A 509849-nucleotide genomic window follows, 5' to 3' on the forward strand; every position below is an offset into this window, starting at 1 on the left:
GACTCTCATATTCAAGACCACTGCCCTTATCACCCCAAGGCAAGTACCAGACAACTAGGAAGAGCCCCTATGCCCCATAGCCTGCTAACATTACTAACACCAGCCAATCCTAAGCCTGCGTAGCCTGACTTACCTTTTCCTTTCTGCAGAAGCTACAGTGAAGTCTCTGGTCCACTTTCTCATCCTGCTGTCATTGCCTCCTGACCAACCGGCCCTGGTGCTTCCCCGACCTCCATTTTGGGATTTTTTAAAATATTTATTTATTTAGCTTCCCCAGGTATTAGTTGTGGCGTGTCAGACCTTCAATCTTCGTTGTGGCATGCGAGATCTTTTTTTTTTTTCTTTTCCAGTTGTGGCATGCAACTAGTTCCCTAACCAGAAACTGAACTCGACAGGCCCCCTGAACTGGGAGCACGGACCTCCAGGGCAGTCCCTCTGCACCGGGAGCATGGAACCTTAGTCACTGGGCCACCAGGGCAGTCCTCTCTTGGGGTCTTGGAGTAAAACAAGCTATTTACTCAATGGCAGTTGACTCTTGATCTTTTGGCCTCATCATGCTGTATGTTGTGCTTAGTCGCTCAGTCTTCACCATACCTGAAAAATAATAAACTTTGTTGTTCCATCGCCAAGTCATGTCTGACTCTTCGAAACCCCATGGACTGCAGCACGCCAGTCTTCCCCGTCCCTCACCATCTCTGGAGTTTGCCCAAGTTCATGTCCATTGAATCGGTGATGCCATCCAACCATCTCATCCTTTGTCACCCTCTTCCCCTTCTGCCTTCCATCTCTCTCAGCATCAGGGCCTTTTCCAATGAGTCAACTGTTTGCATCAGGTGGCCAAAGTATTGGAGCTACATTGTAAACAAAGCTACATGATAACAGCTACGTTTTTAAACAATAAAGCCCCAATAGGGCTCCGTCCACCTCCCTTATCTCATCCCCTCTCACCTCTTCACTCTGGCCATGTGAGCCTCCTGTTTTGAACACCCCAGTCACTGTCTTCACAAGCTTTTGCTGTTGACGCTTCCTCGGCCTGCAAACTCCTCCCCCTGTATCTGCATCTTTGTCCCTTTCTCTCCTCCAGTCGCTGCTTCAGTGTCACCTTCACAGAGAGGTCTTTCCCACATAATTCCCCTTCCCCTTTCTAGCTGGACCCATGCCTGCTCCTATTTTTCTAAAAATGATCTCTACTTGACACATGCTAGAGCTATCCAAGTTCTCTTATTCCTTGTTTCTCTGACCTAAAACATGAGTTTCTTATTTGTTCTATTCATGGCTGTGTCTATCCTCAGGGCCTGGGGGTGAGGCCTCATAGTGAGCATAGGCGCTCAATAAACATTTATCAAAGGCTCACAGACATAGAATGGGAAAGGGGGAGAGGGATAAATTAAGAGTTGGGGATTGAAATATACACGCTATCATATACAAAATAGATAAACAACAGGACCTACTGTATCGTACAAGGAACTATACTCAAAATCTTCTAGTAATATATAATGGAAAAGAATCTGAAAAAGAATATATGCATATATATACACACACACACACAAGGGGGTTCCCTGGTGGCTCAGTCGGTAAAGAATTCACCTGCAATGCAGGAGAGCCAGGTTTGATTCCTGGGTCGGGAAGATCCCATGGAGAAGGAAATGGCAACCCACTTCAGTATTCATGCTTGGAGAATTCCATGGACGGAGGAGTCAAGCCTGGTGAGCTACAGTTCATGGGATCACAAAGAGTTGGACACAACTGAGTGACTGACAATTTCACTTTCCTATATATTCATACATACACACATATGTATCTGAATCATTTTGCTGTACACCTGAAACTAACACAACATTGTAAATCAACTCTACTTCAATAAAAATTTTTAAAAAGAATAGATATTTTTAAAAACTCATTTGTCAAATGGATGAGTAACTGAGCAAATGAAGCTGATTATTTTTCTCAAGTGTTCCAGGTGGAATGACATGCTCTATTCTGCCACCTGTGACTTTATCTCTGGGTGTGGTAAACTTATGAATTTGCAAATCGAGGGGATCTAGCTCAGTTCTCACGGAGAAGGCAATGGCACCCCACTCCAGTACTCTTGCCTGGAGAATCCCATGGACGGAGGAGCCTGGTGGGCTGCAGTCCATGGGGTCGTGAAAAGTTGGACACGACTGAGCCACTTCACTTTCACTTTTCACTTTCATGCTTTGGAGAAGGAAATGGCAGCCTGCTCCAGTGTTCTTGCCTGGAGAATCCCAGGGCTGGGGGAGCCTGGTGGGCTGCCGACTATGGGGTCGCACAGTCAGACACGACTGAAGCGACTTAGCAGCAGCAGCAGCAGCAGCTCAGTTCTCAAGAAAAACTGAGACAGGAATTTCTATAAGCAGATGTAGTTCATTTGATTAAATTTCCCTTCCTAACTTCTCAGGATACACAGGAATATATAAGTAAGCATTTAATCAAGCTTCTGACTTAACAGAGGGGCTAGATGCTGAATATAATTTGTAATTGCCTGAGAATATAGTAAGCTTAGTACTTTTGTTTCTATAATTGTGAGGTTCTTGTTGCAATATGAATCAAGATTATTTCAAGTACTTTATATGAAAAGAAACTCTTTCTTTTCCTTTTGGAAAAGCTCAGATATATACAGAAGAGAGAATAGAATAATGGCCCTCCACGGTGCTATCTTCCATCTTCAACAATTATCAGCTTAGGACGTATCTAGTTACTGTATCACAACCTTTAGCATAACCTTACTCTGCAAATCAAAGCAAACCTTTTATTTTCTCTATAACCCTGGGTCATGTTAAAGCAAATCTCAGGCATCCTGTGATTTCATCTGTAAATATTTTGATATGTACTTCTAAAAGCTAAGGACTCTGCATCTACTATGGAAAATGGTACTGGGATCCCTCAAAAAATGAAACATAGGGACTTCCCTGGTGGTCCAGTGGTTAAGAATCTGCCTGCCCAAGTAGGGGACATGGGTTCCAGCCCCGGTCTGGGAAGAACCCACATGCCACCGGGCAATTAAGCCCATGCACCTCAACTGCTGAAGCCTGCACACTCTAAAGCCCTCATGCCACAGCAGGAGAAGCCCCTGTGATGCGAAGCTCACCCACCACAATGAAGAGTAGTCCTGGATTGCCACAGCTCAAAAAAGCCCAAGTGCACCAACAAAGACTCAGTGCAGCCAAAAATAAAGAGGTGCTCAGTTGCTCAGATTCTTTGTGACCCCATGAACTGTAGCCTGCCAGGCTCCTCTGTCTATGGGATTCTCCAGGCAAAGAAGGCTGGACTGGGTTGCCATTTCCTCCTCCAGGGAATCTTCCCAACCCAGGGATAGAACCCACATCTCTTGACTCTCCTGCATTGACAGGCAGATTCTTTACCACTAATGCTACCTGGGAAGCCCCCCAAAATAAACAAATTTTTTTTAAAAAAAAGAAGTATTAAATTACCGTTTGATCCACCAGTCCCCATTCTGAGTCTATACCTTAAAGAATTGAAAGCAGGGACTCAAAGAGCTCCTGGTATACCCACGTTCATAGCAGCATGGGGCAGAATAGTCCAAAGGTGGATGCGACCCAAATGTGTATTAATGGATGGTTGGATAAACAAAATGTGGTCCATCTAGACAATAAAATATTATTCAGCCTTAAAAAGGAAAGAAATTCTGACACATGGATGAATGTTAGAGACCTTATGCTAAGGGAAACAGGTCGGTTACAAAAGGACAAGTATTATATGATGCCACCATGGCAGGGAGCTGGAGTGGTCAGATTCATAGAGACAAAGTAGAAGGGTGGTTGCCAGGCACTGAAGTGAGAGTGGGAAATGGAGAGTCAGTATGTAATGGGCACAGAATTTCAGTTTGGGAGCAAGACAGAGTCCCGGGGTTGGCGGGTGCTGCTGCTGTGAGCACTGGTGTGCGTGTGTCGTTTCAAATTAGAGTTTTCTTCTTTTCTGGATATATGCCCAGGAGTGGGATTGCTGGATCATATGGTAGCTCTATTTTCAGTTTTTTTTTAAAGAACCACCATACTGTTTTCTTTAGTGGTTGCACCAATTTATATTCCCACCAACTGTGTAGACAGGTGCCGGAAACGTTCTCGATTGTGCTGTCCCGTGAGATGGCCGCTAGACACATGTACGAAGAGTCGACTCCTTGGAAAAGACCCTGATGCTAGGAAAGTTTGAAGGCGCAAGGAGAAGGGAGAGGCAGAGGAGGAGATGGTTAGATAGCATCACGGACTCAATGGACACGAATCTGAGCAAACTCTGGGAGACAGTGAAGGACAGGGAAGTCTGGCATGCTGCAGTCCGTGGGGTCACAAGGAATCAGACACGATTTAGCAACTTAACAACAGCAACGAGACACATGTGGCTTTTGAGTTCTAGAAATGTGGCTTGTATAACTGGGGGCTGGGTTTTCCATTTGTTTAATTATAAGAGTCACATAAAATAGGCTAGTCACTGCAGCACCAGAGAGATTTACACTGGCCACTAAATGCTCCAACTTGGAAGCCACCCACTTCCTTCCCACCAAGAGCTCACGGCCAGAACTAGTTGCATGGCCTCAGCAAACACAAGGGGATCAAGGAATGCCATCTCATCATGTGCTGGAATATGGAAAAAGGGATATAGCTGGTGAACAGCTCTAATGCCGCTGCCTGAGGATAAGTTTTTTTTTGGAAACCTGAAGAAGAAACACAGTTTTTTAAATTTTAGGATGAGAAGGTAAACTTCCCTGGTGACTCAGACGGTAAAGAATCTGCCTGCAATGCAGGAGATTCGGGTTCCATCCCTGGGTTGGAATCCCCTGGAGGAGGAAACGGCAACCTGATCCAGTATTCTTGCCTGGGAAATCCCATGGACAGAGGAGCCTGGTGGGCTGCAGTCTATGGGGTCACAAAGAGTTGGACACAACTGAGAGACTAACACTTTCACTTCACTTTCAATATGATAGTTCTCTCTTGCTATGTCACCAATTATCCAAAACTTAGCATCTTTAAAGAGCAATCATTTAGGACTTCCCTGGTGGTCTGGTGGTTAAGAATCCACCTGCCAATGCAGGGGACATGGGTTCGATCCCTAGTCCAGGAAGATTCCCCGTGCCATGGACAACTAAACTCATGGACCGGAACTACTGAAGCCTGTGCACCCGAGAGCCCATGCTCTGCAACAAGAGAAGCCACTGCGGTTAGAAGCCCAAGGGCTTCAGCTAGAGAGTAGCCCCTACTCACTGCAACTAACAGGTACCTGCAGCAGGGAAGATCCAGCACAGCCAGAAATAAACAAAAAGTAAAAGAGCAATCGTTTATTACCTTACAGTTTCTGTGGGGCAGGAACCAGGGTCCTCTGTTTCAGGGTCTCTCATGAGGCTGCCAACAAGGTATCAGTAGAGGCTTCATCTTCATCCGAAGGCTTAACTGGGGAAGACTTCCCTTCCCAGCATGAACATGTGACAGTTGGCAGAATTCAGTTTTTCATGGGCTGCAAGACTGGGGGTCTCTGCTCCTCACTAGATGTTTTCTGGACACTGCTCTTGGTTCTTGGCCATGTGGGGCCCTCCATAAGGCAGCTCACAGCATGGAACCTGGCTTCCCTCAGAGTAAGCAGTAGAGAGAGCTAGAGAGGGCATGTAATGTGCAAACCACAGTCGCTTTGTAACTTGATCTCAAAAGTGCCATCCCATCACGCTTTCATCTTTTATTCATTAAAAGTGAGTCACTAGGTTCACAGATATGGAAAATGAACTAGTGGTTACCAGTGGGGGAGGGGAGGGGCAACATAGGAGTCGGGGAATGGGACTCCCTGACAGGCTCAAGGATGCATTGTACCCCACAGGGGAAGGGACTTCCCTGGTGATCCAGTGCTGAAGACTCCACACTCACAGTGCAGGGGGCCCAGGTTCAATCCCTGCGTGTTGCAGTTAAGACGCAGCGCAGCCAAATAAATGATTTTAAAAAATGGGGGAAATAGTCAATATTTTGTAATATCTGTAAATGGAAAGTTACCTTTAAAAGTTGTATGTGCTGTGCTTAGTCGCTCAGTCATGTCTGACTCTTTGCCACCCCATGGAGTGTAGCCCACCAGGTTCCTCTGTTCATGGGGATTTTTCCAGGCGAGAATACTGGAGTGGGTTGCCATGCCCTGCTCCAGGAGATCTTCCCAACCCAGGGATCGAACCCAGTCTCCCGAATTGCAGGCAGATTCTTTACCATCTGAGTCACCAGGGAAGCCCTGTTTGTATAAAAAAATATTTAAAAAAATTTTAAAGGCAAAGAATTTTTAAAAAGTTACTAGGTCCCACTTTCAAGGGGAGGGTGTTGCACAAGAGTGTGAACACCAAAAGGCAAGAATCATCACAGGCCTTGTCAGAAGCTGCCTTCTACATTGAGAGATCCGAATTTAAGTGATATTCAGTTGACAAATTCTTATGGGAAGCAGATAGTATATATTGTCTGCACTGCTTTGTGTAACGTGTCCCAAAGACCTTTTTGACTCTAATTCCCAGTTTCTGCACTCTCTATTCCCCTTTCCTGCTGTGTTCTTCTCCTTTTAAAAATATTTATTTATTTATGTATTTATTGGCTGCAGCAAGCGGGATCCTTTGTTCTGGCACTCAGGCTCAGTAATCGTGCTATGCAGACTTAGTAGTTGCTCTGTGGAAGTGGGATCTTAGTTCCCTGACCAAGGATCGAACCCACATCCCATGCACTGGAGAGCAGATTTTTTAACCACTGGACCACCAGCAAAGTCCCTGCCCTACTCAGCACTCAATACCATCTGACAAACTATGACTTTCCTTCTTTATTCCATTTCCTGCCCCTGTTTCCACCCAGTCCCACAATGGTAGGGTTTTTGTCTGTCTTGTTCTGCACTTGGAAAAACCACCTGGCACATAACAGGTGCTCAACAAAATGCATGAAGGAGTGAATGGAACTTGTACACATGTAACTTTTTGTAGCCACTTGTTTATTTATTTTGACTTTTTATTTTGACAGAATTTCAGACTCACCAAAGAGTTGCAAGCACAGTAATGAGAATTCCTGTACATTCTTCATCCAGGTTCCCCAAATGTTGACATACACCACTTCCACTTCATTCCCTCTCTTTCTCTCTCTCCTCTTGAGCCATTGAGGAAAATTTATAGGTATGATGGCCCTTCAGCCTTATATACTTCAGTGTATTCTGAAGGGCAGTTGCTTCTGTAACACAGCACAATGATCAAAATCAGGAAATTGGCATTGATACTCTATTTAATCTACAGACCTTATTCAGCTGTCCCAATAACATCCTTCATAGCAAAAGAAGATCCTGACTCCCTTGTTAGATTCAGTCCTCATGCCTCCTTTAGTCTGGAGAAGTTCCTCAGTCTTTATTTGAGCTTCCTGACATTAACAGTTTCAAAGAATACAGAAAAGCTATTTTGTAGAAGGCCCCTCATTTTGAACATGATGGAATTCAGTTTATTCAAATGATACAATCATGGCAGGAAATCCCCAGAAGTCATGTTGTAGCCTTCTTGATACATCATACCAAGACCCACTTGAAGTCAATTTGCCCCCTCACTGGTGTGGCTCTTGAACGATTGCTTATCTGCCAAGGCACTCTGCAATACAGTTGCTACTTTTACCATTAAAATGAACCATCATCTGTGGGGAGTAACTGTATAAATCTGTTACTCCTTGAACTTTCATCTATAATAGTTCTTGTAAGTTTTGGGGGATTGCCAAGTTGCCTCCACATATAATTTCCACCAAAATAAAAACTAAAAATGCAGCACTGCACCCAGCTCTGAGATTACTAAATATCATTCTTCAATGAAAGGAACCAGGGATCCTTGGAGAAATGGCTGATTCTAGTGCATGGCAGTGAGGGATGATCCTGGAGCCTTGTGTGATGCCAGAAAGTAAGGAAGCTTTGAAAAAAAATGGGAGCACATCAAAGGAACACAGGAACCAGTCTGAAGGAACTCCCAATGGCCAACGGGCATATTTCAAGGAACAAAATAAATAACATAGTCTGGATAATCCAAAGAAAAAAATAAATATATGAGTCTGTATTGATATAAATAAAAGATTAAATAAGTGGGTAAATGAATATGGGAGAAGAGACAAATTTTTTTTTTACAAAAGAATTCTAAAGAATGTAGAGCTACCATATGATCCTGAAATCCCACTCCTGGTCATATATCCAAAGAAAACCATAATTCTAAAAGATATGTGCACCCCAGTGTTCATTGCAGCACTATTTACAACAGCCAAAAACACGGAAGCCACCTAAATGTTCATTGACAGATGAATGGATAAAGATGTAGTACATACATACAATGGAATATTATTCAGCCATAGAATTGAATGACATAATTCTATTTACAGCAACATGGATGAAACGAGATTATCATACTAAGTAAATCAGATAGAGAAAGACAGATATCATTTGATATCACTTACATGTTGAATCTAAAAAAAAAAGGTACAAATAGATTTATTTCCAAACAGAAATAGATTCACAGACGTAGAAAGCAAACTAATGGTTGCTAAAGGGGAAAAGGAGGTAGGGAGGAGGGTTAAATCAGGAGGTTGGGATTAACATATACGTACTACTGTGTATAAAATAGATAGTCAGCAAGGATCTACTGTGTAGCATAGGGAACTATACTCAAAATTTTGTAATGAACTGTAAGGGAAATGAATCTGAAGTATATGCATGTGTACAGGCTCAGTTGCTCAGTCGCATCTGACTCTTTTATGACCCCACGGACTGTAGCCCGCCAACCTCCTCAGTCCGTGGGATTATCCTGGCAGAATACTGGGGTGGGTTGCCATTTCCTCCTACAGGAGATCTTCCTGACCCAGGAACTGAACCTGAGTCTCCTGCGGCTGCTGCATTGGCAGGCAGATTCTTTACCACTGAGTCACCTGGGAAGCCCAAAGTATATATATTCAGTTATATATGTATATACACATAGAAGTGAATTGCTGTGCCATACACCTGAAACTAACACAATCAGATCAGATCAGTCGCTCAGTCGTGTCCGACTCTTTGCGACCCCATGAATCGCAGCACGACAGGCCTCCCTGTTCATCACCAACTCCCGGAGTTCACTGAGATTCACGTCCATCGAGTCAGTGATGCCATCCAGCCATCTCATCCTCTGTCGTCCCCTTCTCCTCTTGCTCCCAATCCCTCCCAGCATCAGAGTCTTTTCCAATGAGTCAAAACAATAATATAAATCAACTATACTTCAATTGAAAAAAAAAAAAAGAATATATGTAAATACACTTCCCTCCAGGAGATGGAGCTTAATCTCCCCTCTCCTAACCAGTTGGGCTTCCCTTGTGGTTCAGCTGGTAAAGAATCTGCCTGCAACACGGGACACCCGGGTTTGATCCCTGGGTTGGGAAGATCCCCTGGAGAAGGGAAAGGCTAGTCACTCCAGTATTCTGGCCTGGAGAATTCCATGGACCGTATTCCATGGGGTTACAAAGAGTCAGACACAACTGAGCGACTTTCACTCCTAACCAGTGTGGGCTGGGGTTAGTGATCATTCCCAAAGAGTAGGTTAGGTAAAGGGAAAAATAGTAACTCGACAGTGCAGAAACCTGATAGAGATCATTTTAACCAAGGGATCAAGGTCAACATCATAGTAATAAGTCACCTGGACATCATGACTCACTGATACGATGCAATGAGGACATCATTTCATCTCTCTAGACTTATTCCCCCAAATCCATCATCATATTCTAATCATGAGAAAACAACTGGCAAACCCAAATTGAGAAACATTTTAAATACTGCCTGACTAGTACTCCTAAAAATGATCAAAGTTTTGAGAAACAAGAAAAGAAACTGTCACAGGCCAGAAGGGGACTATGGAGAAAAGATGATGCAAAAGAATGTGGTATCCTAGATGAGATCCTGAAACGGAAAAGGATATTAATGGGAAAACCAGGGAAATCTGGGAGAAAAAAAAAAAAGGTGTACAGTTTAGTTAATAGAATTGCACTCTGTTGGTTTATCAGTTTTAACAAATGTACCTGCCCCAACCCTCCCCATTATCAACATCCCTTTCAGAGCAGTGAATTTGTTACAATTGATGAACCTACATTGACACATCGTTAACACATCATGTCAATGTAGTACATGGTATAACAAATGTATGTACAATGTATGGACACTTTATAACCAAAGTCCATAGTTAAGGTTCACTCTGGTGTGTACCTTTATGGATTTGGACCTCTATAGTCTCATACTGAGTAATTTACTGCCTTAAAATTCCTCTGTGATCCACCTATGCATCCCTCCCTCTACCCTAACCCCTGACAACCACTGATCTTTTTACTGTCTCCACAGCTTTGCCTTTTCCAGAATGTTGTATGCTGCTAAGTCACTTCAGTCGTGTCCGACTCTGTGCGACCCCATAGACGGCAGCCCACCAGGCTCCCCCGTCCCTGGGATTCTCCAGGCAAGAACACTGGAGTGGGTTGCCATTTCCTTCTCCAATGCATGAAAGTGAAAAGTGAAAGTGAAGTCGCTCAGTCGTGTCCAACCCTCAGCGACCCCATGGACTGCAGCCTACCAGGCTCCTCCGTCCATGGGATTTTCCAGGCAAGAAGTACTGGAGTGGGGTGCCATTGCCTTCTCCGGAATGTTGTATAGTTGGAATCATACAATATGCACAGCCTCTTATCTTGGTAATATGAATTTAAGTTTCAACCATATCTTTTCATGGCTTGGATAACTCATTTCTTTTAACACTGAATGATATTACATTGGGGCTTCCCAGGTGGCTCAGTGGGTAAAGAATCTGCCTGCAATGCAGGAGATGTGGACTTGATCCCTGGGTCAGGAAGGTCCCCTGGAGGAGGAGGGCGTGGCAATCGGCTCCAGTATTCTTGCCTGGAGAATCCCATGGACAGAGGAGTTTGGTGGGCTATAGTCCACGGGGTTGCAGAGTCGGACATGACTGAAGTGACTGACCACACACGCATGCATGCAACATTCCATTGTCTGGATATACCACAGTTTATCCACTCATGTACTGACGGATGTCTTGGTTCTTCCAAGTTTTGGCAATTATGAATAAAGCTGATATGAGCAACTGTGTGCGGGTTTTTGTATGGACAGTTTTCAACTCCTTTGGGTAAATACCAAGTAGGGCTGTTGCTGGATTGTATGACAAGAGTGAGTTTAGTTTTCTAAGAAACCAAAGTAGCTGGACCACTGGCATTCCTGCCAGCAGTGAGTGAAAGTACCTGTCGCTCCACATCCTCACCAGTGTCTGGTGCCGTCAGGGTTTTGGATTTTAGCCATTCTGATAGGTCTGTAGCAGTGTCTCGTTGCTTTAGGTTGCATTTTCCTGATGACATACCAGGTGGGGAATTTTTTCACATGCTTATCTGCCATTTGTATATCTTCTTTGGCAAGGTGTCCTTTGAGATCTTTGACCCATTTAAAAATCAGGTTTGTGTTCTTATTGTTGAGTCTTAAGAATTCTTTTAGTATTTTGGATAACTGTCTTTTATTAGTGTTGAGTTTTCCTATCCATGAACATGGACAATCTCTCCAGACTCTGGTGATTTAAAAAAAAATCTATTTACCATCATTCTTGGATTGCTTATTATGTATTAGTCATTGTGCATGCTTACTGGCTTGGTCTTAATTAATCCTTACAGTAATCTGTGGCGCAAGGAGTCATGTCTCCATTTTACACAAAGAAACTGAGGTTCAGAGAGGTTAAGCACTTTTCCAAGAGCTCACAGCTAGGAAGTGTTAGAGCTACGATTTTTACCTGAGTCTGCATCCAGAATTTGACTCTATCTCATTTGTTTTTGGAAATACTGCTATGCAATGTTATGCCTGGAGTGACAGCCATATTTCATCTCTGGATTCACTCTTGACTGCCTATATCATGACCTGGAAATGTCTAGATTATCAGATTTGGTTTTTGTGTTTTTACCCTTCAACTCCCAAAGATCTTGGTACTCACTCCCAATGAGTATCCAGACCAGAAGTTGGAGACCAAATGTCTTTTGGCTGATCCATTCTTGCAACTCAAAATGACTGGATTAGTTGATAATTGTTTTAGCAGCCAAATGAATGCAATTTGCTGTTATTTATTTAGGGCATTTATTTCAGAGATGCCTGCACTGTTCAATTGAATATAATTCTCAAAGCCAGTCTGGTAGTGCTGCTGCTGATTGATAAATTAAGTCTCCAGCTTGCAAATGTGTTAAAGATTAGAACCAGTGGCTAAGACTGATTTTTAGAGTCCCACTATTAAACTGCTTCTGTCTGCAATGCTAATGAGTTTCTAAATCTTTCTACTGGGTCAGTGTTTACTAATTTGGATTAATGGTGGAAAGAGGACAAGGAACTACCTACTGCACTAATTTGAGGAGTCTATGATGATTTCTTGCCCATTCACTTCCATTTGCTGGATGGTATGTAAGATTCCAATATTAGAGATTCATTCCTTTGGCTATATAGAAATTTTTGGTCTTTGAAAAGTGAACCCATTAGATCCCTGTCACACTTTAGCGTATGTGAGTTGAGTTCTTTCCAGAAAAGGGAAATAGAGCAATTGAGAGGGTTGGAAGACTTTGGAAGTTTCTGAGGAAAGAGAGAGGAACTCCACCATGTCAAACTTTAGAGTTAAGCAAGCTTTGGGAATACCATCTGGTGAGATGAAAGCATAGACTCTTCTGCCACTTTGACAGGGGGAGGGTAGATTTGGAAATGAGTGGGGGTATTTTTGCTTTTCACAAGACTGGGATGCTACTGACCCTACATTGGACATATGCCAGGGGTGCTGAACAGCCCAGGATGTACCAGACACGTGAATGCCAAAAACTGTTACATCAAAAATGCCAGCATTGCCACCATTGATAATTCTTATTGTTCAATCACTAAGCCATGTCTGACTCTTTGCAACCCCATGAGCTGCTGCACACCAGGCTTTCCTGTCCCTCACCATCTCCCAGAGTTTGTTCAAATTCATGTCCATTCAGTCAGTAATGCTATCTAACCATCTCATCCTCGGTCACCCCCTTCTCCTCCTGCTCTCAATCTTTCCCAGCATCCGGGTCTTTTCCAATGAGTCAGCTCTTCACATCAGGTTATTGGAGTTTCATCTTCAGCATCAGTCCTTCCAGTGAACACCCAGGACTGATCTCCTTTAGAATGGACTGGTTGGATCTCCTTGCAGTCCAAGGGACTCTCAAGAGTCTTCTCCAACACCACAGTTCAAAAGCATCAATTCTTTGGTGCTCAGCTTTCTTTATGGTCCAATTCTCACATCCCTGCATGACTACTGGAAAAACCATAGCTTTGACTATATAGACTTTTGTCAGCAAAGTGATGGTCTCTGCTTTTTAATATGATGTCTAGGTTTGTCATAGCTTGTCTTCCAAGGAGCAAGTGTCTTTTAATTTCATGGCTGCAGTCATCATCTGCTGTGATTTTGGAGCCCAAGAAAATAAAGTCTGTCACTGTTTCCACTTTTTCCCCCATCTATTTGCCATGAAGTGATAGGACTGGATACCATGATCTTAGTTTTTTGAACAGTGAGTTTTAAGCCAGCTTTTTCACTCTCCTCTTTCACTTTCATCAAGAGGCTCTTTAGTTCCTCTTTGCTTTGATAACTCTAGATAATGGTAAGATAGGAATAGTAAGTTTGTATGTTCCAGAGCAGTGATTAGCAAACCTAGATGTACCCCTATAGACTGGCTGAATGAAAGTCAGGGCAGAAGGAAGGCCCAGGACTCAAAAGTTTTACAACACTTTGCAGGCAGTTCTGACAAGCAGCCAGCTTGTTTCCTGTCTAGACTTGGGTCAGGGCATCTAGGAAGATTTCTCTTTGTCTTCTGGTTGAAAAGGCTGCCAAAGTTTGTTGTAGGACTTCATGGTTCAAGTCCACAAGGAGAACTATCACAGATCACTATAATGAGTAGTGCTCCCTGAAATCTACATTCAGAAGCATTCCAAACATTTTCTATTGAGCTGGAGGACACATAGAAAACCATACAACTCATAGGTGCAGCTTAATGAAATCTTACCAAATGCACGGTATTTACAAAGTGAATACACCCGTATCATTACCACTCAGATCAAGAAGCTTCCAGAAGGCACCCCTTGTGCCAGTTTCTCCCCAGCCCTCCAGAGTGACTACTACTTTGACTTCTAACAGCATGGATTCATTGTGCCCATTTTGAACTTTATATAACAGAGATTCCACACCATGTTCTATTGTACTCTTGGCTCCTTTGGCACAAAATGGTGTGTGTGAGACTCATCCAAGCACTTGTGTGTGGCTGCCAACTGGTCATTATTGCTGCAGAGGGCTCCTTGTGCAAACACTCCACAGTGCATTGACCTATTCTGCTATTGGTAGACGTTTGGGAAGTTTCCAGTCTTTAACTAGTATGAATATGATGCTATTCACATCCCAGGGAGTGGACTTACATCCACGTACATCCTCATTCCTCTTGCGTATATACCCAGGAGTGCCAATCCTGGGTCACAGGGTATTCAGATGTTCAGCATTGGAAAAAATGGCCAGTTTTCCAAAGTGTTTCTATAAAATTCTCTCCACCCAATAGAGGCAGAAGTAGTTTCAGACCCATTAGTGACCTAGGCATATTTTAAAATTCTCTCTTAGCCTCAGTATTTCCATCTGTAAAGTGGGACTTCTATGAAGACTTGTAGATGCTTCATCTTAGTAAGGACTTTCCCAGTGAGGAGTTAACTCTTTTCTGAAAAGCTCTGGGATCTTTAGAAATCCCTGTAGGTAATGCTTATGCTATGAAACTCAACTGTCTTCTCAGAAAAGTCCATCGTAACAAATTATGTGCATAAGTTCGCTTTGCAGTGCAGCCTTCTTATATGACTGGCTATTTACATCCGTGCATGTGAGATTACTTCTCAATGCATATTAACTATTTGCCTTTGAATTCTGAAACATTAAGTAGAAAAATCTTCAATGCTTACTGAGAATCCTACACAACCCATCTCCTTGCAACTCTGATCACTCTTGGTTTAATCATTTTGTCCATACCTTGACAAGATAGAAAATCTCGAAAGTGCTACAAGCAACCTGTAAAGTCTTACCCACAGGCACAGAATGGAGAATTTATGTAAAGTCACCTTTTCTAGTGTGTTTCAAATGAACTCAAATACTGATGTTCAGTTCAGTTCAGTCACTCAGTCCTATCTGACTTTTTCTGACCCCATGGACTGCAGGGTGCCAGGCTTCCCTGTCTAACACCAACTCCTGGAGCTTGCTCAAACTCATGTCCGTCGAGTCAGAGATGCCATCCAACCATCTTATCCTCTGTTGTCCCCTTCTCCTCCTGGAGATACTAAACAGTATCTGATACAATACTGATACAGATACTGATGGGAGAGCACTAACTAGGATTCGACCAGCTGAAGCTTGGAAAAATATTTATCTTCTTCATCCTCTTCCCTTTCTCCTCCCTCACCCCTGCCTTCCAGTCGATATATTGCTTTTGTGAAAATTCAGTGGTTTCTTGGTAGAAAGAAACCACTTTGGAAGACAGTTTAATGACATATTACAAATCTGAAGATATGCTACTTGGGACCCAGAAATTCCATGCTTAAGGCTCTTCCTATAGAAATGTATACTTATAGGAACCAGGATTACTCAAAGCAGGAATTTGTTTAAGAGCCTCAACTGGAAACAACTTAGATATGTATCAAGAAGATAATGGGTAAACAGATTCTGGCTATTCTTTCACTGAAATACTATACAGCAGTGAAAATGCGATCAGTTGCAGTTACATGTGACAAAAGTAGATGAATCTTAAAGACAATTAAAAAATCTTATTTCATTGAATTACAGTTGATTTACAATGTGTTAATTTCTGCCATACAGCAAAGTGATTCAGTTTTATATATATATATATATGTGTGTGTGTGTGTGTGTGTGTGTATACACACATACATTCTTTTTCGTATTCTTTTCCATTATGGTTTATGAACTGTATAGTTCTCTGTGCTATACAGTAGGATCTTGTTCATCCATTCTGTATATAATAGTTTGCATACACTTATCCCAAACTCACAGTCCTCCCCTTTGCCACCTACCCTCTACCCACCTTGGCAACTACAGTCTTCTCTATGTCAAAGACATAATGTTGAACCAAAGAAATCAGACATCATAGAGCATATACTGATGATTATATTCATATAAGGGGCTTCCCAGGTAGCACAAGTGGTAAAGAACCTGAAGGCCAATGCAGGAGACATAAAAGACTCAGGTTCGATCCCTGGATTGGGAAGATCCCCTGGAGAAGGAAATGGCAACCCACTCCAGTATTCTGGCCTGGGGAATCCCATGGACAGAGAAGCCTGGCAGGCAACAGTCCTTAGGGTTGCAAAAGAGTCAGACAAGACCGAAGTGATGTAGCACACACACACATACTCATTGAAAATCTAAGGAGATGCAAAGTGGAACTGTATTGTTTAGGAATGCACAGTAAAGTAGTAAAAGTATAAAGAATAGCAAAGTTATTAATACCATACAGTCAGGATGTGGTTACATTGCTGAGGAGAATGGGTATATGTCTGTTTCCAGAGAGGCAGCAAGGTGCCCTTTCCATCTGAACTTGGGTGTTGGTTTCATGTGTGTTTGTTTCACAGCAAATTCTTAAACTGTGTATTTATGCTCTGGGTATTTTTCTGTGTGTTTTCAGTTTCACAATATAAAAAAGGCCCTGTAGTGGCTCTGGAGGGAAGCAAACACCATGGGACACACATAAGCCAGACCTTTATCCAGCCAAGCAGGACCTGGTTAGTTATCTGCTCCTGGCCATTCAGATTTGACACCCCTGAGGGTCTTTCCGAAGACAGGGGTCAATATTTCATTCCAGTTTGCAGGGCCTGGGTGATTTGAAACTTTCACAGAAGTATCATCAAACCATGCTCCCGGTTTTTCAAATTGGTGTATTGCTAAATAGAGCAAATTTGGGTAGAGGACCCTAGACTTGCATTTCCATCCTTCTCTGTCTGTAAGTTTCTTCCTCCCTCCTTCTCCTTGCAAGATGCTAGGAGCGTCCGGCTGTCTGCAACCGAAATGGAACCCGTTGGAAAACAAGGTTTCCTCCCAAGGGAGGAGAAATCTGTCGTCCCAACTTCCCCCTTGCCACCCGACCATCCGGCTGTCCCCTCTCTCCCCCACAAAACTCCGCGGAGCCAGGTCCCCTCGCGCCTCCGCGATTGGTCGCAGGCCATCATGTGTCCCCCACTTGGGGTGGGTCTTTCTCCCGTTAAACTCATCAAACGCTCCTCTTTGGAGCTTCGCTGGCCAGTGGTTCAGACCTTTGCGCCCGTTTCCCCCACTTCTTTCCTCTTCCCCCCGCCATCCTTCCACACCAGTCTTATTTTAGCAAAATCTAGAGAAGAAGGAGGAGGAGGCATTGGGGCGGGGAGAGGGGTGGTGGACGCTAGGCATTGCAGCATCCGGAGCAGCTATTGAGCGGCTAAGAGAACCGCGCATCCCTCTCCCCTCTCGCGCTCTCTCTCTCGTTTTTTTTTTCCCTCTTGTTGGGAATTTTCAGGATTTCATTGCTGCAATTTAACCCCAAGATGAGGCACGGTTGAGTGAAACGCTGCGCGCACACGCACATTCACACTCCTCCTTGGGCAGAAGAGGCAGCCGCTGGTGATTCAGGAAGGAAAAAAAAATCACCGGGACCCTGCGGCTTCAAGACTCCTTAAGACCTCTTCGGAGTGTTTCCCTCCCCCTTCCCCTTCTTTCCTTTCCCCTTAATACTCTTAATTTAATTTTTTGGCTACAGATCTTTCAGCATTTTTAAGGTCTAGGAACTCAAAACAGAAAGGGTTGTTTCTTTTCTTTTTTTTTTTTTCTTTTGTAATTTGGGGGCTGCCTTTCCCCTTCCCCCCAGGAAAGACTTGCTTTTTTTTTTTTTTTTAAATAAAAACTGTTTTAATGGGCCGAGCGCACTGCTTTTGCAAGATGCCAGCCTGACCCGGACCCCGGAGGGGATTTGAAGCTTCCACTGCGTCCCGGGGGGAGTCCTTTGCAAATCCTTCGAGTCTTAAAGGGGGTGTGCGTTTTTTTTTTTTTAAACTGCCTTCCCCCCCTCCCTTTTTTTTTTTCCGGAGTGGGTGGATTGGGGATTGCCTGGATTCCTTCCTCGGTTATTTTTTGCCTCGCTTCTCTCTCCCCTCCCCCCTTCCCCGGCCCCCGCGCCCCGCCCCCGCACCCTCCTCCAGCCCCTCCTTCTCCGGGGTCAGCCAGGAAGATGTCCCGAGCTGCTGCTATCCCCGGCTGGGGCCGGGCAGCCGCCTTGTGAGCCCCCGACCCGAGGCGCCGAGCCGCCGCCGCCCGATGGGCTGGGCCGTGGAGCGTCTCCGCAGTCGCAGCTCCGGCCGCCGTCTTCACAGCATCGGCGGCGGCGGCGGCGCCTTCCGCATCGTTCGCCGCAGCGTAACCCGGAGCCCTTTGCTCTTTGCAGAATGGCCCGCTTCGGAGACGAGATGCCGGCCCGCTACGGGGAGGAGGCTCCGGGGCAGCCGCCGGGGTGGTCGTGGGCGCCGGAGGCGGGCGAGGAGCCGGGGGCAGCCGGCAGGGCGGGCAGCCCGGGGCGCAAAGGATGTACAAGCAGTCAATGGCGCAGAGAGCGCGGACCATGGCCCTCTACAACCCCATCCCCGTCCGACAGAACTGCCTCACGGTCAACCGGTCTCTATTCCTCTTCAGCGAGGACAACGTGGTGAGAAAATACGCCAAAAAGATCACCGAATGGCCATATCCTTTGCCCCGAACCCCCGGCAGCTGCGCCTCCCCCTCCTCCCTCCGCTTCCCCTCTTCCAGGCTGGGAGAGAGACCCGGGGGTTGATGGGAGGTGGTGGTGGGGGGGGTCTTCCAGGGGGTGGGAGAGGGGGCACCAGGGAGGAGTGCGGAGCGTCTCTCCACCCCGATCTGGGTTGAGCTACTGTGCAGGCTTGGGGTTGGGGGGTGCCAGGGGGAGTGGATTCCTTCTAAGGACCGATTTCGGAAGGAGGGCTGGGCCCTGGGGGTCGTACAGGGGCCTTTAGAGCCAGTTCCGGGTGGGTCAGAGTTCTCCGGAATGAGCATGGACCCGGCCAGGGCCTGGGTGCTCTGGCCGGGGCAGGGGAAGGACCGGGGCGGGGGAAGGCCTTGGCTGGGTTTCCCTAGCCGCCCCTCACCAGAGTCCACGGTTATCTCTAGAGCCGGGCCCAGTCTCAGCTCTCAGCCTCTCCACCTCTGCTGGCCCCGAGGTTGGGGGCCGCCCTCTCAAGGAGGGGACCTAGGGGCTCCCAGGGCCAAGAGCCAGTATGAGAGCATATGGCCTTCATACGGAGGGGCCAGCACTGGCCAGAATGAATATTCCCTAGTGGGCCGCTGGCTGGGAAGGGATGAGGGGCATTTATTCTCCCCCATGTCTGCAGGTTCCATTGCCTTCTGCCACTGATTAGGGATCTCATCATCTTTCGGGGTGTAGGATACATCCCAGTTTGCCCCATCTGGGGCCCTGACCTGAAAGACCCAGGATGGGCCACTTCCATAAGAAAGACAGGACAAGAGAAAATGAGGTGCCAGGTCCTTCCTGGGGTGCCGTGTCAGGCCTTGGGTTGGAATCGGCTTCTTCCACCCTAGAGACCCAGGAGGGGACACCAGGAGAGTCAGCCTCCATGTGGACATCTCAGGCAGGTAAATGCCTTTTTTTTTTTTTTTTAAATTAAAGCTCCAGAGGAAGAAGGTGGAGTCCAGATTTCCCTCTGTGGAGATGCTATTAAAATGCAGATCCCCCCGTGTTTCTTTAAATTCGTGCCTGCTTGAAATAAACCTTGAGGAGGGCTTAACATCTGTTGAGATGTAGGCAGACAAGGATGGGTAATTAGTCGGGCTTTCTAGCAGTTATCTAAGCATGACCCAGATTCCAAGTCGGGGGAATGCACCCTGCTCCCCAGGCTGGCCGGACACCGTGCCGTGCCCAAGTGTGCCGCTCCTCGGCTGGGTTCCAACTGGCTGCCCTCAGTGTAAAAATGAACAGGACTGGCTGGGTCCCTGGGCTTCACTGATGAGCCCCCCATCCTCTTTGCATATGGTTTTGACTGTTATACACCCTACAAGGCTGAGCCCTGGGTGGTCCTGGGGTTGCTTATTGGAGGAACATGTTGGCTGGTGGATCCACTTTGAGCAGGATTTGGGCTTCTGGGCGCCGAAACTGCAACAGAGGGCTCTGAGCTTTTGGAGTGTGTGTGAACAGTCTACTTGGAGGGTGGTGAAAATTCAGAGGTTCAGCGGCTGTCTTTTGGGAGGGGTGTACCACTAATCATGATGTCATTTTGATGGGTGCCCCAGGCAGGAGCCAGGTCTTTGCCTCCCAAGTTTCAACCTTGTGATGATCTGTTGAAATGGTCCGGCGTCTTGTATTCACTCTGCCTGTCTCCTCTCAATCCCTGGAGGAGTAGGAGGGCACAGAGAATGGCAAGATGTCAGTGTGTGCAGGATCAGATAAGTCGGAGGTGCCCAGGAAGGATTCACTGGGCTGACAGGTTTCCGGGTTGAAAATGGTTTTAGATTGCCTTCCGGAGCCTGTATTTAGAGTCTTCTAAGAGGAAAGGAAGAAGGTGGGAGTCCAAATGTGTCCTTAGCTCACCCCAGTCCAGCTTGAATCCTGCAGATCAGAGGACTGTTGGGGAGGGGATGGCAACAGTCCTTTGGAAGGAGGAATCTTAAAAGAGAGATGCAGGTGACCTGGGAGCATTCGGTCCTTGAGAGGTTTTCTCTGGCTTTCATGCTCTCAGGAGCTTCGTGATGAGTTTGTGCATTTTGCTGTTTGCTGTCAGTTTCTGTTCACTCTCTGGGCCCGAGGCAGCAAACACATTATACAGTCCCACTCTCAAAGGGTCAAAGGGGAGAGCTCTCCACTCCCCTAATCTGTCCCCAAGCAGAATCATCCAGGACTGAGCTTTCTGGGGAGGAGCGGGGGGAAGGAGAAAGGATGAGAGGGGAGGGGACAGAGAGATGGGGGCTGGGTAAGGAAATCTGGGCCAGTGCAAAGAGACGGGATGTATGGAAACATGAGGAGTCAGGGTACCGGGGCAGAACATTGACTTGAGTATCCAAATATTTCTGCCATTCAAAAATGTGTTTAAGTACTTATTTAGAACTTTAAAAGTAATGACTTACATATATGTATATATTTCCCTGTGTTTATATATAGAGAGGAAAGTACCCAAGTCAAGTCCAGCTTAGTAAGTGAACATTCATGCCATTAGCATCTGGGCCAAGGAAAAGAAAGTGACCAGCTCCCCAAAAGTCCCCTCCTGCCCCCTTCCAGTTAATCCCCCTACAAGGGTTACCGCTACCCCGACTTCTGACCCCATGGGTTCATTTGGACTCCTTTTAAGCCTCCTGGAAATGGAGTCAGAGGCTGTGTTCCTCTGTGTCTGGCTTTTTTTTTTTTTCCCCGCTCAACAATCTGTCTGTGAGATGGATCCATGTCACTTCAGGTCATTGTTGGTTTTCCTTCTCAACACTGTGTGCTACTTTATTGTTGACTCTCTGCAGTGTAGCTCTCCGTTCTATGGTTGAGGGCCATTTGAGTAATTTCCAGACTGTGGTGCTGGGATCATTCTTGTGTGTGTCTTTGGTGGAACTTTGTGGGGAAGGCGTTTCTCTTTGAGTTTGTACCTAATAGCGGATGACGTGTACTTGGAAGTAGCATTTACTGAGGGTCGCAGGTGAGTGGGCAAAGCAGATTTCTCACTGTCATGTGAAGGAGGAGTCATTACGCATCCCATGAACTTGGCTGTGGGCTCCTAGGGCCTAAGCGTTACCTCCACATGCAAATTCCAGCATGGTACGCTGGCGGAGGGTGCAACCTTGCATTCTCCATGCTCATGGGCACTTTGCCACTGTGATCCACCACCCCGCCCCAAGCTCCATTTCTGCACCCCACTGTCCTCGGCAGCTTCAGCTTGAAGCCAGCAGATTTAAAGAGATTCTCAGGAATTTCATTTTTCTCTTCCTAAGTCAGAAAACCCACATGGAAATCTTTGATGTTCGGGTTTCCATTGGTTTCCTTCACTCTCGAAGGAGTCCAGTCAGCAGAGCTGTCTGGACCACACACCTGGGTTCCGTGTTCTCGTGGATGGGAAGGCTGATTTAAATATGGCTGTGACGGGCTCTGATGATGACTTCTAAAGAGCTCAAATCTGTCAGCTCAATAAGGTGCATCTGTCAACCTTCCTCAAGCCCCCATTTAATGCCACTCACTCCTGACGCTCTTCCTGGCGCCAGTGTGAATGTCATCTTCCTCCAGCCCTGCTGATGCCAGCAGATCGTCCCCTGAGCACTGTGTAGGAATGTGGGCCATGGCAAGAGCCGCAGACTCTGGTCTCTGTCTTATCCTGCTCCTTCTCCTGAAGCACATGCAGGATCCCAGGTTTTCACCCTTTATTTTCGGGAATCTCAGTGAGAAACCCAGAGTGCCCTCACATCAGATGCCCACTTTTTTTTTTTTTAATAAAAAACTCTCTAAAGAGGAATGTTCTGTATCGGAAGCAGACGTCGACGCCCTGGGAGATGTTGGAGCATATTATCAGAGCCTTGGCCCACTCAGAAAAGTAGATTGTGCTAGAAGGGCAAGGGAGAATGGCTATCTGATTCTTCTCCTAGATCAGTGTGGCAGATATTTCCAGAAGAGCAAAACTCTGTGGAGTAGATATTAGTGTGACTTTTCCCTTGGGATTTTTTTTTTCCCCTCCACAATCCCCAAATGCTGACAAATAAAAGATCAGCTCATTGAGGAGTTAAAAACCTACCTGGAGCTGACCCCAGTGTCTACTCTTAATTTACGGTCTTCATTGATCCTACTTGGTGTGCATTTTGGGCTTCCCAGATGGTGCTAGTGGTAAAGAACCCACCTGCCAATGCAGGAGGCATGGAGGTGCAGATTCACTCCCTGGATTGGGAAGATCCCTTGCAGGAAGATATGGCAACCCACTCCAGTATTCTTGCCTAGAGAATCCCATGGGCAGAGGAGCCTGGCAGGCTTCAGTCCATAGGGTTGAAAAGAGTTGGACATGACTGAAGCGACTTAGCGTGGTGTGCATTTTGGTATATTTTACTGAAGAAATGGTAGGTATGCTTGATTCTGGGGTGCTGCTCCAGCCATCCCACTGCAAGTGTTATTTATATACATTGTAGTACTTTCTAGACTTAACTGAGTGTGAGGATTGCCTTGTTAAAATGGTGAGTTTTGTCCAGCAAGTTTGGAGTGGGGTTTGAAGTCAGATGGGGCTTCCCAGGTGACTCAATGGTGAAGAACTCACCTGCCAGTACAGGAGACATAAGAGACGGGGGTTCCATCCCTGGGTCAGGAAGATTCCCCTGGAGGAGGGCATGACAACCCACTCCAGTATTCTCACCTGGAGAATCCCATGGACGGAGGAGCCTGGTGGGCTACAGTCCATGGGGTCACAGAGTCAGACACAACTGTAGCAACTTAGCACGCACGCTGGAGTCAGACAGGCTACCATTGCACCATGAAGTCACTGGGGTGGGGTCTTTTCTAACAAGCCTCCAGGGATTGACCATGCTGTTTGTCCACAAGTTATAGTTGGAGTATCCAGGTCACATCATAGATGCATCCTTTTTTTTTTTTCTTTTTCTCAAAAACCGGGTTTATTGAAGTATTCAATATAAATTACTTCCAGTGAAATTCACCCTTTTAAGCATATAGTTCTGAGTTTTGACAGATGCATGCAGTCATGTAGCCAACACCAGAATCAAAATAGGGAATAATTTCATCAACCTAGAATATCCCCTGGTCCTCTCTGAGTCAGCATCCCACTATGCAAGCCCTGATCTTTTTTCCATCCTTATTGCTGTTGTCTAGTCACAAAGTTGTGTCCGACTCTTTTTGACCCCATGGACTGTAGACCACCAGGTTCTTCTGTCCATGGGATTTCCTAGGCAAGTATACTGGAGTGGGTTGCCATTTCCTTCTCCAGAGGATCTTCTCAATCCAGGGATCGAGGCTTCTGCATTGGCAGGCGGATTCTTTACCACTGAGCTATCTGAGAAGACTCTTTATATCCTTACAGTTTTGCCTTTTTTAGGAGGTCATATAAATAGAATCAGACAGGACGCAGCCTTTGAGATTCACTCATGTTGTTGTGTGTATCATTTATTCATTCTTTTGAGTGCTGAGTCGTATTCCATGGGATGGTTGGAGCAGAGTGCATTCTTCCATTTCCCAGGACATTTTGGGTGTTTCCAGTTTGGGCGATTATGAATAGAGCTGCTACAAACATTGGTAGATGGGTTTTAGTGGGAACATTTGGGAAGGTACATTTTATTTCTCAGATAAATACCCAGGAGTAGGTTTGCTGGGTTATGTGGTAAGAATGTGTTTAGCTTTGTAAGAGAACGCCAAACTGTTTTCCAAAGTGGTTGTGCCATTTTGCATTCCCATCCTGTGATCCCTTTAAAAGCAGCGTGTTCTAAGCTCCAAAGTGCGTCTGGCCTCAAGGGTTTAGCATAAAGGGTTGTGGATGTGTGGAGAGTAGCAGAAGTGATAGCAGTAAGTGCCAGTCAGAGAAATTAGAAGGGGTGAGGATGTCATATGAAGCTATGTGCCTGCTCTGGTTTGAAGTCTAGCAATGGAGTGGAATCTCCAGTGTGGCAGAAGAAGGTCTCTGATGGAGAGGGGTGCTTTGGTTCGGTGCCTCGGCAATAAAAAGTCGACCTCTGAGGCTGTGAGACCTTTGCCCACCACCCTTTTCCCCACTGCCACCCCAGCACATTTGGCACAAAGTAGGTACTCCATAAATGTTTGTCCAATGAATGACAAAAATGTCCCTCTTTACCCATTTTCCAAATTAAAGGGATCTGATTCACCTGTGTACCCATGTTTTAGGTTTTCAGTGGGTTTTAGGTTCGGATGGTAGGATGATGGGAGGCATGTGTATACATGAGGTTAATAGACCAAAGAAGATCTCTGAAGTGTTAGTGCTAGAGAAATCGGGGAGCAGTGGCCCCTTGAGAGTGGAGTCTTCCCCTGGGGCTTTTGAGGGGACATCTGTTGGGTTGTTGTTCGGTAGCTAAGTCATGTCTGACTCTTTGTGACCCCATGGACTGTAGCACGCCAGACTTCCCTGTCCTGCACTATCTCCCGGAGTTTGCTCGAATTCATGTCCACTCAGTCAGTGAGGCCGTCCAGCCATCTCATCCTCTGCCACCCCCTTCTCCTCTTGCCCTCAATCTTTCCCAGCATCAGAGTCTTTTCCAGTGAGTTGGCTCTTCACTTCAGGTGGCCAAAGTATCGGCGCTTCAGCATCAGTCCCTTTCCAGTGAATATTCAGGCTTGATTTCTGTTGGGTACCTGGAGCTTATGGACACCCCGCCCCATTGCTCGCCCAGTAGCAAGCACACACATGCACTCCTTCAACCATGGAAGGCACCGCTAGGAAGGTGGAATCAGTCCAGAGATATGGGGTCTATCGTTCATCCTGAAGCCCCAGTTTATACATTTCCAGGGATGCTAACTCAGCTCCTCATAAAAGGATGCAGGTGGTACCGTGAAATATAACAGAGGTGAGGGAGAGCACTGTGAGCTTTAGGTCAGCCAGGCCTGGGTTCAGATGACTCACGAGTAGCCTTGAGCATCAGAGCCTCAGTTTCCTCATGCAGTTGATGAGGATATTGCTTCTGAGTTCATGTTCCTGGGCAGACTCTCGAGGAGGTCACAGGGGATCAGGCATGAGAAATGCTCAGCCCAGTTTCCTGTTACAGAGAAAGCTCCAAAATGCATGAACCATCACATTGGAGAGTACTTTCTTCTCCTTACGTTCTATTTTGGAAACGTTGTCGAGAAACCAGGCTCTCTGGGTAGGAGTGGGAGAGAAGGGCCCCTCTGTTGACTGGCTGGTTTGGATTTATTAATCTGAGCGTGCACCCTTTTCTTTTAAATTGAAATACAATTGATTTACAGTGTTGTTAGTTTCAGATATACAGCTTAAAGCTTTAAGATTCAGTTATGCATATGTATTTTTTTTCAGAGTCTTTTCCCTTATAGATTATTATAAACTATTGAATACAGTTCCCTGGGCTGTACAGCAGGTCCTTGCTGTTTGCCTATTTTTTATATAGTGGTCTGTTTATCTCAATCCCAAAGCCTTAATTTATCCCTCCCCTCCCCCTTTCCCCTTTGGAAGCCCATTTGCGTTCTCCTTTCTCTCTGGAAGCTTTAAGTTGGGGGCGGGGAGGAGAAATACATGGCCACTTGACCTATTTTTCTATTCTCTTTGGTCTGAGGTAAAATTGTCTTCCTCTCCCTTGGTTCCTTCCTTTGTGGGTGACAAGGTGAGGGAGTTTCAAAGTGTATAATTAGCTTCCCTGCCCCACCCCTTCTCCTTCTTCTGAGCCAAAGGGTCCAACGCAGGATGGAGACTGCAGGCCTAGGACAGTTGCTGTGGCCGTCCTGGGCGACTCCTGAGAGTTGAGCAGTAGACCCCTGCTCAGCTTTGCAGTTAGATTACATCCCCTTCCCTTCCCCAACAGTTTCTGTCTTTCTTCTTTCTCCCTTCTCCCTCACTTCCTGGGAGCATAGAGGAAGACAAGGAACATTCCAGGAGAGGAATCCAGGTGTTCAAAAACCACCGGGCGTTAGTCCTTGTCTGGGTAGGGTGACCAGATGTCCCTGTTTGCCTGGCCCTGTCCTGGTTTTAACATCTTGAAAAGCCCAGCAATTTGGGGCTAACAAGGACTTTGGTGGCCCTACTGTTGAGTTTTTCTTTTTAACTGGAGGATAATTGCATTGCAGTGTTGCGCTGGTTTCTGCTGGACAACAATGTGAATCAGCTATAGGTATACATATATCCCCTCCTTCCTGAGCCTCCCACCCACCCTCGCATCCCAGCCCTCTAGGTCATCGAAGAGCACCAAGCTGAGCTCCCTGTGCTATTCAGCTGCTTCCGGCTCGCTATCGATCTACTAGTGAATTCTTAACACCCCAGGGATGTAGGGAGCCAGAGATGGTGCCAGTGCCCAGGAAAGATGAAGATAAGTAACTTTTTTTCCTCTGAAAAGCTGAGACTTTATCTTGGAATGAATTGTGCTTTTGGAAGCTACTTATTTAAGGCAGCTAATGCGAGAGAGATCCCAGCTCTGAAGCGCGAAATTCCAGAGTTAAATACGGATCAAGTTTTGTCGTCTCTCTTGGGTCAGAGGCGGCTTTATCTTCTTTTCAGCTTGGGAACATTCTTGGGTCTTCCTATAAGGTGTTCTTTACTCAGGTTGGACCTGGAACTCGGGTATTAGCAGCCCTTCCCCCAACAACACTATTTAAGAGGCCCACCCCGCCCCCTCCACGGAGCAATGAAGGAAAACGCAATTTCATCGCCCACCTGCCAGTAAATAATATTCATGCTGTTAAGTTCTGTTCTCATTTTAGGTCTGTGCGTAAAGTATTATATAATTTTAAACCAATTTTAAAGTATTTTTATACAAGCGTTTGCAGGAGGGCGAAGTCTGATCTTAAGAATAAAACCGACAGATTTCGTCTTAAACGAGACTTGGGTACAGACCTAGAACTTGTTCTGTGAGGGGGTTACCCAGTTTCTGACCTTCCAGAACTTGCTATATCCTTTTTTAAAACTTTTTTTTTAATTAAACTTTTTATTTGATCCTGGAGTATAGCTGATTAACAATGTTGTGATAGTTTCAGGAGAACAGCAAAGGGGCTCAGCCATCCATATACATGTATCCATTCTCCCCTAAACTCTTCTCCCATCCAGGCTGCCACATAACCTTGAAGAGAGTGCCCTGTGCTGTACAGTAGGTCCTTGTTGGTTATCCATTTAATTTTAATTAACAAAAATTTTTTTTGGCAAGGGGATTTTCTTTATTTGAAGAGGCACTCTTGGTTTGTTTGTTTGTTTTAAAAAGACTTCTTATTTTGTATTGGGATATTTCCCTGTCTTATAAAATAGGTCCTTGTTGGTTATCCATTTAAAATATAGCAGTGTGTACATGTCCATCCCAAGCTCCCTAACTGTCCCTTCTCCCCATCCTTCCCCCGCCCCCTGCCAGCAACCATAAGTTTGGAGAACCTGTTGTGTTTTTTTATTCCATTAACCTTTATTATTTCCTTTATTAGTAATAATGGGCATGGGAACCTCTGCTGATCCTCACTTGCTGCTATGAAATGTTTGTGGTGTCCACGGAGGGATGTGCTTGTTTGAGTAATAAGCACTAGGGTTGGAGGCTAAAAGGAGAAGAGGTTGGGAGGGAAGGTGATACTGGTGGAGGTGAAGCAAAGGGTTTGGGAATAGGTGGCCCCGGTTGTGCATCTTAGCTCCAACTCCCAGTAGCTGTGCCTCAGTCTCTTCGTCTGTAAAATGGGCATAATAGTCCTACAACCAGGACATCATGAGAGGATTAAAAGATACATGAAAGCATGTGGTGGATATGATTATTTTGTAAAAAGCATCGGAATGGGGGAGAGTATCAGAATGGATACTGTAGATCCATGATTGCCAGGGCTAGGTCTGTTGTGGTCACCACTATGGCCCTGTGCTTGGCACCTACAGTAGCTGAATACGTGACTCTGGGATGTTTTCTTGCACCTTATTTGAACAGTGACTTGCTTTAATCCTGTTCTGGGTTCACAACACATTCTGAATATTGTCTCTCCTTTCGTTTGTTTTTCCTTATTTATTTTAATACCATATGGAAACACACTGATGGATCCACTACCTGAGTAAAGAACTAGAACAGTGGCTCCCAAAGTGTGGTCCCCAGGCCTGCAGCGTCAGCAGCACCTGCTGCAGGGCCGAGATGCTTACCCTTGGGCCCACACCACTGTGTCCTGGGGGGCTGTTGAAGCACAGGTGGTTGGGCTTTGCCCCCAGAGTTTCCGATTCAAAAGGTTTCGGGTGGAACCCGAGAATTTTCATTTCTAGCAAGTTCCCAGGAGCTGCTGATCCTGCTGGTTTGGGGATCCCTCTGAACTAGAACATGCTCAGTAATTTACTTCTACCTATAGCCTCTGACCCTGCCTTGGCTTCCCGCCCCTCCCCGACTCACTCCCCCAAAGGCAACACTCTCTCTTGGATTGGGTGTGTAATTTTATTTATTTATTCATTTATTTACTTAGGCTGTGGTGGGTCTTCGTTACTGCGTGGGCTCTCTCTAGTTTCAGGGAGCAGGGGCTGCGCTCTGGTTGTGGAGTGCAGGCTCCTCATTGTGGTGGCTTCTCTTGCCTTGGAGCTCGGGCTCTAGGGCACGCGGGCTTCAGTAGCTCTGGTTCCCAGGCTCTGGAGCACAAGCTCAGTAGTTAGACGCATGGGCTTAGTTGCTCTGCACAACGTGTGGAATCTTCCCAGACCAGGGATCGAACCCATGTCTCTGGCACTGGCAAGCGGCTTGTTTACCACTGAGCCACCAGGGAAGCCCCTGGATTGGGTGTGTCTTATTCCCTTTCTTTCTTTTTAAAGATGTTTTATCACACATTTACATATGCCTTAACTCTAATGTTTTACTTTCGTGGTTTCTGAGCCTTTTTAGCCTTCTGGAACTTGCCCTTGCTTTTTTCACTCAATTGTATGTTTCTAAGATTCATCTCTCTTATTTGAGTGTAGCTGGAGGTCATTTATTTTTCTCCGTATAATATTATATTCTGCGATGATACAACAATTTATCCACCTTCCTGGATGATGGACATTTGGGATGTTTCCAGGTTTCTTGTTTTTTTTTGCTATTATGAACAGTGCTGCAGTACTGAATAAATAATTTTGGAATGAATGAATTCAAGGTGTTAATTTTAGTCTGTGTACTTGGGAATGTCGCTTCAGCTAGAATCAGCTGAGATTCATCAGCATTTATGGAACACCAGCCATCTGACAGGCACTGGCTAAGCCATTTCACAGTCTACCCATCCTTCTCTCTAAGGGCTGGGTCAGCCAGACAGCCTCTGTTCTTCCTTGTCTTCTGAAAGTCAACCTGTGTCTTAGGCATTGGCAATTGCTGTTAGTAGAGGGGTATCAGGGCTGATTTGAGAGCATGGACTCTGGAGCCAGGGGAATGGGGTTCCAATACTAACTCTTGCTAGTCACTAGCTGTGTGACCTTGCTCAAGTCATTTAAGTTATTCTATGCCTCAGTTTCCCAGTTTGTCTAAAGGGGGTTCTAATAGCACCTATCTGGGAAGATCAAATTAGTTAATACATGTTACGCTTAGAAAATAGTGCCTGGAACTTAGCGCTATATGTGTTTATATATGGATGAATGGAACAATGGATTGATGAGAGGGAAGAAGGAAGGATGGGCTTATTTGAGTGGCCTTTCTGACCCAATGCTTGGAATAGTGCATGACACATAGTAGGTGCTATGTGAAAGTGAAAGTGTTCGTCGCTCAGTCGTGTCTGACTCTTTGCAACCCCATCAACTGTAGCCTGGCAGGCTCCTCTGTCCATGGAATTCTCTAGGCAAGAATACCGGAGTGGGTTGCCATTCTCTTCTCCAAGGGATTTTCCCAACCCAGGGATCAAACCTAGGCTTCCTGCATTTCAGGCAGATTCGTTACCACTTGAGCCACCAGGAAAGTCCTACGTGCTGCATAGTATTAGTTATTATTCTGCCTTTGCTTGCCAAGGCTCTTAATCCCCTTGATCTCTCTTATTCTTTGGTATCTATCTTGAGACCCCATCTTCCTGGATTATCAACTGAACCACCATTGCGCCAATGTAGAATTCAAGGGGAAAACAATCAGGGGGGTCATGTTATCAATATTTGTAGATACTAGAATTCCATGATTCCAAGGCCCAGGCAAATTTTTTCTCATCTCAGCAATCCTTGTCTATATCCCTGATCAACTTCCTCTCCCATTCCCTATACCCCACTGCCAGGCTCTTTCCAGTCTGCTTACAACTTCCCCTTCTTCTAACCATACCCTGCTTTCTAAGTGTACCATCTTTGAAGACATCAAAGACTTCAAACCAGTGAGAATAGGCCAGCTTCTGTGCAGGTCTTATAAGGACTTGGAGCATTTGGGTCTTGCACAAATTAGAATAGTCAAAATTTTTTGGAAGAGTTGTTAGAATGTAGAATTTTAACAATTTGGCCTGTTCCTAATCACAACAGAGTCTAAAGTTTAGGATCATTGATGAATATTTGTGATTTAGAGGGGAGAAGTATCTTATGCAGATGAGTGGATAGTTGGATAGATTTGTGGATGGTTGGACAGATGGACAAATAGGTGAATGGGTTAGATGGAATGAAGGAGGGCAGGATGGATTGATGAGACAAAGAAAAGATGAATGATACTGGATGGATGGGTTATAAGTGGGTGGGTAAGTAGATTGATGGGTGATAAGGAGATGGGTGGTAGACAGATGGATGAATGAATGAGTGATGAAGGAAAGAAAGGATGAATGGGTAAATACATGAGTGGATAATAGATGGCAGGTGACTGGACTGAAGAGTAAAAAGATGAATGGATGGATGAATAGATGGATGGAAATGGATGGATGGGTGGGTGGATGGGTGGTGTTAGATCTCAGGGTGTGTGGAAGGGTGGGTGTCCGTGTCTGGGTCTCTGATACTTGATGTTCTTATTGGCTTGGAGATTGAATCCTTCCACTTACCACCCTCAATGCTAAGTGACTCTTGCTTGCTTTGTGAAAAGCAGTAAGATGGTATGCTTGTGTCTTACCTCCCATTAGAAAGCTCCTTGAGGGCAGGGAACAGTGATGTACCTTCCTCACATCCCCCAACAGTTCCCACATTGTATGATGCACGAGTGTTTGAGTAGTGATGAGGAAAATTAACAGTGTTCTTGACAAAGATTATTAAAATTCTGGAAACAGCACTTCCATTTTTTTTTTTAATTTCAGTACTGGGACTAAAAGTGGAATTCCTTGGATTTTGCTCCCTTGGTTAATAGTGGTGGGCTAATGGAATATGTCTCTTCCAAGTAGGTTGGGTAAATGTCCCAGATGCTTCCTCACTGGTCAGAGATTGCAGATTATAGATGTACTAGGTTCTACAAGGCCCCTCATGATCTAAAAAGTCCCTGTTTTGTCTTTGATCTCATTTCTTCCATTCTCTACCCCTTCCACTCTGTCCCAGCCCCACTGACCCTTTTTGCTCAAATCCGGCTTTTGCATCTGGAGGCATCTGTGCTGGCGCTTCCCGCCGCTTGCATCATTGTTTCTCCAGGTCTCCCAATGGCTGACTCCTTCTCTTCGTTTAAGTCTCAGCCCAAAAGTAACCTCCTCCAGGAGGCCTATCCTCTTCATTTGTTGAATATCTGAAGTACAAAGAATATGAAATACATGCATACTCTCCTATCCAGAGTGAATCTCTGGTGACATTTTAATCTATTTCATTCCATCTATGCTTATGGATATAAGCTTTTATGAACACATTTCCATGCCACTAGATATTCCTGGACAGCAACATCAGGACTACCGTGTAGAGCTGTATAGACTGCACACTGCACAAGGGTATTGTATCTCCTATCATAACTGTACATTTATTATTTTAGTTTCTCAGATGATGAAAGCTTAAGTATCTTGTTCTAGCAAAATGAAGATATTATGACAATCTTTTGACAGATGGACCTAACAACTTGCTAAAGGGGCGTCTTATTTAAATCCACACAGTGGTGCTGTATGGGTTGGCATCAACTCCAGAAAAGACTGTTGCTAATATCTGATGACATTCCACTTTATGGATATACCATACTTCTTGTAACCAACCCCAGTCATTTGTTTTGTTTATAAACAACAGCACAATGAACATCTTTGTGCGTAAAGCTGTGTCCACAGTGCTGAATATTTTCAGACTGAAAATAATCTGGTCTAGAGGTTGCATTCAAGTCTTAAAACTGTTGCCGCCTCTTTCCTTGAATCTGAAAAGAGATTTGGAGACTAGGTGACTTGAAATTTGGGAAGTCGAGGAGGAGTATGGAAAGAACAGTTGATTGGTTTGGAGTTTTTCCTAGGCTGCATGTGGAGCAGTGCTTTTGAACTGGGGGGTGATTTTGCCTTCCAGGGGACTTTTGGCAATGTCTGGAGATATTTTTGGTTGTCACGAATGTGGAGGGCGGGGTGCCACTGGTACTTAGCAGATAGAAGCTGGGGATGTACTGAGCATCCTAAAATGCATAGGACGGCACACTCCTGCTCCCATCCATGAAAAACTATCCAACCCTAGATGTCAATATTGCAGAGACTGAGAAATCTTGATGTAAAAGATGTCACGGATTCCTTGAGTGGGTGGATTTAGGGTTTGGGGGTTACTGAAATTTTACTTACAGTTTCTCTTGCTAGCTGGGTGTCTGAGCCAGCTTTCTCTGAACTTTAGATCCCACACTATCAGCAACAGGCTTGCTACTGACAGATTCGTTGATGTAAATATAGATGAGTATATAGAAGGAAGTCTCAGCTGGAGTTGGAAAATGTTGGAATGAAAGCTGCTGCAACCTTCCTTTCTCTCTCCTTCTCCTTCTGTTGCCCAGTTTTTAAATCGTGTCTCACTTTCTTTGGGCTCCTGGCATGGTGAGTACTGCTGGAAGAGACAGTGGTTCTGTTTCTTTAGTCTCCACACCCAGGGCTGGCCTTGGGCATGTCTAGGACACCCCTGAGACAGATAAGCTTGGAGATGTGAAGGGGGAGAAGAGTGCGTTCATGATAAATTCATTCATTCAAAAATGTTTACTGAGCACCTCCTATGTGTCAGGCAAGGGAGGGGAGGTGCAGGGAGGCAGGTGACAAGGGTAGATTGTGTGGACCACAGAGAAGACTTTTACTCCAAAGGAAATGGCAGCATCATTCCTGTTTTCCACCTGACACGTGTATACCTTTTGTTTTCCATCACAGAAAATAGGGTCTTTTGTGTGTACACAGTGTTTTGCTGTCTTTCCTCCAATACCAGCCACACTACAAGGACCTCACTATTTCCTTAGGACAGATTGCTGGAGGTGGCATGGCTGGGTCATCTATCAGGCTTTGGGGCCAGGTTGCCAGGAACAGCTAGACTGTGTCTTTTTAAACTCTGAGGTCCTGTTTCCCTGATCATGTGGCCCAGCTAGCTGTCCTTGATTTTACATCATAACCAATCAGATAAGTGAAAAAAAATGGACTCTCTTTGTGATGCAATATACGTTTCTTCAGTTTGCAAAGATGCAGAGCATTTTCCAGATCCATACGGGCTATCTGTGTTTCCTTTGTGATGTCCCTGGTCGCATCGTTAGCTCCATTTTCTCTAGAGACATCTGTCACAGATAGCTTTTGGGGAAGTGGCACCAGGTTCTATAGACACTGAGGGGTTCTTTGATTCTACATCGGGTTTGAAGCAGTGTAGTGGTTAAGAGGGAGGGCTGTAGAACCAGGCTACCTGGGTTAAATCCCAGCTCTGCTTCTTTCCAACCTCTTAATGCTGGACAAGTACTTCACCTTCTGGACCTCAATTTCCTCATCTGTAAAATGGGTATAACATGAGTTCCTGTCTCGTGGGGTTGTTATAAGGCTTAAACAGCACTTAATGCCTGGCACATGGTGGGTGTGGAATCAGAGTTTGCCCTTATTATTGTGTGCTTATGTTGGTGCTGAAAACCCTCTTATTTCAGGGTGTGGTAGCTACCACGTGATTTAGAGCAAGCTGTCCAAGCATTTAGTGCTAGTCACAGCTCTTCCAACTAACCAAACAGGATCTGCGCCTTGCTGTCCCCCCAAAAGCAACTGGATCATTTGCCGCATTTATGATGGGTTTCGTCTCTTCAGTCCTTATGCCTGTTCGTGCCTGGAATTTCACTGGAGCTCCAATAAAGAGGAAGTGTTTTTCAAGTCTAGTTGGTAGCGTCTCTGTATGGAGAGCTTAGGAGTCCTCAGGCTAGATGGGAAGCTCTTTGACTGATTTAATCTTTACATCAGTCCTGCGGGCTTGGTGGGTTTATTTTTGCCCCCGTGTAACATATGTTCGCACTGAGGCTCAGAGACTAAACTCGATCCCTGGCTCTGAAGGACAAGGACTCGTTCTTGCTGGAAACAACTTTTACTTTCTTTGGGCATCTTAACTCCACTCTTTTTTTCTGGAAGGTGGTCTCCTCCACTCCTGGCTTGCACCAGTGCTCTGCCAAGGTCTCACATCTAACAAATGGGGAAACCTCATGGGACAGCTAATGGCATGGCAGGAACAAAGGCCCAGATGGGGCAGATGCTCAGGTTATGCCTGGGAAAACGTGTGCTTCAGAGAGGTTGGCATGCCTATAGGAAGAGATAGTATAAGGGAATAGTTAAGAGACATTGAGGTCAGCCAGGACTGGGGCCCTCTCTGACAGTTGGTGTTGCCAACTGTCAGAGAGGAAAGATATTGAACTTCAGCGATCCTCAGTTTCTTCATCCGCACAATGGGAATAGTGTTTTCTGCCCAGGGATGTTTTAAGGATGAAATCAATATGATGAGTGAAAAATATCATGCTTGGCACAGTGTAGATGCTTGACAGGTGGCTGAAGCTCTTTGCTTTCTCCTTAGTACAAGCACTAGAACACAGACACAGACAGACAGACCCAAACCTCTGCCCTGATGCGGCTAACATCTAGCTGGGGGACAGACCAAGGACCACATAAAGGCTCCAGTTGACGTGCGGTTAAGTGCTACAGTGCAGAAATAAAGCAGGAGAGAAGACAGGGTGGTGAAGACAGAGGGTGTTGGTACTGACACCTGAACTAGAAGAGATCTGAGGAGAGGTGTGGGCTTGATTTGGGTCGCTCTAGGGAGCAGGACGGAGAAGGCGATGGCACCCCACTCCAGTACTCTTGCCTGGAAAATCCCATGGACGGAGGAGCCTGGTAGGCTGCAGTCCATGGGGTCGCGAAGAGTCGGACACGACTGAGTGACTTCACTTTCACTTTTCACTTTCATGCATTGGAGAAGGAAATGGCAACCCACTCCAGTGTTCTTGCCTAGAGAATCCCAGGGACGGGGGAGCCTGGTGGGCTGCCGTCTATGGGGTCGCACAGAGTCAGACACAACTGAAGCAACTTAGCAGTAGCAGCAGCAGGGAGCAGGAACGGAGAAGGCACTGGCGACCCACTCCAGTACTCTTGCCTGGAAAATCCCATGGACGGAGGAGCCTGATAGGCTGCAGTCCATGGGGTCGCTAAGAGTTGGACATGACTGAGTGACTTCACTTTCACTTTTCACTCTCATGCATTGGAGAAGGAAATGGCAACCCACTCCAGTGTTCTTGCCTGGAGAATCCCAGGGACAGAAGAGCCTGGTGAGCTGCCGTCTATGGGGTCGCACAGAGTCGAACACGACTGACGTGACTTAGCAGCAGCAGCAGGGAGCAGGAAAGATGAGGAGCAGGTGTGGTGAGGCTGGCGGTCTCTTTCCTAGAGGATTCTGTCTAGATGGTGAAAGGGGTAGGTTGGGGAGACCCAAGGTAGGGCTGATGAAGGGAACAGGCGAGGGTTTCTGAGCAGGTGAGAGATGCTTTAAAAAAAAAAAAAAACGGAGAAAAATCAACTTTTTGGCTCTTGAAGATGTCTTCTCATCCTTTGTGCCAGGTCTTGGGTCACTTAAAGATGTAGTCAGGGACTTCCCTAGCCATCTAGTGTTTAAGACTCCCAACTTCTGCTGCAGGGAGTGCAGGTTCGATTCCTCATCAGGGAACTAAGATCCGGCATGCTGGGTGGTGCAGCCAAAAATTAAGAAGAAAAATGACACAGGCAAAGAGAATGAGCTCTGGGTTATTTTCAAGACTCTACGTTATTTATTCAAGTTTGAGGATATAATTTTTTCTAACCTGTTGGATGTCTTGCATCTTTCTTTCCTTGGAATTTGTCTAGACCTACACTGCCCAGTAAGGTAGCCACTAGCCCCACAGAGCTATTTCCACTTAAAAATTCATTACAATTAAACAAAATAAACAAGTCAGTCCCTTAGTTGCAGCAGCCAAATGTCACGTGCTTAGTTACCATGTGTGGCTAGTAACTATTGTATCAGACCTTACAGATGAGAGCATTCCGTCATCGTGGCAAATTCTGTGGATGTGCTGTTGCAGAACCTTCCTGGAGGGGAGCTTGTTGGAAATGAGAATCTCTGTCCCTCACCCCAGACCTGCTCAATCCCAAACTGTATCTCAGCAAAATCCCCCAGGTGAGGTTGGCTCTAGTTGCAGTCTACCTCAAAGTTTTAAAGATGCTGATGCCCTGAGCCTCACCCCACAGATGGTGATGAGATTGGTCCAGGACTATCCCTAGGCATGGGGATTTAAAAAAACTCCCCAGGTGATTCTAAAGTTCCGCTGGGATTGGCAGAGAGCACTGGGTAGTTAAGAACACTCAGACAGTAGGTGGACTGGAGTTGGAGCTGTGTGACCTAGGGCAAGGCACTTACCCTCTCTGAGCTGTGGATTCACCTCTCTGTAAAACCAAGGACCTGTTGGCATCTCCCTCCCAGGACCGTGAGCATAAATGATATGATGGTTCCTTGTGCTAAGTAGGGGGCCAGGGATGTGGGTAGTGAGCACTTCGTACATAAATGTGTTAATTTTTAAGAAATTAGTTCATCAGCCTTAGAGCTAATAGTTGGAGTAGAGGAAACAGAACTCTTTATAATGGGTAATTTTTCCATTTTTTAAAAGATGGTAGTAAAATTCACATATAATTAACCATCAACCTTTTTATTTTTTAATCTGTATTTTGTATATTACATAGTTGATTAACAGTGTTGTGTTAAGTTTCAGGTGTACAACAAGGTGTTTCAGTTTTATTAATACATATAACTGTTCTTTTTCAAATTATTTTTCCATTTAGATCATCAGCCATTTTAAAGTGTACAGTTCAGTGGCATTTAGTGCACTCACAGTATTGTACACCAGTCTCGTTCCAGGACATTTTCATCACCCCAAAAGGAAACCCCACACCTATTAAGCAGTCACTCCCCACCCCCACTTCCTCCCCCGGTTGCTAGTCTGCATTCTTTCTTTATGAATTTACCTATTCTGGCTGTAGACTTTTATAAGTGTCCTGTCCCTGGCTCCATCACCCCTTGGCATCCTGTGTGAGACTGGGAAAAGGCCCAGCTCTCTTTATCTCTGGGTCTTTCCGCCTCAGATGAGGGATGTCCCCGCCTGTGGACCCCTCCGGCACCCTGGGTCTCACCCGTCAGCCGCACTTAATCCCAGCAGCAGGCCCCGTGTTCTTCTCTCCTGGGGCTGCCACAAATGAGAGGTTTCATCTCAGCTGGGTTCCTCCTAGTTAAATATTTAATAAATAAGACCTACAACTTGTGATGCTGGGAGTGTTTGATAGTGAAATTAATGAGGAGGAGAGAGTCGCAGGCTGCCCACAGGTCCGTCCATGTCTGAGCCTGGCCACAAGTGCCCTGGGGGCAGACATCGAGGCCACCACGATGGACCCTGCCATCCTGTGTTCCCCTGGCTATTGACTCCCTAGCACTGTGTCTGGCACAGAGTAACTACGTGATAAATATATGTTAAAGATAGATCATGTGTTAAATATAAATTATGTGTTAATAAATATGTATTAAGGAGACAGTGTCTTAAAAAGCAAAGATATTACTTTGCCGATAAAGGTCCGTGTATTCAAAGCAATGGTTTTTCCAATAGTCATGTACACATGTGAGGGATCATAAAGAAGGCTGAGTGCCAAAGAATTGATGCCTTCGAACTGTGGTGCTGGAGAAGACTCTTGAAGAGTCCCTTGGACTGCAAGGAAATCAAACCAGTCAATCATAAAGGTAATCAATCCTGAATATTCATTGGAAGGGCTGATGCCAAACCTGAAGCTCCAATACTTTGGCCACCTGATGTGAACAGCCGACTCATTGGAAAAGACCTTGATGCTGGGAAAGATTGAAGGCAAAGGAAGAGAGCGGCAGAGGAGGAGATGGTTGGATGGCATCACCTGCTCAATGGACATGAGTTTGAGCAAACTCTGGGAGATGATGAAGGACAGGAGAGCCTGGCATTGTTGCAGTCCATGGGGTTGCAAAGAGTCAGACATGACTTAGCGACTGAACAACAAAGAGAGATTGTATGTGATGTGTGTGTGTGTTTCTAGAAGAGGTGGAGAAGGGAAGGAAAAGGAGGGAGAAAGAAAAATGGAAAGAGAGAGAGATGGAAGGGGAAAGAAAAAGATCTGGAGGAAGGCAAGGAAGACGATGATGGGGGTGGGAGAAAGAGACCCAGAGAGAGATGGAGAGGGAGAAAGATGGAGGAAGAGAGAAATAGAGGGAAAGTTCATACAAAGAAAAAAGAACAGAAAGAAGAGAGACAATATCGCTTCATGTATCTTTTCCCCTCCTCATTATCCTTGACAGCCCTTTCCCCCCTTATTTCGCTCTGTCTCCCCACTTTTCATTTCCTTACTGATGCCTCTTGCCAGTCCCTCATCCCTTTTCATTTCCTGTGTCTCCGTTATCTTTTAATTTTCTGTCTCAGTGTTTGTCCCTTTTCTCTTTCTCTTCATAAACCAGCATATGTGTCTTGTTTTTTCTTAGTCTTTGGCTGACTCTCTGTGTGTGTGAGAGAGGAAGGGACGGGGAGAAAACAAACTTAGCGGAGAATGTTGGAACATAGATTAGCACTTTAAAAACTATCAGTTCACTTCTGTTCAGTCGCTCAGTTGTGTCCGACTCTTTGCGACCCCACGGACTGCAGTACACCAGGCTTCCCTGTTCATCACCAACTCCTCGAGTTCACTCAAACTCATGTCCACTGAGTCGGTGATGCCATCCAACCATCTCATCCTCTGTTGTCCCCATCTCCTCCCGCCTTCAATCTTTCCCAGCCTCAGCGTCTTTTCAAATGAGTCAGCTCTTTGCATCAGGCGGCCAAAATATTGGAGTTTCAGCTTCAGCATCAGTCCTTCCAATGAATAGTCAGGACGGATTTCCTTTAAAACTCATGTCATGATATAAATGAACATATTTACAAAACAGAAAAAGGCTTATAGACACAGAAAGCAAATTTATGATTACCAAAGGAGGGAGGGATAAATTAGGAGTTTGGGATTAACAGATACACACTGCTATATATAAAAGAGATAAGCAACAAGGTCCAAAGTATATAGCACAGGGAACTATGTTTCATATTGTATGATAACCTATAGTGGAAAAGAATCTGAAAAAGAATGGATATGTATTTATACGTATAATGGAATCACTTTTCTGTACATCCAAAACTAACACAACATTGTAAATCAACTTTATTTCCTTTTTTAATCAACTAATTAGTTTTTGTTGTTGTTGCATTGGGTTTTTGTTGCTGTGCATGGGCTTTCTGTAGTTGCGGCGCGTGGGGGCTGTTTGTCATTGGAGTGCAGTGGCTTCTCTTGTTTCAGAGCACAGTCCCTAGCGCTCAGTCTCAGGTGTCGTGGTGTGCAGCTCTAGGGTGCTCAGGCTGCAGTAGTTGTGGCTCATGGGCTCCAGAGCACACAGGCTTAAGTAGTGATGGCTCGTGGGCTCTAGAACATAGGCTCAGAAGCTGTGGTGCATGGGCCTACTTGCTCTATGGCATGTGGAATCTTCTCGGACTAGGGATCAAACCCATGTCCCCTGCATTGGCAGGTGGATTCTTATCCACTGTGCCACTAGGGAAGCCCAGCTATATTTCAATTTAAAACATTTTTTAAATTAATTTATTTATTTTAATTGGAGGCTAATTATTTTACAATATTATAGTGGGTTTTGCCATACATTGACATGAATCAGCCATGGGTTTTTTGCCCAGATCAAGAGCCAGGACACCACCATCTCCTCAGATTTTCCCATATCTTCCATCACAACCCCTCCTTCCCTCCTGGATGAACCACAATTGAGGATTTTATGAGGACCTTTAGCTTGCTTTTCTTCATGGTTTTACCATCTAGCTTTGTGATATAGTTAAACGTTTTATGGTTTTTAACTTTATAAATTTAAAATTCTGTGATATGAATTGTTTTATATTTTGACTCCTGATTGCATTGGAAAGATCCATTTTTACTGTGGTCACTGTGGCTCCTTCATGGTCATATTTGTTCGCCAGTGATGAACATGTTAGTTTGTTCTTTTTGTTGCTAACGATAAACGGCGTTGCTAGTTGTTGTGGGTTTTGTTGCACACGTACAGGAGTCTCTCAGAGGTACATGCCTCTGCAAAATTGCTGTATATTAAGAGGCGTGTGTCTTTAATTTGACTAAATACCTCTAAACCATTCTTACACAGCGTTTGTGCTAATTTACACTCCTGCCAGCAGGAGCTGAGCGTTCAGGTTGCTTCACATCCTCACCAACACTTGGTGACTTTTTTTAACTGCAGCCTTTCTGGCAGATGTGTGTCAATTTCTTGCTTGTGAGCCGCGTTTGTGCTACCCGATGACAAGGTGGGTGAATGTATTTTAATGCGTTTATTGGCTGGTCAAGTTTCTTTTGTGAAATGCCTCCTCATGCCCTGTTCACTGTCTTTTTTGTTGGGTTGCTTGGTTTCTTTTATTGATATGTAGGTGATCCTTATGTATTCTGAAAACTAGTCCTTCATCATTATATGCCATGCAATATCTTCTCTTGGCTTGTCTTTTCGTCTTTTTTTTATGACATCTTTTGATCAATAGCAGTTCTTAATTTTAATATAGTTGAATTTGGAGCTCCTCTCCTTTATGGTGTGTGGGTGTTGTATCTTATTTAATAACATTTTTTCTACCCTGAGGCCGTATTATTTCTAAAACATTTACAGTTTTGCTCACTGTATGGCTTTGATCAGCGTGGTATTGATTTTCGTGTATGGTGTGAGGTAGGGGTCCGATTTCCTTTTTATTCCATAAGAGTTGTCCCTGCACCATTTTCCAAAAAGCCCATCCTTGCCTCAGTGATTTGCAAGGCGACCTCCCTCACTGTTTAACTTTTACCTCTTTTGGTCTTGAGTATTTTCATGCTCAGAAAGTCAAACCACACATATGTATTAAGTGCCAACCATGTACAAGGCACTGGGTTACCATGATGAACATGGCAGACGCAGTCAGTGCGTCCATGGAGCTTACAGTATGGCAAGGACGACAGGTGAATAGCTACGGCCACTTAATTTACAATTATAAATGCTATAAGGCCTTAGGAGGGACAAATCTTGCTCTGAGAGGAACAGAGAAAACAGCTTGTACCCAAGGAAGTGGTGATAAAGCGAGTCTTTAGTGGAACTTTGATATAGAGATGGCAGGAATGGTGGGAAATATGTTCTAACCAGAGGGAACAGCATGTGAAAAGGCCCTGTGGTAGATGCTTAAAAATTTGATATTTATCCTAAAGGCACCGTCCAGTCACTGGAGTAGCAATGCAATTAGATTATATCTGTGAACAGCCCCACTAACTGCTGTGTGGAGAATAAATTCTATGGGGGCAAGAAAGAAAGCCCTGAGACCAGTGAGGAAATTATTGTAGTCCTTAAAGGAAGAGACAGTGTGTCATAGACTGGCATGATGGCTGCGGAGATGGCAATCATTGGTCAGATTAAAAGGTATTTTGAGCTAATATTTCAAATGGATAACCAACAAAAACCTTTTGTATAGCATACGGAACTCTACTCAAAGTCATGTGCCAGCCTGGTTGGGAAGGGGTTTTGGGGGAGAATGGATCCATGTATATGAGTCCCTTGACTATTCACCTAAAACTATCACAGCATTGTTAATTGGCTATACCCCAATACAAAACGTTTTTGGTGTTAAAAAACTAAATTAAAATTATATATATATATGAAAGGTTCAAAAAAATCTTGATATGGCAAAATTTTAAAAAAGTTAATTTTGGGCTAACATGATTTTTCCTGGGGGCTTCCTAGGTGGCTCAGTGGTAAAGAATCCACCTGCAATGCAGGAGACTCAGTTTGATCCCTGGGTTGGGACGATCCTCTAGAGAAGGAAATGGTGACCCACTCTAGTATTCTTGCCAAGGAAATCCCATAGACAGAGGAGCCTGGAGGGCTACAGTCTGTGGGGTCGCAAGAGAGTTGGACACTATTGAGTGATTAAACAGCAGCAGCAATGATTTTTCCTTCTCTGCTCGATCGCTGTTCCTTTTCTGGTTGAGTTTTCTGGGTGAGAAAAGCTGTGTTCCTGCCAAAGGTATGTGTTCTGGAGGATATATTTGCCACAGATGGTCTTTGGAATTCTAGCCAAGAGAGTCACTGGACAGCCCCTGGACCCCAGGGTTTTCTGGAATTAATTCAACAATGGCCACCTATTAATAGCAGTATGTTATTTATGAACAATGAGTGGATAGTTCTTTCTTCAAAACACTGATTAGCTATTGCATCCTGTGTCACCCCAGCTAATGCTAACGAGATAAGTAAGGGAGAGGGGGAAGAGTTTTTATCTGTTTTATTTTGCATTAGGGCGTGCTTGAAATCTCACCAAAAAATGTTGGTTTGGGGATTGGAATTCAGTACTTTGACTTCTGGCCCAACCCCATTTATATAAGATCACAAAATACTCTTTTGCAAGCCATTTCCTACTAGAGTGCTTCAGGGTAATTAATAGGGTATAAGAATACCCACTCCCATATTCTTGCCTGGGAAATCCCATGGACAGAGGAGCCTGGAGGGCTACAGTCCACAAAGTCGCAGAAAAGTCACACCCGACTTAGCAACTGAACAACTGGACGTTTAGTCCATCTATGCGTCTAGGAGGTGGAGGCTTGGTGAGCATATTACATTGTCTATTACATAAGCCCAGGTGGCCAAAAAAAAAAAAAAATCTACTTTTCTGCTATTATTAGTGGTGATGGTGGTGATTATTGTTTTGCTCTACATGCTAATACCTCCTTCACTCTTTCCTTGCTCTGAGAGTTCTTTCTCTTTTAGTGGAAATCTTTGGGTGTCCTTGAAAGGTGTTCAGTTCTATGCCAGGTTTGAGTGGGGGCCCTCTGCTTAAGACACATGATAGTTTGGCTGTCAGCAGGCAATCTGTGCCCCTGGCAAGACTCTTGGCGTCATCTCAGGCTGTGGTGGGGGAAGGAAGGTACGTGGATGGAGTCAGAGAGGGAAGCTTCCTGTCCAAAGAAACTGATCATCTAGCTGGAGGTGAAACCTAAGGGAGGTGCCTCAGGCTGAGCCAGGGAGGTGGATTACAGGCAGGAAGCAGGAAGCAGCTCCCCAACACCCCTCATCTGCTCCTCCTTCTCTTTGGCAGCCAGAAGTAGGTGCACAGGTGAAATTGTAGCCCGGAGATGCTAACAATGGCTCGTGCCCTCCCTGCCCCAATCTAGTGCAGCTGTATTATCAGTGGATCCCCCATCTCCAGCCTCCTCCGGGGTCAGCCCAGTGGCTGAAACAATGGCCTGTTCCCTCCCAGCCTTGCCCATTTCTTTGAATCCCTCGAAACTCCATGTTGATAAGGCAGCACTGTCTTGACTTCCTCCATTCAAGCTTAACTGGCCTCTTCCCACCTCGCGGTGAGCGGAAGAGCAGCCCCTCATTGCCTCTGGCAGCCAACCAGCCAGGTCCCTTCCCACCCCCGGCCCCGCAACAACTCCAAGATCGAGGACAATGAGGAGAGAGGTGGTCAGACCCAAGTCCCCAGGGTGATGTGTGGGGTCTGCCTCTCATGAGCTCCATGGTTCCTGATTTTCATCACCCTCTTCCCAACTTTGCTGGATCCCTGCTTCTGACCATAATGGCAGCACAGGTTCATATCTCAACCGGACCACTGGACCAATGGGCAAGTGACTTCCCTTCCCTCTGCTCCAGTTTTCTCATCTGTCAACAAAAGACAGTCATAGGAACAGGAGTTCCTATGACTCCAGGAGTTCGGGACAATAGGGCAACCACCTCAGGAGTTCGAGACAATAGGACAAGCACCTCACTTGCATCAATTAAGTTCGTCCTCTAGATGCCTTAAGGCGTGGGCACCACTGTCATCATCCCATGTAACAAAAGAGAAAACCAGGATGGGGAGAGGTTCAGTAGCTTGTCTGAGCTTGCCAGGAGCAACAGCGGTGGGGTTTGAACCCAGGCTCCCTGGTTCCAGAGTCTGTGTTCTTTATCAACAACAGTATTAATGATAACGTCCTAATTTAATGAGCTGTTGAACAGATTTAACGCGATGACATAGGCAAAAAAAGCTTCATCCAGTGCCCAGCACCTGATGAGTACTTACAGTAGATGTGAGTTATAATCATAATTACCTCATTTTATGTTGTAGAGTTATATATTAATATATAAACATATGCTGTAAGTACTTCACGTTTTAATATGTAGTTCTACCTTGTTGTTATGGTTACAGGGGCCGGCGTAACTTTTTCTGCAAAGGGCCAGGTAGTAAAGATCTGAAGCTTTGTGGGCTGTAAATCTCTGTCAGGGCCACTCAGCTCCACTGCTCTAGCAGAGGCACCCATGGATAATACGTGAAGAAATGGGTGTGGCTGTTTTTCAATAAAACTTTATTTATAAAAGCACACCATGAACATCAGCTTCCAGGTGGCACAAGTAGTATGAAGAACCCACCTGCCAGTGCAGGAGACGTAAGAGGCATGGATTTGATCCCTGGGTTGGGAAGATCCACTGGAGGAGGCATGGCAACCCACTGCAGTATCGTTGCCTGGAGAATCCCATGGACAAGCGAGCCTGGTGGGCTACATTCCATGGGGTCACAAAGAGTTGGACACTGCTGAAGTGACTTATCACACAGGCACGCCCACCACAAAGGGCCATACTTTGCCAAGACCAGATATAGTAAGTATTAATATGTATCAGCAGTTTCTTTTCCGTGTTCCTCTGTTTAGATCCTGCTTTTCCCTTCCTTTTTCGCCAGGCCAACCTTTCTCTCCGTTGTTCTGGTCTTTTAGGAGGCGTGTCAGGCCACTGGAATGTACTTGCTCTCCTGACACCAGGCTTGTTTGTGTGATAGAGACACGCAGGCTGAGGGTGGTGGGAACTCAGCTCAGGCCGCTCTTCCCGCCCCCATTCCTGAAATGTAGAAGTCACTGTTCCCCTAAACCGTCACTGGGCTTCTGTGCCTCAGAGAAGCCCAGGAGGATTTCTAGGCTCCTCTCCCCAAAGCCCTCACTCCTGCCATGCTGGCCTCTCTCCTCTTCCTCAGAGCAAGAGTAGCGCCTCCGTCGCTTCCTCAGACACACCAGCTATGCTCCTACCTCCGGATCTTAGCACTGGCTCTTCCCTCTGCCCGGATCCTCCTTCCCTTCCTCCTAGCAACCTCATGGCTTCTCTCTTATCTCCTCCAGGTCTTTACCAGAAGGCCACCTTCTCAGCATCCACCCGATTAAAAAAAAAAAAATTATTTATTTGCCTGTGTCAAGTCTTAGCTGCGTCCCATGTGGGATCTTCCATTGCGATGCTTGGGTCAGTAGCTGTGACACAGGGGCTCAGTTGCTCCGAGGCATGTGGGATCTTCCTGGACAAGGGATTGAACCTGCATTCCCTGGGGTTCAATTCTTAGCCACTGGACTGCCAGGGAAGTCCCCACCCAATTTTTAAATTGCCCACCCAGCACTTCCCACTCAGTCCCCTGCTTTGTTTCTCCCTTTGGCACGCTCTAGTTATATGTCTCCCCACTTTACTGTGGCCTCCACAATGGCAGGCGGTTTTATTGGTTTTGTCCACCAATGTGAATTGGAACCTTCTAGAACATGAATAGTAGGTGGCTAATAAACATGTGTTGGATGAGTGAGTACTACAGTTTCATTCATTTTTATTGCTGAGTAGTATCCTATGGAGGTATCACAGTCTGCTTATCCTGTTGATGGACATTGGTTTTATTCTTGATTTATCTTATAAACAGAGTCGTTGTGAAATTCTCTGACCTTCCCCCAACTCTTCACTTGGAGAAGGCTTATAAATGCTTATAAATCTCCCATTAAATGGTACATTCTTAGAGACCTTTTCCTGGCCCAGTCACCACCACCTTCAAGTCTAAATTAGGTCTCTCCTCAGCATTCCTCAGAGTGCTTATCAGAGATGGGGAAGCAATGGAAACAGTGACAGATTTTATTTTCTTGAGCTCCAGAATCACTATGGCAGCTATGAAATTAAAAGACACTTGCTCCTTGGAAGAGAAGCTGTGACAGACCTAGGCAGTGTATTAAAAAGCAGAGAAATCACTTTGCCGACAAGGATCCATATAGTCGAATCTATAGTTTTCCAGTAGTCATGTATGGATGAGAGATTTGGACCATAAAAAAGGCTGAGCATCAAAGAATGGATGCTTTTGAACTGTGGTGCTGGAGAAGACTCTTGAGAGTCCCTTGGACTGCCAGGAGATAAAACCAGTCAATTCTAGAGGAAATCAGTCCTGAATATTCATTGGAAGGACTGATGCTGAAGCTGAAGCTCCAGTACTTTGGCCACCTGATATGGAGAGCTGACTCATTAGAAAAGACCTTGATGTGGGGAAAGGTTGAAGGCAAAAGGAGAAGAGGGAGGCAGAGGATTAGATGGTTGGATGATATCACCGACTCAATGGACATGAGTTTGAGAAAACTCTGGGAGACGGTGAAGGACAGGGAAGCCTGGTGTGCTGCAGTCCATAGGGTCACAAAGAGTCGGATGTGACTTAGCAGCTGAGCAAAAAAAAAAAAAATGGTGGGAACCATGGAGGGTTCTGAGCAGAGGAGAGACGTGATCTGATTCAGAGGTGCACAAGCTCCTCTGAACACTGTGGGGGAGGTGGAATCAAATTGTGGCAGGGGGAGGGTAGAAACTGGAGATTGGGGAGGAAGCGACAGTACTGGTTCAGGCCGATAGGGGGTGGGACTAGCTGTGGAAATAATGAGTGGTTGGATTCGGGCAACCTTTTTTAAATGTTTCATTGTGGTAAGATACATATAACATGGGTTCCCAGGTGGCTCAGTGGGTAAAGAATCCACTTGCAATGCAGGAGACACAGGAAACAGAGGTTCGAGCCCTGGAGGAGGACATGGCGACCCACTCCAGTATTCTGGCCTGGAGAATCCCAGGGACCAAGGAGCCTGGCAGGCCACAGTCCATTGGGTTGCAGAGAGTCGGACACAGCTGACGAGGCTGAGCATGCACACACACATAACATAATATTTACTATTTTGAGGTGTACGATGTAGTGGCCTTTGGTACATTCACAATGTTGTACAACCATCAGCTCTTTTAGTTTTACAGCACTTCATCACCCCAGTAGGAAACCTTATACCTGTAACTATGTGCTCAGTCTAGCTAAGTCGTGTCCAACTCTTTGAGACCCCACAGACTATAGCCCACCAGTCTCCTCTGGGATTTCCCAGGCAAGTATACTGGAGTGGGTTGCCACTTCTTCTCTACTACTTGTTGCTAGTCACTTCCTATTCTCCTTCCCTTCCTCCCCAGTTCCTGGCAACCACCAGTTCCAGATATGATTTGAAGGTTGACCAGTAGGATTTCTGGATGGATGGTTGGTGAGGGCTCAATGAATTAATGTGCAGAAAATACATAGGCGACTGAGCAACTTCACTTTCACTTTTCACTTCCATGCATTGGAGAAGGAAATGGCAACCCACTCCAGTGTTCTTGCCTGGAGAATCCCAGGGACGGGGGAGCCTGGTGGGCTGCCATCTCAGGGGTCGCACAGAGTCGGACACGACTGAAGCAACTTAGCAGCAGCAGTAGCAGCACATACTAGGTGCTCTCAACTGAAATGGTGGTGATGGAGAATGCTTTCCTACAGCTTTGCTCTAATGCTAAACTGGCCTCCCTATCTAATTAGAATTCTTGCTTGCTGGCTGAGTGTACAGTAGAGCCAGGATCTCTCGCACTTCCAGTCTGGCTTGGGTAGGGGTGGGGGAAGAGTACTGAGAAAAGCCAAGCCAGCACCATTCGTTCTGGAACACCATCCAACTCCAGCCCTGATTTCCCAGAACCGTGCAGGAAAATGTCCAGGGAAGGGACAATGCCACTGATGGGAGTTCTGGCAAGCGTGGCCTTGGCTTCCTGAGGCTGCTGTTATACCAACGAGTGGTTGTTGGCTCTCCAACCAAGATGGTGGCTTTCAGCGCAAGAGCAAGAAGCAAACTCGTCCTCATCATGGTTGTGCCCCCATGTCCTTACATGGTTTCACACAGATCCCTACTCCATCCTCTGTTGCTGACATCTCTGAAAGATGCGTAAGACTCTTTGTTATTGTCATTGTTGTTTAGTCACAAAGTCATGTCTGACTCTTTTGCAACCCCATAGACTGTAGCCTGCTAGGCTCCTCTGTTCGTGGGATTTCCCCAGACAAGAATACTGGAGTGAGTTGCCATTTCCTTCTCCAGGGAGTCTTCCTGACCCAAGGACTGAACCCAAGTCCCCTGCATCGCAGGTGGATTCTTTACTGCTGAGCCACCACGGAGGTCATGAGACTCTTCATCCCTTTCCTTATATTGGTGATGTGTTGTGCTTTCTAAACAGACCTCTTTGCTTGGGCTCTGTTCTTAGCTTTCTGCCTCCCACCATCTCTCCCTCACTCAGTGCATTATCCTCCTTTGTCCCTTCTCCCCTACCTCCATTGATATTTATCCTCCCTGTTATCTAGACTTTATTGCCAGTTCTTGTCCTGTGCAGGATGGTAGAGCTTAAAGAACAGGCCCCATAGAGTCCTGAACTCTGATCCCACTTCTGCCACCTTTGAAGTTGTTTTGATTTTGAGCAAGGCATTTAATCTTCCTAAGTGGAATTTATTCACCTTGCTTAGCTAAGATTTTCTGGTTCTTCTCTGATTACACAATGGGATGTCTTTTCCCCTACCTCCTTCAAGACAGGCATGGCCATGTAACTTGCTTTAACCCATAGAATATGAGAGGAACATCACAGGTGTCTCTTCCAGGTAGAAGCTTTAAGAGGCAGTATATGATTCACTGCGTTTCCTTTTTCCTGCCTCCACCATCAGACACACCCAGAGAGGGAGCCTTCCTCAGTCTAGATGCTGGAGAGAGAATGGTGTAGAACAGAGTCCTCAGCCCAGCTGCAGTGGACATGTAGCATGAGCAAGAAAATAGACCTGTGATGTTTTCAGTCACTAAGATTTGGAGTTTTTGTTACTGTAGGATGATGTAGAATATTCAGAATGTATATTCATCATCTGTTCACTGGGGCTAATGTCTAAGCACAATATTCTCATGAGGGGTATGTAGACTCACATTTCAATTTCCAGCTAACAAAGATTATTTCCCTTCTGCTTTCTTCCTGTGGGGAGGGCTCCACTTCCTGTCTCTGTTTTTCAGTCTTTAAAAAATTATTTATTATTTGGCTGTGTCGGGTCTTAATTGCGGCACGAGGGTGCACAGACTCTCTAGTTGCGGCGTGCAGGCTCAGTCGTGGCATTGGCTTAGTTGTTCCGCAGCATGTGAGGTCTTAGTTCCCCGATCAGGGATCGAAGAACCCACATCCCCTGCATTGCAAGGCAGATTTTTAACCACTGGACCACCAGGGAAGTCCCTGTTTTTCAATCTGGAAAAAAAACATTGACAAAGAGTTGACTTTTCCTTTGGGGGAGATGAATGGTTTCTAACCCCCTGGGCATTGATTCAGTCACCCTCAACCTCCTTTTTCTTATGACTTCTTTCTCTCTCCTTCCCTAACCACATTGTAACTGTGGAGGGGTGAAGGAATCTCTGTTTTAACTCATTCAGTTTTTAACTCTTACCATCTTCAGCTTCCTTTTCCCCACCTCCCCTTTGCCTGCTCTACTCCCGCTCACCCCACCAGGGAGTTTATCCTCGGGTTCTAGAACCCACAGTGTTCCTCCACTATCTTTGATTTCTTGCTTGCTTAGCACCCCCTGGGAATCAGCTGTAGTAGCAAATTAACAAATAGCGCTGAGGTACCTCAAGTTTGAAGACATTTCCTTTTGCTCACCTAAGCAGGATGCTGGAGCAACTGCAAATCCACTGTCCACTACTGTAAATCCTTCTTCATCATTGCGAGAGAATCCGTCAGGATCACTGAAGACCCAAGCAGAAGATCTTGGCCAAGCCTTCTTGCTGTTTCGGCTGCACTGGCTGTTGTCATATTGATGAAGCTCCTGGGACCGTTGCCAGCAGCCTCTAGGATTAAATCAATAGAGTTTGCAAAAGTAAAAGCTTCTTTTGGAGGCAGGGAATATATTGGTTTATTTTTTAATGATAAAGCCTCAAGGAGCATCTTCATGGATGGCAGAGCCAGCAGAGAAAAAGGCCGGGAAGACCCAGATATTTGAAGACGTGCATAGGGGAGCAAATGAAGGAGGTGTCACCTGGGGCTTGGGGCTTTCCAGAAAATCTGTTTAACTTGGGTTGCCAATGCAACAGCTGGGAGAGTTGGAAGAGAACGTGAAAGATGCAGACGGACCGCTGCTGAGATGTAGAGAGAAATGAAATAGATGAGGATTCATTTACTCATTAGACCAACATTTATTGCGGTCTTGCTGTGTGCTCAGCACTGGGATGGGTGCTGAGGATGTAATGGTGAGTGAATTCTGTGACAAGTGTTCTTAGAAGAGGTGAGGAGGAGAGAAGATCCAGGAGAAGGTCATGTGAAGACAGAGGCAGAGATTGGAGTGATGCTCCTGAAAGCCAAGAAACACCCAGAGTCACCAGAAGCTAGGAGAAACAAGAAAGGATCCTCCCCCAGAACCTTTGGAGGGAACTTCTTGCTGACGCTTGAATTGTGGATTCCTAGCCTGGATAACTGCTAGGGAATAAATTTCTTTTATGGGTTTTTATGGGTGGGTTTTAAGCCAGTCAGTCTGTGGTAATTTATTACAGGAGCCATAGAAAATGAATATAGATGTACCTATGAAGTTTGAGATGTCTCTGGGAAGGTACAACAGGACACAACCATTGCCAGAACCTCACTATGGATCAGGGAGGAAATGGAGGATGAAGAAATACCCCAACTCCCCATCTTTTCCTCCAGTCTCTTGCTTCCCATTGGCCAAACCCACCCAGAAGGCAGGAGATGAGGAAGGCTGGATAATGCCATTTACCAGAGGAAGTCCTGCTTTTCCCAGGACACAGAGCAAAGCAATGAGTAGATAGATGGGAGGAAAGGGCAGAAGGAGGCAACAAAACACATCAAAATGTGTAAGGCCCCCTAGAAAGTGGATCTAGGTAAAAAATGGAAGAAAACTGAGCCCCAAGGAGAACCAACATTGAGAGATTTAGTAGAAAAGGGGGCGTGAGAAGGAGAAAACAGAGAAATAGTGACAAGAAAGTTAATAGGAAGACATCAAAGGGGGGCATGACCAAGTCACCTGAGTGGAGAAATGTGGCCCTGGGATTTGGCAATCTAGAGGAATTTGGCGACCCTCGCTAGAAGAGTTTGAAGAGGGACTTAGTTGTGGCACATGGGATCATCGATCTTTCCGTGCAGTGCGCAGGATCTTTAATTGGCCTTTGAACTCTTAGTTTCAGCATGTGGGATCGGGTTCCTTGACCAGGAGTCAAACCCAGGCCCCCTGCACTGGGAGCGCAGTCTTAGCCACCGGACCACCAGGCAAGTCTCCAGGATGCTATAAATCTTGAATGGCCATACAAGGTTTAGAATCAGAAAAGCAACTGGTTGGGTTCATCCAGAGGTGTACTTTTCCTGGGAGTGATATATAACCATCCTACGTGAGACTGACAAGGAAGGTGATTAAGGTAGGAGAGAGTGCTGGGAAATGGTGGAGTCAGCGGGGTACAGGACTTCCGAGTTGGTTAGCTGGGAGGAGGAGTGGTTAAAGAGAAAGATGATGGGAGGGGCATTTGGCATTTTGTTGCTTGCGGGTGTGCATGGCTCAAGTGGCTTGGAGTTGACATTGGTTGTTGAGGAGGAGGTAAAGATGTCCTCCAGTGATCAGGGATAGAAGGGATGAGCTTGGACAATGGTCTCTCCACATGGAAATTGAAGATCATAGTTATAGGCTCTCCCAGAGTCTTGGGACTTCCTTGGTGGCTCATCAGTGAAAGATCCACCTGCCAATGCAGGAGACACAGGTTTCATACCTGGGTCAGGAAGATCCCCTGGAGAAGTGGCAACCCACTTCATTATTCCTGCCTGGAAATCACATGGACAGAGATGTTGCAAAAGAGTTGGACACGACTTAGCAACTAACCAACAGCCAGATTTGCTCCTAGCTTTTGTTTTCCTGTGGACCCCAGCATCCTGGCTGCAGAGGCTTTGACCTTGGGCTTCCTGCTGAGCCCAGTGGCCCTGGGAGGGACCTTTGTGGCCTTGTTTGGTTTGGGGGAGGGGATCTCTTGGCCTTGCTGCCTTCTCAGGGCCTTCTCATTGGCTGCACCTGGTTTTGAGGGAGCCTTCTTCACCTCAGCTGGCTTCTTGCATACCTTTCTCACCTCACCTGGGTTGGAAGGGTCCTTCTTTGACTCTCTTGCGGCTCTTCTTAGGGTCATCATTGCAGATGTCTCCCTGGTTTGGATTTTCCTTTTATTTGGGGGAACTAATTTGAAGCCACCACTGGCCCTCTGTGCTCGGAGTTAATTGTTTTCAGGATATTTCCAGGTTTGGATTTAAGCCAAAGGGTAGATGGAATGTATAGAGAAGATGCCAAGGGAATGGAGGATCTCGCTGACCACGGCACAGGAATGACAGTACAACGAGATCGGAGAACAAATCTCCCCTCGGTAGCCTGAACATACTGGGGAGCGCGGCTATAAATTGGACCAGGAGCCAGAGTTCTCACATCATTCAGGTGTCTCCAGGGAACTTTTCTGTCCTGACAAAAGAGAGAGAGAAAAACAAAGAGAAGTCCTCAGTTGTTCTTTGGAGCCTCAGATTCCAAGAGGCTCCAAAGTTAATACTATTTAAAAATAACCACCACCTCCTGCTCCAGACGTGCCTTGATATTTTTTCCCTTTTTCTTTTTCATCAAGGGAACTTCATTGTGTTGTGTGTGTGTTGTGTTGTTGCGCTGTTTTCCCTGAGTCGTGTTAATTCTTCCACATCTGAACTTTTCGTTACCAAGGAACTTTTACATTTAAATCAGGGATTTAATTTCAGAATGAATGCACACACTCACCTCACTTTCTAAAAACAGTGTAAAATAGAACTCTGTGAATCTCCAGGGTTGAGTTGGTAGTGTCTGTGACAAGTGTGCACTCCCCGCTCTAACCCAGCAATTCCACATCTTGGAATTTAGCTGGCAGGAAAAAAAAAAATCCTGACAAATGCACAAGGTTGTATGGTCAGATTATTCATCACAGCTTTGCTTGTAATAGCGACAAACTGGAGTCATTTAGGGGAATATTAAATAAGTGATGATGCATCCGTTTATGGTAATGCTGCGCAGCCTTTTGTAAGAGGGACATTCAATGTAGAAAACGCGTCCAGTGTGGTGAGGGGCACAGCAAATCATGGGACATTATGTGTCATGATCCCAGTTGTGTAAAAGGAAAATGCAATTTGATACGCTTGTTTTCATGCATTTAATGGTATGTGCTGAGCACCTACTATGCGTCAGTATTGTCCTCCTTGCTGAACATACAATCAAGAATAAGTTAGACAGATCCTTAGGGCTCCCCCCCACACCTCCCTTTAGTTAGGGCTGACCTTCCAGTGAGGGAGACCTCTGTAAGTAAGATTAAAAAAAAAAAAAAAGATGTAATTTGTTAATGTGGAAAGTTGCAACAAACTAGCAAGTGAAAAACAAACAGCAGAGAGGCAGAAAGGTTGACAGCGTTGGGATTTTAGACCTGGAAGCCAGGGAAGGCCTTACTGGGAAGACTGTCTTTTTTTACGTGAACTCTAGTTGGTTCACAATAATTTTTAAAGTAATTAATTACTTTACAATATTGTGATGGTTTTTGCCATACCTCAACATGAATCGGCCAGAGGTGTTAGTTTCAGGTGTACAGCAAGGTGGTTCAGACATATATACACACACACACACATAATCTTTTTCAGATTCTTTTTCATTCTAATTACTACAAGACATCGAATGTAGTTCCCCATGCTGTACAGTAAATTCTTGTTGTCTGTCTATATATTGTGGTGTGTATTTGTTAATCCCATACTCCTAATTTATTCATTCCCCCACCCCCTTTCGCCTTTGGTAACCATAAATTTGTTTTCTGTATCTGTGAGTCTGTTTCTCTTTTGTAAAAAGTTCATTTGTATCATTTTTTTAGATCCCACGTATAAACCATATCATGTATGTGTCTTTCTCTGACTTGCTTCAGTTAGTATGATAATCTGTAGGTTCATCTGTGTTGCTGCAAATGGCATTCCTTCCTTTTTTATGGCCGAGTAATATTCCATTGTTTATAGGCACCACATCTTGCTTATCCATTCCTCTGTTGATGGACATTTAGGTTGCTTCCATGTCTTGGCCGTTTTAAATAGTGCTGCTATGAATATTGGGGTGCATAGATCTTTTCAAATTAGAGTTTTCATGTTTCCCAGAGGTATGCCGGGGAGTGGGATTGCTGGATCGCATGGTAGCTCTAATTTTTGTTTTCTAAGGAGCCTCCATACTGTTTTCCCATAGTGGCTGCACCAGTTTACACTCCCGCCAACAGTGTAGGAGGTGTTTTAGTACAGCCTGAAGGAGGTGAGAGAGAGCAGCCAGTGTGAAGCATGTGTGTAGAGGAAAATCCGAAAGAGAAACACCAAACTGCTAGCACTGATTATCTCTGGGAAGTGCAGTGGTGTAAGGACTTTTCACTTTTCAAGTGACGTATTATACATTTTAAGAACTAAACATACAATAAACACATATTCCTATTATAATTAAAACCATTTGTTTTCTAAAAGGGATCTTGAGGGCTGTCTGAGGAAAAAGTTATCTGCAAAGGTCAGTGAGTAAAAGCGTATGAGGGGAACTCTGAAAATCAAGGGGTGGGGGAAAGGAGAAAGATAAAGAACAGGGTTTTTTTTTTTTTTAATTAAGATTCACATAACTAAAGTGAACAGTTCAGCAAATCAACTATATTTCACAACCTAAATGTCCATCAACAGATGAATGGATAAAGAAAATTTGGTGCACTTATACGATGGAATATTACTCAGCCGTGAATAGGAGGGAAATGGGGTCATTTGTAGAGATGTGGATGGACCTAGAGAGTATCACACAGTGAAGTAAATCAGAAAGAGAAAACTGAATATTGTATATTAGCACATATATGTGGAATCTAGAAAAATGGTATTGATGATCTTATTTGCAAAGCAGAAATAGAGACACAGAAGTAGAGAATAAATGTATGGATACCAAGGGGGGAAGTGGGGAGAGAATTGAGAAGGGGAGGAATTGAGAGGCTGGGATTGACACATACACACTCTTGATACTATGTATAAAATAGATAACTAATGAGAACATGACTGTTCACAGCACAGGGAACTCTGCTTAATGCACGGTGGTGGCGTGAATGGGAAGGAAGTCCCATAAGGAGGGATATATGTACATGGCAGGTTCACTCTGCTGTACAGTAGAGACAACAACATTGTAAAGCAACTATACTCCAATAAAAATTAATTAAAAAACATAAAAAGTAAAATGACAGTTGAGTGGCATTTAGTAGTTCTCCACCACCACCTTGATCTAGTTCTCAAATATCTTCATCACCCCAAAAGGAAACACTGTAGCCATTATGCATTCCCCCTCTTCCTCCCCGCTATTCTTGAGGTAAACAGAAGATTGAAACCACCCCAAAGTGGGTAAATGGATAAATAAATTGTGATGTATCCATACAATGGGATATTTTTCAGCCATAAGAAGAAGCAAATTATGGATACATGCCACAGTGTGGATAAACCCAAGAACATTATGCTATGTGAAGGAAGCCAGACACAAAAGCTTGTGTATTATAGGATCCCGTTTGTATGAAACATCTGATGGGTGTTTTTGCAACATTTATTTTAAGCCTGATATTCAGGGAGTGGACTCACTGTGTTTTGTTCCTGAAAATGCTTCGGATTTGAAAGACAACCTGATCAGCCATGATGAGAGTAGGTGTTTATACTCTTCAGTGAAGGGAGGGGAATGAGACTACATGACTAAAAAAGAAATTGAAAAAGTTAATAATACTAGTGGTGGCATTTGAAATAAAAACAATAAACATTGATTGCATGATTACAATGAGATGAACCTCGTGTTATGCTTTCATAAGCATAGAACGTTTTCTGATCATCATAAGAACCAGAGTAAACAAGAACAAAATACTCAGATTTACTGAATACATACTGGGTTGGCCAAAAATTCATTTGGGTTTTCAGAAACATCTTACAGAAAAACCTGAGTGAACTTTTTGGCCAACCCAATACTATGTACCAGGCCCTGTTCTGCATGTATTATTGAGTGTATCCACTCATTACATTCTCAGTCAGCCCTAGGAGGTAGGTGCTACATTTCACATTATATGTGTGTGTGGAAACCAAGGCTTGGAGAAGGAAACTCCTTTGCCCCAGGCCAAAACCATGTCTGACCCTGAAATCCTTTCAACTGCCCTGCTCTATGATTTCTCATGCAGATATATCCAGTTTTCTGAGCAAAAGCACAATTTAACTGCCCTGGTAGACTTCTCTTTTCAGAACCAAAGAATTGGAAATCATTGTGTACTTTAAAAAATAAATAGCACATAAATCTATTTAAATTTGTATTTATTATTTGGCTGTTCTGGGTCTTCGTTGCTGCACACAGACTTTCTCTAGTTGCAACGAGTGGGGGTTACTGCCTAGTTGCTGTGTGCAGGCTTCTCGTTGCAATGGCTTCTCTTATTGCGGAGCACTAGCTCTAGGCGCACAGGCTCCATACTTGCCAGACACAGGCTCTAGAGTGCAGGCTCAGTAGCTGTGGCACCTAGCTTAGTTCCCCTGCGGCATGCGAGGTCTTCCTGGACCAGGGATCGAACCTGTGTCCCTGCAATGACAAAGGATTCTTAACCACTGGACCGCCAGGGAAGCCCCAAAACTTTTAGTGTTGGGATTTAAATTTTCTCTGAGATTTTCCTGCTGACATAAAGGATCTTTTGTGTGTATGTGCCTGTACTGTGTATGTTAAAAGTAGGTCTTTGCAGTTGTCTCCGAGACTTGACTTGCCGTGTAATTAAAAGCCCGCCTCATGCCACTGGCCATGGTGCTGAAACATTCTGGGCATCGCCAGAGTTGCCCTTGCTGATCCGCTGGTGGAGAGAGTTCGAGATATCTGCGATTTCAAGAAAGACCCTTTGGATTGTTGGAAGTTGATATTGATTGTTATGACCCATTCTGGCTGGTCTTATGAAGAAGTGGACTAGTATGCAACGGTTGATAATTACTATATTAGATTGTGTCAGTGGCTGGAACTCAGGTGAAGACTGATCCAGTTGGCCTCATCATGGTTAAAATCCCAGGTATACCCCAACTCCAGTTTTTAAGTAAAGGCCAAAACATCCACCTTCTAGCAAGTAGGCGTAAGCTGTTGAGTGGTCTGTGGGGACCCCCACCAGCATGACTTTGAAGTGAACCTTAGCATATATATGACCTTGAGCAATCTGTTTAGCCTCTCTGAGCCATAATTTTCTTATCTGGAAAGTGGAGCTTGCAATAGAACCTACCTTGTAGAATTTTTGCAAGGAATTAACTGAAACAGTGAGTATATAGTGGTTAACTTGGTGTCTGCCCAACAAAGTGCTCAATAAATTGCAGCTGTAATTATGATTGTTGTATCTGTTAATGGCCTCATAATAGTTGGTCATATTTCTAAATTAAACCATGGCATCTGTTTAGTGGAGCAGGAAATATGTCCTATACCCAAGGCCTTGGTACCCCCTACTCTTTTCCTGGTAATGGTGAAAAGCATGGAAGTAACATGAAAATAAGACTTGCTTGGCTTCTCCCCACAATCTCAACTGCCTGATTGACTCATTGAAGTATCTGTTTCCTCAGAACACATCCATCAGGCAGCCCCTGTAGTAGAGACAAGACTTTGATGGGTTAACAAACCTGATTTGATTTTTCGCACTAACTGCAGAAGGCTGGAAATGAGATGGGAATGGGGCAAGGTACCACAAAGAGAAGGATGGATCATTTGGACGTTCTGCAAGGTCTTGCTAAGGGGCTGGGATCATCAGCTATGCCCACTTTACAAATTGATTTTCCTTGATGCTCTGGCTCCCAAGAACAGCTCCTATTCACAGACACGGCCCTTGTTCCCTGTAAAGAAATCACTGGGTCATTTCCTGTGTCACACACAGCCCCTCTCTGGGGCCACTGGGGGTCCTGATCTATCTTATTGTGGGGGAAGTTTTGTGTATCTGTATTCGCCTGTAGGGCTGTTTGCTAGTCTGACTTCCATGAGCCATTTCAGGAGCCAGCTTTTCCTCCCACCAGGGGTGCGTCTCTCTTCCTCATCTCCCTCCCTCTTCTTTTGGCCTCTTCGGCTGGCTGATTAGTCTGGATCCCGCTGACACAGGTGTTTTCTCCGTGAACCAATCGGGGAGCAGGAAGGCTCAGCTCAGCTCACAGAGGCATTGTTCACCACAGCTGTGAGTTAGAACCCAGGCTTTCTAAATAGGGAGGATCAGGCACAACTCAGGGTTGGGCTGAAAATGCCTCATCTCCCCTTCCTGGACAACCTTTGACCTCTACCTGGGGAAAGAATCTCCTGTGCCAAGAACTCAGTACAGTGCACCAGGCACATCACTGCAGATTTCAAGGAGTTGATCTGTGTCCTTAACGTGCCTACAGAGATTTGGCACATGACGAAGTGAGGGGAGAGATGTGGACAGCAGGACCCACCCACCCTTCCTTTCTTCCATAGGTGTTTACTGAGCACCTACTCTGGAACAGATGCCCTCTTAGGTGCTGAGAACAAAGCATCAAACAAAACAAAGTGTTTTGCTTGTACAGGGCTTATAGTCTGTTAGGCAAAAGAAACAGAGAAACCAGGTAAAGGAGAAAAATACAGCAGGTGTTTGGGGGCAAGGGCCAAGGAAAAAATTAAGTAGGGAGATGGGGTAAAGGGCCTCACTGAGGATGAGAAAAGAGAAAAGACCTAGAAGAGAGGGAGGGAATCTTGTGGGTCTCTGGGGAAAGAGCATTCTAGGAGAGAGAATAGCAGGTGCAAAGGCCCTGGCAGTAAAAGGTGCCTTGTGTGTTTGAGAAAGATGGAGAGGCCAGTATGGTTATAGGTAAATGAACCAGGGGGAGAATGGAGGAGATGGGGGCAGGTCGTGCAGGACTGCTGGGAGGGCTTTGACTTTTCTTCTGAGTGAGGTAGTAGCCATGGGAGGGCTGTGACTGTTTCCATGTGCAGTAAACCAGAATTTTCTGTGCTGCGTCTTCATCTCATTCCAACATCACTCTTGATCCATGAAGGTCTTGGGTTTCACCTTGAGTGGAGGCAGAAGACTGGTCCAGGCCTCCTGAATTCTCCTCCTCTGGGGTCAGAACATGGAGGAGAAGGCTTGGAGCAGAAAGGCGAGCCCCCACTTCTTTCTGGATGACTCAAAGCCACAGTAACCGGGGCTCCTCCTCCCCCCTGAAATAGATCTAAGGCAGCACTTTCCAAACTTCAGTGTGCACAGAGCCCCTAGAGATCTTGCTGAAGTGTATGTTCTGACTCAGCAGGTCAGCATGGGGCCTGATGCTCTGCTTTTTTTGCTGGGTGTTGGCCTCTGCTGTTTGGTTCCTGGACCATGTGTTAAGTAGCAAGGGTGTGGACCACACCTTAAGTAACAAGGGTGTAAGGTCAGTGTTGCAGGTTCCCATTTGGGGCGTGTCTTTGGACATTGGCAGGGTGCATGGAGAGAGAGGGAGGTGACATTTGATAGCCAGTGTATCTATGCATGCATGCCTGCTAAGTGGCTTCAGTCATGTCTGACTCTTTGCTACCCCATGGACTGTAGCCCACCAAGCTTCTCTGTTCATGGCATTCTCCAGTCAAGAATACTGGAATGAGTTGCCATGCCCTCCTCCAGGGGATCTTCTCAACCTAGGGATTGAACCCATGTCTTCTGCATTGCAGACAGATTCTTTACTGCTAAGCCATCAGGGAAGCCAGTGTATCCATACCTGACCAAAAAAAAATAAGAAAAAGAAATAAGATGGGCATGGGCAGCCTCTTTCTGTTGGTTTGCATGCTGACTAAGACTTCATTGTCATACTGGAGAGCTCTGGGTCTGAAACCCAGGTGACCACGGCAATTGAAAGCCCGATAATGCAGCCCATGAAAGTGCAGCTTGCTGCTGGTCTTGTGGGACTCTTCCTGGAACCTCAGCTCGAATCAGATACAAAGGAAGTCACATAGGGGCAGGAGGCCAGGGGGCCCCAAGAGTGAGGCAGCAGCTTGGTGCAGAAGCACACAGGGAGCTAGTTGGCAGAGAAGGAAAGCGAAATCATCAGATTCAAATCATGGCTTCAGAAGCCTCGGCAAGGGGAGGCCGGGGAAGGGCTTGGCATTGCTTCTTTGTGTACAAATATTGTCTCTTATTTTCTGGGCTGCAGGGTGAGGCAGAATGGAGTATTTGTGCAACACAGCCCAGCTTTGTTCTCTGTACTTCTAATGACCGTCAGCTCGGAGGCAGGAAGCCAATCAGAGATGATCGTCAGCAGGAATGGCTTTTGTTGACTCCCCAAATTGCCCTGAGTCTTGGATTTGCTTTTCAAAGTGTGCATGGAGCGTGGCTCGACTGCTTTCAGCTGAAGGCAAAGGCTGAAGCGGGTGACAAAGAAGACCTCTTTTCCTTTCTTAGACTCTTATTCCCAGGTTGCCTATTTCAGACTTTATTTTCACACCTGGAAAGTGGGTATATATTCCAACTCCTCCTCCTCCAGCCTGTAAGATCCCTTGGTTTTTATGAAACGTCCATGATACTAAATGTAACTCTAGAGCCAAACAGGATACCGAGGCTAGTTAAGTTTCCAAGAGAGAAAGCTGGGAGGAGGGCAGTAGTTCATCAACATGGCCAAGTTCAAGATATGCTATTTAATCCTTCTGCACAACAGTGGATTTCAGTGTTCCCAGAGGACACTGGACAATATCTGGAGATGAATTTTGGTTGTTATAAGTTTTGATTCTCATAACTGGAGAGGAGGATGCTACTGGCATCTAGTGGGTAGAGGCCAGGGATGCTGGTCAACACCCTACAAAATGCAGGACAGCTCCCGTGAAACCCCACCCACAGAGAATTGTTATTGTTGTTCGGTTGCTAAGTCATGCCTGACTCCCTGTGACCCCATAGACTGCCTCATGCCAGGCTTCCCTGTCCGTCACTATCTCCCGGGGTTTGCTCGAACTCATGTCCATTGAGTTGGTGATACCATCCAACCATCTCTCCTCTGCCACCCCCTTCTCCTTTTGCCTTCTGTCTTTCCCAGCATCAAGGTCTTTTCCAATGAGTTGGCTCTTTGCATCAGATGGCCAAAGTATTGGAGCTTCAGCGTCAGTCTTTGCAGTGAATCTTCAGGATTAATTTCCTTTAGGATTGACTGATTTGATCTCCTTGCTGTTCGAGGGACCCTCAAGAGTCTTCTCCAGCCCCACAGTCAGCCCCTCATCATGTCAGTAGTGTGGGAGTTGGGAGACCCAGCTCCAGAGTAACCAATTCCCTCAGGCTTTCTCCCTCTGGCATCCATTTCTCCACACCTAAGCCTCCTTCTCAGAAATTTCCAGCTTTGTTGTGTTAGTGTGTTAGTTGCTCAGTCGTGCCCGACTCTTTGCGACCCCATGGACTGTAGCCCACCAGGCTCCCCTGTCCATGAGATTTTCCAGGCCAGGATACTGGAGTGGGTCACCATTTCCTTCTCCAGGGGATATTCCCAACCCAGGGATTGAACCTGGGTCTACTGCACTGCGGGCAGATTCTTTACTGACTTTTTTATTTAAAGTAATTATTGATATGTATGTTCTTATGGCCATTTTGTTAATTGTTTTGAATTTGTCTTCCTAGGTCCTTTCTCTTCTCTTCCTCTTTTGTTCTCTTCCAATATAAAATTTTAAAAATTAAATTAAAAAGAAAAGAAATTGCCAATTTTGTTTATTAAGTCTGTTGGCCTGAGGATGCTTCTGCAGATCTGGCCGGGGAAACAGGGATATTGTGGATCACCCGCTGATCAGCAGATCAGGTCCTGATATGAAGTGAGCAGGACAGACCCTCCCCAAGGGCAAACCCTCCAGTGGGACTGTCTGGTGGCTGGAGCAGTGTTGCAGGTTTCAGGGAGGCGCTTGTGCCCAGAGAGAGAGGGAATATGCCTCTAGAAATGGCCATGTGACCTACACCTTCCCTCCTTTGGATCTTGAAAGGGCTGATTCTTGGAGGCTTGACTACCATGTTGTTCTTTACTGAGGTGAAATTCACATAGCAGTACTAGCCATTTTTAATTCCTTGGTATTCAGTACATTTGGAATGTGTTCAGCTATCACCTTGATCTAGTTCTAAAACATTAACTAACCACTCACCATTGCCCGCTCTCCCAGCCCCCTCAGTCCTTGGCAACCACCAGTCTGCTTTCGGACTATGGACTTGCTTGTTTTGACCATTTCATATCAATGGAATTCATACAATACATGGTCTTTTGTATCTGGCTTCTTTGACTCAGCATGATGTTTTTGAGGCCCCTCCACACTGCAGTGTGAGTTAGTGCTTCATTTTTATGGCAGAATAATATTCCATTCTATGGATATATCATATATTGTTTAACTATTCATTCCCTGATGGACATTTGGGTTGTTTCCACCTTTTGGCTAATTGTGAGTATTGCTTCTGTGAACATGTATCTGAGTACTGGTTGTCCAGTGCTTTTGGTGTATACCTAGGAGTGGAATTGCTAGCTTTTATGGTAATTCTATGTCTTAACTTTTTGAGGAGTCATCAAACTATTTTGCTCAGTGGCTGTACTGTTTTACATTCTCACTAGCAATGTACAGTGGTTCCAGTTTCTCACATTCTCACCAACACTTTATTTTTTAAATAAATCAACCCAGTTCTTTTTTTTAAAGATTTATTTATTTATAGCTGCACTGGCCTTTATTGCTGTGTGTGGGCTTTCTCCAGTTGCAGAGGGTGGGGGCTCCTCCGTTGTTGCCAGGCACGGGCTCTAGGGACATGGGCTTCACCAGTTGCAGCTCATTGGCTCAGCAGCTATGGTGTCCAGGCTTACTTGTCCTGCAGGGTGTGGGATCTTCCTGGACCAGGGATCAAACCCATGTCCCCTGCATTGGCAGGCTGATTCTTTACCACTAAGCCGCCAGGGAAGCCCACCAACACTTGACTGTTTTCTGTTTTTTTCATTCTTATCATCCTACTGGATGTGAAGTGGTATCTCATTGTGGTTTGATTTGCATTTTTCTAATCTTCTTTGGAGAAATGTCTTTTCAAACTCTGCCTGTTATTTAATTGGGTTGTCTTCTTATTGTCTAGTTGTAAGTGTTCTTTATTCTGATACTAGACCCTTATCAGATATATGATTTGCAAACATTTTCTTGCATTCTGTTGGTTTTTTTTTCACTTTCTTGACAATGTCCTTTGATGCACCAATGTTCTAAATTTTGGCAAAGTCTGATTTGTCTATTTTTGCTTTTGTTGATCATGCTTTTGATATCAAACCTGATCACTGTATTTTATTTTTAATTTAATTTTTATTTTAAATTGGGATGTAGTTGATTTACAGTGTTGTGTTCGTTTCAGGTGTAAGCAAAGTGAATCAGTTATGTACACACACACACACACGTATATATATTCATTCCTTTTCAGATTCTTTCCCCATATAGGTTATTACAGAATGTTGAATAGAGTTCTCTGTGCTATAGAGTAGGTCCTTGTTGATTGTCTATTTTATATATAATAGTGTGTATATGTTAATCCCAAACTCCTAATTTATCCCTTCCCAACCCCACTTTCCGCTTTGGTAACCATAAGTTTGTTTTCTGAGTCTGTGAGGCTGTTTCTATCTTGTGAATAAGTTCATTTGTATCATACTTTAGAATCTACATATAAGTGATGTCATATGGCATTTGTATGTATCTGACTTACTGTATATGATAATCTCTAATTGCCTCCATGTTGCCACAAATAGCATTATTTCATTCTTTTTTATGGCTCAGTAATAGCCCATCGTATGTATGTACCACATCTTTATCCATTCTTCTGTGGATGGACATTTAAGATGGACATTTTGATATCTGATCTGATCACTGTATTTTAAATTGCGACCACCAACCTCCTCTCCTGCTTTTTCTCTCTGTGGCATTCACCGTACAGTACCGTATGCCTCTCTTCTACAAGGGCAGAAATTTCTGTGAGTTTTACTCTCAGCTGTGACCCTGTGCCCAGGACCTGGCACGCAATAGGTGCTAAATTGATATTTGTCCAATGAAGGTTGGAGGTGAGATGGAGGAAGAACATCTACAGTTTCCTTACGGAGTCATCTGCTGGGTTTTCATGGCAGTGAAACTCCTCTGTATGAAGCTATGTTGGTAGATCCATGTCATCATACGCTTGCTCAGACTCACAGAATGTATGACACCAAGCATGAACCATAGTGTAAGCTAAGGACTTTGGATGATAGTGATATGTCAGTGTAGGTTCATCACGGGTGACAAAATGCACCGCTCCAGTGGGGGACGTTCATAACAGGGCAGGCTGTGCCTATGTGGGGGCAGGGGACATGTGGGAAATCCCTGTATCTTCCACTCAGTTGTGCTTTGAATCTAAACAAAGCTGAAAAGATTTTCCTTAACTCTGTGATACTCCCTTTGAATATATGATTTTAGCCACCATCATAGCAAACTGCATCGTCCTCGCCCTGGAGCAACACCTACCTGATGATGACAAGACTCCGATGTCTGAACGACTGGTGAGTGATGTTTCCCCGCCGGGGTCTCTGCTTTGGGGGCAAACTGATGTGCCTGTGGGATCTGAGAGCAGACTGGGCTCTTAGTCTTGTCTCCAAGAACCAGATCCTGGGCCCCCTGCCTGTTGTTGTTTAGCTGCTAAGTCCTGTCCAACTCTTTTGTGACCCCATAAACTGGAACCCACCAGGCTTCTCTGTCCATGGGATTTCCCAGGCCAGAATATTGGAGTGGGTTACCATTTCCTTCTCCAGGGGGTCTTCCCAACCTAGGGATCAAACCCGTGTCTTCTGCATTGCAGGAGGATTCTTTACCACTGAGCCACCATGAAAGCCCTGGGGAACCTAAATTTCATGAATACTAATAATCTGGGGAGAGAGAAGTCCTCGCTGCCCATCCTCCACTCTTGCCCCCCAGCAGACCTTTTGTTAATCTGGAGAGGGATGGAGGGGTTACGTTGTCCATGAGGAGTCACATTCAGAACAAAATTTTGGGGAATTCTCTGGCAATTGGGTGGTTAGGACTTGATGCTTTCACTATCAGGGCCCAGGTTCAGTCCCTGGATGGGGAACTAAGATCTTGCAAGTCTGGTGGCACAGCCAAAAGAATTTAAATAAATAAATAAGTTTTTAAAAAAGAAAAACAAACAAAAATTCTTGTGAAAAATATTAACCATACATAGATACATGGAGAACAGTACCATGAACCCCTCATGAACTCCTCATCCAGAGACAACAAATATCAAGATTTTGCCTCACTTCATGTTTCCTTTTGTTTTTTATTTCCTTGGTTTGTTTTTCTTGGCCAAAGTATGTTAGGGCAAATCCCAGGCAATACGTCAATTCACTGCCATATACTTAAGTCTGCATTGCTCAAAATATGGGCACTTTCTGGGACTTCCTGGCAGTCCAGTGGTTAGTACTTAGTGCTTTCAATGCCATGGCCTGGGTTCAAACCCTGGTTGAAGAACTAAGATCCCGCAAGGCACATAGAGTGGCCAAAAAAGATGCTTTCTTACATCACCCCAGTGACATGTTGACATCCAGCACGCCAGTGGTTCCTGGGAATCATCAAAAACCCAGCCAGTAATCAAATATCCACAATTACATCAGAAATGGCATCTTACAGGTTGTTTTGTTTGAACCAAGATCCGTACATGGTCTAGATTTGATGTTAAGGCTTGTAATCTAAGGCAGTTATCTTCCCTCCTGCCATTGACTCTGCAGAAACCAGTCCAGTTGCCCTAAGGAAGGTCCCACATTCTGACTTTTGCGTGATTGCATGCTTGCTGCTGCTGCTGCTGCTAAGTCGCTTCATTCGTGTTCGACTCTGTGCAACCCCATAGACGGCAGCCCACCAGGCTCTGCTGTCCCTGGGATTCTCCAGGCAAGAACACTGGAGTGGGTTGCCATTGCCTTCCCCATTGTGTGAAAGTGAAAAGTGAAAGTCAAGTTGCTCAGTCGTGTCTGACTCCTAGTGACCCCATGGACTACAGCCTACTAGGCTCCTCCATCCATGGGATTTTCTAGGCAACAGTACTGGAGTGGCTTGCCATTGCCTTCTCTGGATTGCTTGCTTAGGGTATCATTTAGCTGGTTTCTCTTTCCCCAGGTTTACTACACATGAATATCAGCTCTGGAGTCAAAATCCAGTCAAAATCCAGTTTGATCTGGTGGAACTCTGCAGAGCTGTCAAGTAGCACTAAGTTCTCTCTTGATCCCAAGCCATCCCCCATCCCCCTGGTTTGCCTCCTGGCATTCTGACAACCCCAAGAAGGAGACCTCGCTCCTTCCCATCACCATTTCAAAGCCAGCTTTCAAAACTCAAGTGTAGGGAGAGAGAGATTTTAGAAGTCATTCCTTCCTAATCCACATAGTATTGATGATCTCAAGGCTCTTACATGTTAATAGCTGTGTATTGGGCTTCCAAGGTGGTGCTGCAGAAGAGCCTGCCTGCCAGTGCGGGAGATGCGGGTTTGATTCCTGGGTCGGGAAGATCCCCTGGAGTAGGAAATGGCAACCCACACCAGTATTCTTGCCTGGGAAATCTCATGGACAGAGGAGCCTGGTGGGCTACAGTCCATGGGGTCACAAAGAGTCAGACACAACCTAACACACATGCATGCAGTTATGTATTATAATGTGTTTCCTAAAAATAGATAACTAGTCCAGAAAAACAATGACTTAAAACTTTTTTGTTTGTTTTTGCTTAAGATCAGGCTGAGTAAAAAGAGTTTGTTTAAAGAATAGTAAGCAAATAGTAGTAGCGATGGTGAGCTGGTATGGGAAGGCTCATAGAGGCAGAATGAAAATGACTGAAGCTTGAGAAGCATTGTCATTAACAGATGAGGGAGACAGCAATGGAGAGGCTCTGAGGGAACAAAGCTTATAGCTTAATTCCAAGTATTAATACTATAGAGTGTCAGCTGGAAGCCAGGCCTGGCCGGAGGCCTGGTGGGGAGCTGGGAGCTGGAACATCAGTCATTTACCAGCCAGTGCAGAAGTATTCATTCCAATATTTTCTCAACCTGAACTGCTCTACTGGTGCACACCAGCTTAGAATCATCACAAGTGTCAGATTTGGGGGCTTGGAGGTGAGGTCAGTGCACAGGGACCAACCCCAGGGTCCTGGATGATGTATGTGACAAGTAAACATTCTAAACCAACGCTTTCTTGTGGAACTTTCTACAGTGATGGAAATATCCAACATCTGCACCGTCCAATATGTTAGCCTGGAATGGGACTAGTGTGACAGCAGAACTGAGTCTTTCGTTTTATTTCACTTAAATTTATTTTTTATTATATATTTATTATTCTTGGCTGTGCTGGGTCTTCGTTGCTCTGCCTGGGCTTTCTCTAGTGGCAGTGAGTGGGGGCTACTCTTTATTGCAGTGCACAGGCTTTTCATAGCAGAGACTTCTCTTGTAGAGCAAGGCTCCAGGTGCATAGACATCGTAGTTGTGGCACTCAGGCTTAGTTGCCCCATGGCATAGGGGATCTTCCCCAATCAAGGATCGAACCCGTGTCCCCTGCATTGGCAGGCAGATTCCCAACCACTGAACCACCAGGAAATCCCTTCATTTCAATTTAAATAGTCACACATGGCTGCCTAAGTAGTGTGTAAAGTTGGCCAAATGGAAAGGAGTCGTCTTCTCCATGCTTCTGTTTTTCTCGCAGTAGCCTTTGGACAAGGTTACTCCAGGCAGAATGCAGTGAGGCGCGGTGAGGGCTGGAAAGTCTGGAGAGGTGAGGGGAAGTGGGTAGAGATTCTGAGTGGGTGGTTCCCTGTTCATGCCGCCCTCTGTCCAGCCAAAGACACTAATCTTACCTTCTCCCCCTTCCAGGATGACACAGAACCATACTTCATTGGAATTTTTTGTTTCGAGGCTGGAATTAAAATCATCGCCCTTGGATTTGCCTTCCATAAAGGCTCTTACTTGAGGAACGGCTGGAATGTGATGGACTTTGTGGTGGTGCTAACAGGGTAAGTGGTCTGTGGTGTGTTTCTTAGAATTATCTTGAATGATGAGAACTCTGGAAACATAAGGATTGGCGGCATCCGGGCTGGGCTCAGAAATGCTGAGCCCCCATGTTCTTCCATGTGCTTCTGCCCTCTTACCCAACCCCCCTCACCTCCTCATCTCGGCTGGAGATCACGGCAGATGCTTTCTGTTACAATTAGAATAAATAGCTTTTAGAATTGACTGCTTCCAAAGTGCTTTACGTGCATTCTCTCATTTAATCCTCACAACAATCCAATGAATTAGGAAACATTAATATTCCCATGTGAGCGCTGAAGAATCTGAAGCATAGAAGGAACTTGCTCGCGATCACCCAGCTAGTAAGTGATGGAGCTGGGATTTGAACCTGAGATGATATCATTCCGGAACTCGAGTTTGTAACTATTGCGCACACATAGTCCTTTTGCTTTGCTTGGGCGAATACCTTGCCTTTATTTTAAATTGGTAAATGCTTTTTGAGGACTTCAGGGTGCGAGAGATTGTGGTGGGATTATGGAGAAAACCAGCTGAAGTAAGGTGCAGTCAGTGCCTCTGAGGAGGTTTCAGATCTGATACAATGAGCCAGAGGTAAAAGGTAAAAGGTGAAGGTGTATACTCTGTCCACCTTGTATAAGGTAACTCTAGCTACTATAACAGCAACAACAAAATCCAAAACTAGGTAATGACTTAAACACAACAGAAGTTTTATTTCTTGCTCGTTGAAAGATCAAAACAGTTGTTTCTCACTGGCAGGCTTCTCTCCTCTGCACAGTGACTGAGGGACTCAGGCCCTTAATATACATTGTGGTTTTTCCTATTGTTGACTCACAGATTGGGTCTGCTTGTCTACAGGAAATCATGGAAGAGACATGAACGTGGATGGTGATGCTTGGGGCAGGGAGGCGGTTGTAGAGTCCTGGCTGGAACCTGGCTCATAACCTCTTTCACTCATACAGACTTCTGCTCGAATTCAGGCACATGCCCATACATGGCTCAGGGAAGCTGGGAAACAGCACACTGTGCTTAGAAGGAAATGGAAATGGATTTGGTGGATGGTCAGCCAGTCTCCGTTACTGACCCCAAAGCCCTTTATCCAGTCCCAGTATAGACTTTACCATTTTGTGATGATTTTGAACTCCTTTGCTTACTTATTCCTCCCCTCCAAGCTAAGTCTTTTTCTTCTCTCCCAAGAGCCCTATTCACTGAGAAATATTCCTCATAGTTCTCCTACATGAGAGCCCAGTTTTCCTCTATGGGATTATAATCCTCTATGGGATCATTTTTGGGGGGTGCTCCAAAATCACTGCAGATGGTGATTGCAGCCATGAAATTAAAAGATGCTTACTCCTTGGAAAGAAAGTTATGACCAACCTAGACAGCATATTAAAAAGCAGAGACATTACTTTGTCAACAAAGGTCCATCTAGTCAAGGCTATGGTTTTTCCAGTGGTCATGTATGGGTGTGAGAGGTGGACTATAAAGAAAGCTGAGCACCGAAGAATTGATGCTTTTGAACCGTGGTGTTGGAGAAGACTCTTGAGAGTCCCTTGGACTGCAAGGAGATCCAACCAGTTCATCCTAAAGGAGATTAGTCCTAAGTGTTCATTGGAAGGACTGATGTTGAAGTTGAAACTCCCAATACTTTGGCCACCTGATGTGAAGAGGTGACTCATTTGAAAAGACCCTGATGCTGGGAAAGATTGAAGGTGGGAGGAGAAGGGGACGACAAAGGATGAGATGGCTGGATGGCATCACCAACACAGTGGACATGGGTTTGGATAAACTCCGGGAGTTGGTGATGGACAGGGAGGCCAGGTGTGCTGCGGTTCATGGGGTTGCAAAGAGTCGGACACGACTGAGCAACTGAACTGAACTGAACTGATGGGATCATTTCTGTGTGGGAATCACAGTTCTCTCTGTTATTTAGTCGCTAAGTCGTGTCCAGCTCTTTGTGACCCCATGGAATGTAGCCCACCAGGCTCCTCTGTCCACGGGATTTCCCAGGCAAGAAGACTGGAGTGGGTTACCACTTCCTTCTCCAAGTTTTCTTCCATGGGATTCTATTTCTCCTCTGGGCCTTGTTGCTGCTCCAGGTCCGTTCTCTCTTGGCAGACGTCATGGGTCTTAGTGACCATGCTGTGTTGGCTGGCCTCTCATAATTCAGGTTTTAAATGTATCTGTTGTTTCAAAGCAACATTGCTTCTCACAGAAGGAGCTGTGTCAGTTGGGCTATTTTGGTAGAGGCTTTCAGGTTTGAGTGGTCTTTTATGAGGGCTAGCTCTAGTGTTTTCTGACAGGGGCTCTGCTGTGCCCACGGTCCTTTGCCTCATGACCTTGGAAGGTTCCTTGGATGTATCATGGCATTGAGCACTTTTCTCTTTGCTTACTAGGAAACTTGTGTGTGCAATAGCTCAGTGGTTGACTTTGTTGTTGTTGTTTAAAAATGTATTATAAAAAAAGGTGTGATAGAAATAATCATTTCTAAAAAGGTATAATAGAATAATTCTAAAAGAAGTAGAGAATCATATAACAAATGCCTGTGTAACAAATTCTAAAAGAAGTGGAAAATCATATAGCAAATCATATAACAAATATTCGTTGAATGAATATTTGCATTCATTGAATGCAAATATTGAATGAACAATATTCATTCAGTGAATATTTATTAGGCAACTACCATATGCTCTCGAACACAGCAATGGTCAAAACAGACAAAAATCCCTCCTCTTGTAGTGCTGACATTCTAGTGGTGAAGAAAGACAAGATGCATGAATGAATACAATATCTAGTGTGTTAGATGTTGATGAGATATTTTTAGAGAAAAAATAAAGCAGAGAAGGGATGGGTCGTATTATGGGCAGGAGGGCTAGAAGTCAGGGAAGACTAGCATGGGGAGGTAGTATTTGAATGAAAACCTGGAGGAAGTGAGTGAATAAGCCATGAGCCGAAGGAGGAGAGTGCCAGGCAGAGAGAGCAGCAAGTGCCAAGGGCCGGAGGTTGAGCTGCATCTGGTGGGTTTGATGAACAGTGACGAGGCCAGCATGCCTGGAGCAGAGTGGGTGAGGGGAAAAGTCGGGGAGGTGAGCACAGGGAGGTGATGGGGCAAACTGCCATCGAAATGAAACCTTTACCTGATTAAGAATTTGATATTCCATTTAAAGACTACTTGTTCAAGTAGATTAACCTTTACACAGATTCAACAATACATCATTTGATTTTCTTTTATCTTTTCCTTTTCTCCTTCAATCAGTAACTTTAGGAAGATCTAGTAAAAAGGTCTTATCCATATTTCACTGAAGGTTCTTTTTGACTAAGAAAACAGTATATTTCAACTGTCCTTGAAAGCACATGGAAGTTGCAGTAAAATATACAACCAATGAAAGTAAACATATTGGTGACCAAAAAAAGCAAAACCTTTATGTATAGCATAGAGAACTCTACTCAGTACTCTGTAATGACCCATGTGGGAAAAGAATTTAAAAAGAGTGGATGTGTGTATATGCAAAGCTAATTCACTTTGCTCTATACCTGAAACCAACACAGCATTGTAAATCAACTATACTCCAATAATAACTTTTTTCTTAAAAATGCAACCGTTTTAATACGGCGTAAGCCCCTGCATTCCCTTTCCTGGCCCCATTCTTTTCTCTCCATCCAAAAGCACTTTCCTGAATTTTGTGCTCATCATTTCCATTTATGTATTTACACTTTTATATAAGAATATAAGAAATATGTGATACTTATGTTACAGTTAATTAGATAAGCATGTAAGAAGTATGAGCTTAATCTGCTTGACAAGAATGGTCCCATCCATCCGTTTTCGCTGCTTCATGGTATTCTGTGGTATGAACATTCTACCACGTATTTATACATTTGGGTTGTTTCCAGCTTTGTGCTATTTTGAACAAAGCTGTCCCCTCGTTCTTGTGAGTGCATTTCTCTAGGGCATATGCCCAGGAGTGGAATTGCTGAGTTGTATGCTCTATGCATTCCCAGCTTCACTAGATCCTGCCAAATTGCTCTGCAAAGTGGTTGTACTAACTTATGCTCCCTGGGGGCTGACTTCTGCTGCCAGAGGCTGGCTTGACCTTGATGGCAGGAAGAAGCCTTCAAAACCCCTGTTTTCTGTGACATGGTTCTTAAAACACCTAGGGAAGCTCATACACTGTTGAGCATATAGTAAGTCTCAATAAGTGATTAGTAAGTTGAAAGGCAGGGCTTCCTTGGTGGCTCACATAGTCAGGAAACTGCCTGCAATGCAGAAGACCCAGGTTTGGTCCCTGAGTCGGGAACATCCTCTGGAGAAGGGAATGGCACCCTGCTCCAGTATTCTTGTGTGGAGAATTCCGTGGGCAGAGGAGCCTGGCAGGCTACAGTCCATGGGGTCGCCAAGGGTCAGACATGACTGAGCGACCAAGACACGCACACACACACAAGTTGAAAGGCAGCCTTGATAGGTCAGTCTGCTGCCTGGATGTTTCTATCTACTACTCAGTTACAACAAGGTGATCTTTTTTTCTCAGCTTCCTGATATTTGATGAGCCTCTAGAGGAGAGAGTCTTCCTCTGGGGCAGATTGATCCTAAGGATGCAAGCTCGTAGTTGGAATTAATGGGATCCATGAGCCATCTGAAATTTCATGCCAAAATTGTGTATGTGTGTGTGTGTGTATTTTCCTGGTCTGTAGTTTTCATCAGAGTCTCAGTGGGGTCCTGATTTGAACGCTACAAGGAGCCCCCCTGCTGTGGATTCTATTCATTTCTTAACCCCCTCTCCTTTCCTTCTTTATTTGTCTTCTTTTTTCCTTTCTCTTGCTTTCATCTTACTTCTCCAGTAATCAGCCCTTCTTTCTTACTGTCTGGTGGTTCTGTCTCCTTCAGATCGGGCACATAGCTCAAATTTTATTACTTCAAATTCCAAGGGGCTGTTGAGTCTCCTCTTGGGTTATAAGCCAGGAACAGACAGAGAAGACTTTAGTGTCCCTGCACGCCTAGACTTCTGTGCAATGTCAGCGATGGGGAAATGCAATAAACTCTTAATTTTGTGTTCTTGGGGGAAGGGGACTCAAGTGTATCAATTTGACATTGAAACAAAGATGACTTGAATGTGCGCTTTCTGATTAAAGCATTGTGTTCTCATATTTCAAAGCAATCTGCAGCATTAAAATACCATTCACTTCTCATGGATTACCAATGTTTTGGCCATCTTTTGGTGTGCCATTTGGTGAAAAAGATCTTATCCATGGATTTTTGTGTGCTCTGTGTAGCTCAAAGCCTCAGAGACATTTTAACTTTGTAGTTGATCAACCCTATTTATAGCATCCTCCACTTGTATTTGAAATTTGATCATTAAACTGAAAATGTATAAGAGGAAGATTTGAGAAGCTTGGTTATATTTCTGAGATAACAGAGATACTGTAATGTTCAAATATATGTATACATCAAAGAAGTCAAATAATACACTTGTGCATGTTAAGAAAAGAGATTGCAAATACTGCCAGGGTAAGAGCGAAGATGATTGTTTTTTTAATTCATGAGCTTAGCCCTGTACCTGACATATAATAGGTGACCAGTAAAATAAATGTTTTGCCAAGCTGGAAGGTGGTAACATTTCTGATAATCAGAGTGTTCTGGAAAAATCTGTTTTTGCTGTTTAGTTGCTAAGTCATGTCCAACTCATTTGTGACCCCATGGACTGAGCCCCACCAGGCTCCTCTGTCCATTGGGTTTCCCAGGCAAGAATACTGGAGTAGGTTGCCATTTGTTTCTCCAAGAGATCTTCATGACCCGTGGATTGAACCCATGTCTCCTGTATTGGCAGATGGATTCTTTACCACTGAGCCACCTGAGAAGCCCTCTGGGAAATTTACCAAGCTATTTAAGGAGATGGGGACCACTGCTTTGATATAAATAGTTGAACAGTCTAGGAGTCTAGATACCCGGATACCCAGATACCCCGTTCAGATACCCTGACATCAGCTAAGGCAGACAAGGGGCAGTTGAGTAGGTCTTTACCTGCTCTCATATTTTGTGACTATAAAAAAACAAAGGTTCCTTTTTTGAAAGGTCCTATGAACCACCCCAGGCTTTGGGCAGTTTTGTGTTAAGGACAGAAGTGAGGAAAAGACTCAAGTACTTGGAGACCAGCAGGAAAGGATGTTGACTTTGTTTTCACAGCATCATTGAATGTTAGGACTCAGTGGACTCTGGCAGGCCCAACCCCTTTATTTTACTCACAGGGAGTAAAGACACAGAGGGGAGAAGTAATTTGCCCAAAGTCACGTGGAGATGGTGGGTGATCAGAAGTCTTCCAAAATCAGAAGGTATGTTCATGTCAAGGAGGCTTGGTGTCCCAGTTTGGAGGTCAGTGGGGGTGGTGTAGATAACTAATGCCACCCCTTGGACTCCACCATCAGAGCTTTGCCTTCTCTTTCCCTCGTCTCCCCAAATGCCCAGCTTCTGGTCCCTTTCTAGAGATATAGGAAGCCTCAGAGAGTAATTCCAGTTTCCCATTTTTTTCCTTAAATAGTTGAAGAAACTGAGGGCCAGAAGGGTCAAAGTGACTTGGCTAGAGTCATACACCTCTCACATTCTCTTGCTTTTTTGATTAATTGAACAGCACATGTAGTTGTTCCTCAGCCTCTGCTGCATTGCTTGCAAATGAAAACAGCATTCCAGACAACAATAAAGCACAACTAACATTCTGACTCACAGGACCAACTAATGGCTCCTATAAATGCCAGCAGCATTTTATTTTAATGTCTCTTTGCATTAATCCCCACCCCACCCCCCAGCAGAGGATCAGTCAGTCACCCCTGGTACCAGAAAGATTCCCCACTGTGGCACAAATGCTTTTTATCGTTCAGAGAGTTTTGTCGTTGAGAGCGCATCGATCTTTTTAGTGTTCAGAGCATTTGGTTGTCATGATATTTGCTGAACCATGTTCCATCAAGAATCGCTTCACTTCCTAGCGGCAGGAGCTTGTTTGTCCATCTTGGAGCAACAGTGATGATAAAGATGCTGGCTGCCATGATTTTTATTCTCATCATTTATTGAGCACTTACTGTGTGCCAGCACTATATTAACAATTTCATGTTTGTTATCACTTTTCACTTTCACAAGACCTTTCTTTAGAGGTGAATTTGAGGCTCAGAGAGATCAAGCTACTTACAAAGGGTCCCACAGTTAGTAAATGGCAGATTAGGATCTCAGCTGCCCTGCTAGGACACATCCCTAAGTCTAGGATATCCCTGGGTCAAATTAAGTTCAGACAAAGAGCTATATTCAGCCCAGTATCCTTATGAACATAATACTTGTTATTAAGAACAGTGACAATATCGACACTCTAGAACTTACAAAGCAGTTATAACATGATATACTGTATATATATTAATATATGCTCAATTAATTCTTACAACCCTCTGAGTTAAGTACCACTGTTATCCCCACTTCACAGATGAACAAACTGAGGCTCAAAGGACTTCAATAACTTGCCCAAATTCACCTACCTCAAAATAGTGCATCCAGGATTTGAACTCAGGCGGATATGGATCTAGAATCCATTTTTCTTGAGTCCATTTTCCCTAAAGTCAAGTTTTTCAGGGAAGTCAGCAAGCAGTCCTTCATTTTCTCCCTCATCTTGGGCTCTGTGGTGGCAGGAAAGAACTGGGCAATGTAGGTTTCCAAAAATGGGAAATTGGCATAGTCTACATAGCTAAGACCTGGGTCTCAAAGTCAGGGGCTGACTGTCTGCCACTGATGAACTTGAGAATGTGAGTTGATCTCTCTGAACCTTGGTTTTCTCACCTGGAAAATATGAGTAATGAGAGCGTCTACCTGTTAGAGCTGTGGTAGGGAATTGTTGTTTAGTCACTAAGTTGTGTCCAACTCTTTTGTGACTCCATGGACTGTAGCCTGCCAGGTTCCTCTGTCTGTGGGATTTCCCCAGGTGAAAATACTGGGAAGAGTTATCATTTCCTCCTCCAGGGGACCTTCCCAACTCAGGAATGGAACCTGCACCTCCTGCTTAGCAGGCAGATTCTTTAACCCTGAGTCACCTGGGAATAGAGAAGGCAAAATAAGTGTCAGATACTGTGACCTGTGCCCCTGAAGGTGTTTGAGTGCTTCATAAATGGGAGTTGGTGAACTGAAGGGAAAGTTAAAGCAGATTCTTTTGGTGGAGTGTGGTTGTTGCTGCATGTGTCCCTCTTCATTAGTTCATCTCACCTCTGGGTTTACCAGCAACTGTAATGGGCAGTTCCTATGCAGCTCACCTCTTTGCACCTCCAGCACTCTCATCTTTCTGCATCTCTGATGCAGAGTCTTTTCCAGAATCATAGGAGTTTGTTCAGCCCATGTGACAGACATTGAACACCAGCCAGGAGCAGCCCTCAACCAATGAGCAAGGATGCTGATGTATAAATACCCTTGCTTTCCCATTGTTCAGTGAGAAAACTCAGAGGTTTGTTCTACAGCCTCTTAAAGAGTCTTAGCAGGATTGAATTCCAGTTGCTCACATTGAAACCTATTCATTGGTACACATGTTACCAACTTTTTGCTTCACTCTCTTGTAATTCCGTGGCCTCCCAAAAGTCCTTGTCTTGGATCTCCTTTCAGGGAATCTCAAATCAACACAAGGAGTAATAGCCAGACACCCAATGGGTTAGAGATTTCAGCACCCTGGACAGCGCCCAGCACACTTGCTTGTCTAAAAGCGTCCTCCTTTATCGCTCTGCCCCCACCTGGGGTGGGGCAGGATTGAGAGAAGGCCAGATGGCCAGGTGACGTTGTTCTGTGCTGAGCTTCTTGGCCATTTTCCCTGTGTGGCTGGAGAAGACCTTGCCATCTATCTCTCTGCAGGTTTGGGGGCTGATAGAGGTCTTGTCCTCTTGAATTGCTGTGACAAATGCCAGCCGGCCTCTGAAGAGGCATCTGGTCACTGCTTCTATAGTTTTCAGGGCTGATGACTGCTCTCTTCTCACCAAGGCAGGGAGACAGCTGTCCTGCGGGCAGAGGAAATCTCAATGGAACGGGAAGCAAGTGGGTGCCTGGGGCCAAGGTGGAGGCTGCCAGCTGAAAAGACACTGTGCTTTGATTTATGCCGGAAGGAACTATGGGACCTAACGATGCTGTGTTGTGACAGAGGTTGTAGAAGCTGGACAGCCTCTCCTCTCTCCAAAAACCTGGGCCTGATCCAGAGACAAAAGGCTGTCACCTTCAGTGGGGTTGTGTAGTAGAAGGATGAAGCTAAGAACTTGGGAGGGGGTAGAAGAAATCGAGGGGGGTGGTCATTTAAGAAAAACAAAGAACCCATTTTCATGACTTCTCTGGTTACATTCAGCCCTTTGGCTATCTCATCCAACTTTAAGAGTTTAAATACTCCTTCTAGGGACGTCCCTGGTGGTTCAGTGGCTAAGACTCTGTGTTCCCTAGTCAGGGAACTAGATCCCACATGCTGCAACTAAGATCTGGCACATCCAAATAAATAAAAATTTTAAAGTATTTTAACATAAATAAATACATACTCCTTCTATGTTGCTGTTTCCCAAACTTACATCTCCAACCTGGACCTCTCTCAAAATCCCACTTTGGAGGAGGAGTTAGTTCACCATCCAAAACTAAGCTCCTGATCATCCAATATTGTCCCTCCATCTCTTCCCCTGACAGTGAACAGCAGCTCTGTCCTTCCAGGAGCTCTGACCAACAATCTTGATGCCTCCTGGCATGGACATAGCAGTAATGTTTGACTCTTTGTGACCCCATGGACTGGAGCCCACCATGCTCCTCTGTCCATGGGATTTCTCAGGTAAGAATACTGGAATGGGTTGCCTTTCCCTTCTGTAGGGGCATCTTCCTGACGCAGGGATCAACCCAAGTCTCCTCCATCATAGGCAGATTCTTTACCATCTGAGCCACCAGGGAAGCCCCCAATTCTATAGGTTCCAACTTTAACATGCATTCAGTACTTATTCCGCCTCTGCTGTCTCCACCCTGGGCTGGGCCATCATCATCTCTTGCCTGGCTTGTTAGAGCAGTGTCTACCCAGGGCTCTCTGCTTCTGCCCTCCTTCCCCACAGTCTGTTATCAACACAAGCAGCCAGAAGGATCCCTTTAACACCTAAATTAGATCAAATCACTTTTCTGCTCACTTTTCTACTTTGGCTTCTCCACTGAGTGAACCATCCCTCCTGTGGTTCACTCATTGGAGAAGCCAAAGCCCTCAGCCTGGCCCACAAGGACCTACCTGCATCACCTTGCAACTTCATCACTCCCTATTCTCCTTCTCACTCACTTGGCTTCAGTTGCACCAGGCTCCTGTTCTTACTGTTCCTTGAACACTTAAGGCAAGTTTGAAAACTCAGGGCTTTTGCACTTCTAGTTCTTCTGCCTGGTATGCTCTTTCCCCAAATATCTGCTCTATCCATTCCCTCATCTTCACGACTTTACTCCAGGGTTCTCTGACCTCTTACTTACAATTTTAACATTCCCAACGCTTTCTGTCCTCTTTCATTTATTGATTTTTTCCCACATACTTGGCACTTTCTGACAAGTTGAACACTTTACCTATTTATTTTTTGCCCATCTTCTTCACTAGGTCAAATACCATGAGGCAGGGATTTCATTTCTTCTGCTCAAGGTTGTATTCCCCAGTGCCTGGAGTAGTGCCTGGCACAATAAGTGTTCAATAAATGTTTCTGAATGAATGAACCAATCAATGGTACTTATGACCTGCCACTGTTAAGGGAAGTTTCACTGAAAAATAAACTGATCCAGAGGTCGAGAAGTCCCTACCTGAATGCTCATGCATGTTGGCTGGTCTAGGTGAAGTGGTGCAGTTTTGGAGGGCTGTAGCCATGAAATTAAAAGACACTTACTCCTTGGAAGGAAAGTTATGACCAACCTAGATAGCATATTCAAAAGCAGAGACATTACTTTGCCAACAAAGATTTGTCTAGTCAAGGCTATGGTTTTTCCTATGGTCATGTATGGATGTGAGAGTTGGACTGTGATGCTTTTGAACTGTGGTGTTGGAGAAGACTGTTGAGAGTCCCTTGGACTGCAAGGAGATCCAACCAGTCCATTCTAAAGGAGATGAGCCCTGGGATTTCTTTGGAAGGAATGATGCTAAAGCTGAAACTCCAGTACTTTGGCCACCTCATGCGAAGAGTTGACTCATTGGAAAAGACTGATGCTGGGAGGGATTGAGGGCAGGAGGAGAAGGGGACAACAGAGGATGAGATGGCTGGATGGCATCACTGACTCAGTGGAGTCAGACTCACTCAGTGAGTCTGAATGAACTCCTGGAGTTGGTGATGGACAGGGAGGCCTGGCGTGCTGTGATTCATGGGGTCGCAAAGATTCGGACACGACTGAGTGACTGAACTGAACTGAGGAGTGTCAACTTAATTAACTGCTGCATGTACTGGGGGCTGGAATATACCTACACCTGGTTGTGGTCCTACTCCAGGAGTTATGGCATATCTTTTGCGTCATAGCTCTGAGTGGACTAAAACTCCATTGAAATCAGCTTCGCTAGCTACCTTGCATCAATAAAGTGGTATAAGTATGAACAGATTTGTGCAGAAGGTGGAGAGCCTGCTCAAGGATGTGTTCTCAGGCTTACTGTGTGTGGTTTTACACAGAACCAGGCAGCTGGAGTACATTTTCTTTTTTAAAAAAATTTCTTATTTATTTTGGCTGGGCTGGGTCTTTTTCGCTGTGCGAGGGCTTTTGAGTGAGTGGGGGCTACTCTTTCGTTGTGGTGTGTGGGCTTCTCATTGTAGTGGCTTCTCTACAATGTAGAAGAAGACCACTAAAGGGAACGATAGGAAGAACTGACCTCGCTATTCAAGTGTTATATTCTTCCTTTTTCTTTTTATATATGTGCTAATTCCATATTGATGATTGCATGCAGGCTTCAGTAGTTGCAGCTCTTGGGCCCCAGAGCACAGGTTTAGTAGTTGTGACACTCAGGCTTAGTTGCGCCGCAGCCTGTGGGATCTTCCTACACCAGGGATTGAATCTGTCCCCTGCATTGGCAGGTGGATTCTTATCCACTGTACCACCAGGGAAGTCCTGGAGTACATTTTCTTTCTTTTTATTTTATTTAAAAAAAATTTTTTTTAGGAGTACATTTTCTAAGTGTATAATTCACCTATGTGTAAATCTCTTTTGGAGACATCATGACTAACGAGTATCGAATACTTTGCTCCCAAGACTGCCTTCAGCCTTATGAAGCTTTGATTTCAGAAGTCAAGTTTTTTTAGGTGGTATTGAAGGGACATAGGCTGTGGGTTGTTTTGTTTTCACTGCTCACGGGCACATTTGGAGACCACCCACAGAATTTCAGGACATGAAACTCTGGCATCAGGGACAGAGGCAGGAAGGAAACCCAAGATTCTTAAGTCTTGCTCTGGGCATGAAAATGTGGCTGGTGCTGTTTCTTTTGCTTCATGTTGGTATTCTAGAGATTATAGGATATTAATAAGATTTAACGGACAGAAGGGATCAGACTGGGAGGTCTTCATAAACTAAACTGAGGAGTTTATACTGATAGGAAGTAGCCTGGATGTTTTCAAAGAAGAAACTGCAAAGTGTGTAGCAGAATCACATCTTATGCAAATTTGACTTTCACAAAATCATCAATATGTAATTAGCACATATATAAAAAGAAAAAGGAAGAATATAGTGATTGAATAGTGAGGTCATTTCTCCCAATCATTCCATTTAGTGAACTTTTTCCAAAGAGTCAGCTGAAACCATTCATAGATCCTAGTACATCAGTTTGGAATGCTTTTTTTCTGTAAGTAACAGTAGAGACAACTTTCACATTAGAGGCTTTTGTCACCTGACTTGGAAATCCACAAGTCAGTGGACCAGGACTAGTGAATGGCCCAGTGATGTTGTTCTACCTTCCTCAGGGTGTCGTATTTTTACTTCAGGCTTTCTTGCCTCGAGGTTGCAAAGTGGCTGTCATGTCTCCTTCTCTCACAGCTTCATCCAAAATTAGAAATATAATGGTAGAAAGAGAAAACCTCCATTGGAGGCTTTTCTCTTTTTAATCCAGGAAATCTTCCCCAGAAGTTCCCAGCAGGCTTCCCCCTACATCTTATTGGTCATAACTGGGTCACATGACCATTTCTAGCTTCAGGAAAGACCAGAAACATGAATCCCTAGCACTTTTGCTATTTTGGGAGACTGGCTCTGCCTGTAGAAAAGATGGGAGAGGGAAATGGCTGTGACAGCAGTGTCCGATGTGGCATGCTATTCTAATTCTTTTGTATTGCACATTATATACACTTATTACTGCTCAGGTTTAACCACACAAAACTGTACTTCGTGGATCATTTAAGAGTTTTTCAAATGTATTTTTGAAGTATATACAATTTTTCCTTTCTGCACTGACTTCAGAACCATAACTCTCCCATGTAAGACAAAATATCAGTTTGGAGATGTGGATTCAAACCCTGACTCTGCCACTAAGATACGTGACTCTGGGAAATGACTTATTCCACTTAGTCCTTATTTTACTTATTTGTTAAGCGAGGCTCGTCTTAACACCTCTTTGGGCTGAGGTGAAGATTTGTTGTTGTTCAGTTGCTTAGTTGTGTCCAGCTCTTTGCAACCTCACGTACAGATAGCACGCCAGGCTCCTCTGTCCTCCACTATCTCCTGGAGTTTGCTTAGATTCATGTCCATTACTTGGTAAAGATTAGATGGGATAATTCTTAGTCCATAATAGAGTCTCAATAAAATACAGTCAAGAGGAAGAGGGAGAAGGGGGAGGAGGAAGAGAAGGGAAAAGGGCAGAAGAGGAGGAGGTTCCTGACTGTGATGGACTAAGTCCCTTGAGATGATTCTAAGTCTGGGATGATTTGGGACTCACTTAGTGGCAATAGGAAGGAAAAGATGGACTTAAGGTCTAGTTCACCAGGAAAAAGAACATTCCAGAACATGACTATCAACTATTTTTTTATTTTTTCAGTTGAAATATAGCTGATTTACAGTATTGTGGCTGTTGAATTTTTATTTATTTTGGGCTATGCTAGGTCTTCATTCCTTCACTCGGGCTTTCCTCTAGCTGCAGTGAGCGGGGGCGACCCTTTGCAGTGCGTGGGCTTCTCATTGTGGGGGCTTCTCGTTGTGGAGCTTGGGCTCTAGGGCACATGGGCTTCGGTAGTTGTGGTGCGTGGGCTCAGTAGTTACGGCTCGAGGACTCTAGAGTGCAGGCTCGGTAGTTGAGGTGCACTGGCTTAATCGCTCCATGGCATGTGGGATCTTCCCGGACCAGGGATGGAACCCGTGTCCCCTGAATTGGCAGGCAGATTCTTTACTGCTGGACTACCAGGGAAGTCCTCAGCTGACTACTGACTGGTATGATGGTGCTGCCATTGCAGGAGTACAGGATGCTTCTAGTGAGAAGAACTTCTTTCAGTCATGTTGAGGTCCCTGCAAGACATCAAAGCAGAAATATTGCTTTGCAGACAGATGGGGATATGTTTAAAGCTTGACTGCCTGTCCAGATTTGAGAGTCATCCACAGAAAAGGTTGGTTAAAGCTGAAAGTGACTGAGCCCTGTAGGTGTGATGGTGTCACAGACAGGAACACAGGGTCAGAGGGGCACCCACAGCTAGGGAACAGAGGGAGAAAGAGGAACAGAGAAGGAAGCAGACGTGGTAGACAGGTAGTTAGGAAGACAGACCAGCTGTGTTGATTGCAGCAGAAGAGACAAGAAAATCCCTCGGGCTTTGGGGCTTTCTACTGACATACCTCGGAGATATCGTGGGTTCAGTTCCAGGCCACCACAATAAAGTAAATAGTGCAGTAAAGTGAGTCACATGACTTTTTTGGTTTCCCAGTACATGTGAAAATTATTTTCGCACTATACTGGTGGTCTATGAAGAGTGCACTAGCATTCTATCTTTTTTCCATGTTGTTGAATGTATCAGAGCTTTTTAAGTTTTTTAAATCTTTATTGGAATATAATTGCTTTACACTGTTAGTTTCTGCTGTACAACGAAGTGAATCAGCTGTAAGGATACATATATCCCCTCCTCCTTGAGCCTCCCTCCAGTCTCCCCATCCTACCCCTCTAGGTCATCACAGAGCACCGAGCTGAGTTCCCGGTGCTACACAGCAACTTCCCACTAGCTAGCTATTTTACACATGGTAGTAAATATATGTCAGTGCAATAGCATTCTATTTTAAAAATGTACATACCTTAATTTTAAAATATTTTATTGCTAAAAAATGCTGACCATCCAAGTAGTAACATCAAAGAGCCCTGATCACAGATCCCCATGCCAAATATATTATGTTAATAATATTGTATGTGTTATTATTAATAATGAAAAGTTTGAAATACTGTAAGAATTATCAAAATATGACACAGAGGCATGACGTGAGAAAATGCTTTTGGAAGAAATGGCAATAGATTTGCTCAATGCAGGGTTCCTACAAGCCTCCAATTTGTAAAAAATGCAATGTCTCCAAAGCACAATAAAATGAAGTATTTCTGAAAAGGGGCTTCCTCTATAGCTCAGCAGTAAAGAATCTGCCTGCCAATGCAGGAGACATGGGTTCAATCCTTGGGTCAGGAAGATCCCCTGGAGAAGGAATTGACAACCCACTCCAGTATTCTTGCCTGGGAAATCCCATGGAGTGGGGTGCCTGACAGGCCTCATTCCATAGCGTCGCAAAGAGTCAGACATGCCTGAGGGACCGAGCATACACATATATGCCTAAATATGAGAGAAAAAGAGGGTTGTTTATAGGGAATTTTGGGGTGCATGAAATTTTGGCAGCAGATGTCTGATTGAAAAGGAAAGTAAGCAATAAGTCTAACTCATTCAGGAAGCTTGTCAAAGACAGGAAGAAAGAAAACATTTGGTCATTCCTACCATCTCTGCCCAAGATATGATGGGTTAGGTGGTCTCATTGGAGAATAGCTCAATTTCCTGGGCCTTTTTCCTCTCCTTAAAATTTTGTATCAGAAGTGTTAGATCGTAGGCATGTTTAGAAAGATGAAGAAAATGAGCATCACATATGTATTGTGTGCTGTGCTAAGTCACTTCAGTCGTATCCAACTCTTTGCGACCCCATGGGGTAGCCCGCCAGGCTTCTCTGTCCATGGGATTCTCCAGGCAAGGGTACTGGAGTGGATTACCGCCTCCTCCTTTAGGGGATCTTCCCGACCCAGGGGCTGAATCCACCACTCTTAAGTCTCTGGCATTGACAGGCAGGTTCTTTACCACTAGCACCACCTGGGAAGCCCATATTATTATATATCTCTTCATAAATAAAATTCTGGTTATATTATACCATGGTGACTAAGACCACGGGCTTTGGAATTGGAACAGATTTAAAACCCAGCCCTATTGTATCCAAGTTGTGTGGCCTTGGGCAAGTGACTATATCTCTCTGAATGTTAGCTTCTTCAGATGAAAAACAGGAGTAATGATACTCCCTTCCCATGTAGAGTTGTTTCTAAAGGTTTAATGTGTTACTGTCTGACACATTGTGCATTGAGTGTATGTATGATATTTACCAATGGTTGGTCTGAAGAAAGAGGAAGGGATATGACGCTTCTTTGGACCTCAGCTTCCTCATCTGTGAAATGGGAATAATGATTGTACCTACCTATCAGGTACGATTCAATGAGATAATAGTTGTAAAACACTTAGAAACTGGCAGAGAGTAAGTGCTCAATATTAGCTATTATAAGACTAATAACTATAATTATAGTGATGATAATAATTATTACTACTGCTCCAGGCACAGTTCGATAGACTAGCAAGTTAACTGTAGAGAACATTTGCTCTTATTAGTTGGGGACTCAAATTCCAATCTCTTCTTCCAGTCTGGGGAGAAGCCCCCCCCTTTGTGTGCCATCCTGCTGAACCACTGGGCCTCATACTCACAAGCTGAAGGTTGAAGCAGGGGGATGTCTTCCTCTCTCCATCCCTTGGTAGTCAAGGCATGTGAGTTAACCTCAGCCAGTCCCAAGCTTCCTCCCTCAGGAATGTGAAAATGGAGTAAGTGCTTCCCCAGTGGCTCAGTGGCAAAGAATCTGCCTGCAGGGTAGGAGATGCAGGCTTGATCCCTGGGTTGGGAATACCCCTGGAGAAGGAAATGGCAACCCACCCCAATTTTCTTGCCTGGAGAATCCCATGGACAAAGGAGCCTGGTATGTTATAGTCCTATAGTCCATGGGGTCGCAAAACGAGTTGGACATGACTTAGCAACTAAACCTCTGACTCAATCATAAAGGATGGTTCTGGATTCCTTCATGGTAGCCTGCTGCAATGAGGGTTAGTCTGGCTGTATTTTTCCTGCTGATTGTCCAAGCCCCCTCCTCTGGCCTCTTGATAATTATCATCTGAGCTTCCTAAAAATCCCTTTTATGCCTAAGACATCTGGTCAGTTTTTAGGTTTTGCAACCCAGAACCCAGACCAACCTTGAGACAAGGATTTGAGGGCCAGTGGTTGTATGCCGATGCCAGGAAACGAAGGAGAGGAGAGGGCTCAAATAATGAAGATGAGGCAGCCAGTAGAACAATCCAGCCAGTCAGTGCAAGGGGTGCAGGTTCGATTCCTGGTCGGTGAGCTAAGATCCCACAGGCCTTGCGGCCAAAAAACCAAACCATAAAACAGAAGCAGTATTGTAACAAATACAATAAAAACTTTAAAAATGATACACATTTTTTTAATGCTAAAATTTTTAAAAATTTAAAGAAAAGAAAAATAAACAAACAAAAAAAAAGGTTGGATTAGCAAATGAGTTAATATGGGCAACTGGGCTTCCCTGGTGGCTCAGCGGTAAAGAATCTGCCTGCAGTGTAGGAGATGCAGGAGACATGGGTTTGATCCCTGGGTCAGAAAGATCCCCTGGAGGAGGGCAGGGCAATCCACTCCAGTATTCTTGCCTGGAGAGTCCCATGGACAGAGGAGTCTAGTGGGCTGCAGTCTGTAAGGTCACACTGAGTCGGACACGACTCAAGCAACTTAGCTTGCACATGTGGGCAACTAGCTCTTGTTTAATCTCTCTGAAGAACATTGTGAGGCCAAGTGGAACATGCCCCACAGAGTCAGCCCACCAGAGAAGTGAGGGAACTGGACTGTGGGAGGCCTTCTGGGGTGTGAGCTCTCTAGTTCTCCGGGCTTACTCCGCACTTGGGTTGAGCATGCTTCTGTGGCCAGGAAGTCGTAGCTGTTCACAGTGAAGTGTGGGACACAGGCATGGCAGCCACGGTTTCTGCCTTGCTGGCCACACTCTCTTCGTCCTGCTGTGAATTGTTGCTCAACTGCTTATGTCTCCTGGTGAAACGGTTGGAGAATCAGTTCATCCGTAAGCCTCACCCGTTTGGCCCCAAATACAAAGTGAGAAAACAGGTGCTGCTCTGTAGGGAAGGGAGAAATAAGGGGTGGCTGAAAGCCTGACCCTTGTTTTTTGGGGAGTTTTGGCTCCATCCATATTCCTGAGACAGAGCACTCCCTCTCCTTCCTGGCCTGGGTCACAGGATTTCAGTGCAGAGAAGAACAGAGGCCAGCGTGAATTAAAGGCATGGAAATTCAAAGCAGAAGAGTCCAACAGGATTCAGGTGGATCCAGGACCCAGGATTGGGGATGAGTTAGCAGTGTTTTTTTACTGACTTTGGCTGGCAATAATGAGAAGAATTTGTCCCCGGAAGGGAGAAATGAGCAAACTGGGCTTTTCTCACTGGGAGGTGAGAATTGCATCAGCAGGGTAGCCTCTGCACCAAGGATGGCACAGCAACCTGTGTCTTCATGCCTGAAAAAGGAAGAAGTGTGGGTCCTCTGTTCCTATTGTGGCATCTTGCTGCTGCTGCTGCTGCTGCTAAGTCGCTTCAGTCGTGTCCGACTCTGTGCGACCCCATAGACGGCAGCCCACCAGGCTCCCCCGTCCCTGGGATTCTCCAGGCAAGAACACTGGAGTGGGTTGCCATTTCCTTCTCCAATGCATGAAAGTGAAAAGTGAAAGTGAAGTCGCTCAGTCGTGTCGGACTCTTCGCGACCCCATGGACTGCAGCCTACCAGGCTCCTCCGTCCATGGTATTTTCCAGGCAGGAGTACTGGAGTCGGTGGCATCTTTTGTGGCCTAGAAACAGGGCCACGTTTGAAAGCTGTGTTAGGAGTGCATTCAGTGACATGGAACAGAAAATTAAAACTCGTGGAGGCTTAAACAAAGCAAACAATATTCATTCTTACCTTGCAAAATGTCTGGGTGGGTACTGGTTGGCATCTCTAATATGCCTGGCCTTTACCTCGTGGTTGCAGAATGGTTGCCAGAGCTCCTAGCATCACGTCCACATTCAAGACAAGGGAAGAAGCAGGCTGGCAGTTTAGGTGAGACTTAGCTGTGTGCTTTACCTGGTCTCAGTTGAGCTCATTCAAGCCTCTGTGGTCAACTGTGGGGCAGCTGGGTGGCTCTCCTGTTTAGGTGTTGGCTGGCTGTAGGGCGACCTTGCCTGGGACCACTGTGCTCTGCTCCACGTGGTCTGGTCCTCCCACAGGCTAGCTTGAGCTTGTTCACACGGAAGAAGCAGGGTTCTAGGAGAAAGAGGAAGCACATGGGGTCTCTGGAGAGCTAGTCTAAGGAATGGACACCCTCAATTTGGCCACTGTTGGGCAAAACAAACGAGTCTAGTCCAGATTCAAGGGGTAGGGGGCGGGGGGAGGTTGGGGGAAGAAATAATACATAATATCACAAAGGGTATGTATCCAAGAATGTACTTACTAGGGCCATTGTGGCCCCAATTCCTGTCCCGTGAGGCCTTCTGCCCCCTTTCATTTCATTCCTGACTCTTAGCGAGAAATGAGGATGATGTACTATTATTACCATGTCAGTCTCCTTTGCAGTGTAAAGGAGAGAATATGCCAGCAAAGGCTGTGCCCAGAGTCCAGGGCCTGTCATACAATCACCTGGGAATTAAAGGTGGGAAAGATTACAAGCCTCTTCAGATTCCTTCCGCTTTTATCAAATCTCAACTTGGTATCTGAGTTCTGAGCCCTCGTGGGTGGCTAAAGCAAGATAAAAGATTTCTTGCCTGCCATGTTGACCCGGCATAGTTCACAGTCATGCAGCCCAGCTCCCTATGTTAACGGGGGCTTTTGATTTCATTTTTCCTTTTAAATGTCACTCACTGCTGATTATAGCTGGATGGAAAACTTATTCTGACTCTGTCAGCTCAGAGGGACAGAGGCCAGGCTGGTGAGCGTCTACTTGGAGACCTTTTTGTCCATCCCAATGCTTTCTTTTGGTTTCTGCCTTCTTTTTTGTAACTACCCCACCTCTCTTTCCTCTTGCAATTCTAGCTTTATGAGAAGCCAGGCCAGTGGGGGAGATCAAACTCAGAGAAAGGAAATTGGCATTAATTGAGCATCAGCTATGTGCCAGGCCTTTTACATACCTTATCACCTTCAAGCCTCCCTCCAACTCCATAAGTATTATCACAGATGAGGAAAACTAGACTCAAGAGAGGTAAAGTCGCATGTCCAAAGTAACACAGATTGGAGGTCCTAGAGCCAGGATTTTGAATGCAGATCCACCCCATTGTAGAGTTAGGCTTCTTGCTGTCCACTGTTGCAAGTTAGAGGGAGAAGATAAGGAAAGGAATGCCAGCCTCCTCTACCAGCTGTACCTGCCCAGTCACCCTGGGATCTTCGCACACACTATTGCCTGTGTCTGGAATATGTTGTCTTCTCTGTGTCTGATTAATTCTTACTCAAACATGATATTCCAAAGGGGAGGGTGGGACAAATTGGAAGATTGGGATTGACATGTATGTATACACTACCGTGTCTAAAATAGATTGCTAGTGGGAAGCTGCTGTATAGCACAGGGAGCTCAGCTCGGTGCTCTGTGATGGCCTAGAGGGGTGGGCTTGGGGGACGGGGGAATGGGAGATTCAAGAGGAAGGGGCTATTTGGATACATAGAGCTGATTCACTTCATTGTACAGCAGAGGCTAACACAACACTGTAAAGCAATTATACTCCAATAAATAAAGTGTGTAACATCCAGATGGCATGAGCCCTGACCAGTTAGGAGGGAGGCTCCCTTTTTGGGCCAAGTGTGGGCCTTTTGTCTTCTGCATCATGGGAAGCTCCAGGAGACTTAGAAAGGGGCTGAGATGCTGGGGAGCACTCACGGGCCTCAGGGAAGTGCATATTTAATGATATAAATGGTCTCTTCCTGGGACTTCCCCTGGTGATCCAGTGGTTTAGAACCTGCCTTCCAATGCCAGGGGACACAGATTCAATCCCTGGTCAGGGAACTAAGATCCCACATATCACTGGGCAGCTAAACCTGCATTCTATAGCTACTGAGCTCCTGTGCTCTAGAGCCCACGTGCCACAGCTAGAGAAGCCCCCGTGTACCACCATTGGAGAAAGACCGCACACTGCAACGAAGGACCTGTGTAGCCCCCGCCAAAAAAAAAAATTGTCTCTTCCTTTAGCAAACCTTCCTGGCCTCCCCACCTAACGGCTACCATGAGGCCAGTTCAGATCTCTTCTTCACGGGCATCTGGTGGTATCTGTGTGAAAACCCTCACCGTTGTTTACTGGGTTAATCGCCTATCTTCTTCCTCTGGAGGACAAACCTAGAACCTAGAACCTAGACCCTAGAACCTAGTACAGAACCTGAGAATGCAGCTCGGTGAACACCTATTGAGTGCAAAAGTGATTGAATGAATGAATAAATGAATGAATGAGTTTATAGCTGGTGTTAGAGAGAACCACACCTTTAAAAAAATTTATTTTTAATTGGAGAACACTTGCTTTGCAATGTTCTGTTGGTTTCTACTGTACAACATGAATCAGCTGCAAGTGTGTCTATATCCCTTCCCTCTTAAGCCTCCCTGCCACCACCCCCACCCCATCCCTCTAGGTCATCACAGAGCGCTGCACCAGGCTCCCTGTGCTGTAGAGCTGCTTCCCTCTAGCTGCCTATTTTACACAGGGCAGTGTATATATGTTGGTGCTCCTCAATTTGTCCCACCCTCTCCATTCCCTACTGTGTCCACAAGCCATTCTCTGTGTCTGTATCTTTATTCCTGTCCTGCAAATGGGCTCATCAGGACCATTTTTCTCCATTTCATTGATCAGTTAGTCACTCAGTCGTGTCCAGCTCTCTGGGACCCATGGACTGTAGCCCACTGGGCTCCTCTGTCCATGGAAGTCTCCAGGCAAGAATACTGGAGGGGGTTGCCATTATATACGTTAATATGTTATTTGTTTTTCTATTTCTGATTTACTTCATTCTGTATAAGAGAATCTAGGTTCATCTACTTCACTACAAGTAGTGAATTTGGATAACTGAGTAATATCCCATTGTCTTCCATGATGGCTCAGCAGGGAAAGAATCTGCCTGCAGTGCGGGAGACATAGAAGACTCAGATGCAGTCTCTGGGTCAGGAACATAACCTGAAGAAGGAAAACGGCAACCAGCTCCAGTATTCTTGCCTGGAGAATCCCGTGGACAGAGGAGCCTTGCGGGCTGTGGTCCACAGGGTTGCAAAGAGCTGGACACGGCTGAAGCGACTTAGCATACACAGTGTTTTCTGCATGCCAGGGGCTTGTCCAAACCCTTTACATAGATCCACTCGTAGGTGCCTTGTGGTGATTCTGAAATTGGGGCCATTAGTATCCCTATTTGTGCCTGAGACCCCAGGGATGAGGTTAATGATCTGACCTGCACCCCTCAATCAGACCAAGGTTGATCTCAGCCCAACTCAGGCCCCGATCCAAGGCTCTGGGTACAAGCTAGTTTCCACATCTCTAGGAGTCCATCTCAGCTGATGTAGGATGTACTGAACTGAGTATGACTCTGACAGAAGAATTCTGGTCATTGTTGCCCAAACCAGCCATCCTCTCCATCTTGGTTAAGACAGCTTCATCATTCCAGGTGCTGGGGCCCCAAACCTCGGGGTCTTTCTCTTGTCTCTTTTTTCCCAATCCCCTGTGACACACATGCTCAGTCACATCCAACTCTCTGTGACCCCGTGGACTGTAGCCCACTGGGCTCCACGGCCCATGGGATTCTCCAGTTAACAATACTGGAGTGGGTTGCCATTCCCTTCTCCAGGGGAATCTTCCTGACCCAGGGACTGAACCTGAGTCTCCTGCATTGGCAGGCAGATCCTTTACCATTTGAACCATTGGGGAAGCCCATTAGCAAATCGTGTTGGCTTCTGCTTCAGCATCCACCCAGAAATCCCCCTGCTTCTCACCATCTTCACAGCCCCACTCTGGTTGTGCCGCCATATCCTGGTCTCTTCATGTCCCCAGTCACCCTTTCCCCCATGATCTATTCCTCTCCCACCCACCATAGAAGCCAGAGGGCGCCTCTGAGTTCCTGAGTCGGTCCATGTTCCTCCTCTGCTCAGAACCCTCTGTGGCACCCACCTTCCTCAGAGAAAAAGCCCAAGTCATTGTCATAACCCACAGGGATCTGCATCCTCTGCCGCATCCTTTGCCCAGCTTCACCTCCCCCTGCTGTGCTCACTCACTCACCCAGATCCAGCCACTTCGGCCTCTTCACTGTTCCTTAAACACACCAGTCATCATCTAGCCTCAGGGCCTTTGCGTGGGCTGTTGCCTCTCACTGGTCTCCACATGACTCCTCATTTGCTCTGGGTCTTTGCTTAAATGTCCTATGACACTGTAGCCACCCCACCCCTCTCCGCCATCTCCATTTTACTGCTCTAATTGGGTGGCAAGGTGCCCAATCCTGCCTGATACTCCAAGGCACTCACCTTCCTCCTCCTGCACACCCTGTTCCGTCTCCTCCTGACCAGCTTGCCTCACTGTTCCTCCTTTCTTTAAAAATTTTAATTACAGTAAAGTATGTAACAAAATTTACCATTGTAACCATTTAAAAAAATTATTGATGTATAGGTAATTTACAATATCTTATTAGTCTCAGGTGTACAGCATGGGGATTCAGAATGTGTGTGTATGTGTGTGTGTGTGTGTGTGTGTGTGTGTGTAGGCTTCCTGCTACTGCTAAGTCACTTCAGTTGTGTCCGACTCTGTGTGACCCCATAGACGGCAGCCCACCAGGCTCCCCCGTCCCTGGGATACTCCAGGCAAGAACACTGGAGTGGGTTGCCATTTCCTTCTCCAATGCATGAAAGTGAAAAGTGAAAGTGAAGTCACTCAGTCATGTCCGACTCTCAGCGACCCCATGGACTGCAGCCTACCAGGCTCCTCCATCCATAGGATTTTCCAGGCAAGAGTACTGGAGTGGGATGCCATTGCCTTCTCTATGTAGGCTTCCTAGGTAGTGGTAAAGAATCCACCTGCCAGTGCAGGAGGCAAGAGACTTGGGGTCGATCCCTGGGTCGGGACGATCCCTTGGAGTAGGAAATGGCAATGTACTACAATATTCTTTACCAGCTGAGCCACAAGGGAAGACTTGCCTTGGAAATCTCATGGACAGTGGAGCCTGGTGGGCTACAGTCCATGGGGTCTCAAAAGAGTCAGACATGACGTAGTGACTAAACAACATCTATAGTCTTTTCTCAGGTTCTTTTTATAGGTTATTACAAAATATTGAGTAGAGTTCCCTGTGCTATACAGTGGGTCCTCACTGGTTACCTATTTTGTACATAGTATTATATATATGTTAATACTAACCTCCTAATTTACCTCCTTCCAACCCCTTTTCCCTTTTAGTAACCGTAAGCTTGTTTTCCATGTCTGTGAGTCTCTTCCTGTTTTAGATTCCTCATATATGCAATATCATTTGGTATTTGTCTTTCTCTGTCTGGCTTACTAAGCTTAGTATGATAATCTCATTTTAACCATTTTTAAGTGTACATTAAAGTTCAGTGGCATTAAGAACATGCACATTGTCATGCAGCCACCACCACCATCCATCCCCAGAACTTTGTCATTTTCCGAAACTGAAGCTCTGTCCCCATTAACACAAACTCCCCGTTCCCCTCCCCCCAGCCCCTGGCAACCCCCATTCTACTTTCTATCTTGTGAATTTGATGCCTCTAGGGACCTCATATGAGTGGAATAACACAGTATTTGTCCATTTTTTTGACTGGCTTATTTCACTGAGGGTAATGTCCTCAAGGTTCATCCATGTTGCAGCGTGTGTCAGAAAGGCTTTCCTTCTTAAGGCAGAATAATATCCCATTGTGTGGATGGACCTCATTTTACTTATCCTGTCGTCCATTAATGGACACTTGGGTTGCTTCCCCCTCTTGGCTATTGCAAAGAATGCTGCAATGCACATTGCTTGTGCAAGGATCTATTTAAGTCCCTGCTTTCAGTTCTTTTGGGTATATACCCAGAAGTAAAATTGCTGGATCATTGTTCTTCCATAAAAAAAAAAAAAAATCAAGATTTTTTTACTCCCTGGGGCCCTAGAGGTCTCATTAGCTAAAGCTTTCCTCCGACCTATTGGAACTAGAAATGGGGTGAGGGGTACAGTGTTGGGGGAGGGGAAGCGGCATCTCTTGTGTTAGCTTTTTTTTAAAATAGACCAGGAGGAAGACCTGTGAAATCTCTCCCACCTCACCCGCTCCAGTATCTCAAAATACCCGCCCTGCTTTAGGAAATGGCGGTGGCATCAGGAAGGCAGCGTGTGACATCTGAGACACAATATCGAAAGTGGCTGGGAGCCCAGAGAGAAACCAGGACAGACGCGCTGGGGACACGGGCTGGAGATGGAGCTAATTTTAGGGGCTGAAGAGGCTGCGAAAAGAGAAGGCTTGTGTGCGCGCGCGCGCGCATACACGGCACGCACGCGCGGTGTCCGGGGCCTCGTGGGGGAGGAGCTGCTGAAGAAGTTAGCTTGGGGAAACGGAAGTTGACGGGGGACCAAGACCCAGCACACGGGGGTGGTAAGGAAGTCCCAAGGTGTGAACCCCAGGATCATGGCGATGGGAGGTGTTCGTGGACACGTGGAATCGAGGCGATTGCATTTATGGAGACCTGCCGTATGAGGCGCTTTTCACTCACATTATCCTCACGGTCATTTTTTTTTTTAATATTTATGTATTTATTTGGTTACACTAGGTCTTAGTTGCGACATGCGGGATCTAGTTCCCTGACCAGGGATCAAACCAAGGCCCCCTGCATCGGGAGCACAGAGTCTTAGCCACCGGACCACCAAGGAAGTCCCATGATGGTCATTCTGTGAGAAAGACACCATTATTATCTTGAATTTGTGATCAGGGAAACTGAGGCACTGGACTAAATAACTTCCTCCGTAAAAAGCAGGGAATGGACCAAGAGGAGGAGGGGAGGTACAGGGTCAAGGGAGAGACAAAACCATAGGAGCCAGCAGGCTCTCCCGGCATGCTGATTAGCTATGAAATCTCTAAGGATGGTCAGATTGAAGGGAAAATTCGAGGTGACTGAGCACTTAGGATGGAGGTGGTGGAAATTCTGGCTCTTCCACTCACTGGCTGTGGGAATCTCTCTGACCCTCGATTCTCTTCTGTGAAATGTGGTGGTGCCACCTGTTTCCCAGCGTTGTTCTGAGAATGTAATACACCCAGCAGGGAGCCTGCCCCAGGCAAAATTCTCTGTAAATGGTAGTCATGGGAATGATAACTAGCAGGTAAAGGAAGAATCCTCTATTAATTCAAAAATCGCTTAGTTCCTACTATGTGCCAGGCTGTGAGGATGCAGTGGTCAGTAAGACAGACATTGCTCCTGCCCTGGGGAACTTCAGTCTAACCACACTGCACTCACTCATCAACCTAATGATTCTCTTTAATCGTGGTAAGAATAGCAACTAGCACTTAGTACGAACCAAGCACTGTTTTGAGCCCTTTTCCAACATGAGCTCATTTCCTCTGTGACAACATAGAGGGGTGGGAGGGAGGTTCAAGGGAGAGGGGACATGTGTATATTTGTGGCTGATTTGCGTTGTATGGCAGAAACCAACACAACATTGTAAAGCAACTATCCTCGTTATTAAAAAAATAATAAAAAAAAAATAACTCACTTAATCTTCACGACGTTTCTGTAAAGTAAGAGCTGTTATTATCCACATTTTATATGTGAGGAAGGTGGGGCCCAGAGAGGTTAAGTAACTTGCCCAAGGTCACACTGCTCGTGACCCACACCCAGGAGAGTGGTTGCAGCATCATGTTCTTTACCACTGTATTTTCCTGCCCCTCTGATAGAGTTAATCTTCAGTCACATTGAGCTGTTGCTGTGTGCTGTGTGCTTCACACACATCTCATTAGACCCTCTCAGCAATCCAGTGCAGCTGGTTCTCAGGGATTCCCATTTTATAGAGAGGGAAAGCGAAGCACAGAGAGGTTGAGTAATTTGCTTGAGACCTTACAGCTGAGAACTCTGGATTTGTAAGTTAGGTGTGCCTCAGACCCTGCATCTGAGGCTTCTGTGGCTCCCGGGAAGGCTTTTCTAGGTTCGTTTATTCCATTTTCTCCGCCTCTGTACAAAGATAAACACTCGGAGTCCCTTCACCATAAACTGTGGGACGTAATTATTTAATGGAAGGTAAATGCTTTAGAGATGGAAATCGCTGTGCTTTTTTCCTTAGGCATTGTTGCCGGCACACTAAAGCAACACAATGTGTCTTTTTTCTGTCTGGCGTTATAGACAAATTCTATTTGCCTCAAAATATTTTACCAGAGAAAATAGCAAATAGGGAAGAAATTCAGAGACACAATCAGGGAGAGGAAACCATTCTCTTGGGTTTAAATAAAACAGCAGAGAAGTTAAGAGTGTGGATCTCAAGTTAGGGAGAAGCTACTTTTCAGCTGCTAGCGAGATGCTGGTTCCTTTGTGTCTCTGCCTATTTGTCCCGTGAGCAGGAAAACTGGACCTGCTCCTCACCGGTTTACCAATTCCCTCTCTAGCTGGATCTAGTCTGCTTTTAACCGTGCCCTTTCCTTTTAATTCCGTGTATTAAAATGTTCATTTCTGTGAGTTACATCTGGTCCTCTTCAACCTACTTCATCTTTTGAATTAACAGTAAACTTATTTGCCTATGGCAGGGTTTCTCAGCCTAGGCACTACTGATATTTTGGACTCGATGGTACTTTACTCTGAGGGGCCACCGTGTGCACTGCCCAGGGTCCCCAACTTCCAGGATAAAGTGCACAATAAATGTAATGCACTTGAGTCATCCTGAAACCATCTCCCTGCCCCGATCCGTGGAAAAGTTACCTTCCACGGAACTAGTCCCTGGTGCCAAAAAGGTTGGGGACTGTTGCTGTAGGTGTTGAGCAGCATCCTTTTATCTGCTGCTGCTGCTGCTAAGTCGCTTCAGTCGTGTCCGAATCTGTGCGACCCCATAGACGGCAGCCCACCAGGCACCCCCATCCCTGGGATTCTCCAGGCAAGAACGCTGGAGTGGGTTGCCATTTCCTTCTCCAATGCATGAAAGTGAAAAGTGAAAGTGAAGTCGCTCAGTCGTGTCCGACTCTTAGCGACCCCATGGACTGTAGCCCACCAGGCTCCTCCGTCCATGGGATCCTTTCATCTACCCACCAATAAATGCTAGTGATGCCCCCAGCCCAGTAGTGACAACCAAAAATGTCTTCAGATATTGCCAAATGTCCCGTGAAGGGTAATTCTCATTGCCCCCTGAGAATCGCTCTACAGGTACTTTCAAGCTCACATCTTCTATTTCCTTAAACACAATATGCAAAGAATTAGCTTATCATCAGTGACTGATAACTTAAGTATTTAAATTATTTTGGGCTCTTTTCCTGCTGTCTCTTGCTTCCTTGAGTGTTTTATTATTCTTTTCTTTTCATAATTGTATTTATTTTTGGCCGCGCTGGGTTTTCTTATTTTGTGTGGGCTTTCTCTAGTTGTGGAGAGCAGGGGGCTACGCTTTGTTTCATTGTGCTGTGCGGACTTCTCTTTGCAATGGCTTCCTTGTTGCAGAGCACAAGCTCTAGGCATGCGGGCCTCAGTAGCTGTGGCACATGGGCTTAGCTCCTTTGTGGCATGCGCAGTCTTCCCAGACCAGAGATCGAACCCATGTCCCTTGCATTGACAGGCAGATTCTTATCCACTGCAGTACCAGGGAAGTTTCCGAGTGTTTTATTATTCTTGATTGTGACATGCTCATTTTCTTTGGGACGTTGTTGGAGGGAATTCTTTGAGGCCTGAGATGAAGGTGTATCTTTCCTGGACATTTTGCACTTATTTCATCCGGATGCCTGGGGCACTCCCATTCCAGGGTCACCTTAAACTTTTGGACCACCTAAGTGTTGAGAATTTAGGATGCTGGTGTTTGCAAAGGCCAGCTTATGGTTGTTATTTTTTTAAAGACCTTTAACTTTTATTCTCCTTCTGTGCTAAGTGTGAAAAAGTAACTTTCCTAAAATGCTTTTGGAATGGGAGGATGGAATAAATTTACTCCAGATTTCTTACCCTGAAACGGTAGCACTTTGGGGTCCTGTCCTAATTTTGGGGTGCTCCTTTTGTGTGTATTCAGTCGCTCAGTTGTTCCAATCCTTTGTGGCCTCATGGACTGTAGACCACAAGTTGTAGGCCACCAAGTTCCTTTGTCCGTGGGATTTCTCAGGCAAGAATACTGGAGTGGTTTGCCATGCCCTCCTCCAGAGGATCTTGCTGACCCAGGGATTGAACCTGAGTCTCCTGTGTCTCCTGCATTGGTAGATGGATTCTTTACCAGTAGTGCCACCTGGAAAGCCCTGCAAAGGGCTGTCTTAGGTGGGTCCTGGGCTTTGCCTTCTTCCCCTGTTCACCAGGAAGCCATGAAAATTCAATCAGCAGTTCTCTGAGTTAAGCAGATGCCCTCAGAGCAAGTGTGGCTTTGATGCTCTGCCTACCTCATGGAGGTCTCTGATTTCACTAAATGTGGGACTGATAATTACCTACTAAGTAATTACCTACTAAGTAATTACCTACTAAATTGTCCAGACTTGAGTGCTTCAATAGGAGGGCCTTAGGATTTTATGCAGAATTCATGGTTGTTTTTGGCAGGAGGGTCAATCCGATTACCCAGGCTCCTGTGTTACTGAAACAGAGGTCTGTCGTGTGGATTATATAAAATAGCAGGGCATCTTGTGCAGTGCTTAATGTGTGTTGGCTATTTGTATTGTTACTGAGGATAGGGTGAAAAAGAATGAAGAATAGTAAGGTCTTGGTTAGGGGCATTCCCTGGATGGCAAGGAGAGGGGCTGTAGGGTAGAAGAGTCAGAGAGTGTGATACACATCCCCTTGGATGATATTTCAGATTTTAGCCAACGTTGGACAAGAGCCTCATTTATTTCTTGGAGTAGCTTTGAGTATGCAAAATGCTGCATTGTTCCAGTTGAAGTTTCTGAAGGAAAATATTCTCTGGGGTTCAATCCTGGCTCATGCAGCATTGGCTGCTCCATTTTACCTCCTCCTCACTCTGAGATATACAACATACACACACACACACACACACACACACACACACACATCAACTTAATCCATGAGCTGAGAGCTGCTCCTTGTCCCCATTCCTGGCCAGAAGTTAAAAAAGAAACAAACCCACTCACCTTCCATTACATACTCTGCCATGAAAGAACTCCACATCCTTTGTATCTTGCCCTCTGTCTTCTGAGCTACTTGTAGACAGGGACCAGTTTGGTCTATTTCTAGAATTCACGAAAGCTCTGTGCCAGGCAAACAGGCAGAACTTCTAAAATGTGTCAACTGGCATTGCTTTCCCGCGAGATGCAACTAGAACAGGAATCTTATTGCTCTGAAGCATCCTTAAGATTATAAGACCATGTGTGATGGGTCCCCAAGACCACCTTCAGGTTTGATGATTTGTTAGAAGGGTTCACAGGACCCAGAAAAGCTGTGATACTCATGGTTAGTTTATTACAGGGAAAGGAAAGTCTATTATAGCTGAAAATCTGCAAAGCAAAAGGTGCTTAGGGCAGAAGCTAGGAGAGACCAGACACAAGCTTCCAATTTTCCCCTCCCAGTGGAATCATGAAACAGTGCTCAGTTCTTCCATCATCAATGTGTGACAACAGGCATGAGGTATTGCCAACCAGGGACAGTGCATGGTGCTGTCCTTGGTGTCTAGAGGTTCTACTGGGATTCAGTCACATAGACATGAAGCACCCATGTGACTGACTTTAACTGCTTAGCTGCCAGCAGTTCCAGAGATCATACATGGCATAGCCCAGGATCCAGGTGAACACGAATAAGCATTCACCATAAATCACATTGTTATGATTTATAAATAAATTTATATTTATACCAAGACCCCAGGTATAAAATGATACTCTTAGCAACAGGATATTCCAGGGGTCCAGAGATTATTTCCCAGGATCCATTCAAGAGGCAGTCATTTCTTTGGAATATGCATGGTTCAGACATCCCCAACCCCGCTGAGTTAACCCTTTACTTGACAAAATAGAAATCTAACCAAGTCATTCTCGTCGTAAAGTCCTTCCAAGGTGATCCATTGTTCTTAGCAGGGCTTTGAGGTCTAGTGTCATCTGGCCTTTGCCCTTCTCACCTGGGTCATCTCTCCTCTGTAACTACATTTCTTTTTCTTTTTGGCTGCACTGGGTCTTCATTGCTGCATGCGGGCTTTCTCTAGTTTCAGTGAGCGGGGGCTACTCTTCATTGCGGTGCTCAGGCTTCCCATTGTGGTGGCTTCTCTTGTTGTGGAGCATGGGCTCTAGGCACACGGGCTTCAGTAGTTGTGGCTCTCGGGCTCTAGTGGATAGGCTCTATAGTTGTGGTACTTGGGCTTAGTTGCTCCAAGGCACGTGGAATCTTCCCAGGCTAGGGATCAAACTTGAGTACCCTGCCCTAGCAGGCAGATTCTTAACCACTGGGCCACCAGGGAAGTCCTTGACCTTCTTTAAGATTCTCTAGCAACCTGTGCTTTCTCTCACTGGGCAGCCTCAGTAGTGGTTATCCTTTTTCTTGAAATATTCTTTCTCTCTTGGCCTTCAGATCTCAGAATAGGCACCATTTCCTCCAAAAATCTTTTGCTGAATCTCCAAGTCTGGATTAAGAAACTTCCCTGTGCTCTGAGAGTGCCCTTGTTCTGTTATATCAACATTGAGATTTTCATAGTCTACTTTCCCCTGTCTGTCTAGACCGTGAGGTCCGTGAGAGCAGAACCTTTCCTGTTAAGTTCATTGTCACATCTCCAATGCCTGGAACATCTTAAGTGTATAATCAATATTTGTTATATTATGTGGTAAAGCTATGTTGCTATAATAAGAGACCTCAAAAAAAATCAGGACCTGAAAACAATAAAGAATTTTATTTCTCCCTCCCATAATGGCTTCAAGATGAGCTCTGCATGTTGGCAGAGAAGCTCTGTTCCAAAAGTCATTCAGGGATCCAGGTTTCCTGGACGCCTTCTTGCTGCCAAGGGGGTTGGCATCATTTGGACAATCAAAACCAACTGGCCTTATGAAGGCAGAAGAGGGAATAGAGAGGATATTCTGGTCGCTTAAATCTTAGACCAGGAAGTAGGATGGTACTTGTGCTTACACACTATTGGTGGAAACAGTCATGTGATCACACCTAGCTGCTGAGGATGCTGGGAAATGTAGTTTTGCTGGGAAGCCAAGGGCCCAGCTAAAATTCCATTACTGTAGAAGATAGCAAGGGGGAGGATGGATTTTGGTGGGCATCTGATGGTTAACACCCTATTTATTGGATCAAATTGTCAAACAGGATCTATCTGATAGGAAGACACTTCAAAGTAAATGAATAGAATTGAGGGCATATGGCCTCATTTTTCTCTGCTTATATTGGTTTCCTAGGGCTGTATTCTTCCCTGGTGGCTCAGACAGTAAAACGTCTGCCTACAATGCAGGAGACCCGGGTTTGACCCCTGCGTCAGGAAGATCCCCTGGAGAAGGAAATGGCAACCCACTCCAGTACTCTTGCCTGGAAAATCCCATGGACAGAGGAGTGTGGTGGGCTACAGTCCATGGGGTCGCAAAGAGTCAGACACGACTGAGCAACTCCACTTTACTTTAGGGCTGTATTACAAAGTACCACAAACTCAGTGGCCTAAAACAACAAACATTTATCTTCTCACAGTTCTGGAGGCTGTGAGAAACCAAGGTTTTGGCAGGGCTGTGCTTCCTCTGAAGGCTCTAGGGGAGAATCCATTCCTTGTCTCTTCCAGCATCTGGTAGCTATAAATGTTGCTTGGCTTGTGACCACATCAGTTCAGTCTCTATCTCTGGGTCACATGTCTTCCTCCTCTTCTCTCTCAGAACTCCCTCTTCCTACCTCTTATAAGGATGCGTATGACTGCATTTAGGGTCCACCCAGATAGTTTTCTAATAAGCCCTTCCTCTTAAATCATCAGGGCTTCCCAGTTGGCTCAGTGGTAAAGAATCCACCTGCCAGTCAAGAGATGCAGATTCGATCCCTAGGTTGGGAAGATTCCCCTGGAGAAGGAAGTGGCAGCCCACTCCAGTATTCTTGCCTTGATAATCCTATGGACAGAGGAGCCTGGTGGGCTACAGTCCTTTGGATTGCAAGAGTGAGACATGACACAACTTAGCAACTAAACAACAACTCAAATCCATAATTTAATTACACCTGAAAAGACCCTTTTTCCAAATAAGGTTAATTCACAGGTTCCAAGGATTAGGCTATGGACTTACCTTTGGTGGTGGGGGCTGGGGGGTGGGACATTACCATTAAGCCCAGCACACCTACAGTGCACTTTAGAATTCAACTTCAGACCTCCAAGGGTCATCTTGCATTTAATACCTGGGGCATCCTGCCCCCCCAGCCCAGAGGCTTCATTCCACTTGTGACATGCCAGTCTGTTCTACAGATTTTGCATACATCAACTGATTTCACTCTCTGTGTGAAAGAAACCACAGATAAATCAAGGCACAGAGGGGTTAAGTAACTCCCCAAGAACACACAGTAAGTGGCAAAGCCAAGATTCAAACCTGTGTGATCTGACTATAGATGTGTACTTGAACCATGTAATAAGTGTTGTCCCAAATACTTTTTGAGCTTCCGCTGTGCTAAGTGCCAGGAAGAAAAAGAACAGGCGGCCAGGAGAGCCCATGACAGACCTGGGGATGGGTCTCTGCACCTTGATCGAGGATGGCCTGGATCTTGTTTAACTTCTTAGGCTGAATTTATCGGAGAAACCACACCAGTTCACCTCAAGAAAGCCAGGCATTTGCATGCAGAGCTGAACAGGAGCAGAGACAGTGCTGCTGGCTGATTGAAACCTGCCTTCTTCCCTCCACATTGTGCTCAGGTGGACTATTCCATTCGGGGAGCCAGACACTCCCACTCTCAGCTCCTGGCCACTCTCTCCTGCTGTCGCCGCAGCTGCTGGGCATGCAGAAACCCAGGCATGACAGCTTTTTCTCCCTGTTCCTGCCCAGTGGAGTGGAAACCCCCCGGGACCTGGACACCAAGCGTGTACGGCGGCAGAGAGCCGCACAGTTAATGCAACACTTCTCCTCCAGCCCTCCGGATGCAAGCTGACAGATTGGCAACTGGCTGACTGCCAGTCCAGCAAGTTCTTGCCAGTTGCTTTCTGACCTGGACACATGACTGTTCCCTCCTGGAGCACCTGATTGCCTCCTGGAGGAGGGGGTGGTGGTCTCTTCTGAGAGACTGTGAGCTTGGAGGTGGTCATCAAAGCCATCTTTGGAAACATTAGGGTTGTACTTGTTCAATTCAGTCTCTGCTAGCCATATGCAGATTAAAATTTTCTTTTGCTATTTTCCAAGTTATAGTAAAATATGCATGACATAACATTTTAACCATTTTTAAGTGTACAATTCAGTGGCATTAAATGCATTCATATTACTATGCAGCCATCACCACCATCCATTTCCAGAACTTTTTTGATCTTCGCAAATTGAAACTCTGTCCCTATTAAACGTCTACTCCAGGTCACCTTCCTGAGCCCCTGGCACTCACCATGCTACTTTATGTGTCTGTGAATTTTACTACTCTAGGGACCTCATGTAAGTGGAATCATACAGTATATTCCTTTTTTAATCCAGCATATCTCACTTAGAATGTCGTTTCATCCATGTTATTGCATATTGCGCAACTTCTTCCTTTTCAAGGTGAATAAGCTCTCAATAGGCTATACAACATCCTACCTATAATCGACAAGAATTGTACACTTACAAATGCGGTGAGAGGCTGTATCTCATGCTAAGCATCTCATCACAATAAAATAAAATAATTTCTTAGAGCAAAAAAGAAAGACATGAGCCAGGCTGATAAGAGACTCATCTTCTAGTTGCAGGTCTGTTGCTCACTTGCTAGATGACCTCAGACAGCACTCTCAGTCCCCCTGAAACTTCTTCCTCATTGGCACAATCAGGAGATTGGCTTCAGTCACTTTTGGGGCCGCATCTGGTTCCCAGTGTTTTATCACTCACCCAGCTCTGGATACAGAGAGAAGAATCTTGTCTGTCCAGTTCTGACATATGGGCACCTCTCATCTTCTCCTTGGAGTATGATAAAGACTGGTATGTTGCTGAGGGTTTGTAGTGAGCTCACAAGGGCCATCAAGGATGGTGTCTAGCTCCTTTCCCTATGCACTTTTCCCTGTCTGCACCAGCTACCTCTGCCCTGTCACACACACACACGCATGCACACATGTACACACCCTGTCTCCGTCTCGAAGAAAGATAGAATTTTCAAAGCCCTCAATCCTGCAAGGGCTGGATTATACCTGCTTCCTTCTCTAGCCAGTGCCCTGACTCTCTCAAAATTCCTGAGAATGTGACCCACTTTCTTTCTCCTCACCTCAGCAGACTCTATTCCCACTTTCCCCAAAAATCACTTTGGGAATGGGAGAAGTCCCCAGTGCGTAACCAGGCTGTCCTGTTCAAGCATCCTAGAGCTCATCTCTCTTGTACATGCTAAGGCATGTTGGCAGTGTCTCCTCTCAACTTGATGCTTCCTATCTTGCATTTCTTCTTTACTAATTACTCCTTCCCAGTCCCCATGATGGGATCATGAGTGTCTTCTACCCACTGAAAGGGTACCCTTCTCATGCCACGCATGATTCCCAAGCTATCTCTGACAGCCCCAGGGTTTTAAACCTTCCATTGCTGTCAACTGTTCAAAATCCTTAACATGACACGTAGAACCACCCTCACCTGCTCTCCCAGTGCTCACTTCTTGTGTTATCCCAACTCCACTGGAACCTCTGTGCATGCAAGCCTTCTCATACTTCCAAGGCTTTGCTCATACTGAGCCAGCCCCCTAAATCTCTCTTCCCACTTCTTTATTTCAGAGTCATCTGCACTACCCCAAGCTACACTCTGCTCCCTCCATCATGCTTCCAAAGCAAGTGATAACATACTTACACAGAACAGAAGTTAAGAGCCCATACTCTGATGCATGGATACATATGCCTGAGTCCCTTCACTGTTCACCTGAAACTAAACCACAGTGGTAACCCAGATATACCCCAATACAAAATTAAACGTTGTTTTAAAACAAGCACCCGTATACTTCCTGGGTCCAAATCCCAGCTCTGCCATTTACTACCTGTGTGCCTTTGGGCACATTTCAAGCCCCTTTGGGTCTCAGTTTCCTCATCTGTAGAATGGAAATAAATACAAACAGCTTCTTCATAAAGTTCTTTGGAAGATTAAATGAAATGATATGTATAATCATGTTAGCTATTGCTGGAAAGGAAAGGGATGGTGGCACATTTCTCTCTGTATCTCTGAGACTGAGAAAAATGACTGACACATAGTAGGTGCTCAGTTAATTGAACTAAACCGAACTATCACCTATGTGCTGAGGACGGTGTATGAGGATAGGCTAATTGCTGTAACAAACCACTTGCAAATCTCAGTGGCTTGAAGGATTATTCCTTGCTCATGCCACAGTCTGATTAGAAGGGGGCAGCTGGGCTCTGTTTCACACGGTCATGCAGGGACCCAGGGTCCATGCTTCCTGTGGCTCTGCCACCCTCAAGTCCTCCACTGGGCCAATTACAATTTGATGCTGGACAGAAGAAGAGAATGAGCGTGGAGGATCTTGCAGGAAGTTTTAGGAACCTGGCCCTGGAGTGGCTTATGTCGTTTCCTCTCCCATCCCATTGGCTGGATTTAGTCTCCTGACCCTGTTTTGTTGCAAAGGGTGCCAGGAAATGTAATCTAGCCATGTGCCTGGTCAGACAAGAGCATGGACATTGGAAAAAGCCCAGTCTGTGCTGAGCCCCTCACCCCCAAGTTTTCTCTAGGAGCTCTGCAGCTAAATATCTAAGCAATCCCAAATCACCAAAAACTCAAGCCTTTTCTCCTCCTCTCCTACTCAATGACACCATGGCTGCCCCACTCACCCAAACCAGGAACCTGGAAGCCATCATTGCCTTCTTTCTATCCCTCCCTCCTTTTATCCCAACAGTCATTACATCTGTTGAGCCCACCTCCTGAATGTTTCTTGGAGCCATGCTTCTGTGGGGTTGGCTAAAAAGTTCACTTGAGTTTTACCTGTAAGAATGAACTTTTTGGCCAGCCCAATATTTTTCTCTATGCCCTGTCTTTCCTCAATTCAGGGTTTATCATCCTTCCTCTGGACCACCTGATCCTATGGTCATCATCACATTGGGCTTTTACCTCCAGCATCCACTCCTTCTAACCCACTTTCCAAAGTTCTAACTAAATCATCCTCTAAGATTTAATCTAATATTTAAGTCAAATTGTATCATATCCCACTTTAAACATCTAAACAGTTGTCTTCAAACAGTTTGAAAGCAATGGAACCCTTTCTGCCAAATCAGCCTTATCTTGAAATAAACTTTTTGATTTGAGAATAATTTTAGACTTAGAACAAGGTGGCAAGGGTAATAGAGAGAGTTCCCACATACCCCTCTCCCAGTTTCCCCTCATGTTACCAGCTTATATAACCACAGTACTCTAGTCAAAACTAAGTATAGGGCTTCCCTGGTGGCTCAGTGGCAAAGAATGCACTTGGAAGTACAGGAGACACGGATTTGATCCCTTGATCAACCCCGTGTTGATCAGGAAGATTCCACGTGCCACAGAGTAACTAGGCTCATGAACCATAACTACTGAGCCTATGCTCTAGAGCCCGGGAGACACAGCCACTGAAGTCCAAGCGCTTGGCGCCTGTGCTCCGTAACAAGAGAGGCCAACCCAACAAGAAGCCCATGCACCACAGCTGGAGAGCAGCCCCGGCCCACTGCAACTAGAGAAAAGCCTGAGCGGCAACAAAGACCCAGCACAGACAAAAATAAATGAATAAAACATTTAAAAAACCTGAGTATGGCACAGGGAACACCACTCGGTGCTCTTCAGTGACCTAAATGAGAATGAAATTCAAAAATGAGGAGATATGTGTGTGCGTAAAGCCGATTCACTTTGCTGTACAGAAGAAGCAACACAACATTATAAAGCAACTAAGAAATAGATATTAGTACATTACTATTAACTAGACTTCTGTAATGTTATTTGAATCCCAATGTATAAAGCCATCAAAATGAAGCTTTGAACCAGAAAAAGACTTTCCAGAAAGTTCCACGTGGTGGCCCCCACCCTGCCTCCCCTTTGCCCATGAGTTAACTCCTGAGACACGTCTGAGGAACCCAGTTTGAACTCACTAACCTTAGGGCACAAGACAAACTCTTTGTTGTGGCCACCTTCTCTGGCCCTTGTCCAGCTCACTAGCCTTCCTTCACGCTGTTCTCTTCATTCAGTCAGTCAGCAAACATTTATTGAGCATGTACTATGTGCAAGGCGATTTTCTAGGTGACAGGAACAGGATACGGATTAATTTCCAAAACCCATGAAGCCAATAGTCTAGAAGAGGGGATGCAGACCACAGACAATAAACTTAATAAATGAAATATATAGTAAATAAGGGTCCCTGGTGGCTCAGTGGTAAAGAATCTGCCTGCAATTCAGGAGACCCGGTTCGATCCCTGGGTCAGGAAGATCCCCTGGAGAAGGAAATGGCAACCCACTCTAGTTTTCTTGCCTGGAGAATCCCATGAACAGAGGAGCCTGGTGGGCTACAGTCCGTTTTTGTGATAAGTGCTATAGAGAAAAATAGAGCCAGGAGAGAACAGAGGGAATGCTGGGGTCAGGGAAGTGAGTCACTTAGTCGCCTCTGACTCTTCACGACCGCATGAACTGTAGCCCACCAGGCTCCTCTTTCCATGGAATTCTCCAGGCAAGAATACTATAGTGGGTAGCCATTTCTTTCTCCAGGGGTCTTCCTGATGCAGGGATCGAACCCAGGTCTCCTGAATTATAGGCAGATTTTTTTTACTGACTGAGCCACCAGGGAAGCTGGGGTCGAGGTGCAATTTTTAAAAGGATGGGCACAGGAATTCCCTAATTGGCCAGTGGTTAGGACTCCATGCATCACTACCAAGGGCCCGGGTTTGATCCCTGGTTGGGAAACTAAGATCCCACAAGCCGTGTGGCATGGCCAAAAAAATAAACAGGATAGTCATGGAAAGCCTGACTGAGGAAATAGAAGGATTATTCTGCCTGCTTAAGTATCAAGAATAGACTGAAGGCAGAACATATACTCACTATTTTGTAGTAACTTATAAGAGAAATATATATATATTTCTATCTGAAACATATACGTATCTATCTGAAAAATAATAGATATATTTATGTATGTATGGCTTTCTCAGGTGGCCCTAGTGGAAAGAATCTGCCTACCAATGCAGGAGACATAAGAGATGTGGGTTCAATCCTTGGGTCGGGAAGATCGCTTGGAGGAGGGCATGACAACCCAGTCCAGTATCCTTGCCTAGAGAATTCCATGGACAGAGGAGTGATAGGGTCACAAAAAGTCAGACAGGCCTGAAGTGACTGAAGGGGGAACTTACACTCAATATTTTGTAATCACTTATAAGGGAAAAGAATCTGAAAAGGAATAGATATATATGTATGTACAGCTGAATCACTTTTTATACACCTGAAACTAGCACAACATTGTAAGTCAACTATATTTCAATTAAAAAAGAATAGGCTGGAGGGTTTGTGGAAGCAGAGACATTATTTGGGAGGTGGCTAGAAGGATGAATTTACCATTGACTAAGATGCGAAAATCCCATGGACAGAGGAGCTTGGTGGGCTGCAGTCCATGGGGTTGCTAGGAGTCGGACATGACTGAGTGACTTCACTTTCACTTTTCACTTTCATGCATTGAAGAAGGCAATGGCAACCCACTCCAGTGTTCTTTCCTGGAGAATTGCAGGAATGGGGGAGCCTGGTGGGCTGCCGTCTATGGGGTTGCAGAGTCGGACACGACTGAAGCGACTTAGCAGCAGCAGCAGCAAGATGGGAAGGAGATGGCATTGGGGGGTGGGTTAGGAGCTCAGCTTCAGACTTGCTAAGTTTTCCCTGCCCAAGTAGAGATGTTGTATTGGCCACTGAGTATGTGGAGCCTGAAGTTAAGAAGAAAAGACAGGACTGGAAGTACAAATGCGGGAGTCATCAGCCTGCACAGGTTATTTATAGCCATGAAACTGGATAAGGGAGGGGATGGAAAAGGGCACCAAGGACTGAGCCTGGGGTTGGCTGTCCGTCATTACAGAGGTGGGGAAAGTGAAGAGGATCTAGCAAAGGAGACTGAGATGGAGCCAGTGAGGGGAGTGTGGGTCCAGAGGCCGAGTGGATAGACATTTCATACTGTAGGAGGGAATGATGGATGGTGTCAACTGATGCCCGTGGGTTACTCAAAAGAGAAATGAGGACTTCCCGGGTGGTCCAGTGGCTAAGACTCCACACTCCCAATGTAGGGTCCAGGTTCAATCCCTGCTCAGGGAACTAGATCCCGTATGCTGCAACTAAAGACCTGACACAGTTGAATAAATAAATAAGTAATAAAAATGTGTTTTTAAATTTTTTATCCAAAAAAATTAGAATTAACTGTTAGATTTAGCAGCATGGAGGTCTTTGGTGGTCCTGGCCTCAGTTGCTTAGAGAGAGGTTGAAGCAAAAGGCTATTGGAAGGATTACTAACAGTTCTCTTTTTTGAAATATAGTTGATTTAGCATGTTGTGTTAGTGTCTGGTGTACAGCAAAGTGATTCAGTTACACATATACAATTATTTTTCATATTCTTTTCCATTATGGTTTAATGCCCAGAGTTCCTCCCTGTGGCTCAAATGGTAAAGAATCTGCTCCCAATGCGGGAGACCCAGGTTCGATCCCTGGGTGAGGAAGGGAATGGCTACCCTCTCCAGTATTTTTACTAGAAACTTCCATGGACAGAGGAGCCTGGTGGGCTACAGTCCATGGGATCGTAGATAGTCGGACATGACTGAGTGACTAGCACTTACTTACACATATGGTTTACTACAAGATATTAAATATAGCTCCTTGTGCTAGACAGTAGGACCTTATCCTTATTAGTTCTTTTAAAGAGTTTTGCTGTGAAGGGTGGAGGGGGAAAGAAAAGATGTTAGCTGGTGGGGAAATTGGAATTGAAAGATTTCTTCTTTAAGGTCAGAGAGCTAACAGCAGAGTTTATGATGATGAGAATAACCCAGGAGGAGGAAGAACATGATGATGCCGGAGAAAAAGGAGAGAGTTGGCAGGATGGACATCTCTCAGCTTCCAGGAGAGGGTGACATTTGTACAAGTGGAAGGTTTTGTTTTAGATAGAAGCATATACAAGCAATCTATAGAAATATAAGGGCAGGCACTATATGGGCTGGGAGCTGGGGAGTAAATGTAGTGGTGGGTGCTTGTGGAATTTCTTTTCTAATGCTTTTATTTTCTCATGCTTTATCAAGGACAGGCTTGTGAGCAACAAATCCAAGTATATTCAGTAATTATTTGTCGGATGTTGACCCTGTATCATGCACTGTGCTGGGAGTTGGGGTATAGCTGCCCACAAAGGCACGACTAAGTGCCTACTGTATTTCTACTTTCGGTCCAGTAGAAGACACCAGACAGACACACATGAGACTCTGTAGGACCAGCAATTTCAGGTGTCAGCATCGGAAAGCACTGTCAATTCCTCTCCCCTGTCTCCCGCCACCTCATCTTCATCTTGCTAGATTTTAAGTCTTTTAGCCTTCTCCCAACACATCCCAGAACCCTCTCGACTCTACTTCCTGCTATGGTCCCATCCATTCCCCCAAGGCCAACGCTCTCTTTCAGGAAAGCAAAGTTCCAAAGAATCAAGATTGTATCAATGGGCCTGTCTCCATGGCAGCAATCATGAATGAGCCAAGCAAGGTAACCCTGGAGATAGCATGAATGAGAAGTGGTCTGTTGCCACGGAGATGTGCTGAATGGAAAGGCCCCCACTAGCAGGGATATGTCATTGAGATGGAACAGTCAGCGTGAAGTTGGCGTGCCTATTTTCAACTCAGAGTTACAAAAATACATTTTAATAAAGCTCACGATCTACCTCATTCCTCCCCACTCCCTCCTCTTCTTCACCCTTCGTCCTACAGCTCAACCCAGGCTTGTCAGGTCTCAAGACCTTCAAGTCCCTCAAGGACACCCCAGGTGGAGGCTGTTCCTTCACCACGTAACTTCCTCTCCTGGGCCAAGTTAGTCCCCCTGTAATGATCTACTATCTTCCCTTTAGGAAACAGCAGTATCCTTAAAAGTCATGAGTTGATGGGAAAGACATTAACTACATTCTTTGGGGGCTTCCCTCATGGCTCAGTGGTAAAGAATCTGGCTGCCAGTACAGGAGATGCAGGTTTAATCCCTGAGTCGGGAAGATTCCCTGGAGAAGGAAGCGGCAACACACTCTTCTGTTCTTGCCATGGACAGAGGAGCCTGGTTGGCCACAGTCCGTGGGATCACAAGAGTCAGACATGACTTAGTGACTAAACAACAGCAACAACGTTCTTTGGGGCAAGAGCAGTTGAGAAACTGAATCAAGTCAGCTCACACCTACAAGGATTCTCTCACTGGGTATACCAGTTCTCTTATCTAGAAACTGACATAATACCCCCTGTACAGTGGTATTATCTAATCATACTGATGGTGCTGGACATATACCCTTAGTACCACTTGGAAGCAATTTGTAAAAGCCCAGGATTCATTGCCTAGGAAGATATCTTTGAAGAGCTATTTGAATCTCTGAAACTCACCCAAGTTCTTTCTGTCCTACTCAAATTGCATTTCTTCATATATCTCTTTACTCTTTGGTTCTTTTCCTTGTTCAACCATATTTATTAAGCATTGTTATAGCAAAGAGCTAGAAGTAACTCAAGTGTCCAATAACTCAGTGTGTGTGCTCAGGTGGTATGTCGGACTCTTTGTGACCCCCTGACTATAGCCCAGCAGGCTACTCTGTCTGTGGGATTCTCCAGGCGGAAATACTGGAGTGGGTTGCCATTTGCGTCTCCAGGGGATCTTCCCAACTCAGGGATTAAACCTGCGTCTCTTGTGTCTCCTGCATGGGTAGGAGGTGTCTTTATCACTGAGCCACCTAGGAAGCCCCCAATAACTCAGTAGGGAACTATTACATAATTTATGGTACATCCATCTCACAGATTCTATGAAGGCATTAAAAAAGGAAGAAACAGATGTTTGGGTACTGCTAGGAGCTTAGCACTTACAAAGCACCTACCATATAAAAGGCACCATTCTAAGTATTGTTGTAAAGTGACTATTAACTCATGAATCCTATAATAAGCTTGTAAGGTAGTTCCTGGCATGTTCCCATTTTACAGATGAGGAAACAGGAATTTCCATATCCAAGTTATATTGTCAAGTGAGAAGAGCAAGTTTCGTTGTACATATAGCAGTACCATTTGCTCGTAAATGCACAGACTATTTCTGGAAGATTCCATAAGAAACTAATAATTGTGTTTGCCTCTGTAGAGGGACCCTGAGAGACTTGGAAATGGGTGTCCAGAGAAAACTTACTTTTCACAGTAAATGCTGTATGTTTTCTGAATCACATACCACGTATGTATATTATATTCCACAAAACCTAACGGAAAATGGCCATTCCCTTAGTCCATTCAGGCTATAGCAAAATGCATAGACTGGGTGGCTTAGAAACAATAAACATTTATTTCTCATAGTTCCAGAGACTGGGAAATTCAAGATCAAGGTGAGGGAAGATTCAGTATCTGGTGAGAACCAATTTCCTGGTACATAGATGACTGTCTTTTCACTATATCCTCACACAGGGCAATTGAGCTGTCTGAGGTCTCTCATAAGGGCACTAATTCTATTCGTGAGGGCCCCACCTTCATGACCTAATCAGTTCCCAAAGGCCCCCACTTCCAAAAACCATCACATTGGGCATTAGGATTTAACATACAAATTTTGAAGGGACAAATATTCAGTCCAGGGCTTCCCAGGTGGCTCAGTGGTAAAGAATCTACCTGCCAGTGCATGCAGTTCAATCCCTGGGTCAGGAAGATCCCCTGGAGAAGGAAATAGCAACCCACTCCAGTATTCTTGCATGGGAAATCCCATGGAAAGAGGAGACTGGCGGGCTACAGTCCACGGGGTCACAAAGAGTTGGACACAACTTAGTGACTGAGTGTGAGCACGAAACATTCAGTCCATAGCAGTTAGTAAGTCATATTATGTGCCAGATGCTCCTAGATTCTAGAAAAACGTGGATGAGCAAAATATTTTACTGATGAGGAAGATGAGGTACGTTAAGTAATGTGCCCAAGTGGCAGAGCTGGGATTCAAACCAGACAGTCTGGATGCAAGATTTATGCATAAAGGAAAAAGAGTGTAACAGGAGCTCTGTGCATGCATATGTTCGTGTGCATACATGTGTGCACAGAAAAGCTCACACACAGGCGTTAGTGTGTGACTATGTGTGCACGTTGTCCGTGAGCATGTAGGTGTGTGTGTGTGTCTGTGTGTGCACACTTGTGCTTTTGTACTGGGAGAGGAAAGTGGAAAAAGTGGAATCTGCAGAAGGTCAGGCCATGTTTTGAGGATCTGGACATTTATCCTGAAGGTACTAGGGAGCCATGTAAAAATTTAGACAAAGGGGTGGATATGATCAGATTTTTATTTAGAAGATCACTCTGTCTGGAGTGTGTGGCCAGGATACAAGTGGACGTGAAGGATTCCCCCCACCTCGGTATGAGGATGCTTGCCCTCCCTTCCATCCAGCACAGTATCTGAGAGCAGACTAGACACGGGAGCTTCTAGTGAAGCTGAGCAACTCCACTCTGAGGTCAGGGAGTGGGTATCAAGTGTACCAGCTTCTTGTCCTGCTCAAATCCTGAACTGTAGCTGTCCCACTAATGTGGGACGTGTAAGCCTGGCTTGAGGCTAGAACATCCAGCCAGTGGTACTGATGTGGGCATTGAAACAGAAAGGCAACATGGGTTAATCTAGACTCTGTCACCTGATGGCTGTGTGACCCTGGGCAAGTCAGCCAGCCTCTCTGTGCCTCAATATCCTCATCTGTGAAGTGAGGCCCATAGCAGCCAACTTCAGGGTGTTGTAAAATATATAGAACATCATTATAACTGTGAGGAGGAAGAGACTATGTTACCAGAACACCATCTAGGTTCAAACTCACCCTGCCTCTTGTGTGCTGTGTGACTAGGAGCAGATTCCTGAACGTGTCTGAGCCTCATTTGTTTCTTTCATCTCTTCAGTGGAGATAATAATAGTCCTACTTCCTAGAATTGTGTAGGTAATTCATTGAAAAAAAATCCATGTCCTTAGAACAGCTCCTGGCTCCCTGTAAGTGTTCGAAGAATTTTGTGCCGCGCTCAGTCACTCAGTCGTGTCTGACTCTTTGTGACCCCATGGACTGTAGCCTGCCAAGCTCCTCTGTCCATGGGATTTTCCAGGCCAGAATACTGGAGTAGGTTGCCATTTCCTATTCCAGGGGATCTTCCCAACCCAGGGACCGAACAGGCATCTCCTGCTTGGCAGGTGGATTCTTTACCACTGCACCACCTGAAGCCAAATAAATGTTATAGACCATTATCCTCCTCCTCCTCCTCATCTTCTTCATCATCATTTCATCATCATCACTGTTACTAAGGGCCTCTCACTCTGCCATTTCACCAGTTTTCTCGAAATTCCACACATTTCTATTAGGATAGCCATGTTCATTGTCAGTGACCCATCCTTGGGGATTTATTAGCTCATTTCTGGAAAGCACTCAAGCGCTTCATGTGCTTTGCAGCCTGGATACTTTGCTGGGCTTGGACGACACCTAAGCCAACACTAGTTCCTTTGACCTGAAGGAGCTGAAGGACACAAAAGAGATCTCTTGTGGCTTCTCTCCCGGCCCATCTCTGCTCTGCTCTGGGCTGTTTTCTGTCTTGGCATGGTGAGGAGCTTCCTGTTGCCTGGAGAAAACAAGAAAGGAGATTGTCAGGGCTTGTGTAGAACTTGGGGTGCCTGTGGGTCTGTGTAAAAATGAGAAACAGAGGCACAATCACTAGAGGGTTTGGTTGATGGGTCTTGAGATGGGAATTCGGGGACATTCTTCTAAGACAAAGAATAAAATGACTCAGGTTTGGTTTTTTGCTGCTTGCTCTCCAAGCCCTGCATCTTTTCTGCTTTTTTTTTTTCCTTTCTCATTTTTGGATCCAGACTTCTGCTGACTCATCTCTCTGAACAAGGAAGGAGGGAGGAAGTCAGAATTGTTCATTGACCGTTTTCTTTCTTCAGTGACTCAGCTGTGAATCACATTTTAATTAATGAAGGAGAAAAACCCGATCAGGTCTAAGGCATGTGTCCAATCACCCATACCTCCAGGCTGGATATATTAATAAGAATCCCCCCCTCCAACCAAAAAAATGTGGGATGCCCTTAATTAAACTACAGCTCGTTCTGTCTCTTAGTCATGAGAACTCCACTAGGCTCTCCAAATTCTGGGTCCCCACTGGACCTTCCTGATTCACAGACAGCAGGTCTGAGCCCCAAAGCAGCATGGCTAATTCCTGCAGAGTTAGTCTGAGGTCAGAACTGAGAAGTGGCGTGTGGAGCCCTCTTGGGACGTCAAAAGGATCATGGGAATGTAACAGCATTTCCTGAGTTGGTCTTTGGCTATAATCCCAGCTCAAGCCCTGATTCTCCCCTCCCCTCACTCCCGATACCTTGGGGCCTGAAATTTGTCAGAGTCAATTGCCAGGGCAGTGTCTGAGCTTTTGGTTTGCCCGGAGAATGAGAGTTCAGATCCTCGTGACCGCTACTTCCTGAGGGCTTACTATGCATTAGGCAGTGTGCTCAGCACTTTTCATGAATGGTCACATTTAATCCTCCCACTGTCCACAAAAAGCTCTTATGTAATTCTCCATGCCCCCGTCCCCGTGAGGAAACTGAGGCTTGGAAATTTGCCCAGTGTGGACAGATTAGTAAATAATGGGGCAGGACATAAACCCAGCCCCTTCCCATCTGAGAGCCAGAACTCACATCTGCTACACCTTTCTGCCTTTCACTCAGCTGGAAGAAAACACTGAAGCTTATGGCACATTCAGTAGATACTTACGGAGGCCCAGCGTATACTGGGCATTGAGCAGTGGGCACTGAGTTTTAGGCATTGAGCACTAGGGGTCCATCAGTGAACAAGAGACAGATGATAGTCTGCATAACTTCATGCACCTTTTTTTTTTTTTTTTGCCGTGAGGCGTGTGGGATCTTAGTTTCTCAGACCAGGAATCGAGCCCATGTCCCCTGCTGTGGAAGCTCCAAGTCTTAACCACTGGGCTGCCAGGGAAGTCCTAGCAGCTGACATTTGAGATGCACAAGTGTATCAGTCACTGCGTATTAGGATACTAGGAAGTGTATGGAAATTTCCTGGTGGTACAGTGGTTACCACTCCACGTTTTCACTCCCATGGGCCTGGGTTTGATCCCTGATTGGGGAACTAAGATCCCACAAGCCACCTGGCACAGCTAAAAAAATATATACTAGGAGGTGTCTTAGATACTCCTTATTGCTGTAACAACAACAACGAAAAAACAAAGTATAAGGGCTCAAACACAAGGACAGTTTTGTTCTTGCACACACAAAATTCAAAGTGAATAGTCCTGACAGGTGGTAGCTGTACTCCAAGTACAGAGGCAAAAGCCCAGACTCCTTCTATATTGTGGAGTGGGTTCCCATTTCCTCCTCCAGGGCATCTTCCCAACCCAGGGATCAAACCCAGGTCTCCTATATTGCAGGCAGATTCTTCACCGTCTGAGCCACCAGGGAAGCCCAGGAATACTGGAGTGGGTAGCCTATCCCTACTCCAGGGGAACTTCCCAACCCAGGAATTGAACTGGGGTCTCTTGCATTGCAGGCGGATTCTTTACCAACTGAGCTATCAGAGAAGCCCAGATACTCCTTATCGCTGTAACAAAAAACCCCCAAAGTGTAAGGGCTCAAACACAATCAAAGTTTAGTTCTTGCACAGACAGTATCCAAAGTGAATAGCCTTGAGGTATGGGCATCTCTGTTCCAAGTACAGAGGCAAAAGCCCAGACTCCTTCTGTATTGTGGCTCCTTGTCTTCAACCCAAGGCTTCTAAGGTTTGGCAGGCTCCTTGGCATGAAGCCAGAGAAGGGAAAAGAATATGGAGGAAGGAACCTGGGAAACATTTCTGGGCCAGGCCACATCACTTCTGCTCACCTTCCACCTGGCCACCCGTATTTGCAGACAGGAAATGTAATCTAAGTGCTCGGGAAGAAAAATAAAAAGCAGTCTGCTTTGGGTCTTCGCAACAATCAAGCTCCACGTCTCCATTCATGTCACCTCTTTACAAGTCCTACCTTAGGACAGCTTTAAGAAACACCCTTATCTTTTTCTACCCAACTTCCTCTGTTTCTTTTTTCAGTAATCTTTTTATTTTTTTACATTTTTTCAATTTATTTTGATTTAATTTTAGTGTAATTGCTTTACAATGTTGTGTTAATTTCTGCTCTACAACAACATGAATCAGCTACAAGGGTATCTATATCCCCTCCCTCGTGAGCCTCCCTCCCACGCACCCCCCATCCTAGCCCTCCCAGTCATCACAGAACACCAAGTTGAATTCCCTGAACTAGTAATTTTATTATTTTAGTCATGTACTCAGGGTGAATTAACCCCTGAGCCCTAAAAGAACAACAAAAATATATTACTTAGATATTTTATAATCTTGGTGCCTGAGATAAAGACAAACAGAAAACTATGTCAAAACATTAAAAAGTTGCAAATTTTCACTAAAAGTATTTACCTTTGTATTCTAATGCAAAATTTATACAAATAATCTCCTCTGTTTCTTGGACTTCCTGTAAGGAATTGTTCTTGGCCTTAAACATGGTGAGGCAGAAACCTTGCAGAATGTCTTTCCCCCAATCTGAAGTCTTATTTGGAAAAGGCAGCTGAGTATTTCTGCCCACTGGGGTAAAGGAACGTAGACTTGGATCCTGTTTCTCCAGAGACTTGGTCTTAGAAACGCCGGGCTTTCTGGAGTTGAGCTGTAGGAGTTGCTTGTATATTTTTGAGATTAGTTGTTTGTCCGTTGCTTCATTTGCTATTATTGTCTCCCATTCTGAAGGCTGCCTTTTCACCTTGCTAATAGTTTCCTTTGTTGTGCAGAAGCTTTTAAGTTTAATTAGGTCCCATTTGTTTATTTTTGCTTTTATTTCCAATATGATCCAGCAGTCCCACTGCTGGGCATACACAGTGAGGAAACCAGAAGGGAAAGAGACACATGTACCCCAATGTTCATCGCAGCACTGTTTATAATAGCCAGGACATGGAAGCAACCTAGATGCCCATCAGCAGATGAATGGATAAGAAAGCTGTGGTACATATACACAATGGAGTATTACTCAGCCATTAAAAAGAATACATTTGAATCAGTTCTAATGAGATGGATGAAACTGGAACCTATTATACAGGGTGAAGTAAGCCAGAAAGAAAAACACCAATACAGTATACTAACGCATATATATGGCATTTAGAAAGATGGTAACAATAACCCTGTGTACGAGACAGCAAAAGAGACACTGATGTATAGATCAGTCTTATGGACTCTGTGGGAGAGGGAGAGGGTGGGGAGATTTGGGAGAATGGCATTGAAACATGTATAATATCATGTATGAAACAAGTCACCAGTCCAGGTTCGATGCACGGTACTGGATGCTTGGGGCTGGAGCACTGGGACGACCCAGAGGGAGGGTAGGGGAGGGAGGAGGGAGGAGGGTTCAGGATGGGGAACGCGGGTATACCTGTGGCAGATTCATTTCGATATTTGGCAAAACCAATACAATATTGTAAAGTTTAAAAATAAAATAAAATTTAAAAAAAAAAAGAAACGCCGGGCTTCTCAGGTCAGCCATTCCCACCATTTATCAGTCAAGGTCTCAACAGGAGACAGAATTCACCCATCAAGTGGTTTTAGAAACGCTCTTGTTCACCTCCAATCGCCAGAAACCCCTTCGTGACATGGAACAGAATAGATTAGTCTTATTCTTTTTGTTTGGTTGGTTGGTTGGTTGTCTTGGGCGTTTGGGGCTTAGCTGTGCCACATGGCTTGCTCTTGATCTTAGCTCTCTGACCAGGGATAAAACCCGTGCTCCCTGCAGTGGAAGCACAGCGTTCTAACTACTGGACCACCAGGGAATTCCCTAGTCTTGCTTATTCTTGTGTTGTAAATACATAGGGTGATGCATCTTGCTCTTATTGGTTTCTTTCTCTTGACCTTGTTTGTGTGTGTGAGATCCATCCATGTTGTGACTTGTGGTTGTAAGGTTGTAAGTCATTCATCCTCATGGCTATGTTTGTCTACTGCACTGGTGAAGGGCATTTGGATACTTTCCACTTTGAGGCTGTGACAGAGAAAAGTGCTGTTGACATTCCTGCTTGTCATTTGGTGACCACAGCTCCCATTTCTCTGGGAGGTATTCCTGGGTGGAATTTCTGGGTCATGGGGCAGAATCTGTTTAGCTTTGGGCAGAAACCACCTAACAATTTTCCCAAGTGGTGGAACCAGTTGCAATTCCCACAAGCTGCTGGCGAGAGCTTAGCTTTTGTTTTTGTTTTGCTCCTTGAGTGCCTCTCCCGTGGGAGGTGCCCACTGAATGTCTGGGAATTCAATTGAAAACGTGGTTATCCATTTTCTCAAGAGCTTTACTCCATCAGATGTCTCGTTCGGACCTTCAGGCTCTCCTTCTCCAGGGACACAATGCCCTTCTCTTGCAAACTTGGACAAATCTCCTCTACTTAGAAGAATATTCTGTCTCCACCCGCCTCAGGTGGTCACCACACTAGCTTCCCACGTCTTCTTATCCCAGTCTCTCAAGGAGAGATATCCCTTCCATTGCTTCCTTCAGCCTTGCAATCAGCAAGGTAATGCAGCAATGCCCCTCAAGCTGACCTTCACTCAATGGCCATCTCTCTCTTGTTCCCCACAGATGCGGCCCTCTCAGGGGTCTTGTCTTTTCTAGAAATCACTTACCTCACACCTTCTGGGATTTTTTTCCACCTGCACCTTCTCCTTTTTATTTAAGAAAACACTGCACTTTAATACAGCTTCAGGAATCACCCAAAATAGCAACGTGTCCTTTTGTGCCGTCTTCTACTTTAGAAGACAAATAAGAGAAAGAACTGTTCCATGCAAAGGTCAAGGCACTTGAGAGGACCTTGGATGAGTGGTAAGAACTTCACATGAAGGGAGAAAAGGCAGGAGGATATCTGTGCAACCCCAGGAGAGGGGGAAGGACTTCTTAAATTTAAAAACCAAAACTCTAAGGCAAAAACAAACCACCACCACCACCACCAACAAAAACTTGATTATATGAAAACTGAGATGGGGGCGGTTTGGTTCCCAGATCCGGATCCTGGCCATACCATGTCCTGCGAATCCTTGAGCAAGTTACTTCACCTCTCTGTGCCTCAGTTTTCTCATCAATAAAACGGGAAGAATAGCATCAACTAATAGGGTGTTAGGAGTCGGAAATAAATTAATGTTTATAATCATATTTCTTTATGTAAATTTTATTTTATTTTTATTTTGGCTGTACTGGGTCTCCATTGTGGTGCAGGGGCTTGTCTTGTGGAGCACGGGCTTAGTTGCCCCACAACATGTGAGATCTTAGTTCCCTGGCCAGGGATCCAATCTGTGTCCCCCGCATTGGAAGGCAGATTCTTAACCACTGGATCACCAGGGAAGTCCCTTACAATCATTTAAAATAACACCTGAACTCAAGTGTAGTTGAAATATAGTAACCGTATGCTGTCTTTTTGTAATAATTTAATTTATTGCCAAAAGGATTTCTTGACTCATGGTGTAAACCATGTTGCTAGGTTCTTAAATGCTAAGTGAATTAATGAGAAATGACAGTGCTGTTTTCTTCTTTCTTGGATTCTTAAACATTTAAGATTAAGTGACAGTGTACATGTTACTTTAGGTCACAAATAAATGCAAAAATTTTTTGTTGGGGTGGAGTTCATTTATAGTGCTGTGTTGGTTTGGGGTGTACAACATAGTGATTTGGTTACAAAGAGTCGGACACGACTGAGCGACTGAACTGAACTGATATGGTATATATCTATATTCTTTTTTTCAATTATTTTCTACTACAGTTTATTACAAGATCTTGAGTATAGTTCCCTGTCCTATACAGTAAATCCTTGTTGTTTATCAAACACATTTTTAACTAATTAATTTATTTATTTTAATTGAAGGATAGTTCCTTTACGGTGGCTTCCCTGGTGGGAAAGTAAATAAATAAATAAATCAGATAGTAAAATATCTGCCTGCGATTCAGGAGACCCAGGTTCAATCCCTGAGTTGGAAAGATACCCTGGAGAAGAGAATGGCTAACCACTCCAGTATTTCTGCCTGGAGAATTCCATGAACAGATGAGCCTGGCGAGCTAGTCCTTGGGGTCACAAAGAGTCAGACACAACTGAGTGACTGACACTTTACAACATTGTGATGGTTTTTAGCATACATCAGCATGAATTGGCCGTAGGCAGACATGTGTCCCCTCCCTGCTGAACCCACCTCCCTCCCCACCCCATCCCTCCAGGTTGTTAGCAGCACTGGCTTTGGGCTCCCTGAATCACACACATCAAACTCCCACTGGCGATCTGCTTTACATATGGTGATGTATATGTTTCAGTGCTCCTCTCTCAAATCAGCCCACCCGCTCCTTCCCCCACTGTGTCCAAAAGTCTGTTCTTTGTGTCTGTGTCTCCCTTGCTTCCCTGCACGTAGGGTCATCAGTACCATCTTTCTAGTTCTGTGTATATGCATTAATATATGGTGTTTGTCTTTCTCTGTCTGACCTACTTCACTTTGTATAATAGGCTCTAGGTTCATCCACCTCATTAGAACTGATTCAAATGTGTTCCTTTTTATAGCTGAGTAATATTCCATTGTATATATGCACCACAACTTCCTTATCTGTTCATCTGCCAATGGACATCTAGGTTGCTTCCATGTTCTAGTTGTTGTAAATACTGCTACAGTGAACACTGGGATACATGTGTCTTTTTCAGTTCTGATTTCCTCAGGGTATATGCCCAGTAGTGGGATTGCTGGGTCATATGGTAGTTTTATTCCTAGAAAGAATCTCCACACTGTTCTCCATAGTGGTTGTATCAGTTTGCATTCCCATCAACAATGTAAGAGGGTTCCCTTTTCTCCACACCCTCTCCAGCATTTATTGTTTGTAGAATTTTTGATGATGGCCATTCTGACCCGTGTGAGATGATCCCTCATTGTAGTTTTGATTTGCTTTTCTCTAATAATGAGCGATATTGAGCATCTTTTCATCTGTTTATTAGCCATCTATGTCTCTTCTTTGGAGAAATGTCTGTTTAGGTCCTGCCCACTTTTTGATTGGGTTGTTTCAAATAAATTGTAATTAACATTATTTTGACCCTAAATGTGTATGCTCAGTTTTTTAAAATTAGGTTGTTTTAAGATGATTCTGTCAGAGCCATATTTAAATAAAGTATTTTTGTAGACTTTTAAATAATTACAGAATAGGGACTTCCCTGATGGTCCAGTGGCTGAGATTTAGTCTTCCAATGCAGGGGGTGTGGGTTTTATCCCTGGTCAGGGAACTAAGATCCCACATCCCTTGTGGCCATAAAACAGAAGCAGTATTGTAACAAGTTCAGTTAAGACTTAAGAAAACAGTCCATGTAATTGATTACAGAATAAAGGTTATCTCAGTGATATATTTTATACTGCTTTGCCCCGAAAACATCTGATAAAATGTAATGCTTGTTTTATGAATTTAATAATAAAATAAAATTGAGTCTCTTACTCCCTCAAGGGAAAAAAAAAAAAACCTGACATGTGTTAAGAACTAAAGTAGTGTTTGTAAATAGTGCATACGATGATAGGAAAAAACTGATCAGCAATTAATAGCTAACAGCTGTCTGGTATGATAGTCCCTAGGCACATGCGACTACTTAAAACATTTTTTTCTTTTCCATTATGGTTTATTACAGGATAGTGAATATAGTTCCCTTTGCTATACAGCAGGACCTCATTTATTCATTCTATATGCAATAGCTTGCACTTGCTAGTCCCAAACTTCTTATCCATCCCTTCCTATCCCCACTCGCCCTCAGTCAGTCAGTCAGTTCAGTCACTCAGTCGTGTCCGAATCTTTGCGACCCCATGAATCCCAGCATGCCAGGCCTCCCTGTCCATCACCAACTCCTGGAGTTCACTCACACTCACATCCATCAAGTCAGTGATGCCATCCAGCCATCTCATCCTCTGTCGTCCCCTTCTCTTCCTGCCCCCAATCCCTCCCAGCATCAGAGTCTTTTCCAATGAGTCAACTCTTCGCATGAGGTGGCCAAACTCCTGGAGTTTCAGCTTTAGCATCATTCCTTCCAAAGAAATCCCAGGGCTGATCTCCTTCAGAATGGACTGGTTGGATCTCCTTGCAGTCCAAGGGACTCTCAAGAGTCTTCTCCAACACCACAGTTCAAAAGCATCAATTCTTCGGCACTCAGCCTTCTTCACAGTCCAACTCTCACATCCATACACGACCACAGGAAAAACCATAGCCTTGACTAAACAGACCTTTGTTGGCAAAGTAATGTCTCTGCTTTTGAATATGCTATCTAGGTTAGTCATAACTTTCCTTCCAAGGAGTAAGCGTCTTTTAATTTCATGGCTGCAGTCACCATCTACAGTGATTTTGGAGCCCAAAAAAAGTCTGACACTGTTTCCCCTGTTTCCGCATCTATTTCCCATGAAGTGATGGGACCGGATGCCATGATCTTCGTTTTCTGAATGTTGAGCTTTAAGCCAACTTTTTCACGAGGCAGTCACAAATCTGTTCTCTATGACATGTGACTATTTTTAATGGAAATGAATTGAAAGTAAATACAATTTAAAACTCAGTTCCTTAGTCATAATGGCCACATTTCAAGAGCTCAATAGCCACATGCAGCCAGTGGCTACCATACTGGCCAGTGTCAATCAACACTATAGGAGGGAAATGTTGTTTAGTTGCTAAGTTACGACTGACTCTTTTGTGACCCCACGGACTCTAGCCCATCAGGCTTCTCTGTTCATGGGATTTCCCAGGCAAGAGTACTGGAGTGGGTTGCCATTTGTTTTCCAGGGGATCTTCCCAACCCAGGAATCCAACCCAGTCTCCTGCATTGGCAGGCAGATTCTTTACCTCTGAGCCACCTGGGAAGCCCATGGGGGGAATTTTCAACCACAATAACACAGCAGCCCTGCTAAGCCTGCTAAGGAGGAGTCAGGGGAGGGTTGGATTGGGAGTTTGGGACCAGAAGATGCAAACTATTATACACAGAGTGGGTAAAGGACAAGGTCCTACTGTATAGCACAGGGAACTATATTTAATATCCTGTAAAAAAACCAAAATGGAAAAGAATACAAAAAAGAATGTATATATTTATGTTTAACTGAATCACTTTGGTCTACAGCAGAAATTAAGACAACATTGTGAATCAACGCAACTTCAATAAAAATACAAATAATAATAATAACGAAAAACAAAAATAGCACAGCAACCCCAAGAGGAAAGCAGGCAAAAAATGTGATCAGTTTAGGGAATAAAAGTCTGAAAAGCTAATCAGTAGATGACATGGAATTCAAAACCACTTGTAATCAGAAAGATGAAAATTAAAACAGTGAGTGTCTCTGTATGGCTCTTTGAGTGGAAAAAATTAGAAAGGTGGTTAAGGGAAGGGTCAGCCTGTTGTGGTGACAGAGGAAGCTCCTCCCCCTCATGGGGGCGTGGCCTGAGCGGCCACTGCAGAGGATGATCAGCGGTGGTTGGTCCAGTTAAGTCCAGACCCAGGGGCAGTTATGCTCTCAGGTACATAAGTCTCCGTGAGACTTTTATTGGTTTTATAAGGAGTGGGTATGAGGTTTTCCCTCCAGCACCATCTGTGGAGGATGAGCTGAAGACCACCTGGTGGCTGTGCCTGGGGGACGGGCAGGTGGGATGTGACGGGTGCACTTCGGCAGCTCCCAGGCCCAGCGAGAACCCCAAACTGCACGTCTGCTGTTCTGGGTGAAAATAGAAAACAAGAGAATAGTCCTGACAGTTGCCATTGATGTAAACTTAAAATACATGCGTTCAAAATAAAGCGCATGTTTTACAAGAATGCACTCCAATAAGACCAGATTAAACATATCAGTTTTCTCTGGGGGGGGGAATGAAAGTAAAATGTGGGGATGAAAGGGATGAATGAATGAACAAGTGAACGAGAAAGGTGCATTGCACAGACCAAATCTTGACTCTGCATTTGAGGGTTTAGAAAAGGAATTTTAGGAATAGTTTTTCCAAGAGAAGCTAAAAGCCAGGTGATATAAGAATAAACTTGAAGAAGATTTGCAAAATCTACCAATAGCAAGAATACAGACGCAGGGGAAGCAGTTATGCTCCGAATACTTATCTCAGAAGGATTGGAATGGATCTGCGGGGCAGATGCTTCTTTATTTTGCATAAAGGAAGTCTGTTTATTTTAATATTTTCTTTTATCTGCATGGGTTTTTCTTTTTTACTGGAGTTAGTTGCTTTGCAATGTCATTTTCTGCTGTCCAACAGAGTGAATCAGCTATTCAGTTCAGTTAGGTCGCTCAGTCGTGTCTGACTCTTTGTGACCCCATGAACCACAGCACGCCAGGCCTCCCTGTCCATCACCAACTCCCGGAGTCCACCCAAACCCATGTCCATTGAGTCAGTGATGCCATCTAACCATCTCATCCTCTGTAGTCCCCTTCTCCTCCTGCCCTCAATCTTTCCCAGCATCAGGGTCTTTTCAAATGAGTCAGCTCTTCGCATCAGGCGGCCAAAATATTGGAGTTTCAGCTTCAACATCAGTCCTTCCAATGAACACCCAGGACTGATCTCCTTTAGGATGGACTGGCTGGATCTCCTTGCAGTCCAAGGGACTCTCAAGTCTTCTCCAACACCACAGTTCAAAAGCATCAATTCTGCGCTCAGCCTTCTTTATAGTCCAACTCTCACATCCATACATGACCACTGGAAAAACCATAGCCTTGAATCAGCTATACATATACATATCTCCCGTCTTCCCTGGATTTCCTTTTCATTTAGGTCACCACATAGCATTGAGTAGAGTTCTGTGCTATACAGTAGGTTCTCATTAGTTAGGCTTCCCAGGTGGCTCTAGCAGTAAAGAACTCGCCTGCCAATGCGGGAGACCTAAGAGAGGTGGGTTCAATCCTGGGTCAGGAAGATCCCCTGGAGAAGGGCATGGCAACCCACCCCAGTATTCTTGCCTGGAGAATCCCATGGACAGAGGAGCCTGGTGGGCCACAGTCCATAGGGTTGCAAAGTCAGACACAACTGAAGTGACTTAGCACACACTCACATTAGTTATCTATTTTATACATAGTAGTGTATACATGTGGAGAAGGAAATGGCAACCCGCTCCAGTGTTCTTACCTGGAGAATCCCAGGGACAGGGGAGCCTGGTGGGCTGCCATCTATGGGGTCGCACAGAGTCGGACACGACTGAAGCGACTTAGCAGCAGCAGCAGCAGCAGTGTATACATGTCAATCCCAATTTCCCAATCCATTCCACCCTCACTTCCTTCTTTGATATCCATATGTTTGTTCTGTATGTCAAGATTTTAAAAATATTATAAAAGTATAATTGATTCATGATGTTGTGTTTCAAGTATACAGCAAGGTGATTTAGTCATACATATATATGTATGTGTGTATATTCTTTTTCAGATTCTTTTTATTTAGAGGTTAATGGCAATCCACTCCAGTATCCTTGGCCTGGAAAATCTCATGGACAGCGGGGCCTGGTGGCCTGCAGTTCATGGGGTCGCAAAGAGTCGGGCACGACTGAGCGACTGACACTAACACACACACACATAAAACACTGAGTGTAGTCCTTTGTGCTGCACAGGAGGCCCTTGTTGGTTATCTGTTCTATGTATGGTAGTGTGTATATGTTAATCTCAAATTCCTAACGTATCCCTCCCCCCCGACCCCTTTGGTAACCATGTTTGTTTTCTATGTTGGTGGGTCGATTTTTGTTTTGTAAATAAGTTCATTTGCATCATTTTTTTAGATTCCACATATAAGCGATACATGATATTTGTCTTTCCGGCTTAATTCACTTAGTATGACAATCTCTAGGTTCGTCGGTGTTTCCGTAAATGGAATCGTTTCATTCTTTTTATGACTGAGTAATAATCCACAGTACATAGGGACCACATCTCCTTTATCCATACGTCTGCCAATGGACGTTTAATAAGGTTGCTTCTATGTCTTGGCCCTTGTACATAGTGTGGGCAGGTGCTTCCTCTGAATAAGGTCTGGTGGGTGAGGTCAATGAGGCCTCCATCCTCTCCCCTGTTTTCTAGCCACGCTAATATCTTCTTCTCGTATCCTCCTGTCCTCTGCCCCTGCCCCTCATCTGGTAACCCCGCTCTTCTCCGTACATTCTCTCCAGCCCCAAGGCCTTTGCACATGTTCCCCTCCTCACCCACCTGGCACAAAGTAGTTGCTCCTCTGCAAATATTTATTGACATTCTGACTTCCAGGGAGCTAGAGAAAACTCTAGATCCTTCCTATACTTGGGTTGACAGAGACATAAACTTGGCTGAGATCCTGGGAGAGGGTAAGTGGGGTGGGGGAATTAACCAGGGGCAGCACAGTGGAGGCAGCCAAGCCAGACTCGGGTTACAGGTACCACATGTTAGCTGTGTGATTGTGGGCAAGTACTTAACCCCTCAGAGTCTCAGTTCCCCTGTCAATTAACTAAGTGCAGAACACTCACCTCCGAGAAGGTGATGGCACCCCACTCCAGTACTCTTGGCTGGAAAATCCCATGGGCGGAGGAGCCTGGTAGGCTGCAATCCATGGGGTCGTGAAGAGTCAGACACGACTGAGTGACTTCACTTTCACTTTTCACTTTCATGCATTGGAGAAGGAAATGGCAACCCACTACACCGTTCTTGCCTGGAGACTCCCAGGGACAGGGGAGGCTGGTGGGCTGCTGTCTATCGGGTCGCACAGAGTCGGACACGACTGAAGCGACTTAGCAGTAGCAGCAGCAGAACACCCACCTGGTAAAGATACTGAGGCATAAAATGAGACCTCAGTATTTAAAGCCACAAGCATATAACCTGGCAAAGAGAATAAACTTAATGAATGCTGGTTCCTTCATCAGTCAATTCTGGTATGACTTAGGGGCAAGTAATAAAAATTTAAATGATGATGATAGCAAACATTTATATGTTGTTGTTTAGGTGCTAAGTCGTGTCCAATTCTTTTGCGACCCCATGGACTATAGCCCACCAGGCTCCTCTGTTCATTGGATTTCCCAGGCAAGAATACTGGAGTGGGTTGCTGTTTCCCTTTCCAGGGGATCTTCCCGACCCAGGGATCAAAACTGCATCTCCTGCTTGGCAGGTGGATCCTTTACCTGGGAAGCCCAAAATAATAAATGCAATTTAATAAACAATATAATCCCAGAGAGTTCTCATTATCTAGAAGGGGACATGAAAATCCTCTTTGAGAAGAAAAATTTGAACTGCAGCCTGAAAGATTTGCAGAGAGCCAACTAGACAAGGAGGGAGAGAGTTGAAGGCAAGTGTTAGCAGGAAAAGAGATGGCCGTCATATGACTGCATGGTAGAAAGGAGATTTTCCTGTTGGAAGAACAGAAAGCCAAAGTGGCTGGAGTACAGAAATGGTGGTCAGGGGAAATCAAGTCAGGCAAGGTCTTGTGGTCATGGTATAACCTGGGTTTATTCTAAGCCTGATGGTAGCCACTGGAAGATTTTAATGAGGGAATTACAGACATCTGGCTTCCCAAACTCAGTGTGTCCACCATCCAGCTCTTTCCCCACTTTTTATTGGAATTTAGTTTCTTTACAATGTTGTGTTAATTTCCGCTGTACAGCAAAGTGAATCAGCTCTCTCTCTATATATCTCCCCACTGTGTCACCATGGAACTCTGAGTAGAGTTCTCTGTGCTATACAGGACTTTCTCAATAGTTATCTATTTTATACCGAGTAGTGTGTATATGTCAGTCTCAATGTCACAACCCAGCTCTTGATCTTCCTTCAAACCTCCCCCTTCCTGCATCTTCCCCGTCTCAGTTGATAATTCCATCCTTCAGGTGGCCCGGTCTTAATTCCTCTTTGCCACCACACACTCCATCCTTCCATTGGGAGCACTGGTGGCCGCCATACTGTTTTCCGCAGCACGACACGCCATGTGTCGTCCCATTGTCCCAAAGTGATCCATTGTCACTCTGCTCATGGTGGCATCCTGAGGTCCTCCTCCCTGAGTGTCTGGTGCATAGCAGGTACTCCACAAAGCCTTGTGAATAATTGAATGATCATCACTTGGTGGTCCGTTTATAACCAGAAAGCCATTCTTCCCTTCCTTTTCTTTCCCACCACTGCACCCACCCCATCCAACAAGCCATGTGAGGTGGAAAACTGGGGTTCTGGAGTCCTGGGGTCCTGGGTTCACATTCTCTCTTGGCAGCATGGACCTCTGTGCCTTTGTAACTTCTCTGGGCTTCCGTTTCCTCGTCTATAAAATGGGACTCCTCCTAATGATGGCTTGGACGCAGGGAGCACTTGGTGAGCCCAGGCAAGTTTCCTGGTGCACAGTGATCTGTGGCAGCTATATATAAATTGGGGCCTCCTTTGTACTCCCACTGCCTTTGTCCTAGTTCTAGTCCTCATTACGCTGGTCTGCTCTTGCGGCTGCCTTCTAACTCCTGCCTCCATCACCACCAATCTGTCCTTTCAGCTGTCAGGCTTGTCTTCCTGACGCCAGCCCTAATCACATCCCTTCCCTGCTCCGAAACCTCACATGACTCCCACTGTCCACACAGCAGGACCCACCTCCTCCGCCTCCAGTTCACAGCCTCCAGTGGTCCAGCCCACCCCGATTTCCCACCCCCCTCCCATCATGTTTCCTGAGGGAAGTTTTCTGCCTCTATAGGGCATTCTCAGTCTGAGAAGCCTCTCCCTCCTTCCATTCTGCTCCTAATTCCCTGTCATCCTTCCAGGGAGGGGCACAGGAGATAGTCCATCTTGGGTGCCCACTAGGATAGCACTGGGCAGGAGGGAAGTCAGATTCGCTGCATTTCAGAGGCTCAGAGAAGTTAGCGCAAAGGCTAGATAATGAGAGGATGCAGGGTCAGGGTTTAACTCCAGGTCTAAGGTTTTGTTAAGATCTTTTGCTTTGCTGCATTTTCAGACTTGGGCTCCACAATCACACTGTCCCCCGCCCTCCTGTCTGTATTCATTTCCTCCTCCTTCCTGCCTCCGACAGCCCTGAGGCCAGAAGGACTTGTACTTGACTCTGTCATCCACTTACTTGCGTGGTCATCTAAGGGCAAGGCTGAGTTCATCTCAGTGTTATCCTTGTGTCCAGCACAACTAGATCTAAACCCATCATCTCTCACCTGGACCACTGTGGTCATCTCCGCCCACTTCCAACCTCCCAGTTTCTGGTCTGGACCCCCAGAGGGATCTTATTTTAGTATGTAAGTCAGATCATGTCTCTGTAATGCTCAGAACCTTCCTTGGCTCCTGCTTTACTCAGAACAAAAGTCCAAGTCCTCACCATGGCCCACAGACTCCTGCACACTGCCCCATCACCTCCCTGCCCTCATTTCCTCCCGCTGACACCCTGGTTCATTCAGCTGTGTGGCCTTCTTGACATTCCTCAAGTGTACCAGGCATGGTCCTGCCTCAGGACCTTTGCACTGGCTGTCTTTCTGCCTAGAGTTTTCCTCTAACATATTCCTGTAACTCATATCACATCTCTTCCCCACTGACTCTTTCTCTGGACCTGACCTACAAGGTACACTCAGCACTGGCCGTGTGTAGCCATCATACACCTGAGTTGAGATGTACCCTAAGTGTAGAATATGCTAACCAGATTTCAAAGACAGTCTAAAGGAAAGAATATATAAAATGTCTTATGAGTAATCTTTCATAGTGATTGCCTATTTAAATCATAATACTTCAGATGTTGTTATTTAGTCACTGAGTCATGTCCGACTCTTTGTGACCCCATGGAATATAGCCCACCAGGCTCCTCTGTCCATGGGATTTCCCAGGCAAGAATACTGGATTGGATTGCCATTTCCTTTGCCGGGGATCTTCCTGACCCCAGGATTGAACCCATGTCTTCTGCTTGGCAGGCAAATCTTTACCACTGAGCCACCTGGGAAGCCCAATACTTAAGATATACCTGGTTGAATAAAGTATATTATTAAAATTAATTTCATCTGTTTCTTTGGGCTTTTAATGTAGCTGTTGGCAAATTTTAAATTTCACACATAGTTCTTCCTTTTTTTTCCTTTTTTCTTTTCTTACTGAAGTATAATTGATTTACAATGTTGTGTTAATTTCTGTTGTACGCCAAAGTGATTCAGTCATACATATATATAATTCTCTTTTTTATGTGCCTTTTCATTACAGTTTATCATAGGATATTGAAGAGTTCTCTGTGCTATGTAGAGAGTGTTTATTCATTCTATATATAAAAGCTTACATCTGCTAACCCCAACCTCCCACTCCATCCTTCCCCCAACATGCCCCCCTTGGCAACCACCAGTCTGTTCGCTATGTCCAACATACGGCTCTTCTTGAAGTTCTACTGGGCGATGCTGGTCTGAACACCTTTAACACTGAACTACTACCCAGCCAGGCGGGAAAAAGCAGTTGGCCTTTACTAATTGAAATGGTGTCATCGCTCCCCTCATCCTGCCCCACTTTGCCAGCACGCCCTCTTCCCTGCCCTGCTTTTCTGCCTTGTACTCATCGCCCTGACATCTGGCACATTTACGGGGTTTATTCTCAGCCTCCCACACACAGATAGGGATTCCTATGACTCGTGTCCCCAAGACCTGGCACACTGTAGATGCTCAGTTAATGTTTGTGAAGTCAGTGAATGAAAACTCAGGGAATGCTTGTCCAGGTGGCTCCGTGGTAAAGAATCCGCCTGCCAGCTCAGGAGACATGGATTTGATCTGTGGGTGGGGAAGATCCCCTGGAGGAGGAAATAACAATCCACTCTAGTATTCTTGCCTGAAAAATCCCATGGACAGAGGAACCTGGCAGCTACAGTCCATGGGATCGCGAAGAGTAGGACACGACTGAATGAGCACACACGCACACGCACACACACACACACACACACCCTTAACAATGGCTTTTACCTGCTGAGAAAGAAGAAAGTAAAATAGACTGGTGATCTACAGGATGGAGTTTGAGAAATCCAAATGAAAATTGGGAGAGGAATAGAAAAAATATATAATTAAATGAATGAAAATTTCCTTGGGGTTGCTTGGCAAGGCCCTCACCTACACTTCAGCTTCATGGCATCACCCAAATCCCCACCATGCGCCATTTCCTTCCTTGAATTTGCCTTCCCACCCCAGGCTGTCTGTCTCAGCCATTTCCTCAGCCTAGAAAGTTCTTCCCCCACTGATCAGATTCCACCTGCTCATCCATGAATCCTCAGCTTGAAACGGGAATCTCCCGGGGTCCCAGATGAGTTAACACTACCTGCTGTGTACCCTCAGAGCTGTTTTTTTCACCTGCTCTCTCTAAGAATGCATCACACCCCCAATGGATTCAATCTCTGTGTGCATTTTTTGATGAAACTGTTTTTCTCCTGCATCAGCCCTACAAAGCAGGGAGCGCCTCAAGTATTGCTTTGCCCAAGACATACGATGTGTTTAGATGTACATTTGATGATGGTGGAAGAGGAGGTTAGCCCAATCTAATAAACGCATCTCTGTCCTGGGAATGGTGTCTCTGGTGGTAAAGAGCTACTCTTAGTGCAGGAGACCCGAGATCGATTCCTGCATCAGGAAGATCCCCTGGAGAACGGAATGGCGGGTGGCTCCCCACTCTAGTATTCTTGCCTGGAGAATCCCATGGCAGAGGAGCCTGATAGGCTACAGTCCGTGGGGTCACAAAGTGTCTGACACAACTGTGCGACTAGCACTTTAACTTTCTGTCCTAGGAGTAGTTGGGAAAGAGCTGGGAATACTCCTGTCTTAGTTTGGAGTGCCCCCACATTGACGCTGAGACAAGAATTTGGGTCCAAGTAGTTCATCTGGGAAGTGACTCCAGGAAATATGGGTGGGGGACAAGGGTGGGGAGACAGGGAAGAATGAGGACTTGAGCAGGTTACCCTGGAGAGGCAGCTGGGCTCAACCTCTCTGGGAGCCTGTATGAAACTCACACCTCAGAGCAATCTGGAAGGAGGGGGCGAGGGACCTGGGGAATTCATCCACCTCTTCCCAGCGATCTTTGGTGGAGGGCTGCTCTCACAGGGGAATTCACTGCCTGGGTCTGTCTTAGCTTCAGAGAAAGTCCTGAGACAAAAGCAGGCCAATACAGTTTATTAATACAGGTGCCAATACAGGTTGTTAATAGATGCAGATACTGATGGTCTCAAAGACAAAGAGATGTACTATTACTATATATAAAATAATATATTTATATTTATATATAAAATAAATCATCAACAAGGACCTACCGTATAGCACAGAGAACTCTCCTCAATATTTTGTTAAGTAATCTATATAGGAAAAGAATTTGAAAAAGAATGGTTGTATGTGTATGTATAACTGAATCACTTTGCTGTCCACCTGAAACTGACACAGAGTTGTAAATCATTTATACTCCAATATACAATAAAAATTAAAAAAAAAAGACAAAGAGGGACTTCCCTGGTGGTCCAATGGTTAAGACTCCACACTTCCACTGCAGGGAGCATGGGTCAGTCCCTAGTCAGGGAACTAAGATCCTACCTTCTGCATGCGCAGCCAATAAATAAAGACAGATGTAGATACTGGTTATTCACAGGCCAAAGTTGTAAGACTCAGACTCCTGGACAAGAATGAAGATATCCACCAAATTACTTCTGTGGTCTCCATCCTGTTAATCACAGTACATGCTCAGTAGCCTCTGACGGTTCACAACCCCATGGATTGTAGCCTGCCAGGCTCCTCTGTCCATGAAATTTTCCAGGCAAGCATACTAGAGCAGATTTCCTACTCAAGGGGATCTTCCTGACCCAGGGATCCAACCTGTGTCTCCTGCATTGGCAGGCAGATTCTTTCCCACTGTGCCACCTGGGAAGCCCGTTCTTAACCACAGAATCCTCTGTTTTTCCACATTCCTTGCTCATCATCTGAGGTTCCAGTGACAACCTTTTCTGTGCCATGGTGCCATGGTCATCCCTACTACGTATCTTATTTAGGAAACAGGTCTAGGGGGTTCCTTGGGCTGAGGAAGGGCTGTGGAACCCCTGGTCTCCCTTGTCTCACCAGAAACACTTTTACAAGTGAGGTCTTAGGATAGGGTCTTTATGTAAGGGGTGAGGGAAGGGGGCTTTCTGCAGAAGGCTCATCTCACCTATTGCCATGACTCTTACTTGCATTTATAAGAGTGACTTTTTGCCCTGAGGCTTTGGGTCTGTAGCCCTCTCTGGGGCTGATGCCAGCTAGTCCACCCCAGCAGGGCCACACCCATTATTTGAGGTTTTGGGGTGTTTTTTTTTCCATTTATTTCCCAATAGCTTAACACACTTCCTGTGTGCCAGGCACAACACCTACCACTTCACATGTATTAATTTGTTTCATCCTCACATCCCTTTGAGGGTTCAGTACTGTTGTTATCCTTGTTATCCAAAAGGGAGAACTGAGGCATGAAGTGGAAAAGTGACTTACCCACAGTCACCCAGCTGGGAAATGGTAGAGCTGGAATTTGAACCCATGCAGGCGTAGGTCTTAGTACTAAGCTACTTTCTTGCCGGTTGGTAAAGTGACCTGAGCCCAAAGGGTCTGTCACTCCCCTGGTGCCTCCAAGCTTCCCCACAATCCATCCTGATCTTGGGTTATGAAATACACCGAGTATCACCCAACCATGTGCCATGGGGAAAATTTCTCTTCTCAGCCCAACATGTATTGAGTGAAAGGAAGTGAAAGTCACTCAGTTGTGTCTGACTCTTTGCAACCTCATGGACTATACAGTCCATGGAATTCTTCAGGCCAGAATACTGGAATGGGTAGCCTTTCCCTTCTCCCGGGGATCTTCCCAACCCAGGGATCGAACCCAGGTCTCCCACATTGCAGGCGGATTCTTTACCAGCTGAGCCATACAAGGGAAGCATTTATTGAGTCCTTGTAAATCATCTTTTATCCTGTGAAGCAGGTACTATTAACACTGTTTTACATATGACAAAACTGAGACCCAGCCTGTGGTCACCCTGCCAAGAAACCAACCTGGCGCTCTGTGACGACCTAGAGGAGTGGAATGGGAGCAGGGAGAGAGGCTCAAGAGGGAGGGGATATATGCATATATATGTATATATGTATCAGTCAGTCAGTTCAGTCGCTCAGTCGTGTGCGACTCTTTGCAACCCCATGGAATGCAGCACGCCAGGCTTCCCTGTCCATCACCAACTCCCGAAGCTTGCTCAAACTCATGTCCATCGAATCAGTGATGCCATCCAACCATCTCATTCTCTGTCATCCCCTTCTCCTCCCGCCTTCCGTCTTTCCCAGCATCAGGGTCTTTTCCAATGAGTCAGTTATTTGCATCAGATGGCCAAAGTATTGGAGCTTCAGCTTCAGCATCAGTCCTTCCAGTGAATATTCAGGACTGATTTCCTTTAGGATTGATTGATTTGATCAATCAATTGTATATGTATAATTGAGTCTATGTATAATTATGGCTGATTCTCATTGTTCCACAGCAGAAACGAACACAACACTGTAAAGCAATTATCCTCTAATTAAAAAATTTTAAAGAAACCACAGCATTGAACCCTCCACCCACCTCTCTGACCCTGAAACCCAGCGTCTGCCTTCTGTTCTGGCTTCTTTCTTCCAGCATCTTGGCAACAGTTGGGACGGAGTTTGACCTAAGGACGCTGAGGGCAGTTCGAGTGCTGCGGCCGCTCAAGCTGGTGTCTGGAATCCCAAGTGCGTGAGTTTCTAACCCTGGCAAGGGGTCTGCTCAGGGGTCCTGGGAGCCTTCCATTTCCCTTCTGCAAGAAGGTCTCATAGGCGCCCTCAGATGCTTCCCTAGCCTGGGTCAGGGCAGCCTTATCTTTGGGGAAGCCCCTTCAGGGACCTCCACCCCTAGGAATGTGGCTGCAGGTCTGGGTGAGCTCCTAAAAGCCAGCCAGGAGCCTCACCCATCACCACAGCACCCATTAACTGAGCACTTCTCTATTAGGAGCCATGCTAAGCACACCCAGGACCCCATTCTATAATCACAACCCTGTGAAGTTGATAGGACCAAAATCTCCATTTTACAGAGGAGAAAACTGAGGCTCAGGGCGGCTGAATAATTTGAGCAAAATCATGTGGCTGAGAATGGAAGAGTTAGGAGTTAGCCAGTCTGCCCCCACAGCCTGATTAATATTGGTGGCAATGATGGTTACCATTTATTGAGTGCCTACTGCATACCAGGCATGGCAGAAAGAGCTTTTTGTGTATTATCTTTTCCAATGTGTTGGCTCTTTGCATCAGGTGGCCAAAGTATTGGAGCTTCAGCATCAGTCATTCCAATGAATATTCAGGGTTGATTTCCTTTAAGATTGACTGGCTTGATTTTCTTGCTGTGCAAGGGACTCTCAAGAGTCTTTTCTTCAAGAGACCAGAGATGCCTACATCATGTTAAATCAAGTTCCATCCCAAAGCTAATACTAATAAGAATCTCTGTTTAATGACCATCTATGATATGCCAAGGGCTTTGCTAGGTATGAACCCTCTCATTTAACTGAGAGGGAGGTGCTAAGTCTCATCCCCATTTACAGATGAAGAGCCTGGTAAATTAAGATTCTTAGTTGGAGTTTCAATATTAAACTCTCAAAGATTAATAGAATGAATATATAGAAAAGTAGAAGGATATAGTAGACCCGAAAAGTACTATAAACCAATTCAACATAATTAAGATTTATATAGTTTTCACCCAACAGTAGGATACGAAGTTCTCATAGACTATAAACTGGGAGACACTGAAGAGTATCCAAGGACATAAAACAAGAAATCCTCATTTTAACCACATAATTTGTTGTTGTTTAGTCATGTCCAGCTCTTTTGTGACCAGGGATCAAACCTGTGTCTCCTGCATTGGCAGGCAGATTCTTTACTGTTGATCCACTTGGGAGCATTTTAACACAGACTTTCCTAAAGGTTGGTTACAGACATGGGATTTGACATCAAGTCCAACCTGGGTTCAAATCCTGGCCCCGTTATTTCTCACACCTTGAGGCTGAATCCTCATTTTAAGCATGACATCCTCTGAGCTTTGCTTCCCACCTCTGTAAAATGGGGATGATTTTACACATGTACCTGCCTCATGGGGTTGTTGCTAAAAGCCAATGAAATAATATCTGGGTTTGGGTTGGAACTAGGATGTTGACTGCTTTCCCAGAAAGAGCTGCAACTGATGCATATGGCATTGTATGAATTAGGAAAAAGACTCCCCCTCTTGGTGGAAAAAGGTTAGAAAAAGGCACCCTGATCTGCATGAAAATTGTGCAACACCCAGGAATAGGGCTCAGAAAGCTATGAATTTCCACTTCTTACTTGCCTCAAAAGTCATCAAACAGGACAGCCTATGCCCAGTACTTTAAAAAATATTTTTAAAATAGAGGTGGGGAATTTCCAGTGGTTGGAACTCAGTGATTTCACTGCCATGTTCCTGGGTTCAGTCCCTGGCCAGGGAGCTAAGATCCCGCAAACCAAATGGTGCAGCCGAAAGAAAACCAAAAAAAAAAAAAAGTGCTTAAAATATAAGGAAGGATTGTTCCTGTTATTAAAGTGAGCAGCCTCTATGTCTTCCGTCCATCTTCCCTCACCATTGCCCCGTCCTGTCTCCCACATCCCGCGTGCTCTGAGTTTCCTCAGGAGGCATCTTGGGGGTGGCATTTCAGGGTACCTCCTCACAGGCCTCTGGGGCCTCTCTCTCTCTGTGTCTCCCCAGGTTTACAAGTCGTCCTGAAGTCGATCATGAAGGCAATGATCCCCCTGCTGCAGATCGGCCTCCTCCTATTTTTTGCAATCCTTATTTTTGCAATCATAGGGTTAGAATTTTATATGGGAAAATTTCATACCACCTGCTTTGAAGAGGGCACAGGTAGGTCCGAGCAGCATCATAGATTTTTTTTTTCCCAGCCTTCCTCCCCTTTGTTTTCTCCCTTGGGGACAAGCTCCTGGACAAGATCTGCAGGGCTTTGCTTCGTTCTCCTGGAAGCTGGGAGAACATCTTCCCAAAGCTAAGGCAGGCAGGGGATGAAACCGCCCCAGAGATCTTGGTTGTTGCTGGGATGTTACACTGGGGTACCTGAGAAGCTGTCCCAGGGTAAGTGGTTTATTGGGGAAGTGATCCCAGGAAACACCTTCAGGTGAGTGAGAAAGTGAGACAGGGGGGATCTAGTAACATCTAGGAACGTTATCAAGTAGGTTACCATCTTGGGCAAGGTCACCAGACCTCAGCTCCATTGGGCACCTAGGGGAAACAGGGTAGGTTGCATGCCTTAGACCCATCCCACATGAGGGGCACAGGAGCTGGGTATTTATCCACCAAATTCTGTCCGACATTGGCGGGGATTGAGCCCCTTATGGGCATTAATGCCCTGGCATAGCTGGCTGCCCCAAACGCTGGGCAGGTAAAGGCATCAAAGATATTTTCAGTGGGAACATGTAGGGGCAAAAGACAGCAGAATACAAATGCAGTGCCTACAGCCTCTGCCTAGCTACCCTGCAGCGACCCGAGACCCTAGCATGTGCTGAGTTCTGAACCTCCTTGTTGTTGTTTAGTTACCAAGTCGTGTCCAACTCTTGGTGATAACATGGACTGTAGCCTGCCAGGCCCCTCAGTCCATGGGATTTACCAGGCAAGAATACTGGAGTAGGTTGCCATTTCTTTATCCAGAGGGTCTTCCTGACCCAGGAATCGAGCCTGCGTCTCCTGCATTGGCAGGTGGATTCTTTACCACTGAGCCACCAGAGAAGCCTGAAACCTCCTTACCCTGAAGGAAGGGAGAGTTAAGGGTGACTCGTCCTAGTCTCCCCAAGAAGATGCCTTAAAACATCCCACTGGGAGTCCTGGCACCAGCCAATCAGCATCAAGCACAAACAGGATCTTGGCTCCTCCCCTCCCCACACTGTGCCACAGTCAACCCCTTAGCTTAGCGGCTTCCCTGGTGGCTCAAGTGTTAAAGAAGACCCCTGCCAATACAGAGACATGGTTTTAATCCCTGGTCCTGTAAGATTCCCTGGTCCTGTAAGATCCCCTGGAGAAGGAAATGGCAACCCACTCCAGTGTTCTTGCCTGGGAAATCCCATGGACAGAAGAGGCTGGCAGGCTACAGTTCATGGGATCACAAGAGTCGGACATGACCTAGAGACTAAACAATAAACAAGAAAGGATCGGGGAGGATGACTCAGGAAAAAAACCAGGAAGACCAGAAGTCACAGACTTAGTCTCTGAAACAGCAGTGAAACAGCCTGGGTGTCCCTCAGTTCAGTTCAGTTCAGTCGCTCAGTCGTGTCCGACTCTTTGCGACCCCATGAATCGCAGCACACCAGGCCTCCCTGTCCATCACTGACTCCCGGAGTTCACTCAGACTCACGTCCATCGAGTCGGTGTCCCTAGCTATCCGTATACTCAGGGACCTAATAGCTTCTGCATTCATCTTTGACTACGTCTCCTGCTATGCAAACCTGGCTACTTGCTCTCTGAAGCCAAAGAACCAAATGAAATCAAATAAGAGGGAAGCTTTTATTTCAGTACTTGGACCATGGGCCTCCTTGCTGTGGACGGGCTGAATGACAGTGTTAGTCGTGGGTCAAGGAAACTGTGAATGGAGACAGGGGAGCCTGTGTGAGAAGGGAAGGAGGTTTCAGGCCTGCCTTATTGGGAAGATAATTCTGTCCTGGAGTGGCTTCCCATCCACCTTCTCTTCCTGGTGACCCCCAGGTAACCGAACCCTCTCCCCAGACCTCCCAGAGGGCAGGAAAACCCAGTAAGGAAGGTTTATTCAAGATGCTCTTTTTTTTTTTTTTTTCCTTTTTTCTTGCTCCTCCCATCTCCTTCTCTCCTGGGCTTGTGAAGTTTGCTCAATATGGGATGTCCTAATTATTTCTTTCCCCAATGAAGAAGGTGTTAATTGAGACAGAGCTATTTCTGCTCCTGGCCTCGACACCTGGGCGGAAATGCTGGAGGGAGAGATGCAGGGCAGGGCCCCTTGGAAACATCAGCCGAGAGCAGAGAAACCAGGACTCCTGGATCCTGGGTTTTTTGTTTTTGTTGGTTCTCTCTCTATCTCTCTCTCCAGCCAAGGGGACAGAGGACTGGCTTGAGTCTAAATCAGGGTTGTAAGGGGACAGACGTGGGTGGGGCAACTGGAGGGTAGGAGGCCTTGATTTAGGGAAGATGACTGAAAAGCTCACAATTAAAAATATAAGAACGTGTGAGTAAGAGACAGATATATACAGACACCCAGGCAGCAGGTTAATTTTAAAATATATTTATAACCAAATTCCTCAGACTCTCTGGATGGTTGCTTTTCTAGAAGCAGCCCCCAGAGTGTTTCGTGATGAGGGGGCTGGCAGGTCATAATCAGGAACACCGCTGGGCATAGCTGCTGAAGGTGGTCAGATTTCTCCTGCAGACAGGTTCTCCTTATAATCAGGAACCAATTTCCTGTGTGCCCAGCACTGTGCTAACACCCAGAGAAAGGAAAGGTGGGAGAGCTTCCTGTTTTCCAAGAGCTTCCAAAATAGTTTGAGGAAACAAGATTCCTCATCTGGAACTAGTCTGTAGCAGTGCAGGTTAATGCCTGCTTTTATCTCCTCACCAAATGTGAACATTTGGAAGCTATTGTAGCCCTGAGGTGGGGAGGAGGGGCAGGAAGGGACCAGTAGACTGGCCTAATCCAAGAGAGGGGAGGGTGTTGGTGGATGGGAATTGAGCCAGACTTGGACAGAAGGTGAAAATGGAGAAGGTTTGGGACAGAGGCAACCTTCCCAACAAACCGTGGTTCTCATTCATGATAGGAGCCCATGGAATTTTCCCTTGTGCCCCGAGTCTTATGTTTAAAAGATTTTGCCTTCCAATCTGTATTCATGAAATCAGCCCCTGTACCAAGGGGAAAAGTATTTCCCACAACTTAAACTAGCGATTGGGATGTCAATCCTTCTTGAGTTGTAGGCATCCCTTCTGATATGGCAAATGTCATTTTGCATGGCCTAGAGTTTCTATTTAACAGGAGTCTCAAAGGCCAGTAAGATTCATGCACTCTGTGTTGGCTTATTTCTCCCTGTTTCTTGCTAAGTGGAGGTTAAGAATGGTCTGTAAACCCTGTATGTGGCATGTGCATTGAGATATATTTTTGTTTCATGGGGAGTTTACACACTCAGCTGTTTGATTTCTTATCGGACAATATCACTCTCTAAAAATCTTCAAAAGTCTCACTCGCTGAATAGGATCCTGTCATATCTGTGGCTCTGGTCCAATGGGATGCTCTGTACACACCCAGGATGTTCTGTACTCCCCTGAGTCCGTGTTCTCGTGAAGGCATCTCCTCCCCCTCCCCTTCAACACCTTAGAATTCAGACTCAACCTTGATCACTCAGTCTGAGTTTGCCAGGAAGCTGCCTTTGGTTTCCAGCAAAAGGGGTGCCCACTGACATGTGTCTCTTTCCTTGTGACATTTTCACAATCTGCCTCTTGCTGTCTGGGGAGAAAGCTTAGCTCCTGTGCCTAAGGTGGAGCACTGCGTGTACTGGCCTCCCTCGCCCCCAGAACGGCTCCCTGAGCCCAGTACATCTCAAGAAAAAAAAAAAATCAGTCAGGCTATAGAAGAATAATACAACACAGTTGACGAATTTGTGCTAATGGAAGTCTGGAAAACACTGCCCCCAACCACTTCAATTTGATATTTGGCAAAACTAATACAATTATGTAAAGTTTAAAAATAAAATAAAATTGGAAGAATAAAAAAAAACAAAAAAATAAATTCCACAAAATGCACACAGCAGATTTACCAAAGTTGACTGTTGTAGGGACCTTAAAGTCTATCTCAACAGATTTCAAAGGACAGAATGATACAAAACATATCTTCTGACCACAGTGCAATTAGGCTAGAAATTGGTAACAAATAGATAACACTAAAAGTGTTTGGAAATTAAGAGACATGCTTCTTATTTGTTGATGAAATGCTAAGATGTCTGAGATTTGCTTTTAAAATATTTTAGTGTGGGGAGGGGATGTGGATGAAACAAAATTAGCCCTGAGTTGATAAATGTTGAAATTGGTGATGGGTACATGGGAATTCATTACATTACTCTATTTTTGTATATATCTGACAAATTTTTGATGCTTCTTGGTTATCCACAAATCAGAGAATAAATAATAATGGAAACTGCTGAATATTTTACTTGAACAATAATGATAATAATGCATGACAGAATTTGTGAGGTGCAGTTAAAGCTGCACTTAAAGGGCAATTTATAGCCTTAAATAACATTAATCTATCTCAAAAGTCTAGGAAAAGAACAAAAAAGGGAACACAACTTAGAGAAGAAATTAATGAAATAGAAAACAGTGAATAGATCAACCAAGCCAAGCATTGGACTTTTTAGAAAAAGCCTGATAAGTCCATCCTAAGAGCCATTTTCCTGCAGATTCAACAGCATTGAATGTTCACTGGCCTGTTTCCCAGAGCTGGTTTTGCTGGCCCTTTCCCCTGACTTTGCTCCTCTTCCGTTTCCTAGATGACATTCAGGGTGAGTCTCCAGCACCGTGTGGGACAGAGGAACCTGCCCGCACCTGCCCCAATGGGACCAAATGTCAGCCCTACTGGGAAGGACCCAACAATGGGATCACTCAGTTCGACAACATCCTGTTTGCAGTGCTGACTGTTTTCCAGTGCATCACCATGGAAGGGTGGACTGACCTCCTCTACAACGTAAGTGATGGGGGTGGTGGAGAGCCAGGCCCAGCCAACTCCTGAGGCTGGAGTGGAGGGACCCTGAACCAGGGAGGCAGCCAAAGGACAGCTCAATATGGCCCCAGGAGAGCCAGCCTAAGGTTCCGTCCTTTGATGATATGGGCATCTTGTCCTCAGAACTCTTAATAGGAAAGGACCTTTGGGAGGTGAGAATCTAGAGGGCACACAGATGCTGAATAATTTTTAATTGCACAAGTTTTTAAGTATAATTTTAGATTTTTGAACATGTAAAGGTGGCGTGAAGTTAAAAACCAACGTAGAGGAAAGACAGAGATGTGTCTTGGACACCTGTCCAAAGGGATTCTGTGCTGGAGCTCTTGCTAACTCTCCTCCAGCTGTGCCCCTCCCTATGGTGCTGATGGGAACTGGTGCCACCACCCCTCCACTTGCTAGATCATATTTTGGGTCATCTGAGATCCTAGCATTCCCTGCCCAAGCTTAGATTCCATGAACTTGGATTCTTCCATGAGTCTATTCTCTGACTACCTTACCCTTGTATCCCCTGAGGTCTAAGAATGTCCTTGGGGTAGCTGTTGGCACAAATGCGGCTGGAATGTGGACATGCAGATTGGCACGTCCAGGCATGTGTGTGGAGCCCTCCCTCCCCTGCCCCCAGGTGGAGGCCATGGTCAAGGGGCAGGGAAGCCTGTCCCCACCCCTTAACCCAGTGCAGTCATCCAGACTCTCAATTCTAGACTGACCTTCCCAGTGCTTATGAAGGTATGTTTGTGCAGAAGCATAGAGCATGTTTTATTTAGTAGTTTTTAAATATTCACACATATTATGTGGGCCTCAGTTGGTTCTCTTGTCCTCAGTCTTGAAAATGTTAAGGACAGGTCTGAAAGGATGTGCACGCCTCCCTGCCTCCCATTCTACCCTGTTCCCTGTCCCCCATCCCTGGACAGTTACGTACATCACACACTGCACAACCGCATCTTGGGAGTGTCATTCATATTATAGACCACATAGATTTCTACCATTATGTCCATATGTCCATTAGACAAATCTAAAGGATGTGGGGAAAAGCCATGGTGGCCTAGTTTGCCTAAAGACCTGGCCTGAGCATAGCATCTCTAGGAACAGACAGCAACTTGGAGATCGTCAGGAGCTTTCTTGGGTCAGGTTGTGTCACGGGGTTGGACATCCAGAAAGAGGTTCAGAGGAAGACAATGGGAATGTGCTCAGTGGTGGGTAAGGAAATGTGAGCAGGACAACAAATTTCCAGAGGGTTCTATAGTCGGAAGAGCCACTGTCTGAGGAGATACTTACCCTGGAAGCTTCGAGCTGAACCACCTTGAGAGACGCAAGCTCAGGGGAAACAGTTGAAAGAACAGAGTTAGGCATCAGGCTGCCTGGGTTCCCTTCCCGACCCCACCACTTCCACGCTGTGCAACCTTGGGCAAGTCGCTTGCACTCTCTGTGTCTCCGTTTCCACATGTACAAAATGAAAAGCACAATCCTACCTACAGGGCACAAGGACTCAGTAAAAGTGAATATATGTGAAGCATTTAGAACCATGGCTATAGGTAAGCTCTCTATAAGCCAAATTTTCCACCCCAACAGGCGCTCCTTTTTAGAAATATATGAATTTTTCATTGTGAAAACTCTGGCAGCAACTGAGGAAGTGAGGTGAGCCATTGGGTCCCACTTTGTTACCCGCTCTCACCCCACTGGTAACTGCCGCAGAGTAGCCATCTAGAACTTGCCATGCAGTTATATCCTACCTTCATGCTTTGGTAGAAACCCGAGCAGGAATTTGAGCCTGATGTGAGCCAAGAGCAGTAATAAAGTACCACACTGAGTGGCTTAAAACAACAGACATTTATTACCTTACAGTATGGAGGCCAGAAGGTGTTAGCAGGGCCAGGCACCCTCCAAAGGCTCTCAGGGAGAATTCTTCCTCGCCTCTCCCATCTTCCGGTGGCTGCCAACAATCCTTGGCATTCTTTGGCTTATTGATTCTCTGTCCTCCTCTTGAATATCCCATCTGCACAGGGCCATCTTCTTATAAGGACACTTATCGTGTTGGACTAGGGCCCACCCTACTCCAGTATAATGTCATCTTAACTAATTACATCTGTAATGACCCTATTCTTCTTTAAAAAAAATTTTTTTTCTTATGTGATTTTTTGGCTGGCTGCACTGGGTCTTCACCGCCGTGAGCAGGCTTTTCCTAGTTGCAGCACAGGGGCTTCTCATTGCAGTGGCTTCTCTAGTTCTGGAGCACAGGCTCTAGGGCATGAGGGCTTCAGTAATTGTGGCGCGTGGGCTAGTTGCCCCATGGCATATGGAATCTTTCAGGACCAGGGATCAAGCCTGTGTTCCCTGCATTGGAAGGTGGATTCTTAACCACTGGACCACCAGGGAAGTTCAACCTTATTTCTAAATAAGGTCACATCCTGAGGTCGTAGAGGTTAGATTTTCAACTTATCTTGGCTGGGGGGTGGGGGGGTGGGGCAGTGGTGAGGGGGAATTGCATAATTCAGTTCATAGATCTCCCAAATAAACTACTTGCACTTGAACCCTTGTCTGCTGCTGCTGCTAAGTCGCTTCAGTCATGTCCAACTCTGTGCAACCCCATAGATGGCAGCCCACCAGGCTTCCCCCGTCCCTGGGATTCTCCAGGCAAGAACACTGGAGTGGGTTGCGATTTCCTTCTCCAATGCAGGAAAGTGAAAAGTGAAAGTGAAGTCGCTTAGTTGTGTCCAACCCTCAGCGACCCCATGGACTGCAGCCCACCAGGCCCCTCCATCCATGGGATTTTCCAGGCAAGAGTACTGGAGTGGGGTGCCATTGCCTTCTCCAGAACCCTTGTCTGGGACTTCCTAAATTAAGACAGTCCACCTCCCATGGGAGGAAGGCTTAAGAAGAAAGGGATATATGTATACTTATAGTTGATTCATGTTGTCATACAAGCAGAAACTAACAAACATTGTAAAGCAATTTTACTCCAATTGAAAGTAAATTTATAAACAAAAAAAAGAAAAGACAACTCCTCAACCCAAAATACAACCACTAGGATCACTCATTGCTAAGGGCAGAAGCTAAGGTGGGATCTTTGAGTTTCTGCTTAGTGAAGACAGAGCTGTTGCTTTTCCAGACTCATCTGAGCCCTGCCCATGTGCTCTGCCATCTGCCAGGCCTGCCCTAGGACACGCCTAGCTCCATCCGGCCACAGGCAGGAGCAGTGTCTGGACTCTTTGTCCTTTATCTTGTGCTGGAGCCAAGCCCGTGGGCATGGCCTTACCAGCCATTGTCAGGTGACATCCATGGGAGAGTCCGGAAGCACCTGCTTCAAGCATTTTAGAATCCACAGGCATGGAGGCCAAACATCTCTTTTCTTTTCTCAACATTGAAATCCATTTGTTTATTCCATAATTACTTATCTTTAATTATTATTTTTAAAATGTAACTAATTAATTTATTTTCAGCCAACTTGGGTCTTTGTTGCTGCACGCACCTTTTCTCTAGTTGTGGTGCCTGGGTTTCTTATTGCGGTGGCTTCTCTCATTGCAGAGCATAGGCTCTAGGGCATGCAGGCTCAGTAGCTGTGGCTCACAGGCTTAGCTGTTCATGGCATGTGGACTCTTCCTGGACCAGGGATTGAACTCATGTCCTCTGCATTGGCAGGGGGATTCTCAACCACAGAGCACTAGAGAAATCCGATAATTACTTACTGAATGTCCAGTGTGTGCCAGGGAAATGATCAGGTGATCAGGGATAGCACAATGAAGAAGAGAGACAAAAATCTCCACCCTTGTTGGGGAGACAGATGTGACCAATAAACGTTGGTAAATAATAAACTACTCAGAATGTGGAAGATAGACCTTAAGCAAGTGTATAATGTGGGACATAGTGACTTGACCTGTTGTCCCATGAGGACCACAGCAGCATGAGAGGACAAGCGATGGGGTGCAGGGGCCAGTTTAGGTCAGGCAATCAGGGAGGGCTTCTCAGAGGAGGGGACGTTTCCACAGAGAAGAGAGTCAGGCAGATGTTTTAGAGAAGAGCGTTCTTGGCTGAGGGAACAGCAGCTCACCTCATGGTATGTTGGGGCCCCGTCCAGGTTTTTCTATTTTTCAGTTTATCTCTTTTCTTTCCCACTTGATTTCCCAGTTAAAGTGCTTTTAGAAAAAGCCTAATCTTAAGTAATCAGAAACACTGTCGAAGATTTATATCAGGATGTGCACCCCAGCATTATCTGTAAAACAGAACAAAACTGGAAGCAACTGGTAAAATACCGTATGGTCCCTCCATATGATGGAGTATCATGTCGTCATTAAAAATCATCTGTTTGGAGAATATTTAAGGATTCAGGGAAATGCTCACCATATATAATGACAAGTAAGGGGAACTGATTCTTTTAAAAAGAACCAAGGTGTGCATGCTGTGCTAAGTCACTTCAGTTGTGTCCAACTCTTTGTGACCCAATGGACTGTAACCCACCAGGCTTCTCTGTCCATGGGATTCTCCAGGCAAGAATACTGGAATAGGTTGCCATGCCCTCCTTCAGGGGATCTTCCTGACCCAGGGATCGAACCAGTGTCTCTTAGGTCTCCTGTGCTGACAGATGGGCTCAGGCTAACATTGCAAAATACCATAGACAGGGCAGCTTACACAACAAAAGTGTGCTTTCTCATAGTTCTGGAAACTAGAAGTCCGAGATCAGGGTGCCAGCATGGTCCAGTTCTGGCGAGGGCTCTCTTCCTGCTTGCGGATGGCTGCCTTCTCACTGTGCCCTCTCATGGTGAGGGGGGAGAGAGAGAACAAGCTCTCTGGGATCTCTTTTTACAAGGACACTAATCCCATCATAGGGGTCCCACTCTCCTGACCTCCTATAACCCTAGTCACCTCCCAAAGACACCATCTAAAAACTGCCATTACATCAGGGATTCAACTTATGAATTGTGACATAGTTCAGTCCATAGACCCTTATAATCTCAAGTGTATAATCTTGAAAATATAAGGGAAAAAAAGACTGAATCCACTGTACCAAGATGGCATCTAGGTAGTGGGACTTGGGAATCTTTTTCTTGATACTTCTCTATATTGACAAATTTGTCTACAATGAGCACAACTGACTTTTTAAAACTTTTTTATTTTATATTGGAGTATAGCCAATTAACAGTGTTGTAATAGTTTCAGGTTGACAGAAGGGGCTCAGCCATACATATATGTGTATCTTTTCTCCCCCAAACTCCCCTCCTATCCAGGCTGCTACATAACATTGAGCAGAGTTCCATGTGCTATACAGTAGATCCTTGTTAGTTATCCATTTTAAATATAGCAGTGTGAACATGATTGATTTTTATCCTCTTTTTTATTGAAGGATAGTTGATTTACAGTATTGCATTAGTTTCAGATGTTCAGCATAGTGATTCCATTATTTTTTGCAGATTGTATTCTATTTTAGGCTATTATAAGATATTGAATATAATTCCCTATTCTATACCATAAATCCTTGTTGCTTATCAATTGTGTGTATAATAGTTTCACAATTTACTTTTATAATCAGGGAATATATTTAAATTTGTCTTGCTAAGTGTTTAGGAGGGAAGAGAGATGTTTTGGTTACTTATAGACCAGGAGATGGGAAGAAAGGGCAAGAGAGAGCATTTTCTGGGTGCCCACTGTATTCTGGGTGTTTTTATTTACATTACCTGTTCAGAGAGAGTACACACAAAAATAAATAAATGACTTCTTGATTCACATAACAGTAATAAGTAGTCATCTTATTACTTTATTATTAAATTAACAGAATAAGTAAAGAAGGGACAAATCTTTACAGAAGAATTTCATCCCTTTCTCCAGGGGATCTTCCCAATCCTGGAATCAAACCCAGGTCTCCTGCATTGCAGGCAGATTCTTTACTTGGGAAAGTGAAGGGTTAACTTTTTCAATGTAAATTCAGACTCCCTAGTTTCTGTTCTCAGACCCCAAAGGATTCCCACCCCAGTTGAGACTGAGAGAATCTCACAGAGACTTCTTTGGTTACAGTGGCTAGGAAAACCCTCCAGGGAGGTGATAGTTTAGCAAGTAACTCAAGTTCTTGCAGTCTGTGTCTGGCTCAGCCCCCACCACAAGTTACCAAGTCCAAAATGTCAAGAGTGTTGATGTTGAGAAGCCCTGCTCTAGAGGACCAGGGATCCTTGGAGATGGGCCACTGGGGCATCCCTGAGCATGGTAGACCTATCTCCATTAGGATTTTGTGGTAGGGTAGGAAGACGATCAGCCCTGGGATTTCTTTGGAAGGAATGATGCTGAAGCTGAAACTCCAGTACTTTGGCCACCTCATGCCAAGAGTTGACTCATTGGAAAAGACTCTGATGCTGGGAGGGATTGGGGGCAGGAGGAGAAGGGGACGACAAAGGATGAGATGGCTGGATGGCATCACTGACTCGATGGACGTGAGTCTGAGTGAACTCCGGGAGTTGGTGATGGACAGGGAGGCCTAGCGTGCTGCGATTCGTGGGGTCGCAAAGAGTCGGACACGATTGAGTGACTGATCTGATGTGCCTATCCAAGCCCAAAGACTGCAAAGGCAGGTATATGTTGAAATTCTGTGCCAGAAGTGTAGTCCAAGTCATTTTTAACTGCTAGAGAATGAACCTCAGTCAACATAGCCAGCTCCCTTGTCCCGAAGCCTCTGAAGGACCCACATGGCTCCAGTGCCCACTGGACAAGCCTCATTGCTGGACCTTCCTGGGGACCAATCTGGATCTGAGCAACATACTGGAATAATAGTGAATTATCAGCCATTTCATCTATGCCACATTATTCTAGGTGTTTCTCTGTGCACCACCTGTGACTCCTGTGGTAGAGTCTTAAATATCCCCATTTTACAGATGAGGAAACTGAGGCCCAGAGCCACACATATGGAGTTAAGGTTGGAATCCAGCTCTGACTCAGCACTGGCTGCCTTGGAATCTGCCATTTGCCGCCTCCTACAGCAAACAGGCTGGAGGACTGGCTCTCTGAGCTCAAGGGGGTGGGCCGGGGGAAGCCCAGGAGGGCTGCACTGGGGCCGTTTGCTAGAGCATTGTGTGCTGCTTGAGCGACAGGCAGTCTCATTTCACAGGGACCCCCTCACCATATGTGCCTGCATGACTCAAAAAAAAAAAAAGAACAGAAATCACCCCACCCTACGCAGAGGACATCCCCAACATGTTCCTCATCATCTGGGCCAAAGTAGAGTGGGAGTGCGGTGTGGGTGATGGGACCTGCCCTCTTTTGGTTGCTACCCGGGCAGGAAGCTAAAAGACTGGGGTCCTGGCAGACCCAGTACATCTAAAGTTAACATTTTGCCATTTGCTGAGAGCCTACAGCATCCATCCCTACATCTTCCTTTTATCATCAACTGATCCATAAAACAGCCTCATGGAACTTCGCTGGTGTCCAGTAGGGAAGACTCCGTGCTGCCAATGCAAGATGCCTGGGTTTGATCCCTGGTCAGGGAACTAGATCCCACCTGCTGCATCTAAGACCAAGTGTAGTCAAATAAACAAATGAATATTTTTAAAAAGTCATGCGGGGAGATATTTTTAGGTCCATCTTCCAGATGAGGAAACTGAGGCCCACAGTGATGCAAGGACCTGTCAAGATCCCCTAGTCAGAGTGGTGTAATCAGGATTCAAACCCAGCGCTGGGCATTAACTACTACACTCCCCTGGTGGTGGTGTTTAGTCAGTAAGTCATGTCTGACTCTGTTGAACTCCATGGACTCTAGCCCGCCAGGCTCCTCTGTCCATGGGATTCCCCAAGCAAAAATATTAGAGTGGGTTGCCATTGCCTTCTCCAGGGGATCTTCCTGACCCAGGGATCAAACCCTCATCTCCTGCATTGCAGGCATATTCTTTACCACTGAGCCACTCCCTCCATCTCTCTAAAAACTCCCTTTCTCTTTTTCTTTTTCCCTCTCTGTCTGTGTCTCTCTTCACTCTTGGTCTCTGTCTCTTTCTACATCTTTCTCTCTCGCCCTTTCCTTTGTTCACTTATTTCTCTCTCTCCGTCCCACTTCTCTGTACTTTTCTTTGTGGCTCTTACTCTCTGTTACTCTCTCAGTGTCAATTAGGAAAGCCACAAAGCTGTGCTTAGTCGACAGTTAAAATGCCAGTCACGAATGGTAGAAACTAATCCTTGACCTCAGCCCTTGTTAATTCATAGATATTCATCTTGGCCAATATCAAAGCATCAGATCTCGGCAAGGGGGGCGGAGGGGGCACTTTGGATTACACATTCACACAACAAACACTCATTGGATGTGTACTGCATACAGGCAATTTTCTGTGCAGCAAGAGGAAGAGACAAAAATCCCTTTCTGGAGGGGAGTTGACATTTTGGGGGGAGAAGCAAGCTGTCAACAAGATAATTAAGAAATGTTTATATATATGGCAGAATCTTTAATATTTTAGGCTTTGTGGGTCATGCAGTCTCTGTCACAACTACTCATTCTGCTTTCGTAGCACAAAAGCAGCCACAGAGAAGATACATAATGAATGGGCATGACTGTGTGCCAAAAAACCTTTAATTTACAAAAACAGGTGACTAGCCCTTGGGCAGCGGTTTGCCGACTCCGAGACAAATAAAGCAGTAGAAGTGTTGTGGACCCTCAAGGTGAGAGGTTGAAGCTCTTCCAATAAGACCTGAAAGAAGTGAGGAGGGTCCATACAGGGATGTGAGGAAAGAGAGACCCAGGTGGACAAGACAGCCAGTGCAAAGGCCCTGAGGTAGCAGTGTTTCTGGCATTTGTGAAGAGCAGCGAGGTGGCCCATGTGGCTGGAAGTGAAGGAGTGGGGAGCAAGGGAGCTGAAGAGGCCAGAAAAGTTGATGGGAGACCTCAGAGACAGAAAGGCCACATAATTTACCACCCAAACAAAGACCGTTTTGAGGGTGAATGGAGGAAAGGAGGGCTCAAAAAATAATTAGCAGGCATTGCATGATTTAATAACAGGCATAAACTGGGGTTTCACTGGTGGCCCAAGGCAGTAAAGAATCTGCCCGCAATGCAGGAGACCGGGGTTTGATCCTTGGGTCGGGAAGATCCCCTGGAGAACGGAACGGCTACCCATTCCGATACTCTTGCCTGAAGAATCCCATGGACAGAGGAGCCCAGTAGACTACAGTCCATGGGGTCACTCAGTCAGACACGACTGAGAAGCTAACACTTTTTCATAAACTGGGACAGAAATAGAACCTCCCTCATGGCACCTTGGGGCTCTGGGTCTTTCATGGTCAAATCCACTCCATTCTTTTGTCCCACATCTTTGTCCATTTCTCTGTTGATGGACATTTAGGGTTGATTTCCATTTGTCTCATAATTAGTGACCGACTCATTGTGATCCCATGGACTGCAGCCCACCAGGCTCCTCTGTCCATGGAATTCTCCAGGCAGGAATACTGGAGTGGGTAACCGTTTCCTTCTCCCATTGATCTTCTCGACCCAGGAATCAAACCCGGGTCTCCTCCACTGCAGTCATATTCTTTACTGTCTGATCCACCAGCATCTTTTCATGTGAAGTGTGGCTTCTTTATTCTTTATTGGCATATAGTTGCTTTACAATGTTGTGTTCATTTCTACTATATAGCAAAGTGCATCAGCTATACGTATACATATACTCCCTCTATTTTGGATGTTCTTCCCCTTTAGGTCACCACAGAGCACTGAGCAGAGTTCCCTGAGCTCAGAACATATACAACAGGTTCTCATTAGTTGTCCATTTTATGCATAGTAGTGTATATATGGGCTTGACAGGTGGCTCAGTGGGTAAAGAATCCTCCTGCCAGTGCAGGAGACACAAGGGACGTGGTTTCAACCCCTGAGTCAGGAAGATCCCCTGGAGTAGGAAATGGCGCCCCACTCTAGTATTCTTGCCTAGAAAATCCCATGGACAGAGAAGCCTGGCAGACTACAGTCCATGAGGTGGCAAAGAGTCGGATATGACTGAGCACAGCAATACAGCAGAGTGTGTATATGTCAACCCAAGTCTCCCAATCCATCACACCCTCTTTTCCCCTTGGTAACCATACATTTGTTGTCTAAACCACCCCATTCTTATCCTTTATGCTGGGGAGTTGGGTGTTCTTTTGGGCTGAGAGTTGTTTGGTTGTTTTGAGGGGGCTTATTTTTGCATCTTCTACACTTTTTCTGAATGAACCATGCCCAAAATATTAGAAGAAAATAAGCCATAAACCAGAAGGCACTTAAGGATTTTACTGGGACTCAGCCATTAATTTGTTTGATGAGTATTTATCGAGTGCTTGCGAAGCACCAGGCGCCTCGCTAGGTACCAACAGTGCTGAGATGAATCAGTATTTTCCCTCTTCTTTAAGACTCTCTTGGGCCAATTTTTCTAAACAGAAAATACTATGTAAGTGCAGTGAATGAGTGAGATAGAGAAAAAATCAGTCGGATGCAAGCCAGGATGATGGGTCTAGTCACAGCCATGCCATCCACACTGTGTGTGAGCCAGGCAAATCATAGCACCTTCCACAGCCTCGGTTTCCCCCATCCACTGGGTGTGGAGACTGTGGGAATCGAGGGGTGTTTTGTCAGCTCAAACAAGCTCTACTAGAGTGAGAGAGGTTGTCCCACCTGCCTCTCCAATGCCAGAAGAGCTACACTACCTCTGAGACTCTGGGTAGAATTCTTTTTTGCCTCTTCCAAACTTCTTGTGGTGACCATCAACCCTTAGCCTTCTTTGACTCACAGCTGCATCCCTCCAGCCTCTGCCTCCATCGTTACATGGCTATGTGTCCCTGTCTTCACCTGCTGTTTTCCTTTTCTTTTCTGAATATTATTTTTATTTTATTTCTTTATTTTTGTCTGCACTGGGCCTTCCTTGCTGTGCATGGACTTTCTGTAGTTGGATGTGTGGGCTTCTCACAGCAGTGGCTTCTCTTGTGAAGCATGGGCTCCAGGTGCACGGGCTTCAGTACTTGCAGTGCATGGGTTTAGTTCCCTTGTGGCATGGGGAATCTTCCCAGACCAGGGATCAAACCTGTGTCCCCTGCATTGGCAGATGGATTCTTAACCACTGGACCACCAAGGAAATCCCTGTTTTCCTCTTCTTAAGAGGACACCAGTCCTATTGGACTAGGGCCCACGACCATGACTTCATCTTAACTTGATAGCAGCTGTAGAGACCCTGTTTCCAAGTAGGGTCCCATTGACAGGTCCTGGGGGTTAGGATTTCAACATACCTTTTGACAGGATACAATGTAGCCCACAACAGGGATCTCGGACATGAGACCTGACCTCCATTTGCCTCAGTTTCCTCACCCAGGAAAATGGGAAGGATCACACACCACATTTTGTGAGAGGATCAAATGGGCTCCGGTAGGCTGAGGCCCTGGCATCGTGAGTGTCTTTTATGCCAGGCAGCATCACGGGGCCAGGTGCTTTAAGGGCATCAGGGAGCTGGGGTGTAGGCAGATCCCAGGATGGAGGGGCTGGCTTGGGACCAAGGGACCTCAGCCACTTCTCCCCCATTCAGGCCTGCCCTCCTCCGCCCACCCCCTCCACTCTGTCTCCACGCCAAATCTGCCTCCTGAGACAGCCCAGACTTTTTTCATCTGTTGGCCAGTGCAGGCTTTCCCTTCTAGGCTATATTTAGCCCCAAGAAATGGGAACAAAATGCCTCAGCCGCTGCAGCACTGGAGGGGGAACAAAGCCAGTTCTGCCTTCTGTCCAGTCCTTTCTGCTGACCCTTTTCTTTCTTCCAGAACCTTCCAGAAGCAAAGCATTAGAACTCTGTTAGAACGCAAGTGTGAGCTGGGACTGGCACATTCATTGTCCCCAGAACCTGTCTGTGTCCATGATGATAAAAGTTGGCTTTTTTGGTTTGTTTTCTTTCTTAATTATTGTGACGAAATAAGTATAACCTAAAATTTACCATCTAATCCGTTTAGGTGGCCACTTCATTGGCATTAAGTGCATTCATGTTGATATAAATTGTCACCACTGTCCATCTCCAGAACTTTCTCACCTTGCAGAACTGAAACTCTGTCCTCGTTAAACACTAACCCTCTGTCCCCCTCCCCCAGACCCTGCCCACCGTTCTACTTTCTGACTCTGAATTTGACAAATGTGGGAACTTCATATGAGTACAATCATATAGTTTTTATCCTTTCATGTCTGGCTTACTTCACTTAGTATAGTGTCCTCAGGATTCATCCACACTGCAGCATGTGTCAGAATCTCCTTGCTTTTTTAAGGTAAAATTGACTTTGTTTGAAAAAAAAACTTTGGGGGAGGTTCAAGTGAAATCAATATACAGAACACTTCACAAATCATAAGCAAGGAGCTTGATAAATTTTTACAAACTGGACTCGTGGGTATAACCAGCACCCAGAATCAGGAAACAGAGCGTTCTCAGCCTCGAGAGCTTCTCCTCTTGCTCTCTCCTCAGTCACTACTCTCTCCAAAGGATACTCCATCTAGACCTCAGATATCATCAGCTTGTTTGCCTGTTTTTGTATTTTACATGAATGGAATCTTACATATTGGGCTGGCCAAAAAGTTCTATTGGGTTTTCTGTAACATCAGGTGGAAAAACCCGAATGAGCTTTTCGGCCAACCTAATACATGCTCTTTTCTGTCTGGCTTTTGCTGGAGGCCAGGTCTGTAAGGTTTCATGTGATGAATGGCGGTCTTCATTGCACAGTATTCCATTTATTTATTTTCTCTCTTGTTGACAAGGATTCAGATTGTTTCCAATGTGGGGCTGTTATGAAGATCACCACTATGAACATTCTTACATATATCTTTGGCATAGACAGGTTCACATTTCTGCTGGATAATATCCCAGGGGTGCCATGTTCAGGTCATAGTGAAGGTCCATGATTAATTTTAGTAGAAATTCCCATCCCATTTCAAAGTGGTTGGACTATGTGTGATGGATTGAATTGTGCCTCCTCCCAAATTCACATGTTGAAGCTCTAACCCTTAGTACCTCAGAATATGACTTTATTTGGGAATGGAGTCATTGCAGGAATAATTGGTAAAGATGAGGCCATTAGGATGGGCCCTAATCCAATGTGACTAGTATCCCTATAGAAAGGGGAAATTTGGACACAGAGGCAGACATGCACAGAGAGAGAAAGTCATGTGTTGATGAAGACAGAAATCAGGGTGATGCATCTACAAGCCAAGGAACCACCAAAGGTTGTAGCAACCCAGATACCAGGGGAAAGGTATGGAACACATTCTCCCTCAGAGCCTCTAGAAGGAACCAACCATGCTGATACCCTGATCTTGGGTTTCTGGCCTCCAGGACCAGTAAATTTCCATTGTTTGAAGCCACTCATTTGGTGGTTCTTTGTTACAGCAGCCACAGGAAACTCATACACCATGTTACCCTCCACTGACAGCATGCGAGTGTTCTAGTTCCTTCACAGACTCACCAGCACCTGGCATTGTCAGTCGTTCGCATTTTAGCCTTTCTGCAGGGCAGCAGTAGCACTGAATGTGTGTTTAAAGGTGAGCTTTTAAAGCCACATTTGGGGGCCCCACATTCTGCGGATGTCACAGAGCTGATGAAGCACCAGAAGGCTTCCCACTAGGACTGGGGTTAAGTCCATAGGCTCTGGGGTCCGGCCACCTGGTTCAAATCCTGTGTCCACCACTGTCTAGCTCTGTAAGCTCAGGCTTCAGTTTTGACTTCATGGGGCTCGTTTTCCACAATTCATGACAATAACATAGGGACATCATGAGGATTAAATGAGTAAATAAACCAGCATCAGTAATATGCTTAGAAGGATGTCTGGCACAAACAAAAAAAGTACTAAGTGCTGGATTTTATGTTTCTTTCTTTCTTTAGTCTTGATTTTCTTCCCCTCCTAACTTCCTCCTTGGCATAGTGTCCTGTTCTCCCAGAGAGGAATGTTCTATTTGTGGACAATCCTCCCCCTTGAGAATTGACTAGATAGGCTTTTCTGGCAATTTTTCTGTGGTTGACATTGATGCTGCAGGCAATAGAAGTGGAGGACACTTGAGGAAAAGTTTCATGGTCCTGCTGTCTAGCTTGGTGATTAAACCTAACTCTCAGACCTTGCCACCATGCACCTCCTCTCAAGGGAGACAGTATGACTGGGAGAGAGGGAGGGAACTAAGGGTTTATTTCTACACTTCAGTGGGGTTTTCCCCTCCTGCTACTGGAGTTTGGTGTGGGGAGTCCTCCTGAGTTTCATGCTGGTTTTTGGTCCCCTGAAAACCTGTAAGTCGGAGGGAGCTTTGTCCTTCCAGTGGTACCTCTGTAGTTTCCCCCACTGGTTGATCTTGTGCTCTCTTCCCCTCTCTGGGCTACCAGGACTCTAGGACTCCACAAGCCAAGGGCATTTGAGAACAAAGCCCCTGGAGAACCAGAGCTACCCCTCCACCTTTCAGGTCATACCTAAGTCCCACTCTGTACTCACCTGCTTTCCTTCCTCACCCCTCGTAGAGCAACGATGCCTCAGGGAACACTTGGAACTGGTTGTACTTCATCCCCCTCATCATCATCGGCTCCTTTTTTATGCTGAACCTCGTGCTGGGTGTGCTTTCTGGGTAAGTCTCTGCTGCTCCTCCCATCCCACTCCCCAACGCCATCTTTTCCCCAGGAAGATGCCATGAAAACTTTGTTTTCATTCTCCAGGCACAGAATAGGTCTCTTCTCTTTCTTTGGGTTATTGGTGCATTATCAGCAATCCATGTACAGATGCTCAAATTGTGTACTTCTGGGGACACCCAGTGAAAAGATTCATGGGAACTGAAATCCAACCCAGGCTTCACTCACTAAGCTTCACCCCTGGCACTGAGCTACTTCCAAAAGGTAGCTCAGTGATTTTTTTTGAAGGTTTTCTCAAATTTTTCAGACCCACAACACAAAACACAAGAAAATTCTATAGAGTTTTAATTTCTATAATTTACATTTAAAAAAAATAACAGGTTGGGTTTTCCCCGTCCCTTATTTTCCAAATATAAAATTGTAGCTTACAATCAAACATGCATTTTCATAACACACATTGTACCCTACCCCCAAGATTGTTTATCTGGCTTCATCATAAATGAGTTTAATTTTTCTTACTACAAGCCTGGGGATTGGTTTGCTGGCTCCATGGTGTCGTGATAGACCCCAGCTTCTTCTAGCTTTCCATGCTGACATCCTTATTAGAGACTTTAAATCTCATGGGATTCTTTATGGTCTCAAAATGGCTACTTCATACTCACAAGATAGGCATCTCACACTAAACAGGAAGAGGAAAAAGGGAAACCCGAAGGGTCCTATATCATGGAAGTGAGATTGCCGCAGAAATCTTCAGCTTATGTGTCACTGGCATAACTTAAAAAAGGGATGAAAATATTCTTTAGCCAAGAATACAGAGAATGAGAATGGGGTTTACAGCCAGCAGTGGTTGGCATGACATGGTTTATGGTTTTGTGGGGTTTTTTTCTCTAACTGGGTGTAGTTGGTGGGAAACGTGGGAAGCTGGCAGAAATGCCCACTCCTATAGTATTCTAATCTTCTCCCAGAAGACCTGATTCCTCTTGTTTAAATGCACCGCCCTCCAGGGATTCTGAATCCCCAAACACACACACGCACACACTCCCTAAAATTTCTGAAACAGCCAGACCTGACTCTCCTGCGCTTCTTCAGGGAGTTTGCCAAAGAAAGGGAGCGGGTGGAGAACCGGCGGGCATTTCTGAAGCTGAGGAGGCAGCAGCAGATTGAACGAGAGCTCAATGGGTACATGGAGTGGATCTCAAAAGCAGGTGAGGCCCTTTCATCCTGGGGCCCAAGAACTGAAATCTCATGTCACGGAGCACAGTGAGAGTCACGCATGCAGTTTGGAGATGGATGAGGGGAGGGGACAGAGGATCTGAACTGGTAGTCCCGATGTTTAGCAACGGGAATCCAGAGAGATGAAGCCAGGACATGACGTAACATTATACTTGAGAGCTCTAAAACCAGACATTGGTTTAGATCCCCACTCTGCCACCTCCTAGCAATGCTCCTCACTGCCCTGTGCCTCAGTCTCCCAGCCTGTTAAACAGAGATCATGATAGTACCTACCTCATAAAGCTGTTGAGATGTCCCTAAGGTAATCTAAGCTAAGTGCTTGAACTTCCCTGGCTGTCCAGTGGTTAAGACTCCACACTCCCACTGCAGGGAGCATGGGTTCAATCCCTGGTCAAGGAAGATCCTGCATGCCAAGTGGCTCAGCCAAAAAAAAAAGAGAGAGACAGAGAGAGAGCAGTACCTAACATACTGTAGGTATTGTACATGTTTATTTGTTTGGTAATTCAGACAATTATGGGGAACCTGCTGTATGCCAGACAGTGTTCTAGACACTGAGATTTGGTCTCTGCCTGCAGGGCTCTGATAGTCTGAGAGAGACAGAAAATAACCAAATACACATAATATTGGGTGTTGCTAAATGCTCAGAGGAAAAATAAAACAGGGTAGGAGGCAGGAAAGAGAGACAGCAGGATGATCAGAGAGGGTCTCTCTGAGGAGGTGACCTCTGAGCAGAGACCTGGAGGAAGTGAATAAGGAAGCCCTGTGGATGTCTCGGGGAGGGGCCTTCCCGCCAGAGGGAACAGCAAGTGCAAAGGCCCTAGGGTAGGAGCAGAGTGGAGTCACAGCAGGGAAGCCAGTGGGGCTGGGGCAGAGTGAGGGGAGAGCAAGAGGAAAGGAGGACTGGGAGGTGACAGGGGTCAGGTCAGGCAACATCTTATAAGTTATGGTTAGGAGGTTGGTTTTGATTTTGAAGCAGATAGGGATGATGTTGGCATTACAATGTTGCTTAAGTGGGGCTGGGAGTCAAAAGCAAGTTAGCAAGCACATCTCTGGCTGATAGAGTTGTCACTCAGCAAGGGAAGACTGGAGTGCCTGGGAGGACTCTTCTCCTTTCCCATCCAAGGGAACCCATCCCCAGGAGAGTCCTCCAGATGCTGGAGCGTAAATTAACTATGTGCTCTTGCTCTTCAGAAGAGGTGATCCTCGCCGAAGATGAAACTGATGGGGAGCAGAGACATCCCTTTGATGGTAACTGCTCTGAACCTGGCTTGGGGGTTGGGATGGGTCCCAGGGAACACAGGGGGAACCAGAGCTGGGGGGATGGGTTGCTTCTTTTTGAGGGGCCTCCAGGGAATGGATGTTCAGGGCCCAAGTGATGCCAAGAACTAACACAAGACTGGGCCGCGCTCAGGAAGATATGGAGAATGGTGAGACTCTGTTTCCTCAAGGAATTTCAGGACTTTGTCACAGGGTTCCTGTTTCCTGCCTGCCCTCTCTGCTTTGACCACGTGCCCAGCTTCTGCTTTGTGCCTCCGTTTTCCTCATCTGTCAAATGGGCGTGATAATTACCATACCTACCTGAGTTGATTGTTTATGACTGTCACACTAAGTATGGTAGATAGAATGCATAGGACGGTGTCTGGCTTGGGGTCAGCCCCATCTATGTTCACTAAGTAAAATAATAATAAGCAAAATAAGTAATAGTAATTTCAGGGACTTCCCTGTCAGTCCAGTGGTTGAGACTCCCTGCCTCCAATGCAAGGGCCACAAGTTCAATACTGGGTCGGGGGACTATGATCCCACATGCCACAAGATGCAGCCAAAAAATTTTTTTAAAGTAATTTCAGCAATGGAAGTACCCTGGTGGTTGGTCCAGTGATTAGAACTCAACACTTTCACTGCAGTGGCCCAGGTTCAATCCCTGGTTGAAGAACTAAGATCCCACAAGCCATGCACTATGGCCAAAAATAAAATAATTTCACCAAGAATCCAGCTTACTATTAAGGACAGTTGTCTTACATTAGAAATTTGACTAGACAGAGCAGTGACTGTGGATTGAAGAAACCAGGAGTGAGAAGGAAGGAAAGGAGATGGGGCTCCATCCTAAGAGTAACATGGATTTTACTCTTTGAGACAAGAGAAAGACAGTACCCATAAATGAAAGTGAAAGTCACTCAGTCGTGTCCGACTCTTTGCAACCCCATGAATTGTAGCGTGCCAGGCTCCTTTGTTCATGGGATTCTCCAGGCCAGAATACTGAAATGGGTAGCTGTTCACTTCTCCAGGGTATCTTCCCAACCCAGGGGTCACACCCAGGTCTCCTGCATTGCAGGCAGATTCTTTGCCATCTGAGCCACCAGGGAAGCCCAAGAATAATGGAATGGGTAGCCTATCCCTTCTCCAGTGGATCTTCCTGACCCAGGAATCAAACCAGGGTCTCCTGCATTGCAGGTGGATTCTTTATCAGCTGAGCTACCAGGGAATGGGGGTGTCTAAATCACTTTATTGGAAGTATGTGCCTGAACTCACTATCCCCTGGAGAGCTCTTGGAGTGTAGAACCTAAATATTAAGGAAGGGCTCCCACAGTCCCAGCCAGCCTGGCAAGTGCGCTAAAGGTTAAGGGGGTGGGCCGTTTTCATAGGAGTCTACATGTCCAATCCCAGGACTCCTAGAGGGAAAATGTTGACCAAGAGCCCAGACTTAGATTAAGCAGGAACTTGGTTCTCATCTTTACCTCATAAGCAAAGTCATGTAACCTCCCTAAGCTTCTGTCCCCACATCTCTGAAATGGGCATGCTGTTACTTCCCATGAAACCAGGCTGCTACGTGGGTGAAATCCAACAACATGGAGAAAGTCCCTAATAGAGCGCCTGGCACCCAGGGACACACGCAGTCAATGTCATTGTTATAGCAAAAAGGGTAACATCTTTTTCTCTTGCCGTGTTTCCAATGTTGGAGCTCTGCGGAGAGCCACTATAAAGAAGAGCAAGACAGACCTGCTCAACCCCGAGGAGGCTGAGGATCAGCTGGCCGACATCGCCTCTGTGGGTAAGTCCCCCAGCTGCTGCCTGGCCATCATTTATTATTTCCTGGGAGATGAAGGTGAGGGCTTGGAGCTGCCTGGATTGGGTTTTAATTCTGCCCGTCCTCAACTGTATTTCCTGGGGCAGATGACATGATTATGGGAATAACAACAGCGCCTGTCTTCTCGTATTGTTTCAAGAAGTAAAATTAAATAACACACGTAGAAGTAACTGGATCTATGTCAAGTAAAACTAAATACCCACTGGACTGCACTTCCCTGGTGGTCCAGTAGTTAAGACTCTGTGCTTCCACTGCAGGGGGCACAGGTTCGATCCCTGGTCAGGAACTAAGATCCCACATGCCTTTTGCTGCAGCCAAAAAAAAAAAACACACATATAGCATTTAGAACACCATGTGGCAGAAAAGAAGATCCCCATGATATTGGCTAATATTATTCATGAGTAACGTTATTATTCATTAATGCTTACTCAGGAGGCTACTGTTACTGAATGCCCATTTGTGAACAGGACCGAGATCAAATCCCTACCCTTGTGGAACTTACAGTCCAGTGCAGAAAATAGATATTAAGCAGGTAATTACAGAAATAAGCTTGTAATGATAACGACACTGCAGAGGAGATGCTCCTCACTCAGCTGCTCTGGAAGAGTGGAGTGTAGTCAGAGAGGGCTTCTTGGAGGAGGTGACATTGTTCTGAGAACCGAAGGGAAGATAGGAGTTTGCCACAGCAGTGGGTGCAGAGTGAACCAGGCAGAAGGCTGTGCCCAGGCCGTTGTCATTGGTTATTGCCAAGGACAGAGTTTGAGGTGGGAACATTTGTCTTTCCTTTTTACCCCTCTTGGGTGAGACTGTTGCTTTGACCTTCTCTAAGGAGATTCTGTTATTTTTTTGAAACTGAGTCTTCATTGCTGCACTCAGGCTTTCTCTAGTTGCAGCAAGTAGGGGTCTAATCTGCACTGTGGTGTGTGGGCTTCTCCTTGTGGCGGCTTCTCTCGTGGAGCACAGGCTCTAGGGTGCTTGGCCTTCAGTAGTTGCAGCGCATGGGCTCTGTAGTTGCGGCTTGCAGACTCTAGGGCACAGGCTTAGTAGCTGTGGTTGTCTGGCTTAATTGCTCTAGAGTCTGTGGAATCCTCCCAGACCAGGGTCGAACCTGTGTCCCTGCATTGACAGGCAGATTTTTATCCACTGAGCCACCAGGGGAGAAGGCAATGGCAACCCACTCCAGTATTCTTGCCTGGAAAATCCCATGGATGGAGGAGCCTGGTAGGCTGCAGTCCATGGGGTCGCGAAGAGTCGGACATGACTGAGCGACTTCACTTTCACTTTTCACTTTCATGCATTGGAGAAGGAAATGGCAACCCACTCCAGTGTTCTTGCCTTGAGAATCCCAGGGACAGGGGAGCCTGGTGGGCTGCCATCTCTGGGATCGCACAGAGTCAGACATGACTAAAGCAACTTAGCAGCAGCAGCAGCAGAGCCATCAGGGAAGTGCCTGAAATAGGTTCCTAAAAATTCCAGTTATGAAGGGGATTCCCTGGCGGTCCGGTGGTCAGGACTCTGCACTTTCACTGCCAAGGGTGCAAGTTCAGTCCCCGATTGGGGAACTAAGATCCGACAAGTCACATGGTGGGGCCAAAAAATAAAATAAAAATTCTAGTTATGGGGCCTCCCTCATGGCCCAGTGGTAAAGAAACCACCTGCCAATGCAGGAGACACGAGTTCGATCCCGGGTCTAGGAAGATCCCACATGCTGAGGAGCAGCTAAGCCCGTGCACCACAACTTTTGAAGTCCGTGAGCCTAGAGCCTGTGCTCTGCAGTGAGAAGCCACCACAGTGAAGAGCCGGCAACCCGAGAGTAGTCCACTCACTGCAACTAGAGAAAGCCGGTGCAGCAGCAAAGGCCCAGCACGCCTAAATAAATAAATGGGTTTTTTTTTTTAAAGTCTAAGTATGAAGAGTAGATGAGAGAGCTTCCAGGCAGAGAAAATAACAGGAGACTCTGAGAGGAGCAGACATTAAGGCTGAATGGGTATCGTGTGGCTGGAGTGTAGAGGCAAGGTTGGGGGAGGGAATTCAAAATATACACGTGTTTTGGGGAATTCCCGGTCAGTCCAGTGGTTAGGACTCCAGACTTCTATTGCAGAGGATACAGGTTTGGGCCCTGGCTGGGGAACTAAGATCCCGCAAGCTGAACAGCACGGCCAAAAATAAAAATCAAAAGGTACTTGTGTTTCTAATCCCTAGGAACCCACTACTTCATACTCAGGTTGCTTCACTCCCCCCTAGTTTATAAGCTTACTGCTGAGTTTCAACATGATTTCCATGCCATCCCACACTCCAGAGGGTGGCCACACTGTGGCTTGCTCAGCCTTAGCTTTATTATATGGTATCTGAGTTGTTTCCAGTTTTTGCCTTTACGAGGAGCACTGCTGGGAGCATTTACGTACAATGACTCCTCCCACCCTTTGGGAGGATTTCTTTGGGGATAATTATAGGATCAAAGATATTAACAGCTTTTTAACTCATTATTCACAGAGCTGTTCTGAGTTTCAAAAACATTGAACCCATTTATAAACCTGCCAAGTATGCAGACGTTTATGGACTCTCCCACCCCGGCCATTGCCTGTTACGTGTTTAATTTCCTTTCTGGATAAATCAGTTTGTAATGATACCTTAAAGCTTGTTTTAATTTGCATTTTTAATTTCTAGCCAAAACACTCTTTTTCCTCATAATGATGAACAAATCCTGCTTCCACTCGTGGATACATCTGTTTCTGTCCTTCTAGAAAATTCAAGAATCAGGGTGCTCCATCATCGCCCTGTGCGTTTGATTGGTTATGTCCGTCCCACAAATCTCCCATTTAAGTTGCCCAATTTTCTAATCTGTTACGTTAAATTTTGATAGGCAAACATTTTTGTCTATACCACATGTATTAAATGCCAGGCACTGAAACCGTGGGGTACCCAAGTCAAACTCTCCTTTATGGCTGAGACTGAGTTGTTGTTTAGCCACTAAGTCGTGTCTGACTCTGCGACCCCACAGACTGCAGTGCACCAGGCTTCCCTGTCCTTCACTATCTCTGGGCGTTTGCTCAGACTCATGTCCATGAAGTCGGTGATGCCATCCAACCATCTCACCCGTTCTTAATTAACAGGGAGATACTATTTGTCATCAGTCCTTCTGGAAAAGATGAAGAAGTATTACTACCCAATGTTGGCAAAGATGTGAAAAAATGGGCATAGCCTTATGCTGTTGGCAGGAATGCAGTTTGCAGTGTTTTCTGATGTATGGTTGGGCGTTATTTAATTGTTGATGTTTATATTCTTTGACCTAGAATTTCTGCTTCAAAGATTTCTTCATGTATGCCAGAGATCTATGTACCAACCTTCTGTTTCTGGTATTCAGAAAAGTAAAAACCAGAAACAACCCATGTGCCCCAAAGTAGGGAGATGGTTAAAGAAATTATATAACATTTATATACCATCGAATACTCTGCTGCCAGGAAAAAGAATGGAGCTGTTACGGCATGGAAATATGTCTGAAATGTATTTTTTGGTGAAAAAATAGCAAGTTGTGCAACACCATGTAAAATATGTGGTCTCATTTTTAAAACAATATTAAGAAATGTGAGAGATACTTAAAGATGTGGAAACTGAAGGGACTGCAGAGGATTTTCACTTTCTTCATGACGTTTTCCTGAAATGAATGGATTAGTGACAGGCATTACTTTTTAAATTGTTATTTATATCAGGCCTTCGTTGCAGTACACAGGATCTTCGTTGCATCATGCAGAATCCTTCGGTGCAGCACACAGACTCTCTAGTTATGGCACGCGGGCGTAGTTGCTCTACGGCATGTGGGATCTTAGTTCCCCGACCAGGGACCGTCAGGGAAGTCCTAATTTAATTACTTCTTGAAAAGCCCTATCTCCAAAGACAGTTGCAATTCAGAGACACCTGAGGGGCAGGAGGTGGTTAGAACTTCAGTCTGTGAATTTAGGGGGTGATACGGGGGGATAGTGAGAATGACCCTGAAAGCCACAATGGATTCACAGAGGGTCTGTCTTGTGGCTGAGCTAAGAAAACTTGGAGAACCCATGTTCAAGGCTGGCATTCGATGAACATGTGATAAAAGGAAGATAAGAAACCAAAGTAGAAAGCCGTCAGACTGAATAAGGACCGACACTGTCCCATGGCACCTCTGTTAAGAAAGCAGGTGAGGGCTTCCCTGGTGGCTCAGTGGTAAAGAATCTGCCTGCCAGTGCAGGAGACACAGGTTCAATCCTTGGTGCAGGAAGATCCCGCATGCCATGCAGAAACTAAGCCTGTGTGCCACAACCATTGAGCCTGTGCTCTGGAGCCCAGCTACTGAGCCCACATGCCACTACTACTGAAGCTTGGGTGCCCCAGAGCCCATGCTCCACAACAAGACAAGCCACTGCCATGAGAAGCCCACGCCCTGCCAGGAAGGGTAGGCCCCACTCGCTGCAACTAGAGAGAAGCCCACGCAGCAACGAAGACCCAGCATGGCCAAAAAATAAATAAATAAATTATTTTTAAAAAAAGAAAGAAAGCAGGTTGACTTTCAACTTTGTCAATAGGTTTAAAACACAGGCCAGTGGCTTGGTCTCCCAGGACAAGGTTTGCTACCGGCAAACCCACCTAAAGCCAGCTCCCTTGCCTGGTATAGCTCAAAAACCCACAGGAAGGGGTTCCTATGCTGGCAGAGACTTCGTAAATAATCTTGAAAGAGACCTCTGAAATTCCAGGGTTCTGGCAAGGAGACACCTTCACCTTATTTATCTCTGTAAAATAATAACGTGTTTCAAAGTCGGCAGGAACATGTGGCATTTTGCCCTGTATTATTTTTCCCAGTAAATGCTGTCTTTAAGATCTTTTTTTATATAGTTCTGTGTACTCTTGCCACCTCTTCTTAATATCTTCTGCTTTTGTTAGGTCCATACCGTTTCTGTCCTTTCTTGTGCCCATCTTTGCTTGAAATATTCCCTTGGTATCTCTCATTTTCTTGACGAGATCTCTAGTCTTTCCCATTCTTCTGTTTTCCTCTATTTCTTGTAATTGATGATTCTACCATGTTGTCAGTTGATAAACATATCACAAAACGGTCTCATATAAGGGACTTCCCTGGTGGTCCAGTGGTTAAGAATCTGCATTCCAACGCAGGGGACACGGGTTCAATCCCTGATCAGGGAACTAAGATCCCAACGCCACCAGGCAACTAACCCAAGTGCTGCGACTAGAGAAGCCTGTGTGCCACAATGAAAACCAAGTGCAGGCCAAAAAAAAAAAAAAAATGATCTCATGTAGAGTTCATCAGCTAACGGGAAATATGGACCTAGTGCCATCACTAGGAAAAGTTGAACCACGAATGGAATCGGCCATCACGCCACCAGTACTTTAGGAAAATCAGATTCCCTTTAGGTGATTTTAAGGACAGAAGTTCCGCGTGGGCTGTGTTCATTTGCTAGGGCAGCTGTCACAAAGTATCACAAGCTGGGTGGCCTAAAACAACAGAAATGTATTCTCTCACAATTCTGGGGACCAGAAGTCCAAACGGAGATCGAGATGTTGGCAAGGGCTGTGCTGCCTCTGAGGACTTCGGGGACAATCTGCCCCCATGCTGGTCTCTTAGCTTCTGGTGTTGTCGGCAGTCCTGGGCTCCCTTTGGCTTTCACTCACCTCATTCCAGGTTCTGATTCTGTCATCACGTGGTCCTTTCCTGCTTGTCCCCATGTCTCTTCTACTCTTATAAGAATACCAGTCATTGGATTAAGGCCCATTCCAAACAGACCTGACTTCATCTTAATTAGATGGCATCTCCAAAGACCCTACCGGGGGTTCGGATTTCAACCCTTACTCGGTCCCTCTCTTTTGTTTTTTAGCTGTGCTGGGTCTTCATTGCTGCGAGGGCTATTCTCTTGTTGTGGCAAATGGGGGCTTCTCTCTAGTTGCAGTGTGAGGGCTTCTCAATGCAGTGGCTTCTGATTGTGGAGCACAGGCTCTAGAGCATGAGGGCTTCAGTAGTCGTGGCACATGGACTCTAGAGCACAGGCTCAACAGTTGTGCCACATGGACTTCGTTGCTCCACAGCATGTAGGATCTTCCCAGACCAAGGACCAAACCTGTGTCTCCAGCACTGGCAGGTGGATACTTCCCCTCTGAGCTATCAGGGAAGCCATCAACACATCTCATCAATAGACAGTTCAACCCACAACTTGGGAAGCACCTATTTCAATTCACCAAGAATTTGAAGGGCATATAAATTGCCAAAAATCCTGAAACTAAGCCTTAGTGGTGGCCTCCTGCTATCCTCACTGTGAAACTTTCTAGACTAAGACTGGCCACCTCTGACTTTTGGCTCTTTGAATGCAGCTGATCTGAATGAAATGTATTCCATACTCACACATTAGATTTGACATACTTTAGCTCCAATAGTTTGGCCACCTGATCCAAAGAGCTGACTCATTGGAAAAGACCCTGATGCTGGCAAAGATTGAAGGCAAAAAGAAAAGGGAGCGGCAGAGGATAAGATGGTTAGATAGCATCACTGAACTCAACGGACATGAATCTGAGCAAACTCCAAGAGACAGTTAAGGATGGAGGAGCCTGGCGTGCTGCAGTCCATGAGATCGCAAAGAGTTAGACATGACTTAGTGACTAAACAATGTAAAGATTTGGAATACTTGGTATCAAAAAAAAAAGAATGTAAAATATCTTTTTAATAGATTTCTCTATTGATTCCACATTGAAATTGACATCTGAGATATATGGTGTTTCATAAAATAGTTTATTAAAATTATTTTTAAAAACTAAGGATTGCCTGCAAATTTTCAGACCATGGAGGAAAAGTAGAGACAAGAGTGTACAGAAAAAGGGGACTTTTCTGGTGGTCCAGTGGTTAAGACTCTATGCTTCCATCTCAGGGCACAAGTTCAATCCCTGGTCAGGGAACCAAGATTCTGCATGCTTCGAGGTGCGGCCAGAAAAAAAAAAGGTGGGGAGTATTGACAAAGGGAGCATGGATCAGGGGGAGTATAAATGCAGCAAATAGAGGAGACAGCACAGAGCTGGCACACGGCCTGGCACAGAATAGGGGTTCAGTTGATAGTCACCTTCCTCTCCTTTCTTGATGCGTGGGATGCCTATTATGGGGTGTGTCTCCAGGCCCTGTGATGAGGAGAGACTTCCTCCATGAGTTGGCCTGTGAACAGTCCTGATTTTCGCTCTTGCCGTTGTAGAAAAAGACTTTATGTCCAGTAAGCATATGCCAGCATCATGCCGGGGCTTCCCAGGTAGCTCAGTGGTAAAGAATCCTCCTGCCAAGCGGGAGACGTGAGGTCAATCCCTGGGTCAGAAAGACCCCCTGGAGAAGAAAACAGCAACCTACTCCAGTATTCTTGCCTGGGAAATTCCATGGACAGAGGAGCCCGGCAGGCTATAGTTCATGGGATCGCAAAGAGTCGGACAGGACTTAGCGGCTGAGCATGCGTGCAGCGTTGTCTTGGGGTTAGTTTTTAAATATTTATTTACCTATCTGTTCGTTTGGCAGCACCAGGTCATAGTTGCCCCGTGCAGGATCTTTTAGCGGAGGCATGTGAACTCTCAGTTGTGGCGTGTGGTATCTAGTTCCCTGACCAGGGATCAAACCCAGGCTCCTGCATTTGGGGCTTCTGCATCTTCGTGCATTAACTCAGTGATCTTTCCCAATGGCCCGGTGAGGTGGGAGGCACTGGAGTCCCAAGACGCATGGTAACTTGCCCAAGGTCACCTGCCCGAGGTCACTCTGTGGTTGGTGATGGAGCTGAGCTTTCACGTGGCTCCAGGAGAAGGTCAGGGACCTCCTGCTCCATGTGATTGCCAAACCTTGTGGATGCCTGTGGGTCTGTGCACATCTTTGGGAGCCAAAAGAACCAGAAATGTCTCAACTGGGAAGGGCTGTGAAGAGCCACCTTGGGGTTCCCAATGCCCATGGGATCAGACAAGTGATGGACATGAAGGGAGAGTCCAGCTACCAAGCCTGGCCAGCTGCTGCTGGGCAGGCCTGTGGTTGCTTGCTCACGGCCACAGGTTCCAGGAGTGAGTGCAGTGTGGTGGCTGCAGGCCAGAGTGCAACAGGCTCTGAACTGACCTGAAGCTTCTTAGTCAATTACTGGACTCCCCTCAGCCTCTGTTTCCTTGGGGTGTAAAAGGAGGTTAGTGATGGTCCCTACTTCCTAAGGTTGTGATGAGGCACTTACTGTGTAAACTGCATCCCCCGCAGTGCCTGTTAAATGTTCGATAAATGTCAGCTGTTATTTTCATTCATGAGAAGCTGAAGTCCATATTTGTATGGAAAATCTCCCAGTTTTTAAATGCAGACCAATACGTTCAACCTTCACAAGTCTCAGATGAACCAATATGGCCCCTGGGATGCCAACTCACAACCTGTGTTTAGAATTTTGCTAATAGGAAGTGGCATTCTGAGAGATGTTTTTTGGGTTTGGCTGGTGTGAGGTTGATGGACAGTGCTTCATGGATTAATGTGCAAATGAACAAATGAATGGATGGATGGATGGACGGATGTGTGAATAAATGATGAAAGAAGAAATGAATGGATGGGAGCTTCCCCTGGTGGTACAGTGGTTAAGACTCTGCATTTCCAATGCAGAGGCCACAGGTTCGATTCCTGGTCAGGGAACTAAGATTCCACATGTGGCATGGTATGGCAAATTTAAAAAATAAATAGATAAATTAAAAAAAAACACAGAAATGAATGAGTGCACTAATAAATGAATAAATGATAAAAGAATAAATGAATGAATGTGTGACACGCATACCCATGAGTGAGCAAATGGGTGAATGAATGAGCACACTGATGAATAAATGAAAGAATGAATCCGCCAATGAAGAAGAATAAACTAATGAATGCAATGAAAGATTTTCAAGAGGAGATATTTTAGAACACAAAATCAATCTATGTGAAGCTGAGCCCTGAACCTCCCCCACAAACCTGTCCATTCTCAGTGGATGACAGCTTTGTCCCTCCTGGGGCTCTCAGTCCAAAAACTTTGGCTTCTCCCTCTCTTCTACCCACGCTTGATCCATCAACAAATGTTGAAATATACCTTAAATAATAATACCCCAGGGCTTCCCAGGTGGCTCAGTGGGTTAAAGAGCCCACCTGCCAATGCAGGGAACATGGGTTTGATCCCTGGTCCAGGAAGATCCCTCATGCCTTGGAGCAACAAAGCCTGTGGGCCACAGCTATTGAGCCTGTGCTCCATGGCAAGAGAAGCCCACACACCACAACAAGGAGTAACCCCCCAACTCACTGCAGCTAGAGGAAGCCTGAGCAGCAGTGAAGACCCAGCACAGCCAAAAATAAACAATAATAGAGAAAATTGAAAATAATAATACACCCCAAATCGGCCCAGCCTGCCTCCTCCTCAGCTGCCATGGAGTCCAGCCCTGGTCATCATCTGTCTGGACTAGAGCAGTCATCCCCGCTTGGCTCCTCCCTTGCCTTCCACGGTCTGTTCCGTGCCACAGCAGCCAGAGGACGTCTGAACCCCTAAGTCAAGTCACGCTCCTCTTGCCTCCATACCTCCCGCCTCACTCAAAACAAAAGCCCCATTTGTCCCTGCAGCCCCCAAGGCCCTTCAGAACCTGCCAAGCCCCACCCCCCTGCCCTCACCTCCTCCTCTTTCTCACCTGAACCACTTCACTCCAGCCATACTGTTCTCTTTATGCTGTTCCCCAAATACGTCAGGCAGGCATATTCCCACCTCAGGGCCTTTCCACTTGCTGTTTCTTTCCTCTGCCTTAGATACTAAGGTGACTCAGGCCAACCCCTTCACCTTAACGCCTTGGTTCAATGCTGCAGCTTGCCCAGTGGTCCCTCCTAGGGCTCCAGGTCCCCTTATTTGGCTCTGCTTTCTCTTTTTTTCAAAGCACTTTGCACCTTCCATCACACTATTAATTTTTTATTTATTTATGTTTGAGTTGCACGTGGGCTTTCTCTAGTTATGGCGAGCAGGGGCTACTCTTCATTTGGTTTGGGGGCTTCTCATTGTGGTGACATCTCTTGTTGCAGAGCACAGGCTTCAGCAATTGCAGCAGGTGGGCTCTAGGGTACACGGGCTTCGGTAGTTGTGGCACACGGGCTTAGTTGCTGTGCAACATGTGGAATATTCCCGGACCAGGTATTGAACTCAAGTCCCCTGCACTGGCAGGCGGATTCTTAACCACTGGACGACCAGGGAAGTCCTACTTAGTATATTATGTTTGCTCTCTGGCTCCCACACTGGAGTATCCATCCCAGGAGTGCAGGACTCTGATAACATGTATCCTGAACACCTGGGACAGAGCCTGGCATAGTAGGTGCCTTATAAATGCTTAAGAGCAAAAATATATGTGAGCAGAGGGCACAGCTGGCTCATTCTTTGGTGATTATTTTTAAAGTGAAATGTCCATGATAAACTAGGATCCTAGCCATACCTCCTCCTGGAGGCTTTCCAAGAACGGTGTATTCAGCTCTGCCGCCTGCGTCTGCACTGGGAGTCCTGAGCAGAGGTTCCAGCCTCATCCCACCCTGTAGCATGACCCCTAGAGTGATCAGACAGTGCCAGGAGAGGGAGATACAGAACGATGACTCCAGCAATGGAGAGCCATAAGCCTCCCCATTCTGAGCCATGCCATGCCATGCTCAGTCACTTCAGTCATTCCTGACTCTTTGCAGCCCCGTGGGTTCTAGTCCACCAGGCTTCTCTGTCTAAGGCATTTTCCTGGCAAGAATACTGGAGTGGGTTGCCATGCCCTTCCCACCCAGGGATTGAACCCACATCTACCTTCATTGCAGATAGTTTCTTTACTCCTGAACAACCAAGGAAGCCCCCTACCACCACATCCTGAGCACTCTGGTTATTTCTAGCACTGTTATTTTCAGGGACATTACCTTCTCATAAGTCCCATCTCTGGAAAGCTAAGCCCCTGAGTCATAATGGTTCCCGGGGGCTTGCCTGCTTGGGAAGCTAATGGGTTCCCTGGCCAAAATCCGTGCCTGGGCCACACATCGGTTAATTTCCTCTGCAGGAACACCCTGACATTCTCCATCCTTTCCCTGGCAGGGTCTCCCTTCGCCCGAGCCAGCATTAAAAGTGCCAAGCTGGAGAACTCAACTTTTTTTCACAAAAAGGAGAGGAGGATGCGTTTCTACATCCGCCGCATGGTCAAAACTCAGGCCTTCTACTGGACTGTGCTCAGTCTGGTAGCCCTCAACACGCTGTGTGTCGCTATCGTTCACTACAACCAGCCCGAGTGGCTCTCCGACTTCCTCTGTGAGTACCGCCTGGCCCCATCCCCACCAGCTCCCTGATCCCTTCCTCACACCCTTTCTCTAGTTCTCTTTCTTTGGCAGTATGTGTTCCCTCTTTCCCCTTTTACTTGGGCCCTGTTTATAACTGGAGATAGGGCTGAAGTTCCTGCTGCCTCAATGACAGAGCCCAATTTGGGGGAGGGGGCGCCTGAGAGCTGGAAGCTGGAATTTGGGCCATCAGACACATGATCACTTTCTAAGAAAGGCACATAGAGGTGCATTGAAATAAAGACAGAGAGGGTCAGACTGCAAGACAGCCAGATACAGAAACATACATATGATTTCTAGGTGCATCCCTGGGAATCAAATTTATGGTTGAGAGATGAAGGTGCATTAGAGACAAAAAAGTAACCTGTATGTTGTACTCATCTTTTCTTCTCATTTCTCTCTGCTTCGTCTCTTTTCTTTCAAATCTTCTGCTTCTTTCCCCTTTCCTCTCTTGTTCTTTTTGACTTCCTTATGTCTCGGATTCATTCCTAGACAATAGCCTCCAACAACTGTGAGAACATCTTGCTCCTGCAGTGAAAACCAGGATTTCCAAGACTTTGCCCTTTTGGGCCTGTCCCCAAATTTCAGGAATTAACATGAGATAGTATCAAAATGGCAACCCACTCCAGTACTCTTGCCTGGAAAATCCCATGGACGGAGGAGCCTGGTAGGCTGAAGTCCATGGGGTCTCAAAGAGTCGGACACGACTGAGCGACTTCACTTTCATTTTTTATCTTCATGCATTGGAGAAGGAAATGGCAACCCACTCCAGTGTTCTTGCCTGGAGAATCCCGGGGGCGGGGGGCCTGGTGGGCTGCCATCTATGGGGTCGCACAGAGTCGGACACGACTGGAGCGACTTAGCAGCAGCAGCAGCAGTATCAAAATTGTTGACCACGTTGGGGGAGAAGCAGGAAAGGAGGGAAGATCTATGAGCAGGGCTTAAAAAGTAAAGAGCTCTGAGAATTCAACAAGGGTAGTGGCTGGAAAGTGAGGAAGGCAATTGGATGCCTTGGCTCTGGCGTATGGGCCCCAAGTGAGGACTCCCCAAAACCTTTTTGCCTGCTGGTTGCCCTCCTCCTGCATCTTTTGGCTTGTCTGAATTAGGTCTGTAGATTCTCTGCCCTTCTGACCTGGTTCAGATTAACCCACGCAACCACTGGAGAAATCAAGTCTTCAGCCTCATGAGGCCTGGGTGTCTGGTGCAGGTCATTGTCCCCTTGTAACCCTTACTGTTCCCAGTCACGTTGGCTGACCACCCCCCCAGGACACTCCCCAGGGGCCAGTTCTCCTTCCGAGAGCCCTGACCTAGTTCCAACCTTAGTAATTGCATTTGGTCCCCCTGGAGTCTCTTACAAATGAGAACTATTTACTTTTTGTCTTAACCTCCTCGGATAGCCTATTTTTAATCTCCCATATTCTCCCCACTAATCACCTTGCTTTGTCTGTCCTGGTTCGGGAACAGGGGGTTGAGACTTCCTGCCTGCCTGTGGCCTTTCTGTCTATAAACGTCCTTTAATTATCAATTTCCAGTTGAGAAAACTGTGACCCAGAGAGGTTAAGTAACTTGCCCAGAGTCACACAGCTAGTTAATGATGTAGCCAGGATTTGAACCCAAGCTATATCTGATGGTGCATCCCTGCCGTGATCATCAGGTACCCTGGGTTCTCAGTGCCTGCTCTGCCCCCAACTCTCCATGTGACCTTGGACAAATTATTACCATTATCCATCAAATGAAGACATCTTCAGTTATTGCTGCTGCCATTTAGTTGCTAGATGTGTCCGACTCTTTGCGACCCCGTGGATTGTACCTCACCAGGTACCTCAGTCCATGGGATTTCCCAGGCAAGAACAACGCAGTGGGGGCTTCCCTGGTGGTCCAATGGTTAAGAATCCGCCTCCAATGCAAGGGACACGGGTTCCATCACTGGTCAGGGATCTAAGATCCCACGTGCCATAGGGCAAATAAGCCCATGCTCCACAACTAGAGAGAAGCCCCCACACATCATAACTAAGACCCAGCACAGCCAAATAAATAAATGATTTTTTTAAAAAAAGAACAATGGATTGGGTTGCCATTTCCTTCTCCAGGAGATCTTCCAAACCCAGGGATTGAACTTAGGTCTCCTGCTTGGCAGGCAGATTCTTTACCACTGAGCCACCTCTTCAATTATATGGCACTCTTTTATTTTTATTTTATGTGCCACTAAGAAAGGAAACAATGCTGCCATCTAAACTAGGGCAGGCTGGTTTTAAATTACACCCCAGTTTCGGAGATGTCAAAACATGAACAAAAATATGTGTTGTAATCAATGAAGTGTAGTCGTTTCTCTGGGTCTCACATTTCTCTTCTATACTTGCGAGAAATTGGATTTGATGACACTGAAACTTCTTCAGATCCACCAGTGCTTAGAGATCAGTAATTCTCTCAGGTCTTGTGTGTCACCAACTCTCATGATTCCATGGTAACTGGGAAACAAGCATCTTGGAAATTCTTACGTCCTCCCCGAATTTCTTCTGGGGGCTTTTGGAATGCATCAGATGTTACAGACAGATTTCCTCACTGACGTTTCAATCTTGGGGGCTCTGGAGACCCCAGAGTTTCCCTCAGACACTGAAAGCTCCCTGGGGTCCTAAAACTAAGGGAAGGTTCAGTAATCATGAATGAGTGGGAAAGACCTTGACAGTCAGTTCAAATCACCTCTTAAAAGAAGGATATAGAGACTTCCTTGATGGTCCAATGGCTAAGACTCGGCACTCCCAGTGCAGGCAGTCAGGGACCTAGATCCCACGTGCTACAACTAAGTCCCAATACAGCCCAATACATAAATAAATTTGTTAAAATTGATTTAAGAATGATATACTACGGAATTCCCCAGTGGTCCAGTGGTTAGAACTCAGCAGTTTCACTGCTGAGGGCCCAGGTTCAGTCCCTGGTCAGGGAACTAAAGTCCCGCAAGCTGCGTGGCACAGCCAGAATAAAATCACAAAGAACTAGAAAAAAGTCTTATACCATTTTAAAAGAGAGTGATATGCGTGATATAACAAATACTCTTCACCTTCAAACAGAGCTAGCTATGTGACCAGAATGGAATTCTCAGAAGTTTGAGGCCTCTGTCTTCGATTTCTATATGCTTTCTTCCTCTCAGAATCTCTCTTACCTCTCTTTCCCCTTTGAAAGGTGACTGCTCACGCCCTTCCTGACCACTCATCTTCCTACCCCACCAAGAAAACCCTCTTAGAAAAGGAATTGCTATTAACCATTTCTTTGCTGGAGCGAACAAATACTCATAGTTACCTCTTCCCAAGGCAAAATTTTCACCATTATGCATTCTCATCGAAAAACAAAAGGCTTTGTCTTACATCAAGACTTTTAGACATTAGCAAGACAGGATTTCTAGGGGACATCCAATGAGTTTTCCTAGTTGGGAGAAAAGCCATGCCTTAGATTGGTTGCCTTTGGCACTCCCAACTAAGTCCCTAACACAAGGATTACAAATAGGACACTGTTATGATTTCCATTAATATTTCTATCAGTCCTTTGGAGCTCAAGCATATAAAAGCAGTTGAGTCATAATTCTTATGTATTATTACATAATTCTTAGTAATAGTACTTTGTTAGTTATAGAGTTAGTTATTAGCCAGTTAGTTCATTCATTCATTTGTTTTTTTTTAATTAATTTTTATTGGAGTATAGTTGCTTGCTCATTTTAAAAACATAGGAAAATGTATAAAATAAACAATGAGGCTCTACTGTATAGCATAAGAAACTATATTCAATGCCTTGTAGTATCCTATAATGGAAAAGAATATCTACACACACACACACATATATGTATGTATGTATAACTGTATCACTTTTCTGATTCAATTATATATACCTGAAATAAGCGTGTGTGTACAGTTGCTCAGTCATGTCCAGCTCTTTGCAACCCCATGGACTACACTCCACCAGGCTTCTCTGTCCATAGGATTCTCCAGGCAAGAATACTGGAGTGGGTTGCTATTTCCTTCTCCAGGGGATCTTCCCAACCCAGGGATCGAACTTGCATCTCCTACACTGGCAGGCAGATTCTTAACCACTGAGCGACCTGGGAAGCCCATACCTGAAACAACTATACTTCAATTTTAAATTTTCTTAATTAATTTTTAAAAAACCATAGTAAGCACCCAGGAACCCACCAGCCAAGTTTCACTTAATAGGAACGTCAGAGCCACCTAGCAGCTCCCTCCACAAATCTAATCTCCTCTCTGTTTTCCCCCCTCCCTTTCTAGACTATGCAGAATTCATTTTCTTAGGACTCTTTATGTCCGAAATGTTTATAAAAATGTACGGGCTTGGGACGCGGCCTTACTTCCACTCTTCCTTCAACTGTTTTGATTGTGGGGTAAGTGCTCTGGTTTCTAAGGAGTTCATTCCCCAGCTGATGTGCTTAGAATGGTTGATACCTGGGGACACAGGAGAGAGAGAAGTAGGGTCACGCATGGGTATGACAGATCCTGCTGAGTGCAAAAGGAATCAGAGGATAATCCCCAACTTTGATGAAGATACAGAGCTCCCAGAACCCTCCCCAACCACTGCCAGTGCAAGGGGAAATTTACGGACCCATTTTGGAAAGTAAAGGATGACCTGGCAAATCCACTTCTGGGGATTCACTCTAGAGAAACTTATGCGGACACCTAAGAGACATATACAACAATGCCTTGAGCGGCTTCACTAGTCCCAAGCCAAATGACCCAAATCTCCCTTTGCAGTAGGGTGGATAAATAAGTTGTATATAAATAATGCAGTTCTCTGCACCAGCGAGAGGCAGCCAACAGTAGCCACACCCATCAGCCACATGGTATCGCACAGGAAGCAGAACTAGTCCATATAGCATGATTCTGCTCATGAAAGTTCAGACGGACAAGACCAAGCTATACGGATTTCAGAGGATCCTTGAACACTTTAAGGCAAAGACCTCGAAAACATAAGTCAAAGAAGCCAGACATAAAAGGTCACGTATTACGTAATTCCATTTATATCCAGAACAGGCAAATCTCCAGAGTCAGAAAGTAAATTAGTGGTTGCCAGGGGCTGGGAGGAGGGGGCTGGAGAGCGACTGCTCATGGGTCCAGGGTTTCCTCTGGGAGCGATGGAAATGTTTCAAAAGTAGAGAAGGGTGATGGTTATACACTGTGAACATGCTAAATGCCACTGAATCGTGCATTATTTTAAATGAACCATTCTGGTTAATTTTCTGTTGTGTGAATTTCACCTCAATTTTTTTAATGCAAGGAAATAGTTATTATAAAATTCAGGGTGGTGGCTATGTCTAGGGTTCCCCAGAGGCTTTCAGGGTGCTGACATGCTCTATTTCTCGACGCAGATGGTGGTTGCATGGGCATTCACTTTGTAATTATGTTTCAAGAATTCTTTGCACTCATGTTAATAAGTTTAAAAAGAGAAGGGATAAGAGGCGTGTGAGACACTCACTATGATTTCATTTGAGTGGGGGGAGTTGGACTGGGTTCCTGCAAGGTCCAGACCCAGGCACATTTGCAAGGAGCATGGACACAAGACCGGGATCCTTTGTTCTAGGTCATCATCGGGAGTATCTTTGAGGTCATCTGGGCTGTCATAAAACCCGGCACATCCTTTGGAATCAGTGTGTTACGAGCCCTCAGGTTATTGCGTATTTTCAAAGTCACAAAGTAAGTCTTTGGGTTCCCTGGCATCCCAAGGTGGGGATGGGGGCTGGGGCGGGGTCACCTCCTTCCCATGTTGGGAAGATGGGCTCAGCTGCTGCCACCCTGGCCCCAGCCTGACCCCCATACCCCAACCCTGGCCTCTCTTGGCAGGTACTGGGCATCTCTCAGGAACCTGGTCGTCTCTCTTCTCAACTCCATGAAATCCATCATCAGCCTGTTGTTCCTCCTTTTCCTATTCATCGTCGTCTTTGCCCTTCTGGGAATGCAACTCTTTGGCGGCCAGTAAGTGCTCAGCAGCTTCTCTTGACTTGTGCTTCCCTGGGGTCCAGCCCAGGGCCTCCCACCCTTACCTTGCTCACTGCCTCCAGAGACCCAGGCCCACCTGCACCACACAGTCTGCCTTCCTCATGGCCTGGATGATGCCCAGTGCACCCACCCAGATGGGCAGGGCCCTGGGTACCACTCAGTATGTCTTTCTAAAGGAAACAGAGATGCTGGCGATGTTGCCCTGGAAACAAGATACTGAGCCAAGCCCTCACACGCCTAGGGTGGGACCAACGTGAAATGTTTGTGCCCTCTCCACAGGTTTAATTTCGATGAAGGGACTCCTCCTACCAACTTCGACACTTTTCCAGCAGCAATAATGACAGTTTTTCAGGTACAACCTTCACCCAGTCCCATGAATGCAGGGCCCCATGGAGAAGCACCAGGGTTCATTAGGAGGGGGACAGGAAATGTGGGCAGGAGCCTTTATTGTGGCTGTTCCACAGGAAGAAATGGGTAAGGCAGGTTAATCAGGCTTAGGATTGGCTAGTTTGAATAATTTCGGCAAGTCCTGGAGCTGTCTTGAGTTATATGGAACCTGACCCTGGGCTAATTCCAACAGTAGAATATTGGCCTAAGTGTAAGAGCCCAGTAGTGGAGATGGTTTGGAGTGTGGGCTCTGAATTGGTTGGTTTTCATTTTTTAAACCACACCCACAGGCAAATTGTGTACTAACTCTAAGAATTAGCTAGTCCTGACTCCCCCCAGGATCAGTAAGACCCCTCCCATATGTCAAAGCATCAGAATATAGAAAATAATAGACATCGATAATACACCATCTTCCCCGTGACTGGAAGACACCCCAATTCCGTATTCCAAAGCAGACAGATTGACCGTGGGTGGTCCCGCCAAACCAACTTCTGCACCCATGTAGGCACATGCCCCAAGGTTTAGAACTGGCCAAGCTGGGACTTCCAGAGCCATTCCATGTGGGTTCTGTCTCTTTAGAGAACAGAAAGTTTATGGGAAAATGTGACTTCACTCCTCTCTTCTCCTGGGGGAAGGGGAACTTCTGAATGAGACCTGTAGACAGGGGCTTGGAAAGGGAAACCATCCATGAAATTCTGAGCCTTTACATCAATGATTATCGATAGTAGTCATCACCGCCCATATGTCTTCAGCACAGGGCTTGTTGCCCAAGAGGTATTTGTCCCCCAAGGACACCTAGAAGTATCTGGAAACATTTTAGGGTTGTCGCAAGTGGGGTGTGGGGGTGTTACTGGCATCTAATGGGTAGAGCCCAAGGATGCTGCTTAATACCCTGCAGTGCACAGGACAAGAGGAAGTTCCCAAATGCCAGCAGTGCCAAGACTGCAAAACCCTACCTAATGGATTAACATCTTTGGAGTTCTTTCATATTTACTTTATCCTCATGAAAATAATGGGGCTTCCCTTGTGGCTCAGATGGTAAAAAATCTGCCTGCAATGCAGGAGAGACCCAGGTTCGATCCCTGGGTTAGGAAGATCCCCTGGAGAAGGGAATGGCAACCCACTCCAGTACTCTTGCCTGGAAAATTCCATGGACAGAGGAACCTGGCAGGCTACAGTCCATGAGGTCACAGAGCGCTGGACTTGACTGAGCAACTAACACTCTCACTTTTTTTCACTTTCATGGAAATAATGCAAAGGAGGGAAGCTGGATATTTTTTTAACAACCGTGTAGATCCTGCATACACATCCCTTTAGCCCTTCCCATACACGTCAGCATCGTGTCTGTTTGCCAGCACTTGCGTCTCTTTACCTGAGGCTTCCTCTGATCACCTGTACCACCACCATCCCCACCCCCAGATACAGCAGTCCAGAAGTACCTGTGGATATATAGCAAGAGAAATTTATGTCTCACAGTTCTGAAGGCTGGAGGTAGATCAGGGTGCATCCAGGGTTGATTCCAGGTGAGGACTCTCTTCTGGCTTGTAGACAACTGCCTTGTCACTTCTCTCACACACAGCAGGGGGAGGGAGGGAGACAGAGAGGCAGAGAGAGACCAAATTCTCTGCTGTCTTTTCTTATAAAGGCACTAATCCCCTCATTGTGGCACTTGTGGTAAAGAACCCGCCTGCCAATGCAGGAGATCTATGTTCTGTCCCTGAGCCAGGAAGATCCCCTGGAGAAGGGCATGGCAACCCACTCCAGTATTCTTGCCTGGAAAATCCCATGGACAGAGGAACCTGGCAGGCTCCCGTCCATGGCGGTCACAAAGAGTTGGACACGACTGAGCACACAATCCCCTCATGAGGGCCCCACCATCATGTCTTCAGCTAATCCTAATTCCCTCCCATCTCCAAATAACATCACATGAGGGTTTATAGTCTCAACATATACGACTCAGCCTATAGCAAAATCTCCCTATCATATCAGAAAACCAGAAAGATCTGAAACTCCTCTTCCAGGGTCCCTTTTTGCTAGAACAGGCTGAGAGCTCCTCCACGCAAGGACAGCCCTTTCCTCTCGCAAACGGCCAAGACCATCCCCACCCAGAGACAAAGGCCGAGAAAGGGCCCACACGCCAGGTTCCGGCTCCACAGCTGCATCTCTGAGGGGCCCAAGGTTGAGGGGGGGTTGGCTGTGTGTTTCTCCCTCCCCTTTCAGATCCTGACGGGCGAAGACTGGAACGAGGTCATGTATGACGGCATCAAGTCTCAGGGGGGCGTGCAAGGCGGCATGGTGTTCTCCATCTACTTCATCGTGCTGACGCTCTTCGGGAACTGTATCCTCTGGGGGGGCGGATGAGCCCGGGGCCTCAGGGAGAGCAGGGGAAGCATAAGGGAGGGGTTCAGGAGTCCCAGATATCAGGGTTCATGTGGCAATGCTTTCCCTAACTCCAGCGTTTGCAGACACCCTCCTGAACGTGTTCTTGGCCATCGCGGTGGATAATCTGGCTAACGCCCAGGAGCTCACCAAGGTGGAGTTGGTGGGAGAATGTTGCTGTGCAAAGTTACCACCTGCTCATGGCAGATCAGGACCGTGCCAGGCAGGGGGTAGGGTGGGGTAGGGGGACACGAGCTGGGGTCAGAGCCTTTGTCCCGGCTTCACTGTGCCAGGGAGAAAGGCACCTCCTCCCCCACCCCCAAAATAGACTGTCCCTCATCAAGTGGCTTCTTCAGCAAAGGAGGGCGGAGGTGGGGGTGGTTAAGGCAGCAGGGTTGCTGCAGGAAGCAGATGGCAAACTCCACCAGAGTGCCCGTTTATAGGGAGTGGGCAGTGTCGAGGGGCTTCCAAGGAATGCGGCAGCCTCCAGGCGAGCAGGCACTGTCAGCACCCTAAACCCGGAAGGAGGGGACAGATGGAGAGTAGCCCAGACAAGGTTCTGAGGCTCAGTGTGTGTCCCCGTGAGCTTGGGAACTGGCCGGACTTCACCACTGAGCAGCAGCAGTAAAGAATTATATGATGCTCATGGTTCCAGGTGTAACTGTCATTTCCCTTTGGCAGAAGAGGGGACTGAGGTTCAGAAAGGCAGAATCACCGACCCCAGATGGGATGATGACAGCTGCTATTATTTAAAGCATCATGCTATACATGTCAGGAGCTCAGCATAATTTGGGGCATACAGGAAGTGATCAATAACAGGAACCTTTGTAAGTCACTTCGCATGACCAGAGATCCGGAGCTACAGCTCTTCATTTTACAGAGCTGGGAAAGGGAAGGCTAGGATTCAAACCCAGACTTGGCAAGTTCCAGAGCCTGAGTTCTTTACCCACACACCCTGCCAACTTTCATTTGAGCCCCAGCTGAGCAGGTAACGATCAAAATAAAAATTAACAACCACCAAAGGAAACGTGATGGCCCCTCTCGTATGGCAGACACCAGAAAGCATGAGATAGGGAGTAACTGTTATCCCCATTTTGCAGATGGGAAAACTGAGGCCGAGAGAGGCCAGGACCTTGCCACATAGCTAGAAACTGAAAGAGCAGAGGTGTGATCCCTCAAAGAGCAGAGCACAGTAAATGAAATCAGAAAGGAATTTGGGGTGTGGGGGTATGAACTGTTCATGTGAGGAAGCAGCCCAGTTTTCATTCATGGTCAGTGGTATTGGATTATTTGGGCAAAATCTTATGCCAAATGCCCTTAGGGCAGCCCTGTACTCCCTGAGATTCAGGTCCACCTCAGCTAGGCACAGAGAAGGCAACATTGCTTTCAGGAACACAGCTTATGCCCTCGGGATAGCCCCTGAGCAGGGCTGCTAGGAAGGGTTGAACGGGTACTGCACCGCACAAGGGAAGCCGAGCACCTTTTGCAGTTTGAGGGGAAGCTGTCTGGAACAAAGGCATGCTAGGAGGTGGTCGTGGTCTAGCCCAAGTCTTTCACCTGCAGCCCTATCACATTAAGAGAACATATGCAGAATCATTCAGGAGGGCCAGGCCTGGGGCCTGCCTCAGCTTCACCGCCCCATCCCCCATGCCTTAAGGTACACAGGCCATATTCAGGGAACCGAACTGAACTGAGAAGACTGCCAACCGTCCATCTGCCAGCCATGGCAGGAGGGAGGGAGAGTTTCCCAGGCCCAGCCCTGACTGGAGGAAAGACGGAAATCTCTGCCACCCCCTAGCATACGGCCACAGTCCTGGCCACCATGGGGCTGACTGGTGTCACTGTTCCAGGGGCTGATTTTAACCATGAGCTCATCTTGGTTCCAAGACCCCATCCTCAAGGGCTGCTGTCGGGGAGGGGGTGCCCCAGGAGGGTGGGAAAAGAGAGGGAGAAAGCTCATCGCCTGTGAAATGACATCCAGACCCTCATTCTTCCCTTCGTTTATTCCACAAGCATTTCTTGGGCATTTAAAATGTGGCAGGGACCCCACTCAGCCCCTGATGTGGTTAATTTTTTTTGATTGAGGTATATTTGATTTATAATGTATTAGTTTCTGGTGTACAGCAAAGTGATTCAGTTACAAACATAGATTATTTTTCATATTTTTATTATAGTTTATTAGAAGGTTTTAACTATAGTTCCCTGTGCTACATCATAGGACCTTGTTGTTAGACAGGTTTTTATCTCATTTAGCCCTCACAGAAAACCTCATAGGCAAATTCTCTGAACCCCATTTTACAGACTTTGTTATTCATTGAAAAGCATTTATTGAGCATCTGCTGTGAACAGGGCCTGGTCTAGGGGCCAGGGAAATAGCCAGGAATAAAACAGACAAATCTCTGCCTTCATTGATATTCTAGCAGAAGATAGACGAGAAAGAAACTTGTCAGCTAGTGATAAGTGCTAAGGAGAAATATGAAGGAGGGAAGTCTAGGAGTTGAAATTTTAGAGGAAGATTGTGAGGTACAAAGAAAGACTTCGTCCAAGGTAAGCAGAAAGTGGAGGAGCTGCTATTTGAATCCAGACGGATCCAGAATTTGTGCTTCTAACCATATGCTGCACGGCTTGAACTCGAGCGTGTTTCAGACTCACCTGGGAGCTTGTTGAAAACGCAGATGCTGGGGCCCGGGCCAGGTTCTTCAGGAGGCCTGGGAATCTGCATTTGTGCGTTTGCAGTGTATCCGAGGCAAGTAGTCCAGGGACTCGGCTCTCAGAAATGCTTGGATGTGATGCCAGAAAGAGGGGTGGACTTGGGAGAGCAGGGTGGCCAGTCGAGTCCCACCCCTGTGTTGTCACTGACACAGAGTGTCCTGATCTGACCATTTCCGAGGTGGTAAGGTTGCTTCTTGCCCCAGAGATCCCAGCGCAGTGGGAGAGGTGCCCTGCCACCGCATGATCTTGCTTATTGGCGGGTTTGTCTCTGGCCATTTCTTTCTCGTTGCCTTTTCTTTGCTTTTTCTTTGTTGGCTTTTCTGTTTTACGAATGAGGCCCTGCATGAAGGCTGAAGAAGGATTTAAAGCCCCAAAACGTCTTTTTCTGTATGTATTTTATAAAACATCTTCCCCCATCCTCCTCCTCTCTGAACCTAACCGGCTGAGAATCTAAGTTCCTCTCCTGATTCCCCTTCTGGAGGCTGTTGGCAGTGCATGGGATGGGCTGTGGGTGCCAGATTTTTCTGCACGTGGGGGCTTATTGGTGTTTTATTTAAAGTCTTGGTTCAGAGAGCTTAAATGACCCAGGAAGTAGAATGAGAGGAAAATCTTTGCATTAATTTCCAGCTCATTGAGACAGAGTTACAGAAAAATCTCCATTGTGGGAAAAGAAGGCAGTCTTTTTCCTTTCCTTTTCTTCCGTGTGTTAAAATAGGGTTCAGAATGAGCTGGATATCAAGCCTGGACATGAAGGGGATAGCAGTACACTTAACCAATGAGTATACATTCCGATTAGGGGGCCTCAGCTCTGATTGGTTGATACCCAAGCCAGACCTGTTTGTAAATATCTCAAATGATGCCCCTGGTTAACAGTAGGGTCAGAGATGCGGCCCCAAGGCCCAGTTCATAGTTTGTGAACAGGGATCCTATGTGCCTTTTAGGATGAACAAGAAGAAGAAGAGGCTGCCAACCAGAAACTCGCCCTCCAGAAAGCCAAAGAGGTGGCAGAAGTGAGTCCTCTGTCTGCAGCCAACATGTCCATAGCTGTGTAAGTGCCACCAACTCTGAGATGCTCTCTGGGCTCCTCAGCCTCTGCATCCTCCCAGTCAAGGATTTGGGGGCAGGGAGCAGTCCCTAACTGTGTTGAGCCTTAGGAAAAAGTACTTCTGCCCTCCCACCCACTTTCAGTCAAGAAATAGTTAATAAACACATACTCTGTGCCAGACACTGTTGCTGAAAATACAGCATTAAAAAGAGGTTGAGGTGTATAGGGAGGGCTAGGAGTGATGAGCGTTATGATTTAAGTGAAATTGTCAGGGGTGGTCTCAGGTGACAAAGCCTGAAGAAGGTGAGGGAGGAGCTCATCTCAGGCAGTGGGAACAGCATGTACAAAGGCCCTGAGGCAGGAACGTGCCAGTGTGGTTAGGGTACCAGAAAGAAGCCCATGTAACTAAAGTAGAGTGAGTAGGGGTGGAGAAGTGGCAGGAGGTAGAGGCAGACAGGTGATGAACAGATCCTGTAGGGCCTTTTGGGCAGTGGGGAAGACAGAGAATTTTGTTCTGAGCCAGGGGAGACACATGGACAGTTCTTAAGGAGGAATAGGGACTCAGGTGCCCTCTAGGTACTATCAGGGGAGCAAGGGCAAGAGACCAGGTTGGAAAGGACTGCACTGTTCCCTGCAAAAGAGATAATAAGGAATGGACCAGGGTGGTGCCAGAGCAGGTGATGGGTATAGCTGAATTGTAGACAGATCGTGAAGGTAAGAGTGAACCAGAATTTGCTAGTGGATCAGAGGTGGTCAGGTGGTGAGAGTTAAGGTGTTTTGATTAAAGAAAGATTCATTAACACTGCTGCTGCTGCTAAGTCACTTCAGTCGTGTCCGACTCTGTGCGACCCCATAGATGGCAGCCCACAGGCTCCCCCATCCCTGGGATTCTCCAGGCAAGAAGACTGATACACCGATATTCTGAATCGTGCCTTTGTTGGGTAGTCCCGGGACTTTGCAACACTGTGGGGCAGTGCATCACTGGACAATGTAGAGGGGTCTTTCTTTCCCAGAAAGCAAGGAGGTGGCTGTGAAAGGAGAACACAGGGAGATACATGCTCAGACATGGAAGCCCATAGGAGGTGATGGTCTGTATACAAATACAGATACACACAGAATGCCTGGAAAAATCTGAATGTTTGAGGGCTTCAGTTGGCACCCCCAGCAACAATCCCACTGGTGTTTTTCACCATCTCCATAGAGATACTGTCTCAAGACTCCCAAGTGCCTATGCGAGGGCTTCCAGAACCTGCTGCAGGTCAGTGTTCATTATGATTGGCTGTCTCAGAGATTAAGAGTATTCTGAACATCAGGACCGCCCCCAGGGGCCCTGTACTACAACTTGAAGAGGAATAGAGAGGTCAGTCGATGAACATACACCTGACTGAGACCCCCATTAGACGAAATGCCCAGCCAAGCCAGGATACCCAAGATGCCCACCTGGGCTGAGACTCCTGTAAGGCTGAGATGACCAGCCAGGTTGAGTTTTTCCACACACATTAAAACACCTAGTTGGGTGGAGATACCCAGCCAAGTCAAGATATCCCACCTGGTCCAAGAGACCTCCCCCCTACCCAGGTCAACATGCCTTTCTGGGCCAAGGTACCGATACAGGTGGAGATGCCCACTGGGCCGTTATACCCACCTGGGCAGAGATGCCCACTTGGGTCAAGATGTCTGTCTGGGCCAAGGTACCTGCCTGAGCAGAAATGCCTACCTAGGTCAAGATGCCCACTGAGACAGGTATCTGGGTGAAAATGCCCACTTGGAGCAAGACATCCACCAAGGTGGAAATACCTAACTGAGCTGAGATCTCCACCGGGGCCCACACACCTGTTGGCCTGAATGGCCCCTGCAGGCCACGACGCCCAGCAGTTCCATAACCCCGGCACGATTTCTTTACAGGAAGGAGCAACAGAAGAACCAGAAGCCCGCCAAGTCGGTGTGGGAGCAGCGGACAAGCGAGATGAGGAAGCAGAATCTTTTGGCCAGTCGGGAGGCACTCTACAACGAGATGGACCCAGACGAGCGCTGGAAGGCCTCCTACGCTCGCCACCTGCGGCCCGACATGAAGACCCACCTGGACCGGCCGCTGGTGGTCGACCCCCAGGAGAACCGTAACAACAACACCAACAAGAGCCGGGCGGCCGAGCCCACGGTGGACCAGCGCCTCGGGCAGCAGCGAGCCGAGGACTTCCTCAGGAAACAGGCCCGCTACCACGACCGGGCCCGGGACCCCAGCAGCTCCGTGGGCCTGGACACCCGGAGGCCCTGGGCGGGCAGCCAGGAGGCCGAGCTGAGCCGGGAGGGGCCTTACGGTCGCGAATCGGACCACCACGCCCGGGAGGGCGGCCTGGAGCAGCCGGGGTTTTGGGAGGGCGAGGCGGAGCGGGGCAAGGCGGGCGACCCGCACCGGAGGCACGCGCACCGGCAGGCGGGCAGCCGCGAGAGCCGCAGCGGGTCCCCGCGCACCGGGGCCGACGGAGAGCCCCGCCGGCACCGGGCGCACCGCAGGCCGGGCGACGAGGCCCCGGACGACAAGGCCGATCGGAGGTCCCGGCACCGCGAGGGCAGCCGGCCGGCCCGGGGCGGCGAGGGCGAGAGCGAGGGCCCAGACGGCGGCGGCGAGCGGAGGCGGCGGCACCGGCATGGCCCTCCCCCAGCGTATGACGCGGACATGCGCAGGGAGGACAAGGAGCGCAGGCACCGCAGGAGGAAGTAAGTGGAAGCGATGAAACCCAAGGAGTATCAGCTAGCTACCTGGTACTCTCCCGAGCCGCTCATTTCCTCTTCTTACCAACCCGCAAAGATAGATGGCATTGCCATAGCCCATTTCACAGATGGGGAAACAGAGCTGACTTGCCCAAAGTCACACATCTAATAAGTAGCCTTGAACCCAGGTCATCTGGCTCCAGAAGCTGCAAACTGTCACGCCCTTGTATCCGGGAAACTACAAAAACTCTCCCCCAGAATGGTATGGCTCTTCCATGTGCTTGCGGGTCGCCTTGGCCAAGGGACTCCACGTCTCTGGGCCTCAGTTTTCTCAATCTGTAAAATGGAGATAGTGGGATTGAGTCGTTCCGGGAATTAAATGATGTAGTAGATGGAAAGGGCCTGAAAGCAACCGACACGTAAGTGCTTGGGAAATTTAGATCCTTTTAGCTGTTACTGAGTCAATCATTTTTTCACCTTACATTATTTTGCTGGGGGTTGGGGGGGCAGGGAACGGTTGTTGAAAAAGCCACTCTGGGTCAGAATTGAGCAAGGTTCAAGGCTTTTGGAGGCATCTCCCAAGCCAGAACCTCACCCAATCAGAAATGACACCCTCTTTTTTATAACAATATTCCGTAACACTACCTAGAAGATCCTACAGTGTTTGTATATTGAGGAACCCAAAAACTTAAATGCTGAAACAGCCAATGATCTTTTATTAATTAGCATCCTCTTGTTTTCTATCACCTGCCACTAGGACATCATCTTGGTTGTTTCTTTTTTAAAAAGAAAAACAGTTTTTCTAAGTCTCTGTGTTTTCTTTTTTTGACATTAGGTATTCTTTTTCTCAGGTTTTATTGAGATATAATTGCCAGGCAGCATGGTTTAAGTGTTAGGTTTCCCTGGTGGCTCAGATGGTAAAGAATCCACCTGCAATGTGGGAGACCCAAGTTCGATCCCTGGGTCAGGAAGATCCCCTGGAGAAGGGAATGGCAACCCACTCCAGTATTCTTGCCTGGAGAATTCACTAACACTTTTACTTTAATGGTACAAGTGTAAGGAGTATAGCATAATGATTTAATTTACATACATCAGTGCCATATTGGTTTTTAATAATGTGTTTAAACGCTTCTGTTATACTCCATATATACTAAACTAGTACTTCTCAAAATTAAATGTATACAAGAATCCCCAGGGATCTTGTGAAAATACGGATTCTAAATAAGTAGGTCTCAGATGCAGCCTGAGATTCTGCATTTCTAAGGAGTCAGTGCTGGTTGGGGAACCACACTTTGAATAATGAGACTCTAGAGAACCAAATGAAGCAATTCTTTTTCTTTTTTTAATATTTATTTATTTGGGCTTCCCTGGTGGCTCGGTTGGTAAAGAATCTGCCTATAATGCAGGAGACCCAGGTTTGATCCCTGGATAGGGAAGATCCCCTGGAGAAGGAAATGGCAACCCACTCCAGTATTCTTGCCTGGGAAATCCCACGGACAGAGAACCCTGACAGACTACAGTCCATGGGTTCCCAAACAACTGGACTCGACTTAATGACTTAACCACCACCTTTTATTTATTTGGCTGTGGCCAGGGCAGGGGTGATGGTGGAGGGGGAATCTTCCGTTGCAGTTAGCCAGCTTCTCTCTTGTGACACACGGGCTCCAGAGTGCTCGGGTTCAGTCGTTGACACGCACCGGCTTAGTTGCCCCATGGCATGTGGGATCTTAGTTCCCCAACCAGAGATGGAACCCACATCCCTGCATTAGAAGGTGGATTCTTAACCACTAGACTGCCAGGGAAGTCCCCCAGAGTGAAGCAATTCTGTTGCAGGCACCTATGCACAGAATCACCATGAATGCGATAGGTGCAAATGCCAGCTGCCTCAGGGTGCCAACAATTCAAATGACATGAGGGAGTTACCATCAGTGTTGAGATGTTCCAAAATGGTGAAGTTCCACGTGACTTAGTCTACTCTTCCTTCAGTTTGTCTAATACTTGCATTCCAGGAAGATGCAATGAGTATTTAAAACATGCAGCAGGACTTCCCTGGTAGTTCAGTGATTGAGAACCTGAGTTTTCACTGCAGGGGGAAGAGGTTCCAGCCCTGGTCAGGGAACTAAGATTCCCCCATGCCACACGGTGTGACCAAAAAAAATACTTTATGCTGATCTGTAAAACAGAGTTAGGTTAAAACTCAAGGCTCAGGGACCTCCTGGTAGTCCAGGGTCCAGTGGCTAAGACTCTGTGCTCCCAGTGCAGGGGGCCTGGGTTTGCTCCCTTGTTGGGGAACTCGATCCCACTTGCTGCGACTAAGAGTAAGAGTTCACATACCACAACTAAAGATCCCACGTACCTCAACTAAGGCCTGGCAGCCAAATAAACAAGTGAATAAAGAAAACTTAAAGGTTCCGATCATTACAAGCAGATCTTTCACCTGTGTGAGGGACGTTAGAAAGTCGTGAAGGAAAAAGAATAATTCTTCCCCAGTGAGACTGCCTTGCACATGGTAGGATGTTTATACACCTGCCTCCCATTTCCTAAATGCTCACAGTGCCCCCTAGTTATTATGGCATTAGTTCTCCACAGCTCCACAACAGCCCTCTGAAAAACCATTGTTCCCCAAAAGGGAATAGTGTTCTAGGCTAAGAACAACATATGCAAAATCCCCAAGATGGAACAGAAGGAGGCGAGTTTGCAGTTTGGAAGGTAAGGAAAGAGTGGAAGAAATTGAAGGGACGATAATAGGTCAGTAGAATCTTGAGTCCTTCCCGGGAAAGGGGAGGCCACTGGAGGGGGATTTAGGTGGAATAAAGTCTAGCATAGGACTCCATGACTAAGACCTGGAGAAGAAAGTGGCACCCTGGCCAGTATTCTTGCCCGGAAAATTCCATGGACGGAGGAGCCTGGCGGGCTACAGTCCATGAGGTCACAAAGAGTCAGGCACAACTGAGCAGACACACACCATAATTAAGAACCAATGGGTCACTGGTGCTATTAATACGACTAATATTCCTGTTGTTATCATCCTCATATTTATACCTCCTCCTATCATTGAAGGAGGCAGAATGACAAGGATAGAAAGGGAACACAGCCTGGTGGTGAAGGGCAAGGGTCCTGGAGCCAAGAGGTCACACTGCTGCCCCATTGCTTGCTAGCTGTGTGACTTTCAGCGTGTTACTTCCCCTCTCTGGGCCTCCATTTCCTCATCTGTAAAATGGGGATAAGAACGGTACCTACCAGGACTTCCCTGCTGGTCCAGTGGTTAAGACTCTGTGCTTCCACTGCATGGGGTGAGAGTTCGTTCTCTGGTCAGGGAACTGAGGTTCCACATGCCTTGTGGAGTAAACGAATTATATTTTAAAAATGGTACCTACCTCCTAGCATAGGTATAAAGTTCAAATGAGTTAATACTTGTAAAATGCTTTAAATAGTGCCTGGCTTATAATCAGTGTTCAGGAAATATTAGCTCTTATTAGTATGAATATGATTATTCGATACTCAAATGTTTTTAGTAGTAGCACTAGTAATAAGCATTCAATAAGTTTTAGCTCTTTCTATTGTTACATCGTCATTACTATTAAGACGCTTGTATCAATTGACATAAAAACCAACTTTAAATCCATAGCCTTTAGATTGTTCACTTAAACTGCCTCTTTTTACAGATGGGGAAACAGGCCCAGAGAGGGAAAGGTGTTCCTGAAGCGGAGAGCCAGCCGATAGTAGAAGTGTGATAACCCAGCTTTCCTGAATCCCACAGGTGGCCCTTGCTCCCCCTTCTCTCCAAGTACTTCCCCACCTCTACCCCCAAATCCACACCAGGAGGGCTCTGCTCACTCCTTTATTAATAGATGTGTCAAATGCCCTGGCCAGGAGAGGCGTTATTCATTTGGCTGATAAAAAAGGTTCTAATGCTCACTGGAAATAAAACTTCATAAAGATTCAGACACTTTTAAAGAGAAAAAAAAAAAAGAAAAGCCATTCGTCTGCTTGGGGAAAAAAAAAAAAAAGAGGGATTTCCCTGGTGGTCCAGTGGTTTAGACTCCACACTTCCACTACAGGGGACACGGGTTCCATCCCTGATCAGGGGAACTCAGACTCCACATGCCATGCAGTGCAGCCAAAAAAAAAAATCCACATATAGCATTTGGAACAATGCGTGGTAGAGAATAAGGTCTCAACGATCTTAGCTAATATTATCCCACATGCTGCATGGCACGACCAAAAAAAATAAGAATGGTGAAGATAAAATTTTATTCAAGGACATAGCATACTAAAAAGACATTTCAGTTCTATATTATGACAAAGCCAGTGACCCCAACAGTCCTGCCTCATGCATTTCTGCTCTTGTCATTCCTTAGGTTTTTCCCCAGACATGCTCTGTGTTTTTGATTCTCTAGAGCATTGACAATTAGTGTAATTGCTTTCCTGTAGTCCCAGCCTTCCCCCCGCTCCCACATTTCTACTTTCATCTCTTCCTCTTCAGCTTTAACTATCCCCCTCCTCTGAAACTTTAACTAGCTTCCCCCAGTGGAAAGTGAGTGGAGCACATTCTGTTTTGTATTATTAAACAGTTGCTGGCCCCTGATTCCTCATACCAGGCAGCTGAGCCCAGTGTCACCCCAGGCCCACCAAAATGAAAACGGAGCTTTCTCTGAATCGCTGCAAAAATCTGTGGATTGCAGGGCATCCACCACTCCCTGATAACCAGGCAGTGCCTCCTGCTTGATTTGGCTGAGCCAGAGGACGTTTTGCCAAGACCTGTACCACCCGAGAATTAATATCTCAGCTATTGGCACACTAGTTCCACCTGCTCCCATCACCATGACAACCTACTTCCCAAAAGGAGCAAGAAGAGAGAGACTGGACTTCTGAGCCTCACAGTTGATCCTTCATGGGATGGGGTGAAAGGAGGGGCTCCGTCTTTTAATACTGATTCTTATAGTATCCTCAATTTGCTTTGGCCAGTCTCCTCAGCACCTCTGTCCCATGCACCCCAAGTCATCCATTGCCCCCATGGTCTTCACTGAATGGTGCTGTAGCTTAAGAGCTGTAGGACCAGAGTCCAGCTCAGCCTTTTCCCAGCGGGGTGACACCATGCCTTTACCTCTCTGGGCTTCATCTTCCTCATCTGTAAAATGAGCCTAATCCTAATGGCAGCATCTCAGATAGTGGCTGTCGTGGGGACTCAATGAGTTAATAGGTGCACTCCTAAGGACGGTGGACCACAAGGAAGCAGGCCCACCCATCCTCTGGACCTAGGGACTGGAGCATGCCCTGGGCAAGCTGTCCGTAATCCTTAGCAACCAGATGCTGAAGTGATCAGCTGGCAACGGGATGCGGGCGTTATGCAATCAGTTGCCTATTGCAAGCAGATGATGGCAGATCCCCAAGAGGGAAGGGGGAAGGGGCCTGACTTCAAAGTTTCTGCCCCTTTTGAGTTCTCCTTGGAGACACTTCGAAATAAAACATCCTGGAGACTGATATAGGCCTCTGCAGGCTGAGCTTGTTAAAACTCCATGGCAAGCAGAGCCAACAGAAGAAACAAAAACAAGGCAAAACAAAAGACCTTCAGATCCCCTTCCATCTGAACAAGGGGCTTTCGGTCCGTGCGTGAGGCCGTCCCTTTAACAAAAGGCACGCTGTGGTCTCAGCTGCTGTGTTATTTAGTACAGTCTCTCTGGGTGGTGACCAAAGGATTCAGATTCTCTTTGAAATGATAACTTCACTGAGCCCGCTTTTGGGTAGAGCTCTGCTTAAAACAATATATAAAATGAGAAAATATCCCCAACCAGCTTTTTGACTGATGTCCAACTTCTAAAAAGGTACCGGGAGGGGATTAGCATTAGCAACCTCTTTGTGGGCTGTGGAAGAGGTTGAGGAAATATTGGTTTAAGATTTATTTCATTTAATCCACACCATCAGAGCTGATGCTCAGTGTCCAGGGATCAGTGTCAGTTTCCCAGGGCTGCTGGCAATCCTTGGTGTTTGCGATCCCTTGGCCGATAGAAGGATCACTCCAGTCTGACTTCATCTTCACACTGCCCTCTCCTCTGTGTGTGTTTCTCCCCTTGTCTTCTAAGGACGCTTGCCATTAGATTTAGGGTTCACCGTCATCCCAGATGATCTCAAGATCCTTCATTACATCTGCAAAGACCCTTTGTCCAAAAGATGGGTACGGGGAACTTCCCTGGTGGTCCAGTGGTTAAGAATCCGCCTGCCAATGCAGGGGACACGGGCTCGATCCGTGGTCCTGGAAAATCCCACATGCCGCGGAGCAACTAAGCCCGTGTGCCACGACTACTGAGCCCGAACGCTCCATACCTGTGCTCCGCAACGAGAGAAGCCACCACTGTGATGAGAAGCCTGCACACCACAACTAGAGTAGCCTCCACTCGCTGCAGCCAGAGAAAGCCCGCCCACAGCAACAAAGGCCCAGCGCAGACAAAGCATAAAAAAAGATGAGGAAACTGAGGCTCAGAGAGGTTACTCAAGCTACAGAGGGTCGCACAGCTAGTAAAATGGCCTTGGTGAGACTCAAAGCCAAATCAGTCTTCTGAAGTGTCAGCCTAGCACCTGCAAGTGACGAATTGGCCTGGGCCTGTCCTTCTCCCTGTGAGGCCTCAGAGCTGCTGCTGCTAAGTTGCTTCAGTCGTGTCCGACTCTGTACGACCCCGTAGACGGCAGCCCACCAGGCTCCCCCGTCTCTCGGATTCTCCAGGCAAGAACACTGGAGTGGGTTGCCGTTTCCTTCTCCAGTGCATGAAAGTGAAAAGTGAAAGTGAAGTCGCTCAGTCGTGTCTGACTCTTAGCGACCTCATGGACTGCAGCCCACCAGGCTCCCCATCTCTGGGATTTTCCAGGCAAGAGTACTGGAGTGAGGTGTCACTGCCTTCTCCGAGGCCTCAGAGACACAAACCCAAAAGTAAATCACCTCGTCTTTCTTCTGCTTGGTTAAAAACACCATGGACTTTTGCAAGTTAAAATCTAAAATTAAAACAAGGAAGATGGTACTGGTGGTTTAGCCAGTGGAAGGACCTCCAGGGGAGGTCAGCTTTTTTTTATGAATTTTTAAACGGAGGATAATTGCTTTATTTTTTATTGAAGTATAGTTGATTTACAGAGGCCGACTTTTAAAAAATTTTTAAGGGTTAGATAGATTCAGGGTTCCAGATTGGGCCTTGAGAACCAAACCCATGCTGTCCAGGGGCCTTGGTTCCTGTGATTGCATCTAATCTCCCAGGTGTTCCATGAATGGATGCAATCTGAAGCTGTCTTTTGCTCGTTTCTGGTCTCTTGAGTGAGTGTGTGATGGAGATAGCCTGACAAAACCATTCTCTAGTATACCTGACTCAGCTTCTTTGGGCCTCAGTTTCCTCATCTCTGTAATGGACACAGTAGCCATTTGGACCTCATAAGATTGCTCCAGAAGTTAGTGAGTTGAAATAGAAGAGAGGCTGGCCCACTCTATTGGTGGTTACAGAAAGCGTCAAAGACTTCCCTGCATCCACCGACTGTGGGCTGACCCCCCTGGGAGATCTCAAACAGCTTAGTAAGAGAGCTGCAGGGTCAGGTGGGGGTTAGCGTGGGTGCTGGAGCCATGTGGTCTGGGTCCAAGCTCTGTCTGCTACCAACTATGTAGCCTAACTACGTAACTAACTAACTAACTACATAACTACCTAACTAACTAAGCAGGGCCCTTCCTGTCTCTGGGCCTTGGTTTCCTCATCTTAAAATGGGGATAACGGTACTTCCCACTCCCTGTTTTTTTTGAAAATGAGCTGACGTATGTCATGTCTGGCACACAGCAAGTACTCCGTGAGTGTGAGCTCTTAGGAGGAGACATGAAGGGCATGGGGTACAGAATTAGGGGTTGCCTTTCAGAAGAGTCAGAGGGAGGGACTTGCCTGCTGGTCCAGTGGTTAAGACAGCACTTCCACCGTAATGGTTGAGGGTTTGATCCCTGGTCAGAGAACTAAGATCCCACATGCCACGTGATGGGGCCAAAAAAAAAAAAAAAAAAAACCATTTCCACCACTAAAGAGGTGGTATTTATGGCTCTGCTTTAGCCACCCCTGGAAGCAGTGTATGTCCTTATCCTGCCAAGGAGCTAATGGGAGACACAGACAGGAGCAGGAAGGTTTGGATTGGAGAGATGGAGGCTCTGGCAGAAAGTTCTTTTCCACTCTGATTTCTCCATGAAGGAGTAACCTCATCTCCTAGGAAGCAGCCCTTCTGGCAGGAGAAACACCACACTGAAACCTGCAAGGGTGGGCACTTACATCCCCATGAGGTCTTTTTTGGAAGCACAGAGCCTTAACCACTGGACCACCAGGGAAGTCCCCCCCAGGGCATCTTGATCCCTAACAAGAATGGACCAGGCACAGGAGAATTTCAGAACACAGCCCCTCGATGGCCAATGGAATCTTAGGCAGGATCCAGACATGTCCCCTCTATGTTCTAACTCACTCACGGGTTCTTTTTTGTTGGCCTGCCTGCTGCAGAGAGAACCAGGGCTCCGGGGTCCCCGTGTCAGGCCCCAACCTGTCGACCACACGGCCAATCCAGCAGGACCTGGGCCGCCAAGACCCCCCGCTGGCCGAGGATATCGACAACATGAAGAACAACAAACTGGCCACTGCGGAGTCAGCCAGTCCCCACGACAGCCTCAGCCACGCCGGCCTGCCCCAGAGCCCAGCCAAGATGGGGAACAGCGTGGACCCTGGCCCCACGCCGGCCCCCACCACCATGGCCACCAACCCTCAGAACGCCGTCAGTCGCCGGACAGCCAACAACCCGGGGAACCCGTCCAACCCCGGCCCCCCCAAGACCCCTGAGAACAGCCTTATCGTCACCAACCCCAGCAGCACCCAGGCCAACTCAGCTAAGACTGCCAGGAAACCTGACCACACCACGGTGGACATCCCCCAGCCTGCCCACCCCCACTCAACCACACCATCATCCAAGGTACGAACCCCAGTCTCATACATCCCTGGGCAGGGGAGCCGGCCTCCTGGGCTTCCTCCCCAGAGGCGCAGCTAAGGGACTCCGGACAGTGACTCCACCTCTCTGGCCTCAATTGCTTCCTCTGGAAAATGGGTAGAGACATAGTTCCTGCCCCCACAGGGGCTGCTAGGAGAATTAAATGAGATAGTATGGATATGATGCCTGGCAAGTACACAACAGGTTAGCAAATTTTCCTGCCTCCCAAATTCCCACAGGGGAGCCAGGAAGCCCCCATATCTGAGGGGTCAGCAGATTCCTCTGATGGAAGTTTGGGGGGAGTGAGATAATTCTCTAGGCCAGTGCCATCCAAAAGAAATGTGATGCAGGCCACCTGTGTAATTATTTTTTTCACCTCTGTAATTTTAAATGTTCTAGTAGCCATGTTAAAAAAGAGAAGGGAGGAAAAGAGGAAGCAGAGGAGGAAGAAGGAAGAAAGACATACGTGATTTAAAACATAAAAAAGAGGGACTTCCCTGCCAGTCCAGTAGTTAAGACTCTGCTTTCCAACGCAGGAGGCAGGGGTTCAATCCCTGGTCAGGGAACTGAGGTCCCACATGCCACAGGGTGTGACCAAAAATTTTAAAAAATAAAAAGAAACAAATGAACTGAACTTTAATAATAAATTGTATTTAACCCCAAATGCTATTGATTTATATCCAAAGTATTAACATTTCCATGTGTCAATAATGTATTTTACATTATTATTACATATAGTTACATTCTTTTTCTCCTACTCAGTCTTGAAAATCTAGCATGTTTCACACTGCATACCGCAGTTTGGACTAGCTGTGTTTCAAATGCTGGACAGTGCAGGCCTAGCACCTTGAGGAATTGGCTGTTTTTGCCTCTTCCCAAAACCTCCCACATGTAATACCGTGATCCAAGAAATTTGGAAATTATCCAAACTGGAAATTTGGAAATTATCCCCTGGGTTTATTATTTTTAAGATGATAGCAGTAGCCCAGTTCTGTGCAAGAGCTGTCCATAAGTTTACCCTGTAAATCCTTGCCACAGTCGTACAAGGTAAATCTTGTCACTGTGCCCATTTCACAGATGAAAAAACTGAGGCTCAGTAAGGCTCAGCCTATCCATAAACCCATAATGCAACTAGGCTATGGGATCAGTGCTCAGGAGGGTGGTGCCTCACCTCAGTCAGGAGAAGGGTGTTAATGGGGGGAATCCTACATTTTGACTACGGGAGGAACTCAGTATTCCCATCTGCAAAGTGGGGCTTTGGGGACTCACCCTGCCTGCCTCCAAGTGACAGTATGAAGGTCATCAGGGCCTGAGGACAGGTCTGTATTAATATCTGGTAAAGGTCACAGCAGACTCAAGGCTGTAGAATGATTAAGAGCAAGCCCTCTGGAGCTGGGCTGCCCAGGTTCAAATTACAGCTTTGCCACTTCCCAGCCGTGTGGCCTTAGGCAAGTCTCTGCACCTCTCTGTGCCTCAGTTTCCTCATCTGTAAAGTGGGGATCATAAAGTACCAACCTCACAGGGTCAAGTGAAGGTTCAATGGCATAATAGGGTGCCTGGCACATAGTAGGTGCTTTGCGTCAGCTGCTTATTGCTGCTTTGGGAATGAGGCAGGAGATCAGAGGTGGGAAACCACGGAGGGAGCCCTGTGTTGCTTCTTATCCCAACAGTGAACAAAAACGCCAACCCAGACCCACTGCCAAAAAAGGAGGAAGAGAAGAAAGAGGAGGAGGAAGACGACCCCGGGGAAGACGGCCCCAAGCCCATGCCCCCCTACAGCTCCATGTTTATCCTCTCTACGACCAACCCGTGAGTATGGCCCATGGCCAGGGCAGGGGGCCCAGGGCTCCCACTGGGGCAGTGAAAGTCAGGCCAGAGGGCAGACCCAGACAAAGTGTAATGGGGGAGAGTCGCCTCTAAGACCATTAGTCCATAGAGAACTTTTGAGCAATTAAAGAATGATGTCCCTTTCTTAAGTTGTATAAGATAGAAACTTATCATAAAGTACTTATTTCAAAAAACTGATTCCAACTGGTTTGTTGGAAAAGACCCCCTCCTGCCATCAGCTAGAAAATCATGATCATAAATACCCAAATCTGCACCGTCTGTGCTGTGAGAGGTGTCCTGTAGAAATGGCTGCTTTGTACAGTGCACAACGTTTACAACTGTACATGACAGCCCTGGTTCCTGAGCTCTGCTCCTAACTTATGCTCCATGAGGGTTTGGATTCTGGGTAGATGGTTTTTGAGTTCCATGGCCCTTTGTCTTGGGAGGGCCTTGAGGAGGCCAGATTATTTAGGGGAGAAATTTATCACACCTATGTCTTGCTGGCTCAAAGGTTGTTTTGGAATTGCATTTTTCCAAAGAGTGTTTCTTGAAACTCTGATCCCTCAAAATGCTTCTTGACACCAAGAAGAATCACGTCAAATAGCTGCAGGGGAAACGGCTTTCTCTAACCTGCCTCTCGGAGACTCAGCCTGTGTGTTTACTTTTTTATTTGGTTGCCATTCTTGATTTTAATAAAGAAATTCTTATATGGCACTCAGCACCAGACATGGTTCTGAATGCTTTACAAAAAAAAAAAAAATTTCTCATAATAACCCTGTAGGAGTTGGTACTCTGCTTATCCCCATTTGACAGATGAAGAAACTGAGGTCCAGAGAGGCAAAATCACCTGCCTAAAGTCAAACAGCAAGCAAGTGGGAGAGCCCAGAGAGACTGACTCCGACGTTGCTATTCTTAGCCACCCAGCCCTGCAGCCATTCATACAATCTCATGATATTTTTATCATTATTAATCCACTTAAGTTAATTATCTCATTATTGTGTCATTAGTGTATTAAAGGCACTGATAAGGCCTGCAATTCATAATTTAAGTAACTTTTTGGAGCCCCTACCATGTACCAGGCATATATTAACTCTTTTGATCCTCACATTCTTATTAGATGTGATTATTATGGTCGTTTCACTGATGAGGACACTGAGGTACGATAACTTGCCTAAGGTCACTCAACTAATTAAAAAAAAAAAGAAATCTACTTAACCCAGAATTTCCCAGTTTGGTTTGACTATATGACATTTTATGCATAGAAAGGTTTTTCATCTCCTACAGATTCAAGGACAGTATTCAACTCAGTCTGTGAGTTAAGATGTTCCAGGAGGGTGGTTTGGAAGTGATAGGAACTTATAAACAGAGGTGGGAATTACCTTCCCCTGCGGAGGGCTCCCCTGCCCTAAGAGGGCCACCAGGGGTAGGAGCTTGATACTCTGTTGGGTGTGGGACCGTGGGAGTTAGAGATCCCAGATAGTGGTAAGTGATATAAGGAGATGACAGAACAAAAGGGCTCAAGAGCTGTTGTCTGCGCATCTCCCTGTCCTCAACAGCCTTCGCCGCCTGTGCCATTACATCCTGAACCTGCGCTACTTTGAGATGTGCATTCTCATGGTCATCGCCATGAGCAGCATCGCCCTGGCGGCCGAGGATCCTGTTCAGCCCAACGCACCACGAAACAATGTGAGTCTCCCCCAGCAGGCTCCTTCCCAGCCCAGCTCCTCTGTCCCTTTCTCCTGCCTCGTGAAAAGCTGATAGCTGGGGTCGAAGGAATGTTAGGGTCACCCCTGGCCACAGCCCCCATGGCCACTGGTGGGGAGGGGAGGCTCTGATTCTGGGCTTGATGAAGGATGTTCCTTGAGACAGTGGTTCTGTGTGCCTGGTAGGGAAGAGATGGCCCAAGAGTGGCTGGGGCTGAGAATTGCTGGAATCTTTGGTGAGGAGAGTGAGGCCATAGGCTGTGGAAGGGCACAAGCTCTATGTGGGATGTAGGGGAGTCCGAAGGCAGAGGGTGCTCCGGCAGTATCATCTGTGCAGCCAGGTCTCACCAAACGGACTTTTTCATTCTGACTTGGAGTTTTGAAAGAAAGGATTGTTTTGACTCAAAAAAAGTAGAAGTGTTAGTCTCAGAGGTGTCCAACTCTCTGCAACCCCACGGACTGTAGCCTGCCAGGTTCATCTGTTCATGGGATTCTCCAGGCAAGAATACTGGAGTGGGGTGCCAGTCCCTTCCCAGGGGATCTTCCTGAACCAGGGATCGAATCCAGGTTTCCTGCATTGCAGGCGGGTTCTTTACCATCTGAGCCACCAGGGAAGCCTTTTGACTTAGTCACAACCTGAACTTTTAGTCAGGCACAGCCTAAACTTTGAGATTTTAGTGGGCTAAGAGCTAAAAAACTCTCCTTTTGGGGCCCCAGGGTCTGCTAACAGCCCCTGTTCACCGAGCACTTGCTGAGTTTCAGGCGCAGCCCCAGATGCTAGGGGTATCCCCGTTGGACAGACGAAGAAACTGAGGCCCAGAGAGGTTAAGTGACCTGTCTGGGGTCACACAGCAGAATTCCAATTCTGCCCACCCTAGATCTCCCAACGCTTCCCTCAGCTGTCACCATTTATCAAGCACTTACTGTGTGCATGTCCCCGCTTGAGTCCTGCCGAGCAGAAATGAGTGTTGTTGAGAGGGGAAACCAAGGCACCAGCAGGCCAGGAGGTGACAGAGGCTGGACTGATGGCTGTACCATCTTCCCCAGCTCCTTTCTCTACCGCCATCACCCCCAACACATGGGAACCATTTTCCACTGGGAGCCTGGCCTGCCGCCCTCACTAAGTAGGTTAGGAGCCTTGGCGAGGCTGGCAAGTCCCATAAATCAAGCCTGTCTGCAGCTTACTTTGCACTTTCCCTGCCTTCACTGGCCTGGCAAGCCCCTTAGGGACCTGATAGGGGAGATGGAAGGAAATAATTAGAACAAGGCCCCCAGAGGAACCTGGTACCAGGGCAGGGCTGAGGCTGCACTCTGTTATCTCCTGCTGCCCACTTCCCCCATCCCCCAGGACCCAGGGAGCCAGGCTCAGGGAGGGGGCATCCTGAGAGAGGTCAGCAAACCCCCTGTCGACTCTAGGAGACTGGAGCAGGCTTCATCTCTGGCAAGGAGAGCATGGGCATGGGGGGTTCCGGGGATACCCCTGAGCTCCTGGGGCTGAAGAGAACCCTGACAGGGCTAGGAGCAGCCCCCGTGGAGCATTTGCAAAGTTCTGGCTCCCCCACCCCTGCCCCATCACTCCTAGTTGAAGCATCTCTCCCCAAAGCCCTCCCTCTTCCGGGATTCCCTGGTGGTCCAGGGGATAAGATTCCACACTTCCATTGCAGAGGGTATGGATTTGATCTCTGGAGAACTAAGATCCCACATGCCCGGTGGCATCAGCCAAAAAAATTTTTAAAGCCCTCCCTCTTCAAGTGCATGGTGGCCTCTTATTGGCAACTGACACCCTGGGACCCCTCCCCAAGTTCTGTTCATTAGCTGGTCTGGAACAGGCCTCAGAAAAATGAACAGAACACATACAATCCATTCATTTATCAAGGATTTTAAAGTCACACACCCATGTAAGCACCACCCAAGGCAAGAAGTATTAATAGAACAAAACAGACCTCAACCACAGGCACCTCTTCGATTCATCCTTCCCTGTGAAGCTGGGTTCACAAGCAGGAACAAGGTCTGCAGACATGTTCAGGTGTCAGGAGTTGGAGCATCAAGGGTGTTGCTAGTAGCACAAGAGGGTAGGGATCAGGGACACTGTTCATCACTCTGCAGCACACAGGGCAGCCCCACCACAGAGAAGAATCTGACCCCTATTGTCAACAGTATGTAAAAAGCCCTGCCCTAGAGGTATCCAAACCCTTACTTCTGGAAAGAGCATTTCTTAGCTCCTCTCATTTTCCCAGCTACACGTTCATCTTTAAACACTAGAATTTATTTCTTCCTACTTCTAACACTGAACAGATGGAATAATTCTGTGCATCTCTTCCATCACTCAACCTTGAGATGAGTTCTTATTTTCTTGGGTGGTGACAGTCATTCTTTTCCATTGCTGTGTAATATTCCACTCTGTGGCATAATTTGTTCTTTCATCTTCTGGTTGACGTGTATTTGGATTGTCTGCAGTTTAAAATGCTGTCACCATATCCCCCTACTCCTGACATGGGGCCCCTGGGCTTGACTCTCTCCAGGGTATAAAACCAGAAATTGAGTTTCTGGATCATAGAATTTGCATATGGTCAGCCCCAAATTTGCAGCCAGAATGTTTACTGAGCGATACAGTGACACACACCAGCAACATCCAACAAGGCCTTCACTGCGCCACAGTCTTGCCAACACTTGTGCTGTGGGTTCTTTCATTTAGCCAACCTGGTGGGTCTGGAATCTCATCAGGATTTTGATTTGTATTTCCCTATGATAAATGAGACTGAGAATTTTGGATTCCACTGAGTCACAGAAAATTGCCATTTGTAGAAGTCAAAAGGATCTATATATTAGATATGGTTGAACCTAATTTATTGGCCTTTTGATTTCCTCCTGCTCCATTTATTAAGTTCTCCAGAATTTGATTCACCTGACCGCCTGGCCTACCTTTCTTTCCATTCATTGCTTTATTTAGTAATTATTTAATAAGCAACTACCATGTGCCGGGTGCTGAGCTAAACAGCAAGGATTGACAGGCTGTACGATCGTCCCTGCACTCCCAGAGCTCGCAGAGCACCAGACCTTTATGCATGTTGTCTCAGCTGCCTGGTACACCTCAAATGCTCTCCCACCACCACCCCCTCAGCCTTCCCAGAACCTTCCAAGTCCTTGCACCTGCCACCCATCCCAGGAAGTCAGCTATCCTGGCCACTCTGGTCTCGGAGGGCCCTCCAAGCGCCACACATGATGAGAACGTGAGCTGTGACCACACAGATCGCAGAGCCCAGCTCCTGCAGGACCCAGGGCAGCCCCAGCCTCGTGCATTCAGTCAGCAAGCATTTCTTGAGTATCTGCTGTATGCCTGGCCCTGAGCTATAAGCTGGAGATAGCACAGGGACAGGCAGACATCCCTGCCCCCGTGAGGCTGATGTTCAGGTTGGGGAGATGGACAGTGACGTTACTAATAACTATGACAAATAGTTTGCCAGGAAGTGATAAGTGCCAGGGGTGAGGGATGTAGGGGAACGGGTAGACTCGGTAAGGAAGATTCCAAGCTTCAGGAAAATGGAATTTTAAACAGGCAGTCAGGAATGTGATATTTGAGCCAAGCCATAAAGGAGGAGAGAGAGAATATCAGGTGGAACATGGGACAGAGTATTCCAGGCCAACAAACCTGTACAAAGGCCCTGAGGTAAGAATATCGAGGGTGGTAGAAGTGGAGTGAGCCAGAGGAAAGTGGGACAAGGTGAGGGAAGGGAGGTGGCCAAACAGATTGTCCAGGGCCTTGGAGGTCAAAGAGGACTTTGGCTTTCACCCTGAGTAAGGTGGGAGCCATAGAGGGTTCTTGAGCAGAGAAGGGGGCAGTGATCTGACTTGTGGGCTCACAGGCGCCCTCTGGTGGCCTGCTCAGTAATTAACAGCCCTCACTACAAGCCAGATCTGAGGTCAGCCGCTGGGGTTACCGCGTGCTGGGCACTTTGCCAGCATCCTCATGCCACTCAACATCCTCACGCCAAGGTCACACAAGGGATGTGCTATGGCATGGCCAGGAAAGAGACCAGAGTGCAAGACATTGCCTGTCCAGAAACCGCTAGTACTTGGTCTTGTGTAAGTTAGCGAGGTGAGGGAGAATCAACCCACTCTGATGAGGGTATGGCTGCGTACTTGGAAGGAAATGGATGCCGCAGTGAGGTCGGTCCCCAGTGTCTGTCCTGGAGGCTAATCATATTTAGGAAACTCTATGCGGGAACAGTTGTTCACCCAGGAGACCAGAAGGTCAGAGACACTGGGGGATCAGACTTGTTGCCAAAAGAAGTAAGAGTCTTTCCTGAACTTCCCTGAGGCCACCTCTAGTCCATTTAGGGCTTTGGGCAAGTGAAAAGAGGCACCCTTCCCATTGGTAAGCAAACGATCCTTAACAATGGTTTTGTTAGGACTTTGCTGCCATCTGCTGGACAGTTTCATTCACAACATACAAATCTGCACGGAGACAGGCTGGGAGGGGCCCTTGTGCAGTGCAGGACCTGCCCCTCTGTACATGGCTGCAGCATTTTCTCATGTGGGTGGAGACTCTGTTCCTTGGGGACCTTGCTAGAGGCCACATACCCCAGTGGGCCATGGCTAGGATCACGGGGACTCTGCTGGAGCAAGCCAATGATCCTCTGCCCCCTTGCTTTTATCCCCTGCAGGTGCTGCGATATTTTGACTACGTTTTTACAGGCGTCTTTACCTTTGAGATGGTGATCAAGGTGAGTGCCAGGGCTCCACAGGATTCTGCACTCTCAAGAATCCCACCTTGGTGCAAGAGGCTCACCCCAGAGATTGGAAATACTTGGTGTGTTTGTGGAGCAGCGAGGAAGTTGATGTGGCTGAAAGTGAGAGAGGAGAGTGGGGAAAGCAGAGCAGGGAGATGAGAGCAGAGGTGACTGGGACGAATCAAGCAGGAACGTGGGGGCCACGGGACAGTCTGGGGCTTTTATCCCGAGTGAGGTGGGAGCCATGGAAAGGTCCGAGCAGAGGGACGTGACGACTCGGATGTTCACAGGCACCCTCTAGCCTCCGTGGGAGGTCAGACTTGGAAAGAGGAGCAGGGTGGGAGGTGGGGAGTAGGGGATCCAAGAGAACTGGGAGCAGATGATTGCTCTGGTCCAGGCAGGAGATGATGGGAACCAGTCAGGGTGGTGGCAGACAAGGTGGTAAAAAGTGGGCAGATTCTTGGAACGTTTGGAAAGTAGAACCAATGAGGTTTGCTGATGGATCTGATGTGAGGTGAGAAGCCGGGGGGACCCTGAGGTTTTGACCTAAGAACCAGCAAGTCAGAACTACCTTTCCCAAGGTGGGAAGCGGCCTTGAGCAGGGGCTTCTCACTCCTCCCTGAGGTCCCCTGGCCTCTGACCCATCCCCTCAGGATGAGGTGGTCCTGTTGGCTACCATGCTTCCTCCAGGGGCCCCTCCACCAAGCCTAAAAGGGTAGATACTGCTCCCCAGGGTGGGGATGAGGGATCAGAACGCTGTCTCTTCCTCCTCAGATGATCGACCTGGGGCTCGTCCTGCACCAGGGTGCCTACTTCCGTGACCTCTGGAACATTCTCGACTTCATAGTGGTCAGTGGGGCCCTGGTGGCCTTTGCCTTCACGTAAGTCTCCTCCTGAGGACTTCACTTACCACTTTGTCCCTCCACCCCCAACCCACTGGATCAGGGGACATGTTCTCGAGGTGTAAAGATGGGAAAAGGGGGCTCTGGGGTGGCGGGAGGCATCCGCATGCTACCAGGAAGAGCTTCGATTGGCTTCTGCATGATGGCCACCATGGAGGAAGAAGGAGAAGGGCCCCCACCTTCTACCTCCTCACACAGCCATGCCACCAACCCCTTGCTGTGCTGCTTTCTGTAGACTAGCCCCACCAGGACATTTCATTTTCCTTCTGCTCTACAAGCTCCACTGTCTCTTTGGGGAGCCCCTAAAAAGACAATTAGGAAATGAATGTGCATGAGAATTTGGACCCCCACCCTATGCCTGCAGGCCCTGTAATTCTAGACCTGATGACTCCCCTCATGTGTCTTGAACTTCTCCTGGCAGTCCTAGGACACTCTGAAAGGTCATGTCTCATCAGGCCACTCCAAGATGGCACCCGAGTTGTGGGCAGCCATTCTAAAATAGCACCCCAGGGGCTGAGAAGCCATTCCAAGATGGTGCGTAGATTCTGGGCAACCATGTCAAAGTGGCAGTTGAGTTCTGGGCAGTCATTCCAAGATGGCACCCAAAGGCTTAGTAGCCATTCCAAGATGGTGCCCACATTCTGGGTGGCAATTCCAAGATGGCATCTAAGGACTGAGTAGCCATTAGCTCTTAGGGCCCTGGTAGCAAACTTAGCAGTACATTCCTTAAGTCGTAGATGTTTGGGGTCAAAAAAACTAATCAGCTCCTAATCCAGAAACAATTCTTTTTACAGACCTTGTCTGTGCCCAATCACAGTGGATCATTCCTAAAAAGGAGTCTCAGAAGGACTCAGACCCACCTCACCCACATAATGAGAAGTCAGGGGCTTCCTCTGTGCCCCTGCCTCCTGGCCCCCTCTCAGCAGACCTGGAGGAGTCCTTGAACGGCCCCCCGACCACACAGCGAGGACTTGGTTTGTCAGGAGGCCAGCGTGGTGGCCCATTTCCAATTTAAGGGCTAAAGTGGGCCACTCCTGGGAACACAATGAGGTCAGGTTGTGTCAGAAGAGCTAGAACTCTCCAGAGTTTCTGAACACCTCTGAGCTGGTAGAGATGTACCATGAAAGTCAGGAGGCGGAATGTAGTTCTGACTCCAGCCAGACTTTCCGCCTCCTTCTCTTTATCGTCTACTTTCTCCTCCTCTTTCGGTCCACTCTCCCTCTACCCTCCTTTTCTTTCTCTTTTATTCCTCCCTCCCTCCTCTCCCCCTTCTTCTCTCTCTCCCACTTTTTTAAGTATTTGAGTATTTGGCTACATTATTATTAAGATGTCCTGTAGATTTAATAGTAATAATAATCAAAGTGAAGTGCACAGCAAATTAGAGGGGAAAGATTGCCACAAATAAAACAGGGCATCCATGGCCTTCATATATAAAAAGCAGCTACAAGTCAGGAAGAAACACTGAACCTCAATAGTTAAGTGAATACAGGATTTAACATAGAAGTTTCACAGAATGCTGATTAATAAAAATGACCAAAAAAAAAAAATTCAAGGTACAATTGGTTTCTTATCAAGTGAGCACAAATTTCTTCCCCCCAAAAAAGATTTTAAAAGGCAATACACTGTGGATATGAGAATGTAATTAAATATGCTTCTCCCTCCGTCCATCAGTTATTTGAGCGACTCCTACAAGGAGGAATCAGTTAGGAATCATGCTAGCTTCTGAGAAAGTTTCAATTCTGAAAAGCCTGGGGTGAACCCCTCGGATCCCCTTCCCTCCCTTGGTCCTGTTGCTGTCTTTCTCCGTCTTTCTCTTTGCCCCTTTTCTCTCTCCTGCCCTCTCTCTGACTCCCTCTCCTGCCCTCTCTCTCTCTCTCTCTACCCCTAGCCCCTGCCTCCACTACCCCTCCCCCTCCCTTCTTCCCCTCCCCTCCCCCTCCCTTCTTCCTCTCCCCCCCTCCCCCTTCTTCCCCTCCCCTCCCCCTCCCCTTCTTCCCCTCCCCTCCCCCTTCTTCCCCCCCTCCCCTCCCTTCTTCCCTCCCCTCCCCCTCCCTAACCTTCCCCATCCTTTCTTTCCTCTCCCTCTCCTCCTCCCATCTCTTTTTCTCCCTTCCATCCTCTCCCTTGCCTTGACCTTCTGTCTAACCTGGGCCATATGGCCTGGAGAAGGCGGGCACTCCACCATTCACTCTGGCATCAAAGACCCAGTCCCCACCATGTTCCAACCTGGCGTGGTCTCCAGGACCAGGGAAGGCAAGTGCAGGGAGGCACCCCCTCCCACACTTCCTCCAGCCCTCCAGGATGACATCTGGCCAGCAGCTCCCAAGTCCCCCAGGGCTCAGGAAGAGGCCACGTCCATCTCCACACACAGCCCCCCTACTTTGCCCGCTGTGGCCTGGCCTGGGTAGTGGGTTTCGCCCTCTGTTTTACACCCCTAGGTGTAGGACAATAGAAGTAGTGTCTGCTGCCCATCAGTTCATCCTTGGAACTTTCCTTCCAGACCTCTGTGGGAGCCAACAAGTTTCATTGCCAAAGAGGGGGCCCCCACCATTGCCCTGTCCCACCTCCATCCCCCATTTGACCTCGCAGTTTGGGAAACAAGCCTCTCAGTCATAGAACTTTTGCCATAATGGGCCTAGTTTCCCTGAAGCTACAATTAGACTCAATTTGAAGCAAGCCTAATCTGCAAAAAACAAAATTATTTTTCCACCCAGAATCAATCAGCAAAAGGATTCTTTGTGTTTGCAAAAGAATCTGCCACAGGGAGCTGATTTTGTGTTTTTGATTTTTTGAGTTTTCCCTTTAAATATAAAGTTATACAAGGGCACTCAAAATGAGCCTACAGCTCACAGAAATCTGGCAGCGTGTTTGCAGAGTCAACCTTTGAAACTGGTTTTATGAAGTTGCTACAGGCATAAAGCCAGCCAGTCCGTGCCCTTGAAAATCCCTGTTTCAAATTGTTTTTTAAATTCCTATTTGAGGAAAGGGTCTGGAAAGGGGTTTCAGGTCATCCCTGTGAGTCTCAGTGAACTTGTATGTCTTGCAGGAACTGGGGTGTGTAGTTTTGTCAGTAGGATCCTGACGAGTGTTAGGGATGTTCTTGGGGTTTTAGAAGGGCTGACAACCCGGGGAGCACCTTTAAGTGATGGTCCTAGGGATGGAATAGGTAGGCTCTGAGACCCCACCCCTGCCACACCCTCCCCGCCTCACTGCCAAGAATCCATCTGGTCCTGCCACTCCCCCTCCAGGGCAGGGCTACAGGCCAGGCACAGCTGGTGGAGTGCCTTGATCTAGCAACTTGTGCATGCCTGGCCATTCCACCAGAGAAGGAGCCCTCAAGCTGCTATTCTTTTCCCAAGAAAAGTTTCAGAGTCCTCCCTTTGGCTTCAGGTTCCTGGCCTCTCTTACCTGAGGTCTCTTGCCCTACGAGGCCTTTCCTTGTTACCAGATGGATGTCATGTTGGCAGGAGTAAGGGATGCTCTGCAGAGAAGGCACTGGCACCCCACTCCAGTACTCTTGCCTGGAAACTCTCATGGACAGAGGAGCCTGGTAGGCTGCAGTCCATGGGATCGCTAACAGTCGGACACGACTGAGCAACTTCACTTTCACTTTTCACTTTCATGCATTGGAGAAGGAAATGGCAACCCACTCCAGTGTTCTTGCCTGGAGAATCCCAGGGACAGGGAAGCCTAGTGGGCTGCCGTCTATGGGGTCACACGGAGTTGGACACGACTGAAGTGACTTAGCAGTAGCAGCAGCAGCAAGGGATGCTCTGACAGCCTCCACTTGAGTGCCCAATCCCAGAGTCCTTTGCTTCCTTCTTTCTGTTCTTTTAATTCATGTTTTCTGTCCTGTGTCCCTGTTTCCTCATAGACAAAGCTGAGGTCCTCAGCAAGTATGAAATAAACCTGATTGTTGTAAAAAAAAAAAAAAAATGGTTCCTGCAAGCCTGTTTGGTTTCTCTCTAGATGTGCAAGTCCCTGAACCTCTCTGTGCCTCAGTTTCCCCATAAATTTGAGATACTTGACCAGATAATAATGACAGTAACAGCCTCCATTTACTTAATCTTTACAGCCCCATATAAGAATTTCTCTTATTATTCCCTTTTAGTACATGAGGAAACAAGCCCAGAGAGATTGTGGCGGGAAATGAGTCTAGCAAGATCACTAAGGGCTTAATGGCCCAGTGGTTGAGAATCCGCTTGCAGTGCAGGGACCTCAGGAGACACAGGTTCAATCCCTGGGTTGGGAAGATGCCCTGGAGGAGGAGATGGCAACCCACTCCGGCATTCTTGCCTGGAGAATCCCACGGACAGAGGAGCCTGGCAGGCTACAGTTTGTGGGTTCGCAAAGAGTTGGACGTGACTGAGCGACTAAGCACGCAGGCAGGATCACTAAGGTTGAATTCAACTGTCAGATTCAAGGTTGCCGCCCAACTCTCAGCCCTGAATGTGGACGCTTTCACAAATCAGGAGGATGAGACCTGACAGCCTGGCCTGGCTGGGTTCCTCGAGTCTCCAGCAAGGCCTAGAAGTCCAGGGGAAGAGGGCATGAGACTATTCCCTTCTTTGTGGAAAGGAATCTTGCTGTTCTGGCCTGTTGGGGTGGAGGCAAGGATTCTGCAGTGCTGTGATTGTGGCCTCGTCTGGGATATGGGAAGATGATCCCTGTGGTCTTCCAAAGGATGTGTCGAAGCTCTCGTGTTGGTTTCTACCCCTCCTGCACCTCCCCTAAATATCCGTGTGTGTGTGTGTGTGTGTGTGTGTGTGTGTGTGTCCTGCTCCATCCACTGACTGTGTGCCGTGTCCATGCGACCATTAACACACCATTTCATGAGTCACCACACATGACATCACGCTCTGTGCCCATGCATCGGGGTGGCCAACTGACACTTCTCAGCAGCTGGGGGATCGTGGTCCTGCCCTCGCTGCCAAGAGTCCATCTGGCGCTGCCAGTCCTCCCGCAAAGCAGGCCAGCATGGCCGGCAGAGCGCCTGGGTCAAGCCACTCCTGCGTGCTCAGGAGCCCAACTGCAAGGAAGCCGAAGGAGGAAGCCATTTTTTTTATTATCCTCCTCAAAACAGGCCCTACCTTTGAAGGCATTCTTTTGTGTGTGTATAATGAAATGGAAAGAAATAGAAGATTAGAGTGCAAGATACACAAACCTGGGTTTGAAGCTCAGTCTGTCACTTGCTGGCTGTGTGACCCTGGATAAGTCACTTTCCCTCTCTAAGTCTCAGCTGCCTCATCTGGAAAATGGGTGTAATAGTACCACCCTCCCACAAGCAGATGCAGTGACATTCAGAAGACTCCCGTATTACACCTTATGTCATCCATAAGGTTGAGCAGAAATACTGTTGTTGAAACATTTCTCCAGGGACTTCCCTGATGGTCCAGTGGTTAAGACTCCAAGCTTCCACTGCAGGGGGCATGGGAACTATAATCCCACAAGCCATGGATTAATGTTTTTAAAAGTTAAAAAATAAATTTGAGAAAACCTTTCTCAATAATCCAAAAAGGAGAATGTATACCATTCTGTCTGTGCACTAATTCCTAGATACATTAAGCTTTGAGAACCACTGAGGTATCATGATAAGGTAGCAGGAGGGGTAAGAATCCAGTGGGAATATTTGTAGGCATTAAACCATTATATTTTTAGAAATATCACTAATTTCAAAAGAGGGGGGGCAGGTGGGAAATTCTGAAGAGTATCTGTTTGGCAGGGGCACTGTTCTATTAATAATGGCAGTCAAGTTTCTCACACCTTGATCTCCAGTCATGATTGGAGGGTCGTAATAAGACTGAGCCCTGATTCCAAAGATGAGTTGTGCAAGGGGCCACTGCCAGATGCAGAGAGGTTTCCCCAGGCCCACATTTTCCCAAAAGACTCTTGAGAGTCGCCCCTTAATTTCATCCCGAATTGGAACTCCTAGCGGCCTTCTCTCATCTTCATAACTTAGGGGGTAAAGTCAGAGCCACAAATGTGTATCAAACCTCAGCATCCCCAAGGGCTGTTTCAGAGATGAGGATGAATTAAGGGCGACTCAAAGCAGCTGGATTCTTTCCTCTTGCTATGTGAACAGATACTTCCTGTTTATCTGTTTGCTTTATTCCAATACTCATCAAGCGCCCATTCATCCCAGCAGAAATCTATTAGAAAATTAGTTCAAAAACAAACACACAAAAAATTAAAGGCAGTGCTGGGATTCAAACCCAGGTCTCCCCAGCTCCAAAGCTCATCCCCTGCAAGACATTTTAAAGGACTTCTTAGCAGACCAATGGTTAAGACTCCGCGTTTCCAATGCAACTATAGAGTTGCAGGTTCGGTCCCTGATTGGGGAACTAAGATCCCACATGCAGCACAGAGTGGCTGGGGAGGAAAAAAATTAAAAAAAGACATTCTAAAGTCTTCCAGTCCCAGAAACCCTGAAGAAAAGGGTTTTTTCGCCAGCTCTTGGCAGTGACCGTTAGTGGCAAATTTGCCTTCGGTAGTTGATAACTTTCTGGCTGTCCTGCGACTTGAAAATTTGGCTTCCTCGGTGCTGTTTGGCAGTGCCGGGAGCCTGCCAAGGGCAGGGGTCGGAACGGAGGTCTTCCAGATGGAAGGATGGACACCATCCGGAGCCACAGCCTGAGGCGGCCCCTCCCGGTGCCCGGCCGGGCAAGGGCGCGCTCCGGTGTGCGTGCGTGTATGTGCGTGTCCTGTGTTCTTTCTTCTGAGGCCGCTTACGACCTGTCTCTCCCTCCGACGCCACCTCACCAGGAGCAGTACACGGTAAAGTGCCCCTCTCTCTCTCTCTCTCTCGTTCTGTCCTGTTCTCTGTGCCCTGACGCAGCCATGTTGGCTCTGGGCCTGTTTCCGTAGCTTCGTGTCATTGCCACCGTCCTGTCGCTTGCAGTGACTAGAGCCCCTCAGCCTACTCCCCAGGGAGCCTGAGCCTGGAGGCGTCTTGGCCACTGCCTGTCACCATGACCCACCGTTTAGCCCAGTTCTTGGGCGTGGAGGGCGCTCTCCCCATGATCTGAGATCAAGCCGGATGGGTGGTTATCAGGGGAATGAATGTCTAACTTCCCAGGTGGGAGAAGCATGGACATTCCAAACAGTGAGGGCTTGTGCTTTAAGAGGAATAACTCCCCTTCTCCAAGAACATCAACAGTCTCAACAAAGTGATTTGAAAATCTGGTTGTTTTCTGTGAGAATACCTTGATCAAGCCATTCCTGCATGCTCAGGAACCAAACTGCCAGGAACAGTCTCCTTGGTGTCTCAACACAGAGGATTATTTCAGCCTCTCCCAAGGGAGATGTGCCTCCTGGGAGAGAGACATCCCCACAATGGCCATAGAGTACTTTTTAGATGAGTAGATGTGCCCCAGGAGGCGTGTTCGCAAATGTCAGCAGTTTGGTGCATCAAGATTTTAGCCAAATTCAACACTGATGTACGGCAGAAACCAACACAACATTGTAAAGCAGTTATCCTCCAATTAGAAATGAATTTTAAGAAAAGAAAAAAAAATGTTAGCCAGTTCTGCATACAACCTAGATGTCCACTTGCTTGACTTTTTCCCCAGCAACATAGAGTCTAAGCTCTATTGCAGTTTGCTAGAAGACCTTATGTCATCCCCATACAACCAGTATCGTTGACCTCAGATAGAATGGCAACTGCAAAAGTGAATTCAACAGAAGTGAAACGGTCGCATTGCAAGTTGTTGCATTCAAGCTAGGTTCTTTGTTAAAAGGGAGATTAGGGAGTGCTAAAGAGACATTAAGGGAATCCCTGGTGGCTCAGAGATAAAGAATCCGTGTGCCAATGCAGGAGACTCAGGTTTGATCCCTGAGCCAGGAAGGTCTCCTGGAGTAGGAAATGGCAACCCACTGCAGTATTCTTGCCTGGAAAATCCCATGGACAGAGGAGCCTGGCTGGCTACAGTCCATGGGGTTGCAAGGAGTCGGACATGTCTTAGCGACTACACCACCACCAACCGCCAGGGAGGCATTAGACACATATGAACACTTACCAGAGATTTCCTCTCTGACCAAAGCAGAAAGCCTGGAAGATAACTTGAAGAAAACATAGCTGTTTCCCTGTGCGATCCTGTTACTTGTGTCTGTGTTCTGCCTAAAAGCATCTCAGCAACTCTCCTGATGTGTCTCATACTTTGGGGACACAGCTTTGAGATCATAAAGATGACTTCGGTTTAGATAAAGAAAAAAACCGTGCTCAGACTGCTGAATCCTGGAGCATGGCTGTGCCTGACAGGTTAAAGTCCAATTCTCTTTTTCTCTGCAAAGGGAGAGAAAGGAACCCTTAAAAAAAAAAAAAAAAAAAATGATTTTGTACCTGGATAGACAGGCACAGCATGGAGGATGTCTCTGAGGCAGCTCTATTCACGACCCAAGAGGTGACTGTAGGGAGGTGTTTGCTCACTGGTCCCCAAAGAACTCCAATCTGGATGCATTCACATGTGTCCTGAAACTACACACCAGGCACGTGCTGGGGGCGGAGACAAGAACCCAGATTAAAGGGAAAATGAACACGTAGAAGGATAAACCACAGTTCTGCCTTGGGGGCATTTTCTGGCTAAAGCCAGGGCTTCCCAGGTGGCTCAGTGGGAAAGAATCTGCCTGCCAATGAGGGAGATGCAGATTCCGTCCCTGGGTTGGGAAGATCCCCTGGAGAAAGAAATGGCAATCCCACTCCAGTAGTCTTGTCTGGAAAATCCCATGGACAGAGGAGCCTAGTGGGCTACAGTCCGTGGGGTCACAAAGAGTTGAACACAACTGAGCAACTGGGCGTACACACACACACACACACACACACTGTCTAAAGCCAGAGCCAATGACGGAAACAAAAGCGATTCTGAACAAGCACTGGGGTTTGGCAGAACCCAGAGGCAGTCAGCAGAGATTGTGAAGGGACATTTTCCTTGGGCGTTGAAGGCTGCATAGTTCTGTGAATGGAGCAGTGGAGGAAGGGCAGGAACAGAAGCCAGAGCATGTGGCTGGGGTTTGGGGTGTGTCATGATCAATGGGGATGCAAAGGGAAAGGTAAGTTGGACTAGATTTTGAAGAGCCTTGAATGCCAAGTTAAGAGATGGCACTGCGAGGAATTCAGATGCTCCAGAGGGGTTTGGAGCAGGAGAGTGGCATGATTGTTTTGGTCGCTGTGTGCAGAAAAGGTGGAAGACGAGAGAGACTTCGAGTGGGGGGAAGTTGGGAGGTGGATCATGGGGGTCTGACCTAGGATGGTGGCCATGGTAGGAGGGCGATGAGGATGAACATGACTATTGGGTTTCTGCCTTGGGCAGCTGGGTGGGTGGTGAGTTCCATTCATCACAAGCCTTTGATGACCACACCCAGTGCCCTCCTCATTGCAGGGTCGGGTGGGGGGGTTGAATTATGGTTGGCTAAGGGTGTCATGGCATCTACAGTGCTAGGACTCATGCCCAGTAGACCCTGGGCTGGACTTTTACGCAGCTATCTGACAAAAATGAGCTAAGAGACCCTGAAAGAATGAGGCAGTGATTCAACATCAGCATCTGATGTTCCAGTTCTTTTTGCCCCATGGGTTCAGGGAATATTGGGGGAGGGGGGGGAGGAGAGTTCTTGTTTAAATGCCACTTTAAGGACTTTATGGATCCTGTTGGAAATGTGGAGGGGGTGGGGAGGGCATCCCATTTTCTAAAAGCTCAGTAAGACCAGCTCCGAGGAGAGCACACAGGTTAGGGTAGGACCTAACTCCTTCATGCTGGATCTGAGGGCCCCCCGCCCCCATGCAGTTGCTCAGGCCCAGCCCAGCAGTGGAGGGCCCTCAACAACCCCAAGAACCTCAGAAGGCCATCTGCTCACTAACCCTTGTGCCCAGATGTAGCAGGGGAACTGACTGCTCTTCAGCAAGGCAAGGTTATGCCAGGTTTACCCCAGATTCCTAAACCTGGGAGGCTGGGGTCACGTGCGGCTACAGGCCACCCACCACCCAGCCTGACCTTGGCTCCCTCTCTTCCCTTCTCCCCATCCTAACATCCCTCCACAGTGGCAATAGCAAAGGAAAGGACATCAACACGATTAAATCCCTCCGAGTCCTCCGGGTGCTACGACCTCTTAAAACCATCAAGCGGTTGCCAAAGCTCAAGGTGAGATCGGGGTATATGGGAGATCTCCCAGGGTTGCCATGTACAGTTGAGCAGTTTGCACACTGCTCAAGGACACCGCGTTGAAAGGGATGCTGCTACTTTTTGTGTTGGATTTACTTATTACTACAACTTTCCAGTAGATGGCAGTAGAGTGAGTTAATGGAACAAAATCTGTATATTATGGTAATTTTCCATTAGGTGAAATGTCTCATGCAAAGTTGAGGTCCCTTTTCCTAATTCCCATGAAGGCATCATGTGGATAAAACAGGGCATAACCCGAATCTGGGAAGCAGGAAACTAGGTTTCTGGTCCCACATAACCTTAAACTTTTCACCTGCCTATTCTAGGCTCCAATATCTCCTGTTCCAAAACAGCATGAAGCAGCATTTCCCAAACACTTGTCATTTCAAATTTTTAAAAAGGAAAGAAGAAAGGATATGAAGCTTAGTCATTCAAACACCCTGTTTCAATTTATGTTGCACCTGTATTATCTTAATGTTTAAGTCACTTTATTTTTTTTTACTTAAGTGGATTTATTTTAAAAGGACATGCTTGTCAAGTTTCTCAAGTTGGAAAAACCAGAATCCACTGTTCATAGAAGGTAAAATTAAATATCTGTTAAAAAAAAAAAGATAACTATTCTCAAAATCTAGCCCAGAAGAGTTGCCTGACAAAGATTTTGAGTATGGATGCTTGTTCTTTCTTGCTTAAAAAATGAGAAGTATAGGGACTTCCTGGTAGTCCAGTGGTGATGACTCCACACTCCCAACATAGGAGACACAAGGTTCCGTCCCTGGTTGGAGAACTAAGATCCTGCATGTCCTGTTTTGGTGGGCCAAAAACAAAAGAAAACACACAAACCAAAAAAACAAACAAACAAACACCTAAGCATAAAAAGGAAAATTATAAATGTTATTAACACAGCAACAGCTAAGGAAGACTTTCTCCTTCACTCAAAAGGATTGAGAGAATTAGAGAGAGAATAACTTTGCAACCATGCAATCAGTGTTACTTGGTTTGTGGCTCCTGTAAGGACCTAAACGTATTGTCTGATATCACTGGTGGTGGGCTCCTCCCCCATAGTTTGGGAAATAATGATTCGACGCCCCCTTTTTGTTGATGAATTATTCAAAGAGGAAATGTGGCTACCTTCCGGACTTGAAAACCGGCTTGCATTGAAATACGTGGAATCCAGCAGTAGTCGGTTCAGTGGCTCTTCCCGATTTTCTGGGTCACAGCCTGCTTTGAAACCCCCATGAGAACTATGCACTCTGTCCCCCAGGGAAAGCCAATAAAGCTAACATGCGATTGCAGTAGGTTCGATGACCCTTGATGCTAACTTGTAGTTAGAACCCACTGTGATTCATAGCAGAATGGGGCTGGGGGTGGAGGGTGGGGATTGGCAGGATGATGGAAAGATTTCATCTTACTCAAGGCAGAATCTCCAGGGCACGTGGAGTCAACTCACAAATCCAGAGCGCCCCCTAGTGATCGGTGGGCAAAAAAGGAAGAGATCGCACAACTCCAGATGCTGGGAAAGAAGAGTGACCCTGAGGCAGGGACACAAAGAAGGAACTGGGAATGACCTCTCCACTGACGATCTCTGCTCTTGCCCTAAAGAGCCATGAGCTTACCTTGGAGAAGCTCGGAGAAGTGGCCCCCGTTCCCCAGGGGTTAGAATTGGGGGGTTGGGATGCATAAAAACTCAGAACTAGATGCAGCCCCCACACTTACTTCTCAGAACTGCGCGGCGGTGGCTCATGTCCTCCTCTGTAAAATGGGAATCCTGTACTTTGATATTATGAGCTGCTGGAGGTGGAGGCTGGGCCAGCTCCCAGCCTGCTCACACCCACTCTCCCGCCCGATCGACCAGGCCGTGTTTGACTGCGTGGTGAACTCTCTCAAGAATGTCTTCAACATCCTCATCGTCTACATGCTGTTCATGTTCATCTTCGCCGTGGTGGCCGTGCAGCTCTTCAAGGGCAAGTTTTTCCACTGCACAGATGAGTCCAAGGAGTTTGAGAAAGATTGCCGGTGAGTCTTGACTCTTCTAGGCGTCCCCATCAGGGCTGGTGGGTGGGAGGCGATCAGAGGCACCAGTCTCTTTGTAACCACAAGTGGGGATCTGGCTGCTCACTCCTCAAAAGCCAATAAAAATGCAAGGTTGGTTTAGGAAAGTTTGCTTTATTTTGGATGCCAGCAACCGGGGGGTGGTGAGTCCTGTCCAAAGGCCAACTACCCCTTCTCTGCTGACAATCAGTGGGTAAGAACTTTTATAGATGGAAGGAGGGAGCTACATGCAGAAACAGCACAGCCAGCTGTGAGGGTCATCTTCAGATTGGTCACTTAATTGGTCAGCAGCATCTTAATTAAGTACAGTCAACCTTCAGTTCCAGGGTCGGTTTGTTTGCATCTCCTTGAGACCCATTCTCAGAACTGCACGGCAGCTTATGTCTGGCTACAGTCTGGTCATCGTGTAGTTAACGTCTTCCACCTGGGGGGGATTTCAGTATCTGTAAGACAGCTCACAGGATATGGCTCAGGATATTATCTATAGCCCTTGAGAAGGAGCTAAAGGCCCTTGACTCTGCTTAATGACTAAACTGTTATTAATGTAGTCTTCTTTGATTGTTTTCCTTTGCTTCTGCATTTTCTCACCCCTCTGATTAAACTTATTTTTTGGCTGAAATTTTTCCGCAGACAAAAGGCAGGCTGAGGATACGGTAGGAGGGGGACGACCGTAGGGTCCTGTTGCATTTCATCTTGGACCTGGAAACTGAGGGCTTGGGTATTGAGGGCGGCCCGGATCTGCAGCTTGGATCTGCAAGTAGAACATCAGTTGTAGAATAAGAGTCCCTGCCCCATGAGCCCTAAGCTGGTTGCTCAACTTATGAGTTGCCACCTTTGTCAAGTAGGGGATAGCAATACCCATCTAGTTCCTTGTAGGAAACCTTTACAGGCGGATAAATTCAGAATATGTTGAGATTTTTAGAAAAATTGCGAGGCGCATGTCCCACATAGCACCTCACACCTTCAGTTGATTAAAACAGCCTTGTGATCCAATGCAATACTTCTGCTAGGAAACATGCAACTATTTGCACCAAATGGGATAAATAACAAGAACAAAGCCTCACATCCAGCTGGGTCTGGTTTTGTTGCCAAACGCATTAGATCAGAGATGGGCAGACTTTGTCAAGGGCCAGATAGTAGCTATCTTTGACTTTGCATACACCTTCCATGACAACAAATGAAACTCAAAAGCCGCTGCAGACAATAAGTAAAGGAATCAGAATGGCTGTGTGCCAATCAAACTTTGTTTCTGGAAACTGAATTTCTTTTCATTTTTATCTGTCGTGAGTGAATTCTTTTGATTTGGTCTCAACCATTCAGGGCTTCCCTGGTGACTCAGATAAAGAATCCACCTGCAGTGCAGGACACGCAGGTTCGATCCCTGAGTCAGGAAGATCCCCTGGAGAAGGGTATGACTACTCCACTCCAGTATTCTTGCCTGGAGAATCCTGTAGATAGAGGAGCCCGGCGGGCTACAGTCCATGGGGTCACAAAAGAGTCTGCAACTAAAAACAACAGCATTTTAGTGACTTAGCAACTAAAAAACATTTTAAAATGTATACAACCACTGCTTAGCTTACTGGCAACCCAGAGACAAGTCTAGATTTGACCTTCAGGCTGGAATGTGCCAGCTGCCATTAGGGAAAAAATGTTAGGTTTTCAGAGCTTTCTGGATTTTGGAATTGTAGCTCAGAGGTTGTGGACGTGAAATCCCCCCATCTTTGGGTTATCTTCCTGATGGGAAGTTCTAGACTCAGTCCAGGAAAGTGCTGAGCCTCTCACTAACCAAATGCCCAGTCAGTACAGCTTTTGTCACCAGTATAAAGGGTCGTGCACGCGTGCATGCTAAGTCACATCCAACTCTTTGTGACGCTATGAACTGTAGCCCAGCGGGCTCCTCTGTCCATGGGATTCTCCAGGCAAAAATACAGGAGTGGGTTGCCATGCCCTCCTCCAAGGGATCTTCCTGACCCAGGGACTGAACCCACATCTCCTTCAGTTCCTGCTTTGCAGGCAGATTCTCTACTGCTGAGCCACCAGGGATGCCCGTTTTACTATGTGGCAAAGGACTCCCGGCTGTTTTTTTGTTGGCTGAAATTGGAAAGATCCCAGGCATTAGGCTAAGAGTCTGGGGCTAACCTTTGTATCCTACCCTGAGAAGGAGCAGCAGCTGCATACCTTGGTCTGATGAACCGCAAAATGTGCCTTTCTCCTTCCTTGCTCTTAACCACCCCGCAAGCCTGACGCTCCCACCGTTGGGAGTAGAAGTGTTCAAGTTAGAAAAGGATGTGAGTATCTGAGTCCTCTCCCCCTGGACTCAGGCTGTGGCATTCATGGATGTGTCTCCCAGTGGATGCACACACTCCAGGGAGAAACGGGGTGTTGCTGCTTTGCAGGCTGTGGGAGGCAGTGTGGGCTGGTGGCCCCACCCCCCTCCTCCTCCTCCTCCTCCTCTCTCTCTCTCTCTCTGGAGCCAATGATGGGTTTCCCTTTGTTTACTTGTTGTTGTTGCTCAGTCACTAAGTCATCTCTGACTCTTTTGCAACCCCATGGACTGTAGCCCACCAGGCTCCCCTGTCTATGGGATTTCCCAGGCAAGAATACTGGAGTGGGTTGCCTTGCCCTCCTCCAGGGGATCTTCACGACCCGGGGGAGGAACTGAGGTCTGCATTGGTAGGCAGATTCTTTACCACTGAGCCACTGGAGAAACCCCTCCACTTACTAACGGTCCCCATTTTCTGTGGCAGCGGCAAGTACCTCCTCTATGAGAAGAATGAGGTAAAGGCGAGGGATCGAGAGTGGAAGAAGTATGAGTTCCATTATGACAATGTGCTGTGGGCGCTGCTGACCCTCTTCACCGTGTCCACGGGAGAAGGCTGGCCACAGTGAGTGGGCCAGGAGGAGCTCGGAGGGGCGGGGGCCCGGGGGCAAGAGAGAGAAGGGTCTGAGAGTCCGGTGCTGAGACAGGTCTGGGGGAAGGAGAGGTTCATTCCTGGCTTCCGGAAGTGGGGACAATGCAAGATACAAAATGCACTAGAGTGGCAGCCCCCACGTGTGGTTGGGCTTTGAAGGGTGGAGATCCAGCCATCTCTCGGCTCACCTAACCCTTGAGTGTATGCTTCATGCTCCCAGAACAGGCACTGTTTCTGATTTGCAGAAAGGCTGCACGTAGATACACAGGTGGTCACATCCCCTTAAACCTCCAAGACGGGGCTGTGGACTCGACATTCTCCAAGTCAGGACCTATCCATCCCAGACAGGGTTAGGGCTGGGGGGATATGGGTGAGACTAACTCATGCCAAGATTAAAATTGAAGCCCCAGATTTAATTTTTTTAGGTTTTTTTTTTTTTGACCATGCTGCACACAGCATGTGGGATCTTAGTTCCCCAATCAGGGATCAAACCCACACCCCCTGAACTGGAAGTGTGGAATCTTAACCACTGGGACCACCAGGGAAGTCCCCAGGATTTAAATGCTTGATATTTTGTTCATCGTGGGCTTTGGGGCATTTCTTTTGACTTTCTAAAATATTGCAGGAATGAGACTTCCCTGGCAGTTCAGACTTCCCTGCTGGTCCAATCGTTAAGACTTTGCCTTTCAATGCAACAGGTGCAGGTTCGATCCCTGGTTGGGGAGCTAAAAATCGCACATGTCTCAAGGCCAAAAACTGAAAAAACATAAAACATAAGCAATATGGTAACAAATTGAATAAAGGCTTTAAAAATGGTCCACATCAAACAAAAAAAATCTTTTTAAAAAATTGCAGAAAAGACTAGACATTTGGGTAAAATGCTGTTTCCCTTGATTACTGAGGGGTCTGGCACTCCCTGAATTTGTGTCTCAGCAATGCCTCGGGCTCCCCACCCTAGTCCCGGTCCTCCTCCCAGAGGTCTCTGCTGAATCCAAGTTGAAGGTCTGGTAAGTTTGCAGCCTGTGCCTTCAGCATCCTCACCTGCTTCCCTCGCTCACCAAACGCCCTAACCAACACGTGCCTCTCTACTCACCCACACACAGTACCCACACACGTGAGACCGGTGCTTGCCCATTAGACACCTTTGAGTGAATTTTTAGATGCCCCTTTCTCAACAGACATCACTTCCATCTGTCAGAAAAGCATTGCAGTAATACTTAACGATCTCGCTCAAAGAAGGCACTTTAGGGCTCCCTGCAAAAAAAATTGTCATCGTTAACACACGAAGCTGAACGGTGCCACTTAGATGCAGAGCCCTTGAGCAGTGCATGACCTGTGCGACTGTACGGAGCAGCCACGGGTACACTCATTCCCATGTGCAAGCTCTTCACACCTCCTCAGTTCCCACCACCACCTGTGCTTAAATACACAGACACACACACACATCCCTGCCTCCATGACCCCCTACCCACTCCCATACATGACTACAAACCCGTTTTCAAATCCCAACCTGACCCCATCTCAGTGGGCGATCTACACAGCAAGTCACTTTGAATTGCTGAACCTCAGTTTCCTTGTGTGCAACATGGAGCCTGTAATAACCTCCCTGAGAGGGTTACTGGAAAAATAAATAAAAGGTTGAATACCTTTTCTGGCACATAATAAACCCTCGATACAGGGCAGTGTGACAACAATACTGATGTTGTTGTCAACACTCCCCAAAGACAGAAAGTGTTGGGAAGATTATGGCTTCATAAAGCAACCACTGTGACCGCCGTCAGAAACAGTGACTACTCTTCCTTTCTTTTCTGTCTCCTCTTGATACTGTCCTCCATCCCTGTTCCCCTGCCTCACTTTGTCCCGCTCCCCACCCTGGTTCTCACAGGGTCCTCAAGCACTCCGTGGACGCCACCTTCGAGAACCAGGGCCCCAGCCCCGGGTACCGCATGGAGATGTCCATCTTCTACGTCGTCTACTTTGTGGTGTTCCCCTTCTTCTTTGTCAACATCTTTGTGGCCTTGATCATCATCACCTTCCAGGAGCAGGGGGACAAGATGATGGAGGAGTACAGCCTGGAGAAAAATGAGGTACCACGTTCCAGTTGCATCCCCATTTAAAAGCTGACATCCCACCACTCACACACACACAGACACACACAGAGGAACCAGCTTCTGGGGGCATCTGGGGAGGGCACAGCAGCATTCTCCAAGCAGCAGCCACTCTGCCTGAAGGGTAGCTCTTCTTGGGGTTCCCAGAAGAAAGAGGGGTTGTGTGTGTATCAGTCAGTTTGGACTAGGTTGTGATGCAGTAACAAGCATCCTGAAAATCTCAGTGCCAGACATGCACAAACGGATTGGACTGCATATCCAGGCTTCCTGTCGTCTTTGTTCTGGTTCCCCTCTGAGAAACTTCAGATTAAAAAAGAGAACAGCAAAACACGTGTCACATCTCACATTTCATCAGCCAGAGCGAGTCTCATGTCCATATCTGATTTCAGTGGGGGCAAAGAAGTACAGTCTCTCCCAGAGAGGGGTGGAGAACATGAACGAAAGAAAATCCAGTCCACCAGGGAGTATAATCATGACTGTTTGCCCTTCTAGAATCATCCAAGCTAGGAAGAGGACCTAGAATGCATTCTTCCTCTGCTTCTTTGGCCCTTAAGACTAAATAATCATTATTCTTCCCTGTCTGCCTCCCTCAAAAAGAAAGAGAAGCTAAACATTTGGTAAGAAGGAGTGGTTAGGCTTCACAACATGGATGGACCTAGAGATTATCACACCAAGCGAAATAAGTCAGAAAGAGAAAGACAAATACCATATGATACCACTTGTAAGTGAAATCTAAACCTCAACACAAATGAACCTGTCTACAAAACAGAAACAGATCCACAGACAGACAGAACAGACTTGTCATGTGTGGGGGGTGGGGGAGTGGAGGGAAGGACTGAGAGTTTGGAATTAGCAGAAGCAAACTATATAGAATGGATAAAAAACAAAGTCCTATCATATAGCACAGGAAACTATACTCCACATCCTGTGATAAGCCATAATGGAAAAGAACATGAAAAGAATGTTGGCGGTGGTTTAGAGGTTAAATCGTGTCTAACTCTCGTGACCCCAGAGACTGTTGCCGGCCAGGCTTTTCTGTCCACGGGATTTCTCAGGCAAGGATACTGAAGTGTGTTGCCATTTCCTTCTCCAGGGGATCTTCCTGGCTCAGGGATCGAACCAGGGCCTCCTGAATTGCAGGCAGATTCTTTACTGACTGAGCCACCAAGGAAGCCCATGAAAAAAATATGTATATGTATAACTGAGTCATTTTGCTGTGCAGCAGAAATGAATACAATGTTGTAACTCAATTATACTTCAATAACAATTTTTTAAGAGAAGAAAGAATGGTTAGGCTTTTAACCATTCAGACTCTGGTTGAAATTTGAGATTCACCCACTTGGTAGCTTTGCCACCCTAGGCAAGTGGCTTAACCTCTCTGAGCCTTTACTTTCCTCATCTGCAAAGGGGGCTACTGACAGTACCCACTGATCATGTTTGCGGAGGGGATTCAATGGGCCGAGATCCAACCAATCCATTCTGAAGGAGATCAGCCCTGGGATTTCTTTGGAAGGAATGATGCTAAAGCTGAAACTCCAGTACTTTGGCCACCTCATGCGAAGAGTTGACTCATTGGAAAAGACTCTGATGCTGGGAGGGATTGGGGGCAGGAGGAGAAGGGGACGACAGAGGATGAGATGACTGGATGGCATCACTGACTCGATGGACGTTGAGTCTGAGTGAACTCCGGGAGTTGGTGATGGACAGGGAGGCCTGGCGTTCTTCGACTCATGGGGTTGCAAAGTCGGACATGACTGAGCGACTGAACTGAACTGAACTTCTCAATGAGCCGTGAAAGTGAAAGTGAAGTCGCTCAGTCGTGTCCGACTCTTTGCAACCCCATAGACTGTAGCCTACCAGCCTCCTCTGTCCATGGGATTTTCCAGGCAGAGAGTACTGGAGTGGGTTGCCATTTCCTTCTCCAAGGGATCTTCCCGACCCAGGGCTCGAACCCGGGTCTCCCACATTGTGGACAGACGCTTTACCGTCTGAGCCACCAAGGAGCCGTAGCTGTCGGGAAAAGAAAGCATTCATAATAAGTTTATGGGAAACGGGAGAGGGTAAGAGAGGCAGACATCTGGGCAAATGTGCGGGAGAGCTGTGTTGGGTGAGTTGAGGGGCGCTCACCTCGCTCCTGCCTCCGGCCCTCACGCCACCGGGCTCTCTCCCACAGAGGGCCTGCATCGACTTCGCCATCAGCGCCAAACCCCTGACCCGGCACATGCCGCAGAACAAGCAGAGTTTCCAGTACCGCATGTGGCAGTTCGTGGTGTCCCCGCCTTTCGAGTACACCATCATGGCCATGATCGCCCTCAACACCATCGTGCTCATGATGAAGGTGAGCCCTCCTCCCCGCGCGTGGCTTAACCACGCCCCCTGCTCCCCGCCCCACACACCCGTCCTCCCCTAGCAAGATGGCACCCACTAGAAGTTTCCCAGACAGACCGCACTCTGTTACCACCAAGCCCTTGTTCCTGCTGTTCCCTCTGCCTGTCACACGATTCCCAGCACTCCATCTGGCCAGCCCCTTCCGGCTGCCCCTGCAGAGCCCTTCCTCTGGTAAGCCTTCCCTGGTCTCCCAGGACCATATGAAGTCTTAGCAAGCATCCTATTTGATTTTTTTTTTTTAATATTTATTTATTTGGCTGTTGCACATCTTAGTTGCAGCATATGGGATCTTTAGTTGCAGCACAGTATCTCTTAATTTTGCATGTGAGATCTAGTTCCCTGACCAGGGATCGAACCTGGCACCCACTACTCTGGGAGCTCGGAGTCTTAGCCTCTGGACTACCAGGGAAGTCCCACCCTATCTGTTACCGCACGTGTCACAATATCAGTATTGGGTTGTCTGACAATCTGCCACCCACCTGTCTCAAGGGGCTGAGACAAGTCCTGATCACCGCTACATTCCAGGGGTTCAGAGAGGCCCTGACTCCAAGGGAACAAGAGCCCCCTGATAAATGTGTGATGAATGAAATGAGGAGGAAAGGGCAGGTAAGGACCTTGTAACCCTTAGAGCCAAGGAGCCTCTTCAGAGTGAAATGTCAGGACCTTTGACCCTGTGCTTTGGAGACCAGAGGTCTGAATTTGAGCCCAGCTCTACCGTTTAATTCACCACTGAACCTTGAGCTAGTGACCAGTGGCATGAGACGCACTGGTCATCTCCAAAGCCCCTGGTTTCCCTGTCAATGAAATGAGAATTATTTAAAAAATAGCACCTTCCATACGCCTGGTGGGGATTAGGGTTGAATGAGAAAATTCCTGCAAAGACATTAGCACATTTCTAGATTCTTAAAAACACTCTATAAATTTAGCTGTTGATTTTTTTAAACTCATGTTTTCTATTTTTGACTGTGCTGGGTCTTCATTGCTGCGCACAGGCTTTCTCTAGTGGCAGCAAGTGGAGGCTACTCTTCACTGCGGCACGTGGGCTTCTCACTGCAGTGGCTTCTCTTATTGGGGAGCACAGGCTCTAGGCATATGGGCTTCAGTAGTTGCAGCTAGCAGACCCACTCTAGTGCGTGGGTTCAGTAGTTGTAGCTAATGGGCTTAGTGGCTTCTCGGCATGTGGAATCTTCCCAGACCAGGGATTGAACCCATGTCCCCAGCATTGGCAGGGGGACTCCCATCCACTGCACCACCAGGGAAGTCCTAACTATTGATTTTGTTTGAATAGGCAAAAAAGCAGTGCCTGGTGTCACCTGAAAACTCATCTCTGCAAGCAAGTGCTTTTATCTTTCCATTGTTAAGATCATAAACACTTGTAAACAAACAAAAGACAGAAGGATAGAACAGCACAGCCCTTCTCAGCCCGCTCCCAGATCATCTGGGCATCTTGTTAAAATGCAGATTCCTCTTCAGAAGGGCCGGGTGGGCCTGGGACTCTGCATTTCTAACCAGTATCCCAGTGACGCTGATGCTCCAGGTCCCTGGACCACATCCTGATTATCCAGGCTCCTGTAAACACCCAGTCTCCATCCTCAGGGGCACCCATACAGAACTGCTCTGTTTGCTTCACTTACTTTTTTTCACGTTTTTTCAATTGAGTTGAAATTCACATAACACAATTCCCATTTCAAAGTGTACTGTTGTGTTTATTACATTCATCGTGTTTGCAACCACCACCCCAATTTCCAGAACACTTCCATCACTCCAAAAGGAAGCCCATCCCCATTAGCACTCATTCCCCATGCCCCTTCCCCCAGTCCCTGGCAACCACTCATCCACTTTCTGTCTCTATGGATGTACCTATTCTGGATATTTCATCTATTTTTTTAAGTACTTTAAATGATAGCACGCTATTTCACCCTTAAATTCTTCGGTATGCATTTCTGAAAAATCAGAACATTTTCCCACATGTTCTTATACTTGACAAGATTAGTGTTAACACCAGAAGATCCATATTGAGTTGTCCCCAAAATGTCTTTTACAGTGAGTTGTTGAGCCAAGATCTAAGTGGCTACACATGGTCTCCAATTTTTTTGTCTTTTAAATTTGTCTTCTGCCCCTCCACCCCCCGACCATTCCATGCCCCCCCCCATTATTAAGTTTCTAAGGAAACCAGATGAATTAAATGAAAACTGTCTCACCTCTGGGTGCATTGGTTTCCTCCATCTTCCGGATTTCCTGTAACCTGGTGATAGTGAAAAGACAGTGAAAGTGTTAGTCGCTCAGTTGTGTCCAACTCTTTGCAACCCCACGGACTGTAGCCCGCCAGGCTCCTCAGTCCATGAAATCCTCCAGGCAAGAAGGCTGGAGCAGGTTGCCAATTCCTACTCCAGGGGATCTTCCCAACCCAGGGACCAAACCCGGGTCTCCTGCATTGCAGGCAGATTCTTCACCATCTGAGCCACCAGGGGAGCCTTTACATGCAACCTGGTAGATAGGTGTAAAGGTTATGGATTCCATATGAAAGTGAAAGTCGCTCAGTCGTGTCTGACTCTTGAAACCCCGTGGACTGTAGCCCTCCAGGCTCTTCTGTCCATGGAATTCTCCAGGCAAGAATACTGGAGTGGGTTGCCATTTCCTTCTCCAGGGGATCTTCCCAACCCCAGGATCGAACTCCAGTTTCCAGCATCACAGACAGATTCTTTACCATCTGAGCCACCATAGATTCCATATGCCACAGGGCAGCTAAGCCCTCAAGCCACAGCCATTGACCCCACGTGCCCTAGAGTCCATGTTTTGCAACAAGAGAAGCCACCACAATGAAAAACCCACACGCCACAACTAGAGAAAGTCCAAGCAGCAGCCAAGACTCAGCGTAGCCATAAATAAGTAAATAAAAGTTTTGAAAATTACAAAGAAGATGCTGTAGACATCCTCCTGCATCACAAGGAGCCCCATCCGGCCAGGCTGTCCCAGGACTGTTCCAGGATCTTGGCTGTTAAGTAAGACAGGGCTCAAGAAAGGAATTTTTGCTTTGATGTGAAAAGATGAGCTGAGCCAGTGAAGAGCTGGGCTGCAGCTCAGGCTGGCTCCACAGAACATCAAGAGGGAAGCCAAGTGTCCCAGCCCCGCCTGCCCTGAGGAAAAGACAGCCATGAAGCCACCCCCGCACCCCTACATGTGTTCCCCAATACCATGCCCACTGACCCCACCTCTCTCCCTCCTTTCTCATCTAGTTCTACGGGGCCTCTGTTGCTTATGAGAATGCTCTGAGAGTATTCAACATCGTCTTCACCTCCCTCTTCTCACTGGAATGTGTGCTCAAAGTCATGGCTTTTGGGATTCTGGTAAGTCCGGCCATGGGGCTAGAGCTGTGGGTTAAGGGAGAGCCCAGAGGAGTGCTGGGTGCTGGCAGTGGTCTCCTCACCTGGCCCCTCTGCCCCCAACCCCAGTGGTGACTTGAGCGTCCCTCCAGTGCACACAGATCCCATATGCTTAGGTGTTCTCATACTTCCCAAGTAACACCAAACTCTGTGCATCTTATTAAATGATGTGATGAGAGAGGGTAATTATGATTTTGGAGATAAGGAAACGGAGATCCAGACAAGCCGAGTCCATAGTATTCAAACTGTTCTAGCCACAATCTGCAGTAAGAAATACGCTTTGCAATGGAGCCCAATACACAGAAGTACATGCATGCATGCATCCTAAGTCGCTTCAGTCGTGCCCGACTCTTTGCAACCCCTGGACAGTAGCCTGCCAGGCTCCTCTGTCGGTGGGACTCTCCAGGCAGGATAATGGAGTGGGTTGTCATGCCCTCCTCCAGGGGATCTTCCCGACCCAGGGATGGAACCCACATCTCTTATGTCTCCTGCATTAGCAGGTGGGCTGTTTACCACTAGCACCATCTGGGAAGCCCACACAGAAGTGCAGACAACCGAAATGAAATTTTCTCAGAATCCATCTCTCCCGTTAGAATATACCCTATACTCTGAGGTTGTCTATTTTCTTGATTCCATGTTCGCACCCCACCCCCTTTTTTTATTTGCCGGTCCCACAGCATATGGGATCTTAGTTCCTCAGCCAGGGATGGAACCTCCACCCCCTGCAGTGGAAGCACAGAGTCTTAACCACTGTCCTGCCAGGAAAGTACTGCCCCCTCCTTTTTATAATGTAATTCATGACCCACTAACAAGTGCAAGTGGCCTTAACCTGAGGTCTGTTGACTCCCAAAGGGATCTGTGGATAGGGGACAGATTTCTGTGAGGGGACCCATGAAATGAGATGTGAAAAAATTACACTTGTATTTTTCACCAGCCGCTAATTGGACTTTAGAGTTTCCTTCTGTCTTAAAAGTAGACGGCAGACCCCCCAGGGTTACCAATATGATCTGTGCCACTGAATCAAATCACACGTTCTCATACTGCATCCAAGAGCTTGCAGGTACGTCAGCCCTCCGTATCTGTAGGTTCTGCATCCGAGGACTCAACCCATTTGATTGGCGGTTGGTTGAATCCACAGATGTGAGACCTGAGGATATGGAGGCCTGCCTGTCAAGCACTTGAGAATATGCTTAGCCCACCTCTCTAAGAAGAATGACCTGCAGCTTATGGTGTTAGCAGACGGAGGCTGGGTTCTCACCTCAGCTTCCTGAGATGGTAAAAAGTGTCAGCTTTGGCACAAGACAGACCTCGAGTCTGATTGTATTCAGGCTGTGTCACCTCCGCTCTCTCCTCCGTCACAAGAAAAGCCCATCCTCTGTGTCTCCCTCAGAAGAGCTCTTGAAAACCTCAAATGCAAGTAATGCGAGTCTGGAGACTGAGGGGGAAGCCTGGCATGTTGTGAGTGCTAAGTTACTTCAGTCTGTCCGACTCATTTGCAACCCTATGGACTGTAGCCTGCCAGGCTCCTCTGTCCATGGGTTTCTCCAGGCAAGAATACTGGAGTAGATTTCCATGCCCTCCTCCAGGGGATCTTCCTGACCCAGGGATCGAACCTGCATCTCCTGCACTGGCAGGCGGTTCTTTATCACTGAGCCACCTGGGAAGTCCTGGAGCACCCATACTTGAGCACTCAGCCCCTTTCTAGACATGTGACCAAAAGCAAAGCATTCAGCCCCTTTGCTTTTGTGTCTACATCTACAACATGAGAGAACCACACACCCAGCCAGAGCTGAGGGGATCATGAGCATGGACCCAACTGCCCAACGCAGTTGTGTCTTATGATTTTTTTTTTCCCCCAGTCAGTGTTCTGGTGGTAAAGTGATGCAATCTGCCAGGGCCTGGAACCCCATCTCCTCCACCCCTGATAATCCTGCACAGTTCTGCACTGAGCCTTCCCCTTCAGTCTTAGATGAAACCCCAAGTTCCCCATGTGGAATTTAAATGATAGAAGGGAAGCTTCTAGTCCAGGGGGCTTGAAGCATGTGGCCAGCCACCTAGAAAGTTGTATTTGTGGCCCCGCATAAGTAGAGCCTGAGACGAGAATTGAATGCAAGGGATTTATCTGGAAGGTGACCCCAGGAAGCCTCATAAGAGAGAGAGGGAGTGAGACAGAGAAGGGAAGGCTGCCAGCACAGGGTGTCTTGTTGAGCAGCTTAGCAGTGCTGGCAACTGGAGTGCAGTTCCATGGAAGACCTCTGAGAGGCAGCAGAGATCACATACTCTGGTCATCTCACCCATGGTGAGGGAGCTGGGGTATTTGTCCCCCAGGGCTCATAAGCCATAATGAAGAGCTGCTCCCAAAGAAGCTGTTAATTACCCCCAACAAGGATGCTGCTACAGAACACCCCTGGGCAGAGTGACGAGGTTGCACAGTCAAATATGATTACATATGGGTAGGACCCTAGCAGCAGCTAAATACCCAAAAGTGCCTGTGGAAACTGAGTTCCTCTCAATCCTAAAACAACATCCATCTATTGAGAACCTGCATGCATGCATGCTTAGTCATGTCTGACTCTGCAACCCCATGGACTAGCCCGCCAGGCTCTTCTGTCCATGGGATTTTCCAGGCAAGAATACTGGCATGGGTTGCCATTTCCTCCTCCAGGAGACCTTCCCAACCCAGAGATCGAACCAGCATCTCCTGAGTCTCCTGCATTGGCAGGCAGATTTTTTACCACTGAACCACCTGGGAAGCCCTACTGTATACCAGACCCCACACTCAGTGACTCACACGCATTATCAGACTGTTGTTATACCCTTATGTTCCATAAGAGGGCCTTGAGGCCAAAGCAGTCCAACTCTGAGGACATTTGATTCATACATGCTAGAAGAATTTGATCCTGAGAAGCACGGCTCCAAAGCCCAGGTCCATCTCTGTGAGGCAGAGGGGCTGCTGCTGTGTGAGATGCTTAGGGGAGAAGCTGACTGTTTAGAATGGCGTCCAAGCTCTGTCCCACCCTCTGCTTTTGTGAGAATGCTGGGAAAGCCTGTGTTTAGCGTGGGTCCCACTGAACCTTGAGAGAAGAGCTATTTGAGCCACACCCTTAGATCCAGGCAGAGGTGCTTCCTCACTGTGGGCTCAAGCTGTGTGACATATTTCAGTGTTTTAACAGCAGCATACTATACCTGTGTCCCAGTTGCACCAAAATCCAGCCCAGGGATGTATCAGTCATGATAGATCAAATTAAGCTGCAGTAACAAACAGCCCCCATATTTCAGTTGCTCCAGTCAACAAAGGGTTTGTGGACACCCAGCAGGAGTGGAGCGGGGGTGGGGGAGCTGTTTGCCTTCAATTACTCAGAGATCCAGGCTCACGGAGCAGCTGCCACCTGGAGCAGCTGCCACCTGGAACACTGCTGGTCACCAGACCCAGGGTGAAGAGAGTTCTGGCGAGTACTGTGCTTGCCCAGAGGGGAATCCTGCTGCCTCTTGTTCACAACCCATTGGCTATAACTGGACTCACAGCCTTGTGTGTAACTAGATACACAAGGTGACCAGGAAACGGAGGCACAGAGAGGTTAAGTCATTGGCCCGCAGCCACATGGCTGGATGACAGTATAGCTGGGATGTGAGCCCAGAGGCCATTGTCTTAGCGAGTTTGCTATAAGCACAGTCCTGATTCAGCGTGGTCCTGTCCATGGACCCTGGATTGGCCCAGATTTGGGTTCAAATCCTGTTTCTTCACCTCTGTGATGCCTGAGGTGAGCAACTTTGCTCTCTGAGCCTCAGTTGCCTTGTATAAAACAGGTGATAAGCCTTCCCTCTGACGGTCTTTGCAAGGATCCCAATGACGTCAATTATGATGCATCCGAGGTCTCAGGGGAGCCTTGGAACTGCTGGAGAATCAAGGCACAGCCCAGAAGGGCAGCCCTGTCGCCCCTCGACCAGTGAGGCTGAAACAGCACCTGGAGGGGCCCCCCTCTGGGATCAAGCAAGCCATGGGAAGGCAGAGGGGGTCTCAGGGAGGGAGGGGGCACTCAGAGTACATGATATCTGAACAGCAAGGTACATTCTGCTGTTTGATTGACTGTAACTGTTCCGGGCACTCAGTCTGGTCTGCAGCTGTGCCTCTAATGGGCCCCCTGGGCTGGACATGGGGGCTAGCCCTGGAGCCCTGCGTTGGCATGTCTATCTTGTGGGTCCCCATTCTAGAATTATTTTCGCGATGCCTGGAACATCTTCGACTTTGTGACTGTTCTGGGCAGCATCACCGACATCCTCGTGACCGAGTTTGGGGTAAGTGTCCCGCCAGCTTCTCTCCGGGCAGTTCCTGGCTGGGCTGGGAGAGGTGAGGAGGAGGTCCCAGAGGAGCAGAGGGTCCCGACAGCCACAGCTGGGCAAGCCAGCACTTGACCTTGACCAAAGAGGGGTAAGCGGGGGCCCCCGGGATCAAGGCAGCCCTTCAGGGGGCTATGTGGGGAGACGGGGGTGTCCAAAGCCCCCAGCGCTGCAGTGTGAATTCCCTGCATCTTGGCTACTGATGTATGAATAGATACTGTGGGTAAGCTCATTGAGAAAACAAAGACACTTAAAGGATCTCAAGGCTGAGCCCTGCCCTCCAAACAGCACAGTGTTGAGGGTCCAAAGGGAACCAGCTTCAAGTCTATCCTGCTTGAACTAACCATCTTCTGGCTCATGGGCAGGAGGGAGCCACGGCTCTCAGGTTAATGGGGGAACACCCTTCCCAGGACTTTAGGAGGGTCCCCAGGACATGTGTCTTCCTGTATCCCCAGGCCTGGCAGGTTCCCAGTGTGGGGGTCTCTGGATGTAAGTGTGGTGGGCTGTGGGCCACATCGTCTTTCCCCCTTGTCTGGAAGATTCAGGGTCCCAGAGCTGCTGTCTCAGACCCCTTCCTTGGCCATTTGCCAGTGAGCCCAGGCTTGAGGGCCCTTGGGAGGCTGGGGGGAGGGTAGGAGATCCTCGCAGAGGAAGCAAAAGGGCAAAGAATGTCAGAGCCAAGGGCCAGGGGTAGTATCAACCTTGTCATAATAACAACAAAAATAAATGATAGGTGACAAGAATCATGCACTCACTGCATGCCAGGCTCTGTGCCAAGCGTTTTATGGATTAACTCATGGTTCAGGTTGGGAGGTTCAGGTTAGTAGGTTCAACTGAAGGGATCTGAAGGCAGAGACCACTCACCGGGCAGAAGGGAAGGAGCCCAGTCACCGTGAGGAGCTGTTGCCTGCCCAGGTGCTGAAGTCAGAGAGGGGCTACCTGGTGGAAACTGTGGGCACCGAGGGACGGAGCACCCACCAAAGGCAGGCCAAACCAGGCACAGATCATCAGCAGAAATACCCTACCCTTCTCTCCTCCCACCCTCTATCTCCTGCCACCCACTTCCACTGGCCAAACCCAGCCAGAAAGGAGCCAGGAGGCCGGAAAGCCAGGGCAATTCTCAGAACAGGCAGAGAACAGAGAGTAGACCTGGGTGGGGCGAGGCCCAAGGAAGAGGGTGTTGCCCCATTTCACAGATGAGGAAGCAGATGCTCAGGAAAATGAGGGACACACCTCAGGGCCTGCAGCCAGGCCTGGTGACTCCTGGGGGCACGGTGGTGCTCCCTGGGGCATCCCTAACTGAGCCCCTGGCAGAAAGGGATCATTTGGGCCCCTTTTCTGCCCTGTCAGCCTCGTACAACTGGGAAGCTCCACCAAAGAGGGACCATTCTCTAACCCATCTGCCAACACCCCCACCCAAGTGGTATTCTGGCCACAATTCCTTGCCTTCAGCTCCAGTGAACCCAAAGTTCCCCCTTCCCTCGTCTCAGCCCTGACACCTTCCTCTAGAGAGGTCATGCCCAGCTGGGGGCTATCCCCATTGGGGTACCTCCATCTGGCCACTGTCCTCTCCCTGGCAGAGAGCCAGAGCTTAGACCTCATTGTCTGTCTGAGGTTTTTAAGAGGTCTGGGCTCCTCCTGACAATCAAAATTATCTTGCCACCCACCCAAAGATAAGACAGCCTTGAACCAAAATCTCTCTGGATCAAGATCTTAGAAGAGGTGACCCACCACCCCAGTAGGGCAGGTAGAGGAAGTTGGTTGAAGCTCTGGTTGCCAGTAAGAGATCTGTAGGATTGGACCCCAGTGGCTTGTTCTCCCGACTACAAGATGTGGGAAGGAAGGATGGGGCATGGGATCCAATTCAGGGATGTCAGGACTGTTGTAGTAGTCAAACAGCCCTCCCTACAAGCTGTTTGACCTTGGGTAACTTGTATTACCTCTTCTCGTCCTGAATCTGGGACTAACCTTCATAACCAACCTCATCAGACCCTTGGAAGCCTCACGTTCACCCATGCATTCATAGAAGTGCACATTAAGCACCTGCTGTATGCCAGGCACTGGTAGAGTGCCGAGGACAGAGCAAAACAGACAAGAATGCCTGCCCCCGGAGGGCTGACACTCTAGGACAGGAGAGGGCAACTGTGAACAAATCAGACTGCTTGACGTAAAGTGCTTGGCACAGAACCAGCCAGGAATTAGTTCACGAATGGTGGTTATTATTATTGTTCTTGCTGTTATTACTGTGAATGAACTTGGGGTTGAGATCTGTTAGGCAGCACCCCAGCCCTGAATTCTAATCACTTGGTGGGAAAGATAGAGGGTGGGCATTTGGACCCTTTTACTTTTAGGAGGATAAACTCCCAACCTGGAGGCAGGGTGGGGATGGGCTGGGGGTGGGGGGTGGTCACCCTACTGAGCAAAGAGCCCTCAGCAGCCCCTTTCTGCCTCCCAGGTAAGCCCACTAGGTCTGAAGGCAGCGTTCAGCCAGGCTGAGGCAGGGGGAGCCAGACCACTGGGAGAGCAAGTCCCCAGGGTTTTGGGGGAGGGGGAGAGGGTGTGAGGCCCATTGGGCCTCAGCTGCGCCCCCAAGTGGCTGGGGTGACATGGGTTTGCCCTGCGTGCGATGGATAATGACTGTGTTTCTTGTCTTGTCTCTTTTCATGCCTGCTCTTTAAACTGTATATTGGCACAACGCCGTCTGAAAAACTCATCCAATCAAAATGCACTATGAAATTCATTTGTTCATCCATGACGTGGTCTGTGTGTTCATACACCAATGACTATCTCCCAACCCACCACCACCACCCCCACTCCCCGCCCGGGAACCGAAACCCATTGGTTTTTTGGCACTGGTTACAAATCAACCTAAAAAACGCTGAACACGCCTCCCCAACTGCCCCCGCCCGCCCGCTCCCCCTCCATCTTCAACATCTGCATCTAGAATCCGGTTGGTCTTACTTCTTTCTGAAGTCTAAATGCCTTACATTAACTGTGAACGCATCTTCTCGCATCAGCATTGCATGTCACGCCCTGGGCTTTTTAAACTTGGATTGCCTGATGCACCCTCCTATCCCCGCTGGGTCTGTCTGTCAGTCTCTCCAAACCCTCCTGACTTCCCTCCTCCCCTCATTCCCACAGTCTCTCTTCCTCTGGTTTTTATTGGGTTTCTGAGTTGGGGTTTTCTGTTGGGGTTGGTTTGTGTCTTCTGCAAAGAGAAGGATGGGTTTGCCCCCCAGGCAGCGCCTCCCCTAGGACAGGCTGGCTGGCTGCGTCTCCCACCCCATTCCTTACACACAGCCCTGTACTCAGAGCCCTCAGCCACTCTCTCAGCACTCCTGTCCCAGTTCAGCTCCATGGAGCCCCGGGGCCCCAGGAAATCTCCACCAGTCCCTTACCCCATTCCAAGCCCATGAGCTCTTCCGGTTTGAGGACCAGTGATGTGCATCTCCAAGTCTGATGGAGGAGGTCTGAGGGCCCTGCAGTGTGTGGGCAAAGAGGCTCAGGTGAGGCGGACACAAAAAAGCCAGGACTCAGGTCTTGCTGCTTCCAGGTGGGCCAGCCACCTGACGCCCTCTCCTGGAGCCCTGAGATGCAGGGGCTTCTGTCCCCCTCCCCCCACCCAGACATAGTCCCTATACACGCATGCTGTCTGCTCTTTCCTGTTCAGCCTCTGACTCTCCTCTCTTTCTCTCTGTCTCCCTTTGTCGCTGTCTCTGTCTCTCTTTCCCTTTCTCTTTTTTGCTCTTGCAGTCTTCCTGTCTTGATCCTCCCCCACCCACCCCCCCACACACACACACAGTCCCTCCCTTCTGTTATATCCATCCACCCTGCACACACCCGCACCCCCACCCCGGATGCCCCGTCTCCGTCTCTCCCTCGCCTAACTTATTCGGCTCCCTACATAACTGCACACTCCTCCCTCTGTTCAATCCCACTTGGGGACTTCCCTGGTAGTCCAGTGGCTAAGATTCTGTGCCCCAAGTGCAGGGGGCCTGGGTTCAATCCCTGGTCAGGGAACTAAGATCCCACATGCCACAACTGAAAGATCCCACAGGCTGCAGCTAAGACGTGGTGCAGCCAAACAAATAAATAAGTATTTTAAAAAGAGAGAGAGAGAAGAAGTCCCACCTGCCTCTGCCCCTCCCCCACCCTCCCCTGAGCGCCTTTGAAGGATGCCTCTCAATGGCATCTTTGCACCAGGATCTCCTCTCCCCTGCTAGTTAGCCATACATAAGCACTCACCCACTAGATACTTAATGAACCCCAATTCAGTGCCCCAGATTGGGGGGTTGGATAGAGGCAGACACCATCACTGCCCCCTCCCCCATCGCATCACCTAGTCGTGTAGTGAGGGGGGGGAGGGTAGGCATTGGTCAAATAAGCCCTGAAACACACTTGAAATTTAACTGTGTTGCACGCTGAAGTATAAACAGTGTTAACAAGGTGGAGAGGGGGAGAAAAGGGCATTGGAGGCCCAGGATAGCACATGCAAAGGTCCTGGGGCAGATCAGAGCATGCAGGGCCAGGGTCTTCAAGTGAGAGGATGTGGCTAGAGCAAAGAGTGGAGGAAGGCTGATCTGGAAAAAGTGAAGAGGTCAGAAGGGGACAGGACTGGGCCTTGTTGTGGGGGTCTGGGAGGATCTGGAGCAGAGGAGGTGTGGTAGGAAGTGTGGTTACACCAGACGCTGCAGCTGCAGAGCAGGGAGTAGGAAGGCAGGGGGCTGGGCTGGAAGTGAGCACCAGGAATCCCAGTGAGAGATGACATCAGAAGAGGGAGGGAACAATCGGAGGACTGGCCATCTGAGCAGGGGCCTCTCCAGGACCTGGAGATGGGTCGGGTCTGGGCTGGGGGTAGACAGAAACACCTCGAGGGTTTGAGTCTGGCTTGAACCATGAGACAGAAGTTAGGGAATGCCAGGAGAGGGTCAGGTAATGGGAAGAGCACAGGTGTGGGCACAGTAGGCTTGACGGGCACCCTGGAAGAAGTCAGGTAGGCAGGTGGTTATGGGAGCTGGATTCCCAGGCAAGATCTGGGCTGGAGATGGGGTCTTCAAGTGGCAGGATTTCTCTGGAGCACTGAGGTCAGTGGTTCCCACGTCCTTCTAAGCACTCACATCCCCTGCACACAGCAAGCCTTCCAGGGCCTGCATCCCTCCCCTTCAGCCTAGAACCAGGAAGCACTAGGCAGGGTTGGAGGAGAGGACTGATCCTTCGCGGCTGTGGACAGAAAGATGGAAACTAGGAAGAAGGAAGTCAGAAGTTCTGCAGGTACTTGAAGGACTCTATGCAGACCCAGGGGGAGATAGAAGAATGGATGAGGGCAAACTAGAAACTTCCCCTGTCCTGTCACCCAGACCTCTTTCACCTCTACCCCCTCCCCCGCCCCCTGTGTGTCTCCTCTCTCCCTGGCTCAAAGAAGGGCAGCATGCTCTCTGCACGCGTCTCCCGGCAAAGCCCCCTTGCTTCTCCTGCATGGTGGCAGCTCCCACCCCCTGCTCTGCCCCCAGCCCCCAGAGGCTGCTTCCAGGGCCTGTCTGCCTTTGCATGAATCCACATGTTATGCCCCGCTCCATGAAGGGATGGCTCGTACTCTGGGGGGTGGGTGGGAGGGGACTGGGGACACCTGGGCCGTCGGCCCTGGTCCCAAATGGGTGGCCGAGCAGGGCTGGGAGTCAGGTCCACAGGGCACGGAGGGTGACTTTCAGTCAAGCTGGGTTGGGAGGGTTTATTTAAGGCACTCGAGACATTCTCATTCTGGTTGGGCCCCGTGTGGTCAGGGTAGGAGCCCCATACCCCTCCTCCATCCTAAATGTCTACCTAAGGGTCAACTGATATGTTCCAGAGAGCATCCCAGACTTTTCTGGCAAACCCAGAGGCCTCTTACCATCTTTAGAAATTCCTTGAACCACCCCTCCCATTCCTGCCTCTCATCTCCCAGGCCAGAATTAGCTAGATCCAGTGTCTGGGAAACCCCCAAGAAGCACTAGATAGATTGCCCATATAATTCATTGTCCAAACTTTTGAGGCCAAAAGGGTCGCTGAAAAGGGGGCAACCTGAATGACCACCCCTGTGCCATTTGTGGGGTGAGGGCTAGGCCAGTTTTGACGCTGCTACATGGCCTTATCTAGAGCTTCTCCTAGTCCCCTGGTGGCCCCTCTGCTTCCAACCCACTGATGAGTGGTGGTTTCTGGGCCTGCCTAAAATGCCTCATACCACAAATACCTCTGGTCCCCAAGCAGATACCAGAAGCCAGGAAACCCGTTCCATTTCTAGGAACCTTGGTGAACTGGAGGACACGTGGCCTGCTTCAAGGCAGGCGGCCACATCTAAGCCTCAAGTAACTGCTACCAGCAGAAGCAGCCTCAGGATGGCCCAAAAGGCAGATTTGAGGGCAAAAATCTGACTTAAATGGGCAACTATTTTTAATTTCTAAAAGAAAACTCCTTGGGCCCAACAAAATAGTTTCCTTGGCCAGATTTGGTCCATGCGTGACTTCCAGTCTCTGGCACCCCAGCAGCACCCTTGAAGCCCCAGCAGGCAAGCCCCTGGACAGTCACGTGGCAACCATCTAGTCACCGAGACCCAACAGCCCTGTCTCCCCACCCCCACCCCACCCGGGGTTCTGGCTCGGGAGGGAGGAACTAGAGGCAGTGACTGCCTTTGAGCAGAGGCAGGGTCCACCCAGGGAGGTCCTGCGGGCAGGGACAGCCTCACCTCCCGGCCCCCAGCACCAGCCCCTCGGTGGACTTGGGCTGATGGCGAGCTCACCCACCCACGGGCGCTGCGCACTTCCTGCTTCCCGCAGGCCTGGTCCCGCGCTACTCCACCCAGTCCCAGAAGCTGAGAAGCCATCCCTGAGAGGGGGGAAAGGGCCCCAAATGCATCTTCTCCGACTCAGCGGGCAGCGAGGACTCGCCCTGCAGCCGAACAGCCCCAGCTCCCTCCCGTCCTCCCCATTCCCGCTCGCCAAGGGGGTAAGAAAAGATGCTCTTCCGCTTCTCCGATTGGCTCAAGCCGCTGCTCCTCTTGGCCGTGGGGTGAGGTCAGGGCGGGCAGGAGCGGGTGGGCAGCTCGGCAGGGCAGGGTGCCCGGTGAGTCCCACGACAGATGCATTTCTGGCCCGGAGCATAACATGCCCTCGGAACCCGCACATGTCCACCAGGCCTGAGCGTGCTGGCTGCCCCCACCCCGCCCTGGTGTTTGTGCATCGTACACGTGTGATGGATTCGGCAACTTGACCCGCTTGTGTCCTATCGTCTCAGTGCATTTGGTTGTTGGGAGAAACAAAAACCATCTCGATTTTTTTCCTGATTGGATGATTCGGATATATTTTCTTTCCTTGTTCTTTTGTTATTTCTTCCCCACCCCACCCACCCCCATTCCTTTCTCTTCCTTCCTTTTTCTTTCCTTTCCCCTTTGCGGATGGGGCTGGCAGGGAGGGTTTATGCTTTTGAGTTGATGCCTTTTCCTCCCTCTCACCCTTTCTCCTCCCCATCCCCTACTTCATTTTTTTGAGTTTTTTTCCTCCGCACCATTGCATTAATAGAGCTTTCTCTCCTCTCCCTCCTTATTTGGGGTCTGGCTTGCTTTTTCCTGTTGGTTGGCTTCATGTAGGGGCCTCTGTGAGTGGTGACAGCTCTGAGCCCCTGGGGGTGGGTGAATGGTCACCCCTCTTTCTCCATCTCCCCAGAATAACTTCATCAACTTGAGCTTCCTCCGCCTCTTCCGAGCTGCCCGGCTCATCAAACTCCTCCGTCAGGGTTACACCATCCGAATTCTTCTCTGGACCTTTGTGCAGTCCTTCAAGGTGAGCCCCAGCCCCTGCCCCTGCCCCTGCCAGGCTAAGAAGAAAAATCAGGATCTCTCCCCCACCCTCACCCCCCTGCCTGCTCTGGTTGAATCTAGAAATCATGTGGAAATGCCTTTATTAATATCATATACCTTACTGGGAATGTGTTATATGCAGGACTCTTTTCTAACTTCCTGCCCCCGGTATGTCTTGAGGGCTCCAAAGGGAATCTCCCAGAGCCACCAAAGATGCCTATCATCCCTGGCACCACTGGCAGCATGCGGCCACCCAACCTGCGGGGGTTGAGCACTGGGACCAGTGAGGGAAACAGCATGGGTAAGGGGCACCCAGCACTATTCTTCATTGCCTTCCTTCCCACCAGGCCCTGCCCTATGTCTGTCTACTGATTGCCATGCTTTTTTTCATCTACGCCATCATTGGGATGCAGGTGAGTGCCAGCCCCCTAATGTTCCGAGAGCACTCCCAAGGAGGGCCACCCCGCTTAGGTAGGGGTGGGTTAGGGGAGCCCGTTTCAGAGAGGCATCACTGTAGGTTGAGTGGAGTTTTTCTGAAGCTTCTGGCACCCATGGCCACTCCTAGTCATCATTATCTAATTCCCCAGGTGTTTGGCAACATTGGCATCGATGTGGAGGACGAGGACAGTGATGAAGATGAATTCCAAATCACTGAGCACAATAACTTCCGGACCTTCTTCCAGGCCCTCATGCTTCTCTTCCGGTGAGGCAGGGGCACGCTTTTATCCTTCTCTTCCAGTGGTGGGCGTGTCCTCGTCTTTCTCTTCCGGTGGGGGCGTGCCCTCTACCTTTTGTTCCACTGAGCTTTGGGGTGGGTGTGGAGCGGCCCAAAGACCCTAACAGGGCAGAAGCTGAAAGCCCTGGGATGCAAGCATGAAGGCATTTTTCAGGGATTAGCTCATAGAATCTTCTTGAGGATCCTGTCAAGGGATTCTTGGCAACTGCACCTAACAGATGAGAAAACATTCTTACAGACTCTAAATAGACCGCTGAGGCTTGGTTCTTAATTCTGATTGCACTTAGGGTTCCTTCCTTCATTCATCAGAGGTTTATTGAGCACTTGTTGTATTTACTGCTGTAAATACTGAGAACAAAGCAGAGACAACATTCTCTGCCCTCTGAATGCTTATATTTCCATAGGGGAGGCAGACAATCAGTAATCTAATCATAGAAGGCAGGAGGAGAAGGAGAAGACAGTGGATGAGATGGTTGGATGGCATCACCAACTCGGTGGACATGAGTTTGAGCAAGCTCAAGAGAGAGTTGGTGATGGACAGGAAGGCCTGGTGTGCTACAGTCCATGGGGTCACAAAGAGTCAGACACGACTGAGCGAGTGAACTGAACTGAATTATAAAGGATATTATGAGGGAAAGAGGATATGGTAAGATTAAGGATATTATAAGATTAAGGGGGGAAAGGAAGCATGAAAGAACAAGTAATGTATGATTGCACTTACATGAGGTACCCAAAATGGGCAAATTCTTAGGGAAAAAACTATTCAATATCAATATTGTCAGGGGCTGGGGAAGAGGAGCAGTGTAGTTAGTGTTTAATGGGATACAAGTTTTCAGTTTGGGAGGATAAAATGGTTCTGGAGATGGATAGTGCTAATGGTTGCACAGCATTCTAAATGTGCTTCAGTTCATTCAGTCACTCAGTCCTGTCTGACTCTTTGCAACCCCATGGACTGCAGCATGCCGGGCTTCCCTGTCCATTCCCAACTCCCAGAGCTTGCTCAAACTCATGTCCATCGAGTGGGTGATGCCATCCAACCATCTCATCCTCTGTCTCCCCCTTCTCCTCCTGCCTTCAATCTTTCTCATCATCAGGGTCTTTTCCAGTGAGTCAGTTCTTCTCATCAAGTGGCCATAGTATTGGAGCTTAGCTTCAGCATCAATCCTTCCAATGAATATTTGGGACTGATTTCTTTTAGGATGGACTGGTTTGATCTCCTTTCAGTCCAAGGGACTCTCAAGAGTCTTCTCCAACACCACACAGTTCAAAAGCATCAATTCTTCGACGTTCAGCTAAATGTGCTTATTACCATTGAATTATACACTTAAATGTTTAAGATTATAATATTTATGTATATTTTGTCACAAGTATTTTCTCATTTAATAACAACCAAAAGAAAGAAATGGAGGCATAATGGGTCTTGCCTCCCTTGAGGGAGATGATATTTGAGCAAAATAGTTGAGGAAGGGAGCCATGTGGATATCTGGGGAAGGGCAGTTCAGGTGGAGGGCATGATACGTGCAAAGGTCCTGAGGCAGGAGCACAGCTGTCATGTTGGAGGACAAGGAACCCAATGCACCTGGAGCAGAGTAATCTAGGGAGAAAGAAATAAGAAATGACAGTCACCTAGAGAGAGGGAAGTTTCTAAAACATATCTGTATCTCCAAGCCAGTTCACTTTAATACCAAGTCTGTGGGAGTGGGGGGCATTGGCATCAGCATTTTAAAAAAACATTCTCCTTGGGCTTTAAGGCACAGCCAAGGATGAGAATTCCTCCCCCTCTCTAGGCTCAAAGAGGAGAAAAAGTGATTTACCTGGGACCCAAACCCACATCAGTCCAGCTCCAGAGCTTAAGTGTTTAACCTTAGCACTCTGCCTCCCTGGGAGTAGGTGTTGGTTGTCCAGGGCTGCATATCCAGGTCACTGATGCCCCCTCTCTTCCTCAGGAGTGCCACTGGGGAGGCTTGGCACAACATCATGCTTTCCTGCCTCAGCGGGAAACCCTGTGATAAGAACTCTGGCATCCTGACTCACGAATGCGGCAATGAATTTGCTTATTTTTACTTCGTTTCCTTCATCTTCCTCTGCTCGTTTCTGGTGAGTCCGTGGACATGTGTAGGAAAGCTTCCTAGACCTCAGGGGTGTGAATTCTCTGGAATGTGGCTGTCACACACTTTTTACCTCCAAGACTTCTCTGGACCAGCCCTCGATTAGGTTAACCAGGGTTTCTCACCCATGACACTCGTGACATTGGGGGCTGGATCATTCTCCGATGAAAGCTGTTCTGTGCCTGCTCGCATCCCTGGCCTTGGTCCGCTAGATGACAGTAGCTCATACCCCGCCACTCTCCCAGCTGTGACAACCAAAGATGTCTCCAGACATTATCAAGTATCCCCTAAAGGAGGGAGCAGAATCTCCCCCCTTTTGAGACCTGCTGTGTATGCTGAGAGAAAAACTAACGGAGCTCAGAGCTTGCCCCAGCTCCCATCTAGTTGAGCTGTAGGAGACTCCCACCTGCCCTCTGAAAGGTGTGTGCCTTCCTCTATATGATCAGGAGGCAGGAAAAAGTCAGCCACGTGAACATTCTCTGGAGGCTGTGGGGCTTTGCAAAAAAACTGAAAGGTTTTCACTAGTAAAAGATGAATTTGTTAAAAGGAGGAATCTCCTCAGACCTGAGAATATAATTCACTGTCAGACTGCAAAAAGGAACTAGGAATTAAAATATACATATCAGGAACCTGCATCCTGTTCTGTCTTTCTCTCTCTCTCTCTGGGGTCTCATCTCAGCAAATCTTTTCTGTTTTCCGTTCTTCCTGGAATGGTTTGAGCACAGTCAGAAGAATTGAAATGATCTAGGTATTTCAGGCAGAGGGGATTTAATATAGGGATTGGCTACACAGGGTTGAAAGGGCAAACAGATAACGCTGACGTCACCAGGGATTAACCGTGGCAGGAAGGCCAGGGCTGGGGTATTAAAAGGAAAAGAGGGTGTTGACAGCCAACTCAGCCACCATGGCACCCCTGCCCTGGCACCCTGGCTGTATGCTGCCCCCAGACAACTGAAGACAGTGTTCTGTGGCTGCTGTCACAAAGAACCACAAACTTGATGGCTGAGAACAACAAAAATTGATCCTGCCACAGTTCTGGAGGCTAGAAGCCTGGCCGTGGTGTTGGCAGAGCCATGATCCCTCCAGAGCAGTTAGGAGAGGATCCTTCCTGGCCTGCCGCTTCTGATGGCCACAGGTGTTCCTTGACTTGTGGCAGCATCTCCCCAGTCACTGGCTCTGTCCTCACATGGTCGTCTTCATGTGTGACTGTGTCCAGACTTCCCTCTTATGAGGACAGCAGTCATATGGAATTTAGCCCACCTTGATCCAGTGTGATCTCATCTTAAACTGACAATGAGAGTACAAAGACCATTTTTTCCAAATAAAGTCACATTCGCAGGAACTGGGGGCCAGGATTTGAATGTATCTCATGGGGACACAGTTCAGTCCACAACACAGAGCCATGTGGGAAGCAGAAGGAGTCTCCTCTCCTCCTAGTCTCTCCTCCCCAGGTTGGCCTCCCTCCCACTCGTGGCTCCTGCTGGCAGGATATAAGCTGCCCAAGGAGTATGGGAGCTATTGTATTCAGACCCCAGCCCAAACACCAGCATCTCTCAGCAAAAGCCCAACACATCCACTCTCTTCAGACCAGCAGCCTCACACTGAGATACCCGCAGGCTAGGTCTCAAAGCATCCCCCACCCACCCCGAGTCCAGTGGCAACAGCCATTGACCTGGACGGTCCACTGTTATTGCTGTTGTTTGGTTGCCAAGTTGTGTCCAACTCTTGCAACGCCATGGACTGTAGCCCTCCAGGCTCCTCTGTCCATGGGATTTCCCAGACAAGAATACTGGAATGGATTGCCATTTCCTTCTCCCGGGGATCTTCCCGACCCAGGAATCAAACCCACGTCTCAGCATTGGCAGGCAGTTTCTTTACCACTGAGCTTCCAGGGCCCAGAGGGACCGTTGCCCAGTGTCAGATTCCCAAAAGAGAGTCTGAATGGGCCATCCTGGCTCCTGCTCAAATAGCCACCATTGTCTTAGTAGCTGTGGGTTCATAGGGAGACACATTCATACTACAGCCCATCTGGGAAGGGCAGGCACCCTAGAAGACATCTACTGCCCTTGACCATCAGCCCCTAAGAGGCAGGAGCTTTTGTTTTGTTCACTGCTGCATCCCCAACACCTGGACAGGGACTGGCACACAGTACGTGCTCAATCAGTGTCATGAAATGATGAACTGAAGTTAGGGACACCTAGAAATAGAGCTCGGAGAAGGCAATGGCACCCCACTCCAGTACTCTTGCCTGGAAAATCCCATGGACAGAGGAGCCTGGTAGGCTGCAGTCCATGGGGTCGCCAAGAGTTGGACACGACTGAGCGACTTCACTTTCGCTTTTCACTTTCACGCATTGGAGAAGGAAATGGCAACCCACTCCCATGTTCTTGCCTGGAGAATCCCAGGGACGGGGGAGCCTGGTGGGCTGCTGTCTATGGGGTCGCACAGAGTCGGACACAACTGAAGCGACTTAGCAGCAGCAGCAGCAGCAGAAATACATCTTATATAGTAAGCACCTACTATGTTTACATCTGCACATTTGCTTCATACCTACTATGCGCCAGGCCTTATGCTAGGTACTGGGGATATAAGGAGAGAACATGTTTCTCTCAGTTTGCAGGGGTGCTGGGCAGACAAGTCAGCAGACAGTAATGGTATAATCTGATATGTGGTTTGATAGGGAAGACAGAGTGAGAGAAAGATTTCTCCCCCTGAGGGCCACTCAGGGACGGTGAGCAGGACTTAGACCACATATTGATCAAATTGGTTGCATATAGGGACTTCCCGGTAGTCCAGTGGTTAAGACTTCACCTCTGTAATGCAGGGGATGCAGGTTCAATCCCTGGTCAGGGAGCTACAATCCCTCATGCCTTGCAACCAAAAATCCAAAACATAAAACAGAAGCAATATTGTAACAAATTCACTAAAGACTTTTAAATGGTCTACATAAAAAAAAAAAAAAACACTTTAAAATTGGCTGCAAGTAACAGAAATTCAACTGAAACTGACGTAAGTGAAATACACAGTTCACTAACTTATACTGCTGAAAAGTCCAGATGAGGCTGGGTCCGGGCAATAGCAGACCCTGTCCTCTTTGCTGTTTTCCTCCACTCTGGCTTTATTCTCAGACTTTCTTCCTGTGGAGGGAAGATGGCTGCCAGAGTGCCAGCAAAAATCCCAAGGAAGTCTCTCATTTGCTACTCTGGGTCACGTGCTCCTCCCTAACCAATCACAAGCCTGGGTTATGTGACCACCACCTATGAAGCCAACCACATCCAACAACAGCATATAAGTATAAAGCGGGGGAGGGCTCGCCAGATGTTATTACTCAAAAGGAGAAAAGTGATGTCCACTGAGGGAGCAACATTTACAAAGGTCTGGAGGCAAGACTGATGCAAGCTCCCCATGTACTAAAGGCTAGTACACTAAAGGCATGTGACAAGCTGCTACAAGATGTAGACAAAGGCAGGAAGATGCATCCATCCATCCATCCATCCATCCAACAAATATTTGCTGAGTAATTACTTTATGCTGGGGATGGAAACATGATAAGGTTCTGGTCCATGGAGTGTGCATTTTGGTCTTGTTGGGGGTCAGGTGTGGGAGGATCTGGGACCATGGTGGTCCCCTTGGTGTTGGCTCCTATGTCACATAACCTCTCCACCTCTCTCTCCAACTGTATCAATCTTGGTCTCTGTCTCTGTGTCTCTCCCCCATCTCCATTTCTCCATATCTCTGTTTCTGGGCTCCTTCTGTGAGCATGTGTCTTTCCTCTATCTCCCGCCATCTCTTTCTCTGACTTCCTTTTCCCATGTTTATCTCCCTCCCTCTCTCCCTCTGGGCCTCTGTGTATATGTGTTTGGATGTGTCTTGCTCTCCCCGACCCCGTCTTGGCCCCTGGGGTCCCCACAGATGCTGAATCTTTTTGTTGCCGTCATCATGGACAACTTTGAGTACCTCACCCGAGATTCCTCCATCCTGGGTCCCCACCACCTGGATGAGTACGTGCGTGTCTGGGCCGAGTATGACCCTGCAGCGTGGTAAGCAGTCACCCCAAATCCTCCAACCACATCACCCACCTTTCTCTGGTACTGGAGCATAGTCTAGGTCAGGCTCCAGACCTTAGGCTGTTGTCTCCCTGGGAAGCTGGCAGGGATTTCAGTAGGATCAGTCAGAAAAGAGATGAGAATCAGTACCCTTGCACATCCTGGGTTAAATGATTTGGGTACCACTGCTGCCCATACCCAAGGCCTTCTGGGAAGTGAGGGAGAGACTCCACCATGAGTTCATCTCCTGTGAGTCTCTCCTGTCCCTGACTGTGAGGCCTCCAGATGGTGAGAACAAGTTAACCAGGCCCCAGGGAGGAAGCCAGAGGCCTCTCAGCCTCAGTTCTCCAGGGAGTATGGGGAGAAGGGCTGGTTTAGTTCCCTTGGGAGACAGAATTAGCTACAAGATCAGAGTGGCAGAACCTAGCTCCCATTGGGATTCCAGGACCCTGGAACATGAGGTCACACGAGCCCAGGGGAGAGGACACAGAGCCTCGGTGGTCCTTGTATGTTCGTGATCATGAAGGGAGTAAGCTCTCCCATCTCCATGAGCAAGGGAGTGCCCCCTCCTAGTTGGCAGGTGATGGTTCCCAAGAGTGATCTCCACCCTGCTCAAGTGTATTGAGTACCTTCTCAGCACCAAGCCCTTGCTGGACACTCAGATGTGCCACGCTGATGCTCAGAGCCCAGCAACCACAGACTGAAGATTCTAGTTCAGGCTGAGCTTGGGGGCTAAGAAAGCGTTAAATAGAGGCCCTCAGCAGCCTGAGCACTGGAGGGGAGGCCTCATGAGGAAAGCAGGGAAGGATCAATCCTTGCCATTCTTACAGCCCCAGACAAGTCCTCCATGAGACCAAGAGGCTGGGGTGAGCCACGGGGCTGGGGCTTGACTTTCAGCTGGTTCCTAACTCTTCCTCTTTTGATTTTAGGTCACAGCAGTTGGATGCTGTCCCCCTGTCCTCTATGCCACGAACCCCCCCCAGCCCCCAGTGTAGCCATGTAGATTGTGGAGGAGGGCGATACAGAAAGCCCTGGGGGAGGTTCTCCCAGCCCAGAGTTCCCAGCCCACTCCGCACAAAACCTTCTGCCCACCCCGCACCCCCAGGGTCTGCAAGTGTCTGGGACCATCTCAGGGACCTTTATGCATCCTATGTCTCCCTTACTCCTTCAAGCCAGGGGTTTCCCAGGCCCTGACATCGTGACCTCACTTATGAGCACGGGGAGCCAGTGTGATGCAGCTTGACCCCGTGCCTCCACTAATCCCCTCTCTTCTCCTTTCAGCGGTCGGATTCATTATAAGGATATGTACAGTTTATTGCGCGTAATATCTCCCCCTCTCGGCTTAGGCAAGAAATGTCCTCATAGGGTTGCTTGCAAGGTTTGATTTCCACTAAAACCTGCTAGCATCCATGGAATGAGTGTGGCTTGGGGTTCTTCAATATATATATTTCATATATATATATATATAATCTAAAAAACAGAGCCATCTCTCTCTTTTGCATTAAACTAGAAAACTCTCTTAGCCAACAGAATGCAGTCACGTAGACTTGATGAAGCATGGAACGTTTATCTCTCCGTTCCCTTCAGCCATTTCTGCTTGCTCTTAGCTGAAGCTGCCCATCCCGGGGTCTCAACGGCACCCCAAAATCAGACACATCCGAGGGGACCGTAACTTTGCATTGACCGCCCCCCCACCGCCACCATCTCCTCCACTCTCTCCCTCTCCACCCTTCGCCTCCCGAAGCCCCAGCCCTTCTCCCACTGTCGTGGCCCCTCTTCCCCATCTAGGCCCCCTCAGAGACCAGCCTCAGCCAAACCAGAGAACTTGACCCAGTTCTTTAAATGACACCGAACCAAAGAATTGCTCCAGACCCTTCTGAGTGAGAAGCCCTCCCCCCGCCCATTCTGTCCGCATTCCACCGGAACTAGAGCTCAGAGTCAAAAGTGAATCTGACTTTTCTCTTTACTCTGTCTCCCTGCTCATAAGCAGTGAAATAATATTTTTTAACTACCTCTCCCATTTTTTTCTCCTCTTTTTTATTTATTTGAAACACCTCTTTTATCGTTCTCTGCATCTTTCTCTCTCTATTTTTTCGGCTCGTGTGATTTTTTTTTTTCTTTTGGTTTTTCCCCGTCCTTTTCTTCCCCTCCCTCCACCCACCCTTCCTTTGGTTCTCCGTTCCCACCTCCGTTTTTTGTTTTCGGTGCTGCCAGGGGCCGCATGCCTTACCCGGACATGTATCAGATGCTGAGACACATGTCTCCGCCCCTGGGTCTGGGGAAGAAGTGTCCGGCCAGAGTGGCTTACAAGGTAGTTTAACCCTTGCCAACCACCGACGTCCAGGCACTGGGGATTTTTCAGTGCTGACCAGGAACAGCCAGCCGAGTCTCTTTTTCCAGCGTTACTCTTCTTTTTTTCCTTTTTCTTTTTTCCTTTTTTTTTTCCCCCTTTCCTCCTCAAGTAAATGGATCATGACCATCCCTTGATTCTAAGCAATTTACTGTGTCCGTCCTTTCTGATCAGTGTGTCTTGGTGTTTTGAGACTCTCTTATGGCCAACATGCCGGGGTGGGGAGGGGGAGGGGAGCCCCCAAGTCCCCTCGCACCTGGTCCCCCGGGAACCCAATTGGACACAAACACTTTGAGAGGTGGGATTGGCACTGAGCCCAGAGTGGCCCCCATTGCCCAGACCTGGGCAAGCACCTTGCAGAGAGGGGCTTGGACCCCACCTTTTATATCTCAAGCCCCCAGGTCTCATGGTCCCCTATACAAACCTGAAGCTGATCTCTGACCTAGGGCCTTGGGGCATCTGAGACCTTCCGGGGAGCACCCAGAGCCTCTCCCCTCTTCCTTGCCCGCTGGAGTTGCTTCCCCAGTCTTCTGTCCCTAAGCCACCCATCTCCCCCCAAGACAACCCAACATGCCTCTCCATTGTTCCAGAGTGGGCAGGCGGGCCGCAGCTGGACCCCTGGACCGTGGCACCCTGACGCAGGCCATGCACGCTGCCTTGGCGGGGGCCTGGGGCGGGCAGGCACCATGGCCGACCTGGGGGGTGGTGCATGCTGGCTGAAGGAGCCGCCAGGCGGCTGGGCCGGGCCACCCCTCTAGACCCCTGTCCCGGAATCTCCCTTGGCACCCAAGGACAGATGCTCTGTTCCCCACAACTCATCCACACGAAGTTCAGGGGATGACTTTGACAGTCAACCCCTCCAAAAAGTATGGTCCCATCATTCCATTCTCCCATCCCACCTTGGCCCCCGCTGTGTCTGAGAATCCTTCCTCCCCTTCTGTGTACCTCACTTCCTCCTGTGTCACGTAACCACCTCCCCACATCCTTACTCCTCCTCCTCCCACTGGGCACCCCTGAGGTGCCCCCACCAGCCCCTCCCTGCATCTGTCCCTTTTCTACCTGTGCTTTTGTCCATCTCTTGATCTCTGCTTGGCTGAGTGTCGGTGTGTGTGTGAGCGTGCAAGAGAGAGGGCGAGTGCCCTTTCCTTCTTGGTCTCTGCGCAGGGCCACCATGGGTTCATAAGCACCTTTGTGCCAATTTGAAACAAGCCTCCTTTCCACAGAACAGTCTGTCTGTGGGGAAAATACTGGAATCCACCCATGTGGGGACAGCATGATACTTTTCCACTGTCAGCTGGGAAGGTGTCATTTAAACGCAGATCCATGATTTCTGAGATAGGGAGCCCTTTGTGCAGTGTACAGCTCTGCACAGTGGCCCAGTCTGTTTCTCTGTCTACCGCCTCCCTCACCACCCTGCCCCAACCCATTTTTGTCTTCTGCTCTGAGTTTGCCATTCCCATCCCCTTCTCCAACTCTGTGCTTCCCCGTGTCTGCTCTGGTGGACATCGATCTTCATCTCCATGCCACCTCATCCTGGGCTGGTGCACACCAGCCCAGCATCTTCTCCCATGCCACCAAGCATGGGGGACAGAGCCCCTGCCTGGGATACAGGGAATTTTTTCTTCCCTGGGCCATGGGAACACCCTGTCACCCCTTCCCCATGCCATCGCACAAAAAGCCAAGACCTGGACATGCCCCTGAGATACACTTTCCACGGAGCTATGAATGAGTCTCGAGATTCCGTCTGCATGCGCCCCCGTCCGCTGTTCTGTGTGTCATGGCCTCACTGCATGTCAGAGAGGGGCCCGCCCCATCTGTAGTCGGGGAGCCGCCTGCCTGCCGCTTCTCGGAGGAATGATGTGGTCTGTGCCCATCTGGTCTGGTCTGGGCCGAGCCAGGGGGTAGGGGTGGGGAGCCGGCGGCCCTCCCAGCGGCTGTGGCCATGGACCCCTCTGCCTGGCTGCTGCATGTCTGCTGCGATCTGGCTTGTGCTCTTCTTCTTTGGGGTCAGAATGGAACGGAGCTGTCCAGAAGAACTCTGGGGCAGGGCAAGGATACGGGCCAACCCTGGAAATGTCACTTCTAGGGTCCAGTAGGCGGGTGAGGAACGGGCAGCATAGGAGAGTCCCCAGTGCGCCCCCTATGGGTCACCAGGGGCAGTCAGGAAATGGAACACTGGGACAGGTAACCTGAGGGGTGGGGGGCACCCTAGCCGCTGCCTTCAGAGTTCTTCCTGGGGCTCCCGGGTAGGGTGGGTCTGGCTTACGGGATGGCGGAGGGGTCCCTGGGAATGATTGCCCTTGCCTTTGGTTTTCTGCAGAGGCTCCTGCGGATGGATCTGCCCGTCGCTGATGACAACACCGTCCACTTCAACTCTACCCTCATGGCTCTGATCCGCACGGCCCTGGACATCAAAATTGCCAAAGGTAGGGGCAGGAATGGAAACTGAGAGGTGGGGCAGGGTGGATGGAGCCAGGGCCTCAGCTGCTGCTGCTGCTGCTAAGTCGCTTCAGTCGTGTCCGACTCTTCGCGACCAGGCTCCTGCGTCCCTGGGATTCTCCAGGCAAGAACACTGGAGTGGGTTGCCATTTCCTGCTCCAATGCGTGAAAGTGAAAAGTGAAAGTCAAGTCGCTCGGTCGTGTCCGACTCTTCGAGACCCCATGGACCGCAGCCCACCAGGCTCCTCCGCCCATGGGATTTTCCAGGCAGGAGTACTGGAGTGGGGTGCCATTGCCAGAGGACTCAGCAAATTCACCTGCTTCAGCAAATATCTGTGTGCGGGACACCACTCTAAGCCTGGAGGACACTGACACTTCCAGCAGCGGGGGGAGACCTCCGTAAGGAAGCTGTGAGGGAGTCACGTGGATACCTGGGGAGAAAACACTGCAGGCAGAGGGACCAGCCGGTGCAGATCCCTTCCGCAACCCCACCCTGAGCTGTGTTGCACTGACTTGCACTTTCCGCATGGGGGCGCCACGCTGTCTCGTGAGCAGAGGCAGGCTCAGCTCCCTCTAGCCACAGTGGAAGCTAGGAGAGGTAAAGTGTCAGTCACTCAGTTGTGTCCAACTTTTTGCCACCCTATGGACTGTAGCCCACCAGGCTCCTCTGTCCATGGAATTCTCCAGGCAAGAATATTGGATTCGGTAGCCATGCCCTTCTCCAGGGGATCATCCCCACGCAGGATCCAACCTGGGCCTCCTGCATCGCAGGCAGATTCTTTACCGTCTGAGCCACCAGGGTAGACCGGTGGGCTAGGAGGAGCCCTGACATAAATCAGGGGAACACAGGATAGGGGCTTGGAAGGAGGGCATATGAAGTATTCACATTCTGAATATTTCCTGGGAGTCAAGATGACCAGATTGCTGATGGATGGATGTGGAGCGTAAAGAAAGAGAGCATAAAGGCCAACCCCAAGGGGTGGGGCCCCAGCAACTAAAGGACGGACCCAGCCCCAGTTGCCTGAGAGAGAAGAGACAGAAGGAGCAGGTTTGGGGCCAAGGGAGGGCAAAAGATTGGTGTTGACAGTGACACGTGGACATGGGGGCTAGAAGGGGCTCTCCAACTTACATTTCTGGCATTCCCCCCACCCCAAGGTTCTGAAGGAAGTGAGATGGTGAGTCCTCCTGGCTAGGCTGGTGACATAGAGTCAGGAGGCATGACATGCTGACAGGTGTTAAGCCAGGAGACTGGAGGAGCTCTCCAAGGGGACAAGAGAACCAAGAGGCCCCCGAAGACTGAGCCTGGAGCCACCCCAGCATCTAAGGTGGCCGAGAAGGAGTGGAAAGGAGAGGCCAGGGAGGTGGGTGGAGAGCAGGGCAACACTGACTCCTAAAAGGCATCTCCAGTGTTTAAGCAGTGCCCAGGACCAAGACTGACCAAGAGTGAGAACCAAGATTAACCGATGGATTCTGTGCCAGGTCACAGCCAATCACTTTGACCAGGGCAGCTCTGAAGATTGAGGACCATGAGCGATCAATGGGTTTTGTGCTTTGACCAGGGCAGCTCTGAAGTAGACTGCCCAGAGTGGGTTTCAGAGGCCTAACAGTAGACTGGGTGTGACTTGGCAGCTGATGAGACAGCAGGGCAGGGACAGAGGCGCATGGATCACCAAAGAGAAGGAAGTTGGGGGAGTCGCCAGTGGAGGACTGGGTCCATTGTCCAGCAGAGGGTTGGAAATCTCAGTGGGGCTGAAGAGAGAGGTCAGGGCTGCACCCAGCTGAAGCCCCTGAGAGGTCACCAGGAAGGAAGGCCGCACTGCAGACGCATGTTCTTTCCAGGGCCCTGAGGAGAAGAGGGGAAGGAGGCTCCAAGGCCGGAAGTTGCTCGGAAGGAAGACATTCAGGGAGGGAGACCAGCAGCTTCCAGTGAGACAGTGCCTGGTGGGGCGAGGGGGAGGGGCACATTGAGGACAGGCATTGTTGGAGCAGGAAGCATGCAGATCAAAGTAAAGAGAGCAGGGGGGGTGCCCCCAAATCGAGAGAAAGAATCAGGAGTGAGGGTGAGACTCGGAACAGCATAAGTGGAGAAGGGGAGGGGTCAGGGCTCAGGCCCTTGTCTGACACACATTAATTTCTTTCTCATGCAGCAAGTCGGAGGCAAGCGGTTCGGACTTGCCAGGCATGCCGGCACATGCGTCTAGTCTGGACCCGGGGCCTGTCTGGGTTGTGGCTCTGCCTGCCCCAGACTGTTTGCTTATCAGCATGGTTGAAACCGAATCTGCCTGCAATGCAGGGGACCTGGGTTTGATCCTTGGGTCAGGAAGATTCCCTGGAGAAGGGCACGGCAAACCAGTCCAGTATACCTGCCTGGAGAATTCCACGGACAGAGGACGTGGGCCAGCTACAGTCCGTGGGATCGCAAAGAGTCAGACACGACTGAGTGACTAACTGGTCCAGTGAGACAGAAACTGGTCCAGGTCGCCACACACATGGTTGAAACTGGTCCAGGTCCCAACCCAGGGAGGTGAGGAAGCAGAATCATGGGCAGCTGCTTTCTTATAATCGTGTGGAAAAGTGGACTCAGCTTGCCCACCTACCTGCCCTGTCCTCCATTGTAAACTTTGGCAGAGGACCTCACCTGCTCTGAGTCTCAGCCCATGTATTAGCTAGCAATGCCATGTAACAAATGACCACAACTTTAACAGCTTATTACACACCTATTTATTAGCATATAGGTATGTAGGTCGAAGTCCAGATAGACTCAACTATGCTCTCCGTCCACAGTCTCACAAGCCCAAAATCAAGGTGGCCAGGCTGGGCTCATCTTTGGAAGCTCTGGGGGAAAATTTACTCCAGGGCTTATTCGGGTGTTAGCAAAATTAAGTTGTCTGTGGCTGCAGGACTGAGGTCCCCATTTCATTTCTGGCTTCTCGCCAGAGTTTATGCTTAGCTCCTGGGGAGGCATCTAATTCTTTACGTGCTCCAAGTCTCTCTGACTTCTCTGCTGCTAAGAAAATGCTCTGCTTTTAGAGGGCTCACCTGATTAGATCAGACCCACCTAGATCAGCTCTGAAACTTATAGTCAACTGACTTGGGACTTTAATTACATTTGCAAAGTCCTTTTATAGCAGTCCCTAGACTATCATTTGATTGAATAAGCAGAATCTTGCTGGGAGAGAAGGATAAGCTTTAGAATTCTGCCTGCTACTGTTCCCGCACCTGTAAAATGGGTCTAACAGGGCACCCGCTCTTGGTACATGCATGCATGCAAAGTCACTTCAGTCATGTCTGACTCTTTGCAACCCTATGGACTGTAACCCGCCAGGCTCCTCTGTCCATGGTATTCTCCAAGCAAGAATACTGGAGTGGGTTGCCATTCCCTCCTCCAGGGGATCTTCCTCACCCAGGGATCGAACCTGCAACTGTTATGTCTCCTGCATCAGCAGGCAGGTTCTTTACCACTAGCGCCACCTGGGAAGCCCCTACATAATACCTTTGTATCCCAGCTGCTGTTTTCCTCTGGAGAACCTGTGTCTGGGGGTCCCAGGATAGCCCAAAATGAAGGTTCAAAAAAACAAAAAAGGCTTGGATTCAGTGATTTGATAGAACCCAGAACTGAAAAGAATTGTTTTACTCACAGTTGTGGTTTATTACAGCAAAAAGATACAGACTAAAATCTGCAAAGGCAAAAGGCACCTGGACAGGGTCTGGAAGAGACCAAGAGGGAGCTTCCACCCTCTCCCAATGGAGTCACATGCACAGTGCTTACGTCTCCTGGCAGTGATGTGTGACAACACGTATGAAGTATTGTCAACCACCCAAGCCCACCTGAACTTTGAGTCTAGCATATTTATTGAGAATTAGTCATGTAAGCCTGGCTGACCTCAGTTGCTGAGCCTCTGGCTCCTCTAGAGGTCACACTGGTACCACATGGCTCAAGACCCCTGCCATAAATCCCATTGCTAGGATAAATTCCCTATGGATGGCGACTGCAGCCATGAAATTAAAAGATGCTTGCTCCTTGGAAGAAAAGCTATGATAAACATAGCTTTAAAAAAAGCTTTAAAAAAAGCAGAGATACCACTTTGCCAACAAAGGTCTGTCTAGTCAAAGCTATGATTTTTCCAGTAGTCATATATGGATGTGAGAGCTGGGCCATAAAGAAGGCTGAGTGCCAAAGAACTGATGTTTTGAATTGTGGAGCTGGAGAAGACTCTTGAGTCCCTTGGACTGCTAGGAGAGCAAACCAGTCAATCCTAAAGGAAATCAACCCTGAATATTCATTGGAAAGAGTGATGCTGAAACTCCAGTACTTTGGCCACCTGACGAGAAGAACCAACACATTGGAAAAGACTCTGACACTGGGAAATATTAAGGGCAGGAGAAGAAGGGGGCGACAGAGGATGAGATGTTTGGATGGCATCACCGACTCAATGGACATGAGTTTGAGCAAACTCCGGGAGATATGGAAAGACAGGAAAGCCTAGCGTGCTGCAGTTCATGGGATCGCAAAGAATTGGACACGGCCTAGCAACTGAACAACAACGGTTCTGCAAAGTTTTGAAAGGGTGGGATTGCTGACAACATTAGAGTGTGTGCAGGGTCTCAAGTGGGCTTAGATGCTAAGTCGTGTCTGACTCTTGAAACTCCATGGACTGTAGCCTGCCAGGCTCCCCTGTCCATGGGATTCTCCAGGCAGGCATACTGGAGTGGTTGCCATTTCCTTCTCCAGAGGATCTTCCCAACCCAGGGATCAAACCCTGGTCTCCTGCATTGCAGGCAGATTCTTTACCAACTGAGCTACAAGGGGAGCCCTCTCCTAATCTTGGTGAGTTTCTCCAGCCCCTTTAATCTTGCCTCAAGTGGCTTCCTGGCTGCTGCTCCCTTGATTAGCAACTGTTGGAATCCACCCTTTGGAATTCAGGCAAGGTCAAGGAGGCTGGAGTCTTGCCTAGAAGACAAGGGGGAGGAAAAAGGCCTTGGTGCCTGGGAGTGCCCCAGGGCCCTGCTCACCATTAATCTGACCTGCCTGTGTTACTACCAGCTCACTGAATGAGAGCCCCATTGGGCACATGCTGTGTGCCCAGCCCTGTGCTCAGCAAGTGGCACGTGGCAGGGAAGGACAGACGAACCTCCAGCCCTCATGGGGCTGTGGGGAGACAGGCAACAGAAAAGTAGGCCACTATAAATAAGTAGACTATGTAACGTGTTCAAAGGCCAGAAATGTTGTGGAAAGGAAAGAAAGAGTAGGGTCGGGGGTGAGGAGCCTGGTCAGGGGTTTAAACTCTTAAGTCAGGGGTTCTCAACCAGGCATGATTCTGCCTCCAGAGATCATTGGCCATGTCTGAAGACAGCTTTGGTTTTGTTTTGTTTTGTTTTTTTTAGCCTGAAAAATGATGATTTATTCATTCTTTAGAACTTTCATATTAAGGAGCATGTGGCAGAAGTGGAAGCTTTTGATGAACTAATAGAAATTGTTGTCAGTTCTAACAGACCAAAATAACACAGAGATGGCAGCAGGCGCTCCCATCTTATTTTACCACCTCCTTTGCCCATTGGCTTCAATACCATACAGAGAAGAAACCTTCTTCCTATCTGGGTGCCAGCAGTTCACCCCAGGGAAGGCTGAAGACAGTTTTGGTTGTTGAAACTGGAAGTGGGCTGGCCCTTATGGTACCTGGCATGCCAGGGAGGCTTTTTTTTTTTTAATGTTTTAGTTTATTTATTTATTGGCCACGTGACATATGAGATGTTAGTTCCCCAACCAGGGATTGAACCCAAGGCCCCTGCTTTGGGAGCATGGAGTCTTAACCACTGGACCACCAGGGGAGTCCCAAGAGAAGCTCTTGAATGTTGCCACGTGCCTGGGACAGATCCTGCAACAGAGAAGGCTCACCAGGGGTGTGTAGAGTGATGTAGGGGAGGGGAAGACGCTGGGACTCAACTGGTTTCTGGGGGACTGATGCCCAAATACAAGGGTACCTTCTGTCTTTGAAAGTGAAAGTGTCAGTCGCTTAGTCATGTCAGACTCTTTGAAACCCTGTGAGGCTCCCCAGTCCATGGAATTCTCCAGACAAGAATACTGGAGTGAGTTGCCATTTCCTTCCCCAGGGGATCTTCCCGACCCAGGGATGGAACCCAGGTCTCCTGCGTTGCAGGCAGATTCTTTACCATCTGAGCCACCAGGGACGCCCTGGGAGCCCCAGTATTAACAACTCCATACCTGGAGGAGGAGTCAACGTGGGATTCAGCCTTGAGTGGATCCCATGACCCCAAGGGAGAGCTGCCTTGAAATCCCCTAAGGAGTTTCCCTTCATAGTAAGTCCCCTACATATGAATGAGTTCTGTTCCAAGAGCGTTCATAAGTCCAATGTGTTCCTAAGTCCAAAAGACTAGCCTAGGTACCAAATGAACATAATCAGCTATACAGTACTGTACTGTAATAGGTTTATAATGCTTTTCACACAAATAATATATAAGAACAAACAGAAAGAAAACATTTTCAATCTTACAGTATAGTACCTTAAAAAGTACAGAGTATAGCATAACAGCTGGCATACAGGGGCTGGAATTGAGTGAGCAGGCAAGAAGAGCTACTGACCGGCGGAGGGAGAGGAGGCTGAAGATGGCAGAGTGGAAGGATCTCAGCAGTAGGACATGGAGGGAAGCTGCAGTTTAACTCATGCCTGGCCTGACACTGATGGAACGCACGTTCGCATCTTTGAAAGTTCTCAACTTAAAGATTCACAGGCAGGGTATTTACTGTATTTCCATGGGAACAACAATCCCGAATGAGAGATTAACATGTGAATTGAAGCAGAAGGAGCCTAAGGTGGTGATTCTCAACCGGAGGCGTTGTGTCTACCAGGGGACACCTGGCAATGTCGGGGACAGGCTTGGTTGTCGCTACTGGTAACTGGTGGGTAGAGACCGAGGATGCTTGAAATCCTACAGCGCACAGGACGGCCCCACAACCAAGAATGATCCAGCCTCAGTGTCTGACAGGGCGAGAAACCTTGACCCTGCCTCAACCATTCACCAAGAACAGGTATCCTAGTCAGCTCAGGCTCCCATAAAAAAATAGCAGAGACAGTACGTAAACAACAGAAGTTTACTTTCCCACAGTTCTAGAGACTGGACATCCAAGATCAAGGTGCCAGCACGTTAGGTCCCTCCTGAGAGGCCTCTCGGCTTGCAAACGGCCGCGTTCTTGCTGTATCCTCAATGGCCTTTCCTCTGTGCGTATGCACGCCTGCTGTCTGTCTCTCTTAGGGACCGCCCTTATAGCTTCATATAACTTTAGTCACTTCCTTGAAGGACCCATCTCCAAATGCCATTACATTGGGCATTCAGGCATCAATGTGAATTTTGGGAGGACACAATTCAATCCATAACAATAAGTGGCTTCCTTTTCTCCACCCGAGACAGGAAATACGTAAGCTATTGGGCAAAAGTGACTTTTCACAGGAATGTCACGTTCTCTTCTTTCCCTTCCCATGTCTCTGAAAAGGAACCAGAGGCCCCAGGCACCTCACTTAGCTACAGAGGATGGGAGATGTAGCTATTAATTCCAACTGCTTTCCTAGAGGAAAGAAAAACTGTTATAGGTTGGTGTCAAGGGTGTTGAAAGGCCAGCTACAGAACAGATGATTATTTGAAGGGTCTCCCGCAACCTGAGTCCAGGCCCACCCATCAGCCCCACCCCCACACAGCTTGGCCCCAGTGATCTCTGCACCTTTAGACCCCACAGACACCAGAAGTGAGGTGGTGAGCAACAGCACGAGGCGATAAGTACAGAATGGAGAAATAAAGCCAGAAAAAGGCATAGAAGTGGGGGGCTGCTTTAGGTTGGGAGGCGGCTAGAAGACCTCTTTGATAAAGGATCTGGGCAGGGACCTGAAGTGGATGAGGGAGGGAACCACACCGATACCTGTAGGAAGGACCGTCCTGGCAGAGGAAACAGCCTATACAAAGACCTTGAGGCAGGACGATGCTTGGCGTGGTTGCGGAGCATGGAGGAGGTTGGTGTGGCTGGAACAGAGTGACCAAACGGGAAAATAGAGATGAGGGCAGATGGTTCAGGGTCTCGTGGACTTGGGGAGATCACCCTGGGTGAGGTGAGAGCCTTGAAGGGCTCTGAGCGCCGGAGACATGTGACAGATGCAGGTGTTCGGGGGCGCCCTCTGGTGGCTATGGGAGGGCTATGGGAGGTGGACCTGGGCAGAGGCGACTGCCCTCAGGTGTTCACGAGCGCCCTCTGGTGGGTGTGGGAGGACTTGCGCAGAGGCCACTACACTGGTCCAGGCGGTTCAGCTCCCTGCTGCCTCCAGATCCTCACTGTAGAATAGGATCTGTGCTTGACTTGACAAAAGACCCTTCTGAAAGAATTTTTCTCAAAATAAAGACACCTGTCTCTGGAGTCACACAAGGGAAGATGAATGAAAGCACGGAGTGCCTGGCAGATGTCTGTGCTTTGACCCACATCTGCTGAGGAGAAACTGCACAGGAGGTCCAAAGACAGTCCTAGGCTGGATCCGGAAAGTGGAATGGGAGAAGGAAGGGCCATGAGAGCAGGTGGTGGGCGACAAGAGGTGGACAGGGAGTGGAGGCAAAGGGGGTTCTTGGGGCTACCTGGGTGGGTCAGCTATTCAGCCAGCAGGCCCCCATGGATGGTGGTTCAAACACTGAAATACTACTAAACTGGCTGATAGCCAGCCCCTGCCCTTCCCCCAGATCTCCTGGACCTCCTCCCATAATCCAGCAACCACAGGGTTAATATTTGGCCCAGCAGAAAGCCCTCAGACCCTTTCTCTAGCTGTCATCAATGTCCCTGCTAAGTCACTTCAGTCGTGTCTGACTCTGTGCGACCCCATAGACGGCAGCCCACCAGGTTCCCCCGTCCCTGGGATTCTCCAGGCAGGAACACTGGAGTGGGTTGCCATTTCCTTCTCCAATGCATGAAAAGTGAAAGGGAAGTCGCTCAGTCATGTCCGACTTCGCGACCCGTGGACTGCAGCCCACCAGGCTCCTCCGTCCATGGGATTTGCCAGGCAAGAGTACTGGAGTCGGGTGCCATTGCCTTCTCCAATCAATGTCCCTAACTGCTGGTAAATGTTAGGACAGCACCCCTGTGCCTCATGTTGGGGGCTGTGAAACAAGAGTCGAAACAGTGTCCAGGCTGATGTATCAGTCAGGATGAATGAGAATGTGCCGCTGTAACAAAGAAGGTCTTGAACCAACAAAGATTCACTTCCCACTTGCATCATGTGGGAACGTCTTCCAGGGTCGGCAGGGTCTTCTGTTCGTTAGTCACTCAGGGACCAGGCCTGAGTGGGCAACCACGGTCCCCAATGTTACCAGTTGCTGTGACAGAGGGAATGAGAACTCAGGAGGGTTCTGCACTGGCCATTAAATGCCCAAAGTGGCACCTCACTCTGCTCACACCTCATTGGCAAGAACTCATCTCATGGCCCCAGCCAATCCCAGGGAAGGCAGGAAGGGCTACACTCGCATGTACTCAGACAGAGAAGACAAGTAATCACCATGGCTGGGGTGAGGGGCCAGGGGTCAGCTAGTTCCAAGATCAGCATTCATAGAAGGGGAAATTTGGTTGAGGGACAAACCTCCTCTATCAGGACTATTCCCTGAGGCGTACCCCAGGCTCCCTACAGCAGACATAGTTCTAATGCTGCCCATCAACTACTCTGATCTTCAGATAACTCACTGAGGCAGGTACTATTGCCATCATCCCCATTTCAAAGATGGGCAAACTGAGGCACAGCACAGTAGACTAACACCCATGTCACGCAGCTGGTAAGTGGGAACCAGGCCAGTCCCTCTGGATGCTGGAGTGTCTCCCACACAGTCTTTCAAAGGCCCCAGCCCTGCTGGGGACCAGGACCCCAGAGCCTGGATCAGAAGGAGCCTATGGCTTTGCAGCTTCCCCAGAGGCCAGCTGATGCCTCTCTGTTCCCACTCGCAGGTGGAGCTGACAAACAACAAATGGATGCTGAGTTGCGGAAGGAGATGATGGCCATCTGGCCCAATCTGTCCCAGAAGACGCTGGACCTGCTGGTCACCCCCCACAAGTGTAAGAGCCAGGCCCGGCCTGGGACAGAGAGGGGGGAGGGAAGAGGAGGCCTCGGGATGGCGGGGCTGGTGCATACCGGGCCTTCACCCACGGTGAGCTCATCCTGTGCCCCCAGCCACGGACCTGACAGTGGGGAAGATCTATGCGGCCATGATGATCATGGAGTATTACCGGCAGAGCAAGGCCAAGAAGCTTCAGGCCATGCGCGAGGAACAGGTATGGCTGCAGCCCTGACAGCCGCTCCTTCCTTTGTCCATCACTCTGTGGACACCCAGGCTGGGAGACAGTGTCTCTCTTGTCACCGTGAGGACCAACCAGAACAGTGGGGTGACGTCAGGCTCCAGGACAGGTCACTGAAGGAGGAGGGCAGTGCCAAGGAGACATAACGTGGAGTAACTCATTTGCTCCACCGACACTTACTGGGCAGGGACTACCCTGGTGGTCCAGTGGCTAGGGTTCCACGCTCCCAATGCAAGGGGCCCAGGTTCAATCCCTGCTCAGGAAACTGGATACCACGTACTGCAACTAAGACCCAGTGCAGTCAAATAATCCAATAGGCAGAACAAATAAACTTTTTTTTTTATTAATTATTGGGCACCTATGGTGTGCCAGGCACCTTTCTCAGCTCTGGGTATGTGTCTGTGAGCAAAACAGACCAGAATCCCTGCAGAGCAGACCTTCCAGTTCGCAGAAGGCCACCAATGATAAATGATGAAATTATATCGCACTACAGAAAAAAGTAAGTGCCACGAGAAAAAGCAGGGGGGCGGGCAAGGGAACGTGATTTGAAAGGGGTAGTTTGGGAGGCATTGCTGAGGAAGTGACATCAGAGGAAAGACTTGAAGGAAGAGGAGAGAGAGCCAAGCAGATACCTAGGGGAAGAGTGTTTCAGGCAGAGGGAACAGCCAGTGCAAGGGCCCTGAGGCAGGACCATGAGTTTGAGAAATAGCAGGGAAGTCAGTATGGCAGAACAGAGTGAGCAAGAGGGGCAGGGGAAGGAGACGAGAGTGGGCAGGTGACAGGACGGATTATTCAGGATTTGTGGGCCTTTGACTTTTGCTCAGAGTGAAGTGGGAGCCACAAGGGTGCCTCAGGAGAGGTGGGAAGTGATCGCTTGCCGCTGCTCACTGGTGCTCTCTGGTGGCCATGGAGAGTAAGGGCTGGAGCTGGGAGCCTGGGAGGGGGCAGTGGTCCCGGCCAGACTGATGAAAACCAGGATGGGGGTCATGGAGCGGTGAGAAGTGATCTGGTTATGGATGGATTTGGAAGAGTCTAGAGGACTCGCTGATGGATCAGACTTGAATGTGTGTGTGTGTTTTAGGGTAGGGGTGGGTTTCAAGAATGGCTTCTAGGATTTCACCCCATGGGTGGGCTAAGCATACCCTCCATAGCCTCCTCACTGCAGTCTTGAAACCAAAGCCTCAGCCTGGGATACCCTCTTCCATCTGTCCCCTCTCCCCCCACCCCCTGGCCACCTTGTGTACACACGCTGCTCTCTGCTTCCCCAGAACCGGACACCTCTCATGTTCCAGCGCATGGAGCCCCCATCGCCAACACAGGAGGGGGGGCCTGGCCAGAACGCCCTCCCCTCCACCCAGCTGGACCCAGGAGGAGGCTTGTGAGTGTCCCTCTTGGCCAGAAGGCAGGGCAACAGGGGTGCGGGGTGCCAGGTGCAAAAGCCACCAGAGTGCCCACCATCACCCTGGCCTCTGTACCCCACACAGGATGGCTCACGAAAGTGGCATGAAAGAGAGCCCATCCTGGGTGACCCAGCGGGCCCAGGAGATGTTCCAGAAGACGGGCACATGGAGCCCAGAGCGGGGCCCCCCCACTGATATGCCTAATAGCCAACCCAACTCTCAGGTACCTCCATGGCCCCAGCGCCCCCTTGGCTCCCCGGCCCGGGCAGGACAAGAAGGAGGGGTCTGGGCCCCTCACCTGCAGCTCTGCACACACCCAGCCAACCCTCTACCCCGGGGTCCCCCAGCCAGGCGGCCCCGGGGCTCACCCAGCCTCGCCATCTGCCCCGCAGTCTGTGGAGATGCGAGAGATGGGCAGAGACGGCTACTCTGACAGTGAGCACTACTTCCCCGTTGAAGGCCAGGCCCGGGCCGCCTCCATGCCCCGCCTGCCTGCCGAGAACCAGGTGAGAGCTTTCACCCACCACCCTGGGGACTGGACTTGGCCTCTGGAGTCCCAGCTTCCCTATGCAGCCCAGGGACCCAGGGCCAGGGGGGACTTCTGCACCCTTGGCTGCAGCGGGCAGGGTCCACACCTCTGGAACCCTCAGAGGCCCCAATCCTCTTAGTTTCTCCCTGACAGAGGATTGAGAGGGGACGAGGTTCCTCTGGGGCAGGGCACCATGGCCACCGCCTCGGGGTTTGTCTCTGCTCCGTTTAGGGATGCTGAGGCCGGAGGATATGGAGGACACATATCGGGGATGTGGATGGGGGATGGGAGGGGATGTGTCAGGCCCCGGTGAGAGCTGCAATCAAGAATATCCATGCACGCACGCACACACGCATGCGCACAGAGGCGCATGCACACAGGGATGGGTGTGCTCATACATCGTACATGCTCTGGGGAACTTGGCAGGTCCCAGGACCTGGTAGCATGTCTGGGGTGGGGCCTGGGAGTCGTTTGTCTGGTCTCTGTGAGAGCCGCTGGGGAGGAGCAGGTGTGTGTGCCTGACGCGTGTCTGTGTGTGGCTGCTTTACCCAGCTGCGGGCTTGGTTGTCAGGGGGCAGGGTCCCACTGCCCCTGGCCCCCCAGGACAGAGGGGCCAGAAGCATGGCTGGGCTGTCCACCCAACCTGAGAGGCAGGGCGGCATGTCTGACTGTGGCAGGCTGCCCGTGTGCTATGCCGTGGCATCTGCGCAGGGTGGGGGTGGCAGGGGTTGGGCTGTGCTGTGCCTGGCTGGGCCAGGGTCGCCCAGGGGTGTGGCCTCTGGCTGCTGGGAATTTGGGTGGGAGGCACCCAGCCTGCATGTGACTGTCCAGTCCCATCCCGATGGGCCCCCCAAAGCCCAACCAGGACCGAGCTTCCAGGCCCCAGGAGAAGGGGGGCACAAGCCAGCTGACGGCCACCCCACCCCACCCCCGAAGCTTTGAGTGTCAGCGGAGCCAGGGCTGGGCGCATTGCATGAGGCAGAGTCCAGGGCCAGGCGCCTGCGGCCACGTCACCCCATCTGTCGGTCTCGTGCCTTTGCCATCTGTGTGCTCCGTCCCCATGGGAGGAAGGCCAGCTGGGCCTGGGGTCACCCACACACCGGGGACGTTAACCTCTCTCCCCCTCCCCCTTCCCTCCCCACCTCAGGTTCTTCTCTCTCCCCGACCCTGGCATTCTCCTCCATCTCCCACACACCTTTCCCTCTCCCTCTCGGCTTTTATATTTATTTCCTTCTTTCTGTTTTTTCTGTGTGCACCATCCCGTGGGGCTGTGACAGAGGAGAAGGGGCCGGCCACGTGGGAATAACCTCAGTGTATGTACCGCGCCCGCCCGCGCCGCCCAGCTGGGCTCCGGCCCCCTCTTCCCGCCCACCCCCCCTCGTGGGAGTTCTGTCATCTCTCCGGGTCCTCGGACCCCACCCTTTCTTCGCAGACCGCACCCCTGCCCCCCACCCCGTGGAGCCCCATCCTCATGTGTTGTGTTCTCTGTGTGCCCCACGTGTGCCCTGGAGGGGTGACCCCGCCCTGACCCCCCACCTCCCACCCTCTCTTCAGAGGCCCCCAAGCCTGGCAGGCGGGCGTCCATCGTTCCAAGAAGCCTGACCTGTAGCCCTGCCTAGCTCACTCTTTCTTGGGGGCTCTTTCCCATGACACCACCTATGAACCTCTGGTCTCAGCCCCGAGTCCCTTAAGACTCCAGTCTCAGGCAGTGCCACTGGGCCAAGCCCTGGGCAAGTCTGCTCTGTCTTCTTTCTCTCCTCTCCCAGCCGCAGGGAACCCAGTTCCACCCAAGGGTGCAGCAAACACACAGGCCCCCAAGCTGCAGGCCAAGGATGAGGAGAGCAGGTCCCCCCGGGGGTCTCAAATGCCAGGCCAGTCCCTCAAAGGCTTCCCATAGAAGCTGGACTCAGGTGGGCAGGAAAGTCCAGTCCCAGTTGGCCAAGGAGGACTGTGTGTGCTGGGTGCCTGGCCCTGGGCCGATAGGCCTGGCAGCAAGGAGAGGCTGAGGCTCCTCACTCGCTTTGGAGAGCAGGCCGGGCTGCCCAGGGCTCCCAGGTTTGTACTCCAGATGGGAGAAGCTCTGCCCTTCAGCCAACCTGCCTGTCCCAGCAGGAGGTGGAGAGAATGGGGCCTCCTGGAGGAACCCAGGAGGAGCTGGGGAGGGGACAGAGGAGTCCTGGAGCCTGAGGCTCAGGGCTCCCCCAACCAGATCCCACCCCTGGATGGTCACACCTCATCACTGATGGCGGATGGGGCAGACCGGGACTGCTGCGTCCTGGCCACTGACCCCAGCCCACCAGCCTGTTCCCCCCCACCCCAGACCATCTCAGACACCAGCCCCATGAAGCGCTCGGCCTCCGTGCTGGGCCCCAAGGCCCGGCGCCTGGACGACTACTCCCTGGAGAGGGTGCCGCCTGAGGAGAACCAGCGGCACCACCAGAGGCGCAGAGACCGTGGCCACCGCACCTCCGAGCGCTCCTTGGGCCGCTACACGGACGTGGACACAGGTGGGTCGCCCTGCAAGGCCCAGGGACTGGAGGCTGTATAAGGGGACAGAGCAGGGGAGATGGGGGAGAAGGCAGAGCAGGGTAAACACTGAGTAAGGAAAGACAGAAGGGCCTGGATAGGACCCAGGGGGACCGAGATGCGCCAGCTGCTGCTCACACCCTGGTGACCAGCTCCCCCACACACACCCACCAAGCCACCCTGGGCCCAAGGGCAGGTGCCCGCAGGGCCCGCAGTCCCGCTTAGAAGCCGCCCACATGCACGTCCCATGCCGCCCTTTCCTCACAGCCATCTGTCTTGTCTGACCCCATGCGGCCCTAGGCTTGGGGACAGACTTGAGCATGACCACCCAGTCTGGGGACCTGCCATCAAAGGAAAGAGACCAGGAGCGGGGCCGGCCCAAGGACCGGAAGCATCGGCAACACCACCACCACCACCACCACCACCATCCCCCGCCCCCTGACAAGGAGCGCTACACCCAGGAGCGGCCTGAGCACGGCCGGCCCCGGGCCCGTGACCAGCGCTGGTCCCGCTCACCCAGTGAGGGCCGGGAGCACATGGCCCACCGTCAGGTGGGTGTGGCAGGAGGCACTGTGGACCCCTCCGGGAGAGGATGGGGGGCCACAGCCCACAGCCCCCTCTGGGCGGGGTTCCCCACTCCTGCCGTGATCTCTGACCTGCCCACCATGGGGCTCCCCAAGCCAGGGGGTTGGGCTCGGGCAGGGGTGGACACTGGCCCCTGCCACTCTGGCTCCCCACTCTGCACCCCAGCCCCCTGCCCGCCTGCCACCCCGCTCCCCGCCGCCCGCAGCTGCTTCCTCTTTGGTTGTGGATCACGTTTGAGTTTCGGGCCAGCAGTGGTCTTTACGACTCACGCCCACCCTGGCTACCTTCTGCCTTTTGCTTTCCTTTAACCCAGCTTCCGTTTTTTGTTTCAATTATGATTTCTGTCCTCTGGACGCCTGTGAGTAATTTTTGAAACTTCTGCTATTTTTAACCCCGAAACTTACAAAACTCCATTTCTCATTTCTCTTTTCACTTTGTTGTGTTGGTTTTCGACTTCCCCCGACCCTCCTTGTCTCACTCCCCCTCCTCCTTGTCCCCTCCTCCTCCTCCTCCCACCTGTGGCTGTTGCTTTTTTCCTTTTTTTCCATTTGAACGTCCTGTGTGTCCTCCCCGCCCACCCTCCTCCCCCGTCCTCTGAATTTTCCTTCGCTCCCCACCCTCCCGTCCTCTGTGTCTCCTCCCGTCTCCTTCTGGTTGATTTTGTTGTATCTTTTTTTTTGATTTCCTTTGTTTCAATTTTCGTGTAGGGCAGTAGTTCCGTAAGTGGAAGCCCAGCCCCCTCAACATCTGGTACCAGCACTCCGCGGCGGGGACGCCGCCAGCTCCCCCAGACCCCCTCCACTCCCCGGCCGCACGTGTCCTATTCCCCCGTGATCCGTAAGGCCGGCGGCTCGGGTCCCCAGCAGCAGCAGCAGCCCGCGGCGCGGCCGGGCCGAACGGCCCCCAGCGGCCCGCGGAGGTACCCGGGCCCCGTGGCCGAGCCCCTGGCCGGGGAGCGGCCTCCCACGGGAGGCCACGGAAGCAGCCGCTCGCCCGCGATGGAGCGGCGGATCCCGGGCCCGGCCCGGAGCGAGTCCCCCAGGGCGCCGTGTCGCCACGGCGGGGCGCGATGGCCGGCGTCCGGCGCGCACGCGGCCGAGGGCCCCCCGGGCCCCCGGCACCACCACGGTTACTACAGGGGCTCCGACTACGACGAGCCAGACGGCCCGGGCGGCGGCGGCGGGGAGGAGGAGGAGCCCCGGGCCGCCGCCTACGACGCGCCGCCCCCCGCGCGCCACGCGTGCTCGCCCAGGACTCCCCGGGCCGCGGGCCCGGCCTGCGCCTCGCCTTCCAGGCACGGCCGGCGACTCCCGAACGGCTACTACCCGGCCCACGGACTGGCCAGGCCCCGCGGGCCGGGCTCCCGGAAAGGCCTGCACGAAGCCTACAGCGAGACCGACGACGATGACTGGTGCTAAGCCCGGGCGAGGTGGCGCCCGCCCGGCCCCCCCACGCACCCCACGCACACGCCCCCCTCGGGGAGGAGCCGCACCGGCCGCGGGGCCACCTCGCTGCCACCTGCCCAGCACACGGGGGCGGGGAGGCCCGGGAGGGCCCAGGAGAGGACCAGCCGGACGACCCCGGACTCTGGAGGGAGTCCCCAGGGCCGGGACACACCAGGGTGTCCCGGAAAGACCCTCCTGGGCAGCGACGGCGCCCCCCACCCAGCCCCGATCCCCCACGACGACGGCGGGGGGCCCTCGGGGGCAGACAAACCACACAGCCAAGGGATTCGAATTAACTCAGCCATTTTTGGAGAACCTTGGGGAAAATGGAAATTTCAAAAAAAAAAACATTTTTAAAAGAAAAACGGGGAGAAAAAAAAATTGCTTCTATTGATGAGTTTTATCATCTCAATTGAAATCTTTCCTTTCCCTGGTGAACGCCTGCTGGTGGCCCGTGTGTGTGTGGCTAGAAGCCGGAAGCGAAGAGGAAACCCAGCGTCCCACACAGACCGCCACCAGACACACTCATACCCCACACACGTTCTCAGACACACACAGGAGTGCTTGCTGGTTATACCAAACCCTACTATTACTGCCTGCAGAAATCAATTTAAAAAAAAATAAACAATTTTAAAAAGGACAAAAAAATTAATGATTGAGAAAAGAAGCATTTTTTTCTGACATTTGGTCCTGCTTGAAATAACAAAAGAAAAAAGAAAAAAAAACACCACCACTGATTTCCTTTGCTTCTTTTTTCCTTTTTCCTACCTTGTTTGAAAACTGTGGGCTTGGGACTGTGAATTATTGCATGACATTCAAAAAGAAAAAAAAAATAAAAAAAAGTTGAATCAAAGGGCTTCTGTGTTGGAGTGGTCTTTATAGCTTCTGCAAAGTACTCCCCACGTCTCTTTGGGGGTACTTTGGTAGGAGGCACTTGGAAAGTGGTTAAGGATGAGAAAGCAGTAGCTCTCCAGCCAGGACTCTTTGCAAAAAAGTTAAAGCCAGAGACACTGGCTGGGTCTTTACCTGGTTGTCCTGGTTGGGGGACAGCAGGGCAATAGAGCCCCACCACCACCACCCCATGCCTCCACCCTCAGACCACCCCCACCATCACCTCCCCACGGCTCCACAGTTTGCTGGATAATATTCCTGCATGATCCGGCCAGTGAGGCCCCAAAGAGAATGTGTGAGGCCTCAAATATTAGCAAAATTCCTATTGGAAACACCCTGCAGGAGGTACCTGGAAGCCTAGCTCAGGACCCCCGAGTCCAGTGGGAGGTGAGCCCTACCCGAGGCCTCTGGCGCTCCCACCCCACTCACCGGCACCCAAGAAGCTGCTTCTGAAGGGCTCCATCCCAAGCTGTATTCCATTTCACAGACTTTCCTAAGATGCCCCTGAATTACCGCAGCCATCAGAGAGTCCTAGAACCTAGAGGTCAAGGTTCAGAGCAGCCTGTCGGTAGCAGAAGAGGGTCATGGCCAGTTCAAGGTGAGGGCAGCATATCAGAGGTGGGGTGGGGTTCTTAAGAAGGGACCGACAGCCTGCCCTCCCTCCACCCCCAGCCCCATCTGTCCATCTGCCCATCAGCCCGCAGTGCACCTGCCGGCATCCTCCCACTCCAGGCTTCTAGAAGCTGGCTGCATGATGAAGGGGGTAGAGCACCTTCCACCCCCAGGGTCTTACCTCCCTGCCTATTCTGTGAATGCTTCTGTGAATATAGTCAACAGCCAAAAACCATTGTTAATAACATCAGGAGGTCAGAGAGCTATGTTGATTTAGGTGAGCAAAAGGCCAGTTATACCTGTTGTTTAGGGGCTTCCCAGGTAATTCAGTAGTAAAGAATCCACCTGCCAAGGCAGGAGATGCAGGTTCAATCCCTGAGTCAGGAAGATCCCCTGGCGGTGGAAATGGCAACCCACACCAGTATTCTTGCCTAGAAAATCCCATAGACAGAGGAGTCTGGTGGGCTGTAGTCCATAGGGTCTCAAAAGAGTCGAAAATGACATAGTGACCCACACATCCCTTGTTTAGGCTGACATGAAAGGCCTTTGATCTGAAAATGCAACTCCTGGTTCTCCCAAGAAAGGGCTTCAGAGAATCATGGAGAGGTAGATGGTCTTCAAGGAACAACGGAGTACCATATGAAGGGGAATCAGAGGCCAAGAAGGGGGACACTAACCAAAGACATCTACCACACCCCAACTTTGGAGTCAGTCATTTGACCCTGAGGGGCTTAGCTCAGCCCCAGCCTCACTGACTGTGTGATCTAAGGAAAATGACTTTACCTCTCTGTACCTCTATTTTCCCATCTGCAAAAGGGAAACAGTAATAGAGCTGTTCATGAAGATTAAATGCATTATTCTACATCAGTCCAGCAAACTTTCTCTTAAAGGATCAAAGAGTAAGTATTTTCAGCTTTGTAGCCCAGATGGTCTCTCTATCTCTTTGGCTCTGTCATTGCACCAGGAAAGCAGCCTTATGTAAAGGAGTGGGTGTGCCTATGTTCCAATAAAACTTTATTTATAAAAACAGGCAGCGGGCTGGGTTGGACCATTCTTCTACATCCAGTTTTTCAAACACTTTGGTCTCAGTACCTCTTTCCATTCTTTAAAAAATATACTTGAGGGAACTTCCCTGGTGGTCAAGTGGTTAAGATTCCAAGCTTCCAATGCAGGGGCCATAGAACTTATTCAGGGAATTAAGATCCCACATGCCACAACACCAAAAGAAAAAATAAATTATATATACCTATATATAATGTGCAACATGGCAAAAAAAAAACCTATATATATACACATATACATCTGTTTATATGGGTTATAGCTACTGATATTTGCCATTTGTAGATTAAAACAAAAAAAATAAAACTGCTAATTTTAAAAACTGTTAGTTTTTAAATCACAATCCATCTACTCATGATAACAAATAACATTTTTAATGAAAAATAACCACCTTTTCCAAAACAAAAATATTGCATAAAAAGAGAGACATTGTTTTCCAATTTTGCATCTCTTCCATGTCCATTGAACAGAAGACAACTGGATTCTCACATCTGATTCTGCATCCCACCTGTTGCAACAGGGACTCTCCCCTGGAAACTCCACCACACACATGTGAGAGAAAAAAAGTGACAGAGGCAAAGGACATCTTAACATTAATATTAAAAATAGTTCAAAGAAAAAATATTTTTAAATAGTTCAGGGACTTCCCCAGTGGTCCAGTGGTTAAGATGCTCTACTTCCGATGCAGGGGGTATGGCTTCTATCCCTGGTCAAGGAACAAAGATTCCCACAGGCTAAAAATAATGTTTTAAAGTAGTATCAAATATTTATTTAAAAAAATGAAACACTTCAGTCTGATGGACCCCCCTGGAAGGGTCTCAGTGGCCCCCAAGTTTCTGAACCCCTTTGAGAACTGCTGTTCTCAGAACAAAGGGTACCTGGCCCATAGTAAGTGATTTTTTACTATGGCTGTTATTACCATAGCAACTGAGGGTTCTGAGAGGTCTTGCTCCAGCCCCCAAGCCTTCAGGCTGCCTCGGGTAGAGAAGGCTGAGGGACTACTAACTCAGGGTGGGCTGCGCTCCCTCTGTAATAATAGCACCTAAGAAGAGAACAGAGGAATAAGAAAATAAAGGGTTTTTTTTAAATTATTATTATTAAGTATAGTTGATATTGCTCTAATGGCAGAAAGCAAAAGGAAGTGAAGAACCTCTTGATGAGGGTGAGGGAGGAGAGTGAAAGAGTCGGCTTAAAATTCAATATTAAAAATACTAAGATCGTGGCATTCAGTCTCATTCAGTTCAGTTCAGTTGCTCAGTCGTGTCCAATTCTTTACAACCCCATGAATCGCAGTATACCAGGCCTCCCTGTCCATCACCAACTTCCAGAGTTTACTCAAACTTACGTCCATCGAGTTGGTGATGCCATCCAGCCATCTCATCCTCTGTCGTCCCCTTCTCCTCCTGCCCTCAATCCCTCCCAGCATTAGAGTCTTTTCCAATGAGTCAACTCTTTGCATGAGGTGGCCAAAGTACTGGAGTTTCAGCTTTAGTATCAATCCTTCCAATGAACACCCAGGATTGATCTCCATTAGAATGGACTGGTTGGATCTCCTTGCAGTCCAAGGGACTCTCAAGAGTCTTCTCCAACACCACAGTTCAAAAGCATCAATTCTTCGGCGCTCAGCTTTCTTCACAGTCCAACTCTCACATCCACACATGACCACTGGAAAAACCATAGCCTTGACTATGAAAGGTTGTTGTTGAATCACGCACAGACGCCGGGATTCGTGACCCCTGGAGGAGAAGAATTCAATCTGGGGCCAGAGACGAGGCTTGATCACTCAGAGCTTTTGTGTAATAAAGTTTTATTAAAGTATAAAGGGGATAGAGAAAGCTTCTGACATAGGCATCAGAAGGGGGCAGAAAGAGTACCCCCCTGCTAGTCTTCAGCTGGATGTTATATAGTCACTAGCAGTCTGTTAATAAAAGAAAGGAATGTCTTAAAACTCAGAATGGCACCAGGCCCCTCACCCATAAGATGCATTTTGGGATAATGTTGGCACCAAATGGTTCATCTTGGACCATAAAATGATTAACTTGAATCTTGAAGAAGGGCAGATCACCATACAAATAGTTTCATTTACAGAGATTAGGGAAACAATATCTGAGTATAACATACTGGCTTGTCAAGTAGGTTCTGAGCCAAGAGGCGGAACCAACTTGAAGACAGAGTCTGGGGTAAATGCATAGCACATTAGCATAGCTTAAGACAAACATTTCCATAAGAGAAATGCATTGGTTATCTCTAGGTTTGAGAATAGTTAACTTCAGGTGAAACCAGGTGTCATTATGGCAACACAGTATTTTAAGAGAAACCTCTTTTTAAATTTGTATAGAGAAGGACAAAATATCACTAGTTTGCTTCCTCCTGCCAGTTAAGAGAGATAAAAATGTCTGACACTTGCAGGCTATTTCCTCTGTTTGGAGACCCCTGGCCTTCCTGCCTGTTACTCTCTCAACTAGTTGGACCTTTGTTGACAAAGTAATGTCTCTGCTTTTTAATATGCTATCTAGGTTGATCATAACTTTCCTCCCAAGGAGTAAGCGTCTTTTAATTTCATGGCTGCAATCACCATCTGTAGTGATTTTGGAGCCCCCCAAAAAAAGTCTGACACTGTTTCCACTGTCTCCCCATTATTTGCCATGAAGTGATGGGACCAGATGCCATGATCTTAGTTTTCTGAATGTTGAGCTTTAAGCCAACTTTTTCACTCTCCTCTTTTCACTTTCATCATTACTTGATGGCAAATAGAGAGGGAAAAGGTGGAAGTAATGACAGATTTCCTCTCCTTGGGCTCTAAAATCACTGCAGATGGTGACTGCAGCCATGAAATCAGAAGATGTTTGCCTCTTGTCAGGAAAGCTATGGCAAACCTAGACAGTGAGCTGAAACGCAGAGACATTACTCTGCCGACAAAGGTCTGTATGGTCAAGGCTATGGTCTTCCCAGTGGTCACGTACGGTTGTGAGAGCTGGACCGTAAAAAAGGCAGAGCGCCAAAGAATCGATGCCTTCAAACTATGGTCCTGGAGAAGACTCCTTAGAGTCCCTCAGACAGCAAGGAGATCAAACCAGTCAATCGTAAGGGAAATCAATCCTGAATACTCATTGGAAGGACTGATGCTTAAGTTGAAACTCCAGTATTTCGGTCATCTGATGAGAACAGTTGATTCATTGGAAAAGTCCCTGATGCTGGGAAAGATTGAGGGCAGGAGGAGAAGAGGGCATCAGAGGATGAGAATGAGATGGCTGGATGGCATCACCAATGCAATGGACATGAACTTGGGCAAACTTCAGGAGATGGTGAGGGACAGAGAGTCCTGGCGTGCTGCCGTCCAAGGGGTTGCAAAGAGTCAGACATGAGTGGATGATTGAACAACAACATAGTTGATTAACAATGTTGTGTTAGTTTCAAGTGTACAGCAAAGTGAATCAGTCATATATATACACTCAGGAGAGCTGTTTTTTGTTTTTTTGGCCATGCCGCACGGCATGCAGGGTTCTAGTTCCCTGACCAGGAATCGAATCAACCTAGAGATTGTCATCCTGAGTGAAGTAAGTCAGACAGAGAAAGACAAATACATGATATTGCTTATATGTGGAATCTTTAAAAAAAAAAAAAGGCATAAATGAACCTATTTGCAAAACATAAATTGAGTCACAGATGTACAAAACAAATTTTCTAGATTTCCTCAGTAGTCCAGGGGTTAAGATTCTGCACTTCCACTGCAGGGGGGCATGGACTCAATCCCTGGTCAGGGAACTGAGATCCTGCATGCCACCCAGCATGGCCAGAAAACAAAGAAAAGAAAACAAACTTCTGGTTTACAAAGGGAAAGGGGGAAAGAGGGAGAGGGATAAATTTTGAGATTGGGGTTGACATATACATTACTACCTAGTTTACAATAGATAACTAATAAAAATCTACTGTATAGCATAGGGAACTCTGTAATGACCTATATGGGAATAGCAGTTAGAGAAGAGTGGATCTATGTATGTGTATAACTGATTCACTTTGCTATATACAGCAGAAATGAACACAACATTATAAATCAACTATACTCCAAAAACTAACTTTAAAAAGTAGAGGCTGGACCTCCCAGGTGACTCTGGTAAAGAATCTACCTGCCAGTGCTGGAGATACTGTTTCACTCCCTGGTCCGGGAAGATCCCACATGCCATGGAGCAGCTAAGCCCATGAGCCACAACTACTGAGCCTGTGCTCGAGAGCCCAGAAGCCTCAACTACTGAAGCGAGCACACTCTAGAGCCCATGCTCAGCAACAAGAGAAGCCCACACAGTACAACGAGAGAGTGGCCTCCACTCGCTGCAACTAGAGAAAAACTGCCAACCTAGCACAGCCAAAAATAAATATTTTAAAAAACTTATGTCTAAGAAAAAAAAAGAAGAGGGCGTTGCTGCTGGCTGGAGTAGAGTCTGCAGAAGGAATGGACATAGAACTAGCATCATTCCACCCTGCTCTCCATCTGCCCTGTTAGTCCCATCTGCTAAACATGACACCCACTTTTCACTGGACTTTTGGTCTCTGCCCAGAACGGTGGCCCGTGCCCTTCTGCAATTCCCCATTAAGTCCCTGGACCTAGGACCCTGCAAGCTGCTCAGAGATGCGCCTTCCTCCCCACCTCCCCCACAGTTCCACCCAGACCCAGCCACTCCCCACCACTTTCGCCCTCACCCACCTGGCTGCAGCTCTTAAACAGGAGAAAGGCTTCACCATCCAGGCAGTATCTTCCAAGACTCCATTTGTTCAATAGAAAATCTGGAGATATGTACAGCTAGCCATGGACCTGTGATGTTTACCTCTGAATAGGGTGGGGAAGGCCCTCAATGGACGGGGGTGTAGACTTGGTGTTGTACTGAAATTATTTCACAAATACACATGCTCACTCTTGTAATCAGAAACAGTTTTTAACGGCATCCAGATGCCTTATGCAAAAAGGGCTTTGTCTGATCTCCAGATCGCCCAGGCCAATCAAGGACCACATGATAATAACCAATCCCATGGACAAGCAAATGAGACTCAATGTCTCCCCAAAACCAAGGCCTGGTGCACCAGGCAGGCAGCGCCACCTAGAGGCCAGATGGTGAATGGCCGAGCGCGTGACTGCTGTGTACCTAAAGAGTCTTTCAGTCAAAGCTTTGGGTTTTTCCAGTAGTTAGGTACAGATGTGAGAGTTGGACCAGGCTGAGCGCGGAAGAACTGATGCTTTCGAACTGTGGTGCTGGAGAAGACTCTTGACAGTCTTCTTGGACAGCAAGGAGATCAAACCAGTCAATCTTAAAGGAAATCAACTCTGAATATTCATTGGAAGGGCTGATGCTGAAGCTGAAGCTCCAATACTTTGGCCACCTGATGTTAAGAACTGGCTCTTTGGAAAAGACCCTGATTCTGGGAAAGATCAAGGGCAAGAGAAGGGGACAAGAGAGGATGGGATGGTTAGATAGCATCATGGACTCAATGAACATGTGTGTGTGTGTGTTAGTCACCTAGTCACGTCCAACTCTTTGTGACCCCATGGACTATAGCTCACCAGGCTCCTCTGACCATGGAATGTTCCAGGCAAGAATACTAGAGTGGGTTGCCATTTCCTTATCCAGGGGATCTTCCCGACCCAGGGATTGAACCCAGGTCTCCTGCATTGCAGGCAGACTCTTTACCGACTGAGCCACCAGGGAAGACCATGAACATGAGTTTGAGCAAACTTTGGGCAATAGTGAAGGACAGGGAAGCCTGGCACGCTGCAGTCCCTGGGTTCACAAAGAGTCAGCCGAGACTTGGCAACTGAGCAACAGCAACAGGGATCGTGGGGGTGGAGCCAGAAGAGAGGGCGTGAGACCACCCCTACCACCCTCTCCAAGGTCAGAAGCAGGACAGCGGGACGTCAGGCAAGTAAATCCCTGGATGCTCTATGGAAAGGACTTTCTAACAACTCCTCAGAACAGAGCAGATGGTCCAGGGAGGCCCACCATCCAAGCCTGCAGAGGCTGGTTGAAGCTGGAGGTCTCGAGAGCCTCTAAGTTTCTGCCTCCACTTTTCTGAAGAAGAGCGCACTGGAGAGGGAGGCCAGCAGAGAGGCTCTGGGGAGCATCGTGAGAGGAGGGGCTGGATAAGAGATGCGGGAGGCATCTTCAGATCAAAAACTAAGAGTCAGAAAGTTTTGATATATTGTCAGAGCTCACATGGAAGGCAGAAAGGGTAGACCTTGAATCCAATGCAGTTGGGTTCCCTCCAGTCAGCCGTGGTGCTCTCTGCAGGGTAAGGACATGCCGCTCCTGGCTGGAACTGACTTACTCCCTCCCCAACCCACCCCCCACCATCTCCTCCATGCTGTGTCCCCTTTTCTGGTTCTTCTCTTATCTCATCTTAAACTCGGGCTTCCCCAGTGGCTCAGTGGTAAAGAATCCACCTGCAATGCCGGAGACACAGGAAATGTTGGTTCAATCACTGGGTCGGGAAGATCTCCTGGAGAAGGAAATGGCAACCCACTCCAGTAGTCTTGCCTGGAGAATCCCATGGACGGAGGAGCCTGGAGGCCTACAGGTCATGGAGTTGCAAAGAGCCAGATAGGACTGAAGCAATTGAGCACAGACACACACATCCGAAACCACTCCTAGATGACGCCTCCTTACCCACCAGGACTGCTGCGGGTGCAAACCACCAATCGACAGGAACAGTCTGCAGGTCTTGGGGACGTCAGATGGTCAAAAGTTCAAGGTGGTTCAAAGTACTGCACTGAAGTATTATCTCCAATCCTCTGGCCAGCCAGCAAGCTCATGTTCCCTCACTATCTGAAAGATGCATCACAACTCCCCTGTGGACAGTGAGGGACAGCCATAGCTCCCCTCCCCTCCTCCTCAGCCCCCAGGGCTGCAGCTCCTTCCTGCCCTGCTCTGGGTCAGCAGTGGTCCAGGGATTTTTCACCTGCCATGCAGAGGATACAGGTGTTATTTGACTCCCCTGGAGGCACAGTGATCTAGCCCAGCCACGACCAAGGGCAACTTGAAGTGAGTCACACTTGTGTTTTCTAGTTGCCACATTAAAGAAAGTAAAAAAAAAGAACAAGTATTTTTTAGTTTTGTTGTATTTTTTTTTAATTGTGGTGAAATTCACATAACATAAAATTAACCATTTGTGGTGTACAATTCATTTAGTACCTTCACAATGTCGTATAACTACTGTGCATGCGTGCTTAGTCGCTTCAGTCGTGTCCGACTCTTTGTGACCCCATGGACTGCAGCCCTCCAGGCTCCTCTGTCCATGGGATTTCCCAGGCAAGAATACTGGAGTGGGTTGCCATGCCCTCCTCCAGGGATCTTCCCAACCCAGGGATCAAACCCAGGTTTCCTGCAGCTCCTGCAGTGCAGGCAGGCAGGTTCTTTACCACTAACACCACCTGGGAAGGCTGGGCAACTACCACCTCAAGATAATTTCAAAATATTTTATCATCACTCCAAGATAAACCTCATCCCCACTAAGAGCCATTCTCCATTTCTCCCTCTCTCAGCCCCTGGTCACCACGAATCTACTTTCAGTTTCTGTGGACTTGTCTCTTCTGGACATTTCATATAAACGGGATCACACAATAGGTGACTTAGCCCATCTTCTTTCACTCAGCATGTTTTCAAGGTTCATCCAGGTTGTAGCATGAGTCACAACCCCATTCCTTTTCATGGCTGGATACTATTCCACTGTGTTGCTGGACATGTGGCTTGTTTCTACCTTTTGATGACTGTCAATGGTGCTACGCTACACTTGCACATACAAGTTTTTGTTTTTACACCTGTTTTCAATTCTTTGGGATAGATACAGGGGTGGAATTTCTGGGTCTTATGAAAACTCTATGTTTAGCTTTTTGAGGAAAGGAAGTTTTTTAATATTTATTTGTTTGTTTGGCTGTGTTAGGTCTCAGTTGCAGCATTCGGGATCTTTGATCTTCATTGGGGCATGTGGGATCTTTAGTTGCAGCAGGGGAGACCTGGTTCCCTGACCCAGGATCAAACCCAGGCCCCCTGCATTGGAAGCACAGAATCTTAACCACTGGAACACCAGGGAAGTCCTAACGGGAGATTATTTTGAAAGATATATTTATTTCCTAGTGCAACATAGCCAAAATACAATCATTTCAACATGTGATAGATATGATTCTCATAGTAATCTTTCATGATCATTTTTTATACTGAGTTTTTGAAACCCAGGGGATGCTTTTCACTCAGATCACATCTCCATTCAGATCAGCACCTTTGAAGCACCCAATGGCCCTGTGTGGCTCATGACAACTGTCCTAGACAGCACTGGTCGACCTCACACACCTGGCATCATTCTTGAGCTCTGTTGTCCCTGGGGGTCACCCCTATTACTGTCCACTAGTGTCCAGATGCAAGACCCCACTCATCTGTGGGCCTCAGCACTGGGGTAAGAGGGTGACACCTACCCAGTCAGGTTGGACAATCCCTGCTCTGCCACACACACATATGTATCCTGCTATGATCTGGACATTTGTGCCCCACAAAATTCACATGCTGAAGCCATAACCTTCAGTGTGATGGTATTAGGAGGTGAGGCTTTTGGGGTGATCAGGTCATGAGGGTGGAGTCCTCGTGAATGGTATTGTTGCTGTGGTTTAGTTGATCAGTCGTGTCCAACTCTTTGCAACCCCATGGACTGTAGCCCTCCAGGCTTCTCCATCCATGGGATTCTTCAGGCAAAAATACTGGAATGGGTTGCCATTTCCTCCTCCAGGGAATCTTCTCCACCCAGGGATCGAACTCATGTCTCCTGCGTTGGCAGGCGGATTCTTTACCACTGAGTCACAAGGGAAGCCCATGTGAATGGTATTAGTGCCCTTATAAAAGGAATCTTGGTGGTTAAGACTCTGAGATCTCACTGCCAAGGGCCCAAGTTCAATCCCTGGTCCAGGAACTTAGATCCCACAAGCCTCAAGATGTGTCTAAATAAATAATTTTTTTCATACCTTTTAAAAAAAGGAACACCAGAGCACTGGCTTGTCTTTTCTCCCATGTGAGGACTCAGTGAAAAGACACCATGACTCGGTGAGCCACACAGCCCTCACTGGATACCAGACCTGCTGGCACCTTGATCTTGGACAATCCAGCCTCCACAATGTGAGGAATAAGTGTCTGGTGTTTATAAGCCTTTCAGTCTATGGTATTCTGTTATAACAACCTAAAGATACATTTCCCACCCTGGACTCAGCCTTCTGATCAATAAAATAGGAGTGTGGTAAGAACAGTGTGTGCAGGCCCCTGGGAGCTGCCCGGCACCACATGTGCATATGGTCCCAACCAGGGCAGCACATGGTGATGCTGTAAAAGCAAGAAAAGATTACCGCGTATCCTCAGGAGGATGTGGATGCCTCTGGAATTCTGCAGGTATTATGCAGCTGCATGTATGCTAAGTCACTTAATCATGTCTGACTCTTTGTGACCCCATGGACTGTAGCCCGCCAGGCCCCTCTGTCCATGGGATTCTCCAGGCAAGAATACTGGAGTGGGTTGCCGTGCCTTCCTCCAGGGGATCTTCCCGACTCAGGGACTGAACTCTAGTCTTTTATATGTCCTGCACTGGCAGGCGAGTTCTTTACCACTAGCACCACCTGGGAAGCCCTATATGGCTACAGAGGCCACTGAACAAGCCCAGGGAGCATCACTGGCCTTCAGCTGCCTGTGGGTACCCCTGAATCAGGCGGTCATTCATTGGGCTTCTCACGTGGCACAGAGCTGGGGCAGGGGTTGGGAGGGAGACCTGAGCAAGGAGATATCAGAACAGTAGGGGCCAAGCAGCTGGGGCTGCTACAGAATTACTTCCTGAAGAGTTTGCTCCCAGCTTCTCAGGGTGGACCCAGCCAAGCATTGGGGGCCACACCAGCCTTCCCTCTGACTCATGAATCCTGGTGGGAACCCCACAGTGGAGGCAGAGAAAGAAGCCTTTAAATAGAGCTCTGAACCATCTGAGACTGTGGGCTGATGGAAGGAAGCCAGAGGCCGCCCCTGGCCCAGCCACAGGCCTGGAGAGGCTGGGCTCTGATAACCCCACCTCTCTGCCTTCTCCTCGCTTCCCTTGCAGCCTCTAACAGCCCACTGCCACGAAACCCAGCCTCAGATGTTTTGGCTTTATGAAAATGCAGGATATAAAAAGAACCATGGGGCGGATGGAAGGGTGGGGAATGGCCACCAGCTTGCTAAAAGCTACCACCCCCAGGCTGCCCCTAGTGCAGCAAGCATCCCGCTCTCCCCAACCACCACCCTTAGAGATGCAGGCTCGTGCTTGTGTGCAGACGCATTGTGACAAGCCAGCATTTGGAATCAGGGATAAGGAGGCCAGCCAGTTGGGGGGAAGCCAAGTCTGACTTTATAAAGGTCTCTCTCCTGGGCCAGAACTGGGCACTGGCCATTGTAATTTATGCAGATGCTCCCAGTTGAAGCAAGTCAAGCCTGCCCCAGGAGCTTACCTCTCAGTGTGGGGGTGAGGAGGCACCTCAACACTGTGGACCTCTGGCTGCCGGGCCCAGCCTGGCCTCCCCAGGCTCTGAACAGTGCATTCAGAAATGACCACCTGTCAACAGCATCATCTATGTGCCCCCTCAGCCCCACCTCCTCCCAATCACACTTCCGGTCCTCACTCCTGCCCCCTGGTCCAGCTCTTCATGCCCACTGCTCAACTTCCAGAGACCCTTGCTCCGGGGTAACTGCAGCCCCCAACCAGCCGCCCCTGCTCCCAACCCCTGGGCTCTCTGCTCATGCAGCCCACCCCAGCTGCAGCCTAAGCTCCCCACACCACTAGGAGCTCAAGATGTCCACCACCTGCCTTGGCCCATTTCTCCCTCCCTTGCCAGGACTTTGTGCTGATCCTTTCACTATACATAGACAGGCTTGCCAGGTGGCTCACATGGTAAAGAATCTGCCTGCAGTGCAGGAGATCTGGGTTCAACACCTGGGTGGGGAAGATTCCCTGGAGGAGGGCATGAAACCCACTCCGTTATTCTTGCCTAAAGAATCCCATTGACAGAGGAGCCTGGCGGGCTACAGTCTATGGGGTCGCAAAGAGTTGGACACGACTGACTAACACACACATTCCACTATACATAGGGTAGGGTGCCAGGCAAAGGTCAGGAGCTGGGAACGCACAGCAGTAAGACAGGCGCTGTCACACCCTCATGGACTCCCAGTCAGATGGAGGAGGCAGAGGGCACATCAACAAACCTACACTAACAAACCAAAAAGAAAAGGCAGGGAAAGAATGAATTACAACTGAGATGTGTCCTATGAGGGAACAGCGGGGAGCACTGTAGAGAGGTGGGCCTTCCTCAGGAGGGGAAAGGAACGTGTACACAAGGATCCCATAGAAGAAGAGGGAAGAGTGGGGACTTTTTATACAGGGAAAGAAGCTCTGCTGTTGATGTTGTTTAGTCCATAAGTCGAGTCAGACTCTTTGCAACGCATAGGCTGTAGCCCACCAGGCCCCTCTGTCCATGGGATTTCCCAGGCAAGAATACTGGAGTGGGTTGCCATTTCCTCCTCCAAGGAATCTTCCAGACACAGGGATTGAACCTGAGTCTCCTGCTTGGCAGGTGGATTCTTTACCACTGAGCCACTGGGAAGGCCCTAAATAAGCTTGGAGAAGGAGGAAATTGAGATCAAGATGCCATGTGCATCCCCCTTGGGACTATTTGGTCTCTATCCTGAGAACAGTAGGGGCCTACTGAGGGTTCAGGAGAGCCGGCATGCTCAGACTTCAATTTGTGCAAGCTCACTGACTTCGAGACAGAAAGGACAGTGATTACCAGGGATTGGGGTGAGGGGAATGAGCAGTCATTGCTTAATGAGGACAGAGTTGTTTCATTGTGTTTTGGCTATGCTGCATGGCTGTGGGATCTCGGTTCCTAGACCCGGGATCATGCCTCCTGCACAGAAAGCTCAGAGTCCTAACCACCAGGGAGTTCCCAGGGACAGTTTCAGTTTGGAACGATGAAAAAGTTTAGGAGCTGGATGATGGTGATGGTTGGGTGACAGTGTAAATGTATGTAAAGCCACGAACTTTCACTTAAAAATGGTTTAAAAATGATAAATCTTATACATATCTTACCACAACTTATAAAAGTTTAAAAAGGAAAATTTTAATTTAGGTATATTTATGTCACAAGTTAAGGTGGAAGTAACCCACATGCCCCTCCACAAATGAATGGATTTAAAAAATTGTGGTACATCCATGCAATGGAGTATTCATTCAGAAAAGGATTGAGCTTTAGATACCTGCTACAAAGTGAATGAGTTTCAAAAACAAGCTAACAGGAATTCCCTGGTGTTCCAGTTGTTAGGACTCTGCACACGTTCATTGCCGAGAGCCTGGGTTCGATCCTTGATCATAGAACTAAGATCCCACAAGACATGAGCATGGCCAAAAACAAAATAAACAAACAAAAACCCCACCAAGCTAATGAAAGACTACCTGGTGTACGATTCCATTGATATGAAATGTCCAGAAGAGGGAAACCCACAGAGACAGAAAACAGATTACTGGTTGCCAGAGACTAAAGGAAGGGGGTGGGAGTGACAGCTCACAGGTACAGGGTTTCTTGGTGTGACGGAAGCTTCCTGCAGATGGGTAGTTGGTGACGGTTGCCCAACCTTGTGTTTCTCCTAAATGCCAGGGCCTTGTACACTTTAAAATGGTTAACTTTATGTTCATATATTTTGTCTCCATTTTTTTTTAAAGGAAAGAAGTAAAAAGAAAGAAAGATAGGAAAGTTAAGTGTGCAGGCTACACTGAGAAAAGAGACGAGGGGTCAGGGACACTGAAGCATGAAGTTGGGGCACATCTCCAGACCCAGACAGTGACAGATGATGGCACCAGGGAGGGACAGGGAAAAGCAGAGGAAAGGGAGAAACAGGAGGTAGGGTCCCATGACTGGTTAGATGACAGGGTGGTGGTGGTTCATGGGATGCTTCTGTCTCATCTGTCAGCTCTGGTGGGTGGCCAGGGGTGGGGATTACTCGAGGCAGATCTAGGCTTCCTGTCTGTGACCCTGCTGTGCCTCCATCAGCCTGCCAGTCTCAGCGCTCAACCCCATATCACCTTGAAGACACGAATGTCCCCTCCCCGGGGGGTATCCCCATCATCCTCTCCCTAGTGTTAATCATCAGAACCTTCTGCGTGTCCCCGTGCCCCTCCAACACCGACTCCTTCCAACCTCTTTGCTGTGCCAACCAGTAGACACCCCCAAAAGCCCCAAGTCAGCATCAGCTGACATTCAGACCTCAGGCTCCTTTAGAGCAGGGGTCTACAAAGATCTGGAAAGGGCTGGACTGGAAATATTTTCTGCTTCAAGGGCCAGGCTGTCTCTGTTGCAATGACTCAATTCTGCTTTGTAGCATAAAAGCAGCCCGGGATAATAGGTAAACAAATGAGCACAACTGTGTGTCAATAAAACTTTATTTATGGGACTTCCGTGGTGGCCCAGTGATTAAGACTCTGCCAGTTCGATCCCTGCCGCGAGCCACTGAACGACTAAGCCCAAGCTCCACAACTATGAAGCCGAGGTACCTAGAACCTGTGCTCTATAATGAGAGAAGCCACCACAATGCCCCTGCTCGCTGCAACTAGAGAAAGCCCATGCACAGCAATGAAGGCCTACCAAAGCCAAAACATAAATTAAATTTTAAAAACAACTTTATTTATGGACTCTGACTTTTCAGATAATTATTTTATTTTTTATTTATTTGACTGTGCCAGGTCTCAGTTGCAGCACCTGGGCTCTTCCATCTCCATTGCAGCATGAAGGCTCTTTTAGTTGTGGTATGCAGTATTTTTAGTGGCTACATCCAAACTCTTAGTTACAGCATATAAACTCTTAGTTGGGGCATGTGGGACCTAGTTCCCTGACCAGGGATTGAACTCAGGCCCCCTGCCGTGGGAGCACAGAGTCTTAGCAAATGGACCACCAAGAAAGTCCCATGGACTTTTTAATTGAAATATATTTGACATGTAACATTGTATAAATTTAAGGTGTCCAACATTTGATACATTTATATAGTATAACTGACATATATTGTAATATGGTTGCGATTGTATCCATAATTAGCACCTCTGTGAAAGTGTTGGTCTCTCAGTCATGTCCAACTCTTTGTGATCCCATGGACTGTAGCCCACTAGGCTCCTCTGTCCTTGGAATTCTCCAGGCAAGAATAATGGAGTGGCTAGCCATTCCCTTTTTCAGGGGATCTTCCCAATCCAGGGATCAAACCTGGGTTTCCTGCATTGCAGACAGATTCTTTAACGTCCGAGCCACCAGGGAAGCCCAGATGTTATATAATCAACATTTCTTTTTAGTGGTGGAAATAGTTAAGTTGCTAGTCTCTTAGCAAGTCTGATGATTATAATACAACATTTTAACCTGTATTTACTCTTCTGTGCATCTGTGGAATTCTAGGATTTATTTACTACTCAGTCCAAGTTTATACCCTTCAGCAATGTCTGTTCTATCCCCCCCAGCTCCTTGGTCACTGAAATTTGAATTGTAGATCATTTTCAACTTGTGAATTGTTTTTTCCAGCCATTTGAAAATGAAAAGGCCATTCTTAACTCACTGGCTGTACAGGAACAGGCAATAGGCTGCATTTAGCAACCAAGGCTGTGGATAACTCCAAACTATCTCTTGCCCACATTTGCCCCTTATAATAGTGTATATCAGGGAGTCTTGGGTATCTTTATAAGGGCACTAATCCCATTCACAAGAGACCCACCCTCATGACCTCATTCCCTTCCAAAGGCTGTACCTCCTAATATTATCACCGTGGTGGTTAGAATTTCAATACAGAGTGAGGGGGTGGAGACACAAACATTCAGACCACAGTTGTGAGTATCCAGGGTTTTTTTAAATTAGTATTATTGGCAATTCTCTGGTGGTCCATTGGCTAAGATCCCAATACAGGGGCCCGGTTCAATTCCTTGTCAGGGTACTAGATCCCATGTGCCACAACTAAGACCCACTGCAGCCAAATAAATTAAAAAAAAAAAAACAACTGCTCTGAGACACTGCCTTGACACCTGGGATACCAGGTCTTGTCATCATGGCCACAGTCAGAAAACAGAAAACTCCTAAGCACTCCCAGGGTCCCCAGCTGCCCAGGAAGAACAGGTTGGCAGAGGCCAGATGAGGGGCTTTCCAGCGACAAACACAGACCTCCCTTCCACGCCTCCACTAGGAAGAATATTCAAACATGTCCCTGACTATCTTTCTCAATTAGCCATCACTCTGCTTTCCCCCAGCACTCTCTCCTCTCATAACCCCAGTGTATTTTCTTAAAGGTGTTTATGTTTTTCAGAGCTTATCAGTGTATTTAAGCATCAAATATTGCCTGTCCCCACCTCCTCAATGGAAGGACAACCATTTGTACAGTCCAGAGATCAGTTAGGAATAAGTCTCGGTTGGGGTTGTTGTTGTTGTTCAGTGGCTCAGTCATATCTGACTCTTTGCTACCCCATGAACTGCAGCACGCCAGGCTTCCCTATTCTTCACCATCTCCCAGAGTTTGCTCAAACTCATGTCTATTGAGTCAGTGATGCCATCCAGCTATCTCATCTTCTTCTGCCCCCTACTCCTCCTACCCTCAATGTTTCCCAGCATCAAAGTCTTTACCAATGAGTCGGCTCTTTGCATCAGGTGGTCAAAGTATTGGAGCTTCAACTTCAGCATCAGTCCTTCCAATGAGTATTCAGGACTGATTTTCTTTAGGATGGACTGGTTTGATCTCCTTGCAGCCCAAGGGACTCTCAAAAGTCTTCTCCAACACCACAGTTCAAAAGCATCAATTCTTCTGGGCTGGGTGGTCATAACAATTTCACTCTGTCTGTGTAGTGAAAACACACACCTCAGATCGGGACTAGAACCCATTTTTTAAAAATATATGGATCGTTTTTCAAAGTATTTCTTGAATTTGTTACAATATTGCTTCTATTTTGTTTTGTTTTGTTTTGCTGATAAGCATGTGGGGTCTTAGCTTCCCTACCAGGGATCAAACCCACAACCCCTGCACCAGAAGGTGAAATCTTGACCACTGAACAATGAGGAAAGTCCTTGGCTGTCTTTTTTTAATATTATTTTTATTTATTTGGCTGTACTAGGTCTTAGTTGCAGCACACGGGATCTTCAATCTTCATTGAGGCATGTGGGATTTTTGTTTCGGCAGGTGGGATCTAGTTCCCTGACCAGGGATCAAACCAGGCCCTTGCACTGGGAGCACAGAGTCTCAGCCACTAAACCACCAAGGAAGTCCACCCCACTGTCATAAGGAGACCAAACCAGTCAATCCTAAAGGAAATCAACCCTGAATATTCATTGGAAGGACTGAAGTTGAAGCTGAAGCTTTGGCCACCTGATGTGAAGCGCCAACTCATCAGAAAAGACCCTGATGCTGGGAAAGACTGAAGGCAGAAGGAGATGATGGTTGGATGGTATCACCAACTCAACGGACATGAGTTTGAGCAAACTCATGGGAGATGGTGAAGGAGAGGGAAGTCTGGCGTGCTGCAGCCCACGGGGCTGCAAAAAGTCGGACATGACTGAATGACTGAACAAGAACAACAAATCTATTACAGTGAGCACATAATGAGGCTCGAGGTCCACTGGAAATCTCATCTTCCACCATGTTATATCTAATCACTTCTGAAAAGTTTATGTTGTATCCTCAATGACAACATCACTCTTTTATTTATATTATAATTGTATTTAATTCATTAATTTATGCTCTGGCCGCTGCATGCAGGCTTTCTCTAGTTGCAGTGCACGGGCTTCTTATTCGCGGCTTCTCACTGCAGTGCCCCTCCACACACACACTGCAGAGTATGGGCTCCAGGGCACACAGGCTTGGGAGTTGTGGCATGTGGACTTAGCTGCCCCAAGATACATGGGATCTTCCCAGACCAGGGATCAAATCTGCGTCCCTTGCATTGGCAGGCAGTCTTAAAAACTGGACCAGCAGGGAAATCCTATGTCACACTTTTAAAGGTTGTGCCCCGCCCCCTTCCCTCCTGTCTCAATAGAACAAAAGCAGCCGCAGATATGAGGATGACTGCTATCAGGAAACAAAACAGAAACAAGTGTTGATGGGGACATGGAGAAACTGGAGCTCCTGTGCATTGTTGACAGGAACGTGAAAGAGTATAGCCACTGTGGAAAACTCTACGGAGGTTTCTCAAAAACTTAAAAATGGAATTACCACACAACCTAGCAATTCCAGCCAAAAGAACTGAAAGCAAGGTCTCCAAGAAATATTTGTGCATCCATGTTCACAGCAGTATCGTTCACAATAGCTAACACAAGGAACAAACCAAGGCTTGGAATTACCAAAATGTGTTATATCCCCACCGTGGAATATTATTCAGCCTTTAAAAGGAAGGAAGGATAAAATTAAATAAATAAATAAAAGGAAGGAAGGAGTTCCCTAGTGGTGCGCTGCATAAGAATTCACCTGCCAATGCAGCAAACACAAATTCGATCCACGGTCCAGGAAGATTCCACGTTAGATTCCAGCAGCTAAGCCCATGCGCCACAACCACTGTGCCTGTGTGCCCCACAGCCTGTTCTCCACAGCAAGAGAAGCCACAGCAATGAGAACCCCGAGCACCATAATGAAGAGTCATCCCCACTCACCACAACTAAAGAAAGCCTGTGCAAAGCAAGGAAGACCCTGCACAGCCAAAAATTTAAAAAGTAATTAAAAAGAAGCTATTGTCTAGGGACTCACCTGGCAGTCCAGTGGTTAAGACTCCACGCTTCTCCTGCAGAGGGAGTGGGTTCCTTGGTCGGGGAATTATTAATAAGATCCTGCATGGGGCAAAGAGTGGCAAAAAAAATTTAAAAATAGTAATAATAGATACGTAAAAAGAAAGGAAATTCTGATACATGTTACAACTTGGATGAACCTTGAGGACATTCTGCTAAGTGAAATAAACCACTCACAAAAAGACAAGTACTGTATAATTCTTATAAGCACTTATATCAAGTACTTAGATTAGTCAAAATCATAGAGACAGAAAGTAGAATGATGGTTTCCAGGGGCTGAGGGGAGGTGAACGGGAGAGTTAATAGGTATAGAGCTTCAGATTTACAAGAGTTGTGGGGGTGGGACTTCCCTGGTGGTCCAGTGGTTAGGACTCCGGGCTGCCACTGGAGGGGGTAGTTCAAACCTTGGTCAGGGAACTAAGATCCTGCATACTGCACAGAACAGCCAAAAAGTAGGGGAAAAATGGGGGGTGGGGGTGGGGAAGAGTTGTGGGGATAGATGATATAATGGTTGCAGAGCAATATAAATGTATTTAATGCCACTGATCTGTATGCTTAAAAAATAGCTAAGATGGTACATTTTTGTCATGTATATTTTAACTCAATTTAAAAAAAAAATGGCACATGAGTCTGAACAAAGTCCAGGAGATAGTGAAGGACAGGGAAGCCTGGCATGCTGCAGTCCATGGGGTCGCAGTCCATGGGGACACAATTGAGCGACTGAACAACAACAGCAAAGCAGCCAGACAGGAATGGACATGACTGTATAAATGTAATTTACAAGGGCTGAAATCATAATTCATAAGATTTTTATGTTTCAAGGAATAATCTTTTGTTTTCAACTGCTTAAAAAATATCAAAACTAGATTTCCTTGGTGGTCCTGTGGTTAAGACTGAGCTTCCATTGCAGGGAGCTCAATGATTTGATTCCTGGTGGGGGAACTATGACCGAACGATGCCCCAGGCATTGCCCTACAACCAAAAATAAAAAAGAAAGAAAAACAGAAAAAAGTGTCAAAACCATTCTGAGCCTGAGGGCTGTGCAGAGAAGAGGAGCGGATGTTCTCCCCATCCCCCCTCCGTCCCCCACCCTGCCACTCCCCACCCTGAGCTGGGTTGTGGTTTGGGGACTCAGGTCTAGTTCACCTCTTGCTTTCCTGCACATCTCACGTCTGACTGGGAACAGACGAGGCTGTACAGAAAGCTGCATCGATGAACACATGTGTGCATGAATATGGCAAGAGCACACTCCTGCTTTGCAGCCAGCCAGACTACAGGCAAACCCTGGTGGTGCCTTCTCTTCTTTCCTGAGCAGCCTTAGGAAAACCACTTAACCTGTCTGGGCCTCTGTGTTTTCAACAGCAGATGATCCAGCATGGTGCTATGCAGGACATGCCTCCACTTCTAGGACCTCCCCCGTCCTCCCCGCCTCTGCCCCTGGGAAACCCGGGAGGTCTATAAGAGGGAGCTCGCTCTCTACACTGGCTCACTCCTCACTGCCACCAGGCCAGTGCCTGAGACTGTGCCCCACCACACACACTCTCTCATTCTGGCCTAAATATATTCCAACCTTAGAGATATCTCATGCCCCACACACATTTCTGTTTTCCTGCCAGCCTAGTGCCAAGGAAAAGAAAAAAATCCCACCGGTGGGGAGCAGGGAGGGAAGATGGTGGTGGTGTGCAGGGGAGTGTGAAATGCAGCCTCAAGGGTCCTGGTCTTAATGGGGTGCTGGGAAAGCTGGATGAGGGGGACACCCCACCCTGCACCCTGTTTCTCTCCTGGGCTCTGCCGCTCTGAGTCACCACTCTGGCAGTTGCTGGCCGGGAGCCAGGGCTGGGTGGGATGTGAGGGCGGCAGGCAGGCGGGCAGGGAGGCCTACTTTAGCTTCTGGTTTCTTCTCCACACCCACGAGGGCCCTTGGATCTCAGAACACACACCTGGGCAACACCCAGTAAATTCTGATGCCAGGTCAGGGCTCCCCACGCCTTCTGGCTCCTGGGCTGTGTCTGGGCCATCGCCCACCTCTGGGAACCAGGAAGGAAGAAAAGCTGGCCTGTCTCCACCCACCAGGACCTGGGGAACCGGCACCCCATGGCCTAGGATGACAGTCCCACTCAATCTCTCCCCAAGATGCCAGAACCTGCCAATCACCTCCATCCTCAGAACTCTATACCTGTTTGGGGGAAAAGACACACACACACAGTGATACTTTGCAGGCAGGCATCTATGTAAAGAGGCAGGGCAGTCAAAAGTGGGTGGTGAGCCTGCCCTCCACCCCACACCAACAGGAAGCCACATCTGGGGACATTATTTGTTGCCATGACTGTAGGAGGTAGTGCTCCTCTGGTACCCAGTATAGACAGATAGGATTGGGGCGGGGGGCGGGGGAGGGGGGAGCCTGAAGAAAGAGAACCAGACTTCCTTGACAAACGTGAAGTCATTTTTAGCTTAAGCCATTTGGGGATTTTAGCCTGGCCATAAGGCTTGTCCTTGAACAGGTCTCAGTAATCAATGATCTCAAGGGAAGTGAGGGAATGGAATAACCTAGGAAAAGCAGTCAGGAAACAATTGTTCAGCCATAAAACGCAGTCCTGGTTCCTCCTGAACAATCTGATACAGGTCTTTGAGTTCTGCAGGAACTAAGCCCCCTCCGCCAAGGTGGAGGATACATTGATTTTGTTGACCCTCCTGACTTGAACCAAATAGAGCTTGGACTCTATTTTGTTTAGTCCCTCATTCCTGTCCGACTCCTTGTCACCCCATGGATTGTATGTAGCTCACCAGGCTCCTCTGTCCATGGGGTTTTCAGGCAAGAATACTGGAGTGGGGTGCCATTTTCTTCTCCAGGGATCTTCCCCACCCAATTCTCCTGCATTAGCAGGCAGGTTCTTTAAAACTGAGCCATTTGGGAAGCTTTGGCTGAATTCTATGCTGCGTTCTCCTCTGCTCAAGCCAGCTCCTGAATAAGCATGTATCCTTAGCTTAAAACTTCCCCAATTTTGCTGGTCTTGGAGACACAGCTTTGGGAAAGCTCGCTGGTGTTCTTCAGTTCAGTTCAGTCACTCAGTCCTGTCTGACTCTCTGCGACCCCATGAACCTCAGCATGCCAGGCCTCCCTATCCATCACCAACTCCCGGAGTTTACCCAAACTCATGTCCACTGAGTTGGTGATGCCATCCAACCATCTCATCCTCTGTCGTCCCTTCTCCTCCTGCCCTCAATCTTTTCCAGCATCAAAGTCTTTTCAAATGAGTCAGCTCTCTGCATCAGGTGGCCAAAGTATTGGAATTTCAGCTTCAACATCAGTCCTTCCAATGAACACCCAGGACTGATCTCTTTTAGGATGGACTGGTTGGATCTCCTTGCAGTCCAAGGGACACTCAAGAGTCTTCTCCAACACCATAGTTCAAAAGCCTGGTGTTCTTACTTGCTGCCAAGTATTAAGCCACTACTCCCCCTGATCTTTGACTTGGTTGTGTCTTTCTTTTTTCTAAATATTTGGTTGCCTCACGTCTTAGGACCCTTGCTGCACATGTGAGGTCTTTCATTGCTGCGTACACTTCTCTTGTTGCAACTTCTCTCTAGTTGTGGTGCATGGGCTCCAGAGCGGGGGTGGGTGGTGGGGGTGGGGATTGTTATGGGTTGTGATTCAGACTTAGTTGTCCTGCGGTATGTGGGATCTTATCCCCCCCACCCCTCAGAGATGGAACCTGAATCTCCTGCATTGGAAGGTAGATTCTTAACCACTGGACCACCAGGGAAATTCCTTGGTGGTGTCTGGCTTGATGCCCAACCAAGAAGTGAACCCAGTTTCCAGGTAACACTAGTGGATGGAAGCCAGGACTGCAACTCAGCATTCTAAGATGCACCAGGCAGCGCCCCCATCATTCCCAACAGGGAACGATCCAGCCTCAAAAGTCGAGAGTCAAGAAATTGGCACTTTTTTGCTATCTAGTAGACTACATATTGGAGAAGGCAATGGCACCCCACTCCAGTACTCTTGCCTGGAAACTCCCAGGGACAGAGGAGCCTGGCAGGCTGCAGTCCATGGGGTCGCTAACAGTCGGATATGACTGAGCGACTTTACTTTCACTTTTCACTTTCATGCACTGGAGAAGGAAATGGCAACCCACTCCAGTGTTCTTGCCTGGAGAATCCCAGGGATGGCAGAGCCTGGTGGGCTGCCGTCTATGGGGTTGCACAGACTCGGACACGACTGAAGTGACTTAGCAGCAGCAGCAGCAGCAGACTACATATTAGCTGGCAAGCTATCCAAACTCACTATGCCTCAGTTTCCACAATGTGAAATGAGGATAAGGCAATAAATCTTTGTGATGACGACTCCAGAGGTGAAGTGCCTAAACTAGGAAGCAACAGCTGTTGTGATGACTGTCGTTCTTAAGACCTACAGATCTGGGATTTCCCTGGTGGTTCAGCGGTTAAGAATTCACGTTCCAATGCAGGGGACTCAGGTTCGATCCCTGGTCAGGGCACTAAGACCCCACATACATCGGGGCAACCAAGCCTGTGCACAACTAAAGAGAAGACCACAGGCCACAACTAAAGACACCTGTGCACTGCAGCGAGCAATCCCACATGCTGCAATGAAGATCTCCCATGCTGCAACTAAGACCCAATGCAGCCAAATAAATAAATACTTTTTTTAAAAAAAAGGCAAATGACTATTTAAAAAAAAAACAACCTTACTCTCCAAAGTCTCTCATAGATCCGAGTTCAAATCTGAAATTTGTATAAGTGCTATCACTGCCCATCTCAGAGTCATGGGAGGAGAGACAGGTGAACTGCTGGGGCACACAGCCTCAGTGAATGTGGGGGACACAGGGGGACCGAGTGACTCTCGCTGAGCTCAGAAGTGTCTGAGCCTAGAAGGGACATCAGGGAACAAAAGACCACCTGGCTTCTGGGTACAACAGATGCCATGGCAACGGGGCAGGATGGGCTCTGCTCCAACAGGAGGGAAGGTTTGGGGGAAGAACTGCGCTGGCCTTGAGCACAAAGCAGGGAGCATGCCTGAGAACCCGGCCCATATGATGGGTGGCTGGCAAGAGGGTGGGTCTCACTGAGGATCTTTCCCCAGCTTTCTAGAATGTATTGGTAGCTGCAAGGAGGAAAATGCACCAAGGGCAGGGATACTAGGGTAATTCAGGACAATCAGAGGGAACCTGGGCCATTCAGAGGGTGGGCAGAAACTTTCACAGAGCCGTGTGTGTGTGTGTGTGTGTGTGTGTGTGTGTGTGTGTGTGTAACCTGCTGGGCCCAGAGTGTGTGTGTGTGTGTGTGTGTGTGTGTATAACCTGCTGGGCCCAGAGTGTGTGTGTGTGTGTGTGTATAACCTGCTGGGCCCAGAGTGTGTGTGTGTGTGTGTGTGTGTGTGTGTGTAAACCTGCTGGGCCCAGAGTGTGTGTGTGTGTGTGTGTGTGTGTGTGTGTGTAACCTGCTGGGCCCAGACTCAGCCTCAACTCAGGGTGTTGAAAAGACCCAGCCTGCCCGCCTGTCCACCCAGTCTGACCAGAAACCCAGGTCAAGCTTGGGACATGTGGCCCTGCGGGTGCACCCTGGCTCCAGCCTCCCAGCCTCCAGGGACAGGGCTGGCTTTAGTCACAGTATAACCACTGGGAGATTGGGCAACAAGTATGTCCCACCCACAGATGTCCAGAGAGTCGTGAGAACCGGGACAAGGGAGGGTGGCCGGGGAGACAGAAGAACGCTCAGGCTGAAGACAAATGCGTTAGTGCCTGCTGACTGCAGAGTCCCCAGGGGCCCCCTCTTGCACACTCCCTCCTCCGTGGCCCCATCTCCCAAGCAGCAGCCCTGAGATGCATAGCAGAGCAAGGGAGGGGAAGTACCCTCCCTGGCTAAAAGTAAGGCTTTGGAGATTTTGGGGCAAGCCCCATCTCACAACCTCAGTTTCTCCCTCAGAGGGACTTTCCTGGCAGTCCAGTGGTTAGGGCTCCATGCTCCCACTGCAGGAGGCAAAGATTCCTTTCCTGGTCAGGGAACTAGAATCCCGGAAACCAAAAAAAAAAAAAAAGAACTGGTTTCATCCCCTCCCTTCTCAGAAGGTAACACCTAGTCCCAAACAACAGGAGAGTACTTCTAAAATCCAACATCTGTTTATAAGGTGATGTCCACGGGGCTTCCCTGGTGGCTCAGAAGGTAAAAGAATCTGCCTGCAATGCAGATCCAGGTTTGATCCCTGGGTCAGGAAGATCCCCTGGAGGAGAAAATGGCAACCTACTCCAGTATTCCTGCCTGGAAAATTTCATGGACAGAAGAGCCTGGTGGGCTATATAGTCCATGGAATCCTAGTAAAGAGCCAGACACGACTGAGCGACTAACACTTCATAAAGAGGAGCCAGAAGGCAGCAGGGGATTATCTGAAGGTGGAAGCTGCACACAGCCCTGGGGGGGAAGAGCTCCACTCCCTGCCCCACGTTGAGCTTCCGAGAGGAGCGGCTGCCGGCAGGGTCCCAGCAGTGAGTAATTGCAGGCTTGTTTTGGCCTTCCTGGTGGCCTGAAGCCAGAACAAGGTTCATTCCGGAAGGGCGGGCCACAGCAGGGGAGGGGGGAGGGTAGGAGGGGAAGAGGAGCGGGTAAGAGAGGGGAAGGGAGCTCAGGTAGAAGCTGGTTGGCTGGGGGGTGGGGTGGGAGTGGGGGAGGGGGTTGGGGGTGGGTGGGGGAGGTGGGGGGCACTGGCTGGAGTTCGAGATGCTGGGGCCGAGGGCCAATCTCCTGTGGCCTCCGACACGCAGCTAACAGGGCTGGCAGCCTTTGATGGCCCCTCCTTGTCCGCCCTCACCCTCGGGTCTAAACGGTGAAGCGGTGAGCCATTTCCTGTCCCAGACACCAGCAAGGGCCCCCACCCCCAGCCCGAAGCAGCCTTTCTAGTCTAGCAGTGGTTTGGATTTGCTCAGTTAGTAATAATCATCGAAAACATGAAACAACAAACACCCAAACTCAAACCCAGGGAATTCCCTGGTGGCCCAGTGATTAGGGCTACATGCTTCCATTGCAGGGGGCACGGGTTCCATGCCTGAACCCAGGTCAGGGAATTAAGATTCTCTAAGCTGCAAAATACAGCAAAAACACACACACACACACACACACAAAACACCCAAATACAACTTCATCCTCATCAAACCCCTGGGCCAAGCATGCACAAATTGGCCCCCAGGGATGTTTTCACCAGAAGAAGCAGGAGAAAAGATGGTACAGAATTACCCAGCAAGTGGGTGTGAAAAAGCTGAAGAAGGAAGCTGGTGGGTGAAGCCAGTGGGCGGCAAGCACAGGAGGCCAGGAGAGGAAACACTGCCTGGTGGTGGGCGAGAGACCTGGACGGCGGATCTCACCACCCTGAGCTCTCTTCCTTATCTGTGAACCAGAGATAAGTTGCTGGATATATACAAGAAAAGTCCACCTAACCATCCACTCCATCCTCCAGCCCCAAATCCAGGAGAGAAAGAACAAATGGCTTTGTATTACTAGACATGTTTGCTCCGTGCCTCAACTCCCTCATCCATAAAATGGGGTTAGTGAAAGTGCCGACTTTAATTCTGACCCAAATTTGGGGCAGGGTTTTGTGGTTGTTCATTCGCATCCAGCTCTGTGACCCAAGGACTGTAGCATACCAGACTTCCCTGTCCTTCACTATCTCCCGGAGTTTGTCCAAACTCTTGTCCATTGAGTCAGTGATGCCATCCAACCATCTCATCCTCTGTCGGACCCTCCTCCTCCCGCCAATCCTTCCCAGCATCAGTCTTTTCCACTGAGTCGGCTCTTCACATCAGGTGGCCAAAGTATTGAAGCTTCAGCATCAGTCCTTCCAACGAATATTCAGGTGGCACAGTTTAAGTGAATATGTATACCCAGCAAAGCACCTGGCTGGCAGTTAAGTATCAACATACACTGTCTCTTCGTAAACCAGGGCATATTATCTGGTCTCTAACCAGAAGCCCCTGGGGTTGGATGCAGAGTCTCTGGGGGCCCTTCAGAGGCTCACAGAATCTTCTGAGGATGCATCTCAGGTTAGCTCTGTAAACACAGTGGACTTTGCAGGAAGCCTCAATTAACACAGTGGCTAATTCCCCAACATATCTTCCCAGGGCTCCTAGGAAGAGCACCGTGTTTCCAAGACCCTCGGCTTAGCAAACTGCCACTCTGGCCCCTCAGGACCGCCTGGTGCTCTGGTCCAATGCTTGGGAGAAATCCTAAACTGAGGGAAATCAAGGCCCAGCCCACTTTGGGAATGGCTCAGGGGCTGCAACCTCCAGCTCACCAACAAGGCAGTTAGAACCACGGTTGGCAAATACAGCTGCACTTCGGGATCACCTGGGATGCCTGGGTCCCCCGCGGGGCCAAGTCCAGCCCCAGAGATCTCGGGATTTCTAACCATGCCCCATCCCCTGGGGGGCACAACCCCCAGCCACAGAGGGGAAAAGAAACGCCCAGAGTGACTCCACTGAGGAGGGCAAGGTCTGCATTCGCCTCACCGCTTCCTGATACTTTCACAAACAAGACGAGGAACAAGAGAAAATGCAGTGCATTTGCTGACTTTGTCAATCCCCTTGCCTCGCTCCCCCCTGCAGCCGGGTCTCCAGGGAAGGGTTTAACAGGAAGCGCCTGGCGTCCGGGAGCCACAGAAGACCATTGTTCTCCAGCTGGTCCCCTCCCTCTTGTCCAGGAAGACCCTCTAGGGAGCCCCTTCAAAAGGGCCAGGCGCAGTGTCTCCAGACTGCAGGCCAGCCTGTCGGGAGAGCAAGCACCGGAAAAGGAAACCCACGGGGCGCGGGCTGGGGCACAGCTGTCACCGCAGAGTCTTGGGGGGTTTCCGAGGAAGGGGGGGGCTCAGGCTTACCCGCGCCCCCAGGGGGGACAACCCTCCCCCACAGCCCTCATCTGGAAGGCAGACGGCTTTGATCTCAAGCTTTTAGGTACAACTTAAGCTCCTGTCTCCCTCCACCCATTTCCCCCACCCCCAGCATCTCTGTGTTGTAAAGTTTCACACCCCACCCCTTCTCTGATTTCAGATCTCTCTTCCAGGCACTAGGCTAGGACTTTTTCTGATTAGCAGATTTGGATGGGGGGCCAGGGAGGGGGGGAAGGTTCTGCTTTGGAGGGGCAGTCTGGATTTGGGGGCACAGAAGGAGGCAGAGAGCTGTGAGCAATTCCCTAGGAGACCCTGGGGGGCATGCAGGGTGAGGGCCAGCAGCTGACAACCAGATGTGGGTGGACAGGCTGAGGGGGAAATTAAATGGTGCCAGTCAGGTGGTGGGCGGAGAAGACAGGACCCCAGGGGGCCTCCGGAGAGCTGCCTAGGTATAAAAAGGAGGGTGGCCAGACTGTGAAGCCTGAGATAGCCTCTTAACTGTGAGTCAACAATGTCCTGGGGAGGGGGTGATGATCTGAAGCCAGTGGGGCCAGGAGGCTGGAAGGGAGAAAGAAAAGGGCAGAGAGGCGAGGCGGAATGGGGACCCAGGGGGAATTTCTGCTGGGAGGGACTGCAAGAAAGGGGCAGGCCGAGAGATGCTATTAGGCCTGGACGTGCAAGTGGAGGGCCTTAGTCCCTAGGCTGAACTCCCCTGAACACAAATTTGGGGAGACCTGAAGTTCCCCCAACACAGGTGGGCCGAACACCCCTCTAGGCTGCGCCTCAAAGCAAACAGATATGAAATGACCTAGTGAGTAACCCCGGACACGGATGGGGAAGGCCTGAGCCCCCCTGAACACAAGTGTGTGCATCTGAACTCCACTAGACATTACTGGTGGAGGTGTGTGTGTCCTGGCCTCCCCTGGTCACCACTGTGGGGGTCTGGGCTCCTCTAGGCAAACATGGTGGGGGAGGGTTTCAGTAGCCCCTACGCCGAGGACGAGTAGCTCGAGCCTCAAACTCTGGCAATCCCGTCCCCCTTCAGCTTTCGGTGGCATTTACCTGATTCCGAGCCGACCCCCAGCCCCAGGAGCCCACAGCACGGCCTCCGCCTTCCCGCTCGGCTCCTAAACCCCACCCCTACATCCGCGGGGCACTGGGATAAGGGGGTGGCTAAGCTCCGACCATGTGGGCGGAATCCGGGAGGGACGAGCTTGGGGGAGGGGCGAGCTTGGGGGAGGGGCGAGCTTGGGGGAGGGGCGGAGCCGCCTGAGCCACCGACCGACTCCGGGAGTTCTAGGAAGTAGCTCGGTGCAGCGCGGAGGGGCGGGGCTCAGAGAGAAATGGAAAGCTGCTTAATTTGCATGTTCCGCCCACGTACGTGATCGACACCCGGATAACCCCGCCCTCTACCTTGGCTAAACCACTCACCCCCAGGACCCAGCCTAGGACTCAAAGTTCCAAGGGTAGATCGAGCGCCCGCCCCGAGCCGCTGGCAATCTGGTCAAGGTCTGCGTCTTAACCGCCTAAGGCGGCTGGACCTCGCCCGCGCTCCAGGAACCGGCTAAACCGGTCTGGGAGCCGCTTCTGGCTCTAGTCTTGACCTGTGGACAGGCCCTTTCCCAGCTCAGCGGAGTCCAGAGCTGGGGCTTGTGTTCCTTGGGTCCCACACAGTGGAGGAAGTAGGGGTGGGTGGGGGTGATAGCGAATCTCTAAATGGGGATTGGGGCACCACTAGAGCTATCCCCTACTTGCTCTCCCTCGGGGCAATCCTCTCTGGACATCAGTTTCCCAGTATGTGAAAAGTGGGCATTAAAAGGACTGGCCTTAAAGCAAAGTAGCAAATGCATCATTCATTCACAACAACCACTTAGTAAGCGCCTACTGGGTTCATCTCTGCCCTCATGGAGACCGCAGGCTAGAAGAGGAGACAAAACCAAAAGAAAATGTAACACTGAAACTGTGACAAATACTACGACCGTCATCACCAATACTACTACAAAGTAGCTCGTGATCAGAATGGAAATTAACATAGGGGTCTTAGACCAAAATGGAGGGCAGAAGGGGAAATTCGGTGATGATTTGCTCTTGGGCTAAAATGAGTTAACTAGGTGAACAAGGAGGAGAAGTTGGCCTGGTGGCTTAGTGGGTAAAGAATCTGCCTGCAATGCAGGAGACTGCCTGTAATACAGGAGACCTGGGTTCGATGGCTGCATGGGGAAGTTCTTCTGGACAAGGAAATGGCAAGCCACTCCAGTATTGCCTGGAGAATCCCATGGACAGAGGAGCCCCGCGGGCAGGCTACAGTCCACAGGGTGGCAAAGAGTCAGACACAACTGAGTGACTATAAACCACCATAGGGAAGAGAAAAGAATCTTAGGCGATAACAACATATACAAAGGTCCTGTGGCTGGGAAGGTTGTGGAAATACAAGAAACAAAAAGTAGGTCAGTGTAGCCAGAGAATGACACAAGATTAGCCAGGGATGGGCGGAAATCGAGCAGCATCTTTCAGTCATAGGAGTTTTGTCCTTCTTCGCAAAGCAGAATTTTCCTATTTCTGGGACAGGGGGCAAAGTGATTCAATGTTATTTAAATAACTTAAGGAATCCCTCAGAGTCTCTCCCTTTTCAGCTAGTCTAAGGACCTGCATGCATGCTCAGTTGTGTCAGACTCTTTGCAACCCCCATGGACTGTAGCCTGTGAGGCTCTTCTGTCCATGGAATTTTCCAGGCAAGAATACTGGAGTGGGTTGCCATTTCCTTCTCCAGGGGATCTTCCTGATCCAGAGATCGAACCTCTCATCTCTTACATCTCCTGCATTGACAGGCGGATTCTTACCACTGCCAACGGCCAAGCAGTAGCCTGAGGACAGTCTTCCTTTGGCAACAATGTCTTTAACCTTAATCTTCCTTTGTAACAAAGAAAGCTGTCTGGAACCTCACACTAGCTACTGTTTCAGCAGGGTCTTGTGATATTGTTTCATTTTCATTGTAACTTTTTAAACTGTTACCTTCCATGCATCATGGTGTTGTTTAGTCCTCAATTACAAATTGGCACTTTCCATGGGTGCTTGCCATCTACCTCTACAAGGATTAAGTTGTGTAGTGCTACAGCTGCTGAGGTCCAACACCCCCTGAAGGAGTTCAGGGTGGAGAGCAGAAATGAGGCATTCTGTGCTGGGGGTTGTGGTGGGGGCTGGCAGGACAGGTCTTCAGACAGTTAGATGTTCTCAGGAGCTGATTTTCTGAGCCTAACTCTTGAATCTCCTCATATCGAGAAAAGCACTAAAATGCTTCATGGTGATGACTAGTGGAAGCTTCAGAAGATCAGGAAAAATCTACAAAAAATTGTTTGCTTGATTGCATGTACTCCCCTTTACCAAAATCACATCCATACTGTCCTTTCCACCTACATCTTTGGAATTGTTTCTCAGAGCTATCTGAGATGCTGTCTCCTGGGCTGCAGTTCTCATTTTGCCCCCAAATAAAACTTAACTTGAAACTCTCATGTTTTGCTTTCTTTTTTTTTAAGTCGACAGTCCTTAACTCATGTCTGACTCTAGTGAGTGATTAACAAGTGAGTTAAAAGTTAGAAAAATACATATTACTTAAATAACGATACATTTGTTAAGCAGATGTGACAAAAATCCTGACCCTGAAATTTGGGAAATTCAATTATAAGGGCCATGGGAAGCCAGTGAGTAATGGGATAAAAAGTATTAAGCCTTTAGCACCCCAGACAACCATATTCACTCATTCAGGCCTGGACTAGGCATTTGTGGAACTGACATTTGAATGGGGGCACGGATGCTAACCCCAACATAAACATCCGTAGATGAGCAGTGCTTTAAGGAAGGCTGAGCAGCGGGATACAGGAGCAGAGTAGCACAGTGGGGTGTTATTGTTATTTTGGATCAAGTAGCCAAAGAAGGCTTCCCCAAGGAGGTGACATTACAGCAGAAACCTAAAGAAAGTGAGGATGGACTTGTGCATATCTGGGAGAAGAGCATTGTAGGAATAAGGAACAGCAAGTGCAAAGGCCCTGGGGCTGGAATACACCTGTCCTGTTCTCCAAGCAGAAAGGATGTCAGTGTACTTGAAGCAGAGGAAAGCTGGGGGAGTCATATGATCCAGTTTGCATTTTATAAGGTCAGTGCAGCTGCTGCATAAAACAGATTGTGGGGGTCAAGGGCAGGGTGGAAGCAACTGCCCGATCCCAAGTGAGAGGTGGGATCCCAGCTCAAGGAGGGTGGGAGCCATGGGGTTGGGAAAAACTTGGAGTGGGATGGGAAGTCTAGTTGACAGCACCTGAAGAAGGAGAAAAAGGAAGTCAAGAAAGATTCCACCTCAGTTGAACTGCTGGCAGTAAGCAGCAAGAATCTTCTTTAGTTCCTGCTAGGTTTGGAATACCTTAGGCCCTCAAGGGGAGACAGAGAGAGAGGGTTTGGCCAGACAAGTCTGGAGGCTGGGAGGGGAAGTCCAAGAAGGAGAGTGACATATGGGATTCAGTATAGAGGTGGGCTTCCCTGGTGGCTCAGACGGTAAACAATCCGCCTGCAATGTAGGAGACCCAGGTTCAACCCTTAGATGGGTCAGGCTCCAGTATTCTTGTCTGGACAATTACCTGGACAGAGGAGCCTGGTGGGCTACAGTCCATGGGATTGCAGAGTCAAACACGACTGAGCGACTAACACACACACACACACACACACACACAGACATATGCACACGCACACACAGACACACACACACACAGAGTTGGCAGTTAGGGCCTGAAGACTGAATGAGGCTGAGGCTTCCCTGGTGGTTCAGTGGCTAAGAGTCCAGCTTCCAGTGCTGGGGGCCAGGGTTCTGCCCAGGTCAGGGAACCTAGATCCCACATGCCACAACTGAAAGATCCCGCATACCACAATTAAGACCCAGCACAACCAAATGAATAAATATTTTTTAACAAGAAAAAATAGTCTAAGGTTGACTATATATATAGTCAACCTTATAGTCTAAGGTTGACTATAAATAGAGACCAGTGCAGGGCCTGAGGCGGGAACTGTTGGTGAGGTGGGGAGTAAACCAGGAGTGTGAATGTGGGGCTTAGGAGGAAGAAAGAATTAACCCTGTCAGACCATTAGGATTAGAACAAACTCTGGAGCTGGGAGGGGAGTTCTTATTCACATTGGCAGAGGGAGCCATTCCTTCAGCTCCCTGGGCTTAGCACAGCGTCTGTACCCACTCTCCCATACATCATACTTGTATTGCTGCACGTGCTTTTTTTTTTCAAAACAAACTTTTTATTGAAGCATAATTGATTTACCACGTTACGTTAGTTCAGGTGTACAGCAAAATAATGCAGATATACAGATAAATACTATTTTTCAGATTATTTTCCATTATAGGTTATTACAGATATTAAATATAGTTTCCTGTGCTATACAGTGGGTCCTTGTTTCTCTATTTTATATACAGTAGTATATGTCATATGTGCTTTTATTTATTTTTAAAATTTATTTTATGTATTTATTTGGCTGTGTCAGGTCTTAGCTGTGGCATGCCGGATCCTCACTGCTTCATGTGTGATCTTTCGTTGTGGCACAGGGACTCTCTAGTTGTGGCTTTTGGGCTTAGTTGCTCTGTGGCATGTGGGATCTTAGTTCCCCAACAAGGGATGGAACCCATGTCCTCTGCATTGCAAGGCAGATTCTTAACCACTGAACCATCAAGGAAGTCCTTGTATGTGCTTTTATTTTAAATTTTTATTTATTTATGACTGCAATGGGTCTTAGTTGCGGAACGCAGGCTTTTGTCTAGTTGAAGAGCGCAAGCTCAGTTGGTCTGAGGCACGTGGGATCCTGGTTCTCCGGCCAGCAATTGAACCCACGTCTCCTGCATTGGAAGACAGACTCTCAATCACGGGACCACCAGGGAAGTCCCCTTGTATGTGCTTTGAAATGAACTGTTGCCATTCCAGCCTCTAACAATAATAAAGTACTAACAATAAACAATAATAATAATAATTATTAGCCTCTAACAATAATAAATCATAAAGTGGCATACCTTGCATGTCAGGCACTTTACTAAGCACTTTTAAGTATATTATCTCACTTAACTGTCAGAATAAACCCAAGAGATAGGGACTATTATTGTCCATAATAAAGTCAGGGAAACTGAGGCCCAGAGAGATTAAGTGACTTGCCCAAAGCTGCACAGCAAGTACAACTGGTCATCTGGCCCTGGAATCTGTCCTCATCCGGCCACTTCCACACCTGGGCTCTGTCACTCAGCATGTTGGTTCTGAGTTATCTCCACCCCACCCCTCACTCCCCAGGAGATCTCTCAGGCTGAGGCCTTTCATCCTTTAGGGAGGGAGTAATGGACAGTCCACATTCTACCAGAGCAGTCCAGTCGGATGGGCACGTAGGTTGTTTTTTCAATTTGTGCCCACTTTGGACAACACTGTAGTGAATACTCTTCTGGAGCCTCTTTCTGCAGGTCTGAGGTTCCCTGGGGTATCCGCTGGTCATAAGACCGGTGATACTTTTAATTTTCACAGCTGTGGTCCAGTCGATCACTGCCCAGAGGGTTTGTCCCAATAACCCAAGGCCATGTAATGGCGTGGACACCAAAGTCGATTGTTGTGACAAAATTTTCAACTTTGTCTATTCTTATGGGGCATGAATACACATTCCTTACAGGGAGGCCTGACCGGCGGCAGTCCTTGGGGTCGCAAGGAATCGGACACAACAACAATTCTTATGGTGAAAGGGGGCTTTCCAGATGGTTCAGTGCTGACGAATCCTCCTGCCAAGCAAGAGACCTAGGTTCCAGCAGATCCCTGGGTGGGGGAAGACCCCTTGGAGGAGGAAATGGCAATCCACTCCAGTATCCTTGCCTGGGAAATCCCATGGACAGAGGAGCCTGGCGGGTTACAGTCCATGGGGTCGAAAAGACACGACTTAGTCTAAACAACAAATGGGTGAAATGGGGTCTTAGGGAGGGGAACGTATTAAGGGGATGTATGTGTGTAGGGGGGTATTCGTCCTATCTCCCACGGCATCGTCTCCAGCCCTCAGCCCCCGCGACCGGGCGCCGGAAACCCCCAGGCGGCCCGGGCGGGGGCGGGGGTCGGCCTAGCAGCTTCCCGCGGAAGGAAGCGCCAGGCGGTTCCTGAGACAGGATGCGCGGTGATGCCCCCTCCCCAGTCGCCGGGGACTTCCCGGGCCGGGCCAGGTTTGCGAGGGAGTTGCTCCCACGCGGACGCACTGAGCTACCGCCAGTAGTGTGGGGTTCCAGTCCCCCCACTACATCCCTTTGGGGAGTTGTGGGTCGATCCCCCGAGAGGGCGGCAACTGAAGTCTCATATTTCCCGGGGGAAGGCTGCGGAGGAGGCGAGGTTCCCTTGAGGTGAGGGGTGGGAGGTGGGGTTAGGAGGGAGGAGGCTGAGGGACACAGGGAGGCGGGGGTGCGGTGGGTGAACGAGCCTGGAGGGGAGCCAGGGGCGGGCGTTCTGGGGCGGGGCCGCCCCTCCACCGCGCCCTCCTCCTCCTCCCCTCCGGCCTCGGGGTCAGGTCCCCCGGGTCTCGGGAAGCCCGCAGTGGCGGGGCCGGCCGTCTGGAGGCGGGGCAGGAGCTTTCCCAGCGCCTCCCGCCGCCCTCACTCCCCGCACCTGCGGCTCCTTTGTCCTCCCCACAGCCCCCACGCCCACCCCCTGGGGCAACCCCGACTGTCACTCTCCCGAACTGGCGTTGGGGAAATTGTCAGGGTTTTCTCTCGAGGTGGCGAATCTAGGGACGGGGTGGGGCCAAAGCCAACGAGTGCTCCCGCGGGTATTTCTAAACCAACAGTCTCGAAGGGAAGTTGCTGGGGCCCATTTCGCGTATGAGGAAACTGAGGCTGGAAGCTCGGGTCCTTGCCTGAGCCACACAGTTAAACTGCTTGAGACTGGAACTGGGCGTAAAGGGCGCTCCAAAGCTCACCTGTCCAGCCCCACCCCAATCCTGGGAACCCTGCCGATTCAGTTAATCAAGTGGGGGGAGGGTAGCTATCCTTCCATTCTCCAAAGGAGGCCCGATACCCAAGTCGGCTAGGGGCACTGTTCCCAGCAGTATCCCCCAAACATCTGAACTCGGAAAGCCTTCTCACCCAGAGTTGTAGGGAGGGGGTGTGTGTCCAAGATCCCGCCAAACGTGCGACGTTTAAGGAAAGGTCGGAGCACCAGGAGCCCAGTACGAAAGTGCTCTGGCAAAAAGGGGTCGGCCCCTTCCCGCCCACTCTGCCCACGTGGTAGCGGTCAGACCGGTTTCTGGGGCCCCAGCAAGCCGCCGCCAGCTCTTGACCCTTTAACCCTGCCCCTCCCCCACCAGGGAAGAAAACCAGACGGGCTGCACAAACTTTGTATACAATTGGTCTTTATTTTCCTATCTGGCGATTCTAGCAAAACGTCCAGATAGAGGGAGTTACCAGAATCCACCAGTAAAGGCAAACAGAACCCCAAAACGCCCTGGCGAGAATCTCCCGCCTCCCCCATACTGGCCAGTCTCGCCAGCCACTGATCCCAGCTCAGCCTTACATTGCTCCCCCCATTTTTGTGATTCCGACCAGGAACGTCCGGGTTGATCGTTTCTGTGGGTCTGAGGGTCAAGCTTGAGACGGTGAACATCCCCACCTCTAACGCACCACATGAGAAAAAATTTTAAAATGAAATTAGATCGGCCCTCTACCACCGGAGGCGTAGGGGCTTCGGGCAATAACCCGCAGCAAGGCGCAGTGACTCAGGCCGCCCTCCTCCCATTCCCCAGGGCGGTCCACACCCCAGGTCCTCCTCCCGGCCCCCACCCACGCACGGCAGCAGGAAGCTCCCCACGTCTGCCCCATGACGCAACGATGACCGCTTGCACAAGTATGTCACTGGAGGGGGAAGGGGAGTGCCTGGAATTCTCTGAAGTTGGAAACGCAAACACCAACGATTGAAAAACCTTATTGAAAGGGCAGCATAGCCCCCAGTTAAAAAAAAAAAAAAAGTCCGACCCTGAGGAGTTTCAAGAACCAAGCCCTTCTCCCAGTTCCAGAAGGAGTCGGTGAGGTTCACCTCCCAGTCCGTTAAAACAGCACCGATGGGAGCAGCAGGTCTGGGGGGGAAGGCGCCCGCGCCCCCGGCTCAGGCTCCTCGGCGTCGCCGCTGCACACAGGTAGCGACGGTTCCCCGGCGGCAGAGTCCCTCTCGGGGCCTCTGGGCAGCCCGGGAGACGGCTCCTCTCCACGGCTTCCGCGAGCGCTCCCCCGGGGGTGGGCCTCGCTTCGGGTCTGCGTACTCTGGCCGACGGGTCGGCCCGCGATCTGGGCTCCGGTATAGCCGCTCAGGAACCCTCAGAAGGCCACCACGGCCCGCACCAGCACGTTGAGCATGTTGTCCGCCGGGCGGCAAGCTGGCTTCGCCTCGCACGCCGGGGACGCCGTCGGAGAGCTGGCAGCAGGACTGCAGTTCAGGAGACCGGAGAAGCGCCTCTGCAGGACGCGCGCCAAGTTGGGGAAGGCGCCCTCGGCTTGCGCCGGAGGGGGCTGCAGGCGATCAAGGACCTCCGAAGAGGCCCCTTCCTCCTCCTTCTCTTCTTCTAAGCGGGCTTTCTTGCTCGGAACCAGAGCGGCGTCCGCACCATCGCTAAGGCTGCTGCTCCGCCGCTTGCGGCTGATTTTGGCGGGGCGCTGGACACAGCGGGGAGGGGTCTCCTCGGCTCTCGGTGCCTCCTGCGTGTCCATGGGTTCCGGAGAGGGCTGCTCACTGTTGCCGGTCGCTGCCTTGGCTGCGGCTTCCCGAGGCGGGTGCAGGCGAGGGTCAGGGGAGCGGACGGGCGGCAAGGGCACCTCGGGTTCCTGGGCTTCCACCTTGGCTGAGAGGTAGAGCTCCCGGGCGCTGCGCATGACCAGCGACAGCTGCAGGCTCCGGTGCAGCCGCAAGCCACCGCGCTGCATGCGTGAATGGTACATCTTCCACACCGACAGGGTCATGATCCGTTGCGCCTCCTTCTGCACTTCCATAGCTGCTGGACGGCGAGGGCGGCAGAGACTCCCGGCTGGGCACGGCAGGTGGCAGGTGCACTTCGGACAACGCGCTCCTTCACGCCACACTCAGCAGGACAAGCCACGCGGAGACACTGCCAGGACGCTCTGCCCGGGCGCCCGCCACCCAGGCCCTTTTGTACCAGGAGTGAAGTCACCGAGACGCCCCGCCCAATCAGAGAGTCGCATCCGGGCTTTCCGCGACGCCTGGGCGAGAGACTCCTTAAAGCGACAGAGTGGAATTTACTGAGAGAAGAAAAGGGACCCGAACTCCTGTGAGGAGAAGCGTCCCCCAATCCAAACTGAACTCTCGGGGTGGTCTGCTTTCTCAGGGCCCCTCACTGAACCCGCGCGCAGGCCCGGTGGAGGGGGGCCGTGGGTGGTGCTCAGGGCCCACCCACCGGTTGTGTCTGGAGACCCCAGCGGGTCGTAGGCTGCACGTTTCCCTTCGCACCCGAGAAAACTTGAGTTCCAAACGGTAGATCCCCGGTGGAAACTGTATCTACCATCTACCAGGAGCCTAATTAATGTCTGTTTTGGTTTTTTTTAATCAATAATGGTGCTAACATTATGCACTTGCTAAGTGCCAGGCGCTAAAGGCTTTCCTATCATAAACATCTCATTGATCTCTCACTTCCATCCGTGGAGGGTAGTTGTATCTTATTTCTTTAGGCGGGGACATCCAGGGACAGTGACTCGTCCAATATTTGCTAAACGAATACTTGAGCCACTGCGGTGAAAGGGGACCAGTGGAGTCTCCAGCATTCCTGTCTTGCCAGCCTCCGCCCACCCTCCTCACTCCCCTTGTTTGGAGGCGGTAAGAAGGCGGGACACACTGGCTGGCTCTAGGGCAAAGTTGCCACTCCAAGGGAGGTGGATCTGCAGACAGGAGCGCAGCCCAAGCTACAGTCTCTGTGTTCCGCATCGAACATCCCCCTCAGTTTCCCTCGGCACGAAATCCACCGTGGGCGTCCATGCCCTAAGGCGGAGGACCCGGCAGCAACACAGGCCGAGTGAACACGTGGCTGTGGCCCCCCAAACGACGCAGCCGAGCTCCGCCTCTGCTCCCGGGGAGGCGGAGTTGGATTAGGACTTGGAAACTCAGCAACGCAGAGATAGAGCAGACAGAACACATCGGCCCCACCTTCTGCTACGCACTAACATTCCAAGAAATACTATTTCCAGTTGCTCAAAAACCGCGAAATTGTTCTAACAGCTCTCTTCATTCGTGGTGTGGGCCCTTTAAGGGCAAGCTCCCCCCCCCTCCACACCGGTGCGCGAACCTTCCCGCCACTCTATCAGCCATACTTCCACAACTAAATTTGGAAGTAGTGACGTCGGGCCAGCTCCAGCCGCTTCCGGATGCCCTAATAAGGACAAGGGCCGGGATCGCAGTACAAGACCTTAGCCGGCCTCTTCCGGATGAGCGGGGGTGGTGCCTTAGCCTCCCTGCACGCCCCGCACCCCGCCGCCCACCCGCCACCCCCACCCCCGCCGCCCGCTCTCCCTCTACCGGCAGCTAGAGCTGGCTGGAGCCCCCGGCTTCCGGAGCCGCGTCCAGCGGGGTCGGCGGAGAGTAAGAGGAAAGTTTCGCTTCCTTCCCTCCGGAGGCCAGAAAGGTGTGACAGCTTTCCGGGAAAGCCCCCTGCCGGCGGGCTCGCATTGAAGCCACCTCCCAGAGACCTACACAAAGACCTTGCCAACACAAGCAGCTACTCCCTAAGGACCTAAGGATCACTACATTCCTGTCCTCGCCACCCCTCCCAGGGAAACTCTCCCAGACCCCCATTCATGTATTTCTGCACCTCCACTAAACACTGATCTTCTGCACCTTTGGAGCATGCTCAGATCCTCCACACCCAACCCCGGCACAGGGAAACTCAGCAAGTATTCTCTCCTCTAGAAGACTTCTCCCCAAACTGTCTCCATTCAGCGATCCTTCCACATATTATGGCAACCTGCTGAGGACGCCCCCATTTCTTGTCCCTTCCCTCCACGAAACGTCACAACGACATCTCCAGCTCAGAAGCTCTCTCTGACGCACAACAGAGGCAACCCTCCAAGGACTTCTTCAGACGTCCCGCTCCAGAAATCCGGACCCTACACAGGGGACAGCTGCTTCCCTCCTATAAAAAACTGATTTTCCCGGCGACGCCACACAGAAGGGCTCTGTCACATAGGTGGCAATCCTATGAGTCCCTCTCCAGACCTTCCCGGTCCCGCCTCACACGCAGAGGACTTCCCCGCAGACCATTCTCAGAGCCACCACCACACCCATTCCGGCGACCCCAAGGGTCGCACCCAGAAAGACCTCACCACCCCGACCCCCACCCCCATCCCCTGAAGCTTCTCTAGGGCCCCTACTCAGGGCCAACCCGCTCCAGGGCGACCTCGAGGCTTCCCTCCTCCGCAGGAAAAAAGAGGAGAGGAAGTCTCCCCCAGAACCTCACATAGAATGCCCGCACTTCACCTGCCCCCAAACCTGCCACTCCGACCCTGGCCTGGGACCATCTCGCATCTCCTAGGACAGGATCTGGGTGCAGGCTCAAGGAGTCCATAACGATGGCCCACAAATGAATGAGCCCCTTCCCCAGCCATAATCTCGCCTGTTTTGAAGGAGACATTATGTACATTGCTCGGAAGGGAAAACTGAGGTTGCGCAGCAACAATCCGAGGGGCTGGGTCTCGAACCGATGGATTCGAAGCTCTTGAGTCGAACCCAGTTAGATAGAACTAGGACACTGCTGGGGACCGGGAGCGAAGGGGCGGTCCGTGCAGACAGGAAATCGTCTCTGCCCACAACCAAGATGACTGAAGAGAGAGCGGATGTTTCCGCACTTCGGGCCGAGGGCCACTCTTTCTCCCCTGGCGGCCCGGCTCTCGGTGGTGGCATGGGTCACGTGACGGGGGGCGGGGTGACGGTGCGTCCCGCACCTCTTGGAGGGAATTAGCTTCTGAGGCCGAGAAGGGAGGGGATTCGGCCTCGGGCGGGTGGGGGGCGTGATATGTCTCTCGAAGATCCATTTTTTGTAGTCCGAGGGTGAGTGACAGCGATGCGGGAGGACACGGGGTATTGTGTCCCCTTGCCAACCAGTGCCCGCGTGCCAGCCGGTGCATGTCAGGCATTCTGGGCACCGCCGTCGGGATCGCCCCGTGGCCATGTGGGAGGGGTCCGCAGGGGGATATAAGGGTCTCCTGAGCTCCCAACCTGTTTGGGGGCGTAATGGTGGGCGGAAGGACCGCCTGCTCCCCGCCCCCGCCAGCCGCGCCCGCTGTGCCCCTGCCCGCAGCGAGGTGCAGAAGGCGGTGAACACGGCCCGCGGGCTGTACCAACGGTGGTGCGAGCTCCTGCAGGAGAGCGCGGTGGTCGGACGCGAGGAGCTGGACTGGACGACCAACGAGCTGCGGAATGGCCTGCGCAGCATCGAGTGGGACCTCGAAGACCTGGAGGAAACCATTGATATCCTGGGGGGGGGAAAGGGGGTGGCATGGGAGAGTCCATTGCAGGGGCAGGGGGCGCTGAGAGCCAACATTTGGGGGAGGCTGCACACCTAAGAGGTGTTGAGGACTTTGAGGCGTAGCAGGGCGCACGTTCTGTTGGGCTCTGGCCTTGACTCGACTCGCCGCATACGCATAGTGGAAGCCAACCCCGGCAAGTTCAAGCTTCCAGCCGGAGACCTGCAGGAGAGAAAGGTGTTTGTGCAAAGGATGCGGGAATCCGTGCAGGTGAAGAGAGTTTCCGATGGGGTGAGGAAGGTTAGGGCGTCTTTCATTCTCTGATGCTGTCCTTATCTGTAGGAAATGAAGGACCATATGGTCAGCCCGGCAGCCATAGCCTTCATGGAGAGGAATAACAGGGAGGTAAGGCATTCCAACCCAGTGCCCTCACCCCCCGTGTCTCAGTGTGGTCCTCTGAGTGCACGCCTGGCCCCTCTGTGCATTCGCCTGTCTCCTGGGGACCCGTGCGTCTGTCCCTCTGCTTGGGTCCTCATCTTCATGCACAGTTGTGTCCATGCTCTCTACCTGCCTGCTCTTTCTGGATGAGCCCAACTGATTTCTCTCTGTGTGTATAATCCCTTCTACCATCTCCTGTGGGTCTATACTCTACAGGTTTTCTGTGTGTGTGGCAGCCTGTCTCCTTTTCTTGCTCTCTGTTATTGTTTCCAGGATATGTGTTTACCTTTTTTTTTTCTCCTTTTTTTGGGCTGTGCCCAGCAGCACATGGGATCTTAGTTTGCCCAACCAGGGGTCGAACCCTTGCCCTTGTGGCCCCTGCATTGGGAGCTTGGAGCCTTAACCACTGGACCACCAGGAAAGTCCCTGTGCTTTTTTTTTTTTTTTTTTTTAATCTGTGTAGGCACTTGACCTCTCTGAACTTGGCCCCTGAGTGGATCCCTGTCGGCCTTGGGTAGATCCACTATTTCCCTTTTGTGGGTGTAGTTGCCCTGTGTGTGTACCCACTCCTGCCTTTTCTGCGCATTCTCTCTGCTGCCTCTGTGTTGATGTTCATTCTTTGCATGTTGTGTAACAGCAGCCTCACTCAATACACCTACATGGGGTCTGGAAGGGTGGGGGGCTGAAGCCTGCAGCAGCTTGGGGTCCTATGGCAGGATCCACGTGCCTTCCAGGTGTGCTGTTTTGGGGATTAATGTTCAAATCCTTTGTATTTATTTATTTGGCTGCATCAGGTCTTAGTTCCCCCACTGCATGTGGGATACTTTTTTAATTAATTAGTTTTTGACTGTGCTGTGTCTTTGTCACTGCACAGGCTTTTCTCTAGTTGCAGTGACTCCTCTCTGGTTGTGATGGGCCCAGACCTTGAGGGCTTCAGTAGTTGCAACATGTGGGCTCAGTAGTCGAGGTTCAAGGGCTCTAGAGCACAGCCCCAGTAGTTGTGGCACATAGGCTTGCTTGCTCCGTGGCATGTGGGAATCTTCCCAGACCAGAGATTGAACTCATGTCTCCTGCATTGGCAGGCGGATTCTCTACCACTGAGCCATCAAGGAAGCTCTGACATGTGGGATTTTAGTTCTCCAACCAGGGATGGAACCCATGCCCCCCACATTGGAAGGCAGATTCTTAACCACTGGACCACCAGGGAAGTCCCTTAAGTTCAGATTCTTAAATACCTGTGTTTATAGGTTTATAAACATGCCAGGATTAATTTATTAAATCCTTGTTCCATCCTCAGAAAACAGGGTTTATAGCCCTCCCCATTTTACAGATGAGGAAACTGAGGCACAGGAAAGTCAAGTGGTATGGCCTTGGGGTCACCTTGCTAGTTAATAATGGCCCTGAGGACCCAGGCCATTCTACTCCTGAGACTGCCTTCCTGAGTAGGCACCATCTAGATTTGCCACAAACCTTGTCAGTCTCTGCCGGGAGTGGGCGACCCTCCTTGAGCCTGCTGTATGGGTCCCTACAGATGCTGACAGGCAAGCCGGCCATCCTGAAGTCCTCCAGTGACTTGCTGGATGCCAGTGTGGTCTCGACCACCTCTCGCTACATTGAAGAGCAGCAGGCCACACAGCAGGTGCGTGCAGGCAGCTGGCAGCCCCAGGCTGGAGGAGACTGCGGACAGCTCAGGGCTCCTTGCCAACCTCGGTTCCCACCCTTCTACCCTGCAGCTGATCCTGGACCAGCAGGATCAACAGCTGGAAATGGTGTCTGGGAGCATCTCAGTTCTGAAACACATGTCCGGCCGAGTTGGGGAGGAGCTGGACGAGCAGGGCATGTGAGACTGGGACCCCGGGGGTGGGCCAGGAGCCCATGGCCAGCTGCTCTGGTGTGCACAGAGCCTCCAGGGGCTGATGCCTTCCTGGTCTTGGCAGTATGCTGGACGCCTTTGCTCAGGAGATGGACCACACCCAGTCCCGGATGGATGGGGTCCTTAGGAAGATGGCCAAAATATCCCACATGACCAGTGGTGAGTCCCCTGGGGTGGGAGAGTGGGGAGGGGTGCTGCCTCCCCTCTGTGAACTCTGACCCTCTTGCCCCCAGACCGCCGACAGTGGTGTGCCATTGTGGTGCTGCTGGGGGTGCTTCTCCTGGTCCTCGTCCTCTTCTTCTCTCTCTGATTCCGGTCCTCCCCAGGGGGCAGCCCCTCCAGCTGCGGGGAGCTGGCAGGGCCCTGTCCCCTGGGAGGATGGGGAGGTCATGCCGGGGGAGCTGTCCCAAGGCTCTCATCTAGAGAGGACCCTCAGGGCCCCGGGCTGGAGCCCCTACCACCAGTCTGGTCTTAAGTGCACTTAGGGGGTGGGGGAGGAAGGGAACCTCAGACACACCCCTCCCCATCTCTACTCCCCAAAGCCATTGCTTTGCCCCTGTGCCTTCTACATGTGCCAACTTGGAAATAAAATCCCAGCCTTTATTATATATGTTTGTATCATACGATATGGTGATCTGAACTGGTGGCTGCCCCTGAATGGGAACTCCTGTTCTAAGACGCCTGCTTGCACACCCTGGGGCCAACTGTGCATGCGTGCCCATGTGTGTTAGGGATTTCAACGGTTGACATTCAGTGCAGAAAAGACTATTCTGGTGTATTTCTCAGATTTCTTTTATTACCATCAAAAAAATCCAACCACTGATTTTTCCTTGAGTTTTTGAACTTCAGCCTGAACATCTTTTGCTTGTTCTGTGTCGCCAGTAGGTGAATCCCTTTAGCTGGGGAGCTCAGCTATGACTTCTGAGGGGCCTCTCAGTACCACGAGGCTCTCTTGTACACCAGGTCACTTCCATCCTTTTGTGATGCAGTGTTCTAATAAGGTGTGAGCGTGTGCTCAGTCGTGTCTGTTTGCGACTCCATGGACTGTAGCCCTTCAGGCTCCTCTGTCCATGGGATTTCCCAGGCAAGAATACTGGAGTGGGTTGCATTGCCATTTCATTCTCCAGGGGATCTTCCCGACTCAGGGGTCAAACCTGTGTCTCCTGCATTGCAGGCAGATTCTTTACTGCTGAGCTACCTGGGAAGCCCGCTACAAGGGGGCGTTTGTAGATTTAAGGACTTTGTTGTAGAGCCTACCCCAGTCGGAAATGATCCCTGTAAGCTGGGTAAACTTGTAAGTGAATATTCACTTAATGTCCTGGATGTTTCCATCCTGAGCAGTATGTAATCTGACATCAGAACCACCTTGTATCTTTGACACATTGTTATGTGTTATGTGTTACAAGGCTGTCTGTCATCCCATTCAGCCCCAAAGGCTGATTTGTCAAGAAGAACCAAATATGTACAGATTCCCTTTTTTTGGGGGGGGAGCTGTGCCAAGCAGCTTGCAGGATCTTAGTTCCCCGACTAGGGATCAAACCCAGGCCCCCTGCAGTGGAAGTGCAGAGTCTTAACCACTGGACCACCAGGGAAACAGGGAAGTCCCCCTCTCTTTTTTTTAATTTTTATTTTTCTTAATATATGTATTTTATTGAAGTATAGTCGACTTGTTTTTCCCTTTTTTATTGTTGTTTTTAGTGCAAAACCACTACCACTGATGTTATGGTTCAGGTTGTCTCGATCCATTCTATACTTGGTTCTCAGTCTTCCTGGGCTTAAAAGACGTGCTTCTGGGGGTCTGACACCACCTTGCTGGGATTGCTTACATGTTCAGACAGGGCTTTCTGTTCCTTGAGATGACTTTGGACCAGAATCACCTCAGGATTTTTGTTGGTGACGCTGTTGGCTCCCCCAAACCCTGCTTTCTGTTGGCTGAAGCGAGGCTTCAGGACTCCAGAGGGGGCTGGCCTTACTGAAACATGCCCAAGTGACCCTGTGAATTGTCACCCTCAGTGATCTTCCCTATCGAAGTCTGAGACTCCCTCCAGTCCTCATGGGGTGGTGGGACCTGGACTGGGCGGAGATGAAACCTCTCTGTCTACGTCCCCAGCATGGATATCTTGATTTGATGGATTCTCTTAAGATCAGTCAAGTCCTCCCTCACTGCTTGAGACATCTCTGAATCCACAGGCTCCTAAGGTATGTTTTGTCTTTTGTTTCAGTTGATAGAATTTTCTTCTGTTCATATCCTCAGGATATGAAGATTCATATCCTCTTTAAAGCTATACTGACTTATATATATATATATACATATTTTTTTTTTTTTTGCTGCACAGCGCAGCATGTGGGATCTTAGTTCCCCTTGATCAGGGATCATAGAACCTATGCCCCTCTGCACTGGGAGCAGTCTTCACTTCGGGACACCAGGCAAGTCCCCCAGTGTTCCTCTGAATGCACTGGTTCAGGATGGGGTGAGGGGTGTGGATGCAGGTCAGGACTTGTGTCTGGGGCTGGGGGTGTCAAATACCATGGGAGGGCAGCAGGTGAGGGTGTCAGTAATCAATTGATGGAGCTGCTGCCCTTTCAGCTTTGGAGGGGATCCTGGGGGACCCCAGAGCAGGATTTAGGGCTTACACCTGTGAGGCAACAACCTGGGGTAACCTATTGGCTGCCTGAGTCTGAAGCTGTTTCCCCATCTAAAATGGGGTCCCCCTCAAGCTGACTGAAGAAGGAAATGGCACCCCACTCCAGTATTCCTGCCTTGTAGAGGTAGATGGCAAGCACCCATGGAAAGTGCCAATTTGTAAATGCCTTGGATGGAGGAGCCTGGAGGGTTACAGTTCATGGGGTTTCAGGGTTGGACACAACTGAGCAACTAAACTCAAGTGACGTTAAGGCATAACGTTTGGCATGGCCATCCTGAGGGCCCCCTACCCCCACTGCGTTTGTCAGTGTGACACCCTGGGGTATGGGGGTGTGGACGGAGGGTGGGACCCACCACCCCATGCCCCAAGTGAGCAGCTGGCAGCAGGGCTGTTACAAAGGCGTTTAGTTTATTCTCCTCATCAGTATCACTGATATTCTCACGGTTCACATTTCCCAGTGCGGCTCCTCTTCTTACAGTAGTTAATGTGCAATCTCACTTACGGGCCCGGGGGTGGGGAGGGGCTCGGCCCAGGGCGGGGAGGGCGTTGGCACTCCACGCAGACAGACTGTCCTGCGTGAAAGAGGCGAGGGTGAGTGGGCGGCCGGCAGTGGGGAGGGAGGTGGCCCCCCCAGTCTTTTTTGCGTTGGTCGGTGGTTCTCCATGTTCCTTTCTGGCTGCCCGGGCTTGGGGGTCCATGCAGCGCAGCGCAGGGCAGGGTGGGCTCGGGTGGAGGGGGCAGGGAAGGCAAGAAGGAAAAGCAGCAGGCCACCCAGGAGCAGGAAGCAGGGCGGGAGGGCGCAGGGGTGGCTCCCGGGGTAAGGCACAACCCTGTCTTTGGCTCTCCTGGTGAGGAGTTTCCTCCCCTGCACCCCTGCCCAGCCCCACTCCCCACCCCTCCCCAGACCGCCAGGGGGGCGCCTCCTGGGGTCCCTGAAACAAGAGGGCTCTGCTACCCAGCCCAGTGCTGCAGGGGCTCAAGAATAAAGGCGAGGAGGGGCTGGACAGAGGCCTGCCCAGGACAAGGGGGTGGGGAGGGAGAAGACCCCAGTCCCAGAGAGCTGGCCCCCACTAAGGCCTGGAAGGAGGGGAGCGCCTGGGGACTCCGGCTTCCTTGTGGGGTCTGGCTGGAGCCCCAGCCCACCTCTCGGCCTTGGTCGGCCCGGCAGCTTGCCAAGTGACCAGGATATTGTGCTTTGGGATCTATGCTGGGGTGGGTGCTGAGACCAGGATTGGGGTGGGGGGGGCAGGATAGATGTGACTAAGGTGCTTGTGCTTTAGTTGGGGTGTTGACTCCCCCTACACACTTGAGCCAGCTGAGGCCAAGAAAGCAGAGTCCCAGGACCCCAGCTGGACTGATCCCCCCACCCCTGCAACAAGCAGATGTCAGGAAGGACCCCCCCACCCCGGCCCCACAGGCTGGTGGGGGCTCCTGGGGTTCGGGGGGGGGTAGGCCTCCAAGTCAGGTTTCAAGGGTCCAGTGGGCCCCCACCACCTCCTGTAGTCCCCTTGCCTTTGGAGAGAGAGGCTGCTGGGAGCAATGGGCGAGTCAGATTGGGGAGAAGACAGAGGCATGAGAACAAGGGCTAGAGACAAAAATGTGAAATTGCAAAGAAATGACACCCAGTGGGTGTGTGTATGGGGGAAGGGGAGTAGAGTTAAAAAAAAAAACAAACCCCTCTGAGTTTACATGTAGAACTCAAAAACCTGGGACACCCTTGCAATGGAGCCCCATGGGGGAGGCATTGAGGGGTGAGTGGGAGCTGGCCGGACCCAAGGAACCCAGGCAGAGTGGGGCTTGGGGGGGGCCCCACCTTGGAAACGCGCACCCACACTCCACACACATGCGCAGCACATTCAGCCTGCCCCCTGGCCCCCACCCCGTCCTGCCTTCCACAGCTCCACAGCTCCGGGGACCAAAGGGGACATCAGACCCAGTCCCATTGGTTTGAAAAATAAAAGGAATCTTATACTTCAGTATTTCATTAGCTAAAAAAATGTTTTAAAAAGTATGTACAGGGGGTGGGGGCTGGGAGCCCTGCCGTGGGGGCGGGGTAGGGGTGAGGAAGGGAGGGAAAGGCAGCAGCCCCCTCCCCCTAGCCGGCTCCCCTGGGTTCCACCCCTGGTCCTACTGCCTCTTATGTCTTCATTTGTTTAAGAGCAAAACTTCTACACACGCACGCGCGCACACACACACATGCACACCCACACGCTTCTGCACGCCCCGGAAACCTCTCCTCCTGTCCTCAGACCCACGGTCTGCCCCCAAAGGCCCCCCTCACTCAGGACCTGCCCCTCTCAGGCCCCAGGGGACTGGTGATGGCAAGAGAGGCTGAGCACAGGGAGGGGAAGAGAAGGGCGCTGGGCCTGCCACCGCCCACCACCTTGGGTCGGTCAGTTTCTCTGAGCCTCAGTTTCCTCAGCTGTAAAATGGGCAGTCCTCATGGCCTCGCCTACCCCAGCCCCCAGGTGCAGGGACAGACGAGGGAAACAGGAAGGCGCTTTTGGAAACGTGGAAGCACTGGGAGGTGGTAGTCGGAGGGGTCCTGAGAACCCGGGGGCCCCTGCAAGTCCCGAGGGGCTGCAGTGGGGGGGCGGAGCCTGAGGAATGCTCCCGCTTGGTGGCCCAGGGCGTGGGAAGGGGGTCTTCCCAAGCTCCCCCAGGCTGGCCCCTCCCTGTGCCTGGCCTGGTGAGTGGGGAGAGAGTCACTAGGGGTTAGGAGACGGGGAGCAAGAGCCCCCCGACTGTGCATGAGTGTGTGCTAGAGAAGGCCACGCAGACCTCGCACCACCTGCCATCCTCTCCCAGCCCGGATCCCCGATCGGCTTGGGGTCAGGGGATGGGACAGGGGAGGCAGAGGAGCCGGGAGCATGCAGCACCCCCCGCGGGTCCTGGGGAGGGACAGACAGTAGTAGCTCGTGACCAAGATGGCGGGTGGGTGTGACAGGAGGGGGAGTGTGACGGCCCCGCGGGAGGGTCTGGTGGGGGTTACTGGAGGGCCTCCTCGGCCGAGGGGCCGGCCTCGCCATCGTGGCTGGCCGTCTCGAAGCCGTGCTCCACACCCATCATGTCCGGCTCTATCTTGCCCGTGTAGCTGATGAAGGTGGTGTAGGCGTCGCCCTCGGCCATGAGCGGCTTGACCTTGGGGATCCAGCTCTTGCGCACAACGCGGCGGGCGTTGGTGCACATGTCGGCCGCAATGGCGTTCATCTCGCTCTCCTTGAAGTTGGGGGCGAAGTTCTGGCAGTAGTCTGCAGGTGGAATGAGCCACCCTGGGTAAGCTCCCCTCCCAACAGGCCCTCAGCTGCCGCAGAGCTGGCATCCTCCCCACCTCAGGGCACCTCTGCCCACCCCTCAGAGCTGAGGGGACTGAGGCCTTGCAGATGGTTGCTGCTGTTGTTTAGCTGCTCAGTCGTGTCTGACTCTTTGTGACGCCATGGACTGTAGCCCACCAGGCTCCTCTGTCCCTGGGATTCTCCAGGCAAGAATACTGGAGTGGGTTGCCATTTCCTTCTCTAAGGGCTCTGCCCAACCCAGGGATTGAACCTGCGTTTCCTGCTTGCCAGGCAGATTCTTGACCACTGAGCCACTTGGGGAGCCCGAAACCTTGCAGACAGCATGCTACACTACATCAGTGGCCCAGGCTGGACCCAGCTGGGCCATGTGTGTGGGCTATGTGGAGCTGATGCGGGACACCTGGGTGCTCTTGAAAACTAGGCGTCATTTGCCAGAATTTAGAAACCGGGATTTCCACTAGACTTTCCTCTTGACAACTGGCTGAGGCCTGCAGGGAGATCTATCACTCCACGACCAGCCTACGTTGGAGACCCTCTCCTGTCGGCTCTGTGGCTTTCCTTCAGTGTCCTCCCCATCAAGAAATCTCTAACCAATCACAGCCCTCTTCCCAAGAAGCCTAGACTGAACTTCAGAATCCTTCTTAACATCAAAGCCTACCTACTGATCCATCAGGGCCAACACCAGAGAAAAGGACCCCCTGCCCGCCTGTCCTGGGCCCCCAACCCTGACTCCAGAATGGCAGGCACTCACACTTGACGGCGTGGAGTACGCGACTGTCCAGCGGTTTGCGGCTGGGGTTGTTACTGGAAGAGCGGATGCCGGTGCCACAGCTGTTGGCCAGCGTGTTCCTGGTGAGGGCACAGGGGAGGGGAGTCAGGCCCCCGCTGGTGGTGAGCCCTCCAACCCTGGGGGCTCTGGTGGGGGCCTCACCGGTCAAAGAAGGAGGCCAGGAGGCGCCGCAGCAGGACCTTGTGCCGGGTGCCCGCGCTGACGTGGCAGTTCATGAGCTGTGCCCTCGTGATGTACACGTTGGTGCCTGGAGGGGGAGGGGGGGCGAGAGGATAGCCAGGGCCCAAACTGCCACATTCCCTACTCGTCCAGGGCCGACCAAGACCCCCCTTGATAACTCAACCCAGAGCTGCCTTCTCGACACTCAGGAAAGGAGAGAGACTGTGGCACCACCATCCACGGGGCACCCAGGTGCCCACCCAGCCACCAGTGTCAGAGAAGAACAGGCAGAGAGCATGGAACCCTGGCACCTTGAGTCCTAGGGCCAAATTCTTAACCGCTGTGTTGGTCAACCCTGGAACCACCCCCACGAAACCACTGATCTATGCCAATGTGGCTGAAAATGCCAGCCAATGCTTATACCCGCCTCTGGGGTGGAAACCTACAGGCCAGCCTTTGATTTGTATCATTATGAAGGGGCATCAGGGGCCCCAGGACCCAACCCAAATGAGGGGGCAGGGGGAGCTCAGGGAGGAGGTAAGGCCAGCCCACCTGTCACCAGCTCCAGCTTCTCTGAGGGGTCACCCTCGTCGTAGAGCTTGGGGTGGCAGCGGTTGCCAATCTGGTTGATGAGCTCGGCGGGGAGAGATGCGAGGTCCTGCCGCACTCGGATGCGATTCCGAGACTCGGGGGCCACCTGCTCAGGGAGGGCCTCCACCTTCTCAGCTGTGCAGGGGGGAGAGAGGTGTGCTGGGGTCGGGGGTGGAAGTGGTAGGGAGGGCAGTGGGGCCAGGCTGGGGGCTGCGGGGGCACCTCACCAGTCTGGCCGACGTTCATCATGCTGTACATGGTGTACATGTTGCAGATCTGCCGGTACTGCTCGTCCGTGCCCTCCTCGCCCGCGTCCTCCTCCTCGTCCTCCTCGTTGTGGTAGGAGCCGGGGCTGTCGCTGGTGTAGGCGCTTGAGGTGCCGGGGCTGGTCCGCTCTGATGTGCTGGGCCCACTCACCACACCGCCTGCTGCTGCCGCCGCCGCCGCCGCACCCCCAGTCGGCGGACCGGCCCCCGCCCCCGCCGCCACCCCGGTGGGCTGTGCCGCCGCCACCACGGGGGCCTGCTGGGCCGGCCGGTTGACAGCCAGGTCTGGCGTGGAGAACTTGGCCATTTTGCGGCTGCCGTTGCTCCCGCCGCCGCCCCCAGCCTCCTTCTGGCCGCTGTCCCACAGCCGCTTGGCCACGGGCGTGCACTGCACAGAGTCCGACTCCTGCTGCTCCGTCTTGACGCGCGACACCAGGGGCAGCGGAGTGCCACAGGCCGGCCAGCTTGACGTCTGCGCCACGGGGCTCTGGGGCTCGGACGAGGGGGCTTCCTCAGAGTGCAGGCCCTGGGAGTCGCAGCTGGGGGAGCTCACCTTGAGGAAGAATTCGGTCCCCTTCTCCATGATCTCCTGGATCTGCAGAAAGCCGGCCGTGTACATGAGCAGGAACTGGTCACCCATGTTCATGCTCAGGCGGCCCGTGTAGCAGAAGCTGAGGATCTGCTGGAAGGACTGGGGCTGCACGGCTGCCGGCAGCTCCACCACGGCGCTCCGGCTGCTGTTGAACAGGTCCCGGAAGTAGGAGCTGCTGGCGGCCAGCACGGCCCTGTGGGCCTTGAAGGCGTGGCCCTTGACCACTACCGAGACGTCACAGTACAGGCCCTGCAGCCGCTGCTCGTTGAGGCACTCCAGGATGCTGTTGCCAAAGTTCGGGATCTCCATCTGCAGGGTCTGGGCCATGGCGGCAGCAGCTGCGCGGGCGACAGGGAGAGATGGGGGGCGGGGTCAGGTGGTCGACCCAGCCCGATGCCGGGATACAGGCAGGAGTGTGGACAGCAGCCACGTGGTGGAATCTGCCAGGACTATAAGAATCACAGGGGCCGCCCACTCCTGTCCCAGCATGGCCTGGCCTTTGTGACAGGCTGTCCAGTCAGCTAAGTTGGGGTGGCCCATGCTGGGCTTCTTTCTGCACAAAGAAGGGCAGGGACTCCCTGGGTGGTCCAGTGGCTAGGACTCCATATTCCCAATGCAGGACACCCAGTTTCGACCCCCTAGTCAGGGAACTAGATCCGACATGCCACAACTAAGAGTCCCCATACCTCAACTAAAGATCCTGCATGCTACTACAATAAAAATTATTAATAATAAAGATTCTGCATGCCCCAACTAAGACCTGGTGCAGGCAAATAAGTGTTAAAAAACAAACAAAGGAGGGCAAAGGCATTCTTACGCATCTGTGCTTCAGCATTAAATGAGATAACACGGCGAGCACCCCATGAGCACTAACCAGCACTAGGACTACACACACAGGTAACTGGCATACAAACACCAAGAAGGCAGAGTCATCTGATTTTTCACACTGCCTTTGCAGGGCTGAGCACGTGACCCAGAACCACCATTTGTTGAATGACTGAATGACCACTCAAGAAACCCTGAAACTGCACGAGAACATTAACAGTCACCAGGGCAATGCAAATCCAAACCACCGTGAGACACCATTTCACACCCACCAGGCTGGCTAGAGAATCCAAGGACAGAGGAGCCTGGTGGGCTACAGTCCATGGGGTTGCAAAGACTCAGTCACAACTGAGCAACTAACACACAGGCTGGCTAGCATAAAAAAGATAAATACTCTCAGGGAAGATGAGAAATGACTCGGGACCCTCCTATATTGCTGCTGGGAATGTGAAGTCATGCAGTTGCTGTAGAAAACCGCTCTTCAAATGGTTAAAGCTGAAGTTACCGGATGACACAGCAATCCCACCTCTGGGAAGTGTACTTGAGAAGTGAAAACATAACATCCACCAGCAGTTAAGGCAGAGAATGTTTGTTGTTGTTTAGTCACTCAGTCACTTCTGACTCTTTTGCTTCCCCATGGACTGCAGCCCGCCAGGCTCCTTTATCCAGGGGGTTTCCCAGGCAAGAACACTGGAGTGGGTTGCCATTTCCTTCTCCAGGGGATCTTCCTGATCCAGGGATCAAACCCATGTCTCCTGCATTGGCAGGTGGGTTCTTCACTGCTAAGTAAAGAGCCTGGGAAGTCCCATGTGAATGTTTAGAGCAGCACTGTTCACAACAGGCAAAAGGTGGAGCCAATAACCTCAAAGGCAAATAGATAAACAAAATGTGATCCACCCACAGTGGAACACTGCTCAGTCATAAAAAGGAGCAAACAACTGATACACGCTACAACTAGGATACCCCAAAATATGCTAAATGCAGGAAGCCAGACAAGAAGACCACGCGTTATACGTATTTCATACACCACAAATACGAAATGTCCAGAATGGGCAAATCCATACGGACAGAAAGCAGAGTTGTGGTTGCCTGGGGCTGGGCAGTGGGTGAGGGTAGGGGCTGAGGACTGGGGAAGCGTAAGCAAACAGGAACGGGGTTTCTTGTTGTCCTCGCAAGAAACATCCAGTGATTGTGGTGACATATGCACAACTATGAAGGTACCGAAAAGCTCTGAACCAGCACACTTTAAAAACGGGTCAACTGCTTGGTATGTGCATCTGACGCTGTTTAATGAACAAAGAAATTTTAAGACTAATGTCCCCTGTGCAGAACTGAGGATGAGACTTGCCACGTACAGTCTCTATTTTGTTGTTTAGTCGCTAAGTCGTGTCCAGCTCTATGTGACTGTAGCCCGCCAGACTCCTCTGTCCATGGGAATTCTCCAGGCAAGAATACTGGAGTGGGCACAGTCCTTTCTAAATTTTGAACCTGGTGTATGTACTACTTACCAAAGTGAATATTTAAAAATAAAGTGTATGAAATCACACTGCAAACATCTAAAGGGCTTTAGGGGGTGGGTGGAGAAAGAAATGTGAATTTAAGGAACTGCCTAATAAGACCCTGCTCGAGGAGCCCACCCCAATCCTGACCCAGAAGGTACCACCGGGGTGGGGGCTCTGGCACCTCTCAAATGTATAAACTTCTGCATCACAGTCTATTCCATCAGTGCATGTTCCAATCCAGGAGGAAAAACTGATCCGGCGAGGACGGCACAGCTGATACTCTGGGGGCAATCATGACCCCCTCCCACCCCACTGGTAACGGTGAATCCCCTGCCATTCTATTGGTGTGGAGGGCGGTGGTCCTGAAAGGGCAAGTAGGGGAGAGAAGAGAGGCCTGAGCAGAGTCAGGCTGGTGAGAAGCAACAGTAGAAAAGTGTGCAAAGGCCCTGGGGAAGGAACGGTCTTAAGCTTCCCCAGCCAAGAGCCAGGGGTGTGAAATCAGCCCCATAGGCTGCTAAGAGGATTCAGGGCGCTCATGCAGTCACATGTCGACTGCTCTGGTAGCCTGGGTGCTGGGAGGGCAGGGCCAGTGTCACCCTCAGGGTCTCCCAAATGGAGCAGCTCAGTGTGTACAGGTTTGAGTGTGCAGAATCAGGTTGGCCTTATCAGGGTTCATTTCCAAATGAAGAAGCACAGATACGGAGTTCCTGGTCCCAGAAGCAAGTCAGTTCTGGAGCCAGGACTCACGCTGGCCCCAAAGTACAGGCCTGAGCCTATGGGCACATGGCTCCTTCTCTTCCTCCACGGAGCCCTTTCTCAATGAATCCGGAGAGGGCCCAAGTCTGCACTGCATCCCCAGTGCTCAACCCAGAGGCAGCTTAAGACAGACTTAACAAACAAAACCCTGAAAGGTGCATGAGCTAAGGTGGGAGTGAGAGACGAACAGCTGATGGGGCGCTGGCTAGTTGCTGCCCCAGGGCCCTTGCACACACTCTTTTCACCTTTCCTCATCAAAATCAATGTCACTATCACGAAAAACAGAAAGGCCATCAGGGGACTTCCCTGGTGGTCCAACGGTTAAGAATCTGTCTTGCAATGCAGGAGACACGGGTTTGATCTCTGGTCTGGGAAGATTCCACATGCCAAGGAGCAACTAAGCCCGTGCATCACAACTACTGAAGTCTGTGTGCCCTAGAGCCTGTGCTCTGCAACAAGAGAAGCCATCGCAATGAGTAGCCTGTGCACAGTAGAGAGTAGCCCCACCTGGTGCAACTAGAGAAAAACACTCATGCAGCAATGAAGACCCAGCACAGCCACATCATTAGTAAGTAAATTTTAAAAACACTGAAGAGAGAGCACCAAGGGAATAGGTGACCGACTCCTGGCATCGGGGAAAGCTTGGGTGAGGAGGGTAGAGGGCTGAGGCTGTAGAGATATGGATGTGGATGCTTTTGGGGCTACGAAGGGCATTCCACTCCTAACTGCACTCGGTGTGCTGGACAAGGCTGCACGCATGTCCCAATGTGCTCAGAGCACCCCGCAGTGAAGGTGAGCGGTGCCCCACTTCATGGGTCTGCATGGGTCCCAAGGTGCTGGACTTCAGGGCCTGTCCCCGCAGTGAGAACTGGTGCAGGTGGCTTTGTGGGGAGCACTTAGCTTGGGAGTGCGAATATCCTCAAGATAACGGGCGGGAACAGACACACAAGGAGGGGGCTCCTGAGGGCAAAAGCCAACCTGATATTCAGGCTGGCATCTCCAGGCCTCATGAACCCCATGCAGCCCCAGAGCCAAGCACCAGGGGGTAGACGTGGGATGATCTAACGGGGCAGTGGCAGGCTGGGAGGGTGGCCATCAAGGCACAAGGAAGGCATGCAGAGCCTTGAGGAAGAGGCAAGCACGATCCTTCCAGAAAGTGGACTCTGGGCTCTGCTGTGAACTAAGTTGTGTGTGCATGCATGCTAAGCTGTTTCAGTCGTGTCTGCCTCTTTGCGACCCCATGGACTGTAGCCCGCCAGGCTCCTCCATCTATGGGATTCTCTAGGCAAGAACACTGGCATGGGTTGCTGTGCCCTCCTCCAGGGGATCTTCCCGACCCAGGGATCGAACCGATGTCCCCCACCCCAATTCATAAGCTGAAGTCCTAATCTCCAGTGTGGCTGTATTTGGAGACAGGGTCCTATTTGAAGGTCATTAAGATTAAATGAGGTCAAAAAAATTGGGGCCCTCATCCAACAGAACTCTGTTCTTAGAAGAGGAGGTCGAGAGATTTCTCTGTCTCCAAGCACACACTGAGGAAGGGCCATGTGAACACACTAGATAGATCCCAACCAGAACCTGACTGCGCTGGCCTCTTAAGACTTCCAGCCTCCATAACTATGAGAAAATAAATGGCTGTCAAGTTAGCCAGTCTATATGGTATCTTGTCATGGCGTCCAAGCAGACCAGCATCTATTCACCCCAGAGCTCCCTCATGGGGCCACTCGCCTGGACCTCCCGCCATGGACAGGAGACTGACATGTACCCCAGATGCCAACACAATGCGTCCTCGGTAGAGCTCTCGCCGCCTCAAGCCTGCTTGGGTCACAGTGTACGTGGGCTCCAGCCCTCCTTGCTTGGGTCAAGACTCCCAGATCGGACTTCCCTAGGGGTCCAGTGGTTAAGAACCCACCTACTCCAAGAAGGAAATGGCAACCCACTCAAGTATTCTTGCCTGGAGAATCCCATGGACAGAGGAGCCTGGTGGGCTACAGTCCATGGGGTCGTAAGAGACTTAGTGTTTAAAAAAAAAAAAAAAAAGAATCCACCTACTAGTGCAGGGAACACGAGTTTGATCCCCGGTCTGGGAAGATTCCACATGCCCCAGGGCTACTAAGCTCGAGCGCACTAGAGCCTGTGCTCCATAACAAGGGAAGACATCACGATGAGCAGCCCTCACACGGCAACTAGAGAAAGCCCTTGTGCAACCACAAAGACCCAGCACAGCCAAAAAAAAACAAACCCCAGATTCACACCCCTGACTCCTTCAAAAGCAGTCTCACCACCTGGGCCCCTGTGATGTGTACGGGGCCCCTGCATGGTAAGGTTCACCCACTCTGACCTAAAACGCAGGACCCAAGATGGTCACGGCCCTTCAAACTCTCCTGATCACCTGTGTCAAATTTCGGAAGTCAGAGCCTTTCCCAACCCCGATTCCTCCGGCCGCTTCTCCTGCTTGAGTTTTCCTTCTTGGCGCTTCTCACCATCTCTGACAAGTTCCTGTCTCTGTGTCAGTTCCACCAGGGCAGGGCATCTGCCCACCTACCCCAATAACCAGGCAAGCACACAGCGGGGGCACGATCGTTGCTCATAGAATGAATGAAGAATTACTTCTGTTACTTCCAACTGGCACGCGTGCTAAGTCACTTCAGTTGTGTCTGACTCTTTGCGACCTCATTGAACTGTAGGCTCTGTCCATGGGATTCTCCAGGACAAGAGATACAGGCAAGAATACTGGAGTGGGTTGCCATGCCCTCCTCCAGGGGATCTTCCTGACCCAGGGATCTAACCGCTGTCTGTCTCCTGCCTTGGCAGAAAGATTCTTTACCACCAGTGCCACCTAGGAAGCCCTGCTTTCAACCAGACTCCTCTTTTAGTTGCGTTATGACTAAAAGAGAGCAGGACTAGAAAAGGTCTCTGAGGCCGGGCAGGGGTGCCACCCACACTGCGGTGGAGGCCGCTGGGGCCGACGGGGGTGGGTGGGGGTGGTGATGTCCTCTGGCAGCCCCGCCAGGTAGCTGACCTGCAGCCAGAGTCCCACCCAGGGCTCAGCAAACTTGGGATTCCCACTGATGGCTCCAGCTGCCCCACCACCAGATCCCGCTGGGGTGATGCAGGCTTGAAATGGAAGTGCTTGTGTGGCAGTGCAATTCCTGGGGGTGGAAAGTGCCAGCTTTTTGAGGAGGGCGCTCTGAAGTCCCCAGAGGCTGGGACTGTTTCACCAAGCACTGTCTCTTTCAGCTGACCTTCCAGGGAAGCGGTGAGCTGCCCGTGGACATGGAAGCCCATTAAGGGAAACTGCCAAGCCCAAGTGTAAGGACTGACGACCCCTTGGAAACCTCCAGAATCCTTCACTCAGCTCAGCATGAAGTCAGAGTGACGGCTGGGGGGGTGGGGCGCAGGAAAGCCACACAGCCCCGGGCTGCTTGGGGGTGCATTCTTGGCCCAAAGCCAGGGGACCCTCTGAGAGGCAGCTTAGGCAAACACCACCTAGTGAAGAACCAGGCAGTCAACCACACAGGCCTTTTTCATGGACATGCACATTTAATTCCTATTCTTTTCCCCTGAAAAGCTCCCATTAACTCCACAGCAGGGAACAGGATGAGCAACCCTAGGTGGCCTGGACATTGCCCCTACTGTGCACCAGCACCTGGTGAGGCTGTTACTCCTCTCGCCAGTTTCTGAGGAAGAAACGAGTCCTCTTGCCATTTAGAGGAAGAGGGAGGCCCAGGATGGCACCCAGGCCCCGCGGCTCCAGTTCAAGGCTGGCCTGGGCTTCCCTGTCCTCCACCTGATGCTGCCGCTCCCTGGGGGCAGGTGGCCACCACAGCTAGACCCATTTCTTGACTGGGCAGACTGAGAAGCTGGAGCCAAGACGACAAGCCCAGTGGGGAGCTCCAGAGCTGGGGTCTGTGGCCCACATGGAGCCTCCACCCAAGGGTTCCGGGTGCCGCTTCCCGCTCGCCCTCAGGAGGCTTCTTCCTCCGCCCTGCCTCCCCCAGCTATTCTCTGTGCTTCCTCCTCTCACTGCCACCTCCGGGAATGAGCAGTCTAGCCTGCTGCCTCTCCTGCCTCCCTCCTCCGCTCTCCTCTTGCAGGACTCGGCAATCTGGCCTCCCCGTGCCTGCAGCAGCTCCTAGGAGAACCCAGCCAGGCCCCACCCGCCTCCCACCAGGGCCACAAGCCCACCTTTCCGAGTTACCTCACTCTCCCCAGCGTGCCTTCAGACCCGGAGGGCAGCGGGCGGGGCAGCAGCTGCAAAGGTCCTGAGGTCACATTGGGCGGCTAGCACAATGGATTCGGGTGGTTACTGGGGTGGGGCTACTGAGAGGTGCTTGGAGACCCTGCAGGGCCTTGGCAGGGTAGAAGAATTAGAATCTTGTTTTTCTAGGATCAAATATCCCTTACAAAGTTTCCAGTTTAGAATTATGTTTCCCTTCCTCTTAACGCCTAGAAAACATTATCCCTCCCTCTAGCCCCATGTCAGTCTTTCCCAACTATAAAAGGAGCAGCCACCTCATAAGGTTGTTTTAAGGCTTAAACCACCTTAGAGTAATGCAGGGAGATTTGCAGCCGGTGTCCAGCTGCTGTTATTAGTGATGTCCCCTTCTGTCCCCATGACCCCTCACAGGACTGCAAACTCCCTGACAGCAGAGGAGGCATCTTCTACTGCTCACCAGCCCCCAGAACCTTAGGCCATTTCATCAGTCACGGGTATTTACTGAGGGCTCCCCCACTGCCTTCCCAGCATCATCAGGTCGCATCCCAGACAGTAGCCTCTCATGTAACTCTCATGATAACCAGGCAGCAAGGAGACCAGCCCCAGCCCTGCTGCCGTGGGGCCCAGATCAGTCTGTGGTGGTGGCTGCCCCGTACATTCTATGAGGAGCACTGCCAGTCTCTACTCCCCAGCCTCAGCTGTGACAACCAAAAATGTCATGAGACAATCTTCTAAGTGTCCCCTGGGCAGGGCAGAATCACCTCTGATTAAGAACCCCTGCAGTGCGGGAATGCCTGCTTGTTCCCACTTATCAGATGCAGAAACTGAGATGGCAGGCGAGGTCACGACCTTTGCTCAGGCTCTCCGGGCTAAGCAAGGTGGTGCTAATGGTTGAATCTGACTCTCCACTACAGCATGTATGCCCACCTTTACCCACCTTCTGCTTAATTCAGTCACAGTCCTCACAGGTGGTGCAGTGGTAAAGAAATCTGCTGCCTGCCAATGCAGGAGACACAGGTTCAACCCCTGGGTTGGGAAGATCCCCTGGAGGAGGAAATGGCAACCCACTCCAGTATTCTTGCCTGAGAAATCCCAGGCAAGAGGGATGGCGGGCTACAGTCCATGGGGTCGCAAAGTCAGACACGAATGAGCACACACACCCCGCTCAGGGTCTCTAAGGATGCTGGGACCTTTGCACCCTGTCTGTCCAGAGGAGACAGGGGCAATGACCACCACCAGACATTGCACACAAAGTGACAGCCACCCAGTCAGTCCCACCTCACGGCTTCTGTGGCTGAGAGCTCTCCTGGGGAGACAGACGGATGACACTCTTGGCCAAGGGGACCCAGGAGCAGAGGCAGGGAGGCGGGCCCACGTGCTCATGCTAGGCAAAGACCAAAGTGAGTTAAAAGTGGGTAAAAGTGCTCAGAGCAGCTTGGCACCCAGGAAAGGGATGGGAGTGATGAGAGGCGGGGAGGACCTAAGAGAAGGAGCTGAGGCCGGTACAAACACCACCTCTGTCTTCGAGGCCAGCTCACTGTCGCCTCAAATGTTGCAAGCCCCACCAGAACCTGGCAGGCCGTCCTCCAACAAAGGCTCTGGCGGTGACATTGAGGAGCCAGGTCAGACCTTGCTAGACCAACCTGAAAGCCTCTCCAAACCCCGTGCCTTCAGGCTGACCTCCACGACAGGGCCTGCCAGACTGACCAAAACTCATCTCACAGCCCGGCTCAAGAATCCACTGGGGCACATTTTAAAAGGCTTTGGATGCAGGCCAAGGGGTCTGGACTTTGCCTCTGGGGGTGAGGCGGGGATCCAGGAGACCCCAAGATCAGGTGCTTCTTTTCTGGGAATGGCACTAAGGGTCTCCACCTCCACACCAGGGTTGCTCTCCCTTCACTTCTTTTCCTCATGAAGATAAGATGTTTAGGGCTCTGAGCCGGAGCCTGGCACATGCTTTATGAAGGCTTTCAATGTGCTGTCCCGTCTGCCTAGAACATCCACCCCTCCCTGCCCCAGCTCCCCACAACCCCCACCCACCCTGCCCCCAGCAGGCTGACTTATTATTCAGAGCTCAGCTCACCTGAAAGCCTTCACTGACCCCCTGAATCTAATGCTTTGCCCCCCACCCCAACACCATCACTTCACTCCATTTTACTATATTCCTGAACATAGGGCTATCAGAAACACTCTTGATCATTTGTCTGGGGTCGATCACCTTCACTAGAAGTTGCCGAGAGCCATTCCCTGGGCCCCAGCAGGGAGTTGGCACCCATGCGACATCAAACTGTCCCCAGGGTCCCTTTACTTTGTGGCTCTCACCCGCCAGGCTATTGTGGCTCTCCTCTGGCGAAGTAATTATGAAGAGTGCTTTCTCCAGCTCTAGGCACACGGACTCACTGCTCCCTTCTTGGCCATCCACGCGCCGTGGCCTGCTCCTTCCAGTCTCTGCCCCGCTTCCAGCTAGCTCTGTGACTGGGGGCAGCCCCCGCCCCAACCCTTCAGTACCCAGCCTAGAGCCCTGCTGAGGCCCCAGTCTGCAGCCAGCCTCAGCCCAACCAGGCAGGGAGAAGGCTTCATTACGTGGGGCTGCTGGCCCAGTTTCTACCCCTCCCAGAACCAGGAGGCCAGCCAAAGCGGGGAGGAGGGCCCAGCCCAGGTGGGGGCAGTTCTAGGAACTCTGGGGAGATCGGGGGAAGGGAGGTGATCATTAAACCTAGATCTGCCTGATACCACTCAACCCAGCCGTTTGTGGTTCCTGCCTCACGTGCTGAGGATCTCAAGTCAGCGTTCCCAGGACCCATCGGTAATAGCCTTGCAGTTAGACTCCCTGAGAGAAGGAACAAAAAGTAGGGGTGGTCTGACTGGGGACCAAAGTGAGGAAAAGACAATCCAGCCAGGCTCCATCCTTATAACCACCTCCTTCTGCCAGCCCACAGCTCTGTGATCCCTGACCTCCGGCTCCCATTAGGAGAACGGGGGTAGGGGATGACCTAGCCTCTGGGAGAGAAGCTTCCACTGATCTGGTTCCCTGGGACACCAGGAAAACTCGGTCCACAAGGGTACAGACCCATCCCTCGGGATGGGCAAGAGAAAGTCCTGGACAGGGAAATACCACCAGGGAATCCAAAATAGTGTGACCTCGTCCCGTCACGCCCCTCAAAGGCCAGCTCCAGGGGACCGAGGGTTGGGGCTGAGGGTCAATCAATCCCAGCCCATTGATGTCTAGCTGGGCTCCATGTGGAGCCTCAGTTTCCCACCCTGTACCACGGAGAAGATCTAAGCCGATTTGGTGGTGATGGTGAGCCATCAATGAGCTCATCTAACCAGCAAGCTCAGCACAGGGCTTGGCCCAGGAGATGCACCCTAGAGGCCAAGCGCTGGGACGGGTAGCACCAAAGGTCTGGGTACCTGATTTGAGCCCCTTCTTGGTGACCCGCATTCACCTCACCAGAGCCTCCAAGACACAATGAACAGAGCTTTATAAGCTCACCTCCCAGTAACTCACCTGCAGAGAGCTGGTGCCTGAAATGCTGGGAGGTCCCAACCTCTAGGCTTGGGCCTCAAAGGTCTGGTCACAAAAAGTGCACATAGAATCTCAGGACCCTAAACTACTCAGGTAACAGGGTGTGTGTGTGTGTGTGTGTGTGTGTGTGTGTGTGTGTCTACCTCCCTGCATATATCTGGGGTGGGGGTGGGCCAGAGGGTGGTAGACAAGATGCCGGAGCTAGGTGTTCCAAACTATTTCCCAAGCTGTCCACACAAACACCCACCTGGCCACCAAGCCTCTTGGAGCAGCCCACAGAGGCTTGCCCAAAGGGTAGGTAGGGGCCCAGAACCTGGCAGGGATGAGGTGTGAGGAAGAAGAAACCCCTCAGGTTTGGCCCCAAGCTAACACCTGGCCAAGAAAAGAGGGGGGCGCACCTTGGCACGTGTCTTTTGATCATACAAGTTTCTCCGGACCTGCTCCCACACCCCCTCCAGCCTACTTAGTCCAAAAGCTTGCCTCCCCCTCCCACTCGCAAAGCTCCTACCGAAGTTCCTCAACCTACCTGATCGCCCCTGTATCTGGCTCTCGCCACCTGCAACCCCTCTCTTCGAATCCTAACCCCAAGTGACCCCCGCAAACGTCCCAGGGATCTCCTAACCGCCCCCACTCGAACTAACTCCGCCCACACCCACCCTGCCCCACTTCCTGGGCTTCTCCTCAGCCGCCCCCAAGCTTGTAACCTGACCCACCTCCTCCAGCGCCCCGACGGTACCTGCAAGCCCGGGCCCCTCCCCGCCCCCCTCCCCCGCCTCAGGGCCGTTTCCCTCCGGCCACGCCGCTCTCTCCTCCTCCCCCATTCCGCCGGCCCGAAGCCTGACTCCGCCTCCCCCTCCCCCTCCGGTCTCCCCCGGCGCCTCCTCACTTTTCCTCCACCAGCCTCCCTCCAACTTCCCGGGCCCCCCCGGCACCTGCCCCGGCATGGCCTCGCGCCCCTCTCGCGGGGAATGAGAGGAGGAGCTCTGGGCCAGATCCCGACGCCCCCAAGCTCCGCGGCCCGGCCCGGAGCTGAACGCTCAAGGCCGCTCGGCGCGGGCCGGGACTCCCCGCACTCGCCGGCCCGGCCACAGTGTAGATTACTAGCCAGGTTCCTCTCCTGTCGGAGGAGGCCCCCATGTCCTCCCCTCTCAGCCCTTAGCCGGACCTCAGATGCCCTCGGGCCGCCCTGGCTAGAAGGAGGCCGGAACCGGGCCTGGGGCAGGCCGCCTCACCTGCGCCGTGGCCGCGCTCCGGGGGCTCCCGGCGGGCTCCGCAGCGGCAGCTGAGGCCGGGCCTGGGCCCGGGGCGCGCCCCCCTGCGCCGGGGCCTCGGCCTCCGCCTCCGCGGCCTCCGCGGCCTCCGCCTCAGCAGCAGCGGTAGCCGCGGCGGCCATTCATTGTGGGCCAGGCCGCCCCAGCCGAGCGCCGAGCGAGCGCTAGGCGCGCCGCCGCGGCAGCCAGGCCGGGGAGAAGCGGCCGTGGCCCCGCCCGTGTACCGCCCCCGGTTCCCGCCCCCGAGGCTAGGCCAGCCGAGCGCCGAGTGCGGCCCTTCGTCCCTCCTCAGTCTCCTCCCTCTACCCCTCGGAATCACGGTCGCAACCTAGGCTATGCTGGAGAGTTCGAGTCCCGATCTCGCCACTTTTTAGTCCCGCGATCTTAAGCAAGTGGCTCTATCTTTCGGAACTTTAGTTTCCTGGAAAAAAGCAAAGAGTAATGCCTGCTGTTTATTGGGCCAGGCACTGTTTTATAGGTTCTTTATGGGATTATCTCGTTTAAACTTCACGGTAATATCTTTAGGTAGGAATTATTTTATCAACACACACACGCTATAGAAAAAAAAAAAGAGGCACATAGAGGTGAAGAAACGTGCTCAAGATCACACAGCAAGGAAGTGAAGACGGGGGCTAGATTCAAACTCAGGCCCAATAAACAACAGTAAAACTTAGTATGTGTATGATGCTTATGCGACGCCAGATTCCATTCTAAGCATTTAACTCATTTAATTTTCATCACAACTCAAAAACGAACGTTTAAAAAAAATTTGCCCATTTTGCCAACGAGGAAATACAAACAGAGGGAGTTAAGAACAACTTACTGAGGGTTTACTATGTGAGAGCCTACTTTGCACATTTTCAAGGCATTCTGCTCTTTAATCTTTGCTCTGTCTTGGAAGTTAGGAGTCTTTTTTAACAGGTAAAGATGGTGAAGCCCAGAGAGTTTAAGCAACTTGTCAAGAGCATGTGGTACTACGGGGATTCAAACGCAGTAAATCTGATTTCAGAGCCTGAGTGATTTCTGCAGGGTCCCCTGAAATGATGTGTTTTACAGAAGCCAACACACAGGAGACGATCAGTAGGTATTGGGTTTCTCCGCTTACCGCCCCTCTTCTGAGCCTCACCTTCCTCATCCGTGAAATGGGGCTAGTGACGTGTCTCCCCTCGCCCCCCGCCCCAAGGGAAGCCGCAGTGATTAAGTCCACCGCACAACACGTTCAGCGCTTTTCGCCATGCATTTTGATCCCAATCGTCCACTGTAGTCAACCATCACTGATTGACTGAATTCTGTCACATGATCTGCCCGCCCTCTGTGCCAACATGTCGGCGCCCAGGTCCTAATCCGGCAAGCGTGCACCGAGACCAGTTCGATTTTCAGTGTCTCGAGAGACGGTGAGAAGGGCCTGGGAGACGCGAGGAGGCATCCGGACCATGGGTGGACCCGCTCGAGAGCTTCCGGCTTCTCAAGCGTATTCTCCAAAGATGGGGGGTGGTGTCACTTTACCGAGGTCCCGGGGTCTCTTTAGTCCCTACTTTACAGCTGTCTAGGCCACCCGGCCCAGAAACGCAGCTATCTGATGCTTTGGCTATTCCCTCTTCTACCCTCCCAACCAGGACTGGCGGGCAGAGGCGCGCGCGGATGTCCCGTGCGAGGACCGTTCTGTGGCTAAGCCCGACTCTCCGCTCCGTTCTCAGTCTCTATAGAGCCCGGTTTATGGAGGGGCAGCCCCAAGGGCCGCCAAATTCAGCAGCCATGGAGAATGGCACCGAGCCGGACGGAGAAGAGCGCCCACCTGGGTTCCAGGAGACGACGATCACCGAGGGGGCCGCCAGGATCGTCTTTCCCAACGCCAACGAAGTTTTCTACAACCCAGTGCAAGAGTTCAACCGGGACCTAACGTGAGCAGGGATCCGGGGTCAGTTTGGCAGAGGGCAATGGGTCTGAGATAGAGGGGTGTGAGCTGACTCTCCGTCTCCCGCAGATGCGCTGTGATCACGGAATTTGCTCGTATTCAGCTTGCGGCCAAAGGAATCCAGAGTGAGTGAAGGTCCAGGCTCCTGATGGGCCGGGGTATCACACACAGCTCTCTCGGTGCCCCGCCCCTTCTGTCCCTGACCTTGCAGAAAGGCTCCAGCCTTATATAGCAGGTCCTGGGCTCAGCTCCTTAGCCTGTCTCCAGGGACGATTTTCTTCCCTGCATCTTCTGTATACCGAAGAGTTCGTGCATGCTCAGTTGCTCAGTCGTGTCCAACTCTTTGCCACCCCATGGACTGTCCAGGCTCCTCTGTCCATGGGATTTCCCAGGCAAGAATACTGGAGTAGGTTGCCATTTCCTCCTCCAGGGGATCTTCCCCACCCAGGGATTGAACCTTTATCCCTTGCGTCTCCTGCATTGCAGGTGGATTCTTTGCTGCTGAGCCACCTGGGAAGCACATACTGAAGAGTCGGGGGAGGTTTCTCAGAGGGCACTTTGATATCCCCTGACTTGTGCTTCTGGGTGGCTGCAGTCAAGGTGCCAGGTGAGAAGGATGTGCAAAAGGTGGTCGTGGACTTGTCAGAGCCAAAGGAGGACAAGGCTGAACTGAAAGAGGGTGCAAACCTGGCCCTGGAAGACCAGCCTCGAACAGCCGCCGTGGGGGAGATCTGTGAGGTGGGGCCTGAACATAGGAGGCAGCAACCCTGGAGTCTAGTGGGTGATGAAGGAAGGAAGAATCCTGGAGGGGGCGGGCTAGAGGAGGTGGGGGGCAGTGGGGGCTCCTTGAGGGGTGGGGGATCCAGCACAGGATGGCGGTGTGGATGTGAATGGGGCTCTGCTTACTCCAACAGGAAGGCCTGCGAGTGCTGGAAGGCCTGGCAGCCTCCGGCTTACATTCCATTCGCTTTGCTCGAGAGGTGCCTGGTCTCCGATCCGTGGTTGCCAATGACGCCTCTGCCCGAGCTGTGGATCTTATGCGCCGTAATGTGCAGCTCAACGAAGTGGCCCACCTGGTACAGCCCAGCCAGGCAGATGCCCGGTAGGTGCTGGGCATAGAGTGCTGGCCACTGGAACAAAGTCACCTGGGGTCACATCCTGGCTGTGTCATATTCTTGCTTCGTGATCTTGAGAGAGTGGCTGTAGCCTCTCTGAGCCTGTTTCCTTGTCTGTGAAACAAGGACAGTAGTTTTATAGGGGTTGGTGTATTGATTATACTTGTATAGTTTGTGCTCACAGGTGGATATAAATACCATTATGGACTCCATTTCAGACTTAACTTCCTGCACTTTTAAAAACTATTTATTTATTTTTATTTATTTGTTTGGCTGCCCTGGGTCATAGTTGTGGCACCCAGGATTCTCCATCTCCATTGTGACATGCGAACTCTTAGTTGTGGCATGTAGAATCTAGTTCCCCGATCAATCGGGATGGAAACCGGGCCCCCTGCGTTTGTGAGCGTGGAGTCTTAGCCACTGGACCACCAGGGAAGTCCCATCTTCTTGCACTTTTATTCAGTCAAGTGAACCAGTGTATATCCAGTGCTCGTCACCATTCTTACTGTCAGGACTGCGTCGGTAAACAATACAGATAAAACCCCTGACCTTGTGGAGTTGATAATGCAGGGATCAGCAAACTACAGCCTGCCAGGCCCACAGCCTGTTTTTGTGTGTGTGTGTTTTTCTTAATGGCCTGCTATCTAAGAATGTCTCTTCCATTTTTAAAGGTTTAGAAAAAGAAGAATATGTGACAGACCACATGTGGTCCTAAAATATTTACTACCTGACCCCTTACAGAAAATAAATGAATTAAAAATATTTGCTGGGGACTTCCTGGGCCGTCCAGTGGTTAAGACTTTTTGCTTCCACTGCAGGGGCTCAGGTTCCATCCTTGGTTGGGGAACTAAGATCCTACATGGTTTTCTGACCATATTAGAATCTAATAGGAAGCACAGATGATGACAAATAAGTAAACTGTGTAGCGGTGAGAAATGCTGGAGGGAGCGGGGAAATCCAGGGTATAAAGGGTGGAGGAAGGGAGGGAGGGTTCCTGTTACAAATAACTTGGTCAATAGGATTTGCATTTTCTCACCTGCAGAGAACAACAATAGTTTCAAATCTGTGGAAGATTCTTGAATTAATACGTCTATAAACTGCCTGAAATGGTGTCAATTATATATGTGCTACGGGCTTCCCAGGTGGCTCAGGGGTAAAGAACCTGCCTGCCAATGCAGGAGACTTGGGTGTGATCCCTGGGTTGGGAAGATCCCCTGGAGGAGGAAATGGCAACCCACTCCAGTATTCTTGCCTGGAGAATCCCACGGACAGAGGAGTCTGGTGGGCTACAGTCCATGGGGTCACCAGGAGTCGGATACAACTGAGCATGCACACACATATATGTTCTACATCAGTATTGACTAGTTTTTTTTTTTTTTTTTTTTTGGCCACACCATTCTGCAGGTGGGATCTTAGTTCCCTGACCAGGCATCAAACCCTTGGGCCCTGCAGTGAAAGCATGGAGTCCAAACCACTGGACCACTAGGGGAGTCTCAGTATTGGCTATTATTATTGCCATTGTTAGATGAGTAGCAGATCCAAGGAGGAAAAGTTAATACAGTTAGCAAGTGGCTGAGCCAGAATCTAAACCTGGGCAGCTGGCCCCCAAGTCCAGGCCCAAACCATCACATGGCGTGAGTGTGAGGCTGTGGTGGGGTCCCTGGGGCAGCGGGCTGAAGATCTGCCTCCTTGCTCCCAGGATGCTGATGTACCAGCACCAGAAGGCGTCGGAGAGGTTTGACGTCATCGACCTCGACCCTTACGGCAGCCCCGCCTCTTTCCTGGATGCAGCCGTGCAGGCTGTGAGTGAAGGAGGTGAGGCCCCCCTGCTGCGGGGGATCCGAACAAACGGAGTAGGGCTTGGGGCGTTACCGAGTCTTCACTGCTCCATCCCTCCCCACAGGGCTGCTGTGCGTCACCTGCACAGATATGGCGGTCCTGGCGGGGAACAGCGGGGAGACCTGCTACAGCAAATACGGGGCCATGGCCCTCAAGAGCCGGGCCTGCCACGAGATGGTGAGAGGCCTCCGGGCTCACCTCCCCGCCCCCCAGACCTGCTCAGCTTCCTCCAGGCAGCCAGAGCCAGATCCATCCCCAGACGTTGACCACAAACGTGTTCTTTTTATATATATGAAGTTTATTTATTTTTATTTACTTATTGGCTGTGTTGGGGTTTCATTGCTGCACAGGCTTTTCTCTAGTGGCAGCAAGCCGGCAGCTACTCCCTAGTTGCGGTGCACCGTCTTCTCTTACAGCGGAGCATGGGCTCTAGAGCTCGTGGGCTCAGTAGTTGTAGCTGCCAGGCTCTAGAGCACAGGCTCGCTAGTTGTTGCGCACAGGTTTGTTTGCTCCAAGGCATGTGGGATCTTCCTGAATTGGGGATGGAATCCATGTCTCTTGCCTTGGCAGTTGGATCCTTTACCACTGAGCCACCTGGGAATCCCGACAAGCACGTTATTTCTTTTATTATTATCTTTAAAAAAAATTATTTTTATTTATGTATTTAGCTGTGCCAGGTCTTAGTTGCTTACTTGAGGCATGTGAATTCTTAGTTGCTGCATGTGGGATCTAGTTCCCCCACCAGGGATTGAACCCAGGCCCCCTGCACTGGAAACGTGGAGTCTTAGCCTTAGTCTTAGCTTTAGGACACTAGGGAAGTCCTGACATGCATGTTTTTTAACCAGCATAATTCCTGAGAGCATGCATGGCTGCAAATTGGTTGGGGGGGGGGAGTTTTTCCTAGGATAAGAGTGGGTGATTACAGTCTTCTTTTTCTCCTTTTAAAAAAAAAATTTTTTTTTATTAATTTGGCTGCACTGGTCTTAGTTTCGGCATGTGGAATCTAGTTCCTTGACCAGGGATGGAACCTGGTCCCCCTGCATTGGGCGTGTGGAGTCTTAGCCACTGGACCACCAGGAAACTTCCACATTATTCTTTCTAGTATTCTCTATTTCAACAACTGAAGTTTTGGTTTTTTTTTTTGGCCATGCCTTGTGCCTTGCAGGATCTTGTTTCCCAGACCAGGGATTGAAACTTCGGCCACAGCAGTGAAAGCCCTAAACGTTAGACCACTGGGGAACTCCAGTGGTCTAGCGTTCTTTTTTAAAGGCAGTTTTTCCAGTTTTGTGTTTGGCTCTGAATTCAGGTCCTAGTTTTGCTGGTGGCTTTGGACAAGTGACTTCACCTTTTCCGGGCCTCCATTTTTGCATCTGTGAAATGGGTGTGATGTTGGCCCAGAGCCCATGGAGTTGCTGTGGAGATTCAAGAAGGCAAGGCTGGCTATGTCAGGGGGCTGGAAAAGGAGGGCTCTTGTCCTTGGTCTTTAGGAGCCCTGCTAGTCAGCTCAGGGAAGTGCTACCTCCTTGCTGAGTCAGAGCCTCACTGCAGCCTTGGGCCACATCACCCAGCATGGGGCATACATGCAATGTTAACTGGAAGCCATTTGGTTAACCGGTCTGTGCTTTGTTTCCTTGGGCTTCTCTGGTGACTCAGTGGTAAAGAATCTACCTGCCATACAGGAGCCACAGGAGGCTTGGGTTTGATCCCTGGGTCCGGAAGATCCCCTAGAGAAAGGCATGGCAACCCACTCCAGTATTCTTGCCTGGAGAGTCCCATGGACAGAGGAGCCTGGTGGGCTAGTCCATAGGGTAACGAAAAGAGTCAAGAATGACTGAAGCAACTTAGCACGTACACACGCTTTCTTTCCTTAATCGTTTAGTGTCCCCAGTAGGGCCAGAAAGAGACAGACTGGTGTGATTTTACAGATGGGGAAGCTGAGGCTCTCCCTTGCCAAGGGTCACTCAGCGCTGGGCTCAGAACCCGACAAGCCGGTCCTGCCTCTGTACCTGTGAGCCCCTGGTGTGGCTCCGTGTAGGGAAGGTGGCGGCAGGGGCAGGGCTGATGGCTGGCACCCATCCCCCACACCAGGCCCTGAGGACTGTCCTGCACAGCCTGGATCTCCGTGCCAACTGCTACCAGCGCTTTGTGGTGCCACTGCTCAGCATCAGCGCTGACTTCTATGTACGGGTTTTTGTTCGTGTCTTCACTGGTCAGGCCAAGGTCAAGGCCTCAGCCAGGTAGTCTGGGGCAAAGAAGGGTGATGGATGGAAAGAGGCAAGAGGATCTTTCCCAGGGTTGGTTGGTGGGCAGGACTTGGGGGACATGGTCCTGCCTTGGGGAAATGTTGGGGGGGGGGTCCCAAAGGGAGTCCAGTCAGGCTGAAGGAGGAGCTGGGATATGGTGACCATGCTAGGAACTGGCGGCTGCCCTTGTCCCCCACAGCAAGCAGGCGCTGGTGTTCCAGTGCGTGGGCTGCGGGGCCTTCCACCTGCAGCGTCTTGGCAAAGCATCAGCAGCCTCCGGTGGCCGGTGAGCAAGGGTGAGCTGGGGAGGAAGGGGAAGGGGACAACCCAGCCAAGGTTGCCACCCCGCCCAACCTTACCCCTCTTTGAGCAGGCTCAAGTTCTCTGCAGCCTGCGGCCCCCCCGTGGCCCCTGAGTGCGAGCACTGTGGGCAGCGACACCAGGTGGGGCGAGGCAGGTCTGGGGGGAGCATTTGAAGGCGGAGGGCCTGGCATTCTTGGTTCCTGCTCATCTGGTCCCTGTGTGTTCGCAGCTTGGTGGCCCCATGTGGGCAGAGCCCCTCCATGACCTGGAATTCGTGGGCCGTGTCCTCGAGGCTGTGAGCGCCAACCCTGGCCGCTTCCACACCGCAGAGCGGATCCGAGGAGTGCTGAGTGTCATCACGGAGGTGGGGACCGGGGCCTGTGACCAGAAGTGGGGCAGCCATCCATCCTTGATGGGCCCCACACCTATCCCATGGTCCTGCTACAGGAGCTCCCGGACGTGCCTCTCTACTATACGCTGGACCAGCTGAGCAGCACCATCCACTGCAACACACCCAGCCTCCTGCAGCTGCGGTGAGGCTGGGCCTGGGCTGGAGCCTGTGCCGGAACCCCTGGGTGCCCTTGGGCGAGTTGGGCCCCTCTTGGGCCAGAGTCCCCTGGAAAGTAGAGATCAAACATAATGCAGGTCTAGGGCTTCTCATGCACGAGGGCTTAGACCAGTTCTTAGAAGCCATGAGCCCTGGCCAGGGGGGATGTTAGGATCTTGCTGTTAGGATGGCTGGCATCATGCAGGCATTGCAGTCACCGGTAGATATACAGCCATACGAGTCCATGAAACTAGGCTCACACCCCCACACATGGGTCAGCACTGACTTCGGGGTCCAGCCTTCCCCCTCACCATCCCTCCTGGTCCCCAGGTCGGCCCTCCTCCACGCTGGCTTCCGGGTCTCCCTCTCTCATGCCTGTAAGAATGCTGTGAAGACAGACGCTCCCTCCTCGACCCTCTGGGACATCATGCGGTGCTGGGTGAGGCCCGGCCTGACCAGGTGGGATCGGGGAGGCAGGGGGTGGTCAGTGCCAGTGCCCTGACCTCTGACCTTTGCCTCCCAGGAGAAGGAGTGTCCAGTGAAACGGGAGCGCCTGTCAGAGAGCAGCCCGGCCTTCCGCATTCTCAGTGTGGAGCCCAGGTACGGGCATGGTTACGGCTGCCTACGGGCTCGGGGAGTAGACGACCCGGACACTTCCCCTCATAGACACATGCTCATTTTTCAAGTGAGATCTGGAGTCCATCTACTCTCTCCCACCCCCTTCTGTCCTCTCCCTCTTCTGGCCCCAGTTCTGCTCATCTGAACCAATGCAGTCCCCATCCCCCTGGTCCCCCAGCTCCTCCCCATCATGAGCTGTTCCCTGGACAGCAGCCAGAGGGCACCTGTGAGCACAAGTCAGATCCCGGCCCTCCTCTCCTCAGAACCCTCTGTGGCTCCCACCTGACCCAGTGGAAACAGTTCTGTCTGCAGGCCCTGTACTGTCTTCCCATCACTTCCCTGCTCTCATTTGGCCCTCCTACCTCCGCTCCTGCACCCTGGCCTCCTCACTCAAACTTGGCAGGCGCAACCTCTGCATGGCAGTTCCTTCTGCCTAGAGTGCTGTCCTTAGGCTCCCCCACGGCTCTTCCCAAACTTTCTTCCTGTGTCCCTGTTGCCCTGTTCTCACCGCACTCCTTCCCAGACTCCCCGTTGCTCTACCCTGCTCCCTTATGTCCTCACACAATATAATTTGCTAGTTTCTTCCTTTATTATTTTTGGCTGTGTGGGGTCTTCATTGCTGTGCATGGGCATTTTCTAGTTGGAGTGAGTGGGGGCTACTCCCTAGTCGCGCTGCTCGGGCTTCTTCTCGTGGTGGCCTTTCCTGTTGCGGCTCTAGGCGCACAGGCTTCGTCGTTGTAGCGTGTGGGCTCAGCAGTTGCAGCATACAGGCTTAGTTGCTTCATGGCATGTGGGATCTTCCCAGACCAGGGATTGAACCCTGTCCCCTGCATGGGCAGGCGAGTTCTTAACCCCTGGAGCACCAAGGAAGGCCAGCTGTCTGATTTCTGACTTGCCTCCTTGCTCGTCTGTCTTAGGCATTAGAATGTCAGCTTTACTGGCAGCAGATTTGAGGCCCACTGTAGGCACTCAATAAATGTTTATTAAATAAATGATAGAAGCCCTGCACCTGCAGACACAGTTTTCCCAAGGTCCATCGAGCTGCACCGACGTGGGCAGGCAGCCTAGGTGGTGTGTGCCCAGCCGCCTGGCAGATGCCTTTCAACCCCCACTCCCATTTCCCCAGGCTGCAGGCCAACTTCACCATCCGGGATGATGCCAACCCCAGCTCCCGCCAGCGAGGACTCAAGCGCTTCCAGGCCAACCCTGAGGCCAACTGGGGTCCCCGGCCCCGTGCCCGGCCAGGGTGAGCGAGAGTTGGGTGAATGAAGGTGGGGCTTAGCTGGGGGGAGTGGGCACAAAGGCCGATGGAGCCTCCCCTCGTCTCCCTACACAGAGGCAAGGCAGCAGGAGAAACTGTGGAAGAGAGACGTAGGCTGCTCCAAAATAAGCGAAAAGAGCCGGTGGAAGACCCAGCTGAGCGGGCTGCCTGGCTCAAGACATTTCCCTGCAAGAGGTTCAAGGAGGTGAACCAAACCACCCCCCAACCGAAGCACCCATGGGTTCTCCCAGCTACAGGACTGGGCCAATGGGCCAGCAGGGCGGGGGGAGGTGGGACCAGTCAAGTGGGTGGGAGTGAGCTCCCTATCCAGGGAAGGAACCCAGAGGAGGCTGCTGTGCTCCAGAACGGGGTTCATTCACACCCATTGTCTTCCTACCAGGGCACCTGTCAACAGGGGGGCCAGTGCTGCTACTCGCATAGCCCCCCCTCACCTAAGGCCACTGCTGAAGCCACCCCCACTGACTGTCCAGAGGCCCCCAGTCAGAACCCCGCTGAGCCTGGGGCTGCTACTGGTCCAGGCACAGAGTGAGCTAATAAAGACCTTTTCACTTTCCCCTGACTGTCATTTGTCTGAATGGGGAGGCTGCCTGGGGTTTCTCTGTCCATCTACCTAAGGGGCTCTGTTCATCTCTTTAGCTCCTTGTCTGAGGGCTGTTTCTCTGCCCATCTGTTTTATTGATTTTATTTAGTTTAAATGTTTTATTTATTTGGCTGCACTGGGTCTTAGTTGTGGCATGCAAGATCTAGTTCCTTGACCAGGGATCTCAAACTGGGGCGCCCTGCACTGGGAGCTCAGAGCCTTAGCCACTGGATCACCAGGGAAGTCCCTCTGTCCATCTGTTTTAACCCCCTTGGTGAGCTCTGTGCATCTGGTATGTTGGTCCCTGCCTGATGAGGTATTGTCAAGTGTTTCTGACTGGAGTGTTCTGTCTGTATTAGGGAGGTAGGGAGTTAACGGTTGCCTGCAAGGCGCTTTTGTTTGTGTAGTCCCTAAATTGGGTCCAACTCTTCTGCAACCCCTTGGACTATAGCCCACCGGGCTCCTCTGTCCATGGGATTCTCCAGGCAAGAATAGTGGAGTGGGTTGCCATTTCCTTCTCTAGGGGATCTTCCTGACCCAGGGATGGAACCTGCGTCTCCTGCACCGCAGGCAGCTTCTTTACCGCTGAGCCACACATTTGCTGGTGCCTGCGATTCCCAAGGTGGCCACGGGGCGGCAGCCGTGCGCTCACGCCCGCGGGGGCCTTTACCTTCTTCCCCTTCTTCCCATCCTCCAAGCGTGGGCGCACCCCCAGTACTCAGACCTGTCCTCTAGGCACTGCGCCCGCATATGGGCTCGCGCCCCAGTGTCTCCTCCTCCTCCTCGCCGCCTGGTTTCTCTGGCCCAGCTGCCCCTGAGGGCCCCAGTGGCGGAAACTGGACCGGAACCAGGCGCCTCCTGCATCCGCTCCAGACCAGGTGCTTCCTGCCCTGCGGCCCCTTGGGCTGGTACACTGAGGCACCCAGCAGCCTGTGGCAACCCTTTCCCCGCCAGAGCCGGGGAAGGTAGCAGCATTAACTAGAGGACTGGGGCAGAATCCCCACCCTGCCACGTGGTAGCCATGGGACCGTGGAGGCAGCCCTTACTGGCATTGTATCATCTGTACAATGACCCTAAACCTAATTCCAGAGCCCAACTAGTAGGCATCCCAGAGTTAACTCAAACATTCAGAACTGTACTCTGGCTTCCCTGGACAGTAGGATGGTTGTCTGTGGGGTTCTGGGTTTCACTTGATTCCTGAGTGTGAGCCTGCTCGGTGACTCACTCGTGTCTGACTCTTTGCCACCCCATGGACTTGCAGCCTGCCAGGCTCCTCTGTCCATGGGATTTCCGGGGCAAGAAGACTAGAGTGGGTTGCTGTTTCCTTCTCCAGAGGATCTTCCTGACCCAGGGATTGAACCCAGGGGCCTGCCTGGGCACTCCTGCAGTCACACGGGGCAAAGCATGACTGACCCAGGTGGGAGCACACCAGGGGTGGGAACAGGGTCATACCTTGAGCTTCATCACCATTCCAAGATATTGACCCAATGCCTCTTTATCACTGTCCACCCTGAAGTGGCCCACACAGCGGGACAAAGGCTGGGGGTCTCTGAGCTGGGGCCATGTGAGCCTGCGGGGAGAGGCCCCGGATGGCGGGGACCTGGTGGGCACACCTATCAGAAGGTTCGGCCACTGGCACTGGCCGCACCTCCCCAGCTGTGGTATTTTTCTTTAACCCTCCTGGACCTGGCGTGGTGGTGTGGAGGGTGCACCAGGGGCCCAAGACACTGGCCCAGCCTGGACACCCAGGGCCAAACTGTCAACACTGCCCTGCAGTCAGTGCAGGGTGGGGTTGGCAGAAGAGCGAGGAGGCACTCTTGTAGAAAGAGGAACCGGGCAGGCTGAGGAGGAGAAGGGGGCCCCTGGGTCACGAGGCCCCAGCAGAGCCGGAAAGGACTCTCCACCCCCATCAGCACAGGACAAGGGGTATTCAAAGCTGGAGGACAGGCCCAAGTAACATAGGGACTGCTGCGTTTCCGCCTCAGTTTCCCCTCTGCATGCAACCGGGCACCTCACTCCCAAGGGTGTATGCTGGAGCAGGGATCCTGCAGCGCCTGGGGGACAGAAGGTGAGGCCTTGAGGGTGACAGGCGGTCCTGCCTGCGCTGGCGGGGGGCGGGGCCCGGAGGCCCGCGCTCGGGGGATCCCCGCCCGCCGGGTTTCCTCCGGGGTCAGCCCGGCTCCTTATCAGGCGCGGCCAGGCAGCCAGGCCCTTATCTGCACTGGCCCAGCATCCTCCAGCCACTGCGCCAGGGGTGAGAGGGAGGAAACCGGGCCGCCAGGGGCGGGGAGAGGGTGGGCGGCCTGGAGCTGCTCACTTTCCCTGGAGGGACCTGCCCTGTTGCTGCCGCTGCTTCTGCCGCGGTGGCCCTTGGGAGCCAAGGAAGAGGGGTGGCCCGACGCCACAGCCCGGAGGGGGCGGCCGACTAACTACCAGGGCCACGGAGCACAGAGGCTGGAGCAGGGTGCTGGTGTCTCGCCTGAACCTGGAACCGCATCCTAGCCCTGGAGGACAGAGTCAGGGCCATCTGCAGGCAGCCGTAGCAGTGCTGGGGTAAGAGTGGAGTGGGCCTGAAAACGGGATCCCAGACCCACCTGCAGTCATTCATTCTTTTCTGCCTTCATGCATCTGGTGGGCCCACTAAGTAAGAGGCCGAGCAGCTTCCCCAAGGTCTAGCTAGGGAAGACAGGGCAGAGGGGCTAGCAATCCCCGATGTTGCCCGGACACGCCGGGCCGCGAGGCCAGCAGTGAGCAGGGCTGTGGAAGCAGGGTGCAAAGGGGTGGTTACTGCTTATGGGTAGCGTGGGTGGGAGGATGCCAGAGCCAGAGAGAGGACTTGTGCATGACTGTGTGCCGGGGAATAGGGTTAGCATCCGGAGTCATAGTGTCAGCAGTGGAGTCGTGGGGCTTGTAAGGGGGAGATTTGGGAGGAGGGGGTCACTGGAGTGATTATGGAGGACTTTCAGGGTCTGACATGGAGACAATGAAAGAGCCTCAGGGTTAGAGCCAAGGACCCCATGGTCAACCTGGGGGCAGTGGTAAGTGAAGGTCAGCCAGCCATGGAGAGTTGGCAAGGTCCATAGTGTCAATGAAGGGTCTTGGATCTGAGGGTTATGGGGGTATCCTGTGGTCAATGGGTCTGTCATGGTTCCCTGCCTTACCCCTCCCTCCAGGCTCCAGGCCAGAGAGGGTTCTGGAAGAAGGGAAATTTGCTCAGGGACTCCGCAACTAAGGCCTCATGGGTCACAGACAGCTCAGAAGCATCACTGCTGAGCTCAGTGCTGCACTGCACCTCAGTGGGCACCCCCTGTCCTTGTGTTGGACCCCCTCCCATGTCCTGGGAGTTTCTGGGCCCACTTCCCATCTGCCTTTGCCCGTCGGACTGCCACCCCACCCCCACCCCAGTCTCCCTCCAGGTGAGGGCTTGCTCTGTTGGGTTAAGGGTAGAGGGTGGCATCTGCCTCCTCCCTCCCCACTGGCTTCATTCCTCCCACAGGTGAGCACCCCCTCGGGGTCCATGTGCCCGCCCGAGGCCCAGGCGGAGGTGGGCCCCACCATGACCGAGAAGGCCAAGATGGTGTGTGCTCCCAGCCCGGTGCCTGCCCTGCCCCCAAAGCCTGCCTCGCCTGGGCCCCCAAAGGTGGAGGAGGTGGGCCACGGAGGCTCCGTCTCGCCACCCAGGCTGCCCCCTGGCGTGCCAGTGATCAGCCTGGGCCACACCAGGCCCCCAGGGGCAGCCATGGCCACCACAGAACTCAGCACCCTCCGTCCCCCGCTGCTGCAACTCTCTGCCTTGGGAACCGCCCCACCCCCCCTGGCCCTGCATTACCACCCTCACCCGTTCCTCAACAGGTCAGTGGGGGACCGGGGCCTGGGGGGAATCCAGGGGCAGGGTCCTTACCCACAAGGCATTAGTGACCCACGACCCCTTACAGCCTCTACATTGGGCCAGCAGGACCTTTCAGCATCTTCCCTAGCAGTCGGCTAAAGCGGAGACCAAGCCACTGTGAGCTGGAGCTGGCTGAGGGTGAGTATGGGTTTATGTCCACCCAACTGTCTCTCCTGGGGCCCACGTCTGCCCTACAACCTTCCACTGGGAAAAGTGATGCCCCTGCACACAGACACACACAGGGGCTCAGTACTCAGGTTACACTCATGCAGCAAAACCACAGACTCATGGCCAGTTCTACAACAACCCCTGTCACCCAACAAGCCACAGCAATTCATGGCAAAACAGCCCAGCATGGGGGCTCCATTCGCATGCACAGCCACACAGGAAACAGCCACAGGGCAACATCCACTCAAGAGACAGCCACAGGACCACAACCACACAGGAGGCAGATACACAACCACAGCCACTGAGGTCCACAGCCACACAGGAATTAGCCACACAACCACAGCCACATGGCAGTGATCACACACCACAGCCATGTGGATATGGAGGAGTTTACATGACCACCTGAGAAAGGACAGGACCAATCACGATGAAGGAAACTCTCAGACCCACGAGCACACCCAGCCGCACAGAGGGACCACACAGAATGGGAATCACAAGGACAGCTCCCCAGCCACATTCCCAAGGGAACCCCAGCTGTTGACATAAAGGAGTGGACAGAGGTACAGGAGGCTTCGGTTATCTGCAACCTGGGCCTGTGATAGTCCTTGTCTAGGCAGCTTGGGGGCTTCCCTCTTAGCTCAGTGGGTAAAGAATCTGCCTGCAGTGCAGGAAACCCGGGTTTGATCCCTCTGTCGGGAAGATCCCCTGGAGAAGGAAATGGAGATCCACTCCAGTATTCTTGCCTAAAGAATCCTATGGACGCAGGACCCTGGCGGGCTACAGTCCATGGAGTCGCAAGAGTCGGACACGACTGAGCGACCAAACCACCACCACCACCAGGCAGCTTGGGGGTGGGGGTGCGGGGGTTGCTAACTGAGCTACACGTGGATCCTACACGTGAACCCCTTGGATGGAGAAAGCCTCAGTCCACTGCCAGTGTTGAAGTCCCCCAAGAGGGTGTTGGGAGTCTCAAGAAAGGGTAGGTGGGGGTGCCTGCCTCTCTTGGGCCATGGCGCCAATCCTGCCACTCCTATCCTCAGGGCATCAGCCCCAGAAGGTGGCCCGGCGCGTGTTCACCAACAGTCGGGAGCGCTGGCGGCAGCAGAACGTGAACGGCGCTTTCGCTGAGCTCAGGAAGCTGCTGCCAACGCACCCGCCCGACCGGAAGCTGAGCAAGAACGAGGTGCTCCGCCTGGCCATGAAATACATTGGCTTCCTGGTGCGGCTGCTGCGCGACCAGGCGGCGGCTCTGGCAGCAGGCTCCGCCCCTCCGGGGCCCCGCAAGCGGCCGGCGCACCGAGGCCTGGACGACGGCGGGGCCCGTCGTGGGCCGTGTCGCAGGGCCGAGGTAGTGGCGCGCCCCCAGCCCGCGCCTTCCGGCGGCCCCGACAGCAGCCGCGGTGGGACGGGCCGACCCATCAAGACAGAACAAGCGGCTGTGAGCCCAGAGGTGCGATGACCTCCACGATGTCGCCTCTGAGCCGAAGGGCACTGGAAAGCCAGCCCAGGGCCATGTAGGAAGGGGCGGACGACGTGCTCGCAGGGCCTGATCTGGACCGAATTCTCCCGAAGAAGGACCAGTGAGGAGTCCCCTACAGGGGAAAGGGCCCGGCGGTCCCGAAGGGCGACCGTCTCCCCCAGGGGCTTGAAGACCCTTTTATCGCCCACGGCCCGCTGGAAGTGGCCTTGTCCGCGTACCCCTTCCGCGGGGTGAGGTCCGGGAACCAACACATCAGAGTGGCCATTGGACCCAAAAGGGGCCTAATTTTTCCGAGCTGGGGTCACCGAGGGAGTTAAGCAGGGGCCTGAGAACACGCTCCTTTCTCACTGGCGCCCCCTCCCGGAGACTGAGAGATCCGCACTCCTCGACGGTGGCGGTGGCTGGCCTGGCTCGAGGCTGTGAGGCGCGGAATCCACGCGGCGACCCCATCCCACCGATCCCGAACCTGCCCCGCACGATTGCGTTAGCGAAGGCTCGGGCGCTCTTGCTTTTGTTTTTCTTTATTTCTTTATTTCACATACACATTAGCCATTCAATGGAGAAGCCGGAGAGAGTCAGGCAAAGATGGTATAACAGAAGCGCAGTGACGGGGGCGGGGTGGGGTGGGGTGGGGTGGGGCGGGGCGGAGAGGGAACGTACGGGCTGGCTGCCTACTTGCATTCCGCTAGGACACTGAAAACCCAGAAAACAAAACAGACAGTAAACTACCCTTGTTTCTTATGTATCTCAGTGCAGAGACGGGGGTGGAGGGCAGAGAGAGGGGGAGACCAGGCTGAAGGAAGAGGAGCGGAGGGACGGGGACGCTAAGGGGGAAGCACACCAAATCCATTAGTACTATATATAGAGATACTCGTATATACTGCGTTTCTTAGCCTAAGAAGAAACTTGTTTGACGGGACGGGCGGCCTTTGCGGTCCGCGATGCTGGTGCTGGTCGGGCGCACGGATCTCCCGGGCCGAAGCGGGGCTGGCCCAGGCTGGCTGGCGGGGGGACGGGGTGGGGGGCGCCCCAAGGGTGGGTGGGGGGAGCAGAGGCGGGGCTGGGGTGCCCCTCGGGCTCTCGATTGGGGGACGAAAATTCTCGTGACTTTATTGCTCCTTTATTTTCTCTCGTGTGTGGGGGAGGGTCCGTTCAGCACGGTCGGGGTGGGGAGGTGGTGGGTCGTCTGAGCCACCCGGCCCCTCTGGGACCCAGAGCGCGGCGTCCGCTCCGCCAGCACGGGGGTGAGAACAAGGCACTAGGTCGGCCGGCCAGCGCGGGGCGGGTGTGTAAGGCAGTCGACGGGGGTTGGTTGCAGGGTGGGTAGGATGGGGCTGTGTGCGGGGCCGTGTGCGTGCGTGCGTGCGTGCGCGGGCCTGGGCGAATCGACCTGTCAGCTTGGCTGGTCCTATCCTGGAGCGTCGAGCCTTCCCCGTGCTCCCCGGAGGGTGACGGTGGTGGGGGGCGGGGGTGGGAGAAGTGATGTCGAGTCGCGGGCGCCGGGGAACGGGGAGGGTGGGGTGGGGAAGAAACTACCAACTTGCCGAGCGCGCTCCTGATAATGCTGGTGAGGGTCAAGTTGGCGTCTGGCTCAAAGAAGGACGCTTTGGGGACCTCTGAGGGAGGGAGGGGACCTTTGTTCGTTGGCATTGACCTCTGCGGGGGAGGGGCTGGGGACCCGCCGCCGCGCCCCCGGGCCCGGACCGTGGATCGGGCGAGGAGGGGGCGCTGGGCCCCAGGGAAGGGACGCCCGGGGAGACCCGCGGCCAGAGCAGCCCGCCGCCGGGCGCACGCCGCTGTCCCGTTCCGTTAAACTCAACAAAGAAGGGATATGCGTGTTCCTAACAAGTGCAGGATATTTAATTGATTCATAAACTTATGTATAATAGTTTGTGGGTTTTTTAAAACGTACTTTATAATGTAAGAAGCACCAGGGTTTTTATGTTGAATTATCTTTAAAATAATTTTCTCTCGTCCTTTTCCTTTTTGATCTTGTGTTGATTTTTAATGTCGAGGTTTTGTTTTTTTTTTAATTCTAAAATGTGAACGTTTCCTTCAGCCCTCCCACCGAAACCGAGAACGAACGACGAAGCAAATAAAAACCCCAGATCATCCTCGTCAACGCAGGAAAACGACTTAAAAAAAAAAAAAAAAAAACTGAAAACGAACGAAAAAAAAAAAAGGAAAAAACACTCAGCTTTCGTTATCCCCGCACAGGGCGGGGCAGGCCCGGTTCTTTTAGCGTCCCCAGAGCCGCGAGGACATTACAACAAAAATAGAATTTTTTTTCTTAATCTCTTAACATACAAAGATAGGAAAACTCTCTGATGCATTGCACTTGGTTCAATGAAAAAAAAAAAAGTTCATTTCCCCCATATATATTTTTGTGGGTTTTTTTTTTTTTTTTCTAACACGTCCCCACATCTCCTGTCGCCCTCGTCTGCCCCTCACAACGACACTTAGGAAAGGAGCGGCCCCCCACCCCCGTGCCCACCCGGGCAGCCCTACAGGGCGCGCTCCCGCCCCGGCCCAGCTGGCCTGCAGCTTCCGACCTCGCCTGGGCGGGCGCCCCGCAGACCCCCTGCCCCCGAGGGCCCACCGCGCCCGCCGCCCCGATTGTCTTCGAGGGAAGGGGCGCGCGCGGCCGGGCAGGGGGACGGGGTCCCTTCTGCTCCCCTCTCAGCTCTGACCCTGTTTAGCCAACCAAACTGAAAAATCATTGCACTTTGACCGCGCGTCACGCCCGGCCCACCCGGCCCCCCACCACCCCCCGCCCTACTCCCCACGACCCCCAGGCTCCCGCGGGTTCCCCCGTCCCCTGCTTCTCAGACCCGGTCCTCCCCGAGGGCTGCACGCGGATGGGGGAGGGGCTTCGCTCGACTTCCAACAAAAGCCACCCCTGGGGCCAGCCACCTCCTTGGTTCCAGCTGGGGAGGAGGCGACCGCTCGCCGGCCCCTTTAGCCCTAGGTGAGGGCCCTCCGCTCCTCCCCAGCCTCCTCCCTCCCCTCCTTCCCTCCCTTCGCTTGGGGCCACAGCCTCACAAACTAGATTCACAATAAATAAAGCCCAAAACCCACCCCTATGTGGTGCAATGTTGGGTTGCTTGACTTTCAGAGGATCCTGACCTGTGCTTTGTGTTTTCATACAGTTAAGGAGAGAGAAAGAGAGAGGCACAAGGACTCCAGAAAGGGGCGCAGGAGGGAGATGCAGGGAGGAGGGAGTAAGGCACAGAAAGACAAGCCAGCGGGGCCAAGCCACACCCTGGAGGGGGCTGGGCGTGCTCTTGCTCCCATCCCTCCCGGGGGGCTTCTGAAGACCCTCTGGACATGCCCCCAACCATCCCTTGGAGGAGGAGGGGGCTGCGGTGGGGAGGAGGGGGGGAAGAGCTACTTCTTGCGGTGTGTTATCAAATTGTTCCCAAGTTGCTCAAATGGAGGGGTTCCCAATTGCAACAGCAAAAACCGAAACAATGAATGCCCCACCCCTAAATAAAGAGTAAAGACATTACAGCTGAAATCCAGAGAGAAGTGGCCATGGGGGTGGTGTGGTGGGGAAAGAGGGGGGGTAGGGCAGAGAAAGCTCCAAAACACTTTTTGAAAAAGGACGACACCCAACACCCTCCAAAGGAACTGAAAGTCGGCGAGCAGGACGCCTACCTAGCGCAGGTGGAGGTTTAGCCGACGGCAGCGGCGGCGGCTGCCTCACTCTCGCTCGACTCCGGGGTCCCCTTTCTGCTCCACTCTCCGGCCCCGCCGCGGCAGGGCTGTCTGCGGGAGGGGCAGGGGCGGGGACCGATGGGGCCGAGCATGGGCACCCGCATGCGGGGCTGGGGTGTGGGCGCCACCTGGGGGCCCGGCTCCCCTCACTCGTGGCCGGCCAGGACAGCGACCTTCCTGGCCTGCCTCAGGAGAGAGGGGAGAGGGCACCTGTCCCGGGCTGGGAGGGGCCGTCTGGAAAAGCATTCCGATTTTTCTCCTATGGACTGTACAGAGGGGTTTGGGGCCTGGGGAACTGGCCCTGCAGCTCAGGGTGGGGTGGCAGAACACCCTCCTTTCTGGAAGCATGAAACTAGCTCCAGGAGATGCCCCTTTCCTAGCCAGGGTTGGGGGGGACACTTCTAGCCCAAAGGAGGGGCAGTGGGATCTCAAGGCTACCCTGCCTCACCCAGTCCAGGCCAAGAAGCCAGAGGCAAGGCGGGGAGGGAGGGAGAGAGGGGGTGGAGTCTGCAGGGGAGAGCCCTGGGGATCTGCACCCCATCATCTTTACAAGCTGGTCCTCTGAGCTCCCAAGTGAAGCTCCGGCTGGAGTCAAGGGTGGGGTTCCCCTGGGAAGGGTGAGGGTAGGGGACAGGCCCCTTCAGAATTGTGCTGGTTGCTTTGTTTGGGGATTTTGCTCCTTCCCCAGAAGGCCGGGACGGGATGTGGGGGGGAGGGAGGCAGTTCTGCATCCTTTCTTTCTGTCCTCTATTTGACAGAGTCCGTTTTGCATGTTTCTTTCTGCTTGGCTGCTGGCGCACAGCTCCACCGAGACCTCTTCCGAGGCTCTCTGAGAACTGAGCTGCTTCTGGGGGCCTGCAGGGGTCCCCGGGCTGGAGGAGAGAAGGGCTGAGTGGCTGACGACGTCTAATTTTTGCTTTTCGGTGGGGCTGGGCTGGGCTGGGGGATTTTTTTCCACGTCTCAAAATTTCTTCTCCCCCCGTTTGAGGAACCTCTTCTTTTCATTTTGTCATTTCTTTTGTCGATCTTATCAGAGGAACCAGGACTGAAATAGGACAAACAAAAAAAGAGGTGATATTGAGATGAGCAGGGGTCGGTGCCTTCTTGCCCCTACCTGGTCCTGGGACTCCAGATTGGTTCTTAAAGCCCCAGGGGGGTTCCAGCTCCAGTCGAGTCAAGGACACCAACACCTCCCGCAAGGGTCCCTCCTATGGGAATCCTACTCCCCCAAGAGACCCGCCTGCAGTGCTAGAGTCCAGCTGGCCTTCCCGTGGGCACAGTGCCCAGCGGGTGGGACCCCCATGGCTGGCGCTGGCATGGGCACAGACCTGGGATCTGGCCATGTTTCCAATTGTTAGGTTTTTGTGTGGGTCCTGGAGCAGGGGGGAGGATGCCAAGCTACAGCTTTTGTCCCCAGAGGGGTTTGGGAAGTGGGGTGGGGCAAGCCCAGCTTCTTGCTGAGTTTTCTTTCTGTCTCTTTGGATTAAAAGCAGAAATTCCCATCTGTATACCTCAGCTAAGGTCCCGCAGGCTGAAAGGCTGGGGAGGAGTGGGTACCACATGACTTTTGTCCCTCACAGTACCAGGCCCAGGGGAAGGGATCAGTAGCCCAGTGGGCACCACGCCCTGGGGAACAACCTGAGGCTCCTCCAGCGGGCAGCTGCTTCCCTCAGGATGCCAGCAGGGGGCGCCGCCTTCCCACAAACGCTCTGGCAGCCGCTAAGCACAAAACACACCCAGGGTGGACCCCCGGGACTGGGCTGCCTGGCAGTACCCTGCACAAAAGGCGCTGGCCCCACCTCATGGCCAGAAGGATGGGGTGGTGGGGGGCGGGGCTCCTCTATGGTCTACAGTGCCTGGTGGTACCCTTGGGACAAAATTGAAGGAGTCCTTGAACAAAATGCATCCTGGGGTCTCCCAGGCACTGGGTCACAGACTCAGGTCAGCAGAGGCCAAGCACAGCTAACTACAGAGCACGCACAGGTACAGACGCATTCTGTACGCATCCCCACTCCAACCCTGCACAGGAGCCAGGTGAAGGGAGGGCGGCTGTCCTCCCCAAGGCCACACAGCCCACACTGCCGAGCAGGGACTCGATGCAGGGGGCAGCTTCGAGTCCATGCTCCTCACTGCTGTGTGGCGCGGTCCCAGGGAGGCAGGGTCTATGGTGACCAGGACACCCGCACTTTGCCAAGGCTGCAGCCAAGGCGGCCACGTTGGGGTGAGGGCCTAGGGTGGCTAGGTCAGCCAATTTTTCAAAAGAAGCTGAAAGTCCAGACAATTTCATGTGAAAATTTCCAATATTTAAAAGATGTGTTTCAGTCACACAGATTCTGCCTCCTGGTCAGGCTCTGGTTTGGAACTGCAGGCCATCGTCCACTGTGAGGTGGAGACTTCAAGTTTTAGAGTTAGAAAGGGCCCTGATTCTATGAGCGAATGGACGTTTGCTAGACATGTTGTGGGAGTCACTTCCTGAGGTATGTGAGTCAAATTGTTCTGTTGTACACCTTAAACTTATACAAGACCATCTGTCAATTATATCTCAGTAAAACTGGAAAAAAGAAGAAAGAAAGGGCCTCGGAGATCATCTAGAACTTTCTGGGATGATGGAAATATTCTCTAGTTGTGCCGTCCAACGCAGTAACCACCAGTAACACATGGCTTCTAAGCAGTTGAAATGCGTCTAGTGTGCCCGAGGGTCTCAATTTCTCTCTAGTTATTTGAACAGCCATATGTGGCCAGTGGCTACCACACTAGACAGTGCAGATGGGGGAGCACTTGGCCATGTGGGGGTTTGGGGTTGCCATGGTGACTGGGGGCACTGCTAGCATTTCCTGGGCAGGTGAAGACACCACACTTCCTGCCATGTGTGGACAACACGCACAGAGACCTGCCTTCCTGCGGGGGAGCCCCTGGAGCCCCTACCCAGAATCCAACCCCATCAACTGATTTGAGGCCAGAAGGAGGCGCAGGGGGGCCTGGTAAGGTGTGGGCAGAAGCCAGGGCTGAGGCCTTCCCAGAGTGCCTGGGGGAGGGCGGCTGCAGCAGCAGGCTTCTGGCCCGAGGGAGAGGGGAGCTTCCTGGGTGAGCCCCTGGGCCCTGCAAGCTCGAGTGCTGAGTGTTCCCTGGGACGCCAAGGAGGGACTACACTGGCACCCTTACACCACCTCCCTGGCTGTGAGCCCACCCCTCCCCGCTTCCTGAGCGGGAAGAGGCTGGGACGACGGGGCAGGGAGGGCCTGTTTGGCCCCTCTGCCCACGGCAGGCCAGACCAAGGCCCCAGGCTGTCCCCTGTGGGGGTCTCCTGAGCTGCACGGTGGCAGTGGGGGGTGGGGGGGACAACCACCAGTGCTCAGGTTGAGGGGCCCCCTCAGTGGAGGAAGACTCCAGTTCCAGTTCCAGGCCTAGAGTTAGGGACAAAAACAACTCCAGTGGGACTCCCTGGTGCTGCCCCGCGGGTCCCGGGAACGGGAGGTCTGCTGCCAAGCCCGGAGTGGCTTTTTCTGCTCACCCCTCCCTGTTTCCTGAGCCAGGTCCAAAATTGATTAAAACTAAGTAAAAAGCGCTGCCCAGGGAATGACAAAATTGCTAAAATTCTCTTTTCTTCCCTCATTCTATTGTTCTCTCTCCATCTGGTGCTCCAGAGATCGGCTAAAGTCACTGGTTACTGTGGAAACCACCCCCCACTGTACCCCCTGCACCCGCTGCAGCAGCCTGCCTGCCCCCAGGCCTAAGGGCTCCCTGATCAGCTTGTCCGACTCCTCTGGCCCCCAACCCCCATCCCCAGACACACCTGCCTGCTCAAGGCCCTGGGCCCCAAAGCTCCTTGTAGGAACCAGGGGAAGAAAAAATGTTTCCCAAACTTGTCTCAGATTCTGAGTTGGCCCCACTATCCAACCAAAGTGAGCAGAGAAAGTGAAGCAGGGAGAGCATGAGGAGGCGGAAATGGGGTGAACGGGGAGGGAGGGCTCGTGGCTGTGGTCCCCGAGAGTGAGCAAGCACGAACATACTATACAGTCAGAGCTACAGGGCGGGCAGCAGGAGGAGGGAGGGTGGGCAGGCCGGCACGCTGGAGCCCTGCCGCCTGGTGCCAGCCCCGAGCCAGGAGGGGAGGCCCGCCTGCTGTCCCTTCCTCTGGCACCCCCTCCTGCCCTCTACCAGCAGGGCTCTCGCAGCCTCCCTGGCACAGAGCGGAGGGGGCTGGCTCCAGCCCCTGCTCGAAGCCATTGTTTTTCTTCTCAACACCCCCAAGTTCAAGTTCATCTGGGTGTTACATCATGTCTGGTTGCTCCTGGAAACCAGACGGGTCAGACGTGACTCTGGGGAAAGGGGGTGGGAAGCTGGAGGGGGCTGAAGTTCTCCTCCCCTCCCCTCCTTGCCACTAGGGAGCTCTGAAGTTTGAAGTCTGACAAAGTTTTTGGCTTTTTTTTTTTAGGGAGGGAAAGGAAAAGGGAAAAAAACAAAACCTTAAACCACACACACAAAACTTCCATCCACCAACTTTCTTTGGACCTGGGCCTCAGAGCAAAGAGAGAGCGGAGGCTGAAAGAGGTGGCCCGGGGGCTAAGGAAGCCTCCAAGGCTCTGGGCTCACAGGGCGATGTTTTTGTCGAATGTGCAAAAGAAAAAGATCTTTGCCTGTTCTCCCTCCACTCCCCAGAAGCCCACACTGTAAACGCTGCCTGAGCCCTGCTCCTGGGGCTGGTCCCGCCTGTGCCCTGAGGGCCCTGGGTTCTACAGGTGGGCGCCAGCCTCCCAGGGACTGGAATAGGGCAGAAGGCCTGCGAGCACCAGGGTGCAAAGACGCCTGCGCAAAGCCGGGTCCAGGAGCCTCCAGCAGCGGGGCTGGGGGTACATTTCCTCGTGAGAACCAGGGGCAGATGGGAGCAGGACTAGCAGCTCCAACAGCCTGGCCACCCCTCTGACAGGATTCACAGGACGTGGGGGAGGTACCTCCAGGGCAGCTTTGGGCCCTGCCTCACCCCCAGTGCCAGAGTCTCTGGGCACGTGGCCCACCCAAATCCAAGGAGAGGGGAGGGCCAGGGGCAAGCACATGCCCCAGAGCGGCAGGAAAGCAACCGGGCAGACCTTGTCCTCCTGATGGAGCCTCCCACTTCCACCTTCGCTTCCACCAGGCCTGGCCCAGAGCGCCTCTAGCCTTGGGTCCTTGGCTGCCTTCCCCAGGGCCAGGGCTGTCAGAGCTAATTATCCAATTAGCTGATTAGCCAGGGGGCCTGGGGGCTGCCTGGGGAGGCAGGCTCAGCTGGGCGTGCAAAGCCTGAGCCCTCCAGCCCTGCCCTGGCCTCTTCTCCCAACTGCCCCGAGGACCCTGGCCTCCTCCAGAACACCGGAAGGCCCCCACCCCTGCCTGTGTCCACTTAGTGGGCAGGGCCTCCTACCTGAGACTGCTGTGGGATGTTCAGAAAGTTGCCGTCCCGGGGTCCGATGCTGACAAACCGGTTGGCAGAGGAGGCGCCTGTCGTTGCGAATGCTGTGGGGAGCAGGGGAGAGAGGGAGAGACCCCGTGAGGACTGGGGGCCCACCCGGGCACTGCCCCATAGGGCTGCTGAGAGAGGGAGAGACTGGGTTAGACCATGCTGCCTGGGCTGAGGCTGGCGGCGGGAAGGCCAGGCCGGAGGGGCCCCCTTATCCTCTCACTGACCAGGAGCTCGCGGTCCCCCAGCCCCAGCACTCCATCTGCTGCAGCCAGGGAAGCTCCTTTGTGGCCCTGGAGGCTCTAGCTGTGGCTCAGTGGACCCAGTTCTGTCCCCTCCTCCCTGAAGTAAGAACACTTGCTTTCCTGCTGGGCCTCTTGCTTTTGGAGAGAAGGGAGCCCAGGAGGCTGGGAGCTCTGGGGACTGGCCCCAGCCTGCTGGGAGAAGGCCATCTCAGCCGGGCTACCCCTCCAACAGGGGCGCCTAGTTGGGTGCTGCACCGCTTACCACCCTGGGCCCAAGGTCTGGGCCCGTGGCTTGGGGAACTTGAAGGGTCCCAGTAGAGGGCTAAGCTGGGTGGGACAGGTCAGAGAGGGTCTGGGAGCTGGCTGCTGGCTCAGGCGCAGGGGCGGCAGGGCTCAGGCCTGGCAGGCATTCTCCTCCTCTGATGGATGAGCCAGCTCCTATGGTCCTGCGGTTCCCAGGGACCAAGATGGGCCCACGTGCAGAGAAGGAGGAGGCCGGAGGGCCTGGCAAAGCCCCAGGGTGTGGGCAGCAGAGGCAGTTGTTCTGAGGCCTGAGGGGGCAAACGGGCCAAACATTCTGGAGCTCTTCTGGGTTGTCTGGCTGGAGCCCTACGGGAAGGAGCCGGCCCTGTACCCTGGGAGGAAGGAAGCCCCCAGAAGGGATGAGGAGTGTCACAGGCTAACTGGGAGTCCACCTCCCATCCCTCCCAGCACAGGATACACCCCAGGGACCCCGTGCTCACCAGATTCTGTCCATAAGCGGCCCCCAGCCACCCTGCAGCCTGGCCCCCCTCCCACCCTGCCCACCTCCAATGACCATGACCATGACTTCGTGTCTTGTGGCAAATGCAGATGAGAAGATGACGTGAAGAGGATGAAGAGGGGAAAAGAACTCAAACCATGAAAAAAGAAGGTGAGGCAGAGAGCGCGAGGCCGAGAAGAGTGGTGAGATGGGCCGCCCCTTCCGCCGCCATCCCCGAGTCCTGGCCCACAGCCTGCCAGCCCCGAGCGCTGCCCACCCCCGCCCACTGTCCCCCAGACGGCACACCGCCCACCCTCCGCCTCTCCTGTCCTTCATGCGTCGTCGGGTCTAGCTGGGGCCTCTCAACTCAGATTTTTCTCTTCCCTTTGACAAAATTTGTCATCGGTTTAAAAAAAAAAAGAGAGAGAGAGAGAAAGAGATGAAGTAAGCCAAGGTCCAGAGCCCTTCCTTGTTCTTGGAACATCCAACCTGGGAAGAAATTGAGGGAAAGGGGAGGGATGGGAGGGAGGGTAAAAAAAAAAAGAGGAACAACGAGAAACCAAATGTGAGACTGAAGGCTGGAGGGGAGGGGATCAGGGGCTGGCCTGCTGCAACTTTAGAGGCCTGAGGGGCCCAGAATGAAGGTGAGGGGGCAAGGCAAAAAGGGGATGGTGGCGTCGCCTTGTGGTCACATTCAATTTTCTTGGTGTGGGGGGAGGGGCACAACGAAACAACAAAAAATCAAAAAACGAAAAAACGAAAAATGAAAAAAAACAGCAGTTAGGCATGAAGATGGCATGGCTGTGCCTCCCCTCCCCCCGCCCACCCTGGCCAGCACCCCTGGCCTGGGTGCCCCCACTGTGCCCCCTCTCCCGCCCCCCGGAGGGGCCTGGGCCAGGGGCCCCAGCTGGGAGCAGTGGGCGGGCAGTGGGGCTCGTGGGGTGCTGGCTGGTGCAACTAAGGCCCCAGAGGCCAAGGTCGGGGGGCTCAGCTCTGTCCTCATCTGGGTGGGAGGCACTCTGGGTTGGGGGGCTTTGGCAGTGAGGGAGGGGACTCTTCTTTTTGCAGTGGAGACTGTTTGGACGGGCCGGGGATGCTGGGCGTTGTGGTTTCGGTTTCATCGTCCACTTACAAGGTGACGGAGGAGTCAAGGCGGCGCCGTCTGGGGCAGTGCTGGTGGATTTGGAATCAGGCATAGGAAGGGGCACAGGTCTGGCCACTGGAGGCGGCGGTGGTAGCAAAAATGACCCCGGGACTTTGCCCTGGCCGCTACCGTTGGGCTGCGAACAACATAAATAGAGTGACGCATGAAGGCACATCACACACAGACACACGCTCCCCTGCGCGGACACGCCAGCTCGCTCCTGAGAGCCGGTGGCGCTCCCGGCGGAAGATGCGGGGTGGGGTTCTCCTCCAGGGCGCCAGGTTGGTGAGGGCATGAGGCCTCTATTTGGTCTCTCAAGTGTTTCTCTTTTTTTTTTTTCCGCAGTCCTCTTTCGAAGTGGTGGGAGGGAGGAAGGGGGATGTCCGACGGGTGGTTTGTTATTTCTCAGGGAACAGGTTTCAGGTACCAAAACTTGCCATTTAACTATACAAGCAGCTGCGCTCTGAACTGTCACACTCTGAAGACTTTCTCCTATGGCAGCAAAGATGCACCAGCTTACTCCCTGTGCTCCCCCAAAACACACACGTGCCTCCCCTGGGTGGGCTCCTGGGGTAGGATCAGCTGACCCAACCAAGGACCACGGGCCCACCAGCGCGTGCCCCGTGTCATGGCCTCGGGGGGAAGCCAGGGCGTGTGCCTGAGGACAGTGGATGCTAGCCTATCTGCTACAGAGCAGCCCAAGAGGAAATCCCATTGCTGGCAGCCCCAGTTCCCCCAGAAGCCAGGACCAGCTACCAAAGCCACAATTTGTCCATTACTCCCTCTTGTGCCTTAAACTTGAGTTTCCTCCTCCAGGCCCCACGTGTGGCCTTGTGTTCATCAGCCTCTGGGGTTCAGGGCATGACGGCCCCACAGAGAGGGGCAGAGGTCCCTGGCTCCTGGCAGACACAGCTACCCTGGACTTTGTACCTCCTGCTGCTCCAGGCAGTGCTCACTATGACCACCTGCAGCCTGGGCTCATGGGGGCCAGGCCAAAACTCTTCCTCCTAAACTGGCCTCTCTCCTGTGGCTCAAACCTCTGTCCTCCTAGCACCCCCAGGTTTAAGACCATGGGAGGTTCACAAGCTCTTCCTCCTGTTAGCAAACCCTGTAGAATCCAGCCCTACTCTGTCTCCAGCTCTGTCATCCTTCGATCCTGACTGATGTCTCCTGGACTATGAACATGAGATTCCAAGGGGCCTCCCCTCTGCAGAGAGTGCTCTTTAGCTCAGCACCTGTCACTGAACCAGGCACCTCACCCAGGCTGTCCAGTCCTCCAACCACCTCTAAGGTAGTGGTTCTTGTTCCTGCCTGCCCCCCAGGGGTACTGACGGTATCTGGAGACACTCTGGTTGACACAACTTGAGGGTGTGGAGGCTGAGGATGCTGCCTGACGCCCACCCTATGGACCCCCAGGACCAAGGCCCAGTGGTCCACAGGCTGATGGTCCCGAACCCTTAGGAGAAGGGAAGCGCCACTCTCCCGTTCACAACAGAGGAAACTGAGGCTCCTCATGGTTAAACGTTCTAGCCACGCTGCAATGGGAAAGGCCTGAAGTTCATGGCCACGTCTGTCTGATTCCATGGACCCAGAGACTTATCAACCCTCTTCCCAAATCCAAAGGAGTTCAGACACCCCAGTGCCCCAAAACCTTCCATAGCTACGATGACATCTGACATAAAACATTGTCTCCCCGGTCAGGCTGTTGGTTCCAAGCAAGAGCATGCCACCAGCTCTGCAGGGTGAGGCTGACACAGAAGTGGCAACTGCGTTCCCTCATTTCCACAGCCTATCTGGTTCCTATCTTGCTCTTCCATCAGGACAGGAAGTAGAATGGTCCCAACTCATCACAGCCTTACTCCTCTCCAGGCTGTCCTGAGCTTGGGCTCCGGGGGCGGCCGGGACATGGCAGCTTTCTGGGCAGCTGCTGCTCCCACAGGGTGGCCTCTGCTTCCCCAAGAGCCTGTCTCCCCCGAGGAGGATCTGAATCACTAATCTCATCTGATAAAACAAATCCTAGCCCGATACGGCCAGACATGGAAAGCTGCTGATTTACAACATTCAGATTCTAGAAGCAAGTCCCAACCAGGCTAGGCTGTCTCCGCTCTGGTTGGGGTACGAGTTGAAGTTTTAAAAAATCTCAAGATCTTGGGACTTTGTGGTGCCTTAAGACCTTGTGACTTAAGAGCTTAGAAGTAAACTAGAAGCTGGGATAGCACCTCCCTTTCATCTGACAGATGAAGATGCGGGCCTGGCCACTCTGCAACTGGAGAGCGAGGCCGAGCTGGAACCAGGCTTTGTGCCTCTCAGAGCCATGGCCTCCCATCAGTCCCTGGATCTTCTCTATCATGCTCACTTGGCGGTCTCTTCTCTATGCCAGAAATACAGCTAACTGGGCACCCTCTTTCTGCCCTTGGCGTGTCTTATAATCAGCAGTTCCCAACCTTTTTGGCACCAGGATTGGATTCGTGGGAGACAAATTGTCCACGGACTTGGGGGAGAAGGGGATGGTTTCGGGATGATTCAAGTGCATTACATGTATTGTGCACTTTATTTCTAACCTAATGCCACTGCTGATCTGACAGGAGGTACTGGTTCATAGCCCAGAGGCTGGGGATCCCTGCCCTAAGTGGATCTCCACTTGGCCTTGGTCTTTACTGATCTGATTTTCTCAGTCAGGGACTTATACTGGGGTCTCAGAGGTACCTGGGAACCATTCTGCACACTGTAAAATTTTGTATGCATGTAATGTTCTGCAAAGATGGTTCATAACTTCAGATTCTCAGGAAGTTATAATTTACTCCTCTAGTCTCTACATCAGTGGTTCTCGAAGTGGGTCCCCTGACCAGAAGCAGCAGCGTCACCTGGGAACCTGGGGAGAAATGCAGATTCTACACCCCACACCAGAGCTGCTGAGTCAAACTTAGATGAGGCCCAGTCACGTGTGTGTCACCTCCAAGTCACTCTCACACACTCTGTGACTAAGAACTACCTCTCTGGGGTGGCTGTGGTGCAAGCACAGTCCAGTACCCCCACCCTCTGCCACCAGGTCAGCTGCAGAGCCCAGGGCCTCTGGCTCCTCCTCCACTCCACAGTGCCATCTCTAGTCTCCTCTCAGAAACCAGACCTCAAGGAGCAGGCTCACTGCAGACTTCCACCCCAGACCCAACTCTCGGGCACAACAGGCCACAGAGGAAACCTATAGAGACTGCTCTCCAGCCAAACTAGACTTTCTCTTTAACCAGAGGGGCTGTTTGCTCCCCTGTCAATAAATAGCTTTTTGTCAACGGTCTACTCAGAGCAAGCACCTGCCTTGAGAAGAGAACTTTGGAGGCCAAGGAGCCCTTGATCTTTTCTTTGTTTGCCATGCCACACAGCTTGCAGGATCTTAGTTCCTTGACCAGGTACTGAACCCAGGCCTTTGGCCATGAAAGCGCGGAGTCATAACCACTGGATGGCCATGGACTTCCTGAGCCCTTGATCTTGAGTGCTCAAGTCAAGGGGCTGTCAGGATGCCCAGGGATGGACTGACCCACACCCTGAGGGTCCTGTGGGTTAGCTTTGGTTCTCTGGGCTAAGTCGGTTCCCCAGGTGGGTCATATTTCAATTGAAACCCCAGATGCCCCCATAGCTGAGAAGCAGGAACAGCAAGATTCCTAGCCTCTCTGATCCAGATTCCAGAATCCACGACCCCTGGGGCTGGGATACAGGCTGGCAGCTCCCATAGACTCCACTGGCATCTCTGAAGGAAGCACAGAAGCTGTTGCAAATCGTGTCCACTTTTCCCTCAATGCCCCTACAAGTGGACAGAGCTTGTCCAGAGAGGTGGGCAAAACTCTGCATATACCAAGGAGCTGCAGAGCCAGCAAAAGAAACCCTCGCAGGGCAGAGGGGAAAAAAAGATGAGAAAAGCAGAAAAGGGGAGAAGAGCAGGAGGGAGGGAAGAAGACTGGCCTCTGCCCTGGACAGCAAGAACAAGGGGGCCGAGCTGCAGCCCTGTCCCACATCGAGCCGCCAGCACTACGCAAGCGCCCTGCGGCAGCATCAGGCTGAGCAGCTGAGGGCCGCCCCCTCCCGGGGCGGCTTCTGGCACGGGGTTCCGGATGCCTTTCCCTGCCAGGGCACTTTGAGTGTCCACCACACCTGACCTCTCACGGTGCAGTTCCAGGCTGGACCAACTGGGAGGCAAGCAGCTGGGCCTTCTTATAGCATGCTGCTGGAGTTCCAGAACATTCCCGGAGGTCTAGAGATCACCATGCCCCAACCTGGAATGGTCTCCCAGGAACTACACAAGGACCACTGTCCCACTGAAGGGTCACGGTTGGCTCATTGCCATCGGGAATAGTTCTCTGCTCAGTGGATCTGTGTCTCTGCTCTAGGGCTCGCTGATGGAGAAGGACAGTGAGCCTCAGAGCTCCATGGGGAGCCATCTCTCACCCAGGCTGAGGAGCAGAAAGACTATTCCAGAACCGTGACTGACCTGAGAGCCCTTCATTAAGAGTCCCGCCAACAGGAGTCTCGTGACACAGCCTGTGGAAGGAAGCCTGCCCTCTCCCAAGGGCTTCTCACTGGGGATGAGGAAGGTGCCCCCGAGCACACTGAATCTGGAGACGTCACGACCAACACAGCTGGACAGAGGGCGCTGTCTCTGGCATCAAGTGGGTGGGGGCCAGGCATGCTGCTGAGCACCCAGAGCGCACAGGACATTCCCACACCACAGAGAACGAACAGTCCCAGGTGTCAGCAGTGGGAATCCTTGGTCTAGAACCTATCAAATCCTTGCACCCCTGAGGTTTAAGAGGGGTGTCAGGAGCTAAGGGGTCTGGGCCCGGATTGGACAGATCATTGGTTCACCCCTGCTACGGGGAAAGACCAGAGGAGGGTAAAGAGCCCAAGCAAGGCGGGCCCAGCCACTGCCCCGTCCTGTCTGGACCGGGATGAAGAGGCCCCGGGCGGACATATGGAGCCCTGCTCCCAGATCCAGAAGACTGAGGTGTTCGGTAGTCCCAGCTCTTGGCTGCTCCAGCCCCAGGTGGGCTCCCGGCTTTGGGGCCCTCTCCCCGTGAACCCTGAGACAGACAGACAGACGCAAAGATGAGCTGTAGGGGGGCTCGTGGGGTCCTCTGGACTCACCTGTCCGGTGGCCTGGCCCGAGCCATCCGAGCACACAAACTGCACAAACTCCTTCAGCGAGTCCTGCCCGTGGTGGTGGTGGTAGCGGATGGTCGGGTGCGTGAAGTACGGGCTCGACTGCTGGATGATGGATGTGGAGGGGAAGTGCAGCGCTGACGCCGTGGCCCGGGGGCTCCCTGCGTGCACGCAGCAGGAAGGAAAGGGCATCGTCAGGGCCTAGAAGGCCGTGGCGAGGGACACTGAAGACGAGGAGACCTGCAGGTCAGAGCCCTTTGGGTCCAGAGAACGGGGCAGGAGCAGGGCAGGGACCAGGGTAGGGAGAGTGAGGCGCTGACTGCTAGTGTAAAACTGTGTAAGATGGCGCCAAAAACACTCAGTAAAATCAAAGTAAATAATATTTGCATGTGATATTTTAAAAAGTTGAATTGGCAAAACTAGGGATGGCCCAGAGACCAGCTGCTTCTCTTTATAAATAAAGTTTGATTGGAATCAGGGCCACAGTTAGGGTGAGGTGAGACGTGTGTGCGTGCTGAGTCGCTCAGCTGTGTCTGAATCTTTGCAACCCCATGGACTGTAACCCACCAGGCTCCTCTGTCCATGGGATTCTCCAGGCAAGAATACTGGAGTGGGTTGCCAAGTCCTCCTCCTCAGGATCTTCCCAACTCAGGGACTGAACCCACATCTCTTACGTCCTGCATTGGCAGGTGGGTTCTTTACCGCTAGCGCCACCTGGGAAGCCCCGTGAGGTGAGGCAGGGGTATGCAATTACAAGGTCAGTCCTTTTATTTAAAATACTGATATTCTCTCATCATGTATCTTTTGCAATTGTTTAATTTTTAGAACATTGCATTTAATATTATTTATAAACTTTGGTGACTGAAATTTCAGGTGCTCCCTGACATTCTGCGCCAAGGTCAGTGCCTCACACACCCCTCCCTGGCACAGGGTCTGGGCGGGAGCCTTGGGGAGCAGGCAGACCATTCGGTGGGGCTCCGGACAGACACCCGGCCCCGTGCCAGTGCGAGAGGGGGCTCCACAGGGCACACACACGTCCTGCATGAGGCTGGGTGTGCACCTCGCTGCAGGTCCCCAGGTCACATTCTTCTGTGCTCGGGCCTCATGGCTCGTACACACTGCCTCGGACGCACGGCTCCCACCCCGGAGCAGGCCCCAGTCCTTCCCCAGCCAAGTCCTCCCTATCCTGTCTGTTTCCAATCAGCTCGCTCTTGCTCTCGGTTTCATTAGGGGCCTAAAGAAACTTGGCTTCTCTCTGGAGTTCATAAAAGCTGAGTGGAGCGGGGCCTGCCGCCCTCCCCTGCCTGTGCGGAGGGCCTGGGCTCCCCACCCCCACCCCACAGCCACCACGCCCTGCCCCTCTGCTGGCTCCCAGCCAGGAGGCCCTGAGGAGGAAGCCAGGAGGGTAACCCTCCATGTTCTCCGTGTCCTACGCAAGGGCCCGGGAGGTGGCGGGCAGACACAGGGCAGTGTTCAGAAAGAGTCCAGACCTCTCTTAAGAGGGAAGAGGCTCCCACAGTTCCCCACCTGGTTCCATCCCCTGCAGAACCGGGCGGCACCCTCCCCTCAAGCTCTCTCTCTGCCAGACTGGAGCAGAGAGTCCCCCCACGCCCCCCGCCCCCGGCAGGCAGCCGCCGGCTCCTTTCCTTTCCCCTTGGCCTAGTCCTTCACTTCTGGAAAAGAGCGGGGAGGCCTCGAGCAGGGAGCTTGGGCCCTTGTGAGGGTCCCTTGGAGTAACCTGGGCTGGTGCCAGGGAAAACAGACCCTGGGCACTTTGGGGCACTGAGAGAGAGGAACTGGAAGGAGGGCAGACACAGAAGCCTGTGCTCTCCCATCCACAGCTGGCGGGAGGCAAGGAGAGCTGGGAGGAGTGGGCCCAAGGCCTCAGGACAGGCCTGTGCCACACAGCACACAAATGTGCACATGGCACGTGAGCACACACAGCACATACATGTGCACATGTCGCGTGTGCACGCACAGCACACGTGTGCACACACGGCACATGTGTGCACATGGCACACACGTGCACACAGCACACACGCGTGCACACAGCACACATGCACAGCACACACGTGTGCACACGTCCACACAAACACACGAACACATATACATCGAATGTATGCACATAGCATCCTCACACAAACATAAGCAGACACACATCCTCACATGCATACACAGCGCACAAGCAGGTGTGCACCCTGGCACATGGGGTGTGAGAGGCAAGTGGGAGAGTGTGGGGGAACACAGTGAGAAGGCCCAAAGGCCAGCCTGCTGCTGTGGAGGGAGGGCCCGTCCCCACGCCCACCCAATGCCACACCACGGCCAGTTCAGAGAGCTGGGCTGTCACTCAGGGTTCCCTGGCCAGCTACCCCTCAGGCAGGGCTCCTCTGCCACCCCCACTGCCCCCCTCCGGGCCCTCCATTTCTCACCTGGTCTGACTCCAGCAAGCACAGGCAGCGGGTGGTGAGTGAAAGCCATGCGCGGGGAGCTGCCCTGAGAGGAGAGGGCACTGCAGAAGTCCAGCTTTCCTGACTTCTTTAGAGAAGCCGGGCCTGAGGGGAGGAATCAGCAACACGGGGCAGGTTTAGCTGGGCCAGGAAGGGAGCGGGGGAGGTGGGAAGCCAGCAACTCACTCCTTCTCTCCTCAGCCCCCTCCTGGCTGCCCCCTTCCCTTCAGGGCTCCCCAGCCTCCTCTGCCTGATCGAGGCTCTGTTTCTCAGGCCCTGCGTGCAGACCATCCGCTGCTGACAGGTGAGTGAAATCAGCCCCTTTGGTGCGCTGGGCAGGGCGTGAGCAAGCGGGGCCATCTTGCCCCCCAACAAACAGATTGTGAGCTCCAAGATGCACAGAATCAAAGCGCGGAGGCAGGACCAGAGGGCAGGGAAGGTGTGCAGGAGGAGCCCTGGAGAGCAGCTTCAGAGTCAGGGACCAGGAACTTCCCTGGGGGTCCAGTGACTAAGACTCTGTGCTTCCACTGGGGAAACTAAGATCTCAGCCAAAGGAAAAAAAAGAAAAGAGTGAGGAGGCCCCTGAGGAGGGGCAGGCTGGGGTCTACTCCATGGGGTCCTGAGCTACAGGTCCCATTCTGCCAGGAAGAAGCCAGGACTCCTTACTGGAAGGGAAAGCACAGCCATGGGCCCTTCGGACCACTGTGGAGAAATAAAATCCGACAAGGGAGCAGGGAGGAAGCTGGAGGGCCTGGGTGGGAGCTGGGGGAGAAGGAGCCAGGAAAGGATGCCCTTGGTCAGGCACCCAGAGGTCGGACTGTCAGGGTGGGTCATTCCTGGGCTTTGTTCTACTCCCAGGACCGGAGAGGAAGGTGGCATTTGCCAAGAGACAGGGACACAGAGAGCGCCCCATTTGAGCTCACCTCTAACAGCCTGATGATGCCAACCAAGATCATGTCTGCGCCCAGTGGGCTCGACATCCAACATGCTAAGACAAAGCAGGGCCCCCAGGCCAGGGCCCCCAGGGGAACCAGTCTCCTGTCCTGGAAGGACAAGGTGTGGTCGGGGCAGGTGTCCAGAGCTGCCATCTTTGGAACACGAATCGAATCAGTTTGGGTGGGGTGTGTGTATTGGGGGTGGGTGGGGGGTGCTGCAGAAGAGAGAAATAAGAGCTGTCTTAACCACAGAGGGAAGAGGCGGGGGAAGGGCGGACTCCTAGCCGCCAGCAGAGGTGTTATCTGGCAGCAGCTGTGTGCCACCTGATAGCTGGCACGATGCTGGGGGGGGGCGGGGAGCGCCCCCACCAGCTGTGCACAGCTGTCCCCCTGGCCGCACAGCACCTCCCCAGCTGTTCCCAGTCCTGCAGCTGGGCTGCTTAATTGGCGATTTGTCCCAGAACAGGGAAACAACGCAGTGTTGGTGGGAGGAGGGGGTGAGTATGGAAGAAAAGAGGGGAAAAGCAAGGGAGCCGGGGGTGCCACAGGAGGACGTGGGGCCATGCGTGGAGGGACTGCTGGCGGGAGCGGAAATGGCAGGCTCGGCAGCAGACAGCCAGGAAAGGAGGGAGCCGGAGCTGGGGAGGGGAGCCTCCCGGGAGCCAGGTCTGGGTGGAGCGACCCGGGGGCCCACGCCTCAGGAGCCAGCAGTGGACACGGCCCTCTAGGCACACCAGTCCCTGAGGAAAGACTGCACTTCAGCTGGGGATTCTTCAGGGCCTCTCCACCCCTTGTCTCTGCCCCTCCAGAGGCTCCCCCAGGGCCACGTCTGTGCCCTGCCGGCTCAGGTCCCTGCTGGCCACAAGGGCGCCCGGAGAGGGGCCCCCAGAGCAAGGTCGGCAGGGGCGGGGCTCAGCCCGGGGCCTGGAGCTGAGGCCTCCTCCTCCCAGGGTGCAGAGAGCGAAGGCCAGAGGCTGCAGCCAGGGCAGCAGGGGAGAGGATGCTCCTCCTGGCCCTTCGGTCTCGCCTTCCCCCCAGCCCTGGCCCCTGCCCATCTGCTTGGCCCTTCCTGGCATGGCAACGTCTGGAAGATACCAAGGAAAAGACTATCAGGTCAGCACTCATCTTCCTGCACCACACAGCAAGGCCTCCATCCCCAGGCCTAACCACAACGGACACATCCCATACAGAGGTCTGCGCTAGCTGGCCCCAAGACCCCTGTACCCGGAAGGTACACATAGGCTGCACCAACAACGTGTCAGGCAGAAGCATTCTGCAGGCAGCCTCCTGACACACGCCTGTGCACCACACACACACAAACACACACATACCCCTCCCTCTCTCCCTCTACTCCACTTGGGCTCTCCAGGCGTGCCCACACCACCTGTCAAAACAGGAGAGCCCCCCTGGTGAGCCCCTCCTCTCACCAGGAAGGGGCTGGTGAGAGTATCGAGAGGCCTGACAACAGTTCTGCTCACTTGCTTCTAGGGTCTGCTCCTCTCTGTGAAGCTGGGCCCCTCCTTAGACCAGGGGTTCTCAACTCAGGAAGATTCTGCCCCCACCAGGACACAGCCATGTCCAGAGACCTTTCTGGCCATCACACCTAGTAAGGAGGTTTGCTACTGGCATCTAGTGGGCAGAGGCCAGGGCTGCCGCTCCAACACCCCACAGGGCACAAGATGGCCCCACCACAGACAATGCTGGAATGTTCAAGAACGCCCAGTCTGAGAAACTACCTTAAACCATGAAGATGGTAGAGTGGGGGCAACCTCCCTGAAGAAAAACCAAGAGGAGGAGGAGGAGGAGGCTCTGAAGGGGAAGCCATGCCCGCCTTGCAGGGCACCAGAGGCTCAGGGCCAGGGCTTTCCTTCCACAACACCGGTGGGCCCTACTGCCCACGCGTGACAACCTGCCCACTCGCCTCTGCTCTCCAGGCCTGTGCCCGCTGGAAGAGCGGGCTAGGGGAGGACAGGCGGTGCCACCGGCAGCAGGAAGCACCACGGGAGGCTCGCCAGGGAAACTGAGGGGGAGACGAGGCTGCATGCCGCCTGCGCTCCAGGTCGGGCCTCGCGGCGGCGCCCATACCTGCATCCACATCGTTGGGCCAACCGCTGGACTGGCTGCTGCCAGCTGCCGGGGAGCGGCCTGTGCCAGGATAGAAGACGTCGTCGACAGGGCTCTCCATCTCACTGTCATCGATGGACTTAGGGCGCTTGGTGGTGCTGGGGAAGGAGGACAGGGGTCAGGTGGGCCTCAGGCGAGTGGCCGGACTGGGACCCGGACCCAGGAAGCCTGCACTGATGGCCTCCGTGTGGTGAGTGGGCGCCCGCTGTCAGCAGCATCTCAGAGCACTCGCTGTGTGCCCTCTACCCAGGTCAGACTGACAGCCCCTTCTCAGCCCACAGGACCATCCGCCGTCATTTACCCAGCTACCCAAGCGCAAGAAGCGGGCCAAGCCCTCAGCTGCCTCCTCAGCCGCCTTCTACTTCCCATCAGCTCCCACGGCCAGAGGAGGTGAGTGAGGCGCTGGCCAGGGGCAAAACACCAGGGGGTGACGCAAAACTCAGTCATTGTGATACTGTGTTATTTTATATTAAAATACGATTAACTACAGAAATATCATAACATTTTAATGTAATATTCTAACATATCAAAATGAATACTTGAACCTCACAATGAACCAAAATGCTCATTTTTTTTTAAAGGGACAGGATCGCACCCTGTCCTGCATGACTGGCCCTGACCAGGGTCCACTGTGCCTACCTCCCAAATGGCTCTCAACTCCACTCCTTCCTCTCAGGCCGATCCCCCACCTGACTCAGGCCTTCCAGCCTGAGTGGGAGAGCCTTGAACTGACTGTCCTGCCCACGAACACTGCTTCTAGAAGTCTTTCTAGAACACACATCCCCAGCATCTGTTGCTTGACCCCTCTGGCCTGTGAAGCCCACTGTGGGATAGTCCTGCCGGCCTGCCCAGCCTCAGTTGGGATGGAGGGTGCTCTCTGCCTGGAGCGCCCACCCCAGGCCTGTACCAGCCCCCCTTTGTCTGGGTTCAAAGGTCACACCCCCCAGAGAGAGGCCTTCCCCAGTCCCCACAGGGAGCACCTTCCTGGCAGAGCTATGGCCTCGCTTGAGCTTGTGTCCCTGAGGCCAGTGCAAAGCTCAGGGGGTGGGCAGCAGAGCAGGCCCTGGCTCTGGAGCCAATGCCCTCAACAGGGGGTGGTGTGCTGAAGCATGCTGCCCAGAGCACCTGAGGCATCTCGGGGGGCTGAGGGGAGGCTGGGGCGTGGGACTCACCTGGTGGAGGGAGGGGAGGTGATGGACCGCCGCCCCAGGGCCACCTGGTTGATATTGTAGTAGCTGGGACTCTCCAGGTCTGCCAGCGAGAAGTTGGGCCCTGATGCTGTTGCAACAGGAGCTGGTAAGAAGGGAGAGTGTGATGAGGTCTGGAAAGCATGGGCAGCTGTTTCATTGCCGGGAGCAGCTCCCTGGAAGCCCTGGGGTGAGTTCACTGTGAAGGCTGCTGAGGAAACCTCCTCCTGGCTGACGCTTGTTGGGAAGATTCCTTGGTTATGATTTTTTTTTTCCTCCAAAGCAGTGGAGGTCAGAGGTGGGGCTCTCCACTCTGGCTCTCCAATGCCTCCATCCCACCCAGCCCGGTGCCAATGAGGCCAAGAGTGTCCCAGGAAGTCTGCCTGCCCGTCCCCACCTGAGACCCCATCAATGGCAGGGCTCCATGGGGTCCAAGTCCCACCTCCTCACCCCCATCCCTGCAGACCCAACCCTGGCCCAGAAGAAGGAAGGACTCACTCTGTGATACTCTCACCAGCTCCGTCACATTCCAGACCCCGGAAGTCACAAAACAGTCCTGGAAACTTAAATGCCCTGAGGAGGGAAAAGGGCAGGTGAGCAAGTCGAGGCACGGCCAGGAGGGGCTGTCTGCCTATCTCTCCCGATCCCTCCCCACCCTCAGCTTGTTCCATCCCATGACCCGTGTTCCAGCCCCAGGCTGGCCTTCAGGGGTCCTCAGATCTCCATGGATGTGAAGTATGCCCCCATGAGTGCCCTCCCCCATGGAACAGCAGCCTCTGTTCAGTCAAGGGACAGCTGAGTGAAGGGGTTGGCAGGGGCAGGCCCACCCTGGCCCGGGAGGGCAGAGAAGGGTACAGGTTGGGGGATGTGGTGGACACAGCAGGCCAGGGAGGCTGGGTTCAGGCAGGAGGGCAGGGGGCACTGACCGTTGGGCAGTGGTTTGATGTCCGCATCTCCTTGCTGGTTTGAACTATCTGATTGTCCGGATTCTGCAGGAGACAGAAAGGGTGGGGATGGGTCAAGACCAAGTGCCCTACGCTCACCAGGCAAGCAGCTGCCCTCCAGCCCTATGGACACCTTCTCTCCCCCTCCCTTCCTGAGCAGCCCAGGGAGGCCAGGAGAAAAAGAATAGCTGCTGCTGTGGTGAGGCCACCCTGCAGACTGCAGGGTGCTGGGCAGCATCTCTGGCCCCCTCCCACTAGATGCCAGTAGCACCCCAGTTGTGACAACCAAAAACCAGTTTCCAAACACTGCCTGAAGTGCCCTGGGGGTGAGCAGCCCATGAGTGAACAGCCCTGGCCGAGAGTCAGGGCAAGAAGGCGCCCAGGAGAGAAGCCCTGACTGTCCCTTTGCACAGCTGGGTTGGACCCAAGGGGTCCCCCGTTTTCTACCCCACTCAAGCTCCAGAGGGAGCAGCCCTTTCCCTCCCTTCATTAATTAGAGCCAATGCTGCCTGCCTGCGCCACCCCCACCTCACCTTTATGCATACAGGCAGTGCCTGGCAACACGGAGGGGGGAGATCTGCCTTGATGCTGTCGCCCGCTCTGTGCCAGCCTGTCTGGGCTGTCTCATGCCCCAGTGCCACAGCTGCTCGGAGGGAGCCCTGAGACAAGGGCCCATTGTGCGGTGGGAGCTCACAGAGGACTGGGGGCAGGGTGGAGTGTGTGTGTGAATATTTTGCTGAGCTTGGGAAAGCCCCCCGCCCCTGCCCCCCAGGTCCTCGAAGCTTTGTGTGCCAGGGGCACAACGGGGACCTCCAGAATGCTTGCCTGGGCACGACAGCTGGCGAGAGGGTGGCGGAGGGGGGCCAGGGCAGGTTGTGGGGCAGGAGAAAGGCAGGCATTCAGCAAAGGATCAGCTGCTCACGGGGGGACCACATGGGGTGGCCTCGGAAAACTGGGCCCATTGGCCAGGGCTTCGCTCCACTCTTTGGAGCAACCCTGCCTCCCGGGTCTCACCCGCCACCCCACAACCGGCCCGCTCGCCACGGAGGCCATCCTCTACCAACCTTGCGGTCAAACCGCTCACATTGGGGAGTGAATAGCAAGGAGGTTCCTGAAGAGTGATGTGGGCCCAAGAAATAGAAGTGGGGGGATCCTGCAGCCACTTGGGAAAGAAGGAAGAGCTCCAGGTGTTGGGGCCTTCTCAGAGCTAAGGCCCTATGATGCCTCAGCCAAGTTCCTGGCCTCTTGCATCCATGTGGCCAGTGGGAAAAAGACAGGCTGCCCCCAGGATGGTTTCAGGCCCCATTTCCCCCATCCTTTATCTTGTTTCACTTAATTTTTTTTTTTAATGCATTTATTTTGCTGTGTTGGGTCTTGGTTGCGGCACGTGGAACCTTTGTTGCAGCATATGAAGTTAGTTTCCTGGCATCATGTGGGATCTTAGTTCCCCAGCCGGGGATCCAACCCGCATCCCCTGCATTAGAAGGCGGACTCAACCACTGGACCATCAGGGAAGTACCTTTTTAGCCAGCCTCTACTTTTTAAAAATTCCAAATGATAATAATAATGAATCCTGTCACAAATCAAGAAAATGGACGTTTATAAGCTAACAGGACCCCTCACCCCCTTGTGTTTGGGGCGTGTCCTTCCATAACTTCCTTTGCACCCACCCTAGCAGTGTTTTCAGGGATGGCAAATTCCATCCCAGGCCACTTCTTTGTCGTGGTGGCACTCTGCTCTGGAGAGAGCCCGTGGGACTTCCTCCCACGCCCCAGGGAAGGGCAGCCTCTCTCTGCATGTGAATTTTCTTGTTGCTCTCTTCTCAGCCTGTTTCTGACTCTCTGGGTCTGATTCAAGCCCCAGCTGGTCCAGGAGGGAGCAGGCAAGGGGCTGAGGCAGTAGGTGGCCCACCTTAGGGCCTCCGTGGACCAGTGCCCCGAGCCTAATGTCTCTCAGGGCCGTCCTTTCCCAGATTCACAGCTCAGAAAGCACAGCTGCAAGACCCGCGTGTGGAGCCCAGCGAGGGGCACACGGTCAAGGCTTTGCTGCAAAGGCTTTGCCCTACTTGTCCCAGGACCAACTCGGTCCGCACAGAGCCCTCCAGGCCAGGGACAGTGGAGTAGGGAGGATGGTAGGAGGCCATCCAATTAAGAGTGGTCTCAGCCCTTCAAACGTGGCCAGGTGGAGACAGAAAGCCACGCGCATGCGCACACCCGGCCCGGGGACAGAAAGACGAGAGAACCCGACAAAGAGATGGAGGTGGGCCAGCGATAGAGGCAGAGACAAATGGGGCTCCAGGAGAGCGCGACAGACAGGAAATCCTTCTGAACCAGGACGCTGCCCTGAAACGTTACTGCTGTTATTACCATTAGCGCCATGTAAGGGAGCAGGCAGGAGCGGGGACCGGCGCGCGAGGCCCGCTGCCACGCGCCTGCAGGCGGTGCTCCGGGCGCTGCTGGCAGCCATCTTAGCCCTTGGCAGCCATCTTACGGCTGGCGGCCCCGCCGGCGCCCCGCACTGCCGCCCGCCCCCGGCGAGCGCGGCCCGGCTCCGGGACAAAAGGCAGAGACGCTGGAAACCTGGACCCGGGCTCGAGGGCAGGGGCGCTGGCCCGGCCAGCGGGGCAGCTGGGGCTGGGGCTCCGCTGTCCTGCTCAGGCGGCCCCCTTACCCCTCCTGGCCCGTGCAGAGCGAAAAGGGCCGAGAGGCACGAGGCTGCGGCCCGCCCGTGAGCCACGCAGTGTTGCTGAGGCCCCTCCTCAGGCCAGACCCAGACCCAGAGCCTCAGTTATTTTACCGCGTAGACCCCTGCCCCCATGAGGTGACAGGGGCCTCCGAGGACAGTAAGGGGAGAGACGGGGGCAGGCCCTTGTCCACTCAGTCAGCTTGGAGGTACACCGTGGGCACACGGGGGTGGGGGGGGGCACTGGGCCGGTGGTGGACAGGCTCCTGGGGAGGGCGAGGAGATGCCCCCCAACCCAGAGGCAAGAGCCCACCAGGCCAGCTTCCTGTAGCCATGGGCACTCTGGGGAGCTGTGCCCTGGGGCTCGGGCCTGCTCTGGACAGCCCCTAGGGACCAGGAGCTCGACCCCAGGCTGGCACCCCAAGGAGCATGACACCCCAGTGCCTGACCCCCTTCCCTGTCGAGGCTCCCTGGGGAAGGGAGGGAGTAACCCCAGGCCTTGGGACACAGAAAGGCAGGCCCCTTTATGACACCCCTCCCCAGGCCCCGCCTCATGGTTGCTTGGCTTTTATCTCACAGAATGGGGCTTATCAGAGCCACCAGCTGAACAAACACACAAATCCACGGTTAGTGAGAGAAAACCCTCTGCCTGAACTCTTTATCTCCTGTTCGCAGGCCCCGAGCACTGCCCCCTGCCAACAGCACAGGAGGAGCCCTGACTGCTGCGCCATGAGGGCGCCTCCCCTGGCCACCCCCCTTCTCCCCTCGCCCCAACCCAGCGCGTGGTGGCTGTCCCCTGGCAGTCCCTATGAGGCGGGCGTGCATGAGTAAGCTCCTGCCACACGGGAGCCCCCTCCAGTGTCTGCTTTCTCACTGGGGACAATGGGCCAGCTGGTGGCCTGTGGGCCGGTGGACGGGCAGAGAAAATGTTGGCTGGCACCAGGCGGGCAGGTGCCCGGCTCCATCCTTTATCCTCTCCCGCTCGGCCCACGCCCCCGAGGCTGTCACTCGGCTTCCCCAGCCTTCCAGGGCCACGTCCCCTGGCAACATTTCCGGCCTTGGCTTTCTCTCCAGCCTGGTAGACCGAAGCAGTAGGGACCCTAACCACCCACTCCCAGCTTGGGGCCACCCTGACTGAACCCCAGCCCCCCAGGCCTGCAACTCTCTTCAGGGACAAAGGCTGCCTTGACTTTCTGGAGAGACTGGAGAGGGGATGGAGGGGCCAGAGGCACCGCAAGCTCCGTTCAGTCCTGAGGTGACATGTTCCCGCATCCTGGTGCCCAGGGCCAGACAGTGCCTCCTGGGCTCTAAGCTTCTTTCCACTCAGCCATCACACACAGCTTCCTCAAAACCAAGTCCAGCCACTGTGTCTGAGGATGGCTGCCTGGGTGTGCAGGCGTCAGGCCTCTGCCTGGTCCAGGCTTAGGGGATGAAGAGAATTTTGGAGGCTGCTGCTTGTCCTTGAAGCCACCAGGGTGGCGAGGGGTGTGTTCAGGCTGGCTCACGTTGCATGTGTGTGAGCGCAGGCTCTGCTTCCTGTCTTCCCCTAGGGACCGGGGTACTCATGCAGTCCACACCCTGGGGCAGAAGGCAGGACTTCGTGGGGGTAGGTGACGAATCTGGGCTCTTCCTAGGTGTGGGACCAAGTGGGTTCTGCAGAGCAAGGCTCTGAAATGGGATTGGTGCTCAGGTCCCAGGCTGCTCTGCCTTCATCCCCTCACGGCTTCAGTCACCCCCAACCCCCGGTCGGCGCTTGTAGCCTGGAGGCCTCGTGCAGCACCCCGACCTAGGCCAGGCTCAGCCAGAGGTTGGCAGCATGGGACCCTCTCTTCCTCAGGGTTCTTCTGTGTCTCCTGGAACAGCCCTAAGCCCTGAAATACCGTTCTTCTCACCCGCAGCTCTGTTCATCCTCGACCTCTGCTTAGTTATTAAAGCCCTCGACTTCCTTTCTTCAGCTCCTCGCCTTTCCCTCTGGAATCCTATTTCTGGTCTCATTTTGCTCTGTCTTGGTTCCATGCCCTTCTCTCTGTCCTTCCTTCTCCTTCGCTTTCCCTCTCTTTGGGCCCCTTTCCTCTCCCCGTCCTGCCTGTTTGCACAAGTGTGTGCGTGTGCACACGTGTGTGCTTCGGAGAGGCCTCTGCCTCTTCATCAGAGCTGTAAGAGGGGAAGCTCCAGCAGCCAGAAGGAGCCCAGAATCACACATAAACTCCAACTGACAGCATGTTTTTAATATATATACTCCCAGCCATAGACAGGGAGATATTTATGGCTCCCACTAGGTGAGGGAGGGATTCCTGCTCACTGCAGCACACGCTCCGCCTCGGCGCCCGCCCCAAACAACTTCTCTCCGAGAAACAGGCCACATGTAATTCACCGGTTGGCTGCCCCCACGCACATCACAGACTGAGTGCATTTTTTGGGGGGGCTGAGAGGGCCATGCAGGCACAACCGCACTGACACATGCGTACCCAGGCACATGTATGTACTAGGGCGCACATTTGCTCTACATCCAGACACACACACACACACACCCCCAGAGATGCCACCAACCACTTGATGCTGTCCAGCAGGGATGGGGTGAGTTGGTGTATTAAGAGCGGTGGTCAGGACGCTCACTGCTAAGAGGAACCTCCTTTGGCTTTATCCAGACCACTGGCCTTTGAGGGTGGGCAGGGAGAGGCCAGCCCTCTGGGCATGCCTGCCCTTCCCCTCCCCCAGCTCTTCCCAGGCCTGAGGTTGGAGAAGCAGGCAAGAGTATGCTCTGTTCTGGGGGTGCCATCTCAAGGACCAATTCTGGAGCTGATCCCTGGCCCTGCCCAGTGTGGCACACCTCCTCCCCCCGCCCTCCTGCACGCACACACACACACACCCCTCTCTTTGCAACTGAGGAGCATCCAGGGCAGGAGAAACCCAATCTCAAGGGGAGCCGAGGCCTGGCCTGCAGCAATCAGAGCTGGAGAATGTAACTATTGTGTCTCCTGAAACCCAAGTCCGAGAATCTGAGACACCCTGAGGAGGGGAGAAGCAGATGGATGGGGGGCTAGGGGAATGGGTCACAGAGGGGTTCTCCCTGTCTCTGCAAACAGAAGACTTGAGACCGAGGAAGTCCTTGGGAATGCAGGGCAGCCAGAGGACAGAGGAGGCTGGGCTCGACCAGGCCGGGCCCGGGAGCTTTTCAATCTTCCCCCCATTTCCCTCCACCACCTCCATGAGCCAGCGTGTATGCTCACAGGACCTGGGGCCCTCCTGGGGTTTCCTCTCCTCTGTCATCCTAGACCCCACATGGTTGGAGAAAAAAGCCTGAGCAGGAAGCACAGCTCTGCAGCTGTGGGTGGGGGTGTGGGCAGGGGCAAGGCAGGGAGACATGTCCCTACCCCCTGCCCCATCACCCTGCTCTCTTCTCTCATTTCCCCTTCCCTCATGGAGCCAAAGGGGCTCAAGCTTTTGACTCGGGTCACCTGTTGCGGGGAGGAAGAGACAAGAGACAAGAAAGAGAAAGAGACCAAGTTACAGCCTCGACACACACGTGGTCTAGATCCGCCCCAGCTGCCCCTGGGGCCTAGGTTCAAGGAAGGCCATTGGGGGTGTGGGTGGGGACAGCAGGTCAGGCCACAGGGATCTGGCAGGCCGGGACCAGTAGACTCAAAACGGGACACTCGGCTCTCATCTCTGACCCCGATGGCACTGCTTTTCCCCCTCAACCCACCCTGCCTCCACAGCTGCTATCGGGGGTCCCCTAGGGAGCAAGGGCCGAGTCTGGCTACAGCAGGGCTCATGGCCTGGCAGGGGAACTGGGGGAAGGGAGGAGAAGGCAAGTCCAGGGGCTTATGTGGTGCCCAGAGGAGTAGCAGAGTGGATCTGAAGGCTGGGCTCAGGCAGGCGGCTCCAAGCCTGTGAGGCTGCTCCCTGGCGTGAGCTGCACAGCGTTCTCTGACCTGCACCTGCCAGGGGAAACTGTCAGCTCTGCGCCCAGCCCAGGGAGAGCTAGAGATCGGGCCTGGGCACTGGAGCATGGGGGACCTGGGTGCCCAGCTGCTCCTCCCCCAGGCATGACAGAGAATGTGCAGCAAAGGAGAGAGGAGGGACACCCCAGTGCAGAGCGAAGCACCCAGTAGGTTGATGGAGGGAATGAAAGTGAGACAGCCCCTACCGCAAAGGGAGAGACCTGGGGTGAGACAAAGGCAGGCAGGAGCCCTTGGTCCCAGGCCTGCCTCTGCCTCCACCCTGAGCCCTCCACCTCAGGCCACCCTGAGGGCACCCCACTCCCATCCAGGGAGGTATCCTTCTGCAGGACAGAGGGGAAAGGGGGGCACACCAAGGGCAAGGGGAAATGGAGGGAGGAGGAGGGCAGCCCACCAGGTGGAGCGGGGCTCCCCCGAATTCACATCCATGCTCTGGAACCTACGGGCCCAGTGGTCCTGGCCAAGTTCTGAACTGTCTCCTCATCTGTAAAATGGAGATGCCGCCTGCCCCCTGGTTTTCCTGCCTGAGGAATAAGTGAGAAAATGGGTACAAGGTGCTCGGTCCGGGGCCTGGCTCACAGTAGGTGTTCCCTGAACGTCAGCTGTCTTTCCAGTGCGATCACCGATTCCCTTCACCTCCCTCAGCTAAAACCCTACTCTGTCTGGGCTCAGCTCAAATGCCAACTCGGTGGGGACGCTGTGGCTAACCCACAGCTCCTCTCCCACTGGAGTTCGTACTCTTTATGATACATTGCGTGCACTTGACATGATGGTTCTTGGTATCTCACCCTAGAGACCACTGCCAGTGAGCAGAGGAGCTCCCTCAAGACTTGGCCCATTACCCTCTGCAAAGAGGGGCAGGGAGCCTTCTTGGGAAATAAAGGGCAGAGCAGAATGTCTTCTACGCGTACATCTCTCCCCAAATACAATGGCCACAGTCCCAGGGCAGATACCACATTGGAAACAGTCAGGGAGAGGCAGGGCCAGGGATTGCCAGGAGACGGCAAGGCTAACAGGGAGGCAGAGAGAGACTTGTGCCCCAGGATGCTGAGGATGCTGAGCGCAAAGCCCTGCCCACACTAGCTGGGCGCTGGGCATACGGGGAGCTGAGGACACCGGGGCACAGGCGTGGCCACACAAGCGGCCGGGTGCCTCTCCTGGCAGCACAGGCTGGTGCCACGACTCAGCCGGCAGCAGGAGCCAACATTTCTGAGAGGGCCTGGGGCCAGGCGTCATGTGATGCTGGGGGCCCAGAAAAGTGGCCCCCCGGCCCTGAGGCTTCTCCTCCCTCGCCAACCTGATGGATAAAAACTGATAGTGGAGAATGCCCTCCACACCAAGAGAAGGCAGGGCCGCGGCAGAGGGGCCGTGTCCAGGTCAGGGGCCCGCAGAGCGGCTCCCCCGCCCCGGCCACTCTATTTCCAGTGCTGCCCTTTCTGGCCCTTCGAGCTGCCCCGGCCCGGCCCGGCCAGACAGCCACCCCCACCCCCAGCTGCTCTTAGGACTATTAATAGTGTCCCTACCTCCCAGGGCCAGGCGTCACCTTCTCCCCCAACCCCCCAATACACTTGCCCTTGGTCTAATTATTTGTAAAGGGACAGAGTACTCTGGCTGCTAATGCCAACTAGGGATGAGAAAGGGGAGGCAAAGGCTCTGGAGGTCACCTGAGACATTTCTGAGACAAGCAGGAATGTAAGGGAAGGAGGCAGTGGAGCCAAGAGCAAGAAACAGACAAAAAGACAAAATTAAAACTAACAGACAGAGAGGGAGGGACCAAGACAGAAAATCAGTCAAAGCCAAGTAGTTCAAAGAAAGAAGTCTGCTATAGAAAGAATCAGAGGGGATTCTCTGGCAATCCAGTGGTTAAGACTCTGCGCTTCCACTTCAGGGGGCACAGGTTCAATCCCTGGTTGGGGAACTAAGATTCTGCATGAAATGTGGCCCCCTCCCCCCAAAAAAATCAGAGAAATAGAAGGTTAGAGAAGAGGCAGGGAAAAGAGGGAAAAGCAGAGAGAGAAAGAGGAAGCAAAGGAGGAAATGATACATTAAAAAACAAAAACAAAAGGGGAGAACATTTTCCTAGAATTACTCAGGAGTGGCTTCATGAACACAACAGCCTGGTCTGCACTAGCTACCGGCATCTGTCTTAGGGTGCTGGACAAAGTGAGGGGCTGGGGAGACTCCAGGCCCAGAAGCCCTACCCACCCACCCTCACAATGTTCTGGGTAAAGGAGGAGATGAAGAGAAGGAATACCTGACCAGGAAAAGAAAATGGGAAGATCAACTCCCCAGGACTAGGAAACCCACTTTCAGACCTGGGCAGGGGAGGCCTCCGCACTTGGAGCCTCTTCGAGTGTTGGAGAGGCAGCTGGGTAGGCCAGAGGATGGTGGAAATCGGGGAGCATCAGTGCCCCTGGCCTCCCTGCCCTCCGTGTTCCCTCTCTCTCTAACTGTGAGCAGAATCCTGTCCCGCCCTGCCTCCCACTGCCCCTTTCATTGGGAGAATCCATCCGGGGACCTTGGGGGCCTGGAGAAGAGCCCACCTACTTCTGTTCTCCTCTGGGAAGCAGAAGCAGACAGAGGCCACCTGTTTCCCACCCTCAGGTTCTCTAGCTTCCTCAGCCTCCTAAGAGCACCCAGTACCCAGGCTGGCAACCCTGGAGGAGGCTCCTCTTGCAGGGGCTTGCCTTGTGTGGGGGAGTCAGACTTGGACTCTGATTTTGGACAGCATGAGAGACCTAAGAAACTGACCACCGGGTCTTCCAGGTTAGGGATTTCTGACTAGGAGTGCCCCACCAGACCATCAGGCCCTCGAGTCCAAGGTCTCTCAGTGTTTTGCTCATTACACTCTCCCCCACACCTGAAAGTGTAATTTGAGTGGAAGACTCAAAGAAACCCTCTAATCGTTCCAACTACATAGACCGTCTGGGTTTTCCAGGTGGCTCAGCGTAAGGAACCCGCCTGCTAGTGCAGGATACGTGGGTTCAATCCCTGGGTTGGGAAGATCCCTGGAGGAGGGGTTGGCCAGCCACGCCAGTATGCTTGCCTGGAGAATCCCATGGACAGAGGAGCACACGGACCATCCAGGAGACAACTAGCTGGCCCCTCGCCTCTCCTGAGAGCACATCTTTCCTGAAGACCCAAACCTCGACACACATACCCAAGGAACTGATTGAGAACACCTAAAACAGCTAATACTCCTGTAAAACCCAACTGGGTCTGGATGCAGGGCTGGACACACTGGTCTCCATGCCCGAGTTCTGGACTGACCACAGGAAGGAACAAGAGTTTCCCTGAGAAGGGAAGGGCAGAGGAGTGCTCTCACAGGCCTCCCCACCCTGGAGGCCTTTAAAGGCAGCACCGTCCAGAGCTGCCCAGGCAAAACATGAGGAATTTGTGAATTTGCCAACCTCCAACTCGGAGCCCTGAGGTCCCAGGCAGGGTTGAATGGATGGGCAGGTGGGTGACCTCCCTGAAGGCTGAGACCTCTCTGGCTGCTGGAAGGAGCCCTGGGCTTGGAATCAGGAGCCTGGGGTCCAAATTCTAGACCTGCTGTTATTAGGCCCCCAGTGTGTCTCCTGGGCCTCCTCTCCGCTGTGCAACACTATCCCAGGCTTGCCTCAGAGGGCACGGGGAGACGTGGGCAGGAATTTTTACAGTGAAGGAAGCGGGAAGGTTTTATGCACTATAGAGCGCCAAGCACACGTAGGGAGCTACTGATGGGGTAAAGGGGCCAGCTTCTGGGACTATATTTTAGGGACGGCGGGGATACTAAAGAACAGCGGAGGGGCATTTTCTGCACCGAGTATGGAGGCTGGTGTGAGAGGCAGCTCCCCAGACTCAGGGCTGGGACAGTTCAAGCCGCTAAGGGGACAAAATGATACCGATCCTACAAGCCTGCTGCTGCTGCTACTAAGTCACTTCAGTCGTGTCCGACTCTGTGCGACCCCATAGACGGCAGCCCACCAGGCTCCACCATCCCTAGGATTCTCCATCCAAGAACACTGGAATGGGTTGCCATTTCCTACAAGCCTGGCAGGTGCCAAATTCCCCACTCACAAGGCTCTGAAGTACCGAAAGGGACTTCCCAGGGCTTTGGGGCTCAGCGATCTGCACCCCCGGAGAGCGGTGTACTGCACTCCCCGACTCGGCAGCTAGGTGGCACAGCGAGTTAACGCTAGCTGCCCTCTGCAGGCTGCGGCCGGCGCGGAGGCGGCGGCGAACTTGCGCGCGGTCTGCCCCGGGCCGCAGGGGCCGGGGAACCCCTTGCACAACTGCAAGGTCCGAGCTGGCACCAGGAGGACGCGGCCGCACTCGGGCCCCTCGGACCCCGTGTTGTGCGGCCCGAGGCGGCAGCTCTGGTTGCGGCCGCTGCCAAGCACATCCCGTGATGAGATAGGAGGGCCGAACTTCCCGTGCTCATTGATTAGGAACAGCTTGCAGTGCGGGGGCCGGATGCAAGGGGGCCGGGGAATGGGCTAGTGAGGAGAAGCAGGAGGTGGAGGGGGGCCTACCAGGTGCACGGCTGGGAGGGGTAATCCAGTGAGCTCAGGCCCCCTCTGAGCCGCCGACGCCGCTCAGAGCCCCGGCCTGCCTCCCCCAGCGTGGGGCTGCCCTGGATGTGGGCTAGTCTGCGGCTGCGTGACCCCTGGAGTGTTCCCAACACGCCCACGACGCCCCCACCTTTTGGCAACACAGACCTGCCTCTGCGCCTGATAAACGTTTGGAGAGGAAGGTTCCTTCCTTTTTTTTTTTTCCAGCTCTCTCAAGAAGTTAAAAATGGAGACTAAAAGTCAGAGATCAGAAACCAAAAAGAGGGATAGAAATGGAGAAAAGTCGGGAAGAAAAAAAAAAAAAAACTCAGCACAGGCCAGCACTCTCGGCAGCGGTGGCAGCAGTCGGGCAGGCACACCCTCCCGGGCAGGCGTGGAGAAAGGCCCCTTTGTTCCGCAGGGAGGTTAGCCGAGGTGAGGCCCGCCCGCCCCCTCCCCCCTGACCCTGGGCAGCGCAGATCGCTTCTCAGGGCCCCCGTACTGGGCCCAGCTACTTCCCTGTCCCCCCAGTCCTCCTCCCAGCCAGCGCAACAGCCCAGCAGATGGGGAAGGGCTGCTCCCTACCCTCTGCCTTGCCCAAGCACCAAGGGTCACACATGTGGGGCAAGGCTGGGCTCCTCCAATGGGCCCCTGGATGACCCTGATGCCAGACATTAGCATCTTGTCCAGGCTGCTCTTTAACTGTGGGGTCCGGGGGACAGATTCTGCACACAGCCGGACCTCCACCAAGGGATGAGCAAAGGAGGTGATTCGTGCTAGAAGATGGTGCCCCAGGAGGTACAGGCTGACTGACCAGGTGCCTCTTGCCCACAGCGAGGCCCCAGGGTGTCCTGTGTGCCCATTCCAGATATGGGCGCTTTCCAATGCCCTTGGGCTCTAGGAAAGGGTGGCTCCTGCAGGTCTTCCTCAAAGCAAAGGCTGGGCTCTGGTGCTGGGGTTGCCCTCAGAGGAGAGGCAGCGCCTGAAGTCACTCCATTTGATCCGCACGGAGGGGCCAGAGTGGGCTCATGAAGGGGGGCTGCCAATGGAGAGACAGCAGAGGGGTGGGGAGGGAGAGAAAGTAAAGAGCATCTCTTTGCTCCGCAGCACACCTGCCGCCCCCAGCCCCTCTAACAGCCCAAGTTGGACAGGGGACCTGAGGGGTGGCTGTCCTGTGTGTCACTCAGGGTGTGCCCACCATGGGCACCCTGACCCTGCCCACGCAGGCTCCAAGCCGCTCAGCAGGGATGCAAGCCTCAGACTTTTCAGGCAGAACTTGGCGGCTTTACACTTGGCCAAGAAGTTTCCACCCAGCAGCCCTCTCCAGCTCCCACCCCAGGCCCCCGGCAGCAGAAATCCTGGAAGGAGGGACTGGCTAGATCCTGGTGCTCCAGACAGTGCCCTGGCTTCATGCTGAGGGGGTACCTGTTCTACTGGAGGCCCCAGCCCCCCACCAACAGCAGTGGAAGGCAAGGCAGTGACAGATGGGAAGAGGAGTAAGGTGTTGCTGACCTTGCCCTCCCCAGGCGAGGAAGTGGGGGAAGGAGAGGGGAGAGGAGCAGCAGCAGCTGGAATCGCAGGGACCCTGGACTGTCCTGTATGGCACCGAATCGGCTAGAAGACGCTGCAGCTCAGATACACAGTGTCCTGCCAAACCCCAGTCCTTTAATTCAATTAAGCGTGGGACAGACTTCCCAGATTTTTCTGCGTGTTCGAGAGCATGTGAAAAGCCGAATGTGTTGAATCCCGGGAGTGCGAGCGTGTGTGCCTGTATGCACACATGTGGATGTGTGAATCCTGACGGTGGAGGAGGGAGATGAGCGGATGCAAATGGTGAGGGGCAGGACAGGGGTGGGGCAGAACGGCTCAGGAAGAGTGAGTACCTACATCTTTTTAGAGAGCCAAACTCCAGACCAGGGTTCTCAACCCCCACCCCATGGACCCTTCTTGGGTGGAGCCATCCTGTGCAACAGCAGGAGGTGTCTCTGGCCTCCGCCTCCTAGGTGCCAGGAGCATCATGCTGCCTCAGCTGGAACAGCCCCAAATGCCTCCCCATGGCCAAGCGCCCCCAAGGGCAGTGGTGGAACCCACTGTTCTTGGGCATCTGTTGATAACCACAGTCTGTGTATTTACTACCAGGACTTCGCCTTACCTCTCTCCCTTGGGGCTTAAGTCCCAGAGTGCTTGGCTTCCCAAGTGTCTCGGGTCTGGTTCTTTCTCCTGAGATAGTCTCCCTATCTTACCTATCTGGCCAGAGGAGGTCTAGAGCTACTCGGGCTCAGCAATGGTTTAATAAAGCATTGGGGTGTTAGGAAGTATAGCAGTGGGGGGAGCCCATGGACAGGTAAAGTGAAAGCTCAGAGCTTTCATTCCTTAAAAGTCAGGAGCCAGAGGTCATACCCAGGACCTGAAAGAAGGCTGAGTTCTACATCGCTGGAGGTGAAGCCCACAGGAGAGATGGGGACTTGCCTGGGTGCAGACCCCTGGGAAGATGCCCTGCTCAGCCCCCAGAGGCCAGCAAAAGTCCTGCACAGCTCTAGCCATCAGACCACCCTCCTGTTTGGGGGCGCCAGAGAAGCAAGAGTTTAGGTGTCCCTAGCTAAACCCCAGCCCAGGTCAAACCCCTCCCCTGTTCCTGGGGTCACCTGTAGCTGTCCTGGTTGGGGTTGGGGGACCCAGTTCCAGCAGCCCTTCTTCCCTCTGGCCCAGGAACCCTGCCTCTCTCCCTGGCCCTCCAGGAACCCTGAACAGCCCCCTTCTGGGAGCAGAGCCAAAAAGATGGAAGAAGGATGTTTATAAGCTGCTAAAAGGGAAAAAGGAAAAAAGTGGGAGGTGGGGCAGAGAGGCCCAGGCTTCCAGGTAGTGTGGATGGGGCCTCGGCGGGGAGGGTGCGAGGCCACCCTCCCCAGGAACCCTGCGGCCCAGATGACCTTCTAACTGGTGAGATGGCGCCCCCTGCCCCTAGCTGGGCCACAACCAGGCAGGCCTAACAGCATGCACATGCAGGAGTCTCTCACCCAGAGCGCACGCATACTGAGTTGGTTCAGCCGTGTCCAACTCTGCGCGACCCTATGAACTGAGGCCCACCAGGTTCCTCTGTCCATGGGATTCTCCAGGCAAGAATACTGGAGGGGGTTGCTCTGCCCTCTTCTAGGGGACCTTCCTGACCCAGGGATCAAACCCAGGTCTCCCGCATTGGCAGGCAGGTTCTTTACCACTAGCGCCACCTGGAAATACCCCACAGTGGGCTGCCAAATGACGGCTTCTTGACACTCTTACCCTAACCCACAGGACTCTAAGACGCTACTGCTTCTAGCTTATGCCCCACCCCAACCCCAACCCCGGCCCCAACACACACTGCTCAGCCTGGGCAGGGCAGAACCAGGGAAGGGTCAGGGCCCTGCGGATGGGGGCTGGGGTGTGGTGACAGGAGCCTGGCTTGGTGGGAGCGAAAGCCGAGTCCCGAGCTCACAGGGCTCGGCACACAACTAATGGGAGGCTGGCAGTGGCAAATTGTTGTTTACTTTTAATTAAGTAAACAATGTCGGCTTTCCGCCTCCTCCCCTGCCATCCCAGCCAGTAATTTGGGGGATGACAATGGGGTTGTTTCCTTCCTCCTGACTTCTTCTCTCCCTCCAAGCACTCCTGCTCTCTCCCTGCTCTTATATAGCAGCCACTGGAACTCGCTAGAGCTGAGGCCCCACGCGGTGGGGAGCGGGGAGGAAGGTCCAGGCTGACCCACTGCCTGCGGGGTCCCGAGGTGACAGGTACTAGCTTAGAGGGCACGGTTCCACTGGCAGGGTCTCTGGAGGGTGGCAAGGGGAGCCTTGCCCCGGGAATCTCTCGGCGTGTAAGCTGTAGCCTTCTCTCTGCTCCCTCCCCCCACAGGCCTCCTCCCTGACCACTATCTCTCAAATCCAAAAAACGGGCGATCCAGAGTCTCTGGTGGAAGCAGAAGCAGAGGCCAAAACGAGGTGAGCAGGAGACATCTCCAAAGTCAGATGGGTCTCCCTTACAAGTAGCCACCAGGCGGGACCTTCTGGTCTGCTCAGGCAGAACGGGGTCAGGCCTGAGGCTGGTCAGCCTCGGGGGCCAGAGCTCACTGAGCCAACCGGATGCTAGGCGGTGGGTACCAGCTTTTCCTCGAAGCAGGGCTGGCTCCATGGCCTTGGTTAGTGCTCTTCCTTATGGTGAAATTCTTAACTTTTGAACAAGGGGCTGTGCGTTTTCATTCTGCTCGGGGCCTTACAGATTCTATAGGTGGTTCTGCTCAGAGGCCCAAGTGAGTGAGGAATGGGAAGAAGAAATGAAGCTAAGCCAGTCTTGGTCTTTCCCCAACTGGGTCCCCTGGCCTGGGCTAGGGCAGGTTGGGGGCAGGCGCTGGGCTCCCCTGAGTGAAGAGGCAAGCCAAAGGGGCTGAACCCTGAGTCTCTGTGAGAGGCTGAATCTCCAGTGACTCCACGTGGGCAGGCAGACAGGCACAGGGCACTTATGTGGAAACAAAATGCTTCGCACATCCTTTCTCAGGAAGACTGTAAATGGACCCACCTCTCCAGGGCTCAGTGGAGGCAGGGGATGGGAAGCTCCTTGTCCCCCTCCCTCCTCTCCTCCGATGGAGCCAGCAGGTCTTGAGCCCAGCCCGGCCTGGAGCTCATTCCTGTCCCCTCCTCCCTGAGAGGCAGAAGACTCCTCCAAGGTGTTGGGGGTTGGGGAGTTGTGTGCAAGCCCCGCTCCTCCCCCTGCCCCCCTCACTGCTCCCCCACCTCCTTCCAAAGGGAAGGGAGGGACTACGGCAGTGGAGCTGGCTGGGGCTGGATGCAATTTCAGCCACGGAGCAGGGCTCCCTGGCTGGAAGCAATTTTCTCATTAGGACCCCGGGCTGCCTGCACGTTGGTTCTCAGCCCTCACTACCCTCCTGCAAAACCACACCCCACAGGCCTCCCCACAGACCACTCACACGCACAGGGAACCCATGTGTATGACTCAGGGGGACGACAGTGGGGTCAGTGCGGTGGGGGTGCAGGAGAGAAGTATTGGCCCAAAACCCCTGCAGGGAAGGCCAGTGAAGAGATCAGGGCTCCCCACCCGGCAGTTGGCCACCCGCTGCTGCCTGTTTAGGGCTCCCCAGCACAGACGCACAGATAGCCGGCCCCTCCTTGCTCACCGCAAGGAGTGAGGATCCCAGCCCCCAGGACCGAGAGCCTGAAGGCTGGCTTCACACCACACTCCTGACTGCTCAGCCACCTCACCAGCCCATCCCCTTGCTCAGCGGGGCTGGGGGCGAGCAGATGGGCTCTGGGGAAGCAGACCCCCTCCCCCAGCCCCAAGACTGCTCAGAGTAAAGGGTGGTCTCAGGCAAGGAAGGAGGGGGACCGAGGCCCTGTGAGGGGCGGCTCCGCGCTCTCGCTCCGCAGACACATGTGGTTGGACTTAAAAAGCTATTAGGGAGCGAGGCGCTGGCGGGAGTGTGGCCGGCCCTCACACTAGCAGTGGGGAGGGGAGGGCAGATGCCGAGGCGGTGAGCTCAGCACCTCCTGCTCCCTCCCCAGCAGGGCCCCTGGACTCCAGGAGAACTCGGGGACCCTCACTCAGCAGGAGAAGGGGACGAGCTCTCGGGGGAGGGCAGGCAGGCTGCCGGGCCGGGGCCGGGCACAGATTCCAGGAGCTGCTGCTATCCGAGGGCTCTAGGCCGGCCTTGGCAACCTCTGGGGGCAGGGGGACAGGCCCCGGAGTTGTTCCATGGCTCGGCAGGCCCCAGGAGGGTACACACAGGTTCTCAGCCTGACTTCGGCTTTCTTGGGGTGACAGTGGGCTGGAGGTCTCCTGTGTGCTTGGCAGGGCTGGGGAGGGGTGATTATTAGGAGAGCGGGAGAGAGCGGGAAGGGAAAAGTGAGCCCCACCCATCACGAGGCCAGAAAGGACCGACGGAAAGTTCCCTAGAGCTGCCAGCTTGTAAAAAGCTTCTTTTCTTTCCAAATTATGAACATTTTTTAACAACGGGGCGGGGGGACGGGGTAGAAAACTCAGAGCGGCAATCTAGGACTTCATTAGGACCGTGTGTGACCGTGCCTGACTGGTGACTGAAGGTGACGGATGCATATGTGCTGGGTGTCTAAGATTTCTACTCCAGAAGCCCAGCCAACACGACCTGGGGCCCCCTGCCCCACCCCCTCCTCGGTCCCCTTACTTTCAGAGACCTAACTCTCCTTGCCCCACGCCTAACCCAGAGAAGGCTGACACCTCAAGTGGTTGTCAAGAGGGGCAAGGGACACGGAGTGGAACCAGGCCTGGATTGGCCAGTCACTTGCTAAAGATCCAGCTCCATCCCTGAAGGAGAAATCCCAGGGGTGGCTCTGGGTCCTCCACAGGACTCTAGTGAAAGGCTCCCACCCAAGGCTCCTGAGGTGGCTTCCCTGGTGGCCCAGTGGTGAGGAATCCACCTGCCAATGCAGGGGACCCAGATTCTATCCCTGGGTGGGGAACATCCCCTGGAGAAGGAAATGGCAACCCACTCCAGTATTCTTGCCTGGGAAATCCCATGGACAGAGGAGTCTGGTGGACTATAGTCCATGGGGTCGCAAAAGAGTCAGACAGCAACTTAGCGACTAAACAACAAGGCCCTTGAGGTTCTCGAGGCTGTTCAGCCATTCACTGAGGTCACTGACAGCCCCCCAGGCCCCTGAGGGAGCAACGCAGAAGTGGGGAGCTCAAGTTACACAGTGCCTCCGCTATGTGGTGGGCAGGACCTGGGTGTTTGGGAGACATTTAATCTGTTTGACACCCCATGGAGTGGCTGTTATTTCCCCCAGTTTTAAAAGATGAGAATATCAAGGTCCAGTGCCAGATCAGCCAGAGCCCGGATGGACGGCATCTCCACAGGTCTGGTGGCAGAGCTCCCAGGGCTCCTCCTTCTCGGCCCGATCTGTAAACTGGAGGGCTGGGAGCCGTGAGGGGACCCCAGGCAGGGCAGCAGAGAGAAGACTGCTCTGAGCCCCAGGAGTTAGGCCGGTGGGGGAGGAGCTGACCACAGAGCTGGTGCCGGATCGTGCTCAGGAAACACGCAAAGAATGCGGCTGGCAAGGGGCCAGTGGGCCAGGACCACAAAGAGGCCTTTGTTTTCGGAGGTGTCCAGGGAGTGGATGGACAGAACAGCAGAGGTGGGGGCAGCACCCCTTGGGGGTTTGCCTGGGGAAGGGCAGCCATGCCTGCACTGTCCCCACACACCGCCCGCTCCTGTCTCCCCTGCTTCTGGCCCCTGCAGGGCTGGGTTCTCCTACCCAGCCGCAGACTCCAGGGGAGAGAGCCCCTGGGGCCAGGTTCCCCCATTCTCAGCAGCCGCCACCTTGGCTTGAGGGGTGCTCCATGCTCTATCCCGATCCACCCTCTGAGCCCCAGAAGTCACTTCCCCTGCAATGTGATGCTGCGGTTCCCTGGAGCCCCGCACACGTTCTGCTCCACCTCCAGGCCTCCCAGCGCTGGCTGCAAGAAGTGAGGATCCTCGGGGTGAGGGTGAGGGGGTCGGGGCAAGAAATGGGGCCTCTGACCTCCAGGTGGCCGTGTGAAGTACTGGAGAACCCATGCCCCCCAGCGGTCCCTCTTTTCCACCATGGGAGAGGGGGAAAGCCCCGGAACATGTTCCCTCCTCCTTCCCTCTCTGCAGTTGCAGGGCTGCTCCAGCCACCCTCTTCTTGGCATCTGGAAAAGTTTGGGAAACTTTAAAAAAATTTTTTTCTGGAGTTTGTCTATGGTTCCCCAGCCTTGGGGAGCCACAGCCAAGAAGAACGGAAAGGGGAGTAGGGGGCAGAACAGAAACTCAACAAGAGAAACAGAGCAAGCAAGGAAGGCAGGGAGACCAGGGAGACCCCACTAGCCAGTCCGGCCCCTGCATGGCCTGACCCTTTGGCCTACCAGCCTCTCCACAGCCAGCAAGAAGGGTCCCCACAAGACTGTCAAGCACCCCAGGCCTGAGATGCCACCTCCTGCTGAAGTCCCACCCAGCGCACTGCTCAGCATCCTCCCCAGGACACCCCCTGCCAGACATGTGTGCACCCAGGTGGAGGGGCAAGCTGTGTCTGTGACCCCCAGGAAAGGAGAAGGCATCTTAGGATGGGCAGCTAGAGGCAGGAACAGCAGCGGGAAAGGGGGCCTGAGGAGAAAGTGGGTGGGCTTTTCTATTGGTAGGGTTTCTATCTAGGTTTCCAACTCCCTGTGAGCAGGAGGAGGGCAACATGGGAGTTGGCAGAGACCCCCAGGGCCCAGCAGTCTCCCTCCTCTGAGGAGTGTGTGGACGGGCAGCAGCACAGAGCAGCTGAGGCAGTGCTGAGGTGGTCTGGGGTTCACACAAAGGGCAGGATGGAGGGCGTGTTATAAGCAGAACTCTAGGTTCATCCCAAGAAAGGGGGCACGTGTGACACGCGACTCTTTCTCTACGAGGACCCAGATCATCACGTCAGAAGGGTGCCCCCCTCACCCTGACATGGTCCCCACCTGGGTCAGGGCTGGGGAAGGCAGGAAGCTTTTCCTGACCCCAGGGATGCACGGTGGGCCCCTCCTGACCGCCCATCCTCAGGCGACCCGCCCTGTGCCCTCAGAATACAGTGGTCACTCGGGGGGTCGCCCCCATCAGGACAGCTCCCCTTTGAGCCCCCTGCCCGGGGGGCCAGCAGTGTGCGCCTCTCAGCTTCCAGACTGCCTGGAGGGCCTGTGGCACCAGGAGACCAGCTGGGAATGCAGATCCTGTTTGGGGCAGGCCCAGGAATCTGTGTGCTAATACGCCATCCAGGGGACTCTGATGCAGGCTCTGGGGTGAGAATCACTGGCCGAGGGGGAGGATCTGACTGGGATGGCAAGTGGGGGGAGGAGAGAGAGAAAGGGAGGAAAGGAGGGCAGTGGGGGTTGGGGGGGCATGGGGCACAAAGGCAGCACCACCTGAATGCAAGGGGGCACTGGGTCCTAAGTCCTCCAGGCAAAGTGGAGGGCGGAGGAAAGACAGAAGGAGGGGTGGCTGGGAGGAGGGGGGCAGTGGGCAGCAGGGGGTCTGCCTAGGAAGAGCAGGAAGAGGGGGGCGGAGGGCAGACGCACAGCGGGGAGCCAGTGGCACTGTAGATGCGCCTTCCCACCGCGGCCAGAGCTCCCAGGAGCCACCCCGCCCCCTCCAGGCACCTGCTAAGGCGGCAGCACAGCAGCGGCGGGTTGTGTTTCTTTAACCCCTGGGGCCTGTTGACACAGATTAGTATCGCTGGTCAGGGGTCAATAGGGAAGGCTCTTGAGGTCAAGACCTGAACAACTGGAGTTGTAATGAGCCACGTGGGGAAGAGGCCCAGGCAGAGGAGAGGGCCGAGGGGAGGAGGAGGAGGGCTGAGCTGTGCCTAGGAAGGCAGCAGCCGGGCTCCAGGAGGGGGCCCTGGGGAACCCTCCTGCACTTGGGGCGGGAAGGAGATCAGACTCGTGATTCAGGCAGAGGAGAGACACACCGCGGGCTGCCCAGAGCTGGACCCGCAGCCAGGGTGGGACGGTGGGGGTGCTCCGTGCGAGGGGAGATGGGAGACCAAGGGGGGCCTCACCTGACCACCCCCTGCGGCAGACCCCTCAGGTGCAGACAGCACCCCTCTCCCCTCCGATGACCTTCTGTACCCTGAGTGGGCATGACCCTGCTCCCCCTGAGTCTGTGGTAGGGTGGCTGGGGTGGCGCTGCGCCCACCTGAGCCGTCCACCCACCCTGGGCCACCTGGTGGAGCCTGAGCCGGGTGACTCATTTGGAGCTCGAGTGCGGCTGGTGCGTGGGCCCTGGCGGGACCGCCTCTGCCCCACCTTCTGTGACAGGAGTCGGGATCCAAGATCCACGGCCCCCACCCAAGTCTGGAGCAGGCACTGCCCAATGCCTCTGCTCGCCCCTGCCCCGGCCTCGGAGGCCCCTGAGGGCCACAGGGCCCCGAGCCCGCCTCCACTCATGGCCAGCAACGCTGGGCCCCAAAGGCCACCCCAGGGCCACTTCTTGAGGGGCTGGTCTGGGTGGGAGGAGTGGACAATGTGAGGCCATGGAGGTGGAGGGGCGAATGGGAGGACACCGACACCCCAGGGTACAGGGGGAGGTGGGAGGCAAACTAGGAGTGCATGTCTGCAAGGGCACGGGGGTGGGCCACACGCAGATCTGTGACGTGCAGGAGAAGCAGTACAGTGCCTTAAGGTCAGTTTGACAAGGTTGTTAAGCATCTACTACCTACTAGATGCTGCTGCATGAGGGGCTGGAGAAGCTGACTTGAGTAACTCTCCCTGCAGCTGGAATCTGGGTGCACAGGGAACACGCTACAAGCCCACCCCACCCTGGACAGGGGGATAAGCTCTGGGGGCAGGAAGCGACGCGGGGGAAACTGTACCAAGAGGGCTGACAGCTGAGTTGGGGTGTGAAAGATAGAGGCGTTTGGACAAAGGGGAAAAGAGAAAGGCAGACTGAGTGGAACATGAGCAGAAGCCCAGGGAAGAGGACAGCATGGCAAATGCAGGATCTGCAGAGAGCTCCGTTTGCTGGAGCACACCGTGCCTGGAGAGCGAAGGGAGACAACGCTGAAATGGTCAGTAAAGGCCTGTCAGAGACCCTGGGTGCCTGCCTGAGGGGACAGCACCGCTGGGAAAGAGTGTGACCAGTTACCCATTTGAAGGTGGTTATGAAATGCTAAGAGACAGCAATTCCCCTGCTAGGTATATACTAAAGAGAATAAAAAATATGTGTCCACACAAAGACTCATACACAAATGTGCATAGTGCCATTATTCACCATTGACCCGAAGTGGAAATAATCTACATGTCCATCAATAGAAGAATGGATACATAAAATGTGGTATAGTCATACTGTGGAATACTACTTAGCTATGAAAAGGAACGAAGTTCTGACACTCGCTGCACTGACGCTGCTCAGTGAGAGAAGCCAATCACAGAAGACCACACAGCATGATCCCATTGATACGGAATGTCCGGATCGGGCAAATTCATAGAGGCGCACATTCAGACTAGTAGCCTCCAGGAGCTGGCAGGAAGGAGGAATTGGGACAGAGTGCTAACAGATACGGAGAAGGCAATGGCACCCCACTCCAGTACTCTTGCCTGGAAAATCCCAGGGACAGGGGAGCCTGGTAGGCTGCAGTCCATGAGGTCTCTAAGAGTCCGACACGACTGAGCGACTTCACTTTCACTTTTCACTTTCATGCATTGGAGAAGGCAATGGCAACCCACTCCAGTACTCTTGCCTGGAGAATCCCAGGGACGGGGGAGCCTGGTGGGCTGCCGTCTATGGAGTTGCATAGAGTCAGACATGACTGAAGCGACTTAGCAGCGGCAGCAGCTAACAGATATGGGGGTTTTTGTCTGGAGCTGTGATGGAGCTATTCTGAAATTAGATAGTGATGATAGTTGCACTCCATTATGAATGCAGGAAATGCCATTAACTAATATACTGTAAAATAGTGAACTTTATTATGTGAATTATAACCCAATAAAAAACAAATCCAGAAGAGAGGAGAAGAAGCTGAATTCCGAAAATCACAGTGGTGAAGAGGTAGGGACACTCTGGAGCCACTGCAGGGCCACAACAGTTTGCTTGCGAGGGCTCGTGAGCTGGTGACACCCCCAACCAGGACTAGGCGTGGGACAGGGAGAAAAGAGGGGAGCTGGGAGTGCGGTGAGGTCACTGATGGACACAGGGTGGGGAATCAGCTGATGTCTGCCCAGGAGCTGGAAAGAAGAGTTCGGAGAGTTTAGATCTAAGAGACACCAGGGGCCCGGGGGTGGGCAGCGGTGACAGGGAGAGGTGCCCAGAGGGGATGGGCCCCAAGCTGCCACTCCCTGGTTCAAGGCCGACAGCAAAGTTCTTACAGACACTGGCCTTCCAGGCATAACCCAAGGATTAGCGCCTAGTGCATCACACTACTGTGGACTTAGATGGGGCTCGGTGATGCTGACCAGTAGCATCAGCGATTACAGGAGAGAGCGCAGGAGGAGAAGAGGAGAAGGAGCAGACCCAGGGGAAACCAGCCTCCACAGGGCAGATGCAGCAGGCGGACCTGACCAGCCTCCACAGGGCAGACGCAGCAGGTGGACCTGACCAGCCTCTACAGGGCAGACGCAGCAAAAGCGGGCCTGACCAGCCTCCACAGGGCAGATGCAGCAGGTGGACCTGACCAGCCTCTACAGGGCAGACGCAGCAGGTGGACCTGACCAGCCTCCACAGGGCAGACGCAGCAAGCGGACCTGACCAGCCTCCACAGGGCAGACGCAGCAAGCGGACCTGACCAGCCTCCACAGGGCAGACGCAGCAAGCGGACCTGACCAGCCTCCACAGGGCAGACGCAGCAAGCCGGCCTGGGCGAGGCGCACGGAAAGAAAGGGCCTGGGATGCCTCAGGGCAGAGAGAGGGCCCTATCGTCCTGGGTCCAAGGACCAACTAGACCACAGGCAACTGCCTGTGGAAAGCCGGGCCTGGGAGAGGAAGCCGAGTGGTAACCGATCGGGGTCCTTGACCAAGTCCTGTGGGAAGTGTGGGAAGCAAGCCGCTCGTCCCCCAAGCCTCCGATCCCCTGCTTCTACCCTCCTCACCCCACGCGACAGCCTTGCCCACGGTGCTGGGCCCTGGAGCTCAGCACATGGCACCACTCAATGGTTTCTGGCACCGGAGAGGGATTTATTTCCTGGACGAAGCAGCCAAAATCGTTCTGCACCTTTGTTCGCGAGCACGGTGCAGTCGGAGCCGACATTTTCTAGCTGGGCTGGGGAAGAACAACTCAAAATGGATTCAGGGAGGGTGTCGGCTGAGGAGCAGCTGAAATGCTGCCTTCCGTGGTCTGCAAGGCTGAAGGCCAACGGGGGGAAAGGATGTGGTCACGTTTATAAAGTCCAGTCAAGCAGGGTTTTTAGTGAGCTTGCTGTAAGTCAACTCTGGGGATAGATAAGACACCTGAAGCTTAAGATGGGGCTGATCTAAGGCAACAAGAAGTTTTACTAAAAAAAAAAACAAGAGTGGCCTTGCAGACTGTACCTAAGAGACAGCCTCATGTCCAGGGGAGAATGGCTCTGATTCATGGGTGGAAGACTGACATCGCTCCGCTCCCAAGAATGTAAAGTGATGCAGAGAATAGTTCCCTCTGGTATCCACCTCTCAGGGTCTCTGAGTCCTGGATACCTGGACGTCAAGTTCAGGTTCCAAACCTATGGCCTGAAAGGGGAAGGCAGGTCCCCTGTCCCACCCCAGCCCTCTGAACAGCCAGCCCGGAGGCTGACAGTGGCTTCCTTTCCGATGTTCCCATTGGCCCCTCAACAGTCTGGGTCTTGGGCCCTCTCCTGATAAGGGCCTGTGATTTAGACCAAGACAATGTCCTGGAAGGCAGAGACCCATCCCAGGGCCCCCAGAAGCCATCTGTCTCCTCTCTCCTCCCTTCTCCTTCCTCTCCTTCTCTTCCCTTTCTCTCCGATCCTGCCATTCACACACGGAGATGTGCACAGACACAAAAAGGCGCTCCCGTGCGCTGGGGTCCACGTAGAATCATCGCCTCGCAGCCTATTTACAGACGTTTTACCAAACAAAACATCAACCCCCAATGTTTGACAGGAAGCCCCTCCCCTCTTGTCAGGAGCGATGCCTCCTGAAGGGGGTTCCCAGCGATGAGCAGCAAAAACCCCAGGAAGGGGAGAGGGGGAAGAAAAGGAACGCACAGGGCGGGAGAAGGTAAAATTATAAGGTTGGAGCTGTCAAGGCAAAAAAACAGGGGAAAAAGGCAAAGCGACTCCACTATTAGGGACTCGGTGTGAAACATGAAATTCACAACAGCCGAAAATCTTCGTGCTTTGTCTGTGGAAAACAGAGACACAGCGGCCTAAGGGCTGGTAGGGCCTTGCAGCCACTCCGCACACAGCCTGCGTGTAAGCAGTGCACTTACCCTGAGATACAGGACTGAGCCCACAGTTGCCTCCCCCAGCCCCACAAGCCGCTCCCCACTCTGCCTGCTAGTCACCACCCTGCCCTCTCTCCCCAGGGGCACCCTGGGAGGGACCCGAATTGGAAACAAAAGTGCAAAGGGGGCAGTACTGCCCTTTCGGTGGCAGGAATGAATGGTGGAGAAGCCCATCCAGAAATGAGCAGACTTGGGGTCACTCAGTCCTGCTCAGCTCCACGCCTCAGAGGAGAAGCTGGGCTGGAGGTGCTTTCTGGAGAAGCCAGAGTGTGGCCGGTGTCCTGGCAGGGTCGGAGGAACCCTGAGGGCTCAAGCCCTTCCCATCCCTGCACACCTTCTTCCAGTCCTGTCACTCAGAGAGGCCTACAGGCTGGAGCTGAGGGGCAGGGTCTGAGCCCTTCACTCCCAGGTGCCTCGGTGGGCAATGAGGACACGAAAGAGGGGAACCAAGGGCAAGAACCCCAGTCTGGGTCCAGTGCTTGCTTCTGGAAAAGGAGGGAAAGGCCTGCCACAAAAGGGAGGGGGGTGGATAGAAGAGTGCGTGGCCTCGGTCCTGACACCCACCACGGGATGAAGCACACTAGGGTTGTCAGCCTGGGGCCCCTGCTTGCCCCTGCCTCCCCAGGAGCAGAGCTGCTGAGCACCCTGGGCCGAGGTCTCGAGAGGCAGCCCCAGGGAGTCCTGGGGGCTCTCTTTTGTGCTGACTTGCCCGTTGCCATTCACTCCCTCTGCTGTGGTCAGGGTTTTCCCACTGTGACGCCCCGGACATCAGGGCAGGACCGCTCTCCGCTGCGGGGCTGTCCCATTCCTTGTAAGACAGGTAGCAGCAGTCCTGGCCCTAACCCGCTAACTGCCAGTAGTGACCCCACCACAACCACGCAATGACAACCAGAAAGGCCTCCAGACATCGCCAGCAGTTCCCTGGGGGCAGAGCTTCCCCCACGCTTTATGATCACCCTTGTCCCGTTCTCCCAGGACTGCGTCACACGCAGCTTTGGACCCACGCCAGCAGGGACCAGGTACTTGTCTATCCAGGAGACAAGTGGCGGCTGTGGAGCCCCTGAGAAGAGGGCTACTGTCCCACCCTGACTGCCACCATGTCCCCTTCATTCTGTGCCTGCAGAGGCCCATCCGTTCCCTAGGTGGCCTGTGAGGTCTGGGTGCCGGGCGGGGGGCGCTCCTCTGTCCTCCCCCTCCTCAGCCCTGATGAGCTCCTTGTTTCATGCCAGAGCCTTAGTGGTACCCCAGCCCGCCTGCCCATACCCCCAGCCAGGGCTGTTATGCCCGCACTGTGTCCAGACACCGGGCTTTTAATAGCAGCTTCCTCTGGGGCTGGGCTCCCCCAACCTTCGCCTCTCACTCAGCCCAGCTCCTGACGGGGGAGCCACAGCGCCCTGTAATTACAGCAATTGTAATCTCTTTTACTAACAGGTAGATTAATAGCGAGGCAGGTTCACAAAGAGCCCCAGACAGGAGCTGCTCAGCTGCCGAGCGGGCTGGAAAGGCCTGACACCTCGCAGCAAGGATGCACACCACTGACTCAGACGTTCGCTCCAGGCGCGAGGAGCTCGGGGCCTGCAGTCTGGGTTGGTCGTGCCCCTGGGTGACCGGGGAACTCACTGGGTGACTGGAGGCAGGTGCTCTCCCTAGGCTTCAGTGTCCTCATGGGAGCAACAAAGAGTTTGAACTTCATAGTCCTCAGCATTTACTCTCACATCCTTGAGGTGTGACTTGCACTGACCTTTATTCACACACTCCAACCCACACCAGGACACAGATACCCACCTCCTGACACTCGGCCACACACGCACAGACACTTGACAGGGTCACACATGCCAAACACGCAGAGTTAAGGAACAAACTGAGCTTCACGAACACAGGAGCCCCACCCACCATGGGATGGCTATGGGCCCTCTGGGAGCTGGACGCCCGCATCGTGGCCACAAGGGAGGAGGGGAAAGGCTTCTGTTGCCCCTCCCTGTCCTGCACCAGCCCCTCCTCTGCTGCAGATCACGGGCTTCCCACCAGGCCTCAGGAGTCCTAGCGAAGCTCCCACCTCACAAGGCCCAAGGATAGTTAAGTTCTGGGCAAGACAGGGCATCAGGTAGAAGCGGTAGGTGTCAGATGCCAAGACACTGCCAGCTTGACGGACCAAAGAAATGTAGACAGTGATGTGGAGAGGTTCAAAGTGAATGAATACACGTGTGTGCACGCAGGCGCGACAGCCTATGAGCAGAGCCAGTGGGGACCGAGCCCGACCAGGGCAGGCTTGCGTGCGTATGCCTGGGGACCCTGGCAGAGGAGATGGCCCTGGCCTGGGGCTGTCTGTGTGTGTCCCGGCTGTGTGGCCCTGGGGGACGCCATCTCTAGGGCACTGTGTGTGTGTGTGTGTGTGTGTGCACGTGAGTGAAGACCAAGTCCACAGCTTGGAGGACAGAGCTCACCATCCCCGAGCCTCCCCTCCAGTCACAGGGGGACACACACTTCACCAGACAGTCTCAGGGTCCTGGGGACAGACTGTGGCGCTGGCCTCAGGGATGGGCAACAGCTGCTTCCTCGAGAACTCCTGGTGCCCGTGCTGGCGGCCACCACGGGCCTGCGATTCGGCAGTGGTGCTGGGGGGCTGCTGCCATTAAGGCGCCATGGCCAGCACCTGCTCACTGCCAAGCAGTCCCCGGGCTCCCCTGCCCACTCCCAGCCTGAGAGAACTGGCACCGCCGTGCCTGAGGCCCTCAGGAACAGTCCCCTTCTAGCAGTGCCAACAGAGAGAGGCCTGGAAGAGGGGGCCTCAGACTCACAAGGAGACGCAGGTTGGAGGACGAGAGTGTGTCGGGTGACGTCCAGGAGTTCTTTCGTTGGTCGACAGCACGCGTCCACCAGGGGACGTGTGAGCGGATGTAACCGACGCACACCTGTGACAGGGATGGGAGCGTGGGTGCGTGAGAAGCATGTCCGCGTGTGGTGTGTGCGAACGACGGCAGTGTCTTTCTGTGGCTCTTGTAGTGAGAACGGGGTACAGCTGGGGATGTGGTGAGATGGACCCTCACATGCCATCTGTGGGCATCAAATTTCCAGACAGCAATTTCACAACATATGTGACAAGTCTTATAGACGAGAGTCTCTACCCTATGCCTGGTAATTCAACCACTGGGAAGCCTTGTCTGAAGTTCATAAACAGAGCCACAGTGCTCAGTGCGCCCAGATGTCCATCCCAGCAGAATTTACAGCTCAAAGGCCTCCACACATGAGGGACCGCATCAACTCTGGAACACTCAAGCATCATGAGTCGCTCAAAAAGCATGTCTGTATTTTTAAAAATAATCATATGTTACATTTATAATAAAAGGTAATTTCCTATTTCCAAAATGAAAAGAGAAGTCACTAGAAATGTTGGTAATTAGGAACAGTGCAGCTAATAATGAGATGCTAAACAACCACAGAGTATTTCTGAAAAATTGTGACATGTTGGAATATGCAGTGGCATTAAATTTTTATAAGTAGCACGCCAAAGTGTTTCTATCACTTTTTAAAATTTTAAAACCTAAATTTAAAAAAATACAATGTTGTGCATGAATAGGTATAAAAAATGCAACAAAAGGCTATTCATGGTTGAGAGGTAGAATTTTGATAATTTTTATTTACTCCTTTAGATTTTGTGCTTCTTTGGTACTTTAATGATGGAATGCGCACTAGTCTTATAACCAGAAAAATGCCTTTTCAAAAACAGTAGATGTACGAGAGGCTATATGTACCTGACTCTCTCCCCAAATCACAGCAGACAGTAATGAGGTGATAGCAAACCACAGCCCTGTGGGTGCAGCCGCATTCATGTTCCTTGAGCCAGGCAGGCCTCCACCTCAGGAACTTGCATTCCTGTGTCCCAGGCCAAAGGACACAGAGAAGGAAAGAAGGCGACACCCCCAACCTACCATCACACCTGCAAACTACACTCCTGAGACAACGGGGCACCAGGCCACCCCTCCACTGGCAAGGGGACCTTTGGAAGGGAAAGCAAATCTTTGAGAAAGTCAAGGACAGTCACAGGGGGCCAGAGGAAAAGAGGCTTACAACCAGGGAGGAAGCAGACTGGAGATTCTTAAGGCAGAGTGAGGAGAGCTGGGGATTCACTCGGAAACCAACAGAACTGACTCTAAGGTCTGAAGCCAGTGGAGGGGCAGCAACGGCAGAATCAACTTCAGAATCGGCCCAGAGAAGTGGCTCTGCGTGTGTGAGTACATGAGACACGCGCTGTTCATGTTGCTTTAATAATTCATTGTTAAGAACCAAATCTAGCCACCAGAGCTGGGAGCAAAGCACCAGCTGGGGAGCGGCAGCCATCTCCAACCCAGGAGGCCTGGTCCTGAGGGGTCCCCAGGAGGGAGTGGCAGGAAGAGCCAGCCCTGTGTCTGCACCCACAGCCGCACAAGAAGCCTGGAGGCTGGGGCTTCCGGGGAGAGGGGCGGGGGTGAGGAGACCCCTGAGCAAAAGGCAAACAATCCCCATGCCCTGAGGCTGCTCCCTGCCACCCTGTGCTGCAGGGCACCTGACAGGCAGGCTGGCCGGGTAGGGAGGGCCTGGCCTGGGAGGAGTTCCCTTCGCGTGTGGGCTGGGAGTTGGCAGCGGTGGTGAGCTGGGGGGCACACAGGCCTTGCCCCTTCTATCAGGACTAGCCACGGAGACACCGGGAAGGCCGGGATGAGGATGAGATAGGTCAAGCTGGAGCCTATGACCCCCCAGCAGTGGCCCCTCTAACAAGGGGTCCAGGGAGAGGGCAGCTCCTTCCCCATTTTCCTGACACCTTATTCTCATTCTCAAAAAGGGAAAAAACAAACATATTTTGAGAAACCAAGTCCTTTTCAATCCATTAACCCACAGCTTCCCACTTGCCTGCCACATTCATTCCAGCCTTTCAGAAGCTTCAATCACTCCTCACCTGCCTGCATTCTCTCCTCATGATGCCCACACAGAAAGCACACCACCACTCTCCCTGGCCCCACTCCCGTCCTTTATCAGCCCCATCTCTGATTTTTATGCCATTTCATGCCTTTGCATCATCTCAAGGATGGGATGGGCTGTCAGCTGCTTCCCATCTGAAGGTAATTCAATATTCAAAATGGGTTTATGGGGTTGTATAAAACTATACTCTGGGTGAAAGCCAGATGCCAAGGCAGATAAAACATAGTCCCAGCACAAGATTCCAGCCTAGCAAGAGAAAGCTACAAAATTAAGTGCAAAGTGTCACAGAGGAGCAAAATTACCCGGCCCTCCACCAAACCTGGGTCCAGCTTGCATTCAAACAAGGCCTCGCCCAGCTGACTGCTCACTCCTGCAGAAGACTCTCCAGAGGTGCCTGTCTCGTGACAAGACACATAAAGGCAGGATTTGGCACTGTGGGAACGCCCGGCCTCTCCCAGGAAGGGTTCACTGGGGAAGCCAACACATGCCTGCAACCACCATCCACAAACCGGGGAGCAGGGCTTTGGCTCACCAGGGACGGCCCTGCAGCCGGAGTGCTTGGTTGGAGAGAAATACAACTCGGGAGGCCCTGCCAAGCCAGGCTGGCATTTGAGTAATTATATTAATGAGTCTCCAAGTTTCAAAATCTAGTATTAGACGGTGGCTTCAGGACCATCATCCTCAGTTACTGTCCCACATGGCCAGGGACACTCCTGGGCAGCAGCATGGCTACAACAGACTGTGTGTGTGTGTGGTTTAAATTTTTTTTTTTTAATGCATGTATTTGAAACTCTGCCCATGAATAAGTCAGAGAACTCTGGACCATCCTTGGGGCAGGGGCCTCTCATTTGGCCATACCTCTCGGGCTGGCAGTGCCCCGAGAATTACTACTCTTGTGGAGCAATGGCCTTTGTGTTCAAAGCCAGCACTGCTCCCCACAGAGTTCCCCTTGGCACAGCAGGCCAGACTTGCCTGCAAACCCATGGGCCCTTCTGTCCCACCCGTGCTCATTAGCTGCCCAATTCCAAGTCCACACTCAAAAGCTGGGCTCAACACACACAAGGGGCAGCTGATCCTCCTGCTCCCGCCAACCCGGTACAGACTAGACCACTGCACTGCCATCCTGGCCGCCATCTGTGGGCCCTGTCCCAGGCCAGCAAAAATGATGACCTAGTTGGCCATGCTTTACATGTGGTCAGGGTCAGTGGGGGCCAAGTACACTGCAGCCAGGTAGCAAAGTAAACTGGCACTAAACACAGGTGAGAAAGAAAGAGTTTGCTATACCCTGTGAGTACAATTCACGTACGCCGTGCAAAATGTAATCTGCTCCAAAGGACATCAGGTAGCTTAGAATCCAAATTTCGGTAAACCTCACACGCTCCTTCATCTGTTCCATTTGTGAGGTCTCTTTGGGTGGCGGGCTGGCCCTGGTTGCTGGGTCTGGGAAACGGGCTTTTGTGGAGACAAGTTCTCTTCCTGGGACGAGTGCACTCGTGGTGGGGCCCGTGGCCTGGAGGCTGCAGTGGCCTGTTCAGGTCTATGTGGGAAGCAAGCACGTCTTGCCTCTTGGAAACTCTTTGATAGGCAATGAGGCAATAAGTAATCTTTCATTACTATTGTTTTTTTTTAATAACAGGCAAAAGATCCACACTGCCAGGTGGGGCTTACTCTCAGCATCATCTCCATCTTGACTGCAAAGGGACTCTGAGCCTTGAGAAGGCAGAAAGACCCTCTTAGAAGCTCCGTGATTCCCCTAAAAGGTCTCCCAGCTCCACAACCCTACACACAACCAATCAAAACACAGAATACAGAGCTGCAAGAAATTCAGAGGGGAGGCTCAGCAGGGTTTGGGGTCTCTGCTAACACAGGCTAGGGAGGGCTGTCGTAAGGAGAGACACACAGGCTCTGCTCACCCACCTCCAAGGCAGGGCTGCTCTGTCTCACCACTACAGACAGTCCATGATTTCTGATGGTTTGACTCGATTTTTGACTTTACGTGGTGCAAAGCAATACGCAGTAGAAATCATACTTCAAATTTTAAATTTTGATCTTACATGTATAGGTATGGCTGAGTCCCTTTGCTGTCCACCTGAAATTATCACAACATGGTTAACTGGCTATACTCCAATATAAAATAAGAAGTTTTAAAATTTATTTTAATCTTTTCCTGGGCTACTGCTACTGCTAAGTCGCTTCAGTCGTGTCCGACTCTGTGTGACCTCGTAGATGGCAGCCTCCTCCGTCCTTGGGATTCTCCAGGCAAGAATGCTGGAGTGGGTTGCCATTTCCTTCTCCAATTCGTGAAAGTGAAAAGTGAAAGTGAAGTCGCTCAGTCGTGTCTGACTCTTTGCGACCCCATGGACTGCAGCCTACCAGGCTCCTCCGTCCATGGGAGTTTCCAGGCAAGAGTACTGGAGTTGGTTGCCATTTCCTGGGCTAGCGATATGCAGTATAATATAATATACTGCATATACTGGTACTCTTGTGATTCTGGGCAGTGGCAGTGAGCCACAGCTCCCAGTCAACCAGTCAGGAGGGTAAACAACCATTACACTTATAACCTTTCTGTACCCATGTAATCGGGCATCCCAGGTGGCTCAGTGGTAAAGAACTCGCCAGCCAATGCAGGAGTTAAAGGAGACATGGCTTTGATGCCTGGGTCAGGAAGATCCCTGGAGAAGGAAATGGCAACTCACTCCAGTATTCTTGCCTGGGAAATCCCATGGACAGAGGAGTCTGGTGGGCTACATATAATCCATGGCGTCGCAAAGAGGCAGACAGGACTTAGCGACTAAACAATAATAACAACCCACATCATCCCTCTGTTCTTCACACTTTTTTTATGGTACAGTATTCCATAAATTATGTAAGGTATTCATCAGTTTATTATAAAATAGGCTTTGTGTTCGATGATTTTGCCCAGTTGTAAACTAGTGGAAGTGTCCTGAGCACGTTTAAGGTGGGCTAGGCTCAGCTGTGATGTCGGTAGGTTAAGTGTATTAAAAGCATTTTTGACTTACAGGATTTTCAGTTTATGACGGGTTTATCAGGATGTAGCCCGACTGTCGGTTGAGGAAGATCGACAGTGACGTTTGGGGCCAGGTGGTTCCTTGTTGAGAGACTGTCCTGTGCACTCGCCCTGACTCACGAGATGCCAACAGCACCCCCCCCTGGCTGTGACAACCAAAAGCGTCCACAGCAGTTGCTAAATGTTCCTGAGGGGCAAAATCAGCCCTGGTGGAAAACCACTGTTCTCAGATGGCCAACCATCCTGGTTTTCAGGGGACAAAGGGCTTTCCTGGGAAAAGGGACTTTCAGCGCTGAAACCAGGAAACTCCTGGGCAAATGAGGACAAGTAGGTCACTCACCCTTCCTCCCAACTAACTTCAATCGCTCCACCTGCCATCAAAACGCATTTCCTCCTCCATCTTCAGGGATGCAAGCCTCAGCTCTTCATCACTGTGTATGAAACCACTTCTCATACACCTGAAGAAATGACATCCCACCCCACAGATCCTTCTGGGGCCAAAACATCATCCTTGCCTCCTCTTCCTTTCTGAGCACCATCTCCCACGGCCATGACTTCCACAGGCTCTCTGAGACATGCACCGAATTGCTCACATATTTTTTATATTACTAAGGCCGAAATTGACCTAAAACCTCCGCTAGGAGCAACGGCCCCACCTTGGTGAGGACAGAACTGGGGTGCAGAGCCCTGGTGGGCGCACATTTCAACTCCCCTTCAGCAAGTGGCCCGGAGCTGTGGAGAGACCCCCTAGGAGGCAGGAGGATGGAGAGAGACCATTTGGCTCTCCTGTTCTCCCCAGCACTCAGCTGAGTCTCACACGAGCTGCTAGACACAGGGACGGGACCTGAGACCCTCTAGAGAGGACGTGAAAGGACATGGAATTTTCTCCCTGGTGCTGGTTGAACACCTGAGAGTCCATTGCGCCGGGGATCCCACCTGGTAGGCCTCAGGATTAGCATCCCCCCTCCCCCCGCCCCCAAAGCTTTCTATCCGTTTGCCTCCTCCCTTTAAAGGCCTCTCTTCATTTGGTCCCCCAGGGAGCCGTCTGTTACTACAGAAACAATGATGTCATGTGGGGGGTGGGGCTGCAGGTCCCTCCCACCCCTCCCTAGCTAGGTATCACGCCTGCCTACATCACGGCTCAGAAATTTATAGCCCAGCGCTGGGTATTTATAAGGTGGCTCTGGTGTGACCACAGATTCAGAGCTGGGCTGGTGACTATTTATAGCCAGAGGATATACACTTATTACATGCCCCCCCCCCGTATTCTGGGCCACGTGTTATATAACTGCCATTATGCAATAACACCCATTACATAATAATTATACACTAATGGGGATATAATCTGCAGGCGTAATAAGGACACACTCCCCAAGGCTGCACTCGGTAGGCCTCCCGCAGGCCGCCTCCAGGGATCTCTGGGTCTCTCCGCACGCTCCACCCCGTCCAGGAGTCAGCAGGTGTCACCCTGCTCCCGGCTGTCATCCACAGCCTCCCCAAGGCCATCAGACCCAGCCGCAAAGCTCTATCCAGGCTACTTCTTCCTGTCTTGTCCCTGCCCCTGGCCTGCAGAGAACACTTCTGTCTGCTGTATCTTTGAGCCCAACACAAAGAATTATGAAGGGGTAATTCCTAGAAGGCTGAGAGACACTTCACTCTCCATTTCAAGAAAGGAAAAAACCAGCAGCAGTCACCCCTGGAAGGAGCCTGTAGGGTCTAGAAAAGCCTCCAGCATGCCAGGCCAGTTGGCAGAGGGTTGGCCCCATGCAGAGGAGCACCCTGGCCCTCCAGGAAAGAGCTGGAAAGAGGCAAGGACTGGGGCCAAGCCAGGCCCGGTCAGGCAGGCCACTTCCCAGTGGCTCCTCCTTCCCTAGTCACCCCGCAGGGGCCAGGCTTTCCGGGGGCCCTGACTGCCGCCATCACCGTTGGCGTTACACCACTGGCAGGAATGCCCCAGAGCAGAAGCCTGGCCGGTCGGATGACAACACATGCTCTATGGTCACCCTGCTCCCAGGAAGGGCAAATAGAAACTGTCATCTCAGGGGAAAAGAGGACAGGGACTCTGCACCTGGGGTGACAGGGGACACGGGTGGAATGGGCAGGGGACAGGAAAATTTAAGATCGCGATAACACATGATGGAGTCAATTCAATTAGCCTAAATATACCATCCACTCTTAAAATAGATAACTCTGTATTTAAAAGTGGTTTGATGAGAAGTTAACTGATGAAAAACTAGAAGAACCTATACAGATCTGGGAAGTAAGTTTCTTTCTGGCACAGGAGGGTGGTTTGGAGAGCCTGTCCCTTACATTTCCCTGTTGTTTGAAGTTCTAATAAAGAGTGTGTCTTACTACCATAATAAGAAAAATCAAATACGTCTTTTAAAAAGAGTAGTGCCAAGGCGCAGGCGACACTTCCAGTCTCCGCATCCCATGCTGCAGAAACAAAATGCCGCTCTCTGGGCTCTGGGGTGGGCCTCATGTGGTCACTGGCTCTCCCCACAGGCCTGGGTCAGCTGAGCCATAGATCCCAGTTCCCGTCCCCAGAACAGCAGCCCGGGCACCAGACAGACTACGATGCAAAACATCAGGAGGGACGTTCAGCAGGAGACTCAGAGCGGTACTCGTGGTTCCCAAGGGGAGAGGAGCCCCCGCATGGTTTTAGTCCAGGGTCTTTCTGCCCAGAAAGGGGCAAATGGAACCAGACAGAAGGGGAACAGCCAGGGCTCAGAGGTTCTGCCACCACTCGAGAAAACATAAATGGGTCCTAAACTGGAAGAAAGGCAAGAGGTGAATCTGGGGAACGTTTTGTCCGAATCTCTCCATTTCTTATAGGCCAGAGGATCTCAGCTGGGGCAACTCTGCCCTCAGGAATACTTGGAAACGTATGAAAATGTTTCAGTTGTCGGACGTCCCAGATGGCACCAGTGATAAAGAACCCGCCTGCCAATGCAAGAGACGTGGGTTCAATCCCTGGGTCTGGAAGATCTCCTGGAGGAGGGTACGGCAACCCATTCCAGTATTCTTGCCTGGAGAATCCCATGGACGGAGGAGCCTGGAGGGCTACGGTCCATAAGGTCACAAAGAGTCAGACACGACTGAAACGACTTGGCAAGCGTGTATTTTGGTTGTCGCACCTAGGGGTGAAGGGTGTATCTAGTGGATCAAGGCCAGAGGTGTTGTTAACCACCCTATGATGCACAGGACTGTCTCCATGACACAGAAGGATCCAGCCCCAAAGTCAACAGCATCATGATTAGGAAACCCTGTTCTATGGGACCTGATTTCAATGGTTAAGAGGTGAAGTCTCTATCTTCTTTGCCAGGGAAACAGGAAAATCTTCAGCAGTGAGCTATCCTCTCTCACACCCAGCCCCCTTCAGCATGTTGGAAGAGTTTTTATATACATAACCCTGAAGTTTTCAAACTTTCAGAAAAGGGTAAGAGGGAGAGTCTACGTAAATTCAGCAGCATAAAAGGCAATAGACAGCAGATTATTGCAAAACTTCCAGCGATCATCTGGTTAATTAGGATAATTATATTCACTTTTATTTCAAGCTGCAATTCCAAAGACTCCCAGGAAAAAGGGCGTGACCGAGCAAGGATCAGGGATTCCCAAGATCCAGCCAAGCCTGCCTGGCCGCACACCTGGACCTCCTGCACAGTCTACCTTCCCCAGGACGGGGCGCCAAGAAGCCGAGCTGGCCAAAGCCCGACGGGGGTGAGCAGCCGGCCTCCCCGCCTGGTCTGCGCTAGCGTGCGGCCTCTCAGCTCAGGGGCAGGGGGCTGCCTGGCAGGAGCAGAGGCCGCCGTCAAGGACGGGCCAGGCCCCCGCGGTCTGTTTCCACCCTACGTGCTCAGCAGCTGGGGGAGCCCTTGAGCTGAGCCACAGGCTGGGCTCCAGCCCCTCCGTCTCAGCTCCTGGAGAGCAAGGGAGACCACAGGGACCTGTGCAGCTTTCTCCTCTGAGACCCCACCAAGGCCAGCAATCCCCATGACGTTCAAGGAGCAGCGAGGCCCACAGAGGGGAGCCAGGGTGCTCGCTGACCGGAAACCTGGGTCCTTCTGCAGGAAACTGTGCAACCCAAGCGCCCTGACATCGCTGTACTGGGTTCCCTTCTCTGTACGGCGGGGATAATGATACCTGCCCTGCCTATATCACTCAACCATTGTGAGGATGCAATCAGCCCCAGACAAGCTGAAAAGGCTCAGCCAGCTGACAAAAACGAGCTAATTCCTCACTGTCTTTCAAGGTGAAGTTCAAGCAGGTCACCTTCCAGGAAGCCTCCCAGGTCCTTGAGTCTGGTTCCCCAGGTCCTCACTACACACAAAGACCCCTGTGTGTGTCACCTGAGTGCACACGCTCACCGCTGGGTACGCGGGCTTAAAACCAGAATCGATGTTAAGAATTTGGGTGGTTAACACGCGAACAGGACTCAACACGGTGCCTCGACTGTAATGGACCTTCAGTGGAAAAATGGAATTAAAGCAGAGCATGGAGACCACAGGTGTGCCCTCTCCTCCACCAACAGGGCACCTGAGCAAAGCAGTGTCCCTTAAGTTATCAAGTGTCCTCCAAATTAATAACAAGCGATGCACAGAGATCTCTTCTCAATACTCTGTATTCATCTATATGGGAAAAGAAGCTAAAAAAGAGTGGACATTTATGTAAGTATAACTGATACGCTTTACTATACAACTGAAACTAACACAATATTGTAAATCAACTATGCTCCGGTAAAAATTAAAAAAAAAAATGATGGCCCTGACCCTGGCGCAGTGGCATGCCAGGTTGTCATTAAGACATCAAAAGTGAGGAAAAGAGTCAGAACACCCCCCACCACTGATAGCCAACCAGCCACGGTGGCTGCTGGGGGCACAAGTCACTTGGAAGACAGGCCCACAAAGGGCAATCCTAGAATATTTTCTTAAACCCCTAGAAAATCAGATATTAGACATGCATACAAACAATGTAAGGAACCCAGGTACCCGGGTGGGAAGGGGGTGAAGCCCAGTCCAGCCAAACCCCCCTGCCGCCGCCCCTCTGCCTGCTGGGACCCTTTTCTAATGCCAACAACTCTTCAGCTCAAACATGCTTAAAATGGCGACGGCGGCCTGCAGGGCCAGGCGTTTGTCGTACTGTTTGCCACTGTGCCCTCAGTGCCAAGAAAAACCTATCATGAGAAATGCCATCAGCTATATTTATCTATCTCTCAGCCCCCCAGCCTCCTCCTTCCGTCTGCCAAGCAGGCCTGCGGAGCCCCCCTCACCCAGTGGGCACACTTCCCTGTTGCTGACGCCCGTGACCACCTGCCCAAGCCTCGCTTTCCGGCTCTCTCTTCCCCAGCCCCGGCAACCAGGCTCCATACAGACACAGCAACCAACAAGCTGCACGGCTTCTCACTGGTACATCAGGTGTGCCCACATGAGCTTAAGGTCATGCACCCACATAGGTGCTGATCACCACGTCTGTGGCCCCAAACCACGGGCACTGGTGGTCCTCCGTCCCCTTTCAGTCTCGGCTCCCTTCTCGTCAGCCCGAACCAGTCTGCCCTCTGTGAGCCGTGGGCCGGATCCTCTGGAAGGGGAACCCATGCCGCACCATCTCAGAGGCCACTCGTCATGTGGAGACAAGAGGCGTGGGGTGAACATGTGAGCCTGGGAGGACAGGGGCTCCTCCTGGGCCTGTGTACCATTGTCGGCAGGATGTTCGGCTGGAGGGCAGACCTCTCAGCCCCCCAGTTCCCAGATAGAGAGTGGGGAGCCCCCGCCTGTATTCCAGAGTGCTAAGAGTTTCCAAGGAGTCTACATGTTAAAAGGACTCCCCCCATCCCCTTCCCATCCATCCAACCAAGAAGGCCACGGCAGAATCGGGGATAATAAAGGGAAAACGGCAAAGTCAAGGTTCAGGACCTTTCAAATCCTACAGCTGCTGGGGATGCGGCTCACAGGGGGAATGTCCTTCCATGCCAGGCACTTCCGACCTTTCCTTACACAAGCAGCAGGGCTCCTAGCTGATCCTTTCCACCTTCAGGCCTAACACAGAACATGTGAAGGTGAATTGGCGACTGTGTCCTAAGCCCCCTTGCTTCAGAAGGCAGTGCCCACACCCCGTCCCAGGCTTCTCCCCAGAAGGCTGCCTCCCGCCTCTGAGCCCCTCACTCAGAAAAGAGTTCCTGGGAGCCAACTCCTCTGAGAATGAAGCAACCCAAATAAAAATTTTAAAACCCAGAAGCTCTTTCTCTCCTGCCCCCTCCCCCTCTACTGGCAAATGAAAACAAACAAGAAATCAAAGAGGTCTTTTGTGTGAGCACCGCGCTGACACTGCTGGGGCCTTTGAAAGGACTTCTGAATCGGACACTGAAGGATAAAATAACTGAAGCGTGGCAGCTCCTGAGACAGGGGGTGGGGTAGGGGTGGGACTGACGGGGCAAAGAGAAAGAGGGGTGGGGAGGGAGACACCTTCTTCCCAGGACGGAAAAGGGGCTGTGTAGCTGTACCTTCTCTGCTCAGCGGCTGCAGGACTCCAGGACAGAGGGGGACCAGGGCACAACCTTCTACCCCTTTGGCCTACCTTCCTCAGCATCCCAGGTCCCTGCAACTCTAGAAGGCGCTGAGATGGGCCCTGCCTCCTCCTTCACAGCCCACCTGGAGCTGTCCTGTGAAGCCCTGAGGGGTCTCCCTTCACCTCTGGCATGGATCACTGTTCACATCTATAGGTCAGTGCCTTCTAGAAATTATCAGGGGACCTTTGCTCAAAGCTTGCAGACCGCATGCAAGAGTCTCTCATTCTTAGAAGGGCCTTGCTCACAGTAGGTTCACCAAGTGTGCATGTATTTCATGAATAAAGAAAATTCAACCATCTTCCTGCAGTGCCAAAAAGTAAGCCGAAGCCTCAGGAAGTCCTTCCACACGTCTGGCCCCCAGCCCTCCTGCTACAGAGCGGCCCCGTTTCCTCTGGGTGGGCGGTGGAGCACAGCTGGTCACCATGCTCGGGCTCCCAGGTCCCCTCTGGCTTATTCATGGGCCAAACTCTGCCAGCTCAAACTCAGACAAAGGTAGTTCTTTTTTTCCCCCTTGAGCTACAGCTTCCAACTCAGCCATGACAGTGAGCACTCCACCAGGACCGCCTGCACATTGCAGCCAGCGGGGACCCCTGACTGGCTGGAGGGACACACTATGGACAAAGGGGTTACGAGCAGATGGTTAACGGAGTCCTAGAAAGAGACCAGCCTGGGGGGTCTGGGCATCTCTGATCTCTTCTTTGGGGTCACCCCCTCAGAAGTCAGCCTAAACTGTATTACCCCTTCACATCACCCCGTGTGTGACCCGTGTCACAGTAACAGAGTAAAGGCGGCCTGGGCAGGCTTCTCAGGTGTGCAGCCTAGGCCGTCATGCAGACCCCGTGCTTGGTTTAATGCTCTAACTATCGTCTCTTTGTAGCTCCTAATCATTTCGAACCAGGAATCCCTCATTTTCATTTTGCAAAATATGTAGCTGGAAGGCCTAGCAAATCGTGTGGCTACCTTGGGATCTGCTCAAACTTGGAGTTTCCGTGTCCGGTATAGAATGCTCCAGTTTAAGAGGGCCTCCAAGGGGGTGATGACCAAATGGCAAGGGCGCAAGGAGCTGTGTCAAATGTGGGAGGCGTGAGAGACTGGCAGTGTTTGCCCTGGAGAAGCGACAGCTTCCTAGGAAGAGGGGTGGAGAGGAACTGTGAGCCCTGTCTCCAGCACTTGAAACCCTTCTGTGTTACAGAAAAATAAGCTTTCACCTCGTTCGACCCTTAAGGCAGAAATAAAACCAATAGGTAAAGGTGACAGGGAGATGTCCTAGGGCTCAGGGAGTTGTAACATCAGAATCGCAGCAGCCGTCATCCACTGCTTGCTTGCTATGTGCCAGTACCTTTACATGTTAGCTGTTCAGTCCCTTTAACCATGTTCTGAATTAGCTGAACAGCAGACTTTTACAATGACGGAAGCTGATCCTTGAACCACAGTGACATCTCTTCTGGGACACTCTCAAAGGCACCTAACCCTACACGGGTGTATCTTGCTGGTTTTAGGAATCTGGTAACTGGGCTCCACAGTCTTCAACAGCCCTGGCACCAGATGGTGCTGCCTCAAAAACAGACCAGCGCCCTTTCTGGGCCTGGAAACAAGAGGCATGGGTGAAGAGGCACTGGGGCCTCAGGAGGAGCAAGGCCTCTGGAGAGGGCAGCTGGTGTGCCCTTGGCCACTCCCATGCACTCACACCAGAGCCACCAGATGGGGCCAGGCATCCAGCAGAAGCCTGGGGGACACCACTGGCACCGACCACATCTTAGCAGGGCTGACATGGCGGGCCAATGCCCTCCGCTGCCGAGGAAGCCCTCGCTTGGACCAGAAAACCGGCGCTCACTGAAAAGCCCCAAGCTCTGAAACAGACAGTGAAAACCAGGGAGCTCTTATACTGAGAAGGGCAACTCTGCACTTGAGAAAATTCACTTGGACAGATCCTTGGGTGCTAATCCATTTCCTGTGACAGGTAAGGCCCACCTGTCCTCAGACCTGGAGATAAGGAGGGAGGCAGAAGCTCCTTTTGGAGCAGCACATTGACCGATGCAAGGGAACACAGCCTGCCGAGCCCAGACAGGGAAACTCTACAGGAGAAACCATCAGGTCCCTTCCACAACAACAACCCAAAAACTTCCAGGAAAGAAACCAATATGAAGAAGGAGGAAGAAGGGGAGGATCGCCTAGAGATCATGAGACTTCCAAGACGGAGCAAGCCACTTTAGCGCATGAACTTGATCAGAATCCTGACCTACACAAACAAAATTCGGAGACTATTAGGGAAATGTGAACACTGCCCAGCTAAAGAAACCATTTTCAGTGTGATAGTAATACTATGTTTCCATTTTTCAAGAATCTTTATCTTTAGAAACATGCAGAAATATTAAACACAGGAGAAGCTATAAGGCCTGGATTTTCTTCTAAACAACTCAGAGTAGGTGGCCATCAGGGGCTGTGGCTGGATCGAAACTAACCATAAGTTGGCACTGGTGATGGGGGTTCCTTCTATGTGTAAATTTCTCTGTAGTGAAAAAGCAGAGATAAAGAAAAGAGCCACCCCCTGAACACCTGGACTTAATGGGCCTCCACTGTGGGCCTGTTGGAGGGATCTGACGGGGAGAAGCTGACGTTTTCATTCAGTAAAGCATTTTATTACTTTCAGATTTTTTTTTTCTCTTCTAGGATGGAGGCCTAGATTAAGGATGGTCTGAAGATGCCCGTTTACCTTCAGATCCTGGCAGAAGCTTTGGGGAGAGTATAGCCATGCTTCCAGATCAGTTCAGCCACCCTTCCTTACACAAGCATCTTTCCGCCTGGCCCCAGGTTCTCCTCTGTCTCCAGCCACTGCCCTGGGACACCCCCTTTAAATGGAAGGACAATGTCAAAAATGTACAGCCTCCTTCCCATGGCAGTGCTCTCCGACCCGGTTCTGCTTCAACATACCCTCCTGAATGGGAAAGGTACCCAGCAGGAAGGCCACCCTCATGAAGGGTGCAAAACACTCTGAGTGGCCTTTTAGGGCCCTGTGTTCCGGGAATGGGGCTCTTGACGTCACATACACTCGTCCTTTAGTCCCTCTCAACCATGCCACTTCTTAAAGCTTCATGTGAGACAAAACAAGGGCCCACAAGGGCCAGGGATGACGGATGACAATGGCGCCTGCAGGGGAGGCCACACCCCCAAGCTTACGATCACAAGTCTGCTTGTCATCAAACCTGGCACACCAGTTCAGCCCAGATCAGGTTCTTCAGCCATTTGAAGGGAAGGACAGCATTTCTTTTAGAATCTAAAGTAACCCTTGTCTGAGCCCTTGCTGCCCCAGCCACCAACCCTGGTTTATACTGGAAGGAAGGAACAAGTTGCACCTTACTGAGTAGATCTTCGCATGGACATGGAAGAAGAAGGTTGTACTATTGGACTGGCACTGTTGGGGGGCTCAGCCAGGAGAAGACATTTGCGGGTAAATTGGAGTGGTTTGGAGAGAAAGCCATGACCACCATTCCATGCAATCTCGAGCCATCTACCCAAGGCCCATGCGTAGGCCACACCATATCCACTTACCCCCACTCCCTCAGAAAGGTGCCCTTGAGTTAAAGCAATTTCAGCAACAAAATTCCTACCTTCCTGGAAACTATCTGGAGTCCAGGGACCTGAACTGTTGACAAATTATAAGAAAACATCCTCATTTCTCCACTCAGCTTTTGTCAAGGAACTCAGCCTCAGCTGGGACAGAGGGGGCCAAGACTACATGTGATGGGCATGGATTTACTCATATTCCTGGGAAAGTCTTCTCATTATGTCTAGCGGGCAAGTAGGGGTGCCACCCTTCTCCTTACACCTGCCTGGTCAGTTCAGGAGCCAGCTGGCTGGTCAGGAAACGGTCTCCATCACACATACTTCACCCTACCTTGGCCCCCTGCTAGCAGCAGTAAAAAATACGACCTAAAATAAAAGAAGTCAGGGAAACAGCTCAGCTACAGGATCCAGCTACAGAGCAAGGTAGAGGAAGCTGGCTCAGGAGGAAGATGGGTATTGGTTTCACCTTAGGGGCCCTAGGTCCAAAATTGGAAGGTACAGCAGCCCCTCTAAGAGGAGCTATCTGACAGACGCAAGCTCAGGTCTTCAAGTCTGCCCCAATCCACTTCCAATACCACTACCTCCCATTCTGATTTGCTGCACAGACAGAGAAGCAGGGAATAACTTTTAATTTTTGCTTTGGTCTCCTTTCCAGAAAGAAAAAAGATGAACAAGGAAGAGGACCAGCAGTTGGTCATTCTTTGTGAGGGGGCTATGATAGTCATACAGGGCCAGGTACAGGCCTAGAAAGATCCACAGAAGGAAATACAGTGGGGGAGGGGGGAGGGGGGTGGTGTTCACTGCCTCCATCCAACCACCAAAGCCACTTCTCAGAAGAGAGAATGAGCAAGAAGAGAGGCCTAAAATATCACCTTTTCCTCCTCCTGAGTTTCCCAATATATAAACTCTCAGTGCTAATCCGAATCGAGTCCTCAACCCTGACGCAATACTGAAAGTGCCCCAAAATTTCCTTTTTGGATTAAGTCATCTCTCTCCTCCCAACATCCCAAACAGGCAAGGGGGTAACCACAGCAGAAAAGTGAGTTGCTTTTCTTTTTTGTGAATGAACAGGAAGGAAGATACACACACACACACACACACATATTTGCGGGGAAAGAACATTCACTAGAGTTGAAGTTAAGCCACATTCTCTTACATTCGCATGAAGAGAGAAAGAAGGGGAGAAAAGGAGGGGGAAACGTTGGAATGGTGGAAAGGAAAAAAAAAAAAACACAGAAAGAGAAAGGTTTGGTAGCCCTCTCATTACAAGTTGGTTGGGCATAATGTAAACACACTTCTGCCTTGCTTAATCACAGAGTGCCGCCGTTTAGGTTTCAAAGGCGGCAGTAAATTGGGCGTAGCTGAGTGGAGGCTAAAAATTAACCAGCCATCTCTGTTTCAATTTGTAAGAAAACAAAAGCGGAAAGAAATTATAAAAAGGGAAAGGGTAGGGAGGGGAAAAAAAAAGGAACAGAGGAGAACTGAACCACCGCAACCCAAAATGCAGGGTGAAATTGGAAAAGCAAAGAGGAGAGAGAACACAAAAGGAAAAGGAGATTTTGCAGAGTTTTGATTGTTTGTTTCTTTAAGACCTCTTCCACTGCAATACCTGCTCCCCCAACCCCCAGCAGAGGTGTTGGGGCTTGGGGCATCCACTCCCGGAGGGTCTCACTACTTCAGCTGAGACCCGCAGGGGAAGGGGCGGTAAAGGGGAAGAACGCAAGGGAGCTCTGCTCATTTTCACTCTCTACGAAATCGAATGACTTTTCTCCTCTCTGTCAGCCAAAACAGCTCCCGCCTGGGCATCTGGGCCCCAGAATCTGCCCGCCTCTGCCTTCTTTCCTCTTTTCTATTCATTCTGTTTCAGATCCCAGGGTTTTACACGCCCCTCTCTCCACCGAACCACTGCCCACCCCGCTTGTGCCAAATCTGGCTTCTCCCCAGGACTTGAAGCGAAGCTGCAGGAAAGCCGGTACCTGCCTCCCAATACTTTTTCTGACTCATTTAAAATCAGAGCAAGGAGAGGTGTTTTTTTTTTTTTTTTTGGTGATGGTGGTGGTGTTCCTCACAAACTCTCACCATCGCGGGCGTCCTGGCCCCAGTCCTAGGACCTGCAGCGTCTTTTGAGTCCTCCAAAGATGGAGAAGCACGAAAATCAAATCGGTAACATGGCAAATGAGCAGAGGAAGAATGGAGCAAGTGGAGGGAAACAGAAGGGAAAGGGGAACATCAAAGGAGCTGCAGGCCTCAGCAGAACGGGTGCACCAGTTAGGCCCCTGGTGTGTACATGCAAGGATCCCTTGGAAGGAAGAGGTACAATAAACAGAACAAATGCCAGCAAGTAAAATAAAATGGGGCGGAGGGAGAAGGGGGCATTGAGAGCGACCTACCCGGAGTGTGGACAAAGTAAGCCAGATAAAGATCCAGTTCTTTGATTGTGACTCCAATGTGATGTGGCTGCACGCACAGGCCGGGGTTCGAGCACTGGGGCGACTTGTAGAGCCGCTCCCCGTCAGTACTTTCCAGGGGGATCCCCTTAAACAAAATCACCATGACCAGGTCCAGCCTCCACACCTTGTCGGCCTGGCGAAGGCAGTCAATCCGCCGGATCTTGCCCTTCTGGTCGGGGTTGGAGAGCACACAGCAGGGGGGCTTCTTGCCCGTGATGGTCAGCACAAAGTCCTCCCGGAACTCGGGCCGGATGTCTTTGCGCAGCTTGGCCAGCAGCCGGGATGCCCACTTCTGCTTGATCTCGGGCTTCTCGCCCAGCAGCTCGTCCTTCACCGCCCGCTCCTCGTCCTTCGACATCCGCTTCTCGTGCTTCTTGAAGTACTTGCGCTTCCGCGCCTGCAGGTTGAACCAGGTGTAGGAGAAGGCGCGGACGTGAGGCAGCAGCGCCTCGATGAACGGGTGGAACTCATCCTGCAGGCGGCAAGCCGGGAGCATGCGGGGCGAGGGGAGACGGGAGGAGGGGAAGACGGGGTGAGGGGGGGAAAGAGAAAAGGAGAAAAGAAGCGTTAGAAAGGGGGCACAAGGAAAATCGCCTTCTCCTCCTCCTCCTCCTCCCCCCCCACCCCACGACAATTTTCTCTTGCAATTGTTCTAGGAAAGTGTGGTCTGGAGCCGCCACCAGCCTAGCCTGCCGCTCGCTCCCATCTCAGCCTCAGCAGCCAGACAGAGACACCCAGAGCCTGAGCACACACCTATTCTCTCTCTCTCTCTCCCTCACTCACTCACACACACGCGCGCACAGACAACGTTGCCGTCCACACACACACACGCTGCTGGTATCCCCGCCAGGCTCTGTCGCGCCCATGACATCTCCATGTTCTATGCAGTCTCGAACTCGTGTCAGCTCGCCCCGGCACGAAGTCCAGTCTGCACGAATGCCCGTGGACGCACACGCGGGGCAGGCGAGGGCCGCTTCACGCCCCGACACCGGTAGGTTTTTGGCCACCCCCAGAAGAGCGAACATGACATCCACGAGTCAGCGAGCCAGGAAACGGATTTGGCTTCCCCCTCCCCAGGCTGTTTTCATTCTCTCTTCTGCTCCGATTGGAACATCCACCCCAGCATTTTTTAAATCAGATCTAAATCCTAAATATGTGATTTCAGCTTTGTTATCGACACCAATACTAATGTTAACCACAGTCATAAGGAACAAAACGCTTCTTGTTAGCACAAATAAGGTGGTGGTCTCAGCCACAGTAGGGTTAAAAGCTACGGGGGGCATCCTGTGCCCCGTCCCCACTGACCCCTTCACCCTCTTTCCCACTCAGTCAGGTGACAGAGGGCCGGGCTCTCGCTTTTTGTTTTGTTTTTTTTTTTTTTCCTTTTTTCTTTTTCTTTTTTGCTTGTTTGCTTGTTTGAAGTTTAAATAATAATTGATTTCTGTTTACAAAAATAAAACTGGAAAAAAATAAATAATTACCATTGATCTGAAGCACCCGGCAAAGCCCAACGCCCGATTCTGAGCTTCTGGACTCAACAGAGTTGTGAGTTGGGGGCGGGTGGGGGGAGGGGGCGGGGGAGGAGCAGGGGAGGAAGGTAAATGTTTTAAAGGGGGTTATTATTGGTGTTCTGGGGACTAGGGGCCGGGCTTGGGTGGATTCTCAAACCCTTCCCCCTCCCCCCCCCATGCTCCACTGCACAGAAGGGGGAAATTAATATTTTTTTTAAAGGAGCAAAAAGAAAGGTCAGGGATAGCAAGCAGAGAGAGGGAGCGAGTCGATTACCACACACGCCAGGTAAACAAAAGCCAACAAAAAATTTTTTCTTTTTTCAGTTTCACCCCCTGTGCATCCGCTTCCAGCTTTTTAAAAAATAAATAAATAAAAGAAAAATATACAAAATTTAAAAGTCAAAAACCTACCTCCCACCCCACCCCACCCCCAACACACAACACGCCCTACCCCACCCCTGTGCAAAACAAAAACAAAAACAAAAACGGGGGTGGGGGGGATCGGCAGCTGAAGAAAAAGGCTTTCGGCTTTGGCAGCGGCACAGGGGTGTAAACTTCGGGCTGCCTCCCTCCGCCTCTGAGCCTGATCGCAGGCAGAGGGGGAGCTCACAGATTCCCGGGGAAGAGGACGAGTTCGGACCGGCTGCAGACCGTCGCTGGCAGAAGCGTGCAAAAGAGGGAGGGAGCGAGGGAGGGAAGAAGGGAGGGAAGGAGAGAGAGAGAGGGAGAGAGGGAGGACGTGGATGGGGCTGTGTGTGTGTGTGTGTTGTGTGAGTGTGTGCGTGTTTGTGTGTATGTGTGTGCGCTGGTTGGGTTTGGGGTTTTTTTTTTTTTTTTTTCTTTTCTCTCTCTCAAACTCCCTCTCTCTCTCCCCTTTCATGCTCAATCCCCATCCATTCGCTGGTGCCAAAGCCAGTAAAAAGGGTGGGGGGGAGAAAGGGGGGAGGGAGACAGAGAAGGATCCACCTATTTGGCAAAGAGACATCCTCGAGCAGCCAATGGCTGCGTCCAAGGGGAGGAGGGAACCGGGCGAGCCGAGAGGGTGGGGAGAGCCCCCGGCAGTTGGAGACCAAAAACAATTTGCCCAATCGACAAGTTCACGTCTAATGAACAAGCAAAGTCCAGCAGTTATGAATTTTTCATTCCAGGCTCCTACTCGGGTCTATTTGGCAGTGGCCACCCAGCAAATCTGAAGGGGGTTGAGGGGGACTGGGACTGAGAAAGACATAGAATTTTTTTTTAAGCCAGAAAAATAAATAAATAAAGGCCTGACTCCGGGCGGGCTGGCGGGCGGGAGGGAGCCCCAGAAGGCCTTGGGGAAAGCAGCTGCGCCTTCTCTCTGTGTTTTGGTTTCAGTCTCTTTCTCTAAGACCCGCACACTCTTTTTCTGGTTCTATTTCTTTTTTTATTTATGGGACGCACAGGGGCGAGTGGAAGTTTTCCTCCCCGGCCATACACACGAGCCTGCCTGCCGTGCTATGAATAGAAAGAGAAGAAGAAAGAGAGCTTGGAAAGTGCCCATGCCAGCAGCACTTCCAGGGCAGGGACCCGGCGTCCAGGGTGCGGCCACCCCTTCCCCCAGGCTGGCGGCGCTCCCCGGAGCGCTCCCAGACTGGGAGGCAGGCCCCCAGCACTGCCCGGCCTCCCTCTCCCCAGCCCCCATCCAGCTCGGTGCCTCCCTCGGCCCACACCCAGCCACACACGCTCCATTAGCGGTGAAGAGGGATGCCAACGCAGTGCAGCTCCGATGGAGAAACTGCAACAGTTTATTAAAATAGCCTCCTGTCACAGCACTCCGCTGACAAGCACTACACTCAGCCACAAACACAGCAGCCAACCCCAGGGGGAAGTGACAAAGTCAGGAAGGTGGACACGACTTCCAGACCCTGAGCCTCGCCACCGCCACCCCCGAACCACCAGCGCCTCCTAAACTCTTAGTTCTTTGCGCTCTCCAGCTCTGCCTGCTCCCCTTGCTCTGTGTTTAGAGTTCCTTGGCTGGAGGAGGGTGAACACTCACCTATGCCCTGTTCAATTCAGATTAAAGGGCCCAAACCATACGGAGCAAGGTATAAGAGCATAAAATAAGAAACCTAACGGAAGGGAGGCAGCTAAGAAAGGAAACAAGGCAGAAGAGAGCCCTGTCAGGAAATGTGAGACAGCCTTGGGGAAACCGAGTCACCCGAATGCGCTCCCCGGGGGCCCCTGCTCTGGGCCTTCCTCCCCGGTGGGAAGGGGAGCGTGGGGCAGGGCAGCTAGGAGTGTGGAAGTCTCTGCGGGGTCCTTTCTGGTAGGGGCTCCGGAGCAGCCAAGCTTTAGGCCTTTGTAAAGCAGTTAAGGAGGAGACAGTTATTAAAAAAAATGCAAGAGCGGAGGAGGAGGTTAACACCGACTGAGGGAGGCTGACCCTACTCAGAAACCAGTTCCTGCAGCTGTCCTCTCCCCAGGTGAGGCTCAGCCCTCAGCTGGCAACAGAAAGGTCACTGCTCACTCTCGCCCCTTTCTTCCCCATCTGAAACCCTCAGTGGCCTTTAAGCCCAGCGGAAAGATTCGAGGAAGAGGGCCAGGGGTGTGCCCCAACAGAACATGCAGCCCTGAGCCATTGCTGGACCCAGACAATGGGGAAGGCGCCACCCAGCACCTGGTACCCCAGGCCAGGCCCTGACTGGCCTGAGTGAGGTCATGGGCTGCCCGAGAGAAACAGTTAAGAGGGGAGAGAGCAAGAGGCAGGTGTCACTGCAAGACAGGCCTCTTAGGGTGGCATTCAATAACTAACATCACGTTAATAACCACCTTCGGTCCAATTAGCCAAAGATGTTAACTGAGTAACATAAGATACCAAACCTTGCTTCTCCATCTCAAGATGAGATGAAACAAAAAATAAGTAAATGAAGTCAAGATGAGATGGTAGAAACTACAAGTGAGTTTATATTTGGCATGGTATGTTTCTCTGGTATTTTGATTCATACTAAATGCTGGACACCGAACAGAAAATGGCCAGAGTGAGCCTCCTGAAAAATTCTATCATGCTCCCCTCACAGACCACCCTGCCAGGTGCTCAACATGGGTCAACTCTGAATCCCAGTGGTACAGTTGGGCAGGTGGCAGGGGAGATGATGGGTAGAAGGATTCCACTGGAAGTTAGGGAAACAGGACAAGATCTTGGATGAAGGGAGAGGTCAAAGGTCAATGGAATGGTGGAGAGACTGGACAGAAAAGTGGCCCCGGACAACCAGTGGAGTATCTCAGTGGAGCCTGGGGACCCACTGTGCCCCCTCAACTCTCCCTTAACAGTAGGAGCAAGGTGGCCCTTCCCAGGGGAGGAACGGGGAAGGAGAACAATCACCATTTGTTCTTCACCTGCCCTGCTGGTGGGGTGGCCAGCAACCTTGAAGGTGGGCTGAGGGACTCCCAGGCAGCACTCTCCCCTCACCCTGCTCCTTCAGAGGGAGGCCTTCCTGGGTGAGCAGCCAGGGGAGGGTGTTGAGAAGATCTCTCTCCCTCCTGCGGGGCACACTGAGAAGAATTGCTCAGGTTCCATGAGAAACACTTGGTGTGCCCCACCCCTATAGCCCCCTCCTCCTGAATGCCACTGGTGGCAGCTCTGGGTCCTGGACACGCCCCTCAGAAGCCCCAGACAAAAGGGGACTGTCCCCCTTTTGTTACAAGAGCAGAGAGGCTCCTTCTGGAAGATTACCTGTCCCAGACCCAGCCTCCTTCTCTTCTCCCCTTGGTCTCAGGTCTCGCTGGGAGCTCAGGTACTCTGCACCCTGCACCCCGAAGACAGCCAAGACACACTCACACCAAAAAAACCCTCTGAGGAGTCAAGGCTTCTCCAGGGCTGAGTCACCCACAAATGCAAGGGCTCAGGGGCTGGAGGGAGCAAGGGGACAGGCAGGCCTTGGAGGAGGAGAGGGGAGGGAAGAAAGGGAATGAGAGAAAAAGCAACGAAGGGGTAAGGAAGCCAGTGATGTTGGTGAGAGAGCAGTGAGCAAAAAAAGAAAATTGAAGACAACAAAGGAAAAAACTTAGGCAAAATTTGGAGGGGAAGGTATTTTCCCTCATTTAAAACAAAAATCTGAGAAGTCAGAGATTAGACTTTTAAAATTCACATGAGCTTTTAGTTTGTGGAAAGGAATTTTTCTGCCTTTGCTCGAGAAAGGCCTCTCTCATTACTGTCACGTATATAGAATTTGATTTTTTTTTAAAGCAACAGTTTTCACGGAAACATTTCTGAAATACCCGTGCTGGTTTTAGCCATCACTAGGAAAAATGTGCCTTCAAAAGAAAAAGAATGAACAGGCCGCAGGAGGGGAAAAAAAAGAGGACTAGGGAGAGGGAGAAAGAAAGAGAGAAGGAAGACCAATCCTGAGAAAAACAAGCTGGGCCCAAAACTGCAAAAAGAGAGGACAGAGAAGGAAGGAAAGAGGACACAGCTGAAAAGGAAAAATGAGCAAGGAGAAAAGATAAGGACTCTAGGACAGGGGCGAAAAAAGAGAAAAAGAAGAGGATGAGGAAGAAGGAAAACTAGCTAAAGTGACTGCTTCTAGCTTGAGAAAGTTAAATGTGTGGTTTTTCCAAAAATCGACAGAACCAAAGAGGCCTTGTGGATTATTTGAGGGAAAACAGGGACATGTGTACAGAATCTCACTCATATAGACAGTATTCAAAATCTTCAAGGAAACAAAATAATTTTCCCAGCCTGAGACAGGTTTTGCAATTGACTTATACCTGCCAATAGTGAAACACCTAGAAGTGCAAAAAACTGATATCTTTAAAAACAGGGTCCCTGTTTGGAGGTCATCTTATCTTAAAAAAAAAAACAATTCTTTTTGTCTACATCCTGCCTTCTTTAAGGCTCAGATTTATTCTTTCAGACTCTGGACACATACTAATTTTATATCTGTCTGTGTTAATTTGGAGAACTATACGCAAAGAGAGCAAATGACTCACAAAACCTACTTAGGATTTACCAGACATATCAGGATCCATTGTACTACTGTATATCTGCAGCCTAGTGAAAAAAGACACAAGAAATTTTAAAAGGCCACAGATAGAGACCTGATGAGCCAGTTTAATTCCTGGGATTTTATAAGTCAGCCTGGGTCTGAACTGAAAAGAAGCTAACTACATATCTCTGAGCCCTCCCATCTTGTTCCACAGAAGGGGTACAAGAAAGCAGTGGCCCGACTCCCCGACAGAAATGGAAAGAGAACCACCGTAGGCAGCAAAAGGAAGGGGCTGACTGCTTATCTGAGAGGTGGGTGGGGCCTCCCCTTGCTGGGGGGGCAGGCAGGAAGGGGCTCTGCAGCCAGTGTAAAGTCATCCAAGCCTCTGGAATCGCCAAGCATGGAAACCAGAAAATGCACATTGCGAGGAGGCTCGAAGAATTTGGACAAAGCGGGTTTTTGGCTGACTTGGGCCTGTTTCCCTCTGCTCAGGAATGGCGGCCCGGACAGGGTTTTCTGGCACCCTCAGCTGGCTGAGTGGACTTGCCCCACACCCTGGGCTGAGTCTAGGACCAGGCCTGCCTCAGAATCAGGCTGTGCTCTCCTCTCCTATGAACTGACCCCCACTCCTTCCCTTCCTTTTCTCCTCAGGACTACAAACCCGAGCGGTGGCCTGGGATCAGGCCAACAGGCAGCGTCGTTCTGGCTCCGAACACCACCCTGCTCCAGGCACATCTCCCTTCTCCCTCCTGGCCCTGAATAAAATCGGGTGGGAAGGGAGGTGTTGGGGAAGACAGTCTATTCTCTCTAGTGCAACTGGAAATTGTTTACTTTCATTGTTTACAGAGTCGAAGAAGCAAAACCCTCGTCTTTAATTCACTACCTAGACTGAAACTTTCTTGTATTACCAAATAGATGCAAAAGCCGGGCAGGTCGGAGCCCAGTCGTCCATCCAGGGGTCTACTTGGGGATGGGAGCCTCCGAAGATAAGAACGCCCAGGACAGATGACAGCCGAGGGCTTCACAGGGCGAGGGCAATGCGAAGCCTGAGCCTCACCCACCCACCACGTTGGTCTGCAAAGTGTCACTCCTGGTGACCAAGGGCCCGGGGAAGAAGGAAGAACCCCACAAGCCAACTTTACAACTTTCACTAAAGGAGAACTGAAAAACTGACAAGAGGCACGGGAAGGGGAGACAAGCACGTGAAGATGAGGTCTGTGCCCAGCTCATTGTGAAAATATCTGGAGGGCAAGAGAGGAGGCCAGAACAAACAGCAAAATATTGAAAACCCAAAGCCCGGCCACCAACTACCGACCCCAGAAAAAGCCTAGGGATCCTCCAGGGAGGACAGTCCTTTCCCTTCCCCCACCGCTCGCCCCTGCGCTTTGGAGGCAACTCCTGCGGCCTTCACAGGTCCTCTTGGTGGGCTCCTGTCCTGACACCCCCTTGTTTGCCGGGTCTATTGCCTCTGCCACAGGAGAAAAGGGCCAGGGCAAGAGGGGAGTTTCTCTGAGCTCCGGGTGCCCTCTGCCTGGTCTGCACTCCCCTCGGCCCAGAGAGAACCTCTTTCTTGCAGTTGCTGTGGCAACAGGCAGTGCCCAGAGCCTGGGGCAGAGAGCCGGTGGCCAGGATGGGAAGAGCCCGAGGTTTTCACTGCTCCGAGGGCTCGGGGAGCTGGGCGGGCCCTGTTCAGGGAAGCGGCTTCCCCCAAATGCACAATTTTAGGAGTTGGAAGGAAGACATTTTTCAATCTCTCAAAATGCATTGTCCCCCGCCGCCCAACTATTTTATTATCAGGATCACTGCCAAGGAAATCCGAGAATCCTCATTCCCCTGGTGTGGAGCCCCTTCGGAGGCTGGCACCAGGGTGCTCAGAGCTTAGGACTGTGCCCACCCCTCGGCCACAATCCATCCCTCACTGGCTCCCTTTCTTTCTTACCCTCTCTCCCCCTCTTGTGTCCTCCAGCTCCAACACAAACTGTTTGCATGGGAAGTCTCCCTCTATGACCCGATTCAGCACACACAAGAGAAAACTGTGGGCGACAGACCCGACGTCCTAACGAACTTGAGTTAATTAATGCTAAGGAAGAAAAGAGGCGCCCTCGCTCTGTTGAATCACGGTTCACTAGCCCTTTCAGTTTGCTGTGGGTGGAGGAAAAAAAAAAAGAGGCTTTTTGGTTCAAATATTTTTGGGGGGCGAAGGGAAAACAAAAACACCGCAGAAGGGCCGTGGAGGGCGAAGCTGTCAGTACCTGCCCAAGGGAGCCGAGGCAAGGGTAGCCAAGCGCTCTCCCCCGAGCTCTGGGCCTGAACGGTGCTGGGAAGGCGAGAAAGGGTTGGATAGGGGAGGGGATTATCCACTGATTGCCAGCTTGTTCAAATAAATCGCTCAAGAAAAATTACACTGTCAGACTGCAAGACACAGACACATACATATATATTTTTTAAAGCCCAAACGCAGCAACTTGATTTCATCAGAGCCGTGAAAATGTTTTAACAGTGCAGAAAACTGAAGTACGGATGGCATAAGAACAAAAACTTTAAGTGTGCAGAAAAAAAAAAAAAAAGACGAGGTGGTAATGGGGAGGGGAGAACAGCTGCAATTTTGTTTTCCAGATGTTGACAGCAAAATGTAATTGGCATGGAACATCTTCCTTACCACTTTTTATCCTTTGGTCCTGAGATGTTAAAATCCCACAGCTAAACCTAAGTCTGCAGAGTTTCCAGGCGCGGTGCACACGTGGATGGGTCAGGAAGTCTCCGTGGGCCACATGCCTGCGAGTTTTTTTTTATCAGCCCACTAACTTTTACAAGCCCTCCCACCATTCCTCAGTGGGGAGACCAGAGCAAAACAGGGTGGAGAGCATTGTTATTTATATAATAGTTATTATTATTTTGTAACCCTCGGCCTTTACTTTTGAGGCTGTGCCTTCCTTTAAAAAAATACAACAAACTTTTAAACTTAAGTGTGACACACAGAAAGAAAGCACATGGTTCTAAGGCTTCCACTCAATATGTTTTCACAAAGTGAACACACCTGTATACCCCCACCCAGATTAAGAAATAGAACATTTTCAGCACCGCTCAAGGGGCCTTCAGTTTTTCAACTCCAGTGTTCTCATAATTCATATGTCTTAGAAATAGATCCTGCCCACACCGGTAGCCTCAAATTTGAGCACTTAAGTATACACGTGTGTTACAGAGATGAGTGCACTACTCATGTGACCATAAAAATTCATAGTGTAAAGAAGCCTCTTGAATCCTCACTGCTGCAGAGGGGTATCTACACCTCTGTCTGTCTCTTTCTGTGCCTGCCCTACTCTGATCCCTTCAACAGGGCAACCAACTGCGCAGTGGGGTTAGCAGACTAGCAGGGCAAATGTGGGAGACATACAGGGCCCACCAAGCTCAATTCAACAGAATAGCCACAGTGACTGAGGGGGAGTAAGCAGGCAGGAACTGGGGGGCCCTGGTATGCGTGGGTTGTAAAAGAAACGTGGCTCTGCAGAGTCAGGGGTTCCTGAAGAGTGAATGAGCATCTATCAGGAGAGACTCTCCTCATCCCTGTCCAGAAGAGCCTCCCAGGGAGAGGAAGGGGGTGGTGTCGGCAGAAGGGGGCCTACATTGTGAGGGGGTCCTGAGGTGGGGCTGGGAGGCCCAACTCTGCTGCAGCTGCCTCCACCTTCCCTGAATCCAGCCCCAGCTGGCTCCCCCGTCACTTTCACTCGCACTAAATTTACTTTATAATTTTAAAATTAAATTTTAAAAAAAGCAGGAAAGAGAAAGCACTGAAGGCAAAATACCTCCCACAATATCTCTCCGAGGAGGAAAAAAGTTTCTGCTTATGTAAAAAAAAAAAAAAAGAATGCAAGGGATTGCTGAAAAGTCTAAGCACCGAATAACAAGGAAAATAAAAGAGGAACACATTTAATTGAAAACACCTGAGGTAAATAAATAAATAACTCCCTCTGCAACTCAAAGCCACTGTACAAGCCCCTTACCCCCAATTTCTTGCCCACTTTCACCTTTCCTTTCTCCTAGCAGCTGTGTCTTCCCGGAGCTTGGCAGAAGCCTCTCTTCCTTTCAAGCCCGCCCACCCCCTACACCTGGGGGAATGACCAAGGCAGCAGCTTCCTCTCTGAGGAGCCTGGAGCAAACCTCTGCAATCCTTATGAAGAGCTTCTTCTTTCTATTCTCATATCTCCCTAGGCTGTTCCCACCACTGCCCTGGACCCTGCAGTCCTGCCCCAAATCTAGGCCCTGTGGTTAGCGGCACCATGGTGGGGCTGGACGCCAGGCCCAGCCCAAGTAGGCAGCTCTCCCCTCTACTAAGGGCACAGGGCTGCCAAGGCAAGCTCTCGAGGACTGAATTTTCTCTTCCTATTGCATATGAGGTTGGAAAGAAAGAACTGTTCTGCTTCATTTAAAATATGACAAGGGATCTGAGCTCTATGAGCCTACAATCTTTAGAAATATTTGATTACTTGTTTTTTGGGGGGGGCGGGGGGGAGAGTTGCAGGGCAAGATTCTGCATCTGAGACTCTACACCCGACAGCCACCGGGTTTGACTCTCCCACCAGCCAGCGGCCAGGGAAACACGCCCTCGGCTGGCACGGGGGTACCAGAGCCCGGCTCCTTTCTTCCCTTCTTTTTTAAATCGCTCTAGCGAAAACCAGGCAGTGGGTCAGGGCCCAGAGGCGGGGGAGGGACGAGGAGAGGGTTGTCTCTGAAGAGGGGGGAAAAAGGAAAGGGAGGCTCCAACTCCGGGAGAAGAACGGCGGCAGAGGCAAGTTTCCCGGCTTGTGCCAGTTTGGGGATTTGCGAATCAGACCAGAGCGGAGGGAAGGCAGTTGAGGGAAAAAAAAAAAAAAAGCCTGCATTAAAACTAACCAGCTTTGCCTAAAAGTGCGCCTTCCACCCTTTAAATAAGACAATGCTGAGGGGAGAGGAGAGACGAGTTATTTCTCACTCTTTAATTATTCCAATGCTTAGCATTATTAAAAAAAAAAAACCACACACATTAGCCAATGATATATTCTAACCCTCAACAAAGCTGGTATTTTTCTCTGATTACAGACTTTGCCGTGGCAAACCCGGGCTCCGACGACAGAGGCAGTGCAGAAGCGCGCTCCTAAATGAGAGACAATTTTATTAAAATCATAATCATTCCTCGCATTTCTCTAGCGCCTTTTCAGCGGCAGATATCCCAGGTGCCCCACGCCGGTTCTACCAGGGAACCGGCGACCGAAAAGCTCAGTCGCCTGGCGAGGCTTGAGCTCCACCGACTGCCGGCATATATATCCCCCCCGCCTTTTTTTTTTTTTTTAAATGCGTTTCCATTATCCAGCCTCTGTCTCACGTTAAGAAAAAAACAAAAAAAAAGTACAAAAACTCCTTTACAATTTTGAAAACAATTTTTTTAGAGAAGAGGGGAAATATGACCCGAAGAATAAAAAGAGAGGAAAGGAGAGCTAAGTGTGGTCTGGAAGCTTGGGGGGAGTGGATGCGGCGGGGATGGGGCACCTCTGGGTCAAGAGTACGGAGCACAGTGTCAACCGCTGCCCCGGGTCACCTCCCCAGTCGCAGCTGGAGAGGGCTGAGTCATCTGCACGTGGAAAAAGAAAAGGACCTAACACCATCAAAGCGCCCTGAAGTAATTCGGGTGACGAGAAGTCGGGTTTATGACTGGCTTCCGAGAGGCGGATCGGAGCGCTTTCTCTGAATGCCGGGGGCTGCTAGAGCTTGGCGGGGTGGGGGTGGGGTGGAGGAGGCGGGGGGAGGCTTTCACTAGGGAGATGCCTACCAGACATTAGCCTCCCCTCCAACAGGTTAAGTCGGGGCCCACTCGGCGCACATGTTCTTTTTCCACTTTTCCTCTTCTCCCCCCTGGCCTGCCCAGAAGTGCTGCAAAATGGCTGGTAGCAATGGGTAGAGAGGCCTTAGCGCCCCAAATTCAAGAAGTCAGGGCCCAGGGAAGGTGATGTCGATCAGAGTAGATCTGGAGGGGAAATTTTGTGTAAAGGTTCTTAGAAGCTGCGCAACTCCCGCGGCCTGAGGGCGGAAAAGAGGGAAAGGGAAAGCGCATTTTCTGCCACTTAGTCACATTTCTTCCCTGTGTTCGCCGGAGGCCAAACGCCCCCAAACCCAGCCAACCCTTGAAACAAACAAAAATGCTCCCCTGCTAAATTTCCCCCGCCCTTATTCACACACAAAAAGAGGCGACTTGAGGAGAGATGGGGAGGCTCGTCCCGAGGCTTAGGGTCTGGCGGCTGAGGCGAGCACGAGGGATTCTCTCCATACTGACGCCCCAAAGTTGCCCTCGGATTCTGGGGCACTTAAGCTCTAAACGTCCTTCGAGCGGCCAAAGAGCAGGAATCATGAATTTCGCATTCTTTGCAAAGCCCTATCTCGCATTATCGCCCGTTGGATGTCGAGAGGCCACCGGAGGAAGGGCAGAGGCCACTGCGGCCCCGAGCCCCACCCCGCGCGTCCGGGGAAGGGACCCAACCAGCCTCGAGGCCAAAACGCCGCCATCTGAGCCCCTCTGGCGCAGGCCTCCGGTGCTGCAAATGGCTAAAGTCCCAGCATGAGAACCAGGCCGGCCCTCGACGCCCGCGCCGGGTCCCTTTCTGCTGGGCCGCGGGGAAGGTTGGGCCGCGCTCCGGGCGAGAGGGTGTCGCGCCTGCGCAGTGCAGGGTCCGAAGGATGCCACAGCCCCCCTCCGAGTCTAGTCAGCGTCATTCTGGGACTTCGGCTGCGAGGCAAACGCCCAAAGCCTCGCCTGTTGCCACTTTCCCTTCACACCCGTTCCCAGGCTCCCCTCGCCTGCCCGCGATGGCAGCGGCCCTCTCACTCCTCACTCGGCGCTCGTTCCGAGCGGTTCCGCCACGGGAGCGACCCAACCTTGTGCCACAGACGCTTTCCGAATCCGGGGCTTTAGGACCCCGCTTCCCGCCTTTTCGCCCGGCGCACGCGCACACCCGACTTTGCTCAGGGCCCTCCAAGTATCCCGGCCATCCGCACCATCGAGGGCTGTGCGCGCCCCTCTACCCTATGGTGTGCGGCCCACGCAAGTGACGATAGTCAGCACCCAAGTTCCGTGCATGGAAAACACCCAGCCCTCCCCTTGCCTGAGCTCAGGGCAGGCCTCTCCACCACCCACACCCACCTATGTTCCCCCTATCCAAGCGTGAGCCATTTGAAACGGGTCGGGGACCTGTCACACGCGAAAAGAATACCCGGGAGGCGACAATGAAAGAAGCTGTTGGCGGCAGGAACCTGGCTAGGGGCATACCCTGGGGCTAGCACACAGGCACCGGCGGCGCGTCTCCGCCGGAGTTTCCACAGATATACAAGCGGACTAGGGGGCTTCAGGGCGACGTGAGGGACCTCCTGGATCCTCTCTTCCGGGCGCTTGGGAGAAGGCACGGAAGGCGATCTTTCTTCCGCCGGGCCCGGAGCATCCGGAGCGCTTTGGTTGAGCAGTGGGGCTATCTAAGGAGTCCTGGGACACCCTCCCCCACCTCCGTTCAGCCCTGCGCTTCTATTTTAAGACATCTCCCATCCCTCCAAAACCCACCCACACTCGCTCCTGAGGTCCAAAGTGCGCACAGGGAACCCGCCTCCAAGCCCCCGGGCGCACCTGAGGGAAAGTCCAGGAGGGCTGGTAGCGCGCGGCCTGAGCTGCCAAGCTGGACTCAGGGGGTACATGGAAGTTTCGCCCGAGATGCCGGGCGCGGGGCGGGGTGGGGGGGCGTTAAATGGCCTCTTTGTGGAGAGGAATTGCGGGCCGTCACTCAGGATTAATTTAAGCAGCAACAGCAAACACACCAAAAAGCAATGTCTCGCCGCCAGCACCCACCCCCGCAATTGTGTTTCGGGTAGGGCTGAGGGATTCAGTGATGTAGCTCGGCCTTTCGCGGGAAGAGGGGTCCCTAGCCTTTAAGAACGACGGGCGTCCACAGTTGTGGGGGGCAACTCCCGCCTCGCCCCACGGCCCCTGCAAGGAGAAATGTGTGTGTGCGCGTGTGTTTTTTGCATGTTTGGGAAGAAGCCGAATAGGGATGGTAAAACCCAAGTACAAACGTGGAGCGGAATGGGGGGGAGGTTCTTACTTGTAAGAAATATATATATAAAGGTACAAATTTCCAATATAAATATAGCACATGCAGGGGCGCCACTGGGCACCCGTTCTGGGGCGTCTCACCTGAGCCCCAGGGACATTTGGGGAGGCGGGTGTTCCAAGAGAAATGGAAGCGGTGGGAACTAGGCCTCCGGGTCCCAGTCCCCTCCCCTCCAAGCCTGAATGCGGCTTTGCCGCCAGGTGCCCTGGGCGGCCTGGCAGGTGTGCAGCTCACGTGAAATACACGCGTGTGCAGACTGGGGAGGTGCGTGCCCGCGTGGGCCTGTTGCCATGTGCGTGGGCACCGGCAGTTCCTGCAGGCTCATCTACCCACCTAAGCTCGGGACCCCCAGTGCCGGCGCAGGGCAGTACTCGCGCTCTGAACACCGTTCAGGATGCAAGCAGGAGTGCAAGTGTGTGATGTGTGTGTGTGTGTGTGTGTGCGCGCGCGCGCGCGCGTCTGTGTATATGTATGTGTGCCAGTCCCCCATCTGATGTTGGGCAAGGGTATATATTTATGGAAGGTGTGCTTCCAGCAGTCCCAATGGGGTGTGGGGCCTGCGTATGCGCAGAGCAGGCAGTGCCTGGGATCCCGGTCGCCGGTGCCAGGCTAGGGAACGTTGGCCACTCGGGTCTGAGCTTCTGTGCTAGAGCTTGCTTACGTGCGTGCGCAGACCCGGGAGTGCGCCCACCCAGGCGCCCAGTCGGGGCCGTTGCGCCGGGTGTGCGCATGTGCTTGCCCTAAGAGCCGCCACGTGCGCCGGGGCCGCCGTCGCCGCCACGCTGAGCCAGGATTTGGCCCCTGAGCGGGCCAGGGGGCAGGGCCCGCCGCCGCCCGGCGGGTCTCAGCGGGATGTCGTTGGAGCGGTGTTGGTTTTGGCCGTGGCTGCTCTAATGGGGGAAGCCCCGGGGAGCGGACGGGGGTGGAACAAAGAAGGGGAAAGCAAGGGAAAGAGGGCTGCAGAGGAGGAGGAGGAAACGCACTGGAATGCGGAGATCCCTGGGGAGTAAGGGTGCAGGGCAGCCCAGGTCCCCTGGGCATGGCTGGGGCCGAGGGACTTGCCTGGAAGCCTAAGGCTGCCACTCCCACCCCTCACTGTAGATGGAGACATTAGTTTTGCCGACACCTCTCTGCCTTCCAGAACCCTGGCCCCAGCCAAAGGCTCTGCAGGCTGCAGCCACCACGGGCCACAGCAGCAAAGTGACATTTGGGCTGGAGGGCATGGTTCGCGTTTCCTCAGTGGAGGGCAGACCGTTTGAGCCTTTTTAAGCAAGGAACCGGGAGGCCCCTTCCCCTGTTTTTTTGCCTGGGTTGCTTAGGACCTCAGTTTTCCCCATCTGGGGAATGGGAAGGGAACTCCCATGGGGAGGGTCAGAAGGAGGAATGTCAGTTGCATAGGACTGGGTTGAAAAGCAGGGTGATCTGTTTCAGTCTTGCTTGCCCCTGGGGGCCTTGCTGAGTACTTCCTGCCATCCCACTTCTAGCCTCCTGACCTTGGCACTTAACCTTCTGGCCTCTGTTTCCTCATCTGTAAAACAGGTTACTCATACCTGCCTCCCGCTGGGGAGGTTACAGGAGGTCACGTGCACCCGCCCACCCGCTGCCCAGGCATAATTGCTCTGGAGTTGCTAGCTGTTATTTTTATTGTGAAGTCTATGGCTGTGACAAGCTGTGACGCTTGGTGTGATCGCGTGAGGCTGGCTGTGTGTGTGACTGTGCCGCTGTGTGTGTGTGCGTGTGTGTGACAGGTTGTGTGTGAGACTGTGCGTGGACGACAGATTGTGCCGGTGTGCGGCAGTGCCTGTGACAGGCTGTCACTGCGCGACAGACTGCGGGTGGCGGGGTGTTGCGCGTACCGACTGTGAGTGGAGATGAAGTGGTGTGTGGGGCTGGGACCAGGGACCCCCATAAACCTACCTCAGTGAGGGTCTGGCTGACAGACGAGGAGATTCTCGGGACCTGGGGGTAGGTCAGTCCAGTGTCCTGTCCACCTTGCCCTTTCTATTGTGCAGCGGGATCCCACCTGCTTACAAACCTTGGGAGGTGACCCTATGATGGAGCCTACCCCTCCCCAGGGGGACGCACTATGTCAGCTCAGATACCCATCTCCACCCCAGGAAGGTCATCAGGATCCTCAGGGCATGGAGGATCCTAGGCCCGGCTGGCTTTGGTGAGGGACACACACCCTGAGCCTGTTTTCCACAATTTCCCTGAGCTCCAGGCCTGGGGAGGGCTGGTGGAGACCCAGAGAAGGAGGGATTTAGGGAAAGACCAAGAAAAGCCAAGAGAGAAATGGAGGAAGAAGATGAGAAAAACAGAGACTTCCTAGGAACTGGCGAACCTAGAGTTGCTTGAGGTCTGGGCCTCCAGTCAGGGTGGACACCCATCAGGTTTTTGGAAATGCCAGCTGACACCTACAAGCATTGCTTGTGCCCCAGGCCTTGTGCTCAGACCCCACTTTTAAGGGACTCACTGCTCCCTTCACTGATTTCAACCCAGTCACTCTTCTAATCAGTGTGGGATTCTGCTTCTTACACCCCTTCCTGGGGCCAAGCGCCTCCTTCTACACTTGGAGAAACTGAGGCTGAGAAAGGGGAGGGGACCCATCTGAGTACCCACTCATGGCCAGGAGACCTGAGAAATCAGGACTCCAAGCTTTGTGTCATGCACTTCCCCAGTGTGGAAAAACCTCACCAGCTGGAAAAACCCCAGGGCCTGTGGGTTGGGGGCAGTACCCTCCAAACCCCACCCTGCCCCCCTCGGTGTGTCATTATGTGTGCGCTGGATGTATGTTCTGGGGAGTGCTATGATCCTCGGCTGTCACGTGTCTGGTGTCACAAGCCACGGCATGATGTGTATGTCCCTCTGCTAGTGTAGGCCTCTGTGTGTCTGTGTGTCCGTTCAGGACCAGCCCCTGCCAGAGAGAGGGGAGAAGTGTCGAAGCACCCCCCACCCCACCCCCCCGAAAGTGTGTCTTTGATACTTGCAGCCTCGGCAGCGAAAAACAAGTTTCCACAGGGCCGCCTTGGGCTGAGGCCAGGCCGTCCTCAAATAACATTTGAAGTTACTTAGCAAACTTTGTTTAGTGCCGAGAGAGGCGGGCACCAGGCTGGGGTGGGTGGGGGGGGCGGGCAGTAAACCGGTTCCTCCTAAGGCCCTTGTCCCTCTGTGGGCACAAGTGCCTAGCATGGGGCTTGGTTCCCCCAACCCCATCTCTGGTGAAGGGGAACAGAAATCTTCAAGCCCAGGGTGGGAGGGGGTAGGCTTGTCGGAGCAGGGGTGGGAGCACCCTCCAAATGAAGCCTAGCTCTTCCCATTTCTGTCCAGACCCTGGGCTTGGAGAGAAATGCCCGCCTGGTCTCCCTGGGGCCCAGAGGCTGACACCAGGCCCTAGGGTCAGTTCAGAAGTGGGAGTGTCTGCACTTCTCCGTCACCCACTTTCTGCAGCCCAGCTCTGCCAACCTCGAGGCTGGTTGCACGAGCTGGCTTGAAGCATGTTTCCTCCTCCAGATGCACACACACAAGCACCCAGAAAGCCCCCTTTGAGCCCATATGCTCGGCCCCCCAAACCCTCTCTTCCAAGGTCCCCAGCCCCAGGCAGCAGAGGCCAGAGAGCCAGCAATGGCAGGTTTGGAAGTGAGGTTGGCGCCTATGGGAGGGGGAGGGGAAGGAGATGCCAAAAATGGTGAGCCATTACAGGCAAGCAGGCGAGAGAGGGAGGAAGCAAGCAGGGAAGATGGAAGCCAGGCGGGCATCCTCTCTGAGCTCCGGGATGCAAAGGGGCAGCGGAAAAAGCAGGCTGGGCCCTTCCACGGAGCGGGCATGGGGGACAAGCCCCAGGTGGCACGCGGTGGGCAGGGGGCCCAGGAGGTGCCCAGCGTTCCCCCACCCCCACCTCAAGCTTCGAAATGGAGACTGGCAGCAGCAGCCGCTCGGCTCTGCCCGGGCATGGGGTGGGGGTGGCGGACAGGCAGGACGCCAAACCAAATGCCACCAGGCTGGGCACAAGGGTTGCCAGACAGCAGTGCCGACCCCACCAGCTCTGGTCCAGAGCCCTCACACCTGGAGCTTTGGGGGTGGAGGGAAATGGGGGTCCAGCGGTGGGAATTGGGGGTCCAGCAGACAAAGCTGGGTCCCCTCAAGCCATGGGCAGGTCCCCAAGACCCTACAAAGATGGCGCAGCCTGGCACTGCCAGGGAGACAGGCTGGGTAAAAATAAACTGGACCCGCCCCGAGGGAGCTAAATCGAGGGGCCCAGGTGGAAGTGCCACTCCGGGCCACCAGCTGCCCCAGCCCCACCCCCCAGCTCAGAGCAGCCCAGTTGAGAGCACCCAGTGTCCATCGAGTCCCGGTTTTTATAGAGAAGAGGCCCCGGCCATCTTATCCCCGGGTCTTAGGCCGGCAGCCACAAGTACGGATAACGGATGACCTCAGACAGCAGCAACAAGAGGCTGTGCGTTCCAGGCGGATGGTGCAGGCAACCAGGCTAAGTCACGTACCCCTGACCTCTGCACCGCCCCGTGGAGAGGGCAGAGGACCTGGTAGGCCGCACTTGAGCCATGGCAGAACAACCAAGTTGAAAGTCAACACTGAGCCACGAGGCCGCCAGACCACCTCCACTAAAAACCATGGCTGCCCAGCACTTCCGAGGGCCCTACCTGTTCTCGTTCCCCCATAACACCTATCGCAGTCTCAATACTGGACACTCCCTTGTTTATCGGGTTCACAGTCTACCCTCCCACCGGGGCTGGCACCTTCACTGATTTTGCTCCTTGCCGAGCCCCCAGGGCCTAGAACAGGGCTGGCACCCAGGAGGTGCTTAGCAAATATTTGTGGAAGGAATGCACAGGCCCCCGGCTGCACCCCCAGTACGCGGGCTCCGGCGAGGTGCCCGGCGAGGTGCCCGGCAAGGTGCCTGGCAAGGTGTGGGAGAGGGCGTTGGGCCCTGCCAGGAAGGTGAGGACAAGCCTGGCCGGTGGGTGTGCAAAGAGGGTGGGATGACCATCCACTCTCATTCTGAGCCCTGGGACAGAAGAAGAGCTGAAGGTCAGAGCTGTAACGAGGGTTCAAGGGTCAACAGCTAGGACACGCTTTGAATGGGGGCCGAGAGAGCCACTCTGAAATTTCATAAAGGTCAGAAAATTAGCTAGATTTTTCTCCCATCAGTAAGATTTAGGATAGTGGTGATCAGAGAAGAGAGCAAGACTCTACCACCTTCTAGCCCTTGGCCCTGATACAGGACACGTCTTCTCTGAATCTGTTTTTCATCTATCGAATCAAGCACTTCCTTCACATCAAGTACTGTTTAAAGCACTTGGGATAAACCAACTCCTCTGATCCTTTCCACAACCCTAGGAGAGGAAACTGAGGCCCAGAGAAGTTGAACGACTTGCCCAAGGTCACACAGCTACTGAGTAACAAAGCCAGGATTCACACCCAGGAAATTGGCTCAGAAGTCCCACTCTCCTAATAATGTCCAAATGTCCCAAACGCCAACAGAGCCGAAGTGGAGCAACCTGGTCTAACATACTGTCAGACACATACATGGGCACAGCTAACCCTCACCATATCCACCTCATGTGGAAGGATTCACGGAGACAAGCTCGGGAGGCACATAGCTCAGGTCAAGACACAGCGCACATTCAGCACACTTTGGCCATTGCTGCGATTCTGAGGACCAACACTCATGCACTTATTATCCTCTGAAAGGTTTTCTTCCTGTAGGACTCCATCAGCCACCTTTCTTCTACTCTTTCTCCAGAGTCAGAAATGAGGAGTCAACGGCCAGAGGATTAATGAGACAGCCGCACGGAGAACCAGAGCCTCAGGGGTCAGCCTCGCCTCCATCCTGGACTGTCTCAGTGGCTGCCAGAAGCAAGACTGTGAAACGGGGGCCTAGAGGCAGGGGTGTTGTGGGCAGAGGTGGGCATGTGGCCTCGTAGGAGTATCCCCCAGGCGTCAACGAACCAGCACTGGGACTCAGAGCTCTCAGTTCCATCAGGAGAGGCAGGGGTGGTTGGATCTGCCGCTTAAAGACAGCTGGGAGCAGGGCAGGCAGGTAGAAGGGAAGGTACAAGGAGGGCAGGTCTCACCTCTGAGGCTCCATTTCCAAGCAGGGCCAAGTGGCCCAGGTGCGAATGGGTATGTGGGTGTGACCCTCATCTCTGTGTGCTGGAGCAACACGGGATTGTGTACGTGCCCCACCATTTGTGCCCAGGCTTGTGTGTCTGTGAGGTGGGGGGAGGCGTGCATTTGTTGACAACACCTGGGTCCTGGTGAGCGAGAGTGTGAGACACTGTGCTAGCCAGACTTGTCCGGGTGTATTTGTGTGTGTGCACGCACGCGCTCTGTGGGTGTCAGGGGCTACCCGGGCTCAGGTGTGTGTGACTGTGTGTATCTAACAATATACTAGAGCCGAGTTTTTCCACTTCAGCCCAACGGTCGACATGAGGGCTGGATCATTGTTTGCGGTTGGGGTCACTTCTGTGTACTGCGGGTGCTGGGCGCCTCCCTGGCTCCCACCCACTAGATGCCAGCGGCAAACTCTCCTCCAAGTGTGATGACCAGATGTTTTCAAGCATCGCAAGGTGTGTGTGTATCACCGTGTGTCTGAGAGTGTCACTGCGTGCGTGTGCCGTGCACTTTTCGCCACATGTCTGCGGGGCTGTGTGCTGTTGGGTGGTGGCGGTGCCTGTGTCTCATGGTGTCTCATTGTGTGACCGTGCGTGCCCCAGAGTCGGCACCCATGCGCGTGACCCCGTGCATGGAGCCGGAGTTGCTGTGTTTGGTGTGGTGGGGGCATCTCTAAGTGTCTGTGTGTGAAGAGAGCCCCTCTGTGTGGGAACCCCAGTGTGTGTGTGCTCCTGTGTGCCATGCCTGTGTGACGACGTGATTCTTTGTGCCTGTGTATGCCAGTGACCATGTGCAACTTTGTGGGAGACGGACCCAGAATAAACCCCCAAGATGATTCAACTGAAGCCGATATTTGGATGGATCATCTCGGATGATTAGGCCCTCACCCCACCCCCCCAGCTCCTGGCTGCCCCGGACAGAAAGCTGCTTCCTGGGGCCAAAAGGGTGGGGTGCTCCTCCAAGTTGCCCCTTCCTCCAGCTCTGCTCCTGCAGATTCAGGTGGGGACAGACCCCCGCCTTTGCCTGATATGTGCCAGGAAGGCTGGCACGGAGCTTCCAACCGAGGGGGCAGGGTTCTGGGCAATGGTGGTGGCACTGCCCCCTGCCTGCTGCTGGCCACCACCCCAGTCGAACCGGGGCCACCGGGTGAACACCCCTGCGGGAAAAGTGCAGTCTCCTTTCCCGTGCACGTGCTGGCCACCTGGTTGCGCAGTCCCTCCGCACCCCTGGCCTTGGCGGGAGCCCTTATAGCGTGACCGCTTCTGTCCCGCCGCCGCCGCGAGCCTTTTCATCCGCGCGAGACATCTGACCCCGGCGCCCCGTTAAGCGTAAACGAGCAGACGCGGCGCGAACCAGGAATCAACCGACTTTTCCCCCACCGGCCCTCCCACAAGGCGGACAAAACTGGGCGCAGGGATCTGGAATGTTCAGCGAGGAAGGTTTATATCCAGCCCCGCGATCGGACGACTGAATGCTTCACCTTGCTTTTCGCGGCGTGCGTTGGAAGAGTAGCCCCCTCCAGTGTTCTTGCCTGGAGAGCGCACCAGGGATGGGGTAGCCGCGGTGGCCTGCCATCTATGCTCGCCGCGCCCAAGTCGGACGCCTCTGCCCGACGCGCAGCAGTAGCAGCAGCAGCCAGGCTGGTGCGTACGGCTCCCACCCACAGAGACACCACACAAATTGGCAGACGCCTTTAACTCCAAGAGCCACCGCATTGCCTTGCCTCCCGGACTATAAAGAGCGAGAGCAGGAGAATTGATGCTTTTGAACTGTGGTGTTGGAGAGGCTACTTGAGAGAGTCCCTTGGACTGCAAGGAGATCAACAAGTCCATCCTAAAGAGATCAGTCCTGGGTGTTCATTGGAAGAAGGACTGATGGCTGAAGCTAAAAATTCAATCCTTTGGCCACCTGATCTTGAAGAACTGGCTCGGAAAAGACCTGATGTGGGAAATATTGAGGCAGGAGGAGGGGATGACAGAGGATAGGCATGGTTGGATGGCGCGCACCGGACTACGGACATGAGATTTGCCCGCCGCCTCCGGCGTTGGTGATGGACAGGAGGGCACGCGCACGCACGCTCGCATCCCCCCACGCCGCCCGCGCGCGCGCACCATGCCACGCCGCCGCCCCCCTCGCCCCCCAAACGCGCGCATGCGTCACGCATGCCCCCCCGCCACCGCGCCCTCGCCTCCGCCCCGCGCGCTCGCGCCCTGCCCCTCGCCGCCCATGCCGCCCGCGGCCGCCGCGCCGCCGCTCGCAGCATGCCGCGCACCGCCGCGCACGCCCCGCCATACGCGCGCGCGCGCGCAGCTCCGCCCCCGCCCCCGCGGCGCGCCTCGCGCCCCATGCCCACCGCGCGCGCCGCCGCCGCATACCGCACGCACCTCTTACACGCCGCGCGCCCCGCCGCCGCATGCGCGCGCATGCTCACGCGCATGCCTGCCGCGCGCGCGCGCTCGCGCCCTCGCCGCGCTCCGCGCGCGCGCTGCGCGCGCGCGCGCGCTCTGCCGCCGCGCGCGCGCGCGCGCGCTCTCATCCCCCGACGCCACGCGCATCATATATGCCCCACCACCGCCACGCCCCACCGCCTGCTGCCCATACACACACACGCGCCGCCGCCGCGTCAGACGCGTGCCCGGACTCCCCATCGCCCGGCTTGCACCCCTCGGCCACCCGCGGGCTCACTCCCCCCAGCCGCCGAGCTCCCCCTCCGCCCTCCCGCCCGCGCCGCCGGCCGGCCTCCTGCGCCCGCTCCCCTCCCGGGTCGCGCGGGGGCGGCGGCCGGTACCTGGGTGAGGCAGTACGGGGAGTACATAGCTGGACGCCCGGGCGGGAGCGCGGCGGCCGGCCGCGGCGAGGGGAGGCCCGGCAGGCGGCGGCCGCGCTCGGGCTCCGGCTCCGGCTCGGCTCCTCCGGCCTCCGCCGCGCTGCGCCCGCCCGGCCCGCGGCCCCGCGCTCGGCCCGGCGCCGCTCCGCGCTCGCCGCTCGCAGGCTCGGCCCCGCCGGCTCCGGGGCCGCCGCCGCCGCCGCGCTCGCCGCTGCCTCTCGCGTCCGCCGCCGCCGCCGCCGCCGCGCGTCTACTCCATGCCGCCGCCGCTCGGCCGGTCACCCTCGCCCGCCGCCGCCGCCGCCGCCGCCGCCGCCGCGCTGTGAAAGTGAAAGTTTAGACAAAGTTTGGAAGCGGCGCACTCCGGGGAGAGGGAGCGGGCGGGCGGCGCGGGCGGGAGGAGGGGCGCGGGGAGGGGCGGGCAGGGCGGGGGAGCGACGGCCGGCGCGCACACACATACACACACACATGCACGCACACATGCACACACACACACGCAGACACGCGCGCGCGGGGGCGCACACCGACGCGGCCACCCCGACACGTGCTGGCTGGCGTTCCAAAGCAGACACACGCTGACACGCAGTGAGGCTCGGACCTCTCCATACATGTCACGTACAGAACTCATTGCCACACGTTCCACATTCCGACAAAGCACACGCAGACACCTACACACGCAGCATGGACACACAATCCACACACATGCACTGACACACAGGCACACACATACACAAGACTAGGAAAGCAACCTACGATGCACGCACTGACATGCACACCGGGCCCACCATCACACGATGATGCCCACACACATGCATTTCAACAACAAATCATGTTTAGACTCCCCAGTACAGGTGGACACACTCCAATACGACCTCAATGGATACACACTGATACCACCAAGACACACATCAGTGCAGGTTGATGCATATAGGTTCATCCTGGTACACTGACACTGGCATGATCATACAACCACATCCTCACACACTCCAGACACACAACTGCTATACACAGACACCCAGAATGCACCTGCAACACACACACACAAAGTTGCACCAGAAAACCATCTTGGCAGTTATGAAGATATACTAACACATTGTCACACAAAGACACACCATCAGACACCAGGACATACATGCCAAACACAGGGAAAGCACTGCTACAAAGTGACAGCGGCAGTCACAGCGACACACAGGCACACACACCACACCCCTGATGCCCAGATGCACACAAGTATCACACACAAACACCCAGACCCCTCCCCTCACACACACACACTTGTCCTTGAACCTGCTCATGTACATACACAAATCTTCCAAGGGTCACATGTCCCAACCATCAGGGACAGAAATGGACATGGAGGCCTCAGGTACAGTACTCACACTCCCTAGTGAGGCTCCATCCCCTCGTGCAGGCCCGTGATCCCCCATATCCGGATCAGAAAGGAATGGGGGGAAGGTTGGTGCTGGGGATCCTGGCATGGGGGCAGGGGGAGCCCTTGAATGACCCCCAGGGTGGGTGGGAAGGCAGTGCCTGCAGCCCCCAGGCAGCTCCTGCCCAAACAAAGCTCCCTCCTGCTGCCAGCACCTTCTCACCCTCCTGGGCCAAGAAGCTGTGGCAATTCTCAGCTATGCATTGTCTGCTGGAAGCATGTCGATGCCCAGGTGTGTGTGTGTGTGTGTGTGTGTGTGTGTGTCCGTGTGGGGTGAACATATACCTGAGGGCGTATGTTTCCGGTCACATTGCATCATTGAGGCAAGGTGGCCAGCGTTGCCTCTCAGGAGTCTGGGTGGGTCTGGTTGTCCTCTGGGGGAAAAGGAGATGGCAGGTCAGCGTATGTCTATCCAGGAGTCTCTGAATGGACCAGTGTGGTGAAGTAGCAGTGCAGGTCTGGCTGTGTCCTGGGGGTGTCTATGAGTCAGAGGCGAGTGTCTGCCAGGCTCTGTGCCTAGCGCTGGGGACATAGTAAGGAGCAAGACAAAAGATCGTGCCTTGGGTGCGCTGACAGTCTAGTTGGAGTCAGGTATATGGAGGGTCTGCTCTTTGACAGGAAATGCTGGTGGTGAGGGTGCCACCGTGTGTGTGTTTTGAGCTGACCCCAGTATGTGCACCAACTCTGAGCCTCTATCAGAAAGTGTCAGTGAACGTAACAAGCTTGTGTCTGTGTGGTATGGACATGGGTCTCTCTGTGTGTCCCAGAGCATGTGTACCCAGTTAGTCTGTCTGTATAAGGAGCTGTGTGGCAGAAAGAATAAATGGGTGTCCCTAGAAATGTGTTTCTCTCTGCGGGTCCCTGTGGATCTGGGGCCGTGATGAAGATCTGTGTGTACCAGTGTGTGTACACAGGTGCCTGTGTGTGTCACACAGCCAGGGCTCTGGGTCTTTTCAGAGAGTGGGGCTGTGTGTATCAGGCTGTGTTGGTGAGTATGACTAGGTGTGTGTGCGCGCGACGCGTGGGGCGGGGGAGGTCTCTGTGTGCCTGAGGATGTGCCTGGTTACGTGTGTCTGTCACTGCCGTTCTTGGGGGGGCTATATCCCAGGGTCCCACCCATCTGACCCGGCCTTCCCGCTCAGCATCGCAGCCGCAGCCGATGCAAGGCCGCGGCAAAGGGAATCGATACGTCCTTAAAAATTCAAGGGCTTCTCGTAAACAGAAACTTTTAACACCGTTTAAAGTTTCAGGGCTGCCGCTGCTGCCTCGCCGCCGCCGCCACCGCTGCAGCAGGAGGGAGTGGGGGAGGAGGCACTGGAGGCGGGGTCGGGAGCCAAGGAGAAGGGGCGGGGCCACATGGGGGATGGAAGAGAAGTTGCGGGAGGGCCTGGGGGCTCTGCGAGGCTGAGGGGAGGGGCAGAAAGGGGATTTGGGGATCATGGAGGCCGGGGGCCTGGATGGCTCAGGAAAGGATGTGGGGGATAGGCTAAGGGGTGGAGAGAGGGGGAGGGGAGGAGAGCAGGAAATGGTGGGGGCGGGACGGGTCTGGGGGCCTTTGAGGAGGCCCAAGAGAGGCTGGGACTGGCTAGGAGAAGGAGCTAGGGATCTGTAGGTCCAGGAGGGGTTTGGGGGGACCAAGGTGGGACTTAGATGACTTAGGGGAGAATCAGAGAATAGATTTTGGGGATAACGGGGCCTGAGTGAAGGGGACACCAGAGCAGTGTGGGCCTCTGGGCTGGTGGAGGGGGCGGGAAGGTTTTGGGGAGGGGGGAAGAAATGGTTGAAGGGTTTGGGAGTGTCTGGGATATTTAATATAACTCGAAGCTTGGGGAGACCCCCCACACAGCTAGGGGGGCCTCCTTGTAGTGCAAAAGTGTTAGTCACTCAGTCATGTCTGACTCTTTGCCACCCCATGGGCTGTAGCCTGCCAGGTTCCTCTGTCCACGGGATTCTCCAGGCAAGGATACTGGAGTGTATAGCCTTTCCCTTCTCCAGGGGATCTTCCCTACCCAGGTATGGAACCCAGGTCTCCCACATTGCAAGCAGATTCTTTACCGTCTGAGCCACCAGGGACCCTCCTTGCTCCTCTGCAAATAGCCATGAAACGGTAACCCCTCAGAAGTTCAGGCACCTTTGGCTCAGGCCTCTCCCTACCTGGCGGCCCATCCTCCCAGCCCTGTTCTAAAAGCTGTGCCCACTCCCTCCTCACCCTCCTGGTCCTACATCTGGGCTCTGCTGCAACCAGCATCTCATACCCACTTCATACATGTATGCCATGTGTACACACACACAACGTCCATACACACACACAACAGCCATTCTTCTATTCACACACCCTCACAGCACAACACCTTTCCCATGAGCACACATACACACTCTTCCTTTCACACTCACACATGTTCACACAAACAGAACATTCGTCCCCATATTCACGCACAGATCCACACTCAGAATTCTCTCCACACATTTACTCCCATACACACAACACGCCCCCCCTCTGTGCACACACACATCCACTCTGCTCCCCCCTCCACAGCTGTCAGCTGGGAGGATTTTTGCAGAGAGGCTGAAGGACACAGTGGTGGGGGAGCCTCCCTTCCCCCTACCCCTCTCCCCTGCAGAGCCCAGGTCTTAGGACCACACCTGGCTTTCAAGAACTCGCAGGGGAGGAGGGTGCTGCCAGGGGGCTGGGCACAGCTGGAATGCCACAGCTGGAATCCCCCACATTCCTCCCTGCCGGGGCTGCCCACCTGGCTGCAGCTGGCAGCAGGTGTGTTCTTGAAATGCAGGTGTGTGGGGAGAGGAGGAGGGGGGAGGAGCAGGCGCTAGGCCTATGGCACTCCCTGGCCAGGATGCTGGGGGCTGAAACATCTAGCCTCCAGCAGCCAGGTCCTGGGCCACCAAAGGTGGGCTTAGGCGTGGCTGGGCTCGGTGGGCAGGTGGGCAGGCCCTCCAGAGAGGACAACGAACATCTGGCAATAGGATCAGTAAAGAGCCAGGCTGCAGATGCTGCTAGGGTCGGGGGGCGGGGGTGGTGCTCTAGGCCCTCCCGTCAGGACTGGGGATCCCCACTCTTTAAGAGGGCTTTATGTCTTCCTTGCCCAGCCTGGAGGGCATGGTCTGTGCCCAGGCCTGGGGTCCCAGCCTTGTGCTCGCTGCCCCCTCTGTGGGCTGGGAACCCCTGTTGGGGACTGCAGAATCACAGGTCCTGCTGCCAAGGTGCCCCTGGCCAGGCACCTGCATCCATGTCACACACACACACACACACACACACACACACACAGATTCCTACAGTCCACAGGCACAAAATCACAAAGACATATACAGGCATACCCAGACACACTAAAATACCAACCCTCCTCCTCTTCTGAAGGGGTCATATAAATGCTATAATCACACAGACACAGGATCACACCAGAGATGCTGGCGCACACCCTTAGTCCACAGACACACAAGCACACACACAGCCCCAGAGAGAACCCCACACAGACCTCCCCAGAGCCATCCCACAGAGTGACACCAGTAACACTCCAGTCACACACAAAGACCCTCACCCTCACATCGACACCCTCCCTAGAGATGCAGACATACACTGACCCACAGAGACACAATCAGACAGGGTTATACAAACTCCCAGCATCACCTGCTGAGCCTGGTTATGCATACACAAGGCCACACAAAGTCACACAATGACACACAGTCTTACAGACCTTTTGAGCATACACTGATGCTCTCAAAATCATCCATAGATGTGGCACACACAAAGTCACACAGAGACATACAGATGGCATACACAGGGACACACATACACAAGAGCAGCCCTGGTCACACACAGTTAGATCACACACTGACACCCAGAGACATACATAGGCACCCCCAGATCACACATGGGGACGCTCAGGCTGGCCCTCAGCTGCATACAAGGTCCCGTAGACACACACTCACACGTGCCCCAGCAGTGCAGCCCCTACCAGGCCGAGGACAAGCAGGCGGCAGGGCTTCCGGTGGCAAGCGCTCATCTGGAGGCAAGGAAAGAGCTGGGGAAACGTTTCATTTGCAGCCGGCTGGAGACCCACCCCACCCGTCCTGGAAACCTGGCCCTGGCTCCTGAATGGGGCCTCTGTATGCCGCCACCGCCCAGCCGACCAGGGTGTGGGTACCGGGACGGGGGGGTGGTGAGGCCAGCCACACCATGTCCCTGGCCAAGCGTCAGGGGCCACTCAGCCACCCAGTCCCTGGGCCATGCCAGGGCCCAGGCTGGAGTCCTTCAGACTGGAGGAGCCCTCTTCACCCTCATCCCCTCCACATTTAGAGGCCATTTCCCAAAGCCAGCCTGCAGAGGGAAGTCAGTGGAACCAGGCAGGGCCCCAGCTGGCCCTGGATCTCCAAGTGTCCCCTGCCTCAGGTCCACATATGTCCCCAAGCCGGGCAGCTGCCAGTCCCATGCCACAGGGCCACTCACTGCGGCACCAAGGTGAGATGCCACAGGATGTGACCGTATCTCTCTGTGTGTGACACTGCAACTGGGCTCCCTGTGCTGCCTAGGGGTGGGGGTGGGGCCATCATAGGCCCTTGTCTCATGTCATCACACACAGAGTGTCACCGTCACACCTTCTATCACCCAGCCACACACAGCCGCCACTGTCTCATCGTCAGCCACACTGTCACACACAACCACACCGTCGCACATGCTGGCACACACAACCACACCGTCACACCTTCAACCACACACAGCACTGCACTGTCACACCTTCAGCCAGCAACACTGCCTGTCACACCCTCAGCCCACGCTGTCACCCACAGAAATACCGTCACAGCCTCAATGATGCTGGTCACACATGCCTTCAACCACACCGTCTCACACCTCCTCACACTGACCCTGACACATTGACCCCCACCCTGTGTCAGCATCACGTTGACCAGCAGGGGCGCACTTGCATACTCGGTCCCGGTGCCCCTGCAGCTGTGCTAGCCACGTGGCCACACAGTCACAAGAAGGGGAAGCCAATCTGATCACTTCAGCCCCAGGGTGTGGCATGCAGCTGCCCCTGGAGCAATGTTTGAACTCAACCAGTTACTCCAATAACTCCACAGCACACCCTGATTGTCACAGAGCAGGTCACCAGAAGGTACAGGCCACTCTGGAATTGCTTACAGGTATTCTTACAGCTACTCTCCTCTACCCACTGCAGTTGGAGCCTGGAGAGCAGGGGGTCTAATGGACACGCAGCTGTAGGCGGTGGGTGCCAGCCCCCCACCTTATGAATATTCATCAGCTGGGGCTCTCCTGAAACCTGTGAGGAGTCGGAGGTCCCAGGCAGCTGGGCACCCCCTTCCATGCCAGGAGGCTCTTAGGTGAGGGGGGCTCAGTCGAGCCCCAGCAGTTCTTGGAACCCACACCCAGTTACACACGTGAGCACATATGTTTGTGAAGCTGGACCCCTAGACACACAAACAAGCATCACACAAACTCACAACTACACCCCACAACAGGGTCATCCGCCATCACACACACATGTGCACGCATGCACACACACACACACACACACACACTCGGCATGCAAACACAGGTACACAGACTATCACATGAATGCACAAACACATAATCACGCCCACACCAGACACTTGCACCACACACACACACACCAGGCATACAGACATGGACACACACTGTCACATGAATTCACAAGCACACATTCACATCCAACCCACAGACACCCACCACACACACACACACACACACACTCCAGGCATGCAAACACAGGGGCACACTGTCACAAGACTGCTATCACACCCAAACTACGCAGACACCATCACACATAGGCATGAAAACACACACACAGATACACAGGATCTCACTCTGCCCACCCCTGACGTTTTACAGAAGGGGAAACTGAGGCACTGAGTGGCTGAAGTCCCCTTAAAGCAGGATGGCCCCTCCTGACTCCAGGCAGAGGCTACCTCCGGGCGCCCCCTGCTGGCCCGGCCCCTTCACGAGCGCGCGGTACGGGCACGCGCCTGACGTAACCATGGCATCCTCTTGGCACGAGCGGCCCGCGCGCAGGGAGGGCGGGGCGGGCGCGTTGCCATGGCGCCGGCGGGCCGCGTGAATGGGGCATTGTTCGCCCCGGCGCCCAGGCCCGGCTGTCCCGGACCCACCCGGACCCACTCGAGCCGGCAGAGACGGGGAGAGACAGAGATGGGGAGAGACAGACAGAGCTGTAGATGGGGAAAGACACTTAGAAGCCGAGTCAGAGGCAGAGAGGGAGAAAGAGATGGGAGAGACCTGCAAGAGAAACTCACAAATAAGGAAGGACAGAGGGAAGGAGCCAAAGGAAGGCAGAGCCGGAGACCTAGATGGAAGATGAAGGGCTTGAGTGGGAGACAGGACCAGTCAGCTGGTACCCATGGAGCCCATTCTGCCTGGCAACCAGGACATGTAGACAAAGTCAGAGATGCTAAGAGGTGAGAAGAGACACTGCTATACAGAGATCCAGGGAGGACAAGGGTCAGAGATAGGGAAGGAATGAAGGAAATACTTTGAGTGTGTCTGGTCCCACCCACCTGGGTCCCCTCTCCACTCCCCTTTGGACCACAGGCCTTCCCTGGTCAGACCCTCTCAGAAGGCACACCTCTGTTCTACATGTCTTCACACTCCAACTGAGAAGACATCATTGCCACAGGGACCAAGTCAGGGACACTGCCCCAGACACCCCGAGACACCCTCATGGGCACGGTGACACCCACAGATATACACACAGACTCCCAGTGACTCAATCATGGTCCCAGCCAGACACACCCATATGACATGGGATAGTACCCCCACACCGCCAGAGTGACCCTCAGAGTTACAGATGTAGCCCCATCAATGTACATCATATGAGGACCCTGCCAGTCTCAGTAACACATGACCACACCACCACACAGGCTCACATGCCACGGGATCACTGTCTGGGGTGCGCCCACACCAGACACACAGTGCACCCTCACATATGCACTCATTGACGCCTTCACAGACACACACAGGCCTTCTCAAGGCACACATCTCTTCTCAATCTGACCCATGGACTGGGTGCCCTGTCCCCTGGTCCAGACTGCCAGCAGTGGGAATGCTGGGTCCAGATCTCCATGCTTGAGAGACATCAGTCACCAGGTGAGATTGAGAGGGGTGGGGAAGGAGGTGAAGCCTGTCCCTGTACACCCCCAAGGGCTGGGTCCATCTGGGCCAGGGTGGTCCCCTAACTCCTCTGTCTGGGTCAGCTTGGCCCAAGTCTGAGCCAAGGGTGTCCCCTGGTGGCCATGTATATTCTCTGCACCCATCAGGTTGGGGTGGGAGGTGGTGTGGAGTAAAGGGAGCCCACTGGCCCTGTCCGAATAGAAGGGCAGAGAGGACAGGCCAGACTCATCACACAGAACTCAGAGATGGGAAATCAGGCTCCAGAAGCAAGAACTCAGATCCAGAATTCATAGCCTGGAATCCAAACTCCGGAATTCAAAACCAGATCTCAGAATCAAACCTGAATCTAGATTCCCAGATACCAAGATCTAGAATCCAGATCCAAGAACTCAGGACCCAGAATCTAAAGTCCAGGTCCATGGGACTTCCCTGGTGGCTCAGTGGTAAAGAATCCGCCTGCCAGTGCAGGAGACACAGGTTTGATCCCTGATCCGGGAAGATCCCCTATACCACAGGGCAACTACACGCGTGTGCCACAACTACTGAGCCTGGGCTCTGGAGCCCAGGAGCTACAACTACTGAGGCCACATGCCCTCGAGCCCATGCTCCACAACAAGAGAAGCCACTTCTGTGAGAAGCCTGCAAACCGCAGCTAGAGGGTAGCTCCACTCTCCGCAACTAGAGAAAAGCCTGTGCAGCAACGAAGACTCAGCACAGCTAAAAATAATACATAAATAAAATCACTTTTAAAATTAAAAAATAAAAGTCCAGGCACAAGTGTCCACAATCTAGAATCCAAAAATCTAGATCCTGTCCTCCAGAATCTAGAATCAAGGGCCCAGTGGGAAATTACCTGGCAGACCAGTGGTTAGGATGTGGTGATCTCCCTGCCAGAGCCCTGGGTTCAATCCCTGGTTGGGGAACTAAAATCACATAATCCACCAAAAACAAACAAAAAGAAAGAATAATCGAGGACCCAGAATCCGGATCCAAGAACAGAGGGTGTCCCTCGGAGCCAGCTCCCTGCCTTCTTCAATCCCCCACATTAGAGCTTTGGCAGCAGGGGCTTTGAGGAAAGGAACACACTGAAGGGGCAGGAGAGGAGCCCTGCGCCGGCCACACAGAGAGCCTCTCCCAGCTGCCGCCCCTGCTCATTTTCAAACATGCACACACACCACTTCAATAGGATCTTCTACACAGACCCACATGCCCAGACATACAGCCTCTGACCATCAGGTGTACAGCGCCACACACCCTCAGCTACACATGCACAACCACACACACACACATACACCATCACACACACCATCACACACATTACATCACACATTCACCCTGACACACACCATCATCCAGAGACACCCAGAACTGCCATACACTCCTCCCAGCACCTGAACACACACCCATCTGTGTACCTACATGATCTTAGCGCTGCCCCCCAGCCCTGGCCAACCTCCTAAGCTCAGACACACAACCACCACACCCAGAGACACACAAAAAGCCAGGACTCCCAGCCCTGCACACAGATACACTCACAGAATTGTGGAGGCTGGCATGCACACACACACACACACACACATGAACTCTCCCAGGCACAGAGAAGCCCGTGCCTTGGCAGCCATGCAGCCCCTGGGAACGGGACCCCCGGGACAGGGCTCACCGTGCACCCCCGTGCCCACCCCAGCCCTCCCCTGCCTGGCCGGCTGGCGGGCTTTAATACAGATGCCAAACTCATAATTGTAACTGAGGGTGACAGGGTCACCTTGAGCCCCAGATGCTCGCGCGGTGACAGATGGCGTTGGCAAACCTGATTATCGGCCCCCGTGCCAGCGCCTGTGGCACCTGCATCCCCCGCCCCTCCCCGCTCCCCCAGCACTCATTACCCACCCATTACTGGGCCTGGGGGGTGGGGGTGGGGGCCGGCTGGCATTGCCCAGGAGGGGGCAGGGACTCCAGGGGCCCCCCCTGGCACCAAGGTTCCCAGCTGGCTCCCCGGCTGGCAGGAGGTGGGCACAGCTGAAGCAGGGCAGGGAGGGGGAAACAGCCACCTCGTGCCTGCCAGATAGAGGGGTGCTCACAGTGCCAGGGCCAAGCTGCCCACTCGGACCCTGCTTGGGGTTGGCACAGAACCCTGGAGGGAGGAGGGAGAGCATGCCCCTCTCTGTGGGCCTCGGGTGACCCTCCCCCACTCAGGGCCCTTGGAGCAGGGCCTTGGGAGCTGCCCGCCTGGCCTGTTCCCACCCCCCTGTGCAGGCCTGTGGGGTCAGAGGTCACAGGCTCCCACGCCCCGCAGGCCCATCTGTTTCCTCAGGTCCCCTCCTCCTGCTCCCCTCACCTGGGGCCTTCCTTCCTGAGGCAGGAAGAGGGCTGAGAGGGGCCTGGCCAGCCCCCCACCCCGCGCTCCAGGGGGCATTTGGAGGGAACCCCGACAGCGCCACATGTCCCTGCGTCTGTGCCAGACGGATCCATCTGCTAGGGCCCTGGTTCCAGCCGCCCAAAGCCGGGCTGCCCTCATCCACTGCAGAGCCTGCGCCCAGCTGAGGAAAGGGCACCCCAGATGCCCACGCTCTAGTCCGGGGCCACCCATTCCCAGGAAACCTGACTGGAGGGATACACACAAACACACATGCACGCATATCTACACACACATACCATCTACACACAAACATACATCTATACACATATATCTACACACATACATCTACACACACTACACACATGTACACACAAATATCTACACACATCTACACACATGTACACACACCATCTACACACATCTATACACACAAATATTTACACAGATCTACACACACACATGTGTGTGTTTAATTGCTAAGTCACGTCCAACTCTTTTGCAACCCCATAGACTGTAACCCACCAGGCTCCTCTGTCCATGGGATTTTCCAGGCAATAATATTAGAGTGTGTTGCCGTTTCCTTCTCCAGGGGAATCTTTCCCCCTCAGGGATTAAACCCGCATTCCCTGCATTGGCAGGCGGATTCTTCACCACTAAGCTACCAGGGAAGCCCCCACACATGTATATACACACACACAACTAGATTTGATCAAGCTTTATGGAGTTCCTGTAGATGCCACACTGAGCATGAAGCTGCATGGAGACTCGGGGTTGGGGGTGGGGATGACAGGAGGGGCAGCTGGGGGCAGATGGGTCCTGTCTCTGACTCAGGAAGCCCAGGTTTCTCCCAGCAGCTCCATCTGTCTCCTGGCCTTGGTTTCTCGGGAACCCTAGGACCAGGTCAGCACTGTGCCTCCCAGTCTGGGCTAGGCCATCTGTCCTCCCTGCAGCTGGAAGTATCTTTGACTCATTCTATGAGAGGAGGTCCAGCTCAGTGGTTTAAAACAGGAACCACCAGGCCTTGGGTTTGAATGCTGCCTCTGCCACATACTGCTGTGTGACTCTGAGGAAGTGATTTTGTCTCTTGGGGCCTCAGTTTCCTTTTCCATAAAATGGGATGCTACTGGGACTTCTCTGGTGGTCCAGCAGTTAAGACACGGCATTTCCACTGCAGGGAGGGTGAGTTCAATACCTGGTCAGAGAACTAATGTCCCACATGCTGAGTGGAATAGCCAAAAAGTAAAAAAAAAGAAATGAAAGGATGCTACTGACCTCTATATCATGGGGCTACTCTGAGGATGACATGAGTTGTGAAAGTAGTGAAAACGTTAGCTGCTCAGTCGTGTCCAACTCTTTGCGACTCCATGTACTGTAGCCCGCCAGCCTTCTCTGTTCATAGAATTCTCCAGGCAAGAATACTGGAGTGAGTAGCCATTCCCTTCTCCAGGGGATCTTCCCGACCCAAGGATCGGACCCAGGTCTCCTGCATTACAGGCAGATTCTTTATCATCTGAGCCACGAGTTAGTGCCTATCAAATACTTAAGAGCAGGGCCTGGCAAACAGTAAATGCTCAATAATTGTGTGCTTTGACCCCCACAGCTGGGGCTGGGCCTGGCGTCCCCAAGAGCAGGGAGGACTCTGGACATCCGACTGGCTGTCCCTGCATCCCTGGTTGCTGGACCCAGTGTGCATGGTCCAGGTCAGCGCCTCTCTCAGCCTGTCTTCCTGCATCTCTCCAAGGTGCGTGCATCCGTGTGTCTATCTGTGATGCTCAGCTCATGCCTTTGGGCTGCACTGACACTTCTCATCCCAGATGTCGCTAGTAATAAAGAACCTGCCTGCCAATGCAAGAGACATAAGAGACTAGAGTTCAATCCCTATGTCGGGAAGATCCCCTGGAGGAAGAAATGGCAACCCACTGCAGTATTCTTGCCTGGGAAATCCCATGGACAGAGGAGCCTGGCAGACTACAGTCCATGGAGCTGCAGAGAGTTGGACACGACTGATGCAACTTAGCACACACGCACAACACCCCTGCTGACTGGAGGATGGGCTACCGACTCAACACCAGAGAACCACAGGTGCAAAGTGCTTGCGAGCAGCACACAGCTGTTGGAGAGAAGAAGCAGGGCAGATTCCAAGGCAGAGATGTAGAAGGAGCAACATTAGCCAAACAGAGGTGATTTCGAAGGTGGACAGCCATGCAGCCCAGCTCAGAGAGCACCGGGGGCTGGGAGCAGAGAGATGAGTCAAGAGCAGTGGAGTCTGGACTTCCCTGGTGGTCCAGTGGTTAAGGATCTGCCTGCCAATGCAGGGGACACAGCTTTGCTCCCTGGTCTGGGAAGATCTCACAGGCTGAGGGGCAACTAAGCCCACATGCCAAAACTACTGACCCCGAGTGCCGCAACTACTAAAACCCCACAGCCTAGAGCCCGTGCCCTGCAACAAGAGAAGTCACGGTGATGAGAAGCCACGCACCACAACTAGAGAATAGCCTTCACTCACTGCAGCTAGAGAAAGCCCTCGCATAGCAATGAAGACCCAGTATAGCCAAAGTTAAATAATAAACAAATAGATAAAATTTTAGGAGAGAGCGAGCAGTGGAGTCTGGAGCCAGGGACTCCATCCTACCTTGCCTGGGTTCAATACTGACTCTGGCATCTGCTGGCTGTGTGAGTTGGGGCAACTTACTCAGCCTCTCTGGGCTGCAGTTTCCTCACCTGCAAAATCATCAATGTTCAACCAGGGGAAAAAAAAAAAGAAAACTGCTCTAGGCCTTTCAAAACAGAGAATTAACGCAGACCAGGGCTGCTTTTCGAAAGCAGGAGACGATGAGGTGGCCTGAGGACTGGCACTTGTAGGAAGCTGCTGCCACCTCTGGGGTGAGGGACAATGGGAAGGGTGGTATTCCAGGATCCTTGGGTAGGCGGGGTGGATTAAACAGAAAACCCTTAGCTCACTGCCTGGTACATAGTCCGTACTAAAAAAATGCTAGTTCTTCCTGTGAGCCCTTCCAACTGAGTGGATCCAGAACTTGCTTCCAGAACATGGTCCTTCTCTGCTTAAACCTTGCACCCCACCATCCCCTCTGCCCACCTCTATATTTCTGCAACCCTTCCCTGCTCTCTCTGCCCCAGCCACCCTGGCCTCCTCACTGTTCTTTTTTTTTTTTTTTTTTTTAATATTTATTTATTTGGCTGCACCAGATCTTAGTTGCAGCATGTGGATCTCATTGTTATGTATTAACAGGCATGTATTAACAGGATCTAGTCCCCTGACTGGAGAAGGCAATGGCACCCCACTCCAGTACTCTTGCCTGGAAAATCCCATGGACGGAGGAGCCTGGTGGGCTGCTGTCTATGGGGTCGCACAGAGTTGGACACGACTGAGCGACTTCATTTTCACTTTTCACTTTTCACCTTCATGCATTGGAGGAGGAAACGGCAACCCACTCCAGTGTTCTTGCCTGGAGAATCCCAGGGATGGGGGAGCCTGGTGGGCTGCCGTCTATGGGGTCGCACAGTCGGACACGACTGAAGCGACTTAGCAGCAGCAGCAGCAGTCCCCTGACCAGGGATCAAACCTGGGGCCCCTGCACTGGGAGCACAGAGTCTCAGCCACTGGACCACCAGGGAATCCCCTCTTTTCTGTTATTTTAACTGAAGTATGTGTATGTGTGTGCTCAGTCCCTTCAGTTGTGTCTGACTGTTTGCAGCCCCACAGACTGTAGCCTGCCAGGCTCCTTTGTTCATGGGATTCTCCAGGCAAGAATACTGGAGTGGGTTGCCACGCAGTCCTCCAGGAGATCTTCCTGACCCAGAGATCAAACCCAAGTCTCTCTGTCTCCTGTGTTGCAGGCAGGTTCTTAAGCACTGGTGCCACCCGGGAAGCCCCTCATTGCAGTAGAGTTGATTTACAGTGTTGTGCTAATTTCTGCTGTACAGCAAAGTGACTCAGTTATACATATATATATACACTCTTTTTAATGTTCTTTTCTATTATGGTTTATCCCAGGAGATTGGATACAGTTCCCTGTGCTCTACAGTAGGACCTTGTTGTCTATCCATTCTAAATGTAATAGTTTGCATCTAGTAATCCCAAACTCCCACTCTGCCCCTCCCCAACCCCTTTCCCCACTGGCAGCCCAGTTTGGTTCTCTGTGCCTGTGACTCTGTTTCTGTTTTGTAGGTAGGTTCATTTGTGCTGTATTTTAGATTCCACGCTTTCTCTTTCTGACTTCACTCACTTAGAATGATAATCTCTAGCTGCATCCATGTTGCTGCCAATTGCGTTATTTCATTCCTTTTTACAGCTGAGCAATACTCCATTGTATAGATGTACCACATCTTCTTTATCCGCTTATCTGTTGATGGACACTTAGGCTGTTTCCAGGTCTTGGCTATTGTGAATGGTGCTGCTATGGGCATAGGGGTGCACCTATCTTTTTGAATTACAGTTTGGTTTGGGTCTAGCCCCAGGTGTGGGACCGCTGGATTGCACGGTAGTTCTGTTCCTTGCTGTTCTTTCAGTGCACCTAACTTGTGCATGTGTGCGTGCTACGTTGCTTCAGTCATGTCCAACTATTTGTGGCCCTACGGACTGCAGCCCACCGGGTTTCTCTGTTCATAGGATTCTCCAGGCAAGAATACTGGAATGGGTTGCCATGCCCTCCTCCAGGGGACCTTCCCAACCCAGGGACCAAACCCGACTCTTACATCTTGGCAGGCAGATTCTTTACAAGCACCACCTGGCAACCCCACACCAAACTTAGGCCTGCCTCCAAACCATTGCCTCTACCATGCCCTCCACCTGGATCTCTCTCCCATCCATCCTCCCAGAGCTCATTGCAACCCACCCTTCCCCCCTCAGAAGCACATCCAAGACAAATTCACCCTCCTGGTGGTCTCTCTCTCAGCACTCTAATCTCTTTCCTAAAGATTTATTATTATGTCTCTTTAGGGGATTGCTAATGTTCCTCTCTCTCCCAGCATATCTACTCCCTGAAGACAGGGAGTCTCTCCCTCTTGTTTACATCTATAGCCCCAGGCAGTGCATCGTAACAAAATCGAACACCAAACCCTAACACTCTGCCCAGCCCATGCTACTCACCTTCAAGGAACTCACTCCTTCCCACCATGCTGCGAGGCTGGAAGCATTATTATCCCTGTTTACAGATGAGGACACTGAGGCTCAAAGAAGTCCCTTGCTTGCCTGAATCTATACAGCTGCTGAGGGGCCTGCTATCCCTTAGAGCATCCTTGTGTGCCCCCTGGGAGAGCAGCAGCTCTGGAAGAGGGTACACAGCTGGATCCCAGGCCAAGAGTCCCCTCCACTGGGTGCCAGATGGGACAATGGAGGTGGCTGGTCCAGAGCTGGGGGATCACCACTGAGTTGCCTGGATTCAGTGAAGTTTTGCTGAATGGATAGCAAGCCAAAGGGTCTTGGGAACTGACACGCTGGTAGGCATGGTCCCCCCAAACTAAAGAAGGAAATGGCAACCCACTCCAGTATTCTTGCCTGGAAAATCCCATTGCCTAGACAGAAGCCTGGCAGGCTACATACAGTCCGTAGGGTTGCAAGAGTTGGGCATCACTTAACGACTAAACCACCACCAGGCATGGTTCCAGACAGTTTGCATGAGTTCTCAACTATCTTTTTTTAAATATTTATTTATTTGGCTGGGCCAGATCTTCACTGCGGAATGTAGGATCTTTTTTTAGTTGCAGCCCACAAACTCTTAGTTGTGGTATGTGGGATCTAGTTCCCTGACCAGGGATCAAACCTGGGCCCTCTGCACTGGGAGTGCAGAGTCCTAGCCACTGGACCACCAAGGAAGTCTCAGTTCTCAATTATCATTAACTGTCTTTTGCAAAGGTGGGAATTGAGGCACAAAGGGAAGCCACTTGCTCCGGGTCACACAGAAATCAGCAGCTAAGGCAGAAGTTAAGCTGAAGTATGCCTAGCTTCAAAGCTTGGACCATAAACGACACTTGGTAGGAATTACCAGAATCTTTATGGAGCACCAACTGAATGCAGATGACAGTGCTCCCTGTCCCCCTCTCGTTCAGGCTGTGCAATAGCCCTTAGAAGGCAAGTACTACTATTACTTACTCATTTCTTCAACAAACATTGTGTGCCTGGCTCTGCTGTGCTAGAGCAGGGATCGGGCTACAGAAGTGATTAAGGCAGGACTTCCGTGATGGTTCAGTGGCTAAGACTCCATGCTGCCAATGCAGGGGGGCCTGGGATTGATCCCTGGTCAGAGAACTAGACCCCACATGCCACAACTAAAAAAATCCTTCATGCCCTCTGGCCACGAGATGGAAAAACAGACTCAGGGGACAGGCTGGCCATAAGCAGAAGCTGGGGCCAAGATGGTGGCAATTGCACTGGCCTGGGTGGGAGAGAAAACTAAAGATTAGAGACATTCAGCTGAAGCATGCAAGGCTGACCCTAATCTGTCTGGTGCCACAGGCTGTGCTCTATCAGGACTGAGACCCAGCCCTCTCCTCCTCCTACCTGTATACTTCCTTGCGTGAGGGGCCAAGCCTTGCATAGCTCTGAGGCCACTTCCCGTGGATCCAGTGGAGAAGACACAGTGGCATCCACATCCTGCCCATGCTGCAGCCTGCCTATCCCTAGTTACCCAGTTAGGTGCAGTCCAAGAAGGTCTTCTGGCTGCCAAGGGCAAAGGGGGGCACTGGGAAGGCTGAGGCCCCTTGACCCAGAGACCCGGTCTGATTGGCAGCAGCCCTGGACTGAGCTGGAAGATCTTGGGGTCCAGGCTTCCCCAAACTTATGGGCAGCCAGGCCCCGCTGAGCTGGCTGAGGATCATGGGTCTATCTGTCTGTTGGTCAGTCTGGGACCGGGTTCAGGGCCTTAGGCAGCCATCCCTGCTGTCTGGTAATTGGAATCTGGGGTCTCCAGATCCACTTTTTCCTTTTTCTGGCTGTTTTTCAAGGCTTGCAGGATCTGTGCAAGGATCTGTGATCAAACCTGAGTTTGATCTGCAGGGATCAAACAGGCACAGCAGTGAAAGCACCAAGTCCTAACCACCAAACCACCAGGAGACTCCTTCCAGATCCACTTTGAATAATTTGCCCCTGAGCTGGGCAGCCTGGGAGGCACCTCTACAAACCTACAATGGGGAGAAGAGTAAAACCCCTACCTGCTGGGTTCTCACGCCTCCCCCTAGCCTGGCAGGGTATCTGGGGACTGGGCTGTGAGTGTGTAGGCTGTGCAGACCAAGAAGGGTCGGTGTAGAAACAGGGGTTCAAGACACAATGCTGAACTCCCTAAGGGGCCCTTTTACCATTGGGGCCCCATTCATCCTTTAGCAAACTCAGACTTTGCAGTTGGGCTTCTTGGGCTTCACTTCTTTTTTTGCAAAACACCTCAAATTTTACTCATGGTACAAAAGCATTTAATAAGTGCTATGTTGGTATAGAAAAACACACAGCTGTAGCTCATCCTTTAAAACCAGAACAGCCGAGTGAAAAGTTGGTCGAGATTCTTAGTTTTACTTGAAAAATAAAAACAAACAAAAAACTAAGGTACATATTGGGAACTGAACAACTACAGGTTTTCTTTCTAGAGATGTGACATCCATGTTTTCTGGTCAGTGATATTCTATCAAACACTGTACCAAACACAACGTGCCTAACATTGTTAATTGGCTGTACCCCAAGACAAAATGTTTTAGGTGTTAAAAAAATTTTTTTAATAAATAAAAAGAAAAAAAAAGAGACAATGTACTGAATCTAAGCAGACGGATGACCAGTAAAGTGGTTTGCTATCTCCTACCTGTGCTGAGCTAGACCATGGAACACACTCTTGGTAGTACCACTGTGTTGGTTTTTTTTAAGCTTTTTAGTTTTTTTAACTTAAAAAAAATTTATTTTTGGCTGTGCTGGGTCTTTGTTGCTGTGCAGGCTTTTCTCTAGCTGTGGGGAGCAGGGGTGGCTCTAGTTGCGGTGCACAGGCTTCTCATCACCGTGGCTTCTCTTGTTGCGGAGCATGGGCTCTGGAGCACAGGCTCAGTAGTGGTGGCACATGGGCTTAGTTGCTCTGAGACATGTGGGATCTTCCAAGATCAGGGACCAAACCCGTGTCTCCTACATCGGCAGATTCTTTACCACTGAGCCACCAAGGAAGAACTTGGACTTCACTCTTGACATTGAAACTTCTGACTGTGCAATCTCAAGTCCCTGAATCTCTCTGGGCCTCAGTTTCCTCTTCTGTAATATGGGGATAACAACAGTCCCTACCTGGGGGAATTCCCTGGAAGTCCAGAGGTTAGGACTCTTGTGTTCTCACTACCATGGCAGGGGTTCAAATCCTTTTTGGGGAACTAAGATCTTGCAAGCTGGGTGGTGTGGCCAAAACACAAGACAAAAGAAAAAGTCAATCTCTACTTAGCAGGCTTGTTCTGAAGGCAGGAGATAATTTATGTAAGGAGCTTCAAGCAGAGGTTGGTACACGGTAGCACTATGAGTAAGCTATGATGAACGCGTTGTTGGTTCGTTTTTTTTTTTTTTTTCCCTTTAGCACAAATTAGAAGCCAGGAATGATTCTAGGCCCTGGGGTTACAGATGGACACCACAGAAAATGGGTCTTCACTGGCACAGGCTTTTTTTTTTTTTTTTTTTTTAACATTTATTTATTTGGCTGCACCAGGTTCTAGTTGCAGCATTTGGGATCTAGTTCCCTGACAAGGGATCAAACTCAGGCCCTCTGCACTGGGAGCTCAGAAACTTAATCACTGGACCACCAGGGAAGTTCCTGGCACAGACTTTAAATTGAACTGCAGAAAACAGGCAACACAGGATAATTTATAAGATGATTTATAAAATGATTTATAAGATAATTTATAAGATGATTTCAGAGTCTTAACTGTTGAAAGTGAAAGTTGCTCAGTCCTGAATGACTGTAACAGTCCATGGAATTCTCCAGGCCAAAATACTGGAGTGGGTAGCTGTTCCCTTCTCCAGGGGATCTTCCCAACCCAGGGATCGAACCCAGGTCTCCCACATTGCAGGCGGATTTTACCAGCTGAGCCCCAAGGGAAGACCCTTAACTGTTAGGAAGAGACTAAAATGGAATGTGCCTTCGAGGGGTCGGGGCCCCCAGGGTGGCCAGGGAAGGTCCCCCTGTGGAGGTGGATTTTTGCAGAGACGCTAGGTGGGAACGGCACAGTGGGGAATGGTGGTTGGAGTGCTCGAGGCAGATAAACGGTCGGCCGCGTCGTGTTAGTCTTTGGGACCTCGGGGTCGCCTGGCCCTGGCATCTGCGAGGTCCCCGTCTCGCACCCAGGTGAGGAGTTGCAGCCAGGGGGCTATGGGAAGCGGCCGAGCCGGTCCTCCCCGCGCCTCCCCGCGACTGTGATGGGGTGCGCTTGCCCTCTGGCGGTAACTCTCGGCATTGTATGCCGTCCGTGCAATGGACACCAGCCTCATAGCTCCCCACGTGAAGGTGCACGGGTACCTCCCACTCACCCTTCTACATCCGATTCCCTGAACGTGCCCCCCTCTGCGATCTTCCCTTCCGCTGTCCTCTAGACCGAGCTGATGGCAGCTCCAACCTGCCAGATACTAAGGCTCCAAACTTGGGAGCATCTTTAACCTCTCTCTGACTCCACCCCTTCCCCAGTTTGGTATGACGGCAGGTCCCATCCACTTCAGAATATGTCCAGAATTCGCCCACTTCTCACTGCCTCCTCTGTCCCGCACCTGGACATGGTCTCCATCATCTCCCACCTGAACTTGAGCCCCCTCCGCCCTGGGACCCCAGCTCCTGCCTCCTTCCTCCCCAAAATCTGTTCCCCGTGCAGCCCCCAGAGAGTGCCTGTGAGGACTTGAGGCGGGGCACGCCCTTCCTCTGCTCCTCCGCGTTCAGGGATCCCATCTCACTCAGGAACAGCAAAGAATTCTCCCTGCAGCCCTCCAGACCTCGCCCTATCTGCTCCCATCACCTCCCCACACACCCGCAACCCCCCTCCCCACCCCCCATCCCCTACCCTCACCCCATCCCCCACACTCATCTCTCCACACTCTCTCCCCCGTTTCCTCACTGCCTCCAGTCACGCGGTGCTGTGCTCAGTCGCTCAATCATGTCTGACTCTTTGCAACCCCATGGACTCCTCTTTGCAACCTGCCAGGCTCTTTTGTCCATGGGACTCTCCAGGCAAGGATACTGGAGTGGGTTGCCATGCCCTCCTCCAGGGGATCTTCCCGACCTAGGAACAGAATCTTGTCTCTGGAGTCTGCTGCAGTGCAGGTGGATTGTTTACGGCACTCCGGACCTCTTTACTATTCTCTAGACTCACCAGGCCAGAAAAAGGCGATGGCACCCCACTCCAGAACTCTTGCCTGGAAAATCCCATGGACAGAGGAGCCTGGTAGGCTGCAGTCCATGAGGTTGCTAAGAGTCGGACGCGACTGAGAGACTTTACTTTCACTTTTCACTTTCATGCATTGGAGAAGGAAATGGCAACCCACTCCAGTGTTCTTGCCTGGAGAATCCCAGGGACAGAGGAGCCTGGTAGGAGGCCATCTATGTGGTCACACAGAGTCGGACACGACTGAAGCAATTTAGCAGCAGCAGTAGACTCACCAGGCATAATCCCATAATCCCACACAGCTATACAGGGCTGCAACACTCTTCAAAGTTTCAACATGGAAAGAGCATTAAAAAAAAAAAATGAAGTTAAGAAAATTTCACAAGGTGCTGACCTTTTGGGGAAGGACATTAATTTACAGATATTTGCACAGTGAAAAGAGCAGCAGGATTTTCCTGTTGGGGAGGGGCATGTAAATAGGCATGATGAGATGGGGGGCTTCATTTTAGAGTTTAAAAATTCAATACAAAAAAATGCAAAGACAAAGATAGAGAAATACATACCCGAAAACAATGAATACCTTTGTTCTGCCCCCTGTGTTTTTGTTTTGCTTTGCTTTTTTTTTTCCTGGTTGCACAGTGCCCCATGAGTAATCTCAGCTCCCCAGCCAGGGATTGACCCCGTGTCCCTGCAGTGGAAGCTCAGAGTCTTAACCACTGGACAGCCAGGTAGTCCTGCCCCCTTGTTTTTTAAGTGAAGTATTGATATTTTGGGCATTCAAACAAGTATAGATAAAAATAGATAAAACACATTATAGATATAGATAAATATATGGTAATATGCATATAATATAGGTATATACAAATAGAATATATAGGGATGCCCCTGGTAGTCCAGGGGTTTCCCTAGTGGCTCCGCGGTAAACAACCTACCTGTCAATGCAGGAGACTTCGGCTCAGGCCCTGGGTTGGGAAAATCCCCTGGAGAAGGAAATGGCCACCTACTCCAGTACTCTTGCCTGGGAAATCCCATGGACAGAGGTGCCTTGCTGGGTTACAGTCCACGGGGTCACAAAGAGTCAGACGTGACTTATCGACTAAACAACAACAATTGGTGGTCCAGTGGCTAAGACTCCTAGTTTCCAGTACAGGGGGGCTGAGTTCGATCCCTGATCAGGGAACTAAATCCCAGCAGCCGCTACTGAAAAATCCCTCATGCCTCAAGGAAGATCCAGCATAGTCAAGTAAATACATTATATATGGGGGGAGGGGAGAGAAAGATAAAAATACAACACCACTGTACTCATTACCCTGTACTCATTCGTTGGATCATAGAAAAAGCTAGGGAATTTTCTTTAAAAATCTATTTCTGCCTCATTCACTACACTAACCTTTGACTGTGTGGATCACAACAAAACTGGAAAATTCTTAAAGAGATGGGAATACCAGACGACCTTACCTGTCTCCTGAGAAATCTGTATGCAGGTCAAGAAGCAACAGTCAGAACCTTACATGGAACAACTGACTAGCTCAAAATCGGGAAAGGAATATGTCAAGGCTGTATATTGTCACCCTGCTTATTTAACTTATATGCAGAGTACATCATGCAAAATGCAAAATGCCGGGCTGGATGACTCACAACCTGGAATCAAGATTGTTGGGAGAAGTATCAATAACCTCAGATATGCAGATGACACCCTAGTGGCAGAAACTGAAGAGGAACTAAAGAGCCTCTTGATGAGGGTGAAAGAGAAGAGTGAAAAAGCTGGCTTAAAACTCAACATTCAAAAAACTAAGATCATGGCATTCAGTCCCATCACTTCATTGCAAATAGATGGGGGAAAAGTGGAAACAATGACAGATTTTATTTTCTTGGGCTCCAAAAGCACTGCAGATGGTGACTACAGCCACAAAATTAAAAACACTTGCTTCTTGGAAGAAAAGCTATGACAAACCTAGACAGCATATTAAAAAGCAGACACATCACCTTGCTGACAAAGATCCGTGTAGTCTGGGCTATGGTTTCTCCAGTAGTCATGGATGGATGTGAGCTGGACCGTAAAGAAGACTGAGCACCAAAGAATTGATGCTTGCAAACTGTGGTGCTGGGGAAGACTCTTGAGAGTCCCTTGGACAGAAAGCAGATCAAACCAGTCAGTCCTAAAGGAAATCAACCCTGAATATTCAGGACTGATGCTGAAGCTGAAGCTCCAATACTTTGGCCACCTGTTTTGAAGAGCTCACTTATTGGAAAAGATCCTGATGTTGGGGAAGGTTGAAGGCAGGAGGAGAAGGGGGAGACAGAGGATAAGATGGTTGGATGGCATCACCAACTCAATGAACATGAATTTGAGCAAACTCCAGGAGATAGTGAAGGACAGGGAAAGCTGGCATGCTGCAGTTCATGGAGTCACAAACAGTGACTTAGTGACTGAACAACAACTCATTACCCCAATTGAGAAATAAAAGGTTACAAATATGAGAGAAACTGGCTTTATACTTGTCCTTAAACCTTGAATTTGCCAATTTTAATCCTGGAGACTGGTAGTCACAGTTTTACTATGTACCCGTCCATTCAGAAAAGATACAAAAGATTGTTTTGTATAAAACAATACATATGGTATCTTAATGTATCCTTTTAACCTTCATCTGTCCTCCCCTTCACGTTCCTTCATTTTCACTGCTTAAGAGTATTTCACTGCACATACCTACTCCCCAATTTTTTTCTCCATTATCCATTTTTTTAACCATCACAAACCATCTTGCAAAGAATATTCTCAAAAGTGGTTCTTCTGCACCTGGCTTTTTGCACTTACTCTATCTGCAAGTTTGCTCCTTATCATGGTTCAAGTTCCTGGCTGCATGTTAGAGACACTTGTCCAGACTGTGCTGCAAATCAATCACTACATTGGATTCCCAGCTTACAACTCAGCATGCATGTGTCTGCTCAGTCGTGTCTGTCTCTTTGAGACCCCATGGACTGTAGCCTGCCAGGCTCCTCTGTCCTTGGAATTTTCCAGGCAAGGATACTGGAGTGGGTTGCCATTTCCTACTTCAGGGGATCTTCCCAAACTAGGGATCAACTCCCGTGTCTCTTGCATCTCCTGCATTGGCAGATAGATTCTTTACCACTAGCACCACCTGGGAAGCCCCTGGTCCCCAAATTTCCTAGTCTGGTAGCAAATCAGCTCAGAAATCCACATCTGTCTGCCTATCAGCCCCATTCCAGGCACTTTCTTCCTGCTTCATCTCCACTGTAATTATTTGTATGTCTCACCCACAAGACTGAGGTGTTTGAGGTCAGGGACCGACTCTTTAAAGGTGTTTGAGGTCAGGGACTTCATTTTGTATGTCTTCAAAGTTCCAAGGGCTTCCCAGGCAGCGCTAGTGGTAAAGAACCCACCTGCCAATGCAGGAGACACGGGTTCCATCCTTGGGTTGGGAAGATCTCCTGGAGGAGGAAATGGCTACCCACTCCACTATTCTTGCCTGGAAAATTCCATGGACACAGGAACCTGGCAGGCAGTCCATGGGATCAGAGAGCCAGATACAAGTGACTTAGCATGAACAAAGTTCCAAGAAGCCAGGGAGGTGTCCGCTGAGTCAAACCTGAATGACAAGGAATAGCCTACCATGGGGGCTTCCCTAGTAGCTCAGATGGTAAAGTATTTGCCTGCAATGCAGGAGACCCAGGTTTGATCCCTGGGTTGGGAAGATTTCCTGGAGAAGGAAATGGCAACCCACTCCAGTATTCTTGCATGGAGAATTTCATGGAGAAAGGAGGCTGGCGGGCTACAGTCCATGGGGTCTCAAAGAGTCAGATATGACTGAGCGACTAACACACACACACCATGGGACTTCCCTGGTGGTCCAGTGGTTAAGACACCACACTTCCCCTGCAGGGGACTCAGGTTCAATCATCAGGGAACTAAGATCCTGCATGCCTCGAGGCATGGCCAAAAAAACAGAAGAAAAAAAAAAAAAGAGTCCACCAGGTATAGATCCTGGGAGACAGTTCTAAGCTTGGCAGCAGGAAAAGTAATGCAAATGCCCTGAGGCCAGTGCAGGTCAGAGGCCACCCTGGTACCCCAATGGGTACTTCTACCTCCTAATGCCCCTTCTACCTCCAAATGGGTCTTCCTGCTTCTCTACATTTTGCTCCATCAATGTTTTTTCTCTTCAGAAGCCAGAGGAGAATCATAAGTCATATTCATTACTGCTCTGCTCAGAGACCTCCCATGGCTCCCCATTGTCCTTGGAATAAAACCAGAAACTCTTGCCCTGGCTTATATTTCCTGCATGGCTGGCCACTACCTAACACTATTCACTACACTTCCTCCTTCAATCCACTTCATTCACAGGACTTCAGCCACGCTGGTTATCTGTCCCTCAGCAAACCTTGGGGACAGACTTGTTTGAGCACCTCAAAGAAAGTTTGGGGGTGTACATGGGGACACAGTAAGGGCAGTTTACTGAAGCACCATTTCACCAATCAAGAAAAATTGGAAACAAATGTCCATCACAACAGCATGACAGAATAATGATAGTTTATTCATACTATGGACAATATCAAACAGGTACTTTATTTCATTTTTTAGATTATTTTCTCCCTGTGGCATGCATTCTTAGTTCCCTGGCCAGGGACTGAACTTGTGCATCCTGCAGTGAAAGCACAGGACTTCCTAATCACTGGGCCACTGGGGAAGTTCCTGAGCAGACTTTTTTTTTTCCAATTTTTAAAAAATCACTAAACACAGTAAGAAATACATTTTATATTATGAACTAGAGGTAGCAGACTGTAGTTTCCAAAAAGGCCTCAATAATATGCCCTGGGACTTCCCTGGTAGCCCAGTGGTTAAGAATCCGCCTTGCAATGCAGGGAATGTGATCCCTGGTCAGGGCAGTAAGATCCCATATGCCATGAACCAACTAAGCCTGAGGACCACAACTTCTGAGTTTGAGTGCCACAATGGACAAAGCTGAATGACACAATGAATATCCCACACGGTACAATGAAGGCCAGATGCAGCCAAATACTATAAATAAATAAATACTTGAAAAAATATAATCCTATCCTACATGTTCTACATACAATCCTTTGTATGCAATTGTGACAATGTGACCCTGAGACTCCTTTGAGTGAAGAGGTCTCTGACCCCTACCCTTGAACCTAGATAATGTTGGTGATTGGTGGGACCAACAGAGAGATCACTGGTGGCTGTTCCAGCCAATACCTTAGCTGAATATCCAGCCAGAAGCCACTGTAAGTCATGAATGAATAAAGATGCTGTCTGATGGTCCTAGCTGCCAAGTGTTAAGTCACTCAACTTTCAGTTATTCCCACTGGGGGCTGCAGACAGCATGGAACAGAGACAACCATCCCCACTAGGGCCGGGCAAACTCCTGATCTACACAATCAATAAGCATAACAAAATAGTTGTTTCGGGAAGGTATGTTACCATTGATGATAACTGCATCACCAGTATACATACATACATGCATATGTGACAGAAATAAATGTTTTACCAAATAATACTTACCGTTAGTACATGTGATACAACCTGACATTTTAATATTCTGTATTTTTCATTAATAATAGCTGCTATTTTACCCATGTCCACAGGAGCATTATTCACAATAGCCAAAAGGTAGAAGCAGCCCAAATGCCCGTCAGTGGATAAACAGAAAAACACACAGTGGTGAATATCTGCAATGAAATATTACTCAGCCTTAAAAAAGAAGTAAATTCTGACCCTTGAGGACATTATGCTCAGTGAAATAAGCCAGTCACAAAAGGACAAATACCGTATGATTCCACTTACATGAAGTCCCAAGAGTAGTCACATTCACAGAGACAGAAATTAGAATGGGGATTACCAGGAGCTGAGGGAAGTGGAGAATGGAGAGTTAGTTGCTTAATGGGGAAAGAGTTTCAGTTTTACAAGATGACAAATTCCTGGAAGTGGATGGTGGTAATGGTTGTACAACAGTGTGAATGTGCTTAATGCCACTGAATAGTAGTGGACCTTAAAATGGTTACGAGAATTTCCTTAATGATCCAATGGTTAAGAGTCCACCTGCCAATGCAGGGGACACAGGTTCAATGCCTAGTCTGGGAAGATTCCACACGCCGTAAGGCAACCAAGCCCTTGTGCTACAGCTACTGAGCCCACATGCCCTAGAACTGGTGCTCTGCAACAAGAGAAGCCACCACAATGAGAAGCCCAAGCACCACAGCTAGAGAGCAGCCCCAGCTAGCCACAACTAGAGAAAGCCCTCAAGCAGCAGCAAAGCAGCATAGCCAAAAAAAGTTACAACAGTAAGTTTTATGTGTGTTACATCATTTTAAAAAAGAAATAATTTTTAAAAATTAAAAGAAGTTTTCTATGAATCATTCTTCCCTTAACTGTAAACCTAGAGATAAATGCTGGTTGGAACCCAGTTCCCTGACTTCCTGAATCAATAATGGGCCCTGTGACCTACACTGTGAAAAACACAGCTGCTGCTGCTGCTGCTAAGTCGTTTCAGTCGTGTCCAACTCTGTGCGATTCCATAGATGGCAGCCCACCAGGCTCCCCTGTCCCTGGGATTCTCCAGGCAAGAACACTGGAGTGGGTTGCCATTGCCTTCTCCAATGCGTGTAAGTGAAGTCGCTCAGTCGTGTCCAACTCGTAGAGACCCCATGGACTGCAGCCTACCAGGCTCCTCCATCCATGGGGTTTTTACAGGCAAGAAGAGTACTGGAGTGGGGTGCCATTGCCTTCTCCAGAAAAGCAGAGCTACACTGTAGAAATCTAACTGAATCCACTTGGAGATATCTGGAAACCAAGAGGCTGAGGGAAAAAAGTTGCAAACTAATATATTCAGGATACCATTTATGCAAACTGTTTAAAATATATTAATGCATTAATATTGTTCTCACACTCTAGATAAGTAATGAATGCATAAAGACTGGTCTTGGAAGAATAAGCTGATTTCAAAGTAACTGTTAGTCCTGAGTAGGGTGATGGGTGCAGGGGGTAAAGGGTGGAGGGAAGACTGGCATCTGTAGGCAGAGGCCTTACTGTCACTAGAAACTTTTGTAATAGGGCTCGTTTTATTTAAAGAAATTAAACACACACACACACACCCTGAAGCAAGGGAGCCAAAGCATGAGTATTTGTTAAACCTGGGTGATGACACAATGACTGTGGTCTTCTGTCCTTGTGAAATAAATAATCCATTAGCACTGTAAATAAGACACTATAGGGACCTCCCTGGTGGTCCAGTGGTTAAGACCTTGCCTTCCAATGCAGGCGTTGTGGGTTTGATCCCTCATCAGTCAGGGGGTTAAGATCCCACATGCCTTGGGGGCCAAAAAACAAAAATACAGAAAGAAGCAATATTGTTAACAAATTCAATAAAAATTCAAAAAAAGAATGTATAAACCAACGGTAGGATACATAAGAAACTAGAACAAGTGATGGAGGAGGGGCTCCAAGGAAGCAGAGGATGAGAGACAGGTGGGAGTAGGACTTCTCGCTGAAATCCTTTTTGTTGCGTGTATTTTCATTTTTCTAAATTGCAAAATATAATAAAGCTACAGGAAAGTGTGCAACCCACACATATACAATTATATCCAACTGAAAGAATAATTATAACTCAGGCATCACTAAAGCCTAGATCAAGAAATAACACTGAATACAGTCCACTTAGAGAAACGCTAACAGAATGGGAATGCCCAGCTCAGTAATCTGCTACAAAGCAAACCCCTCCCACATCTGCCACATGACCACCACCCAGCTGCCTCCTTATCCCCACCAGAGGTGTACCATCCTGACTTCCAGAATGGTCACTGTTTGGCTTTTCTTTATCTTTTACCTCTTAAAGACTGCATCCATAATAACACTAAGATTTTTCAACTTTATATGAAAAGGACAATTTGTGTAAACTTTGTTTCTGTTGTTGAGTTGCTAAGTCATGTCAGACTAAAAGAGCCCTTGGACTGTAGCCTGCCAGGCCCCTCTGTCCATGGGGTTCTCCAGGCAAGAACACTGGAGTGGGTTGCCAGTTCCTCCTCCCGGGGAGCTTCCTGACCCAGGGATTGAACCTGAGTCTCCTGCCTTGGCAGGTGAATTCTTTACCACTGAGCCACCAGGGAAGCCCTTCCATGACCAAAAACATTCCTTTCTGAAAAAGAATCATTTGGGTCCCACTTCCTTTGGTGCATAAGATGTTGATGAGAATCATCCACAAGGCAGTGAGCAGCTGTGAATGCTTGTGGTATTCTGTTGGCTGAAACATCAACATTCAGGGATCTACTCGACTGCAGACGGACTCAGGTGCGAACTGTTTTCAGCTTGAGATTAATATGTATGAAATAGATAGTACTGATATGAACTATGAACATTCTTGTCCAGGCTCCCTGGCTCACTGGGCAAATGGCATTTTTTAAAATACTAAAATATACATAAAATTTACATTGTAACCATTTTCAAGTGTACTGCTCAGTGGCATTAAGCACATTCACAATGTCGTGAAACCACCATCACCACCCATCTCCAGAACTTTCTCATCATCCCAAACAGAAATTCTATACCTATTGAGCACCTATACTCAATACAATATATATCCACTGTACCTATTGAGCAGTAACTCCCATTCCCCAGTCCCCTGCCCCTCCCAGGCAAGCTCCGACTTGCTGACTCTATGAATCTGACTCCTTTAGGGACCTCATGTAAGTGAAATCATATAACTTATGTCCTTTTCTGACTGCCTTATTTCACTCACTATAATGGCTTTCAATTTCATCCATGCTGTAGCATGGGTCAGAATTTCCTTCCTTTTTAAGGTGGAAATCCTTTTTCAAAAATAGTATTTAGTTTCTACACCAGGATTGAATGTTTTAAACATTTTAACATACAAAAACTTAAAAGGCATATAGTAACTATTTACAATATGATGTAAAGTAAAATTTCTATATAAATATCGTAAATAATATTGACATTCAAATTCAAGTGTTATAGACAGAATTGTTAGTGTTAGCCCCTCAGTCATGTCCAACTCTTTGCAACTCCATAGACTGTAGCCCACCAGGCTCCTCTGTCCATGGAATTCTCCAGGCAAGAATAATACTAGAATGGGTAGCCATTCTCCTCTCCAGGGTATCTTCCCCACCCAGGGATCAAACCCAGGTCTCCTGCATTGCAGGCAGATTGTTTACCATCTGAGCCACCAGGGAAGGCCCACAAAATGTAAACATTTAAATAAATGTTAAGGAAAGTTTTAAATAATTATTCAAAATTAAAATTTAAATAAATATATTAAAATCAAATGAAAAAGCATAATATGAATAGTTAATGTTATGAACAATGTTTGCTGCCAAGTCGCTTCAGTCGTGTCCTACTCTGTGCGACCCCATGGACTGCAGCCTACCAGACTCCTCCATCCATGGGATTTTCCGGGCAACAGTACTGGAGTGGGGTGCCATTGCCTTCTCCCATGAACAATGTTTAAATAAGTATTTATATAAAATTTAAATATTTAGGACTTCAGTAGTGGTGCTGTGATTAAGAAATCGTCTGCCGACATGGGACACGGTTTGTTCCCTGGTCCCGAAGATTCCACACGCTGAAGGGCAACTGAATCCCTGTGCCACAAGTACCGAGCCAGCGTGCGGCAACTACAGAAGCCCATGGCCCTAGAAAATAGCCAGGGATTGCTTTCCCCTTGGTTCAGCGGGTAAAGAATCCTCCTGTAACGCATGAGACGTAGAAGACACTGGTTCGATCCCTGGTCAGGAAGATCCATCCCCTGGAGGGGGAAATGGCAATCCACTCCAATATTCTTGCCTGGATTTAAAAAAATTAAATATGTTGCATAGATTTAAAAGTTAAAATATAAAATACTACGTAGATTGAACTTAAAACGAAAATATTTCAGTGTTTTAAATAAATATTTAAATGATCGTTTAAATTTAAAACATTTAAATGTTAATATTTAAAATAAATGCTATTTTTAACATAAAATTAAATTTTAAATATGAACAAAAAACTAAGAAAAATTTAAATACGATTTTAATAAATTAACTGCTACAGGAAATTTTATAATTATACTTGAAGATGTGTAAAAAATAAGACTACCCCCTCTTCTCCCTGCGCAGAACTGGGGCGGCCAGGGAATGCCTCCTCCCGGCCCCCAGCGGACCTCACGCGCAGGCAGCGCCTTGGCCAGCCCGGCCTGCTCGCGAGGACCTCGCACGGCCAAGATGGCTGCGCCCGTGCGGCAGACTCGCAGCCTGCTCGGGTGGGTGACGACCCTGGGCCCGGGCTCCCGCGGCTACCGAGCGCCGCCGCCTCCGCGCCGCTCACGGGAGCCCTGGTGGCCCGACCCGGATGACCCACTGACCCCGCGCTGGCAGCTGGGGCCGCGCTACGCAGCTAAGCAGTTCGCGCGGCATGGCGCCGCCTCCGGTGTTGACCCCGGTTCTCTGTGGCCGTCGCGGGAACAGCTGCTCGAGCTGGAGGCTGAGGAGCGAGAATGGTACCCGAGCCTGGCGGTCATGCAGGAATCGCTGCGGGTGCAGCAGCTGGCCGAAGAGCAGAAGCGACAAGCCAGGTGCGTGCGTGCAGTCGGGCGGGAGCGGGACTGCGGGCCGACGGTGAACTGTGCATCAACAGTGCTTACTCCATCGGGCGGTTTGCATGCAGTATTTACGTGCACGCTCACCTAGATGCGAAAAGGCTTCTGGCTAAGTTCATTTAGTCATCGGTCAACAAATCTTTACATAGCGCCTACTCTGAGCAAGGCCATGTCCCGGGTGCTGAGGGCATAGTGGGGAACAAAATGAATTTCAAATGGTGACCCAGAGTCATTAGGAAGATAAAATTGGGTGGAGCCTGCAGGCCTGAGGGTGACTTCGCCCTGGTAGGCCTCAGGCTTCTCTGAAAACTTGACATTTAAAATGTTTAAGCAGAGACCTGTTGGGCTTCCCTTGTGGCTCAGCTGGTAAAGAATCCACCTGCAATGCGGGAGACCTAGGTTCGGTCCCTGGGTTGGGAAGATCCCCTGGAGAAGGGAAAGGCTACCCACTCCCATATTCAGGCCTGGAGAATTCCATGGACTGTATAGTCCATGGAGTCACAAAGAGTCGGACATGACTGAGCAACTTGAGAGAGAGATGAATGATCAGCGGTAGCCATGGAAAGATCTTAGGGAGAATGTTCTTCGTAAAGGGAACAGCTGGTGCAAACGCCCTGAGGTAGGTATGTGCTTTAAGAAACAGCCTGGACATTAGTGTGGCTGGGGAAGGTGTGAGAGGTAATGGAGCATGGGATCAAGGGTACAGATCGGACTTGGGAGGCAGGTCTGAAGGACTTAGAGGGAAGAATGGGAGCAAAAGCGAAGATACTGATTGTGCCACTTACTGAAGAGAGGGGGCAGCGAAGGCAGGCGAGTGTGTTCCTGGTGTTTACTGTTCTTGTCCTCACAGCAGCTCTAAGAGGAAGAGGGAATCACCCTTATTTGAGAGATAGGAAACTGAGGCCAAGGAGGGTGAAGTCACGTGTCCAGTCGCCCAGTGAACGAACAGAGCTGGGATGTGAACCTATGTCAAATAAACCCAGTTATCCCAGCTGGCTGACCCTACCATGGGGCTTTCAGTTTCATGTTGCTAATCCTTAAAATGGAACAGTGACTCACACCTACCACCTATTGGAGGGAAAGGTCCGATTCATTTCTTGCCTCCACTCCTGTATCTAGAAGTGGGCCTGGCATAGAGTGGGTACTCACTGATGTCTGTAGGATGAAGGAATGTGCTATGGGAATAACACGTGGCACTTGGATGGCTCAGGAGACAGCTCAGGGAAATGCTGGGTTGACTTGGGGTCTGCTCCTAGAGTGACTGGGGCTTGCTCAAGGTTAAATACATATTTATTTCCTTGGTGGTTCAGATGGTAAAGAATCTGCAATGCAGGAGACCGGGGTTTGATCCCTGGGTTGGGAAGATCCCCTGGAGAAGAAAATAGTTACTCACTCCAGCATTCTTGCCTGGAGAATTCCATGGACAGAGGAGCTGGCAGCTATATAGTCCATGGAGTCTCAGAGAGTCAGACACAACTGAGTGACTAACACTGTCACTTTCACACTAGTTCCTCTCTCCTGCCTCTTGCTTTACTTGTCAAGGACTTTTCTTGACAGTTTTAATGACTACCATAAGCCTTCCCAATCTTTCATCTTGAAATATAGGGGAGCTGGAAGAGGCAGGATGTGGGCAAAGGCTTGGGGTGGGAGGTGGGTGGATGGGTACTGCTCTGGCTGGGTGGGGCTGCCCTCACCAACCACCCTCCTTCACCGGCAGGGAACAGCTCATTGAAGAGTGCATGGCCAAGATGCCACAGATGATTGAGAACTGGCGGCGGCAGCAGCAGGCACGCAGGGAGAAGGCGCAAGCAGACAAGGAGCGGAGGGCCCGGCTGCAGGCGGAGGCCCAGGAGCGCCTGGGATACCACGTGGACCCGAGGAGTGCCCGCTTCCAGGAGCTGCTGCAGGACTTGGAGAAGCAGCATCGCAAGCGCCTCAAGGAGGAGAAACAAAGAAAGAAGAAGGAGGCACGAGCTGCTGCAATGGCCGCTGCTGCGGCCCAGGATCCAGCAGACTCTGAAACACCCGACTCCTGAGCTGGGTTCTTTCCCAATAAAACTTGCCCCACCCCTGAAGAGCTATGTCCTCTCTTATCACACCCCTCCCTGGGCACATTGGTTCCTTCTCCAACACCTGGAGCCAGGGAATCCCCCACCCTTCCCTGGCTCTGCTCACTCAGGGGACTCAAGACCATGCTGACCAACTCGGGCTTCAGGGGGAAAAGAGGGCGGGGCACAATGGGGAAATAATGGAGGAGCAGATGGCAGAGGAGAAGAAGGCTTCTGTTTACCAACATTAATCTCCAGTAATTAGCCAATTACCAGGGGGGAAGTGTAGCCAAAACAGACTGTGGTGATGATGGGGGGGTGGAAAGAGCAGCAGCCCTTCCAAGGCTGGGGCCCACTGCCTGGGAATAACACAGCTTGGTGGTGGGGGCGGGGTACACTAGGAGCCACAATCTATAGAGGCAGACAGACCCCTCTGCCCCTTTCATGGCATTCCCCCATCTCCTGTGCCCAACTAGCCCCTAGACCCAGACCAGCTGGAGTGGGAAGCCCCAGTAGGGATGAACCACAGGACTGGCTTTTAAAACTTTATTCACTTCAAAACCTTTATCAGAGACAACAGTTCTCTTCTGGGGTGGGGGACTAGCCTCAAACTCCAGAGCAACTCTGATGTTTCCCCTTCCCCAAGCAGGACAAACCAGACCTTCCCCCCGCCAGCAAAGGGATGCAGGATGGAAGCCTAGGCCAGACCACAGAGGAGTCCTTGGGCCTCTTGAGCATTCACCCCAGATGGAAAGATGTGAGACACTCCAATGGAGGATCAAAAGTTTGGAGCTCCAGCTTCCCCTCACCCTGGAAGAGGGCGGGGGAGGTCTCGGGGGCTCTCGGGGGGGTGGGGAAGCAAGCAGCCGCCTCTCCATCTGGCTGCAGGGAGCTGGGACACAGGCCAAGAGGGGCCCATCTGTCACCTCCAGTTCTGCCAGCTCCTTAGAGCAGGCTGGGCTGGGGTGGGGGATGGGGAGAGGGGGACAGCTGTCTGGCCCAGGTCTTTTCAGGCCAAGATGGGAATGAGGGACCACTTTAGGAGAGTGGGAAGTTGGGTTGGAGTTTCTTTTTTTTAGTTTTTGATTTTTTTTTTCCACTTCTTAAATAAACATGAATATATATATATATTTTTTTTTTTTATAAAACTTTTGTGGAGAGGGGATGGGAGGGTGGGGAGGAGGGAGCGGTGGGCAGCCTGGCCTCCCAGCATCACTCGTCATCAAAGTTCTGACTCAGGAGGAAGTTGGCAGCCAAGTTCTCGTTTTTTTCACAAGCGAAGTAGGCCTGGATCACCAGGCTCTCTGGGAAGCCCAGGGCCTTCAACTGTGGGAAGACGGGCAGGTATAAGCAAGAGGTGAGGGCCCTGCCCACCCACGAGGTCACAACCCTCTTGGACAGGCCTCTTACCCTCTCTATAGCTTCTTTCTCCTGTGGTGTCACCTGGATGTAGTTCATCTGCGGGGCCTCCTCACCTATGGCGCCCACCTCGCCCTCCACGTCTGAGATGTCCACCAGCTCCCCGGGGGGCTCATTCAACATCTGGATGAACTGCTCCTGATGCCGGCTGATTTGCTGTGGGAGACAGAGGAGGGAAGGGTGACCCACGGCCTTTGTCCCCGCTCCCCCAGGTCCCTATCACAGCCCTTTGCACTCACTCAGCAAACATTTACAGGGCACCTACTCTGGCCAGCCACACAGTGGTGGACACGGGCCCTGTCCTAGAGGAGCTAATGTCCAGGATGAGGAGATAAGCTTTACACACGCAAGTAAATTGGCTATTATTTACAATGTAAATACTGACCCTGCCATACATCAGAGTAGACCTTGGTCTGGGAAAGACACTTTAAGCCAGGAGGGAGGGGCCTGTGATCCATAGGATGGAGAAGAAAGTTTCCTTCCACATAGAGCCAACAGCAAGTGTAAAGGCCCAGGGATGGGAGTATATTTGGAAAACTCCATAAACAAAAAAATCCATATGGCAAAACTATAAACAAGAAAGGAAAGGAGGAAGCAAAAGATGAGATCAGAGAGGGAGGCAAGGTCTAAACCGCTTTCTTCTAGTGCCTTCTAGCATAACGGGACACCACAGTGGTGAGAATCAACTAGGAAAAGACATCTGTGTACTTTTTAAAAAGATGAATTCATCTGGGTGTTGCACATCTGGGGGGTTTTGATATGCCCCTATTTTTATGTACATTTGACAATTTTCACATCAAAAGAAAAAGCACTTTTTCAGGAATCTGGATTCTGGTGGAGAATAACCACAGGAAAAGTGCAGAAGCAGAGGCCTGGATAGTGGCCACCTGGGGACCCAGTAGAAGATGAGGTGGCAGCCACAGAGGTGGAGTGCAGGGCTGGGCTGAGTGTTATGCAGGACAGAGCAAACAGCCCCAGCAGGCCCCCAGGTGCCTGGGGCTCCAGCAAGCCCAGGTTGGTCCTGGCAGGGTTAGGGAAGGCTGGGAGAATCTGCTCTGGTCTTGGATATGTAGAAAGCATTTTCATGGAGGCACCCAGTCAGTCACGGAGAACATGGCATCCAGAGGGTCCAGGCTGATCATACAAATTTAAGGCAGGGAGGGGGTTCCCTGGTGGCTCAGATAGTAAAGAATCTGCCTGCAATACAGGAAACCCAGGTTCAATCCCTGGATCGGGAAGATCCCCTGGAGAAGGGCATGGTAACCCACTCCAGTATTCTTGCTGAGAATTCCATGGACGGAGGAGGCTGGCGGGCTACAGTCCATAGGACTGCAAAGTCAGACATAACTGAGTGACTCACACACACACAGAAATTAAAGGCCCCAGGATTGACAGCAGATAAAGAATGAAGATGTGCAGCTCGGGCCCTCCAGCACCTGGAGGAGGGGAGCAGGAGGCAGGACAGGAGACTGAAACGTCTGGGGTAGAAGCAGCAGATGCCTGAATCAGGAAAGGCAGGCTTCACAGAGAACCCAGAGGACCCTGTCACACTCAGGGGTCACTGCTCCTCTGCCTTGGAACCTTCAAGGGCAGGATGGAGCTTTGCTGAGCTCAGTGGTCTCAGAACCAACCAGGGCACAGCAGTCCCACAACCCTAGGGGTGTTTATGAAGCAACAGCTAAATGTGGAGCCAAGTCAGAGTGCAGGCCCCAGAGGCTGGCGGCAGACATACTCCACCAGTTGCCAGGCTGCTCCAAACCTCTGGCGCCTTCCTCTGCGGGAGTGTGACAACAGCACCTACACCTCACAGGTGGCTGGAGCATCAGGTGAAACCACGGAGGCCATCAAGTCACAGGGAACAGCAGGAGACTATCGTGTCAGTAGTGCCTTCCAAGCTGAGACTCCCCTACCCACCATGCTGGGCTGGGCTCTCTCTCTCTGGGGACTGTGGTACCCACAGGTAGGGGAGATGGGGCCTGCACCAACTCCCTCTGCCCCCAGGCCTGTACCTGTAAGAGCTGGGGGTTCTCCTGGCCCAGCTGCTGGAGCAGGGCTGGCAGCAGCGCAGGGTTCTGCTGAATCACCTGCCGCATGTTCTGGAACTGAGGCTGGTCTCGCAGAAATTCCAAGGGGTTCTCTCCTGCTGGCAGGGGGAAGGGGTGTGGTCAGACACCACCCTGGGCTCCCAGAAGTACGCGGTGGGTGGGATGAGTCAGGTGCCGCAACAGCAGGCACCCCATGCGCACACCTCCCAATCACTTACCTGCTTCTGTGGATGGCTGCTCTGAAACTTGGCTCTCCTGGACAGAACCGTGTTCTGGCTCGGGGCTCCCAGGAATTCCCTGTCAGGCGTCCTTTTAAGTTCCAAGCACAGACTGCCCACTGCCGCCCCTCCTGCATACTCAGCCCTGGCGGGAGACACAGGAGGCCTCCGCTCTGCCCTCCCAGGCCCACCCCACCGCTCTCCTCCCGGCTCCTGCAGGAGTTCTTTCCTGGCTAGAACCCTAACCCAAACGTTTTGGGGGACAGATTCTGACTACCCTTCAGAGCACTGAAGTCCGCATGCTCCCTTGAGAACTCCCCGGGAGGCAGCAGCCCCACCTCACCGTGAGTAGATATTCCACAGCTCGGTGGGGGTTGTTGTAGCTGGCTCTCAGGGCAGCCACAACTCGCTCTCGCTCGTAGCCCATGGACATGATCTCCGTCAGCATTGTCTCATACTCAGAGCCCGTCACTGTGGAGGGAGCAACAAAGGCTGGGTCACCGAGAAGGAAGGGCAGCTTCCCGGCCCTCCCATGCCCACAGGATGCCCCTGGGGCATCCAGCCATTTTCAACTGGGGGACCACCCACCCACCTAGCGTGGAGGCTGCGTCTTCCTCTCGCCCGCCGCTACCTGAAGAGGGAACAGAGCTGCAAATTCAAGAGAGAGAAATCGGACCCTGGCTTCTGGAGGCTTGCCCTCCCCCCAGGTGTGTGGAACCATGACCGTGGGCGCTGAAAGGGGCAGGGAAGACAGGGCCCAAACTGGGGCTGCGGCTCCTTGCCTTACCCTGACACAGACTCCGGGGACGTCGTGGGGGCAGATTCCTCCGATGGGCTTTTGTCTTCTCTGGCAGTAGGTGGGGGGTGGGACATGCCTGAGGCAGGGGCTGACGGGAAGGATGTGGAAGACTCCGGGGTGGCAGTGGGTGAGGCCTCTGAGGGTACTGAGGTGCCTGGGCTGGTTTTGGCCTGTGACACCCAGAAAAAGGGAGCAGGCATCAGTACCCCTATCTAGCCCCGACATCCCTCCACAGCTCCGCCCCACCCTGTTCATGGCTAATCTCTCTTGGGCACAGGCTGTTTGCCAGCTCCCCAGCCAATCCACCCACCCTCCCAACCAGCAGACATCACCCACCTTGGTCACCATGACAACCACGAAGTTCTTCTCGTCAATGCGATAGTCCCTGATGGGGACATCGTCACTCAGGATCTTGCCAGCATAGATGAGTTTCTGTCCGGCCACGGGGAAAGCATCACGACCCTTCTCAGCTTCTATCTTCTCCTTTAGCACCTTCACCTGGAGGAAGGGGTAGATGATCATTGCAAACTTCCCAGATTCTCTCTTCCCTGGTAGTTTGGGGGCAGGCTGCAGGCCCTGATGGCTGAATAGCTAAGCTTTATAATCAAGCATAGTAGACCATTCTCCATTCAACGATATATTTACTGAACACTGAATATGTGTCAGGTGAAGTTTTAGGTACAGGTGACAGAGCACAAAGACTCAACACATGTCCCTGTTTTCATAGAGGACACTCACGTGGGAGAATAAAAAAACTAATACGTATTTCAAATGATGTAAACACGATGAAATGCAATTCAAAATAAAGGGGAGACCTAAGGTTGCTGACAGTGGTGTTTACTGAGAGAATCCTAAGTTGATAGTGCTATTATAAATGTATACGTCACAGCTTTAAAGCCTTGTAACAACTGAGTGGAATAGGTACCATGAGCCTCATTTTGTATTTTTTAAAAGCTATTTATTTGGCTGCATAGGATCTTAGTTTTGGCATATGGGATCTAGTTCCCTGACCAAGGATTGAACCCAGGCCCCCTGCACTGAAAGTGCAGTATCAACCACTGCACCAGGAAGCAAGTTCCATATCCTTTTTATATTTGAGAAAAATAGAGGCACAGACATTACCTAACTTTCCCAAACAGCTGGGTTGGTCAAAAAAATCTGAGTTTGTTTCCTTTTTACAAAAAATGAACTTCTATATCTCCCTCATGGGGGAAATTGTGCAAAAAGTGCGAAATATACGTTTTTTAGGTCCAAAGTCTCTTTCCGGCTAAAAGCACAGCATCATCTTTAGACCGTGGGCTCTAGAGACTTGAGGCAAATCCGAATTGAAATCAGCTCCGCCACGCCTTGCTGTACGCATTTGCGACTATAGCAAAGTTCTTCAAGCTCAAAGTTTCCACATCTGTTAAGTGAGGACACGCAAGAGTGCCCAGATGACAAGCCTACTTTGCAAAGTTAGTAAAACATCATGAAAACGCTCAGCGACTGGTGAAAAACAAACACGGACCACTGAAACTCAGACCGTTTATTATCATCATAGTTGCTGTCATCACCCGGCATCTCCTGATCACTACTCCCAGATTTGGCCACCAAGGTCCCGAGGCAAAGCCTACAAAAGTGGGAACTCGGAGGACCCATTCCAGAGAAAGCTGCCCGGCCGGCAATCTGAGCCTGCGGATCCCGCGCCCCGCGAGGGCGCTGACATTGGAGCCGGGACCTGGCGGGCGCCCCGGAGGTGGGGCCTCGCCTCGAGATCGACCCAAGAGCGCCGCCCGAGCCACCAGGGGCAGAGCCAGGGACCATCAGGATATCTGGGAAAGTCAGGCCCGTAGGGAGAATGGGCAGGGCGCGACCCTGCGCCGTCTTCCCCGCCTCTGTCGTCGGGATCCCGGCCTCCCCGCCCCCACCCCACCCGCTGCACCCGTCGCTCCCGCTCCGGAGCTCCGGCCTGGCTCGCACCGTCTCATCAGGCTCCATGCGGATCTTGAAGGTCTGCTGCTGCAGTGTTTTGAGCGTGATAGTGACGGCCATGGTGGGACCCGAGCGACACAGCGGCCCCGGAATCCTCACACGACATGCAACTCACGCCGCCGCCATCTTAGCGCCCAGCCGCGCCGCACGCCGACAGCTTCCGGGGCAGGCAGTGCGCGCTCCGACCACCACAACACGTGACATGAGCGCGCCCCCTTAGCCATCGCGAGCATGCGCACGAGCGCGGCCTCGAGTAAAGCATGCGCAGACTAAATTCTATTCCGTGAGAGGGGAGGGGGACTTCTTGCTCTACCATGAAGTGGCTTCCTGCGAGTGACGCCATGCCCGTTAGCGGTGACGTCATAGGCCACAAAATGGCTCCGAGACCCCCAGTTTCACGCCTATGAGTTTGTTGACGTTTAACAAGCAATGTACTTGCTAAATTTTCATTTCTTCCACAAAATCTTAATGTCTTTTTGCTCGTTCCAAATGAGCCTTACTCTGGTCTGGCCACCTGACAGGAAGCCTATCAAGCCCTGAAAGAACTAGAAAGTATACTTGAAAGGTCACCAACAGTTAAACACGGAAATCGACCACGGATGTGGGGACACAATGCCATTCTGTGGCCTCATTAATCCCTAACGGAAGAGCTGGATTTTTGGAATGAATCTTAACAGCTTCTGGGTCTCCCTCTCTGCTGCCCCTCCCCTGATCACTTTGTTCACCCAACTATCTCCATCTGACTCCATCAAGTACTCCATCTGAGTACTTGAGGAAGATTTCCCTACACTGAACACAAAATTCTCTCCTTAATTTTCCCCGGATATGCTAATTCCGGAGGCCTCCCAGAAGGGTGGGGCTAGGCCCCAAGACACTCGGAAGGAGTCCTACCCATGGAACAAGGAGTGAAGGGTTGGTTAGCCAAAGCTGAAGGTGCTTTGGCAGACAGGATGGAGGTGATGTACTTGTCTTCCATTTAGTGGGTGAACTTTCCACCCTACTCCCATCCTGAACGGACCATTACCTGCCACCTAACCAGCTCTTCTTACCATTCACATCTGAGAAAACACCAGGCGGTGGCCTGCCACCTCACTCCTTACCCAACTATTACCAGGTCCTGCAGCTTCTCCCTTCACAGCATATCCTGTGCTAGTAAGCTTTCACAAGCCTAGGTCAGACAGGGGTGAGGAATTCTTTCTTCCTTCTCCTGCAGTTAAGAGACATCAGTTCCCAACCACCCACTGGACATTAATGGCAGCCTTGTGGGGCGCAACAAAGTGGGCCTATGCCAACCTACAGGCCCACAGGCTCTTCTGACACTTTCACTCCCTCCCTTGGGGCCACCTCTTTCCCTTCAAGAGGTTCAAACCCTGACTTGGCCACTTAAGGCCACTGGGGTAGATAACATCTCTGAATCTATTTCTTTGACTATAAAAGGAATTAGTAGCTTTTAACACTGGCTAGTAGTCAGAAAATGTGTTTAAAGCTAATATCTGTGTAGTCTTGCTCCTTCACCAGCAAGAGATGTGTATGCGGTTCAATGTGAAAGAGTTCACATGAATTGATGGCTAAGGTGTGGGTTCAAAACCCACTTCTTCCTAAATCTGTCTCAAACTCAACTGATACTAGAACGAAAACTCACCAGTTTGATGAAAGGACTCCACGAGCTAATAAATGGAGTGTATTTGTAATGACACTGGAAATGGTTACTCTTTCTCATTCACCTGAGGTTCTGGAGATAAACAAGGGCTCCTGTAACCTTATGGGGACATTCAGCCAACAATTCTAGTGGCTAAAAAACAAATCTCACTGAACAATTACCTCTCCCAGAAGACACAGGAGGAAGACACAAAACTTAATTTAATAGAAATTTTGTTTGTAGTTCTTACATTCTCAGCATGAGCTGAGCTAGAACCCGCTGCCCCAACTCAGAAGTGGCCCAGTCCTGGGGGCAGGGAGAAAGGGGAAGGGATCAGAGCTAAGGCCTTAAGAGCCCCATTCTTCCTCAGTGCTGGGGGGCTGGGGATGCCACCCTCTTCTCCTACCCCACCCTCTGGGATCCAGGAAGAATAGATGGAATTTTGGGCCTGGGGCTTCTCCTCCACACCACATCCCACCCTGAGTCCCCAAGCTGGAAGGGAACTTAGGGATCTGGAGTGAAGGGGACAGAAGAAAGCAAAGATGTCAATCAAGACAGATGAAGGCCAGGGGTGAGGGCTGAAGAGAATCAGAGACAAAATGCCAGTAAAAAAAAAAAAAAAAAAAGTTAAAAAAAGTGGGGGATGGGGGAGCCAAAAACAAAATCCACCCCAAATTGGAACCCGCCTGGAAAAAAATCAAAGTTCTCCAGTCTCATAGAGACATTATTTGGCGCAGCCGGCTCTGCGGCAGGAGCGCTCAGGCCTCAGTCCAGCCCTGGAAGCAGAGGTGGCCCCTACAGCTCATCCTTGGCCTGGCCAGCGGCAGCATCTTCTTCCTCCTCCTCTTCCTTCTCATCTTCATCCTCCTCATCCTCATCCTTGTCTTCGTCATCATCTTTGTCTGCCTCTTCCTCCTCCTTGCCTTTCTTCTCTTCCTCCTCCTCGTGTAGCCTCTGCTCTTCATCCTGCTTGTCCTTCATTTGCTTTTCTGCTGCCTGTGTACAAACCACACACACATCCCTCAGGCCTGGACTCCCCTGCCAACCCTTCCCACCCCCAAACCCAGGCTGGACCTTGGTTTCACCTTTGTAACACCCCACGTCTCGTTGCCAAACTCCTCAGCATACGCTTCATCGTTGGTGATGAGGAAGTTGTCAAAGATGGTGCCAGACTTGACCTGTATAGGGCCAGAATGGGTGGTCAGAAGGGATACCTGTTGGCCTTGGCCTTGAAAAGGTCTCCTGCCCATGCTCACATAACCACTACACAATACTACAGTCTAACATTGCAGTTGAAAAATAGGCTGCCTGGATTCAAACCTCAGCTCTGCCATTTACTATATATGATCTTGAGCTGGTGACTTCATCTCTTTGCACCTCAGTATCTTCATCTATAAAATGGGGTCTCATTCTCTTCTTCAAACTATCTTTCTAGTACATTCTATGTGCCAAGCAGCATACCAGATGCAGAAAGTACGCTGGCAAACAGGACAAAAATTCGGTCCCTGTGAAGCTAAGTTCTAATGGGGTTATCTACCTGCCTGTCTAGGCTGTTGGGTGCAATTAAGTGAGTAAGTTCCCACAGAGATTCTTGGAAGTAGTACCTGGAACATATTAAGTACAAGCCAAAGCAGGTGCTGTAAGAACCCCGTAATGACAAACCAGGAAATTCTTAAAAGAAAAGGGGGGGCACCATTCTGGAGTCTGCCCGCCCTTGTCCCCTTTTCTCCTGGGTTGCCCTGAGCACCTGAGGTCCCCTAGGGAGCCGCCTTTTCCCTCCATGTCTCACCTGCCAAAGATCCAAGCCTAGAACAGCGAAGTTTTCATAGGCATAGATGTTGCTGTCAGGGGAATACTCAGGGTTGTCAATCTCTGGATGGATCCAAATGCCCTTGTACTCTGGGTTGTCGATCTGCCTGGGTTTCCACTCCCCCTGCAGAAGTAAACCGATGGGTGAGCGATGATCATTGCCTTCCCCATTGTGCACCACCCTCCTCAGAGTGCCAGACTCACCTTGTACTCTGGGTTCTGAATAACAGGTGGTTCCCACTCTCCGTCCATCTCTTCATCCCAGTCCTCAGGTTTCTTAGCATCAGGGTCAGGAATGTGCTCAGGCTTGTCCCAATCCTGAGGATACATTAGGAGGTCAGAGTAGGCCCAGCTGTCCTCCACACTCTCCATGGTGGGGAGCCCCTGCCCAAGCACCAACCTCAGGCTTGGAGTCTGTAGGGTCATCGATCTTGGCGCGATCGTCCCAGTCTTCAGGCTTAGCGGCATCAGGATCCTTTATCTTCTTGGGTGGCAAGAAATCCCAATCCTCCTCCAAGGAGCCTGACTCCACCTGGCTGTTGTCAATCTTCACCTCATAGGTATTATTAGGCCGCACAATCAGCGTGTACAGGTGGGTGAATTCATCGTCCTAAAGAGAATGGAAGATGAGTGGCCCCGCCCACCAGCCTGGGCTCAAAGCCTCCCCTCACAGCCATTTGTCACCACCCCCAAGGCACACCTTGCAGCGGATATCCTTGTTGATCAGCACATTCTTGCCCTTGTAGTTGAAGATGACATGAACCTTCTTGGTGCCAGGGCCACAGATGTCCGGGCCTTGATGAAAAGCAGATCTGGTCACAACTACAGTCTGTCCACCATTACAAGCCCCTGCCCACCCCATTAAAAAAAGACAACTTGGTTCTTTAACTCAGGACTGTCAAGCTGAAAAAACACACTTCAGACCTTCTCTCTAAGGAACTGGGGGAGGACACTTCAAAAAAAAAAATCAGTGCTCCAGAACTCAGTATCTTCACTTGCACAACTAGGAACGAGGAAATGCCTATATAGTAAAATTGCACGAATTAGTCTTAGGTCGATGATCAAAATGCAGTAAGTCATTCCTAACTATTCCCTCACCTTCCCTATCGAAAATATGTCTAAAGCATTTAAGTGCTTTCTGTGCTCTCAAGACCACCGTTCATGGGCTATAAAGAACTCCCGGGGTTTTAAACTCCCTCTAAGTGACCAAAAATCAGCACCAGGGTGGGGTCCCCTCACCAAACATTATGTTGTATTCGGAGTCTCCGTGCATGTCTGTCTGATCCAAACCAGCTGGAAACAGCTTCACATAGCCGCCCCCACAGTCGATGTTCTGCTCGTGTTTCACCGTGAACTGCACCACCAGCGTCTGACCCTTGTTGCTGAAGGGCTCAAATCTGGCCGACAGAGCGTAGAACCTGGCATCCTGGCTAGTCTGCAGGCCTACCGAGAGACTATAGTCAGATCAGGGCTCAGCAGCTACCCCCCGGGGAACCCTAAGGATGTAAAATACAGGCCAGTCCTCCTTCCTCCACCTGCCCTACTCCTAGGGATACCCAAACTCTGTCCTCCTGGATCTGAGCACCCACTCCTAAGTTCTTACCTTTATCTTTCTCTTGGTCACCATAGAACTTGCCGGAACTGAGAACGAATTTGCCAAAATCCGGTTTGTGCTTGGATTCGATCCAGCGCTCGGTCCACCCGTCTAGAGGACCAAAAAGGCAGGTAAGCGCGGCGGTGCTGATCAACCCCCCACCAAACATCTACCAGGAACCACAAACTGCTGGGAGCAAGGAAGGAGACTCCCCCCTCCCCCCAGACTGTCCCCACCCCAACCTCTAGTTTGACATCTCTGGTGACTTTGAAGATCTTCGGGCAAACCCTAACTCCCGCCTCGGAAAGCCGCTGCTCCCTCCACGCTCCCCAGGGACGCCGAAGGAAGGCTCGCCTTCGGCTCCAGTCCCTGAAGGAAACCGTGTTGGCCCTCTGAGCAGTAATTACAAGCGACACGCAGATACGGGCCGGGGGGCCAGCCGCGTCGTTAGGACGATCTCGAGCGGGACTAGTCGTTACCTCCGTCCAGAAACTGCTCCTTAAAGTAAACGGTGGGATCAGCGGCGGCCAGGCCGAGAAGGCCGAGCAGCAGCGGCACGGGTAGCAGCATGGCGGGCCGAGGGGGCGGTGGCGCGCGGGCCCTTTAAGTTGCTCGTCCGGCAGCAGCTCTGCAGTGGGGACGGACGCCGCCGCCGGCCGTGCCTTTTTATACCCCGCCCGCTCTCAAACCAGCCTGGTCCGGCCTCTTGGCCCGCCTCCCTCACTTTATCATTGGTCTGTGGCCATAGCCCTGCCTTTCCATTGGACCCTTCTGGGCTCAGCAGGTTAGGCTGTGCCTCGGAACGCTGGGTTCCCAGATGGCCGATTTCTATTGGCCGCACCACTGGCCAATGAAGGTCGACCACGCGTTGTGGGGGACGCCCACCGGTGAAGTGGGGGGCCTCGAGCCCCTCAGGCTAGGTCATGTGACCAGACCTCGGCCCAGCCCCGCCCTCCCCTGCGCGCGGCGTTCGGGATCTAGGCGTTTAAAGAACACGCGCGAGCTGTGATGTTCCGTGAAGCTAGGGTCCGGCTCCATTCTAGACTCCGCTCAACCCTTCTACAAGGATGAGTGGGCAAGGTTTTCCTAGCGTCTTTCTATTCTGAGTTTGGAGAACCCCACCATTCCCATCTTCTCTTTCTCTTCCTTCCCACTCCTCTTCCCGTCCTCCCCCCGCCTCCCTCCCCCTCGCCTTCCTCCCCACCCCTTCTACCCCCCCCCCACCCCGCCCCCCAGAGGGCACCGAGCCCTGGGGCTTCACTTCCTTCCAGCGCCGGAGCGGTGCAGGCCTGGGGGAAGAGTGCCTGTTCTCTTCTCCGTACGGCCCCTTTAGTGACCTGGCAGCCTGTCAGACCGCTTCTGTGTGAGCTGGGGCAAGTCATTCAACCTCTTTGAAATCACAGGATCTCTTGACAGGCCAGGAGGAGCGACCCCGGCCAGCTGCTGCCCGGCAGAAATGCTTTCCAAGCTTTTAGGGATTTTCTGGAACAGAGGGAAGGACCCTGACGGCTCAAAAGATGTGACGATAGGCTGTGGTTCCTCTCGTTGCAGCCTGTCCTTTACCTCCCTCCCATCCCCGCCCCCCAGCCGGTAAATGAAAGGGGTCGCCGCCTTGTGGTCTCCCGCAAACGGCCTGCTTTTGCAATTAAACGGCTGAATATGAGCGGGCAGGGGGTTCCGTTGGGGAGGAGAAAAAAAAAGACAGATGGTGAGGAAGATAAGGTCCAAGAGAGGTGGGCAGGACCCCTGAGACTAGAGCCTTCTTCTGAGGCCGCCGGCACAGGACAGACAGTGACTGACACCAGCTCCATACCCCTAGGCTGCAGGAAGGAGGAAGGAGAACTGGGACTTTCCCAAACTGAGCAAATAGGCTCTGGACTTGGGAAGTAGGAATAAACTGGCGAAGAGAGGGGGGGATTCTGGCAAAAGAGTGGGGAGGGGGCTCTTCCCCTCCAGTGGTGGGGACTCGAAAGGGAGGTATGACGAGTTTTGAAGAAGTTGGGGTTCTACTCCTGCCCCCAAACAGTATGGCGTATAACCCAAATTGTTCCTCGCTGATGAAGCCCACACCCACCAAGTCTGGGATGACCATGCTAGGCTTTGCACTGACGTTCCTCCCACCTTCCCTCTCACCCACCATGTGTCATGGACACAGGGGCTTGGTGCTTCCTTCTGGACAGTAGAATCTGTGCCTGTCCTGTTCACCTGACCATTCCACAATGTCTCCTATAGCACGAGGCACAGAACAGGCTTAAAACCTACTTGATATATATATAAAAAAACGTACCTGATATGTGACAGAAGAAGGGGACAAAGAACTCTTGCTAGAATTAAAAAAGCAAAAATGGAGAAAATGCTTTTTTGGGGGGCAGTACAGAGTCTCCATATGTGTGCGGGGGCTTGGGGGAGGCTTCTCAAGTTGTGAGCAGGGGCTACTCTCTAGTTGTGGTGGGCAGGCTTCTCCTTGTGCCGGCTTCTCTTGTTGCAGAGCAGGGGCTCTAGGGTGCAAGGGCTTAGTTACTCTGCAGTATTGGAATCTTCCCAAACCAGGAGTTGAACCCTGGCCCCTCAACATTGACAGTTAAATTCTTTTTATTTTTTTTATTGAAGGATAATTGCTTTGCAGAATTTTGTTGTCTGTCAAACCTCAACATGAATCAGCCATAGGTATACATATATCCCCTCCCTTTTGAACCTCCCTCCCATCTCCTCCCCATCCCACCCCTCTAGGTTGATACAGAGTCCCTCTTTGAGTTTCCTGAGCCATACAGCAAATTCCTGTTGGCTATCTATTAAAGGTGGTAATGTAAGTTTCCATGTTACTCTTTCCATGCATCTCACCCTCTCCTCCCCTCTCCCCATGTCCATAAGTCTATTCTCTATGTCTGTTTCTCCATTGCTGCCCTGTAAAATAAATTCTTCAGTACCATTTTTCTATATTCTGTATATGTGTGTTAGAATACGATATTTATCTTTCTCTTTCTGACTCACTTCACTCTGTATAATAGGTTCTAGGTTCATCTACCTCATCACAACTGACTCAAATGCATTCCTTTATATGGCTGAGTAATATTCCATTGGGTATATGTACCACTTCTTTATCCATTCATCTGTCGATGGACATCTCGGTTGTTTCCATGTTCTAAGTATTGTAAATAATGCTGCAATGAACAATGGGATACATGTGTCTTTTTCAACCCTCGTTTCTTCAGGTTATATGCCTTAGGAATGGGATTGCTGGGTCATATGGTAGTTTTATTTCTAATTTTTTAAGGAATCTCCATACTGTCTTCCATTGTGGCTGTATCAATTTACTTACATTCCCACCAACAGTACAGAGCATTCCCTTTTTTCCACATCCTCTCCAGCCTTTATTGTAGAGTTTTTGATGATGACCATTCTGACTGGTATGAGGTGATATTGTGTAGTTTTGATAGTTTTGATTTGCATTTCTCTAATAATGAGCGATATTGAGCATCTTTTCAAGTGATTGTTAGTATGTCTTCTTTGGAGAAATGTCTATTTAGGTCTTTTCCCCAGTTTTTGATTGGGTCATTTGTTTTTCTGGTATTGAGTTGGCAGGAGAATTCTTAACCACTGGACCACCAGGGAAGTCCTGGGGGAAGTGCTTTAAAACTCAGACGAGACTTTGAGGAATGCATTCTGAATTTTTGTCGGGACCTCACTATAAGTCCAGAATCGGGGGATATTAGTAACCCCATTTTCCAGACTCAAGTAACAATTGTGATGGCTGAATGAGTAAATAGGGCTTCCCAGGTGGCCCAGTGGTGAAGAATCCACCTGTCAGTGCTGGAGATGGGAAGATCTCCTGCAGAAGGAAATGGCAACCCAGTCCAGTATTCTTACCTGGAAAATTCCATTGATAGAGGAGGCGGGTGGGCTCCATGGCCGGGGAAGAGGGGGTGGTCACAAAAAGTCGGACACAACTGAGCCACTAAACAACAACAAATGAATAAATGCATGCTGCTTAGACTAGCACCTGACTCAGAGTTCATACTCAATACCAGCAAATACTGCATACATGTGTGTCCCAGCAAATACTACATTAAGTACTATTGTACCTAATTCTCAGTTACCTGGGCTCATATCATTTCCATCCAAGGGAGGAAACAGGCACAGAAAGATGAAGTGATTTTGCTGGGTGACAAAAATGGCAGATCTGGGATTAGACTCTACTTGTGCTGCCTAATGTAGTCTCCACTATTGACTATAGCCACGTGTGACTATTGCCTTTTGAAATGTAGCTGTTAACTGAGATGAGCTGTAAGTGTAAAATATACATCAGAATTTAAAGACAATATGAAAAAAAAAGAATAAAATATTTCACTAATATTAAATAATGAAATGAAAGTTTGGACAGCTCAAGTTCTATAAATTCCTCAAATTAATACCACCCCCTTTAATTTTGTATTTAAAATTTTTTATTTATTTTTGGCTGTGCTGGGTCTACCTTGTGGCACACAGGCTTTCTCTGGTTTCAACGAGCAGGGGCTACTGTCTGGTTACAGCACCTGGGCTTCTTGTTGCAGTGGCTTCTCTGGCTCAGGAGTTGTGGTACACTGGCTCCAGAGCACATGAGCTTCGTAGTTGCAGGGCAAAGGATTTAGCTGCTCTTCAGCATGTGGAATATTCCTAACCACTGGACTACCAGGGAAGTCCTGACCCCTTTTGTTTTAAACATCGACAATTAGAAAGGGTAAAATTATATTTGTATCTCAAATTACATTTCTTTGTTTTGGCCAGGCCTGAGGCATGCCAACCAGGGATCAAACCCATTCATTCTGCAGTTTAATTGTGGAGTTCTAACCACTGGAAAGGAAAAGGCAATGGCAACCCACTCCAGTCCTCTTGCCTGGAAAATCCCATGGATGGAGAAGCCTTGTAGGCTGCAGTCCATGGGTTCACTAAGAGTTGGACACAACTAAGGGACTTCACTTTCACTTTTCACTTTCATGCATTGGAGAAGGAAATGGCAACTCACTCCAGTGTTCTTGCCTGGAGAATCCCAAGGACGGCAGAGCCTGGTGGGCTGCCGTCTATGGGGTTACACAGACTCAGACACAACTGAAGCAACTTAGCAGCAGCAGCAGCATCAACCACTGGAAAGTGAAACTTTCCAGTATTCCCTCAGTAGGGTCTGACTCTTTGCGACCATGTGGACTGTACCCCGCCAGGCTCCTGTCCATAGAATTCTCCAGGCAAGAATACTGGAGTGGTTGCCATTTCCTGCTCCAGGGGCTCTTTCTGATCCAGGAATTGAACCCAGATTTCCTGCATTGCAGACAGATTTTTTACTGTCTGAGCCACCAGGTCAGACCCCCTAACCACTGGACCACCAGGGAATTCCCAGTATCTTGAATTGCTGATATGCACTACAAATGATTTCCCTGACATTGATCTTCTCAGAGTAGTGGTGTGGGGGAGGGACGGCAGGCTCTGGAGTGTTTATGATTTCTGACACTATCTCCACCAATTCCTTGCAGAACCCTTGCGCAAAGCGTATCACCCAGCTTCAGTTTTCATCAGTGAAATGTAGATTATATCGGTATGTACAGCACACAGTTTGGAGGAAAGTGAAATAAAGACCCCTGAAGCACTTAGCACTGGCCTGGGGACAAGTGAGAATGACCATGCAAGTTAGCAGCTACTTTGAAAATAGCTAGTCTTCTGATTTTTATAGGGCTGGTCCCTACCCAGTCTCCCTTTGAAAATTTGAAAGTAGTTTACATCAGCGGTTTGACTATGTCTGGAGTCCACCACCCAGAGCCCTCCTGTGGGGTAAGAAAGAATTCCTCCAAGGGCTGACTGTTTCAGGCCCAGAGAGAGAAGTCCAAGGTCACACAGCCCACAGCAGGTGGAGCTGTGTGAAGTTTAAAACAATGCTGTGAGTCTGCTTTTGAGGGCATTAATTTGACCTCTCTGGTAAACCAGACACCACTGCTGCTGCTGCCAAGTCGCTCCAGTCGTGTACAACTCCGTGCGACCCCATAGACGGCAGCCCACCAGGCTCCCCCGTCCCTGGGACTCTCCAGGCAAGAACACTGGAGTGGGTTGCCATTTCCCTCTCCAGTGCACGAAAGCGAAAAGTGAAAGCCAAGTCGCTCAGTCGTGTCCGACTCTCCGCGACCCCATGGACTGCAGCCCACCAGGCTCCTCCGCCCATGGGACCTTCCAGGCACCACTGCTGCTGCTGTTGCTAAGTCGCTTCAGTCATGTCCGACTCTGTGCGACCCCACAGATGGCAGCCCACTAAGCTCCCCCGTCCCTGGGATTCTCCAGGCAAGAACACTGGAGTGGGTTGCATTTCCTTCTCCAATGCATGAAAGTGAAAAGTGAAAGTGAAGTCGCTCAGTCGTGTCCAACTCTTCGCGACCCCATGGTCTGCAGCCTTCCAGGCTCCTCCGTCCATGGGATTTTCCAGGCGAGAGTACCGGAGTTCCAGGCACCACTAGGGGGTCCCTAACCCCTCTGAAGTGCTGTGACACGCTCAAAATGGCGGCACCCCGAGCCCTGCAACATTGTCCGCCACATTCAAGATGGCGACGCAAGCGCGCCCCACCCCCCAATCCTCGGGGCCGTTTCCGGTTCCGGTGGTTCTGGTAGCCGGCAGGGACACGCGGAGCGCACTGGGAGCAACCATGGCGGACGGTCCGGTGGCGGAGGTGCTGCTGCGGCGGCTGGAGGCGGCCGATGGCGGCCTGGACAGCGCGGAACTGGCGACCGAGCTGGGCGTGGAGCACCAGACTGTGGTGGGCGCCGTGAAGAGCCTGCAGGCGCTGGGTCAGGTGAGCCGGGCGGGTGATACTGGGCTTCCTCGCTTTTGCATCTGCAGTTCTTTCGCCAGGAGGGCTCTGCCTCCAGACCAGATTCTCTCAGTCCTGGTTAGAGGTGATTGTATCCGTGTCCAGCCCAGAGTGCGCAGGCGGGGAGTCAGGAAAGAGTGAAGACCCAGGCACGCGGACGCTCCCGTGCAGTAAATGTCCATTGAGGCATTGATTAATTTTGAGCGGGTGGGGAGGAGGATGGGGGACGAGAAAGACGCAATCGTTGCCTTCGTGCAGGTTGCGGTGTGATGGATGTACTCAAGTGACCGGAGTAATGGAGGAAGCAAAGGGAATTCAGAGGTGTTAACTGCCACAGCCTTGAGGATCAGGGAGAGCATCCCAAAGGAGATGACACTTGAATCCGGTTTCTGCACTGAGTACAAAAGCCATGGCACTTCAGCGATCAATGGGGTGGGAGTGGAGGACAGGTAGTGAGAGAGACACTGCAGAGCCAGATTTTGCAAGGCCTTCTCGGTCTTTATCTCACAGGGGTACTAGGGGGCCATGGCAGGAGCTGGAACCTGTCAGACGTGCTTACTGCCTACATCCATCTTGGCAGGGGCAGGACAGGAGGCAAAGGGACAACGGCAGAAACTGGCATATCTCCAAACTAGAGCGTAGCTGGACTGGAGAACGGGTTCAGGTGAAGGAATGAAATTGAGTTCATGGCAAGGTAGGGAGAGCCAGAATGAAGCCCGGCCTTCTAACTTGGACAAGTGAAGGGTGGTAGATCCAGAAGGAGAGGATGCTGATGGACCCCTGGGCCACCCAGCAGCCTGGATCCATGAAGCTAGGACTCAGAAAACATAGCTGGACTGTTTTTTCATCAAAATCATATAATGTGCTCTTTCTGGCCTCAGCTTTTTTTTGACTGAGTCGGGTCTTAGTTGCTGGGATCTTTCCTTGTGGCCTCCGGACTCTCCGGTAGTAGCCCTTGAGCTTACTTGTTTTGAGACATATGGGATCTTAGTTCTCCGACCAGGGATTGAATTTCAGGGATTGAATTTGTGGTCCCTGCACTGCAAGGCAGATTCTTAACCACTGGACCACCAAGGAAATCCCTGACCTCAGCTTTATTTTTCATTCAATCTTTGACGGAACCTTAGATTTACATAAGAGTAAGGGGATATGTGGAGACAGAAATAGTAACCCATCCACTATTCTTGCCTGGAAATCCCATGGACAGAGGAGCCTGGAGGGCTAAGTCCATGTGGTCGCAAAAGAGTCGGACACAGTTTAGTGACTGAACAAACAAGGCGATACATAAGATGTAACTCTTATTTATTCCCAGGTTGAAGATATGGGACAGCTTCTAAGCATTGGTCAGAATCATCAGTGTCACCAGAAGGAACAGGCAAACCTGAATTAGAAATTAGGCACCCAGGCTGCAGAGCCTGAGGTTGTCAGCGCAAAAAGGGAGTGAAGCTATGGTGTGTGGGATAACAGTACCTTGATTGATGTGAAACTGACATTTGTGTAGGCTACAGAGGGTTAAGTAGTGGCAGTTTAATGTGGTTCATTGTAAGAATGATGATGATATTAATCGATAGTAGTAGTTAGGTTTATACGGCACTTGCTGCATACTAAGTGTTCTGCATCCTTTCTTTGTTTTTGTTTGTTTGGCCCCAGTGGGCGGCATGCGGGATCTTAGTTCCTGGATTAGGAATTGAACTTGTGCCCCCTTCGCTGGGGGCTTAAACTCTTAACCACTGGACTGCCAGGGAAGTCCTCTGCATCTTTTCTGTTTAGTTACACCTCAAAACAACTCTCTGAGCTAAAGCCCACCACACCTTTTTCTCACACATAAGAAATTTTGCTCAGGGAGGTTAAGCCGTTTTCAGCAAGGTCACACAGTAGGTGAGGAGCAGACCTAGAAATTAGAATGGCATGGGAGCCTAGGCTTTCTGGGTGCAATGTGGATCCCTGGGGTTTTTCTCTGACACCTGAGTACTGAGATGCAAACACATAAATCATTTCATCTGAGACTTTAAAAATCTTTCCAAGGTTCAAAAGTGGTGGTCCAGTGGCTAAGACTCCATGCTCCCAATTCAGGGCACCTGGGTTCAATCCCTGGTCAAGGATCTAGGTCCCACATGCTGAAACTAAAAGATGCCACATACCACAAGGAAGGACTTCCCAGGTGGTACTGGTGGTACAGAACCCACCTGCCAATGCAGGAGACGCAGGAGAGGCAGGTTTGATCCCTGGGTTGGGAAGATCCCCTAGAGGAGAAAATGACAACCCACTCCAGTATTCTTGCCTGGAGAATCCCATTGACAGAGGAGCCTGGCAGGTTACTGTCTATGGGGTCACAAAGAGTTGGCACACACACACGAAAATGCTGCATGCTGCAACTAAGACCCAGCACAGTTGAATAAATAAGTACTTTTTTTTTTTTGTAAGTGATGGAATTTGTTCTTTTTCAGGCAGGTAATAATCCTTAGTACTCTACCCTGCTCTCAGAGGTGTGAATGATTTTTGTCATTATCCTCATGTCACAAAAGATCAACCAAGACTCAGCAAGGGCAGATCACTTTGCTCTGGAGTGGTACAGCTGGGATGCGAAGCTGGCTTCAGAGGCTGTGCACCCCCAGTGCTGTGGCGAGGGGGTACCTGGATCTGACCCCTGTCCCCGCTGTGCCCCCCTGTTATTCTACAGATCATTGAGACTGAGCTGCGCTCCACCAAGCGCTGGGAACTTACTGCTGAGGGTGAGGAGATTGCCCAGGAGGGCAGCCACGAGGCCCGGGTGTTTCGCAGCATCCCCCCAGAGGGCCTGCCCCAGAGCGAGCTCATGGTAGGAGCCTGAGGGGGCCGGGGCCTCAGGAGGTGTGTTGGGGTGACAGCAGCCCTCGTGCCCGTGCCCCCCTCACTGCAGCCTTGTTTCCCCAGCGACTGCCCAGTGGCAAGGTGGGCTTCAGCAAGGCGATGTCCAACAAGTGGATCCGGGTGGACAAGAGTGCTGCTGACGGGCCCCGGGTGTTCCGAGTGGTGAGTCCCTGCTGGAGGGCGGTGGGCCAGGTGGTCGGGCAGGTGGGCCCCTGGCCCTCAGGGTCTCTCACACCCACCCCTGTGGCAGGTGGACAGCGTGGAGGATGAGGTGCAGCGCCGGCTCCAGCTGGTCCGGGGTGGGCAGGCTGAGAAGCTGGGAGAAAAGGAGCGGAGTGAGCTCCGGAAGCGGAAGCTGCTGACTGAAGCGTGAGTGGGTGCCACCCCCAGGCTCACACCTGGGTCACTTGCCTGGCCCTGGAGTTGGGGAGGGGACAAGGAGGCGTTCTGCCCGTACCGGGCTGGTATGCTATCGGGCTCCTCCCCGCCCCGCTTTACACTGGGGTGGTCAAATGCACTTGCCACACTCATGCCCCGACAGGCCCTTTACTTGTGCTGTGCTTCTGCCCAGAAAGACCCTCTCACTGTTCTTCAAGGCAAGTTCTGACATCATATCTCTGTTCACATGTCAGCTTAGCGAGGCCATCACCCTAACACCCTTTCCTCTCTTCGACTTCCATAAAAGTTCCACACTCCTGATCTCCAGCCCTTTTGCCCTCCCTGTTTACTTCCTCTACAGTCCAAAGCACTGCCTAGAATTTAAATTAAATATTTGCTTATTTACTGGTTTTTGGCTGTGCCGCACGGCATGTGGGATCTCACTTCCCCAACCAGGAACCAGAGCCATGCCCCCTGCATTGGAAAAGTGGAGTCATAGCCACTGGATGGCCAGGGAAGGCCATCTGGATGGCCAGCACTGTCTGGACTTGATAGGGCTCAGGGCTCTGCTGTCACGGGGCCGACGTCTCCTCGAGCAGATGCAGCAGTTACAAGAACGCAGACTGGAGTAGGGCTGCCCAGTTCACCTCCCAGCTCTGCCATGGGTTAGCTGTGTGACCTTGACTGAGTTACCTGATCTTTCCAGGCCTCTGTTTACGCATATGTGAAATGGCCCCTTTTCACACATAGTTATGGGGTGACTTTATAGAACAGAGCCTAGTGTAGAATAAGCTCTCTAAACTTGACTTATGGGGGGACGTACCTGACTTTGCAGGCTTAAGATTCCCAAGCTTCCAGTGCAGGAGGCATGGGTTTGATCCCTGGTCAGGGAACTTGGATTCCGATGCCATGCAGCAAGGCAAAAAAGTTTTTGTTTTAATTTTTCATTTTTAAAAAGGGCTTCCCTGGTGGCTCAGCTGGTAAAGAATCCGCCTGCAGTGTGGGAGACCTGGGTTCGATCCCAGGGTTATAGGAAGATCCCCTGGAGAAGGAAATGGCAACCCACTCCAGTACTCTTGTGTGGAAAATCCCATGGACTGAGGAGCCTGGAAGGGTACAGTCCATGGGGTTGCAAAGAGTCGGACACGACTGAGCCATTTCACCTTCCCTGGTGGTCTTTGCTTAAGAATCCATGCTTCCACTGTAGGGGGCATGAATTCCGTTCCCATCAGATAACTAAGATCCCCCATGCCCCACGGTACGGCCAGAAAATTAATAAATAGGCTAATTTGACCTATGATTATCACTCATAGCTCTATGGTTAGTGCCTTGAACAGGCCCTAGCACATAGTAGGTTCTCAATAAATGTTGGTTGAATGAGTACGTGCATGAACATAGGGATGTAGGTGGGGCTAAATAAGGGTTTCAGGAGACAGTAAGTGTCGGGGAGAAAATGGCAGCAGAGTTACTTGGCGGGTGAAGTGGGGTTAGCATCAGTTGGGGGGTCAAGGGAAACCACTTGAAGGAGGTAACAGTGATGTCCCCTGGCCTCAGGACCCTGAAGACCTACTGGGTGAGCAAAGGTAGTGCCTTCAGCACCAGTATCTCCAAGCAGGAAACAGAGCTGAGCCCAGAGATGATCTCCAGGTAGGGGGTGGCCCCAGGGTTGGGGACTGGTTGCGGGAGGGTGGTAGGCAGCCCCCACCATGCCCACGTACCCTGCACCGTGCCCCTCCCATAGCGGCTCCTGGCGGGATCGGCCCTTCAAGCCCTACAATTTCTCGGCCCATGGCGTCCTCCCTGACAGCGGCCACCTGCACCCGCTGCTCAAGGTCCGCTCCCAGTTCCGGCAGATCTTCCTGGAGATGGGGTGAGCACGGGCCCGGGGGCGGGGCCAGCCCAGGCCAGGGGCACAGGCAGGGCAGTCAGGCTGCGTCTCCCACTAGGTTCACCGAGATGCCGACCGACAACTACATTGAGAGCTCCTTCTGGAACTTCGACGCACTCTTCCAGCCCCAGCAGCACCCGGCACGTGACCAGCATGACACCTTCTTCCTGCGAGGTGGGTGCGCCCTGCTGCCCCATGCCACCCGAGGGGCCGGGCCTGGGCAGAGCCTTTCGGGGCAGCCTACCATCTTACAGGATAAACTCCATCCTTCTCAGAGTAGCCAGCAAAGCCTGTGTGAGCTACTGTCATCAACTTCTGTGATCTCCCGCCTCCCCTCCTCTCACCTCAGGGTCTTTGCTGTGTGTTCTGCCGAGAAGTGTCTTCTCCCAGGTCTTCATGACCGCTTCTGGAATCAAATCTCTGCTCACATGTCAGCTCACAGAGGCCCCTGACGACATGCCCTTGTCCCCCCAGGTTCCTTTTTTTTTTCTTTTTTTGGGCTGCACCAGGTTTTTTGTTTTTTTTTTTCATTATTCATTTGGCTGTGCTAGGTCTTGGTTGTGACGCGTGGGATCTTCAGTCTTTTTGCAGTATGTTGGATCTAGTTCCCTGACCTGGGATTGAACCCAGGCCCCCTGCATTGGAAGCACAAAGTCTTAGCCGCTGGACCACCTGGGAAATCCCTGTATCAGGTCTTAGTTGCAGCACATGGGATCTTCATTATGGCATGCAGGATATAGTTCCCTGACCAGGGATCGAACCCGGGCCTCCTACGTTAGGCATGTGGAGTCCTAACTACTGGACCACCAGGGAAGTTCCCCTCTCCAACCAAGCTCTAAAAAGCTTCTCACTGCTAGTCTTCAACTTTGGTTCCCATTTCTTTTTTCCACAGTCCTCAGTGCTCTCTGAAATTGCTTGACTTTTCAAAATAGTCATTGTCTCCTCACCACCAGGAGAGCAGACAAGGCTGTTGTGTGCCTGTTACCCAGCCAGGAGCAAAATGTCATTGTCATCATCACGGCATCCAGAACTTAACCAGGGCCATCCATAGCGGTCCAGTGGTTAAATTTTCCAGACTTCCACTGCAGGGGGTGTGGGTTCAATCCCTGGTCAGGGAAGTTGCAACAGCCAGAAAAAGTATTCTAAACAAAACTTACTGGGCTGCCACTCTCCTAGTCTTCCTACCAACTACAGGAAGTAGACTGTCAGCCCCATTTTGCAGATAAGGAAACTGGGACCCAGAGAGGAGACATCACTTGCCCAGGGTCACAGCTTGTAAGAGGTGGAGCTAGGAATGGATGTGTAGCTTTTTGGGTACAGTAAAATTGTATTTCAGGACGGGAATCATAAGAACTTGCATATTCATGTGGCATAGGGTCACTGAGCTCCTGTGCATTGACTTCTCTGTTAAACCTCTGGGTCACAGCCACAAATGAGACAGAAGTCCTTGCCCTGAGACCCTCATGTCCTCGTTGGGCAAGATGTGCCTTAAATCCTGAGTAAGGAAATGGCAACCTACTCCAGTATTCTTGCCGGGAAAATCCCATGGACAGCCTATGGGGTCAAGAAAAGAATCAGACGTGACTTAGTGACTAAACAACAACAAGCTGTAAACGTGGCGATGCAAGATGGCAGTAAATGAGATGGAGGAACTGACATTGTGTTGGGGGGTGTACACGGTCAATTTAAAATAAAGGCTGCTAGGATTTGGACTTCTTTGGAAGTCTATTGGTTAAGACTTTGTACACTATGCAGGGGGCGTGAGTTCAATCCCTGGTAGAGGAACTAAGATCTCACATGCTGTACAGCATGACCAAAAAAATTTTTTAAAAGGCTGCTTAAGCAAAGATAGGAGAAGGTGAGGGAGGGAGCTATATCTGGGGAAGGAAAGTTCCAGGCAAAGGGAATGGCCAATGCAAAGGCCCTGAGGCTGGCACATGCCTGGTGTGCTTACAGATTGGCAGGGAAGCCCTGTGGCTCGAAGAAGTGATCAGTTAGGAGTGGGAGGAGGGAATTCTCTGGTGGTTCAGTGGTTTGCACTCCATGCTTTCACTGCCATGGGCATGGGTTCAATACCTGAGTTGGAGAACTAAGTCCTGCAAGCCCTGCAGCATAGCCAGGAAAAAAAAGGGGAGGCAGGACCAGGGAAGGTTCTGGCAGAGGAGGGGTATGAGTGACTGCCTCAGGTGTTCCCAGGTGCCCTCCAGCAGTTACAGAGGGCAAGCGAGGGAGCTGCCTAAGTCACCGTTTTCCTTGTGGTGGCTATTTGAGTAATGCTCATTATTTATTTGGCTACGCCAGGTCTTAACTGCGCCATGTAGGATTTTTAGTTGCAGCAGGTGGGATTTAGTTCCCTGACCAGGGATCGAACCCAGGCCCCTCGTGCATTGGGAGCTCGGACTCTTAACCACTGGACCACCAAGGAAGTCCCAAGAAATGCTCCTTGACTGACCAGATGTTGCTCTGTCTTGCCCAGATCCAGCCCAGGCTCAGCAACTCCCAATGGACTATGTCCACCGCGTGAAGCGGACCCACTCTCAGGGCGGCTATGGCTCACAGGGGTAAGGGAGGACCAGGACTTTGGGTGGGGAAGAGGCTGGGGACCGGGAGCTGCATCATAGACTTCCTTGCATGTCCCCCTGAAGGTACAAATACACCTGGAAATTGGACGAGGCTCGGAAAAACCTGCTGCGCACACACACCACGGCAGCCAGTGCCCGCGCCCTCTACCGCCTGGCCCAAAAGGTGTGGCCGGGCTCTGGCAGCATTGGAGGGAGGGGCTGGGCTGTCATACTGACCTCCTCACCCATGCCTGGGCCTGGCCTGCCTGTCACCCCCAGAAGCCCTTCACTCCGGCCAAATACTTCTCCATCGATCGAGTGTTCCGGAATGAGACCCTGGATGCCACTCACCTGGCCGAGTTCCACCAGATCGAGGGTGTCGTGGCTGACCACGGCCTCACGCTGGGCCACCTCATGGGTGTCCTGCGGGAGTTCTTCACCAAGCTGGGTGAGCAGGCGGGCCAGAGTGGGTGGTGTTGGTGGGTAACAGGAAGACGCCTTGGTCATCAGCCCGATCGTCCCTCCAACTCTGTTTGCCTGCCTCCCCACCCAGGTATCACCCAGCTGCGTTTCAAGCCAGCCTACAACCCCTACACTGAGCCCAGCATGGAAATATTCAGTTACCACCAAGGTCAGGCTGGAACCCGGTACTGGGGCAGGGAGGGAGGTCTTGGGCTGCCCACAGCTCAGCCCAGCTTCCTGTTCCTGAGGACCCCATCTCCTGAGCTCATTGCCATGCCCAGTATCACCCACGCGAGCCACCCCATTGTGTTCCTGCCTCCACAGGTCTAAAGAAGTGGGTGGAGGTTGGAAACTCTGGGATCTTCCGCCCTGAGATGCTGCTGCCCATGGGGCTCCCTGAGAATGTGTCGGTCATTGCATGGGGTCTCTCCTTGGAGCGGTGAGTACCCAAACCACTTAGGGTGTTGGCTGCCTCACTTGGGTGACTTGTCAGGCATGGGGGCCTGTAGACTTGCAGCCCCCTCCATTGATTCATTCATTTGAGAAATCCTTAGTGAGCACCTGCTGTATGCCCATTCTGTGCTGTGATTACAACACACATCTCTGCTCTATGAAGCTGGGGTGCTAGTGGACCAAGGAGGATGAGAATTAAGTAAATTCAACAAATAAAGCTTAGAGTATACCCAAAAGCAGTGTTATGGGGATTCCCTGGTGGCTCAGTGGTAAAATCTGCCTGCCAGTGCAAGAGACATGGGAGACTCAGATTCAATCCCTGGGTCGAGACGATCCCCTGGAGAAGGAAGTGGCAACCCACTCCAGTATTCTTGCCTGGGAAATCTCACAGGTAGAGGAGCCTGGCAGGCTACAGTCCATGGGGTCACAAAAGGGTCGAACCTGATTGAGCAACCAAATAACCACAACCTCAGAAGTAATGTTAGAGCAGAAACACAGCAGGGAGAGCTAAGGAGATGTCAGGGAAGGCCTCTCAGAGGAGGTGACATCTGAGCAACGAATGAAGGTGGCTGAGTTGGTAAGCTGTGACAATATCTGGGGAAGGGTGGTCCAGGCAGAGGGAATAGCCAGTGCAAAGGCCCTGAGGCTGGAGCAGGCCTGCTGTATATGGAGGACACTGAGGAGGCCAGTGTGACTGGTGGGAGGAGTGAGTGAGTGAAGGGGAAGAGTGGGAAGAGAGGGGTGAGGGAGGTGACAGGGCAGATGGTGTGGGGCCTTTTGAGCCCCAGGGAAGACTGGGGCTTTTACTTCTGGGAAGGTAGCAAGAGAGGTTCTGATCAGAAGAGAGCATGACCTGACCTTGTGTTAAACCCTGTCCCCTCCCCCCTCCAAGCCCGACGATGATCAAATATGGCATCAACAATATCCGGGAGCTGGTGGGCCACAAGGTGAACCTTCAGATGGTGTACGACAGTCCCCTGTGCCGCCTGGACGCTGAACGGGGGCCCCCTTCGACACAAGAGGCTGCGTGACATGAGCTGCCCCCCATAGGCCACCTTCCCCAAGGCCCTGCTACCCCCTTGCATCCCTGCCAGTGACCCCCTTGTATTTATGAGGCCTCTGTGAGGCCCATCCCCCTGCCCCGGTGTCTCCTCTTCCTGATCAGCCCCAGGGTCCTGGGAACAGGGGAGCGGGTAGCAGGTTCATTCTGTTGTCCACCCGTGAGGGTGGGCCTTGGGGAGCCCTGCAGGCCAGCTGTTGGCTAATAAAGTGGGCATGTGCCCTCATCTGGTGCCTTTCCTTAGGGGTAAAAGGTGCTGGAGCCCTGGGTGTAAGACATGATGGGTTGGAGGTCTTGGATCCTGGGGACCTCCTTGGCCAGCCTGAGCCATATCCCCACCAGGGAAGACTGGCTCCATCAGGCATTCATCAGTTTACTTCCTGGTGCCAGGTCTCTTCTAGGTGAAGGGGATAGAAACCCTTACCCCTGTGGAAGGGGTGAGTCCAGGGTGGTGGTGGGGCCCTGGGAACCAGGATTCCCACTGATTGGGAGTCAAGCATTGGTGGGATGGGGTGGATAGCCTTATTTATTTACTTTAGGCTGTGCTGGGTCTTTATTGTGGCCTGAGGGTTTAGTTGTCCCAGGGCATGTAGGATCCCTGACCGGGGATTGAACCTAGGTCCCCTGCATTGGAAGGCAGGTTCTTAACCACTAGACCACAAGGGAAGTCCCAAGCTGAGCCTTTAAAACTGCTTTTTGTTGTTGTTGTTAAAGAGCAGTTTAGTTTCAGGTTCATAGCAAAATTAAGTGACAGGTACAGAGATTTCTCAAACCCCCTGCGTTGATGGCATCGTAATCACCCACGGTCCATAGTTTACATTTCGGTTGACTCCCCATGTTGTATGTGGCTTTGGATAAATGTATGCTGACATGTGGGCTTCCCTGGTGGCTTATTGGTAAAGAATCCATTTTCTTGCCAATGCAGGAATGCAGGTTCGATCCTTGGGTCAGGAAGAGCCCCTGGAGGAGGAAATGGCAACCCACTCCAGTATTCTTGCCTGGAGAAATCTCCTCCAGAGGAGCCTTGTGGGCTACAGTCCAAAGGGTCACAGTCAGACATGATAGCGACTGAGCACAAACGCATGATGACCTGTATTATGATATCCTAATGTTTCATAAATTTCACTTCCCTAAAAGTCCCCTGTGTTACACGAATTCATCCCTTTGTCCTCCCCCTAAAAAGCTACTCTTAAAAAAAAAAATCTCATAAGGATTTCACATGAGCCCAGAATAGAAACATGAGTGAATAGGATAAAGTTCCATGAGCCTACCGCTCACACTGACTAGTGAGCACACCTGTTTCTGTGAAAATATTTCAAAGCAAACCCCAGGAATTCCCTGGTGGTGCAGTGGTTAAGACTTCAAGCTTCCAGTGCAGGGGGTGCAGGTTAGATCCCTAGTTAGGGAACTAAGACCCGATGTGCCACTAGGCCTGGAAATCCCAGCAATCTTGTCACCCACCCCAGAGCAGCGCATTTTGGGAAACATGGACAGCTTTTATGTAACCATGAGGTCACTTTTATGCCCAGTGCAGTTAGCAGTCAGCTGGGTTCTTTTTGGTCTCAGGGCCTGTGGATACCAATCTTACAAGGGCTCCTCACTCACATCTTTTATTTCAAAGAAAATAATCCAGTCATACAGAAAAATACTTCTTCATTCAATAAAGGTGCATCTCTTTTAAGTGCCAGCAGTGGGTAAAGTTGTTCCAGGTCCCTGCCTTTTAAGAGCTGACACTGTGTTATCTGTGGATGAAGAGAGAAATACCGAAACGGAGGGAAGAGTAGAAGCCATGTAAAAAGTAAAGGTTAGTGAGGATGAAACATTTATAATACAAAGCATAATAAACACCCAAGAATCCACCCCTAGTTCTTTTGAATCTGAACAGATATTTGCACTGGATCTTTCACTTAGATCTCTGTGACTAATGTTTTGAAGACCCTTAGGAGCTTGTTCTAGTTTCTTTTGCCCCCCGCCCCACTAAGATTGCCCCCTCCTGAATCTGGTATTTATCAGTCTCTTGTGCTTTTAAACTTTTGCTATTTACATGTTACTTTAACAAGACATGGTTTCATTTTGCATGTTTTCAAAAAAGTTACACAAACTGCACCATAAAAATCATCCTGCACCTTCTGTGTTGCCTTTGTTTTGTTTTCTTAATTTTTGGCCGCATGCAGGATGTTAGTTCCCCAACCAGGGGTCAAACCCATGTCCCCTGAAGTGGAAGCTC

At 50.7% G+C, this 509849-nt stretch overlaps 11 protein-coding genes, 1 long non-coding RNA gene and 3 other non-coding genes across 32 annotated transcripts; 7 read left to right on the forward strand and 8 right to left on the reverse strand.

Annotated features, from left to right (window-relative positions):
• Positions 1 to 18289: 18289 nt before the first annotated feature.
• On the forward strand, positions 18290 to 271742 carry CACNA1A (calcium voltage-gated channel subunit alpha1 A). The gene is given in 49 exon segments (XM_070373554.1): positions 18290 to 18538; positions 18541 to 18795; positions 65663 to 65769; positions 69108 to 69247; positions 136548 to 136639; positions 138651 to 138803; positions 143447 to 143640; positions 158121 to 158224; positions 159315 to 159430; positions 160650 to 160706; positions 162418 to 162507; positions 173628 to 173837; positions 178138 to 178250; positions 179444 to 179556; positions 179704 to 179835; positions 180139 to 180211; positions 182467 to 182584; positions 182712 to 182779; positions 186279 to 186385; positions 188288 to 189100; positions 197599 to 198014; positions 198017 to 198061; positions 199747 to 199885; positions 201460 to 201589; positions 206271 to 206330; positions 207111 to 207217; positions 217269 to 217368; positions 219242 to 219402; positions 222186 to 222323; positions 224236 to 224437; positions 226632 to 226796; positions 230083 to 230193; positions 234442 to 234525; positions 242262 to 242378; positions 242743 to 242808; positions 242983 to 243098; positions 245078 to 245228; positions 249152 to 249279; positions 251500 to 251596; positions 253956 to 254061; positions 264057 to 264164; positions 264280 to 264380; positions 265673 to 265782; positions 265889 to 266027; positions 266197 to 266310; positions 267611 to 267646; positions 268654 to 268840; positions 269160 to 269410; positions 270152 to 271742. Coding segments are annotated over 49 exon segments (7485 nt in total). The 5' UTR covers positions 18290 to 18504; the 3' UTR covers positions 270863 to 271742.
• On the forward strand, positions 171126 to 171199 carry TRNAG-UCC (transfer RNA glycine (anticodon UCC)). The gene has a single exon. It is a non-coding gene; the product is annotated as a tRNA-Gly (tRNA).
• On the reverse strand, positions 184782 to 188596 carry LOC138988504 (uncharacterized). Its single transcript, XR_011464766.1, has 3 exons — positions 188463 to 188596; positions 188216 to 188386; positions 184782 to 187410 (listed from the first exon to the last, which is right to left on the reverse strand). It is a non-coding gene; the product is annotated as an uncharacterized lncRNA (long non-coding RNA).
• Positions 271743 to 273776: 2034 nt separating the features above from the next.
• On the reverse strand, positions 273777 to 311586 carry IER2 (immediate early response 2). Of its 11 annotated transcripts, none has more exons than XM_070373571.1 (5): positions 308303 to 311586; positions 291238 to 291317; positions 280109 to 280263; positions 278154 to 278863; positions 273777 to 274493 (listed from the first exon to the last, which is right to left on the reverse strand). In XM_070373571.1, exon 1 carries the CDS (start codon positions 310193 to 310195, stop codon positions 309527 to 309529), a length of 669 nt encoding a protein of 222 aa, XP_070229672.1. In that variant the 5' UTR covers positions 310196 to 311586; the 3' UTR covers positions 273777 to 274493; positions 278154 to 278863; positions 280109 to 280263; positions 291238 to 291317; positions 308303 to 309526. The 11 variants fall into 11 exon arrangements, 9 of the variants coding, with proteins under 9 accessions (XP_070229672.1, XP_070229675.1, XP_070229673.1 ...); XM_070373574.1 differs by lacking the exons at positions 278154 to 278863; positions 280109 to 280263 and adding an exon at positions 289131 to 289341 and having other exon boundaries at positions 273777 to 273981; positions 274371 to 274493; XM_070373572.1 differs by lacking the exons at positions 278154 to 278863; positions 280109 to 280263 and adding an exon at positions 289131 to 289341 and having other exon boundaries at positions 273777 to 273988; positions 274371 to 274493.
• A 1511-nt stretch (positions 311587 to 313097) lies between these two features.
• STX10 (syntaxin 10) lies at positions 313098 to 316591 on the forward strand. Of its 3 annotated transcripts, XM_005900544.2 has the most exons (8): positions 313099 to 313256; positions 313507 to 313676; positions 313848 to 313942; positions 314015 to 314077; positions 315642 to 315749; positions 315844 to 315950; positions 316048 to 316142; positions 316217 to 316591. In XM_005900544.2, exons 1-8 carry the CDS (start codon positions 313222 to 313224, stop codon positions 316291 to 316293), a joined length of 750 nt encoding a protein of 249 aa, XP_005900606.1. In that variant the 5' UTR covers positions 313099 to 313221; the 3' UTR covers positions 316294 to 316591. The 3 variants fall into 3 exon arrangements, with proteins under 3 accessions (XP_070229666.1, XP_005900606.1, XP_070229665.1); XM_070373565.1 differs by lacking the exon at positions 316217 to 316591 and having other exon boundaries at positions 313098 to 313256; positions 315844 to 315946; positions 316048 to 316136; XM_070373564.1 differs by having other exon boundaries at positions 313135 to 313676.
• A 911-nt stretch (positions 316592 to 317502) lies between these two features.
• Positions 317503 to 317575, reverse strand: TRNAG-UCC (transfer RNA glycine (anticodon UCC)). The gene has a single exon. It is a non-coding gene; the product is annotated as a tRNA-Gly (tRNA).
• A 1440-nt stretch (positions 317576 to 319015) lies between these two features.
• On the reverse strand, positions 319016 to 336617 carry NACC1 (nucleus accumbens associated 1). The gene is made up of 6 exons (XM_070373556.1): positions 336383 to 336617; positions 323692 to 324660; positions 323426 to 323599; positions 322856 to 322961; positions 322676 to 322773; positions 319016 to 321879 (listed from the first exon to the last, which is right to left on the reverse strand). Exons 2-6 carry the CDS (start codon positions 324647 to 324649, stop codon positions 321617 to 321619), a joined length of 1599 nt encoding a protein of 532 aa, XP_070229657.1. The 5' UTR covers positions 324650 to 324660; positions 336383 to 336617; the 3' UTR covers positions 319016 to 321616.
• A 1062-nt stretch (positions 336618 to 337679) lies between these two features.
• On the forward strand, positions 337680 to 346842 carry TRMT1 (tRNA methyltransferase 1). Of its 2 annotated transcripts, none has more exons than XM_005900543.3 (17): positions 337680 to 337815; positions 338038 to 338322; positions 338406 to 338461; positions 338932 to 339074; positions 339251 to 339438; positions 341151 to 341266; positions 341355 to 341467; positions 343379 to 343527; positions 343733 to 343819; positions 343907 to 343976; positions 344066 to 344200; positions 344284 to 344369; positions 344714 to 344822; positions 344907 to 344983; positions 346128 to 346247; positions 346338 to 346467; positions 346663 to 346842. In XM_005900543.3, exons 1-17 carry the CDS (start codon positions 337718 to 337720, stop codon positions 346810 to 346812), a joined length of 2112 nt encoding a protein of 703 aa, XP_005900605.2. In that variant the 5' UTR covers positions 337680 to 337717; the 3' UTR covers positions 346813 to 346842. The 2 variants fall into 2 exon arrangements, with proteins under 2 accessions (XP_005900605.2, XP_070229656.1); XM_070373555.1 differs by having other exon boundaries at positions 337686 to 337815; positions 338119 to 338322.
• A 1648-nt stretch (positions 346843 to 348490) lies between these two features.
• LYL1 (LYL1 basic helix-loop-helix family member) lies at positions 348491 to 352749 on the forward strand. 2 transcript variants are annotated; one of them, XM_005900542.3, is made up of 4 exons: positions 348491 to 348931; positions 350360 to 350715; positions 350799 to 350890; positions 351961 to 352749. In XM_005900542.3, exons 2-4 carry the CDS (start codon positions 350381 to 350383, stop codon positions 352377 to 352379), a joined length of 846 nt encoding a protein of 281 aa, XP_005900604.1. In that variant the 5' UTR covers positions 348491 to 348931; positions 350360 to 350380; the 3' UTR covers positions 352380 to 352749. The 2 variants fall into 2 exon arrangements, with proteins under 2 accessions (XP_005900604.1, XP_070229667.1); XM_070373566.1 differs by lacking the exon at positions 348491 to 348931 and adding an exon at positions 348942 to 349416.
• A 156-nt stretch (positions 352750 to 352905) lies between these two features.
• Positions 352906 to 446014, reverse strand: NFIX (nuclear factor I X). Of its 3 annotated transcripts, none has more exons than XM_070373560.1 (10): positions 445647 to 446005; positions 422087 to 422618; positions 376450 to 376512; positions 376022 to 376096; positions 375509 to 375629; positions 374298 to 374434; positions 371260 to 371382; positions 368816 to 368991; positions 361516 to 361607; positions 352906 to 357162 (listed from the first exon to the last, which is right to left on the reverse strand). In XM_070373560.1, the coding sequence occupies exons 1-9, from the start codon at positions 445671 to 445673 to the stop codon at positions 361536 to 361538; spliced, it is 1326 nt and encodes a 441-aa protein (XP_070229661.1). In that variant the 5' UTR covers positions 445674 to 446005; the 3' UTR covers positions 352906 to 357162; positions 361516 to 361535. The 3 variants fall into 3 exon arrangements, with proteins under 3 accessions (XP_070229661.1, XP_005900603.1, XP_070229660.1); XM_005900541.3 differs by lacking the exon at positions 445647 to 446005 and adding an exon at positions 423628 to 423650; XM_070373559.1 differs by lacking the exon at positions 371260 to 371382 and having other exon boundaries at positions 445647 to 446014.
• A 16395-nt stretch (positions 446015 to 462409) lies between these two features.
• TRNAG-CCC (transfer RNA glycine (anticodon CCC)) lies at positions 462410 to 462482 on the reverse strand. Its single transcript has one exon. It is a non-coding gene; the product is annotated as a tRNA-Gly (tRNA).
• Positions 462483 to 477196: 14714 nt separating this feature from the next.
• On the forward strand, positions 477197 to 479679 carry GADD45GIP1 (GADD45G interacting protein 1). The gene is made up of 2 exons (XM_005900538.2): positions 477197 to 477580; positions 479322 to 479679. The coding sequence occupies exons 1-2, from the start codon at positions 477231 to 477233 to the stop codon at positions 479638 to 479640; spliced, it is 669 nt and encodes a 222-aa protein (XP_005900600.2). The 5' UTR covers positions 477197 to 477230; the 3' UTR covers positions 479641 to 479679.
• Positions 479680 to 480184: 505 nt separating this feature from the next.
• Positions 480185 to 486272, reverse strand: RAD23A (RAD23 homolog A, nucleotide excision repair protein). 2 transcript variants are annotated; one of them, XM_005900535.3, is made up of 9 exons: positions 486093 to 486272; positions 484470 to 484631; positions 484122 to 484303; positions 483927 to 483982; positions 483678 to 483805; positions 483335 to 483413; positions 483081 to 483214; positions 481063 to 481227; positions 480185 to 480978 (listed from the first exon to the last, which is right to left on the reverse strand). In XM_005900535.3, the coding sequence occupies exons 1-9, from the start codon at positions 486162 to 486164 to the stop codon at positions 480865 to 480867; spliced, it is 1092 nt and encodes a 363-aa protein (XP_005900597.1). In that variant the 5' UTR covers positions 486165 to 486272; the 3' UTR covers positions 480185 to 480864. The 2 variants fall into 2 exon arrangements, with proteins under 2 accessions (XP_005900597.1, XP_005900598.1); XM_005900536.3 differs by having other exon boundaries at positions 483081 to 483211; positions 486093 to 486271.
• Positions 486273 to 487946: 1674 nt separating this feature from the next.
• On the reverse strand, positions 487947 to 491789 carry CALR (calreticulin). The gene is made up of 9 exons (XM_005900534.3): positions 491626 to 491789; positions 491156 to 491257; positions 490792 to 490995; positions 490253 to 490347; positions 489953 to 490162; positions 489757 to 489870; positions 489533 to 489676; positions 488829 to 488921; positions 487947 to 488739 (listed from the first exon to the last, which is right to left on the reverse strand). The coding sequence occupies exons 1-9, from the start codon at positions 491714 to 491716 to the stop codon at positions 488539 to 488541; spliced, it is 1254 nt and encodes a 417-aa protein (XP_005900596.2). The 5' UTR covers positions 491717 to 491789; the 3' UTR covers positions 487947 to 488538.
• A 5984-nt stretch (positions 491790 to 497773) lies between these two features.
• FARSA (phenylalanyl-tRNA synthetase subunit alpha) lies at positions 497774 to 507848 on the forward strand. The gene is made up of 13 exons (XM_005900532.2): positions 497774 to 497952; positions 500651 to 500788; positions 500884 to 500982; positions 501071 to 501189; positions 502753 to 502845; positions 502940 to 503068; positions 503145 to 503260; positions 505563 to 505647; positions 505732 to 505831; positions 505927 to 506095; positions 506201 to 506278; positions 506434 to 506548; positions 507455 to 507848. Exons 1-13 carry the CDS (start codon positions 497806 to 497808, stop codon positions 507591 to 507593), a joined length of 1527 nt encoding a protein of 508 aa, XP_005900594.2. The 5' UTR covers positions 497774 to 497805; the 3' UTR covers positions 507594 to 507848.
• Positions 507849 to 509849: the final 2001 nt, after the last annotated feature.

This window comes from Bos mutus, chromosome 7 (genome assembly GCF_027580195.1).
Source record: "Bos mutus isolate GX-2022 chromosome 7, NWIPB_WYAK_1.1, whole genome shotgun sequence".
NCBI classification, from domain to species: domain Eukaryota; kingdom Metazoa; phylum Chordata; class Mammalia; order Artiodactyla; family Bovidae; genus Bos; species Bos mutus.

What these genes read in the sequence shown, in the direction of transcription:
- IER2 (XM_070373576.1), bottom strand. Translation starts at nt 310,195, where the DNA reads ATGGAAGTGCAGAAGGAGGCGCAACGGATCATGACCCTGTCGGTGTGG.
- STX10 (XM_070373564.1), top strand. Translation starts at nt 313,376, where the DNA reads ATGTGGGAGGGGTCCGCAGGGGGATATAAGGGTCTCCTGAGCTCCCAA. An exon ending in AGCAGCAGGCCACACAGCAG is followed by an intron (nt 315,750 to 315,843) that starts GTGCGTGCAGGC and finishes TCTACCCTGCAG; the next exon opens with CTGATCCTGGACCAGCAGGA. An exon ending in AATATCCCACATGACCAGTG is followed by an intron (nt 316,143 to 316,216) that starts GTGAGTCCCCTG and finishes TCTTGCCCCCAG; the next exon opens with ACCGCCGACAGTGGTGTGCC.
- NACC1 (XM_070373556.1), bottom strand. Translation starts at nt 324,649, where the DNA reads ATGGCCCAGACCCTGCAGATGGAGATCCCGAACTTTGGCAACAGCATC. An exon ending in GATGAACGTCGGCCAGACTG is followed by an intron (nt 323,600 to 323,691) that starts GTGAGGTGCCCC and finishes CCCCCTGCACAG; the next exon opens with CTGAGAAGGTGGAGGCCCTC. An exon ending in CGTACTCCACGCCGTCAAGT is followed by an intron (nt 321,880 to 322,675) that starts GTGAGTGCCTGC and finishes TTCCACCTGCAG; the next exon opens with ACTACTGCCAGAACTTCGCC.
- TRMT1 (XM_005900543.3), top strand. Translation starts at nt 337,718, where the DNA reads ATGATCTGCCCGCCCTCTGTGCCAACATGTCGGCGCCCAGGTCCTAAT. An exon ending in TGCTGAGTGTCATCACGGAG is followed by an intron (nt 344,201 to 344,283) that starts GTGGGGACCGGG and finishes GTCCTGCTACAG; the next exon opens with GAGCTCCCGGACGTGCCTCT. An exon ending in CCCAGCCTCCTGCAGCTGCG is followed by an intron (nt 344,370 to 344,713) that starts GTGAGGCTGGGC and finishes CCTGGTCCCCAG; the next exon opens with GTCGGCCCTCCTCCACGCTG.
- LYL1 (XM_005900542.3), top strand. Translation starts at nt 350,381, where the DNA reads ATGTGCCCGCCCGAGGCCCAGGCGGAGGTGGGCCCCACCATGACCGAG. An exon ending in CCTCACCCGTTCCTCAACAG is followed by an intron (nt 350,716 to 350,798) that starts GTCAGTGGGGGA and finishes GACCCCTTACAG; the next exon opens with CCTCTACATTGGGCCAGCAG. An exon ending in TGAGCTGGAGCTGGCTGAGG is followed by an intron (nt 350,891 to 351,960) that starts GTGAGTATGGGT and finishes TCCTATCCTCAG; the next exon opens with GGCATCAGCCCCAGAAGGTG.
- NFIX (XM_070373560.1), bottom strand. Translation starts at nt 445,673, where the DNA reads ATGTACTCCCCGTACTGCCTCACCCAG. An exon ending in TTACTTTGTCCACACTCCGG is followed by an intron (nt 376,513 to 422,086) that starts GTAGGTCGCTCT and finishes TGTCTCCTGCAG; the next exon opens with AATCCGGACAATCAGATAGT. An exon ending in CGGGCCAGGCCACCGGACAG is followed by an intron (nt 361,608 to 368,815) that starts GTGAGTCCAGAG and finishes TGCTCCCCACAG; the next exon opens with CATTCGCAACGACAGGCGCC.
- GADD45GIP1 (XM_005900538.2), top strand. Translation starts at nt 477,231, where the DNA reads ATGGCTGCGCCCGTGCGGCAGACTCGCAGCCTGCTCGGGTGGGTGACG. An exon ending in GAGCAGAAGCGACAAGCCAG is followed by an intron (nt 477,581 to 479,321) that starts GTGCGTGCGTGC and finishes CTTCACCGGCAG; the next exon opens with GGAACAGCTCATTGAAGAGT.
- RAD23A (XM_005900535.3), bottom strand. Translation starts at nt 486,164, where the DNA reads ATGGCCGTCACTATCACGCTCAAAACACTGCAGCAGCAGACCTTCAAG. An exon ending in GCATGGAGCCTGATGAGACG is followed by an intron (nt 484,632 to 486,092) that starts GTGCGAGCCAGG and finishes CCCTTCCTCCAG; the next exon opens with GTGAAGGTGCTAAAGGAGAA. An exon ending in TGGTTGTCATGGTGACCAAG is followed by an intron (nt 484,304 to 484,469) that starts GTGGGTGATGTC and finishes TGGGTGTCACAG; the next exon opens with GCCAAAACCAGCCCAGGCAC.
- CALR (XM_005900534.3), bottom strand. Translation starts at nt 491,716, where the DNA reads ATGCTGCTACCCGTGCCGCTGCTGCTCGGCCTTCTCGGCCTGGCCGCC. An exon ending in ACAAGGATATCCGCTGCAAG is followed by an intron (nt 490,163 to 490,252) that starts GTGTGCCTTGGG and finishes CATTCTCTTTAG; the next exon opens with GACGATGAATTCACCCACCT. An exon ending in TTCAGAACCCAGAGTACAAG is followed by an intron (nt 489,677 to 489,756) that starts GTGAGTCTGGCA and finishes TTACTTCTGCAG; the next exon opens with GGGGAGTGGAAACCCAGGCA.
- FARSA (XM_005900532.2), top strand. Translation starts at nt 497,806, where the DNA reads ATGGCGGACGGTCCGGTGGCGGAGGTGCTGCTGCGGCGGCTGGAGGCG. An exon ending in AGCCCAGAGATGATCTCCAG is followed by an intron (nt 502,846 to 502,939) that starts GTAGGGGGTGGC and finishes CCCCTCCCATAG; the next exon opens with CGGCTCCTGGCGGGATCGGC. An exon ending in TGACACCTTCTTCCTGCGAG is followed by an intron (nt 503,261 to 505,562) that starts GTGGGTGCGCCC and finishes TGTCTTGCCCAG; the next exon opens with ATCCAGCCCAGGCTCAGCAA.